Consider the following 417,641-nt stretch of genomic DNA (forward strand, 5'->3'; position numbering starts at 1 on the left):
GGCCACAATAGCATTTTGCGGTCTGCCAGGAACATTTGGTTTGTTTTACGTGTACATCAGACGGGTATTCATATTCCAAATGTCAAAATATCTTGCATATACTTGCCCTTTATCTTTTTTATTTGTTTGGAGAAGTGTGTTATATGCTGTGTACTTTATAAGTATTATAGGATAAATATTCGCAAAGAAGGCAATTTTTTGAAACTGAAGTCAATGAGATTGCTTTTTCATTCTGGCTACCATACTATCTAAATTATTTGCAAGGAAAGAAGCTTTGTCAAAGTGTTTCCTACAGATAGAAAGGCAAAGGTAAGACATAGCATGGCAGTTATGTTCAAAGCTGATTCGCCTGCATTCATTCCACAGTATAGTGTCGTCGCCATCTCGGGATTCAGAGCTTTGGGAATAACTCTAATTTACGCTCATCCGTCATCATTAAATTCTAAACCATAATCTGTTTAATGCGTCGTGACTGTGACGTTTTTACCACTTATTTTTTCTTTCAGTCCTCAAGTCTTTTTCTTAATTGATTCAAGAATGATTGCGCAATGTTTTAAAAATATCGGTTTTGTGGTTGATTCTTTACATTTTTTGCGAAAGCTGTCGTGTGCTGCACATTTTTATAGCATATAAGTATACAGTATATTTGGAAAAGTTGTCAAGATACGGGTATAATACGAACAATTTTATTCTCATAATTAAATAATATTAATACACATAAGTAATGTCCAAATTAACTTATATAATTGCTTAAAACACATATGGCTTTGGTTGGTTTATTTAATAAATACGTCATTGTCTAATTCACTCGAATGAGTCTATTAGTAAAACGTAATCATGAATCCGAATGACTCCATAACACGTTTGAAAGAGAAATTTCTATCAGTTCTTTAAGATTTTCCCATACGACCCAGTCACGAATCAGACGGGAGGCTTCGTCCCTTTCCGTCCAGTTCCGTATCGTTTGGCTATCAGTGTTTACGGAGCCATCCGAACAAAGCCGAAGTTCACACATCCTTTGATAGAGTTCATTGATGATGCTGACCAGCTCTCGACGAGCAGCGATAAAAAATGTTTTGGAAGAAAGTGACATTTCTGGAATGTGGATGTCAAGATAGACGACATAACTTGTCAGTGCTCTAGATAGAAAAACCACTGCTGAGTTCGACTGAAATAGAAAAAGAAAATAGTGTAAATGATTCAAGCGAAACCGTTTTCACTTATAAGTGCTTGTTACGAATAATAACGACTCGAAAAATTTGGAAACATATTATACATTACATGCCTTTGTTAAGTTTTGACCGATTTCATTTTCGGGCTCCGTTGCTCTTTTTTAATCGTTCTTCATACAGAGGGGATTGCGGTAATTAGCCGTTCTTGAATGAATTATTTGATAAAGTATCCTATATATGCAGGAGCTGCTTGAATATAAAATATTGTGTGCATGTCATGTCCGTCCCTGACATTATTAATTGCTAGCATGGAGTTAAATTACATAAACCAATTCCCAGATATGATGCTCATTTTTTAAAAGCGACAAAAATCAGTAAACATCTTATTTTATGTAAAATCTCGAAACAGTTTTTTTCGAACAATTTTAGAATAATGTATCCGATGCATTTCTCATCTGTCGTGTGTATGTATCCTCAGTGCTAAACATTCTGTTTTCCATATGTTCCTAGAGACTCAACGTTTGCTCTGACTGTGCTTTTACATTCATATTTCTAAACAATCACATGAACCTTGTAATGAATAGCTAGACATGATATGATACATAGACACGATGATACATAGACACGATGATGTTTTGTTGAACAAAAATACGTAGGAAGGCCTTTATCTTTCGCACAGTAGAATTAAGGCAGATAAAAACGTTCAATTCATTGCTTACAACTGACCAGCGTTTTACAAAAGGCTGTATAACATACATGTATAAGATAAATTAGTATGGCAAAATGCAGTAAAAATACGGTCTGCGTCTTTGAAAATGCATGCCTCCATCAGAAATATTTAACAGCCATACTCTGAAGCTTATGTGGTGAATTTCAGATGGGGCGTAGCACTAGAAGCTATTTCCAGCCGTATGACACTGAATGAGGTGACAAGTACATCCAGGTCATTCCCTAGCGAAAGATCTCAGGGTTTTTTCACGGAAGTTTATGACGTAAGTTCCAGAATTTGACTGATATATAAATTCCTGATTCTAATTCCATTGGATGAATTAACACATCCTTTGGTCTTTATACCAGCATGTTTCTATTGAACTTTTGATGTGTAAAAATGGTGTAACAGTAAAAGTAAAAACTGAATTCATGAAAGACATTTGTATGTGCTTTTCTATGATATTCTTAATTATTATCTATTCATTTATTTGCGTGTGTGCTCACGTGTGTGTGGGCTGAATTCTTATGTCATGATTGAAATTTAGATAATACTAACCCAGTTTGTTTAACTGACAAAAAAAAAACTAAAGTAGCGTCCTTGAGTGTCATAAAGCGGCATTTATAATATAATAAACTGAACTTATATTGGTTGTAAGTAGGCCTACCTGCTACGAAAACCTGATGCTATTGAAAAAATTCACTTTAGATTTTTGCATTAATGGTTATTTATTTTTTATTTATATTTTTATTTATTTATTTATTTGTATCCAAGGCCTTGTTAATAAGACAAAGAAAGTAGACATGGATGGACAAGGAGACTTAATTGCTTAAAAGCAGCCTTTATAGCAACTGTATGGTCAGTATGAATAATCTTAAACCAAATCCAGAAGCAATAGACATATGATCTTTTCTGGCCTGAGAGGAAGATCTTTTTTCCAATGAAAACTGTTGCTCGCTTCATTTTGCTCATGTAAAGTTTCACTCTGAACTATTTAGTAAGTTCTTTTGTCTTTGGATTCATTTTTTATAACGAACATGGCACTTTGGCAAATTCAGTGAACTGAAGTCTGAAGGCTAATACAAAAAGTGTTAGTTACACGTATACATCTGATCTGAGAAATGTCATTTCGTAGACATTTTCACTCGCAAATATCTGACTACAAAGACAAATATTATTAGAGATTATACAAGCCACTGCATGAAAAAATGTATACAGTTCACTCAAATTACCACCGAATTACACGTTTCAACATTTGCCTGACGTCATTCGTTTCAGACTGTTCATAAAACGATGCGGTTAAAAAAAGGTTAACATGACACCCCCTCCCCACCTCGTTTTCCAGACAAATTGTGAACAAAACACTTTGTGGTATGAAATAGCTTGTCGTGACAAAAAAAGTCATTCCATGGCTTTTTCCGATTCTATTTTATCTTATAAAAAATAAGCAAGGACTTACTTGAAAGGTTGCAGCTAGGTGACGAGTTTTTCGTTGGAGTTGATTATTTATAGTCAGCCATCTTTTCTTTTCTCTTGCTCGTCTCCACATCTGAGTATCACTTGCTGCAAACGCTATCCTTATCTGCAAACAGAATATATTGGATGTCATAGGGCTCACTCCCAAAGAAACTATCGTTCTACGTGGCTCGATCCAACACCGCGGGGACTCTCGCTAAATGCAATCAGTTTAACAGAATAACACTCCTCATCCTTTCGTTTAGTAGAATACAGACAGGCTGGTGATCATATGAATACGCTGGGAACAATTGGAGGCGTGTTTATCTCTTTATCTGACTGCATTCAGCGACATTGCCAGCGGAGTTAGATCGATCTACGTAGAACTATAGTGCCATTGGGAATGGGCCCATATGGATATTAAGTGGGTAAGTTGCAGATACGTTCAGTGAGAGATTACCGTGTTCATTGTACTGCACTAAAAACATCTTGCTATTTTACGTTTCCATAAAAGCTTTTAATACAATTGACAATGAAAATCGTGCAGGTACCTGTTGGAGATAATTATTGGCAATAGAATCCAATAACGCCAACCTTTCCCTAATATTAGCCAGACTTCTTGCAATCACGCTTTCAGGGCGTCGATGGCTTGTCATGCAACTAGGAGAACATCGACGTTGGAGAGAAAATGAAATCATGATATTTCTTCTATGTCGTAAGGTCTTGACAGTAAATGGCGCGGTTGTTCCTGTGCTTAGAGGAATATTTGCCAGGGAAACCAAGTAAACTGTAATGAAAAAAAAACTACGAATGATAGCTAATGGAATGAGTGTGCATCTGACGCTCATTTCTGACATACCGTTTGTTTCTTTTCTGTATCATAAACAAAAATTATTAATTAATTAAAATTGATGACTCACGGATGTAACTTTCTGTTGATGCTTTTGGTGTTTGTGGTGTTATACGACTGTTTTTTTTTTTTTTTTTTTTAATTGCCACCTTTTACTGATGAAAAATTGCCCGGAAACAAACAGAATCACGTAAGATAAAAAGATAAAGCATTTGGTGACAAGGAATACATTTGCATGGAGGCAGTTTACACTGTATCTTGTCCAGGGACCCAAAGGAAAGAATCTCAAGGCATACTTTCCCTGAATCTAGGCAATAAAAAAGGTTCCATTCCTTCTGCTATTGATCTAAGAGTAAACCGCAACTATTTTTGATTAACAATATCAGCGATATCCACCGTCAGTGGTATTTCCAATCTTAGCAGACATTATGTGGTCTTGTGTAGTGCATTTTGTGACCATCGGATTAAAAGAAAAAAGCATAATGTCTTGGAGTAAATGTGTTCGGTTCACCGCCAAGTTGCTCTTCTGTTTTGTTAAATATCAAAGTATGATGTGATCTGTATAAAACTTGATGCAGCATTTTATTCAACTGACAGTTAAAAAATCCTATGCAGCAATAAAGGAAGGTGATCGATATTTTTCTTACTTAATTACTTAGTTAGGTATGCAAATAGGCGTTAATTCTCAAAGAGGCATAGATGGTTTTCACACTATAACTTCCGTTGCCGGAAAATCTTTGCAAATTTTTAAGACAAAATTGTATTTGTCGACCAGAAGTAATTTACGCTTTTCCAAATTTCTATCGAAAGGAAAAAAAACAGCAAAAACTCAGTTGAGTATCACACTTAACTACGCATTAAGCCATAAGAAAAAATTCATGATAAATTGCATTTATGTGAATACTTAAATTTGGCTGTCGGTGTGTAACGGAAAATTTGCAAAAATTACCTACCTGCCGAGAAATCCCCAATTAAATCACTTTATGCATCATGTAAAGATGCCGAGTGAAATGCGCTTCGCTTCGCTTTTTTCTTTTAATTTCAACGCTAAATAGACATAGAAACGTAAACAATTAAACATACCTGTTAAAAGAAGTTGTAGCCACCACATCGTTCCTTGGAATGGAATGCATTCGTAAATAGTACAATTTCCCTTTTTATTTTGTCTGCTAACAAGATATAAATACCGTACAACAGAGGCATGCGTGGGCTGATTGTCACTCCTTTTAACTCAATCTATGTATTAACTTACGGAAGTCTTCTTAAATAAGCAAATACTTTAAAATTACCCAAAACTAACTGATATCGGACGAAAAAAAAGGTCCTGATTTGTGGTGAAAATTCGGAACTGAATTCTCACGCTTTGTTTACATTTCAATTTTGAAAAGTGCGATTCTTCAACAGAGCAAATTTGATTTCACGTTGTACGCCCGCTGGAGTGAGATTTGACCGTCACGTGGTAAAAACTCCAGTTAGGAAGAATACAATTAGTTAAATGGACCTCGGGGCGTTACTCTGTGACATTTAGTGTACTACACTTTTTTAGGAAAGCAAAGTCAAGAGTTTTACCTTGTGACATTTGTCTACAAATGTTTTTCTTTGTTTTGCACGAGACAAATGCCAAGGCATTTGGTCTGGGGTTTAAGTCGAATTTGTTCAATCATCTATCGAAACAATCGAAGATGAAGGTGAGCATTTAGGGTACCTTGTAATATTAAGACAAAGATAGGGCAAATAAAAAGAGATGCAAGGGAAATTTACTGACCGACCTAGATTTGGTTTTTAAGAACAAATAGAGTTAGAAATAGAGCTTCGGGGTCCAATGATTTTAGGCGATGTTTCTTTATTATTATTATTATTATTATTATTATTATTATTATTATTGTTGTTGTTGTTGTTGTTGTTTGGTCGTTACCAGTCATTAACTATCGTCGTTTAAAAGAGAGATTGGCGATTTCCTGGTTCAAATGTCTCCATCTTATATGGTCGTGTGAAGAACAATATATGATGACTAACTTGCATTTTAGAACGTGGTCCGAACATACTTCAGGCTATTGAAAACATGGGGTAATTTTGTAAAATGAAAGAAACGTGTAAGAAACGAAGCAAAGGTGGCGTGGGTTAAACAGGTCACACCATTAACACCAGGTCAAAAAGGTTTTGAGGGTGATTCCATACGTTAGGGTCTAATTCCCCATCTACTAAGCTAATGCAAAGAAGAACATTGACATAAGATAAAACAGTTACACTGAAGATACAGAGCGAATTTGCGAATTCGAGCTGATGATGTAACAACAGCGCTTCTGTGGTGAAATTGTGTTTTTGATTTGTTTTTTAAAGATCAAGATGACCCTTGCCTGAACAGCGCCAAGACCGTTTTAACGCCTATTAAATCGCGACTATAAGTATGTGATTCGTTGCCAGGAATTCTCCTTGAAAGGCTCAGTTCTGATTTTGTCAATAAAGAGGCGAAATAATGCCTTTGTTGGATGTAACATCATTGTGAGGGGCTCATATCTCATCAACAAAAAATTCAAAAGCAAACGCTAAACAGTTTTCGTGATAACATCTAAGTTCTGGAGGTAAGACGCAACCCGATCACTATCTTACAACAACGAAGCTCAACCGTAGCTTAAAAGCAGAAGCGCAAAAGGTAATGAATGAAAAAAAAGAAATTTTGATTTTTTTGCTCTTAAACTGTTCAATTTGATCGCACTTGTATCTATATAAGTATTTTACATAAAAGAAACGAGAAAATGGTTATCTTGACCAATTTAGGCCGCTTTAACGAAACGAACCACCTTAAAAATCTTACAAAAGTATTATACATTTAGATGCCACTTCAGGTCTACAGCAAAGAAAAACGCTTTTTAGGGCAAAGTTTTTTAACCGTACTTAACAGTATGTTATCAGTAAAATGTTGCTCAACGTGGGGGGATCGAATTCAGAAGTGTATTGTTTTTAGGTCCAATCACCCGTGATTGAAAGTATCGCACTTTACATGCTTTTTTGGCCTTCAGGTAATGGATATTTTATTCTGCTTTTTCTTTTAAACGGACGTAAATGGCCGTATACAGGGGAGGCGTATTTTTAAGTGACACGCGCATGGAATGGTCTAAATCTGGTCAAATATTACTATTATTTGAGTTTTTAATGACAGGAGTCCAGGTGTTTATACATTCAATTGTCTAAAGCCAGTGGATTACAAGTGTAATATGTACACTCGCAATCCAACCCAAATACCTAAAGTTAGAGAGTTACTCAACGTCTCAAAGCCTACGTCTCTTATGTTTTTCAGCTGATAATAAGATAATCCACGGCGAAATTTCTATTAATCACGAAAATGCTTGTTTTGGGAGGATAAACCACTTCCGAAAAATGTGTCACTGTGTTTGGTAAAAACGCATATTTTGAAAATAGCAATTGGTGCCAATAACTGATAAAACTAAGAGATTAAAGAGACTTGGGGTTGCTCCCACTCCCTCTCGCCCACCCTCTCCACCCCCTTCCCATATACAAACTCTCTGAGTTTAAACTATGGTGCTCTTTAATATACGGGAAACGGACCCACTCTCTTCTTGACATCCAGAAACCCCCTTGTGTTATAAGTTTATTATTATTATTATTATTCGGGGGGGGGGGGGGATATTTTAAGGCCACCTGCAATTATTACAAGACTGATCATTATTTTATTTTTCGCGGGGGGAGGGGGGGAGGGTTAGGACCAGTAATTTGACATCGAGAGATACAGAACTCAGTTGCAACGCTGAACCCGGAAGGAAAATCTTTTAATGAAAGCGCGGACGTGAAACCAACCCCAAGCGTAATCGAGGAGCGAACACCCGGTGACGAGAAATAAGAAGCCAGAACGGTGTTATTTCTGTCGTATAGATTAATTAAAATAACTTGCCATTCTAATTTCAATCGAGGAGTGCACTCAAAGTGTGGTGTTGCATCGCGCTATTAACGGGGAAGGGCGTTATCAGCAAAATCGCCCTTTCCCCCTGCGATGTACGAAGCGTCTGCGTGGCGCTGTGTGCGTGATCTGTGCACCTTATGACCTGAAGTTGGGAAAAGTCCTTGTTATTTGAGAGAAAGGGTTATGTTTATTGCGTGTTGAAATGCTATTGAGGCATAAAACTTGTCTTGATTTGTGGTCATGTTGCACAGACTTATGGGTGCTCATGCGTGCCTACATTTCTTTTTTTATCTTTTTTTTTTTTTTAGTAATTACGGAAGATGGTGTTGTACATGAGGGTTTACGTGATACAAAAGGATCGATGGTTAATTTGGTAAAGCAGATGCCAGATAAGAGGTTTTGCAGAAGTATTTCCATTTGTATTGATATTACGTCGTAATTACGCATCTTGAACAAACAAACCTGTACAATGTGAGCCACATATCTTTTTATGGTTTACTAGTGCTGTCGCTGTAGCAATTCGTTACGATGCAAAGTTCATTGTTTTTGGATTTGCCTCCATCCTCTCTCTCTCTCTGTGGTCGTCCACCCATATTAGGGGTCAGTGAGTGCGTAAAATGGCATAATGATTCGAATGATTTTATGTCCCCTGAAAAGAAACAGTCCGCCACGGCTGGGTTTTCAGTTTCAAGGATTGGGTGTTAAATAACGCCCTCACTCAGGGTTTGGCCCTCTTTCAGCCTATCATAAAAGAGGCTTTGGTACTGCACCAGAAATATACTGTTATACTGTTCCTGGGCCCACCCAGCACTGCGACTACACCTCGATCACATTTATAGACACATCTTAAACTGGAAACCATGGGCATTGCAATCTAAGTAAGATGCGGTATCTGATTTGACTGGCGGCAAAATGAACTTGGAAATGAGGAAGTAAAAAAAATTCGTTCAAGATTGAATAAAAAAGAAGAAAAATCAATAAAAAAGAGTATGCAAAGCGATAAACGTAATTTTACAATTGAAAACATCAAATTTCTTTTCAAAGGCTAATTTGCGAGTTTGTTATAAAATGTTTTAAAATGTGCGTTAGCAAAAAAAAAAAAAAAAATCAGCAATTTTTCTTAATCAAGTAGCTTTTGCCTATCCAAAACCGTTGACAAATTACGAATTTCATTTTATGTAGCTTTCCCATTTTTGTAATCACAAGTGAAATTCACCAATCTCTAACTGCATCACGAGTGTGTCTCAGAAACAAGAAACTCTGAACTCAAAACAGGTTTATGGATCATGCCTCTGTGAACAGTTTAATATGGTATGAAGTGATTAAGATTAAATTAACGTTCTAAAGGTCTAACGAGCAGCGTGTGCCTTTTAGGCCTTATATCTAAAAAAAATATCTCATCTGTCTCATTTTTTCATTTCCTGTGCTCTTCAAAAATGTAAAGGAAAACTAAATTGTATAATAAGTTGGTCCCCATGGTTGCTTTACTTACGTAGAATTACTCGATTAATTGCCATGTGTTTAACAAGGTCTCTGTTTATATTCAAAGCCATTTCTTAACCGGGCATTTGTCTATAAAAAATTGAAATGCCTGCAAAATGAGATTTCACAATATTTTATCTCTATTAACAAAATCTTTGATATTATCAATACTAGTATGTCTAATGTTAGAAAGGTAAAACTAAATTTTATCCCCTTTGGATCATATGTTTACCTGTATTGGGCACAGTTTCTGCTTTAATCTTTGCTTTCAAGCATTCTTTTCGAGCATTATTTTTGGTCAGATGCGACATGAATTAAATCATACACAGAAATACAAAGAGATGAGATTGCTTTTGAATGTAGCTTTTATTGTTTTTCATGTTGCTCTTCAATCTTGGAGGAAGGAAACGAAATGATAACAAGAAGCAACATCATCGTAAAATATTACAAATTATGGCAGCTAAAAATGATGATGATGTGAGTAAAATTACCTTTACGTGTCTTTTAAAAAATTGAGATGTTCAAGGATTTTTAAAGTTCAAATAAGACAAAATAAATATCAGGATTTAGAATTTACTTACGTTTGATTCGTGATAGTGCTAGTTTTAATGTTACATACTGTAGGAAGCAAGCGTAGATAAGCAGCAACAAATGAAAATCACCACTACTAGCTTCTTTTACGACTCAAATAAAGTCTACATGGGATATACCAAATTAATCACTCGGTCAGACAAATAAAAGCTGTAGAATTGCACTTTATTCAAATTTCTGGTCGAAAATTTGACTTATTTATCAGCTAGCTATTCTTGTAAATTATAATTTATATGCTATTTGAAACTATATGGTGGCATTTGGTCAGGTTTAGTGGCAATGCTTAGACAAATGTCAATTTTCTTCATATGCACCTTTAACACACTCTCTAGAGCAATACACTGGAAATAATAGCCCTAAGATGTGACTTGAAGACATCCTACTTTTTCATTTATATGTAATTAACTAATGACCCCCTGCTGTTGTAATTGTGCCTGTTTTAGCCCCTACAGCAAAACCATAAGGAGGACTAGCTTGATTTGCTCAATACTTGTGGTAAGTGTGGAACTTGAATATGCTTCACACTGAGGCAATCACAGGTGATGAAGTATACCCTCTGATATGGGGGGGGGGGGGGGGGGGCTTCTGAAATAGTACTGCCTCTTACCACCCCTTGAGCAGTGGCAGCAGCAGAGGAGGACAGTTGTGGGTTTGGGCGCAGTCACTCAGCTGAGCATCTGGAGTAAGTCTGAGGCTATGCTTGACTAGCACTACCTTATATAGGCAGGCCAGGCCCATAGCCAGAGGGGTTTAGGGGATTTGAAAGGACCACCCTTTTTTGTCATGAAAAGGTCCATTCTAGGTAAAATTTGATCTAGGTGCACAAAAGTGTAAAAGGTCCACTTTTTCAGAAAAAAAACCTTTTGAAATTGCTGGCTACAGGCCTGACAGGGATGTGGGCTACTCGGCACCAATGTGTAAAACACCAAATACAAACTTAAGGGTGTGTCTGGCTTGGAAGTTGTTCTTGTTGATACCTGAAGTCCCACAGGGTGCGCTACAATAATTTGGTAACAGACTGCTGGCTTACCATGTGGTCAGAGAGTATCTGAGGTAGTCCATACCTGTACTAATGTCATATATAAGAAGGAGTGACAATTATGATAATGACACACAGTGGTACAGAACACAACTCCTGAAAGAATATGGGGTTTAAGCATCAGATGTTATTTTTTCTCAAGAAAAGTAACCAATTTTCTTCTCCTCACAGATCATTGATGGATATCTCCTTGCACTTGGATGCAATGTTTTGTATCCTTTCTAATTCTATAATAAAATTCTTAACAAATCAAAATTTATTTATCACCATCTTGTACATGTACTGGGGTAAGCCTTGGTATGTTCTTTGTACAAGTTTTAAAACTTTTACAGTACATATCAACATACATACATGTATACTATTACCGCATTATTTCAGGCTCAGGATATCCTTGGAGCCTGTCTAGGTATTTTGGTGGAGGAGGCAGACCCTGTCATTCTCAGGACTACTCTACAAACCTTGCTCAAGTTGATGAAGTAAGTTGGTGACGGGTGACAGATTTTGGTCTTGTTCTGTATTCCATGGTCTGTATGTGTTGTCAAGCAGTGATGCACTTTAAGTGGAATGATATTGTATTTATATAGCCCAGATTTGCTGTCTCTTTGTATAGGCACATACATGTATATCTGGTGTGTGTATGTGTGTGTGTATGTGTATGTGTGTGTGTGTGTGTGTGTATGTGTGTGTATGTGTGTGTGTGCGTGCATGTGTGTGCATAGCCCAGCTTTATTGACGACACACAACCTTTTTCAAGATTGATGACTTTTGGGCTCACAAAATATACCTTATGACCTCAAACCAACTCCTCTCTTTTAAATTATTAGCAATCATTTTCAACATAATATTGTTGCAAAAACACTTTTTGGGAGGAAAAGTGCCTAATTCATTTTGTGTGATTTTATTGATATACTACCATAATAATATTATAACTATATTTTTCACAGAAATGCTGCTGAGAATCCGTCTGAGGAGAAGTTCCATCATGTACGGAAGGAAAATAAAGCATTCAGTAATAAAGTGTGGAGATATGCAGGTGCTCAGCAGTTTATGTTGGCGGCAGGATGGGCTGAGGTTCCTATATATTTATATCTTTGTTTAGTTATGATATTTATAGTAATGAGATTTTTCCAACAATCAGCAAACTTCTGACTTTTTGGGAGCCAAAAATATCATTTTTGAGATCAATGCAAATAGCCCCCACATCATATTTTCAGGCTTTTTAACTAAATGGCAGTCTCATCCCTGTATTTAGTGTATGTGTAACTGTTAAAAATGCCATCTAATGTTGTCATTTAATGTATCACTTGTGTATTGTATTCTTCGATTTGATTCTGAAATCAAGATCACTATGGATTTGATCTGAATATGTTACTATTTGTCAGTAGATATTCTACTATTGAGAATCCTTTTAAACAAACTGGGTACATTTTCTTACTTGTTATGTTCAAAGTAACACTTAAACAGTCTAATATACTGCATCGCTTTTGCACATTTATCATTATTATTAACCTGAAAATTAAATGTCATGGCCATGATTTGTATGAGGTTGCTTTTTTTTTTCTTCAGGCAGATGATGCTGTAGTGTTGACAGATTCTGAGAGGTTAAAATGTGCCATTCAACTTCTTGAAGCAAAAATTCTGTAAGTTTGCATCTGCTTCCATATAAATGGTTTCAAACAACACTATTAGAATATACTAATAGTAATACTGTATATTTCTTAAACATATATGCCTTGAATAAACATTTCCAGACAAGTATTACAACATTGTTTGCTTTGAAATGAAGTGCCCCCAGTAAAAAGATACTACATGAAGCATGTTTTCTTGCTACTTCATTAGACAGTACACAGAGCAGTCGGCTGAACCCATTGAGAGTAAAAACAAACCATTGGCATCACCTATTCAGGCAAGCAAACCACAGTCTGGCTGGTCAGACAGAGAGGTAAACCTCCCTCATCACTCTCAAACCCCCCCTGGTCATAAATATTACATTGTATTTATCTTGTATGTTTGCCTTATTACATTTATCTGGTATGTTTATCTTTGGAAGCCTGTCAGAAAAAATGTCTGGATCCGCCCCTGCTGATGCTTGTGTGTGTGTGTGTGTGTGTGTGTGTGTGTGGGGGGGGGGGGGGGGGGGGGGGGGAAGTGAAGTGAAAAAAAATAGAAAATGGAAGTAATTGTGCAGACCCATAGGCAGGATGATGGTTGGGGTTTTGTATGAACCCCTTCTTTGCAAGGAAAAAGTCACCATGGGTAAAATTTGATCTAGGTACACAAAGGTTTCATGGTTAAAGTTTCAGAAAAGATCCCCCCTTTAAAATTTGTACCAAAAAAGTGTGTTTTCATATTCATAAAATTAAAATTTTTGTTGCTTAATCATCACAGCTTAGTGAAAAAGAAAAGCAAATTGCTGCTGAAAGAAAAAGACAACAGGCTCAGTTGAAAAGAGAAAAAGAAGAAAGGAAAAGAATTAGTGAACAGGTAGATATCATGATTTAAATATATTGGCATTCTAAGATAATTATTTAATATTTTTATTTTCATTCTAGATTTTAGATTTTGTTGTGTTTATTAATAGATCCAAGAATGCTATTTCATTGGTTGCAATTCTACTAAAAAAAAGCTATTTATTAAAAATAAAGGTATTTTTTTGTAATCTAAATTGTTATAATCAATAATTTTGATACTTGCAAATGCCAATTTTTAGTCATAGTGATTTCTTATCTGTTCCAGATTAAAGCTGATCGAAGGGAAGCTAATACAAGGGAAGTGAAAGAATCGGTGAGTTGTGGGCTAAGTTCAGATAAAATGTTTGATAGACTACAAAATAGCTTGGTTTGATTTAACTATAAATTTGAAATTATTGAGTCCTAGGTTAAGTCCACCTTAGAAGTCATTGGGTTCACTGAAGGAGAATACTGACTCCCAGCATGACTAAGTGTTTAATTACAATCAAACTTTTGACTTTCTAAAGAAAGTTTGAAAATGGCTCCAGTCAGAATGGTGCTGAACACAGTCTTTTTATTTTAAAAATAGCATGCAAGACACTTTGATTCTGACGGTGGTATGAAGAGGTTTGATGACATAGGAATAAATCTGAATAAGGTAAAGTTTACTGAAAGGAAATTTTGTAAAAGACCATTGACATACTGGTAGATATTTAAGACTTCATTTTCATTCAATTTGTGACAGCTTAATGTATGTATTTTCTATCAGCACACCCACATGATTTTTTAAAAATTTAAATCAGAAATTTGTTGTAAGGCCACATTCCCATTTCATTCTACTTTTTTTCTAGCAATCCTAAATCATATCTGAGCACACTGCTGATAATAATGGCCATATCTAACCAAAGGAGGCCAGTCACATAAATGTCAGCTTTTTAAAAAATATTTTTGATTCATTTTATTTTTTATTTAGGGAGGAGGATGAGGATAGAATACCTCTTAACATCCAGACCAGATGTTAATCAGGGCTTATGAGAGGATTTTTGCACAAAAAAAATACAGATAATGAAGAAATTGGTAAAATGTTCAGTCAAGACCATGGGAGAACCTGATGGAAAATTTTTTTTTAATTTTGTAAATTGCCAAAGAAGGGAAGACTGTTGTGTTTTTTATTTGTTGTTTATTTTTTTATCGAAGAAATAACTTTTTTTAATTGATGAAAATGATCTCCTATGAAAAACTTTAATATTGTACAGTGTTGATTAACTTTGTTTTAATTGTATACCACACATTTCTTCAGACCTGATAGAAATTGGAATATTCACCCTTATGGCTGTGAACTTTTATAAAATTGAGTGTGAGTGACTCTTTACTAGGAATATAGTCACTCGCTGGTATTTAGTGCTATTAATTCCATCATTTCTATTATTGTAGTTTTTTAAAACAAAAAAAAATGCTATTAAATCCCCATTGCCCTGAGAGACTGGTCAGAGGTTTTAGAGGTTTTAGCCTAGAATTTAAACTGGCAAGTTTGACAGGGAGAAACTTGAATGTTACACCGGCTTGACTATTATCTATAAGATACGGAAAAGAATTGTGATTGCTTATTTTGAGTGATGTCAAACTTTTGATGAAGGTAACTGTTTAAATCCTCAAAGGCAGAGCAGAAACCGGAAAGCCAGATTTAATAATAAAGGCGATTTTATATGTGATAAAAATGTAAGAATATGTGACAAAACTGTACTCTTCAAACATGTAAAAAGCAGTTGGTTTCCATTTGGACTTAGACTCCGTTCACATGGAAAGTCTATTTTCTAAAAAATCTATTTTCTATTCGCGGTATCTTGTAATCACGGTCCCTGTGCCCTGAATATCCCGAGAATTAATTACAGCTTTGGAAGTAACTGGCTCGCGCCGCCAGTATTTACGCCGCGGGTTATTCAGGGCACAGACCGTGATCATAAGATACCGCGAATAGAAAATTGATTTTTAGAAAATAGACTTTCCATGTGAACGAAGCCTTAGTCCTATGGATCTAAGAAGACACCCCCCCCACCCCCACCCCCAACATATCATCTGATTAATTCTAGTAGTTTTCTGTAGAATCTTACCTCAGTAAGGGTTTTTTAAAAATAGGTATTAGGTTATTTATACTACCGTTACCACAATTTGGCTGACGTCCTTTTTATGGTTAAGTCGGTTTTATATTTTGTTGTACGTCAAAGGGACATTTGTCTTTTGGTTGAAACTGAGAAGTGCTTATTTAAATGTCAATTTTTATGTATCTGCCTTTAAATTGGTGTGATATTTGTACAGAGATCAAATGGGTATGGCCGATTTTGGTTTGTTGGTATTTTTGTGAAAAAATAAGAGGTCATTTGTATTCACAAGGAATTTGAGTTCTTATGTATTCAAAATATTTTATTGACTTTTTTTGCATCAAGACAGAAAATGGTGCGTGTATAGAGATCTTGGGATGTTGTATATAAAATAATTGAATAAAATACAAAAAGGGACATCATTATTGAAAATTAATGAAGAAAAATGTATCCCCTTTTTGTTATATTGTACACAATGTGTATGTTGCTTTTATTCTAGTTCGCGGACCCTACTCTCAAAACTTCGTAACTTATAACAATTTGAAAGTATTTCCGTGAAAAGTTATAAAAAATACGAAAGTTACATGTACAACCATTCGAGAATACGGCCCAAGGACAAGAACATACTGAAATCGTTAATAGTATGGATGACGCCAGCAGACAAACAGGTTATCCATTCAAAGGGCTGATATATCAGCCGAGATTGGGGTTTCTATGTTATGTGGCTGTCTGGTGAAGTCACTAAGATTAGTGACATTTCTGGTTCAGAACGCAGCCCTGGGAATGAGATTCCAAGAATTCTACTACAATCATCTTCTTAGAAGCTTATTCATACCGATAGTTCTCGGTATTTTGTAGGTTTTTTAAACTTTAAATTTAAGTCAGTTTTGTCTGAAGCAACCAACGAAGAGCACGTGCTTGGTGTAATGTTGTCAGTTGCAAGCATTTCTCGTCTTGCAGGACGTCTGGAGAAAATTCTGTGAAAGACGGCAATGGCGCAGCAACCTCCCACATCGCACTTTTTAAGTAGAAAGTGTACAAATGTGACGGCGCATGTCGAGTTTAACGCCCAACGTGCCATGTACAGTGTCAAACGTAGTACTACTGCCCAGTGTTATCACAGCACGAAAGGTTGAGACCGACTTTCGGTCTACTGTTCATGAAATGTATACCCCCCCCCCCCCCCCCACCCACCCACCAAAAAAAAATAATAATAAAAATAAAATAAGGCTCTTCACATGTCCTTGGCCGCCATTTCATTTCTGGTATAATCTCATTGTGTCCTCAGACCGGAGATTTCAGTTTGTCTTCTCATTACTTGCTCCTTCAGATTCTGACACAATCACGTCCGGCGAGTCCAATAACGGCCCTTTTATCTGGAAATGCAATCGACTTTGATGTATTGAATGACATCGTGTACTGCTATTTCTTCCTTTCTTTCTTTCTTTTTTTCTTTATTTATTGACATTAAACTGCCAACATCGGCGCAACAGAATCGCCTCCCTCTCTCTCTCTCTCTCTCTCTCTCTCTCTCACACACACACACACACACACACACACACACATCTATTTGTAAAAAAAATTAGAAGCGAATACACGCTGTAGAATTTTATAGCACTTACCTCATCTCTTATTCCCTTTACTTTCCTTTGTTTATTCTTATTTCGAGTGTTTAATTTAAAGCCGTAGTGATATGTAATAGCAGCAAGGATGCCCCCAAAGATCGGGCCTACCCAGTATACCTACAATTAATACCGATAAAATTAAAACAATACATATATGTAATTCTCAGTTACGATTAATACAAAAATAGTAATGTAATTTACACACTGTATCATCGTTCTTTATTCGAATTTATGAATCCTGAAGGAAATTGTCCTTAAATTCGCCAATCGTGATGTCGACAAAATCTTTATATGGGCTTCATTTTGATGTTGTTGATTGAATATACATTGGCATGTTTCAAGTGCTATTCCAGTGGTTTTTAGGTGAATGGTCGTACACTGACAATTTTTTAGCATATGTCTGTATATAAGAATCGCCTGACAGATATACTGTTACACCGTTACACAATGGAAGAAAATAGTAACAAATTCCCTGACTATAGACTAGCACAGATAGGTCACACATACATAGCCACTAGCTCCACGTCTTGTTTGAGCAGTTCCAGATTGTTCTTCGCATACTTTTAATTCCGGTCAATTGAGGAAGATTAGTTTGTGAATAATGAAATAAAGCTTGGAATTAATTGGGGAAACGGTACAGACGAATGGTAATCGGGAAAAGTCTCGATAGACAGTAGCTAGCGGATGATGCAGGCGTATTAAGTTCACAGCGGACGACAGGACTAACAGATTCGCGGATTAAATAAGGACGACTCTCTTGAAAGCTTACTGCGTAATTCTATTCGGTGTCTGTTAGGGGATTATTCAGCGCGCTTTCAAGTGGGTCGGCCATATTTGATACGCGGATCTGTTAGTCCGCGGACCAACATGTTCTGAATGCATCCTTACCCTACCCTCCGTTCACAACGGTCTCTGTAGTCTGTTACAAAAGTTAAAAAATTATTCGATTTTGTACCTACAGGGACACCTGTGGCCGGAGGGGAAGTCTTACCCAATGGTTTTCCCATATATTGACATAAACAGCAGGCCCCAGGGAGCGGGCGGGGTTCATACTAGCACCAGTGTGATTTATCTGGAAATAGTACAAAAATGAACCTGTTAAAAAGATTGTGATCTACTCACCTTGTCTCCCGACAGCTGCCTCGAAAGTCACGACCTTTCTAAAGTTATCACGGACAGATCTGTGGAAGTGAAGTCATGTGAAAAGATGAATCATGTGGACAATGTTACGGGACGTGAACAAGTGCATGGTAGTGCATTCAGGCGAGACTGAGAGAAGAAATGCTCACCCTAAGGATATTTTATATTTTATTTCTGTTTTAATTATTGAAAATCATATATATAATTAAAGAATTTAGTCTTGGGTGGCGAGGGATTTAAGGATTGACAAGTCGATTGAGTGAGTTACACGCACGGTTGAATAAAAGTTGACGAAGAAGAAAAATATAGGTTAGGGAAAAGGCAACGCAAATTTTTTTTATAAACAGAAACTGGGATCTTGCTATTTTGCTGCATAGAGGGTAAAGAGCATTCCAGAAAAGAAGTCGTCAAAGTCCTTGGAATGTCAAATGTCTTATGGCAACAGTCCTGGAAACTGTGGTTTTGGATATATCATATTATCCCAACCATCTTTCCAATACAAGATTATTCAGTGCCTATAACCTATAACCCGCTGTATGGAGAGAGAGAGAGAGAGACTACGATCCTCTTCACAAAAGAAAAAACGAGGGGCTTACTCCAGTACAGATATTCATCGCCACAGCAAGTCCAATGACCAAACTCGGCATCGTGATCTTCTTCGCGCTGTCCGTGGCGCCAAAGATGACGAAGACGAGCATGAAGCTCAGGTACATCTCTACCACCATACCCTGGGCGGGAGACATCAGGGGATTAACGACGGTCGTGGCAAAAGTCCCAGTTGCGTTGGCAGGAGTGACACTGTTCAAAATTTAAAGATTTGAAAGATTCCGGATTATCATTTAATTCATAAATTATTATTGATTTCTTAGTTTATCAATTTACTTTAAATTGTGTATGTTATTTTTAAGAGGAAGCGAAGAAGTAGAGTGGTAACACCAATTTAAGTCCCTTTTCATTCTCCCTTCTTCTGATCTTATATTCGTTTTAATTTTCTTAAAGCGTTAAGGGAAATTACATGAATTTGCACTACTACTCTTAAATCGCCTGTGCACGCCTATTCAGGCCTGACTATCTGTATTCTAAATAATTCATAAGTAATTTTATCTTACACGTAAACCAGACCTGAGCCAAGTAGTGATCCCATGCATTGTGCCAGAATGAAAAGAATAGCTGAAATAATAATAATAATAATAATAATAATAATACATACATACATACATACATACATACATACATACATACATACATACAATTTTCGTCTAATCCTACTCAATATTGAATTTTGTTGGATTTTCGTTTCTCTTTTCATGAACTTATTTGACCACAGACTACCCCAGTATCACCAAAATGTAATTACATGCTTTTATACGTGTGTGTGTGTGTGTGTGTGTGTGTGTGTGTGTGTGTGTGTGAAGCACAGTCGTCGGTCAGTGGTTTGTTTAATAAATGTTTATATGTTGAATGCAAAAAAATATGAAACTAAGTACAAAAGAAAATCGGGCTATACCTTTCAGTATGGAAAGTTTCCGTGCCACAAACATGGCCAGCGTCACTGTAGGATTTACTTGGGCCCCCGAAAAATGTCCGAAGCCCTCTATGAGACACATCACTACAAAACCCATTCCCAAAGCGATCTGAACCGTGGTGCCCGAGTCGTTATTTCCCGGCCATTTTAAAGGCACAGAACACTGGACTATCATCAGTATCGCAGTTGCTGTGATCTCTGATATAACGGCTTTCCAGAATTTGGCCGTCTTCGCCTCCTGGAGACCGACCCAAACTTTCCAAGAAGGGGTTCCCATCTTCTCCGACTTTAAAGAGTTCACTGGATTGCAGCTCTCTCCCGGAAGTAATTTATAAACGTATGGCGACCTGGACATCTCAAACCCACTCGGCTCGGTTACTGATTATAAGTCTAAAGTTATCTGGCAGGCTATTGTAAGGACACACGCCAAATTAGATTACTCACTATGCGCGTGACTTAAAGAAAATGAGAAATGCCTATAACGCGCTCATGTAACTTTCACCTGGACGATGAACTCGTGAGTTTTTTGTTATAACTGAGTTGCTCCTTTTTCTGTTGTTTTTTCAGACTTAAGCGACTGTAGGGGGAATCTTAGCCAGGTTTAACCGAAGGCCGCGGCTGCGGTATCTGTCGCAATGTGTCTCATCGTATACGATATGGTCGTTAACCTAGCCTTATGTACAGGAATACGCATATCATAAATCTGCCATACTATCACCCATCCAGTTAGTTAATTGAAGGGCGCGACTCGACTAGAATCTGGTAGATCCCAGAGATCGATCTTAACGACACCGTACCGCACTGATACAACAATATGAGGCGGTTCATATCCCTATGCGACAAGTAAGCCTACTTTGTGACGGGTACAGTGTAGCCATCAACATAGCATAGAAGGCTTAGGAACTTTCTTCTCTGTGACCATGGGTGCGCTGGTAGTCTGTTACAAAATGATTGTATCGTCGATGCTCTATTATAGAGACCCTTGCTATCAGAAAGAAGGATCTGCGTCTTTAGATCGATCCATGTTAGCCTAATGTGAACGCGTTCTAAGAACGTTACGCTCTGACGCAGCAGTCACGGCTGACATCATTTATGACATCGTTGATCAGCGGTTTGATTGTCGCACGCACGTGATCACGGACGCGAAGAGGTTGAACTGTTTCGAAAAATAAACAGTAGTAGTTGTAAGCCCAATTTATTCGAAGAATGATACTAAGCCAGCTGATGTCACATAAACAAACAATTAATCTGATATAGCAGTACAATTGTTGCACTTATTTGCTATGATAACAAATGGTGATAGTAATTATCAATGCATCAATATAACAGGGGCTTACGCGCATAGACATTTTCGGCAAATCAGATGACGAATTAGACGAATGAGAGAGAGAGAGAGAGAGAGAGAGAATTTGCTCACGAAGGTGTTTTTTCTCTTTTATTTACTCGTACATACAAACGACTAGAAAAAGCTTTTTTAAAGCAAAAAAAAAAAAAGGAAAAGAAAAAAAAGAAAGAAAGAAAAACGCTTTCGGTGAAATTACAGGTTTTGATAAGTGACATAACATGAATATTTGGAATATCAGTTCTGGTTCAGTGATAAGCGTATTAATAACAGGAAATAAATTGTAGACCTACCATCGGCCCTATTGCTACATGATGAAAATGTTGTTTAGATAAAGATATTTAACCTTTTTATTGAAAAGTATACAATAACAAATAGGTATCGAGATAATGGTATGAAAGTTTTTATGCACTGTTAAGCTTGTGTTGTGACTTTTAAAAAAAGGGAGCACTTGTGATAGAAAACCTTTCCTTAGGGATGGAGGGGGGAGGGTCCAGTTTTTATTCCGCTTTACGTTGACGAAACAATAGATAATGTGGCATGAACAAAACAGAATGTGCACCGAAAGGTACATATATCAGTTCATCTCTTCATCGAGATAACATTTGTCGTCTGCTATCTATCATGTGACAAAGTCACCCCCCCCCCCCCAACACGTGTCCTTGACCTACGTTAGCGATCACTGACCTGAATAATGGATATCACACCATCATGGGGAGGAAATGGACACTTCTATTTGGCCCTTGGCGGATATTTTCAAGAGCATGATTTACACTCTTTTGTCCATTGAATACGATTTTGCACACCTTCCAAGAGGTTAATTTGGATTACACGGAGAATTTGTTTATTAAAAAAACTTACATGTATATTTGTGTCTCTATTGATTTCAATTATACAAATTAGTGTGTTTATTTATTCAATTAAAGCTCAGAATATTGAACGAAATTGGTCTACGTTCATCTTACGTACATACATATCTTGAAAAAGTATATCTATGAAACACGGATTTTTCCGTTTTGCAGATTAAATACATGGGAACAATTGATGGGAAGGCTACGAAAACATCGGGCTCATCATCTACAAATATTGTATAGAACACATAAATTTATCATTGTTTCTAAAATTAGTTTGAAGGTGCTAATTTCCTTGGAGGTATTTCAACTGTCATATGCATGCTCTCGCGTACATCAATTGAATTGAAAACTTCGCATGGAAGTGTCTGTATCCAGTCGCAACAAACACAATGGACACATTTACATGTACTTTGCGGACTTGGTAGTGGTGCTTTATGGATTATTTTATAATCATAAATAAAGAATATATTACCTCACGTTTGTTTTTACTATAATAGCGAGTGATAGTGCATATTTTATGATGGTACAAATGGTCCTACACCAAAACATTATACTTTATTTCCGCGACAAATCTTTCAAGTGTATAATCTCTTTAAAAATGGCAAAATCCCTCCCTTGTGTATTTCAACGCATTCTGTTATATCCAAAAGCACGGGAAATGCTCTTACAGTGTAGTGCCTACCCGTCAGTCATCATCAACTTCAGCTTTGCAGTCCACGTGTAAAAACAAAGAAAGAAAAGGAGAGGGTAACGGAAAGAGGCAAACAATTACTCCACGTTGACATGGTGTACAACGAACTTTGATATTCTGGATCATTGGAACAAGAAAAATATTTAGCATTCATGTTTTTACCAGTGATATGGATAGAGCAGAAACAACCCCCCCCCCTGCCCCCAATACGTTCGTTTGATATGCTATATCAAAATACGCGACCCGAAGTTATTTAAAAGAACTAGAACATACAATGGCAACCTTTTGTTCAACAAGTTTGTCCAGACGTCTTTGTTCGTCAGTTTTTGCAAAGCGAAGTCGTGTTGCAGCACTTACAGGGACGAAGACACGGAAAACCGGGCATAATTGTATAAGCAGCCACGCTCAAATCATTTGGTAAGTCTTTCTGTTGCTACAATCAAATTGCATTTTGAAAGCGATTGTCAAGCAGAGGATGCGTCGGTTATCGAGACTCTCGCTAAATGACTGCTACAATAGTGTACATGGGAAGTGTATGGGACCGAAATGGATTGTTTAACTTTAATCCATCATTAATTTTTAGTCAAAATATGGCCGTCGTATTAAGATAATCGATGTCGCCCCGTCGTGAACCTTATATTCCGCAGTTATGGGGATTTGCCATTCACTGTTTTGGTAGTTAAGTGACTAGGGAACTGATATTTTACTTGATGGTTGACCATTCACAGTCACGTATGCCTATGTAATGTTTCCTCGTAATTTCTACTTGAGTCTTGAGTCTTTAGATAAATAAGTAAGCTCTCATTTGCCATTTTTTCAATAAACTTACGAGATACCGTGTACATGTTCATTCACCACCTACCGCCTCACCCTTGATACAATACAATGTAGCCGCTCTTTTCTGAGAAATGTTCAATAATCTACATGCTCTTACTTTTTATCAGAATGGCAAGTTTAGTCATCAAACCAGAGGATATCTTGTGTCGGGTAACCCTGTAAAATATATAGACCATTGTGATTTTCGACTCAAAACTAGTCTCCTCTGTGTTTATAGAGGATAAACAAGCACCCTAACAACAAAAGCTAAAGTGGCACTGTATATAAGTCCATACAGTTCGGTATTACCCTTCTGTACTCAAACATAGGCATACAAAGAAGCGTCAACTACTGAACTCATACAGGTAAAAAAAGAGGGCGTAAAAATAAGTTTGTAGCGCGTTAATAGTAAACGACATTTGCGAACAACTGGGGACCTTTTTTAAAAAAAATCCTAACAAATAAATCCACTTTTCTGATAACTTGGACATTTGGAGAAAATAGATATTGGAAAATCATATCAAGATGAATATTAGTGATTTTCTGAATTTGGAGATCAAGATCCAAGCTCAGATTTAGACGTACAAATATTGTGATCTTCTGTTTTCATCTTAACCGAGACTACATGTTGATGTAAAAATAGGGGTATATAAATTTGGTACGCAACAGTAACCACGTTGAGGCTTTCGATCTAAATATTGAGGTCGCCCCTGGTAGAATTCACAATAATAATCAGGCGGCGCACGCATGTTTCCGGAATGCTCGGCCGTAAGTACATTTCATACGGAAGTTGTACAGGTATGTAACAGGTGGGTTATATAGCACAGGTGTATACAGTTAGATATCATAGCTAGCTTCCCATGTAACTTTCATACGATCAGCATATTAAAAGGTTATTATACATAAAAGGTAAACCAATGACATATGTAAGTTTTAATGGTGCCATGAAATATAAAGTTTTAAGGACATAACGTTGATGAGTTCCAGGGTCTGATAAAAATACACGGATATGAAACACCCAACCACATAGACCCGGCTATTAATAAAGGGCTTTGTAGACGTAGAACTATATTGTTAAGTGTCACACAAAATGATTGCAGTGATGAATCTGTAAGTTTTGTAATCAATTTTCAGTTTTCTTTTTTTCAGTTTTTTAAAGATATTCAGTCATGACTGACATACTTTTTTTACATAATCCGTAGCGTGCGACTCGTTCGAGAATAATCCAGGTCACATTCTTGTACTTAATGTTCGCTGTTTTAGAACTGATATTTATATACCTCAGCGGAGCAAGGGATGACTCGTGCAACGTAAGAAGTCCCGCAAATCCACTTTATATATGTCTGCTGTTTTTGTCATCTAGGTAAAATGGCGAGCGACGTTCAAAAGTTTGTCGGAACTGACGAAGTGAAAACGGTGAAGTTTTGGAAATCGGTGACGGCGGAGGTGCTTTCTACGGCGATAATGATGATAGTCCAGTGTTCTGTGCCTTTGAAATGGCCGGGAAATAACGACTCGGGGACCACGGTTCAGATTGCTTTGGGGATGGGGTTCGTCGTGATGTGTATGATAGAGGCTTTTGGTCATATTTCCGGGGCGCAGATGAATCCATCAGTATCGATAGCGATGTTGATTGCTCGGAAAATTTCATTATTGAAAGGTAGGTACGGTTGTAGTCTAAGCAAGATGTATGATACGGCTCCTTGGTCTACGTAAAAGCCATTGTAAAGTTATAAAACACAACAATAAAAATGGGTATATTTCTTATTCCATTTACGGCCATTCATAGAAATTTAAACTAATGATATAAAACACTGTCGGTCGAGCGATATATGCCTGAAAAACCTATGTGTCAGCGAGAGAGGCATACATTGTTTGTCGCGAGAGGGTGACAGTGTATTATTTGACATACATACTGGGATAAAATACTCGCATTGCACAGAAAAACATCCCTGCAACTAAATAAAGCGTGTATTGCCACGATCACATTACATCTCTTTTTATGTATAGACACAAGGGATGGAGATTCGTCGAAGTGTACGTATAAAGTCATATTGGAGTATTACATGTATATGCCATACTGTATTATGTCAATTCTCAAAAGGTAATATTTTTCTTCTATATTTCACAACCCTACGCTTGATCCAGATGTCGGGCTATTGATTTTCATTTTTTCAAAGAATCTTATTTTTGTCTACTCCTTCTTACCTTCTTATTCTTAATTTTCTTTTTTTTTTCTCTGCTGTTTTTAAGAGGTCTGCTTTCTCTTTTCAGCAATATTTTACATCATTGCACAGTGTTCAGGGGCCTTCCTCGGGTCTGGACTTATCTATATGTAAGTAAAATTCTTATCAAAAAAACGAGGAGGATACGGAAAGTATTATTCATATTAAACAATACACATTACTTTGCTGTGGACAGTAGTTACTTCATGTACTATAGATTCTTGAACCCTTTCTATACATACCGCATATATGTCAAATGTTTTGACATATAAACTTATCAAAAATATCGGCAAAGAATGGTAAATATATAATATTATGGTATTTATCCATATGTGAAATGCCGCTTAGAGGTGTCTAGAATAATTTTCATTTTAATATATATACACTGACCATCGTGATCACATAAATATAAAATTCCATTATCAGTGTCAAACGGTCAAGAAATTTCATGGCACGTATTGGTCGTAAATTCGTGATATTATAAACGATGCTTTTATTTCTCTCTTTTAAATTTCTCTTTCTTAACTTTCATTTTTCAGTATAACGCCAGCTAACGCCACGGGCGGTTTAGCCACAACTACCGTTAACCGCGATATGACCCCAGCACAGGGGATGGTGGTGGAAATGTACCTGACCTTCATGCTCGTCTTCGTCATTTTTGGGGCCACGGACAGCAGAAAACAGATCACGATGCCCAGTCTGGTCATAGGCATGGCAGTGGCCATGAATATTTGTACTGGGGTAAGTATCTTGTTAAGTCTTCAGAACATATTTTATGGATTTTATTCTTTAAATAATTTTATTATTATTATTTTTAAAAAAGGGGGGTCTTTTTCTGAAAAAGTGGACCTTTCGCCATGAAACCTTCGTGCACCTAGGTGAAAATTTACGCAGAGGGGACCTTTTCTTTCGAATCCCCCGACCCCCCTTCCCCTTGGCAACGGGCCTGATTATTATTATATTTAAATGTAAACGACGAATAACAAAACATTCACGAAGACTTATAAATTCAATTCATTTTCTATTTATTTCAGATCAACCACACTGGAGCCAGTATGAACCCAGCCCGGTCACTGGGTCCTGCTGTCTACGTTAACATATGGACTGACCACTGGGTGAGTGTTTCTATACATACCGCACATTTTATTTATTCAATTATTTTTTATTCATTGATTCATTCATTCATTCATTCATTTATTTATTTATTTTATTTTGTTATTCATTGATCTATCTATGTATCTATCTATCTTTCCATCCATCTATCCATCCATCTGTGTTTCATTTATTCAATTATTTCTCTGAAATTATGAAATTTTATTTCATATACTGTATATATTTTCTACAGGTGTATTGGGCTGGGCCTATCTCAGGTGCCATCCTGGCTACACTGGCTTATAACTTCGGCTTCGTCCTACACTGCACCAAGAAGGAAAAGGAACTTGAAGAAGAAAAGAAATATGCAGGTAATTTTTTTTTCTCTAAATTATCCGAAAGAATTAATTTTTCATTCCTTTAAATTGAGAAAAAAAGATAAAGATTTGGGTCCAAATGGCACCCAAAATGCCAGAAAAACTGGTTTTAATATTTTTAAATTAAAATTTTGAATTAAAATTCATTTTCTTTCAGAAACTTTACCTGACCCAACAGTTATAGAAAGGGTTTGCGGAAGGTACTGCGGCACACTGAACAGCGGGCTGATGCCAGCACGAGTTACAAGCGAATCCACGTTTACACTGGAAACATCGGAAAGCACAGTGCATTTTCAATTGTGATAGATGCGATTTCCCAGAGGAGGCGAGACGCATTCTTTGGTTAAACAATTGGATAGCTAAATTATCTTCTACAGCTGTAATTCCACCCAATCAGGAGTAAAATTTTAAGCATTATTTCTCATAATGAGAAAGATTTAATAGAAATTTATAGCGATGTTTGTATTGTTAGGATTTTAATTATTGAATTTGTTTTTCAAATACTCTCATTGTTGGCAAGCATAAATGATGTCATAAGACCACACCATAGGAAACTTGGATTATCTGTACTTCAGAATATCAAATATTCACTTATATTTCTGTTACCAAAAGTGCAGTTATGAAATCCTTAATATGAAGCGCTCAAGGCGATATCATCTACAAAGGGAACAAAAGGGAGGCTTTCATCAATGACTTTTATCTTCTGTTTTACCCCCCTCCCCCTTCTTCGTGTGCTGCATCGTTTGGGATTATTCCATTAGTGTTCTCCATTCCCTTCTTTTAAACCCACACATATTTTCACTTTTTACAAGCATGTACTGGAATTATTAAAAGCATCTCAGGTAAAAAATAGTAAGAATAAAAAGCGATCCGTTTTTTGGATACGAAAAAAAAGGATGCACATTAAAAACTGATAAAATTAGCTAATTTTTTACTGTTCTTTTTTCTTAACTTTGATAAAATTATTGTATTCATACATATAAGAATAAAGCAGTAATTTTTCTTCAACAATAGCTGGTGCTGAATTATTTGTTCACTTCTGTCTGACTAGAATGAGGCAATCTAGTGGAAAAGTTTCAATCCAGGAGTAAAATATGGACCATTCAGAATGAGAAGAGCCGAGTGCTAGCTGGTTCACGGCCTAAATATGGCGGACCTAAATGAAAGGAAGACCGCTTAATCCTGTAATGGTCTCTCCGCCTCTTTCACGCCTCCCCACGCGTCGTCCCTGCAGGGGCACAGTAATTAAATCTCGTCTCAATTCGACCGGTCGAGGGACAACGCGTGGGGAGGCATGTGAGGGGCGGAGAGACCATTACATGATTAAGCGGTCTCCCTTTCATGTAGGTCCGTCATATTGAGGCTGTGGACCAGCTAGTACTAAGCTCTTCTCATTCTGAATGGTCCCATACTTGCCCTCCCACACTAAGTGCCCTCCCACACTTGCCCTCCCATTCCAAGTTGTGACGAACTTCTTTTCTGATCAACATTCATATCATCAACACTGTAAACACGATTCTGTGGTTAAATACCCCGTTCAGTTTCTCAACATAAGCATCAGCGTATACTGTAGATAGGGGCGTTATCTGAGAGCCAGTGCCTATTGTTTCAATTTAATCCGGGCATGACCACTTCAGCCAATGAACTCGCAAACTGGACAGGTCATTTTGACCGGCACGGATCGCTTTTAGTATCGAAATCGAAGTTAAGCGATAAAGATCGAACAATGGCTGATCATTCCTTTCAAATCGGTCACCACGAAATTAAGACCGTGGCATTCTGGAAGGCGGTTTCTGCGGAGATTTTGGCCACTGCAATACTTATGATAGTCCAGTGTTCCACGCCTTTGAAATGGCCGGGAAATAACGACTCTGGTACTACGGTTCAGATTGCTTTGGGAATGGGTTTTGTCGTTATGTGCTTGGCAGAATCCGTTGGACATATTTCCGGGGCCCAGATGAATCCGGCGGTGGCTATAGCCATGTTTTTAGCTCAGAAAATATCACTTTTGAGAGGTAAGTTATGCACCCATTACATATGTTCCTGCTCTCATTCTGTTTATTATTATTTATTTCTTTTCTTTTACTCGCAAGTCATTAATACACTTATGCGAAAGTCACAATCTCTGTCGTACTGACATTTCATGCTGTCGAATATTTTACAAAATGTATCGCAAATCATAAGGTTTATGCTTTGAATTAAGATATGAAATCATACAACATTATATAACTTTTACATGAGAAGACACGTTCTAGTACAGTCTGTATGGAGTCATCAGCTACAGCTCAACCTGAAGAGAGTGAAATTATTTCCATTTTTATGTTTTCCATTTATTTAACCTTTACTTCCATGTGGTCTGTTACGTGCGTTGTATGCTCTCACAATATTCTACATCCAGTGTCAGAACACATTGCTAATTAATAATAAGTTTATTGAGCACTAAATGATATGAATACATTTGCAAGTTTCACTAGACTACATTATTTACACAATATATAAGGATATACATTTATATATGTTTACATATGTAGTATGCTAAATTACACATGCGTTAATGCATGTTATGCTATAAGATTAATTAATTAATTAAGCTATTCACAGCATTATCAACAGTTAGTGGCTGTGATAATTAGAACTGGGCTTCTGCAAACGAAAGAAAAATTAAGTTAAAGAGTATAGAGTATTCCAATGCACAGTGGTAAACATAAAAAACGCATTATTCAACCAGTTCACACTTAAGATATGAATTAAAAGAATGTATGAAGCCACCATTCTAATTTGCTGGGCAAAATTCAATTAGCAATTGAAAAACATTTATGTACATTTAAATTTTAGCCCCACGTTCTTTTCATGAAGTACGTCACAGAGAGTAGAGCCGCACCTGCCTAATGTGCAATCAATTTTAAGTATAATTTGTCCCACTTCTACTAACTGAGGATTGTCTTTGCTAAAATGAGGCATTGCAATGGTTAAGCGAGAACTGTCGCACCAGAATAGAAAAAATATTGTGTACGGTTTCAGAGCATTCTATACTTTTAACAACGGTGTACACTTTTTTTCGTGGACATGTCAATAGAGAGTCAATGCGTTGATAGTAAGTACTAACACTTAAGGAAAAAATGCTGCCTTATTTAAATATTTGAAAGCAAAAATGTTGCATTGATCTTGTTCATGCACAAAATATATGGGTATACACATATTGGAAAATATTTCCTAGAATGAAAAAAATGAAGACTCTAAATTCGAAGATAACTAACCGAGTCATCAATTTTTAATCTTAATCCTGTGAATCTTTTTCCACTTAATTTCATTGCCCGCTCTTTTCGCCTTGTTTTCATTTGGATATACAGGGATGCAGGTACACTAACAACCTCCCATTACATTGGCCTGTCAAAAAATAGCAATACATAAATAAACCAATAAATAAAATAAATGAATAAATAAATAATAACAGGAAGCGTTACGAGTATGTACATGTATAAATGCCTCTACTCTTAGTTGGACATTGGTTCTGTTCGTTCAACAGATTTGATTAAACGTACTCCAGGTAAATGTACTCTCTATCTCTCTCTCTCTCTCTCTCTCTCAGGTGTTAACCAACTCATATGTAGTGATTTTTCATTCCATTTCAGCAATATTATACGTAATAGCTCAATGCATAGGTGCAATTGCCGGATCCGGACTAGTCTACGTGTAAGTTTTACAATCACTTTACAAGTAAATTGGTCAGTAAATATTACGAAGGGAAGGAGTTGAATTTTATATCAAAATACTGAAATTATTTTGCTGATGCAAATCGCTAGTTTTTCCGTTACTTCCGACCCCACTTCCTTCCAAACCACACGAAATCTCGCTTGATTTCTCGCTACGGCTCGAGACTGCGGGTTATATTGGATGATTCCCATTCACTGATAAGGTTGAGCTCTTGTTACCCACTGCAACAGTGGTTTTAGAAGTCACTTTAACCTATTGCTACGGAACTGATTTAAACACCCAATGAACTATGGTCAAAACGACGACAGAGTGAGGGAGGCAGCCGTTTTTATTTTATTGCGTATTTTTTGTGTTTTCATTAATTCATTCATTCATTTTGTGGATTGTATTACATCATAATTTTCATCTAAAGTATAACAAGCTTGCATGACTTTCACATCCGAGTATTGTTGTACGGGTACACGTTATCGACACTATGTAGTAAATTATCATATCACCACTGATAATAGTAACTGACCACCATTACAGCATCGATATAGGAACCTTCAATAAGGTGTTTGACCATAATCTGTGCTTAAGCTTAAAATACCCCAGCAGAATAAAACGTTTTAGCGTGTATTCAAAAGATTTCAGAAAAACACACTAGTGTAAAAAAATAGTTTATTATTCTAAATTTGCCGTGATAATTTAGTTTTGTTTTCTTAATATGATGAATGATACTTATTTTCAATTTATGATTGGATTTTCACAACGCGTGTACATCTCTAAGAATCACATTTTCTATAAACTTAGTGTAACCTCACCAAATGCGACGGGGAAATTCGCCACGACTACCGTGAACCCGTTAATCTCCCCCGCGCAAGGGATGGTCGTAGAGATGTACTTGACCTTCATCCTCGTCTTCGTCATCTTTGGCGCCACGGACAGTGCCCGGAAGTTGACCATGCCCGGGATTGCCATTGGACTGACCGTTGCCATGGACGTGCTGAGCGGGGTATGTTAAGATATATTTCTTAATTTGTATACAAACGTTCTATATCTAAACGTAAATTTGCTGTAAACCTGGGTGAGTTTTTGTATAGAAATTAGAAGAGACGCATAGTTTAGCTTCTTATGTCTACCTACCAATCCTCCTAGCTTGTCCTTTTTCATTATTTGATAAAGCTTTTATTCTCCGGACTTATGGCTTAATAAGTTAAAACTTTTCCATTAAAAGTGCAAAAATTAATATTAGTGTAATTTATTTCAGATCAACCACACTGGAGCCAGTATGAATCCAGCCCGGTCACTGGGTCCCGCTGTCTACGTTAACATATGGACTGACCACTGGGTACTTACCACCAATTATATAGAAAAATTATATAAATCTATATTTTATAAGCATAGGTTTCTGGTATTTAAAGTGTTATGTTTTGGCACATTATAAATCGTAGTCTTCCTTTTACGTTACTGAAATCTTTTTATCGGATTGCTTCCGTATTGTGTTCTGTTGCTTCCATCGCGTGTATAATTGCTTCCGTCACGTGTAAAGATACAGCTTAAGTCACTATTTATCATTGTTACAACTTCAAATTTTTATCATATAACGTTTGCTTCATACACCGTAATGTTCGTTACGTGGAAATTGCTTTTGGCACGTGTAAAATTGCTTTCTACATGTATGCGTGTAAAATTGCTTTCGTTGCATATAAGGATGCTGGTAAAGTGATACGGATTGTTCATAATTGTTACAACTTGGAGTTGTTATTACAAAATATTTGCTTTACACGTAATATATCTGTTCTAGGTTTACTGGGTCGGCCCTATCCTTGGCGGCGCACTTGCCACTTTGGTATACCGGTATGGGTTTAACCCTGTCAAACAAGGAGATGAAAACTGTAAAACGGGTAAGCATTCGTATTTACACACACACACACACACACACACACACACACACACACTATCCTCTACCAGGGTGGCAGATTATATAGGCAGAGAGCGCAGACCTCCGCCAAGGCAGCAAAGTCTCTACCCAATGCCGTTCCGTTTCACCCCTAAAATTTCATTCTATAATGATTTAGTTTTTGATTTTTGATTATTGAATGATTATTGATCCGGATCACCACCAAAAACTAATCATCTGTTCCTTGGCCCACTTCCGACAGTTCCTAAAAATTTCATCAAAATCGGTCCATAACTTTTTGAGTTATGTTAATGACAGACAAACAAACGGGTGAAAACTCCTTGGCGGAGGTAAAAACGGGAAAATCCACAGACACACAGCCAAATGACTGTCTATTTATCTAGAGGCATATCTGTGAATATCCTGTGAAAAATCAATCTGTCGCCCTGGTAGAGGTACACACACACAAATTTTTTATCAGATTTGATTTGATAATTTTGTCTTCTATTTTATAGAAGTTATTAAAGAGCAAGAATTGCGCCATGTTGTAGAAGAGGTGTTTGGACGATTTCGACCCGAAGTTTCTGGTGCCAGGGAAAATGGAAACACCTAGATATTTTAAAGGATGTAATATCAAATCTACAATCAAGAAAGTACAGATACCGTATGTACGACGTAGCGGAAGGTTTTCACACTGCTTTCAACTTAATGAACTAACATTTTTTGTTTTTTAAACTTTATTAGTTGACTGGGTCTTAGGACTGATAAATCAATTTTACCTAGTAAAATTTTGATTCATGAGACATTGAACGTCTGAAATGTTGATATTAACTAAACACACTTGACTTTCAAACTATTCAAACTATTATTTTCTACGAACCAGTTTTTTCCCACTATTAATCAAACAAGAATTCTTGTTAAACTGCTTTTAAACTCAAGATAAATTTCTGTACATGTTATAATTTTTTCAATTATAAATTTTCATAAACGCCCTTAAATAACACCAAAAATTAAATGGCATTGTTTTACACCCCTTTGTTACAATGAATACTGTATGTACAGTCCCGTAGAAAGATACATGTACACTAATGAATATTTACCACTTATTTTTTTCTTTTCATATTTTCTTAGATCATTTACAATTTTAGCGTCATCAAGCTCAAGTCCGTATTTAGCATGTATCACGAGGACGCAATATATTTCAAGTATAACATGGAAATTCTCACCTGCTCAGAATAAACCTTGTCTAAGTAGAGTGGTAACAATTTTTGTCGTGACAAAGTATTTAGCTTCAATTGTTATTTCTCGATGAGCCAACGATTTTTACAACTATCAACTAGGTCTTGATGACTAGTTTGTTTATCTGGAATATAAAATTAGGTTTGGTGATAACCAGAACGTTAACACCTAGGCATAACAAAATACTTTCATGTAACCATCTATCGAAATACTGACGAGCAATGGTTAGCCTACACTTTACATGCATTTTACTTTTATTTTAAAATATTTTTTCCCTGTTATATTTTATACAACAGGGTAATATAATATGTATATATAATATGTAAGTAAGAAAGCCTCTGCTATATCGCAAACGATATTAGCTGGTTTGCACCGCTTGTCAACTTTGAAATACGCCAATAGATGCATTTCCATAATACCACACCTCTTCCTTGCACAGTAACAAAACATTAACGGCTCCTTTAATTTATAACTTCTAATACAATATGTAATTGCAAAAAAAGTAACTTCTTTTTTGTTGTCGTTGGTTTTGGCAAAGACTCTATATGTAGTAACTTGTGGTCTGGTTGCATAACAGTAACTGTTTTCTTGTTGTTGTTGTTGGTTTATTTAAACCGCCTTTACACTGGGCGGCGTCCATTCTGCGTCCCGTAGTGCGCCCTGTTTGAGAGTAAAAAAAAAAACAATAATACTTTACGTGCCGACAACTGGCCGATCATTGAGCATTCATTTTGCAACCAAAGCGATGCTTGTGCCTCCTTTTTACGACCACGGCGATGCCAGGTTCATGGTCGCACAAAGGACGCAGAAAGGACGCCCTTCAGTGTATAGGGGGTTTAATTAGACCCCATTCCCACAGATTTTAGATCGATCAATCCCTGTGGGGAGTCTCACTAGATTACTGTCAGCTTAGCCGGCTTAAATGTCTGTACCGCCTACTAAAAGCTGTACGGGGGTAATGAACTATGGTGCGCGCTCGACTGACAGCAATTTAGCGTGAACCCCCAGGGAGTAAGGTCGATCCAGATGGATCGATCTAAATCTCTGGGAATGTACTCTTAGAGTCTCTCTATTTGAATACTTGTCATCTGTTTGCATACACGTCATGTGGTCTATATTTGGGTCGCTTCACACCATCGCGTCTCCCTCAAGCTTTGTGTTCTGGTTGATTTCCTTGGTGTCAACGCTTTCAGAATCTGACGAACGCCCTCCTTTCTCCTCCTAAATGCAACAATAGAGACGAATTTACAAATGTTGTTTAGGATTTGCAAAATTTGAGGTATTCCCATTAGAATATCAGTAAATTATAACAAATAATATACAAAAGAAACCGAAGAAAATTCGACACAATACATATTCGATATACTATATATTCAATGCGATGTAGTAAAATGCAACTGACCAAAGAATAAATTGTAACTGTAGTTGAACGTAAGTGAACCTCACATTTTCCCCATAAACACATCATTCTCCAACACAATAAATAAATGTTAACCACTGTAACATTTTCCATTAAATAAAGTTAAAAGTAAAATGCAAAGAAACGAAACCGTAGCCTACATTTTTCATCAAAAATAAAAAGAAAGAAAGAAAGAAAAAAATCAAAACTTGCCCAGTCCTCCGTGGTCACCTCCTTGCCTGGGAGGATATCGTCCAGCCACAGCAGCTCCCTCTGGTTGAAGACCCTGTCCAGGAGAACAATGCGGACCACACACATGGCCAGTACCTGGGGGCGTGGTCAAATACTGAATTAATAACTCAACTTTCTTAATAACTGAATAGAAATTTACACACCCATATTTAAGAAAGTACATGCATGCGTGTGCACAGTGTTTTAACCAGTATGTGAATTTGTGATGTCTGCCAAGGGTTGTGCTCTATCATCATGACGACGTTGCATCCTCCTCGCAAGGACCTCGTCTGATATCTGATGGTTTAACCTGATAGTTTACTACCTGAGCGATAAATTTGTCAGATCTCCCGTGTAGGTTGTGCTATCGCAACGGTGAATTATCAGGTGGACTATCAGTGACCAGCCCAGGTCCACATGAGGTGGATGCAACATCGTTATAGTCATACTATTCATCTATTTGACATAAATTGGAAGTATAGAAAGACATAAAATATGTATATAGCTTCTTAACTTTTCGAGATTTTTGAGTGACAATACCACGCAATGTTGCTGTGAATCAATTTAACACGTACTGGGAACACGTGTGCGTGCGTGTATTGTGTTTCGTGGAAAATGGAGAAGTGAAATGTTGTGGAACTTATAAATGGTCCCATAATTCTACACCGGTCTAAGCGCAGAACATGCATTTGTCAAAAAATAACATCCTCTTCTGAAACTCTCCCCTTTTATCTTTAACTATACATACCTAGGCATGTTTTGACCGTGGCCGTGGCGATATACTTAGTTCGGTAAAATGCGAGCATTTTTAGTATGCATCTCACTTATATGCCATCATTAAATATCTTAAAAAACTCCCGTTTCTTACCATCAATGGGAACGCAATGGATATAATTTTGACCATCTTGACCACCCACAGGAGCGCCAGGCACACGACCTGGATCAGGGTGAAGATGTGGATTCTCTTGGTCTTCACGTGACGCAGGAACATGTAATCCGGCTGGTATTTCTGGGGCATGAAGATGATGCGGATTCTCTGCATCAGCTTTATTAATAGAAAGAAAATGGTTAGTTGTACTATATCTACAAGTATTTTTATACAATTGCACAGCGACCATTAGAGTCCGTATACGAAGGGATAGAGCCGACAGTGTTTGGAAAGTAGCCAAAGTCAAAATCCTATACAGAAAGCCGACACACAGTTTATTGTAAAGATTTGAATTTTAATTTAAAAAAAATTAATTTGAAGATCCTATAAAATAACTTATAACGCAGAATTGCAAATAAAATTAGGGTAATACATTTACCTCTTTACCCTTCAGTGCGCAGACGCCCATGTATAGGAAAACCCCATAGAGCACCGGCATTGGGACATACTGAAATGATTTTAACAGAATAAAAAAGACAACATTCGTTTAAGTGATTAATTCATTAATTGCATTCTACCATAAAGACCAAAAATATCTCATCTTGTGACCAATTGCATTTCAAGGCTAACATGATACGCGCAGTCTTACCTGCAAGAATCCTGATAAAAATACCGAACATCCTATGAGAACAAATATGAAAAATCCTGTCACTCGTTGCTCTCTGTAATGGAACGAAAAGTAGTTTTATAAGTTATGCTATACAAATATTACGATAGGCAGTGAACTATCGATAGTAAGGTGTACGTGCAATCACAAACAAGGACAACAGAACTCTACCAATATATCGTATGTACATGTGCAAAGAATGTTAAAACCTCTGACGAAGATGTTTAAATAACAGTAAAACCATTTTTTTTTTTCATTCCCATCATTATCATTTTTATCTTTATTTTCATTTTTTTCTTTTTGTGTGTGTGTGTGTGTGTGAGAGAGAGAGAGAGAGAGAGAGAGAGAGAGAGAGAGAGAGAGAGAGAGAGAGAGAGAGAGAGAATGAACGCGTAAACGTTTCAAAAAAAGGATGTGATCGCCACTCCCCTCACCTTACTCCGAGGAACTTGGGTTTCTCTCCTGGCGCCGTACACTCGCTCTCCTCCTTCAAACTGTCCACGTGGGTCAGCGACTCCACAGTGGCCGCCACGAACCAGGGGAGGCCGAAAATTGAGCACAGGCCAATTTGTACGGCAAGGACAAACAAGTCCAGATGGTATCCTCTTCCCTTCTGTTATAAAAAGACGAAACCAGTTTGATAAAAGGCGACGAACGATCGAAGATACTAGTAGCATTTCAAAAGGACCGATATATACTATATGTATCGAATAAGTGATTGATGCCGAAATAAATACTTGGTGACCGTGGGTTTAACACCATTCATTTTATAATAAAGCATTAACCTTTGTCTAAACGACACTTGCTGCAGTCAATGAAGCACTATCGTATCTGGAATAACGATGAACAGAAATGGTGTGTCCTGTTACAGTCAAAAGCACCTAAAACACAACACTTACTTTACCTACCCTTAGCAAAATTTAAGGCTTCTTGCAAACAGTTGCTGCAAATTTGCAACAAATTTGCAAGAGGAAATTTACCATGTAAATTAAGTCTCTTGCAAATTTGCTGCAAACTCCCCACAAACTTAATCAGCATGACAAAAGGGAATCTGTCACAGGTTTCTTGCAAATTTGCTGCAAACTCTCAAGAACCATTCATGCGAATTTGCTGCAAACTCTCCACTACAGTTCTTGCGAATTTGCTGCAAACTCTCCAGAACTGTTCTTGCGAATTTTCTGCAAATTCACTAGAAGTTCTTGCAAATTTGCTGCAAACCCTCCAGAACTGTTCTTGCGAATGCTCTGCAAACTCATAAGAAATCCTTCTTGCAAATTTGCTGCAAAATCTCCAGAACTGTTCTCGCGAATTTTTCCGGAACCCTCCCCCCCCCCCCCCCCCAAAAAAAAAAAAAAAAAAACAAATCGAAAAAACATTCTTCTGCAGTACCACTATTGCAGTAGACTGCCAACTAATATTTAACCCAGTGATTATGCTTTTATTTATGCCAGTTTTTTTTTTTAATTAAATCTCAATCATGTATGCCATATTTGAAATCATGGAGTAGCAAAATTTTATTACTGTATTTTAGCCATATAGTGCAGCTGGCAGAACACATACAGAAAATTATCAAATGAATGAAAAAATAGCACACACAGAATATCAGTAAGAAACACCATAAACATTTTTCAATATTTTATTTTAGAAACTTGCACATTTAAATCAAATTAAATCAACATTTGGTAAAGATTGTTCAGATGTCTCTGATATAATGATACAACGTGAATCTGCTTATGCATTTTATTCATTGGAAAGAACAGTAACCAAGCTATAAAGGATGCTTTAATCTTTAAGAGGATTCAACAACTTTATTTACATCCAAGTTTAAAGAAGTCCGAGTTTAATTATCGAGTCCTTAGTAATATTTCTTAATTCTGTTAACTGGCTTCAATATCTCAATTCTGTTAATGATTCACTGTAATGTATTTTGTGTGTATAAGTATATAAGGAGTAGAACTTAGTATAAGAGCTCAGAGTGAGTTTGGTCAGTTGAACTGATAGCTAGATAGTCCCTGCTGTCCTAGGAGACTCCAAATCTGTCAGCCAGAGAAATAAACGTAGAGATCAGGCAGGTTGTAGTTGATCTCTGGAAAACATATCACCGCTGTTGTTTCACTCGCTAGAGAATTTCGACTGGGATACAAGCACCATATCACATCTGAAAGACAAGAAAAATAAAACTTGACATTTATTGTAAAATTTGTTGCACTCACAGGTAGTTTGTCAAGTAAGCTTCTAGTAGTTTCCATTAATAAAAACACCTATATATATACATATATATGATTTATGTTGTTAAGTAAAACTAAACTAAATTTAGCAGGCATGGTATAATCTAATCACAGTTAAAAATACTTTTCCTACCTTTTTTAAGGCCCTCTTTGCAGTGTGAATTTTTGCACTCATAGTGTGCTTAATTGCTGGCCCATCCATTTTCAAGTTGTTAATAACATACACTGAAAGAAAGAGAATTTAAACAATAAATAAAGAAAGCATGACTTCATTTAAAAAACTAAATGAGACAGATGGGGGGGGGGGTGGATATGGAGGGCACAGGGTATGCGTGTGGGGAGTTATGGAGGGCACAGGGTTGGATATGGTATGGGTGTGAGGAGATATGGAGGGCACAGGGTTGGAGATGGTGGGAGTAAGACGGGGGACAGATGATGCACGAGGCACTGAAACACTTTCTTCAACTGCTGCATTACAAGCTGGCTCTGATTTTTTTCCTTGAATAACACAGGGAAAGCTTTATTAAATTTGAATTCATGTGTGTAAAATGTACTTATTATTTGAAAGAGGAAATTACAATTTTTTCAGCATTTAGTGGAAAAGATATGCAACAGCAATTGCAGGTCAATTAACAATATACTTACACTACTACCATTGCTCTGGTTGTCCTTTTTATCTAAAAAAGTTAAAACATAAAATGTTATTCTACCAAAAAAGTGATGCATTAAGAATATATATTTATATATATGAACAGTTCATCATAGGTTGCATGGTTGTTTGAACTAAAAAAAAAGTGGGGTTCCTGTTATTCAGAAGCAAGGCAACACTGAAACATTTTGGATTCTGTGTTACTATTAAAAAAAAAACAACAATAATTATGGAATTATCAGACATATTAGTTTCACAAAGAAGAGATAAGTCAGTATGAGGGTGATACACTTAAATTCTTAGATTTGTTCAGAAGTCTTTGACACTCACTGAAAATACATTTACTCACCTTTCACATATGCCTTCTTTTCCTTCTGACATGCATTTCTGTAATCTAAAATAAAAGGAGAATAGGTTTCAAAGCATTCTTTTAAAACACATGTATTTGCACTTTGATATTTCTCCTTTCTGTGGAAATGACCAAAACTGACTTTTAAAACCATCAAGACTATTAAAACTATAATTTTTTCCTGTGGCAGATATGATTGAATGTGCAAGTTTTTTTTTCAAGATTAAAAGTAATTTCAAGGGGCTAAGTTTAAAGGTGCATATGAAGTAAATTTTGGCCATGCATATAAGCCAACAAAATGCCAGCATATAGTTTCAAGTAGTATAACTTAGAGGATTACCAAAAGGCATAGTTTAATTAACCCCCCCTCCAAAAAAAAAAAAAAAGAAAAGAAAAAATATTTGAACAGATTTTTCTGCTAGCACTCTATGCTGTATATCAATGGACAAAAAAATAAATAATAATAATAAATAAATAAATAAATAATAATAATAATAGGTCATGAAAAAAGGCTAAATTTCTGGCCAAAAATTTAAAGAAAGGAGCAGTCTAAAGCTCTTTAATGACCAATCTGGTGACTTATTCAGTTTACCCCTTGTCATGTTAAATTTATTTGAGTAATTAGGAAATTTGAAGAAGTAGTTTATGTGTTACTGGAAATCCATGTTACAGCGATGCTCTGTAAATATGTACCTTAAGTGCCGTATGAACCCTTCTGCCCTTTGAATTTATTTCACCTAAGCAAACTATACTAATTGAGAATACACTTACCACTAAATGTAAATCACTTTTGCCAAATACATGCAACCATCCCAAGGAGCCATGAGTGTCTCTCCAACAGTAGGGACTTCCCCTTCTTACTCTTCCTCCCTCTCAAACTTCGAAACGTCTTCCACTGATACAACTCCATCCTTGTCAAAACCAATAGTAATCCACGTCTCTATAATTTAAAAAGAATATAGTTACACACTTATTCAACCGTTACAGAGAGAGAGAGAGAGAGAAAAAGAGAGAGGGGGTGAAGGAGAGAGAGAGAGAGAGAGAGAGAGAGAGAGAGAGCGGAAAAAAAGGAGAGAGAGAGAGAGAGAGGAAAATAAGAAGAGAAAGAGAGAGAGAGAGAACGAGATGGCCTTCCCAACAAGTACCATACTAGCGCCCCCATACTAGAACTGTATTTAGAATCGGTTTACTTTCTACTTTCTACTCGCAGGCATGATGAGAATTCTCTGAGTGTAGTAAAATCCTATCTTGAATCAAACGTTCTGATAAACCTTTGCACTCACCTGGCTTTGCAATCAACGCATAATAATTTCTAACTGGTTACACCAACTTAAAATCAGCTGCCGGTAAATCTCAAACCGTCTTCTTCTTCAAAATTTCCCGTGATGCATCAGATGGCGCATCAACCTATCACGATTAGTCGTTTTCATGACCATTTCCGGTTATCAGATAATCGCCGTTCATGAGAGCTCCGTGGACCAAGAATCTTAAATTTGATCTAACTGTTAGAAAAGGTAGATTCTGCCAACACCACTACAGATCTGCTCCTGCATCCAGACCAACTATTGTTTACTGGGGTGGAATTGTTGAAAAGTCGTCAAGGCTGCGCGTGTCTTTATTTCGCGGAAGATGAATCCCAGCAATACTAGCAAACCATGCAGTGAAAGGTACGTAGCAGCTTATCTAGCAAGATAGTTAAATAGTGAGTGTTAGTAAATATTACTTTTTTTTCTTTCCATTCCTAAGTTACCATCAGATTTATATTATGTTTAAGGCATTGTTTTATTAAAAGGAGCATTTGGTTTGTGTATCTTTTATGAATTGACATTGATAAAAGTTAAATAATTTTAATGTCATAAAACTGATAAATGCCATATAAAATGCATTTTTACATTAAAAGCATCTTTTCTGCTTACATTTTAGCTTTGTGTCAAATAATGACGACATTTTAAATCAAGTCTATAACAATCCAGTGAAGTTAAATAGCCCAAATGTACTTATATGTCAGGTTACATTAAATTTTTTGAGTTACAGTTAGATTAGGCTCTGCTGTGCTGTATTCTTCAAAGTGGAATTGTTTAGGAAAGCTTATTAAGAGACAGTTTGAGTCTTAGGAGATGGGGACTTGCTTGTCCTAAACAACAAATAATTATTCACTTTACAATAGTCCCCGAATCTTTGATACAGATCAGTGCTATAGTAATTAACAGTCAGGTGTGAATAGGGCTCTTCCTCGCTAGCAGCACATCTTGTGGGCTGAGCATTTCAGATAGTTGTCGTCCAATTGAAAATTGTCACCTTTATAAGAGTGAGTGTCAACTAAGAATTTGGAAGGAGGATTCCCTTTAGTGTTTCTTAAGACATGACAGTTTGATACTTAACTGTGTATAAAATATTATCCTTGTCTACTGTCATTCCCTATTTAGTTTATTCTAGTTTAACAAAATCTAATAAAATTAGCTGTAGGTTTCTGTGTATATTACCATAGTTAAAGGTACATTTTGAACTGAGTGTGGTGAAACATGGATTCTCAGTAAATGCTTATTAACTACTTCTACTAGTTTGTTATACAACTAGAATAATTTATTAGACATGACGAGGAAAAATCACTTGATCAGCAAAAAGGAGCTTTTAACTGCTCCTTATTTTTAATTTTGGCTGAAAATTTAACATACAAGTACATATCTTACTTATCTGCCTGGATTATATCGGCATAGCAAGCTAGCAGAAAATTTTGTTCAAATATCATTTTTCGGGCAGTATTGAATGATGTCTTGCGGTAATTATCTTAGTACTATTTAAAATTTTTACTAGCAATTGGTGAGCTTTTGTGGCAAAAATTTACCATTTATGCATCCTAAAATTGATAAAATTTTGATGTCTCTAGGTATATGCATAACAAAATGCAATTTTCCATTATTAGAACCCCTTCTACAGTCATTTGGGTTATTTGTCAGGAAGTGAAATGCTTTTAATTGAATCCATTATAATCCAGTGAAGCTAAATAGCTTAGGTAGTCCTAAAATATCTGTCAGATAATATAGAATTTAAAATTGAGTTGTAGTCACATTAAGCTTTGATGACCTGTAAATACTCTTAGAAGTGGAATTGTTCAGCTAAGCTTGTTGAAAGACAGTATGTACCTTAAGGGATAGATACTTGTTTGTTGTTAAATGCTTCTCTAATAAGCAAGTAGGAATTTTAAGGTCCATGATCTTTACCTAGATACAGATCAGTTATTAACAGTCAGGTGTGAACAGGTTTCATCCTTTCTCTCAGCATCTTGCAAGATGAGCATGTCAGAGACTTGAATGGGGGGGATGGTGGGGGAATCTGGCAGGTGTCTCTTAAAAAATAAGTTTAATACATTGCAAAAATTTGAAGGTCAAAAGTGAAAAAAAAGAACAAAAAACTACAAGAAAAGATTCAGAAAATAATAACAAGTGCCAGGGAAAATATAATTTTCTAGCATTAAGGACTATCAACATTTACTTGATCATTTTACAGTGCAATTCTATTCGAACAAGCCAATACCACAGACATAAGGAATATATACATGTATTGCTATATGAAGACTATCAATGTACAAACTAGCAGAAGAAATTTAAAGGTATTCAGGCACTAATTAGAGTTTAAGAGCCTGTGATTTACATGATTTGAGTGACATCTAGGGTTTTATTCTTAAATGTCCATTCCACAGCATGCTTAAGCAGAAATACATTTTTACTAGATTAAGAATGTCGGATTGGGGAGGGGGGGTGTTAAAGTCGAGGAAAATTAAATAATCAATGCACAAATAACTGTAAATAAAACTTTATTCATACTTCACTAATTATGTAAGCTAAAAATCCTGAAAACCGAGGATCCAAGTATAATGATTACTTTTCAAGAAGGACAAATAATTGAAAAAAGGAATATATGCAACTGAACTTAATAAGCATGGGTTTGCTGTTTTTTTTTTTTTTTTTTTTTTTTTTTAAGTTTTAATAATTTGCATTTAATTCTTTCATTGTTTCATTCTGATGAACCACAGGGCTTAGAGATTTAACAAATTGAATTGAAAGACCTCTCAGATAAGAATCAGTGTGTAATATGTTGGTCTGCTTAGACAGTTAATTATCTCTCAGGTGTGTAGTTTCCATAAAAGAACCAAACAGCCATTCTGCTGCACTGTAATTATCCATGAAAATTTGAAAGACCAGATGTGTCAAGGACACTGAATTTGAAGTTCCACCCTTACTAGTATGCATTTCAATTGAAGGACCACTGTTCTTTGCTTAGATAGAAATCAGTTTGTTTATGTAGGTGCTATATAATGAAATGAGAATCTTTCTGCTTTGAATACAATGCTACTTAGTAATCTATAGTAAATGGGGACTGAAAATGTACATCTTTTATTTAATCAATGAGACCTGTTATAATAAATTTGATCAATCTAGGCTTATTGTGACATATATTTTTCATAATTCTTTTTTTCTTATTTTTTTTAGACAAGATGGCTGACCAACTTGGTAGAGTGAGACCCAAAAGATAAAGACCTTATCCTGAGAATGCCAAAGAGTTGGATGTACAGAATATTAAAGCAACAGCTATATGTGACATATCTGACACAATAACACAACTAAAAGAAGTTTGTGAAAATGACAATGGCAAAGAAAACTGTGGTCCTAACTTCTCTTATAGCGAAGAAGAGTTGAGTAATGAAGTGCACTGTGATGGTGATTATAGTGACAGTGATGATGATTTCAATGGAGATACCTGTGATGACCCATGTGACAAACCAATTTACCCTGATCATAACTTGACAATGCACCTTAGTATTTTGCTCATTTTTCTGTATGCCACTGCCCATGCAATTACTGGGAGTCAATTAAGTGATCTTCACATGCTCATCAGTATACACTGGTTTGCAAACTCACCCTGGGCTAAAGAGTTTATTTGTTTTTAAGAAGTACTTCTCAGGAATGTCATCCCCTGTAGTGTTGATTTTTATGTTCATTGATAGTTGGTGGGTTACATCATAATTCAGTATTGCTCCAAATCTGCCTAAATCATGAAAACCCTATGAAATCTTAACATCATCCTGGTTACTCGGTATTATAAGCAGTAAATCAAAGTATTAATTTGATAATAATACATAAGAACTTAAATTATATCAAGTACAAATGTTATTATGAATAAATAATCATTTATATAAACCTTTGGAACTATTTTTTTTATGTGGGGTTATGTAAATAAATAAATTTGGCCAAAAAGTGGGCAAAATCCATAACTGAACATGAATAGTTTGTTTTTTTTTTTTTAGTACAATTTTGTTAGTTTGAGTAAGGATGGTTTCGAGAATGGAAAAGAAGTTTTCAAATGCCTAAATCTTGATTTTTTCAAAAAAAAAGTTAATTTCTATTTTTATAAGTTTTTTGCAAACTGTAAGCTAATAGCCATTTTTTTTTTTTTTTTTGCAAACTTCTTGCGAACTGTAAGTTAATTTCTAAGTTTCTTGCAAACTTATCGCGAACTGTAAGTAATTGTCTAAGTTTCTCGCAAACGTCGCAAACTGTAAGTAATTGTCTAAGTTTCTTGCAAAGTTATCGCGAACTGTAAGGAATTGTCTAAGTTTCTTGCAAACTTCTTGTGAACTGTAAGTTGATGTCTAAGTTTCTTGCAAACTTATGGCGAACTGTAAGTAATTGACTAAGTTTCTTGCAAACTTATGGCAAACTGTAAGTAATTGTTTAAGTTTCTTGCAAACTTGTCGCGAACTGTAAGTAATTGTCTAAGTTTCTTGCAAACTTATCGCGAACTGTAATTAATTGTCTAAGTTTCTTGCAAAGTTATCGCGAACTGTAAGTAATTGTTTAAGTTTCTTGCAAACTTCTTGTGAACTGTAAGTTGATGTCTAAGTTTCTTGCAAACTTATCGCAAACTGTAAGTAGACTGCTGAGTATCTCGAAAATTTGATGCAAACTAAGTAAATGTCATCTTGCAAACTTCTCCCAAACTATTAACAAATGTCTAAGTGTCTTCAGGTGTCTTCAGACTTCTCATAAACTAAAGTTTATAAATTTCTTAGTTTCATGCAAAAATCTCATAAGCTGTTAGTTAACTTGGCCTTTTTTTTTTTTTAACTTAATACTAATATTTTGGCTTGAAAATGGCACTTCCTGACACCCATGCTCAGTGCAAACATCATTAATTTAACTGTATGTTAGTAAAAAAAGGTATGGACTTTCTTGCAAAACTCAGGCTAACTTTTATATGAAAAAGAATTTGCAAATTTGCTGCAAACATGAAACAATTTCTTGCAAATGAATCAACTTGGTGTGTATAAAAGCTGAGTTTCTTGCAAACCTTTATGTAAATGAGGAGTTTATTGCAAATTTACTGCATTTGCAACAATGTTAGGCTTTCTTGCAAACTTCCTGCAAAATGTTATGTAAATGAAGGTTTTCTTGCAAATTTTCTGCAAATTTGCAACAGGGTATATTTATCCTTGCAAACTTTCTTCAGGCTTTTATGTAAATGAGCAGTTTCTTGCAAATTTGCTGCAAATTTGCAACAGTGTATAGTCTTTCTTGCAAACATCCAGCAAACTTTTATGTAAATGAGGGTCTTCTTGCAAATTTGCTGCAAATTTGCAAGAAAATAGAAGCTTTCTTGCAAATTTGCTGCAAATTTGCTAGAAAATGATAGTTTTCTTGCGAACTACCTGCAAACTTTTAATCTTCCTGCAAATTTGCAGCAAATTTGCAACAACTCTGATTTTTCTTGCAACAACCTGCAAACAGTTTCTTGCAAACTATTTGGTTTGCAGCAAATTTGCTGCAAATTTTTTGCAAGTTTGCTGCAAACTTTTCATTTTGCTAAGGGTATTTGCGTTGCGTACCTTCAACTTGTTTTCCTTACGGTTCACAATGACAGCCGTTATCTGCTGGTCCAAGAAGATCAATATTGTTGCCAAGGCGGCTGGTAGGATGGCTGCTAGGGCCAACCACCATGGGTTGTTCTCGGTCAGAGGGTTGACAATCCAGCTGGTTCTGTTTTCATAGGTGGGCTGGAGATTGAATCAAAAGGGGTCATCTATTTTCATCACAATTTTCATCAAGTCTACAAACCGTACACTGAGGAGGGGGTTGAGGGTAATACCCTTTGTACGCTTTAGAAAAAAAGAATGAAAATGATGATCCAAATTGAAGGCAAAGGTAATCATGTTATCATGTTTAGCTTTTCACCTTGTATTCTCTGAAGGGGGGAGGGGGTCTGAAAAAGGAGTCTTTTATACTTGGGAAAAAGGAGGATAAAAGTAGATGGCCCCAAAGTCAATATGTGTTCGCAAAACATAGTTAGTGTTCACGGTGCAGTTATACAAAATTAAATAAAGCAAACTTCAAATTTTCATCCGACCCAGAAAGAAAACACTACTGATACAACTTCATTTGCTCTTGATCTATTATTACCTGTATTTTGCTGGGAACGTTCAGTTTTGGCGTATCAATGGAAACAATACGATCAGCCCCGATCATGATGGCGAGAGCAATGGGAACGGCGAAGTCACTCACCACAGAGCGGACCTGTGTTTATGTGAATAGAAACGAAGGAAGTATTTATTGTTCAATAAAATAGTCTATTAACATTTCAACGTTATATTAAATGGACTGGCACGATGGCCAACAATATTTGAGAAAAACTTTGTGAAAACGGGTTATACATTTTTCTCGACGCTCATTTTAGTTTCATGTCCCCATTCATTAAAGACGTTATATGCAAACACATTTTTACAATATTTTAAATAAGCTCGCGCATCTCTCATCATTACTATGAGCTTCCAAGCGATCACAAATTTCTTCTGTGGTCAAGTCGCGTATTTAGACGTTATTTATACTAACCCGTCTCAAATAATTCTAATATACACGGTAACCAATAACAAAACTCTTTTTATTTCGATGCAAACATAGCCCTATGCTCCTGAAGCAGTCTGTTAAAATGTAAAATCACTTAATATTAAAAACTTATTTTATATAATAACCTTGTGATGTATCGACAACTACCATTAGGTACATTGTATTGTGGCACCTTATCTCATTTGTAAAACTCTGAGGGCTTTTCTCTATTTCAACATTTGCAAAACAAAGATTAAGCTGACGTGACAGTGTTTCACCTTTTATCAATTTACAAATGAAAATTACCTTGCTTGGAAAATAATTACTAGCTCTAAATTGTTTCAACTTCCAAGCGATGATGAATGTCCCCAAAAATAGCAGTACAGAGAAGAAGAAAACGTTCTCTACAAATTTCTCCTCAAAGCAACCGGGACCATGTAATACACCTCCATCTGCTGTGCATTCGAACATTGACACTATGGGTCTGAAAAAAAGTGTAGTCACTTAACTATTGAGATGGATAAATATATTGTATGAGTATATTGTCCACAAGTAAGGAATGGCGCGCTCACAACAGAAATGTCATGTTGGAAGACAGCAAAGTCCATGTTGCCTCAATGTTTGACGTAATAAAAAATATTACGGCATAGCCAAGTTGGAGACACGGTCCAAAAAATTGGCATTGGGTTAATTACTTTTAATATAGAGCAGTTAATATTCAAAGAACCGAAGTGAAACGCGCCTCTATTTTGAAAATAAAGGATGCCGAAAATAAGGTCAACATGTATAAACTTACAGTAATGTATGGGTATCAATGTACTAAATCATGTAACTTGATAATATTATGATAATACATCGATATTGCCTCAGATAATCCTTTGACGTAGAGGTCTACATTTCCTTGTTATGTAGTAAAATTTAAAAACTATATGTAACATACAACTTTATACTAGAGCATTTTTACAATTTTATACTAGAGCACGTGTTTTGATCTCCACAAAATCTCATGACCTGTGACGCAACTTCGGGGACTATGTCACCCTACGGTTTGTATTTAAGCCTGTTTGTTAAGATGGCATGAAATAACCTTCCATTCCAACGGTGCTTCCACAGGGGCGGATGACGAGATATTTCCTGACAGTCTTCCAAATTATCTTTGTTGATCTATTATCCATTTTTGACCGTCATCCGACAGAAAAAAATTTAGATTCCTGTAAATGTAAAGTTGAAATTATGACCGTCTTCCGGAAGACCCAGAAGACGGCCTCAATCCGCTCCTGTTTCAGTACCGCTACCTTCAGCGTTTATTTCTCACCTGTTCATGCACTCGGGACCGTGGGGTAGATGGCCAAAGTCGTCTTCTCCTGGGTTGAAAGTGCAGTTAAACGGCAGATGCAGACTAGTATATATATCCGAGGAATTAAAGGTATCTGAAAATTACATGTATTGAGCACATATTAACGGCTTGATAGTGTCCCGACCCTTTGGGTGTCCTACCACTTCTTACATCGCCTATGTAAATGTACTTTCCACTTTATACAAGAACGCGCCCAAGTTTGACGCGGAGCACTTACCTGTCATGTTGGGATGCAGACAATAGCACTCGTGTTTTTGTGCCCTTTCTGTATGCATGTGCACTGGGTAGTGGTCAGATATAGACACGGTCTTCTCGAAGGCCTCAAATATAAAGATCAAGGAAATAAGCATGGCGAAGCTCTCCTCGGTGAATTTTGTAATGTACCTGACCAGGGCGCTAAGGTCAAAGGCGACGATGACGAGAAGGATGATGCTTATCCACAGTCCGACCCACACCCTGGATTCCAGGTAATCCCAGCCACGGTCGCTATAAGCGAAAAGCAGGGGTATTTTAATGGCATATGTTATGAGTGTATTAAGTATTTCACATTGAGTATACTTTAGCGCCTGTAAGTGTGTGTCGTGTTTAAATAGATGAATTATGGTTTCAAATTTGTCATCTTTGTAAAAAATTTGAACTACCGGAATTCAACCTGTGGCAGAAATGCAATGACCGTTTATCGGTGCGTCAAACAATGTCAACATTTTCGCAATGGAGAAAGTGTTGTTATAAAAATTATAAACATATATATATTATAGATATCATAAAAATTGGAAATGAGACATCTTTCTTGGCCACTTCCAATACTGGAGTGAAGTGATCCCGACCATTTATTTTTTCCAAAGAACGGATTTGGGTTGATGTTAAATATAAAACTTCAACCACATGGAAAAGGGGGCCGAGGTGTCACGTTGTACCCGTAAGACTTGTAAAAACTTACTTGCAAAATTTGTAGTAAACTTTCTCGAAGATCAGCATGGGCCCAGTACTACTGATGATGGTTAACGGTTGGCCAGAGAATAGTGCGTACGTTGCTCCACAGATGGCAGCACCAAGGATGTTTTCAATATTTCCCTGAAATTAATAGACCTTTGTTCATAATACCCATGAATGCTGATAATAATGTACAGTAAGCCACAACATAATTTTTTTTTCTTGAAATTTGACTCATCTGAAGATATGCTCTAAAACAGAATCTTCATTATGTTCATTGGAACTGAGAAGTCAAACGTAGAAAGAAACATAATGACGAAACAGTCGAAACAGCATTTTTTTTTAAATTCATTTTAGCTTCATCTGTAGGACCATAACCGAAACTTACCAAATGCGAATGCGTTCCCTCAGTTAACAACCCACCAAACGTGACGTTCGAAGTCAGAAGAGCAAAGTACAAGAAGATGAAGGGCGCCAAGCATTTGTAATGAATAGCGTCTCTAAAATCCGACAGGTACCATCGTATTTTCCTCTTGAAATCGTCAACAAGACCCCCAAAGGGCCTAGGAATAGAAATAAGTTAGAATGGAAGATAATATGGGAGCCAAATCGACGTTTAATATTGAATTACGCATAGGTAGACCTGCATTGGTGTACAACGTTTTCAGTTGACGTGGATTTGAATTCCAATCACTGCCAAACAATACATAGTATCTATAAATAATTTTTTACAAAAAGGATTTTGCATAGGGCCTATTTATTTTTATATCAAATACCAGTAGATGATATTCTGACACAAAAATATGTCTATTTGAAAACAAAACAAGGCCAATTATTTAACATAACAAAATGGGCCCATGTTGATTAAAATTTATTAACGAAAAAAATTAACAACCGTGCTTTACAACACTAAACAGTGACAGCACACCTCCCAGTCCGTATCAAAGTGGGGTCTGCATGACCAGGCACTTCTTCCTCCTCATCATCTTCATCCAATAATGAACTAAACCGACGTGCTTTAAAATAGATGGCGCTGGCAACACTTGATCGGCGCCTTCCAATCATAGTTTTTTTCATTTTTTTCTTGCGTTTAGCCTGTAAAGATAAAAGAGTGGTTTTGAGTAATTTGATTTTATTAGAATAATATTTCCTGATGATGACTTGGTACATTAGCCCCGTATGTTTTCAAGGACATGCTATGGTTCAATATTATCACGTCCCTCTTCTTTTCAACAGGCATTAACTTCAATAAAACTTCTTATTTATCATTTTCTTATTTTGATGAACTGAAAAAAAGATGACAGAAACACCGAAACAGTGATTTCTTTTGCAATTTTCAGTGCTATCATTTCTGGCATGTGAATCAAAATGCGCTTTTCAAATGCGTAGGCCTACCTGCGAGGGGATATTTTGTGGCGGCTCGACGCGTATGGCAGGGTTCCACTCGCTAGATGGCAGCACTGTAGTTGAATCTATGAACTCATCCACTCCATCCACCAGCTCCTGCATATTGTGGGCTTTGTAGGCGCATTCTTGAAACACCTTGACACAAAATGACTCTGAAAATTACTTTGAAAATGCAAGTATTCTACAGAAGATATTGCTAAAAATTGCTACAAATTTTAAGCGAGACATCCAAAACTTAAATCAACCAAAGGTGAGTCAAAATCGAAAATAAATTAAAACATATAACATATAATATACGTCCTTGTTTCGTTTAAGTCACCACGACCTACTTCATCACACATCAGAGCTCCCATAGCTCGGCCAAGGTCATGATAACTGCTTTCCGGATCCCTCGCTGGTCCCAGCAGTAAGAATATGAACCGCGTGGGCAGCGGTACTTCCGTCATGTCACCCAGAATGGAAGCGTTGGACAGGCGACAGAAGCAACACAGAGGATTCGGCAGAAAGTCCACGTTGCCCACAAGTATGTTACACACTTCGGCACCCTTTGGAATCTTTCTCATGAAATTTTGGTTCGGCTGAAATAATTTCGATAAAATAGAATAGAATAATTGGCACGTGAGGGTTCTGATATTTTTGTCGCAATTTTACAATAAGAACCTTCACCTAACATTTGTAACAATCAAACAAGCAGGTCAATTCTATAATTTCAACCTTGGACATTATAACGTAATTTTGTCCATGTTTCAACAGAGCTTACAGAATGTACAAGAAGACTGGTTCAGTATCCTTTTAGTGTGAACACAATAAAGAACACATTAACACATAAAGACAATGAATGAAATTAGTACACCACTTTTTCTGCAAATCTGGCCCGTTACTGAGATTATAGACAGTAAAATGTGACATCTCAATGCATTTGAAAACCATAGACATTTCTGGGTCTCAGACACATCAATTTTAAACCCATGGGTTACCATGGCAACGGCTCGGCACTCACACCACCACCAGTTTAATCTCACATAAGCTGAAAACAAAAGCTTATGACCTAAGCTATCATAAAAACAAAGTGAATGTAAATCGCTAACGGAGGATGATTTCGATTTTTTGCCCACGGGCTAATGTTGATTACCTTGTATATTTCATCACTGTCCTTAAATACGTCATCACCATCGGTCCCAAAACTCTCGGGGTCTTCGGGGTCAGTTCCATCAGTTTTGGTACTCTCACTTCTGCTGAATAATCTCCTATCACCTAGAAAATGGATAATTAAAATCTGATACATGATTTTCTGTAAATATTTACGTTGTCAATGTATTTACAAATTACGTGTACTTTCAAGTTGACTGCAATTGATCTTTGCAGAAATCAGTTTAGTTGTTCATTATTCTGGTTTCTACGTTAGATTCATAGTACACGATACGACAGAAATTACGATTCTTATTGGCTTTCGTAACGTAGCAGGCATCACCAGGGGAGCTCGATCACTTCATTTCTACTCCTTTATAATGTAACACTATGATACTACGAATTCATCAGAAAATTAGAAATATTATCTCATGGTTATATATCGCTCACATTGGTAGGTAAAAGAGAAAGCATTGAGCGGTCTGTGTAACCATCATAGATTCATAATCATCAATGTTACCTGTGTTAATTAGGGAATAGTTTCTTCTGAGAGGTCTGGTTTTTCGAAGGTCGTTTTCAAGAGGCATCTGGTTGGATAAATTATCTTTCAATATGGGTGACGTACCGTTGGTAAAACTGGTTGATGTTGTCAATCCATTCTTTTTCTCAAAGCTTTTAAAGCCTGGTTAAAATGCAGTTTAAAGGCATGCGTTTGGCAAGTTATAATTGTTGCCTGAAGCACTGTTAAAGCAGACGACATATTAAGCAAAGAAAGAACAGCAGGTTCCAGGGGGAAGGCATTTGGTATGGAATATAGGTTAAAGCTTCTGATTCAAAAGGAAATACATTTTAATTTAAAAAAAACAAATGCTTCATAAATGCAAATATATAAGAAAAGAAGAAGATCATCAGAATGATCAATACAATTCAATGTTTTGAAAATGGTCATATTTCTAAAAAAATTAATGTTGTCCATATTGAATGCCAACCCAGCAAAATTTAACATATAAGCAAATTATCATTTACTGAAAAAAGGAAAAGCGCGATTGCACCACGCAAATATATAAATTATAAGTATGCACGTACATATATTTTTATATGATTCAAAGCGATACAGATATATAGGCGATTTCGCTAATATAAGTATAATAAAATTTTAAATATTGCAGATTAGGCATATACCAGTATTCATATTCTTCTTATGCCCGTACATGCAATTCCGGACACATAGTTTTCGTTATAAAACCATAATGCAAAGACCATGCGATTACAATATTCTAAAATTTTTAAGTATTAAAATATATGGGTTACAAGCCGTCCCACTCCACAACAAGCCACAGTAATTTGGTTTTGGTAAAGATCAATATTTTGGTATTTTATAGCGATATCTTATATAATTGCAAACTTTCGCCTGGTAATATGTATTAAAAAGCTTAACATTGCTTAGGAAGACGGTACAGTGTGTACCTCATGATAAAATTCTTAATTTAAAATGTTGCATTTATATTGCCTTACCGTTTGAAGCGGACGCCTCCTCCGATTTTGTCGTGGATAAACTCCGCTTAAAGTTGGCTAGCGAGTAGCTTGGCTTCTTTTCGTGCTGGTGATGATGTTTTCTCAGCAGCACGTCTTTCAACTTCTCCTCTGAAATATTTTCTGGGACTGCCCGTGATAGCCTTTCCACCAAAGAATCTAAAAGAAATAAAGATATCCATATGAGTGATATTCAGTTGGTTTGAAGGAAGGTCAAAAACTGTCAACAGCGATTATAGTGAAGGGCACTCGCATTCGACCGATTTCAGTGTTCATACGCGATTTTTAAATTTCTAGGCCACATATAAGTAAGGTGATATTTATAATAACTAACTTTGAATGGCAAATTTGATCATCCCATATTCATATTCAAACATTGTGTGTACGTTTTGTTTACGGGTTCTTAGACTTAACAGTTGGTTTTATTCTTACCGACAACCTCAGGGAATGTGTTGCCGTCCAGATCCTGGAGATATGCTCCTTCGGCCAGCAAATCACGGAATGTGCGAAGTTGGTTCATCTGCAGCGTGGCCACGCGGGGTTTGGACCACTTTCCACCGTCCAGCTCTACATCCTCTTCAAATTTGACCCACCTAGGTTTAGAAATGAGGAAAAAGGGCATATATATATGGTAATGGTGTGTGTGTGTGTGTGTGTGTGTGTGTGTGTGTGCAGAAACAGAGAGAGGGATTTCTCATGTTTAGATAATTTGAAATAACTGTTATACATGTATGAGATACGATAACAAAAGCAAGGACGACCATGTAGTACATTTATATAATGTAAAAGTCCTTTCATAAAATGTCTAATAAATCTTCCTAAAATCACAATGTGGTTATAGAAAATTATCAAGCCCATCCATATGACAAAAAAGATTCATACCTACCGTATATTGTTTTTAAAAGAGAGAGAGAGAGAGAGAGAGAGAGAGGAGGGATATCTTCTGTATACTTTTACACCAATGACGTCAAAGGTCAAACGGATGGAGAACGAAACTGCTGTTAAGTCTTTCATTTATGTTCCTTCACAATCAAAAGCCCTACTTGACCAGAAACTGTAAAGAGTTATAGCTGATGCCATATACTAGTACCTGGCGGTTTCAATCCACTCTTTATCTTCCGCACCTTTCTTGGACATTAATTCTGCCAGCTCACAGAATACATCTTTTACGTCTAAGAAGATGTTGCCTTCATAGTCGACCTTGAAGTCAACCTTCAGGTTATTCTTCTTCTGCCTTTTTAGGTGGGGAACATCATCATCATCTAGAATTGCAAAATTAGGTATTATTTTAAGTATATCAGCATTATAAAAATCTGTTTTTTTTTTCTTTATATCTTCTTTGAATTCACTTGGAGCATATCCAGCAACGACACACTTATTGTGTGCTTCACATTTCGTGAAGAAAAATTTAAGGCAGAATGGCTATAACCTAAATAACATGCGACCTGGGTGCTCTCGCTTTCCTACAGCCTGAAGCCCACCCTCTGCACCAAGTTTTTCATGTATTAACCCTCAGAAAAACTGAATACTCACCTGTGTGCGTGTTTTTCTCTACAATATCAGGTGCTTCAGAGTCTGTTGGGGTTGTGACAGTCTAGATAAAGAATAAATGAATGGAATGAAATATCAATACACAACAGTAAATACGTAACCGCAAATATAACTGGATAAAAACACATTTGAAAACGAACCCTGTATTATACATAATATAGCAGTTTGGAGTTGGGAGGAAATATACCAGTATCCTTATTTACGCCGCATCTTATTTGAAGTGAACTCTGTTGCATCATGTGCACTACCCTGCTATATGTTTCGCTAGCTTATTAGAAATATGTAAACTACACACACACACACACACACACACACACACACAAATATGACACACAGCCCAGAGTTGGTTGACATTGTGTTTTAAACGTGCTTTACATCAATCGCTCAAATATTACACGGTCTATTGACCATGAAGTGCACTCGTCTATTTTCAACAACTCAAAATGTGTCATCCTTCAACACAGTAGAGGCATTTATTGTCACCAAGGTGTTCTTTGTAGAATCAAATATTCTTCGCCATGTTCTTATTTATTTTTCATTTGTTTTTCGAGGGAGAGAGGCAAGCATGAGGTACATGTATTATGGGCATCTGAAATTATCATGAAATTGTATACCTTTAGATGTGCCACCTGTAATGATACCGTACGTATACCAAAGGTGTGCAGTTGACATAAGTCAACTTAATGGAAAGAGATATTTTCGCTTTGTCTATAATACCACCAATTGAACCTCATTACAAGCACGCACGCGCACTGAAATTAACACCTGTACAGTGTAGACTGTAATTTGGCCAAGCATATAGTTACTAGTGGCGAGGAAGGTAGGTGCACGCTTATTGTAAACAGAATTGACATCTAATACTCATGTTGCTACTTGTGGATATATATTGTACAGAATATACATCGCATATATATAAATAACGCAGTTACAAGTAACACAAAACAGTTCAAATATAAAACAAAATGTTTGCCACGAAATGCAAATTTTGTAAAAGATGCAAACTGGGTGAAAAAAAAACACAACAAACTTAGAATTTTGATTACTCCAAAGTTATCCACCATGATTCAATGAAATGCCACTACATGTTTTGGTTTTCTCTTGACGTAAAAAAGTGGTTTGATATGAGCCACATATCAGCATAAATATTGAAAACTTGTATCAACCTGCCAGTCCTTTGCACATATATCTTATCTGGGTTAAGCTGCCCAGTTGACATTTTCTATTACCTTGTTTATAAAAAACGCATCGCACTCGGGCTGATTAAAAATGTTAGGTAGAAGAAAATATCCAGACAGACGCTTTCTTTGTCTATATGTGAGGAATGGTAATTGGCGTCAATTTCGAAACAGACGTAAAGGTCAAAAAGCAAGTTGCGGACCGATTTATATTTTGTTTTGTTTATTTTCTTATTACACGACGCGACAGCCGTAAAAGTGACAGTCCTTGGCACGCACATGCAGATAACGGGTTTGCCAGAGGGGGCATGTGTCACACATTTCATAGATATAATGTGTTATGACAGTGTGCTCGCTCATGGATTTTTTTTCGTTATTGTTGTTGCCGTTATGCAACACTAAAGTAAGTACTACTTGAATGTTATGCCATTCGTGGAAAAAAAATTAACTACTTGTGATTATTTGTGTAACTTTTTTATGCTTTTTTTTTGGGGGGGGGGGCTTTGTTTTGTTTTGTTTTGTTTTGTTTTGTTTCATATGGAACATATTGCATTCTGGGTCATTCATATCTTTTTGTGATCTTCGGGATGTAACATAGTTCCTTTTTTATCAAAGAACGGGGTTTAATCCACTTCATTCAAGGTTCTTTAAAGCGGGATGTTTTAAACGAATCATATCCATCTCTAACGCATGTAATCAACATACCCACACGTTTTGGTTTGGTTTTATACTCCAGTATAAGCTACCAAGGTGGTATGCATTTTTCTCTAAATTAAATAATTTCTTTTTGGGCCTAGCAGTGCCTTCATTTACGTCGAGATGAATGGCGTTTTTTCATCTTCTCAGGTTACCGAATCTCTTCATAATATTCATCATCAACCACCACTGAGCCTTTCAAGTGTGATTTCATTTAATTTACAGGTCTTTCTTTCTTTGGTGTCACCCAGACTACTACTGTTATAGCAGAGAATACCAATGGGATTCTTTAAAGCTCTTTCTCAGTTCCCCAATGACAATTTGATAAGTGTGTGTAACTGCATGACCTTCCGCGCTAAATAGGACCCGGGTGAATTGTGCTGGAAACATGAGCTCTCTGACTTTAAAATTTGTGGTGTTAAAATAACTTCTGCTACATGCATCTTTAGACAAAGAGTTGTCATTTATCAGTAGTTCTTATTCAAAGGACAGTAAACCAGACTCTAACGGTGGAAAGATTCTTTAATCGAAATATATTGAATTCCTTTTAAGACACTCATTTCTTATGACTTATAATTGCAAGTTATATAAAGCTCTGTTATCAAGAAAACCCAAGTTGTTTTTGCATGTGCGTGCATGCGAATGCAAGATTCATGTGCTTGGCTTCTTCTGTGCACGAATGCGCGTGTGCGTGGGTGAGCGGGCGCGTGAGTGAGAGCGTGCTTGTTTTGCAAGCCAGGTGCTTTCTGTCTACGACCTTAGAAGTACTTTACTACATGTAGTATAAATCTTTCAGACACTCAAGTTACTTAGCTTTGTAATATTTTTGTCACCCGACACATATGAGACGTTAGTTTGAATGCATCGTACAAAACGGATTTGTGCTTTTCGAAATACCATAAAAGTAGAGAAAGACTGTCTCTACTTCTGTGGTAATACACACCCTCATTATAATTTCTTGTTTTCAATAGCAACTCAGATCATGTGTCTAAAAGGATCTTAGGTCGTACCTGAACGTGAATTGGTTATAAATTGTAGTGAATTGCCTTTAATATGGACAGTGCTTGCCTGTATCCGTAATTCGTTATCAATTGTCAGATAGTGGCAGAAACAGTGTGCTCAAGCTAGTCATGCAATATACATGCGTGTTTGACAAGATTTATTTATTTATTTATTTATTTGCCTTGATTCTCTTTTTTGCCCATAGAAAAACGCCAAGATAACCCCCTAACATGCAGTTTGAGACCTGGTAAGCAACGTTTCTTTACAGTTCCAAATAGCTTAATTCTACCAACTTGCCAAAGCATGTACACACACTGGACAAAAGAAGTGTCACCCCCTAACTCAGAGTAATAAAAGTAGGCAGATCTTGGGTACTTATAATGCCTGGTCTACTTATAATGTGACTAATTAGTATAAAACCGCTATACCATGAAATTGTATTGTTGGTCTTGTACATGTACAGCAAATGTCATTCCTGTCTTCCTCCAATATGGCAAGATACAGGCAATTATCTAACGGCTATAGGTGCAAGTTATTAACCTGAAGAGGCGGAATATAAGCAATGTCAGAATATCGATACAATTGAATTGTTCAGTCAAAACCGTGCAGAGGGTCTGGTCTCGGTATAGAAACACTGGATCAAGAGACAAATTGCCTCTGATGGGTCGTCCAAGAAAAAATACTGGCCGTGAAGACCGACGACTGATTTTGATGTCGAGGTTGTCAAAGTTCGACACTGCTTGTCAGTTGACAACACAATGGAACAATTTCACACATATGAATGTGTCTGTGAAAATTGCTAGGCGTCGGTTACATGCTCAGAGAGTGTACAGCAGGGTAGCAAGACTGAAACCTCTTATATCGTTACAAAACAGGCAACGTAGAGTAAACTAGGGTCAACAGGATCTGGAACTGGACAGTTCATGACAATTGGTCCTATATATTTTTTCTGATGAGTGTCGCTTTTGTATGACCTCTGATGACATACGGGTACTATGCTGGCAAACTGCTGGTAAAGCATTTGAACCACATGCACTGAATTTTCGAACCCGAAGCAGCATATTCATCATGGTTTGGGGCTGCATCAGCATCCATGGCTTGGGCGAATTGATAGTGGTTAATGGAAACATGAATAACTAGAAATATATCGATGTTTTGGAGTCAGGCTTGCTACCATCTATTACTAACATGTTTGGTGACAGGAATTATCCATTTGTTCACCAGGATGACAATGCTCCTTGTCACAGGCCCAGAGCAGTTGATGTTTGGTTTGACCAACAGGACATTCGCAGGGTGATGTGGCCTGCCTAGAGTCCGGATGCAAACATAATAGAAAATGTGTTGAATGATATGTCAAAACTTTTTTACCAATTCCCGTCTAACCAGCAAAAAAACTCTGTTATATTCAGTGTTTCATGCTTGGGCCAGCATAAGCCCTGAACGCATCAGACAATTATATGAAACCTTGCTTCGTAGACTGGCACCTATTATTAGGTCACGTGGCTATGCCACTAAGTACTAATTTTGGACTTGAAACTGCATATTTTGGTAGAATGTATATTTTGTTCTTATTTTGTGATTTTTTGTGAATTTTGATGTTAATAAAATGATACCAGGAGCATATCATTCCACAGTCATTTATCTCCCCCATAGTATTGGCTCAGTAGGGGTGACACTTCTTTTGTCCAGTGTGTGTACGTATGTTACAAACACACGTGTATATAGTAATATCTTTTAACATTCAGCTACATCACTCTCTTTAACTAAGCGTTTATTTATTAGGCCCCCAGTGCTCCTCTTCGATAACATAACGTATACTGGTCACGTCCTTTGGACATTAGTGCACATCATTAACTATCTCTAAGTGGTATCTGAGACGCCATGCTAGCGAAACTATTTTTATTGTTGTTCTTTTTAAGCACCTGTCTAATTTGTCCTCCAATAACTCTTTGGGTGTCCCCCCTGAAGTTACCTCTGAAGCTTTGACTGACGAAGGCCTGAAAGTGTCTGCACAGGCAGTGAATAAACTGCGTCATACTGGTAGACCAGATGCTGTTTTTAAAAAATGTTGCAAACAGTGTAAGAGGTGCAGGTAAAGGGTTAAGACATGATGGTTTGGAATACAAGTAAAACAAGCCCACTCTGATGTAACATGGCAGATGTACATGAATATTTCAGATTATTTTTCAAACTGCTATGAAATATTTTCATACATGTAGCTGATATACAGTATAGATGCAAGAGATCACGCGCAAGGGATGCCACACCCTTGCTTGAATTATTTCACGACTTCAACGGTCGACAAGGCAAAACAACCAGTGCACTGTTGCTGAGTACCTAATAACAACCAATTAGAGTATCTTTATTATTGAGCGCTTGAAAATAACACTTAGATAAAACTAGGGATATGTGTACAATTATATGATAATTTAAAGATTTTATATATTACTTATATAATTGTTTGCGTATTCCCTTTATTGTTAACGAATTGGTAAAGTGGGCAAAAGTATTGCGGCATATGGAAGCTAGCTGCTGGGAGATGCCTTGTTTTTCTTTTACCAGCACGCACAACTTTTTTCTTACATGTCTCGTAAACAGTTGAAGAGATAAATGAAAATTTAACTGCCCATAGCAAAATTCATTCAAATTTGCATTAGATAGCCTTTTTTCGGATTAAAAAATAGATGAACATATTATATGGACAATCAATATTGCCATCGACGGCGTAATAATAATATCCTCTTAACTGATCAATTGTTTTTTGTTTTTTTTGCTTCCCCCCTCCTTAAAAATGACATAAGCCCGTATTTGCATTTTGTGTAAAATTGTTTTAAAAAAACGTACTTGTGATATACGCCACGTAGGGCTAGCAATAGATTCTCAGCGCACCGTTCCGTTTGGAGAAGTTGTACTAGTAGGCCGTTCCGGATGCTTTGACAGTAAAGGCAGGGTTTGTTCCGGTGTCTGCACTTCATACGGTGTTAGACCCAGTCTCGATTGTCAAGACGCACGGATTGGGGGGATGAGTAGTTTACAAACACTTGCACAAACTGTATTACCTTTCAGGTGTGGGCCATATTACGATTCTTTTGTCGCGTCTTTTATTGCTATATGCACTTGGATTGTGAAACCAGTACGTTTTCAGTGTGTGACTACACCCACTTAAACAATCTCTACAGTATCTTTATCTTTTAAACGTATCTCATTATGGATTATGAATGGTTTGAATAATTCCAATCATAGTGTCTCTAATTGTAAGTAATTCGGTTTAAGCTTAATTAAAGCTGGGCTGAAATGAATGCACAACTCGTAAGACTGTCGTGAAAGGCGTTCATCCACATTTTGGTTATTGAACTTGTTGTGTAGGAAGTTTCATAATGCGATGGGCAAATTATTCTGTTTTAACCCGCTTTTGTTATCGTGATTGTTATCGTGATTTAAAACGTAAATTTCATCAACAACATTTGCACTACAGAAGCACTGGGGTAAGCGATTATGAAAACCACTGAGCTTGCCCCCGGCTGGTTACTTTGGGAACTCCAAATTACAGGGTCTGATTACTCAAAAATACAAATAATGACCGTTGTTGTTATATTATAGGTATTATCTGTATGATGTGCCCAGTTATTTGTGGGCTGCCCAGTCTTCATGGGATAACAGTGTTGGTGTCAATAATCAATGGAAAATACTCGAAACTTGTCTGTTGTCACGCAATTTGATATCATGTTTGAAACAAGGTGCGCTCTAGAAAATGCTACACAAGTAAACAAATGAAATACCTAATGTAGTTATTAAAGGGCCATTTAAGACTTCATTGGTATGCAACTGGATCTAATGGTATCGAGTTTGGAAAGTTGAAGGACTAATATTCTATGTAAAAAAGGGCAACATTAGGTTAAATGGTCTACATTAAGAGTGATTTATCAATTACACCATATCCTAACGCACTGAGCATACTTAATCTTAATGAATTAAATCATCGTATAGTTTCCGTTGATATTTTAATTTTTTTCTTTATGCCAACATTAATTTGTGGAATCATTGACGCATAATTAAAAAAAACATTTCAATAGTTAACAATATACATGTAAATGGACACTGCCATGTTTCTTTTTTCAGTTCGAACAATAAAAGTACGTGCACATTGTAGGTGGCTACAAACAGCAAATTCCACATATCAATTTAAGTCCATTATACCTGTGTGGTGCAAATGTAGGAAATATTTCTGAGACAACCACCAATGTGATGACACTTTGGCACTTCTAATAAGCATACACATTTGTATACCGCCAAAGGTTAACCATTTTACGTGCTATCAAACTGCGGATATATTGTTCCCGTTTCCATCTCATAAACGTGTACCAATAAGTTTGTGCATGTACATGTACGTACTATACACTAACAAAACTACATTTAATATAATAATAATGATAATTTTATAATTATGCTTGAGGCTATAAGATATTAGAAAATACTCAATCACAGAATATCAACATCTATAATCTCTTTAAATCTGTTTTATATGTTTTAAAAAGATGCAACTTATTTTTTCTTTTATAATGACGCATCATCTTCGTTACTGGAGCAAGTCACAAAGTACTTAAATTGTTCTATCCAACCTATATAGAGTAACTATAAATATATATCAAAATTATGATACGTTGTGACACCATTGTCTGTCACGAGAGCAAGTTATGTCACCTGAACGTTACAACTTTGTTGAGAAAAAAAGAGTTGTCAAATCGTCATAGAATATTGCACAATTACAGAGACGCAGATTTAAAGAGTGCCATCGGTATAAAATCGTCAACGCATAACATGCAAGGTGCCTTCTTTGACCCTGAAGTGGGATTAAGGGTTAAAACGCATTTCAAAAAGGCAAATCACACTTACCAGGAGAGGAATGTCGGTCCCCTTGTCGTCCTCGATTCCCATCTTTAATCAATCGATCCTTGAGCTAGTTGCGTGCTACTCAAGCGTGGGTCTTCAATCCCGTTCTCAACTTTCCCGGTAGAGTAGAATTATTTACGTACATGCACGCCCCGGCTGATAGTCCCAGGTAAAGTAATGCTTAAGTCACGACCTGACTTCAAATAAAAGACATAAAGCGAAGGTGTGTGACAAATAGGTAGAGGTTTGGATCTTTAAAAAAAAGTCTGCGGGTTCCACGTGATCCGTGTGTAAGAGACCAGGCAGCACGTGGGGAAATTGCAAGTTGGCAAAGGGGACGCTGTGATGACCCTCAGCGACAGTGGTCAGTTATTTCCCTCGCTCTACTGCCCGAGCTAGACCGATGTCCTTCAACCGTTTATTCAAGACACTGCGATCATGCAACAAAACAAAACGACGTCCACATATTTCGCATTACATTAATCAGACGAAACGTTTTGAGAATGCTAATTTTGGGTCGAGGGGCGAAGACATGAAGATAATTTACAGAAGTTAAATAGGCATGCATTTTAACGTTGGAACGATTGGCTGTAAATCTAGTATCAACGTGAAAAATGCATGAATTATCGGATAGTATATCATGCATAAATACTTTTCTATTACATGTAATAAAAGCCTCAAAAAGATAATAAAAAGGATGTGAGATATTTCAAATGCAAATTACTGAGGCGTGTCAGACAATCAAGGAGATAAGGCTGTTTGTACTTTAGCGAGAATCCCGCGCAGAGTTGGAATGAGGTCTAATATTGGTGTGATTTGAAAGAGAGAGAGAGAGTGCGAGAGAGAGAGAGAGAGAGAGAGAGAGAGAGTGTGTGTGTGTGTGTGTGCGTGTGTGTGTGTGTGTGTGTGAAAATCAGCGCACTGGTATTCCATTTTACACTTGTCCAAGAAATAGAAAAAAACATGAACACTTAGCGAAGACGGCAAGTGACGTGAATGGGAAAGATCTTACTCCCATTGAATTTATCTTGAGAGGGTAGCAAGTAATAATATCGATCATAAGTGACAGTTTCCATCCTGCTCACAACTTTAAAAAAATTAGCTTTTATCCATCAACCATGTCCCTTTTAACCACAGTCTTAAACATTTTTTATTCATATAAATATTCAGTTTTTACATTTTCTTAACAACGACGCTTTTACAGAGCAACTTATTCCCGATATTCCATATTTTATGTATTTATTGGCTAAATAAACCTTTATCTTATCTTAAGCATTAGAAGGCTACTGACCTATCTTAAACAGCAATGGGTTACAGCTTGTAAGTTCACGTGCCTGAAGGTCTAGTGTACCCTCCACCAGGGTGAGTGATAGATTTTTTACAAATATTCACAGATATGTCTCTAGCTAGATAGATGGTCATTTTCAGCTAAACCCTTCAGCTGTAAATAACTAGAGATATATCTGTGAATATCTGTAAAAAATCTATCACTCGCCCTGGTAGAGGGTAGGTCTAGTGCCTGTAAGTCTTTTTTTTACGCGCGATATGTATTGTTGTATTGTACATAGAGGCACACCTAACTCAATGCTAGACGCACACCTAACGCAGTTCTAGACGTCTACGCAGTTTGACTGGTCATCTGATGAGCTTTAGTTCATGCATTCTTCCTTTTAGGTCACACACTTAAATAAGTAGGCCTATCTTACTTACGGGAGGAAGTGCAATGGGCAAATGACCATAGAAGTAGATAATCAGATAACGTGTACGGAAAATGGGTTCATGCGGAAAATTTAGTCAGAATACCAGGCTTCTTGTCGATGCTCGTATTTGTATAATTGGTAGGCCCACTTCTGATGTCGCTGATGACCTAGTTGGTCTTGACCCAATTCAGACGTCGAATATAAACACACCTGTTGATTATGCGGATTATGAAGATGGCGACCGCAGTTCGTGCAGTTACAGTGCCCTTGCGCGTGCTTGCGCCTTCATGCGGGCGGACACCAAACTGCAGTCCATTCTGTACGCTGCAACCTTGGACGGTGGGGCCATCGTTATCCTTACACCACACAGGCGGCAACGAAAAGTTCAGGTTGCTTTCTACCTCTGCAGTCCGTTCTGCTGTATTACAAAGTCCGCATCCCGAGATACATGTGCCAGATGCATCTTTTGCCGAGCATATGATGCGGGACTGGGAGAAGTACAGCAATAACGTGGCCTTGGTAAGTGAGTCTGGAATGTCACAGGTGTGCTGTGTCATTGATGCGTCTTGAAGGAAAAGATCCGCTGCAGCACCTCTTCCTCCCCCCCCCCCCATCGACACCCCCCTTTCTCACTCTCTCTCTCCCTTTCTCTCTTTCTCTCTCTCTCTCTCTCTCTCCTGGGGATTTTTGAAAAAGAAACTTTGGGGGGGGGGGGATCTTTGTAAAGCGTTTGCTTTTTTTTCTACAAGTCCGTTAGAAGTCTCATCAGTATACTTCTCGATCAGTGTCAGGACGACAGAGCTCCCTTTCCCATACATTTTTCTTAGCCTACGACCTTGTACACGCAACGTCTGGTAGTTTGACTTTTGTTTGTCGTGAATATATGTAATGCATACCTTCTGATCTGAACCACGTACCACTCGTAATGCGTGCTCATGAGCAGTTCTTCAAATGCCTGCGCTTTGTACTGGTAGGGCCTACAGTTAATAAAAACTGACATTTGAATAAGCACAGATTGTGACAAACAGTTTCACTTTAATAGCACTATACATGCGTTGGCTTTTTTTTTTTTTTTTTTTTTTTTTTTTTTGCTTAATGTATGGTATGGTCTCTAAGATTTAGATAGACTCGTAGAGGATAAATTGTTAGAATCGTCTGTTAATACTATCGGCCTTATCTGTTTCTGCACTGATTATAGGTAGACGGAGCAACGGGAGAAACCGTCTCGTACAGCATGCTGAAAGATCGTGTCATCCGCTGCGCAAGCGCCTTAACAAGGATGGGGTTCAAGAAGGGGGACGTGCTAGCTCTATACGCTCATAATGTGCCAGACTATGCCACAGTGTTCATAGCAGTTGGGGTCCTTGGAGGGACGGTGACTGCGCTCAACCCTTTGTATACGATAGGTATATAACAGATTTAATCTTTATGTATATCCGCCATTGCTCTATGCTTTGAAGTTTTGGTAATTGTAGGCCGTGCTATCTCAAGTTTTTAATCATCAGATAATGTCACTTGAATAATTTTTGACGTGTAGTACAGCTGGGTGAAATTTTGATCCGAGACTTAAGAGATGAGAGATAAAAGCAATGTACTTGAAAGCGTTGATGCTACTGGTACTTGCATTAACCAGAGACCAAATTCAGCACTGAAATACATTTTTCGGGTCACCTTTGGATCAAAATCTGTAATGAAGAATATGACGTTTTTTTAGAAAACACTGTTTCTTTTATACTACATGTCTAATGCAGATGAATTATCCACGCAATTGAAAAGATCCGGTAGCAGTATTCTGGTGGTTGCGCCGTCTTCGGTAAAAAACGCTATAGCAGCGAAATCTCAGTGTCCAAATGTCAAGGTAAAATGGCTTTAGACTTGTGAAGATTATTTTGTCTCTAGCTACTGTCTCTACTACTGTCTGGTCTTACCAGCCAATATTTCGTCTACTTGCAGTCAGACTTCATCAGGGAATGAGGTTGTGACAGGTGTGACAACCTATCACCCTCTCTGGTGTGCTATTTGGTCAGATCTCCAAAGTGGAGAAATATTGCCTGGTAGGACCAGAAGAAATATTAGCTGGTAAGACCAGACAAATATAAGTAGCTATAGATAAAATAATCTTACAATAGCATAGCTAATGAAACTGTTCTACACTAAAATTGCTTCGTTTTCTGGCATGTTGGGTTCGGCATCTGTATTTTACCTTTTCACTTATAAGCATTCAAACAAAACTCTTTACAGTTCTTTGTTTTTTTTTCGCCGGTGGTTTAACTTTAATTTGCAGTTAAGTGTACCATAACTGCAGGTGTCCCCGAGGGAAAAATTAAAATAGACTTTACGCGTGTTTTTATTGCAAAATAAGAAAATAAGAGGGATATGTTTTCACAGGAAGTGATTGTGTTCGGAAACGTTGACGGAATTAGGCCGTTTACAAATCTACTGGAAGATGATGGCCATGCATTCCCAGAAAACGTTGATATTAACGTCGACGAAGACGTGTTAGCCTTACCATACAGTAGCGGTACGACGGGGCTACCGAAGGGGGTTATGTTAACTCACAAAAACGTTGTCGCCAATGTTGAACAGCTAAGGTAAGTTATTCCTTGTTTTATATTTGTATAAGTATTATTTGTCCTTAGGCGCACTTACATTAGAGATCGTTTGTCCCTTCTTGCTACTCTAGGGGTCGTCTGCTCATACTCAGTAGAAATTAGTGGAAATGTTGCAAAATTTATAAAAGACCTCCTGTAGTTGATTGTTTTGAATATGCAAGATTCGGAAAGAACTGTTTTTGTGCATAGGATGAAAAATAAAACGCCTTTAAACCTTCTTTGCCTACTTGCATCAAATCAAGGTCCATTAAATACCAAACGACACGCATTTTTATTGTACAATTTCGGTGAAGCAAAGTCTAACATGCACATCACTGTTTTACAACTTTAGGCACCACGGTGTCATGGGATATGTCCCCCTCAGTGACTGCTTGGTGGGAGTGCTCCCGTTCTTCCATATATATGGCCAAGTGGTCACTCTGTTCACTGGGCTTGCAGCGGGGGTAAAGATTGTTACTATGCCAAAATTTGACCTGGATGACTACCTGCACATCGTTCACAGACACCGGGTATGACTGATTTATTATTTTTTTATTTGGTTTATTATATTTCTTTCTTTCTTTCTTTCTTTTTAGTTATTAATTAATTAATTTGTTTATTTAAAAATCTATTAATTTATTAGTTAGTTAGATAGTTAAGTTTTGCCGTATTTTTTGAGGCAGATAAAAAGTTAAGGCCATTCTCTATGAGCAGTCATTGTAAGCTCAGGACTATGCTTCAGAATGAGTGCCAGTAGGCCTATAAGTATCTGTATTATGTTGCTGTTCCCGTAGTGACTTCTAGAGACAAGGCGCCATATTTTGTTCCATAAGCACCGCGCTGCAGATTAAAGTTAACCCATTATCGTGACAAAGCTAGTCGCTTGATTAACCGATGAATAAAACCATTGTCAATTAAATAGGGAAATAATTGATTGATTGTTTTCCTGCCAGCCAATACTGATGTTTATGACCTCGTCATGTTTAAGTAGTTAATAGTACGTCGTGTTTGTCTTATTTATCTTGTTGAGTTTTTTTCTTTTGTGGATGTACTAGTAGCAGTCTGAGAGTGATGTTTTACAATTTGTAATACTTTTCTTGGAGTAAAGCGTATGTTAATGTTCACTGATGTTGTCATGATTGTTGGTTTTGTTATATTACTGGACCATTGCTCATCCGTGATTATTATTATTATTATTATTATTATTATTATTATTATTATTATTTTGTTCATGGCGATTGGACGTAAAGGTGTGTAGGCCTATTGTTTATATTGAAAAAGATCAGACATGCGATGTTTTAAGCCGATTAAAGTAAAGGGCTCATTTCCATTGAAAATGTCATTCTACGTATATCGGTCCAACTCCGCGGATATTCTCGCCGAATGCGGTAAGATAAACAGATCAACATGCCCCCTTTTGTTTCCAAAGTACTCGTATAGGGCCTATTCGCCAGCTTTTCGGTATTTCACTCAACGCCAGGAGGTTTGTTAATCTGTTTGCATTCAGCGGGAGTCCCTGCGGAGTTGAATCGATCTAAGTAAAACGATAGTTTCATTGTGAATGTGCCCTAAGACAGTACGATAACGAGGTCGCAAACACAGCGGATTTGGCTTTGCCTGACACCATACAAAATGTTCACTAGCGTTTGCACAATTTCGTCATGAAGCCTACCGCTGAGCTGGTGACACTGTGATTGGTTATAATTGCGTAAATAGAATAGGCCTAGATTGCATTTAGTTTGTCGTTCATATTTAGGCGACATCGCTTCATGTGGTCCCACCCATAGCCCTCCGCATGGCTAAATACCCGGATATTCACAAATTCGACCTCTCCTCCGTTCGACAAGTGTTCTCCGCCGCTGCGCCTCTCTCTGATACTCTAAGCGAAGAATTCAGCACCGTTACTGGCTTAAGTGACATTAAACAATGTAAGAATACTATATTCTATTTGATACTAAAAAAAAACTATTCTTTATGTTAAAATGATCAAGAGATTTTTTTAAAAAGTGAGGTGTTTTTTTAATAATTTCACTAAATGCACATGAATACTGACTGTCTTTTTCTATTAACCAGATATTTGATTTGGGAGTAAATGGATATTTCCAAGAAAGTTGTGTCTGCACAAATGGAACCTGTGAAGCATAAGGCCCGCATACTGTTGCTGTCTAGTCTGTGATTTTTAACAGTCTACATATTCTCAGCATTTTGGTTTGTTTGAAATTCAGGTTATGGGCTCACAGAGACCAGCCCGGTCACTCACTGCTGCCCGCCTAGAAGCTGGAAGAGTGGGTCTATTGGCGTCCCAGTGCCGAATACCAAACATAAGGTAGTAATATTACATGTACAGATGCGGTGCTAATAGAAGCATCAGCTTTCTCTCTCCCCCCCCCCCCCCCCTTCTCTCTCTCATTCTCTCTCAGGACACGAAGCAGAACTGACACCAGATTCCACTTTTTCACAGTAGGTTGTAGACTTCAAAGTATGACAGTTTGATTTCAGTCTCAACGGGATAAAATAGATCTTCGCACTGTGTTAGGCAGTTTACATGTAAAACAAATTGATTATTTAGTGACCTCTTATTTTTTTCCTCGATTGCTAGTTGACTTTGATACATGCACTATGACCAATGGCTTATAATATCTCTTGCTGTACTACATTACATGTAGGTTTATTACATGTACAACCCAAAGCTTGTATACTGAGTCACAATGCAACTCTGTTTGATGTGGCACTGGTATTAAAAGTAGACAGAATTTTAAATTGAAGCATTATGTTAGATACAAATGTATGTTTTGACACTGTGAATAAACAAAGACTTTCACCCAACTATGTAGATATTAAAAACATTGGGGAACGTTATGCATATTTCATATGCCTCATGAAAAGAACTCGCTGTATAGGATGAGCCGAAATAAAGGAGGTCATTGGAGTATATAGATTACAATATTTATTGATATTTTACTTGCAATATCCCTATGGAAATACTGTGACACACAGGGCAAACAACGATGATCCACCGGATGATCATGAATAGAAACTAAAACAATTGTTGAAACCATGTTTAATTAATATTTTATATGCTAAAAGCATTCTGATAAAATTATTTCTACGGAGGGCTATTAGATGAGATTAGTTGGCTTCAATCTGGATATGGAGAAATTATACACAATTTGTCCAAGATCTAGTTAAGTATAAATTACTTGTTTGTTCAGAACGTGGGTGGTTACCTTGCCCACTGCATCCGAACTCCCAACTGGTTTTAAATCTTCTTTTTCCGTTACAATTCCCCCTGGATTTTCTTATCCTCCAGTCCATTTTTCCAAGTATTTTGGGTAAACACATAGCGTTGCCACGGCTGAGGTGGTTTATGGTCATTTGGAAATTTGAAATTTGGAGCTCAGTGCCTTTTTTAGAATGCTGTATGAAGTATGAAACATGTATGTACGTTTATACAAAAAAGTTGCAAAGGCATTTCTTATTCTCTCTCTCCCTCTCTTTCTCTCTCTCTCTCTCTCTCCACTACACATCGGTCACTTACCATTCACGACGGATATTGTACTTCCTCTTCCTGTCACTCGAAGCCCTCATTTCACATTGACCCTCATTTCTTCGGTAACGGAACTGTTCATTTACTGGTTCTGTTCGAACATCGTAGGTTGTCGACATTGAGTCCAATACTCCCCAGGGCCCAATGCAGGAAGGCGAGCTTTGTGTCCAGGGGCCACAAGTGATGAAAGGCTACGCGAACAATCCCGAGGCCACGGCACAGTGTATAAAAGACGGCTGGTTTCATACTGGTTAATATTGCTTCTCATCCCACGCTTGTTTCAATAATTGTTATAATTTAATAAATTATCGTATCTTGTCTTGGCTTGTCTGAATGTTAAGTATTTATCTTCGTCATTTGTCTTAACCCTAGTTTCAGTCATTATTAACCCTAATAATATCACCGTTGTTGTAGAGGTAACATCAATAAAGCTTTACGGTGTATGCTTGAGCTAAAAATAAATCTTTTCTTTTGCTGTGATTTAGAAATTCATAGCTAAGAGAAGAAAAACATGTAAAATACTATACAGTAAATAATTTAATAACACTTGTACGTGTCTTGAAAACCTGAGCTTTTTTTAATTTGACAACTATAGTTTTCTTTCAATGATTTTTCTTTTTTGTAGGTGATATTGGGTATCTAGACGCCGACGGTCATGTGTTTATCAGTGACCGATTGAAAGAACTGATCAAGTTCAAGGGATTCCAGGTAAAATTTCTTTTTTATTTTATTTTAAATTAATTTTTCTGGTGTTTGATTTTACTGAAAAGAAATCTACATGCATACGTTGCATACAACCCAATATTGCTGTAGTGCACGATTTCAATTTGACAAAAAGGACTTTTGATGCTGTTCAGAGAGCATTGCACATTAAGTCATCACTTGTCCGTTTACATATATATTTACCATTAGCGAACACCAAATTGAATTTGCACGGGTTTTTGATCGCATTCCAACAGGTATCGATTGATAAAATCAATTTTGCACTGTATCGTGAAGTACATTGTTACTTTTTGTTGTCAGTTTTCTTTAAAGTATCATCTTTTAAGCGATATCTTTTACAAACATTCAGTGTATGGAAATAAAGGATTATTGGTTTATTCATGAAACTTTTATTTAGATAAGTGTATTAATCCTCTCTTATTTATAACAATTTGTTCTTCTCATCTGATGATACCTTCTAAGTTGGAAAATCTGCATAACATTTGAAAGAATTTAGACCCTAAATTAAATGAAAGTATATTATTTATCATCATCATTATTATTATTATTATTATTATTATTATTATTATTATTATTATTATTATTCGAAGTCAAATTCAAAGAGGTTTTGAACTATTGGAAACTTTTGACATCGAAAATTATAATGGCTTGAAATATATTTATATATATATACCCCTCTTCAAGGTCCCGCCAGCAGAGCTGGAGGCAGTGATATTGACTAACCCAGCGGTTCTTGACGTAGCAGTAATAGGTGTCGACGACGAAGAAGCGGGAGAGCTTCCCAAGGCGTTCGTCGTGGTAAAACCGCACGCTCAGTTGTTAGAAATAGAGCTTCAGGATTACGTTAAAAGTAAGCGCATATCCTATTTGTGAAGTGTACGCAGTTTTTAATGGAATGTTTTAATAGTATAACAAAGCTGTAATTGCAATAAGATCAAACTTAGAAAAATTGAATTATTCACTCAGCTCTTTCTTGGAACAAGCATAGAGGCATTATTCCCCTTCATGGTTTGATATTGCATCTGCAATATAAAGACTCTGCTCAGATTTGTCAGACAGTATATTGAGCCCTAATTATATATTTGTTCCTTTCCGTAATTTGAAAACTGTTTGATGGTCAATACTAAAGCGAGTAATAACAGAGGTTTGGTGAAAATTGTCATAGAGAAATAAGGGGAAATTAATATGTCTACTTTATGAAATATAATGTTCTTTTTAGCAAGAATGTATATTTATATCAGTGCCAAAAAACTTTTCAGAAATATTTCTTACTTTAATGTATGTAAACAAATATATATGGCTATATAGAATGGGCGTCGAGAGAGTACTACGCCATTCATAATTTACTGTTTATTTAATCATAGTGCTGTGAATTTTCGTAAGTCCTTTATTTCAAGCAAGCAAATCTGATTTGTTTATCATATAAACATCGCCATAATTGAAAATTGTATTTATCTTTGGGCATTGAAATGAATGGATTTTTTGTTTGTTTGTTAATAACGCCTTTTTATTTATATTGTTATTTACTTCTTTTTAAGCGAAAGTGGCTCCTTACAAACGGCTGCGCGGTGGAGTGGAATTTGTTCAAGAAATTCCAAAGACACCAACTGGGAAGATTCTGCGGCGTATGCTAAAAAATCGGGATCAGAAATAATACGAGCAGGAAAAAGGAGAAGATAGATGACAACACAATATTCAGATCTGTGTCCGAGCTCTGCAAACCGGTCAACCGATTTTGAGACCATAATACCCTGTTTTCACACAAGATACAATTACTTTTTTTTGTTTGTTTGTTTGTTTGTTTGTTTGTTTATTTATCTTTTATAATTTTTTTGTCATTGAATGAAATTGTAGCCGGGACTTTGTTCATTAAGCAATATTAAGCATTAATAAGCAATGATTACAGTATCTGCATCCAATTGCACAACGTGTATCATTGCTTAATTTGTTGATACATCGTGTCATTCCGGCACATAAACTTTAAACAACACGTTCATGTAGTTTTATAGGGTTTATTGTGTAAAATATCTTACATTAATGGGCGACTTCTTTTATAGAATTTGGTGCTATATGTAAAAGACATAGACATACGTCTTATCCTATTGCTGCCTCCAAAAGCAAAAGAGGTTAAGGATATTGTCACCCTTCGGCCAAAATTCCTTATTTACAGCCTTATATACATTCTTCTGTTGGGTTATAGATTAATCTTCAATGTTCAGTGACTAAATTGATTAACATTTACATAAATGTCGTCCTACGGGAGAGTAATAATTGCGATTTTGGGCTCAAAACTGAAAAATCGTTTTCTCAAATTTCTTTTTTACCCGAGTACCCACGATCGCCGCTTCATCGTCGATTTAAAGGCACCATTTAGTACTCCAAAACCATGCCAGCGATTTATCTTATAAGTTTTAGTTCAGATTTTATCGTTGATAAAGCAAAATTTTGCCTTTATTAAATGAAAATCTGTAATAAGGCGCCCATGACTACATTGAAAAACTACATTAACCAAAATGACGGCACATGATTGTAGTCCATACACTCATGGTTAGCTCTGCCAATTTTCGTGATAAAATCTTGTTCATGGATGAAGTTACGCCCCTTACCGATTGCTATCTCACCTCAAAATAGGAAGGTGTTAAATTGACGATTAAAGCTTTGAGTTTTCTATGCTTATACATTGCAACGAGAAATATAAACGCCGATATTTTATATTTTCGAGGGTCTTTTTATTGTATTGAATCAGCACTAAGATAGATGCATTACTGAATATTAAGATGCAACGAAAACCTCATTTTCGGTATCTGGATGATAATAAAGGGTTACAATATCCTTAAATGTTCTTGTTACAGATCAGGTAACAAATAAAAGTCATTTTACATTTTATTATGATTATAATTATTTGGTAATATAATTGATCAAATATTTTAAATTTTACATTCGTTTGCATTGTGTGCATTTGTTTATTTCCGTGAAATACCAGTATAGAAGTTCAAGTCCTAGATTTGTCATTTTCTCATCAAAAGTAGGCGTCAATCTGCAGTTTCAACTGTTTTCTTCTCTTGGACTCAATATTTCTTTCTTGGGATTAGAACTTCTTCTCATTGCCCCCTGTTGTATGCATTTTTACTGGCACTGTTCCTGCGCCAATTGCTTTGGGCCAATTGCTGAAAAGCTTTATTCATCAAAGGATGAAATGTTCTTTTCCCAAAAAACGGCCGTCGTCTGCCCTCTTCTTGTTGTTGATAGGCCAACTGTCTCTCCCCATAGTATTGGGGCAAATGCGTTTCTAAGAATGGATGGAAAGGCGCTACAATTGCATCCATTTGTGAGGGATAATTTTCTTCATTTTCTACATCTTGGGCAAGCTCTTGGCGAATCCAGTCTTCGATTGAGGCACAATTCACATCAACAAGTAACAGCAGTAAAGTGCAGCATATGATTGAGGTTGCCTTTGGAACCATTTTGATAAGAAGTCTGTAACATAAAATTATAACGTGGGGATTTTAATTGCTTGAGGTTTAGTGAGATATATTTTATAAGTGAAGGGATTTTTTGGCAACGCCTTTCTTGACTAATTGTTTTCGATGCCTAGTGGTCACTTAAGAATATAATTTAGTCGAAAGAAACATGCACATACTGGAAATGGAAGGGTCAAACTACCGGCTTTTATTAGCTATAAAGGTTGTAAAGACAGATTTCGATTCATCTTTATTTTCCACTGGATTAGAGTTTTTCTTTTCACATAAAGGGCATAGCTTAACTTCTTTGTGAATATCTTAATTAGGGAATATCTTAATTAGGGAAAATGAAAGTAATGTCTCACTAAACGTGTAAGCTCCGCACGAAACACGAGAAAATCGGAAAATCAAATTTGTCCGAAAATCACATTGTTTACAATAACGACCCTTTAAATTCTGTCTCATTTAATGGGAAAGTTATTTTATAATTTTATACTTTGCAGCCAAAAACTTAAACAAGAAATTCCTCAATCACTGAATAATTTAAACTCAGTTTATAGAAAACAGCTGAAGAAGCAGTATGCTTAATATTCCCAAACGTCAAATAATAAAAACGTTGCTTTAATAGACTTAAATACAACAATCTTATAGAAATTTCGTAAAATATAATGTATGCTACTGTCTTTTCTTATATTACTAATTAAACTATGGTAATCTAGCTTTGTTTCCACCAGAAGGTGACGTAAAATAATACGTCGACGCCGGGCGTGTTTGCAAAACTGTCTTCAGAATGCAACACCGATAACTTTATAAAAGAGGGGAAATCTTGGTCATTAAGAGTTGGATTTTATCATCGTTAGTGGGCGTGCGATCCCAGTTGGTAGTGCGCTCTCCCCATAACTACTACCTTTTCTATTCATTTGTTAAATCTTTGAATGAAATGCCGAACAAAAATTACCAGAATTGCTATGCTGTAAATTGACAAGGGTACTAGCAGCGCTCACCTTTTATCAGGGATACAAACATTGCATTTTTTTAATGCGTAGATCGATTTGTTTAACATGCTATCAGAATTTATAAGAATAACGCATACAATGATAAAAATCAATATGAAAAATGTTTAGAGAACGCGTGCAAGCATAAAACTTTCACTTTGATGAAAAGCAAATCTGATCGCGTCTCAAGGAGGGTTTTCCTAGACGAATACAGAAATTCATACTTATTTCCCACACGTAAAGATAATGTACATTTAAGACAGCTGCTGCAGTGATGAAGTTTTTTCTTGATTAAAAAATAATTATAAAGGACATAAGCCAACCCAAATTGTTTTTACAGCAATGAATAACGCATTACGGAAGTCTCTTGATTCCTTCCGCTCTGATTATCATATAACAATAACGAAACTCTCTGGAATCAGTTTCTCTGTCTGCTTTACAAACAAATACTATAAACGATAGTTTGGTCTGAATTGTCAATTTTGGTGTCAGCTTCTTTGGAAATTTTGCAACAGGAAGAGCGATCAATGGCGTTTAGAGTGCCAAAGGGGAAGTTCGCGAAAACTCTGATGAAAATTCAGTTAATCCCTGTCAGGTGGCGAAGCTAAACACATGGAAAGACAAGTTTTCTTTGTATTTGGCGTTGTTCCTCCAGCAAGAACATTGCACTGGAAATTACAACGGTTAGCACTCTTTTGCAGATATCCCCAAACTCGCTTGCGCTTTCCCAAGTAACGCCGGCGCTTTTGTTGAGCCTGCATTAGGATCTCATCGTCTCTGTCGTTTTCTGCGGGACTATCATATGCAATATTCGGATAATATGGCCCAAAGGGAAGCAACACAATCCCATGATGCGCTGCGTCTCGCATGTCTGAAGCGTCGTCGCCGTCGTTAGCGTTCAACCGAAACAGCAGCTGGTCGAGTGGAAAGCAGTTCGCAGCGCCCAGCAGTAGCACGAGAAATGCGCAAAATAATTTCATTACTGGTATTGTCTTCATCTTTGAAGCGCCTGAAATGCGTAAAAAAAACGCTGCCTAAGTTTTTCATTTGACATCGGAAGCGCATTTGGCAACAACTCATTGAATGCTTCTTACACAAGAGAGAATTTTAGCGCTTAGCTTGGCAACTCGCATGCACTCAAAAGACAATGGATTCGTAAATTTACATTTCCAGAAAAAATACTTACAGAATCACTCTAACTGTATACTAAGTGAGCTTTTATACTATTTACTTACAGTCTGGTGATATCAAGAAAAAGTTACATAAACATGCTAAAACTCTCATATACATGCAAGCGGTAGTGTGAGCAAAATAAGTCAGTGTCGCAATAGAATTGGAAGCAATCCAACAGGAAGGACAGTTTATTTGGTTTGATGGATATGGCAACCCTTCAATCCATCCGCTAAGCAAAGTGTTTGATGTCCCGACAAGTAATCAGATCCCTTCATCGACAATCCAATCAAAACCGTTATCATTACCAGTGCGCATAATGTGTAATTTCCATTCTAGTTATTGGGGAAATCGTTTTAATGCACTCGCCAATCATTGTTGGCATTAAACACAACATTTTACACCGCGTAAACATTCGCCTTTTGTACACTATTAGGCACGGGGGGAGGAAACAGTCATACTCATCGAAATTGATTGTGGACGCTTTGTTAAGGGCATCTGGCGACGAAGCAAACCGAGGCATCTAACTGCTTTGTGCGAGAATCTCTTCCGCGTTTCTAGCATTTGCCCTTACCGTTCATGCTGAAGACAAACGCATCATAACGGTTCAACAATTGTAGGCAGTTTTTATTGTAACGGTGTCTTAATTCTATGCCACCGAACAAAGGGGCAAACCTTCCAATCTCTACTTTGTGTGTTTAGTTTACAACTTTTTTTCAACGGCGATGTGTGGTTATCATTACTTTTGGCGCGTTGATGACCAGAGCTATTCTTGGTATTGAAGAATATCTTTTCATTAATGCAACCACAGTACATTTGTGTTTGTAACAATCGATTACGGCGTCGATAAACAAAGACTTAAATCAACCGTGTTAGCCAGGAACACATTCTGCTCTGCTGTAATACAACTTAATCCAGTTGTTCTCTCCATACAACTTTGCATGGCTTTCATTGTCTATTAAAAAGAGCGAGTTCAAGTATAGACGTGAATGAAATTACTTTTCATATGGCAAAATCCTATTCAACAAAGAAATTGTTTGTTTAGCGAAATTACAATGTTAATTACTTACTACTAAAAATATTTTTCAGTGATATAAACTTAGCATCAAGTAAAGTCACTATGTTTTAACATGCTCGTATAGGCACAGGCTTTTCAGTTTGGCACATAGGTATTGCGCTGTTTTATATTTTATCTCTATAATATGCATTACGGTAAACTGCCATCTTTTGGTTCTTTTAATATACTATCGCCATTTACTTTTTGTGCAGTTATTCACAACGTACTTGCCACAGGCAAAGGTTAATACATCTCATTCTTTAATTTTACAGTATTTTATTTAACTGAATAAATATAGTATCTCTTCATTACGGTAAACATTGGATACGGAAATTATGAACAATGTTCTCACATTTTCCTTGGTCTTTTTTTTTTCAGTGGAAAATCTAATTCAATGTTCAAATCGAATGCATTTCTCGTTAACTATCGTAAAAACGGGATAGATTGTTACGGCTAAAATATTTATGTAATATTAGAAAATAACCTTTATGTCAAAGTTCTCAGCAAAATTGCTTGTCGATGACATGCAGCGTCACCTTATCGCGTACATTTTCTTATTATTGGACATTTTTCTACAATAAATAAATCTTCCCATTACCAAAATGAATTAAAGATATTGCCTGGTGCATATAAGTCAATGTGTTTTTATACGCCTGGTGCAAGATAAGTCCCAAGTCATTGAACGAATTCAGACATTTGTTGTGAATTTGTATCGAACATTCTGGCTAAAGCCTTCTTTGTCTTTCCAAGTTAATTCAAAATTTATCATTTACCAATATCATAGCCTAAATATTTTGATCATGTCAATGCAATTTATGAATGATTCAGTTTACTGAGTAAATAAACATTAAAAACGTGATTCTATATTAAGAACTTTAAATGAGGATTTCTTGTTATCGTGTGTGATTGTATTTTAAAAACCATATCGTTAAACTTTCCCCGTAAGTAGGCCTAGACCAACTGACATTAGATGCTCAATAATAACTTGACTGAAATGGTATACCCATTACAAAGTGCTCACCTGGCTATGTCGCGCTAGTCTATGTGTCGTCTCGGTCCTCTCAAGTGTTATTACGAGTGTCGCACTGGTGGCTTTATAGGTGTCGTGCCAGGTAGACTTTGAATGACGGTGTTCCTGTCGCAGAAAAGGACACCGCGTTTAACAATCCTAGGTTTTGTTTTTATGTGGGAGCAATTTGTAGAGTCAAACCATTATCCGGGCCCACGGTGGCCGTTAATGAAACACTAATCTAGGCGTTTCAATCATTTAGTCAAAGCAGTCACTGAAAAGCGCCGATATCCAGGTTCCTTTATAGGCTTCAGATAGCGACGTGCTGTCATCTAATTTGCACCTTAAAAGCCAAGTGTATTAATTCATTTACTTTCACTTTGTGGAGTTAAATGTCGCTTTTCCGTCATTGCAGGAAACGGTAATCACGTCTACGCTAACTTGAAGGCGTATAATAAGTGAATAATAACATATGGTCATTAGTGTTAGTTTAACGTTAATCGAAGACAAGCTGCGTTGTCGGCTAAACAACGTTGACTTAAAGTGTAAGTCGCGCGCATTCTGAATCTCTTAAGTCAATCGCAGCGGAACTTACAAGAATAACTTTTACTAAAACGGCAACAGTTACACGAAGCCTTTAGTACCCCTAACAAAACAGTTTTTTGATGGTGACAAGAGTTTATCTACCTGAAACTAAAAGACGGAATATTTGACAAATGGTATACTAACATCTCAAAGCTGTTTATTCTATGCCAGCACCTTATCGCTTGTGTAGCCATATATAATGCTAGTCACCTAATTTTATTGTCACTTTTTGGCGTCATTTCCACACCAGTTGTCCCACCGGTCATCAAAAATTCTCTTTGTTTCTTCCATTCCTTTTTTTAACCTTTGTGATACTTTTCATCGACAAAGTCTGATAGAAATAATATTTCCTGGTAGTGTTAAATTCCACTGGGATTTTTTTTCTGAATGGAGTTGTATTGATGGTTTAAATTAATTTAACACATTTCCTCATTTTTCGCCTTAGGAGGTCGCTTCTCATTGGTTCACGTAGGAAAAATTGACACAAAAAGGTCGTGATATGCTGCATATCAATTTTGCATTTCGCTTTCGTTCGTCAACAAAATAACAATGACGGTTATATCCTCGTAGCCAATGAAAATACAGTGGATTTGCACCCAAGTGTGATATATGTATTATTGATTAGAGTGCTAATATTTAATAATTGCCTACGCAAAACGTGGGATCAAGGTGTCCAATAATAGCGACATGTAAACTTTAAGTGTGCCTTTTAAAATAAGCCCAAAGTAATTTTAGTCGTGTTACATAATTCGTAGACAAGCTCAAGTGCTGAGAAGGTAATGCCCCAAGTGACGTATGTAGTGTCATTCAAAGACATACTAAATTTAACCAAAGGGTTGATGGGACATTCTATTAGAAGCCCTACTGTTTACTCTGATTTTCTAAATTTGTCTCTTCCTTGAGTTTAGTGTATGTAACGGGATTTTTCTATTGTAGGTCGACTGGTGAAATGCCCATTTATAACCGAGTAATTATGGTAGCAGACATTGTTCTCAATTTGCGATCATTAAGCTTTTCATCGCACGTGGACAGCTATGGTGTTGCGTCGTATCACACCTACGTGACACTATTTTTGGTTTGGTTTCTGAAAGTATATTGTAAAAAATCTACAGTTACTGAATATTTTTTACTTTGCGATTCCATTTTATCTACGAGTCTGTCAACCGATTATTTAGGGCAGGCCTTACGAAAGTTTTGCGTTTTATTGTGTTTTGCTATAAATTCAGTGTTGAACGTAGTTAATGAATTCCCAACTTTGGTGTATTTAGATTTTGTTGTCCTTCTTCAGTTTTGACCAATACATACAAGTTGCTGTGAACATAACTGACGTGTTGGGATATCGAGTAGGAAAATAGGGTAGAACTTTGTTACAGTGGAAACCATGTCACTAGCGGCACACATGATTTTGTTTAACGATTGTATACCATAAAAGCGCGCAAATAAACACACACAAATAAACACACACAAATAAACACGCACGCGCATGTCATTATTTACACGTGCACGTACCTATGTACGCACTCTTAACACGCACTGTCATTCATAACAAAGATGCCAACAAAGACATCCTTATCGACATTCACCTAATTTGAAGCGACATGAATCTTAAGGGTGTAAGAAAAAACCGCTGAAGTTGTCAAAAAGAGTCCCCATGCTTATATTTTGATAGAACGGTCTTTCTTGAGATAAATGCATCAAACGAAACCACAATGTCCTTTATTTTCAAGAAGGGCAGTCTTAAACAGATTTCCATAACTTTTCAATGCGCTTTACTTTGCCAAGCTGCAGTAGGAGTTTATTAATGCTAGTTTTTTTTCTTTCTTTTTTTTTTACAAATTAATCTAATTCTGCTATTCCATCCCGTGGCTTGCTTTTGTTTCTTGCTTTCATGGAATGCTGGTCACCTGTTCTCGATCACAATAGTCTACGTGTATGTACATGGCTAACAACTTTCAATTTTCATTTGGGATATTTTTATGGTGCAGTATTCACAAAATTTATCGATGATTGGTTCATTTTGGTTTGTGGGTCATTGTATGCATTTATCACCTTAAGGTTTCTTGTGTTTCGAGTAAGTTTCAATTACTTGGTGATCACATTTCTCTGGCACGTCAGTGGCGGATTTACAGGGGGGACAGGGGGTCCTAACCTCCCCCCCCCCCCTTCGGTTTTTGAAAAATTTATCGCACCAATATCCCCCTTTTGAAATTAGATGTTTGACTAGCTAAATCATAGTTCTAACCCGTACGAAAGGCCCGTCGTTCTGGACCCCCCCCCCCTTCAAATAATCCTGGATCCGCCCCTGCACTTACATGTGTACACTTCGGCCTAATTTACTATCGAAGGACTGGATGCATTAATTGAACGCCGCAGGTGGTCACACACCCAGACTGCAGTAGCCTGTAACAGTCTATCATAAACAATGAAGCAGAGCAGTAACAAAATTATTTTAGCTGTAATACACGTGTACAGACTTTAAAATTAACCAGTACGCGAATCATTAACAGTTTGAACACATACTGTGTTTTGGGTGTCAACTGTTGACAACATACCCTCTTTTACTCTTTTTGCTTCAAATCATCATGAAATTCAATATTAGCAGATTTCTGGCTAAAGTTATATTTGGAGAAATAAAACAATTGTATGATTTCGTTTATTAGTCACAGTAAAAAAGGGATAAAAGGATATTAATATAAAGTGCATCTGCAGACAGAGTAATTACGATCATTGCTATAAAGGTACATGTATATCAACAGAAGAGACAGATAAATTGAGTCAATTACTTTCTGAATATTCACATATGCACTGAAACATCATTGATTTCCAAATGATTAGTTCGACTGAAATAGGATTATAGTCGTAAAATTAACAAATAAAGGCGTGGGCAGTTCCATATCCCATATGACACCTATCCCTAACTGTATTGTTGCTTGTCTCACATATGAACCATTCCGGTCAAAAATGAGATTCTTGAGTGTCATTATTTTGTCACATAATAGAACTTATCTGTCAAAATATTTACATATCGTGTATTCCATAATGGTGATAAACACCAATACACAGATAAAATGCAAGAATAAAGTGTTGCGAATTAACAATGCATTAGTTGATTGCTTATACCGTTTTCTGTCTGTTATTTTTATTGTCCGTAGCATTGGTTGATATACAGTACATGCAGTTTATCATACTCAGATAAAGCCGTTGAAGGTTATCCAAGTTTGAAACTAAACAATACCTTGGCGAAGCAAATCAAATTCCGGCATGAATTTACTTAAAATTGATACGGTATCACTGGGAGATGCGTACGGCACGTTATACACGCAAGCGAGTCACAAATTTGACGAAAACGTCGCTAAGTTAAGGCATATGGACTGACTTTTGAAAATTAAATCATAGCCTGCTCCAATTGTTCACGCCTACTATTTCGTTGTTATATACAGAAATGAATAAACAGTTAAAGTAAAATGTCAGCTTAACACCAAAACTGCCAAACCATTCTTCAATATACACTGCAGCGCTTAAACAAGTAGGCCTACATAAGGCGTTCTTGGCCAAATAACAATGATTTTAGTTTATCCTTTTGTCACCAGATGTCAGCAAGTCTGCCCTGCTTCCAAGGCAAGGTAGTTTTTACATGTCATCTATGTGCTTTTGCTTGAACCGGAATAGAGCATCACTTTTATGAGAATATGAATAATATCATAATATTCCACTGCTTTATTGAAAATGGGTGTTTTCAAAAGTTAAGCTGCGATATTGCTTAAAGCATTTTCAAGACTGATGTTTGTGAATTGATATCCCCTTTTTCACATTCCGAATTCGGTTAAAAGCTATAAGGAAAAAAACACATTTTCACACTTTTCTGAATGTCAACTGACCCGAAATACTCGTCCTATTGAATGCTTAACTTTTACTGCATGCTGCAAATCTCGTCCAATGCGAGACTGCAAGAGTCAGGATTCTCCCTGCAATACAGACAAGAAAAAGTAACGCTCCAAAGCCTGTTCCATCCTCGCCTGGACAAAGCGATAGCATCCTGATCAAAAACCATGTGCCTCTTTCCTTTTTTTTCGTTGTATGTCGATCTGGGCACGCCCTCATAGCTCCGCCATTTAGGAATAACATTGTAGGAGGACGAAGATGAAACGAGAAGTTTTCTCCAGTTACGACTATCGATATTTCTTGCGGCATTTATCTTCAAGAAGATTGGGTCACTTAAGGTGCTTTCATTGATGCCGTTGCACTGCCCTGTATAACTGCACGGGGTAGTTTCGGGAAACACTTTAGATGAAGGCCGAAGTTTTGATAACACCCAAAATCCTATGGGAACAGTTTTGCCTTTTCTTAACAAATTTAACCCGGCGAGGACGTCTCTAAGATGTCCATTCTGACTAGGCGACCAAATATGTTTCTGTTCTCTTCGGTCCGTAAGAGCAAAAAGATCTTTTAGCTGCAAATCTTTCTGCAGCGCAAAGTTCTCAAACAGCCGAGAAGGCGAGACGCCCAGTTGCGTGGTCAACCCAATTGCAAAGAAGAAATGGAGAAGTTTACTTGTCCAGTACATAATTATAAGTCCGTCTCCCAGGCAATTAACCCAATCAGATTCCAAACCCCAACTGGCGGTGTACATAACCATGTCAAAGGATGGAAAGGGCGGCTCATCACCACATATCAGCTGCAAAAAGTATGATGAATTGAAGCTTTGGTGCTGCAGACGGACGTTATTAGTTGCGCCAAAGGGACATCCACCAGGTTCAATTGCAAGGAACAGCAGCCATGTCGAATGCACGTCCCGAAGGACTGCTCTCATCGGCGAATTGAGGATTATGAGTAGACCCGATGGCCGTAGATGATGTGAACACGTGAGAAAGTTTCACCTTGTGATTTATGTCTCAAAACCACATAAGGCTGCTATTTCTCTAAACACGTCGTGCCCCCGCCTGGCCAGGCCTGGCAACACCAAAATGCTATTTATTACTAATGCTCGCTTTAACCATAAGGTTATCAATGTTTTTTTTCTTTTGCAAAAGGTTTCTATTTCAGATTCTTACGCCCACTTAATTAATTGCCTACCGATAGGCAAGCGCGCCGTAATTACTAATGACTTCACCTCGATGTGGAACGTTCAAATGTGTGCAAAAGGTGCTTGCAACAAGTAATTCAATATGGAAAATATATAGGTGTGTTTTTCCAGTAGCATAAACATACGCGTCTGTATTTTTGTAGGAGACATCCCAATCCCTCCCTAATTTTCTTATTTCTTTCGATTTTTAGAATTCTACCCGCCGAAAGCAGTGCGTTACGTAGCATCTATTTACCTAATCTAATGGCTTTATCCATTAATTTCTTGATTAAAAAATACATTACCCTTAACACGCAGCTCAGTTTACACATTTATTATTTAAAGAATAACGCAACATTCTGCACTCCCTCGATACGTTATTGTTCATAAAAATAATGTGGATCAGAAATGATTTGCAGAGCATTTTCAGAGCAATGCAAAAGGACATTTTCCGAGAAAGTGGTGCCATGCTCTTTAAGCCTTACAACAAATGAATAAAGAATCATACTATATTTGAATATTAAACCCAATTTTGTTGCACAGAATAAACACACAGTCCTGTCATTATATGGTTTACCCAGGTGAGTAATAAAATCCGCCTTTCATACCACCTCTTTAAACCTATCATACTTTAAGTCTCATTGCCTTTATGTATCATTGCAAACGTCCACCTTTTCGGACATGGCGTTGGCGGTTGGCAGGTAACGCGATTCTCACAGGAAACCGCACTCTGAAACTGTGTTTTCTTCCATTGAGAAACGTGATACAAAACTTAAAGTTCAGCGAGGCAAGATTAATGACACATTTAAGTAAGGTTACTAAGTAATCTGTTAGCACAGTGTATTGGATTTTCAACGCTGCCCTGAAAGTGACCTGGTGCTAATCGATTTTAAGAGATGTTACTGGACAGTAACAATAACAGAAGTATAATGATGTGGTTGTCAAATTGTAAAACTTAAAATTAACTGTACATTAACTATATATTGATTGGTGAAACATCAATATCAACAAAAAAAAGTTGGTCGTGTAAGTAATAAGTCACGTTTGCCTCAGGTTTAAAAGAAAGCTCCAGAGAAATGCTCTTTGAGTTTCTTTTATATACCGCACCTAAAAGTATTTTCTGTCGCTGTGAATCAATGATAAATAATTTGGTCCTCTTTCTTGTTTTTTTTACTCAAATATGATAATAAAATATCTGAACCGCTTTTTCCTTCGATCATGTTTAGGTTTAGATCAATGCCACAATACAGTGTACTTGCAACGTGGATCTGCCAATGCTATGCTGGAGTATCATATGCTCGGGTTCTGCTCATCACGGGACAAATGATAAAAGAATATAAGGACAAAAGGAAGAGGTCTCGTCGGGGGACTCTTTTTCCTCACCCCGTCCCCCCCTCCCCCCCCCCCCCTCTGCGGGGCCCGAGGGTCTAAATTGCCAAATTATTCTTACTCGCTCATATTAAATTTTTGAAAAAGGTCCCGCCTGGGGGGGTTCCTTTTCGTCCGCAGAACCCCCCCCCCCCATCCCCACCCCCACGGGGTCCGGAAGGTCCCTTTTGCCAGATTACTCTTATTTTCTCACAAATATGTGAAGTGAACAACGTGTATATAAAAAAACAAAAAGGATCCCACCCGAGGGTTTTTTTTTCTGTCCGCATGCAGAGAAGGGACAGAAATTAAACGAAAAAGGGAGAAAATAAGGAAGAAAAGAAAATATTAAAGAAAGAAATCAATAACAAAGAACAACTTAAAAACCATTTATTATATCATAATAAGAACAACCAAAAGCAAAATAGTTCTTTTATTCGATTTGGCGTGAGATGATGTACATAAGAAAAACCATATCACTTTATAGTACTGGGTATTTAGATAACACCAGTACCATCATTACATAGTTATATTTAGTGCTTTATCTTAAATAATAATAATAGTTACATCTGTTAAAATGTTATTTCTGCAAACATGTCCATCGAATGTTTTAACCGTTTTCATTTCTGAATATAATACACGTTCATTGAAACGTGCATATATAATGTGCGTTCTTATACTTTCGTACTTTCTCTATGTATACTAGTATTACTATATCTCACTTCTGTCCAATTATAATTTCATTTGCAGAATATCTACATGCATCATAGGTTTAAATAGAGACTTGCTATGTTTGCTCTGTAATATACATTGCTCTTGTTATGGGCGAAGAATCTGCAATTAAATATATCATTAACATCAATATAATCAATACAAATGTTCTGTCACTGTCTTAAAAACTTATCACAAAATTTATTAAATCGCGTCTACCACAGCTAAGTTTCGATTTTACACGTCCACGTACATGTACAATTACTCTGACTACACTGCACAACAAAGTTTCTGGTTGTCTTAATAATGTTTACTATGTACATGGTCCCAGAGAGCATTCACATTGAGAAGAGCCGAGGTCTAGCAAGGCCGAGACCTAAATATGGCGGACCTACACGTAATCCTTTGATAATCTCTCAATGACATTCACAGCGTTCAAAACAATTTCATTTAAAGACACAATCAAGGAACCACACTGAGCTACAGGTATGGCGCGGCTGCTGGAGGTCGTAAAAATTTCTACCCGGCTACCGAATAGATTCATACCATTTTGGAGTAAAAAAAATGTATTGTTCTGACAAAGATAATCAATTCGCCCCTGATTGATAATGTCCTCATCAGTAATTGTGATTGGCCCTCCAAGTAAAGCGATGCCCAAAACGAAAAAGAAAAGAAAAGAAAATCCTGGATCAATTTCTGATCCCTGCTACTGCGTATTAAAAGTTTTATTTTTGAAATTCCATTTCAGTCATTAGTGCAATAGTGTGGCTTCTCTTAATTCCCTTTGGGAAAAGGCCCTTGGCTCGATGTTTGAGATGCCTTACTTTGGAAAAGATGAATCAGGCAATGATTTATACCTCATGCGGATCAGGGTCATCGCTCCCGACATCCTCTGCAATGCTTCTTATGTGGACTACGGCGGTTTCAGGAAACGAGAGTGTGGGTCCGCTATTATTTCCTTCATACTCGGATTCGTCCACGGGACTGTCACCATTCCAAACACTGGTGGGATTGTTGTTGCAACAAACAGTCTTCTTTATGGCCTTCTTAAAGTTTTTACAAAATCTCGTCAGCACGAAAGGTTTGATGGAGCTGGAAATGCAGGTCAAACAGTGACCCAAGATGGTGAAAATATTTTTCAGTTGAGCAACCGTGACATCGTCTGTATTGACTCCGAAATCGGTACCTATTTGAATACAGTGTATCGGAAACCAAGCCACAAAGAAAATAATGAGAATCACCAGCACAGCCTTCGCACTTTGACGTCGTGCTCGCAGGGCCCCGTCATGACCTCCCTGACTTTGAACTTGACCTTCGGTCACCTCAGATTGGTGGCCAATACGGGAGGGCCAAAGTGCTCTCCACATCTTCCCGTAGAAAATGGTGACTGTTGTAAGTGGCAAGACAAATGTAACGCAAAAAATCGAAAGTGTGTATGCCTGTCTGTGACGCTCAACTTCCCAAACCTCCGTACACGCTTCTGATTCTTTGCCTTCTTTCCAAAAGGTAACTGTAGTGGTGGCAAAGAGAGCTGGAAGAAGCAGGAGCAAACTACCGGCCCAGATCAATATTATAACTATCAAAGTGAGATCCGCAGTTCTGAAAAAAAAAAGAGAGAAAAATTTGTAAAGCCAGAAGAAAAAGAGTAGACCTGCCCCATACGTGCGCACCAGTAGTGCTGCCTTACAGGAATGTGTTGTAGTAGATGAAGACAGAAAGAAAGACCAATAACAGACCTTATATACGGACGAGTCGTTTACTAAGGCCCCATTCAGAATAATAATAAGGAACTTACTAGTCCGAGGGTCAAAGATGGCCGACCCACTTGAATACTTCCCCACGGGATATCTATTTAGTGTCTTTTAGCGGATTAGAAGGCAAGCTTTGTAGTGGGTCGCCATATTTGACCCTCGGGATAGATAGATAGTCCCCTATTCTGACTTGGGCCACAGATCTTTCACCACTAACACCCATATTGACCACATAACCCACAAACTAACCAGCACTACCAAAGCGGATGAATGTTAGTGCTAGGTATCGCTTTGTACGGTGTGTTGGTTAATTCGTGGGTTTTGTGGTTAATATGGGCGTTGCTAAAAGATCTGCAGGTAGTGTTAGTAAACGCCTTATCCATTTATGAGGCCTGAATATAAACTATGACGCGTTGTGTTCAAGTCGAGCTCCTCTCTGCCTTGTACTTATCACAGAAATAATCCCCAAGCTTATAACGTAAATTAACTTTAATGGAGTCGCGGGTATGTGCATGCGACTCGTTATATAGTATCACTCAGAAATCTCTTATCCTTCATTGCTCTTATCTAACCTAAACGAAATTTACGATCTCGCGGTCTGTCACGCAGATATCTTGCATAAAACCAGGCAACGACCTGCTAATAAACTGAGTTTTGGTTTCTTTTTTAAACCAAGTCGTGGTGTTGTGTTACTTTTTTCTCCTAGAGAAAAAACAGGTTGGGAATCGTTAACCGAATCTAGATCTTCTCTAAGTAGGATAAGAGCTCTTTGAGTGAAATATATCCAGCCGTATTTCTAAGAACTCATTACAGTACCTTAAAATAACCATTTTTTACCACTAACACTTTTTCGCTTATTTTACGTTGAATAAGCAGTCTGAAATGTCTTTCAATTATGACAATATCTGGGGCTGACATTTTCCTGGAATTGATGGCCTAAACAAGAGCAGACCCCTGGAGATATCGCCTGACAGCTAAATCCTCAAATGCTTTCGTGTTTCTTTTCATCGGTTTTACGGTTTCGTCTTATAAATGCAAGAGTGTAAACTCAGGTAATACTCCAGGAAAGTGAGAATATCGTATGACACTGTCAGTACATTTGGCACTACTGCACATTTAACCGATAAAAAAGCCAATATTTTGACTCAGTTATATTATACTAAGTTAATGAGAAAATTGAATATTTTACTGGAACTTAAGTTGGGACACAGATCAAGAAGTTTCGACCTTATTACAAGGGCTTCTTCAGGTGAACTGATTCTGAGTTGTCACCTTTGTCACGAGGTGACAAGCACCTAGCACGATTAAAGTGAAATTCCGCCGATAGTTCACGGCAGAGTTCCTCATTCATTTATCACGTAAAGGATATTTTTTGCAAGTACCAAACAAATCTGCTCAAATACATTTTGTGACATTTACAATGATGAAATTACCTGTTAAAGTTCCGTTAGGCCTCATTCAGAACAGTGGACTAACTAGTCCGCGGATTAAATATGCCGACCCCCCCTTAACAGCTTGCCGCCCAATCCCCTAATAGACATTGAATAGATTCCAAGCAGAGATTACCAGCAACAAGCATTGAAGTGGGTTGGCCATATTTTACCGCGGACCAGTTAGTCCGCTATTGTGAAGGCGGCCTTACAGTGCCTGATGGGCTGCGCATTTCCTTGTCTGCCACTGATTACAGTGTCACGTACAAGAGAGCCCCTGTGATACAGGGTCTGGGTCCCATTGCTTTTCACAACTTAGAATTTAACATATTTACGTCACGCTAACTATATATTATCTAACCTGTATGGGTGTAATGGAGGGTGGAAAAAAAGTCTCTATCACCGCGGCTAATCTATGCCGCAAACTCGTTACTTTTTTCGTATTCATTTTTGGTGAGCAGATGCTGCTCTCCACCAGGGTCGCTGAGTATTTTTTCACTAGATATGCACAGAAATGTCTTTGGCTACTTCATGCCACGATTTACGCTGAAGAAAAAAATGCATATTTTTAATCTGCGACCCTGGTAGAAGAAAAGCAGGTGCAGCGTTTGCAGACGGAGGTCGCTTAGGTCATCAAATAAAGCACATTTCTTAGAAGTCTCGCAAAACTGGCAGAATTTCGTGAACAGATTTAAACCAAGATGCCGTTTTATTGTCAAGAAAAACACAAAAGTCTCACATAAAGCGTGACACGTTCCAAATGGATCCAGTTTCTTTATTTATTTATTCAAAACGTACACAAATGTGGATATTCTACTTGGATAAGTGACATATATTTTAAAAGAGACAAAAATGTAACATTGATTTTATATATAGTAAAATTATGGTCGAGAGAAGGACTGAAAAAATAACGGTGATTTGTGACCACAGTTTAATGCAAAGAGCCGTAGTGGATAGGTCAAACAAACGCATTAAATAACATTCCATCATTTTCATTAGAAAAGATAATTAGACATCGCGACAAGACAAAGAACGGCTAAGCTTTTGAGCGGATATCTGCCTCTGGCGAACCGCATGTGACGAGTCAGTGTGGTATTCAAACACCACGTGGAGAGATTAAAGGGCTCTGCAGCGTATTTTATGGATCAGGTGTCTACGCAGAAAAACACTTTGCAATGCATCGTTATACAACGTATGTACAAATATCACGCAGCGAAGTATCTGGAATGGACCGGGCCTTGACAAATCAGAAAAAAAATTGAATTTAAAAAAAGGGGAAAATGTCTTTTTCATACTAATCTAATAAAGGTATAATTTTTCAAAAAAAAAAAAAAACAGATGCTGTGTGCCTAAAATCTCGATTGTAAGGTTCTGTAACGCTTTTATCCAATTTGATATCTAACTTTAATAATTCTGTGTTTATTTTAACTTAATTTGATCTTTATGTTAATCTCTAAAATTCCATTTGATCTCACAATTTACAACTTCAGGCTTTATGTTGTAATGATTTGAAAAATACATCATTATTATATCGTTCCTCTGTTCTTGCGAGTTGTGTGTGAGTTATCCACCTAACTTTATACTTTTGAACACAAGTAAAAAGCAATTGCAGTAAACACACACACACACACACACACACACACACACACACACACACATATACAGACTTGACATTTAATATGGAATATTTCAGTTTCGAAGGTATGCCTAGGTGAAAATGCGTTCTTTTTTCACAAACTCCGATCTCATATAAGATATGTGAATGGAGAAGTGTGTAGTCAGGTGTGTCGCTACCAAATAACTGAATACCAGGTTTGTTGTGCTGCTGCAATATGTAATATGCAGTGATTTAATTGGGTAGTGCTCCTTTAGGCAGGTCAAAGCTTGGGTTTGGCAAGGCATGGTTCTGTCACAAAAATATCCATATATCGGCAACTACTGCATAGAAGAATTTGAAATTTTGCATGCAAGTGGTCGGGTCTGCAGTGTGTAATATGAGCTATGCAGTGCTTTACAAATTTGTTAATCTGTTGCAGAATGGCGCGTAAAAACAGGCATTGCCAGACAGATAATTGCTCCAAACAAAACGGTCCGCACAGTTTTATAGAGTAATGCCCAGACAGATGTACCTACACAGAGGCCACACTCAATATATTGAAATCTTACCACCAGGGTACAGGACCCACTGTCTTTCGGGATATGCTGTTGCAACTAAACAAAAGCCACCCAGTCCGTTCAGAATGAGGGGTAAATTACCACCAAAACGCATTTTTCAAGGCCCTTAGCCAACACCAAACTGGTTTTAGCAGGTTAGAATGCCAGACGACCTCCCAGGAACCCACTGTAAACAGCAAAACATCGTTGTATGTTCTCTAATGAATTGGGGACTTTGACTGTTTCTGGATTGAACACTGAAATCTCGTGGCTTTCTTTATTGAGGTCAGATTTCACCTGTACCGCTCAACAATCAAAACAGAGATTACAGACATCCAGAAGAGGCCAACGACGAAGCGTGTGCCGCGTCTTAAGTGACTAAAGTCATTAACAGCGTCAGTATTTGGAGTGGATACCACATTGGTGCCAAAGCACCAATGGTAGTCATCGACGAAAACCTGAACCAGATCAAATAAAGAAATAATCTCGAGTCCACTTGGCTATCATTTGATAGGATGCAACTGAGGAACAATTTTAGGTTGCACGGTGAGATTGCCGGTTCTTACAGAGCACTTTTAATAGCAGGTTACTTACAGAACCAAGCGAATGAGCAGCTACCTTGGTCATCAAAATCGCCATATTTGAACCACATAGACAATATGTGGGTAGGCCATTACTCGCTGAATCAATGTCCTACAACAAAACTGGACCAAATTGAAGAGATTTTGACCGATGCCTGGAATGTTATTCCAGATTGAACTTTAAAAACCTATCCCAAGGAATGCCTTGCCAATTGAGAGCGCTGGTAGTAGCCAGAAGAGGTTAGGCGTAACTGTGACTGGACACTGACATGAGGGTCCTTTGTGGAGCATGTAACTCTTTTACAGACAATAATTTGGAAAATATGGAGGTCCAAAATATCTCTTTTAATGGTTGTCGTATGACAAAGAATAGGCAGTGTGTTTTTGTTTGCTTCTCTGGCGAATTCCATTACTGAACTGATGTCACAATGACATCAAAGAGATAATTTAAAGTTATTAAAACACGATTTTAATCCTTATTTTCATTTATCAGTCAGCAAAATAGGAAAAAACTGATGAAAAATGATTTGGAAAAAAAATTCTATATTAAATGTCAAGTCTGTATATATATATATATATATATATATATATATATATATATATATAAAGAGAACAGTTACCGGAATATTTTTGCTCTGATAGGGTACAATATGGTGTAGTGTTTGTCGATTGTCATCGCTGTCAACGTCGCTATGGAAGTTGCCATTGTCACAATCATAAGGTAATTGGTCAACTTACCTGTAAGGAAAGATGTTCATAAGGTAAAAAGTCAACTTATCTATAAAGAAAAACGCTCATAAAGTAATTGGTCAGCTTATCTGTAAAGAAAGATGCTCATAAGCTACATGTAAATGGTCAGCTTATCTGTAAAGAGATGCCTAATTTATTTTAAAATCAAAGATCATCATTACTCTGATACATGACTTCTATCTAACCTATGCCCCTTGAATCTTGATTACCGTTGACTGTAACCGAATAATTGCCTACGTTTTATCTTGCTTTGATTTTAATAAAAAGACTTTTAATTTCTTTCATTCGGTATTGAAAAATTTATAAATCAATCTTTTAATGTTTAAACATACATCACTACCCTATTTGAGACTTTATACTTCGTTATCACCTGTTGCTTTGCCAATAAGTGTGATATAATACACTGTCAGCCGAGCGAAATGTGTAAATATCGGATAAATGAAAAACGTTACGAACCTTTGCCTTTCATTACCTATAAAATTATTTATTACCAATCATTCAATAAAAATCCCTAATAATTATCTATTATTACTAATTATTTACTACTTCATGACATTGCTTGTAGTACATAAAAATTCCACAATATCGATTTTATAACTTCCGTGTGAACATCGCTTCAAAATTCATTGATCAAAAAAAAAAAATTCACTGTAAATGTAATCAATTGAAATATTATTGTAAAAATAGTACTTACACATCCACTGCCCAAATGGCCAAGACTCCAAGATATACACGGTGGTAGTATACGGCACACAAAACACCAAAAACACCAAATCCGCCAGGGCCAGATTGAGAAAATAAAAGTTGGTCAAAGTCCGCATGTTTTTATTTCTGATAACTGCGACCACGATGAGCACGTTTCCCACGATTCCGATAAGAAACGCCACCGTAAAAACAAACGGAATGAAAAACTGCGTCACATTTGGCGGGCCCTTGTTCAGTTCATAATCAAAGTAATAGTAATTGGAAAATAAGTCTGGATCCGTGAGACGCGTACAGTTCTTCTCAGACGCGTTGTCTGCTGTCGCGCAGTCATCCCAATAGTAATGGTAGTAGTGGTAGTCCTTCATTTTCCTATCAATAAGAATTTGGCAAAAGCCTTTTTTGTTGAAGCTGGGTGTCTTAAAATGTTAGGCAGATATGACATTAAATCTGGTGCTTGCGATCTATTCGTGTCTTTTTTAAACTTCTCACTTATCCTGCTTCCATGCGATATATATATATATATATAGTGTGTGCCGAAACCAGTAAAACACTCGCCTCATTGGTTGATTATCTTTTGGTGACGCAGATGGCTCTGAGAATCCTAATTTGTTACTTTACAATCTGTATCGTACGAGCGTTTTTAGTCATCCATTTTCATCTGTGGGGGTATCTCAAGGAAAATGTGTACCAGAACTACCCACAAACAATTGGTGAACTGAAGGCAGCAACCACAGCAAAAATAAGGAAGACCCGAAGGAGGAATGAGTTTGAATAATTGACAATTGCACGACATATGCAATTGTGCCTTCAATGCCGCGGACCATAACTTTTATAAAAACCGACCAAGGAAATCTAAACTAAGCGGAATGATGCATACACATACTGAAGTTTAAGTCCGCCAAATTTCTTGAAATTTGATGGACCTTTGTAGGATTTAATAAAATTTATGTGAATTCTCTTTTATGGTCAATCTGTATCAATATTGCCCGCAACAATAGTCCCAACGCCCCAGCATCGCCCCCACCCCAACTGACACTAAGACCCCATTCCCACAGATTTTAGATCGATCTATCCCTGTAGGGAGTCTCACTAGATTACTGTCAGCTTAGCCGGCTTAAGCGTCTGTCCCGCCTACTAAAAGCTGTAAGGGGGTAATTAACTGTCGTGCGCGCTCGGCTGACTGCAATTTAGCGTGAACCCCCAGGGAGATAGGTCGATCCGGATGGATCGATCCAAATCTCTTGGAATGCACTCTTACAATGGACAATTTCCATTGTACAAAGGTCATTTTACTTGTGTGAAATTATTACCAATGGCACAACGGATTCAATTCTATTGATCGATCACCCCTAGTTTTATAGCCGAAGTGCGCTAGAAATAGATAAAACCAAATATATTTGATCCTCGCCTTATCATCGTCTTACAAACCTGTCTCATTTTTAGAAGTTGTTTGCAAATGTTTGCATTTCCAAGAAAGCAAATAGTGTAATTCAATTTGAGGTACTTTTGTATAGCATATGGACGTCACTTATTTCATCTAGTCTTTATTATGTGTTGGAAAAAAGTACGCGGAGAACGTTTTTGACTCCACAAATAGAGTCCAATTACGAAAAAACAGTAATCTGTGGGTTTACTAAAATGTTTCATCATTAAGACTGGATTCCCACAGATTTAGATCGATCCATCTGGATCGACCTAACTCCCTGGGGTTTCCCGCTTAATTACTGTCAGCTTCCAGGAGCCGGAAAAGAACAAAAGTTAATTAACCCATTACAGCTTTTTGGTAGACGGGACAGACATTTAAGCCGATTAAGTTGACAACAATCTAGTGAGGCTCCCCATAGGGATAGATCGATCTATATATCTGTGGAAAGGGGTCTAAGACAGAAAAACCTCAAGGCAGCATGAGTCATATATATATATATATATTTTTTTTTTTTCATATATCAGATAAAAAGCAAACAATGCATGTAAGTATGAAACACTTAATATCCTTGTTAAAGTAACAATGTTGACAGTTAGAACAAATCTATCAGTCGTAAGAATTGGTTATAAAGAAGCAATCACAATTTCTAGATTAACGTACTCCTCTGCATTATGGAAAACGTTGACCTCTCACTGCAGTCATATCAGGTGCCTCCTTTTGAACCTATTTTTTTTTTCAAATTCACCTCTCTGTCCTCTGTAACTGTCCTAATTTGGTGTCACTCTCTCAACGAATGCCAATGTCATTGAAACCACTCTGGTTATGACGTGACAAGGGTATAAGTCAGGGGCGGATTTAGGCCGTCTTCTGGGTCTTCCAGAAGACGGTCAGATTTTCAAGTTTACATTGACGGGTATCCAATTTTTAATGTTGGAAGACGGTCAAAATTGGAGGATGAATCAACAAAGATAATTTGGAAGACTGTCAGTATATAGCTCTGGATCCGCCCCTGTAAGTGACTCAGCCAAGCACCTGCCACTTGAATCCGGGTGAGGTACATATACCGGATTCACGAGGCCGAAAGAAATAAACAGGTCGAATGACGGCTCTGAATACATCAAGCGCCATCAGTGGCTTATACATAATTACATGTATATATGTGTATATAAACGTATGTATATTGTGTTAAAACATTCGATAACATAATTTGAAAGTGTTAATGCTATCTAGAATATCGTCAACAGTTAACGTATATCCTTTGCATGATGAAAGCAGTACGTTGGTGGTTATTCGAGTTAACGATAAGATAGTTCACTTTGGGTGGAAAAGTGGATATATAAACAGGTGCATTAGATATATTTTCGAGCATTCTTTTAAGAATGGCAATACATATGTACAAGAAAACACGTCACTGTCTATAAACATAAAGTTCTGCTAAAAGTGTACACATAACCAACTCAAAAAACATGTGGACATCAGTAACAAGATATAGATCAAGCTAAGAAGAGAAGAGATAGCTTTTCATTTGCTGACGGACTTTTTTGTCAGTAACAAGTACATCGCGACTATACTTTTCTCCTTAAATAGAGATTTGAAACGAAGTGAAGTAAACGAAAACTTAAAAAAACGTGTCCACAATTGCCGTTTAAACAATGGGTCAAGAATAATTTTAATCATGTCCCAGTTTCAAACAGGCACGGTAATCACTGAAGGTTACTGGTCAATTCACGTATCAAGATGCTTCATATATGCTACATGTATGTGAAAAGCTAAACCTTGAAGTTGACCACTGCACTGACAAAAATGTTTAACTATGTAAAATCACGACAAATTGATAAGTATGACGGCATGTTCTGGCTAACAGTGAATATTGCAGCAGTATTCAAGACAGTCAGCAACAAACCAGCTTTAAGCTGTTTAATTCCATGAAAGTTATTCAAAAACTCTCCTCACTGCTATTTAATTTTCTGTTCTATTCTAGCTATAAGTAGCTAAGTATACGTCTTATGATATTAGCTTGGAAAACCATGCTCATATCATATTATTAGATTTCTTCTGAGTATTACTGTTCATCTGATTACATGACATGGGTAGCTCTGATTATCCGAATACTGTTGCTATTTTTGCCCGCAAAACAGCTTTCTAAGCTGCTTAAAAATAAGCTGTTACTTACTCTAATTCCACATATCATCTAATCATCTGATTAGTAGAACAAATAAGCACAGATGCTTAGAGTATGGTACATACATGGTCTTGCCTACCGTTAGGAGACTACTCTTATGAGACATACAGTTTTCACTTTAAAAGAAAGATAATTCTAATGTCCATTGTCACTTGTGTGATGATTTTGGCAACCAAATATTTCCACACGATCTTAATGCTGGACCACTGCTGTGATAAATCAAAACGGTGTGTCACGTGAATCCGGCATTTACTGTTTTTGTTTTTTTAACTATATTAAACATTTAGTTGTCTTTCCACCATGTTATACTTTTGTATTTGCTTCTGTTTCTTTCTCTTTTTCTTTTTCAGCTGTGTCCTTGCTTCCCTGATTTCCATTCATCTCGTTTATTTTGATGACTATTTCATTGCCGTATTCTTCATCTGAGGAAAGGCCGCGGTCCAATAATTTGTCCTTTCCTTCTACATCCGTTGCATCCTCGTTCTTTTTGCCCTATATTCATAAAAATGTGGTTAAGTATGACTAAGTGAGCATTTAAAAAGATGTTAAGTTGTTTGAATCGAGTATTTGTACAATTTGTTTTTGGTGAAAAGGGTCTTTACATACACTAAAAACATTCTTTTCACACTTTTCAATAACGAAACTTTTCTGATTTCGCTGTGACTATAAAGATAATTCAAAAATAATCCTTACTTCTGCTTCTTTCTGCCCTGGAAGCAGATCGTCCAGCCAAAATAGTTCTCTTTGGTTAAAGATTCTCTCAAGGAACTTCCTGACTACGCACATAAGTAACACCTGCAAGAAGACAAAAACTCCGGGGTCAGCGTGCTTTTGGTTTTTTTTGTTTTTTTATATATATTTCAGGTTATTGTTATACTATATATTGTAAGGGTTCATTGCCCGCTTTTTTACTACTTTAGATTATCCCTAGCCAAGATCGATATTTTGACGTGATTGCGCTCAGGTTGACGACAGACACATCAGGGCGCTGTTGTTTGTTTCTGCATTCCTGGAAACTTGTGTTTTAGGTGACTATATATTTGTATCCTCTAATAAGTTCCTTACATTCTTTTATTCACATTTTTTAAATTTTGTATACAATTTAAGAAGCTGATATCAGAATTTGCGCCTTGGTACTTTTGTGTTTGTGTGTGCTTAGGTGGAATCTTTTGTTGAATACATCACAAAGGGTGCATTTAAATACCAGACCGCGATGTTTCAAATAAAGATTAAAAAAACAGTTGTGAGCACACAAACAATACCATCCAATTTGGCATAAGCCCAACAATCGATATTATCATTTGAAGGGACGAAACAAAATCACAAACATTTAATGTACACAGAGGGCTGTAAAATTCTTGAGCTCAGATATATGTCCTTACCATCAACGGAAAAGCGATAGAAATGGCCTTCACTGACTTCACGATCCACAACAAAATCAAGCAGACGATCTGTATTAAGGTGAAGATGTGAACACGCCTCGTCTTAACGTGCCGCAAAAACATATAGTCCGGTTGGTACTTGTTGGGCATAAATACGATCAGTACTCTCTGCACAAGCTAGAAATGTAGAAATATAATTTAACATCTTTAATTTATACATTTTTCTTACATGTTTTGGTAGTCTTTCATAATTGTTTTATTATACGGTTCAACCGCTTATGGTTGCTACACGAAGAAATAAATGTTCTTTATCAGAACTACATCTTTTACGTCATTATTACAACGCAACACATAATTTCTTTTTCAAAATCGACTAAACAACGACATTAAGTATTAAAATGTTCACAGCATGACGAATACAGAATATTTCCTTCTGATATTTTCAAGATCACTAAAATTCAGCATCAGAGGGAGTATGTGAATTAGTTAGGCTCTGTTCACAACTTAGCTGAACCGGATCTAACTAAGCCGAGGCTCAAATATAGCTCGACCCACTTGAAAGCATGCCGCAGAAACCCTGCAGGGACGGCGCATGGGAGAGGCGGGGAATCCTTTTGGGCGGGGGGGGGGGGGGGGATTACGCGGTTGCTTTCAAGTGTGCGCTATATAAGTACTGCGGCTTAGTTAGGCCGGGGCTCCAATATGCTTGTGAACAAAGCCTTCATTTCGTCACCTACCTCTTTGTCGAATAGTGCTGACACGCCCATGTATAGAAATACCCCATACAATACTGGCATAGGGACATACTAAAACATAAACAATAATAACAGTATTTGTTACACTTTAATATGATGAATTAAGCTATCTTTATCTGAAACTAATAAAAATCGTTGGGCCTATGTATTAACCTTTTTTTATATTCTGTCTTGCTCATTATTGTTTCTCTATGTATCTTATATATTTATCTATTTTTATACTTCTTTTGTTTATTATTCATTTCATCTTTAAGCCCATTTTTTATTTTTTAATTTTATTATATTTTCTCTACATGTATATTGTTACCATATTTTAATTCTAGTATATTTTTATAGTTATTACCGCCATGGCATGACATAAAATCGGTTTAAAATAAATTTAACTGATTTCATGTCAAGTCACTGGAATAATAATTATTTCTAAAAAAGTGTTCACGGCTTTACTGTATAATCATGTTATACTATGAGCAATATATGAATCACAGTTTAAGGGATCATTCCCAATGAAACTATCGATAATATCTTAATCTGATTGCATTCAGCGAGAGTCCACGTGGAGTTGGATCGATCTACGTAGAACATTGGTAACATTGGGAATGGGCCCTAACGAGCGCCGCTCTTACGTTGAGGTATGTCGACATGAACACAGACAAGCCCATCAACACGAAAATCACGAATCCGGTGACGCGTTGCTCCCTGGAATAAAAGTAATGAGTTGTGACGAATAGCGTAAATCAAATATCAAATCTTTGTAACAAGGATGCTGAGTTTCGTTTCACATGTACATTCATTTTTTAATAAACTCATTAAAAGAAACAGATTATGCTTATATTAATCCAGTGAACTTTATGTTACTTGCTGCAGTACACACAGTTGCACGCGCGCGCACACACACACGCACACATACACACACAAATGCTAGGACACACGTGGGACTACACACCTCACTCCTAGAAACTCAGGTTTCTCTCCAGGGGCGCTGCACTCGCTTGTCATCTTCAAGCTGTTAATATGGGTCATTGACCTCACGGTCGCCGCCACCATCCAGGGCAGCCCAAATACAGAGCAAACTGCGATCTGAATCGTCAATACCATTACGTCCAAGTGGTAGCCACAGCCTTTCTAGAAGTACAAGGAGTAGAATGATCTTGAAAAGACATTGACAAACAAGAATACCAATGCTTATCAGCAGCACGTGAATAAACACCCTATGAAATTGTCCAAAGTATAAAAAGAAACAAAAGTATCAAACCGTAAAGACATTTATCCCAGACTTAGCAGGAAGAAATTATTTGAAAAGGTTAACAATTATTGAGTTACTATGGGACATCAATTATTCTAAGCACAAGCAAATACCCTATGCACATGTAGAGACAAGTTTTGAAATCAACAGTGGAGTACTTACTGCATTAAAGGAGCTTTTGCAACCCCACAAATCAATATTTGATCATCTAGCTTGCAGTTATGTTGGAACACACGTACTGTTATTGTTATTCATAGCTATGTTCTTTTAGATTCATTCACAGGGTTTTATTCAAAATAAAGAGCGACCCGCTGCGAACCAAATACTACCACAAACTTAATGTCCTTATTTCTTTTTAATTTTATCCATTCACTAAATATTGAGTTCATCTGAATTCAACCCTGAAAATTATAGAGGGACGGGTAAGACATGAAAGGGTGTTAACAGTGGATAGTGTAAAGTGCACATGTTTAAATGCACCTGATCACCGCTTCAGTGGTCTACTTACTTATTATTACCACTGTTTTATTTTATTTGTTCGTTCATTCATTCATTCATTCTTTGCAAAGGCCATTGGGTGGAAAAAATGACATGGCGAGCACAAGGTATCATCGATAAGAAGTTCAGATTCCAAATATGCACACACACAATAATGTAATATTACCTTCAGTTTGTTTTCTTTGCGGTTCACGATCACGGACGTAATTTGCTGGTCCATGAAAATGAGGATAGAAACCAACAGGGCGGGGATGGCCGCCGCGAGAATGGTCCACCATGCGTTGCTGCCCAGGGGGTTGACGATCCAGTTGCGATCAATCGATGGCTACAAATGTGAAAATATATAAAAAGAGTAAAAAAAAATTGAAATTCGTGTGTCGAAGACATGGTCATCCGTTTATGCAACGCAAATCTGCAGTAATATGAAATAATGCTTACCATTTCAAATATAGGCCTACAGTATACGCAATTACCTATTAGTTTAAACTGATAAATATGCATCAAAATGGCTGTACCTGGAATTTGGTCGGCACTGACAGTTTTGGGGTTTTGATGTCAACAATACGGTCTGTGGTGACCATGATGGCGATAGCTATGGGAACTGCAAAGTCCCCCACAATGGAACGCACCTGAATGGGTAAAAAGATGACAGTGCTAAGCAGGCAGCAGAAATAAATATTCAATTATTTCAATTTTTGATGAACTTATTTTATCCAAATAATCCAAACAAACAAGTAATGGAGGGGAACTTCAGTTGTCTGTGTGAATGTAATCCATTGTTTTGGTCAGTGTAATGAAATGCACACGACTAATAGTGCAATTTTAAAATATATTATGCAGTCTAAATTACGCCAACAGACGATCTGGTTGTAATCAAGGAGGTACTAAAGCGAGGTGATGAGCACCCTAACAGGGTTCCCGTGCCCGTATAAATTAAACTGAAAACGCATCTATAAAGATCAACTAAAACTTGGTAAAAAAAAAAAACACCTATCTACTTCCTTCTTCCTGGGTCCTTAAAGAACCTAGGCATATATGCCGAAAGCCCAAGTTTAAGTTGGTTTTTATAGATTTTAGCTTAATTTATTTAGTTCTTAAGCAAGATCAACACGGTGATTTTGGCGAAGCTTCAATATGCGCATCTAGTGACGTAAGTAAGACTACTTCCGGTTTAAGTTGAGTCAGGCCGATTTTGGCCTTCAGACATTATCCCCCCTTACCCTAGAGGGCAGGTAGCCGCTTCCTCTGAAGCTCTTCAAGGCCATGGCAATTGTGAATGTCCCAATGAAAAGCAAAATGGAGAAAAGGAACACATCGGGGACGTAAGGGGAGTCCGGACATCCGTCGCCAATCAGCTCGCCTCCAAAGTCGGCGCATCCTCGTTTAACAGCAAGAACAAACCCGTTCAGATTATCAGACATGGTGTAGTTTGCCCTGCCCAAAAGCTCGTCCAAATCCAAACGTATGATTCCCCCTTGAGTTGCGTTCATGCTGCTCATGGTTGTCATATTGCTTTGAGTCACATTTGGACGGTACTCACAGAAACAACTTTCTTGCGAATAATCCGCCGAGAATGTGTGTAGTTCAATAGGAGCTTTTTTCAAGATGTGGATAGATTTCTCGACAGCTTCAACGATGAAGATCACGGAAATCAACATAGCAAAACTTTCCTCGGTGAACTTGGTGATGTACCTGACCAGGGCGCTCAGGTCAAAGATTACGATGGTCAGTAGAATAAGCGCTGTCCACATCCCCTCCCAAAATCGGAATGGTAGGTAGTCAATACCGTTTTCTCTACAAAACACCAGTGTATATATGGTAATTGAATGAATGAACAACAGCACAAAGCATAACCGTAAATATAGTTATGCAATTCTTTCAGTGACTAAATTTATGAGTATTTTTATTCTTCAGTGTAAATAATATGTAAATATATATCGTAAATTTCAATTGATTGTGTATATCATTAAATTAAAAAGTCGAAATTATGGTTCAAACTACTACGATCGATAACCAAGCAAATATGTTTGCGTGGGCATCTTTTAGGACATCCACAATTAGGCCTGGTCTTACAATGCATTATGTCGGACTCCAGTTCACTTACTTGCAAAACCTGTACGAAACCCCTTCAAAGACCAACATTGGTCCGGTACTGCCCATGATAGTGAGCGGCTGGCCAGAAAATAGCGCATAGGTTATCCCCACAAACCCAGCGGCCACAAGGTTCTCTATATTTGCCTGAACGAACGAGCAAAAATCAGCACTATGTGAGTTTTGTGTTCGCATTGGAGTTACATGAATAAGTGTCAATGTAAGCTTTATACGTGTACTAAGAGCTGTCGCGTGTTCACGTGCACAGGTATGTATAAGAAAGACGTTTGTGTTTGTCAGAGAGAAACAGAGAGAGGGAGAAGGAGAAAATGTCATTACAACAATTTCAATATCATCTGTAAACGAATACAAAGCCAACCAAAAATGTTTTGATGGTGTTTTTTAAAATGACATACAACAGAGATGATAAGTCAGTAAGGTCTTACCATATGAAGGTCAGTTGAAATGCCAAGTAGTCCCCCGAAAGTCACATTGGCTGTAAGGCAAGCAAAGTATAAAAACAAAATTGTGGCCAAACACTGGATGTGCAGAGCGTCTTTCACATCACTCACGTAAAACTTGATCTTTCTTTTTACGTCTTGGACGAGTCCACCAAATAATCTGGAAGAAATTACACATAAAAATGTTAAATTTCTTTGTTTTCTGGGAATAAGAGACTGTAAAAAGAAACATGGTACTGTTGTTCATTTTTTCCTCAAAATTTAAGGTATGAAAAAACTGATATAAGTACAAAATGTAGACGCCCAAACACTGTTTCATGGGTTCCCCTGCGAAAAAATGGTCTCATTTAACGCTCACTTGCGGTTCTTAATCTGTCCTAGTACATAATGTTTTTCTCTTTTAACGAAAAATGTTCTTAATCTGTTCTAGGACATTCTAAAGGACTTCCCAAAAACAGTTCTAGAACTGTAATCATCATTACAGAACAACATTAGAACTGTAAAAAAAAATACACCAAATGTTCTTGAATAGATTGAGAACCGTAAGTAAAAGTTAAATTAGACACATTTTTGCAAGAGTTGTGATCGTGTGTCTCTTTATTACTTCTGGTCAAAACACTTACTTTCCAGTTCTTGACAAAGTAGATTCTTCTCCGATTCCGGAGTCTCGCGCATGCTCAGCTTCATCTTCGGAGTCAGAATGCTGTTCCTCTGGCAAGTGCTGGTGCGAATGAGAATGCTTCATCTGGCGTCGAACGACTTTCCTCCTTCTTGCCTGTATATTTTGAAAACATATTTATATTCACATTAAGTGGCATCTACAACTAAAACATGCCTTTAAGACAATTTTCATGTAGACTGAAATTATGACAATCGTTTAAGGATAGGTATACAGAATAGGATTGCATATGTCCTAAGTATAATATTTATTACATGTACTTGTACAAACAGTACAGTGCTTATTTGTAAGTTTTGTCGTACTTTTGAATATAAAAGTATTAACAACGTGCCCATGGACAGAAGGCTAAAACACAATGTTTAGGATAGAACACTGCACAGTGTATAATCATCCTGTGGCAAAAAATAAGAAAAAACTTCGAGCAAACCAATAGAATTCGGTATCACAGAGCGTATAGGCCTACATGTATGTTATCGTAGAAGTGCGTGGGTACATGTGTATCAATAATTAAATTTCCATTAATTAATTGTTTTATCTAATTAATACATGTGCGTGAACATTTTATTACATTTTCTATGTCGGGTTTATCACAACAATTGCCAGATACACCTGATGCATTATTAACATACATTATCTTATTATCATAGTGAAAATTCTTTGTTTTTAAGCAGCAGGGGCGACTTCGCCGTGTTTTTATATTTGGCTTGTCTGTTGGGTTAGACGCGCTTGTTATATAATCCTAGACACAGAAATATTACAAGCAGTGTGCAAATGGCTAAATGTGGTACAGACTACTCGGTATGTAATATCTTGGTTAACTACATTATGTTTAAGTAAACAAGCTAACGTATTTCTTGGTTTGATGCACGTATTCTTTGCATTTTTTGAATAAATTAACAAGGGTGTCCAGCAGCTTGCTTACTATTTGTGTTGTCTCAATTGTGGGTGGTAAGTATATTTTAGAGGCAGTCTGGAAAGTTTGGGAACTGGAAAACACTGTACGAAACCCTTGACATACATGTAATAATAATAATAAGAGTAATCGAAGACGCGTGCATGCAAACTCAATGTACATGTATATCTGTATTTAGTAAACTAACAAGGCTACTTACTTCGCCCTGATTTCACCTATTAGCAAACAAGTCTCATTACGTGATAAATTATGAGACATTACATAACAATGATCACCTTTACTTCAAGTATCGAGTTATTATAAATTTTGTTTTTTTTATTCATATTTGATGGAAAAAGCCTTACCACAGTATTTGCAAGTTGTGTATCTCCACGTAAATACATGCATGATTCCTTTAAAGTGTGCATGATATGCACTGTACCTGTAGTATTTGTACTATATATAAGTAAGTTTGTTTTGCTACAGAGTCTCGCTCTCCAGGACTTTACCCGATTACTGTTTCTGAGTTTCCAATAAATTAATCAAGTTATTAGTCAGCAGCTACATGTATGTGTTGTTTTTATTTGTTTGCATTATTTATTTTTGCATGTATCTATTTATCCATCTAATTATCGAGTTATGGCTGAGTATTACAGCTAACCCTCTGATAGCAGGCCCCACTAAAATACCGTACAAAATCACACTGCTTTTCAAAATCTTTGTAACAGACTACTAGCTCACCCTGCGGTCAGAGAGAAAATACAGCTGTTATGTACCAGGCCAGAACATACCTGTGAAGGCACACTCTGCGGGGGTTCTATCCTAATAGAAGGATCCCACTCACTAGGGGGCAGCAAAGTCGTGTTGCTCAGGAATTCATCGATGGCCAACACAACATCGTGCTTGGACCTGGCTTTGTAGGCTACCTCTTTGAATACCTGGATTAACACAAGAACAAGTATGTACCCCAACACGGGCATCATAACCAGTCAGGAGCAATGATAAAATTACAAAGGCTTTAACATTCTGTACTGTCAGGGAACATTTCTTGTAAAACTTTTTTATAGTTCATGTAGTTTGTTTTAATCTGTTTTATATTAAAATCTTAAGTTGTCATATGGAATTAAAAGTTGCAAAGACTATAAGTGCATATTTATATTAACACGCGTAGCACGTGTGCGTGCGTTCACGAGAGCGCGCGCGCGCGCGCGGCGTGTGTGCGTTCCTCACCTCGTCACACATCAGAGTCCCCATAACCCGACCCAGTTCATGGTAGTTGATGGGGTTCTCTCCACCTTTCGGGCCGAGGAGGAAGAATATGAACCTCGTCGGCAGGGAAACCTCAGTCATATCTCCCAGAACAGTGCTGTTAGACAGACGGGCTAGAAAACAGACAGGGTGTGTCAGGAAGTCCACACCCCCGGAGAAAATGTTGCATGCCTCTGCTCCTTGGGGGATCTTGCGCAGAAAGTTTCTGTTGTGCTGAAAGACAGAGAGGGGACATGATTGTTTTCTTGTGGTGAGATTTTTACGAGAACGTCATACAATTGCAGAATGTTTTTTATCTACACGTTACACTGTAAATTCTAAAGACTTCCATCAAGTCTATGGAAGATATATTTAAAAGTTCAGACTTATTTTTTTCTTTACCACTCTGTTAATGTAAAATTGACTGTTACCACAGACATACATACAGTTATACGGAGATTTTAAATAAACACAGCTCTTTAATCAAGAGTCAATGCAATCAACTGAGCTTGGCCTATCCGTCCAATAATATATAAAATAAAATAAAATGAAATAAAGTAAAATAAAATAGAACAAAAGGGGAACGTCTATGTTCCTCAATTAGGTTTCTGGGGCGGCCTTTGTTAATATTACCTTGTACAGGTTACTCAGCGCCAGACCAGGACTCCCATCTTCCCCCTCCCCCTCCTCCTCTTCCCCCTCTTGAGGAGGGGGAGACTCCGGTTCCGCCTCCCCCTCGGAGTCCGCCATGAGGTCATCAGCATCCGTTTCCAGCTCGATCCCTCCATCCTCATCCGTGTCCGAGGCCAGCCGGAAGCTGTTCAGACTCTTCGAGATGGAAGAGGTCCGCGTGCGGTTGTCGCTTGGCGCTAGGGAGTGAGTGTAGAATTAGTGTAATGTGTAATTATTTCAAAATTAAATGTTCCGAAAATTTATTTCTCTGTAGCACCAGATTTAGTGAGGTGAAGTCTAGCCAGCGTAAATCTTATGAAGGTATGGTATGAAAGTTACGAATGAAAGGAGACAAAGAAGAAATATACTGAATAATCCCCAACAAAATATGTTTACATTTAGCATTGACGATCAGAGGGGAAACATGTAATATTAATTTCCACTTCATGCACTACGACGTCCTGTATTGGCGAATGTTTTTCAAAATCATTTTTATTAATTATTTACACAGTATATCTACTTAACACCAAACTATATTAATTTACTATTTCTACCTGGCCTAAAACACGCAGCAGTGCTCTCATACAAAAATACGATATTACCGTAGCAGTCAGCGAATCGTACGAGCGTTATTCGTGTTGTAGCTTTTTTAAGGCTGATATTGGAAGTAAGGAAATAACTACTACATGTATATAAACAGTGAAATAAATAAGGTTTTATAGCTCAGTTGTGCTGCTGTATTGCGTTGCCATGCGCACCTGCCGCAGCATGTATCACCCCTACTGAGATAGTTGTCAGGTGATGAAGATACCAGATAGTGATGAAGTCAGTGAATGGGATAAGATCCACCGCATAGAACAATGACACTAAGGGCTCATTCCCAATGAAACTAACGCTCTACGTAGATCGATCCAACTCCTTGGGGACTCTCGCTAAATGCAATCAGATTAACAGTTTCACCCTTTATTCAGTGACTTTTCCAAACCGTTTGTTCAGTAAACTACTTAACGCCAGATAAAGCCGTGTTAATTATAAATCTCTCTTATCTGATTGCATTCAGCAAGAGTCCCTACGGACTTGGATCGATCTACGTAGAACGTTAGTTTCATTGGGAAAGAGCCCAAAGTAAGGCCTATTACGTCTTAGCAGAAAATGCACGGACTCGCTACGCCACTCTGCATGCATTGAACATGTATAGACTCACAATTGATAAGGCGGTTTAACGAAGCAGTCAGGTTACGACTATAATTGTGACCTTTAGACCCTCTAGACTCACAATTGGTAAGGTGGTTTAACGAAGCAGTCAGGTTACGACTATAATTGTGACCTTTAGACCCTCGTCTACCCACCAGGCTGTTCGCCCGCGAACGGTCTGAAACAGAAAACTCGGGTTAGTAAAAAGTTAGGAAAGACACTCACTAAGACCGAAGAACTAAAGTCTACAGTGCGTGAAATACAAGGAAAAAAATATAGATAGCGTCGCTGCGCTTAGACAAAATTGTATTCAATTTTGTATTTGCAACGTGACTTTTCCCAATCGTGTAACCTATTAGTCATACAGGGACATAGGTTGTAAATCTGATTTGCAATTTCCTTTTGCGTTTCGTTCGGTTCAGGAACGGTTCAAAATTATTGCGCAAACGCACCTTAAAGAAAGCATACGGTAATATGGTTAACCCTAATACAAAGAAAAGGTGAAATGTGTTTTATCCCAGTGAGGAAATAAGTGCCTTGTTCCACCACAAACTGCCAGTTTTACAATAGCTATGAGTGCACTGCGTACTAAGTAGATTGTTCTTTACGGTTTTGCTTTGTTTTGGCATCAAACGTGTGAACAACAACAATAATAATGTAGAGTATCGAGGAAGCCAATTGGTAAAACTGAAGATATGTCCATAAATTTTACCATAAATACCACGCAGTGAATGTTGGCAGCAGTTTGGAAAATGCACTTTTTGTTCAAGATTGCATTTTAGAGAAGTTTGAGAAACTGTTTGATTAATATCTTTAATTAATCTATATTAACCACTAAACCCCAGAAATTACATATGTTACGTTGAAAGAATCGAACTGCCTTAGTCAGAAATGGAAATTTATAACCAGGAAGTGACTGACAGCAAAGTGGATTAGTAGTTTTTCTCGTCTGACGAGGAAATAAGTATAGTTTAAGTAATTCATGATTACAGGAATAATGCAGAAAGACCCACCCCCACCCCCTCCAAATGCACAGTTTTCCTTCTTTTTGTTTCAGACATACATGGAGATTACTCAAGGCCCTTGTACCCTCTTTTGGGGTCAGAGATTGATATTCACTAGATATTTACTTATATATGACTCTGGCTAATCTGTGACACGATTCTCTGCTGGAGAAAAGTGCACATAATTAACCTGCGGTTCTGGTAGAGGGTAGGGCCCTTCTGTCATCTTACGGACATACTTAGAAAGAAATGTTACGGACATACATAGAGAAAATTGTTATGGACATACTTGGGGACTTTGGCTCTCCGCCTGGTGTATTGACGTCCACGGTAGGAGGTCGCTTTTTTGACCGCTTCTCGTGTTGGTGATGATGTTTCCGCAGGAAAACTTCGATCACCTGCTGCAGATCAATGCCGTGAAGATGGGTCTTCAATAGTCTGTAAGCCAGCATGTCTGGAATAATATACAGAGATTTATATCAGGAAAGCTATTTGATTACATATAAACGGACTGGAAAACTGCTTTGTTTTTGCCAGTTGCCTTCCTTTCTGTACAAATGTAGTGCAGAGGTGCACCTTGTAATTGGAATAAACAATAAAACATGAATTGCGAAAACGAGAAAAAGCCAATTATAAATATATACGTTTACATCTAAAACAGGGTATATTTTTAAAGTCCCCCCCCCCAATTTTTAATTAGGGGGGATTATTACTTGATCAACGAGGCGATCATAAAATGACCAGTATTTTTTAACAGCATAGAATCGAACTCAGAATTTCTACATTCGACCCACTACAACCATTAATTTTTTTAAAAAAATTATATTCAGGCTATTATCAAAATAATTTCGGTGAAGCCAACGCAAGTTAAACTTACCGGAAATTTCCAGCATGTTGGAACCGTCCAGGTCCAAAATGACGGACCCATTGTGCAATATGTCCTTCAGCTCCTTCAAATATTTGTATGACAAAGTGGCTACTCGGGGCTTGGACCAACGCTTCCCGCCTAACTCTAAAACTTCTTCGAATTTCACCCATCTGAAATACATTTACGCTGGCGTTAAGTTAACTAAATCGACTACCTAATATCAAAATAGTATAATATTGTACTATATAACAAATAAGTTATAGCATTTTTTTTTAAATGTCCTATAAGCAATAAAGAATATTTAACACAGATACAGATTTAAACTTAGATACAGATCATATGAAACGTTGTTATTTTTTTTTTAAGTTACAATGTTTATCAAATTTGATGTACTACCACTCTTTTAGGTGTTTTTTCTTATGAAGAAGTACATTTCAAGCACCTACATAATGTATTTTTTTGGCAGTAAACAATGATGCAATAAATACCAATATGGCGATACTAAGGCGTGCACAGACTATGATAACCCTAGACGCAGTGCGTGAACTTCTCTCGCATTGATTGTGATATCATCCTATGTGAATGCCAACGAGTTTAGAGTGCAACTCGGGTTCCAACTTATTCTCACTAGCCTGGGTAATAATCAGAACATGACCTTAAAACCTTTACCCGTGCTCATCACTCAACACTTCGTGCATATTGCATTTTTTTTTTTGTTCTTTATTGTGAGACAACCCGTATGTTTTAATAGTGTGGAATATCACTGCACGTACTGACACATACACAGCCATTCAAGAGCAACTTAGCAGTAACCAATATTTATCTGTAAAAAAAAAAAAGAACTTCGTGCACAGGTACTAGGCCTAAAGTTGGGCTCAAATTTCTGTCCAGAAACTTAGCCTATACTTTGAAGCAGGCTTAATCTGAAGGTTTATCTAAATTGATTCAATGATATTTACCCCTCTTTGGCTTTTCCTTGCGAAACACAGCCAGTAAATAAAGTTATTGATATGTCTAATGAAGTCACCACTGGGTGGAAACACCTTGTCAAGACGATATCAGTTTGCTTAGTGACTTAGTTCAAGGACAAAAAAAAGCGTGAGAATCGGTGTTTTACATTATTTATGAAACCAGACTCGGTTCGAAAAGTCGTAGTGGGCAAAACTTTAGCTCACAAACTGACTTAAGGCTTACAGTGAAAATGGCCCCTGGGCTGATATCGAGACGACCTCGACTTTTCAGACAGCCTACCTTGCCGTTTCCATCCATTCTTCATGTTCGACGCCCTTGAACCGCTTCAGTTCTGATAGTTCACAAAATAGATCTTTGACTTCTAACTTAATGTGGCCGGAATCTATGTCCACGTTGAAGCCAACTTTTTTGGAAGCTTTGGGGTTCAGCCATGGGTTGGCACTCACCTCTGTAAGAATTGAAACAAAAATGCATGTATTTTAAAAGCTTGGGAAGAAAATCTAGAAGTCTAATATCAATATTTCAGAACAAGACAGTTCAAGTAAATTGTAGACAAGTAGAGCAGAAAAGTTAAACTTGAACCAAACGACCAATGAATGCATGGAAAAGATCCAGTCATAACAAGTTTTTCACTGGCACCTCACACAAACAATCTTGTTACCAATCATATTATAACCATCATATTATCAAAATAAATATAGACAAATACAAATGAGACGGCATTCACGTAGACGCAACAAAGATGTAACGCTTGTATGATATCTACCCCTAAACTACAAAAATTATGTCGGAACTAGAAAAAAGGACCAAAAAGTCTCGTTTCCTTCATATTGGTGTATCGATATTTACAGTATTATATATCAGTGTGAAAATTGGGACTTTTAAAGGGAATCATCCGAGAAAACCCCAAAGTCTCGCGACTTATCGTAAAAAAACGAAACTTCGTGGCATTTGGAAAAGAGTGAAGTCAGAAATAATGGCAGACTAGCGAGTGCGATGCACCAACGAATGATAGCTGACAGAATTTATCTACGGATATTCTGCTAATTGTTTTGTCTTTAAAGTTCCGTCAAATAACAGTCTACTGCACAGCAGTAGACCTACAAATTCGAAATGTTTTGCTTATCACCTTAGTATTGCTTTCTTAGACGACAATTCATTAGCACAAGTTTCGATGAAAAGTTAACACCACCTCACGCGGTAAGATCTCTTCTGTGTGCATTTAAATATTTCTTATATAATTTTATATTTATTTTTCTATATATAAATCTATTTTTATCTGTCTCTTTATTTTATTTTATTTATTTATTTATTTTTTTGTTTGTTCGTTTGTTTATTTTCAAACGAAAATACAGGCTGGTAATCGTACAGGCGATGTAAATAAAAGGAGGGGGTGTTCCCCTTTTCGCTTCAGCCACTGACTGTGGTAGACACATATGCCTAACGCGACCCTCGAAATATCGATCCAAACTCACCATAGTAAACCCCTGCAAGTTATATAGCATATTGGTTTTGTCTCTATCTCTATTTAAATCACATCACAGATAAGAGTTTTAAAAAAAAACATATCTCTGTTGGTAAGAAAGGACGCCTTTCTGAGTGCTGTGATTCGACTCACGTTCCCTTTGCAAGTATAAAATCAGCCCCGGTGGGTTCGGGATGCAGATTAAAGTTTGATTAGCTCTCTTACTCCCGTGATCTGGATAAAAGTACGGGGGGGGGGGGGGGGGAAGTGAGGAAGTGGCAAGCAGTTTGACAGCTGATAAATTCATCGCAATGTACCAGCAAGCCTGTACTTCTCACTTTAAAGATAATTAAAGTGCAACATGTTGCAATGCACACCTGTTATCGTGATCGCCAATGTTACGCGAATGACAGTGGCCGCATGTTTTACCGCATGATCTTAAAAAATAAATACAAACACCTGTTGTATATTTACACGATGTAGAATTATTAGAGAATGGGTGGCAACGCTTGACCGACTGGATAGACAACTGATCAACTGTTTGATCGGTGATCTAACAAATAAGGCGTACAAAATGTAAAGCAGGTTTAAAACCCTGTAACAGTGTTCGTCTTACTGCTAAATCTGTGACAGCTAAATCTAAAATATTTCAATGGCCGTTTGTTACAAAAAAATGCTTAATTATAAAACACCCTTTTTTTATTTCTCCAAATTTTTGTCTCCTTTCCTCGACACTCCCTGCTGACATTCTACAGAAAGACTTTCATAAAACCGCGCAAGAAGGTTAGTCATCCGTTGTTCATAATTCTCACCCTTTTTCTCATTCCGTTTCCCACCTCTTTGTGCAATGTCACTCAACGAAAACAAACAAACAAAAAACGCAAAGAAAGTAGGATAAGCCTCACAGAAAACAAAATACGCTTTTCCTCCAAAAAGCCAAAATCACTCCCAACACCGACTTTTACATTTTCGTAAATAGCTTAATCAATAATAATTTGCTAGCGCTTGGCCGATATGAAGAAGCATATTAAAAGCAAGCCAGCGGTATATTCACCTGGCGGTGACCGGTTCCCTAACAATGATTTCAACTCCGCCATGCTCTGGTGCCTTCAAAACACACACTGTGTCTGAGTTGCACGCAAACCATGCTTTGCGACCACGACAGTCGTACAACCTTTGCTCCCTCAAACGATTGTATATCTATAGAGTGGCATGAAGTCAGGCCACACAACAGGGTCTCCGTGTCTAATCGTTACTATAAATTGACAAATCTGCATAACGTGATTTTAACCGACTTTTTTTTACATGTAATCTATGTGCAAACAACCCCCTGGCCGTGACAAGGTCGAATGCAAAAGCAGTCATGCCATTTCACATAAGAGGCATATTTGGTAAACACACGGCTTAAAACGATGTATATTGAAACGAGATATCATAATGATTACCATGAGAGGACTGGCTTTATTAAATATTCTTAAAGCCTATACATGCTTACATGCCCTATCAAGCAGTTAAATAAAAAAAATTCGCGGGTATACATAAATGTGCGCGTGTAAGTGTACAGATTTTAGGGTCTGGGATTGACCTATCACAGATGCTTGTTATACATATAATGGCAATATTTATAACACCCATGTTAATACATGCACATGTAGATCTATGCATGTTTTTTCGTTGTTTATATAACTCAAAGAACAGACATACAACATCACGGATAGACCTTGCCCCCAACTTGGCTCGTTCATATTCGAAGTCGTGAACACAGTGGATCACATGGTGATGAAACTTAGCTGGGTCATTCTCCATGATGTATAACCTACTGAGTTCACTTGCGTTGTGATTATAACAAGATTAGTCCCAGATTTCTTACATCACAATTAATTAATAGTCTGGGGAACAGGTGTAAGCTGCTAAAAATATCAATGTCATTTGCTGTGGAAACGCCGGAAACACTTATGGTCCATAGACGTCTTAATCTTAACCTACATTTAGGTACATTCAGATATTTCATGTTTCAAGCTTCTGTATTTAAAGGGTGACAAAAATTACTTTTTATCGGGTTGTCACGTACATGCTCCCGATACTTGACAGTTAGCAAATAATACGAAAATACATTTACACACATTGAGCAAGAACACGTGACGTGCTTGCTTCTACTACAAGTTACCACGCTTAAATGCATAATAAGAAAATACCCACTGTCACTAGGCCATTCGCCGATCCATGATTTCATCCGTTTCATGCTTGAATCTCAGTAATATCCTAAATCTACCAACCGCATGAAATATATTGTTATGTACCCTGGCAATTAATATACCGCGCTCTGGAAGCGCGTGTACTTGTTACTAAACTCGCTGCTACAGGGAAAATTATGCGCACCGCCTGCACCTGTATTCCGGGGACTTTGCCATGACCTTGAGCAAATGCCATGGTGATCGCTATAAGAAATGCGGCAACCTGAGCGAAGATATAACAGGGAATAAGGTGAATTCCGTAGAGGAATACACTTACTTTCATCTACGTGAAGGAAAAAACTGGAGCACGACCAGTTTATGCTCCTTCAACATCATTATTTCATGATTTATTATAACTGTTTTGCATCTGTCTGAGAGTAGGTTGCCTATTTCATCACTGCAACATAAACATGTAAGAGCCGATAAATGATTTTGATGAAATGGTTAAAAACTCATTTGTGGGCAAAATAATCTTACATTAAATAGTCATACATTTTCTTTTAATAACCCAGGCCAAAACTACCCCCACCCCCCATCCCCCCATACACGTATAACCAAGCAGACGAGCCATGACTGCCTCTAATGTGATCTACTCTTCAAGACTTGCCTTTCTTGAGCCCCTGCTATTTCTTTTTCAGGAATAACCCCATTTCTTTACCTGCCCTTACTCGCTCTCCTTTTCCCTTCAATGTGGTTCATCTGAAATCCCATGTCTACAATCCTATAAACCAGTTTTCTCAAACTAAAATATTCGGAATTACTTCTTCTTTAAACCATGTTTTTATCGTTTTATTAAGTATTTTCTTTGTTTGTTTTTTAGTCGTTCTTTTCATAGTATGCCTTTGCATGTTTATCTTCAAACTTGCATTACCTTTATTTCTTCAAAATCAGCGATTGTCATCTGCGTCATCTCTACTCATCTTTATTCAAGATCTCTTTACTTTCGTTTCTCAAAACTTCTGTTTTTCCCAGACTGACTCAATTTCCAATTTTCAACATTTTCCTTTAACCATTAGGTTACCCTTCCAAAATGCTTCTCAACTTTTGTCTGCCAACTAATCCACTCAACAAACGCGGTAGGCTTGGCTTTTTATCTCATATTACTATAACCCAGGGTCCATCAATGTCCCCTAGCTATAGCGTACGGCAGTGACACAAAGGTCTGTGGGGACATTCTTTAATGAAAGAAGTTGAATCTAATTTGAAAACCATTCATGCGGGTGGCATCAAGATTTAAACGTTTTTCCCGTAAGTGCGCTGCAACACAGAAGCGTCCTAAGCCGTGAGTATAGGGTCCATTATGAAAGAAGCGACATCTAATGCCTCATGACATTGGTGCATTGATAATGTTGGCGACAAAGTACCTCAAACTGAGCACTCTCTTTTATTCATGGGTGTCTTCTTCAGGACTTGAATTCTTAAGAACTTCAGGTATTGATCCATATATCACCGCCCCATGCAGATGAGGCGGCCGAGAGACTCACGCCCCCGGCACACCTTGAAAAGTACTAGCGAGAGAGGAACATACATGAAAATAAAGGAGTATTTATGTTACCTTCCTTGCCTCAGATGATATTTAAAAAAGATATCAACAGTGACTGCGGTGTTCAACCAGTGAAGCATAACTATTTCATAAAGAAAATATTATTAAAAAAGTTTTTTGTATTATTTTTAATCCTGCGAAGTCTATTAGAATTCAATTAAGCTGAAACAGCACATGTTATGTAGGACTTAAGGCATTGGTTGTCGTAATAGAACCGAACTAGCATAGAGCACAGAAATAGACAATTCATCAAATACGCCGTTGGCCAAATAACGAAATCAGAGAGAGAGATGAGAAATCCAGTTTAGTTACAAAACATGTTTGAGTAAGCATCGCGTATCAAATTCGGTAGAAATCCAACGGAAGAAAGTTCTCGTCGTTACTCAACCAGATGAAACTATCAAGGTCACTCAAGAAGCGCCCATATTAAAAGTAACAGACGCGGCGCGTTATCAATGGAAAAACTGAAACAGGACTCGGTGGTCATTAGTTGAGTGTTGCGATAAATCGATCACGAGTCCTCAGTAAGATACCCGAATTTTAAAAAGACGTGAGCTGCGCGTGTTCCGGTCGCTTCTCTGGTGGCGACTCTCTTAATGTCCCTATGACTTCATGTAGAAACCCTTTAGGATCCATACTATTTTTAGTTGTGAGAACGCAATTGATCTCGGCTACTGCTTCGGTGTGTTTTTCATAAGTACTAAAAATAAAAGAACAGAACGGATTTCTTCTGGTGCTGTCCGTCCCTTTTTCGAGCTTTTAAGAAACGTCGCAATGGACGATCCATGAAGCCTTCGAGGGTTGGGTATACCGTGTACTTTAACACCCCATTTCCATAGATTAGATCGACCTACTTTAGATCGACCTAACTCCCTGGGGGTTCACGCTAAATAGCTGTCAGCCGGGCGGACACGAAAGTTAATTACCCTCTTACAGCTTGTAGTAGGCGGGACGGACATTTAAGTCGGATTATCTGAAAGTAATCCAGTGAGACTCCCCGCGTGGATAGATCGATCTAAAATCTATGGGAATAGAGCCTTAGTTAGTGATCCGTAAATGAAAGATCATTCTAGATCTTGTGACTTTTGACATCCAGGCAACGTCTTTATGTGTCTGATATTGTAGCTTGGGAAACGGGGATAGAATGTCGTACAACTAAACGAAGAATATCCGATAGAAAGACCTGTTACAATAACAAAGAAAAAAAATACATAGGCTTGGTTTTCCGACCCCCACGATCTTTCTCTATGGAAAAACACGGCTTTCAAACTGAAAATATGTCGTGTCATGTATATGATTTACGGTCTTAAGAAGTAAATTAAATTAAATTAGAACAGATTAAGGTAACTAAAAAGAAATGTTGAAGGTGCGGCTTAGCACTGATACGTGTATCGAGTGTTTACCCTGAGGGTCGATGCTCCTGTATAAAGCGACATTTGTGTGTGTTTCTTTTTTATACATACTTTGTAAATCAAAGAAACACCTTTTTGGTGCATATCGTTTTTTCTCTGCGTGAACAAAGCGTGATACACCGAACATGTGTTTTGTGCATCCAGATCTGTGATGCATGGTCCCTTGTACCGCATGCAGTTATGTGACGAATGATACCTTTAATACAATTTGACAGAGATATTATATATATGCAAAGATATGTGAGTCAATTTTTTTTTTTTTAGGTGAAACGCATTCATGCCCATGACGAATTACGAGAGCAGGAAATACCAAATAGAAGAGACACATAAGATAGGAACGGGCGTAACTTGAAAATAAAAACACATTATGATGTTTATCTCCTACTTTTTCTAAACAACCGTATGCAACTTGTGAAAGTGTCATTTAATGGAAAAGAATCACAATGGTTTTTAAAATAGCATTTTAAAGCTTCAACTTTTAGTTCGTAATTTGTAACTCCACCCTGTCCGTGTTTTAAACCATGGTAGTTGCTAATCACGCGTGAGAGCACGTGACCATGCATGAAAGAAAGAAAGAAAAAAAGAAAGAAAAAAGAAGGATTTTTTTCTTAAGAGACTTGTACAAAAGGCATATGAACTATACACGTCCTAACACGTATCCTTATCCAAGGTTATCAATCGATAGCCTATTTAGATTACAAAGATATAATGATATATGTTTGGGTTTTAAATAAAATTTTCTGGTCCCGTGTGAGGAAGCGGGACGCCACACTGAGTTAACGGAGTCATCGACGCCCTCTAAAATGAAGATAAAGCCTAAAATGCTCTTATGAAAATAAATATGCAGTTTATATTCAGCTTTCTCGTAAGACTGATGTGTTCGGCTCATTTCTATTAAACTGCAGTTGAACTTGCACACATCGGGTTGTCATACCCGTCATCACCCTAAAACCCTCTCAGTACCCAAACCTCTAAAATTACAACGCCCAAATTTATTCAGCCACCATTAATAATTTTACCCATATGGACCCCCCCCCCCCCTCCAAAAGTCTGATAGATCTTGTCTAAACCTTATTCCAATTGCTCTCCCCCCATTTTGGGTGATATTTATTTACTGTCGTGAGAAAATTGCATGTCTGCTCTCAATAATATTTACTTTAAAGAGCTATTTAGCAGTCATTATCTTGTAAGAGGGATAGCACGTATCGCGGTGACGAATCGCGGGGAGGGACGCTATAATACATACTTTTGGCGACGTCGAATTCACGGACTACTGTATCCTCTTTCTGTGTAAAATTGGACTGAGTTACATCAGATGCCTCAACCAGTGAAACAGGACTTCCAAATCTGAAATTCATGCTTCTCTTGCAACATTCAGAGAACTCAATGTCAGCATGTTTACTTATTTATTTATTTTTTATTTATTCATATTTTTGTACTAGAGAAACATGTGCATGATTGTGAAAGTATGCAGTGAGGCCCAGTGCAAACGACCGCTAAGAGAACAAAGAAGTTGAAAAAAATACGAAAAAAATTTAATAGAATGCCTACCACATATTTTACGCGCTCAGGAGCCATTATTTGTGTCTTTACAGATACGACATTTTAAGTGCCATCAAGATTAAAGAATCCATTCTGGATGATAATGGGTTCTAGATGTTATGCAAGTGCCAAAGCAAGTATTTTCATTGATCCAACACACCGCTGAGATGGATTCAATAAAATGGGATGCCACATTAGCGTCGTTTAGACCCATCGAAATATCCTGTTAACGTGGAGCATTCTTCACTGAACGCGTTCGACTGATGCAACAAATGGGGCAGGGTGACATAACGCGCGTTCCCCTGTCATAGCTAATGTCATAGCCAGGGCACGCGTCAGGGGGGCGAATGTGGGATCGGGTATTAAGGTTCGTTCACCATGAATCCAACGCACTAGCTACTGGGGACACTCGCTGATGCAATCAGATTATAAGACCAACACGCTTCCTCTTTTTCCAGCATACTTGTATCATCAGCAGTTTTTTTTTAATTCTATTCATTGCCAGGAGGAGGACTGTTAGTCTGTAAACCTGACTGCATTCAGCTTTAGCATTAGATAGGCCGACAAAATTTATTGTGAACTGTCCCTTAGACGACCAAACTTAATACGACCTTCGTGGGTCATTAGTCTCGACAGAAGGTGGGGCCCATTGTTGGGTGAACGCTTGCTGGTTACTTCAAACAAATTTCGACTCTAAAAGTGATGTTTTGTGCTCCACTGCCTATCAATTCCTGTGCATACTTTTCTTCAAATGCGTGTGATTATATAAAATATAGATATCTGAAAAGGAATATAATCTATTGTAAGTTTCTGTTTTTATCTGTTCTGATACTCTGTGCTTATCCGTCAACAGTATATGCATGTAAATATGTTTTAGCAAGAGATTTATTTTAGAAATCTTAAGAAAAATAACACCTTCAAACACCCCGGCGTCTGTAAGCACGGCCCGAAGCCATCGTCAAGGATAGTAGTTATTTTCGTCAATATCTTTTTTCTATTATTATCATTTTGTGTTATTACCATAATCATTATCTTACCATGATATGGTTGAGTAACTAGAAGGTTATTCGCAAGTCATTTCATTCATGAGAATATAAAACATACCATGTGATACGACCACTTATAGCAGTCTAAGGATTCTTAATGTGTATAGTCTTACATAAGTATACATTTCCTTAATCGACAAAAGTCCATTCATCTCTTTTGGAGTAAATAAGAATGGATAAAAAGATAAATCACGTTTTAGCGTGTGTTAAAAAATACAGTCCTGGTACGCACCATCCTCTCCATTAGGAATATCCTAGCTTAGCGCTATGTATAATGCTGTAATTACACACGCTCGCACGCACGCACGCACACGCACACACACACACACACACACTTTCTCTCTCTCTCTCTCTCTCTCTCTCTCTCTCTCTCTCTCTCTCTCTCTCTCACACACACACACACACACACACACACACACACACACAAATACACCGCTGTCGTTAAAATACGGTTGATTAATGACACTTTAATGGTGATCGTAAAAGGGCTGACCATGCCCTGGCCTTTTTTCCCCCTATAAGTATGGTTAACTATGCATTAAACTGGCCTTATCATTCCCCCTCTCTCTCTGTTCTGTAGCCCTGAGGCAGATAAAACAGTTTATGCCTTACTTAAATTTTTTCAATATCTAAAGTAATTTCATTTATGTAATAATCCGAATGTGTAGAAAAGCCATTAACCGGTAAAATCTTAGTCGGCGTATGCCATTATCGAAATAGCCTGCAAAAGTATAATAAAACCTATGGACAAAGTGCAAAAAATTCTTCCACCAGTATCAAATATCTGGTCAGGCACTATCATCAATAGGGCTACTAGGCCATGTCACATTGGGAGAGTAGTGGGTCCACTTTATTTGAATTCAGCATCTCCACTGTTAACAATATGAATCTAGCGACACACATTCTGACACACATTCTTTGTCTGTTTGTGTGGGGATCGCCTATGGAGACCTTTTTAAATAAGAATCATCAGAGGATATAAGATCCAATCGCATTTTATCAAGAAAAGTACATTGATTTTCCATATGACATATGTACGCTCGTGCGTGCGGGTGCACAAGCACAGACACAAACTGACAGCCAGCCAGACAGACAGACAGACAGACAGAAAAACCCTTGCACACACAGATACACACACTGGAGAGTGCGAGTGTCATGCACGTGTCCATATACGAGCATGTTGTCCCTTGAAGAATATTGCCCAGTTCATGCTTTCGCAACATAAAAAATAGGAACACTACATGCTGTTATGAAAAAATTTTAGAAAAACTTGTTACTGATTATATTTCAGGCTGTTCAAATCGATCCGTCAAGTTTCCTAAGCTTAATGCTTACCCTTTCTATTGTGTATATGTACAGATATATTGCGCTGCTATTTTGTTTTCTGTTTCGGCCACTAAAAATAAACAAAAAAGGACCCCACAAGGTTTAATTCAAAGTTTCTCTTTTCATACGCGCTTCTATTGCATCTCATGGGTGAGTGCATGCGTTCCCCTCTGCAATATTTAATACATATAATCTTAAGAACATGATGTTACCGTCATCGCCGTTTCGATGTCAACGGCCTCAGAGTGACGTACGGAGACCGCTCACCCCCGCCCCCCCCCCCCCCCCCAACAGCCCCTTAGCTGTTTAAGATCATGACGTTGTCATTTGTGTAAAAATTATGCGTCATGAAAGTTGTGCCCAACTTCAGCGCAGGAATATTTTCACATACTAACAATATTCTCCCCATTAGTGATGGAAATTTAACGTCAAAAGTGCACCACGCTCTTTTTCATTAGTGAGCCCCCACCCTTCAAAATGACAAAATTATAGATACTCCTATCTATGCAACGTGTCGTCACGTATGGAAGTCCCTTAAGGAAGAAAAAATCTACAGTCAAGTCACACTATCTGTAAAGGATGACCCCCCCTTCCTCATTAATAAGGATATCATTCTCTCTCAGTAACACCCGAAGCCCAATATTTCGTCACGAGATAGACCTATACCCGGCTTCCTGAAGTTAAATGAAGAGCATGCGTAGAACGCCGTCAAATTGCGTTCACGTGAAACGATCATTCTCGTCCTCCCATCATCTTTATCTAATTGCCTCGCGGACTGCTATGAATTATACAATATTGTGTGACTGTTGCAGCCTCCAGATACGGGTCATTCCTTCCGATCTCAATTTTATCACCAAGCCCCCCTAAAGAAAAGATATGCAAAGGAAATAATATCATTAACTCTGCTAACTCTACCTTTGTAATACTCTTACTTCGCATTTGATATTTGACCACAATGCACTGTCAGAAAGCCTTTAATTTCAAAGGTGTTACCTTTGTTTCAATCCGAATATTACGAAAAATGACAAGTGGACGATGCAAAGAGACGCCGGAACTAGTGTCTACGTTTTTGCAGTAGGCGACATCCGTGATTGAAAAATGTATGTGCGCTAGCGTAAGAGTTCATTTTCAATAAATAGCAAATCGTTTTAAGAAATAAGAGTCTTTGTTTAGATTTTCATTGATGCAAGTTGCTTTTCTCTAGGCACCCATTCAACACTTCTGAAAGATCAATTGAATAGAAGGTTGCAAGTTGTGCGAATATTAGCCCGCAACCTGGACACGGCCTGAATGCTCGAGTTGAAATACTGGCTTTTAAAGTTCGCCATGCATTTGCATCGAAATTCGCCCCAGTGGATTGTCACGACCATGTCCCACCTTAAGCTGCAGTCTAACGTACCTCACATACCTTCATTTGCAACTTGACTTTTGTTTACCCGTCTCTCTCTCTCTCTCTCTCTCTCTCTCTCTCTCTCTCTCTGTGTGTGTGTGTGTGTGTGTGTGTATAAAATTATGCAGCAATAAATTGGCCTGACCTGCGTTGATACGCGTCTTTTAACTCCAAAATGTGACGCATTTTCAAATAGCGCTAATCTTATCCGAGCATTCATCTGCCATACGTTTTCTATCACAATGATAGGAATATCTTCCAATAAACCTCTCCGCTAAAATGCCATCACATTTTAGACTCAATCAACCACTTCAACGCTCATGCTTGTGTGGATCTTAAGACGTGACTGTTACTTAACCACCGATCTAAAAGATACGCGTGTTCATCAAGCTGATTTTAATTACCTTGCCACGATTTGCATTTCCTCACGGGACTGGGTGGGTCTTTTTCGGGAGAGTCGGAATCACTCAGCAGGCCCTCCCTTTCTGTCTTGTCGGATCCAAGAGACGACAGCGAGTGGGCACTGAGTCGTGTTCCCTTGTTCGCCATCCTTACCTGTCGGTAGCGATATTAGCAACTGTCACCAAAAATTGTTGCCCCTGTCAGCCTGTGATGCGCAATCTCAGTTTCAATTCGGCCAAAACCGGTTCAATAGAGTCGTAAATCGTAAATGTAGTTCTGGGATCAGTGAACACGTGCGTCAACTAGGTTGGTGTTTACTTCTTGCGAGCGCCGTGTGTGAGTGTATGTTGGCTCATGTACGGGACGAAGCGAAATTCTGGCCGACTGCGTGTGCGCGTCGCGCAAAGAAGTCGTTCTCAACACAGGTGCGCCAGTCGGGCAGTTACGGCGGATACTTGTCACCGGCCAGATCACGGCGTTAGAAACAGGACCGTGATTTGCAGAAAGCTGGTGACAGTTTTCACTGACACGAAAGGTATAGGACACATTCTTGCAGCATGACTGACTTGGTATGACTGGGATCGTGTTACATGTTTTTGTCGAGCTCAAACGCTCGCGTTGGATTCACGATTCCTTAGCGTGACTTGTTACATATGTTTACTTTAAGTGTAAAATAAAATTAAATAAATGTTTTTTTTGTTTTTCGGCGAGTCAGTTCATGGTGGAGGGGACACTTCTTGAAGTTAAAGCCGTCATGGGGACATCTCTTGCCGTTGATGGACAAGTTCACGTGTCTGTACCTGTGACACATTGTCTTTGTTCTCTGTTGGTGTTTACAGATAATGGGAGACGTAAAAAAAACTGCAGCGGTTTGGGGTGAATTGTACTCGCTAGTTCGATACATGACCTCAAACTCTGGGCTATTCTTAAGAAAAATGGCTGCATCTTGTTAACTGCTCCAATTAGCTAGGACAAAAAAGTACAGGGGCACTGGTGTCATTTTCCTTTGCATATTTTTGGTCTTGTCTTGTCTTGTCTTCTTTGTAAGGTTTTGTTGAAAATGAGAACGAATTGGCAACTCTCCATTCAAACGGCTTCTTTGGGTCTGGCCTTCATTTAACATCTGTCAGAACTAGGTTTGAATTTTTTTTATCATTGTTGTTGATGGTAGCATTGGCATTTATCAATAACACCAAACATTCAGACACGTTTTGCACGTATTTGCCTATGTCGTTCTGCACCGCTGAACCTCTATTGAATCAATGGTCTTGTGTAAGCTGGTATATGATTGAGGAATACATTTTCAACGTTATAGAATTTATAACACTCAAATCTAGCAAATATTTGGTTGGTAGTATCCGCCCCTTAAAAAAAATAGTAGGCCTATTTGATGCATCCCACTATTTTGTTAAAATGCCTCAATTTTTTCTCTTATAGATAAAGGTTTCTCAATGGCATTGTAAAACTTAAAACCGGATAGAACTATTTGGAAATCTGGTATACTCTTCTTCCGACTCTTGTTTGAATCCTCAAATAAAAAATATTTGGCTGTTTTCTACTCTTAATCAAAACGTAAGTGGAGCGGGTTTATTGTGTCTGTTTGTATTCAGGAGAACTTGATGCGTTGACTTGAAAAAAAGACACTACACACGGATTACTGAAAGTAAGGGTGCATTCCCAGAGATTTAGATCGATCCAGAGATTCAGATTTAGATGGACCGAACTCCCTGGGGGTTCACGCTAAATTGCAGTCAGCCGAGCGCGCACCATAGTTAATTACCCCCTTACAGCTTTTAGTAGGCGGGACAGACGCTTAAGCCGGCTAAGCTGACAGTAATCTAGTGATGGGAATGGGGTCTAGTATATTACTCCCTCCATTCACCCCCTTCAGTGAATCTCCTTTCCATAACGAAAACTGCACATGTAGGCAACAGTATTTTTTGCAGACAACGTGAAAAGATAACTTAACCCGTCAAAACAAGCCTTATTTCCGCAATGCCTGTCAGTGTCTGTGTCATTCTTATATATAGTGCTGTCCATTCCGCCAAGGTCGTGCAGACATACCAAAGACCATGTCTCATAATGCATAACCGCGAAGAAAACCGAGAGTCCGTCAGGGCTGGCTGATAGTGTTCCATGCCTCCGGTGGCTAACCCTAGGAATCGAATTGTCCCACTGGAAATCGTTCAACAACACTGGCCGTTCACAGAGCAAAATCACCTTTTTCATTATGACCGACTTCAATAAGCTTTTAGTATATAGTGACAGAGAAACGGGACAGTGTAGAAAAAACATTTATATGACTGGAAGGGGGTGGTGTTACCGTAGGCCTATATATGCTCTTCTTATTTACTTAACTTGAACATTACGCTGTACTTCATATACAATGATCGCTATAAAATCGTCATAGCCTACTTAGACTCTCTCTCATTACTTATATGTAAATCTGCATGTATATTATATCGTTATGTGCAAGTATTTTTTCCTCATTTTCTCATTGTGCGAATTGTTTGTGGAAGGTGTCTGTAAATCACAGTGTAGAAAACGTATAGTATTGTTTTGTGTATGTAATAAAGTATTAAAAAAGTATATAGTGACTGGTAGAGGACACCAGTATCATACAGTGCCCCCTCGGGCATCGTACCTACACGCTATTCAGGATGGACGTTATTTTTCATGAGAACGTTACTCATCGCCTGCATTTTGTTTGCTGGATCTTTTCATAGCTTTTCCTGACAGCTATTGCTGAAGTAAAGGTGCCCCCCCAACCCCCCATAATCATTTGATTACTAGTGCTAAATCTTTTTCTACTACTACTACTTATAGTTATTATTATTATTATTATTGTTATAGTAATTATTATTATTATTATTATTATTATTATTATTATTATTATTATTATTACGGTGATGATGATCTAAAGAATAAGAAAGAGAAGAGCACGTGAACTAAATTATAATACACTGCATAGTTTAACGTAGATCTTCGGATGAGATTAGCTCAATTTGTTATCAAGTTTTGAATTAAATTTCATCACATTTGATCTTTGCTCTGGTTGCCGTTGAGTGAATAAAGAAGATAGAATGACGATAAAAGGAAAGGGCGCACGCGTGCAGAAACTATATATTGGAAAGGGAGAAAATAGATCGCTGCCTTAAATTGAAAAATGAGTCAGAAAGATCATGAAGAAAAGACTGTGTATTTTGTAGCATTCGTGCATTTCTAATTTGAACTCAAAAAGAAGCCACGCGTAGTCAAAGGTGACTTTTTATGTTGCTCTTTTATCAGCACCCATTATACTCAAAACAGTTGAGTTTGGTCACGCTGGGTGCTGCAAAACAATTTTTTCGCGGCCGTCAAATGTCCTTGGGTAAGGGACAATTTTTCATTCGATCTTAGTCCAATTGTGTTCTGTCACTGACCATAATATTGGAAATATTCTGTTTTTTACAACCTGGACTTCAGTTCCCCCATGTCTCTGCAAATATTAGTTGCGTCTATTGTGAAAACCCAGTGACATAAATCTTCTCTCATATTTGAACAACGACTTTTTTTAGCAAAGACTTACATTATGCACTGTAATACTATGCACTTCTTTATTATTTTTCTTGTTAGAAAAGGACATTCTTCTTCTTTAAACAAAATATAGTTCTGTGCATCATAACTTGATTTTGTTCTCAAAGATACTACATAGTTTCATCTACCAGTAGGCTTAACATATATATTTTATTTTTCATTACTTTCTTACTTTCTTTATAAAAAACGGACAGTCGCCCGATTTAAGTCACTATGGTCGCGACCTTTAAAAATACATAGCGTAATCTGCTATATATATAATTTTATGTATTCAGCAAAAAAAAAAAAAAAAAAAAAATGCTCGATTGGACAAACTTAATCTTACGCTTTTTAAAACCCCTTCTATTAAAACTGTGATCGTCATAGGCCTAAACATTTAGTTTTATAACCACAGGTGACAGCAGGTTGAGTTATGTTTTAGTAATGCTTTTTCTCACAACCTTTTTTTCTACTCCCGTAATATCTCTCTCTCTCTCTCTCTCTCTCTCTCTCTCTCGCACACACATACACACACAAGAGAATGATTCACTGATAAAACGATAAACTATGGAGAATAAAGATACAGAAAAGGCACTTTACAGTGTTTGAGCAAGACACAGTCGGCAAATATCCAATGGCACAGAGAAAAGGTTGAACCATGTCCCTTCCACTTCCATTTACAAGCGGATATAACATGTTCATGTGCCATTAAATTAGCCTTGTGTCCGACGAAAGAGGATCATTCGTCATGTCCACTTTCATTCTAGCACGCACGGTCAATGTGAAATCCTCAAGGTCTTAACAGAGCCCTGATGCTAACGCTTAAGACATGTTATCTTAAACTGGCGTCTCGTACTTTGACCACTGGCGCAGAAATGAAAGCCAAACATCGGTATATAATACACTCTGTATATTGACTCTTCCCTATAGTATGGCATCTTGCCATAAACACACCTTTCGAAAATGCAATAAAACCCATTGTCCTGAAACCCTGCACCTTGGATTTTTTGTTTGCTGTTTTTGAAATTCTTACACAGATGATTGTATTCTATCCCCGTATTTCGGTGTGACAAACATCTTATTGTTATGGTATGACATAGACATGACACAGGAACGCAACGTATTTACAAAATCCGTAAATAATAAAAACATACTCACTGATGTTTACTTACGTTTACTTGCTATTATTTGTCCAACATCAATACGACAGATACAAAAACATGTTTACGTAAGACTCGATCTCTCTTCCTCGGTTATATGTATGTAGACCCTGTCGTGTGTGTGTGTGTGTGTGTGTACCTGCGTGCCCTCGTGTGTGTGTACATGTGTATGTGTGCACGCGCACACATTCATGAATGTCTTTGCTGTTGGTTGTTTAGTTATTGATCAGTGTACAGTGCTACCTATACTGGTAAGTTTACTGTGCTGCTTGTCCAGTTCTGTTTTATTTCTCTGTAGGTCAGATTTTTCTTACCTCAGTTAGTATAAATTCACACTATTCTCAGCCTCTGATATCAATGTTCCTAAAAAAAAGAGATAAAGTGTGTGTGTGTGTGTGTGTGTGTGTGTGTGTGTGTGTGTGCGTGTGTGTTTGGACGTGGGTAAGCGAGATATTAGGCAAAACCTTGACGAAAGTAACTTACGTGTCTTGTTATCGTTCTTCTTGGACTAGAAAAATAGAAAGAGAAAAAAGTATAGACAATACAAAGAGCTTAGAAATTTATTTAAGCAGCCATTATTGCATACGTATTTTTAAAATATTTTTAAATGTGTTTCAAAGACATTTATACAAAAAAGTCTTATGTTTAAAATATATCATAGAAATAAGAAACAATCATGAAGCAAACAAGTTAATATTAAGTGCATTATCTGTTCCTTTAATTTTTTTATTTTTCTTTTATAGACACTATTGACGTTTATAATGATAAACAAGCTAGACACACTAGGTGTATAATGACTTAGGTGAATAAAATCATCTGCAGGGTAGTGTCTATCTGTATTCACTCAAAAACTAGATATTTTAACTGCGTATTCAATATGAGAACATGTATTTGGCCAGTTATAATTGCAGATGTATGTGCCTACTGAAATATCAACGAACTTTAGACGTAATGTTTAAAAGCAACAGAAACCGACTGTCAAAAAGTTATATTCACATTAACCCCCGGCTATTAGAAAAAAAAAACTCCTGTGACTGAGGTACGTGCATGTGATTCTATTCCAACAGTATCATTACTAAATTATTGCTATTTGGCGATATACGATAGGGTATACAATGTGATGTTACATCATATGAAGCATGCATCAATCCTATTTTGTGCACGTGAACAGTCTGTTCTTTCAGTTCTTTTAGTCCGCACTGACGACTTTTTTTATTCAAGGCTGTCAAGGGCTGTGTTATGATTTGTAATGGTGCTTTCTGTCCCGCTGTAGGGTCTTTCATTTATTCTTTTTCATTCAGTAACTATGCAAAAATTGAAACATTACTCTTTTTCTCACCTTGTGCGATGATTCAGATGCAGATTCATCGGTTTCGCTGACGAAGAAAATAGCCTGGAATTTTAAAGAATGTCTAACATGTTAAAAGCAGTTACAACCCCCTTAACCAAAAATGTACTGACTTGTGTTTCACAAAAAAGTATTTGGTCATACTGGTAAACTATCAATAACAAAATTGGAAAAAAGAAAAAGGTCAATTTTTTTTCTAATATGCTTCTTTTTTTTTTTTACTTCGTGCATTCCCAAGAGAATGGTCTCAGATAGATAGATAGACAGACACACACACATAAAGACAGATAGACGTAAGGTTGGTGCAGTTACTACATACATGTAATAGTTGAAAATAAACTAAGTACTACAGCTGCATAATGCAGTAGATAATACAATATAAAAACCTGTCTCAACAGTCGCAATGCTACAAGTCCATGATTGTGCCACAAGGATATGTGTGAAAATGTGTATGGGTGTCGATGTCTCCGAAGGCGAAGCAGGCGGAAAGTTAGACGACGGGAGTCGGAGCGATGGTTACTTCAGAGTTTTAAGCAGGGGAAGATAAAGGGAATATAAAACTCATTTCTAGTACCTATTTGAACCCAGATAGAGGCCTTGATGTAAAACTGAAATATTTTGTGAAATATCATGATCACCGTAAAACATAATTTGTGTGCACAGCTCTTGACCCATCGACTTTTTATTGGGCGCAGCACTTTTTTTATCCATTCATATCTTGAATATGCTTCTATCGACATGTAGGGAAACCAGAACATACATCATTTTTACCTCCGCCAAGAAGGTAATGTTTTCACCCCTGTTTGTTTGTTTGTCTGTCATCAACATAACTTAAAAAAGTTATGGGCCGATTTTGATGAAATTTTCAGGAACTGTCAGAAATGGACCAAGGAACAGATGGTTAGTTTTTGCTGGTGATCTGGATCAATAATCAATCAATAATCAATAATAATCAAAAATTGCTACCTAGGCGGAGGTCTGCGCTCTCGGAGTGCTTTTCTAGTTGAAAATCCAACCGCTTCAAACTGACCATGTTTGCCGCGGAATAATTGAAATATCTAAGAATACCAGAGTGGACGGCAGAAACCCCGTTCACTATAAAAATGCCTTGGTCGTGTCCTAGAGCACTCGTGGGCAAACGTGCGTCACACTCTTTACCAATGGCGTAACGATATCTTCCAAGCCACTAGCCATGCATTCTCTAATGAACCTCACAGGGCATGAAAGAGAGGATTTGAAAGAGAATTTCATTGACATTCATTGAGAGACCAGGGCCGTAGCCTCCGGGGGGGCAGGGGGGTCAGCTGCCCCCCCTGGGATTTGAGGTGCAAAAAAATAATCGCAATTTCTGACTTCTAATTGAGCAATAAATAACAGTTAAAATGCACCAGAATGCAGTATTATACATAGTTTTAAAAAAATTTCCACACCGTGGGAGGGGGACTTCCCACACCCTACCCCCTCGGGGGCTTCGCCCCCTCGTGTCTGCTTACTGCCCCCCCTGGCATTTTGCTCAGGCTACGGCCCTGGAGACCATTAAAGGATTACGCGGTTTTCCTTTCATGTAGGTCCGCCATATTTAGGTCTCGGCCGTGCTAGACCTCGGCTCTTCTCGATGTGAATGCTCTCAAAGGCTCTCAAGTCGCTCGGCATGTGATAGCGCCACTGTTGTACAACATTTGAAGAATCTTTCGCTTGCATCTTTCGCTTGCGTACACGACAACAGGAGACTAAAGCAGCAACGACAGAGATTCGTGGGAGTTACCAAATTTTGTTGATCGCCGTTCTTTTCTCGTTTTCGTGGCATAGGAGCACATATCCCCCCCCCCCTTTTATTTAAGATTGTGACTGTTGCGATTAAAACTATTTGTCTTGTTTAGACGTCATTTTATCTTATCAAAACTTATGGGTTGCGCTTCCATCTTCTGGCTATCGTGAAAAAGGTTAGACTTTCAAGAATTTCTTAACTCTTAGGGCTCATTCCCATTGAAACTGTCGGTCTACGTAGATCGATCCAACTCTGCGGAGACTCTCGCTGAATGCAATCAGTTTAACAGATCAACACACCTCCTGGCGAAGTAGATTTCAGAAAAGCGGTGATTACACAAGCACGTTGGAAACAAAAGAATGCGTGTAATCTGTTAAACTGATTGCATTCAGCGAGAGTCCTCGCAGAGTTGGATCGATCTAAGCATTCAAATATATTAGGCTCTAACTTGGTTGCACAGAGCGAGAGAGAGAGAGAGAGAGAGTAAAATCGGACGTGAAGAAACTCACTCTGACACTTTTGGAAGCAATTTCCATTTTCACTCTTTTTTCCAACTTTCTTATAAGTTCAACAGTTAGATTATTAGTAAACATTGTTAAAATTCATTTTGACCTTACTTGGTAGAAGTTAAGTCTTTAACCTTGTTTCGTAGACACTGCATATGTGCAAAAAATGGTCAGATATAAGCACTAACTTCTTAAACACTGCGATTCATAAACAATAATAATAATAATTCGCCAATTCCATATTGTCTTACCTTCCTTTCAAAAACTGGATTGTCAATCCCTCCATCAATTTGCTCATCCTGCGAAAGCTCCAGCGACGATTTGTCCTGCATGGCTGCTGCTAGTTCTGTGAGCAACGCTAAGTGCGCGAGTAAACTGCGTTTGCATACCCCTTCAAACTACATCCCCTGTTCTGCTGGGGCAACGGAATAAGTAACCCCAACTTTTGCATACTGAGATCTACATTTATCTAAATTGTCCAAACTGTGACGCAACTACGTTTCATTTAAATTCTGCACAGTTCTACGGCTCAGATACTTGTAATGCTAGTGAAGATTAGAGTGAATGGCATTTTGAAGAACCCATTACTTCTATTTTGGCTTAGGATATCAATTACGACACGCAACATTGCTCAGGTTGTGAGACTTAGATCGTGTTAGGAAATGCAAATGAGTTTTTTTTACGAAAGATTTTGCTCAAGATATGGTCCTTCGACAGATTTTGAAAAGACAACAGAACTTCGTATAAAATGAAGCATCGTATTTTGAACTCAGCTGTGATTTAAATAATAAATAGCATAAGTGCGGCGTGTGAACGCTAACGCGTGTGAAAAAGATTGCCAAGTCTTGCAAAGAATGACTGACAGAATAAGTAAAGCATGTGAATATTGTATGCAAGAACATAATGATAAAGCAAAAATACTTTCTCAATAATTATCAACGTAAAATTGTTAAAAAATGGTGTGTCGTTATTTTAAATCCTGCCAGTTTTGGCCCTTGTAAAGAATTTAATAAAAGCTATCGTTATGTGAGACAGAAACTGTCATGTACAGATAAAATGACGAACACTTGTCATAAATTGTAATTAAGTACAATGTTCAAGTCATCTTGAAATAATAATTAAAAGAAATAGTATATCAATTTTAATTGCAAAATAAAAATCTACCTTATGGTTATATTTCTCGTCTCGTTAAGAAAATGCAGGGCAAACAAAAACAAAAAGTTTCAGTACCATTTTGAAATGTCTTGGCAAAACGTAAGACAAAGTCATTGCATTTTTAATGTTCGCGCTATTTGAAGAGAGATAGTACAGGAAAGTGAAATGGCATCGGGAAAAATGAAAAATTAAGGAATATATATATTATATAGAAAAAATATAAAATGATAGTATTTTAAAAATAATAATAATAATATATACACTGTGTTACACGTTTGAATTACATTGCTTCCTCAGAAAAAGGTCTCATACTTGGAGGAATTCCTCTGCTCAGAAGTGAACAGCATCACATAACGCATCACATAGCGGTATCATTTAGCTTCGACAAAGCAAATGTTATGTCTTCTTTAAAAAGTGCCGCTGGCTGTCAGTGCATTTTTTTTCTCTCTGACGGCACGCGATTTAAAGGCGCCTTAACGATTGCTGTGTTTCTATCACCCCTTTATCAAGCCAAGTGGTGACTCGGATAACCATGCTCTTGTACGTGGAATGAATTCGTGTTCAACTTCAAAGTTCGAATTAATATGCATGCCGCGCGATCGGGTGAATGAGCAAAAACTAGTGCAGTACGCAGGGCAAACTCACGTTGAATGTCATGTGCAAGGGTGAGAGACTTCTACAACTTTTTAGATAATAGCAAGACAAAGGAAACAAGTGTTCTTCGAATATTAAATTAAGTTTCTGAAATCAAAGAAAAAAACTCGAGTCCCTGTGATAAACCATGAAACGTGTTGCTAGCACTGCGAACGCCCACTTTTACTTCTGATTTTGTAGCAGTCCTACATGTTAAAAGTATTAAAACCACTGGCGAGGGAATATCTTTGAAATGTTTGAGAATTTATTGTCTGAAAAGGACCAAAGAACTAAACTGAATTACACACAACAGATCAAAAAAGGGAAATCACGATGAAGATAAAAAGTTTTAGGGTATTAAATACTCTCCCGTGTGCTAATTGATGATATTAAAGTGAATGCAAATTATATTATTTAACAGGCCTGTGAACTGCCACTGTCCCCGTGGGAATAACTTAGAGCAAAGAAATGAGTGACATTAATTGTTATGTGAAGTAAAAGAATGGTTTCTGTTGATCCAAGTTATTTAACCTTGTTCATCCCAGTAGAGGTCGTTGCCCCGGCCCAAGACAACTTTTTTTTACGTAAAATCTTTACTGCGCGTTATTTTTTCATGAAATTTCATGAATTTGTCGAGGTTTTTTCAGCTATCGTAATACAGTATATATCTGCATTGCTTACGCCTGATACTTGTGCCTTTTTTCTTGTTAGAAAAAATTCTGGATTCGATTAAAGTTTAGTGGCCAAAACTTCAGAAGAACACTTACGGTTAGCAAAGGGGTCATTGTTACCCGATTACAATTAACAATAAGACGGGCTGCTTTCACTGTATGGGGAAAGAAAGAATAATTATGTTATCACTTTCCCTCTTTCTCTCCCAGTCGCATTAAAGGATAACAACCCAATGAAAGCCTTGTTGCTGTCGGCCTCTGAAAAAATAGAAGAAAAATGCAACCTTGACAATTTACGAGAAAGAACGTTAATGGAGTCAGATTTTTTAGTACTTCAGAGATGCACAAGAAAGCGTATATACTGTAGTATCCTTCGCCTGAAAACAATCATTCGGTATTCCTATCATTCTTGAGAAATTAATACAGAGTAAATTAATAATGAAATATTTTTAAATCATATTTCTTTAGCTGGCGTGTAAACCAAAACAAATCTTCAAGTTTAAAACATTCAGAATTATCGAAATTCGAAAGTAATACAAACACAATGAAAAAAGGAGAAATAGGACGTTCATTCCAGTGAGAAAAGGGATTTATTGCACTGACAGTAATGAAGATTGCACTTTGTTTTGTCAACTATTGCTATGGCTGTTGTACAGTGTTTTTATCTTTTGATATTAGATGCTCACTTTCACATCTAGACAGAATAACAGACTAAGGCCTTCAAATATTGTTAATCACTAGCATAGCACCGGGTGTTTTGATTCCAAAATGTCCCCACTATAAACTGATTATCTCCAGCGTCGCAGCAGTTACTTCCACCTTTCTGCTCGGTCAATCAAATTTTACGTGTCACAAATTAAAGAAATAAGCCAACCAGCAGAAGATAAGAACGAAAAATAACAACAAAACTACTTTTGCAGAACATCGGTACGTCTTTCGAAACACGTAAATGCGTATATATGGAATACGTGTTCACAGCAACAACGTACAGCACATACGTACGGTTAAGTACGTACAAGCAGAGGGAAACCCCCCTGCTTATCCCACAAGCAGGGACTCGGAACACTTCCTGGCCAGTACTTTGGGGAAGTACGCAATTATGCGTAAAAATACGCCATTGCTGGGAAAGATTTCTCGATGTCCTCTTACAGATTACTAAAGTTCACATCCACATTCCTATTCTTCGTTTGATCGTCTAAAACTCTCCGATGTGACCCGCTCAAAATAATCAACTTTACAAAAAAGTTTCGGTGGGTACTGTTAACTGTTTGACTAACCAGCTAAATAGTATGTGCAGAAAAATTTATACTAAATAAGGTGCTAAATTGATAAAACTAAATATACCGACCAAAAATTAACAATTAAACTAATAACACAATCAAGTCGCTAGTTTAGGAGAAAAGTTCCCAATGCCGTTAACATTAAACTAAATAAGGTGCCAAATTAATAAAACAAAATATACCGACCAAAAAATAAACATTTTAACTAATAACACAATCAAATATCTAGTTTAGGAGAAAATTTCCGAGTGAATAACTAGCTATATGACTAACTATGGCATTAGAATGCTTAGATGGTTAAGCTGTCTGTAAGAGTGGCTTGGAATCATCTGCCCTCGAAGTGAAGTGAACATCAATGTGAAGTAAAAGAAAAATTTAAATTTGCACCAAGGGGCCTAAAATTAACTTAACTTTCCAAAGCAAATAATCCTCAGATTTATCTAACTTAAAATTTAAAGAATAAAATAGAGATGCTCGAATTATGTAATAAGTAGACGTCTAATTTTAAGTTGAATAATAAAATGCTGCCAGATGGATTAAATAAAAGTTAAAATAAAATCCTTTGGAAAAGTGAGGAAACATGAGTAATTAATTAGAGCTATTGTAGATTGTGATATCTTGCGGTTTCAGAGCTGAATCATTCTATTTCATTTTCCGTGCCATTGTCCAAAAATGAGATAAAGTTTGCTGCTTTGAATTTTTAGTTTTTCTGTGTAGTTTAAGCTGAATTTCTACTGCTTTCTCTGCTTCTTGTATGTAATAGGTTTCCCGGTCTTCCGTCCATGAAGAGGAGGCTTGGCAGGACTCTCGGGCCTGAAGCTGAATTCGGCCATCAAATGTTCTGCCGCGGCGAATTCCTGATCGGCAGTGTCCAGGAGCTTTTGGCAGCGATTGAGGAAAATTTCTGTCTTATCTGCTGAAAATAGTGGAATTAACTTTATACAAAGTCAATATAGAACCTAAGTTTATTATCGAAATAGCCAACAGCATGCCCTCGTTTCTAAATGTTCTGTATTTGTTGCCCTCTTATTTCCTGCATAGGTTTATTACACTTTTTATATAGCAGACAATTTTAGACGAACAGAATATGTGATCTGTAATTAGTCGAAGAGGCTTATTTTTACATTAATGTTGACCGTAGTTAACAGTTGCATTCCCTTGGTATAAAAGATATTCTTAAGAAACAGTATGGAAACAACATTCACGTACCGTTGGTGTGTCTTCGTGCTGCTTTGTCTCCTTTGGGAGACTGCATTTTGGCGGGCTTTTTAGTTGGATCACAACGACCCGGTGGCATTGGTGAGGTTTTTCCTTTGAAGAACTCGACGCAGTCGCTGATAGTCTTCTCGGCCTGGCGCCTCTTGGCTGGTCTTTTGGTGGCCTGGGACGAAATGGTTGCTGCGTTGTTCTCCAGGTCTGGCAAAAGCTTGCGCTTCTTTGTATCATTGAGCTCTTTCTGGATACCCGGCAGCCTTTGTTCGGTGCCAGCGCCCACGATCTTTGGCAATTTGAAGCCCTGTTCAACCGGTGCATAGCTTGGCTTGCGGAGCATGTTTTTCGGTTGCCTAATTGAATATACAGTGTATGAATTCACATTTTAAGTTTTATTTCTCGCCAGTGGAAAGAACACTTCATATCTATAACTATTCTGTATTCAACAGAATATTTAGATCGTTTCAAAACGTGAGAATATTTCCAAATTAACTAAGTTTTCATCCAAGAAAGCAGTTAGTGTCAGATTTCCTTCTCGTGACTTTCTCAGAACTTCGCAGGTCTTTACCCCCCCCCCCCCAACCCACCCAAGGAAAAAAGAAAGAAATGAGGGAAAATGCTTCACCGGGCAGTCAATATGAAGAAACATGTCATTTCCTTTTCTTGACGTCCTTTATCCGTCTTTTAATTGTTTTCTAAAAGTGTTTTAGAAATTTAAACGCGAAAATAACAGTGTTTACAACCTCCATACCCTATCTAAATTCCATAACTTTGAAATCATTGTGAACGTGCCTACGTAGGCTAGTTAGGTTAAGGCTTTTGTAGGCCGTTAGCATTTGTCATTTAAAACTTTCCTGATGTCAGAGCAATATATGAGGAAAAAACTTTCAATTCAACTTACCGCTCACGCCTTAAAAGCCGTAGCTCCTCCCTATAAATTTCTCTTTCCTTCGGCATTCCAAATATCTGACAATGCGGTTTAGTTGCTTTTGAGAGATATTTATCACTATGCGTGATTTTGACGTCACACAGTGATAATTAGCATACGTGACTGTGTCGTCACGGTTACATTCGCGCTTGCGCGGTTAATGGCTGCAGTTCTTTTGCGCATGGAGTCTCGTAACACATGGTGACGTCCTTATAAGGGCATTTTGCGATACAATGTGAAGCATATGTGAGAAACACCCGAAAAAATATTCCTTAATGAAAAAGCATCACTCATAGAATAGAATAGAATATTTCAAGTTTTTGTGCTTATGTTGTATTCAAATATACATACACTTAAGCAAAGGGAGCAGTAATCTCTTGGAAAATCAAAATGTAAATTTATATTCCCAAAGTTGAATCAGTGTTTAGGCCTAAGCCTGACCAGAAAATCAATGTTGCAATGAAACATTGAATCAATGTTGAATCAAGGTGGAAATTTTACTAAAACATCAACTATGAAAAATGCAAGTTGAATAAACGTTGAAATAATGTTGGTTTATAAACTCAGTCTTGCTTCAATGTTGAACCAATATTGACATGCCAACGTTGAATTGTGGTCGTCGAATCAAGGTTGACTCAACGTTTATCACTGCCTAAATAACTTCAACAAAGTTTCAACACTGAATTAACGTTGTGTGCCTGCTGGGGATGGGGAGTGGGGGGCTGACACAGTAACTTATTGTGAGCTATAGTAACCTAGCAAGTTTTAGGTCTTAACATTAAAAAAGAATAATAAAGGCCTTTCTGAGTGTGGGCTGAAATTTCTTTTAATGTGCTGTTGTTACTGGACAATGGTGTGATTAATTACAATAAAAAGATTTCTTTTAAATTAAACCTCTGCAATTAAAGACAGTCTATACTTGAATATTAAAAACCTTTATAATTCTACAATGTTGTGCAAGGACTTACATATATTTGAAATACTTTCTTGAGCAGCGTGCAGCTACATAAACAGCTAGACAGCCTCTAAGATATATACCCGATAGTTTAATTGTAAAACCCTACACATGGATTTATATTATATAGCCTATTGGTCTATATGAAATATGGATTCAACTAATTTTCAAGTGATTATATGTACTTTGACACATCTGAGAATTAAACTGAATTCAATCTAATAATACAGAACATAGCTATAGAGCTAGGTGATCGTACGATCACAATATATAGTGTAGTAGTGTGACCTTGTGCGATTGTAGTAAAAGTGGTACGGCACACAGGGGCTGTACAGCATATAGGCTACAGGTACATATACAGGTAGGCCTACATATGTACATATTATTTTTGCCGTGAATTCATGTCATCATTTAGCAAATTACATAAATACACATATTTCTCCAACTTCTTTAACCTTTCTCTCAATATTTACAACGATTCGTTAAAAAACCTTTGACGTGTTTTTTTATTGAAACTACGCGTGGGAATTAAATCCTCTATAAAATCTGCAAGCTTCGAGTGGAAATTCATTGTTTACATCTATCAGATATAGGTCAAATGATCACGTGACCCCCTTTCAGACGCTTTTATTGGAAATATAGCACCGGCAAGGTTCGGCAGGTATTTTGATATTTCGACATAATACCATCGCGATCATCTATATGTTGGCGAATGTTGATCGTTTTCCGATTTTATTGTGGGCATTCCCTTACTATTTATCTTCGTGCACAGTAAAAATTGTCTGGCCCTATGATTCTTGTAAGGAAAGATCGAGCTTTCTATAGAAGCCTAGCTTTTCCCCTATCAGGTGAGGGCCACTAGGTCAGTGATTCTACGTGGTACTGCATGGTAGCAGACTGCTGCAGTTCAGTTATCTACAATCTAGATTGACAAAAACAAACCGCATGAGCGGCAACCATGCAATAAATAGCTAGAGTAAGCGATTAAGCAGAAGTCAAAGTTCCTCTTATTTGAGCAGCCGAAGAGGTACAAGTATAGTCTTTTCCACCTTCGCTTCGATGACTGGTAGCGTGCTCGGTGAGTCTGTTGAGTGACTCGTTATTGTCAGATAACTACGTACCGGTATGAAGCCTTCGGAGTTTCAGATGGGAAAATTGCGGATTCGCCCAATCAGCTCGAATTCAGAAGAGTGTCGACTTGTTTGGAAGATGGCCATGAACAATTTGCTCAATGCTATTCGAAGAGGTTTAATGCAGCGCTGCATGACCCAACTACCTGCAAGCACTTTAGCATTGGGCATGTTTCTAAGTGTACTTTATCTACTCAATGATTATTTAATTTCTCTCATTGCCGCAATCGGACTTTGGGTTGGAGTATGTATAGCTAACATGCATATTGGTTTCCATAAGCTTAAGTCGAGTGATATCCTTGAAAGGAATAATATGTATGCGTATTATGACAGACAGGGTTGTCGATTTTGGGTCGCAGAATACAAAGACAAAATCATCGGTTCTATAGGAATTGCCCGAAAAACCGAAGATATGGCGGAACTTAAAAGAATGGCAGTGGAGCCGGCATACAGAAGGCTTGGAGTAGGCAAGGCGTTAATACATACAGCTGTGCATTTTTGCAAAAATAACAATTACAAACACATCGTTCTGTATACATCAGAATTTCAAAGAGGGGCCATAGCACTCTACAGAAAATGTGGTTTTTCAGAAATTGATCGGGTACTCAACAAATCGGGCTATCCCTTGTCTACCCATACTGCCTACTTGTTTGGAATGCCCTTAACTAAGGAAAAGATCCCATCAAATGCAGCAGACATTCTTTGGTTTAAATGAACTCAAAATATATGATGTACTTTTATTACCAATTATGGAGACAGAGGCCCTATAGTGGGCCTTCATTGGGACCTTTTATTTATTTATTTTTTAATAATAATTAAGCGTTAGGCCTACAATAGCTAGGCTATTTGGATTTTCAGTTAATGTAAGAAAGCTTGTCCGTAGTTTAGAAAAAAAAATCGCTATGCTACTTATTAAAGTTTCATCAATATGAGATGACAGGATAAATGACTCCCTGATGAAATTGATCCTCAATCCAAATTAAGAGGTTTGCTTGCTACGCTAACCTAGCTCACAAAAATGGGAGATTTAAACAAATCTTATTTTCTTGCATCATTTGCCTTTATTGTTCTGGTTTACAAATTGGTAGTGACAGATCTGTAGAAGCAACGTCACATGAATTTTAAATAAACGCAAAAGACTTGCTCAATCATGCAGTTAGCACCGAGAGAACGCAGATGCTGCTGAGCTTCAGCTGATCCGAAAGGGACCAGCCTATCTTGGTTGATCCTCGTTTTGATCTCGAGGCTGTGTAGCAGACCGAAGTGAAAGCGGGAACAAATGCAATGATATTCGTCATAGGTGAGGGTTCAAATGTAGCCATTTATCAGCCAGATGATGTAATTGTAAACTAGCAATATTGTTCTTAACGTCCCCAGGGAATGTTCTCTCTCTCTCTCTCTCTCTCTTCTCTCCAGCTAAGCTACTAGTTAGTGCATATGATAATATGAATGTAATTGTCTTTAGTAAAGGTTGCTTACATTGAAATTTAATGATTGCACTACAGTTTTGTACGTTCCACATACTGACATTATTGGTTGATTGAATTCAGGAATTGTCTTTTCAGTGGACATCTCTCACTCAAAATTCACAGTAAATTCGTGGGCTTAACATTTTGAAAAAGACCGATCTTCAAAGTTTCATCATGGCGAGCATCACAAAGATGAGCATACAGGGCATCCGTAGCTTCGGCCCTGATGATAGTGACCGCCAAGTCATACATTTCTTCACTCCAGTCACTCTCATATTAGGAGACAATGGCACAGGAAAAACAGTAAGCTCATCATTTTCCATAGACACATGCAGTCTACTTTTCTGGCAAGTCTGTTGAGTTGCTGCTGATATTGTCTCTTCTGTCTAATTGAACTACTGTAGGATCACAGTGACGTATTTTAATGCACATGTATCTAAGTAAAATGCTGAAGATTTATGAAATACTTCCATTCTGCTCTTAAAGATGTACACGTGTATATCAGCAGTCAAGGTCATATAAATATTTATATACACATATATATTTACATACAGTCTACATGTATCATGATCTATTTTCAGACCATCATAGAGAGTTTGAAGTACTCAACAACGGGAGAATTCCCACCTGGGGCTGGCAGAGGACAGGCTTTTGTGCATGATCCAAAGGTATTGTTTGTTTGCCTTTAACCACTACCCTTCCTTAAAGCAAGTGCGTTATCACAAATTTTGTCAGTTAATGCCATCTTTATTTATAGTTTAAGATATGTGTGTGCTTCCAAAATATGCCACAATAACTTTCTACATTCAAGATTCTCATTTACCATCCGTTTTTGAAATCGTCCCAAAATCTACATATCCTTCAAAGCTACTCATCTTTGCCAAGTCAGACCTAAATAATGTTTAAAATAAAAGTTCTTGATATCAGCGTTTTCGTCTGAAATCTATAGGAAGACTTAACAATGTAAGTGACTAGCCAGTCATTGATAACTACATTATTATTATTATTATTATTATTATTATTATTATTATTATTATTATTATTATAAATAAAAATTGTATGCAAGTGCAGGGAAGTGACACCCTATGACTTGTGATATACTGCTTTATTTACGATACCTTTAAATTGTATTTTTCACACTTCTAACCATTGTCTTCTGCTTTCAGATTGCCAATGAGCCACTAGTCAGAGGTCAAGTGCGGCTCCAGTTCCAGGATGTTCAAGGCAAGATATGTATCGTCCAGAGAACAATAGAAGCTCAGCAGAAGGTTTGTCATCCTGTGGTATGGTATGGTATGTTACGGTATGGTATGATGTGGTATGATATGGTTTGGTATGGTATGGCTGGTTAAGGTATGGTATGATATGGTTTGGTATCGTATGGCTGGTTTTGTAATACAAATAACACTTGTTATAAACAAAATCAGCTGGCTTTACAGTTTATGCTGGTCTTCATGGATTTGTTCGATTCTGTAACAATTTCATCTGCATTAAAAAAGTTTTGAAAATTTTTGTTTGGCCTGGCAGTGTTTTCATTCGAGCTGCCAATTCCTATTTTCAATTTTGATGTTAACTATTTTGACTTTTCATGATAACACCTTATATTGAACATTCTTTGTGCCTTTTTTTAGGCGAAGCAGATAACATTTCGCCAGCTGGAGGGATTAATTACGAGAAAGCGTGCTGATGGTTCTAAAGTTAGCACAAGTTCTAAGTGTGTAGAAATAGACAGAGAGGTGAGACAAGACAGTTTTTTTTTCTTCTTTGTGATAAGATCCTACTTTTTGTGAATGGTCATACATAGACAGTTGAATGATATTTGATTTGAAAAATACAATGTTTATGCTTTATATGTTTATGCTAATAATTTATCTTTTTTTGTTTTAAATATTTGTTGAATAAGATATGATTTATTTCCTTTTCAAGATGGTCCAGTCCCTAGGGGTGTCCAAGCCTATTCTGCAGAATGTCATCTTCTGTCACCAAGAAGACTCCAATTGGTGAGATGTGACAAATAAATATATGAATAAAGTTCTAAAAAAATTCAAGCAACCTAACCAGGTTTTTGATTTTCTTATAACACCCTCAGAGTCCAAGGATTCTTTGTATGTGATTAATATTGCCGTGACTTGTAGTGTCTGTTCCTACTGGCTTAAATTATTAAAACTGCTGAATCAGATTTTATTTAATGATGATATCAGGTTCTTAACACAATCTTTACTTTTACTTTTTAAGGCCACTTAGTGAAGGTAAAGCCTTAAAGCAAAAGTTTGATGACATCTTTGCCTCCACCAGATATGTGAAGGCCTTGGACACAATACAGAAGTTTAAGAAGGAGCAGGTAATTTTTTTTAGTATATTGTAAATGTTTTTAAGCTGCTTGTCTTTATTTAGATATGTAGACAAGTATAACTTCTCTGGGTCATCATAATTGACAACTTGAGACTACATCTGAGATTAGTCCAATTTTTTTAATAACAAAAGTTGTGAGAATGATATTGCATCATATATAAGCATTATTGACACAATCGTAGTGAATATGCTTTTGTTTGAATTTGCTATCAGTCTTACGTGCTGTATTTTCATAAAATGTCTCCTTTATAGGTGGTTACCATAAAACAATACCAAACTGAAATCAAGTTCTTAAAACAGAACAAGGAAAAGGCTGCAGAGGTAAAAAAAGTCAAAAACATTTAAATAACAGTTAAATCTTAAATACTCTGCACTGGGCAAATTTCACTTGAATGATAGACAAGGAGGGAATGAACAGTGCCATGTTTCTGACTAATGTGAATTAAGACTCTTGAGATTTCCTTCAGAAATTATTTGAAAAGAACAAAGATAATGCTTTAATTATGCATAGTTCAGAAGTATTTTTTTTTTTTGTTAAAAAATGCAACATACCTTAAAATATGAAGCTGTTATGATTTTGAAAAAGTCAAAATAGTAAAGGTCACGTAATATGTGTGGTAATTAGTATCTGAAACTAAATTGAAATATTCAATTTTTGTTTCCAGATTCAACTTAACCTGACGGACACCCTGGCTAGATTTGAAGCTTCCAAAGAATCTGTGGTCAAAATTAGAGAGAAGTTAAAGCCAATTGAGGTATGCTGTGCTGGACTCGAGCATTAATTCAGTTCAGTCCAATATACTAAAACATTAAAAATATATATTAATAAAGTGGTGAATCAGCTATGTTTTAGAACATTTTGATTATTTCTTTTACCCAAGGTAAACCATATTGATTTTTTAGCCAAGAAAAGATAGATTATGTTTATCAACTGGATAAAGATTTGTATGACAGCAGGAGCCAATTTGTTCTTCTTTTAAATATTTGTTGTGCTGTATATGTAAAATACAGTCAAATATTCAAGTCAGTAAAAGATTACATTGGAACTGAAACTGCAAACATCTCTTGGTGCAAAATGAGGCAATGACAGAAAGGGGGTTTACACTTAATAAGTTGCCCTTCGTTGTACAAATGATGAAAATAGTGTACAATTTCAACTTATTTTGCAAAAATTTCAGGAGCGTTTAGACCACATCAGTTCCAAGAGTGCAGATATTTATAAACTAAATACAAAAGTTGGTAGGTTAACTGTATCCTGTTTTATGATAAGTTAACTATTTCAATAGATTAGAAAATAAAAATATAGAAGTACTCCAAATTATCTCAGACAAAGTTAAGTCTATTTTGCACTAGTAGTTGAACAGCATGAGCATTTTATGATTGGCCTTTTTTGAAAAAAATTACTGAGCTTAAATTTATTCAGACTGATTTTTCAGCTGAAGATTTTTTGGTGACACAGGACCTAAGTAACACATTTTAGAGTGCAATTACTAATAAAATTGTATTTATTTCCTGTAGAAAAACTTGCCAGTGAGAAGCACCAGATGGAGAAAAGCTACAAGGAGCTAAGGGAGAGTATAGAGAATGAATTTACTGGTACCACTGAGGCATTGAGGAGAGAATTATCTGAATTTTCCACCAAAGTTAAGAGAAAGCAGGATGAACTGAAAAAGGTAGACTGACTTTGAAATATATATGGTATAACCACATGGGTTTAAGTTATTTTAAAATATCTGTTGGCCATAACATGTTTTTTTTAAATGGATGGATAGGGCATTAGCAACATTCATTATTCAAGTTTTTATGGTAAGATATGGTATTTTACATAACAAGTCAAATACAAATTTGAATACCTGTGAATGTGTAAGGCAGACCTTTAAGACAAAATAATTGTTTTATTAATCTACTTGTTTATTAAGACTTAAAGTTTAATTCTTTTCCAGATTGAAGCTCAGTTGTTGTACAGTGCCAAGGAAATAGAGAAGAAATCTCAGCAGAAGTCCACATTATTGGTGGAGCAGGGGAGATTGGCACAGGCTGCTGAGGTAATGATTGCCAGTGTACTGGTCACTCTAATTGTTAGACCTCAGAATAATACCAGCTCAGATAGAAAGTAGCCAGCCCAAAGATGCAATCTTTTGATATTGGAAATTTAATATTGTATATTGGTACAAAATAAAGTAGTTTGTCATTTTCTTCACTTATAGTAAATTTGACACTAGCAAAAAAAATAATGAAATAAAATAAAAATAACATTGTCGTAACAACTCAGCTTCTCATTGCTGTGTATTCTGTTTTCATATTTTTAAAATTATTAAATATTGATTGAGGATTACCTTCTGTTTGTTTCTTATTAGCGCCAAGAAGACAACATCAGGCAAAGGAATGCTTTGATAAGAAAAATTGCAGATGTTTATGGATTTGAAGGTTAGTATATTTTTGACATGAAATTTTAGGTAGAGTTAAGGTGAAGTCACTTATACAGCTTTCAAATTGACAAGAGAACATTTTTTGTTTTGTTAAAAGAAAAACTAAAAGCTAAGCTATGGTAACCATTTTGCTTTTATTATTGTAGGGTTCTCTGCTGGGTCCATAAATGAAGAAAAGTTAGCAAGATTTCAAGAGTTGATGTCAGAAAAGTACCAAGAGTATATGGCTGAAGCAAGGGAAATAAAAGTAATTATACAAGTTATATTACATTATATGAATTAAAACTTGCTCCCTGTTTTTTCAAGGGAATACTTGACCAGTACTGACATTAACTTTCACAAATATCAATCCTATTTTATTTTATATAGAGTTAACCCACTTCTTTTTTTTTTTTTTTTTGGACTAAAATATTTTGCAGACCCTGGCCTTACAAATATAATATGCTTATATAACAATTACAAGACAATGATTATAGTAAGCTTTAAAAAGCCATGAACCTTATTTTTGAATTAGGTATACAGTTATAGCGCCCATGTGGTAGCTAATTAAGAATAGCAACTCTAGTTGTTGAAATGTTTATGTAAACCAATGCCACTTGTTTGATTCCTAGGCTCAGTTTGAAGAGCGAGAGATGCAGATACAGCAGAAACTTGATGAACTCAGAGATTCCAAAACTAAAATGGAGCAGAGTGAGCGAATGAAGAATGATTTGATAGTATGTTGTTCCTTTGTGCCGTAACTGTTTACCAGATGATACGACATTACTGATGTCAGATGAATTCAATATATGCATTATTATACTTATTCGTTTTATGTGCATGGAGACTTATGTGTATACTAAAAACAGGACTGAAATTTTTTCCATAAAATGCTGTACCTTTTACATAACGCAAGTTATTTCTTCTAAAATTTTCATTAGCTACATTTTATTGTGTTAAGGTCGTAAGTGGTGAGGTTGTAAGAGATGATTTTAGGAATTCTGTGTCACTTTTTCAGAGAAAGAATGAAACTGAAATCTGTTCCATCAGGCAAGAACTTAGCAGGGTGGATGCCTCGGCTGGGAAACTGGAGGGCATTGATACTGACCTGAAAAGAACAGTTAGTATTTGGACAATAAGACCAGAACAAAGAATTATAAATAGTCTTAAATACAGACACAATCTTTGCAAATACAGGTCAGAGCATTAATTTATAAATTTTTATTTTTATAATTTATATTTCTGCTATTTAAATCCACCAGTATGAACAGGATGATGGGTATTATGTCTGTTTACAAACGAAATCGATTGAATAGAAATATTATTTTAAAATTTATATTTATTTTCAGGAACATGAGTTGTCAGAGGCTGAAAATGGTGTGAATTTAGATGAACTGAGGTCAGAAATATCTGATCTACAAAGAAAGAAAACAGAACTGGACAAGCAGCACAGTAACCTTAGGTACTGAACACCAGACAATAACTTAGTAACTACCAACAAACACACACACACACACAGTTTTGTTTTTTTCTGCTAGATATTTGAACAAGTCAGTGATTTTTTCAAGTTTTTTTTAGATATTTATAGAAAAAATGAAACCATATGGTTAAAACATTAACCTTTACTCTTTGTTTTGCTATAAAAGTGCAGAGATGAGCCGCATGCACTTACAGTCCAGTGCACAGACTCAGCTAGACATGTTGAGAAAGGAGAAGGTCCAGAAAGAAGACTTGATAAAGAAGCTGTAAGTTTTCAAATGTTTTTAAAGTGTGCAAAATAAATAACAGTGATATTAACAAAGAGTAGCAGAAGGGGGGGTTCTTTTAAAAGGTAAGGAATAATTAGTGTACCAGCACTCCCACAAAATGAACTAAAGGAATTACCAAATTTGTTTGGAATGAGGTATTAATTGTGCTTGTTTGTTAATTTTTAAAAACTATTTTCATTATGTGAATGCCATTTCTAATATCTCATGAAATTCATATAGCATGAAAGTCATTTGATGTGTATTTTCAATGTTAAATTTATGAAATAATTGGAATAAATATGATGAACATGATTTCATATTATTATTTTCAGAAAGTCCAAGCATGAAGATGCACTGATACATTTACTGGGTCATGTACCTGCAACCAATGTGAAAGGAACAGTGGAACACTTCATTGCGTTAGTAGTGCTTACTAGTCACATCTAACACATTACTTTTTCGGCAAACACTTAACATGTATAAGAGATCTATTTTGCAAAATGGATTTTAGTTGAAATTTGGTCACACCAAAGGCTGCTATGGATTTAAAGCTGATACATTTAATGAAGGTCTGAAAGGAAGTTTGCCTTTCTTTTTCTGTATTAAAAGGTGCAAAATGTCTTATAAGTTGCTGAAAAATTCATTTCTTTACACTAGGCAAAATGTTTCAATATTTTATTCAGATGCAAAACTAGGATACTGATTCTCCTTTTTTTGTATTAAAGGAGAGGACTAAGTATGTTTCAAGACTAAAAAAAGGAATCCAGGTCGTGAATACTAAGCATTTATGCAGTTAATTGGTTTCTTATTTGCAGCAAGCAGTCCAATGAAGTGAGTCGCATGAGGAAAATCCTGGATAAGGAAAACAAGGAGATGGCGTCCAAGGAAGCTACAAGGAAGATGATAGTGTAAGTTCCTGTTTGTTTAGCTTTTGATAAAGTGTTGTCTTGAACACAGACAAATTATCTTTAAAAATGAAGAAAAAAATTATATATATGCTCTTTTTCTTTCTTTCTTTTTCTTTTTCATTTTATTATTATTTCTGGTATTTTTTATTAGATCATTTATTGTTTTGATGTTTAAATGCCATAGCTTATACATTGCTGAGTGTTGATAATGTTGTCCCCTTATAAGACAGTATTTGAAGAATAAAAAACTTAAATATTCTTTTATCTGTCCTATTGAATCATTGTATTTGCTGTAAATGTAAGTCCTCTTTTACAGAACCCAAGTCAAAGAAAAAGAAGATGAACTAAGAGGTAATGACTTGGTTATAAAATAACTTCATTTTAAGTGAATGCACCACTGAAATGGTGATCATGTACAGCATAAATGGAAATTTGTATTAAAAAGGAGTAACAAACATTAAAATGTTAACACTAACAGACTCTCTACATACTATCAGAGCATTATCTGAATCGTTGAAACAAATTTTAATATTTTCTGATATTAATTTTGCTCTTTAGGTCTCTAGCAATTAAAAAAACAATTCATTCATCATCTTTGCTCTATTTGTAAGTAGGCCAGGTGACTTTTTGTAGCTGTAAATTGGTTTCACGCCATTTACTTAGAGTTCTGGTTCATTTGATATGGCTACATAGGCAATTCTGCTTATCATACTAATTTATTGTTCACAGGGCATGAAGAGAAAGTGTTTGAGATTGGTGGAAGTCAAAATTTCGATGAAGGTCTGTCGAATCTGCAGTCAAGGATTTCTGACCTTCAGGAGTGAGTTTTTTAATGCCTCTCTTAGATGTGAAAAAATGATCTTTTTATCTAAGTAGAATGCAACACTAAAATATTTTCAGCTTTTTTTTCTTTTTATTTGTCATCTTATAATCTATCTTATTATGCTGCTGTCAACTTCACACATATTTAACACTGGTGTTGTATATCTTAAAGGAAATATGATTATTCACAGGAATAAATGTGTGGTCTACCGTTTTGCCATTTTATCAAAGTTTTCTCATTAACTTCACATGTCTACTCCCATGTATTTCAGTGAGAAAGGAGCTCTTATTGGCTCCAGCCATTTCTTCAACAAGTTCATCAACAAGCTGAGACGCAATGACCCCCAGTGTCCCCTGTGTCACAGAGGCTTTGATGAGCAGCAGGAGGTGGATGAGTTAATAGAAGAGGTAGGGAGCAAGGTCATCAATTTACAAGGAATCCAAATTACAGATTCACTTTTTGGACTCCCGGTACCCCAAATCCTGGGGAAACCTCTGGTGCAGAGTTTTAGGGTGCCTCTGTTGTGGGCTGGGGTTTGAAATCACACCACAATAAATTTGGTTTCAAGTTGATATTTTTGGTTTGATATTTTTAGCTGAGGTTCTTTTTTTATTTTTAATCAAATTTAGCATTTATTTATCAAAATGGTTAAAGATCATTTGGGCACTGAATTGGTGCAGAGCTATATTATATGTAAATATTAACTTGCATATGATTGCAATATAATGTCTAAATTTGATTTTGTACTAGCTGTCAGTCTGCTCAAAGATACATCATTGCACAGTAAAACAATTGATTTGTCTAATGCTATCTTACACTCTGAAGATCTTAATTTTTTGAGTGATCTTATATTTTTAGCTTCAAAATCTGCTTAGCCTTGTGCCATCCAAAGTGGAGAAAACTGAGGAAGAACTTGGTCAACATCAGCAGCGCTATGATAGCATGTTACAACTGAAACCAGTGAGGACCACTGTGAGTGTTTAAATATGATTCTTTTCTTGCTTTATTATTATTATTAGTAGTAGTATAGTTATGCATAATGCAAATGCTGTGACCTCATTGCTGTGTCTTAACTAAATTATTATCCATTTGTGAAATTATTTTTATAGACTAAATCAAAAAGTGTTTTAGTTTTGTTCAACATAGTAGGAAAATTATTTTATTTACAAGTATGTATTTGTCTTAGAGGTTTTGTGGATGTTTCAGAAGTAGTTGGTAGCTGAAACTCAGTGACCAAACTTACAACATTTTAATCCATTTTATTTTGGCATTTTGGTGAAGTTATAAGCCAGTAATCAAACTATAAGTTCATCTTAGCTGAAAAAAATGGTTGTTTGTGGCATCTTAAGGTGGAATTTTCAGGTAGAGTTTCATTGTATTAATGTGCTTTGATCTAAGTAAATTCGGTAATCATAACCTGAATTACTTTTGCTACAGAGGAGTTAATTGATTTTATATTTATTTCTCTAGATTTCTAAACTGGCAGACCAAGTCATCCCAGACTTGAAAAACAAGCAGAGAGTCCTGTCAGAACAGATAGATAAACTGCAGCAATCCATTGCAGAGGTGAATAGTAGAGACATTTATAAGTTAGAAATTGATTGTGTAAAGCTTACATCAGCCATAGATCTCAGAAACCACTTGTATTGGCTTTTGGTATACATAACATGGTGACCGTTTGCAATGTTTTATGTCAGCAAGGAAATACTGCATACCACAATATAAATACAATATTTTATTTTATGTGAGTGAGAAAAAGACATCAGGTAACAGGTATATGTTTTATAATCAAAGCAGATTTTATTGAAATATCCTTGAAATATTTTAGGTACAATATACCATTAACAGTCTTAAAATTTATAACTGAAAAATTATCAACTGAAAAAGACAGTATGATGCTTTTTAATTATTTAATGATGACTTGCTTAGTCATTGGTTATTTTGGCATATTTTAAAGGTATAAATCTGTCTACATTGCGTCCTCTTCATTATCAGAAAGATGAAGATCTCCAGGAGAAGGAATCAGATGAAGTGACCGCCAAGTCCATCTTGCCAGAGATCGTCCAGCTGGACAGGTGTCAGAAAGAGCTGCAGGAGCTGGAGAGGAAGATTGGCCAGCAGATGGCCAAAATGGGAACAACTGGTCAGTGACTACTTAGAAAGTTTTCTCCTTTGGTTAATGTAAACATATTATGAACCCCCCCCCCTAAAAATTTATTTAATTATATTTTAAAGATGTGTTAGCCCATTATGTGATATGAGCAAGTTTTTTCATGGAGGTGGTAAATTTGTGGTAAATGGTTTGATGTTTATTTTCTAAAGATTTGGACAAATGTTTGTTTCCTCAACTTAAACAGATATAGTAAAAGCCCATTAAGTGATATCAAGAAGTTTTTTCATTGAGGTGGTAAATACTTTGTCATTCCATTTCAGATTCTAGTCGAACCATGCAGCAAGTCAATAATGAGAAAGAGGAAGCACAAATGCAGCTGTAAGGAACATATTCATAAAAGATTTATAAATATTAAATTGAAAAAATGGAACCCAATAGATAAAATCTTCTCATCATGGCACAGATGCAAGACCTATTACTGTGACGTAATTATATGAAACAGTGGAATATTTTTTTATGTATTTTATTAAAATATTGTCTGCTTTCTGGCAATGGTGCTTGTTTGCTACCATCAAGTGGGTATTTAGTGCCACAATTTGAGTTGTTCTAATGTCAAATGCTTTTGAAAAACATAAGACTATTACATTTTAAACAAACAACATAATTCTGCATGTTCGGTATAAAGTATACTCATCAGTAGATTTACTTAAATAATTTTTCTCACAGGGACACGGTCAACAGGACCCTTGACCACAAGAGACAAAAGCTGTCTGACCACTCAGAGCAGCTTCAGCAGCTCAAGTCTAGCATCAATGAGCTCAAGGGAGAGAAGCTGCAGATAGAGAGAGACCTGCAACAGAGGTTAAAGCTGGAGGAGAGGAGGGCAGAGCTTGCAAGTGCCAATCAAGCAGCTGAAAGAGAAATCAAGGTAAGGGAGGGCAGAGTTATGAAATGTCAATCAAGCAGCTGATAGATGAATTGAGTTAAGGGTGGGTGGAGTTTCGTAATGTCAGTCAAGCAGTTGATAGAGAAATTGAGTTAGAGGAGGAGGGTTGGTGGGTGGATATCCGTGTCTAGGACAGATTAAAAAAATTATAAGTATTGAATGTGGCATGAAATATTGGTGGAGAAATAGTGGAAAGTACTAGCGATGATAAGGGTCTAATGTTAAGAATGGCCTGTCATACCCCTATTAGTTGCTTATAACTTGTTTGATCTGGGAATAGTTAATTTACACAGTAAATCTGTACCACTGCATGTAGCCATTTCTCATTATCTTTTTTAGGAAGCAAGGAACCAACTTCAGCCACTGATGGTGAGTATAAACATATAAGTAGAGAACTTCCATGGTATAAACAAAAACAACATTGAATATAGAGTATGTGTGTTTGTAAAGTATCTGCTGAAGAGCACACTTAATATGACAAAATAAAATGCACTTTAGTCTTTTTTTCTGAATTAACACTTGATTTTTGTGCCTAAACTGTTTTATTATAGAGCCAGTTGGAAAAATATCGTAAAGACAAAGATGAGATAACCAGACAAAAGGAAGAGAAAAATGAAGAAAAATCAAGAGAGGTGAGCAGTAAATGGCGAGTTTTCTGTATTCTACAGAAATAAGATTATAGAAAGATTATAGAAGCGGTAACATTTGACAAATACCACTTTCTCATGTGAAGTTGTATATGGATTCCTTTCGTCACTCCCCTAAATAACTATCTTCATTTTGTAAGACCTGTATACGAACTTTTTTTACATTTTTTTTCAGGCAAGAACATTAGAAGATAAAAGAGGAAATGTGAAATCAATACAGAAAGAAATTGTGAGGTATGAAAAGAATTGGTAAATTCTATGCATTGTTGGCATCCTTTTTTGTTATACTTTGGCCACAGTAACATGTCATCTTCAAGATGAAAAAGTGACAATTTTTGTTATTTCTAAGTTATACAAGATAAATGGTTTGGATACATACATATGTTTTTTAATGCAGAAAAACAAGTAACATTGTTCAATGTACTTATATTGATTTAAAGCCAAGAAGCAGCTTTATACAGTATAACTCCTCAACACTCTTTTTATTTAATTATAGATACAGTATTATAGATACTGAATTTTCAGTAATGATGAAATGTATATCAGGTGTCTTATTGCTTCAAATTAAAGTTGGCATGTAGCATATTTAAATGTGGGCGTGCCTTAAACAATCAGGTACACACAGGAGGGGTTGGATAGAGCACTTAATGACACAGAAATCAAGCTGGCAGACATACAGGAAAAATTGGGAAGTGCACAGCAAGAACAGGAAAGTCTGAATGGAAAAATCAATAAAATAAAGGAAGATTTGACAACACAGCAGGTATCATTGTGTTTTGTTTTCTGTTATTTATTTATTTTTTGTTTAAATTTTATTACGCCTCTCTTCATTCTTAGGGCAACAGTCAGGGAAAGGTCACAGGTTTAATAGACACATTCATGGATGTGATTTTTCCAACTCTTGACAGATTTCTGGCTTTTTGAGAGCCAAATATAACATTGACCTAGGCTGCCCCCTGGACTTCAGTTTTTCACTAAATGGCAGTCTCATCCCTGCATATTGCAATATGATACCAAATTTGATTTTTGTCAAAAATTAAGTAAAGTTGCACCTATTTGTCATCCTGAGTTTCATGGTTTATTTGAATCTATCTGGATTATCAGTGTGATATTTCTTGGTAGGTTAAAGAACGAGAACTGAATGACAATCTGAGTTTAAGAAACAAGGAGGATGAAATAACTACTGTAACAGTGAAGATTGAAGAACTGAGAGAACAGCTTGGAGGCCTAGATGCTACAAACCTGGAAAGAGAGAGAAGGAAGTTGAATGAGGAATATGAAACTTTAACAAAAGAGGTGGAACTTGTTTTTTCAGTCTTCATTGTTTTATGTTGAATCAGAACATTTAAAAATTTTCTCTATTGAAATGAAGTGCCAAGAGGTCATTCAAATTTTTAGCTATTAAACATTGTGACAGTTGCTATCTTGGTGCAGTCAAGAAAGTTAAGTTTTCTCTTTTTCGATGTTTTCAAGATTGTTTGATGACTTTTCCAGAAACACCAGAAGGAAGGCAGACAGCATGGCCTGGAGGAGCAGATCCGTCAGTTCAGGAGGGAATTGAAGGATGATATGTACAAAGATGCTGATGTCAAGTACAGAGACAAGATGATTGTTTTGAGAGTAAGCAAAAAGAAGTGTTCATAGTTTGAGTTTTGTAGATGGCATAGAATACATTATTGGAATTAAACACACCACGAAGGCAGGGGTTTTCTACATTTAGAGCTAGAACAAGTTATGAGTAATCATTACCTTGTTTATTTAAAATCATTCTGAATTTGAAATTTTATTTTAAATTATATTTAAAATCCACTCTAAAAGATCTGTCAGTATAGCAGTATGTTGTTCACTAGTGTGTTCTTCAGAGATATTATTCTGATATCTGTAACATAACTTCAACAGTTGTATCCTTTTTGTTCACAGACCACAGAATTGGCCAATCTAGATCTGGAAAAGTATTACATGGCTTTGGACAGGTAAATCTAAGAGCTGATGTAATTTTCACAAGATATGAAGTTATTTGTGTAAATTCTTTTTCTCAAGATTAAATTCTTTTTCTTAAAGAGATGTTTCACTTTAAATCTAGGCATTGTTTTGATCAGCACATTTGAGAAACAAATCTGATCAGAGCACAATAAAGTTTAATGCAGTTCGAGATGAGAGATCAATTTTACATCTGTCTATCTGGCTTTATTTAGTATATACATCACATTTTACAAGCCAAATGAAATCTGCCTAGATATTAAAGGCAGAGACCACTGTTTTGTGGCTTTTAATACTGTTTTTTTTTTTTTTTTTTTTTTTTTTTTTCGGTTGTTACCTTAATAGCCAGATTAACAGTTGACAGGTGCTTATTTAACAGCAACCTTATTTTTACATGTTTTAATGGGAAAAAAATAATGCATGATATCTTTTAGTTCTCCTCTATCTTATGACTAGAATCACATTTATACTTTTGTAGGGCCATTATGAGTTACCACAAATCCAAGATGGAGGAACTGAATAAAATAATCAGGGAGCTGTGGAGAACTACATACAGAGGGACAGGTAAGAAGATTATAATGCTTGAAAACACTTAAAAAATTTCTCTCTTTTGAGAAAAATTCTTGTGGTAACATCTTGTAAATAGACAAGCTTATTTATTTTTCATGAGCCAAAAAAATGACAATGTTTAAACTAAAAAAGAAACGTGTTTATTTCATTTTAGACTTTGAAGGCACAATTCCAGAGACGTTTTAAAGGTGTTCTTAAACCCTTATGTATAATTCTGGTAATGATAAATTTACTTTTTACTTTTCTTCAGACATAGAAACAATTGAAATTCGCTCTGAGGATGATGGCACTGGTATCAGCAAGAGCAAGAGAAGCTATAACTACAGGGTGGTCATGATCAAAGGGGGCACTCCTATTGACATGAGAGGGCGCTGCAGTGCAGGGCAGAAGGTAAAATATATGAAAGTAGTGCCTCTAGAAACAAAATTCGCCAGGGAGAAATTAAGGCAATCCTTTGGGTCTTCTTAAGACAACAGATATTTTCCTGTAGGTTTCTTTTATGATACAAAATAGCTGCTCTGAGTTCTGAAGTGAATCCAGGGGTATGTCAGCCATGACTGGACTTTATATCTTTTATTATTAATAAAAGAAGAAAAAAAAAGGAGGTTACCTTCTTACCACTATTACTGTTTAAGACTTTTCTATTTTCATTAAAAATTACTTGTTTTATGTGTCTTTGTTATTTTATTTATATTAGAATTGAATAGTATGATTTATTTACACAAAAAATCTGCTTCATAGTCATATAGTATTTCTTTAAGTAAGTCAAGAAAATGTTTTGTACCAATGGATCTATGCTGCTTCTCTTGTGCCTTCAAAAAATTATATTATTGAAATGAAATTATGTATATATTGACTTGCCCTATTTTCCCTTAATTCTAGGTGCTAGCATCTCTCCTAATTCGGCTGGCTCTGGCAGAGACGTTCTGTATTAACTGTGGCATTCTGGCCCTGGATGAACCCACCACTAACCTGGACAGAGCCAATATTGAGAGCCTGGCATATGCTTTAGTAGAGTATGTTAAGTTATAAAAATAATTATTATTATTATTTTGTAACTAAAAGTTTGGTGTTACTGTTACGATACTAAAAGTAAGTGTAATTCTGAAAGTGATATTGAATACAAAAAAATAGATTCTAAAATATATATTAGAACTTGTAAAACTTATAAGCTTAGTTGATAAAATTATGAAATTGTTTAAGGCATGTTAACATTGAAGATGGGTGGACTTATATGCAGGCTTTCTGCTAAAACACCTTTCAGCACAGGGAGCAAATGTAATCATTCAGTTCTCTGAAGTTATACGTACTGTGCCCAAAGATTGTTGTGGCATTGGGTAGAAAAACAGAGAAGGGTTGTCCTCTCATCCTGTCTAATATGAAATACAGATGTCATTTGCACTTCGACATTAAAATTGGACACATTTTTGAAGAACCAGAAATTAACTGTTTTTACATCACATCATATGATATTATAACTAATTTAGTTGTGTTTCTACTTCAGAATCATCAAGTCCCGCTGTAGTCAGAGGAACTTCCAGCTGGTGGTGATCACTCATGATGAAGATTTTGTCTCACTGTTGGGAAAATGTGGCTATGTGGGGGAGATTTATAGAATAAAGAAAAATGAGCAGTAAGTTTATTAATAATAATAATAATAATAATTTTTAAAGTTGCACGATTAGTGTCTCTGTTTTACTTGCATAAAATTTGACATCAAGAATCATAGATGTGAACCTTATGATTAAATGACTACAAATTTATGTCAGATTACAATTATTTTTAATGTTATGGATATTTTGTGTTAATATCCTATTAGATTACCCTTTATTTGGAAGATTGTCTCCACAACACAGCATAACATACATTATATGCATTTTATATGTTACTTTTCCATGCTTGAATTTTACTTTGCACTTTTTGTAATGTTGGAATAGTATGCCAAATTGTTCACTATGTTAACCTCTTGGTTACTTAATCATATTTGTGGGTTACATTGTACATCTCATTCTTTATCCTGTGATGTTACTTGAAACACCCCTCATTACAACACTTAATGGGCCCATAGCCAGCAATTGCAAAGAGGGTGTTCTTTTCCTAAAAAGTGTGCTTTTTACCATAAAACCTTTGTGTTACAGTACTTAGAGCAAATTTTACCTAGAGCAGACCATTTTCTGCAAAATAGGGTGGTTCATTCGAACCTCTCCAAACCTCAACCCTCCCCCACCTTGGCTACGGGGCTGCTTAACTAGTACCACATTTGATCATGCAAAAAAAAAGGGAGAGAGAGAGAATATCAAAATTAAAAAAAAGAAGGTTGAAGGTGTGTTTTTGTTTCTTTCAGGGGTAACTCTACCATTGCCAAAGCTTTAGTGAGAGATTTAATGTGAAAGGTGACTAAGACCTTACCTCTATACTCTGTGGACTTACCTACCCCAGTATACACCGTAGTGCCAAATATCTGTAAGAAGTCTGCTTCTAACAGTACCACCAGAGCTTACTAGGAGGATATTTATTTTTTACATGGACATGGAATAATTTTTACAACGTGTATTATCTTAGCAGTACCACCACAGCTTCGTGGAAGGTTTCTTTTTCATGGACATGGAATAAGCTATACAGCATGTATTAAAATGTCTAATCCAGTATTATCACAGCTTTATGAAAAGACATCATGATGGCGATTTGTGTTCATTAAATTTTTTTCTGTAAGACACATTGCCATAAGGTGCTATAGTCATCATTTTCTTAGCATGTTCAAATGTTTTAGAAATATACCATAAAGGTGGCTGTTTTATATACAGATACTGATATAAAATGTTGCTAAACAGTCCTCAACAAAGTGCTCATTTAGAGCTTCCAAATGAAAACGATAGGAATAAACTCTACTACCTGCACAAGTTCATAGTCATCATCAGGCAATGATGTTGTATAGAAGATTGCAAGTTAAAAGATGGTGTAGACGAGTACAAAGGCGTTTAACGCTGCACTTGCGGCTACGAAGAATACTTGGAAATTTTGTCAAGCAGAAGCCAACTTGTTCATCTCATTTAGTTAAGCAAAAAAAAAAACTTTCAAGTTTAAGTTTTATTCGTGATAGAATTTTTGTTTTCATACGAAAATGTATGTTAATCCATTTTCCTTGAATAAAATGCTTGAAAGAAGAGTTTTCATAACATGCCTTTTTTAATAAGACATTTTTTCTCGTTTTTTGTCATGGAGATTTAGAACCGTTTCTCATATGTGAGCTTCCGTGTGTGGATCCAAATGTTTATTTACAAACTGCATAAAGTGGATTGAAGATGAAATTACATCAAATAACTTGTCAGAAAATAAATAAAATGCCCCAACTACCTGTCGATCCGTAGCACATAAAAACCGTGTTTGTAACAGATCCAAGTGATTGACACCTGTAACTGTTAATTGCAAACAGATCCATGATAACCCATGAAAACTTTGATTGTTACACATATATGGTGTGAGCTGCCAAGAAGTGACAACTGATTAAAACTTAATGCTTGTTTAACACATTTTTATTTGACCTATTTCAACGATATGTGTGCATGTGTTATATGAGATATTTGAGCAGTTTTCTCAATAATATACTGTATTCAACGGAAAATCGAATTCTGTTGCATGTGTACGCAGGCCTGTAGCCTGGAAAAAGGTCCACTCTGGGTAAAATTTGACCTAGGTACATGGGGATTATATGGTAAAAGGTCCACTTTTTCAGAAAAAGAACCCCCCCCCTTTCAAATTGCTGGCTACAGGTCTGGTACGTGTAGTCTGGGCTCTCCGTGATAGCGATTGATGCATGATGATAGTCCTACCCCGATACCTACTGCTTTGTGCTGGGATTTTAAGTCCCTTATCCCTGGGTTTAACCGATCTTCGTCCCTACCCTTGTCAGTTGCAAGCGTTTAAAATTGAATCCACATTTACATGTAGGGCCCATCCATTGTTCGATGGGTCCTAGTTCGAAGTGAACTTGTCTGATAATACTGGGAATATATCCGGGTTGTCTTTAAATTATGAAACTGCTTTGTGAGTCATCTCATTTTATGTGCTTTTAAAGGCGACACTCAAATAAAACGCTGTTTTAACGTAATTTAGGCGCAATAACGACGCAACAAAAGCGGGCTAGCTGCTGGGTGAAAACTCAAAGACCCTTCAGATAAATGGTGCCATCGTCATCTTTATTATTTAAACAGTGTCCAATGGGGGCTTGTCGTTGAGCTTAAGTCCCAAAGATCTTATCAGAATTTGCACAGCGACAAAGGCGCTTGTTCCCATTACCTGCATTTTGATTTTCCGACAACGATAAGCGCACCTTTATTAAGAAGTTATCTTTGGTTTGGTTACAATGGTGATTAGAGCGAGTTAGCGCTTTGTCCCCACAATCGCTAAAATATCACGCGCCCAAGACGCACGGGGGTTCTTGTATCGTCACTGAATCGTAATGCCATCTCTGACACCCCGCTGCACTGACGGGAGGCAGCCAGTGTCATTACCAATATGAATGAATTTGTTGATCAGACCTTCACAAATAAGGTACAGATCAAAGAAAGAAATAAAGAAAAGCGAGAAACACATTTTACTACAGGTAAAAATAGGCTTGACAAATTCTCTGCCGGACAAATGCCGCGCCACCAAAGACCTACAAGAATGTTGGATCGTATCGTACACAAGACTGAGAAGCAAAAATAGATGAATAACTAACCTTGTACGTAGATATGCAAATAGCTACAATTAGCAGTAAAAAGATGATTGATTAGATAAACGAAATTTAAAAATGGGAAAACTGTAATAAATGTACAGATTTGCATATAGGAGAAACGTGAACCTATACAAAAACATTTATCTGTGTCTAACACTGCTCCCGTAGTTTGTTGTAATAATTTTATTTATTCCTATTTTACCAATACCTAACCATTAGAAACCGTAAGACCCCAGAGGAAAAGGAAAGTACATGTATCTGAAATTCAATAAAAGAAATAGAGTGAAAACACCATACCTACTGAGATAGTGCAATATATTCTGAATGTAAAATTGGATCCAGAAACAAAACATTAAACCCTTTTATTATCTATCATGTAAACCGCCTTTTATTATCTATCATGGTCTTTTTTTTTTTTTTTTTTTTTTTTTTTTTTTTTTTTTTTTTACTGATTTTCAATTTCTGAGACTTCGCTCAAATTAACAAACACAGATATTATTATTTTTTCTTAGAAGAACTTTCAAACCTGTAGATATGCGCTTACACTTGAAAACCCGAAATAAAGAAAGCATGCAGCGCTTTTCAAATACAGTGACGCCTGAGCGATTATTTTATCTAGTTGAATGAACAAGATAACCCCTAACCTGCTGTCAATTATAAGGTCTCTTTACAGCCATCTTTAGGAATAGGTATTATAGATGGAGATGAAAACATTACATTACCTATGGAGATTTTTGCTTGTAGCAAATATTACATAACCGGACGAGAAAGAAAGGAAGAGACTACGTGACAGCGATTTCCTTGCCGAGGCACGACAGATATTAATCTTTCCGGCTTTTGGTCTTAGCTTATTGCCGAAACGAAACATGCTATTGTTTTTCGCTACGTACACTAGAAGCTAGCAAGTTGTATAACTAGTTGAATAATTAATGCAACCTTGAACAACTGACAAAAAAGATCCGTTTAAACCTTTACATTCCACAAGATATCTATATATATATATATATGATAAAAAATGTATGAATGAATGAATGAATAAAAACAGACAGCAGACTTTACCTTTCACATGAGAGTTGTAATTATAGGCTACATGTAGACCCATAACGTCTCAGGGAAGCCATAGGGCCTATATAAAGCTTAATCTACTTATTAAACCTTATTCCAAAGACATTGTCATTGAATTAAACATAGTTATTGGCAACACGTAAAAAATATTTGAAATGCGACTCATCAGTTTTTGGGAAAATGTTTTCTTTTATTAGACACGTATAATATTGTAAAAGCGAAGAACGTCAAATGCAATAATTGGGAATATTATTTCCTTTATGGAATGTCAGGAAAATAATTATCTATTCGAAAAATGATTTAAATCCGCCTATACTTTCTTCTCATTTTATAATTTGTATTTTTAATTAATTAATTAATTAATTAATTAATTTTTCATTGGGGTGTCTATTAATTAGGCCCTATTTCTTATCTGCATGATTCAAAGGCCGACTTCACCCACTCCCAACCACCCACACGCATAATTGCAATAATTAGCTCCTAGAGCAAAAAAAATCAATTTTAGGTGACTGCATTTGCAATTCAACCACACAGATGAGTATTGTAAGAATTATCAATGAAAATCGAATTGTCAAAATAAAATAAATATATTTTCACTTTTTCAGTTTCTAGTCTTAGTTTTGCTAAATTGTTATTTCGCGCTGGGTCAAAGCGAGGCAGTGAGTTGTTGTTTGCTTTGCCATGTGACCAGAATGCAAAAATTTGATTGGACGACCCGGGGCCTCGCGGGGAATTTAACGATTCGACTTCAGTATAGAAGAAACCAGCTGTGGATGTGGATGCAAGCTGGAATTTGAGCAGCTATTTTATCGTTTTACAGGGCTCATAGCCGGCTGAATTTTAGCCCTTGCTTTTACTTATTTGTATCTTTTACGCAAACCGTAAAGCATTTTACTCTTTCTTCTTAAGCCGTTTTTAAAAGAGACTTGGAAAAAAACCGGTGGATATTCAACATGGCTTTTCAATTTCATCAAGGTGGCTTCACCAACATAGCTGATGATTCTGCAGACTCGAGAGTTAGTGCTGCTATGAGAAAGACAAAAAGAGAAACAAATGGGCCTCATGCAACAAAGAGGGTAGCACTGGGAACTATCACAAATCAGAGAGTTCAACCGTCGAGGGCGGCCAAACCCAAGCAGGTAAACCGTCCGCCATTTTCAAATTTTTTCTTTGTCCCAGTCAGGATTAATTTTACCGCCCGAATACTTATTCATCTGCCACCAAAGTATTCTAACCATAATTTCCTTCCCTTTTATATTAGGTAAATGCTTCCAGCACATTTTCGGGATTCGGTCAGGATGAAAACCAGGTTGGGAAGTCGTTCGGTATCGCCGCCTCACAGGGATTCACAATCCACGTTGACGACGAACCAGAAGTTCAGATAACACATGTGATAAAACCACCAGTTGACAGCTCGGATGTTAATTTGCAGCTAAATCCAGCAGTTACTTCACTTGCTGAAACAGCATATGAACGAACAGGTAAAATTATATAAAAACAAAAAAATCAGGTCAGCCAATTTGAAAACGGTTAAACGTTTGTACTATCAGACGTTATATGGTTTAGAGCTGGGGGACCTTTTAATTTCTTAAGAAATTCGAAGCATCTTAAGTGATATTTTTTACATTAAGAATGGTTATTACGAAAAGAAAAATTTTATGCATTACTCTTAATTATTTTCCGATGGAATTCTTCCTTTTGTAGATTCTCCTATGTGCTTGGATGTGTCTATGGAAGAAAGGCCTCATCTGACTCCAGGAGAAGAGAGAGAAGCCATCATCTTGACAGTACCAGAGTACACTGGGGATATCTATACCTACCTCAGAGAAGCAGAGGTAAAAAGAAAGATTGAAGTTTTGAAATAAATGAGTTTTAAAATTCAAACCAATGATGACATAAACATGCTGACTGTAGGATTAAAAGAAAGATTTTCATTGCTTATACAAATATGAATTCTACATATCGGCCATGTTTTTTTCAATAAATGAAATATTTCATCATTTTCCTGTATTTATTTTTTCAGCGAAGACACAGACCAAAGCCAGAGTACATGAGAAAACAACCAGATATCACGACAAATATGCGCTGTATTCTTGTTGACTGGCTTGTTGAGGTTGCTGAGGAGTACAAGCTGCACAGAGAGACCCTCTGTTTAGCCGTCAGCTACATTGATAGGTTCTTGTCACAGATGTCAGTGCTTAGGGGAAAGCTGCAATTAGTTGGTGCTGCTTGCATGTTCTTAGCTGCGTAAGTGTTTTCAGTTTTTCCAAATTCTTTTTTTTTTTCCTTAAGAAATTGAAAGATTTTCAAGCTGACAAGGGTATGAGCACAAAGCGATAGGAAAATGTGATAAAAGTAGCCTAGTAAGTTTAATGTCTAAACAGACCAAACAAATTATCATACTTCTCACATGGATTTGTAATTTATCCAACACGTTATGAAATTTCGCAGTAATGTGCTTTCATCATTATATCCCAACACATAATTGGATTTTTTTTCTACAGCAAATATGAAGAGATCTATCCTCCAGATGTTGGCGAATTTGTTTACATTACTGATGACACTTACACAAAGAAACAGGTGAGGTGTTTTCTGTGTTGTCCATTGAATATACTTCATTATTTTCAACTTAGTGGAAGTCAGTATTAGGGAACAAAACTTGTACAACTGAAAGTTCTTATCAAGAGGGAATTGTTTCAGTTTCATCTCTGCAAATGTATTTTTATTTTTGTTTTCTAGGTACTTAGAATGGAACATTTAGTGCTGAAAGTGCTCTCATTTGATGTGGCTGTGCCCACTGCCAATTGTTTTTGTGAACGCTTCCTGGAGATTTCTGGTGCTGATGATCAGACAAAGTCACTAGCAATGGTATTATTCTCTCTCTCTCTCCACACCAAATCAGTTTCTCATTTGTAAAAAATAACTGGAAGTTCCATCTTTTCCAGTGTCAGAGGTGAAATCCAAGCTGTAAAGGGTAGTTTATTATAATGGAGTTGTGGATAGAAGTTTGTCTTATAACTAGTTGTTTTACGCTGCATATTTTATCATAAGTAATTGGTTAACCAACTTGAAATCTTCATCTTTCAGTATTTGGTGGAGCTGACCCTCATTGACATTGACCCATATCTAAAATTTCTGCCCAGCGAAATTGCAGCATCTGCAGTCTGTTTAGCAAACCACACACTTGGGCATCAAACTTGGGTAAGTTTGAAACAGGTTAAATCATGGATTTGAAACCTAATTTTTTAAAATTCTTTTTTTTTTAAAGAATTCAAATCCTAATGCATTTGAAATAAATGTTTGGGTAAAGGAGAGGGGCCATTTTGGATCCCACTTGAGAAAGACTTGGAGGCTTTTCTGAAATGCCACTGAAAATACCAATAATTGATAGTGGAAACTCTGGTCTCTGAATTGAGTTTATAACAACATCTCCATATGGTTGTTTAAAAGTTCATCTGTGTATGTTGATTAAATGTTGAACATAATTTAAATTGTTTTTCCAGTCTTACCATATGCAGCAGAGCACAGGTTACAGTGTAAAATCCCTGGAATTATTAATACACGCAATGCATAAAACATTCACCAATGCTCCAAATCACCCACAGCAAGCAGTGAGGGAAAAGTACAAGTCATCAAAGTAAGAACATTGGCTTTTATTGTATTTGAGAATTTGGATATAAGTGTTAGTTTTGCTGAAATTTTGTCGGTCTTTTACCTCTCAAGTAAAAGGAGTAAATACAATATTTTCAAATGATGACATTAAGACGGATTTGTAGACTGACGCATGCGGATCTGTTCATATTTAAAGTTGTATCTTGATATTTTCAGATACCACCAAGTGTCTACTCTATCACCCAGACTGACTTTCCCAACTGGAGCTGTTCACTGAAACTATTATTGACACTGTAGCTAGCTATCTTCCAACCAAACAACCAGTTGTGATTTGCTGCTCATCTCAAGACTGAAACTCATCGCATTCGCCGACCATTAAAACCCATTCAGATAACCCTTCATGATTTGAGACTGCGTGTTTTATTTTTAGCTAAAATGAAATGTGCATTGCTCAGTGTGGACTGTAATGATGCAGTTGGTCCTTCTGTCAGGCCTGTATGAATCTGTGAATTTGAAACTTTTGCTGGTTTTATTTGTGATGTTGTTTTTTCATCTGTGAAGTTTTTTATTTTTTATTTTTTTTTTAAACAATTAATCAACGGTTTCCACTGTGCAATCTTTCAAATTCTTCATTCAGCCAAGGCCTGAGAAGGTAAATAGACCCAATTGTTGTCATTTTTATATGTGAGGTGAGGGCCAAGTTCAGAAGAAGCTCTTGTAGTCCCAAGTGCTGAAATTGGTAAAGGAACTGCATCTGTGAAACATTTTAATGTGCAATCAACTTCAACGATTCTGTGATTCTGAAAGATGCTTTTTCTTCTTGGTCTTGCAGAATATTGTGAAGTTGATTTCTGGAAGGCAAGAGTAAAGTCTTGCACTTTGTTCTTGTGATGAGTGCAACAGTCCTTGTTTTATTTATTTTAGATTTTATAATGCAATATAAATAATATCTAAAACACTGGCAAGTCTATGAACTGTACGCAAAACCTTGACCTTATTTTTAAAGTAGTCTTATTTTAGTCTTTTGTATATATTTTACATTTCTGCTATGTTGCTTTATTCTTTATTTTTATTTAAGTAGATTATCTTGATGACCCTAAAGCATGTGGAACTGTTATTTAGTCATATTTTTACTGGATGTCAATGACCAAGTTTACATGCTGTTGTTGATTTGGAAAATACTACTCTGATCCACTCGAAACATTACTCCAAAGCAATTTATTTCCTTTTTAATTACAAAAGAGCATGAATGATGAATGCTGAGAGAATGTGACCACAATTGTGAATGCACTTCTGTAGTTCTGATTTTAACCATAAATGTGGGTTTTCAGATGTCTCAAAAATTGATCAAAAGTGAAAATCCTATCATGGCAAGTGATATTTTTAAAAACTCCCAAGAATATGGTAGATTAGGCAAGTTATTCTAAAGCCCACAGGGAATTTGTACATAAGAATGGAAAATGTGTAAACTTGCAATGTCTGCCATTTGTATGAAATAAATAAAAAGAAAAATGTTATTTGTTTAGTCGGTGTTTTCAAGTTTGATGATTGCACTTCTCCCTAAATAGAATGGATTCAAGCTGGGATTACTCATTAGATTGTGCCAAGCCAGTAGTATCGGTCTGAAAATAGTAGGTAAATTTCCCTCCTCCCTATTCCCACGTTTTTTTTTTTTCCTCCAAGCATGGTTCTACAGTTATCAAAATGACTGAAAATAGTTCTTGGGATGGTAACATGTTCGTAGTAGTAAACAATTAGAACTGTATAAAATTGAAAACTGCTGCCATGCTTTTACATTTGTATCCTGTGCTCATCCAGTTTATATTGGTTAACTGCTGCACTCCATATGCTTAGTTTTCTAAAATTCCCCCCCCCCCCCCCCCATATTTCCCCTCATAAATACTCATATATCAAGAATTTCATGCTATGTACATGTGGAAGATTTAATATACTTGAAAATTGCATTTTATGGAGCTATTTTTTCGTGTTCTCCTGAGAGTGGAATATGTGGCGCACGTACAAAAAATGGAAGCATATTTCTGCTAGCTTTGAGAACAGTTGAAATACATTCAAAGATATTTATTTTCGAATAATATACAATACCGTTTTACATAAACATGTTTGAGTGCACATTGGCTATAAGGATTTATAGAAAATAAAAGCTTGGTTAAAAATCTTTCATAAATACAGTATACACTTACTTCACATACCATCATCCACAATATAAATACATATGTAGTATAAGTAAGATTTAAATAGGTAAAGATAAGGTAAAGTTATCTCGTTCACTTTATGGAAATTTTTCACATAAAAACATGTAATTGCACAGAAGAAAGTTGGTGGTAAAAACCTCCTGCTGCCCTTCAATCATGAGGTGGCAAAGATTCTCAAAAGCTCGATAATGTAAAAATAACTGCATCGGAGGATTCAATAAATTATGTAAAGGAATACATTCATTCGTGCTACATGTAACTGTAAAATAAACATAAATTTTTCTGGCCAAATTTCCATGTCTTTGTAGGTCAAATCCCTGGGATAATACATTTATAAGCGAGAGGAATGGACATTTTCAACAAGAGGCCCTTTAATGTGATTTTGTTTTGATATCCACTGCGGGGAAGTTGCTAGGTGGGGCTGCATCTGTTGACAGGTATGGACTGTAGGTGGTGCTGGCCTCTTCAAGACAGACTACAGGAAGATTTGTTGGAGCTGTCCTGAGTCTGGAAATGGAATTAGTACACCTTTTGCTGTAAACAAACACAGAAGAACACTCAAGATTAACACAAAGTTTCAATAATACTGATAAGGGTATTATGTTTTGCTTCCTCTTAAGAAAAAAATCACATGTTCATCAATTTGCAATTATAAATGTCCAAAAAGTATATTTTTGATTACCGATTTTAATCATGAAATGTAAGATCATTCATATTCTCTCCCAATATGATAACCAGATTTTTACAAAATAGTACAGGAATCCAAAATATATAAGGTAATCACACCAATTTTCAAAACCTTTTCTTAACAACTATTTGTCAGTAAGGTAAGATATTTAATTGCTGTACCCGTCGATTCTGCCTCCTTGCATCCTGTTCACTTGCAGCAATGGCTTGAGCTAAGGCCAAGTCCTCCTGCTCCTGCTGTGTCATGCTATAGAAAAACAAGATTTTCCGGATGAAGAATCCAAACTCAATATCACCAATTTATAAATATTTATTAACAGTGCCCTCTAGGTGTATGATTCAATAATAACAAAATAAATATTTCAGGATAAAATACAATTTCGGTCATATGTTTGAATTACAATACAACTTCAATGTGGAAATTTAAATTATAATAACAGTAGTTATTATCAAAGCTCATTGAGCACTAACAGGTAAATTTTCAGATTTGCCAGCTCTTCACAAATATTTTCAACATGTGCTTCTAATGGATATGAACAAAACCGATTTTCAAGCTGAAAGGATTTGTACTCACTGTTGGTTCTGTGGTGGAGGAGGTTGTTGCTGTGAATCTGCCATGGACAGTGCTATAGCTCTTGCTAGCGCCTCATCTTCAGACTACAACAAAGCAGACATTTATTTTAAGGTGTACAAAATTGTTTAAGATTTTTTTTTTCAAATGTTCTAATCCAATATTATTTGGTATATTATCTGAAATATGACCATATTTTAGACATTCACTAATATCACAAAAATAACATGCTGAGCTTTGAGAAAATATGACTGTTATTTATTCATTCAACTTAGTATTAATCCACCTAGAATTTATTTCAACGAAAAACAATATGTGTAGACCATACCATAGCACCTTGCACAGCCTGGGCTGAAGTAGCACCTTGTCCCTGAGCAGCTCTCTCTCTTCTTTCTCTACAGAATAAATATTCAAAATATAGGTCTAGGAGACAAAAAAAAAAAAATAAATAAATAAAAAAAAAAATAAATAAATAAAATAAAATAAAAATAGAGTCAATGACATGCAGTTTCTGATGTAAATGTCTTCAGTATCTTACCTGTCCAGGTCTCTCCCCATGTTACTGAGCAGTGACTGCTGTGGTCTGCTGTTGCTGGTCGACTTATTACCACCAGGTTTTGATGACTGACTGGAACTGGTAGTGTTACGTGCCATGGCAGCAGCTCTGAAACAGAGCGGTTACCTTTATTATAATTGCCATGTTGAAAATGCTGAATTTTCGAACCAAAAATGTTCAAAGATGGTTATATAGTCAATTAGGGTCAGCCATTTATCTGTTAATTTAAATGCAGGTTTGCTCTCTGTTGTAAGACGGGACCTTTCCAGACTCAGTACATTATAGGAGAGCATGCTATTAATAAGAAACCATTACGTATGCCAGGTGTACTGTATGTGTCATAAATTTACCCTGCTCTAGACATTCCTCTGCCTGTGCCTTCAAAACCTTGACATTTGTGGTCAGATTCATGACGATGCTTGAAACAAAAATTCTTGTGGCATTTCTCACAGACAACTGGCACTAGCTGAAATAGATACATATGCACAAAGATAAATGTAAAATATGTATAAAATCAAATATTAAGATTTGCCGATTTCAAACTTATGTAAGGCCACACTTTTTTAATTTTATGGATGACATCCTGCGCGCGCACGGATTTTCGCCCGTTCTCCAAAAAAAAAAAAAAAAAAAGCCCCCCCCCCAGCCCCCAACGAAGTCGGTTGTCGCAAACGTTGTTATTGAATTTGCAAGGAAATGAGCTTTCTGCGCATGCGTATTTTCGCCACGTGGAAATGCGGCTACTTTGCTGTCAAATTCATCTCTAGGATTACTTTCAAATTACACAACAATAAAAGTCATAAAGAGAACGGGCGCCATCGTTTTGGATTGGTATGCCATTGATATTGGGCATGGAGATATCACCTTTTTACAATTGTGCGAAAGGCTGGCGGCGGCCGAAACATTTCTGTGACATTCTGTATAAAGCAGCACATTAATACCAGGTTTTCTGTAGCGAAAAAAGGGTCAACAAGGGCGTCGAGGTATTTGGTGGGCTGAAGGTCGGACAGGCCACCTGACAGTTTAGCTGCTTCGTGTGAGTTGAAGTTGACAAAATGGCATCGTCTGAAATGACCTTTAATAGATTTGGTAGTATTAAGCATATCTTTGCATCATTTTTTAAACATTTCTGTGAAGTGTTCAAAATGTTTTAATATTCTGAGAATACAAATAAAGACACACTGTTTGATTGATATTTGTTTTATTGATTGCTATACCAAATGAATGCATGAAATAACCTTAAATAGATTTGGTAATATGAAGTATATCAATTCATGACTTTTTTTACATTTCTACGACGTATTCACAATGCTTTAATATTTTGAGAGCATGGATAAAGACATATTGTTAGTTTGATACGTGTTTCTGTGGTTAAATGTGTGTTTCCAGCTGTGTACTGACAGCATTCCTTTACTTAAGCAGTTTTTTTTTTTTTGGACTGTTTTTTTTTTTTTTTCGCCCTCTCGCACCGATTTTGGGGTACTCAGAGGATGTCATCCATAAAAATAAAAAAGTGTGGCCTAATGTGTAATTACACTTTATTAAGACTAAAATAAATGGACAGTAAAATGCAGTCCCATAATGTGCAGCATTGATCTATGATGAATGAATGCAGAGCCATGAATGGAAAATGTGAACAAATATGATTTTTTTTTATTTTTTAACGATGAGAATAATCATGTACTCACCTCTCTTGTTTTGCAGCCTTTTTTAGAGCACCTGTTCTGGTAAACCTGGAAGTAGAAGATGATAAATAATATGATATTGAGTATGACATTTATTTGAATAGATATGAAATCGCCTTTTTCTCAATGCACAGATCATGTTTTGATATTTTCAGTTCCGAATCCTTTCAGTCAAGTTTCACACCTAAAATGTTGGCCAAATGCTACAAGCCTCATCAAAAATTAATGCATGTACTATGTTGTTGCTTTTTTCCTATTGTGACTTCTTTCCTTCATAACTAAAAATCTTACATTTAAGGCCTTAGGAAAATAAATATTTTACAGAGTCAGCATGATAAAATGTCTTCATCATGCACTGTCTTTCAATTTCTTTTACAAGCAATGTGTCCTTCTTTACAGATTCTATTTAAAGACTTGTGAAAGTATAACTGGAAATGTTAACATCCTTTTTCTTTTAACACTGTAAGCTCAAAGACAGAGCTGAGGAAATGACATGTACAAGTGTGTGTGTGTGTGTGTGTGTGTGTGTGTGTGTGTGTGTGTGTGTGTGTGTGTGTGTGTGTGTGTGTGTGTGTGTTATCTGTATGTCAACTATCAATCTATTTTCATAAATCTATGGTCTTTCTCTCCTACCTACCTGCCCTCTCCTTGCTTTTGCTGGGTCAGACTGGCAGTCTGTGTCTATGTGCTGACCAACTTTGATGTCCGGCAACTCACCCCTGTCCACAGGGATAGGCTTGTTACACAGTGGACACACTGGAACCTGATTGTCCTGACAAATAAATGTTGTATTTGTGATAAATGACTAGTATAATTGATGGACTGTCCTGATCAAAAAATGGTGTTTTTGTGATAAATAACTAGTAAATTTAACAGATTGAGCTGATCCTGCAGTTATATCGTTAATTTATATCTGACCTTTCAATCTATGAGATAAAAGAAAAGTTTAACAACACCAAGTTTTCTTAAATACAAAGCAAATGTATTGTATTAATTTACCAAGTGCCAAAGTTTTACTGATTTTAAATTATTATGGTCGAATTAATGATGACAAAGTATAGTATATACACTAAATAAAAACATACATAATCTACATAACAAGCTCAAAATTGGAACTAATATTGTTAATTAGCTCTCAGAAAATCAGGGTTACTTCTAAAATTACAAATTTTTGTCTCAAGTTTTTGTTGAACACAGTCTTTATATATATATATATATATATATATATATACATATATATATATATATATATATATATATATATATATATATAACTCACCTTCTTAAATGATTCTGGGCAGTTATGGTGCTGATACTGGAAATGATCTTTACTGAAAAAGTAATGTTAATCTTTTAAGCTTCGTTTGATCAAATTTGTCAGCACAGTATAACCAAATGTTTAGCATTTCATTTAAAGTTACATGTTTTGTAATGTATGATACGTTTATTTACTATTTTATATGCTTAACATAATTATAAGCAAGTAAATAGTTAATGTGTAATGTATGGTGGTTCCTGGAATATAGACAAGACATAAAAATTCAGCTTACCAAAATATCTTCTGGCATGCATCACATTTCAGGGGCAGGAAATCTGAAAGTACAAAGTTACTCCTATAACTTTGGGATACATCATGAAATTGTTTTCTTGGGGATGTTGGGGTGGGAATGCACTGTGCTTTCTTAGAACTAGCCTAGTATGAAATGATATTTCTAATACATAACCCACAAAAAACTTCAACAAGTAAATTTTAACTGTGAGTCATTGAATGGAAACCTCAATTCTGTTGGTCATCCTTTCTCTATAATTTTCAAGTGCTGTTTTAGTCGTTAATCTGATTATTTTTAAACGAATTTAACATTTGAGTAATGTATCTCATGTTTACTGTTTAAAGCTATAATTTCGTTTTTAGAATTTGCGAATTACATACCAAGTTGTTTACAAAAACTTTCTGAGCACTGCTGTCCTAAGTGAGGGAGCTCCATTTTCTGTTCCTGATAATGACGACACAACTATGCGCGCGCATTTATATAGGGAGAATCCATGATGACATCACAAATCCTCGTTTTCATTTCTGAAAATCCCAAAATGGCGGAAACTGCAGAAGGGAATCCCCGTTGCTTTTTTGACATTAAAATCGGCAATGAAGAAGGTAAATGTCGCATAAATTTGAAATTTATGTTCTAAATTTGAATTTGAAACTTTTAGAGCATCACGTGTTCTGGTTTGAATGCCATTACAAATATTTATAAGCGCGAAATTGCTCCGTCATTCTGAACTTCCCATTAATGTTGTGCTATATTTAGAAACCACGTGGGAATTCTAGAAGTTTCTGGTCTGTTTTCGGTGTGTCTTAGGTAATAATTTCAATCACAGTTAGTCACCTTAATATGTTGGATCGGTCAGTACCGTTATCAACTTGGTCAGGCATATTTTAGGACGAATCTGAACGTTTTAAAATTGAATGATCATTGGCTATCATGGATCATTAGACTAACATCTGTACTAGTAGATCTACATGTACTAAAGTTCAAACGAGTAAAACTAGATATTTTTTATATTTTGAATAAAGCCAAAATATGAATATAACATTTGTAGCAAAGCCTTTAAAAAAGAATGCCTGATTTATAGCATTATTACTTAAAAGATGGAAGACATGTTACCATTTTATTAACAAGGACATTTTTATTGTTTTTATTTTACCTGGTTTAAAGATTCTCGTGTATATATAATAGTATATATAAATCTTTAAATTTCATACCTCCATGGTCCATGTATGGGGTTAAAAAGAAAAATGGAAAAGTGAGAATTGTACTTTTTTTCTATAAAATGCAATATACAAAAACCACAGATCCCAGATGGAATAGGAAGAACAAATATCAACTTTTTTCTTGTTTCCAATATTAAAAAGGTGATAAAATATATATTTTAAAATGCATCAATTTTGCTTCCTGTGAAGAAATGAGAGGATTACAAAATGTTCTTTTTTTTTTCATTTCATATTTTTGCTTTAAAATTGTTTAGTAAATTTTATTCTAATCCAGTTCATGTACAACTTCAACATTTTGGTTGCTATATATTAATTAACATATTATTATTGTAATTATTATCATTATTATTATTATTGTTATTATTTAGGTATGTATATACATGAAATAATAATATACCAGAAGGCTTAAATTCCCATTAATCAGCATTATATACTGAGTATATCTTTTTATAGCTGGCAGGATAGTATTTGAACTGTTCAAAGATGTTGTACCCAAAACAGCTGAGAACTTCAGGGCCCTTTGTACTGGAGAAAAGGGAGATGGGGTATCAGGAAAGCCTCTTCATTACAAGGGATGTACATTCCACAGAAGTAAGTAGACTTTGTTATACTGGTATAACCCATTTTAACCTAACTTTCTGATATTAAACATTCAGCATAGATTGTGTCACGAATCCAATAGCATGGTCAAGTTGAGCTAGTCAACTTAATATTTATATACATTAAATGTTGGTGTAAGAACTTCTTTGGAAAATAAAAGTGTATTGAATTTAAAACTTGTGACAAGTAAAATACAGTACAGTAAAATGTATAGTAAAATTTCAGGAATTCATATCTCCATCAGCAAAGTTTTTGTTTTGTCTTTGCCTAACAATATCAATATTTGGCCTGTAGCTGAAAATGTAAAAATGGGCTCTTTATTGGGGGTGGGGGTGGGGGGGGGGGGGGGGAAACGACCCATTTTACTCATTAGTTGACCAAACTTAGGAAATGATAGTAAAAAAACCTACATGAAATTTTGATTTCAAAGGGTCCTTTTTGAGCCATGAAAATGGTAGTTCATATGAACACCTTACCCCTGCCTAAGGGCCTGAATATGCTGAATTCAGTGCCTCTCGAGTCTGGTATAAAACAGAAACCATGTAGCGGTTATTCAGTGTGATAAGGTGTAGTTTTTATAATTGGACAAGAGCTCACAAACTGTTTTTTTTTTCAGTCATCAAGGATTTTATGATCCAGGGTGGGGACTTCACTAATGGAGATGGAACAGGAGGAGAAAGTATTTATGGTGAAAAGTTTGAAGATGAGAATTTTCAGTATAAGGTTTGTTCATTTTTTGCTTTGAATTATAGGTTGTAATTTTAAGTTCTATACTACATATGGTAAGTTTAACAATTATAGACTTGCTTTTGGTGATATCTTATTTTGCAAACCTCAGAAAAGTAATGTTGAAAAAGGTGTAGGAAAACTGTATAAATAATACATCAGCATCATGGTTTATCAGACCTCATTAATGGATATAAGATCATAATCAAAGCAGATTATGTTGATAATTATTTCATAATGTTGACACATTGTTTATTCTGAATACTTGCTTATTTTGAACATAACTGAGAAAAATACCTAAGAGTTCGAAAGCTGTATGAATATTTTATGTGTGTATGTAATTTTTTAAACGAAAAATGATAGCAAAACAAATGGATCTTTCCCTCATCAAAATGAAATTCAAATTTTGATTCCAATTACAGCATGACAGACCAGGGTTGTTGTCAATGGCTAATGCTGGTCCAAACACTAATGGATCTCAATTCTTCATCACAACCGTGGTGACAGAGCATTTAGACAACAAGCATGTGGTGTTCGGAAAAGTCCTGAAAGGAATGGGGACAGTGAGAGCACTGGAGAACACAGAAGTCAAGGAGTCTAAACCAGTTAAGGTAAGGTTTAAAAATGCTTATTTTGACTCTGTGAAATTGTGATATAATCACAAAAAACATAATAATTAATACAAATTACAGTTATACATTGCATTAATTGATCATATTTTGCATTTATGAAAACCAGGATAAATTATTAAATACATGTGCAGTCATGGTTCACATAAAAATGTGTTTTTAAAAATCAGTTTTGAATTGAAAAATGAGTGTGATGCATGTTCAGCTTTGATGTATTTGAAGTTGAACATCTCATAATGGGGTTAACTGTAAAATTTTAGCCATGTGTGATAGTGGATTGTGGGGAGCTGCAGCCTGGAGAGCCGGATGGTTTTGCCGTAAATGATGGAACCGAAGACTGCTATGCCAATTATCCAGAAGACTCTGATTTAGACTTTCATCAAGTGAGATCTTAATATGTGTTTTTGTTATCACTGTCAAAATAAGCTTGCTTAAATATTTATCTGGCTATAAGTGAATGTACTGGGTAATGTTTTGTGGTCTTTGGGAATGTTGGGATCAGTGAGCCTGATTTATAAGGAAGCAGTAAAAGTTAACTAAATAGGAGTCATATTTTCAAGTATTTGCACGTGGAAAACCATAGAGAATACAACCTAGATTTTTTTAAATTAATTATTGCATTAAATATCCATACTTCAATTTGCAGATCGAGCCTGGTGCTACCATTTACTACTCTCTGACAGTGGCCTTTGTTTTAAAGACTTCATTTGTGTCACAAATATAGTAATTCTCTTTTGATGTTAACACAGCCCCTTATTTCCTTTTTTATAGAAGGAAAAAATTCTTGAAGTTGCAATGCTTATCAAAGGAGTAGGGAACACTTTTTTCAAGAACAAAGAATTTGATAAAGCAAAAATGAAATATATGAAGGCTTTAAGGTGAGTATTGTTATTATTATTATTATTATTATTTTTTTTTTTTGCAAGACCAGGAATTTGAAAAGCACATCTATCTGTTCAGTTGTTTAAAACTTATTTCAAAGTTAATTACAAAATTCACTCTCCACTCTGTTGTAGGATTTACTGATCTGCGGATCAAATATGGTGGTCCACATGACTGCAGAACCGACTAATCCACTGATGGTCTCCCCGTTGCCATACGCGCCACTGAATGGATTAAATCACAGCTCTGAAGTTTAATTGCTAGACCCCTGCAGGGACAGCGCATGTGGAGGCAGGGAGACCATCAGGGGATTAGTTGGCTCTGCTTTCATGTGGGGACCGCCATATTCAATCTGGGGATCAGTAAATCTGATAATCATCTGTTGTGAATAACCTCCCAGATATTTGCTGATTTAACATTTACTAGTAGCCCATGAGTCACAAGCTGAGGTTTACACTTTCACTTATCAGGATCTACAGCATTTTTATCTCTAGGGAAAAAAAGATCTTTGAGAACAATTAATGCAGAAGAAAACGATTAAAGAGAAATAAGTTCTAACAATTGAGGAATCCCTGAAGTATGAGTAATTATGCCTTTGGATAAGTTATAATCTGCTATTTGCTTTGATTTCTGTAATTTTCAGATACCTGAAGAAAATGGATGAAACTTTGCAGTTTTGTGGCGAGGAAGAAATTGAGGTAGAAAACAAAGCAATGTTGCCTGTAATTCTCAATATGTAAGTAAAAGTCACAAAATGATTGATACATTTGTGACTACAAAATATTTTAAAGACTGTTTGAAATGTATCAGAGTGCCAAACATTTGTTTGATAGTCATTTTATTAATGTGAGCCTGGAAAATCTACTTATATTGAAAAAATTTGAGAGAATGACATAGGACGGGCTATAACTTGTGAGAGAATTGGTCACATGTATCTCATTGAATGATAATTCACATGCGATTGGTAATCATTAAAATAATAGATTTGATAATGCTAATCAGTTTTATAAACATTACACTTGTTTCCTGAAAGCATGGTCATAATTATAACAACAGTGGTTGCAAAATATTCACTTGACTGTGTGCTGGGTACCTGTAGATTTTAGGGGTTAAATAATCACTCTAACAAATAATAACATCTCTAAATAGTCAATACTTAATATTTAACTTCACCATTATAATTATTATTTTCATAATTATCATTATTATTCTGTCAAATGCTCTGTGATTTAACTAGTTGCAATTGCATTTTTCAGAGCTGCGTCTTGTCTTAAGCTCCAGGACTACGAGATTAGTCTGACTCACTGCAATGAAGCTTTGGATATCGACCATAAGAACACTAAAGCACTCTTCAGAAGAGGCCAGGCACAGTCAGGTCTGAAAAATTGGGATGAAGCATTGGTATGTTAACGTGGATGATATTATATTTCATAATATTGTCTAGATTTATATTGAATCTTTATAATGTTTTAATTCACCTTTTTGGCTGAGGATGGTGGGGTGAGTGTTTGAGGGAATGGTAAGGGGCAGATTTTGTATCTATTTGTGTCCTTTGAATTAGTGATGGTTTGTAGAAATGAACATATAAAGTCTGCATGACTTAAATGTAAGTTTGTATTTAAAATAGAATCCATTTAAAAAGAAGTAGTGGTTCTCATTTGAAGGCAGTGTAAAAGAAAAAAAATTAATCCAACATCACTGAAGAGAAAATAATTTTCAGGAATAATCGAACTTTGTCCTTGTAAAACTGGGTTGTTAAGCAAATCAGGTGTTTTATGAGAAGTTGTACTTCAAATTGTGCAACTGCATGACTACTGAGAAATGTCTTTTCTTCTTTCACAGAAGGATCTCAACACTGCCCTGCAGCAGGAACCACAAGATAAAGGTACTTCACTGCCAATATTCTAACACAGTATCAGCTGTATTGCATTGGAATTAGGTGAAAGCATAAAAGAGTAAATTTAACATAGTTATGGTGAGAAATTGGACTGTCAACTCACCAACAGTGTTATTGTAAAAGATTAATGTTGTGTTCATGTTCAAGTATGGACATTTTCCATCTTTGATAAATATAACATTAGTAATTGGTATCAATCCTTTTTTTCAGGCATAATACAAGAGATCAACAAAGTGAAGAATGTCAAAAAAGCAAATGCAGAAAAGGAAAAGCAAATGTACAAAAAGATGTTTGCATCTTAATGCCAGTAGATAATTACCAGATATTAACATTCTTTAAGGGTTGTATAGAAATTGTTGCATTCCTCTCACTATCACTGCAAGATTGAGATTGGAGACAGACCATCGCCAGTGTGACAGGAATGGCAGTCCTAGGAACTGAAGTCCGAGGTCCCATGTGATTAGTACAGATTAGAGTTAGTTGGAGTATCAGGGTCAGTATTTGGGACGGATGTCACTTGCACAAAGTAATGGAGTACCGACTCCGGTTCCCAGCGGAATACCATTCCTGTCATACTGGACTCTCACAACTGCACAAATTTTGTTAAAGTTAAGACTAAAGAATGCATTTTGCAAGAGACAAGAGGATATTTAATGGCCTGCGTCCAATGGGGAATACCTCAGTAACAACCCCAGAGAGATTGTGGGATTTGGTAGAAAGTAGGCTCCAAGTCATGGCAGATAGTCCTACACTTTTCGAAGTGAAAGTGGATATTCTGAAATGAAGACTTCTTTATTATTGTAAAAGGGGTGATCAGCTCTTGTCTTCAAATTCTGCATATCAAATGAAGTGTTTCAAGGCTAGGCTTTATATATTTTGCCAGGGCCCCTAATTGTTATTTAACTATGGAATATTTAAAAAAGAAACATAGGTTTATTGCCTATAAGTTGTACTACATGGCAGGTGTTCAATTTTTTCTTCTTTCCTTGCTAAGGTGACAATTATAGAAGCCAGTGTCTAACTGGTCTCAAGACAGAGACCGAACTGGAAAGATTAAAGGGATAATAACTCTTCATTTTGGCCAAAAAATGAATTTTCCTGGAGTAAACAACAATTTTCCCATACTTACCAATGGTTAATGAATCCATTTTTACATTCAAAGTTTGTCCCTATTTTTTTTTCTAAAAAGTTTGGTTTTTTGTTAAAATCTCTTAAGAGATTATAACAGAGTATAGCCATCAGTGGAGGTCACGTGATCTGAAGACAAGCTCAGATGTCAGAATAATAGCTATAACTGCTGTTTTTGTTGTAAAACAGAATATATTTATATTTCTGTGAGTTATTCACAATGTTTTTATTGTGAAATATAGACCTCATACGAAGAGTTATTATCCCTTTAACATTTAAAGTACATGTACCATTTCGTGAAAACAGAAACATGGTCTGTGTATGGCTTGTAATCTCTGTATTTGGTAACTGTGTTTTGTGTTAGTGTTGGAGCATGATTTGACTGCTACGATAGGATATTTCAGTAACTTGAAATTGAATGTTTTTATTTGTCTGAAAAAAATTCTAATTTTGTAAAGCTATTGCTTTAAGGCTTGAAGAGCATTGTTTATTTTTATTATACAATTAACAAAATATTAAGAATTATTTGATGCTGAGAAATTGTACCCATGTCATGAACAACATGCTCTTTGGATGTTAAATCTTTGATAACTTCAATACATATTATTCAAGTATCTTCTGACCTATTCAAATTGAAATTAAAAGAAATTCCAACAATTGTTCAGAGAATGAAAAGTTTTTTTTTCCAAGTGAAGTATTCTTTTCTTTTCATTTGAAATACAAAGACAGTAAATATAATGTTAACAATTGTCTTGTTTTTATCAATTTTTTTTCAATAAAAAGGCAAAAAATGTTTTTATTTTCATCATTGGGGATGTATGTCAATTGAAAAAAAAAACACTGCAACTGGTTTCAAGATTGGAAGTAGATGAAATCTTGTCAAAGTGCACAATTTACAGTGCCAAAAGATTTTGAACAAGTGGATCACTTCTGCGCATCTCTACCAACTTGTTGAAAATAGTCCTCGAGTGACAATGGCAATAAATATGTATGGTTGTCTTGAAGGTGGTCTTGAGGTTGCAATGCAGTGGCTATTTACAGCTTTAATATAACTTTCAATGTTTGTAAAAAATTATTAGATGGAAACAAATCAGTTGTTTAATGGTGCCTTTATTAACCATGGCATAACAACTAGCCCCATTTGGTCAGGAAAAATGTAAAAGAAGTTGAAACCCACAAAAATATAAGTTGAACCAAAAAGCCCCAAAATACCAAACCAATCACTTGAAATATAAATAAAAAAAATCTCACTGCAAAAAAGTGAAATGCTTCAAACATTATTGCAGTTTTAAATTTCTATAAAAGTACACAAATATAAATAAGACCACATCACAAAGATCTTGTTGAGACAAAGATGGCAGGTAAATTACGCTCCACAAAAAGGTGCATACATCTAGTAAAAAGTTCAATATAAAGCATCCTCACAATTGACAGCACGAATTATCAGACCTGGAATGTAATAATTTAAGTACTATATCACAGTGCCTCTCCTTTACCTTATTGTAATCATATATTGTTATTATTATTATATATATTGCTACATTTAACACAGAACATAGACATGTTATAGGATTGCAATCAGCAGTTTGGCAAAAATAATCATTACCTTTGTATTACTTGCAGTTGAGTAAAGCTTTATACCTTGCATTTTGTCAGATAAATCTTGTTACAATTGTGCTTATTCTTTAAAACATCCAAATTGTACTTTGCTATTAAAACTACAGTTCTTTGTTAACCATCCCATTTCAATAAATAATTTGAATGGCAAAAAATGTATAAATAAAACACTGAGAGTTTAACCCACAATAATGAAAAAGAAATCACAGATTACATTTATCTACATAAACATCTTGATTAAATACACAGAAAAGTAACCATCAGCCCAATACATGTAGTACTACCAAATTATCACCTAAAAGGAATCAAAAGTTTAGATCACTCCATCACATACAATATATATCATATTTGTACCTGCCTAGTTCGTAGGGAAGTATCATTATTGTTTAAAGAATTATGAATAAAATGTGTGTCAGATTAGTTTTTAATTGTCAGAACTACATAATGCTCTCAGTCAGTGCTTGAATGATTCCACTTATCACAGTTGCATGTCTAAAATTCAGTATTGTGGAATTAGTATTATTATAACCCAAGCTAAAATATTTACACCAATTCAAGATTGCATAACATTTTGATCCCCCCCCCCCTCCAAAAAAAAATAATAAAAATAAAAAAATTCATATCAAGGGAGTATGGTCAAAGAGAGTAAAAAGAAACCAAGACGCATAAATGAGTATCTTGCAAAAAGATCTTCAATAGAAAAAAGAATCAATGATGGTGTGCTTTCTCAATAACTTTTCTAAGCTTTTCTCTGTATTCCAACATGGCTGCCACATCCTTGGTCTCCAGCAGGTCTGCCATCGAAACGCGAGGATAGCCACTGAGGTCCAGCTCCTGATCACCACTACTGGACTGCATGTGCTTGGCCATCTGAACAGCAAAATAACAAGACTGACCCATATTGCTGACCACTGGAAATAGCTGACAGAACCAGAGATTTAACGCTTTGGGATTTTTCTCAAAGAGATCTCCTGGCTGTTTTAGTTTGTAAAATTCACAAGCTCGTTTCAGATCTTGGCCAAGAAAGGTTATTTGACCTGCAGATTCACGATTAGCTGCTCGTTTTTTGATGTTATCATTGGTCCCATAAACTACTGTCGCGTAACATGTGCTGCCATTGTGTACCACGGGGATGGTATGCAAGAACGTGTTAGCAGGGATGTCAAAAGACAGCTCTTCTGATTGGTCATCATCGAAGAAACAGTTGCTTATAATGCAATTTGCACCAATCTTGACAGGGATTTTGAAATGGCTGTATTCCACAACTGCACTGGCAGCAACCGTCGACTGACTGGGGAGACAGCTATGCATGACACAACCAGCAATGGCGGACTCGAGTTTGGGCATCTTGGCAAGCCTTGCATTGTGCTGTGAGAAATGACTGAAAGCATCTCTGCTTAATCCCAACTCCTGAGAAAAGCTCTGGCTGTGGCAAAGATTGTCAATGTACTCGTGCGTGGTACCAACATGATAGAACTTGGACTCATTGAACACAACAAGGTTCAGCTGCGTGCCTTTGAGAAGACTGAACATCTGTTCACGAGTTTTCAGCAGAGCAGGCTCCATATGGCTCACATTGGAGGTGTTGTGGATGTACTCCCCGGTGGCTCTGGGACCCAACGGCTGAAGAAAATCCCCGTAAGCACAGATCTCACACTGAATGGGCCCATTATCTTCATACCACTTCAACAGCTTCTGTGTTAAAGTATGGTCAAAGTAAAACATGCTGTCTGAGTAAACATAAGGGTCCTCTGCCTTTGAGTTGGCATCTTTTTTGTTCTCAATGACCGCTCCCTTGTCGTACATCAACTTTACGGATGGTTTTTGCAACACCTCCAAACACAGCGCCTCTTCAACTTTCTTCTTTCCCATCTTCTTTGGCTCCTCCAGTACATAGACACCATGCCCTGTTCCTATCTCAAGTGAACTGGGGTGAGCAAATGCAGTGAAGCCAGGTTTGTTGATGGCCCAGTCCGACTCCTCGCCATCGTTGAACAACTCCAGGGTGTCCGAGGAGGTCAAGAGGACACCTGGTGACATCTTCTCAATGACAGGGAGATACATCGCCAATTTGAGCTCCAACAGTTGGTACATAGGATCCCCCAATGGCAGAGCTGAAAATATTTTCCCGAGAACACTAGCACTTGGCAACCTCTGGCTCTGCCCTCCTGCATGAATCATGAGGATCTTCTTGTCAAAAAGGTCCTGGTTGTAGATTTTGTGTAGTTCTGATAGAGCTGTAAAGGTGGAGCCACCACTGCCTGAAATATTAATTCCTCAACATTAATTACCCATATTAATATGCAACAGGTGTTAATTATACTACTGTACCTCTCAAAATGCTCAGGCTATCTCACTTTTAAATCTCACTTTTTACTGATAAAACTACAAAAGCACACATGTAAATTACTGACAAGGCACAATCTTAAATAATTCAGGTAATACTGAATTGAAATTTCTGGTAAGATTGGAATGCTATATAATTTTCTGATATGAAAGAAAACTTTAAGAGTAAATAGGATTAGAAATACTTCTTAAAATTTTCACGGGTAATATAGACCAGCATATCTCAGCAGTGTTGACTACCTATGCAGTTACGCATATTCTGTGTATTATTTAGGTTCAATTCTAATTGTATATGTATAGGTGCTACTATGTTGTTAACAATATTTTAGACAACAGACCAACACAAATAATTACGACAAATATATTGTTGGAAGTTCAGTCATGATAGTTAGGGTTTGGTTTTAAATCTATACTGGCCAAAATATTTTATTTTGAAAAATACTATCTAATCTTTGCAAGATGTATTTGAACTATTCTTCACAAGAACCATGCTTAATCTTTTTTATAGGGAGCATTTATACATAGTTTACCCCCCCCCCCCCCCCAGAAAATTTTTTAATTTAATCTGTTTTTTCCAGAATATGAAAATAGATAAAAATTTCCAGATACTCTCTCAACTTCAGGATATAACGATTATTATGGCAAAATTGAAGTATCTCTGCAGTCCAATTATATATAGATTCAATGTAGTCCCATATAGTCCCAGATAAATATATCTAGCCTGGGGCTAACATTAAGCGTGTGATATTTGCCTACAGCAGATTATAGATAGCATATTAGATATATAGTATTCTTTTTTGTCAAATGTGGATGTAAAAGTTTAATGCTCATCATCTATCAATACCATCATCTACCATAGCTGAATTTGAATAATTATACATCAATGGAGTAATTTTATCTGGAAATATACAGTTGTGACATGGTCTGAAGATAGTTAGATACTTCAGTGCAGAAAGTAAAAGACCATACATTTCCAAGTGGTCATTTTCTACTCAGTAATTTTCCTCCATACATTGAAAACAAGAGCATGTGCCTATCCACCTCTCAATAATTAAGAGACCAGATCATTTGATAGTGACAAACAAATAACATACCACAAAGGAAATGTCCTGTGATGTACAGTACTGAACTGATACTGTCAGTACTGGTTCACCTCTGAGATGAATAAAACGTTTTATTTGCCTTAGTTCACCATAAGAGCTTGACAATCTGGTAGGCTGGGTATTACATAAGAGTCACCCAAATGGAACTCCTGCACTCACACAACCGATTAATCAACTAAACTATACAGAAGGATGAGCAATAATGAAAGGGAGTAAAAACCCCCAAAGCATAATAATATGGGCATGTTAATTAAAGCATACATTACTTACATACATGCATAAGTTTTCTAAGACTTGATCATATTGTATGTAATGGATTACAGATCCATTATCAGAATTCGGTAATAAGTTTGGTACATTAATTAATGTGTGTGTGTGTGTGTGTGTGTGTGTGTGTGTGTATTTACACACCAAGTTTATATCCTGGTGGATCAGCATATACATGGTATGGAATGCCCTTTGGTATTTCATTTCGCTGCAGTTTTCCATACAGTTGAAGTTCATAGGCTTTTTTCTGCTCTTCATCAGCTGCTGTGATCACTACTATATCCCAGAATGCTATGCTAAACCCATCTTCTTTGCTCTGGCCTAAAGAGGTAAAAAGAAAAATAAGAATTTAACATACTACCCATTAAATTTATATTGAAACTTCAGTGTTTTAGCTGGGATCCTAATTTGTATCTTTAAAAAAACCTCTTTACACTAGATGGCATCCTTTCTGCGTCCTTTGTGGGAAGACCATGAAACTCGCATCACTGCTGTGGTCGTAGAAAGCAGGCACAAGCATATCGCTTTGGTTGCAGAATGAATGCTCAATGATTGGCCAGTTATTTTTGTCTGCACATAAAGATTTTTTTACTCTCAAATGGGGTCACACTACGGGACCAGAAAGGACACTGTCCAGTGTAAAGGGTGTTTTATTAATATTAATCTAGAAATGGATCTTTGGGTCTGAATTACAGTACAGTATGTGTCAGTTAATCAAGAATTAAAGCTTTCTCAATTCCTCAAAATGATTAGATTAAATTAAAGCAATACTAAAACATAAACAATAAGATCATTATATTCTTAGTTTTATTTTTAATTGAAACTTTTTTTTTTTTTGTAAAAATGGGTGTGTCACCATACATCCCAAGTATTCTTTTAAATATATAAATGTAAAATTAACTTTTTGTCTGCAAGGATGACATTTTGTGTTCTGAGAAGTAAATTGACCATTCATTACAAGTACCCAAAATAGGAGTGCTAACACACGGATTTCAGCATGGAAGAGAAGAGTACATCATCCGATCTTAATTTATCAAATTAAAAAAATATTTTTTTAAACTTACCTCTGATTTTTTCAAAGTCTTTCAGCACCCTCTTCATGCATGCAGAAATCCGGTCCGACAACGTTTCAGACATTGTATTTATTGCTTACTTTCATTAACGCCACAGCTGTACTACTGCCAGTGAAATGCCAAGCAGGCAGAGTTACAGGTACTGACAGGTCACGTCGAGGTGAGTTTCAATTTCTGGGTTATCGCGCGTGCGTATAAAGCACTTCCTCTATCAAGGTCAAGGCTGTCAGCCATGTTGACCGGTAAGTGCATAGCCTGTCACGTTTAAATCGTTTTAAAGCTAATATTTTCTTAGTTATAACCCTTTCAAGCACTCAGTTGTTCGCGCTTTATTGTTGAATCCAAGTTATTATGATATTAGAAATGCGGACTTCCGCATTTTCGAACTGCGAAAATAATTGTCTAGGTTTGATGTTACCTAAGCAAAGAGCCTGAGACTGGCAAGAATTTGCCTCACATATTATATTAATGTCCATGATCTTACGTCGTTCCAGTACTCACATTTTAAGATGTTATTATAGTGTGTTATGAATGTGGATATGTAAGAAATTTTTAAAAAATGACCTGTCGGAAGACTTCCATTACGCGTAATTTTCGTGCTTTGAGACTTCAGTTGATCTAGTGGCTTGTCTTAATGACCGTTTAAACAGACATGGGGAAACTGCTGGTCCAACTGGTTATGACTGCCTGAAAAGCCAAAGGTCTTGCATGATTTTTGTCAATGCAGGTCCTCTGGACTGGTAATTTGGGCAAGGAAACACAATACATAACAATGAATCGTACCTAAATATTGTGAAAGAGACCTGCAAAGAATTAGAAGGACCTGCTGATTTTTTTGTAGTGTAGGTCCTCTGGACCTTCAGTACCCCCAAAGTTCTCCCCATGTCTGAGCTTTTCATAAATAACCAGACATACTTATTAAGGCAGAAATACCTAATGATGCATCCCAAATCAGTTATTTGAATAGTAATAATAACCAGTGATTTTGCTTAATGTTGAACACAGTCTTCAGTAATTTGAATACCTTTAAGAAAACATTGTATTTTTTTTAGATATCATATTTTTATTCTTTCATTTTCTTAGAAGTTTGACAGTAGCTTTTCAAGATGAGTTATGACGGAAGGGTAGTGAAATACCTAACATCTAAAGACTATGCTCTGAAAAGAGATGAGGTCATCAATGCAAGATGGATCTTTAGGAAATCCCTTAGAGGTAAAACTTAAATCAGAAATGATTTATCTAATTTATTTCTACTGTGTATCTTTCCTGTTAAGTGCAGAATTTAAATAAATTCCATCACAAAAATGCCAAAACAATTGAACTAGTGCGTGTGGACAGGAGGAGTTTGGAATATATTCTAAAGAAGGTGTGCTTAAAAAACTTCAAATTATTCTGACCCAAAATATACAAATATTTTCTGTACTTCGAAGCTATTTGATTACTGTTTGTCACTAAATTTTCCGATTTACTTAACATCGTTTAAGACCACTTTTCTTACTTTGACTTAAACCAAGTAGATTTTTTTGTAAACGCACATTCACCTATTTTCACCTGTTTTATAATGAAGTGTGGGCTGGAGTATGTAAACCATTATTCGAAGATAATTTGTTAGATTCTACTGAGGTATTAACACAGATAAAAGTTAGCTTTAAGCCAAAAAAAAAAAAAAAAAAAACAAGCTAATTTTTGAAACCTATTTTGTCAAATGCTTAATAACATTTTTGACTAATGTTTTCAAAAATTCAAACTGCAATGGAATTTTTCAAATCTGTTAATATATATAATAATAATAAGTATCCATTTTTGTTTCAGTGGCTGGTGTTTTGACAGGAGCTTTTGTTGGCTGCATGGCCATAGACATGAACATCAAGTCAGCCAACAGTAATCACACCTTTGGCTCTCTTGTCAACCATTATTTTGCCACCACCATCTTAAAAGGGATTGGTCACTTTCAAGAGAAGAGGTTGCAGTATGACTGTTATAAAGCCACCAGTGTCCAAGAGAAAATCCTGCTGCAGCGTCTCAGAGCCAATGCTGCCACTGATTATGGCAAGGATCACAAATTTTCGGAGATCAAGTCGGCAGAGATGTTTAGGAAAAGTCACCCACTGACCAGGTATGCCCACTTCCAGCCTTACATCACTCGGCTTCACCAAGGGGAACAAAATGTGCTGACCAAAGACTCTCCAGTCATCCTAGCAGTCACGTCAGGGACCTCGGGGCACAGCAAACTCATCCCCATGATAAAGAAGCAGCAGACAAACTTTATGCTGCAGGGCGTGGCTGTATCGTATTCTGTAATGAGAGGGAAAGTCCCCAGCACAAGGAATTTGCAAAAAGATATGAAGATTATGTTTACACCAAAGTGGCAGACCTCACCAGCTAATATACCCGTGGGCCCCAATTCTTCCTCCCCTACAACATCCAAGCACATGTTGGCCTTTTACAGCACACCTAAGGCAGGCTTTGAAATTCCTACCGAACCAGAGGCTTTATATGTTCATTTACTGTTTGCTTTGAAAGACAAAAAATTAGGAATGATTGAAGCCAATTTTGCCTCACTTGTCCATACCGCTTTTGTGGCACTAGAGTTGAACTGGAGACAACTAATAGATGACATAGAATACGGCCGCGTGAACCCAGATCTCAACATAAGCGAAGATATCAGGGAGAAGCTAAACAGTTTGATGGAACCGGACACGGCAAGGGCTCGTATGCTAAAGAAAGAATTTGAGAAAGGGTTTGATAGGATAGCCAAACGAATATGGCCCCTCTTGAAGATTGTTGTGTGTGTTGACACAGGTACATTTGAACTTTATGGAAAGGAGCTTAGACAGAAGTACTGCAATGGTGTCTGTTTGTACTCTCCATTGTATGCAGCCACAGAGGGGCTGCTAGGTAAATATGACTTTGTTGTGTTTTAAAATGACTGTCTTTAACACTTGAAGCACCTAATATTCATGCCAGCCCTATGAAAGTGAAATCATGATTGATAGTTTTCATTAAGATGTATGTGTTATGAATGACCTTTGCACAAAATGTTAGGGCTGCATTGGTGGTGTGAAAATTAACTTCTGCAACTCCTTATGAAGAAAAAGTTTGAAAAGAAAGTAAATTTCATGTTTTTTTTTTTAAATGTGAAAATAAATTGATACTAGATATAAATATTTATGTTAATTTTTTTTTTTTTTTTCACAGGAGTAAATTGTGACCCTTGGAACAAGAACCGCACGTATCTTCTGCATCCCAGGTCAATGTTTTATGAATTCATCCCTATAGCTGACACAGACAAAGAACAACCAGAAACGCTATTAATGGGAGAGGTATGGTATTGGAATTAATGTTGTTGTCGCATATTTGCCAACTAAGATGCCTGAGAGAGACGTTTGCTTGATTAATTTTGAGGATAGACACAACAAGTTTACATGATGATAGATGTTTATTAAAAATAATTATAATTATGCAGTGTGCAGTTGAAAATTTCACTCTGGGCTATAATTTTAAGGATAGGAACAAAGTCAGAAATTTATCAAAATATATCTGTAAATATATTTAACTCTTATATCTAAACAGCTGGTCTCAACTTCCATACACATATTTTCAGTACACATTTGACATTATTTATTTTAGGTGGAGCAAGGAGGGGTGTATGAAATGGTCATTTCAACTGTGAGTGGACTGTGGCGATACAGGTTTGGTGATGTGGTCAAGATAGTGGATTTCAATGGCCAGTGTCCTATTGTGGAATTCATGTACAGGTAATTCAATTTCGTATCTATCTTGACATTAGTCACCAATCTTCAAGAAACTATTGGGAGATTTGGAGTGAGATGAGTAACAAATAAAAAGGATTTTCAAAGCCTTTATCTCAACTTTATTCCGCAAAAGACCCATTTTATTCATATTCTTTATTGGTTTTCTGCCCAAACTGTCTTTAGCCTTTTATTCTTATATCCTGTGGTGCCGTCTAAGGGCAGTCTTTGTAATCCTCTCGTCTGACATATTCTTGACAATATGGCCTACCCACCATAATCTTCGAAGATCGGCATTCCAACCAAGTTTACATTTTACTCTTAGGCAAGGTCAGCTTCTGAATGTACATGGTGAAAAGATATCAGAGGATGTATTCTACAAGACCTTGGTGGACACTGTGAGCAGCTGGCCCAATGTAAGCCTTGTGGACTACTGCTGTGCTGAGAGTATTATGGCCAGTGAGGCTGGTAAGGGGACAGAATTTCAATATTTCTCAAGGTCCATATCAGAAGTGCAACATTGCCAACTCCGTGTATCTAGAATTTTTTTTTTTTTCAGAATTATTTGTTGTTCTATTTTAAATAACATCTATAACAATAGATAACATATTTGAAGCACATTTTAAGCACTTTGTTGTTGGCAATCATTGACTTGAAAACAATAATAATCTGATTAGCAGATAGCAAAAAAAAAAAAAATCTCCAAATATTTTAAGACATCAGTGAAAAGAGTTTCACTTAATTACAATACTGAGGCAAATTAATGAATATATTTTACTTATCACTATAACAAATGTTTTCATGGGATGTGATCCCAATAGAGAGTGATATTCCCTATGAACGGACCTGCACTAGAAAATTTAACAAATCTGATGACGTATGTTGTTTGTTCAATTGTAGACAGAAAAGGATCAACTCCGTACTATATGGTCTTCTTGGAGCTCTCAGAAGAGAAGGCAGGGACTCTTGGGACGAAGCAAATGTGCATGGTATGTTTTAATGGAGTCATGTTCAGTAAAATGATAAATGACAATTTATTTTGAAGTGACAACTATTGGTTCTGCTTTAGTTACATGTGTTATTGACTCATTTTAACTTCACTTTGGGAATATTTAAGAAATTGGTTCAGATGTAAGTCAGTCGAGACTCAGAATTTATGCAGTGTTATTTACTCATTTAACATACTGTTTGGATTTGCAAAAGAAAGATAAAACTTTTAATAACTTTTTATCTCACTCTTTGGTACTGTATTAATTTTCTATGAATATGATTTAAACTTAAAACAAATATCTGCATTATTATTATTTATTTATTTATTTATTTTTTTAATTTTATTTATTTATTATTTATTTATTTTTTGTTCTTTTAGTTGGACCAAAATTTGCAAGAATCTTCCTATCCATACAAGTCTTTTAGACAGAAGAGAGGCATTGGTCCCATGGTAATTTATGTAGTAAAGCCTGGAAGTTTTCAGGAGCTCCGGAAATTCATGTTGGAAAATACAACAGCGACAGCCAACCAATTTAAAGTACCACGAGTTTTGAAGCGAAAAGATGCCGTTTCTTTCATGATCGAAAGATCTCTTTGTTGTTATAGAACTTAACTGGAAATGTTAGTGTAATTGTGTTATATGTCTGTTTCAATGTGTTTTCAAGAAAATGTAGAAATAATTACTGTGCTAGAACTGCTTATAATTGCAAAGGGTGTGCTATGACAATGCTATAGTGTTACATGGATTGTGACAATTCAAAATTAAATTTGTTCCTACCTGATATTTATTACTGACTTCATCAAACGCTTACCAAATACCTTTTTCATTGACTCGTGGTCATTTTACAATGACATTCACAGTGCTGGGTTTAACTTTTTTGAAAGATGCAATCTGCACTCCTTAGAAGAGTAAAAAATCACTGCTGCAGATTGAAATTGAAGTCCTTCACTGTTCCATGTGCATGTGGAAATTGAAATAAATAAATTATGGTTATGTCTAGTTTTGTGTAGTTTTTTTTTAATTATTTGAATGCATTTCAGAACCTACCCCCTTCCAGTTTAATAAAGAAAAGTAAGAAAGTGGTAGGGACTCGAACCATTCTGTGAAAAAGGTGGAGATGGAGGGGGGGGGAAGGGGGGGCATGGAAATTCACTTATTTACTGCACATCTATGTAACTGTGATGGCAGTAATTCAAGCAAATCATTTTTTGTGGCGTGTATCATTTGCAATCCTTAAAGGAAAGAGAAATTTATCGGGGATGATTTTGCTTCTGAGGTGCATGTGAGTGGCCAGTTGAATTAAAAGCTTTCCTCTTCAGATATTCTACACAAAATAGAGAAATATTTGCTGTGGAGGGCCTGCACTTACCAATACCTGGAAAGTGCTCTATGCAAGTTACGTGGCCTGCATAATTTGCACCCACAGTTGTATGTTTATGATTTCAATGCTAAGAATCCGTGCTTGCCATACGACCATGTTGACCTTAATAGATGGCAACCCTCTGTAATAATTTCATGAGATTATTACAAGAACTACAGTTTTCGAAAAAAAGAAAAACAGAATGGAATCATTAACCACTGTAAAGCATCGAAAAATTGTTGCTTACCCCAGGAAATTCTGTTTTATGGCACTTTTCCTTCCAAAGTGAAGAGTTGGCATCCCTTTCACTCACAGGGACATTACATGGATTTTGGAAAAATTTGCAATTTTATACTCTTTGGTACTAAATCCCATCTTCCTTTAACTTCTTTAGAGCCATTTATTTTGGAAGTCTGACAACGGAACTAATTACAGTTTTAATTCATTTCTCCTGGGTGTACACTTCACTTTTATCTTAAGGCTGATGATTCTAGCCTTCTCTAACAGATAACCATCAACAATTCTAATCATAAGCAGTCACAGTTTTCTGTTCACACTGAAATTTTCATGTAAACTAGGTATGTGTCTGTAGTTTTAGCTTTATTGGATATTTGCATTCTGTATTTAATTCATCTGTTTAGTAAAATTGGCCATTTCTTTAATTCAATATTATTGGCACTAAAAATAAGGCCTTCTTTCACGCTCTCCATACTATTCATCTGGTAAGTCAATTAGCTGTGCATACCTTTTTTTTAATTTATTAATTTGAGCAAGTCACATTGGGGAGCTTTAGACGACCAAGCAAGAATAAAGAGGAGGGGGGAGGAGAATGAAACTATTGGTAAAAGACCATTGAGAAACTTGAGAATATATTCAGCACTTAAAGATTGCTGGCATTTTGTCTTGCTCCTAGTATTTCTTTGCAGATAGATTCATTTCAAAAGGCGAATTTTTTATAAAGTGCTTAGGAAAAAAAATCAGAAAAAAGGCACAATTCTTATTTTTAAAAATCATATCAACCGATTCTGAAACCCCAGGTGCATTTTAGTGCTATAAATCTTTCTCGTATTTTTTGAGAATAAGAACTATCATGGTTTTTCATTCATTTGGTTTTAAGTAAAAAAAAAAAAAAAGGGACAGGGTGTCTGGGAAGTGCAAGGTGAAGGCTATGTGTCCATACATGTTTACACAATAAAAATAAGTGTCTGATGTAAAGATAGGAGTGTAGCTTTAGAGCTTGCCTAAGGCCCGATTACCTAAGATATGCCCCTGAAAGGAACTCCACAGAGACATTTTTCTTAACCTTTTCACAATTGAAATTTTCATCTAGTGCTATAATTTGCAAATCAAAATATTGATGAAACTCATTAATTAATTAATTTATTTATTAACTGAGCTAGTGGTCAAGTTTTTTTTGCAAGTAAAATTTATCAGGTGTTTAGATAGGATCACAACTTGAGTGCTTGCCATAGGCATTATTTTTCTTAGATGTGTCCATGATATCTACCCATCACCAGTGTTTGCCCATGTCCCAGTCATTTATCTTGCTTGTATTGTTCACTGATAAAGCAATTTTGATGTAATGGTGGCCAGTGTGATGTTTTTCAAAGCCATGGGTGGTGATGCAAATGATGTAACCGCTTCACATCCCAGTGTAAAAACTTCACTTGATATACTTGACAGATAAACAACATGTCCTTTGGTGCACTGATAAGGTAGATCAACACACTGGTGAATAGCTACTCAGCTAATGTTTGTACTTTCATTCTTTCCAACATAAAATAAACTTTATAGTATTGATAAAATCTGTCTGCATTTTCCATTTCCAAATTATTTATCTATCTTTTTGGTGTGTTAGATTATAGGAAAAGGTTTGAGCTAGGGAAGATTTTTCTTTGCAAATGTGGAAAGAAACTATTGTATCAACATCTCGCTTCATGCATTAATATTCATTCCTTTCTTGAGCCTTTTCCAAAGGCCCATCTCACTGGCAGCATAATAGACTGTTCGTTTTCTGGTCTCTCCCCATTTTCAGACTGAATGTTATTTTAACTGATATTTTCTTTGTACCTCTCTTAGTACCACGCTCATGATATACTTTTGTCGCATCTCCATCTTAGAGCTCATGACATTTTTTTTTTTTTAAAATTCTTAATCACGATTTTCATTTAATCTGAAAGGGCAAACCTCACACCATGTAAATAGACAGGTTCAGAGAAACACTGTCTACTGTAAACCAAGTTGCTTTTTATTATTTTAGTATTTTTAATGTTACAATGTCCATTTTAACAGTTTACCTTTCAAGATTTAATAGAAACTACAGCTGAACTGTTAACCTGTGTAAATTGCTAGAATTCTTCTTTAAATTTTGACCTGCAACTGAAGTGGGGAAATTTGAAGTCATTGATCTTTTACTTTACAAAAAAAAGGGCAAAGTGTCAAAGAAAAAAAATTTAAAAAAGGAAACAATGGCTATTTACTCATTAAGAACCAATTCAGGTTTATGACAGACCTTTTTTCAGCTAATCAGGTTAATTTGTGGTTTTGACAACCTCAAATGAGCAAATTATGTGTTTCTTAAATTGTGTTTGAATGGAAAACAGAGCTGCAGTCCTTCTTTAAAAAACCTGTTACAGCAGTAAGTGAAGGAATATTAAGGAGACATTTTTTCTATGATGTGGTATGATGTGGTATGACAAAATGTGGTGTTGATATAACAAAAAGGAAGACATAAAGAACTTATTCCTGTGTATTTGGCAAGTAATGTGATTAAATAATAATTTGTACATTCATGTTTCTGGGTTGGTTCAAAAACAGATAATCAACAATTTCATATTTTTTCCTTGGTGTTAAACATCAACAAGAATTATACAGTAACATGTTTACAAAGATCAAACACAAACATCTCTTTCAGCTGCCTAATAATTAAAATCCAAATGCCACAGTACTTCCACAATGTCTAATACAGCATTAAGACAGCACTTACAGTTCATGACAAGACCCACAATTTAAATGGTGAAAGTGCTTGAGGTATTAAACAACCTTTGTATCAAACACATGACAAGTATGATTAAATAAAACCTCTTTATAACAAAACAACATATCAATAAACTGAAAAACCTAAAAGGAAAGACCCAAGAGTGTGAAGTATCTTCATATATACTCCCTTAATTATAACATACACTCCCTTAAATCATAACAATATATAGTCCTGGTTCAAGTTGAATAAGCAGTATTGTTATCCTGAGAATTGAATATTGACAGGAGTTGAATGAAGTCAATTGTTTGGCTGGATTCCATGGCTGAGTATATTCAAACTACTACCTGGGCAAAATATGAGCCTTTTGGCCCATGCATGCCAATGACATACAAGATAATGTGCATATGTACTTTACTCAAGTGAATATTCTATTTTTTTTTTAGAATAAAGTAGAATAATTAAAATAAATATTTGCATTTGATTTTAAAGATTGCAAAAAAAAATTGTATGTACTTGATAGATATAATGAACTATATGTATATAATTCTTTATAGATAAACATCCTTATTTTACAATTTCACAATCATCTCCCTCCTCATAAATGTCAACCATTTCAAACCTCAACATGGACCATCAATCACTTTAATCATAAACAAAATAAATGACAAAAAATAATAAAATAAATAAAAAAAATTAAATAAAAATAAGAAAATATTATAACAGATAATCAGATAGGCCAGCACATGTCCCACAGTGCATGGCAGAAAGCCATCTTCTCAGATTGGCAATTCTCTAATGGGATTTCAATCAACTTAACAACATTCATTAACCGTCAAACTTTTAAATCCCAAAGAGCAAAAATGAGACATTATTCTTTACAACAGAATATGCGACCAATTCTAAGTATTAGCAACATTTCCATTTACACAATTCCAGTAAAGTCGGAATTGCAATCCTTTGCAGGTTCTTTTTCAGACAGACAGAAAGAAACCTATTCAAATTTATGCATTAGACCATGCTGCAAACCTGGTTAATTCACGCTATCTTTGCCAAGAGAACTGGAGATGAACAGGACCAGTAAATTGAGTGGTAACAAACCTGACATTCCAAGGTGAAATCAATTTGTTTAAGAGCAAAAGGCAGTAGTGCAGCATCTTCATTTAAGCTTTTGATACATGCTGCCATCCAAGTATTCTTATTGTTATATTATTCTTAAAGTTGTTTATTTGTAAACAGTTGCAAAAGAATGTTGCATATACATGTACAATATCAGCAGGACAACAAAATTTCAATTTAATAGTGTCTTTCACAATACAACTGTAACTGGTATATTTTCTGACCCAGTGCCATATGATTACAAAAAATAAGTAAAATCCGTAAGAAAACACTTTGTTTTCTTATACAGTTTTTTTTCTTATACAAAAAGGGAAAAATTCACATGGCATTGTCAGCCTATATTGATTAACCCTGTCTCTTCAACAAACCCCAACTGCCATCTGTTATTACTTAATTAGCAGGAAAGAAGAAAGCCTAATTGACCACATTGCTTTTTGTTTTTATCACAAGTTTCCCCAAAGGTCACCCGTGGTTGGTTAAGAGTCAGGAAAATCTGAATATCTCCCAGCCCACCTTTCCCTCAGATCAATTAATTAGGCCTCCAGTGAGTATCCTGAAAAAAAAAAAAAAAAAAAAAACCTTCCCGTTGCATTCCAACTCCACTGCAGTAATCTTGATTGGTCAGCAGCTTGATAGATGTAAAAAAATGTTGCCTCCATTGCTGCAGTTTCTGATTGTCCCCACATTATATGTCAATCTTTCGTACATTGTCTCTGTATGTGATACACAAGTTCTTCAGCTAAGAAGTTCACCAGTCCAGTAACCAATAAATCACAACAAACCATGTTTTGGTGGCACAGCACTGGTCCTATATAAAACCATGGAGTAATGACTGGGTGATTACACCAGTCATCCTGTTCACAATCACTCTCTACAGCGTAGATGAGTCCGAGTTTTGCTCCCCAACGTCAGGTAGCCTTGGCCGGGAGCATTTAAGTACTAAGTCCTCATAAGTTCCACCATGTAAAAAGCAGACCAGTATAGCAGTCATGTTGTCACAACCTAGGCCACCTACCTCTGGAGCAGGTGCTAGACACCTTGTCAGCAGATCTTCACAGATCTGAAATAGACAAGTACTGAAATAGGCCACAATGACACACATATGGGATATAATATTAGATAATTATTTCCTGATAATTTTCCTATAAAATGTTTAAGCAGCTTATGGATGATTACAAATCACTCAAAATGCTCAGAAAAGTACATCTAATTGACTTTGTGCAGGCTTTTGTCCCTCATAAAAGACTTGGGATTTTTGCATGCAATTTTCAAATATGTGAACAGTTTGTTTAGCTGGAAGGAGCGATCAGTGAATTGTATATCATAATAAGACTGTTTACTCACAACATCAGGTTCTACTCTTTGTGCTATCCGAGATCGTACAAAGTCGACCACCTCTTGGTTTGTGAGGACATCCCAGATGCCATCACATGCCAGGACTGTAAATTCTAGATCTTGTGTTATTTCATACACTGTTACATCTGGGTTAGCTGAAAAATACAGTCAAAGAAGTAATTTTAAATTATTATTATTATTTTTTTTTTTTTGGGGGGGGGGGGGGGGGCATTAATTATCTCAAAATATACTTAATTTTTTCGTCACGTTAAAGTGAACCAACAGTGATACAACACATTTCCAGAATAAAACAGTCAATTATTGTTATTATTTTTCAAACTAATTATTTGTATTTTTCAACAGGGATTTTTTATTGTCTCTTGTATAAAGATGGCAAAAAGTGGATCTTCACCTATCAAGATACTGATAACATGCTTTTACTTGTGAGGTATGACATTGCATGCCTCAAATTTAAAAAACATGAGTCTCTTTTAAAACAATTCTCATGGGTAATATTAATCTTAGAAATTCAGTCCTTAAGCTTTCAGGTATGAACAACAAGTGTAGCAACAATAAATTAAAAAAGAATCGTTCATTATAAAGTCAACCATGGGAATTTAAACCACCTAATAATCTTACCTGTAACAATTTGTTCCTCTGCACTTTTCTCTGAATTCTTTTTGAATACAAAATCACCTAAAGCTCTGGAGAGTGCCAAATTACCTGTGAAGAAATGAGTAATATGAATTAATAAGTCATATCACCATTATGTTGAAGCATGCAAGATGGAATCAGTTAACCGCTGCCAGATTTCCCCTATTTACTCATCACCATCACCACCATATACCATAATCATACTGGTTAAACTCATCAACTATTCACAAAATATTATCATTATATAAAATTAATATCAATTCTTACGTCATAGACTGATTCCCATGCCAAAAGCTGATTCATTTATCAAAGCAGTACTGTTTTTAACTGTCAAGACATTTTTCTCCATTTTAAGTAAACTACCAATACATATTCATCAAAACATGAAAAATATTTACCATTGACCCTATTAAATTCTACCCATCCACCAGCAGCTATAATTCTTTTTGTTTCTAATTCATTACAAGGTTTATGGTCCATAGAAGAGAAATCCACTTTGCCTCGCACTGATGCTATTACTCTAGAATCCCCAGCATTTCCCTAAAGAAAAAAATTAACAAATAAATTATCATCATACAGTATTATTCCAAAAAAAAGAGAAATCCTTTTTAAAGAGACAGCAGTAAAAACTTGGAAGATTTCATCATCAAAAAATAATTTTTTAACATGCATGAATCCTACAATTTTTTAAAAACACGTTTTCCTGCCATGTGAATTTGACAAATATTTCAAAACATTTGATGTGTAAGCAGGTGCTCTGAATAGCATTACAGGGAAGGCAGACTATTATGGACTGGTGAGCATTCCCAGGGTATCTACGTTATCTGTTTTTGGTGACAGTTCCCCCAAGGTAAAGTCACCCTAGACTGATCCTGTCAGATAAAACTATGAAGTTTGTGTTATTAAAAAATAGGGCAGGACCATAAATTCAGCTTGTGGTCTGTTGTTTGATGTGCCAGTCCTGAAAAACTAAGTACAGGGACAGTATTCTTTTCAGAAATGTCTTACTTTCCATACACTGAAAGCGCTTTCATACTTTTGGGGGGGCAGTAAGATTAGAGGGGGGTAAAAAGAAATAAACAATATATCTTCATGTAAGCATCTAATAATTTTGATAAAATGAAAAATAACTTTTGTTTTTTGCTGAAGTCAACTGGATGAAATGAAGTGCTCTACTTGAATAAATCACATTTGTATGTGCCACAACAGTCAACCAATTTTTCTAACAGCAGGGAGATATTAAAATCTGATAGCATTTTGTTTCTTTTGAACAGGGACAAATACCCTGCAAGAAAGCGCCTGGCTCGTCTATCAATCGTCTGAAGTACACAAACGCAATTTTAATTAAAATTACTATATAAATTTAGTTACTTACACAATATAATTTATTATCTTTTATTAATGTGCATACACAAGTGGTGCCAGCTAGTTCTTCTTTCATGGTTTCATCTGAAAATAAAACATATTCATCGTCATGTTTCAAGAATAAATGTGTTACGTAATACAAATATGAAAGACAAAGATGAAAGAATGACATCAAGGATCGTTGATTTTACTTAAATTTGTAAATCATCCCAAGACAACCTTAGGGTGCTATACCAGTACAGATAGCGTCTAAACTGTAATATAAATTGGCAGTATCACACGGGTTCTGCCCCAAGCTTCTGTTTTTTCCCCCATTTCAAATTTGGTAAGTCATTACAATTGGTTTCAAGTGCGATTTGTAAACCAGTTATTATACATTCTTGCTTCTTTCAGTAATTGTCCAGAAACGTGGAGAACAAAAAAGTGCCAATTTTGCCAATTTTGATGAAGCCTTTGGTTTGAGAGATATGACCCCCAGATGACAGAAAACCATTTAAAAAAGAGCAAATTGCACTTTTTGTAGATGGAGTCTGAACAACACACCAAAAGAAAAATTCAGGAAAGTATAGTGTAGTCCTTTTCAATAGCAATTCAAGGCTGTCAGGTAAGTATTGGCATGTGCCCTGGAGACCAAGAAATCCCTGACAATGGAAAATGATTTTTTACAGTGCTTACTTCGAGATTGTAACTTCTAGCAACAATGCATTCATGAAATACACAAAATCATAATTTATGTCATTTGTAACCAGAAACAGTGGCTTTGTAAATATTTATCAACTTCTCTCCCCCCCCCCCCCCCCCCCCCCAACATACTGTTTACATAAGAAGAATACATACTGTATGTACATGTATAAACAGAATAATAAAAAGTCCCTTCAAATCAGTAGTTTTACCTTGACTCATTTCTTGGTCCAGAGCTAAGAAACCTTTCCTAATAGCTTCTTCAATATTCCCTTGGCCTGTAAACAAAGCATTCAGGCATGAAATGCATAGCTGACAATAAATTTTAAAAACTTTAATTCACTGGTATAAACGCTTTTATGTTATTGACTTCTCAGTGGTAACTGAAAATTAGGATGAGTGTTAAGAAAATACATACTTAAACATAAAATAGAACATATACTGACAGTAAAATTTCATACTAGTAAATATATGAATGCTTTGTTTGTGTTTATTTCAAACTTTTTCATAGTATGGCCCATATTCAAACCTGGGACAAAAATCAAGCTCAGTTTTCTTTTCAAAACCTCCAAAAAGTTCTCTTCATTTACCTGAATGTTTCCCACAGAATAACCTATCATGACATACTTACTGTATTCTGGCTGGCTGAGAATTTTCCTATGCAAATGATTGGCTGAGTATTCAGCTACTCTAGCACCTGTGAAGAAAAAATATACATAATATGATTTCAATTTCTCCTTGATAACTACTCAATTATTCTATTTATAAATACAAAATAAGTCTTTTCTCCACTTTGCTGCTGACCTATATACTATTCATGCTCTATCTGCTGACTGATAATAAACAGTAAACAGGATTTCTGTTATAACTGGAACCAATTTAAAATAAAAAACATCACAGCATGTCATTTACCTTCTTTAGCAATTTTCGGGGTAACCTTTTATCTTAGGCAAAGAGTATTTACCAAGGAAACCAACTACATTGTTTATCTCTTGTTGCAATACCAAAAAAAGGTGAACAGCACTCTGGTGTCTGTACATAAAATAAGACCAAATTATCGAAAAAAAAATTACTGAATAACCAGTTTAGAAATTGGCCTGCATTAAGTGCAATGAACAACCCCTGTGAGTCTGAAACAAAATGGCAACACTGATTTCCAACTCTAGCTCCTGCTCCAAAGATACTCAAATGATGACAATAAGTACATGTACAGACATTATCGTGACTGTAAATACAAATGAAAGGATCAGCTTGCGCAACATGGCCAAAGTTTGTCACTTCTATTGTGATGCTGATTATGTCACTGATCAGATGATAATATTATATCTTATCTGACTGTGAAACCATGGGGAATTCATTGTATCACATATAAACCTTATATCATATTTCCTACTCATACTGTAATTGTAATTGTATACAACACACTCTTTTCACCATTCTTATCAAAAAGTACCAACATGTGAACCATTTCACATTATATTATATTTTCTGCAACAAACATTTTTTATCCTTTGAAAAACTTTTTGTCACATTTTTTACTTGAGTATTTCAATAAAGGTGAGAAGAGGCTAAAAATGAAAAGATGTCTTACAGGGTTTGATATGTTATTATGTGAAATACTTAATCAATAAGATTGCTCACTGCACTTGGAATAAGGTGAAATGTGAAATACTTATTTTGATATTGTTGTAATAAAAATAAAAACAAACACGTGGAAGCCAAAAATGTTAATATGCCCACTGTGTGTTAGAAAAAACAGAAGACTGCATTTGGTAGCCTGTCAGGAAAAAAAACCAGTTTATAGCATTGCCAGTTTCATTCAATAACATGAAAGGGAACACACTTATCTACCTATCCTCCATGCTGGGTTCACTCTATAAGAGCACTACCTCAAAAATTTCATGGCCTGTCAATTACAATCGACTGCCTTGATAGAAGAAACAGAAAACTCTTTAATGTGTCTTAACTACCTGACAAATACTCCCTCGTTATCATAACTGCGCGCACATAGATTACAACGTGTGCAACACATCTTAATATTGTTGGTACAACTTGGGTTGTGCACAAATCACTCGAACATGTATTTTGATTACTGCTCATTAACTAACATGTTTCCTGGTAAGATCCTCCCATAAACCATTTCCCAGTATACAAAGGTCTACTTATGTTAGTAACTAAACATTACCACCAGGCAGTTAACCAAAATACTGCAAGCAGTGTGTTTGGACTAATGTTTATAGCTATTTTCCCACCTGGCACGTTTTACCAAGCCACTACATGCAGGCCAAGGTGCAAAGTGATTATAATGCTTTCTGGTAGACATTTGTTCCTGCTCTTTCCAAGGCATGAGAGTATAAATCATCCTTAATGATAGTTTACTACCTCCTCTTTTTTTCAAATTATTTTTCACTATGACTGCTAAGATCTCACAGCACATTTTTTTCCTGATTGCTTGTTCGATATGCCAACACTGCAATTTAACACAATCCCTGAACCAATCAGCTGTTTTGGACTTTAAAAAAGAAGGAAAATGTGTGGGGTTGAGTAAAATATGTGCACAGCTTACCTCCATGGCCATCATAAACCCCAAAGAAACTGGCTTCCTTATCACCAGGCAGTGACAGCAGGTGTGTATGAGCATCTTCCATATCTGTGACTAAGTTAAGGAAACAACAAAGTAAAAATAAAAAGCACCAGTATTACCCTTGCATATAATTTTAACTTTTTAGGTTAATATATTTCATTTTAAGTAAGTCACATCAGTTGATGAATTCTTATGGTTGCCTGTTGGGCAAGTCTGAAAGAGCATATAGGGTGCACTGCTGCTCCATCTTTTTTTAAAATATTACTGACTTGACTTGACACATTCTGAATTTTAAAATAATGTGCTTACTTAGACACTTGTCTCAAACCTTATAATTAAAGTACACATTTACTGTGACATGTTTTAATTCCTTTTGTTACTTAAGCAGAATATTTCAACGACTTCCCCATTCATCCTTTTTGTAACATACATTTCTTTTAAACTTATATATACACTCTCAGTGCTTATACCTAAACCATAAGTATATGTAGACACATTTAAGTTTTTTATATCATCAGCAATTTTTCTTTCCTTCCAAACATATTTCATTTTGACACTGGGTTAACTGACAACAACAAATTTTCTAGGAGCATCCTAAAATGCCTCACTTTAATTAAATCACAGTTCTGCTGGTCATATCATTGTTTCATAAAGAGAGTGGGAGGACAGATTCACAACCTGCCCACTGCTTCCATTTAGCAAATGAAAATACTTCCTAATAAGATACTGCTGTCTTGAAGAGATAAGAAAAGGGCCATCTTCCTACAGTACAGAATTATTGATCAGTGCATAATTCAATAAAGAATCATAGATACTAATCTTGGTTGATGATGTTAAGCTCTTAGATTTGTTCACATATGAAAAATAGAAAATCCTCAACTGATGACACCCCATAGAATTCTTCAGGATCCATTTAATTTTATGACTTAGAATGCACCTTTAGATCCCAAGTAGAAAATGTCAGTAAAGATGTCTACGGACACAGGTAAGCATACATTCTCAACTCTCAGTTAGTAATCTTCATCTCATCTACCTTGACTCGGCCAGCTTAATGCATTTAAATACTGTTCAGTATGACTATCAGGTTACATCACATTGGCTCCACAGCTTGATCTAATAATCAACTTTTAGCTGACTTCAAGCTGTGAACCCAGCAGGTTAATTGTAATCAATACTGATGAACCAATTTTTTTAAAGTGAATGAATAAAAGTTGTTGAAGATCACTCTGAACCAACTTTTGCAAGAACTAATACAGAAAATAAATTTAAAAAAAGAGATCTTTAAAACATTCACACACACACACACACACACGCACACGAAGTCTTACACAGAGTAATACTGTGACCTAATGACACCAGCTTTGTATTGAATTAAATACTTGTATTTCTTAAGTGTAGTACAATATTGTAACTGTCAAAATAAGCCTAAACAATGTAAGAACACTAATGGCAAGATACTTAAATATTCCTTCAAATTTGAATCAGTTCACTGAGTATACAAGGCCAATGTTTGCTGTATAGGCATGTATATATACAAAACATTTCAATATTACCCTCATTGCTTGATATAAACCATCATTAGGTTTATACATAAAATATTACAAGGATACTGATACGCCATCCCTGCATACAAGAAGACGCTACTTTGTACAAGTGATTGCTACACGTGGATGTATCTTTGGTTGTCACTGGTTCTGATAAAGTCTGTCCCATTCTGAAAATTGAAAAACAAAATGCATTTTAAAAACTTTAATATTTTAATCAAAGGAATTTTTTATGGGCATCAGTACTGCACTTCACAAAATATATTTAACCAGCATCTGCTACCTGCTATATATATATTAACACTGGCCCCATCCCAAATTCCAGTAAAATTGAAACTGGGCTAGTAAGGTTTTATTAATATGTTTAGTTTCTGGTCACTGTTTTTCCTTTTGGTCTGTTGGTTTTTTAGACCATGTTTGCCTGAACAGCCAATAGGCTACTAGTAATTGCTTTTTTTTTTTTTTTTTTTTGTAGAAAATACCAATTAGGAGGCTTAATCTGGGCAGGACAATACCCAGCTATAAAAAACTAAAGAAGACATTGGTTTCAAAATATACTTTAAAGCATAAAGGCTAAATAAAATGTCAGGGAAGCTTAAAGTGATAATAACTCTTCGTTTCGGCCAAAAAATTAATTTTCCTGGAGTAAACAACAATTTTCCCATACTTACCAATGGTTAATGAATCCATTTTTACATTCAAAGTTAGTCCCTGGTTTTTTTCTAAAAAGTTTGTTTTTTTGTTAAAATCTCTTAAGAGATTTTAACAGAGTATAGCCATCAATGGAGGTCACGTGGTCTAAAGACAAGCTCAGATATCAGAATAATAGCTATAACAGCCGTTTTTGTGGGAAAACAGAATAAATTATATTTTTATGAGTCACTCACAATGTTTTTATTGTGAAATACAGATTACATACGAAGAGTTATTATCCCTTTAATTTTCCATATGACTGACATTGAATAACACCATTTTTTTTCCTTTGTACCATTTTAATATTGTCATGTTGCTAATGACAGTGTGACTCAGAGAGGTTGATACTGATTTCATATACACATTCCAAGAGAGGTTATCATGTGACACCATGTTTTATGCATTGGGATCAGATTTGGATATGGGCCAGTTCTTTTAGAACAAAGACAGAAATGGGGACATAAAAAAGTTCAAGATAAAAAGGTTGTTTTGTAGGCAATCTACCAATGACATTCATATCATTATCTCAACAAATGAAAAATTTAATAATACTCCCAATATACCGGTAGTTCTGTTTACTGTAAACTGTACTTAATGTTTTTTTGGCATGATATTAAGGATAAAATTATGTGCATATAACATCTGTATTGGCATAGTATGGGACTGTTCACAATGAGTTTGGTCAGCCTAGCTTATGTGCACCAACTCCATGGGGACTCTAGCTGAATGGGATTTCAGATCAAAAGACAAACACATACTTGTATAATCACCAGTTTTTTTAATTTATACAAAATATAATCGACTAAACACCAAGGAGGTGGCATGTTAGTTGGTGAATCTGATTGCATTCAGTGAAAGTCCCCATGGAGTAATTAGCTAGGTTCAATAAAATTCATTGTAAACAGTCCCTATGCCATAACTTAAGCTATACTGAAAGGTTGTATTTGTTTTGTGCACTTCTGACTGTTATGGCCCTCTGAGAACAGAGACATTAATTTCAAGAATGACAGTTAAAACATTATAAGATCTTTTAATTGCATAAGACATTCCATCACTTCAGGTTGTAACATGCCCCCTTGTATTTTTTCATACAGATAAGTAAAAACTAATGCTAGATGCTTTACTTGTACTTTTCTTATTACAATCAAAGAGAGAATATATATGTCAATGCTTTAGCTGAATTATCTTATCAATGCTAACTTACACATGCTTGATGTTGATAGTGATAATGGTATGTATGCTAACAGTGATAATGTCATGAAATCAGTAAACTGACTATATGCAGAATAAGGCTTATCCCATCTGTGACTGTTGACATCAACAAATCAGTATACTATTGTGCATCTATATTACAGAGCAATATAAGTCTGGACTTTTCCAGCTTAGTAATCAATACCTTTGATACCTCTTTTACAAGAAAATCTCTCTACGACTACCATTGTTAGTAACTGTACTTTGTAAGTCATTGAACATTAAGTTGAGTTTCTGAATAACTGAACATATAGACTTAAAAAAGTGATATTTTGAACTATCTAATTTTTCTTTTAAGTACATTTTTGTCAAAATTTGTTTATGCAAACAATGACTCCTCCCACAAAATAACGGAGCTAGGCTCATGTCAGCATACAGTGTTTACAAAATGTTAAAAATATAACTTGGTTATTTGTTTCGTTTTAAAATACAGATACGATAAATATTTTCGTTATTAAAAATGAAACTATGTGAAATTCTAGCCTGCAATGTTAACCACTAGCCATTATCAGTAAAAATAGGACCAGGCCATTGAAGTTTATGAAAAACAATCAGTTACTGGGCCAGTGGATTTTTTTTCTAGTTGAAACATCTACTCAAATTCGTCATATGTTTAGGTTAAATGTTAAAGTATTTTTTAATTCCATGTTTTCGTTCTTATTTGTACTTGGAAGCCTTTTTAATTTCAATGTGTTGAAAGTAAATTTGTTTTTTTTTTTTTTTTGTTTGTTTTTTAATTTGTGCTTAAGCAATTGAATTTGGTTCTCAGACCCTGGTGGCCTAGATGGCCCTTTAGTTAAGAAGTATTTGGCACAGACTAAAATTCAGTACACAGAAGTTATAAAATGCTGTTCCTAACACAAACTTAGCATTCAAATGTCAAGAGATTGCATTCCAGTGATTAAAGTGACCATGCCATGTGGATGGCTAAGGGCAGCACCTTCAGTAAAAGTCACAATACATAAGAGCCAGACCACCTCATTGAGAACCTGCTACATTGCATACACATGTAAAATGAAATCAAAATATTTGGCAGTAATGGAAACAACCCCATAAACTATATGTGACACACAGAAAAATTAATGAGGCAGGTTGTTCACTTTGGAAAAGGCACAGTTAATTAAATTTTATCAGCAGATACATTGACCAAAGACAATATATGACTGAATTTTGAAAAATATTTAATGTTAATTAAAAATCAAAAACGTGTATAAGTTCGGGAGGGGGGCATACTGTCAGACATAAGCAAGGCAAGTATCAATAATAGTGGCATTACTAGAAAGGTACATGTAAAAGTTGAGTTGGTCTTGTACTGGAAGGCAGACGGTATGACCGTGAGGCCTGTCATTTCACAGTGACTGTCATTGCAATTTAAACACTGCACACTGTACATGGTGTTTCAGTAGTTTCAAAAATAAAATTTCAAGTAGAAAAAAGGAACGCAAACAGCAAAATAAAACATCGTGGCATGAAAAACGCCGTCTCAATCTGAATCGGCCAATGCCTGTTCCTACCAACTGTGTTGACACTGCGCTTTCTAAACATTTATCGAACTGACAGCATTCTGCGATGACATTTATATATCCGTACTCAACACTCAATAGTTTCGCAGTTATAGCAATCATACATTTTAGTTACAATTATACTTGCCTGCCTGTTTACAATCTAACAGCAGAAGTCACTTTTCCTTCCTAGTTTTGACCGCATTACAGATAAATGCACGATGTAAATTAGACCGTTAACCTGTTTAAATCAGTAAAGCGATGCTCGCTTTATATACAAATATGTTACCAACAAGAAAATAAAATGAACGGTTTACGGTGAAAAGATTAATAGAAATGACGGTTAAACAAATATGAAGGAAATTGCTTAAAACGCGTAGTAATATTGACCTATTTCATTTTCTGCGGACCTAATCATATGCTTCTCTTTCAGTATTCCAAATAGAAGCCTCGTTTAAGGAAGGGCAGGTAGATCTACGAGAAAAACAAACTGAAAAAGCGCCTCGAGTTCTTTTTCCAATCATTCTAAATACAAATATCTAGAGGTCCTTTTGAAGAAAACAGAAAAGTAAAAAATGAAGATAAAGATATATTCGTGAATTCTACTTTATCTCAAAAGTCTGATGACAGAAAGTGATAAATCAGATTTTTTTTTTTAATTCATGCCCTGCTAGTATGGAGAGGTTTCGTATTCAATAAATTAAAATGTTTCAGTAATGAAAGATTTCAATACAACAACTCTTTTGGCTAATATACACACGTTATTTATAGGATGTGTTCAGAATATTTCCCCCTAAAAGTAAATCATTATAACAAAAAATACATGTCTTTCAGCATAAATTACTAGATTATTCAAGTGGACTTCATTCCTATCTAACGCACGTTTATATTTAATCCATTAAATGAAACTTGTAGAACAAGTAAAATTTAATATGTCAGCGATTGGTGAGATAAGAGAAGTCGATATGAAAAGCAACAACAAATCATGATTGCGGTGAAACGTAGATTGTGTTAGTTGTGCCAAGAAATAATGTGCCGAAATAGTCTGCATGCAACGCATCAGCTGACGCATTTCAAATTGTTCAATTAAAAAAGCGGGCCTAACACGATTACTATTTAGTTTATTTTTATTTATTAAAGTTTATTGGCTTGTTCTAGTGCCCAAAAGACTATCGGTTCATAAAACAATTTTCAATTACTATATGTTTTAAGAATAAATAATTATTAAGAAAAGATGCCTTATTTGCATATAAGGCATCCAGTTAAGTCGGTCTATATAGGCCTAAATGTCTTCAGATAAACTTGGGGAAATTTAAAATTAATATAAAAATAAGTTAATATATTTGAAATTAGGATAATTAAAAACCCAGTATTATGATCTTCTCTTTTATTTTGATTAAAAAAACATCAAACTCATTTATGGGTACAGATTTTGTCAATGCATTGGGCGGAGAGAAAGCTAGGGCTAAATGCAAGTGTATTAAATGAGAACATGGGTTACATTTTCAGACCACTTTTGAGTTTATGTGCCTGATTTCCCTAGCTCTGCTTTCTTAATACGAACAATATGACATCTTTACCGGTTATTATCTGTGCACCTTCACCCCACACCAGTAGTTTTCCTGGAATCTCTTCCATTAAGTGAAACCCTCATGTCATTGATAGATTACCCTCTACCAGGGCTGCAGATAAATTATGTACACTTTTTTCCATCGCGAAAACAGCAGAAAATCGTGTCATGAATTAGCAAGAAACACATATCTGTGAATATCTAGTGAAAAATCAATCTGTGATGCTGGAAGAGGGCATTGATAGAAAGCAATCAACGCTTATAAAGCCATACAATAAAATGTAATATATTTTCCTGTCGGCTATCTCACGAGGAGTGGCGAAAATTCGTCTTGGCACGGTTGTTGAGTAAAACACCTGAATTTGATAAAATTCGATTGTTGTGTAAATAGGGTAGAATGGTATATAAACTGGTATTCTAAAAGAAGCCTCAGGACCCCCCTGCCCCCTCCCCCCTCTAAATCCGCCGCTGCTGCCATTTTACAGATTACGTACGTTGCTTAAATAGGTACGTTCCAGATGTTCATGTGCTATTATACTTAAATATTGTAATTGCCAATAGAATGGAACCTCGTTCAAATTTATATAAAAAGGGACACCAAAATAATTATATGAAATTCAAAATACTAATATGGGAGATATGATGACTTAGAAGGAAGTATTTTTATGACAGTTTTTCAGTGTACAGCCAGTTATTTGCATGGCCGCGTATTTGGCAAGCGTAACGTTTAAAGCTTTCCCTTTTTTTACTACTCCATTACGGTTATTTATTGATCGACTTATTACATTTAAATATGTTAAAATATCAGCGTGACATTTTTAGCAGACGTGCCCACTTTGGCAAGACATGTTAACTATCAATACAAATTCATCCTAATTTTTGGAATTTGGATTTTTCATGTGAACGGTGCCTTATTCTCAAGCGGACTATTCAAAACAATTATTTCTGTCCATTACAATCGCTTTCAATCTATATTTTTAAGTTTCTCGTTACAGTAACTCTTTGCCTGACTGGCAAATATAATGACAGCATTACACAGTATCATACCCTGAACAAATTTTTAGTGGTGATGCAATGCTTTTCAACCCCGCTGAGAATCATCACTATCACATCGCGTACTAGGCAAGAGCGGTGTCGCGTCTGATACTGTGTAATGCGATCTGACACACCTTAAAAACGGGTTGTGTGGTCTGATCTACCGGTGAATTCAGGATCATTCGGTGCAGAGTCTGGTAGTTGGGTAGGCCTGATAATGGTATCTTAAACGCCGAACTAAAACGACGCATTGATCAGTATAGAAAAGTGTCTTTACTAAGTGTCTATAGTAAAGAGTTAAGAAAATTACTTTCTTTTTTATGTAGTACAAACTATTTGGAAGAGAAAACAACACAAAGCACTGATTCATATTAAATGATGGTTCTTTTTATTGTTGGACATTGTGACTATGATAAAGATGAAGACATGCGCAGATTGTCATATTATAGAACAGTAAATATATATATATATATTTAAATATGTTATTGATATAATTATGATACAAGCAGAAAATGCATGGTAAGTTAGGACAGTAATATTCCCATCATAGGAGTATGCAAATAATATACATAAGTTACATGTGTCAATCTGGAAATAACAGCAGTAATAGGATATAAGTGATTTTACCATGTTGATAAAATACTTGGAGTTGTACAGAAGACGAAAATAAACAGCTTCAAAATATATACATACATCTAGATGGAACAAATCTGTCTCAAGCAGTCAATGAAACTTTGCAAGGAAGAGACCAGTCAGGGGCTATACTTAAGACCAGCAACCCAGTGACTAACTGTACCAAAACCCACGTTTTGTATCATGGCAGATGACTCAATGTTGAATAGCACCATCACCTGATTGATGGTTTATAATGCATATTTAAAATCACCCCCCCCCCCTTCAAACACCCAATCATGCCACAAAAAAAAAAAAAAGACTAGAAGTCCTCCATGTTAAATACAAATCAGTCAAGATGTTCTCTTTATCAAAGTGTTAAACAATTTGCTTGGAAAAAATCAACTCAAGACACTTGCGTACACTACCTTTTACTGATGAACATTCTGTTCCCATTCACATACAACATTGGTGTTGGTTCACAAGAAATCAATCTCAGCAGAAAAGCGAAGTACGAGATAATTAACAATTCTTTAAAATGGCAGTGTGAAGGGTGTCACTGTGTAATGAATGCACAACTTACGTAGGCGCAAATAAAATCAAAAGAACATGCTAAAAAACCAAAAAGGATAGTAGTTGAAAAACATCACATGCATTATTAACAGATTATTTGGTTTCTACTATAAAAGGCAAATAATGTCTGTCAATTTACATGCTACCAGTTGGCAAAAAAATTTGTTAACTGCATGAAGTACAGGTAGTGCATTTCTCTTTTACAAATGACCTCACTGGTTCAAAATGTGTCATGTTCCTGGTACAAAGAGCATCACAATTTTGTTCTAGGGAAATAGGCTTCAAGACTAGGCAAGTCACGTGAAGTAACTACATACAGCATTTTGTCTGAAAAGCCAATATTTCTAAGAGTTACTGCAATCTCTGATGCCGTGTCCAAAGAAAAAAATCTGTACTGACCATACCTGTAATTTTTGCCTGCAGAGGTCTTCTGTGCATCATGTAAAATCAACCTCTCATTTGTGACCAACATTCCTTTTTTAAGTTACAGTTCTCTAAAGAGATGGTTTATGGACAATATACAACCAATCTTCAATCTCTTAATAATACTGTCTCATGCATCCCATGTACACATTTGAGCAACAAGCATGATAATATCTCAGACCTTTAGAACCCTCAAATACTTGTACACAAATGTTACTGCTCTTCCATTATCAGCAAATTGTCCATATCTTTCTGAGTCCTCTAACCAAAACTCAAAAGATTAAAGTAATCTTGTACTTGTTTTCAAAATCAGTCTATAAGCAGTCTATAAGCAGTTAAATTTTGTAACAAGTTTAATTCACACAATTATTTTATGGTAAAATTTTAATGGTTCTATAACAAGGCAGTGCATTAAAGTTCCACAGTTCCAAGAGTTCAACTGATTTATTTTAAACTTGGAAATACTTCCCATGCCTACAAAAATAATCTCTCTTTTACATTTTGGTCGGGTTCTTATTTTATGCCTACAATACATCTCTATAAAGATGAATAGAGCGAGAAGCACAGAGTGAGCTTGTGGTTAATAAATAAATAAATAAAAAAATAAATAAATAAATAAATCTGTTGCTTAAGGGTGTGACAGCATAGCCATATGTGTTTACCTTCCTTTATATTTGTAAATATATATATATCTTTTAAGTCTCACAACCCTCTCTAAAGTGTTCAGTGGTGGGTTAGGATGGTCAGCGGTTTTGCACAGATTAAATGCAACTGGTATTTTGATACAACCCCCCGATCTTCAGTGTCCAAATTTTTTCTAAAAAATTTACCGGCAGAAGAGTGCTAATAGTAAAGTGAAAAGATCATTTATCATGTCAAACAATGTCCAACACATTTATAAAATATATAGATATATCTTGCTGCATTTTTTTAACCAACATTACTAATATCGAGTCTAATAAATAGGCATTCGTGGTCATCATTACACTTAGTGTATGTGTCACTGACATTTCTACCTGCCCTAATTTCTTCTTCAGAATGGAAATACCCGTCTTAAAGACAGTCTGTGGACGGGTCTATTCAATCCATGGAGATAAAAGAAGTGGTATATAACCCAGTCTCAAGAAAACACAGTGACCGTGTTGTATCAAAATAAATTTTACTTAAGAGCAGATAAGGCAAAAGTGCATTTGCATGATATATTGGGAATATGAGTTACATACTCAATTTTCATAACAATACAGATTTTTCTTTTTTATCTTTTTTTTTTAATCCTTATTTGGCAAACAAAGCATCTACAGGTTTTGAAAGAGATTTAGAGGAATATGTGTGCACTTCTTTTCTCTCATAAAAGGTGTTTAAATAAATAAGAAAAATTACAAGATAAGACACATATTGCTGAAATATTTAGACCAATAAGCAGTCTATAATTCACCAAATACATGATGGTTTTGCACTTGTAAATGGTTTCACAGGTGAAAAATTAAAACGGCTTCATCAGCTGTAGTCGAGAGCAAAGAATTCATGAATCACTGGTGTGCACACTTATTCCTCTGAACCCAAACAACTGATGTCAATGAAAGTTGAATCATGAAGCACAACCATGGACAAAAAAACACATACAAACATGCAAAGATGGCAAAATGCAGATAAAATTATACAAAAGTAAATTCCATTATTTCACGGTTTCTACTGCAATTCAGAATAGCAGAAAAAAATATGAAAAAAAAAATCAACAAAAATGACAAAACATAAAATACTAATTGTAGGTGTCAGTCATTGGCAGTCAGCAAATCGACTTCTTTCTCTTGTCACAACCTACAGGCTTTAAAGCCTGTCTTTGATACCTTTCATTTTTGAGTGAAGTTTTAGTTTACCCAGAATTCATGCGACAATATGGAAGACAGTTCAAGAGCAAACTGATTTGGTGTTCAAACTGCAGCATAAGGAGTATTGCATTATTGTGACAAAATATCCCTGCTAAGACCGCAAACTATGATGAAACTTAACTTGTCAAATAATCTCTTACAATTTCTTTCCTGTACATTTTTCAACTCAAATATCTTGTAACACTCTACCAAGAGGCAGCGACTCTAACCAGTCATGTTAATTGCACTTCATATCAAAACATTGCACGCCACAGGGATGGACTACTTTTCTGCAGAGCAAATTGCAGTTGAACCAATGTAAAAATATATACTGCCACACTCAACACAAGCTTTTATCTGGGACACAACATACTGGCAATGGGTGAGTGGAATGTACAACTTTCAATCAAGATGTTTTCTATCAGATCTACTTAACAAAATATTTTTGAATGATTTGTTCTTCAATGCTGTGTCACTTCCTTCAGTACTGTGTATTAAGTGTGGCTGTGTTCTTGGAACTGGAAATACTGTATCCTTGCATCTGGCCTTTCTTGTCTCTGTGAGTCTGCTACTGCTAACTACTGCCACCTATGGGTCAGTCTCATAGTCCTTTAAACGACAACAGCCTTATCACTGATCCTTAATACGGTCTAAACCACGCTTTACATAGTAGACTAAATGGCGCAAATTACCATGCATCACAACTTCACCACATTCTCGATTCAGTTTATCAAAGAACCCTGAAATTAAGATAAAAGAATGAAAATCATCATGGATATCTCCATCTACTGCTTTAAAATCATTATATACCATTTTAAAGACTAACAAATCATTTTAGAAAAAAATAAAAAGAAGTAAATCTTTTGAGCTTTTGAACTTTCTTAATTTTTTTTAATTTTTCTTCTTTATATCATGGCACTCGGAGAGGCAGGTATGCAAACACAAACAAGAGGGTACACACAAAACACACACGTTCAATTTCTTACCTTTGTTTTCTATAGTTTGCATATTGGCTTGATCCCAGTATTCCTGTGCCTGCACGAGGAAAGTCGTGTAGTTAAGGTACTGCTGTGTGACGGAATGAATTCGCTGCGGAATACTCACAGTGGCAGGAGATGACATGGCGGCACTGGCACTGCCATTGGTCACCTTTACAGCACCAATTTCGTTATTGCAGCTGCCCTGTGATTTCACAAAAAACAGAAATATATATAATTTTTTTAAGTGATAAGAAGAATGTACTAGATAAAAAAAATTAAAGAGATTTCCATTCATTCATTCATTCAGAATCTCTTGATTTTACAGCCCGTCTCTTTAAATGACTGCTTCAATGGTATAATGGAACTCCGACAAGTGTAAATATGGCAGCGTAAAATAAAAAAAAAAAGAAATAATAATACATCTTTGTGTGGGTTTTTGCAGCAGAAGGCAGGGAAAAGGCACAACTGTGCTAAATGTCCTAATTTGTTTGATTCTGGGACACAAAATCTGATTACTGGCTCCTCTAATTGGATTATTTTCTAATTTTTGCACAACAGCATGAAAAACCAACATAAAATATTGACAGGAAAAAGAACCTCAACCAATACTTCTACCATATAAATAGTTTCTGCTTAAGCTCAGGTCACTTTGTAGAATATCATCAGTCAGACATTGTCTACAATATACTTTTTCTGGCCAATATGATAACCTTCTCTTAAACAAACTGTATCACTGATCTGGTTAGTCCACATGCATTATATACCATTGCCTATATTCTGTTTCAGGTATGTGATGAGATTTCAACTGCATTCAGAAAGCCCATCTTACAAGAAACTTACAGAACACTTTTTCTTGCCAATACAACAACTTTTTTCAACAAACTGTGTCACTGGCTGTTCCAATATGATAACTTTTTTAAAAACAAAGTGTGTCAATGATTATTCCACATACCTGGGATCCCACTGATCCAATGCTAGTGATGCTGGCTGGAGAAGGTGTGGGAGACATTGGAGATGGGGTCCCCGTGCTGTGCTTATTCCAGGGCGACGGAGCCTGGGCGGCTGACTTGGGTGCCGATGCTGCTGACTGGAAGACGAAAATCCGAGACAACTGATTATCCCAGGTAGCTGAGGAGGACAAGAAACTGTGTTCCTGTTTTAATAGTATAGTCAATGACTATTTTTAAGGTTCTGATTAGAAGGGAAATGTAGATTTCCAAAATACTCACTTTCACTTTGCCCTAATTTACACAGCTGCTGCCCTCACATTTTTGCAATATTGACACAAACTGTTCCAAGCTAATCAGAGAGAACAGGGCTTATTGACTGGTATAAATGCACGAGGGTAATATACATAAATGACATTACCAGAATACAGCTATTTGACAAGGGAAATGCTGACTTAATTCCATTATGAGGACTGATGCACTGCAGTCATCAAGTCTGTTTTACCTTGTAGTGGTCATCAATGATGGACTTGAGTTTGAGGACTTCAGTCTTCTTGAACTTGTACAACTTGTAACTCAAGAGGGACTGGATACGAAGACTGTATGGAAAAACATGATCGTTATCACATTTATCCACTTTATTATCTTGTCAAAGACTTTTGAGCTATCCTTTCAATAATAAATTATGCATGGAAGCTAAATATAATCTTAATATTAAGGTCATCTCATGTTATTTGATGTTATTTTGTTTTTGAGAAGGCTTTTTGACAAAATGGGGTATATATAGACATTTTTACCATAATACTGCAAGTTTCTTGTAAGATGGGCTTTCTGAATGCGGCCGAAACCTCATCACATACCTGAAACGGAATACAGACAATGGCATATAATGCAAGCATCAAATATTGAGAATTTCAAAGTCACGCCATTCTCCAAAGTCCAATCCATCTTTTGTCTGACTTATAAACAATAACAATAAAATTACTAAATGTTTGAAGATTTAAAAAAAAAAAAAAATCTAAGATTTGTTCAATTTCAAAACTTGAGATTCTTTCAAAGGTTATATCTGTATACATGCATACTGTAGTACCCATCACAGTGTCCATAATATTTATTAAACAAGGACGCCTGGGCTTACTCTTGGATTCTCTCTTGCAACATCAAAACTACAGAGATTCTTCTGAAATATCAGCAATCAAAGGAAGAAATACAACCGATTTCTTTGACTGGCAAATGCTGAACTTCAAATACAATTCTACAATGAGCTGAAATCTATCTATGTGAGACTTACTTGACTAGACCTAGGGTTTGCTTGTACATATTGAACACTGCATTTGGGTTGTTACTTGTGTGGTCAACTTCCATGGCAAACCCACACAGGACAAAGTTTAAAATAGCCTCCATGAAAGTGTTGGACTTGGCAAGCTTATCGCTCTGAAATGCGAATTAATTTGAAATGAGATTAAAAAAATCATTTCACTCCTTTGGTACGGGAAAACCTGACCATGTGGGTTGAAATTGAAACCCACTCATTGGTAATGAAAAAAAAGGACTAACATATTTTTCTTTTTGCTGGTTCAGTTTAATTATCATTTCCTTTTATTTTTTGTTTTCTGTTCCTAAAATCTTTTAAGGGAACAGCATCAAGTCCTTGTGTCAAACAGAAATGATTCTAACTAAAGATTTACTTGTGTGTCAGATAAAAGTGTTTTCTTACATGCATACCCGCACAAGCATGTATAATTGCATGCGTGTGTAACACTTACCATATGATCAGCTAAATGCTTGAGCTTCTGAGCCTCTTGAAGATAAAAGCCATGGGATTGCCTGAAATGTCAAAACAATAACAGACATTAATCATTAATGCACAACTACCTTCAGCAAAAACCAGCAGTGGATCAATTTTTCTGTACACTGTCTAGTATGTTGCCATTCATGCACAGAATTTTGACAAATTGATATTTCATATCTCTGACTGATACACAAGGCTGGCAAATGTCACAGAAGCATATGTTGTTTACACAACCATGAAAGTTTATGAGCAAACAGATCCTTCTGATTATAAATCTCAACAAAGCTTTGTATGTCTGACTTGATTTGTGCTTATTTCTACATGTTTATTTAACTATCTGTCCACACACACACACATGTGCGCGCACACTCAGAATCAGTTTCATAGGACTCCTGTGTACTAATATATCTGAATATCTAATGACGTTTAATGGTAAGAAGCAGCAATAACTCACAACTCTCCCTCCTCCCAGCGAGGCACAGAGTGCTGCTCAGGGCGGTGGCGATGGCGGTCAGGGTAACGATCAGTGTTGTTACTGGAGGTTTCCCAGGCAACCTGCAGGAGGTACAAAAATACATGCACTAAATATATATGTCACTTGGCTCTCATAAAAACCTTGAAAAATTAACATCTGAACAAAGAAAATTCATTTCAAATCTGTTAAATACTCGTAAATGGTTTCACTCATTTAACTTCAGTGGTATTATGATTGGGAACAATTTTTAACAGCCTGCCCAAATTTTTCATTCATTAACCTCTGAGGATGGCAGACCTTTTCAACCACTGGAAAACAAGTGTTGATGAAACTGGGCCATTTTCTTTTTTTCTTTTTTTTTTTTTTAACCCAATACCTGTTTCATTTTCCTTTCACAAACATTTTTGAGGTTCCCTCACCACTTACCCCATTCTTCTCTTTGTGTGCTCTGGCTCTCCTCTCACTGTGGATTGAACTGGCACGACTGGAGTTGCTGTCAATGCTGTGTGACCTGCGATGATGTTTTCTGTCCCAAGAACGGTCATCCTCATGGCTGGATTTTCTAAAGAATATGGAGTATTGTTTACAAAATTATGACCTCTAGTTTACATAATCATAGACTTCCCTGTCACAGGTATTGGGTAGAAAATAAAATCACAACGCAATAAACACTGATCAGCAATAATTATAACATTTACACTGCATGTATTTTTTAACACACATCATCACCATACATAAATGGGGACTTACAAAAAATTTTGATCAGACGTCTTTTCTTTTGAGCCTAATATTAATAAACAGACATCTTGACAAACACAACTCAAAGCATTTAATCAAAAATGATTTGTCAGTCTTCATATGTGATGCACTTTTCCAACTCATTAAACACATGTGGGCAATCTACTGTAAAAGCAATTTCAGATATAAACATAAAATGCCTGTATCCCTTTCCCTTTTTTTTTCAAGCCTGCATGATTCAAGAGCTGGTAGACAAACTTGCTATAATCAGATGCAACAGTCAAATGACTGCCAGATGCCTCAGATGTTACAATTTACATAAAATACATCAAAAGAAAGATTTTCTCCAGAGCCAGCCAAAAAGAGGTCCAATTTCAAGCCAATAATATATAATCACATATTAAAATCACATATTAAACATATTCCCTTTCAGTTTGTGACAAAGTGAAAAACCACAAAAGCAAGAACAAATTTTTAGAGAGTTTTTACAAGTTAACAACCTTTTTAGACAAAAACTGTCATAGATAAATTCTGTGGCACCACATTTAACCATAGAATTGTGAAAGAATATCATCTTTTATGTACAGTGTAGGATACTTACTCCTTTTTCTCCACTCTCTCCCGCCCTGCATCTTCACCCATCTCTAAGCTCCGCTCTTGTCTGTGCCGTTTATGATCAAATTTGTCATCTGCCTCTCTTTTACGTTTGGGGATCTTTATAGAAGGTACGTTACTCCCCCCTATAATTTTGGATATAATATTAGCATCCTTAGTCCTTTTGTCTTTAATATCATTGTCTTTTTCAAATTCAGATTTTGTTTCATCTTCACTTTTTTCAATATCCATGTCATGGACTTCAGTGTCCGTTTCTGGTTGTTTCTCCTCAACTGGGTTATGAATCTCCCCATCCTCTGCAACATCGTTTGCCACATCAGTGGCTTGAATTCGTTCACTCTTAATCCCTGTACAAGACGTCTTTTCAGAAATCTCTGATAACTCTGGCACTACTTTTTGATCACTGGAATTCTCTTCAACTTTGACACTTACTGGCACATTAGGAACTATTTCACTCGGAGACTCTGTCCTGTTTGGAGATTTGTGAATGTTTTGGCCATTACCCCCTTTCAAGGGCGAAGACACTTTGCCACTAGAGGGCATTGCATACGTTTCTGTCCTATCACGCGAGGTCTCATCTTTGGTGGGTACTGTTAGTCTTTCAAGAGGAGACATAGGTGGTGCTGGTAACATTTCCATGCTGCCAAGAGGGGACTCTTTCCCTTCTGGTGACCCTTTTGATCCATTTGTCCTCTCATCTGGAAAAAGATTCATCATAATTTCCTGTTTTAATGGCATTGTTGACACAGATTTTTCTGTCACCGACTTCTCCTTTGCTCTTTTCTCTTTATTCTTTCTCTCACGATTTTTCTCCTTTTCTTGTCTTCGTTTCTCCTTTGCTCGCTCTTTATTCTCCTTCTCTTGTTTCATTTTCATTTCTGCCTTTTCCTTTTCTTTTTGCTTTGCTTCTTCTCTCTTTTTACGAAGTTGCTCCAACAAACTGAGATTTAACCTGACTAGAACATGCGTTGCACTTTTGTCATCTGCTCTGCTGCCCTTGTTTGTTCCAGCAGGGTCCTTTGAGCATGGCAGTGGTGATAACAACATGGGGGGCAAGAGCGTTTTGGACTCGGGTATAACACAAGCTAAACCATTATCCCCATTCAGTTTTGTCACAACATCCTTGGTTTTCTTTTTGAATTCTCCATTCATTTTCTGTGGTGACAAATCACCCTCGATGTCTACAATCATATCTTCCTCAGACTCTGAACTGTCGTCTGTGTCCAATAATTCTTTGGATTTGATTTTCTTCCTGCTCTTTCTTTCCCCTTTTGAAGTCCCATTGTTACTAGACTTTGGTGTCTTTTCCTTTTGTGATTTAGAATCAGAGGTTTTGCTGCTTTCCTTGGTGGGGGCTCCATTCTTTTGTACACTCCCAGAATCCTTCACATCATCATCAATTCTCACGAGATCCACTGTCATACGACGAGCACCTTTCAATTTCTTGCCCGTTTTTCCTCCTTTGCTTTTTTCACTGGCATCCTCACTGTCTGTTGATTCAACTGGAGATTTCAACTCTGACTGGACAGACTTCCCTGTCACAGCTTGCTGATCTCCCGTTCTACCATGTTTGGGTTTATCAGAAGACACAGAGTCAAACTTCAGCTTCAGCTTAAGGGCCTCTTTGGATTTTTCATCGACTGTTGTGGCTGACGGAAAATGGATTTTGGACTTGTAGACAGGGGTCTCAGCAGGGAGCGGAGACAGCAGATCATTCTTCACAATGGGAGATAAGAAATCCATCTTAACATCCAAGGGTGAGGCAGGATCAGTTTTGATGACAATTTTTGGCGGTTCCATTTTGGACACGTTACCAGTCCTGTTGGGAGACGAAGACAATTGCACCCCATTTTGGCTGGGTGTATGTTTTGGAGACCCATGAACAATTTTTGCTGAAGCGGGCAAGATCTTTTCTTCTTTAACTGCATGTGAATCGGTTTCATCTTCACCCTCATCATCAAAGATGTCATCATTGAATTTCAGATCAGCTCTTTCAAATTCTTTGCTCCTTCGAGCCACCTAAAAATCAAAACATTTTGATAGTGAGCTACAGTATATGATACAAAGATTTTGGTATGTATTTGAATAAAGATAAAAAGCACAATACTGCACATATTATGAATATGTTATAATGAACAAAAGATTCAGAAACTATAACAGACCCAGGACTTAATGCCTTATTTGAAACAGCAATCATCAGCCAATAAATATAGAAAAAAGTTAATCTTATTTCAAAACTTCATTCTGAAATAGCACAATTTAACAAAGATGCTTTAGCCTTATATTTGTACATTGGAGCAAACAATGTAACAAGAGGCTACGGAGTTCACACACACACATGCATACACACGCACATGCACACACACATGTGCACACACATGCATACGAATACCTCACATAGACACAAACACACAAATGCACATGAACACCACATGCACGCACACACACGCGCACAGGCACACACACATACAGACATGCACACAAACACCACACAAAAATGCACACGAACACCACAAACACACACAACATGCACACACATCCACAATGACACCAACATACACACATCCACTACTGAGCCATTTACCCTGTCCACCATCTGGTCCAGCTCCTCAAACAGAGCCTCATTGCTGCGGTCCATGTGCGCAGTCACCATCTCGCTGTCCACGGGGTCAAGGTCAGAGGTCAGCAGAGTGTCCGCGCCAATGTCCTTTTCTATACTATTGACATTATTGTCACGAAGGAATTCCAACTTCTCTTCCAGCGGATCGGCTGGCGCTTTCTCTGGCTTGTCTTTCTTGATAAAGTTGAGCAGACTCCAGCCCCCCTGTGCTTGCTGCTAGAAGGAGACGGATTTGAATTATGTTAATATCATATGAATATTATATGACTTATATCACTTTTAGGATGATCTTTATTGTGTTTGAAATTGAGACTCCTCTGCTATGAAAAAGGAATGAGACTTAAGTAAATGATTTGCTTTATTGAATATTATGTTCATAATCGCGTTGAAAAAAAAAAACATGGCCATCAGATGTTCAAGTTGATGAAAATGTGCTAAAATAATTCTGCTATGATGCATACATTTTGCAGATTCTATGCTGAAACAAAAATTGAGGACATCTGATATAACCTTCTAAAACAGCAGACTGTCATAAAAAGTGCTGAACCCACTTTGGGCCTTCTCATCAATTTTTCAAAAGAACCTGGTCTGCCATATGTGTGTGATTTGGTGTACTTTGGATAAATGTCACCACAACCCTATAATATGCAATGATGAATCCCGCATGTATGTTAATAACTTAACTAAAATATTCCAGTTCTAGGGATTTTGTTTTTTTTTTTATTTATTTTTATTTTTTTCATTTTATAATTATTATTTTTTAAGGGGGAGGGGGGGGCAAATCAATCTACTGTCCACTATGGCTTGATTTGGGAGATTTTGTCAAGGTCTCAATGTTTCTAATATTTCAGCGGCCAGGATAAATCACTAAACTTTGTTGAGAATGACATAATTGGTCTCAGTGGAGTTACTGATATACTGAACCCTCAACAACACCTGGTCCACATGGCCTTCCTGACTGATGTCTGGGACCGACTAGTTTGACATTTCTGAAACATGCTGTCCCAAATCATATCAAAGAACCTTTGTGTTGTATTAGAAGAGACTTAAAAAAGAGTTGAATTTTGAATTTCTTTGGGCTTCTGTGACACCTGGGTTTTAACCTAGTTTTGCAGTGTACACTTGGTTAAAATGGAATTTAAACCACACATTAAATGTAGGTGTAAAATGTGCCCATTGTGGTTATGATTCACAACTCCATATATTTATATATATATATATAATGGTTCCTTGAATGCTGTTGACAAATATTTCAGGTGTGTGCGTGTGCATTTAATTTTAGCATTTCATGTCTACATTCAAAATGCTGGTCTATGATGAAGGTACCCATATAAGAATAGACACGATAGCCATTAACTGTCATATCCAACTCTCACTTTCCATTTCAACAATTTTTCATTTCTCAGAAGCCAAGTAGATTAAATACTGTGTATGTGACTGCATTTATTATAATATAATATCACTTGAGTGCAATTGCAGTATTCATGGCATCAGGCTTAAAGAATGTTCTATCTGACACAACAAACACGGTTTCAAGCTAGTCTACAAACTTTAAATCCATGAACTAATTTTAATCAGTGCGGGTAAAAATATATTATCATTTCTTGAGGATCTCTGATTGTAAAATGTTATAACTTACTCAATATTTTCATACCTTATCATAATCATTATTTTCATTCTATCCGAAACAATTTGTCCTCGTGCTTACCTGAGCTGTAACAGTGTTTAGGTCAGAGAGACACAAAAATGACAGATAAAATGTACTTACAGGCAGAGGCACAGCAGGTGCTTCCTCCTCTTCCTCCCTGGCCTTATTGTTTTCTGGCCCTGGTTTGGGTACCTTCTCTTCCTCCCCATCACTACTTTCACTGCCAGAGTCCTCAGAGCTGCTCTCAGAGTCACTGTCACTGGAGGAGTCGGAACGCACAAGATTTGCACTGCAAAATAATACAATAATTTCAAAGTATTAAAAGTGATGCTCACAACTAAAAATAGTGAAATGCTATTTTTTCCCATTATTTTTTCATCATCATCATCATCATCATAATAATAATAATTATTATTATTATTTTGACAACTTTCTGCTATTACCAATATCTTTGATATACTTTTGAGTATGAAGTGCTAAGACCACTGTTACTGTGTCTAATATTACACATTCCTTTCAACCCACATTTGCCCCCATCATTTTCCTTGTCTAAAAAATTTAGTTTGATTCTCAAGGTTTGATAGCGTGGATTCCGAATCAACTCCTCCGCGCCCCCAATACAACACATGAGGTAGCAGCAACAATCCATATGTGTGGGCCTTAAGCTGTTTCACAGTCTATGCACATTTTCTCTCCCTGTTAACTACGTTGGATATTGAATCTTCCATTTTTATCTTTATTTTGTTCTTTCGATATTACATAGATTATGGATAAAACCTGTTTAGTGCACCAAATGCACTCTATGCCATTGCGTGTCTTCACAATATACAACAGTATACAACGACACATCCAAACAGTATTTCTTGGGGCAGTAGTTACCCACTAATAACTACTCACATAATAAAGCCTATGCAGAATAATATTTTCTGATGCTGGGGTTTCTTTGCAATAAATCACAAAACTCATTCACTCAGTGTGACAAAAAAATGACAACTGGCTGTCTGGACGACATTTTATATTCTAAGAAATTTCTACAAACTGTATTTTAAAAAATAACACCGATTTCCTAAAATACTTAAATTAGTGCAAACGTTTTTTTTTTTTTTTTCATTTCTTTCTTTTGCTTATTCTTGTGATAAAAAATATAAAGGAAACAAAATCACTATATAGTAAATAACACAGTTTTTAACTCAAGCTCCAGTGATTTTCCTGCCCCAATAGTCTCCGCATGTTATCAGCCTGAAGCTACAGAACACATTAGCCTATTTCCCAAGAGCACCGGCACACACTCTGTTCCCGCGTAATGCTGTAATAATTGTCAGTTATTTTAATGGATTCCCCCATAAAGACAAAAAAATGTAACCTGCTCATAAAGAGACGTTTGAAAACATTGCTATATATTATCAGTCAGACTTACAAGCATAGCCAGCCCAGTTAACCAGACACAAGACACATTAATGCATTGATTAGTCTAAACTTGCCTACAAAAACTACTAGAATTTCCATTGTGGTTAATAACAATGGCTATTATTTCTCCATTAAATATACTGGCGCTGAAAGAGCTGCAATTAATGAATGCACAAGTATTTTCATTTTGGTAATGAGCATCCATTCTGAAACTCTGTACTCTATGCTGTCGTTATTAACTTGCAACAGATCATGTCATTGCTTTTTAACCAACCATTACTCTTTCAATGGCACTGGTAAAATACCATGAATATCTGAATGAAATAATCTTACTTCCTAGTTTTGAACGTTTCTTTTTCTCCTTAAAAAAATCTATTCGTTTACCAAACTATTTGAAATAAAACAACATCTTTCTAGTAATTACCCCTCTAGGTTTGTATTTGGGAACTATAGAACTTCCCTGGCCTTATATTTTCTATGCCATTTATTAAAATGCATTCAGTCTTATTTTTCAAGTAATGTTTTCCTCGTGTTGCCTCCATTATCTTAGACACTGTAATTGTTTGCAATTTTCCCACACAACTTTTACCACCACACCCTACGTGAGGACATATGCATCAATTTACTTTCATGCTGAGAAAAAAATTTACTGATAATCTTTTCAAAAACAAAACCACTTTAGAGGGATATACTTTCAAGCTAGTATTTCCAATAACATGGTGCATGGCTTCATTGTTAACATATATCTCCACCTTTTTTCAATAACTTTCCCTAATTCTTCCTATGTGCAACTGTAAAAAGGCCAGTTTTATACAATGCAGCTTATGTATTAGGTCACACTTCAAAAAGTATCTGTATATATTTTAAAGTCATCAAGTCAACGACCACAATATTCCCCCCCGATTCCTTGCCTCACTTTTCCCCCTCCAATGGCAGGTGGGCATTCTCAAAAGATCTCCTTGGAAATTGTGAATTTTGGGAAAACTTTTTCAAAATCTTAAGTGACTTCTTACCTGTCTTTGTGGCCAACTGTGGCTGCCCGCACCTTGACCTTGACCTAAAAATGTAAAACATGACCTTAAAATGTAAAACAATGACACATGCTAATATGCAATGATCAATTCATAGTTCACAATCAAAAATATTTATATTTAAAGCATACTTTTTGGCTACAGACATCAGTGGCTCACATTTATCAGGGGCGGATTTAGGCCGTCTTCTGGGTCTTCTGGAAGACGGTCAGATTTTTAAGTTAACATTGACGGGTATCTAATTTTTTCTGTTGGAAGACGGTCAGAAATAGAGGATGGATCAACAAAGATAATTTGGAAGACTTTCAGAAAATATCTCTGGATCCGCCCCTGTTTATTTAAATTGTATTTTTTGTAATGCTCACATCAGGTTTAATTTAATGACTAGAAACTGAGGGAAGTGATATCAGAAGATATGACTGCACTCCTTACTCCTGAATAATTTCAATCAGTAAATTCCATATCAAGCAAATTCATCATCTTACGATATGAAATGGTGTTCTCATGAGTGACAACTCATCCTCAGTTCATGTGAAGAAGGCCTTTTTGTTTGCTAACTGTTTTCTTCCTTCACTACAGATGCATCTTCTAAACATTTAGTTACTTATCTCTATGCTTATGCCCACTGCTGCCCTGTTCTCTCCCCCCCCCCCCCCCCATCTTTTCAAAGGCTTAAGTGGCTATTCCCCTGGGGTTAAACCTTACCCCCACGTACCTGTTCATCACCCTCATTATCCGATTCTGACAGCACCAGGTCATCCTCCACATTGCTGGAAATAAAAACCCAAGCCATTTATTTTCTAAAAAATAATCTCCCCTTCCGGCAATAACAGCATGGTAGATCAATAAAATTCATCAAACCTTATCTTATCAAAAACACTATTGCTAAGCAATGTTTTCATTCAAGTGCATCTGTACAGCTTCCAGTTGTTTCTTTCATGTTCGTGAAGTTCACATATTTTATATGACAAGGATAATTTTCCATTGTGTTTTGTTAATTTTTCTGTAATCAGTATAAGACCATATCTGATTTCTTATATTACGACAGCTCTGTCCTTCTCTTCTCAAATTCCCAGGAAAGCAAAGCATGGTCCCTCTGACTGTTACCATGATCTCAATTTTAGACTTCAATTGTTTTGAAAACAATATACGTCACGTAACAGTCATCAAAATATTGTCAATTTTTGAGGTCCCACCCTACCAACCGTAGGTGGTCATGGTTATATCACTGTGTGCAAGTTATTGCAAGTTACCAGACCAGGGGCGTAACCAGGCATACGCACGGATGCACTGTGCGTACAATTTTTTGAGCCAACCATGATATTATTCTCCATAAATTCAGTGTAATTTTCACGGAATATAATTGTACCTGGGAATTTTCAAAATCTGTGCGTACAATTTCAAAAGGTCTGGTTACGCCCCTGCAGACATCTATGTAAAGTGACATTTTTTGAGGATGTTCTTATGATTTTAATGCGTCAATACAACTTAAATATACTTTTTACAGATTTTTTGGTGTAAAATAAGGGGTAGAGTAGAGAGAGAGAGAGAGAGAGAGAGAGAGAGAGAGAGAGAGAGAGAGAGAGAGAGAGAGAGAGAGAGAGAGAGAGAGAGAGAGAGAGAGAGAGAAAGAGAATAAACGCCAATATATACAACTATAGCCATAGTATAGCAAACACAATTAATCAAGGTGACAGGATAAGCCTACAAAATGAATCTAATCACATGATAATTATAAGCATGGTTATCCACTTCAAATGAGTGATAGACCAACCATAACTATTGGCATTACATCAAACTGCCATCACTATTAATTAAAACCAGGCGGGAAAGCCAAGAATAACACTCACATAACAAACCATTGTTGGCAAAGCCAAGTACGCTTTGTCTGTAGGGTTCAACTGAGGTGTTAAAAAACACACACACATATACATACCCTGGTGCCGTGCTAAGTCTCCGCCGCCGCTCTGTTGTTGATATGCTACCTTTACCTAAAAAAGAACAAGATGAACCTAAATATGTATAAATGATTGTAAAATTTCTTTAAAGCTACAGTCATCATGACAGCAGTGCCTTATTAATCTTTTTAAATGTGATATAGGCATGCTTAAGATACTCAGCCAGTAAAAAATGTGGTTAAGCAGACAACTGGACATGAAGTCTACGCACGCGCGCACACACACACACCTCTATGTTGAGTTATACTGTATAATTCTGAATGTTCTAAAATACTCTCAAAAACCACACAATACTCTAAGACAGAAATGTAAATATTAGCTCTCAAAAGATAAACTACTTCTCCAACAGTCAAATATACATATCACGTATCAAAACATTGCTCATTTACAATCTTTATCTGCAACTAACTATATATCTTTTTCTTTTTAGTGCAAGAACATGTGACCATAAAAGCATCTTCAACTTCCTCAAAACATGAGTACATAAGCAAACATTTATTGATTAAAAAAATTTACTATCAGATTACTCTCAAGTAGACTAAAGAATTTGTAAAAACCAATAACCCACCAGAGCCTTGCGCTTAACATATATGTCATTTTTACTGGAATCTGCCAGCATGACATACGTTTCTAATCTCTAAGTATTATCATGACTTAACCTGGCATCTTAATCGCTGTGATACCCACATACATATATCTAAACATGCCTGATTAAAAAACAATCTTTGTAGAAGAAATGGCAACCCTTCCAAGTCTACATCCATATCATTAATAAACTATGGCAACTGATTTGCTTCCAAAACAGATCAGTAATACCATATGCTAAGTATAAAAAAAACTACCCTCATCATGGTAGTGAAAATAAAAGAAATCAAAAAGAACATCAAACCAGGGAAACTTGCCAACCTGCCAGGCATACACTCAGTCTAGGTTAATTCTGGGTGAAATTGTATCCAAAATAGGCATGGGAGAACCGTTTTAATGCAGAGGTTTGTATGTTTTAAAGGTGTGACTTAATAATCTTCCTAGAAAAAAAATTGTACATTCCCATAACCCTGCTCTTGTGTGGCTGAAATAAGGGCATTTACACAACCAAAGGATGTAGATCTGTTATATTTAGTAAACTTCATGCAGTCTGAAAATACACCTTCATACACCTTCACAGATAAGACTACGTGGTAACATTTAGAAAGAAATGCCAACCTTCCCCGAGACATTGGTAAGCAAATAACCACATCAATTACTAGTGTTGACAGTATACAAATATCATTTCTGTATAAACAATGCTTAATCTACCATTCTTTTTTTTTTCTTCATGGCAATCATCTCCTTAATTTTCTTATCTTAAAAAATATCTAGCATGTGCTTTTCCTGAACAGACTTTCAACTGGTTTACAGATAATTGCCACTTTAATTTATTCAGTATAATTTTAACCAACCACAACACTGTAAACAAACACAACACTGTAAACAAACACAACACTGTAAACAAACAAATGAATTTCATCTCCATGGTCTTGGTTACTTCAATTATGTTAGGCCAGTTGAGCTTAGTCACACCATGGTACCAGGGGCCCCATTTCATAAAAAAAAGTCTTATAATCTTGGCTTAAGCTTTGAGAGCATTCACATCGAGAAGAGCCGAGGTCTAGCAAGGCCGAGACCTAAATATGGCGGACCTACATGAAAGGAAGGCCGCGTAATCCTTTAATGGTCTGTCATTGAATGTCACTGTAGGTCCGCCATATTTAGGTCTCGGCCTTGCTAGACCTCGGCTATTCTCCATGTGAATGCTCTCTTTGACTGTTAAAAACAGCTTGTTGACTTTGCAAAATTAATCTGGGAGCTTTTAATGTTTAAGCAGACTATAAATGTACATGACATACCTAAATGGGCCACTGTCACTCATGAGAGTGCAAACTTTTGTCAAGAAAATCTCAATTCTCACAAAATGTATGATTTAAAGAATAAAAAAAGAAAAAGGGAAACTGCCTTAAATTATTTGTGATACCTAGTCAATTGAGTCATAAGAGGCTACAATTTTCACCCCAACCTGACTTGAAATTAACTGTGAAGCAGGCACATAACAAGAATCAGTTACTGTTTACTATCTTTAACATAAAAACAATTACATTTTGCTAGGAGTCTGCCTGGGTTAACAAGTATAAACACCGACTTGAAGCAAATTTAAAGGCAATCCAAGTTCTTGAAAAGCACCAGGTAGCGTGAAGGAGCACAATCATCTACTACAGGAAATTGCACAAGGTCAATGTTATATTTCATCATGTTAAAAAAAGAGAAGAAAGAAACGCTCCTTTGTATGCAATGTGTAAAGAACAAAAATCAACCACCTCCCATACTTAATTCACTGAAACTGTTTGTTTTGGCAGCAAAAGTACAGCACAGGTCAGCTCTGAAATTAAATGATTAGAACCAGAAGGGGAAATTACATGCCTACAGCAGTTCACACATTCCCAGGAACACAAGAGAACAAAAGGTGCATTGCCCTTCACACAATAATGAGAAATCAATGACTGGGAAACTTTCTTGTTTTCAATCTTTTTTTTCAGACATCCCCATCACTCCCTTGCCAGCCTATGTTATTAATACTCATCACTTCTTAGCATGGAGTCCATGCTTCTATTTCCTTCCAGATCAATAAGTGATCAGAGTGAGTGAAATCTCCTCACTTGTGGCATGATTCCCATCAAAGACATAGTTTTACCTTATCAGACCACTGCTAAAATCATTTTTTTGAAAAATCTTTGTAAAAATACCCCCCTCCCCAAATCACACTCTGAACTATGCCGTTTTACCATGTTTACCAACCTGTTCCTATTCACCCCCGATTCTCCAAGTTATCAACCCCATCTCTGTAAGGTAATAAAAATGCCCCTCCCCCACCCCCTCCTAATGGTTAATTGCCTTACCTGTAATGTAGTTCCAGTTGCCCCACATACTTGGTACAGAGCTCCATGCTAAGCTTACCATGACAGTCACAGCATATAGTAATGAATATGACCTGTGAACCAGTATAGTCAGTCTACTGCTAGGAGCATGTTAATATTTCATGTGCAGTTTTTCATTAACTCAGACAAATGTACTGAGGACTGACTGACGGGGAATATTTTGTGGTTTATAAATGTATGCATGTGTATATGTATATATATATATATATACATACACACAATTCCTCACTGTGTTGCTCTCAATCCCACAAAAAACTGTAGTAGTACCTCTGTCAGCTGTAAGCCAATGGAATAACCTCTGTGATTTGTGGCTGCCTCCATGGAGACAACGCCACTAAGGTTACAGTCATAGGTCATCCTACAGTTCAAACAGTAAATGATCTGCATACTAAAAACAGTGCTGCCTGTAGTCAATTGTGACTAATGCCTGGGTTACCAAGAACTGTACTACTATATCTTGGAAGTCCTCTTCATACGGCCAGGTTCCTTATGCCAGACATTATTCAGCACACAGATGATGAAGTAAAGTCCCCATGGGTCCTTCATCAATACAACAGAGTACTACCAGCACAGCTGATGCATTTATATATGGCTGATAACATTATAGCCTATATATGTTGCATATGCTACCAGCCTCCATCACGGTTTTATACAGTGGGCATTGTCTATACCCAAAGGCTAATTTTTACGCCCGATTCTCTTGTTTTCTCCATTGTCACTGGTTTCTCGTATACATGAATTTCTCATCTTTTTCACGTCAGAATCAGCACAATGCTTTTTTTTGGGGGGGGTTCCATTTTGTTCTTTTTTATTTATAAAGCTTTCAATGATTGATTCCTTTTTTTTCTCCCTTGCAATTATCAGGTACTTTTTTTCAATCCAGATTGATGTGAAGACGCCATTTGCCATTCAAGGTTTCAAATCCTTAATTTCATTCCTTAGCGTCCAACAGTCATAACTGATAAAATCCAACATTAGTCCTAATATAGCACTCCCAGTAACACAGAAATATGACATCTGTCTCTATTCAAGTTCCCGTAAATCCATTGACCAGTAACCAACGTGCAATGACCTGCCAGTTACTTGACTAATCTGTTGGTAATAACATCCACTTATTTAATATCACATTCACAGAAGTTATGGGAACAGATACTGAATTTGTAAAATTATATCCATATGTTAAAATATGTCCACATGTTTTGGTATATACCCATATGTTCAGCATTGAGAAAAAGAAAACTCACGGCTCTCAGTAAATAACCATTTCACCATTGACAGTTAAACATCAGACAACTAAACATCAATGAGGCCATTCACTGCTTTGATATATCAAATGGTTATGATGAAAAAAAAAAAAAAACAGAACTCCCTCATTCAAGAAAAAATCTTCTCATCAGGAAACTAATAACACTTGTACGTTTTCCACTGCGTCTTGTAGTATTTCTAGCACAATCGCTGAAGATAATTAATGAAGTAGGCAGTCTCAGTCCTTCTTTGCTTGACTCTTTCCGAGTGCACAAAGAACTCGTCACAGTCTGAATGGTCACCAAGGAATGTATAGTCTTCTGCTATGTAAGCCTACTTGAGTAAGCCTAAGTCATCATTTCCACACGGTGATGGTGATAATTAATCAATAACTTTAACAGGCAAAACAGACATGTTGTCATAATTGTGAGGTCAAACACCTACATGTCGACGTATTTCCCCATTGTTGGTGAGTTAATGCTTCTTTATATATCAGTATATACACTCCTCCTCTATCAACCTGTCTCAGACAATTGAATGAATGAACTAGGACTCATGTACGTCACGACTCTAAAAGCAACTTCCACATGCACCAAAACTAGTTTTTCCTCGTCAGCAAAGCTGATATATAATAAGCACAATTGATTTTATTTTTATCTATGACAGTGAATTATTATTATTATTATCACAATCTTTTTTGACGCTATGTATTTTAGTTCTGGGACACATTTCTAGATCATTTTTGGTTTTCGGTGCATCACATACATATTTCCTACTCATACAAGCTATAACAGCCATTTGTTCTATTTCACTGTCCAATCTTTTAGCAAAATACGTAGTTCCTTTTTATCCCCTAGTTCCAATTTTATCCAGCATGTATCTGCTGAGAAGTATCAGAGCTGAAAAAAGTCTACGCCTTAACGAGTGAAAAGCAGTGTATTTGTACATCCAAGTCCTCGTCTGTCTATTTTTACACAAGTAATGAAAATCTGTCTGAAACAATTTATGGCAACTGCCATTAAACAATATCTCCAGTTCTATCAAAGCACGCAGACTCTGATAGTCACTATTGATTCTAGAAGTCTACAACTGAAAGATATGTCTTATTATTTCCTATCAAACCTTTCTATTTCAATTACACAGTGCGGAGTTCCATTTCTCTGACTGGGATTCTTCTTTTGTGCGACCGCACTGCCTCGCTCAGTAAAATCAATTGGTAGATCAAATCAGTCCTAGTAGTGATTTCACTCCCTTTTCTTTATTAATTCTCAAATGAGTTCTAAGTAATTATTCTCTGCCTGTTCTTTATCCTGACAAAGAATCGTAGTACGTCCACCCTCTAATCCAGACGCCTACAATCATTGACACGACCACTCCTTTAATCCTGCACCGATCTGAGATGCATTTAAAGTCAATTTTTTGTCACAAAAGCCTGCAAAATGCCACCATATAGTTTTAAATAGTATAAATTTAGGAAAAACCAAAGACAGTATTTCACAACATCCAAAAATGATATTTGAAAGGATTTCTCCGTTTGTTGCCTTTGCTGTATATAAACGGGTTAGATAAGTAGATCAAATTTACAACCAAAAAATCTGAAGAGGGCTGATCAAGTGATTAACTCCCTTTAGCCCTTGGCATGTAGTCTTTATTCAAGATATATAACTTATAAGAAGTGGTTTATATGGGAATTTACCAGGAATCCACACTCCACATTCAAATGTACCTTAAAAGGTACGGATTTCAGGTACCTAATTCCAAAAACCAAAACATATCTACACGAAGAAAAAAAAAACTCTCAAGTATTTGCCAATCACATCAATAAAGACAGATGATGTGAACTGACTGGGTTAATTATTCCCTGAATTCAAACAAATCAGATCATCAATATTTCCAAGAACTATGTTTTGACACAGATAACTGGAAAAGACTGCAATCAAGTTTTAAAAAAAGCAAGCTGAATTGCAGTCAAAAAAAGATTTTTTTTTTAGGATTCACAAAAAATCACAAATCTTGTCTAAATAAAAAAATATGGTTAGAATGAATTGTGTGATAAGATTAAAATATGGCCTGGAGCAATTACCGTATCTCTTTATACTTGTTTCCATATCCTTATCATAACGATTTTTTCCGAGGCAATCATTTCTAATGCCATATGCAAGTGCACACAGATAAAGTCAGGCCCCATGCTGTACTAATGAAGCATTAATGTGTCATTATACTGTCACTGCAAATCCAATTACAGAGAACAACTGACCCAATACCAGCAGGTAGCCCGAGGAACTAGAAAAAAAATACTACTAGCCAGGATTAAACGGCATACATAATTCATGAAGTCATTCGCCACTTACTAATCAATAACAAGACAGGAAAGGACTGGCATGTAAATCTTTTATCTCATTGCATGAACTCTGTTGTATGATTTTATAAATATCTGCAAGCCAACCAATGTCTCTGTCTCTTAAAATAAAAAGCAAAAAAACTGGGCATGTATGGGGGTTACAACCATATAAATCTTCTCAAAGAACCTATGGGGCTTTTTTTTCTTTATCTTTGGTCTTGCGTACATGCATAATAAATATACGTCTCTCTGGCATCATGGCATGTTAACTTAATCTTTATAAGCTAGCTTTTCAACTTTCAAATTGATAAAAAAAAAAAACCCTCAGGAGACTCTGGCTACTCTTTCTTTATCCTTTATCCAAATACCACCCTTTCCAAGCGTCCAAGCTAAAATGACTATGACCAATTTTAATCATCACTCTACAGCACCACTGCCAATTCCTTGTAAAGTGCCCTGCTATCCAGAAATATCCCTGGTCTCTAATATCACTTGAAAAACTAGCTTACAAACCGAGGCTTAATCTCTCAAATCTCTTTGATTTTTTTTCTCTCACTATTAATTTTGTATATGGATAGCGAGATGCCCCCAGAGATTCAGCATTTCTTGTGCGGCCAAGTAATTATGTTTTCACTGCTCAGTTTACCAGACAGAGGTCAGTATTGTGGAAATCTGAAAAATCGCTGCTCTTCAATCGATAACAATAAAAGGATTTTAGTGTTTCTAATAACGCTGAGTACTTCTGGAAGTCTGCCAGGTTCTCACTTGATGATAGGGTACCGCCGCCCAAAGCGCTGCTGTCGAACACACCATCACCGAACAGATAATGCAGTAACGCGATCTCGGGATTCGGGCCACTTTTGAAATTAGACCGTTTGAAAAAATGACACCTGTCAAACTACAGACAAAATAATTCAACAGAGATTTAGATAGCTGCTGTGTAATGGGGTCTCTAAGTAAACTAAATTGGATATTCTAATCAGGGAAGCCGTCTCATTTAAGATAACCAATCTTCACTTGGTTAAAAGAAAGAATCCCTAAATAACAGCAGTAAGCTGCAGTATGTTGCATCTGCAAGGTGTGTTATTAGCTCTTTCAACTAGGACTTATTAATGTGGTAGATAATGCATTACTGCATTACGGGAATTCTTTTAAATTCCAACCTTCAATATAAGATGATACTTCACACGTGTGCCTTTTAAATAGTCTTTTCTAATCTATTTATCTTTCTAATTAATTATTTATTCATCTATTTACTTATCCATTCATTTGTTCATTAATTAATATACTTGTTAATCTATTCATTATATTTTGGTTCAGGACCAGTATAGAAAGAGCCAATATGTTATCATTAAATTTCACCTCAACTCTCTGCTTATTATGTTTCCCAATGCTCTTCCTGTACTTTCCTCGTACAACTACATAACAAAATCAATCATCTTGCAAATTGAGCAACTAATTTTCAAACAGTAAGAAAACATGTCCTTATCTTATGATCAAACACAAACACAACACAGCATATTATTGGCAGGTAAAAAATTGTTTTCACTATGTCACAGTTCTAAAAACTAGTGTTTTATAGTCCATGTGTGTTGCTTTTGACTTTATGAGAAGAAAGTTCTAATTTAAAAAAACATAAATATTTCACAAAAGAGGGAAGAAGATATCACCATACTTTGTTACCGTTTCTTTCTTCCCTTTTTTTTTTTTGGAAAATCTGTCTAAAAAAAGAGGTTTAATATGATACAAGTTCCTGGTTCATTCAGTAAAATAATATCCAACTGCCTACACTAAGACAAGAAAAACATTATTAAATTTCTGGGGTTTACTTTGCCTGTTAAAAAAGTCTTATAAAATCAACATAAACTACATATAAGACAGGTATTTAACCAGGTTGAGAGAAACTACTATAAATGACAGACGTTCCTGGTTCGCTTAGCCTAGTTTCTACAATGTCAACAAGAACTCCTGTTTCTAAAATGTCAACAAGGCACTTGTTTTTTGTGAATGTCAAACACAACTCATTTGTAGAATAATTTTTATCAACAAGAGATGTAGGTCATCAGACTATCATTAACTTTAAAAAAAAGAATGACACTGCTAATGTTAACTTTTCATTCCATTATCATCAGTATTTTCATAATCCCAGTGTAATAGGTAAAGCTCCAGATAACTTGGAAGAGCAAAATTCAACTAATCTGACAAAAAAACTATAACATGGCCATTACATGCAGAGTCTATAGAATCTACAACTGTGAGATATAATCAGAATAGAGGCAACAAGAAGTACGAACTTGAAAAAATTTGAAAGAAAAAAGTGCTTTCAAGTTTACATTGTAAAAGATGATATATAATCATAGCTGCATTTTAGTAATTGCCTTTACGCGCTGCTTTGAGTCTTGAGACAATACATGGAAATAATCCATTAACTTTCTACATCATTAATTACCAAATGGATGAAACAATTTAGTGATTACACTAAGGATCATGAAAAATCCCTTTAACTCTTCCCATGCCATATTATGGCATAACCTTTCAACTGCTTTCCAATACACTGGCATTTTGCGGATAAACGGGCTTATGATTTTAACATAATTCTAGTTTCGCATGTGTCACTGTGAATTCTGAGGTTATTTGTCTATCATTTCTATATTTATGGGGTGAGATAAAGTTCACTGTAAATTGGGTAACATGTGGGTGTGGAAAGACCACTGGCTTTCTACCGCCTAGTTGAAAACACTCATCATGGCCAGGTGAAATCCTGCTGGTTCATTCTCCATTGTGTTATCAACATATACACCAGCAGGTGACAAAAAAGACAAAACCAGGTCACTTCAAGCAGAAACAAATCAATTGAAGCGATATGGGAAAGCACTCATTTGATTGACTGCAAGTGTCTCAAAACTGATCCCCAAAGTAGAGTATCGCAATAAATAATAAGCAATCGGAAGCATGTGTGTGCTAAACGGTTTACCAAAAAACAAAAGCTCTAAGTGCTCTGCATTAAAACCTGTAAACCTGCATACACTGCTTTATAACTTCATACCAGTGCTCCCATTTCTCAGAAACATTACTTTAATTACACAGAGGTCTTCTGCTTCGCTCAGGACTATCAAAGCAGAAGCTACGCTTTGATCCAAAAACGACTTCAAAGGCTGAAGTCAGGAAACATGCTGTCTGTGGGCCCCTGATGAACATATGCAAGAACCTGTCTTGGACAAATTTGCTTTGATGATAAAGCTTTTAAAACATTCCTCAAAATTTTAAAAAGTGATTCACAGAATAGGCTGCGACTTAAATGGCCAATGTAGTTTGGTAGAAAATTGGTTGAAAAATTCTAAAAATTTCAATACAATAATAACAGGCATGGCAATATATAGATCTTGTCAAATTCAACAGTATATTAGTAGAAGCAGTGCCATATAAATAGAAAACAGATAATCAGGATATCCTTAAATACATTTGATTATTCTTGCAATTTATGATCTAAATATAGTCAGCGAATGTTATTTTAAAACCAACTGGTTTCATAGAAAACCCAGATTGTCTTATTTCCAGCAACCTTTTTCAATGGGGCAAAAACAGGACGAGTCTGAATTTAGCACTTACAGTTAAAGCTTATCTCAGTTCCTATTATCTAGAACTTCCCCATTGATTCCCTGAAGTGTACAAGATAAGTGAAACTATGTAAGAATGTGTCATTACCCGCGCGCACACTGGGCACTGAAGAAAAGACGAAAATAATCAATAAACTGTAAAGAAGCCCCAGGAAATAAGCAAGCTGGCAAATGATTGAGTGATTCTCCCTTTATATTTCTTTCTACAATCTAACTATCCTCAATGCTCATTATCTCCATTTCAACAGTTCAACTCAGGTTTTTTTTCTCAACAATGTAGCTATGTGAAAGTGGTCAGAACTAAACTTCCATAATAATTAATTACACAACTTGAATGAATTGTGAAATTTAGCACAAGCCACAGCTACTGGTGGTTTATGCAAATCTTTCTCACAGCTAATATGCTTTAAAAACTACTTCTGCCGATTAATCTGATCTAGATTCCCGACACATTTTTCAAAACCCAATATTTGTATCAGTTTTTTTTTTTTTCAACTCAGGACAGACTCGTTGTCCAAAAATCTAGTTCCTTAAAGCTCATATCTTACTATCTGTTTTCATTCAATAAGACAAGCCTTGGGGTAAACTGCAGACAACTTGGTTCTTTGCCATCCAAACATAAACCAGTTTCAATCAAACCAAGATGAAACCTGACCTTATGAGACTAGAAGCAAAAGTGTTGAACGTATACTGAAACAATCTAGCACGTACACTTTTTATTTCTCCAAATTTGTTATCAAATAAACCATTCAAATTAACTGAACTTCCTAAAAAAGTTTAAAAAAAAAAAACATCAGTGAAAGAATGCTTTTTGTTGTTGTTGCTTCTAGAGTAAAGGTCATAGCCACCAAAGGGTACACTGGAGATAGAGAATCAGATTGTCAATACTAATCATCTGTAATCACGTGGCAACGAGTGGGGTTTTTCAAACATCAGCCCCCAGATAGATAATACCTAATAAATCTAGGATTTCCAAGAACCTTCTGTCTTTTCAAAATTTGTTTTCTGGGTGGTAAATGACGGATTTCTATTAAAATTCAACAACAACAATCCAAATTTGTTTGACCTTACGTTTATTGCCAAGAGCTCGAGTCCTCTGGTGTTATAATAAGGCATGGCACTTCATGTTTTTATGTTACAAAAGTTTATAAAAAGTATATAATTAAACCATCCATATACAGAGAGTAAAACTGACCCACCACGGTAGACAAACCATGTAATAATGGCAGACCACAAACCACGGTTTTCAAATTGTTATTCTATGCACAGACTGTTTTCATTTATTTTGTGTCTATTTTCATCTTACAAATTGAGTCAACAGTACTAGGTGAATGTCAATGATCAACAAAAATACCTGCTCTCCTAAACTGAGGAGATTAGATTCAGGATAAATACTGGAATAGAGTTATCACCAATTTTGCCATCTTATACATCTTTATAGCAATTCCTGGGACGAGTCTGCCATTTAATGAAAAAGTCTGAAAATATGGTGTAGGGTTCTGGAGCCCTCTGTATCCAACTCAAAAATTCCGCAAAAGTCAGACAGACTAAAAATCTCATTACTGCAAACCACTCGAATCCACACATTTTAACCGCAATTCAAGCACATACCTACAAAAGAAGCCATGCTTTGCCCAAATAGATTTTCATTTACTACTGTTTTGGTATCTCTGGCTATGTGTAATTTTTGTAGGTGCCTAGGACAACACTATGTTAATTAGTATCTAAAACGGCATGGTTCATCAGACTTTAACATTTCCATTTGGCTCAAAATCATACATGACAACCATTCACTTACAGGTTCATCCAAAACAGAAAATTTAGAAGAAATGGGAAAAAGCATCTGCATGTACCATGTGCATGAAAAAACAAGCCATCATGAACTGGTGTGAGAAAAGAACTGCTCACACTTAAATATGGGAAACTCACATACAACTTTGAGCATATGAAATCACCCTTTTTCCAGCACATGAAAATGAACATATAAGCAGAGTATGAAATTGTTTTTGAACATGCTCAAAGCATTTTATTACCCGCTCTTATGCAAACATACACTAACATAAGTCTATCAAACCCTGTCTGGCGTAGTGTTAGCAATTTTTTTTGGCTTAGCCAAATTACCAAATTTTTGTCAATTTGTTATCAAAATGGTTAGAATTTGGCTAAAACAAGTCAAATCAAGCCCTTTTTCTTTAGCCAATTTAAGTCAGTTTTAGCATTTGGCTAAATTGGCGAGTGTTAGCGCTACCCCAGCCTGTGTATGGCCAATTCATCTCTTATATTAGTGCTATACGCTAAGTGTGACAGCACTTAAAGAAGTTGAGCAGTTATTTCACTATGCTATTTATGAGTCTTAACTTCCCTTCTTTTTATTCTGATTTTCAAAATCCTTTACAACAGTCTTTTCATTTATTCCATTACACCTACAGTAATTTTTTTATCAAACGACCCATGCCTTAACCACCAGGCTGAAATTTTTCCGTCCAATCAATTTTAGTCAATCAAAAGAAATAACAAACTGACAACCCTTTTATCCTTTTTATTTTCCTGGTCACAGTCTTCTACCTGTTCAGAGCTCAGATGAACTTAATAAAGCATTCTAGTATTATGTTATACAGAAGAATAGCTGGTGCATCCAGTGTGTACCATAATAATCAACTCCCACTCACTTGGGTGTTGTTTTGTACTCAAATAAACAGGGAAACGTGACATATATCTTTAGTTATCCAGAGCCAGTCACCAGGAAAGAATGCGCCGTATATTTGTCTGCATTCGTACATATAACAGAACAAGTCAATTGAGTGCAGCATGATGTACCCACTCACTGTCTTTCTAATATTTAGTTCTTAGAACCACAGGTCATAATGCCAAAATTCCACACAAAATATTCAGTCAATTGGATTACTTTCTAGTCTGCTAAAATAACAGTGTAAAACATTTAAATCAGTCCTCTAGCCTGAGGAGAGATTACTTTCTGCAGGAATTCACACAGATCTTTGAAAAAATAATGACTGGACCAGTAAAAGAAAAACATCTTGAGCTATGTCACCTTTCAAAAGGTCAACTAAAAGTAATGAAGACTCTTCCAAGAATTTTGGAGTTTTCCTTCAAGATGCTTTAAAACTATAAAGACCATCAGATGTTTCCAGGCAGAGAGTGTGAAAGAATTTCAATGGTTGATACCTGCTGTGCACCAACTACTTGATTTTAATGCTCTCATACCAGTTGCTCAATAAAGCATACTTGTTAGGGTCAGATGTTATGTATTTCTCAGGAAGTGTGTGTGTGTGTGTGTGAGTGTGTGTGTGTGGGTGTGTGTGTGAGTGCATGTGTGCACATATGTGTATTCACGCATGCATACTTAATCATTAATTCTGATAACCAGTGTATGTCACATCCATCAAAATGTAAACAACATCTAGTATATGCACCTCAGAGGGTTTCAAAATCAATTCAAAGATATTTGTAAGTGTATAAAAGACTTTCTTTTATACACTTTCTTTTCCATTGTTTGTCAACATCAATGAATACAGAATCAATTACACATGCATGCAGATGAAAATATATACATTTGTAGAGAGAGTGTAAAAAAAGTCTTGACTAAATGGTAAATAATCACATACTAGTAATCTGTTAGGAAAAGACAATCAACATAAAATAAACTTGACCAAAAAAGTTTGGAAACTTCGCCATTCTGATAATTATAAAATACCCATATGAGCTAAGGTAAATATTTTAACCAAATATTGATTGCTAATGCACCCACCATTTTCCCACTACGTAGCACAGCTTTTTAATTATTGAAAAACAATTTTATGTTTCCCAACTTTTTTGGTCAAGTTTATATATGCATTAAACAATGAAAAGCTAAGTAGTCAAACTGAAAAGTTTCAACTTACGTGACAAGACCGTGCTGTTCCTCCTTATATTTGCCAGGGCCTCCTCCTTGAACAGAGAAAGCATTGCAAATGAAACAGGCATGTGAAGGTTCACCGAACTCTCATTAAATCATACGCAATACCATACTGCCGTAATATGGAGAAAAAAAAATGTAATTCATCCTTTGGTAAATATATATCCAAAACAGAATACCGTCAATTTTCATCCAAATGAATCATTGTCAAGATATTCGCACTTAAGTACATCATTATCCATATTGGTTTCACAATAAATAGCATCCAAGATCCACACATAAGTGGGTTATCTGCATTGAGTTCACACACACACACATAAAAATAACATAATAATCATCCAATGGAGTCAAGTTTTGATGTGAAATATCATCCATCTGCCAAACAGAACTGTCCACAAAGTGCATGCTTCTCACTCTTGTCCGTCACAAGCCGAAGTATCATCACAACGGATGTCAGAACTCGTGTTCTTTTTCCTGGGGATTACTTGGTTTCGCAAGCTAATGCACTTTAGCCAATAATGCCGTCCGTTCCCCGAGGAGCACGAACTCTGCAAGAATGATCTTAGCATGCCAATAGAATCCTGTCACATTGTGCAAAGAGGGAAAAACTGGATAAAAAAAAAAAAAACACTCCCAATAAGACTTATCCAATTTTGATAGAAAGTTGATGTCAATAAGGCAAAACAGTGTAGTGGTACAAGGAATTGATTCCTGAAGTGGGTCTAGTTGTCACGTAGTGAACTGCAAGTTGTGAATGTGAAAGCAATTTACGCTAGAGAGCATTTTAATTTCCCTCCGCTGTATTGGCTAATGGACCAAATAACCAGCCCACTGCCTGACAGCTCAAAGGATGCATTGTTGTCTATAAGTTTCTTAATATATATATTTAATATAGATATATATATATTAAAGAATTTTTTAATTACTGGGAAGAGAAGCAAGAAAAGTACAGTAGCACAGACCTTGCTTAAATTTGTCTTGTCATAAGGTAGATTTCATCAACTGACGTAATGTATTCACTTGACTGTCTGACCTTTTCCAGAATACAACAATGGTGTAGGCTCTATCCTCAAGGGCAATTACTGGGCACAGCTCCACAATGTAATATCAGAAGTGATAAGTCCACTGACAGTAATATTTACTATCTCAGCACTGGCTGTCTTTAGGTTCACAACATTTCCAGGGTTTCACCCCCTTCTCTTTTTTTTTTATTTTCTATAGAAAACCTTACAAGATACAAATTATTAGACTGGGTTTCTCTCTCACTGTTTCCTTTAAATATATTCAATGTCATTTCGCATTCTGACTTCTGAAGATTTTTTTTTCTTCTTTTGTTATCCAGTGCTTTGCAGATCATCACTTCAAAAATTTTTGCATCACACTGTTCTTTCTAAGATATGCCTTCATCCAGGCACTCCCACAAAATCCTAATTTTCAGCGATTTTTAAATGATCATCACCTCATTCCCAGGTGAAACACTTTTTTTTATCCTATTTTCTCCTCCAACAAGGTGAGAGATAAACCGCATCTGTCAGGCAATAAAATATGCCACTTTTCCACTCATGTCAAGAACTCCAGAGTACAAATCTGCTCAAAGCACATGACTGCTCAAATCCTACGCAAGTCCTGCTCGAAGAATCGATAACAGTCAGCTGATCTTTGATAGTCTCAATTTCACCATGTTCACAATTGAAATTTCTCAAATACAATCAGCCCAATTTTTTTTCTTTGTTTTCTGTTCCTACTAAACGTAACACCAGCTGTCTTTACGACTACAAAACACCAGGTGAGTTTCTTTCTCACAAGTGGACGGCTCTTTGAGGCTAGTCGCCCGACAAGTTGCATGTGAGAGACTAAGACTGTGCAGCAGTGGCACACAGCCCAGAAGGCACTAAGGTCAATAAAAGCATAGGAAATAGTACCGTTTCCTGCACTTACATCCATACGCCTGACTTTGTACAAAGCAGCCATGTTCAGGTCCGTCTCTCTCATGGTATGGCATCGATTCTGATTAATTCCGGCACACAAATTCCTGCCCTTATCATAATAAATGGCGCAAAAAAGTAATTTTACTTTTCTTTCTCCCTTAGAGCATGACATAAAATATTTTGTTCAGCATGCTAATCCCTAATCTGATATTATATATACATCACAGGATCCAACATCACAGCTATAGGGTTGAGACGGGGCATAGAGAATGCATTACTAATAGTAGGCCATGCTGATCTATGGATGTTTCATTTCTACATGAAAGGGGCCTTATTCAAAATCAATAGGGCAGTAATGGTTTCTCATGACACAATGACTGTCTAAGATACATCTAACAGTTTCAGGTATTTTATCATTACACACAATCTAGTCATTAACTTCACTGTTTCTTTTTTCCCCTCTTTTCATATCCCTGACCCAGACAATTCGGTAATTTCCACATCAATTGAGACAAGTGGCAGACAGCTTCAAGGCAAGGAAGGTACCGTGTTACCATACAACAAATACCATGGCTAACTGAATTCCTGAGCAGACTATAATCTAGGTTGCTTTATATAATTATGTCACTGTAACATGCAACTGTTCTTATGTTGCTTTTTTTTTTCATAGAGATTAAAAATTTTCAACTCCAGAAGTTTAAACTGCCCCAATTTAAACATCATTTGCATTGATAAAATACTTTCATTTAAGTGGTTACAAACAACAGTTTCATTAGAAAGAGCAAAATATGTAAACAGATTCCTGCTAACTCCACCACTTGTCTCAAACCACTGCTGATATTTGCAAAAGCAATTTACTGTGTAGGTTATGTAGATAATTGTTCCGGTTGTTTTGCTGTTTTTGTTTGCTGTACTTTTTGTTTTCTGTGATGTCTGAGGTTTTTTCAGCCAAAGAAATAACCACAAAGTCTGGTTTGTATCAAATAGTAATCTATGAAGCCTTTTTGCAAATCAAGTGTTTCTCCTTCTCGAAACTTCCAATGGCTTAATTGCTTTATTATCTTCATTCTCCATTCTTCAAATGATGTAACCTATCAAATCTGTTCAAAATAAATATTTCCAGAAAAAAATTCAAAGCTGGAACAAATTAAGGTAAATGCCCCATCTCAATGTACTTAATCATTCCTTTTTTTGCAAAAATGACCACAAACTATAATCACCTGCATGGCCTGTCTTCTGTACGACCTTCGCTTACATTTATGTCAAATGGCACTGCGTAGAAGTACTTCATTTTACAAACGTTACCTATAACAGCTGTAATGTAAGCCCTAAAAGCTCTTTAAACTAGCATGCCACTGTATACATTGAGATTTTTTTCCAAGTTGACACACAAATGCGAACCTGACTTAATGGCCTTACTTTGCCTTACTAAAATACCTTTTTCCTTTTTAAATGGTTTTTTGAAGTGGAAAATGATAGGTTGTGCACAGCTCCACTCCAGTCTGCATTACACAGGTTGTTACTGCAGGAATACACTTTCCATGACAAGTGATCTCTCCCAGTTAAAAAAGTAATTTACGAAACCAAATGACAACTGTTGACAAGGTACCTGCAATAATCAGCAAATTACTCTAGGATTGCAATTTTATTTTTCCATAAGGGCAAATTTTTCCATTTCCATTTCCTTTCACCTGCTCAAGATCCAGCACCCAGAACTGGGGGGGGGGGGGGGGGGGGGGGGGGGGGGGGGGGGCAATGTGAATGGATGGGGTCAAACATAATCTCATGAAGATATGCTTAAGTATTTGCTTACCTTTTATTATTTTGTTACATTTCTTTGAACCTGCTTTCTGAAGAATAAATAATCTAAATCTACAATAACAAGAGGGATGACGAACATATAAAATTTGTTTAGGGCATACCAATTTAACCATCCACATCATATTGGATTGCATTTGTGGAGACTTACAACAGTTCGAAAGTAAGACAGATCCATCAAAGGAGTTGTCAAATGATGTAATCCAGTCAACAGGTAGAGATAAATTGCTAGCAACTGAGAGAACTGCTTAAATTATATGGTATGTTAAAATATTGACAGTCCTTACACCCCAGACCAATGTAGCTCCACCTTCCTTCAGAAAAGTGGGGAAGCAAGTTAGTGAAATCACTCTGAATGAGGTACCAAGGTACTGAAATCACCTTGCACCTACAAGTGAGGTACCAAGGTTATGAAATCACCCTGAACCTACAAGTGAGATACCAAGGTACTGAAATCACCTTGCACCTACAAGTGAGGTACCAAGGTAATGAAATCACCCTGAACCTACAAGCGAGGTACCAAGGTACTGAAATCACCTTGCACCTACAAGTGAGGTACCAAGGTACTGAAATCACCCTGAACCTACAAGTGAGATACCAAGGTACTGAAATCACCCTGAACCTACAAGTGAGGTACCAAGGTACTGAAATCACCTTGCACCTACAAGTGAGGTAGCAAGGTACTGAAATCACCCTGCACCTACAAGTGAGATACCAAGGTACTGAAATCACCCTGCACCTACAAGTGAGGTACCAAGGTACTGAAATCTGTCAGAACCTACAAGTGAGGTACCAAGGTAATGAAATCACCCTGAACCTACAAGTGAGGTCCCAAGGTACTGAAATCACACCTCTTTTAATAGTGTGTATGACAATGTTAATATTGTCACATCATTAAAAACTTTTTTCTGTATTGAAGAAAAAATTGCAACAAAGAACTGAATTTGGAGATTGTACAAAACTGACTTTTTGTCCAACTGTTAAAACACATCCACATCACTCATTTTCTCGGGACAAAGCAATACGATATTTTGGCAAAAGCACTTTTAACTAAAGTTTTTTGTAATTTTTTCTGTCTAGTGCTGCTGAATTTTTTTACCTTGCAAACAAACATAAAGCACTTATAGAGCACTTAATGGGAACACTTTTGGCAAAATATTTCCTTTTTAACTCCTATTCCAAATCCCTACATAACAAACATTTCATCTTAAACAACAGTTTCTGTTAAACTCATTCCAATAATCACCAAGACAGTGTTTTATTTTCTGAATGCCAAGCCTCTAGGATATGTTACTTCATTCACTGTAACTGCATTTATAATATTCCACAAGGGAAGGCAAAAGTCTTGCAACACAATAAGAGTTATTGAGTTGCTCACACAAAGTATGAGTGAAAATTGAAAATATGGATCCAGTCAACAAAGAAACGCTCTCATTTCAGATGCATTTTTTTTAAGGAATAAGCTTTATTTAAGGTGCCAGCAACATCATGTGATGCTACAACTTTATTTCTTCCACATTATACATGCATATATGCACATACATACATATATCAGTTCAGTTGGCAGATAAATGATTACTAATGGAAAGGACTAACACTCACACAGCACAGATTAGTTTGTATATTAATGAAAGCTTAAACCTCTCTCTCTCTCTCTCTCTCTCTCTCTCTCTCTCTCTCTCTCTCTCTCTCTCTCTCTCTCTCTCTCTCTCTCTCTACACACACGCAAACACACCCTCAAACACACACCTAAATGTAGTTTGCAGATTAATAAAAACTTACAGGAGGTCTAGAACCAGGAAAACAGAAGTGTGAGGACTCCTCTTTCCTTGGAGTTGCAAGGCCAGTAAGTGGTGGTTGCACAATCATTTCCTGGAAAAGTGGTTTAAAAGTGAATAGGACAGCTGAGTCAGGCATGTTGGAAAATAATATCATAAACTAGAAATAATGTGCCACAATATAATAAGCTTTTACGGATAAAAACACTCAATAATTGCTAAGAATGATGAATGTTCACATCACAGTCATTATTACAAACAATACATAATCATCCATAATAACATCAAATATATAACCCTCTGCAATTTGGTGTTCTCATGTCCAATCTGTAATCAAGTCAACTAAAACAATGCATTTTACCTCAATATTGGACTGACACGAAATGTGCAATACTGCCTGTTAGTCATAAATGTGGCTATAGCTGTATATTCAAAAACATCAGATGTAAACAACATGTACTCTGTTTTCTTAATGATTCAGGTGCTTTAAAAATTTTTTTTGCATACATGCCAGTTGAAGCATGGAAACCTAAGATTTACCCCCTCCCCCCCCTTCCCCAAAGATTTCTTGATTTTTTTTTTAAATTTTTTATTTATTTATTTATTTATTTTTTTGGTGAAACTGGGACCAGGTTGCTATCCAATTGTTGTTAAATACTCAATTTATATCCATTTCCCCCTTATTTCTTTCTTTCTTTCTTTCTTTCTTTCTTTCTTTTTCTTTCTTTCTTTATTTCTTTATTTATTTTTTTGGGTGGGGGAGGATCTGTTTGCTTAGTTGTCTATTCATTTGTTAGAACCTGTTTATGTATTCACACTCTTCTCTCATTTATCTCTTCCTTCTCAATCCAAGCTTTACTCTTTTAATCTTCATTTTCAGCAATATCTGCTCATTAGATAGTTGTCAAGAAATTTGCCATCCAGAACTAATCTTACTAATGAGTAGATAATGGAAAAACAAACTATTCCTACCTGACAAAATATCAGCTTTAAGAAGCAAATCAAGGTAATGCAAAAGGAAAACCAATGAATCTCTAGAGTTTAAGTAATCATCCAGTAAAATCAATAGTAGAAGGTATTGATCACCATATTCCAAGGGGTCCAAAACTATACCCTTGAAACATTGCTTAAGTTGCTTTTTTTTTTATTCATTCATTCAAAAATTAATTAATTTATTTATTTATTTGTTTGTTTATTTGTTAATTTATTTATTTATTTGTTTGTTTGCTTATGTCTATATGACAATACTAACTGTGATTAATTAGAAATTATGCAAGGTAATCACATTGGCAATCACCATCAATCTGTCATCAAGTACATGAAAGTCATCAGTCCCATGTATTAGCAAGAAGCACCATTTTAATTCCAGCCCCAGTCATCAAAATCTATCCAGGGTTTTGAATAGATCTAGGCAAGTTTGCACTGCCTAGTACTTCCCTGCTTCATTCTAATCTTTTCTGCTAAAGTGCTCCTGAGCCTCTTATTTTATTTTTTTTTTATTTTGTTATTTTATTTTTTTTTACTTCATGTTGTAGGATTTTGAGTCTTCAGGCTATTTTACCATCTGCCACCAGGGACACTTGCAAAGGGTTAAAATTGTGCATTTTAATCTATTTCATTCATTGTGTTTCCAAAATTCAATGGACTTGTGTCCCTCTTAGAATAGGTATAATGCATCAGTCGCGCTGCATCCAAAAAGTCTAATTATGCATGGACTTAACACCATTTTATTTCCTAAACTAAATTTATCCTTTGGAATCATTTAAGCTATTTGCCATAATATACGATTAAGTGGAGTACATCCTGCAAGTTTCTTATCACTGTCTTACTTTTTCATGTCGTTATCTATGACAGGGTGTACTGATTACTACTGACTACCTTGAACTGTGAATCTATGCCTTCTGTGTCAATAAAAATATCAACTGTCACCCTGAGTTTAAAAGTGTCTGGATACAACACAGGCAGGCTAGTTACCAGAAAACTCCGAAACTCAGGGACCGAATAATAAAGCCATCTGTATAATTTTATCCATACCTGAAGGACATCTTCTATCTTTGGATGAGGGTCCTTTGGCTTGTCCTGAAAGGAAATAAGAACATATTAAAAAGCTTTAATTGGACACTTTTCTTTTTACTTTTAATACCATTACTTTTTAATGTATTTAACTAATTTATAAAAAAAAAAAAAAAAAAACCTTTTAACATTGTACTTTATTTGTAAAGTTTACAGAACATATTTTTATGGATTTTAGTCTCTAAATATTATTAAAGTATATTATAATTCATAGCATCAATAACATTATGGTGAACTTCTGCCAGCACTTCCAGCCTGGCACTGGGGCCCATTTTACATTAACAACTTTAAACGAAAATCAGTCCTGCCAAGGACACCTACAAACTTAAACCAACTAATTTGTGTTTCACAAACAAGCTAAAACACCACAACTTTAGTTTTTCATTTTTTAACAGTGCCTCTCGAGCAAATTGAAATTGTCTTGACAATGACTTCAATCTCTGTGGTGAGCCCACTGAAACATCAGCTACAATTAATGTAGTCTACTAGAAATATCATTCACAAAAAAGCCTTTAAACAATATCTCATAAGTCAATAGTCTGTAAGTAATCCAAGTTAAGCAGTATTAGCTAAACCCAAAAACCTCAAGCTTTTTTTTTTTTTCTTTTCTTTTTTTTTTAAAGGCCCACTGGTCTTCCATCAGCGTATATTGTTTACTATTGTTAGATAAGTGCACCGGGAAGTATATCCCAGACATGCATGACCTGCAGTTATCTCCATATATATCCAACACACTACAGAAACTGCAAAGCACCTATACATACATGCATGTACCAAGACAGATGGTATTCACAACATGTATATATGCTAGTGAAAAACAGCTGGTGAAAAAGTTTACCCAATACACAGTTCACAGCAAATATACAAACCATCTTGTGCTCATGGCTATAGTAGGTGATATTACAGTGTTATGTGTATATTCATTTGCTGGAATCATGGCATAACCTGCTATAGGCAGGTGGCAAATGATATTTTGGTATTATAAACCCCTGCTGGCTTAAAAAGAACCAAATCCAATACAGGTACAATAGTGCAATAAAGCCAGAGGGTCTGCTACACATGACCTTACCAAGGCTAACTATCGAACTGTTTACTTGACAGGAGATATTTTGGCCAAATTTCAAGGTATTTTCCTTTAATTTTTTTTTTCACATTCCTCGAAGTTAATAATAATTTGGCAATTTCACAAACTGTGGCACTAACACCACATGTGGTGTGAAAGGATATGTTTGACACTAGGAGCCGTAATAAAAAACATTCAATAATTCCAGGAATTTCTCTCCCTCTTTACAGCTTAGTTACATTTCAAGCTTGAAGGAACACAGTAGCTTACAGAAATACTAATCAAGACTGGGCCCAAGTATTGGAAATGTTGTGAAACCCCAGGGGATGGTTCTCTTATCAGTAACGATATTTGCAGAAACCACCTGGACTTGAATGGAAAAAAAAAAAAAAGAAAATCTTCATTGTAAACCATCACTTCTTTTTCATAGTTCCTGTAAAAAGTCTTTCCCTAAGGATGACACTCATTAATAAAAGCAATGTAGGAATGCTGTGAAAAAGTACTAATAAGAAGCGAATATAGCTCAGAGACAGTAAATTAAAATGTTATCTTGAATATTCATATTTTCCTTTTTAGCCTGCATTAGAGTGAAAAAAACATCTCAAATACTACATTTTCATTCACCAGCTAAACCAAATTTAAATAAAAATCAGGTTCTGAAAACTTATAAAAGGATTTTAGAATACTCGAAAGAGTTATGTTTTGAAGGTTTTAGTACATTGACAAGGATGTCATCCACGTGTCATATACTTTCCGTAAACTTCAGGGTCAACACAAAGCTCCCAACATAAATCATTTGCTTGTTTCTCTAAATTTGTTTGTTTATTGCTTTTTCTGCCAAAAACTTCCTCGTAGCACTCACTGTTAACTTACTGCAAAAACAATACTTTCTTATGTCATGGGGTGTTAATTTCCTGTTTCTTTTGAACTAATTACGCTAAGTGATTTTTTACAAGAAGGAGAAAACATTGGGATCAGTTTTTTTAGAAGTAAAAGGATGTTTTAAGTACTTTCTATCCCTTTAACTCTAACAACAGTTCATGTGGACTTATCCTTAGGTTACTGTGTCTACCTTGCTGTTTTAAAACAAAAACAAAATCTGCACATGCATTGATCGCTGTGCAGCAGGTTTGTTTTGTAATAAAGTCAATACCCCTGGTTGTGCAGGGATCAAGTAAAGTTCATGCTGACCCGGCCTTACTACACATTTAGTTACTGGTTAGATAACATGCCGATTGATCTCAGAGTTCAATAGGGCTTTTCTTCCCGCTCATAACTGATTAGTTCCTGGGCATAAAACACAACATGCTCTTAAATGCTTCACACCACTGTGACTTTGTACAGTGGCTCCATCTACATTTGAAACAGTGCAGTGATATGGATATATCACACTTTGGAGTGCAGTCTTGCTTTAAATATCAAAATTACATGAATGGTGATTTGCTTAATTTGCATAAAGAGAAGGAAATTCTACATTAATTAAGAGTTCAATAGGGCTTTTCTTCCCGCTCATAACTGATTAGTTCCTGGGCATAAAACACAACATGCTCTTAAATGCTTCACACCACTGTGACTTTGTACAGTGGCTCCATCTACATTTGAAACAGTGCAGTGATATGGATATATCACACTTTGGAGTGCAGTCTTGCTTTAAATATCAAAATTACATGAATGGTGATTTGCTTAATTTGCATAAAGAGAAGGAAATTCTACATTAATTAAGAACTTAATTATAAAACTTTTTTTTGTCCTCTGATATAAAGAAATACCTTGGTGGAAGCACTGAAGGAACAAGGAGCCAAACTTTCAATAAGAAATGACGGAAATGAAAATATGTGTCAACAATTTTTATCAAATTGGAAATTTCACAGTAAACTCTGTTTGCATATTTGAAAATTATTAAATCTGAAAATTTGATGGAAATTATCTACCAAATTTACACAAAAATGTTTCTTTTTTTCTTTTTATTTCTTCTTCTTGGTCTTGGTGACTATTGGTGCTGGGTAATTTCCAATTCGTCCATCCAGACTAGTGCTTTCAATCTTTGGTGCTAATAATCAGCGACAAAAGCCAGTTAAATATTCACAGTATTCCTCATTCATAGCTTATGCCATGTGGGTCTCGCTGGTAAACAATCAGTGAACGAGCTGCGTCCAGTGATGAGTGTGTTCATCTCCACAGAGCGCCACTCCAATCAATACTGCTGTAATTACAGTCTAACAGCAGGCTACTGTTGGAATAATCTATACACCAGGTACTTATACCCATAGGCAATCACTATGCACTGAACGTACTCGACGTATATCGCACATTACCGAGTTGTTAACAAAAAAGAGCAACTGTAGTGTAGTAGAAACACACCTTGTTTTTAGTGATTGTGCCATATGAGTGGCCATATATTAACAATGGCCATATCTTTATGTAGCAGTTTTCTTCTTTGTGTTCAAATGGTCACTTTACTTCTTTCATATGCCCTTCCCTCACTCCTTTACATTCATCTCCTTCCTCCTCTCTATTAAATAATTACCATTTAAATCTGTATTTTGTTCTGCATTTTGGTATACAGTATGTAAAAGAGTAAAGCTAGATCAGATATGTATATCAATTTCAAATGAAAAGCAGCAGGAAGTAACACAGTACATACACATAATTTCCCCATTGTACCGTCAATAGTGCATAACAAATGACCGTGTTGCTCTCTCATGTATGCCTTATCTGCCATCCTCTAAATGTATAATTTATCGGCCAGTGAATCAAATTATGTTACCATAAGTCAAGGCTCCCCTCAAGAGGACAGCAAATGATAACAGGCTCCTTCAATTCATAGGCCGTGGAAAAAAAGCACATAAATATGGTCAATTACAGCCCACTTCACATATAAGTCAGTGTTGAATATACCCGGTTAATTATCGGCAATTTAGATATTAATGTCACTGTGGCGTGCCACCAAGACTGTGGTCCTTAGCAAGTGGCATTAAATAGGCTTGTTAATCTACTTGCTAAAACAGTTGATTTCAAACTAAGAATAAAGTATTGTATCAGTGGCAGATTTGTGGGGGGGGGGGTTTCAGGGAGGTCCTGACCCCCCACCCCCCCACCCCCCCTTCGATTTCTAAAAAAAATCACACTACTGGTCCCCCTTGAAATTAGAATTTTGACTGGCTGAACCATGGTTCTAAACCATACCAAATGACACCGTGGGCCCTCTAATATACCAAACCCCATGCCAAAGAGGGGGGAGGGTCGGCTTTGCGTCCGAGGACACCCCCCCCCCTTTCAATAATCCTGGATTCGCCCCTGTGTATCATACGTCTGTATTCTGCAATATAGCTGGGTAAATCAAGTCACTTAGATACAGGAGTTATGTTGTTGGCATATGATCCTTGTCTAGCATACATCATAACATATTGTGCCAGTTTGCAATGAGGTGCCTAATATTGAAATTTTAAAGAAGTATTTGGGTTTTAAAAAAGTATCCTTAAAAGCAATATAATTTTTTTTTTTACCTAATGAAAAAAGCGCATGTTTTTGAACAGATCTTCAAATGTTACCAAACAAACATTGTTGTTCACTTCAGCAAAACAGTACTATATGGCTTCTTTGAAACAACAATTTTTATAAACATCTGTTGCATATTATCATTTGAACAAAGAAGCAGTAAAAAAATGTTTACTAAAAAACAAACAAACAAACAAACAAACAAAAAACTAACTGCATGATTTTGAACCTAAAACACAAGTGGAATATTTTTTTAATTGGACTTCATGCTTATCTGAGTATCTGCGTGTCATTAATTTGGACAAGGTGCATCAGTGATGGCAAGTTTTATCTCTGCATCACAACAGATTTCTCACCATGAGCAGTTAATCCACTTGGAAATATCCAGCCCGATAATTGAATATCTCAACAAAAGTGTTCCTGGGATAAGGCTCACCTAGGAGGCTTCTTACCAGACAGATAATTAACTGTTGAGACAGTGTGGCAGACCCATGATATAATACATGGATGAAAAGATAGTGTTTTGATGATGCAAATCTATAATACATGAGCAAGTGCACAGTGCTTGCATTTCACCATTGACAGACTGCAATTTCTGTGTCATAACTGATCTTTGCAGTTCACTACTGATTTATAAAGACAGATAGACCATTGATTTATAAACACAGGCAGAGCACTCAGGTTGGGCCATTTACTACAGACAATCTGAGCAGGTGAAGTGACCCCATTCTTGCACCTGAAAGCCCACTTTCGAAAGCTTCACTGAAACTGGCCAGTCATTTTGCTCAGTGGATTTGATGTTCACCAATAATTGTTCTGATTTAAAAGTAATGGTAATAAACAGAGAGAAAAAGATATTACATAACAGAAGATAAAATAAAAAAATGACTGAACACTGAAATAGAATTCCAAAGATGTTAAATTTCATGGAATATGATATAAATCATATTTCCTAGGTCTAATTCCTTATGGGAATCGCTTACACATTTAATGTCTTTTCACAACCACATTTAAATGTCATAGAAAATGACATGGCAAATTGCATGCACCTTTTTTTTCTTCAGACACTCACAACAGGAAGCAGCTTCAAGTGAGAGTGTAGTGAGTGTTAAAAACATAAACAGTTCTCACTCAGTACAAGTGGCTTTTCAGCCTTCATGGAAAAGCCCTTGCACATCTTATATTTCTTTTCATAAAATACAATGAAATGTAATAAATATCACACTACTTACCGCATTAGGCATTATCAGCTTCAATTGAGCCTTGTTCCGCACAGTTCCATTCACTAAGGGGACGTCTGCTTTTTGAACTGTCGGATCTTCCACAGGTTTCCCCGACTCTTCCCTGGGTGCTCTGCTTTTCTCCTGGGTTCCAGTGGCAGATCGACCATGTTTGCGGTTTTTTGAAGACAAAGTTGGTGAAGTGAAGGCATTGGCAACAGCAGTTTCAGATTGAGAAGACCTTTGAGTCCGTTTTGGTGACTTAGAGGAGGAGTCGCTGGTGGAACGAGGACGTTTTCTATGATGCTTGCCGTCCCGTTCCCTGTGGTGATTATTACTACTGCTACTCACATGGTGCTTTGTGGCTGATGAATTGTCAGTGACTGGTTCTTTAGACTGGGACGATGACTTGCGGTCCTCTTGATGATGACTCCTAGAATCCCCGCCTCCCTGCCATCCAGCTGGATGATGGGAACACTTGGTTCCACCAAATTTTGTCCCATTTTCTTTCACATCGCGTCTTTCTTCGTCGCGTAATCGCACGCCATTTTTGCCTGCCAGTTGCTGCACTTGCTGAGGCGGTGGGAATAAGTTACTTGGAGGTTTTGTGGCCACTGGTGTCGCGGGCATGCTCTGCACACCTATCAGATTTTTGGCCTCTCGCGAGTGTAGCGTCTGCTGCACAAAGTCATAGTCTCCCAGAACGTTTTTGATCTGTTGTGTAGTGGAATCTTCTCGTACGATCTAAAATAGTAATAATAAAAAATTTTACTGACTACATGATGACATTCTTTAATCAGAGTGTCCTATGACCAACTTCTTTTTTTCAAACCTTGAATTTCTCTCCTTTTTTATTGGGGGAGGGCAGCTGTTTCATCCACTAGTGTCAGATCAGACTAAATAAAGAGTCTTCGTAGAATTTTTGACACTTTCTATTGAATTAATAAAACTGAAACCTACTGTTTACACATTTACGTTCTTTAAATTTGATTTTAAAAAAATAAACACAGACATTGGGAATAGGTCTGGTGCTGTGTTTCTGTTGATTCTGGTTTTGTGATATTAGCAAAGAGCAGACGGTTTCATTATTTAACCTCCTGTCTAGACACAACAGTCTGCTGCCACACATCACCTGCCGTCTATTTTCCTGGGACTATATTCACAATATTATTAATACAGTCTGTGTCACAAACTCTACAGCTTCTTGGCCATGAGGACCACCAGTTTCGTATCTAGAATCAACTGGTCCAAATTAAGATTCACTGGTCCAAATGAAAATTCCAGTCAGACCGGACATCTATCCATATTACAAATTGATTCTTGTAATAACAAGACCTTGATTTTGTCAAATCTTACTGGAGCACTTTCCCTGTGGAGACACATTCAAAAATATTTAAGGAAAATTGTGGAAATAGTTGAATTTTTTAATTAATGAAAAGATCAACTGGCTGTGTCAGATCACTTAATTCACACGTTCTGAAAAATCTTCTGGTTCACATGAAATTTTTACTGGCCATGGGCATTGAACCAGTTGCTAACTTGGCAGACTGTTAATACTTTTAGTCTTCATTTTTAGGCCAAAAGCTCCATCTACTTTGACTCAGTATAAAAATACCAGCACGTGACTCTGATAAACTAGACGTCCTTATGCAACGCTAAAGATACAGTTATACAAGCATGCACATTTTACTTATGCAAAAATGATTATCACATAGGAACTTATGCAAAAAATGATTCTCACATAGAAAATTATGTATGAATGTATCCCAAGCAAAGAATCACACTTAGTTTCCAAATTTACAATCTCTCACAAGTAACATTTATCAGAGATGAGGCTACAGGTGTTATTGGTTTTAGTTGTCTCAAGATCTTAAGCTATTTGGTCAAAACAACTTCTACTTAAACTTTGGAATTTCCATATCTGCCTGCACCATATTTCACCCAATCAGTTTTTTCTTGGAGAGGGCTTAACTTCACTCAACCATGATAGCGCATTTTCAGAGAAAAGAAATCCATAATTCATTCAGAGGGATGAAAGTTCATTAACCCAAATCCAGTAAATATTTTGTTCTGCATTGACAATGAGTGACTTGTACCTGACATGGCTGCTGATAGTAATCTGATAAATAACTGGCTTAAGTTAATGAATAATTGAAAATACAATAGCAGTGTCATCACAGGGCAATGTTTACCTTTTTAAGTGGTATCAGCACTCTATCCACCATTGCACCTCAGGTTTTAGGGGCTCATACTTTATTATTTATTTATTTACTTATTCATTATTTATTTATTTTTGAAACCTCAGATATCCCCTAGCATATCAAACTATCATATATAAAACAAACATGGAGGTCCAAGAAGGCTAAGACTCACTCATAACAACCTCCTAATTTTCCTCCAAATTTTCACAAATCACATATTTAACACAAACAAATCAGTTTCAATTTTTTTTTTTTATCTTATTTGTCCCATTGCTCACTGAGATCACTTCTGGTGTGACTTCCTAGTATACAGGTAGTATCACATTAGTGGCCGAGTTCTCCAAGGTGGCAGTGGAAACTAGGGCTTCTTGTTATTTATACCTTTAGGCCCATGCACGTACAAGTGATTATCTGGAGAACACCAAGAGAATGTGCAGCCTGCCCCAACAACAGGTGTAGCTCAGTAGCTGTTACTGCTTCAAATCATACACTTTCAATAAGGAAGTGAACATTGATATGCCTGTTTATCACACTAAACTAATCTGGAAGTCAAAGGCAAGTGCTTTTCTTGCAGTCTTCCACTCCTTTTAATAGCCTGTCAGATGAACTGTCTTGATGATGGTTTTTAACAAGCCATGGTTCAATGACCCCAAGAGATCATGAGTACAAAATTAGATCACATAGAACCTGAAATAGAAAGTGCTTCGACCGAGTAACATAGGATAACTGGCATACACAGGAATATTCTATAACAAGAAGCTTATGTGAGGTTTTAAGTACACAGACTTAGTATATACATCTAAATTTCCAGTGAGCTATCAGTGAGCTATAAGGTGTCACTATCAAATACCAAAACTATGTTAAATGACATTAGATACTAGAATACTTCATGTAAATTCAATGGATGAACAAGCTGGAACTGCATGTAAACTGAACAAAACTCCTCTTACTTGTGACCTCCAGGGTGACGAACCTGGATGAACTGCATGTGATCTATAGGATATAAACACTATAACTACACGTGACCCTATGTCAACTTTTCTGGAAATTTTTGGAAAAAAAAAACTGAAACTGCCTGTAACCCCAAGGGTGAACAAACTGGAACCATACCTATTCTATACCTACTCCCTACAGACCACCTTATGAGACAGTGGCAGATGTGCAATATGACTCAAATCCTCAATGAAGTAGACCAACATTAAATGGGCCAATAAATCCAAAGTGGCATTACAGTATGAGACCATTCCCAGAGACTATCGTACTAACTTTGGATTGAACTATCTCCAAGGGGATTCTCCCTAAATTGCAATTAACTTAAGTACCTTAGATGTCTGTCATGCCTACTGAAGCTGATAAGGGGTAAATAACTATTGTTTAGAAGCTTTAGTAGGCATCCCAGACATCAAAGCCACTTAAGCTGAAAGCAATTTAGTAAGAAACCCCATGGAGATGGACTGACCCTGTTAGATTGATCTAAGGATGGGAACCCAGTCTATGGTTTCCAGGGCTTGTTGGGGTTGAGACAGGAGGAAAAAAACTGGCCATTTCATTCTATTAATTATTTTCCTGAAATATCTTTTTTCGTGACTTGTATATCCAAGTAACTTTCCGTACTTGTAATTTTATCAGTCCCTATAATATGAAGAACACTGGGCTAACACTCACATAGAGATAAATCCTTAAATCACTAGTCCCTACCCCAAATATTGTAAACAAGGGCATTTCTTAGAATCTATTTTTTTCATCTGTAAATAAAAACAACTGAGAACTGAAAAGGGGAGGAAATATCTGTCATGTCCACCTGACTTCATATCCACAGCTCCAGGCATTTATTTCAACTTACACAACGCAAAAGTTTGCCTGGAAGTGATATTATGACTAAAAGATGACCACAGACACAATACAAAGGTGGTTCACTAGGTACTCCTTGTCTTTTACCTTTAGTGATCTTAAAATTGGATACAGGCCAAGAGTACAGTGATTTTTCTCCAATCAACAGCCAAGATAGAACTTGTTTACCTCCAATATTTTGATATCTCTCTTGAGCATCTTCACCAGGGAATGAGGCTATCCAAATGGACAGCCTCTATTCGGGAGATATATTTGCATCACCCCCCCCCCCCCTTTTCTACATGTCTTACTTCTTCTCTGGATATACACCAAGGTCCAAAACATACTTCTCAATAGAAATATTTTTACCATTTACATCTCCTCTGGTAAGTTTGTCACACTCACTCGTTAATTGACCTTGCACTCTTCAGCGTTACATGCATACATGAATGTTTCCTTCATTAAATATCAATGAATCCAGTTAATTCATAACGATGACAAATGCCATGCCATATTTTTATATAGACCTTGTTCGTAAGAGTCTCAATAAACATGAATCTAACAGCTTGATCATACATAATAGAGCAGCGAAAGCAAAATAGCAATAAGATATTTATCACTTTGATTTCCCATTCACTTTTTTTTTTCAATGCAGCAGTGGTTATGAAATTCACAGCTACACCTGTCGTGTTCACACAGGTGAGCATGCTACCTCGAGTGCAATCTAAGTCAGAGTGACATCCTTGAAGCACTTTGTTATATTAGTCACATTGGAATTATAGACATCGTTTTTATTTTATTACTTTTTTCACACTGTTCCATGTAACATAACTAAATTTCAAAACCAGCTTGATCATATCTTGCTTGCTAGCCTTATAAATGTTCCAACAGGGTCTGACCTTCATTTGTCTTCACACAGAATAGATGGCGCCAATAATATGGAAGCTAATCTGGTCTGCGGAATGTGATGTACTTCACAGCTATATTTGTTCAACGAAGTCGAAATTAGCCCACCCAAAACACGGATGAAACACTGACATGGATACTTTATGCAAGACTTCCTTTATATTTTAGTTTGCTTTTTTCCCATACACAGATATATTACAACAAATTTTTGGCATGTATTTTCTGTCACCTTATTGAATATTTCAAGCAAATATTCTTTGGTGCAATTGAAAAAAAAAAGCTAACAGTAAAACTGCTTTATCCCAAATGTGCCAAAAAAATTTTTTAATGCAATACTAGGTTATAAATGTACCTATCAATGAATATGGTTTGTTCATTCTCATTAACCTGTACATAGTAATACATGAGTAAGAGTACACCTGACAGCTTGATATCATTTCAATTATTTTATGGCAACTGACAAGAGCCTGCAAGTCTGGACCTCAAGTAATTTACACGTGTGTGTGTGTGTGTGTGTGTGTGTGTGTGTGTGGGGGGGGGGGGGGGGGGGGCTAACACTGAGATCTCTTGAAACAGTTAATACATGAAAACATATTCTATTATATACATTAGAAAACAATGCTGATATTAGTGTTTGATAAACTGAAGTCCATTTCACAACAGAGGTTCAGACTGAAAAACATGTCAAACTTTTAGACAGGAAATTAGTATCATAAACACCATCTTCTTCCTTTTATAAAACAGGTGCAACGTTTCATTGAAATGGCCTTAAAGTCATATAATTATACTGATTAAAATTGGGCCAAAAATCCACTGAATAATTTGGTCTAAAAATTAAGACTAACTCAAAGAGTAGTGATAAAATTTGTAATATGCTGACCTTGACCGGAATGCCAAAGAGAGGCTGTTGGATCTGTCCCTCCTTCTTCTGCTGGTGGCATGCCTCAAGCCTGGCCAGTCTGGCTTGTTCCCTCTGTGCTTCACGATCATTACTACTGAAAGTAGAAAACAATGAAAAAAATATCAGGCCCACAGCTACACAATGTCAAGTTTCCATGTAGTTGCTATGCAAGTCTTTGTTTTATCTTTCACTGAACAATGTATGGAACCATTGCCAATAATGGCCATTCAGTTGTAAAGAATAGACAAAGAATAAAATCATCAGGTCAATGTAAACAAATCCAGATTTCTGAGTTCCACAATTTTTGTAAGTACCTGAAATTATAAAATAGAAAGCCAATGACAATCTGGAAAAGTGTCAGGCATAGGAGTGATTAAAGAAGCAAAACATATAATCAGGTTCCAATTTCTGTACCTCATAACTTGTAAAACAAATCAGGCACTGTATATGCATGAAACAAGAAGAGAAGACGGCATCAGGGCTCCGTAACTCAAAAGCATCGCAAATTGCGAAAAGCGATATCACCTTTTATTTCGAGGCTATTATAAGGGGCGAGTATGGGCGAGTTATGGAAGCGAGATGCTTGCGCTCGGTCGCAATGTGCGATGCTTTAGAGTTACGGGGCCCAGGTCTACAAAGCACCAAGCGGCCCAGTCAGAATGAGTTATGTCAACCTAACTAAAGCTCAACGACTCCACAGGGACTCTTGCTGAATACAATCAGATTAATAGCCTAATTCACCTCCTCTTGTCTCTGTGGAGTTTGTGCACCTTAGCTAGGTGGACATTACTCATTCTGAACAGTTCTTTAGACTGGTATGTTATCCCTGTTGACTCCTCTTCAAGACTCCAATTAAATTGAATGCTACTGATTCAACAGTGATCAATCATAACTTGATGGACAAAAGAAAGAAGGAATTCCCAGGTCAATGTTGAATCGAGGCGACAACTATTAACTGAACCCAATGCCTGTGTTTCTAAATAAAGCAAAACTTGCGTCAGTAATGGTCATAGTAATGGAAATTGCCACTTTTCTCCACTTTTATTTCAATTTTCTATGTTGTTATTTCATCTCTCTGAACACCTGAAGGTTTTAGTTACCCCAAAGCTGGTCTTAGAAAAGACTTTAGTGAACCTAACTAAGGTGCATTTATTAAAAAGAAGCTTATAGGCTCACCACCGACAAAATAAAGACCAGAATCTAAATTCAGCATCATCTGGAGATGGCCATGTTACTGGAAAGGGCAACGGCCACTGTTTGTCTATTTGTGTTTCTTTGTTGCTATTTCAACTCAGTGCAAAAATCCTGCCATAAGGTCAAGCCTATGGAAAGACTCTTACATTACCAGTATGGTTAATATATTTGATCCCACGTTCCAATATGAAACAATCAAATAACAGCAGCAATCTGTAGGAGGGTACATCAGCAGTGGTGTAAGATTAATGGGCCTTGCATGCAGACAGACTGGTTGAAGTCAGGTCGATGGCACATCAACACAAAATGAATTACAAGTTTGAGCAATTCCAGCAAACAGTTTGCTTATAATAACTTATTGTGCACAATCTACAGGTTAGAGTTTGTCACTGGAACTATCTATCTAATGACCTTTTATAAACCTGCACATCTGGAATGCTATCAGTCGTATAATAGCCTCATTGTGTCATAACATTTTAAAACATAGAATAACTATGTAGCATAGAAGATATATCACTAAATGACACAAATAAAGACAGCTCAAACAGAAGACAAATTGTCCCTTTATTTTCCTGAACATAAACCTGTCCTTTGGAGAAAATTTTACTACTGAAACACCAATAACATGCCTCAGATCCAGTTCAACCTGAACTTCCACTATGTAAATAATGATTAATCAATAGAAAAACATTGGACCAGCGTGTGCTTCCCCTTTCCGTGGCCCTGCGGGTTTCCTGCTCAGATTTTTTTTCCTTTTCTCTTCGATCATACATTAAATACAAGGCAACCTACTGCAGCAGTTACCTGCACCAGTGAAGATTGGAAGGAAACGCTGTAAATTACTTCTGCTAATGGATAATTAACACCCCAATGAAAAACCAATTGCTGTCTGTCGTTGGGGAAATATCTCTTTTAATGAGGCACTTCTCTCAAACTCAATAAAACAGTTGAAATTTGCCCACCTAAGCCAAGCTGCACTCTATTCACCCAGGTGACCTACTGCTGGGCTGGTGACTAGTTCATATTACTATTACTACATCAATGTCACACAGATTGCAAGCCCTTCACTTGGGAATAACGATATTCATGCTTTTTTTTTCTCAAGAATTTCATTAGATCAAGATTATCACGTCAATTGCTTGGTGTGAGCGGATGCACTCAAAGCAAGGGCTGCAAAAAGCTAGGCAGCAAAAGAGCCAAGGTCTTTTCTGAACAGGAAATAGATCAAATATTGTGCAGTCTTCAATCCCTACTTTCCATGATTTATTCATCAATGAGTTGTAATTTTTTCTAAAGAAATCTTTTTACCAAAAAAAAAAAAGGAAAAAAAAATCTTAAGACTGACTCCAGTTTCACCATTTTACTAAAAAACATCAAAGAGAACAAGAGACGGACTTCTCTTCTTTGCTTGTGACCAATATCTTGGAGCTATGGAAATATTATACACCAAACATGAAGAGATGCATAAACACTGTCGTCAGCAAAGTACTTAATCCCTAGATGTCACCAGTCATCTTGGATGTCACCAGTCTAAGCATGTGCAGACCTTACAAATGAATTGCCCTTTTAAACGTCCATTATCATACCTTGTCAGTGGGCTATTCTTTTCAACAGAAGCAGATTGGGATGAACATGATATCCAGCTATAAAACGGCATCTGCAGCATAATCCCAAACCAATTGCTGGCCTATACAATTTCCATTAGGCAATCCAGGGGCAGAAAATCACATGGCTTGTTTTGTTTCACTACAGATACGTACATGGTGATTTACTGCATACCACATAAGTACTCAGCAGACAATCTTTAAAATTTATAAGACAAGCTAACCCATAAACATCAGACCACAAAATCTTTCCATATGTATAAATGTATAATATATAAACACGATTATCAATATTATAAGTGCAATCACCTTATGCTAAAACAAAGAGTTAATGGATAAGGCTGTGTGCAATTATAAAATGCTTGTTTCGTACTAACATCTTGCTACATTTAATTCTCCAGTAAAAAGATAACCAATACCACACATGTAAATTGCAAAACAAAAAAATGGATTACATCATTACAAAGACATAATACTCTACCAAAAGAAATACCAATTTTTCTATCAATAACAACAAAATAATATCAAAGTTAACATGTCTGCATGTTAAACAGTCAGGAAAAAATTGCCACTTCATTCTCCTGGTGCTTGCCCTGAATTGAACTGGCCTTTCATAACTACCACATGTCTGCAAGTGAGCAAGTGATCCAAAACAACGAGTATAACCTAAATCACAGAGGGCATATTCAGAACAGTGGACTAACGGATCCACAAATCAAGTATGGCCGACCCACTTCGATTCTTGTTGCATAATACCTGTGGGAAATCTATTCAGTCTCTAATCGGGAATTAAACAACAAGCTTTTAGTGGGTCCCCATTTTTGATCCACGAATCTGTAAGTCTGAATGTTCTGAATGCGTTCCAAGTGATCCGAAATAATTGACGATTACCTAAGTCACTGAGGCAATACATGGAATATACAGGTTTCTATACAAGTCTTCTACATGAAATAAATATAATAACAAAAATAAAATAATAATGATGACATAAGATAAAAGTCAATGGTTGCCTTAAGAAGTGTGGATGCAAGCCAAATCAGGGTTTACTGGATCACAGTTAACTTGCCAGTTGATCTTAACATATGATAAAATGGCACTCAAATAACTTTATATATAGTCTCCCATAGATGCTTGTTTGTTCCAAAGCAAATTTCATTACAGCACTGTCTGGTATTCTATTAATTACTGATGGGATAATGTGTTAGACAGAACAAGGATCGAGGTCTAGTAATTGGTAAACCAGGGTCTTAACCAGCAGATGTTACATCCCCTCAACCTTGACACAGATTCTACACCAGGGCTTGACATGATCTTTTTGGGGGGCACTTGGGGGGGGGGGGAGGAATTTTTTTTAAATCAAATCATTTTAAATAGCGTCTGTTACAATAACTTAAGTTGAGGGAGTCCTCAGAAAATCTTGAAATTTAGAAAGTAATAGGTGTATTTTGGTGGCTTCTCCACCCAGAAAATTACAATAGTTATCAGGGCTTGACATAACCTATTTTCAGGCCTGAAATTTTACTTGTCCTAACCCCAAATCAAAATTATAAAAAAAATATCCCAGCATCTGGAAACAGTGTTTTTCAATCTGTAAAAATGCAATGTGCATTGTTGCTTCCTTTACAAACAGCAACCATCAGGCTAATAGATAATATAATATTTATCACGACAGTATTGAATAAGTCATATAATTGAGAAGTCAATTTTTGCTGCCCGATTTTGGTAAGAGAGTCATCTACACACATACCACCACCCACTCCACCAACATGGCCATTTATCTGTATTTATTCTAATTGATCCAAACAGTTGGAAGTGAATCTGAGAAAGAGAACACAATAAAACCCTTGAAGTGTAGTAATTACATGTTAAAATATTGCAATACATGTAAGTATACCACACAATGTGAAAAGTGCCTTGGGCTCTTGGCGAGAATAAACTTTGTCAACTTCAATTCTTAGAAGTGCTTGCTAGGACCAATGTTTGGTCTTTGGATGGCATTTTTCTTAACACGTAAGCATTTCTCTATTATATGGTGCTTAAATTTTATTTGTCTTTCCACAACATTGCTTACAGCACTGGAATATCAGCCTGGCCACCCTAATCCAATCAAACAAAGATTAGCAGACACAGGACAATGTGTATAAATTATGTTTCATCTTCAAGGTCAATGTTCACTGCCCTCAGAGCAAGTGCAATCATGCTGGGTTTCGACAGGATGATTTAGTATTTGAATTTATAAATGAATTGTACTTGAGGGCAACCAGTGAAACCTACCTTATCCAGGGTTGAAATCAAGGTTATAGACTGTTTACTACGACCAATAGAAAACACTGTTTAGTATACAATGCATCTCAAGGAAGAAGAATAATGGTCAACAATCTATGATTCATTTCCTGTGGAATAATATCTCTAAAATTACTTCCTAGTAAATGTTAATATTTATATACTGGGACAAGTGCCATGTACAGTCCAAATTGTAATAATTTTTTCAGTCAAGTTGTGAAAGCATAACTTAGTGTACCATCTCAACAGACTGTGCGATTACGGTTACTAACCACTGAAGCCAATCTTATCCCTCTATAGTACCACCCACTACCAAGCGGTAAGTCTAGTGCCATTGCACTGACCCCTATGGTTAGAAATAATCATCACAAATGTTCTGCTGAGATAACAGAGAGATACCACAAAGTTAAGTCATCATGACGGGACTGGAAATGCACCATTGCATAATGCGCCGGCTCAGGCTTCATGTTACCAAGGCAGCAAAAATAAAGCGCACACAGGGGTAAAGAACCTCTTTAATAACTAACCTCATGTAATCTAAATGTCAGCCATAATATCTTACAGACAGACATGGAACCTCCATCTCTCACAGCAGGATTGGATTCAACAAGATGTAAATTTCTATTTAGCCATTTTGCAAATTTTGCATACATAAAAATAGCTGGTTCATGCTTGCCTGTTGGAAGCAGCTATCATAAATCTTTTCCCTAGCACCCACAACATAGATCTATATGTCTGGAGTGCAATGACCAAAGCTTTCCAAGCACACTTTTTGGGGAGGGAGTGTGTGTGTGTGTGTGTGTGTGTGTGTGGGGGGGGGGGGGGGGGGGGGGGTTAACTCTAGAGAAGTTTATATATTGGTACATGAGCCCTCTATCTTTAAGGGTTAATTATCAGAATGCCAGGTTTACATAATAGAAGAGTGAACAAAACCTTGATCAGAGAAAACCATGTAATCCTGTAATTCGACTCCAGGAGTCCATGATTTCATTTAAAAACACTAACATAGTGCAATACTGAGTTTAATAAAAGGATGGATTTACACCCATGATAGGAAGTGATTCCAAAGTCTCAATAATCCAATTAACCATGAAATAGAGCAAAAAATCCTTGATTTGATTGTTTCCTTGAGAAAATAAATGGTTGGTGCACTAGCTTGTTAGAAGTAGCATTCATAAATCTTTGGGCCGTTCCCATAGATTTTAGATCGATCTATCCCCGTGGGGAGTCTCACTAGATTACTGTCAGATAATCTGACTAAAATGTCCGTCCCGCCTACTACAAGCTGTAAGGAGGTAATTAACTTTCGTGCCTGCTTGGCTCACAGCTATTTAGGGTGAACCCCTAGGGGGTTAGGTGGATCAAGTTGGATCCATCTAATCTCTGGGAATGGTGTCTTTGTCTCAGCAGCCACAAAATTAAACAATATCTGGAGTGTGTTGACAAACCCTTTCTTGATTTGATTTATTATATCAAATCAATAAAAGTATACCTGTATATTGGTTAACCTCAAGGGAATTTTTTTAAGTATCACCATCAGCATATAATATGAAAGAGCCAACTACACAATACTTAAATGCTTCTCAGTGGTGATTACACGGAGATTGGGTATGTGACTTTATCTCCTAAAATTTACCTGTTTCTTAGACCCTATTCCCATTGACACCATTGGCTGACTGCATGGGTTGACCCACCTCTGCAGGGACTCCTGCTGAATACAATCAGTTTAACAGATTTCAACAACACACTTCCTCTTGTTTTCAACAGACTCGAATAACCACCAGTTTTTCTGTATTCTACTTAATGCCAAGAGGCGTGTAATCTGCGAAACTGATTTCATTCAGCAAGAGTCTCCACGGATCATAGACTGATAGTTTCGATGAGAATGAGCCCTAAGATTAACCCATTTCTTAATCTGCATAAAAAAGAAGTAAAATGAAAGCCATTTCTCAAAGACTTAAATGCTGTGCTCACCAAAAATAGACCTGTGTATCTTCACAGATCACATTTAGTGTACTGATATACTAGTACATAACCTGCTATTTATAAATAGCAACAGTGACCAAGATTAGATACTGGTTATTATATTGTCCTAAAAATCTAAATACTGTTACAGTGTAGGTATCAATTTGCTAGTATGATAGTTTTACTGTGAATGCACTATATGGCTAATACTAATGCCCTGCCCCCCCCCCCTCAACACACACACACACACACACACACACACACACACACACACACACACACACACACACACACAGCATATAAAGTACATTAAGAAATTATAATTATTCTTTTGCACTTAATGATGAAGTAACTTTTTTGTTCTTCACTCTTGGCAATGCTTTGCAGTAATGAGATTCATACTATCAAATTACACACTGCATGAGATAAAGTAGTCAACTGTGCTACCCTGATAATGGTAAAATTGGATCAAGGCTGCACTACTGTCCGGAGTGAGAAGACAACCTCACATTTTACAACTGGCGCCCTGAGTGTCAGAGTCACTGTTAAGTTTTGCTGATATGGGTTATACATGAAATCTGTTATCAAGATAGAGCTAGCAAAACTGGAATCTAGAACCTAGGGTATCAACTGGTTAAATGGCTAATTTTTTTTTCTTTTTTTTTTTGCCATCTTGCAATTGTGCTGTCGTCCTCTTATTCCTTTTTCAATTTTTCTGTCTCTCTTTTTCAAATTTATGTTTAACAAAGCTTGCATGTGATCTTTAGCAAAACGAAACCGACATTTCTACATCTCCTGCTAACATGTTAAACACTGATGTTAATAAAAATATATCCTTCTTGCCTATCAATAAATGCCACAGGCCAAGAGCAACAAGCTAAACTAATCCAGGTATTGTTAACTGTCTGGCGTTATTTATATTCATTCATCACGAGCAGACATAAGGAGGGCACCACCTGCCATCTAGAATACAGCCCTCCCTCTCTCCTTCAGAACAACACGCACTCATACTCATAGACAATCTACTTATCTCGTAGAGGCACTGCCAATGAACTTTCCTCCATTCTTTCAGACTTGATTAAAGATCTCCATACCTGTGCACATAGACCCAGACAGCTACAACCTTTCCATCTTGGGTCTCCCCAATGGAAACCAACATACAGGCACATTCGCCTAAGTTACTCACATTCTTGTGGTCGACATCTCAAGCAGGCAGGAAAAGGACATGGTCATCTCTGTATATATGGCTGTGTAGCAGTATCCCTTCTAACATGATACTCTCACTGTTAGGTCGGAGATATTAGTCCAATAGAAAACTGGCACTACTACCAACACCGCCACTTCCAGCCCACGAATCCCTGACTAAGCCGACCGCCCCTCCATTCTAGAAGCTGGCGAGCATTCTTGAATGCCGTCTTCTCCTTGAAATATTAACATGCCTCTACGTAATGGGAAATAGTCTCGAGTTCCCCACTATGCTACAGATACACAGTAGTTCCATATGGTTATGCAGAGCACTGGTCTTCACATACCAGGTCACTACTGATATGTCACAGTTCTACTGCCATGACCTGAATAAATTATCATAAATTATCTCCTGATGTTTCCCCCCTTTCCTTGTCAATACTACTACAGTTCTAGCATCAACACTTAAAAAACACTGACTCTACTGTGAACGTCCATATTCAACCTTGAATTTTAAATTCCACCATCTATCAAAAGTAGTTCCTGGTATATATATACATATAATATATATGTTTTTCCCACTGTAAAGTTATCTAGTGAGTATTCTCACTCAATTCACCCAACCAGAAATTATTCCACAGCTTCGTAACTTTAACCAAACGATAAAATCAATTTAATGCGCTTCAACGCATGAAACCTGGTGAACTTTGTTGGTTTCATAAATTTCATGACTCCTGAGTCAGATGGTTCTGTAGAGAGAATCGTACGAGTGACTGTCTGAGAAAAAAAAATACTCCACAACTACAGATGAAACTGATAACCTTTATACAGAAACCACTGTCAAAGACCAAATTGCTAGATGTAAATTAAAAGAGTCATGAATCTTCCTGCATTAAAGTTATAATGTTTAAGTGAAGTCAAAATCTATTTCACATTCTATATGTAAATGTTGGTATCACAGTTTAGTCTGAGAAGGCTTCCCTGAAGAAATATCCACCGTTTAAGTTCCTCATATTGCCTCAAAATGTTTTGCATCTTTCACTGGATTAATATTTATTATTAATATTAGTATCAGATAACATTCATAAGTATTCTAAAAGCATTTACTATCATTTAAAAACAGAGAAATATTTTAAAATCTGATAGCTTAAGTTGAGCAAGTGCTTCTTTCTCTTTGAAGGTCTGATGTAAGTGATAAATAACAACCCTTTTTAAAAATGAAAGAATGAAAAAAAAAATCAGCAAAGGGCACCTTATTATCTTGTTGCACCAAATAAATCTGTCAAAGCACTCCTCCCCTCCTCCCCCATCTATTCACCCTGAAGCGGACCCTAAGTGCATTAAAACACACACACACGCACACACACAATATTATGGTCCTATTTGTTTAAGACCAATTTTTTTCTATTCCAACCCTACATAGATCAGTGGCAGTCTAATTACATGAAATCCTGAGCCTGCTTTAAAACAAGAAAGACATGGCTAATATTTCAGACCACTACTTTATCTTAGTGAAGTAGCTTTGGTTCTTTAACAGTTAAACATCAATTTCCGGACTAAAAATCTGTTGTAAAAACAGCCAGGCCCCCTGGATTTTGAAGTGAATTCCAACCAGGATACTGCAGGTTTTCTGATGTGGCAGAGATGAGAGGAGATGTATTGATAGTTGAGCCTCACAACTCCAGATTTAACCTGATAGTTACAGTAATTATATCTTTACCCAGGAAGATAAATATGTTGGAAGGATACCACTAAGATTGGCTACATTGCGCCCTTTCCATTTTTCATAGCAATTTCTGAACTACTCATTTTTGTTAAAAATTAAAAAAAAATTCCATTCCCTTGCTTACTTACAGTAAGAACAAATTCATCCTGGAAACTTACAGTCGAAGGTTATTTTGTTCAAGTGCCAGGGATTTTGAAGCTGAACAACATCCGAGTCCTCAAATACTGGTTGCTTAATGTTGCTTTTTTTGGGTGTAAATTGATGTAGTTAAACAGATAAAGCATTACACTTTTCAAATTAAGCTTCACAACATGCTCACCTCTCAATCTGTATCAGTTCTATTGATGAATGAGATTCAGAACTCTCTAGTCTCTCCTCCTCATTTCCATATCTAAAGACTTGTAACTATATTTTTACTCATTCTTCAAAAATGAAACAGACTAGGACTTTTGTACGTACTGAAGCTTAGCATTAAACATTTTCATCATGGTTTGTCATGCCTTACTTCAAAATGCAGTTATATTGGTAAACAGAGAAAACTAGACATGTTGACTTACATGGGAAAGAAATATATTGTTTCAGAGGGAACCCCAGTAAAATACAGCACCAACTTGTATATATTACAAGTGGCCATAATAATCCGAATAAGTCATTTGTCTTTTACAAATATTTCACATGCAAGTCATTGCAAGGGGCATTTTAAATCATCTTGTACATCAAAATAATCCAGTTGGTATGTAATCTTAACTGATTGGCCAAAAAGTTTTATCAAGACATTAAACCTTCCATTTGGCACTTTGCCCTACTACAACAGCAGGTTTTACTTGGGCAACATATGCACGAGAGACATACAAATGATCACTGAATAGTTCCTTTACTGTTAATATTCACTGCAAGTGACAAGCAGCTATAGATTTTCAGTTACGAGGGTTTCAAATTTACAAGACAGTCTTCATTGCTCTTTCATACCAAGTACGGTAATTACTCATTCTTTTCAATGGGTAAAAATTATCAAACTTTCAGATACATAAAATTAGCATTTGAGGTGCTTTTACTGCAAAGAATGGAACTAAACAGTAGCCTTCTTCACATCATTTTTGCTACCACTCAATACCAATGTTCTTATGTTAAGAAATTATGACTAAAAAAATACAGTATCTTGAAATTCTCAATTTTCACCCATTGAAAATATAAGGTAATTATCGTATTACAGAAAAGCCCGGCTTGCAGTACAGTAATGGATTGGACTCTCCAGTCTGATTAAATCTACTATAGCCCAAATCACCTGCTATCAATATCATTAAGCATACCTATATGTCAAAATATCTTCTCATGATACTTCCCTTCAATAGAACTCAAGGGTGTTAACAAATAATCACAGGAAACTAATAACACAACTGTAAAAGAACAATGTTCTTCCAAAGGTCACAAAAAACATTTCTCGCCTACATTTGCACAATAAATTTCATTGCTGTTAAGAGAAACAGAATGCAGTAGTATCTTATACGTGATGGATTTATTCTCATGCTGAAATCCCTCGAGGAAAAGAGAGGCAAGGGCTACCTACAGAACACATACCACCAGCTACATATGTGCTAGTACTGGGATGCATTTGGAAACATTTGGATTATGAAACAAAGCAAGGTTAATATATGCCCAAAATACATACATTTTTCTTTTCTTTTTTTGGACATGGAACAGAAACTGAATCTTTGATTCAAATGAACTGATTGACACTAAAATTAAGCAGGTTATAGAAAAGTCCATTTCTAACATAAGTATTCCAAGTTTGTGAAAATTAACTTTTCAAGCACAATGCAATGGGAAAAAATTTTGGTTGTCAATCAGAATTTTCTTCAAAACCAGGTCAGTGTGCACCAGTAACAGAAAAAATAGGATTTAACTTCAATGCCAATCCAAAGACATTAAATAGTAAAATGCCTTACAATCCTGGCAGATAAGAATGCAACTGGTTTCTAGAAAAACCCAGTGCCTCCAGCTCTGTAAAGCTGGCAGTTCAATTAACAATTTCCTACTTCTATATTTAACTGAAACAGACACCAGTTAAGTCACCACAAAAATGTAATAAAAGTAGCATTGTGTTCTTAAAGAGTAACTTAAAAGGATGACAACTCTTCATTTTGGCGTGAAAAGTGCCATAAAATGTATTTTCCTGGGGTAAACATCAATTTTCCCCTACCTTCCAATGGTAAATGAATCCGTTCCAACATTCAAAAGTAGTCATTTTTTTTGTTTTTTTTAAGTGTGGCCATTTATGACAGTCCACATGGTCCAAAGGCAAGCACAGAATCTAGAATTATTATGATAACCGCTGTTTTGGTGGTAAAATGGAATTTATTATATTTCAATTTGTTGCTTACAATGCATTTATTGTGGAAATTTAGACTTGGTTCTCATACCTATATAGATCTAACAGGATAGATCCATCTCCAGGGGATTCTCACTAAATTGCTTTCAGCTTAAGCAGCTTAGATGTCTGGCACGCCTACTGAAGCTGCTAAACGATAATTAATTACCCCCTTGCAGCTTCAGTAGACATGAAAGTCATCTAAGCGACTTAAATTGATTGCAATTCAGCAAGAATCCCCTTGCAGATAGATCTATCCACAGTACAACAGGGTCTGGAAATGGTCCCTTAAAATCTGATATGAAGAGTTGTTATCCCTTTAAGTCATCAAGTTAAAAATTCACCTTATTTAACACTAAAGCATTATCTTGATTCAAAAAAGTTCTCATGGCAAACTTGTCAAGTTAAATTTGATCCTTTCAAAACAGCTTGAGCTCAAAGCTTTCTGGCTGTTTACATTATAGGCAAAACAACTACTTGTCAAAATGCACTTCTCATAATATCATTTAATGTCTCACACTAAGTTAATCTATCAATATTTACATCAAAAAAGACAGCTTAGCGTGTGTATCAAAACTATATGCTATATCAGGCTTCAATGGACTATCTCTGACTTAAAGATAACATCAATTCGCTACCAAAACAAATACAGTTCAAAGGTAAATGTATAAATGATGACATTGTAAATGGCCTTGTGACAATATGTTGCTTAGTATAAATATGCTATAGCTCCGAGTAAGCATATTTGCAGCAGATGCCTCATTATTTACAAATCTACGGTCCACCAAATAAGATAAAAGTCACACTAAAAGACAAAATAAAACATGCTATTCATGCATCATATTTTTTTTTCTTTCTTTATCTCAGATTATAGTGCTGTTAATCGCCTGAACACCACCAAGTAATTATTCTACAGGATATTAACTCATAAATTACAAACACTCCTCATAAATAAAGATTTTTTTAAAATCTATTACTGGACAGTAGACCCTTACAATTTGGCCCAGATGATGACATTGCATGACTATGTTTACTAGAATGAGAACAGCTCCACCTGTGTTCTCTAAAGACTGAATTAGGTCTCTGTGTGGAAGACCCAATATTGCAAACTAAACTGTTAGTCCAGTTAATAGATTTTAAAATCTTTACTTATGTAAAATACGATGGGATGACTAACCTATCCAGTATTACAATCACTTCCAATATCATGATTGCATGACTGATTACAGCATCCACAAACATGACAAAAATGATATCATGAAAATATTTTTACCTTCAACCTCACATTTAGTTGATGCACTACATCTTTTGATTTCTTTTAACTCATACACTATTTAAGATCATGACTGCTCAGATGATGCAATGGTCTGTTTTGTATAAAGGACAGGTAATCCAGAGTTTTTAAAGATGTCCCAGAGGTATTTTCAAATATATACATGTGATGGCTAAAATTGCTACTGAGCTTCATTCAACTAGACATGCTATCCAAAATGAGATGCACATGAATGTGGACAAAACAACAAAAATGATGTTGAAGATCAAGAGATGCTAAATCAGCAATAAGTGTGGGAATGGGAGGTAGTGGATGAAAAACACCAAATACCAGTCACATATGATGATTATTAAATACAAGCTGAAAATAATTATATACTACTAGCGTGTGGCCAACCTGGACATAGGCTCACGTCAGTCTTGATGCAGGATTATGTCCAGGTCTGACACAAGCTAACGGTATGAAATATTTTCAGCTTTTGCTAAATAATTATTACATATGCTCTATCTACCAAACTCATGAACATTCTTGACCAAATATGAGTCTTTAGCAAAAATTTAAAAATTATTAACTGCCACTATTTTCCATTTTAAGTAGTTGGGGGGGGGGGGATGCAATTTCATTTAAGGAATAACTCATAAGATAGTAAATGTCAAGCGTCACACTACCATGTCACTTATCTAAACTAAATATCACCTAGATCTCCCTCAAATGACGTCACCAACGTCATACAATGATAACAAACCAAATTGCTTAGGCACTGGTACATCAATGCGAACATTTTCAGAAATGATGTGCGTATGTTATGCCATTTCTTAACTCATTAAAATACGCAACCACCTTCAGCAAATAACAACATGAGTTATACCTTGGTGACAGTTTTGTCCCTACATTATGTTTTATTAATCGCTGGTCGAGTAATGCAGCATTACAGACACGTAAACCTTGGATGCGTGAAGAACTAGAGCTCACCCAAACAAGGAAATCCCAGCTACTTTACACAGCAAGCATTTAAATCAACCATTAAAACACATTCCATGGAGAACTTGGAACCATTTACATTGACTATAAAACCACAGATTCTGTCAAATTATCAATGTAAATTCTGTTCAAAATAACTAGTTCTGAGTATGTTTGTTAAAGGGATATAAACTCTTCGTATGAAATCTATATTTCACAATAAAAACATTGTAAATAACTCATAGAAATATAATATATTCTCTTTTACGACGAAAACGGCAATTATAGCTATTATTCTGATATCTGAGCTTGTCTTCAGATCACGTGACCTCCATTGATGGCTATACTCTGCTATAACCTCTTAAGAGATTTTAACAAAAAACCAAACTTTTTAGAAAAAAACCAGGGACTAAATTTGAATGTAAAAATGGATTCATTAACCATTGGTAAGTATGGGAAAATTGTTGTTTACTCCAGGAAAATTCATTTTTTGGCCAAAACGAAGAGTTATTATCCCTTTAAGCTTAAAGCACTGTTCCTGAAATGACACTGATATTAGATAAATATGTATATCTTCAACTTTATTGAACTAATCTAGTTGATGATGGACACCTGGAATGATACATATAAAGAGCACTATTAGATATCTAGCTATCTCCTTCCCCCGGGGGAAGTTTTATACGGGCATGTATAAAACGTCACTTATATGTCAGTCCTCATTCCTCTTTTTTTAAAAGTCCTCTGTCTCCTCCCCTGGGGAGCTTTTAAAGTTTGTGAAAATGGGTCCTCCATAGTTCTTTTCAAAAGTCAATTGAATAAGGAAATTGAAGCAACAACAACAACTTTTAAAAGCTATATGCTAAAAGAAAATCAAATTAAATATCTAGTTAAAGTCATTTAAAAAAGAAAAGTCAAGTATTATGAGACTTCAAGAAGAGTCCCTGGTTGAAGCTGGTTTCCAAGTTTCCTGTATGTCAGTCTCTTTAGAATGACGGCTTGGTCTGGATGGAGTAAGCATTTCTGTGGTTCCTGGCTTGTTATGAGGTAGCAAACGGGCTAATGCACGTGGCAAACCACCACTGGTGCGCTGTTTGGTAACAGTAGGGGCATCCTGGCCACTGGGATCTGGGGCACTCAAATCTGGCTCTTCAGATAATGGTGATGGAGTAGAAGCATCCTGGTATGGCACAGTAGGTTCATCTGGATTTTTTGGCTGTGTGACCTGTACAGGGTTGTCATGGGTTTGCTTCTTTCCCAGATTAAGGTCACCAGGTTCGTGATGGACCAACTTAGTGGGTTGCTCAGGCACTGTGTTCTCCTTGAGGGCCATCTCAATCATGGGGAAGTAGTCACTGGTAACAAATGGAGTGAACTTCCTAAGATGCTGCCTGTTGCGGATAGTCACCCTGCCTGAACCATCTACTTTGATGACATACTGGTGGTGCTGTCTTACTTCAATTACTATTCCAGTTCGCTCCCACTTCCGGGGATAATTTCCCACAAGGTTCTGTAAGTACACATGATCTCCAACCCTCAATGGTGGTAAGATCCTAGTATGCTCACTCCAGCGTTCATGCTCTCTGGAATGACGTTTTGCAAGTGCTCTTTCTCGATGTGACATCAGCTCTGCCCATGTTTCGTGTGGGGAATACCTTCCCATGGGTATTGGAATGGCATCGCGAATAGGCCGTCCAAATATAATTAATGCTGGGGAGGCCTTTGTTTGTGGGTCAATAGAATTTCTGTACATAAGCATGGCTTTCTGAAACTTGTCAACATCAAGGGATCCTGTTGGGGCTATATTGTCTGCAAGCATTCGCTTCACAGTTTTGACAGCTATCTCAGCTCTACAGTTAGCATGAGGGTTGGCAACTGACGAAATTCTGTGTTTAACACCCCAGGTTTTAAGAAATTCTTGTGTTTTCCCCGCAGTAAATTGTGGTCCACCATCTGAGGTTAACTCCTCTGGTATTCCAAATGTGACGAAAGTTTCACGCAATCTTCTGATTAGACCCTCTGCGCCTCCTTCTGCTTTAAAAGCCATTGGCCAATTGGAATATCGGTCGACAATGACAACATAATCTTTACTGTTGTATGTGAAGTAGTCACAGCAGATCATTTGGAAAGGGTAGTCTGGTTGTTTAATATCAGATGGTGGCTGCATCGGGTTTGATTTAGCCATGCGATGACAATGTGCACATTGGTCCCTAACTCTAGCAATGTCAACTGAGATATTGGGCCAAAAAACAGAGTCTGCTGCTCGGGACTGCATAGCACTTATACCCTGGTGAGCTGCATGGAGGGCATTGAGGATTGGTGTGCGTAAGGCCCTTGGGATAACAATTCGTTGACCCATGAGTATCACTCCATCAACAACACACAGGCTTGCTGTGTGACGGTGGTATGGACGTATCTCTATGGGGAGTTCTCTGCAATCTTCTGGGATGCCTTTCTCAAGGTATTGCATTAGTGCAAGTAATGTTGCATCTGAAGAGGTGGCATCTCGGACCATATCCCAGGTGACAATAATGTTAGCAGCATCCAGTGAGGCAGACGCAGCAGCAATGGTGCAAGCATCATCAGCAAAGTCTGTGTCTGCTGTGTCTTGGTATAGACTAGCCAATGTGACCTGTGGAGGCACAGTCATGTAGGATATGGTGTCACTGTCAGATGGTTCATTTGGTAGATGCATTCTACTTGGCCGACCAGCAGGGTGTCTGGATGCTGCATCTGGGCCGGGATTCTTCTTCCCTGGGACATGCACTATGGTGAATCTGTATGCAAGTGTCTTTTCTTTGAGATTGAGTAGTCGCCTGTTGTGAATTTCGGTGAGTGACCTATCATTTAGCACCTGAACCAGAGGTTTGTGGTCTGTGGCAACAATCAAATCTTTACAGCCCAATACATAGTAGCGAGTCTGATGCAATGCATAGGCCACGGCCAAGGCTTCACCCTCTATGGGTGCATATCTGCTTTCTGCTGGATGGGTAAACCTGCTTCCTACCAAGCATAACTTCCAGCCATTGTGACAACATGCTGGAGTTTTGGAGGTGCATTGGCAATACTTTTGCATCAGGAAGAATCCAACTCCATCAACAGACCAATCAGTGGACAGACATGTTTGGCGGTTTGGATCAAACAAACGCACTCCTTCTTTCATCTCTTCTATAATGACTTCTTTGGATTGGTGGAACAGGTTGTCCAACTCATCTGTCCATTCAAATTTTGTGGACGGCTTTAGGAGCTTCCTGAATGGCTTCATCTGACGTGCCATTGAGAATGCATAAGCGCCTTGATTAATGAGCCCAAACCAGGCTCGGGCACCACTGATATCTGTAGGTGTTGGGAATTTCCTTATGGCATCCATAAATTTGTCACTTGGTTGTATGTTCGTAGGTGTGATTGCAAGACCAGCAAATTCGACTGCATCTTGGGCGAACTGAAATTTCTTGGGATTCAAGGTGATACCGTTACGTGCACACAGGTCTAGCCACTTGCATGCCTGAAAGAATGCCTCTTCAACTGAGTTTGCCCACATGCATGTATCATCTACACACTTGACTTTATTAGGGAAGTCTGTGATTATGGCATCAAATCTCTGGTTGTAAGCATCTCCACTGGCTAAAAACCCCTGAGGTGCTACCTTGTATCTGTAACGGCCCCATGGTGTGATGAATGTTGTGATATGCCGGTCCTCCTCCCTAATAGGCACAGAGTGGTACCCATTCCAGGCATCTGTCACGGTTTTTTTTACACCCTGTGGGATGCGGTTTGCTAAGTGAAAGGGGGTAGGCACATGGTGTGTTTGGCGGACAGAGTGGCGGTTCAGTTGCTGTAAGTCTACTGTTCGCCTAGGAGTGCCATCGGCTTTTCCCGTTACTACCATGCGGGAACACCATGTTGTTGGGGTATTTGGGCTGACTCGTTCAAGGACCCCTATTCGGACATCCCTTTCAAGGTCAGCAAAGACCCTCTCTTGCCAGTGAATTGGAACAAGTGCTGGCTTATGGACTGCGACCGGTTTGGCATCTGGATCCACATGAAGTTGGAGCGGCTCACACTTCATCAGGGGTAATGGCTGGTGTTCACACGTATTAAATGTTGTTGCTCCATAATAGTCGAGGAGCCAATCTTTAAGCACTTCAACATTTTCTTCCAAAGCCTTTAAGCCAGGGGGAAGAGATGTGGGTAATGGTGGTGGCTCCTCTCTGCGCCTTGGACATGTGCATGGAACTTCGTCAGTGGGGCCAATTGAAGCTGTGTGTGTTATATGCGTGGCACTCGGAAAATCTGGCTTAATTATCCCCAAGTCTGTTAGTGCCTCTCTGCAGAGGAAGGCTTTCTCAATGGATTCAGACACGTAACACATCAAGCGAGACGTTCTGATGTGATTGTTTTCATCTTTGACTGAGACACTGACAGCAATGCCACCCATAACACCCAGATTCTCTCTGATGGCACCTCGCATCACAAGTTTAACAGGCAAGAGGTCTTCTTTCCTTATGCCTAGAGCCATAGCCGACTTCAGTGGTATTATGCTGCTCTGACACCCTGTATCCGCAATCATGGACATATTGACTGGTTTAAGTGTTGACGTGTCTTGCATCGGATACCCAAAAGCAGCATGATCTGCAGGTAGAGGGGTCATTCTCACTAAAACCATTGGGTGCGGTTTTGATGGGCGAGCTATCCACTGGCCGTCAAATATGTGGTGATCAAGTAATGCAGTCTTGTTGGTTTTATGTCGCCTGGGCGGATTGTTTTCGGAAGCCGTACACAGCTGATCAAATACATAATTGGTGTCAGCGTGGTCCGTACCCTTAGTTTGACCTGTCTGAGTGCGTGGTTTGGGCGGGTTTCTATATCCTCTCCCTTGCTGGCATAACCTTGAAGACTTATCCCGGTGGCCCCATTCACCGCAGGTGTTACATTTGCTGCAAAGGTCTGTATAATGTCCTTTGACACCACATTTGGCACACATGAAACCCCATGCCTCACACTTCCTGGCTCTTGCTCTTCTATCGTTTCTTGGTCCATGGGCAAGTCCACCACATGCCCAGCATTTTGGTTTCCCATCAGTTTGAACAAGTTGTGATTTCTGAACATTGCTGGCAGCATTAGCATTGTCTCCGACTGCACTCTTGGTCACTTTTCCCTGTTCCTTCTGAGCGATAAAGGATACAGTTTCCTCTAGCGTCCTGTCTGTTTTAGGGTCACCCAATAAATCTGACATAATTTCTGGGTCAGCGATGCCTCTGATGAGGTTGTCTTTTATGATTTCATCGCTGTAGTCAAACATATGGGTGCAGCCTTCTTCTTTACATGTGGCTGTATATCGACACAATGCTGCTTGGCCTCTCAGGCTTGCCAAAAATGTTCTAATACTGGTTCCTGGAGTTTGAGTCATTTTACTCAGTCGTATGCGATGAACCAGGGTACTCTCATCTTTGACAGCTAGTCTTCTTATGGCAGCTAGGAGGTCTGCCTCCGCCATATTTGCAACATTGTCTCTAAGATCTCGCATAATGTCTGTGCGTAAGTCTTGATCACAACAGTAAAAGAGGGCGGTTGCTACCATGTTTTCAGCAATGTTCATACCAGCCTTGTACATGTTCCACTGCCTGGTGAATGCCGACCACTGATCTGGATCAGACCCTGTTGAAATTTGTGGTGGATCCAGCTTGAGTTTCTGGGGCGCCGGCTGAGTCGGATGGGCAGTCTGGCCATGCATTTGGAGAGCTGCAGTTAAGGCTCCTGCGAAGGCAGCGTCAAGGTCCTGTGACTGCCAGTCACAACCCACCACAGGACATTGCAGTTGGGGCATCCTGTTTGTTTTGAAGACTCTACAAATAATGGCTGAAAATCTAACTCGGTTATCTACACAGTGGCAAGGGAAATCTGGTGTCCGTCATAGATAAATATGTATATCTTCAACTTTATTGAACTAATCTAGTTGATGATGGACACCTGGAATGATACATATAAAGAGCACTATTAGATATCTAGCTAGATATCTTCAAGAGACAAGGAAAATATAATTGGCTGCCAAGCATATCTTAAATTGAAAAAAAGATCAAGTATAATGCATGTTGTGATAGGGTCCATTTGTCCTATATTCTAACACCACATGATACTGAACTTATCATAACTTTATATAAAAATCCAGAGAAAAATTCAAACAGTGCTCATCTCTCAATGCATTGGTTGTTCATCTTTGATACTAATCCCCACCCCATCCTCTCCCAGATAGTGAAAATGTATGGTTTTGGTGGAGATTTTGGTATCTTCTTTCATGAAGATGACCTTGACAATAGACCGAACCAGAGATAAACACAGGACCACAGCCAGTGATTTCAAAGGAGAGGGGTCTTTTTTTTTTAAAGTTGACCTTTCACTATGAAACCCCTGTGTGCCAAGATCAAATTTTGTCCAGAATGGACCTTTTTCCAACAGAAAAGGCAGTTTTGGTTTGACCCCTCCCCCCCCCCCCCAAAAAAAAAACCCTTGGCCTGAAAAAAAAAGCATTTAGGATATCAGCAAATCCTAATCAAACATCTTCAGAAAGCTATCAGTGTTAATGACCTCAATAATCCTACTGGAAACAACTGATAATCATAACCATTTGACAAAACATCTAAACCTGATCAAAGTAATGAACAGCCAAAATGTATTTTACCAGCTGAAGGATACCTGAAAGATGGAGAGAACATTATCATTAGAAAGTAATTGGCTGTGACCAACATATGATCAAGTTGTCAACTTATTTCTTCTTGCTATATCCTGGGGCAACTGAGTTAATGGTAGATACATAACAAGCATGAAAATAAACAAGTTATGTTGACTTTTATCCTTTACCTCAGAGAATCCAGACAATACAAGTATTTAGATTTAGTGCATTGCATTAACTAAGAAAATGCATTAAATCAGAGCTGAGAGTTCAATTTATTTGGTTAGAACATATCTGCTATTTAAAACATGATGCCAAAATATCCAATCATCTCATACAAACAATGTTTTTCATTCATGTAGGCAAACAAGAAAAAATACAGACACACTCTATATATGGTTGTGACCTATTTCTGACTACAGAGAAAAGACCATTTAATTTGACAAACAAGAGTGAGGTAAAAATCCCAAGAACACAATGTCATCAGCAAGTCATAACTTGGGACTTCACCCTTTTCTTAAGAATTGGCATACCAATGACCCTGTTAAATAAATCCATGTATTATCATAAATAAGGTCATTCAAAATGGCAGCTAGATACAGCCAGTATATATTTTGTCCCTTTAGGAAATTGTGCATACATTCATCTCTTCTGAAATATTTGTCATATAGATTTTAAAGTAATAAGTAATTATAAACAATATAATCACATGTTGATTCACAATAGAATAAAATATGCTTGTTTTAAAAAGCATCTGTTTTTTTGAATCTCAAACTGGGACATCTCCTAACTTCACAACTCAAAAGTGAAATAACATATTATCCCAAAGCTAGGAGTAAGAGTACATTTGTTGTTCAATGCATGTAACAAATTTCAGTCATTCACGTGCAATGTTTGCTCATTACCGATAAAGATGTTAACAAATGCATACATAAAAGTTTTTGGACTGACAGTTATGTCAAAATGTTTCCACCTAAGAAGAGAGGGGCCCAGTTCAAGTTCATCCCAGTATTATTCATAGAGTTCCGTATATAATAAGAGGTGATAAACAAAGTGGCGTCTTACCTAGCTCCAGTTGCCATTTTTATTATCCTTTGTGGTGTTCTTAAACAAACTTCAAATTAATAAATTAAGAAAGAAGAAAGAAGGCAGCTCCTTTCCCCTTACTAAAGGAGCCATTCTAGTCCGAGCTACATAATGGTGTCCGTAAATTAATCCCTCTGCCTGCTCTTCAGTTCTGATATACAGAAAGTCTGCACATACAATCCTATAGTGGGTTTACATGAAAATATTTCCCATTACGTTTCCGGTAAATATTGAGTAATGTAGTATTATAAATACACTTCAAAGTAAAATCAAATTCCTATGCCTTTCGGTACTGTCCCGATAGGTTGTTTACAGTTTGTGCATTTCTTTCCGCGAAGAAAGAAATCCACATATTATATATTTTTATAGCTTCAAGAAAATGCACCCTGCTTTAGTTTGTAACCTCATACAGTTTGTCTTATTCTGAGTTACTTTAAGAGGTTCGAGGACAGTTTTTGTGCAGAATGAGAATAAAATGATATTGCGTATGAATCTAATTTGACCCAGAAAAAGTCGGGCCGGACGTCACTCACAGACGGGTCACATGACCAGGTTTAATGGGTTCTGCGAATGTGTACTGTTTTAACGATAAAATCGATGTAGGTCTGCACGAATTCTAAATATAAAAATTCAATCTGTATATCTATAAGTGCAAAGTTGTCAATTTTTGCAAATGAAATATCTTCGGCAAAATTTGCAACTAGATATCCTTTTCTTCTTTCTGTTTGAAAAAATCACATGTACAATATAAGCCTACAATGTACTGTACATGAGTACATGATTTCATGATTTCATTTGCGTGCTGCAAGTCATGTTCTTCAAGACATTCTGGACATTGTTTCAGAAATAAGCAGTTAAGTCTGCATTGTTTAATAAAAGTATAGGGATTTAATATTAGACTCTGATTCTTTTTTCCTGCAGGGGCGTGGTAATTTTTTCTTTCTGTCTTTCGTTCTTTATCAATGACATCAATTAGCCTAGAAAACGCATAAGAACAACGTACCCTAAAAACGAACGTCAATAAACTATATTTGGCAGAAAATAACCCCCTCATGTGCAGAAATAATACACGTCTTACGTATTTTTCTTTTTCCCCAAGACATGTGCACATACCAATCTACATTGTACTAATAACCAAGCCCATTACGGAGACTTAAAGAGGGCGATGGCGCATGATTTCTGCAATTAAGTTTCATTGCTTCCTCGTAAATGTGAGCATGGAACGTATAGTCTTTTCGTGTGCATAAAGAAGATTGCATTTGCCGAAATGACTTTTATTCAGGTTTGCTAATTCAACTATTACAGGTCGATTGTCTTATACCATTACGAGGGAGCTTCAAAGTTGTAATTCAACTATGTGAGTCGCTTACCACCCCATTGAAATGCAATGTGCCAAAATTATTTTCATGCCCGTTCTTTCTTAACCTCAAACGCAAGGAAAACAATAGAATAGAATTCTGTGCTACTTCAAAGTTGGATATAGAAATCAAGAAGGGGTGGATTGATCTGTCCCTCTATCCTTCCCCGATTCCCCTGGGAAGGACGTCCTTTTACATCCAGGCCCGTCAAATAGTTCACGATTTTGATTGCTAAAAAATGAAAAAAAGCTCACTTGAACTCAAATCATATTAATCGGCTTAATAGATCTTAAAAGACAAGGGAATCGAATATTTTGGATCAAAAAGAGGCGATTGATAAGCATTGTACTACTTGAATATGCATTTACACTTCATTTATTTTTTACTTAAAAAATCGAAATTCTTGACTGCGCAAAGAGGCTCATAATGGCCAGAAACTATTTCGGACCAAACGTAATGCAAAAAGTGAACTTAATAACGCCCCAAAGTCTCTTTCAAAGTGACTCGGTCTTCTGGGCAATATGCCATATGGCCTCCATCACCCTATATCATTTTTCTACGGTACAGTCAGAAATCTAGATCAATTTGTTGAGGGTAGTGTAAATACGAATGCACAGCGATGAAGTGAATGATAGGGGTGAGGGGCGAGGACGGGGGGGGGGGGGTGGTGGTGGTGCAGATTCATTAGTGACAATTAGTGCTTTTCAAATTTTATGTGCGGTAATTAATAGAGATTTTCGAACGCCTCACTCATTCTACCAGGCCTGTTTCACTTTCCTTTTAATTTGCATTTAGTTACCCATAAATCTATTATTTTGAACATGAAGCCAATTCAATTTCAGAACATCTCAATCAATACTTTATATATTACTAATAAAACCATTTTGGAGAATATTATTAACTTATTTTGTTCGTATTTAATAATCAAATAATGTAGCAAACGATGACAAATGGATTGTTAGTTCTTCATTTCCTTGTGTGTCTGACAATAGTACGGAAGCATGTACAAATTGTTGCGTTTCCTTTTACTGGTCTGCCAAGGCCTGCACATATAGTGATATTTTTCTGCAAGTTTACCTGAACATATATAGATTTATAGAGTATTTGCAATGATTGGGAACTGAACGCCCTTACCCCTTCCTGAATATAGTCTTTTTTCCTCCTTTTTTTTCATAATATGGTTATGATCAGTAGGGTGTTGAAAATACCCTTAACAGATAGACCCTCCAATACTACATGTTCTCCTCTAACTGGAGTATATAATGATCTAAAAACAATTGAAAATTGTCCGATTTCATTTTCTGGATTTTTTCATACTCTGATACGGGTGACAAAGTAATGTTTATTGGCTTTAGTTAAAATGATGCTTATTACAGACTCAATTTAGTTTTTCTCTTCCCTTATCAAAAAATCATAATCAATTTAAATCACGTGAATGTGTACAAAGGAAGGCAGATTGCATCGTCGAAATGTAACGCGCTTTGGTTGAAAAAAGGGTCTACTGAATGATATTGTGTTAGAGGTGACATTTTCTAGAAAAGATAAAGCAATCATTTTCAGTACACATTAAAACTTGCGACATTGTCACAATGGAGGTGAAACAAATATAAGACCGAAAAAACTAAATTGGCAAATATACTGACACTTAACAGAAAAAAAGTCATATCCATTTCCTGAAACATAAACAGGTACATTCCAGTAAACAGTTAAGCCCTAATTTCAAAATAGTAAATTTTTCTTGAGTCAACAGCTAATGTTGAAATAGTGTTAAGATCCAATATTTCGATGTCTATCTAGAGCATCTTCATCAAGGAATAAGGCTATCCATATTGCACAGCTGATGAAATGATTATCTGAATCCTATTTTCCCGATCTTTCTTTTTATCAAACAAAGCCAAGAAGTTAATTTCAAATAAAAGAAAATATGGTTTTGTTATAGAGCGAACAGATGTGTCAAACGGCGACGACATACAGAGATCAGAAGATATTGTGCCCGAAAGGGTTAAACAGAAGTACACTGAGCGGTAGGTGAATCTTGACATTTTCATTTTTTTTAGCATGTAAAGACAAGAAGCAAGTTCATTATAATAAGCTCACAGAGTACCTACCCAGTGCATATCTTGGCGTTTTTCGTTCCATACATCACCATAAAATACGGCACACGTGTTAAGCTAATGCATCCTCCTTGGCCAGCCTTCCGTTGGATACTGAAAACCTGTCAAAACTGACAGAATACGATGTTTAACCAATCTAAGTTTCTCTCCTCCCCCCCCCCCCCCTCCCAATTTATTCCATTTTCAAAGGGCGACTACAGTGACAAGTACGGAGTACATGACACGCGCATGCTCACAGGACTAAGGATTTCTTGCAGACGCAATGCTCCGAGGATGACAAAGCACATTCGAGCTCTGATACTAATGAGATCAAGCAACTACGGGACTAATTGAGGTGCACGCTGCAGTATGTCGGAAAAATTGGCGACATTTGGGGGAAGATGGCCCTTTCTATTTCAAGGGCATTTTTTAAAAATCTTTGTAGAAAATCATATTTCGGGGTAGTTATGTTCAAAATTTGATTTTTTTTAAAAATGTGTATAACTACACCAATGTACATAGATTTATACCACAGGTTGTATTACACATGGAATCTAAACTTAAAAGCACTATTGGAAGTTTATGGCTGCCACATGGTAATTTTTTACACAAAAAGAGACGATATTGGACATTCTTTTTTTATGCAACAGTGTACTTCAATATATCAACAAAACACCAGAATATCCTCTATTCAATTTTTTTTTATTCCTGATGTATTAAGATACTCTTTTACATCATTCATAGAATTCGGGAAACAGGAAGTCTCTTCATTCTCATGTTTGTATCATTAATGTTCTTGTTGAGATAATTAAACAGCCTAAACAGACTGTAAAACTGGTGGTTCATATCCATCTGGCCTCTCAATCTTTTCTCCAGTTTCAGTAGTGACGACTTTTGTACCAGAGCCTTCTCCGTGCAATTCCATGAATTTACCCACTGAGAAAAAATAAATTAAAAATTAGACGATTTCAAGAAAATTTCACAAATAACTTGGAAATGTTTTGAGACATATATTAAAGACAGGCACGGCATTTGGATTCCCAATTAATGGCAAGAAAAACGAATTCTACTGAAATGGCTTACACAGTACAAACAATATCTACCAGTCAAGCTGTCACTACACTTCAACTACAGTAGAATCTGCATAACGTGGGACCCAAGGCAACCAGAAAGTTTGCTTGAAGCAATGTTTTTTAATCATAATACCAAAGAAAAAAATGTGTTTCATAATGTTTGTTTGAAATAAACAAGATTTAATTTTAAAGTGATGAGGTATGCGGAGTTTACTGTATCTGTAAAATTGGAATTCAACAGCTGGTTCAATTTGTTTGGCAACACGACACCAAGCAAACTGGCTACAACTGCACAGACACTGATTTTTTTTTTTTCTTTAAATAATGATAAACACTTACAATCAAACTTGGGCTTCTTTAACACCTTCACCTTGCGAATGTACACATCATGCAAGGGGAAGATCCCCTGGCAGGCCTTTTCAATGTCCTTGCCAACGGAATCAGGGATCCTAGTGGAGAAAAACGTGATGAGATATTAACCGAAACAAGAGACTTCCAGGCAATAAGTGGTGCCTGAAAGGTGCAATGCAAAATAAAAGAACGTAAGTAGACTTACAATGCACGGTGATTTATACTACACAGTTTCAAAATTATAATAATACAAGACTTAAGTCTGGCTTTTCTGTGTTCAATATAAGGTACCAGCCAATATGCCATCAACTTACAGTTTGTTGACCACTTCTTTGAGGTCATTTGAAGACACCTCCCTGGTCATTATGTCCACCATTTTCCTCCTGATGGAGCGAACCTGGAGCGTAAGAAAAGAACTGTAAATCTGAAGGAATTTTGACCCATTTTGACTGAAATTGAACCTCCTACATCACACACAAAACACTATGCAAATCACTCTATGGAGTTAAACACTGTGAAAAAACATTTATACTTCATACATTTAAAGATACAAACAGCTAATAGAAATTCTTTTTCTGGATTTTCACAAAAAAAAAAAAAAAAACGACAATATTAATACTCTTTCACTTTCATCTTCTTCCATTTGATTTCTATTGGCTTTTAAGATACAGGCACTCTTCTAGAATAATAATTGATATCCTATCAATTTACCTGTGTGGTCTGAGCATAACATGTCTTCTTGATCTGGTTTTGTCTTTTCTTGGTAAAGCCAATACAGAACATCCTTAGCAGATAGCCATCAGTGGTTTTGACATCAACGGTTGCTTCAATAAGAGTCTGAAATGTAGGAAATTTGAGAATTTAATGATCAGCGGAAAATAGTCAATGTATTTTACAAAGGAAAAAACATATATATATATATATATATATATCCAAAAGAAACAGCACTGTAAATGCTACTTATCCGCTTAAATTTGTCACTGTGCTGTCAAGACATCCAAACAATAAGAGTTAATACACACACCAGTATGTAAACATCTGTTACTGCCATGCAGTGTCACATGCCATATAAAATAGTATATGTACTTAACTATGCCAAATATTTTGTGCCGTGTCACATACATGGTAATTGTACTTAACTACTAGGAATAATCAGAGTAGCATAACACAGTCATGTCACATTTGTATTGAGTGTCCATCCAGTAATAGTAACAACATTCATTTCTAATTGCAACCCTACCTGCCATTTCTTGACCATAGACCTTAGTTTGTCAGTTGTGAGGTTCATTCCATGGAAATTAGTGAGGACATTACGGCCCTGGACTTCTTCTGCCATCAACTTAAACTTGCGGAAAGACACCTCATCATTCTGCAGATCAGCCAATGCTACTTCGAACACACGCCCTTTCAAGCCATCAGAGGCAATTTCTGGAAAAAGGGAAAAATACAGTTCAGGGCAAATAAACATCCTGGACCAGCTAGTCTTTGAATCAGAGCTCAGCCATTTAAGCATCAGCAGAATGAATGGGAGAAAAAGTGAAAAAAATGACTTCTATAAATTATATTTTTTGGATGTCGTGGCGAGATTAACTAAAAGCTGACTTAAGTTATCAATGATCTGAAAATTTCATAAAAAGACCATTTCTAATAATAACGATAAAATTATAATAATAATAACTATTACTAATTAGGTACCATAACAAGTAGGGTCTAATACAGTCCCCACCATGACATCCATCATTTGTGAACAGAAACAGTTCCTACTCTTGCTTGAATATTTCCCACTATGAAATCTATCATCCGTATACAGCAACAGGTTCTAATTTAACTTTTACTCCAAGCTTCCTCTGACAACTCAAATGTAAAATTACAGAAGTGTTTACTCACTTGTTCCCTGTGTCCTTGTAACCAGGGTCTTGCCAATCTGGCGAATTGTAAACATGGCAGGTGCTTTCACATCATACCAGTCCTTCTTGGTGAAGGGGTCAATGCTAAAAAAATAAAATAATGCGTATGAAACTTCCTAGGGTTGGGACGAAGATCTACGTTAAAGAATAGCATGCTGGTTGAACATGAATCTATCTGGACTAGTTATGTCCCACGTTCATTCCTATGACTGACGTCGATTATAAGTGACAAAAATATGTCTGCCAATATCTGGAGCATTGACAATATAACACACACTCCAACAGATTTATTATATGGTGTTTACCACGTAAAACACACAAAATATTGGGCCACAAGTATGTTTCAACTGTAGTCACCTGGATGGTGAGGTGACCATGTCTCAGCAATCCGACCATATCTTAAACATCTTCCAACAAATATACAAGATAATATCTTATAAGAAAGATCAGGTTGTATTTTATTCTTAGTTGCAATATTTCAAACTTACATCTTCTTTTTACTACCCTTCTTGCCTCCTTTAGAAAGCCTTTTATTTTTGCCTACCGCCATGTTGGAAGGCTGTACAGGAAAAGGTCGAATTGTTGTGTATAAAACAAGGAATCAGTATTGGGCGAAGAGCCCATATGATATCGAAATATTAACCCATCAAATAAATGGTGTTCATTTGATGAACAAAAACAATAATCTTTATGTAACCATAATCCCATTAGGCATTCATTTGCATATATATATAACTAAAGTTTCTGCATTTATCTCCCTGTGCCAAGCTTTTTCTAATGATCGTCTCAAGCGTACCCAATGTCTTCCGGTTGTCAACAAGATGCAGGGGGAACCACAGCCGGCACAGCAAAATCAAACGATTCAGGCAGAACTACCAGCATATGAACTGCCGCCTAAATGGATACCATTAGATGAGGTATGTGCAAAACAAATCACCTCTTAATGTGTATGGTAACAGTTAGAGTAATCTAGACATGACAGCCAAGTTTAACACTAGTGGAAATTGTATCAGTTCACTTAATGACTTACTGTACTGTATTGAGTTACTGGCATTGGGTATTGGTACAGTTATCTGACTTGAATTATCTGTGGTAATTTTGAAGCTAAGTTACCAGATTTGTAGTGTTTTACTTGTTCTTTTGTCATGTGAAAAAAATACATTTAAGTCACTTGAAACTCAAAAACAGTGCAAAATAAAAAAAGCAGCAAACTAATGCCAGTGATGTAAACTGCTATATTTCATGAAAAAGGCTACCGCTACAACTGTAACTTAATCAGAATAAAGTTACTATATGAGAAAGCAGATATTTGCTTCTAATTTTCTTTGATTGTGTGCAGCAAATTTGCATATTTACATGTTAACATTTGTCATATTAACTCTTATAGAGACAGAATCACCCAGACTACAATAATGATCTCAGGAAGTTTTTGCCAAGAGCTCTGAAACTCAGAAGAAATAAAACTACAGATCAGGTGATTTCACTTGCATTCAATTTGATTATAGATATTATGCAAATGGCTATTAAAGTTTTGCCCATCACTGGAGAAAATGTGTTAACATATACATGTAGATTGTGTATATCCCTGTAGAATAATAAAATTAGTTATTATTATTATTATTATTATTATTATTATTATTATTATTATTATTATTAAAGATACTACTTTATACTGATAAACAATCATGAGGTCTTTTAAGACTTCAGAGAGTGTGAAAAATTTATCACTTGTACTTTTTTTTAAACATTTACTTTTGTTTGTTTCAGCTTGGTTTTAATGTAAGAGGAGGTAGAGAACACAACTGTGGAATCTATATATCAAAGGTAACAAATCAAATCTCTATCACTAGAAATGGTGCAAATTTCTTGATCTGCAAGAGGTCTCAAAAATCTATTTCTATAGAAATCTCAAATTTTGATAAAATACAATGTAGGTGTTTATTATATACTTGGCATAGAGTACGATGTTGTATTCAGGGATTTGCTATGTGGTTAAATTACATATTTACCTCCCAGATCCCACCAAAAAACATAATATCTACTTTGACGCCCCTACCCAATTGTTTGATAATGTTCCAACCAGTCACACACATGATAACTTGAGGTTGTCCCATTGTTTTGATATCAATAAAATATAAATCAGCAAGACAACATACTGACCCAAAGCAAAGTCAATAATTGTATAATATGAAATGAATGTGATGCCAATACATTTCTATTTATGTATATTTTCAATTTTAGTCATTATTATGATTATTTTGTGCTTAATTATCTTTCTTGCCGTTACATGATAAACTCCTGAATGTTTTTATGCTCTGCATTTTCTGATTTATTAAGGTAACCCTGTTCAGTAGGTAAAAATTGATTAATTTTTTTTCTTTTTTAATTATTTAATATTTTTCATATAAATCTGAAGGTACTTCCCAACACGGATGCACAGAGACTAGGACTGAAGGAGGGAGACCAGGTGAGATTTGCTGTTAAGCAGGGCTTTTCCCAAGATTGGGGGTACAGGCCGTCCGAAATTATCACCTTTCATTGCCTACAAAATTTCAGGGTGTCCAAGTAATCATTTTTTCTAAAAAAATTCATAAGCCGTCTGGCCATCTTTGAAAATATCGGCCATTTAGTGAATCCAAATGGAGGCTGTCCAAATGACAGCTGGACGGTTTGCTGGGAAAAGCCTGGCTGTTAGGACAACTGCTATTTGCTTGTTTTACATACATTGATTCAGGAATATGTAAGTCCACTGCATTACTTTCTGTTTGTAAAGTAAGAAAGAAGTGAATGGTGCCATTTTTTATTGATCAAATTTAGATAAAGATAAATGAATAAAGGGATTAAAATGTCCAGAAATTCAGCTATAAACCTGTTTTGAGAATGAATTAAAAACAACCTTAGTTTAATTTGTGGTCAGGTGTCAACATACTTTCTTTCATCCCTGAAGGAAGCTTGGATATTTTTAGTCTCTTTATTTATTTTTATATTAAGTTGATCTAATAAAAAAAGATGACACAATTTATTTATATCTTACTTCTGCAGTTAAAAGCATGGTGGAGTCATGAATTTAAGAAAAGATATAATAATACACACATATGAGTGAAAAATATAAATGAAGACATTCCATTAATTTTTTCAGATAATAACTGTTAATGAAGCAGACTTCTTGAATGTTGAACATGCAGAGGTCAGTATGAAATTATGTTTTATCTGTAGTAGAAATTGAAGACCAGATTTATAAAACAGTAACTATAAAGTTAATGTAATTTTGAATGAAGAAATAGATTCAAACCAGTGATGTATTTAGAGCTTTAATGTGTTGAGATTTGAATGCCTTTCAGGAGTCTTGAGCTTAATTGTTTTTAACACTAATATGAAGGATCAAAGTTTTAAAATATTAACATTTGGCGATATTATTTTAATGACAGATATTCATGTTCACTTTTTAGGCTGTAAAAATTTTAAAAAGAAACTTGGATGTGCAATTGACTGTGAGATATTTTCCATATGGTGAGTATTGTTACAGTAAGATTAACCTTCACATTACCTGGGGTAGCGCTAACACTCGGCAATCTAACCAAATGTTTTAACAGACTTAAAATGGCTAAACAAAATAGGGTTGATTTGACTTGTTTTAGTTAAATTCAAACCATTAGGAGAAAGTGATGAATAAGGGACCATTTCCAGACCCTGTCGTACTAACTGTGGATTGATCTATCTCATAGGGGATTCTTGCTAAATTGCAATCAACTTAAGCGGCTTTGTTGTCTGTCACACCTACTGAAGCTGCTAGGGAGTAATTAATTATCGATTAGCAGCTACAGTAGGTGTGCCAGACATATAAGCTGCTTAAGCTGAAAGCAATTTAGCGAAAAACCCCTTGGAGATGGATTGATCCTGTTAGATCAATCTAGGCATGGGAGCCCAGCCTGAGCAGCAATTTGGCAAAGCAAAAAGAAAAAAATCTACCCAAGATTACGTCCCTAAAAGAGGAAAGGTCAATGAACAGATTTCAATAATAGATTCTTCACATAAACTTAAATTCAGAGTTTTACCTTATTACACCCATAGCCTCTTTCTCTGATGACAGTATTTTGAGAGACATTGGAGTATTGGAATTGAAATTGTTTGATGCATCTATTATTCTATGTTGAAGTGAATTAAGAAGTTGATAAAATTCTTTGTGATGAAAGGGATTTTAGGTTAATAATGATATTTTCATAAATAGTTTTGATTTTTTAAATTTTAAGTTACAAACTCCCATCATGCTAGGGCTCTGATTGCATATTGTATTCTTCTTTAGGTTATGATAGAACATATGGCAAGATACGTCCACTTCGGAGTGCCACCCAGTAGAACATGCTGCCCTGGACGTTGGATAAACAGCTGCCATTCATTCCAAAGCCAATACTGTTATTATTAGTGATTTTTTTTCATTATCATCAAACCACATCACAATACTCATATTAGAGGCATCACTGGATGAAAGATCTTTAATTTTTTATTTTTTATGGGAAACTTCATTTTCTATTAGTTTGTAGATTGAACAAAGACTGTTTATATTGAGACAGCTGTTACAATTTTTTGTTATTGGGGAATATTTAAAATGAGTACTTCTTGGGAGTTTTTTTTTTTTTTTTTTAGTAATTTTCATGTACTTCCAGATTTTGTGAAATATTGACAGGATCAAGCTATTTAACTGTTACATGAAATCAATTCAAGAGTATATCATGTTTCAAAGTAGTTAGAAACACATTTCATGATATCAAGACCACCAAGAGTTATGTTTTAAGAAACATTTGTTCATATCAGCCTGCTATAATTTTATCTAAGCTGTACATTTATAAAAAATTTATAAAGCAGAGAAACACTATCTTAATTGTGCTTTATCTCGTATATAATTGGTTGGATTGACTTCACATCACTGTCCAACTAATGAATAATTTTTAAATGATCATTTTATTTTTTCAAAAATTTGTGCAGCTGGTTTCAGACAAATTTTCAATTAGCTTGATGGAAGAAATAAAATGGAGTCATCACAACAAATGAAACTGATTATCTTTATTGCATATAATCTGCAATCAATAAAACAGAAAACTGAAAGAAAGATAAAGTGCTAACAGACAAATGTGCAACAAACCCAAAAAATAATCACAGAGAAAATAAAACATAACATGGATAAAGTATGGCTTGGCCTTTCAATTGTGAACACTTTGTACCTTCAAGCCAGCTCAAGTTGTAAACCCTGCTATGCAATAAAATTATATTGCACAGGGGAAATAATAATACTAGAGAAATACTGAAAAATAAGGCTATAAATATAACCAGAGAGGTAATACTGCACCACTAGCAAGGTTAGGCACATCAAAGGGATTATAACATAGATGTAACTGAAAAAGCTTCCAAAAAGTTTTCATATCTACTACCAGATATATTTTATTTATATGGCTATTTGCTCTTTAAAATTTTTGATATTTCCACCACTGGAGAAAATGTGTTAACAATAAAAGTGCAAAAAAACTGGCTGGTGGTACAGTAACCCTTGATCAAAAACCACTTCTTTGAGTCTAACAGTTGAAAAAAATCAATACTCAAAAACAAGACTGTTTACCGTGCATGTAGGTTTCCTATAACTTAAAGATTATTTTAAAAACGTGCATATGAAAAGTATTTAATAATTCTTGGCAAAGGACTTCAACTCTGCTGTATCATTTTATACTAATGATTGACACAGTCATCTTATTTTAAAAGCTTTTAAGCTTAACTTTTTCTTCTTACACAAAAGTTTATAAGAGTAATAATCACATTTTTTATCTTTAAGCATGCAAATATGGCGATCATAATGAAGTTAATTATGGCCTTTCAAAAACGTTTCAAAACTACATATTCTAAAAACTTTTTTATCTGCATGTATGAAAATCAGTTTTGTTAATGCCTATTTTTTTAAACATTTTTCAAAATGTACATAAAAATAAGCATTTATTTTCATTAGCAATCCAAAATACACATTAAAAATAAGAGATACCTATATCAACATATAGGAACCTCCTATATCAACTTGAACATCAACAGCTATAGTGAAAGACTGCAAAATAAAACATACACAACCTGTTACAGACCATAGCAGTGTGTATCAAGTCTCCCACACTTTACTTACATTCAGCCAGCTCCACCCCAAGTCTCAGAGACTATTTGATTTGTAACCAGAACATTTTGGATCAAAGAAGGGATGCACTTTATGACAGGTTTTATATCAAAATTCAGAACAATAAGCTTTTTATGTATGAAGAGAAGGAACAACCCTCGAGAAGAAATGGCAAATTTCAAGTACCAAAAGTCATGAGTAAATACTGAAAAAACTTAAATAAATTGACCCTTTTTCATATTCAAGTTCTTTTAAATGTCTTAGAAAAAATCAAATTTTTAAAGATTTTTATTGAATTACCAAATGTAGTACAAATTTAGGATTTAAATATTGTGAAACATCAACCTTGAAAATTTTGAATGAATTATTATTACTCCAAATCACCATGTATCTGCCTTGTACAATTTTCTGGACACAGCAGAGGCACGTTGATAAGACAGAAGCGAGTTTCCAGCAACCTTTGACACTCGGGGTGCTAGGGTCTTCCCAAGCTGAACAAGACTTGTGTGTGCATTAAAATGTTTAATACAAACTCCCTGTAAGTTTGAATCTTTGACATAATGTAGCAGCATGTGACAAAAACTTTAGTATCCCATCACAACAGTTAAGCCTAAAAATTTGCTGGCCTGAATGGTGTGACCTGTTAGCTTACTATACTGACAAACTGTTTCAATTTTACTGGTATTTGGAATGGGACCAGTGTTTACATCACTGGTATAACAGAAATAGCTGCAGACCCACAACCCTGCAAAAAGAGTGATACTCAACTCCCATCCGCTATGTTGACATTCTTCATAAGTCAACTTCCTGTAATTTGGAAGATCTGGAACATACGACTGTCACAGCAAACGCAATTATTATATTTCAGTTCCAAATGGCACGAACTCCATCCCTGCACGACTTCCTGTAAAACTTAATATGATGAAATATGAGGACTGCTTGTTAGTTCATGGCGTGACATGAAATATGCTACAGTCGCGACATGTTTGTGCAACAAAACAGTCTGTACAGATGTGTTACATTTGTTGTGATGTTACAGTGCCTTGCATACATAGCAATTTGTGTAGTGACATTTGACAGTATCCTAGGCGTTCACTACAAAAAGTCTCAAAATTGATTGTCAATTGCATGAAATTTATATTCACATCATGACAGGTTTTGCCTGCACTAGGGCTCATCACAGCATTTTTGGTGGTGAAATTTCATGTTCACCATTAAACCTCCATCTGTAGTTGTTTATATTTATAAACAGACCTTTCTGTCTCTGTATATATATATATGAGGTGTGGTAACAAACTCCAGTTAACATATATCAAGATGCAAATTACATTAGATATTGTAAATAATTGATAATAATGAATACATTCAAAATATTTAGTTTCTAAAAACCCTCAATACTTCTGGAGTCTCATTTAGCTATGACATAGTGTTCTTGATTAATTTCAAAATGGAATGTCCAACTAGGTAAGAGATCTATTTAAAGTTAAGATACTTGAAGATCTGAAGAAAGTTATTATTACTATTCTTATACATCTAAAATCGATAATAACTGTATCAAAAAAAAAAAAAAAAAAAAAAAAAAAAAAAACACTGCAAGAGGAAATGAAGTCAACTTGCCACCTTCAACTACTTTGGAAAGTTGTGTGATCAGATGACAGAGGAATAATTGGGTCCTTCTGAAGTCTGGTCACACATTTATGAATAAATAAATATTTATATTAAATAAATAAATAAATAAAAACAGTTATTGTATAGTGACCATATGATTCCCTTCAAAATGTAGCCTAACATGAAACCTTTTAAAGCCTAAGGCTTATTACGCTATGAAAACCCTAGCCTTAAATACCAAATGACCCAAGCCCCTGCACAAAATAAGACACACACAACCGAAGTTTTAGGAAGAAGTTAAGAGACAATTTTAGGTGTCTATAAAACATCATCCATTAATATAAAGATTAGAGTTATATAAGATTATATAAAAGGTTTTGGGAAGGGATTTCCATCTAATATGTGTATAGATTTTTGAAAAGATTACATTAGAGATCACATGTCAGAAGACCATGGCAAATGTGTTTTAAAACTATTTTGAGCAATTAATGTATAAATATTATGTTTTTGTTTAACTTTGGAAGTACAGTTCTTTCTTGGCATTATCCAAGTATTTATTTTATTCCCTTCTAAAACTAAATTACTTTCCTATAATATCATAAATTATACAGATCTTGGCATTTACCATCATTAAGTTTCCCTATATATGATAAATCGCTTGTATATACACAAATATTATACATCTTCATCATGAAAATCGGATAATTTGAAATTTTCTTCATCTTCCAAGGATTCTTCAGATTGTGCAAGACTGTCTGAGAAGGCTTTGATGTGGTCATAGTTAAGACGAGGTATAGTGATCTGTTCTGGATATATCCACGGCTTGAAACTGGGATTATTCTTAGACTTCCAAGATTCGTAATTTTTGGCCGCCTTCTGCAGTCGTTGTATAATCTGAAAATGAAATAAAAATGTACAAATCAATCCTCAATAAAAGCTTTTCTTATGGTGACATATCTACAACCATTTGAGTTGATCCATATACTATAGCCTATATAATAAATGGCAGGAAATAATTGCACATTCAGCTTTTTATATGACAAATAATTTCTGGCATTAAGTATCAACTTTATCAAAGAGTCAACCTTGTAACAGACAGTATGCAGGTACAAAACAGTTATTCCACAGTGTATTTCCTCCCCATTAGAACATAATACAATGCTATCTGTCTTTTATAAGAAACACAGAACTAAAAAATTTTACTGAGGAGAAAAAACAGAACAGTAAACCATCTACAACAAATGTCAATACTCCTGCATCTTAAATCAAGTGCTCTCAAAATGGTATTCAATTTACAATGTAGCAACAGTTACAATGACTCCTAAATGGCTCCAGTCTGCCACCAAAACACCACAGATACCATTTTATTGCGAAGTTTCACATTCATGCTAAAGACATTTTACATGTAGATCACTTAATAACCATCAATTTTACAACAGATATCATCTTTCATCCTCTCTAGTGATCATGAACCTAGCCCAGAAAATCCAATGATCAGAAAATTTGATAGCTCTATGGATGCTGGCAGAGATTCTCAACAATGAGCAGTATGGAATACAGCTCTGACTGATTATCAAACAATGAAAATCCAGACACAAACACTGTCATCTCTACCTTTCTAGAAATCAATGAAATGTCTATCTATTAAATATGACTGTCTGTTTGACTTGACTTATAGCACTAACCTTGTTTCTCATGACATATTGATGTTTCCCACAGTCAAATGCATTTAGAAGTGATTTTAAACATGGAAGAGGTGCAATTGAGATTTTTTCCCCCTCAATCATTAATTCAACTTTCTAGTGGCAAAATCGGTCAAACAAGAAGACTATAATTTTCCCTTACTCTCACACTAAACACATTGACAATGTTCTGAATAACAAGCCATTCAATTTTCAATGCTTCAATTAATTGTTGCTTGGCTTTAATCTTTTTAAGAGGGATTCAAAACCATTAAGCACTTTATATTAACATGATTTAACACTTGGGTCCCATTCTAATCCATCATTACAAAAAATATTTGCAGACTTAATCCTGGAAGTTGAAAGTTTTATAGGGAATCTTTGTAGAAAAATAACTGACAACACTGCTGAGCAGTAATCAGTCATCTTCTGGGACAAAATAAACTCCTTAAAATGATCAAAAACATTTTATGTTTGCCAAGATTTGAAGTCAAACTGTACAATAAGGTGAAAATTTGAATTTTTTCTTTGTTGTTGTTGTTGTTGTTGAAAGAGTCCTGAATGCAGTTTCGTGATCTAGGTTTACTCACTAGCATACAACGATATGGTATTAAGTGGAATGATAGTTTGCTCCTATTGTTCCTTTGGTATCAGCAGTGCCACCTTACTTTTTACTTAACACAGGAAAATATCAGTATGGGGCAACCTTAGAAAACAGAAGTGTACTAGAACACCTAGTTTGAACCCTTCAGATGGTGTTGTGTAAGGTAGTTTTAACCCTTTAGATGGCATTGTGTAAGGTGTTATCCAGGGTCAAATCCATGGGGTTCTAATGGTTATTGCTAAAAGTCTATGACCCCATTCCCAGAGATTAGATCGATCTACTTTAGATCAACCCAACTCCCTGAGGGTTCACGCTAAATAGCTGTCAGCCGAGCAGGCACGAAAGTTAATTACCCCCTTACAGCTTGTAGTAGGCGGGACGGACATTTAAGCCGGATTATCTGACAGTAATCTAGTGAGACTCCCCGTATGGATAGATTGATCTAAAAGCTCTGGGAATACACCCTATGACTTCAGGATTCAAATGGCATGACAGGCCAAAGACACTTTGTAGAAGGGAATCAGATGATGGGCTGTGTGTGTGTGTGTGTGTGTGTGTGTGTGTGTGTGTGTGTGAGATACTCTCACTGGAGTTTTCCTAGGATCTGTAGCATTGACCCTTGCTCCTTTCCTTAACTTGTGTGTCACAGATTTATGCAAAAACAGATGACGCAAAACTACACAATTTGCAGAAATGTTGGTGCTAAACATTTAAAATTGTTACCTTAGGAGCCAGCATGGTTGTAAGTTTATTAACTCCCCAACTTGGCAATTTGCCTGAAATGTAAAAATTGTATAAATTTTACAATTGGTTCATTCAATAAACTGGCAATGACTGAAGAATTTACTTTTATTCTTAACTTTTTTAATGCTTCCCAAGTAGCAAGTATAATCAATATTTAAAAAATGCACCTTAAACAGTAAAAAATTCAATGGCTTAAAAAAGTACCTTTCAAACACATTGGCAAGTAAAGCGCTCTTCATATTTACAAAACCACTCAATTTTATCCCAAACAAGAGAAGCAGTACTCCTGCAGCATATTTTCAGGAAATAATCTTTAAATGCACATTTTTGCATGAGATAAATGGGTAACTAAACTCAATTGATCGTTCCTGTTATGTGATAGCTTGTGAATAATATGCCAAAGTACACAGACAATTGGACTATAGGGTGCAATAAGCTAAAATATGTTAAATTAAGAAAAAATGAAAAAAAAAGAAACATCTTTTATCTAATTAATTTGCAAAGTCTGATAATCATGATCGTCCTATGTTTTGCTGAAGTTGCATTTTCAGCTGGCTAAATTGAAATGGATTTGTGCTTGAAGTCAAACTTGATATTAGTCTGACAGTATTTATCACATATTGGTCTGCCTAAATTAGTCCATAATAAATGTAGCACACATATTTTAGCGTGCAATTCCAACCACACAGCTATAAGCCATTGTCTAGAAAATCACACTTGAAATAGAAATTCATCAATTTTTTTAATGGAAAAACAAAATGTAGGTCATCTTTTAGAATTTTTGTGAAATGCAACTTGTGGATTGAAATCTTTTGGAGCCTTTTGTTGAAACAAATTTGGAATTCAGTAATTTTATTTCTTATTCATTGTTTTTTCCCAAACATGCAAAATGTCTTTATTTGGTATTTACATATTTTGTATGGCAAGCCAAAGCTAAAAGTGCTTTTCAATAGACAGGATCAAGTTTCCAAGTACTTAAGTGATCAAAATAAACACACAAACCTGACCTTGAACCCAGCTTCGATTAAATAAAACTGCCAGGGGAGGATTATTCTTGGGGCTTATTTCAAAAGCACCTTCACTCAGATCCCCCAAGTACACCCAACAATTGCGGCTTTAAAGGCACAACAGTTATGACACTTTCAAGATTATCTTCTCCCATTCATTTTTGTCAAATAATTTTCCTTTTCTCAATTCCAAAAGAGCTACAGGGTGTTCATCTCTCTGTTGTCACCTACATACCTTTAGGATCACACTGTGTCACATAGTAAAGTTGGCAACCCTTGGAATTTGATTCCAGAGGGCGCATCACATAGCCTGTGAGATAGGACATGCCACGAAGGAAGCCCTTCTTGATTGGAACTAACTAAAATAAACAAAATAATAAAAAAAAAAACAGTTTTGTACATGTTGCATCAGGTGTGTGTGTGCCTGTGTACAAAGCTGTGTGAGTATGTGTGTATGTGAAACAAATGCTGTTGTATGACCTATAATTATTATCAGTCATTACACTAAAAAAAACTTTTATCAGAAAACTGATACATCAGCCATTAACAGTGATAAATGGATAGATTAGATTTGTCAAGTCAGCATTCATTATTTGGTAACATTTAATTATTAAAACAATAAATGGATTTAGCACTTTTGTGTCCCACCTCATGGTTAACTGAATGATTGAGAATCAAATATTCCTTTTCTGTTGCTAGCCATGACCTTTGAGTGACAAAGTCTCTGTTTCTTATAGGCCCTGGACATTTAACTGCAAATAAAACAAATACCATCACATTACGTCACATACATATAATACATAACAGTGCACATACACTGTATCAAAAACCCCTACTCTAATCCCTTTGCTTACATTCATCAATAATAACAGAAGCGTGGGTTTCTGACCTTTCTGTATGCACAAAGGAAATGTTTGATTTGAACAGCTGTAAGAGAACTAGTCAACTCAGGTGAATACTCAGGTATATGGCTTATTCAGCTGTACACCTGGACCAGGTGTTGATTTCTGCTATGTCAGGATTATAACTTTTAATACATCAACAGTTTCCAATGAAATTCACTGCAAGAGAGTCATTTATTCATTATTTTGTCTCAATCAGAACCTAGGCATATCAAAATACTCATCTGTGGGGGAAAACATGTAATCCTTCCTTATTGGACAATCGATTCAAACTGGAAATTATAACTCTTTTCCCCCTGCTGAGGGAGGAATAGTTTTGCCTCTTAGCAGAGATTCACATTATCTACATTGAGATCATTTTGTCAGAAACAGACCATCTTTTCTGCAGGTTCTTGAAGAAGAGGGATAAAAATATTTGCATACGTTTTAGATAATACCCTCAGCAAAAATTAGTCCTTGAAGCCTTTTTATCAAGTAGAGTGCTAAGACATTCTTAGTCAATTCTTTTTTTATGTAAAAGTCATCTGATTAGTCAAACTAGAAATGTAAGATATTTCATAATGACAAAATTCTCGACGAACTTCAGATTAAGTGCAAATTTTTTATCCACTCGGTGCCCCCCAAATCATCGATTCTCTCCTGTTTCTAGCTGGTTTAATCAAGTGGGAAATTGTTACAGAAAAGAAAAATGCAATTTAACGAGGAAGATTCGCCCTGCTTAATTGATTTCCTCTCTGCTATGACACTGATTAAGCTCAAGCTTTGGAATAATTGATGGGTTTTCCTTGTTCTCTGTGACGTGAATAACACTTGTCTAGGACTTGGTCAATTGCCTTTAATTTCACCTGTCTGTTGGTAAAACCAAGTTAGCCTACATTAAAATATGCCTTTTGTGAAGCAACTTTGAAGAGATAAGACATGTACTTGTTGTAATATAACTGACATCTAAGAAATTGACAGCCATATTCAGTCACTCACAATCCACATCAAATTTTTTACCCTAACAATTACTTGTTCTTGAGACCTGAAGCCCTTATGCAATTATTCAATTTCATGAATTCAACACATTTTAAATATGAAAATATGATAAGAGTGTTACCAAACTGGTAAACAAAACTGAATATTGGACAATTACTTGAACTGAATACACCAATTGATTTTAGATTAAGAATGAATTCCCTGTGCGAGTCAAGACATTTTTTCTCAGAGCCGAACTTGAAAATTGGATTGCTATCTAGAGAAGCAATCAAACCCTTTGGTCATTTCCATGAAAAAAAAACATCACAAGGAGAGATGAAATGAACCCAAGAAAAAATACTTTCATCTCCCTACCAAAAGCATCATTGACCTAGTCACTTTTTAAATGACTGTCTGCATGATATCTGAATTATCTCTAACTGTAGATCCATTATAAATTAATGGGAAATGCACTTCATTTCAAAATTTTAAGTTCTTTAGAGGGATATCATAGTTCAGTTGAATAATAAATCAAAACTCAATAAATAATTTTATATATATCTCAATATTCCTATTTTACATTTTACAAGATTTGGCTGTTCAAAAAAAATCAATAAGTTCAAATATAACCACTGATTTAAAAAATTTAATGCATGAGAGGAAATAAATAACATTTTATCATTCAATAGTAAGTCTACCAAAAGTGCACCACAATGAAATGTACACTGCAAGTAATAAAATACAAACCAAAATTTAAAAAATACAAGGTGAAAAAATGGGAGATATATCACTTAAAACAATAGCAATAAAACATGCTCACTGGAGTGTAAGAAGACTGCCCCTCTTTTTTTGTTCTTAGGGCCCATAATTTATGAGCTATGGTCACTTTCGATCTATCAGACTCCAGATCTTGACAGTTACAAATGATTGATTGTTATGGGCGTGGCACTTGCCAAGTGTGGCACTTGTCAAGCAAAGACAAGTGTGAAGACCCAAAAAGTTCAGTCAACTTGGACGATCCGCAACTTACAACACAACAGACATACAGTAAATGCACAAGTTTTAGTTGGACATAAAAAAATCAATTTCACCATTTGTCATCATTTGTCTTCTCTCTGTATTTATCAAAATATTTTATAACTGAAAGTTATTGATATCAAACATGAATAAATAATATAAATAAATAATATAAAATAAATGTACATGAAACAGTACTAAATTTCTGGACCATATGTTTTTAATAATGCTATTTAAAAACATATCATACACTCACTTGCATAATACCCAATATCATTGTTTGGATTTAAACAGCAAACCTCAAAGCCCTCTATCATATTTGTGTCCCATACTCTCCTATATGATGGGTCATGAAGAACATCATACATTACATCTGCTGGGATATCTTTAAATGTGCTAAAAACCTGAAAAAAGAAAAGAAATGAAAATTTAATACAGTACTTTAAAATTGCGCTGACTCAATTTAAGATTACCTTATATATGCAAGTCCTGCAAAACTACATGATACTTGTAGTGAATTGTGTTTTTCTGGTTTTATTAGAAGAGTAAAACCTTCAGTTTTACATTTCATTAGGCAGTGAGGACAAGAAAGCAATCATAAAAACCATAAACGGCTTTATTAAAGAAAGCAATTCATTTGGCATCCATGGGGATACTTAATACTGGCAAGAAATACATCAAAGCTTTGAGGAATCCCCATATAGATCTTCTATTATGAAGTATTAATGCAGTCTGCAAAGTTAACTAGTGTCAGTATTAATTGATCTGGATCAGTGAAATTTCTGAAAAATGGTCATGTAGTTACTGGCCCGACTGGGACAGTGGATTTTTTCAGCTGTAACATCTACTCCAATATGTTTTATAAATGTTCATGCTAAATGTCAGTTCTTGTTGAATCCCATGATTCTTATTTTCAATTTTTCTTATTTTTAACAAGAAGTCGGTTTAATGTCAATGTGTTAATCTGAGTAATTTTCTTTTTAATTGGACTTGGACCAGCAAATTTTGGTTTGGACCAGTAGATTCTCAGACCCTGGTGACCAGGATGGCCTGCAAGTCGAAAAGTTTTTGGCACAGACTGTTAATGATGCCTGTATTGTTTTTAACGCTGGGAAATGCAGTGTAAAGTATAATACACTACTGCTTATTGGCAGTCCTGTTATGCTGCAATGAGTGAAATTGGACAAATAGATATGACTATCAATTATTCATAGGGCACAAATATTCATGCAGCTGAATGTTCAGTATACTAAGCAATCAATCTTACGTAAAATGTGACAGATCTAACTAGGTACTATTTTCCATAACCTTTTCAATTTCTATAGCTTTATTTTCATGTCACATAAAAGTTACATTGTTTACTGACAGAATTATACATTCTCCTTTAAAATCACTAATAGTATAAATCGATCTCTATACACCCAGGGTCCATAACCACAGTCTTTTAGTTTGCAAATCAGATTCCCATTATTAAAGATTTAAGACCTAAAGTGCTCCCTCTTTATTCCACTTGCCAAGTGTTAGTGTTAAATTAGTACAGCACAGTCAGACTAAGCCTAACAAAATGACAAATGTGACATCCCCTACAACAGTTTCCCATAAAAATGTCCTCAGCAGCACAGGAAATATTGATCACTGATAATCAGAAGTAGCAGCTGATATTGAAGTAGAAGACAGGCGGATGAATGAGGTCTGATAAAATGAATGATCATCCTGCATCTCATTATGAAGTACTAGTAAGGATATATTTGACTATTTTTACAAATGTGAAGCCAACAACTAGTGGTTTATTTATCTAGTATATGTAGCCAGTGAAACAGTCTTCTTTTTTAACGATCTGATTCCAAAACCAACATCTGATGATTTGAGAGAAAAGCATTTTTGCCAGTAAGGATATTCTTTTGAATAAAAATTTTGCAATTTAAACTTTTCTGGCTCTCTCAGTCATTTAGAATTTAATTATTATATGAAAAATGGAATAACACATGGAATCCAAGTGTGGAGGTGAGTTTATTCTACAATATTCCTATAACACTTCTGTGAGGGATAACCAAGAGATATCTCTATGTACTTTTATCTATATATGTATTAAGATATTTCTTAATGTTTTAAAAACCTATGGGGCAAAGGTAAAAGTATTCTGTTGAGGAAACTGATTTGCTTAATCCATGTACATTCAAGATATATGTCCCTATTGTTTAAGTAGTACTATAATCCTGGTGAAAATATTAAATTCCCACTCATTCTCCATGGGTAAACACTACTTATTGCAAGTCAAATAAATTTGATTGTCAAATCAAGCGGTCAGATAGATTACACTTATCAAGTGTTTAAACAATTAAAATTAGAAATGTGTAATAAATTCAGAGGACTGCCCCCTCCCCTCAAAAAAAATGGTATCATTTTGCTTTTGAAAAAAAAGATTGAATGCCATATATCTAATGTACATAATAAGTTTTAATGTAAACAGTCCTGTGAGATAAAGAGGAACACACATCAAAATAGAACAGATTAAATATTAACTTAAATACTGATTGAAAAGAATTGTAGTAATGTAGAGCGATCAAGATACCACGCCTTTTATTTAAAATCATGCCCTATGTCCAAAGAGTTTTGCTTTTTAACAAATAAGACACTGAGAGTACTAATAACTTAAGTCAATTGTTTATGAAGATGAAGAAAAGGAGAAGTGCATTATGGAAGGAAAAGTCGGAGATAAGTCTCTATCACTACTTTTAACATTTTCCCTCATTATCAAAAAGTGTGCTCTTGTCAGAGAGGAATCATTACAATAATTCAAAATATATATTTTTTTCAAACTATGTGTTACAAATGCATGGATGCTAGGATATATGGTTGATCCAAGAAGATAGAACTATACTGTTATATGTAGCCATCTGTAATTGTCACAATAAGAAACCTATCTTTAATTGTTGTTTATGTATTAATATTACCTTGATAAATATATTTTGGGTCATTGTAAAAATGTACTTGTACCAAAATTAAAATAAAATTATAAAAATATACATTTTTGCCAAGCAAGAATCTTTGGCTCTTTCAATAGTATATGTAATAAATTCAACTCCATGTCGCGAGCGGGTTATTTTCACTTTACTAACAGTTATACATTCTCTAACACTACTTCTGTAACAGCTAGAGCATAGACATCTGTAAACAAGAGCGTTTGGTGACAAGCAAAATCTTGCCTTGACAACGACAGCACCTAAGAAACAGAGGACCGTTTAAAATGAGAATTTACTTCAAAATGTTTGTATTGAATGTATAACAACTTCGTGCAAGGGTCATACAATTACACAAGAGCGTCTCCAGAGCGCCCACTCACCTTGATCATCTTGAAACTCGTGACGTCTGTAGATTTAGTCCACACGACAATTCCGTTTTTGTTATAATCCTGTCTCCAACCATCGTGGTTTTCACAAATTTCTTTTAGTTTCTCAAAGTCTGAGTCCATTGCGACTCTCACCTCTCCCACCTGCATAGTTCTGTGTTAAGTTAGTATCCTGTTACTCGCTTCAAAGTTCGACCTGTCACGTTGTGTAGCATCTCTTTGAACCGGAAGTTACGCGTGTATAACGTACTCAAAGATGACAGTTGCAAAAGCATAACAACAACGGTAGTTGCGTTCGAAGCATTCGTTAGTTAAGTGAAGCAGTAACATTTTATCTCAATTCTAATATCTGTCACTATGAAAACAATTGATTTATTTAAAGAGCTTGCATTTTACTTATTAAATCATTCGTCTAATTTCGTCATGCAACCGTTAGCAGGTACTTTCTAAACATCATATCCATACGCATTGTTTATTCTATGTTTTCAGTAAATAATGACGGGTTAAACTTTATAAAAGATATAATTAAAACCAAAAATTCACTATTTCCAAGAGAAAAATGACAAACACTATAATGTTGACCCTTCCTTTAGACGTATTGTTATTTACTCGCGGATGGATTTCGCATAAAGGTTGTTAGGCTCGCTAGCCGGTGTCATCTAGCTGTGTGTTTCGTGTGGTTGTGGTGAAGAAGATAAGAACAAGTCATCAAACGAAGTATAGGTGTGACACATTTATTCTTGTTCACACATTTCTTATTGCAAAGCAAAAAACGAACGGGCTTTTGCAAGATGTCATTCAGTACTGGGGATTCCGTGCTTGATTCAACATTGACCGACTGGCTGCGATGGGACCAGGTATACATTAATTATTAATTTTTTGTAAATTGTCTGTTCTCTGCATCTAAGTCTTACTCCTATAACATGCACGGTTTAGGGAGAGATATCTGCTTAGGTACCAAAAAAGTCAATAAATTAGAAAAAGATTCGCTTTTCCAGGTTGTTGAACAGTGGTAATGAACGGAATGAAGCTTAGTTCTACATGTAAATACGATGCACAAAGGTTTTATGTTTTTAATTTTAATAAATTGTCTTGGATAAGCTGCTTCCATATTAATGCTAAAAATTTAATGCCCGTATTTCGTGACTGGCTGTAGTCATATTTTGAAATGCTAGAAATTTTGGATATCCAAACGTTTACCCTTAACTTTTGCAGAACCCTGAATCCAAGTCTTTCATTGAGAAACTAATAGAAAGTAATAATGTGGATGAACTGCGTAATAGATTGCTGAAGAGAATGGAATTTGGAACTGCAGGTAAACTTTATTTTCTTAACTTAAAAGATTATTATTATGTATTTTATTTAGTTATTTATTTTTATTTACATATTTTAAAATTTATTTTAAGTGATAACAGCTGTAATTAAATTCTCTTTAAAGGCAAAAAAGGACAAGTTACATTGTTTAACATCTCTTTAAGAAGTTATTTTAGTTATTTACTTTATTTGTAATTGGCTTTTTTATTTATTAATTTTTTTATTTATCAAGGAAAGTGCATTTGGGATGCATGGGAGTATGAACATTTCAAGATTTTGCAGAGAGAGTCATTTTATAAGAACATTATTTTGTCATCTTTAGTTATGACTACTTACACATAAGACTTTCTCATACCATGTACTGTATTTAAACCCAATGTTTCCAATGTCAGGTTTGCGTGCAAAGATGGGAGCTGGTAACTCTATGATGAATGACTTGACAATCATACAGACATCACAGGTAAGATGTACTAAGATTGCTGCAATCTTTGTCTTCCAAAGTAAAGGCCTGCAGAAAACTCCATCCCTAACAAAATGTTAATAAAATTGAAATCTATAGAAAATTAATAATAAAATTAAATTTAAGCTGAAATTACCACTCTCAAACAATTGTCCATTTTAGTTGGCATGGTTTAAAATTTCAGATTATATAGTGCATATTTTTAGATAATAATGTTTCACAATTTAATTTTTAATCCTCATTTGTTCACAGTGCTAAGATTTATGTGGAGTTTAGTTTTTAGGAACTTATTACTATTATTATATGTCTGTAATGTTTCAGATGTTCTTTGTAAATGTGCATCTGAAAGAAATGCTTATTTTTAACAACAAAATAGGCATCTTAAATTTCTTTATTATGATAGGAAAATATTCTTATTTTAGGGATTGGCAATGTATTTGGTCAGCTCTTCTCCCCATGTAATAGAAAAAGGAGTGATGATTGGGTTTGATGCCAGACACAATAGCCAAAGGTTTGTAACAAATACTGTTGCATGAGCATGAATTTTGAAGCTTATCTATTGGTCAAGAAGCAGTGATGCAAAGTCCATTTTTCAGTGAGTTGACCTCCTAGTCTGTCATCTTGGATCTCCATGGCCACTGCAAATGCTAAATATGTCACCAAGAAGTTCTCGGTGTGTCTCAGTTATTTTCACTTATCTTAAAAATTCATGGTTGTGTAGCAAAGCAGTTATAGACTTTGTGTTTCAGTCATCTCATGTCTAGGTTCAACCCAAAGCCAGCCAAGAGATAGTGATCAGTTTTAGACTGCAACTAAGACCCCATTTCCAGAGATTAGATCGATCTACTTTAGATCGACCTAACTCCCTGGGGGTTCACGCTAAATAGCTGTCAGCCGAGTGGACACAAAAGTTAATTACCCCCTTACAGCTTGTAGTAGGCGGGATGGACATTTAAGCCGGATTATCTGACAGTAATCTAGTGAGACTCCCCGCGGGGATAGATCGATTTAAAAGCAGCCTAAGTAAGATATCACAAAAAATGGCAAGGTCGACGACTAGGGTGTGAAGTATAATCTGGCGCCAGTGTTTGTTAAATACATCTTTTACTTTATATGATATGAGCTCTTAACTATATTGTTTCATTAAAGAAAGGCATTATTTCATTTGTTTACCAATTAAATCAGAAATAAACCTTTCAACAAAGTTCCCTGGCACCAGATTGTGGTTTGTATTGTTGAGATTATATTGGCAGTTACAGTATCAGTATATTAGTTACAATATCAATGCTCACATATTTTCTAGTATACCACTGACATGAAGCTAGACAGTAATTTCAATAGTAGCGAGTAATATCTGTATAAAGTCTTGTCTTACTAACAGTCTTGTCCGAGTTACCTTCTGGAAAGACTTCTTTCATATACTGTATAAGCTATAGTTCAATTTATAACGAAAATTGCATAGCTACACTGGAAAAGTTCCAGTATTAAGAAAGTCTACCAACTACATGTATTAAGTGAAGTAACAGAAACAGTTGTGTGTTTGATGTAATAGCAGTATTTTCTGCAATTTCAGCTCTATGGGCAAATTGATTTATGACATGATTAATCTTTCTTCCATTGCTTTATTTAGGTTTGCACAGCTGGCTGCCATTGCTTTCCTTCAGAAGAACATCCCTGTTTACCTATTTTCACAGATATGCCCAACACCTTTTGTTGTAAGTTAAAGCAACTTTTAAGATACTTTTTAGTAGGCACTTCTTTGGTTATCAGACTAAGAGTACATTTGCAAAATAAGTCGGAAATATAAAATAAACCTACCTGGGTAGGAATAATAGTGTTTTTTCATACTTGTAAAAATGTTTCTAGTAATAAGCAGAAATGCTATTTATCCTTTGGACAATTATATATATATATATATATATATATATATATATATATATATATATATATATATATATATATATATAATTTTTTATGCCTACAGCCATATGCCACCGTGAAGCTAGGGTGTGTGTGTGGTATTATGGTCACTGCATCACATAACCCTAAGGAGGATAATGGATATAAGGTAAACAATTACAGTTTTTCTGGGGTGATATCAGTCTGTATTTTCTTCTAGTCAGATATTGTGAAAATCTCCTGTGGTGTTCATCCGAGGTGAATAACATTAGCATTTGAAGAGTAGAAAATTTATTTTACTTTTTTTTTTAGTCCTTTAGAATATGTTGGATTCCAGTTCATGCCATTAGTATCTTTTTTTTTCCTTTTTAATGTCATACCGTATATTTGATACATACAACTCAAGTGAATAAAATAATAAATGATATTTGTGTTTTTTGTGTTATTACAGGTTTACTGGGAAAATGGCGCTCAGGTAAGTACATTTTAGGTTAGCGGTTACAATTTCACATCTCCGCCAAGGATATTTTTATAATAGTCCATGAAACCTAAATCTGTATGTTGTTAAAAGAAATGTAATTTCTGTGGCTATGTTCACCTCAGTTTAACTTCAGGTTCCTGTTTCAGATTATATCTCCACACGACAAAGGGATTTCCAAGAGTATCACTGAGAACCAAGAACCTTGGCCTGAAGCCTGGAAAACGGACAGTCTGGATAGTAACCCACTTCTTAAGCAACCTTTTGAAGAAATCAAATCCTCCTATTTCCAGGAACTGCAAAAAATCTGCTTTTTCAAGTGAGCTCTTTAATGATTTGTTAATTTATTTATTAATTTTTCCCTTATGTCTTTTTCCCTTTGTACTTTGCAGTTCTGACTTGTTCTATTGTTTAATTGGTTTTATAGGTTCTATTTTATATGATATCAAAATTTCAACAGTCTTAAAGGTTTTCACAAGTACATGGACATATTGTTTGAATCAACTTGCAGAGAACTGAACCCATCTTCCCCACTGAAGTTTACCTACACAGCTATGCATGGTGTAGGTTACCTGTTTGCTGTGAGTGCATTTGAGGCATTTCATTTCAAGCCCTTCACTCCAGTTTTGGAACAGGTAAGAAGAAAAAACTATGAGTGCATTTTGTGTGACAATCAAGAGTTAAATAACCTATGGTCATCCTAGACTTTGCCAACTGAGGGTTAAGGATACAGTGTAAAAGGACACCCATATTAATTTTAATGGATATTTTGATTGATGATTATAAAGACTTGTGTAGAATCACACCTGGGCCCTTTCAAACAATCAGTTGTGATAATTTCATTCCCAGTTTTATAAACAACCCATTAGTCCCTAATAGATAAGCAAGGTGCACTAGTTTACTCCAATGATTAACATGCATACTTTCTCTTGAAAGATAGTTCCTGACCCAGAGTTCCCAACAGTGAAGTTCCCAAATCCTGAAGAAGGGAAGAGTGCACTGGTGAGCTTAAGGACACATTCCCATGGACACCATCGGTCTACGTAGATCAGTCCAACTCTCTGGGGACTCTCGCTGAATGCAATAAGTTTTTAACAGATTAACACGCCTCCTCCTGATGTCAAGTAGAATACAGAAAAGCTGCTGATTATGCTAGAATGTTGGAAACAAGAGGGGGAATGTCATTTAGTCAAGTTGATTGCACTCAGCAAGAGTCCACGCAGAGTTGGGTCAATCTACTTAAATCAGTGCAGGGTCTATGGGAATGGGATCTTAGACACCTGAGCTTCAGAGGTTACTAGATAATAATCTTCATTATCAGTTGGTCTCTGCAGTTATTTCCACTAATAGCAGTGGCATGTTGATAATAGAGTTTAGACTAGGTTCTGACAGATTTAAATCGATCCATCTGAATCAACCTTACTCCCTGGGGTTCATGCTAAATTGCTGTCAGCTTCCGGGAGCCAAGCGCGCAAGAAAGTTAATTGCCCCCTTACAGCTTTTAGTAGGTGGAACAGACATTTAAGCTGACAGCAATCTAGTGAGACTCCCCAGGGGGATAGATCGGTCTAAATATCTGTGGGAATGGTCTCTTAGTTTGCAACAATCTTGGAAATTCAGGGTGTAGGTAGGTCTTGCTTTGATGAAAGATTTTTTTATTAATGACAAATAAACCACTGAATAGGTCATTAAATACATTTCTAGCTCCCTTCACTATGTACAATATACACTCTCAATGTAATAAGTGTCAAATTTCTCTTAAAAACTTAAAGATAATAAAAAATTTAATGTGAAATTAAGCTAATTCAACAGTTCACAGAAATCATGTTCTTCACATTTGGGGCAGATCAGACACTATATGAGATATTTCTCGTGGTGATTTTTATTTGATAAGTAACATGGTATTTATCTATGTTGATCAGGATTATGCCATGAAGACAGCTGATGAAAACCACAGTATGGTGATACTAGCCAATGACCCTGATGCTGACCGCTTGGCAGTGGCTGAAAAGCAACCAAGGTATCATGATAATAGTCATCAAAATTTATATTTTAAAGGCTTTTTCTATGTTGTTTATAAGTGATATGAAACAGTTATGTAGTTTTAAAATGGTGCTGAATGATTTTGGAAAGGATTGATTATATGTATATTGTGACATTTTAATGAAATATATATTTATCCTATTTACAAATTTGGGGGCCAAGGTTTTGAGGTGATTTTTTATAAGGCATTGAAAAAAATATAATTTCAACATGTCAGTTATTGCAGGAATTTTACCCAGGGATGAGGTTTTTTTCTACTATAAGCAGATTTCTGAGTTTTTGGGAGCAAAAAAAAAAATAGCCTAGCCATCCCTGTGGACCCCAGGCTACTTTTACTAAATGGCAGTCTCATACCTGTTTACCTGAAAGTGTTTGGTATAGGACAACAGTGCTTTTTTATATGTTTTAGTGGAGAGTGGCATGTGTTTACTGGCAATGAACTGGGGGCATTGTTTGGATGGTGGCTGTGGTTTACCTTTAAGAAGGCAAATCCAACAGAAACTGGTGAGTTTTGGGATTAATTTTGTAGAGCACAGTATACGTTTGACTTAAAACAATGATGATAGGACGTGCAAGCCACTCAATAAATCAAATGATTGTAAGTTCTTCCAACATTCATGTCACAAAGGTTGCAAATAGTTCCACCATATTAAGCATTATATAAATTACAGAAATAAATATTAGATGCACATGTTTGTGTTATTAATATTGATATGTGTCATGTATATGTGATACATATTCAGGGGCTGATGTTTACATGTTTGCCAGTACTGTGTCCTCTAAGATCCTTCACAGCATGAGCAAAAAGGAAGGTTTCAATTATGAGGCAAGTTAACCTTTTTTTAAATTGCAAAATAAAAAGCCACTATACACTTAACATTACAGTACACAAAAGGTTAAATAGAGAAAATATGTAGAAATAAGTAATTTTTTTTCTTGTGAACAGATTATGTCAAAAATATATTTTGTCAGACTTTTTGTCTCTCTTGTGAACCTAACTATCTTTTCTGAACTTAATTTTTTCTCAGCCATAACTAATATAACAGCATTTAGAGAATAATGTAGATTAAAGAAAACGAATTGCTTGAATATTAATGTATCATTTAATTTCAGGAGACACTGACAGGGTTCAAATGGATGGGAAATCGTTCACATACGGTGATACAAGAAAAGAAACGCGTGGTGTTTGCCTTTGAAGAGGCTATAGGTAAGAAACCAGTGCTCTGCATTCTATGCTTAATGGTATTATTATAATTGCTGTCACTCATAACACACTCAATGATGAATGTGGTACATTTTTACTTCTAAAACTATCATAGCATGAAGCACTTTTTCCAAGGAAATGTGTAAAACAAAATTTAATGATGCTCTGTAAAATGCAGAAAATGCATTAAAAGCATGTAAACGAACAAAACTGTACAGCTGAAATGTGATGACATGTTTTTATGTTTGTTCTTTTTGTGTTAATGAAAGTAATGAAGCATAGGTAGTGTACAAACTATTACTCTGTTCATCTGTGTGTGTGTGTGTGTGTGTGTGTGTGTGTGTGTGTGTGTGTGCACATGTATGCTTATTTTGCATGTAAAACCGAGCAATCAACCTGATGTCTATTATGTTTGTCATTTCAGGTTTCATGTGTGGGTCCATGGTACTGGATAAAGATGGCGTCAGTGCTGTGGCAGTGTGTGCCGAGATGGCTACGTATTTATATCACAACAACCTCACCATTATGAAGCAGTTAGACAAGATATATGAAATGTGAGTGGCTGCCTCTGAATGTGTGGATAAATGAAGACCAGTTATGATTGTAGTATGGCAAACTAGTGGTCAGGAACGGGATTTCTTTGATTATTGGCTGATGTCCCTCTTTTTGGGAGCCAAAATTATATTTTCCTACTTTTTCACCAAATGGCAGGCTCACCCCTGCAAAGTGTGTGACTGAAAAGCGTTGTAGTTTTTTTTATATATTTTGAAAAATGCAGTGCAGTTTTGGTGAATAGAGAATATTAATTTTATATGATGTAGAAATATTGTTTTAGAATATTGATTTTCAAAGTTTTGTTATACTACAGTCATGTAGTTGAATTTGAGAAAAGTGTGTTGAATTTTAAAATAGTTTGATAGTACACATACTAATAGCCTGTAGTTATGTGTACAGCCATAGACATATTTTCATTCATTTGCACTTGTAATTAATCATGCACAGTTGCATGCATATAGATTCCCACATCTTTACAAAAAGAATTGGAAAGATATAATTCTACTTTGCATTGATGTCTGACATTGACTAAATATTTTTTTAGGTATGGCTATCATGTGTCCAACAATTCCTATTTTATCTGCCATCACCCTCCAACCATCAAATCTTTGTTTGACAATTTGAGGAACTATGAAGGATCTGGAAAGGTAAATTAAAGGAATGAATTGATGCTTTTGTGTTTTAAATACTTTGTTTTGGTACATTCATAAATAGTGACTTTATCCGTGCACAGTTACAGAAATGCATGCTTGTACCTGTTTTTGTACACACACACACACACACACACACACACACACACTGTAATTAAGTTTTAGTACAGTCAAGTCTGGTTTTCCCATGTGTGCCTTAGTTTTTAGTCATATTGAACTTCTCTGCATCCTCAAATCCTTAAATAAAAACTATATCAAATTACCTGAGGTATGAAGTAATTTGTAACATCTGATTTTAGTACCCAAGCAGCTGTGGTCCATATGAGATAAAACATGTCAGAGATCTCACTGCAGGCTATGACAGCTCCCAACCTGATGGAAAACCTGTATGTATATGATATGTCTTGTTATATACAGTGTGTTAGTTTTAACTGTATTCTTAGTGTCAGCCACACTGTGTAAATAAAGACGACTATTTGGTTAGATGATGTGATATGAATATAAATAACAAAACTGATTTTCCTTTCCATTATATCATTTTCCTCCTGTGAGTTTTTTGCCACATGCATTCCTACCTGTTAAGTTCAAATGTGTTATTAATAGGTGCAGTTGCATTTCTTTTTCATCTCTTTATTTATTTCTTTATGTTATTTTATTTTAAAAAGTTGAAAACTTTAAAAAGAGAAAAATATTTTGTATTGACCCAAAGAAATAAGCATTTTAGTGTAATGCTGTGTGAGAGATAATACACTATCACCAGAGCATTATGTGTCAGAATACCTCAAGTGTCAGCAAGAGGTGTTTGAAGCATATATTGCCTGGGGGTTGCAGTGTATTATTTGACATACATATGGAGAGCAAGTACTTGGATTTCACCAAAAAACACAATAAAGCATATATTGCCATGGTCACAAAACAATTTAAGGTATGTAAGGCCACAAAACCATGTTGTTTCCATCATGTCAGATACTGCCCACCAGTAAGTCCAGCCAGATGATCACCTTTAGTTTTGTCAATGGCTGTGTGCTGACCATGAGAACCAGTGGGACTGAACCCAAGATCAAGTACTACTCAGAGTATGTGGCTGAGCCAGATTCAGGGTAGGTGGGAAGTATTTTATCTACACATTGTGCTTGCCAGTCTCAACTATCACAATGAGGATTTGGGTGTACTGTAAACTTATACTTCATGAGCATTTGTTGTTTGTTTATTTGTTCCTTTGAAAAATACCAGTTTTCTTATGATGGAATTTAAAATGGTCAAGATGATGCTTTTATTCTCTCTTATTGTAATATTTGGAAAAAATGGTGATGATGGGGCTTTTTTTCTTTTTTTTTAAGATATACTTTTAACACCTCAACTAGATTGAGAAAAATAGCTACATAATTGTTTCAAGATGCACTTTGGTTTCTCTTACAGAAAATCTAAAAAAGAAATAGAAGATGAACTGGCAGACATAGTGCAGCATTTCATCGACAGGTTCCTTCAGCCAGAGAAGTACAATCTCATAGCAAGAACTTCATGATTGACCACTGGTCAAAACTTTGACCACTGTCCAAAACACAGTTTACACAGTTTTTACTGCAACATCCTTTTTTCTCTGCTCAATCATTCCCAATCCTGCCCATGTGCTTGTATGACACTGTATTTGTACCACTGCCATGGTTTTAAGACTTGTTTACACAACGATGTAAAAATTCCTCTTTTCTCTTTAGAAATGATTGTTGTTAAATTAAGGAATGTGGCAACAACTCATTCAACCACACTCAAAGCGATCCCTGATGAAGTTAAGTCTGGTTCTTATATACAAAACTAAGCCACATCTCAGTACAGTTTACAATACATGCCTGGCATACTCAGTATTTTTTGGCCCTGGTTTAAACTGGCTGTAGACATTCTCACCTCCTTGGGGAGAATACAGCCTAGTTGCTGTATATGATGCACTGAAAGCGAGCAAACAAACAATACCTTTCACAGCCAGACCAGGCACTTTGCCTCTGCTTCAATCTAGAAGTGCTGAGTGCTAAGTAAGGAGACAGGGGGTAGTACCCGGGGTGCTGTTGGTGAAGGACTGGTATGTCCCCTGACCCATGTCATTGCTCCTGCTGCAGAAGCACACACTTACTACAATGCCATCTGGATGGTATAACAATTTTTATTTACATGCTAAAATTTCCCAACATGATGTTTTGCTTTTAATGCCTGAAAAGGATGAAACAATTCAGGCTCTTGCCAATTATGTATTTGAAAGTAATTAAAGGTTTTGAATCATGGAAAAATTGAGTATAAGAAGAGGGAATTTAACTATGTGAGGAATTGTAACAATCTCAAATTTGTACACTCAGAGAACAAATGCAAATTGTCAAGAATATCTTTTTTTGTTTGAGTGTTAAGCTATGTAGCAGAACAATGCTCAGAGAGCAAAGTACGCACTTCTGTGTACAAACTTAGTCATACTATTCATAGAAAAAGCAACTAAATGCTCCTGTCATCATGGTGAAAAGTGTCACAAAACTTAAGTGTCAGAGACAGTCAGGGTGTTATTTTTATCTCTCATTACCTCATTTGAACAAGATACTCTAATTTTGGGCACAGGAGTGGAATTATATTATATAAATAATATATGAATTTTCTGTATCCAATATTTTCTAATTGTAACCATAAATCAAAAAATCAAACAAATATTGATCTTTTACTTTAAGTATTGCAATGAATTAATGATATCTGTATATGTTGATATGAAGGTTCAGTCAATTAAAGAATAAGACTTTTACTCACTTTAAATTGTTATCATTTTTATTATTATTATTATTAACCACCTTGCTTTAATAAGGTGCAAATGGCTCCTTTTTAAAAGTGCTTTGAGCTTACTTAATCCCTAGTTTTCATATTCATAAACATTGTATATTTTACCACAATCTAAAAAGCTGAGTATTTTAGTACAATGCTTTACTTTGGTATATGTGTCAAGTCAAATCATGGATTATATGTAATAAATGTTCAGATTGTGCATGGCAAAATAGTTCATTTCTTCTACTGTCATTCAGCATGGAATACACACAAAATTATGAACATTATTTTACTACAAGTCATTTCATTTTTCTAGTCAATATACACAGTATTGCTGAATGACGATGGTGTGGCAATTTTAGTTCTTAGGTGCAATAAATGCCATCATTTGTATTGACTTTAACTATTCTTGTTTTCAAAGTGAATGTTTTGACTCATCCAGTTGTATTATACTAATATACTTAACATCTTACTTGAAACGGAGATCACAATGTTTTTACCCTGTCACAAGACATTTCGAGTTGTCAATGGTGTCATGTGACAGTCTACACGGGATGTTTTCATTTCAAGTAAGATCCAGTTTAAGATTCAATTTCTCATTGTCTTACTGTTCTTGTTATATGACAACAGTGGTTTTCCATAATCTTACTGTGAATTTTTTTCCTGTATACTGTATGTTTTATGGGGTGAGTTTGTGTTAGATTTGCAAGACGTCACTGTATCACTTTTTTCGTACTTAGGTCTTTACAGATTTACTAACATAGAACAACAATTGACCTACACAACTCAAAATACTCTGCGGCAGTGTATTTAAGGCCACTGTTATCAATTTGAAGATGGAGTAGGGGTTGCCATTCCACACCCTGCATTTCAGAGGTCACTGGTAGCTTGCCTTTCTACTATCAACATACCTCTGCCTAGTAAGGAAGTGTTTTCTGTTACCTCTGAATCTCGGGGTAGCATTTTATAACCACTGAAGGGTATTGGCATTTGTTTAAGACGCCCGTTTAAGTTTAACAATAAGCAGATTCCACATGTATACATTTTGAGTATTTTATGTGATATTTCAAGAACTGGAGGAAGAAAGATGAGAAAAAAGATGCATCTCGGATATTATCTGGAAAGTCACAAAATGTACATTATCTTATCTTCATGTTAACTGAACACAAGAAAAAAACATTCAACGCCGTAAGAGAAGTTTGGACTCGAAATGGATAAATGTACCTTTAACGCTTGGATTTATCGAAAACGGAACAATGTGGTAAAAGTGTTCTAGATGTACAACGACGCTAGCGTATTGTCTTTATTTCTCATTTTATTGCATAAATGTTCATAAATACCATGTTTTTCCAAATATTGTTTTTCTTGGGTTTTGAACCAGGCATATCCCGGGACGTAATGTACATTCTTCGCAGAGAGCATGCTGACTCCTTTAACATAATACGAAAAATAGTTTAAAAAAAAAAACAGCACGTGAATTCCATAGTACACACAATAGACATGGCAAATTAAAATCACTCTGTACTTGTCAAATTAGATATGTAGCTTATTGCTTATTTCGTAAACGTTCACGTGTGGGAACGGAAACCACCTAACTTGTTTGACGAAAAGTAAAATAACACGGCTTGAAACGAGACGATACAAAAATTGGGACAAAAAGCTTTTTTTCAACAGGGAGACTGTCGCATACTTATATACGTTCTGACAACAACTGGAGTGTAAAACTGGCAAGGTCTATATTCATACATATTATTTTCCGTTCATTGAAATGCTAATATGAGGATCGACTTTGCTAGGGGAAGTTAAAACCCTCTCAAACTTTAGCAATGGTTTTCACACTCATGTTACCTTCACGTTTTATTTAAAGAATTGACGTAATATGTTTACCAAACAGGCAATTTTATTTAATCACGAGTCACAAAACTTTAGTTTCTTTAACGCAAGGTATTATTGTAATCGCTAATCTGTTTAGGTCAAGTAATTTTTTTTACAAATATTGAGTTAAAAAATTAATTAATAATCGAGTCTGCAAGAGGAGTCTTTACGGGCAGATGGGGCCAGAATAATGAATCGGAATACCAGCGAGATCCACTTCCCACAAGATGATAACAATTAACAAAATTTTCACTTGACATAACATATCTACCAAGTAACAAAAGTTATAATATTTATAATAAATACTGTGAATGTCAGTAAATTTATGCTTTGTAATTGTGGGTGTCCACTGCGAGTCATAGTAGCGCATTCAGTCGCTGGTAAAACGGTCCCAGTTTCCCACGTTCCCCCTTGGGCGGTTAGCAGACGATAAATCATTGGGGAGTTTTCAGGCGGTAGCAACAGGGTGTCCACTATGTTCGTAGGACCGTCTGTAGATTGCTTAAATTGTATTGTAGCTGCCATTTGAAAGTAGTCAGATTCTGATAAATAAAAATTATAATCCAAATATTTTCCAAGAAATGTATCTGCATGGGCGGTCGGATATAAAAGGAGATGCCCTATTGCCCCCATTGTCATGTGAAGCATGGTGTCCGTTTCATTTACATAGACTTCAATCGTCGGCCAGGGTTCAGCAATATATGTGCCTACATATGCTTCTAATGGCCGGCTTGAATTAAACTCTGATAAAAAATTAACTTGCATGTCCTGACTCCATTTCGCTTTAAAATCACACACCGTGGACTCATTCAGCCACGTCCTTTCTCCAAGCAATAGATCGGAAGCGTAACTTGTAATGGAGTACAGTGCGGCTGCAGAGTCCCCATCGTTGCTGCTGGTTACCGAAAAAAGACCCGTTCTCATATGTGGAAATATATATAACACAGCCATGTAAGTAGAAATGCTTCCTGAATGCCATATTTTGCGAAAACCTACAATGAAAAATAAGTAAAGGTAGTTACGTGCAGAATAATTAGCAAACGAGACTAAATTCAAAGAAAGAAGTCAGGCATAGGAATATTGGTCTAGTCCTATCAGTATAAGTACCTTTCCGAACATCTACCAGATCTTTATTTTGCTTTTCTCTTCGTGTCTTCGGGATGCTTATATTTTTCATAATTGACAGGTTCGCCCATGTAAATATTTAACAACATTTGTCCAAGAAAGCTTTTCATGTTCAAAGGAGCACCCCCAGCAATGACGTAACCAATGACGGCATCAAGCAACATAAAGCGTGCTGAAAAATCCTCGCTTCAGTGACAAGTGGGTGAAAAGCATTTCCATTCTGCACCTTTCGCCTTAATATGAATTAAATGAGTAAAAACGATCAAGCCCAAAGCGAATGAGACTATCAGAAAGCCAACGTCACCGATTTTACAAAAAAACAGGAGAGGAAGAAAAAGGCGCGGTGTCATAATACAAGTTCATTTTAGTGCGTTGGTTGACTGGTTGACAGGGATATGCACACGCCCGCTTTTGACTGGCGTCAAGCTGAATTTTGTCAAAAATCTACTGTTAACAGAATTGTTAGAAAGTGTAGGAAAAAAAGAAAACACGATTCATCGTAAAAAGGATGGGAATTGAACGGTCGGGGTTTTTATGAATATGATACAAAAAAAAAAGACCAAAGCGCCCTGTCAACTTTAAATTTCAGGTCCCTCCAACACGCTGAACACAAATAATCTTATATATATATATATATATGATACTGCTTATCGAAGACATAATGCTATGGCATTATAAAACTTACTTTGTTTTACCACTTACTCCTACCTATGATCAACGGAATACGAAATTTGAGAAGCTGGTTAAACAAAAACTAAACTTTGCATCCACATCCCCCATGTATCGAACGCGTTCTACCCTATGACATGTGTACAGAAAAACATCTCATATTTTCATAATTCCCTTACAAGTGTAAATTCTTGAAACACAAGTCGATCTTTCAACACTAAAGGAGAGAGGAAGCATATACCTATCCATTGAACAACGGGACAGTGTCTTCGAAAAGGTGCGTCTTGAATGACAACTTATATTTCATAATTTGACTCCCGTCAGTGTCGCCCATAGAGCACAAACAATCACACGTGTATCTCTTTTAGAGCACAAATTGTTTCGTATATGTCAACATCATGTTAACTTTCAAATGACTTGCAATTCCAAATATATCATTTGACTCAGATTCCATATTTTGACAGTCATTATGACTGGCCATATGGTACAATCAATCATCTCGCATTTATTAAAACAGAATCTGGGTCTGATGGGCTTGTAATCAATCAACAAGATGTTCACCGTAAAATGCACGCGATTATCAAAACGACACTTAATTCCCGATGTGTATGGAATTCTAGCCTTACCCAAGTTCAGTGACTCAGTTCTGTATATCAGGTTACTTGCGTCTGTCTCTCCTCGCTCTCTCTCTCTCTCTCTCTCTTTCACTCGCTGTGTATGTGCGCGTGTGTGTGCGTGCGCGTGGGAGTGACAGGTATTCAGACAGACAGACAGTTTATGGTTCATTACTTGCGCCTCCCCCCTCTCGCTCTCTCTCTCTCTCTCACTGTCTGTGTGTGTGTGTGTGTGTGCGCGCGCGCGCGTGCGCGTGGGAGGGACAGTTATTCAGACAGGCAGACAGGCAGACTCTCACCTCTGTATCTAGCATCTAACCACCCAAACCCGTAGCTGTGCGAATAATCTTCAAACGGATAGCTGGGCTTGGAAAAACTGTAGACGGACGAAAATGGTTGCGGGTTATGCATGTGGTCGTTGAAAATATCACCAAAAAGCATATGATCTCCTACAAGAAAGTTCCCGCTTTCATCTTTTCCACCGCTAATCAGGAAGTTCAGCCACTTGGCCATGTCGTCTGCTGTAGAGTACAAGGCCCCTGCTGCTGCTAGATGCATAGTTTGTCTGAAAGACGTGGAAAGAAATCGTGATGATATGTGATCTACGCAACATCTGTGTTAGAAAATATCTAATATAATATATAACAGTTTGAGTTAGTCGTCAGTGGCTGAAGGCATCTCCCATTTTTATTTTTACTCTCGATGTTTCTTGATCGGACAGAGAATATCACCTAATTTAGAAATAATTTTGATTTGTGGCCTTTGAAAAGCAGAACATTATCCTTTAAAACAGAAGTAGTGAGAACTATAAAATAAGAATGAAATAGACTGAATTGCAATTAGAATTATTCAGACTTTGAAAAACATGCACTACCCACTCGACACATACTACTTTGAGCAATGATTCCTATATATTGTAAAATGTTGGCGCGCGCGTGAGTACGTGTGTGTGCGTGTGTTAACGCGAGCACACACGTGTGATTGACCGAGGGAAGGAACATTGGGCTACAAATGAGTCAAACCTTACTTTGCTGTAGTGTAAATCATATCGACCAATCTCTTCTCGCCTCCGATCTTAACATAGGGAAAGGCGAATCCCCCCAAATCTCCCTCCTGTACGTCTTGTACGAACCCTGTGTTGGCCAACCTGAGAGGCTGCAGGATAAACTGAGCGATGAGGTCTTCCCAAGAACGCCGTGGCGCCCCCGACAACTGTTCTGCTATGACACCTGCTAATCCGTACAGGTAGTTATTATAACTAAACGAAGTTCGAAGGGGTGCTTTCGTCCTCAAACCCTTCATAAGTGCTCTGAAATGTCAGGAGAATTACAAAATAACGTTGTATATAAAAAAACAGCTAAGCTGGGAGTTTGTGATACGCTGCATATCAGTAACGCTGACAAATGCGCACTGTTAATAGTGCGTCATCTAAATAATTTACAAATAAAGTCATCATTAATTCGAAAAGCTGTTCATTTTATCGTTATCAGCTGAGATCAAACAAATACAAATATTGTTATACATGTATTTTCTACTTAAAATCTGTTTAAGCTACTCAAACGTTAAATGCAATGTCACATTACCACTGCTGTTAAAACAGTTGATGCCTTTAGCCTTACTGTTTCTCAGAAACAACTTTTTATAAAGCATATAATATTACTTTCATATTTCATTTTGTTTGCTATGATGAGCCGTACCGTATAACTTCCGTCCTGTCTTTGTTTTCCGGCCAGCCCATAAACAGGGGCAAAAGAACACTCTCTAAACCTGTCCTGTGGGAGAGGATGTCTTCAAGGGAGACTTCTTTATTAAGAATATCATCCGCAAACCGGAACGACTGGTCAAGGTATCTGGTTATGGGCGTGGTCCATGTTATACTGAAATGTTAACATGTAGATGATGAATTATTGTTACTGGGAAAAAAAACAAGGTGGCCAGAGTAATGCAACAAATGGCGTAAAAAAGTGAAATTTGAACGGTTAAACTGTTATCAGTATAGGCAATAAATAAAAAAACGATATAGTGACTTTTATTATTTTTTTTAAATTAAATGCTTCGTAATACGCAAAAACACTTTTGTGGAGCACAATAGAACATCAGTCTTCCACATAAATGAAAAATGATTGTTTACTTCCATACAAAAACTAAAAAGAAAAAACAAAATACCAGATGTCGTTTTTGATATAAGGTATTGTCGTGAAAACCATTGTTCACGGAAAAAAAAACTGCGTAAGTGGTGACTTCACTCTTAATTTAAACAGGTTTTATTCAGCAAAGGATAGGCTGGGTTATTTGCCTTAAGTGCCCCATGGTGTCTTTTTTGGGGTTCTTTTTTAATGTCACTTTCTTAGACTAATATAGTGCCAAGCCTTATTCGTTGTTGTCCCCAAACTTATTCTAGGTTACTATATTTTTAGCGAATGCCAATTATTCATAATTATTACTCAGTCCACAGCAAGCACTATGAAGATAAAATATAGGGATTTGAGAAGAGGTCTTTTTTCTAATCTTACTGACACGTTTTTAATCTTAATGACAAAAAATGTCTCGCTTCGTTTGGCATATAAAACGTAGTACACAACACCAATTTGACTGTAAAATTGAGGGCATTGGGATGGAATGTTGTTTGGTTTTTTTTCTCATGTCGCTCCCCATACTGGTTTTGGGTTGGGTAAAGGGTGTACCTCGGAGGCAAAAGGTGGGATACGAGCCCCCCACCCCTTTTGTCCCTCTACTTGAACCCCATTGCTGAAGACACACAAACAAATGAGAGAGAGAGAAATGCAGACATAATTGGACTAACAACATAACGTTATTTACGACCAGATAAAATAAGTAAACGCGTCGACTTCAAGTAAACTAATTTTTTTCACGCATTCTCTATTACGAATTCAGCATTCATCGAGCAGACAAGTCCCCGGACACAGCCACTTGGAAAAAAATTAATACAGCTTTTCAACGGCTGTTAACTTAATCGAGATTCAATATGTATACATTCTGGAGGGTATTATATACAAAAAAAGCTGTCACTAATGACAGAGGTAGAATGCCATCCCCTCAGTGTGTCAACATACAATCGACACCTTCCCTTATCAGACGGTATTTGTCGGCAAACATTTGGTTAACAAGACACGGTCGATATTCCTACACAAGTAGTTCGGGAACATGTGGTGAATTGTTGTTGTCATTTTTAAAACTCCAAACGCACGCTTACCACGGGTGAGGTCAAATGAAAACAAGCAGCGCTTAAAATGTAGATATTTGAACAATCGCTTGTGCTTCTTTTTCATTGTTTTGTTTGGATTCCATCACAGTTTTCAGACGCTGTATCTGCTATTCTTTTCATCACAAGCACGTAAACGATAAGCTCTGCACCAGTATTTTGCAAGAGCTCAATAAATATTGCCAAATTAAAGAATAGAAAAAAAGGAAGATTGTATACGCGTTCGGCAATGGTGAGTATGAAGGAAGAAAACATCAACAATCAGTTAAAGCTATTCATTTCAAGATACTGTGTCACTAGTGTTAAAAAAGATATCTTTAAGCCTCATCTGTTAGTAGTCACGCTGCAATGCTGTCTCATTTTAACTAACTTATTTTCTCCTTCAAAGAGCACATCAGGACGAGAATCACCGTCATTGAATGAGGCATAAGAAAGTCATACAAAAACAGCGGACGGATGATTACATTGATTGTATACCCAAGTTGACTGTTGGCTTATTATATGGAGCCTCGGGTTGTATACGCATATTTGTTGTTATTATTTACACAGAACATGAAATCAAACTATCTGAACCCAATTCCATCCACCCCGAGTTTCACGGATAACTAAAAACTAATTGCCTTATTTTGACCAGTACGCTACTGGAATCGGCAGACACGCTGATAGTGGATGATGAATTTCGACGATCCCTGGTTCTCAGGGTGATATCTTAAGGTGTAGGCAGAATCTACTAGCATACTTAAACCCCAAGAAGAGCTGTCATTATGAAAAAGCAGGCGATTGACTGGATAGGGTTCCAATAGATGTTTGAGCAAAAGAACAAAATGTTTATGGCGCAAAATAGGATTTTTATGCTTAACTTCATGTAAATTACCGATTCCAATTCCATCCAGGAACCAACCAATCAAAACTTATCAATAAAGATCGATTGAAGTTCTTGGCGACCAGACGTGGTCTTAGTTTCTCGTGATAAGATATATGCACGATACTTCTACCTGATGCTGGCTTGCATGATTTTCTTTGCGTCTTTTAAGTAAACGGTGAAACGAACGTGCAAATATCTGAGGTTGCGAAATTGACCTGTAACCACTAACTATGCTACTAACACACACGTACTTGAGGTTAAACCTACTGGGGTAAAATAGGAACACCTGTATACTTGGGTCGACCTTTACGTTTTTTCTTTTCAAATAAATTGCAGTGAAATTAGAACACAAGTGTTGTTAAATAAATGGCGATACATTTCCTATTGCAAAATTGACCCCGCAACAACAAAATTCAAGCATTTAATACCCCGCGAGGACTAGCAATACAAATACTTGACAGCGCTCAACAGTAAGCACTTACTTCTTTCCGGCCAATAGTTGAGCTAGAAGCACGGCAGCAAAACCTTTCGTTAAAGATCCTATCGGGAATGCTGTCGAGGAAGTGACTTCACGTTGGGTCTCAAGGTCTGCGATGCCATAGCCTTCGCTGAGAAGGACGTTCCCGTCGTGGACGATGGATAGCGCGAAGGCTGGGTCCCCCTTGCACTGGAGAGTCGTGTTCACGAAGCGTCTCAGCTCCTGAAACTGTTCAGCAGTAAGGACGGCTCTTGCTCCCCCTAGCAGCGACAAAAGCCACAGAGAGAGCAGTACGACTGAGATGGAGACGCCCAGCTTGTTCTGGCGAGGCCTCTTTAACGCTTCCATCATGCTAGAGCACAGGTGTGTGCGTACGCCTAATCTCGCAATTGTTGTCACACTATGTCAGTGATATGGTGAAATGTCAGAACTAGGGTACTGTACATGTGAGCACTTCAATCTTACAGCACTCTCTTCAGCGTGGAACCGAACCTTTATTGTATAAGGCTGACAAAACAATCTTCCTTTATATAGCAATCCATCATCGAAGGGACAACCGATTCGCATCTTCACCCTTCCTGCCTTGTCATTTTTCAACGTCCATTGTGTGACTCGCGTCTTTCATCCCTGTCGCTGTTTTTTTTTTATTATTATTATAATGCGTGCAAATGGACAAACAATCTCACCGCAACAGTCAATGCACTATTAGACGAGCGCGTGAAATGAAACTGAAAAATCTCCGAGAAAGCGAGAGCAGCATGATCGATCCACCGTCAATAGAAGGCATTAAAGCGCACAGCGCAACTGTTTGCTTAGGTTACGTATTGACTGGAAGTTAGCGTCGCCTAAAGGTATAAAGTTTGAAGTACACCTCGCTTCACCATGGGATATTGGATTTCGGTCCCGGATTTTTGTGCTCGTGGAATACTTTCCGTATACATCCAGGGACATCGCCAACAAACAGTGCTTTAAGCAATATACCATTATGAAAAGTGATACTAAATGCATTTAGCGGTGCGGGTGAAATTGGCATATATTTGCTAATATTTCTATATTGAAATCCATTTTTGGTCTTTCGTCAAGTTTTTGTTCCAACAAATAGTGCTCTCGTTTACCTTAATTACTTTTCAAAACGCAGTCGGTTTTAGTTTGTTTTTGGAAACTAGAAATAGACTGGTGAAAAATATCGAACACTGAAGTGCAAATTCAAACCTAACAGCTTCAGAAGATGACAGGCGACAATCAGAATGCAATTTTATTGTTTATTTAGAGATTGTTCACGATTAGCAAAAATCTTGATTTATCTATGAATGTTACAATATTCTTGTAGAACGGGCCATTCTTAACCCTACACACAGTATTCATTCTAGCACTAACCATAATAAGTCACGTAAATAATTACCGATACGTGTACATCAACTTTTTAAACATCAGAAGACGTAGCACTTTTGTAGAGAAACGATAGTGTAGTTTGCAAGTAATGACGACAAAATTTTTATTCAGAACTGATTTTTTTTAAACTAGTTATTTAAAGATAATAAAATTAATTTTTGGAGCCTTTCACTTTTACCACCGAATTTACGAGTCACGTAAAGTCGTCCTTTTATTGTACAATTTATAATCCGTCTGCGTGTTACTGGCGAAAATGCTTCAAGTTCAACAGATTTTTGCACTGGAAAACATCTGTGATATATTTGTCAAACAAAACTTTTCAAAGCAATATTTGCACATGTTGAATAATGAATCGTTAATTGTTATAGCTGAAAAATAAATGTGCTATCAACTATGCTGGTAATGTGGACAAGGCACGTTTACTTGCCAAGAATACACACTTTTAATAATAAAATGGCTTTTCCCTGTAATGTTGAGGTACTTTGCGACACTTGGTTACAGTAATCATACCATTTATCAGCTTAAAACCACACCTTTTTCAAGCAAGCACAATTATGGTTTTTAATTCATTAGAAGTCACAACTGCAAATTTATATCAGTTCACTTTTTTCGATGAAATTCATCAAAAAGCTAATTTTCATAATATCCTTCATAGTAAATGGAAGTCTCTTTTCTCTAATTTTGGTTTCACTGTCACGCAGATAAAACATAAGAATAACACTTCCTTCCTTCTTTTCAGGACTTGTATCATAATGTCCTTCCAAGTTGAAAATACAAGTCTTTCCTGGTTAAAAATTGATTGGGATAAAATCGCAGGCCTTCTACGGACTCGTCTCTACAAACTCCTCCTGACTTCTCTGTCAATAGTAACCTAAAACACACAAAAAAAATCCTTAAATTCTTATCAATAAAACTGCATTATTTAATGTCATTATTGCAAAATACAAAATTACCTTCTTTAAAAAATGCACAGTTTCAGGGTGTGGTAGAAAATGAGGCAGGTGTCAGGTGTGAGACTTAAAGAGCATGTCCGTGTGCTTGGTGTGACACACAGATTTAAGTGCTAAATATAAATGTGCAGCAGACACGACAGTGTTACATGTGACTGTATACTAAGGATAACAATGTGTGAGGTGTGACTGTAAAAAAAATGCTAAAAATGTGTTAGCTGTGGCTGCATATCTAAGATGACTACATGTTAAGTATGACTGAAAATCAAAGATAACAATGCCTTATAAGGGTATTTTAAAGATGATATTGTGTTAGATGTGAATGAATATCAACCACTGAAGTGTTTTAGGTGAGTCTACATGTCAGACATGATAGTATGTTATGTGTGACTGCATATCAGACATGCCAGTATGTTTATTTCTTTTAACTCTCAATACTCACCTTTCTTTGGCTAAAATAACTGACAACCCAGCCATAGTTGATAGCTCCTCAGCAGTCAGTGAACCATTCTCCTCTACCTGATGACAATAAATAAATAAATAAATAAATAAATAAATAAATAAATAAATAAATAAATAAATAAATAAATGTATAGGAAAATACTTGATAATCTGCATTTATCATTTACAGCTGACAGACAAGGTTTTATTGTCTTGTGTAAGAATGTTAAACATCCACTTTTTACAATTTTACATCTGCTTGGATATAAGTGGTGATCAAAAAACAAACAAACCAGTTTTGCGGTTTTCTCTATAGACTCCTCTTCACTATGTGATTGCAACTGTAACACTTGCACTCCACTGTCAAATGACTTGAGCCTGTAAAAGTAGATACGAGTTATAAGTAAATGTGAACATTGTCATGAAAAAACATGTTATAATCAAACATGTAGAAACACAAATCAAACATGAGATATATGAAAACTAGATTAAAATACACCAAGATAATAATTTAAAGAAACCAAAATTGTCTTTGTTGCTTGGTTTATGTTATTGTTAATATCAAATATTATGGACTTTTTTACCATAAGCATACCTGACAGGTAGTTTTAACACCTCCAGCAGTTTACAAGCACTTATGAGATCTTCTGGGGAAAGGAGCTGAAACAGCAACAGATAACTGCACCAAACTAAGTACACTGGCATAAATAACAGATTATTTGTGAAAAAGTACTGCACCAAACTCTGCCATAAATAACAGATTATTCATCAATAAAACAATCAAACCCCACCACTTGATACCACATTGTTTCGTAAAACAAGAAAATAAACAAAATGAATAAGTATATTAGAAACTTAAGAGGGTTACTTTCCTAGAGAAAAAAACAATGAAATAAAAGTAGATTTTTGGAGATTTTTAGAATTTGACCAATGAAATAAGTCTATACTTATTATAAGAGAGAGAAAAACATTCAATAATCAATACATACTGGTATATGCATGCACAAGAATACACCCCCTCACCCACCCACACCCACCCACAGTCATCAAGTCCCCATACCTCCATTCCTCTTGCTCTGTTTACCCTACAGTAGACATCAGTCAGTGTCATTATGCCACCACTCTCCTGAAACAGAAACGTGGAAAATATTTTTAACAGATATAACAAAATGATTGTCTTTTGTATCTCGTGTGCCAGTATAACACTGTGCCAGGTACATTATCAAGAGGTGCACTAATTACACACAAATTCTGAACACTTGACAATAAGACTGAATATCTAAATAAATGTGATAGTATATAAGACAGTGTGCTAGGTGTGACTCCATGTCTGGTTAAACAGTGTGTTAGGTGTGACAGTGTGTTAGGTGTGACAGTGTGTTAGGTGTGACTATGCACCTGAAATTATGTGATAAATTGTGTGGTATTGTATTAGGTGAAACTGCATATCTGGTGTGAGGGTGTTTAAATTAAAATAGTGTTTTTTTGTGTGTCTCAGTGTGCTAGGTGTGACAGTGTAGGTATGACAGCAAGTGCTTATGTTTAACCCACCCTCAGTGGCTGCTCCAACATGGAGCCTATCTGTTTTGCCAGTTCCCTGTAGTAACTTTGCCCAGATCCATGGGTTTCTCTGGTGACAGGATCATCTACTCCCAAACTTAGCAAGTAAGACTGGAGGCGGATTGTCTGGAAAAAAAAACAGCAACACCAGTCTTAAAACAGTTAGGTGCAACACAAATGCTTGCATTGTCTACATTTAAAAACCACATGAGCCTGTGTAAAAATAATCACCGATACAGAAGAAAATTGTCTTTCACCCTTAAACATACATACACAATTCTGAGAATACATATGGAAACATGTACCATGAAGAAAATGTGGACAATATAAAATAGGTATACCAGTGAAATGTTACTTGTCTTCAACTTTATTACCAATCTTGCATACTTTGGTACACTGATGTGATTTTTATCAAAGGAATCAAAAGCACCCATTTTTTGCCTTTCATCAACCACACTGATTATTTCTTTACCTCATCCTCTGTTATGTCTCCCTGTTTTTCTTTGATTTTGCTAGAAATCCCCTTGGCAAGTGTCACCATATCTTTTGCCTAGAGAACATAAAGTTATCCACTCTACTGTATCTTATCAATTTTTTGTAAACAATGTTTCTAAAGGGCTGACCTTACCCCAAAGACAGAACCTTAGGCTTCACTTTTAATAACCTAATATGTTATAATTAAGTGAATTTCCACTGAAAATAATTATTCAATATTCTATTTAATCCCATAAGATAGTAATAATATTCCATATAAAACAAAGCTTTTAAAAAATGAACCTGAACATTACAAAAAGAAAAGATTCTTTTTTACAAAATTTACTTTACCTTTGCAATTAGTTTATTCAAATCCTCAAATGCTACAGATATATTCTGATCAGTTTCCTTGTGCTTTTGTTGGATATTTCTCTCTATCCCCACAATTCCTGCTGCTCTTACGTGCCTTTTCTACAAAATCAAACAACATAAGCAAATTATCAAAACTTTCATTTAAAAGCATGCAACTGACCAATGTAAGACTACTGATCCAACATGACAACTAGTGTTTAAAATAATACTGATCTCCAAACAATATCTTATATACTTAAATCATGATAAGAAAAAGATATATCCACTTAGCAACTACAGATTGTCAATTGCAATATATCCATACCCATGCACAGCATATAAATTATACAATGTGCCTACTTTTGTGTAAATTAATGAAAGCATGAAGGTCATGTATTAAACCTACTAACGCTGTTGCTAAAAAATTAAGTAACATCTTCAACTTTTCAAAACCGTCCAATATCAGTCTTTATTCAAAATGTCAGGTGAGCTGTGCAGTTTTCTATTTGTCATGTGCTATAACTACATGTGTTTGAACTGTTGCCTAGCAATGAAAGCCACATGCTGTTGTAACCTATGTGTGAAACATTTGCCCAGCATGGAGATCACATGTGTGTGAACTCTTGCAAAGCATGAAGGTCATGTGCTGTACCTACCTGTGTGTGAACTCTTGCCTAGCATGAAGGTCACATGCTGCACCTACCTGTGTGTGAACTGTGCCCAGCATGTAGGTCACATGCTGTACCTACCTGTGTGTGAACTCTGCCCAGCATGTAGGTTACATGCTGCACCTACCTGCGTGTAAACTCTGCCCAGCATGTAGGTCACATGCTGTACCTACCTGTGTGTGAACTGTGCCCAGCATGTAGGTCACATGCTGTACCTACCTGTGTGTGAACTCTGCCCAGCATGTAGGTCACATGCTGTACCTACCTGTGTGTAAACTCTGGCTTAGCATGGAGGCCACATGCTGTATTAATACATACCTGTGAAGCTGGTTGATGTGACGTCAGGGGAATATGTTCCCACCTCCTGTGGGCCAACTCATCTGCTAAGCACCTGTAAAACTAAGAGTTTAATGTTGTTTTATGGCTCTGCACAGTCACTCACATAACCGACAAACTACCACATGGAATAAAACCAATAAATCCAGTATTGTACATGATGCCATTTTTAGAATGTTTATATTTTCCACACCATTCCATCACAGTGTTAAGCTGAATCAAACTAAAACAGTCCTAAGTTTTTGTTGACTGAAATCTAAATTTTCCCATTATATAAACTATTTTGAAAGTCAAACACTGGTGTCAAATACAGTAAACTCTCCCACCAACTATCATAAGACACTACCTCTGTCATCCCTCCCTGTGTGAAGGAAAACCTGATGTAATGGTTCCTGCTGGTGGTGGCTGGTCCAGGCTGTTTGCCTGGCATTGGGGCACTGAGGTGAGCCAGGATTTTAGGGCTGGATGAAGAATAGAAACTATATGTAATACTGTGCTGCTATGTAGGGTGTATACTGATTTTTTTTTTGACTTCTTCAATTCCTTTTATGTTGGCTGGTATCTAGGGCCCCATTCAGAATAGGGGACTAATTAGTCCGAGGGTCATTTATGGCAACCCACTACAAACCTTGCCATCTAATCTAATTTTCATCTAGCCAAACATACATCATGCAGAAAAAGGTCTGTACATTTATCATTATTAATCAAACAATTTAATAATTTATTGACTGGGAAAAGAAATCGCCTTATCAACAACAGGAATCGGTTCCTTTCTTTGCCACTTACTATTTACCTTTTACTAAAACCTCCTGCTTGTTCCTCTACAAACACAATTAAGGATAAGGGCAAGGACAGGACACATGTCTAAAAATAAATTAAAGAAATAAAACTAGAAAAACAGATAATCATTTAATTCAAGAGATAAATGTGCAATGAATATATCTGTACTGGCTATCTTGTGATGAACATAAATATATAAGAAATATAAGCTGTATAGTTTGACATATACATCCTGAAGCACTGTCTTCGAGGCAATGACTGGATTGAATTAAATGGCGCATAATTAAACTGCATAGTGCGAATAGGAATTTATATGCATGCATGTGTGTCTATCCATTCTCACCCAGTTCATCTCTCTCTCTCTGTAAGGGGGGTATTAGCACTAAATATTCATGCATTAGCACTCCTACTGACGATTCTGATATGTACTGTTTGTGCTAACAGACACAGCACAGACAGTACATATCAGAATCGTCAATAGGAGTGCTAACGCATGAATTTTCGTGCTAGGGGGTATACTAGTGTGTGCGTGCGTGCATGCATGAGTATGTGCATGTGTGTGTGTGTGTGTGTGTGTGTGTGTGTGTGTGTGTGTGTGTATGGATAGGGGATGTAGCACACATATAACTACCTGGTCCTTTGCATCTTTCCATATCAAACGGTGAGAGGTAAGCAATAATGAGCCATTATCAAATGGTGTCTGAAAAAAAACAAGTGTTTTGAAAAAAATTCACAAAATTTATTTGTTGTATTGCTGTATCCGAGTTTTCTTTAACATTTCTTGTCGTTAATACGATTAAATTTTGTTCAGACTCTATAGCCTCTGTAAATATGAAGAACATCTTTCAGATCTTTGTGCTGTAGTACAGATAATCACAGACCCTCACAATGTCAGTACAGTACATGTATCAGAATTCTTTCACTCTCCAGTTGAAATGGATTACTTGGCTGTAAACAAGTGAATCCGTGCTTGACATAAGGATATACAAGGCCATGCTGTGAAGGTAGTACCTTATCTTCTCCGTCATATATCCGAACGCCTATTTGTTGAATGGAAGTGCTTTCATTTGGAAATAAGTTCCCATCCGACCACTCTAACCTGTCCATTCTGAAACAGGAAGTGTTTTTGCTGCGGGATGAATGACATGAGGCTACAGAACAAAATAATTTCACTATTATAAATGTATTTGATGCACATTTTTATACACCAGAAAAATGAATATTGAGGTGAAATTTTTGCAAAACCAAATTTGCCGATTTTTGAGCAATATAGTTCGTCTAATAATTCAGTCCGTGAAGTAAAGCGTCGGCCATTTTGCGTAAGACCACCTCGCAAAAATCAAAAGACGTTAAAATGCTTTTAAGAGCATCTCAGTTGACGCCACTTGTTAGGCGGGCTATTACCGCCTCCAGTAAGTAGCTTTTTGTCGAAATTCTATATAAGAAAATTATTACTGTTATGGTATATTTTTCCATTTGCTCACAGGGAGAACGTGACTAATTTATGGACGAATGTCTCTTGACAAGGTCGCCCTTCGGCTTCGCTTCGAGAATATTGTTATTTTTTTACAGCAAATGTCATATTGAGATTGAAAGCCCCCAAAGTAAAAATCAAAACAAAGCAAGTTATTTTTTCAGATGAAGAACATTGGATTTATATTAGTGCATAAATATTTGGGCCCTTAGTTACTAGTAGTAGTACTTAGTAGGCAGTATCGTCCTGTAAGCAGTGGAGTTGGTAGCACTAAATTCATGCGTTACCACGCCTATTTACGGCCTCTGATATGAGATAATATTACTAGCAAGGGCTATGAAAGCAAGGGCCCCAAAAAGTGTAAAATGACGACAAGTTTGTGCATTCACCTTGATGCAGCAGCTCTCAGAGTTTTATCTTTTTTCCTCTCATCTTCTTAACTTGCACACTCATGTAAGGCCAACCAGTTTTCTCGTCAACAGAGCCGCGACTAAAGTAAGATTCATCTGCTTGTGCTGTAGGTATGCCGCTGTGAAATCATGCATGTCCTTTGGAAGGGGCAATGGCATCCACAAACATTTCTCAACGCGAAAAATTCATTAGAAATCATTTCCCACCAAGAAATATCTTTGGAATAATCACATTGTTTGTGCAGCTTCTGTTGTACAGGATTCTATGCAGTAGGTTGCCTCATTATTTGACTTCTACCCGGTGCATTTTGAAGCCTGTTTTTGGTTTTCTTTTGCAGGTGTTTAATTTCACGGCACCTTAACTGGTGGACAGCAAGATGACTATTTTATATTTAATTTCAGGGTCCAACATCCATGTATCTGCATCAGCTTTAGGTGGCCATGGTGATCTGCCTTCACCACGAGAGAGAAATGAATACTTTGGAGTAATAATGGATAGGATGCCCAAAGCAGAGGGATCATGGAAAGAGCAGTATGACAGAAAAAACAGAGTTTACAATATTCACATAGGCATCCAAATTGTTATTTTTATTGCCGCTGCATACTGGGTAAGATCTAATATATTTACTATTATTGTACCACCAGCGTTAGCGCTGGCGGTACACATGGTTTCGGTCCCGTCCGGATCGTTCCGCCGGCTCCGCCGGCTCCGTTGGCTCCGCCGGACGGCTACCGTTACCGCTTCTCCTCCTAGACGGTAAGGGTCCCCGTACCCATCTCATGGATTTAGGTCACCTATAATCTCAACTCGTTCCACGTAAAATTTGGGCTTTGTCGGTATTGGGGTCTGGGTCTGGCACTCATTGCAATGCACCCTTGTCTAAAAATGGCAAAATTAAATGCTAATTATCTACCCTACGGAAGGAGTAATGGGAAAAATTTCTATAGACGGCTTTCCAAAAGTCATATGTGTAGATTTCAAATATGCCCTTGGATTTGACCTTTGACCTCTACTTCAAGGTCAAATGGGCCAAAATTTTCAAAAAAATGAAATTTTTTACGAAAAAAATTTTTTTTGCCCTGTTATTCAGACACCACACAGACTTAACCAATAATATTATTGGAAAGTGTTACCCTTCAGGTCATCTTTCATCTCCATGTATTTGGGGTCAGTCGGTGCATTTTCACGGGAGTAGCGGCCATAAGATACCAAAACTGAAAACTGTCTCTAATTCGGGAACCGTTAATGCTAGAGACCCATTCTTTTTTGCATTTTGTAGAGCATGTAAAGCCCAACACTGGAGGTGGTCTCGTTTTTTTTGTATTCCATACGGTTTTCGAGTTACGCTGTATCAAAAAGTACATATTGGTGGTAAAAGCAAAATGTGCAGTACGGTAATGGATAATAAATTTTGAACTCTGGAAAAATAAAACATAAGGCTTGGCAAAGCAGACAACTTGTGTTCAAAAATGCCATTATTTCATCAAATTTGAACTTCTGAAACTTCAGAGCACCTCATATTTCAAGAATTTTGACCAAAATGACATTTTTTTTATTTTAATTAATTTTTTCTGTACGAAATTTAAGGCACATTATGGTAACTCCAAAATTATAACATCTAGTCCCTTATATCTCCAAAACTGGCAGAGATAGGTCCATAGTTACTATTGAACTTGAATAGGAAGTCATATACTGGCAATCTAAATGTGACCTTGAAATTGACCTTTGACCTACTTTTCACCATGAACTGAACTTTGCAAACTTTTCTTCCCTTTTATCTCCAAAACTGGCAGAGATAGGTCCATAGTTACTATTGAACTTGAATAGGAAGTCATATACTGGCAATCTAAATGTGACCTTAAAATTGACCTTTGACCTACTTTACACCATGAACTGAATTTTGCAAATTTTGCTTTCCTTTTATCTCCAAAACTGGCTGAGATAGGTCCGTAGTTACTATTGAACTTGATTAGGAAGTCATATACTGGCAATCTAAATGTGACCTTAAAATTGACCTTTGACCTACTTTTCACCATAAACTGAACTTTGCAAAATTTGCTTCCCTTTTATCTCCAAAACTGGCAGAGATAGGTCCATAGTTACTATTGAACTTGAATAGAAAGTCATATACTGGCAATCTAAATGTGACCTTAAAATTGACCTTTGACCTACTTTTCACCATGAACTGAACTTTGCAAATTTTTCTTCCCTTTTATCTCCAAAACTGGCTGAGATAGGTCCGTAGTTACTATTGAACTTGAATAGGAAGTCATATACTGGCAATCTAAATGTGACCTTAAAATTGACCTTTGACCTACTTTTCACCATAAACTGAACTTTGCAAAATTTGCTTCCCTTTTATCTCCAAAACTGGCAGAGATAGGTCCATAGTTACTATTGAACTTGAATAGAAAGTCATATACTGGCAATCTAAATGTGACCTTAAAATTGACCTTTGACCTACTTTTCACCATGAACTGAACTTTGCAAATTTTTCTTCCCTTTTATCTCCAAAACTGGCAGAGATAGGTCCATAGTTACTATTGAACTTGAAAAGGAAGTCATATACTGGCAATCTAAATGTGACCTTAAAATTGACCTTTGACCTACTTTACACCATGAACTGAATTTTGCAAATTTTGCTTTCCTTTTATCTCCAAAACTGGCTGAGATAGGTCCGTAGTTACTATTGAACTTGAATAGGAAGTCATATATCTCCAAAACTGGCAGAGATAGGTCCATAGTTACTATTGAACTTGAATAGGAAGTCATATACTGGCAATCTAAATGTGACCTTGAAATTGACCTTTGACCTACTTTTCACCATGAACTGAATTTTGCAAATTTTTCTTCCCTTTTATCTCCAAAACTGGCAGAGATAGGTCCATAGTTACTATTGAACTTGAATAGGAAGTCATATACTGGCAATCTAAATGTGACCTTAAAATTGACCTTTGACCTACTTTACACCATGAACTGAATTTTGCAAATTTTGCTTTCCTTTTATCTCCAAAACTGGCAGAGATAGGTCCGTAGTTACTATTGAACTTGAATAGGAAGTCATATACTGGCAATCTATATGTGACATTAAAATTGACCTTTGACCTACTTTTCACCATGAACTGAATTTTGCAAATTTTGCTTTCCTTTTATCTCCAAAACTGGCAGAGATAGGTCCGTAGTTACTATTGAACTTGAATAGGAAGTCATATACTGCCAATCTAAATGTGACCTTAAAATTGACCTTTGACCTACTTTTCACCATAAACTGAACTTTGCAAAATTTGCTTCCCTTTTATCTCTAAAACTGGCAGAGATAGGTCCATAGTTACTATTGAACTTGAATAGGAAGTCATATACTGGCAATCTAAATGTGACCTTAAAATTGACCTTTGACCTACTTTACACCATAAACTGAATTTTGCAAATTTTGCTTTCCTTTTATCTCCAAAACTGGCTGAGATAGGTCCGTAGTTACTATTGAACTTGAATAGGAAGTCATATATCTCCAAAACTGGCAGAGATAGGTCCATAGTTACTATTGAACTTGAATAGGAAGTCATATACTGGCAATCTAAATGTGACCTTGAAATTGACCTTTGACCTACTTTTCACCATGAACTGAACTTTGCAAATTTTTCTTCCCTTTTATCTCCAAAACTGGCAGAGATAGGTCCATAGTTACTATTGAACTTGAATAGGAAGTCATATACTGGCAATCTAAATGTGACCTTAAAATTGACCTTTGACCTACTTTACACCATGAACTGAATTTTGCAAATTTTGCTTTCCTTTTATCTCCAAAACTGGCAGAGATAGGTCCGTAGTTACTATTGAACTTGAATAGGAAGTCATATACTGGCAATCTATATGTGACATTAAAATTGACCTTTGACCTACTTTTCACCATGAACTGAATTTTGCAAATTTTGCTTTCCTTTTATCTCCAAAACTGGCTGAGATAGGTCCGTAGTTACTATTGAACTTGAATAGGAAGTCATATACTGCCAATCTAAATGTGACCTTAAAATTGACCTTTGACCTACTTTTCACCATAAACTGAACTTTGCAAAATTTGCTTCCCTTTTATCTCCAAAACTGGCAGAGATAGGTCCATAGTTACTATTGAACTTGAATAGGAAGTCATATACTGGCAATCTAAATGTGACCTTAAAATTGACCTTTGACCTACTTTTCACCATGAACTGAACTTTGCAAATTTTTCTTCCCTTTTATCTCTAAAACTGGCAGAGATAGGTCCATAGTTACTATTGAAGTTGAATAGGAAGTCATATACTGGCAATCTAAATGTGACCTTAAAATTGACCTTTGACCTACTTTTCACCATAAACTGAACTTTGCAAATTTTGCTTCCCTTTTATCTCCAAAACTGGCAGAGAAATTGACCCTTGACCTACCTTACGAAGAACTTAAATTTGATTGTACCATATATATTTTTTGCAATAGTTAAAAAATTCTTGTTGATTGCATTTTTACAGCTTGTCAAGCACAAAACTGGTGGCTGTGTCCCTTATTTTGTGTATGTGGGGGTCTACACGAATGCGCTTGCTCCAGCTGGTGGTACAATATTTGGAGGCGGTATCGCCTCTCTGATCCTCTAGTTATTATTATTATTATTATTATTATATATATATATATATATATATTTGTCAGTCAGACTGTTAGATCTATCTAGTTAACTTCTGGTGTTTGCAAGAATAGTGAGTCAGTCATATTTTAAATCTTTATACAGATTTTGAACAGCTGAAAATTATTGCGGCAATGCAAGTGTTGTTTGACTTAAGACTCTTCATCAAAATCCATTCATTCTTGGTGGTTATTGCAAAGTTTAAAAGTACCACATTTCTACACAAATTTTTCTTGGCACCTATCCTAGTGTTATGAGTATGATCCAAGACCTACGTCAGTGATGTTTAGGCCTGGACCCCCTTTCCCATACCTATAGGTATGGGAATGGGGTCTTAGTGCAAAACACTGAACTGATTGAAATATCCAGTTTCAGCTACAATTAGTCTCTCTCACCCTGGCTTAGTTCAGGTTAGGCCTGTGGGCACAAGTAAATTGCCCCTTTTACCCCTTTTTTTCTCTGGTGTCCCCAGTCTCTCCCATGGAATTTCATTGCCAGACCATACTCTCTGACCACAAGGTCCACTAGTTGTCTGTTATAGAATTATTGTATCAGGCCCTGTGGGAACTGAGATGGCCAACTTGTATTGTCGCCAGCCTTTTTGAATTCTGGCCAACGCCAGGAGATGTGCCGATCATTTGAGCTAATTGCACTCAGCAAGAGACTGCAGAGTTGGGATGAACTATGTAGAACTATGTAGGGAGTCTTTTCACCCAATGTGTCTTTTCTGATCTCAGTCTGCCCCCAGTCACTTTAACTGCTCTGTTTATGGGTGCACTTATTCAAAGCACATGTACATCATACAATATCAAGAAATCACCCTTCCCTAGTGTCTTGTCCTGTCACACATTCAGGATATTACCATCACCTCTGAAAGGTACTTGATTCCAACCTCTGTAATGAAGGTCTTGGATGAGGCCGAAAACTGAGGTAGGCTTGAGAAAATTTGCGTCAAATTCAGATGGTTTAAATGCGGTTACAACTTGACACTACTACATGGATGGATTTCTGTCAGAGTTGTGGTGAACATTTTAATGAATACAAGATTATCATCAGTTTCTGTTTCAATTCATTTCAGACCTGTTATGGCGCTGAAGACCCAGCAGTTTTTCCAGCTAGAGGTTATAGGTACATAGATAATATGCCCGTCATCTTCAACGATGGAACCATTGTCGATCCTAAGAAAGAGTTACGGAATGAGAAATTGAAGCATTTTATGGAGAGAGACCATGGAGTAAAGTACGATTAAGAGAAAGAATATATAGACAAACACTAGGATATTTTTGTTGCTTTAGGTAAAATCTAACTTCATCAATTTTAACTTTTCGTGAATTTGATGATGAAAATCTTGGAAAGACTGACACTAATAGGTAATATAATTTCTGTAAAATGGGACCGTATGATAGAATTCAGTTTAAAATGAAAACATTGCTGTGTGTTTGTGCACCTGAAGTGTTGGAATTCATAAATACCACTCGAATTAATCAATGTCTCTGTATACGAAATGTTTACACAGTTTAATAAAGGGTTTGTGTTGATTTGCAGTATTTTTTGTTATAAATTCCATTTCACTGACCATAGAGAATTCCAAAAGCCAAATGATGTGCACATGCCTTCTCTTCTTAAAAAAAGGATGAGAAGATAAAAAAAAATATGCGGGTGAAGTTACTTCATTATAAACACGTTAGCAGATTTTACCAGTTGAAGGCCATTTAGAACAGAAGATCCTAGGATCTACTGATCCATGGGTCAAATACAAGCCATTTAACAGATGAAATCTCAGCTCCAAGATTTAATTGCTATACCCCTGCAAGGACAGCACGTGGAGGCGGGGAGACCATCAGTGGATTAAGTCGTTTTTTTTTTTTTTTTCATGTAGGGTCTGCCATATTTGATCTGAGGTTGGTCCTCTTGGTCTATGTTTGACTTAGGGCCAGTAACATTTGACCAAGAGCTCGTAAACAATTTAACTTTTTAATTACACACCACTGCATATATATAAATGTGTGTGAGCGCATGCAGGGGTGACCGTGGGGGTAGTGGAGGATGGGCCAACAAAGATAAATTGGAAGACTGTCAGAAAATATCTCTGGATCTGCCCCTGTGTGAGGATTTGGGATTCTGTGCACCGCTGTAATATCATCAGCCATTAAATATATTCTTCTTATTATTATTATTGTAGAAATGATTTAACTGGCTGCTGTACTCAAATACTTAATACATTAAATGATAAAGAAAAATCAAATTGGCCACTTATTTATTTTTCCCAGAGATGCATCTAATTACAAGTAGGTCAAACCGTAGAAGTAGAGAAAGAATTGTGTGGGTCTTTGTGGAAAAGGTGGGACTTCTGAGAAATCTCGTCAACCTCAGATTTGTCACTTTCAAACTGTGAACTCTGATAAATGGTTCACTGTCACTCAAAGCACTATCTCACATTCTCCAATCGGTTAAGTTCATTTGTACCAACATAGAGAATCTGCAATTTGTCAAGAAGTGAATATGTTTAACGTCTCAGAAAATGACTAGAATGTTTATTTTAAATAACGCAACATATAGCTCGCAGTTACTTTTGCAGTGTCGTGTGCAGTGAATGGGTGTAAACTAGTGAAACTTCATTTAATCAGCCTTTGTTTGGTTCATTTCACAAATAAAATGCAAAAAATAACGAACTAAGCCTGTGGACATTCCAAAGAAATTTACTTAGTCCAAGGCAGATAATTTTATTGTAAAGTCACATCTATAGGAACACATTTAGAAAAAGTTTCAGGTCTTCAATTTTCTGTGATTAATAACAAGGCTAATCTCACAAAGAACACATTACTCTAAGCAGAGTGTCCATTTTCTTGAATAGTTGAACAAAAATCCCTTTTTCTACATTTTATTTGTCATAAAAATAACATTGTTATTTTAACGAGTGATCTTGTTTTAAATGGCTTCACATTTTTCTTATCGTCTCATTTTCATTTTCAATCAGTTATATTTCTAATCCCTCCCTCCATCCAACTGTTCCAAACTTCTATCAATGACAATGTAAATATGTCATTAAAATCTCCAAATAAAATACGAGATAAAAATATACATTTATCATGTTTCTACTAGGTCTGTTTACCCTAAATGTTGATGCCTTTCTTTCTCTTGTACTTTTTAAGTTCACCTGTGACCTAGGGATGTGCAGGGAAATGTGAAATAATTGAAATGAATTACACTAGGGTGTGCAGTGGCTTCTAGTAGCAAAGGTGTGAGGCAGTGCTTTTTGGCAGTGTAACAATTATACACACAGCAATCATTTTAAATTGTTTTCTTCTATTCTCCATGCATTATTCTTAATAGTTATTAAAAAAATTATTACTAGATTGTCAAATATGTTGTTCAATCCTTTTTGTAAAGGTATTTGTAGGAGTATTCTCAATTATGGTCCAGCCAATATTCAGTCCATGAACAATACAGAGGCATATCTCCACAAGAATGCCAAATACTGAAGTAATCCATAATCTTAGCTGTGTAATCTTCAGAAACTTGTAACCAGTTTCATCCAAGGACTGCACACATTGCAGCTTTCTCGTTCGCTAAATGCTTTTCAGCTTCTGCTAAATCCTCAACTCCCATTTTCCACAACTGGTAGTTAAAGAGGCACATTAGAAAATAAATATGAGACGGATTCTCCATTGTGTGTCCTCCTTATTGCTTCTGCCATCATCATGGAAACATCAATGCACTGAAAATGCAATCAGAAAGGAATTAAAAACAAGTCAAACCAACAATTCACTGCCTTTAGCTAAAATAGAAAGATGCTGCAATCAATAGTAAATTATAGTGTTATATCAGCAATCATAACCTCCAATCAGTTCCAATCATGCATGCAGTGTGAACCGTATTGCAGGGCAGGTTCTACTTGGTGGGGGGGTGGGGACCAGAATGGTGTAAGAAGGTGTAGAACAATGGTGAAAAATTCCAAAAACATGAGGATAAGCAAAAATGTAAGGACAGGAATGGTGTGGTTCAGTGGGACCAGATAAAATCTGCTGTTTTATCTTCCAAGTGCCAAGGGCATAAGAAGAGATGGAAACCCTTTACAAAGTTGACAGACAGAAGTATTTGACATGTTTTCATGTGTATGACATACTGTAACAATGAATGGCTCAAGTATTTCACTGGATCTAGCTCTTAATATTATTACTATTTGTATTATCAATATTTCTCTATTGATTATATGTGCAGTTTTGGGCTCGAGTTGTAGCTGCCCACAATTTCATCAAACACTTGTTCATGTGATGTTTCAATTGTGTATGAACCTTTTCTGACGTTGTCACTGACAGACACCCCCCCCCCCCCCCCCCCAATCCCCTCACGCTCCCCAAGACCTGGACTGGAGACCATTGTAAATATTGGGAAGTTTGTCACCCCATCCATCAATGTTCATGATCTACTGTGATTTACATGTAAGATTATAACCAATCATTTCATTGGAGAGAAACTTATGGCACTGTTACGGCAATTACCACACGTTGCTATCAAGGTAATCAATGATAGTGCAACAATGCACTTTCTGTTATATTGTATTAAGTTTTCAAAACCAAGCCTGGAGAATTAGCCTTCCAGTATCTTACTCTTGGCTCTTTAACATACAGTGATAGAAAGTTTTGGAGGAATATTTTCAGGATACGTTACAAACGGGCAGACTTTAAATCATTTGGATTTGGGGATGCAATCTGATGGCTAGTTCTAACATAGCTAAAATTTGCATGGCACAATAATATCCTTTCCATTCACCACTGGCATCAAGCTAAAAGAATGTAATTGGACTTATCAATATAATGAAGCTACAGAGGTCAATCTTTTGTAAAACAAAATGAGAAAATCCTATAATAATCTGGCCAAGGTATAAGAGTTTATGCCATAAATAAATCAATACAAGAAAAGAATTTTGTGGCAAAAATATGTAAGGAATGGGAGTAGAAAACCCTTTATAGTTTTAAACACAGATTTTGGGATACAAGGGTGAGAGGTGGGAGAAGTCTAAAAGCAAAAGAAAATGATAGGAGCAGATAATTAGTAAACATGCCCTTTCGTACCTGGGTCTAAACATATCTAAACATTTTAACACAAGATAGGCGAAACTTTTCTCCATTTCCCAACAAACAGTAACTAGCAGTCAATGTAAACTCCATGTTAAAAATACCAGCAACCTACCAGATGGTATATGTCAATTCTCGTGCTTAAAATGACAACAACCATCCAGTAAAATTAGTCATTCATAGTTTTCTTTGTTAATATTATCACCAAACCACCAGATACTTCTGACAGTTTTCACTGTCATAACAGTAAATTGACTTTTTATCTAAAAATCATTAGCATCACATTTCTATATTTTAATTCAGTGCTGTACTACAATATACTAAGCTAAATTGTTCAAATTTTAAAAGCTGTCATCAAGCAGTGCGAATTTTTATTCATATATACTAAGCTAAAATTAAAGAGATTAAAGGTCTAATCATTTACACATTTCAAATGAATAACTATTTGCATATTTAATCTCTTAAATTAGTAAATAAAGCCAACATGTTAAAAGAATGTGCATATAAAGTTATATTCAAATAAAAATAGTCAGAAGATTAAAATTGTTTCCACTGCACTTTTTATGCGCAATATCACATTTCCAAATATTTTAGTTAGTAAAAAAAAGAGAGATAGAAAAGCAAATCAAAAAGCATTTAAGTGAAAATTAATTCCAAACATGGTGCTTTTCACACAAACAGATCTATTAATCAATCAGATATTTAATAATTAATCAACCAAAGCAATGAAATGTATGGTAAACAGATATAACATATATCTGGTAGTTTGGAACTTCCATTTCAAACAAAAAGCAAAATTTTCATAGGTATAAAAACATGAGAGAGAAAAAAAAACAATAATAACAGTTAATATGCTTAATAACATTCAAGGAATGCCATAGCAGTATCCAAACTCCACCTGGCACCAAGGACTGGCCAATACTGGTTAGATCTGGCTACAGTGGGACATGGCTGAAGAGAAAGGAGACCGATTCTCCATTATGGGTTCTTCGGATTGATTCAGCAAAAACCATTGACACGTCTATGCACTGGAAGCAAAACACATGGAAAAAAAACTTGACATTAGTGCAAAGTATTGGAAGAATGGTCGCATTCAGTCACACCTAATGCAAAGTCAGACACACTTAATACGACTAATAATCTGCTTTCTCCATATCACCAAACACATTAAACAAATGATGCTACAGGACACAACATTTGACACTGGGCTCTCGTTCATGGCAACTAACAAAATACTGAGAAAGGGCAAAATGCTGGAATCTGTTCAATTTTGTTGTGAACAACGTCTGTCACAGATGATTACAAGAAAACAAGTTTTAAAGGCACTGGAAATATTTTACATCAGTCACAATATGTTGGTTCCGAGGTCACCTGGAGCTTTTGATAAGGAATGTTCCCCTTCTTCGTCAGTTTAAAATCTTTGAAGGTGTATGTTGTGCCCTGTGCATGTAGAAGGCACCTTTTTTTTTTATTTCATACCCCATTGTCACTTTACAATCACTGGACTCGTGATAACATGTAAAATGTTTTGCTAATTTTCAAATGCCACTTTCTCTGAAGAATGTGAAAATATTTGTCTGAATGATTTTGAAAATTTTTTAAAGAAATTAAAATAAGTTCATCAATTAGGTCAAAGCTGAAAAGTCTGCCAGCAAGAGCACAGAGAGGCAAAGTATGAAATCTGCCCTGAATTTTTTCTTGGATAAATTACTGATTGAGAACATCAAAAGGTGTCATGACAGAGGGTACAGGGTAACTAGTTATCAATGCTCAGGGCAAAACATGTCCCACTATAACAATAACAAATTCTTGTGTATTTGTAGTAAGAAAATCACCTTCTATAAACTTACATTCTGTTACATAAGTGAAGCATTTGTTTCAGTTTAATAGTTACTCTAGCCAAACTTAGTGCAAAATTTCAACACAGTCTATCATCAACTCAGAGTTTAAATTGTTAGTTTGGTCATTCTGTTTCTTTCTATATTAAACTTTAATGTGCTTCTGGCAGTTAATTGCAAAAGGCAAGTAATGACTATAATTCTTCCCCAGTGATCACTCTAGCTCCATATAATTTTCCACAAATTAATGGATTTGTTTTCACTTACCACCATATAAGTCATGTAATGACAAACTTACCGCAATTTTATTGCAAAGTTTCATGTTTTCTTCCTGGGGTATTGTATTGGTCACAACCACGTGTTCAAAAAGGGAATTATTGATTCTGGAAACAGCAGGCCCAGAAAAGACCCCATGTGTACAGATTGCGTACACTTTGGCAGCTCCAGCCTCTAGCAACCTGAAATAAATAGAAATACCACAAAATTAATAGACGGATTACAATTAAAAGCAGCCAAACACAAGCAATATAAATCACAAACGGGGATCAGTGCTTGTCAACAGGACAAGATGTTTACTTTTCACTTACTTAAAATTTCTACCCTGACTGGTACATATGAGGTATTCATTTCTTTAAAATTATTTTGAAGTCTTCCAGGCATAAAATGCACAGTGCTTAAAATAAAATAATATCATAACAAGAAGAAATACATTTCGGAGAGTTTCAGAAGAGATACAGTGTTGAATGACAGGTGTTCACATCAGAGGTAGTAAAACTGAAGAGATATCTGGATCTAAGTAATCACCTGGCTTAAAATTTTATATTGCATGGGTAACAGGAAAAGGGATAATTTTATCCATTTTAAAGGGGAACACTGCTTCAAGACAAAATTACATCCTATCTTTATTGAAAATAAAAGTCCCAAATCTGTTGACAAAGTTGTGTTGTTGATTATCCTAAACCCCCTTTACACCGAACGGCATCCTTTCTGCGTCCTTTGTTTGACCATGAAACTGGCATCGATGTGGTCGTAGAAAGGAGGCACTTTTGTTGCAAGATGAATGCTTATTGATCAGCCAGTTGTTGGCACGTTAAGTATATTTTTTTACTCTCAAACAGGGCCGTAGTACGGGATGCAGAAAGGACGTTGTCCAGTGAAAAGGGGGCTTTACTTACTTTTCAGCAGCATGGCACACAGTGCCACAGGTGTCTGCCATGTCATCTACTAATATAGCTACTTTTTCCTTCACGTCACCAACTAATACCATTGACGCGACCTCATTTGCTTTTTTCCTTTCTTTATGAATCAGTGCAAATTCTATGTTTAGTCTGTCAGCTATAGATGTTACCCTGACAAGAAATAAAGATACACAGTTATAATAACATTCAGCTAATGTATCACACAATTTCCATCATTTGTTCTTAAACTGAGACCATGCTTTGAAAATAAATATCTTATATTCTTGAAGGCCAAGAATTCTTCAACAGAAGGCAATAAATAATAGAACCATCAAGTTGTAGAAATAACAATTGAAATGCCTGTTTGATAAAATATTATTAGCTGTATACATTCAATCCTAAATTCATCTATTATTTTGTTTCTACCCCTCTCATCTCATTTCTATATTTACTGTTTGCAACAAATTGTGCAATTAATGATCCTACAAACAAAGCTATAGAACAAGTTAAAAACAAGTTCAAAATACCTTTTCGCACCACCTGCATCAGGTGATACAACAACACTGTTCCTCCATTCTGGAATATTTTCTCGAATCCATTTCAAAACAGCTGGTTCAGCATAGAGATTGTCCACGGGAATATCAAAGAAACCCTACAATGAAAATATAGATTGTTCAGCTGGTCATTGCTCTGTGATGTTACGATGTATCCATACCTTGAGGCTTTCATGCACTTGCAACAAGAACTAAATTTTCATGACATATAAAAAGTCATCGTATCAAGCCTTTCCCTGGGATTGCAGTTTCAGGGGGTTTAAATAGGTAAGAATGGATATTAATACCATTTCCAATTTCTGTCACATCCACAAAATTTAGTAAGTCTGTAGTCATCCAAATGTCATGGCAAACATCAGCTGTCTTCTGTGAAAACTTGTTGTTCAACTAAAGGTTGGATGGCTCTTAAGGGAAACCCTTCCATCTGCTGCCATTTCCAAGTAGTATGAAAAGAACCTTCCTGAACTGATACTTAAAAACTGCTTCTGGGGGTGGGGCTGGTGGGGGGGGGGAGGGGGGGGGAGGATTTTGGAATGCCAACCTCAAACTGAAAGCTGAAAATACCATCTGGAGAAACAAATATATTCTGGTCCCAACGTATATACACTCTTTATAGCCAAGCACCTGTAAAACTTACTCAATAAGCAGTAAATTATGATATTTTCTTTTGCTGAATGATAGGTGTTTGGTTTAAAGTGTAACTCGGTTAAAGGTACTTTGCTAGATTGAGTTTTGTTAACTTATTGTTTTTACCTGTATTTGTGACGCATGTAAGTCCATTGTGATTATGTGATCTGCCCCGGATACAGATAGCATGTTTGCTACTAGTTTTGCAGATATTGGGGCTCGACTCTGAAACATTCACAAAGAAAAAAACATTTCTTTCACAATGAACTGCTATAAATTTGAACTTGAGGGGTTCCTAAAATTTTTAATTAAAATACATATTCATGTAAACAAGTTATCTATTATGAATTGCTTATGCTAAATTTTTAAAACTCTTTTTGAAAATGTTACTAGTCAGCATTAAATATTGAATTTTATATAAATAGAGAACATGAACTGAAAGTACTTTGGGGGGGAGGGTGGTCAGGGGTAGGTTGAAATGACTACATTTTTGAAGTATTAAGTACATTACCTTGTCTTTCTTATCTTGTCTGGCATATGGGAAACATGGAATGACGGCAGTCACTCGGGATGCAGATGCTATTTTACAAGCATTGATCATGATGAGGAGTTCCATCAACATATCATTTATTTCCCCACAGCCACTTTGTACAATGTAAACATCTTCCCCTCTGACTGACTCACCTACTTCAACACTGCAATAGAAATTATTACCTCATCTCCATGTGAAAAACCAACTTTCATGAGAAATAAATAATTATTCTGGTTGTATTAGATGGACTTGTGTTTATTTCTCCCAATCACTTTGTCTCAGTTTTCAGCCTTACTGCTACGTCCTAATGGTGCCATTATTCATTCAGAATTTTATAATTAGATTATCTACAGTTAAAACAAAACATTCACCAAAATATTTTATGGGAATGCCACTGCAGTGGTTGAATGAATGTTACTACAAACATAACCCCCATAAACAACATTATTCATCAACAATACAAACAGATACTACAATTAATGATTATAATATTTTAGAACATTATCATTATGAATTTTTGTACTATTTTCAAAAAACATGGTGCAAGTACTTTGTCAGGTTAAGATAATTTTGGCCTTTAATTTACTTAAAGGAACATCTATCAGTGATTGTGACTGTATAAATTTTAACAGAAAATTTTGTTGAACAATCGTCGCACGTGCACTCAGGGTCAATCTCTATACTGACTATTTCTAAGAAAACAACAAGTTCAACGTCACTCAGGTCAAAAACCACGTGAGACTCACCATGTTTCTTGATTACTGAATTTTTTCGTTGTCACTTTGCCCAGTTCTATGCCAAGGCGCTCTGCGATCTTCTGCGCCATGTCAGCGTGCGAAGTCCCGCTAAAAATTTTGATGTTAGGCATTTTAATATTATGCTGAAGTGGCACGGCGCACGATTGTTTTGATTCCTTTACAACAACTCCCGCTACTCTGTCCATCGGCCGACAGATGGCAGCACTAAAATACTGAAGTTGAAAGAAAAACTATCAAAATATCACAAATTTAGTATAAAGAACAACATTATGCTTCTGTACAGTTTTTATCCCATAGAGATATCATATTGGCGTTTTTAGCACAATAAATTTTCTCTCGGGGAGACGATATTTCAATACGCATGCCCAATCTTAGTAATTACTTCCGGTACTCATCTGACCTAATTCATGAAACTTCAGTTTGTAAAGGTTCGATCAACGATTCTGAACTTGTTGTTTGAGATAAAAAGACGCTTAAGCCACAAATGGCTAATATAGCAGTAGCTCGGATAAAAAGAGAATTTAAAGAGGTTGTGAAAAGCGAGGAGGTAGGAATCTTATTCAACTTAAAAACGACGTTGTTATGTTGGGGCAGTCATTTGACTTGAGTGTATTTGATCACAACGTTTCGAAGCTTGTCAAAACATAACAGCTGATTTTTGTGTATATTCAACCTCTAGTGAGTAAAAGGAATAGCCAGTGATACTGTCAAATAGCTTGTAACTTTGAGATAACTTGTTCCTAGAAGATTTGCTATTTTGTAATGATCACTCAGGGCTACACCTATTATCATTTCAGCAGAAAAAAATAATTTCATCGTAACTCGGACTCATAAGAAGAGTCCAGAGTGCAAATATTGCCCAGCAATTATATTTATACTAAATATTAGACTTAATTCTACAAATATGTTGAGATGAATGTCTTAAATTCTGTTGGTGTTTACTTTATAAAAAGCCTGTTATGAAATGATAGATCATAATTTAAAGAAATAACTGGTTGTATAAAAGCTGCATTTTGTTATTTTGAGATTAATTTTACAGTACTTGCCTGAAATAAATGCAAATTTGTAAATTTCAATAGTTTTGGGCGGCGGGGAATTTATAGGCCAGTATATACATTATGACATTTTTTTATTATGCAAGTGTATGTGTTGTATAACAAGGTGAAAGTAAATGGGTTAGTTGCTCAGTTTATAGTATCAGATAGCTAAACTGTTTTTGTATGTATCTTTGAAAAATACTTGAAAAGGTAATAACAAAAGAACAAGCTTATCAAGCAGTAAAAAGAACCAGATTTACAACAATGATCATTGTAGATGTTTACCTATTTAAACTCAGTTGTGTGTGTATGTGTGTGTGTGTGTACATGTGTGTGTAAGCATGCATGTGTGTGTGTGTGTTAGCCACTGTGCTGTCTTTATAATTAATTTAGTTTGTATCATATCACTAGAATCCTTTTGCCAAAAAAATTGATAGTTGTATATAAGGCTTCATTCACATGCAATGTCTATTTTCTAAATTCTATTTTCTATTCGCGGTATGTCTTATGATCACTGTCTGTGCCTTGAATATCCCGCGGCGTAATTACTGGCAGCGCGAGCCAGTTACTATAAGTTACTATAAGTAACTGGCTCGCGCTGCCAGTAATTACGCGGCGGGATATTCAGGGCACAGACCGTGATCATAAGACATACCGCGAATAGAAAATAGAATTTAGAAAATAGACATTCCATGTGAACGAAGCCTAATTATAAGCATTTGGTGAACATTATGTTTCCTTGATTTGAGAGGTATAATGTGCAGTACAAAAAGTACTTTAACACAGCTGCATGTTGATACATAATTAGATAAGATAAGAGTTTATTCAGCCATTAATAAATAAATATAAAAATTAATAGTCAGTCAGACTGTGTTGCCAAAAAGAATTGCTGCATCTATTATTTTGTAAAATGTTTGTTATTTCCTCTGCAGGTGAAAAGCTTTGAAATTAGTGTAGAATTAACAAATGACACTTACACAGAATTAAAAGGAGAGATAGCAGGGCCACCTGATACCCCATATGAAGGAGGAAAATACCAGCTTGAAATAAAGATTCCAGAGACTTACCCATTTAATCCACCTAAGGTATGCAAAACAGTTCTTCACCCTTATGAATGTGTGAAAGGTAATCAATATTTCAACAAGATCTGTCAGTTTTATTGTCTTTATATTATACATGGGTAAAAAAAGTCTTTATATCTTTATATTTATTTTTTTGGGATAAAGCCAAATAATGGGCACCATGCATATTTTTTGTGTCAGCATTGTTAAAAAAATATTCCAAATTTGAAATCACATGGCACTTTACCAAACATCCTTTGTTGGCTCCCCTTTCAGTTTTGAATTTATTGATTTTATGGAGAAATAACTCCTACTGTATTTGGGTTTGTGGTCCTATAGGATGCAAAATCCTCTCTGTAATTATAAACAAACAGTACCTGTTTCTGTGGAGATAGGTGGATGTGTAATCCTGAGGGTATGTATTCACTAGTTATGACCCATGACAAGAGATTGTTTCTAGTGAATATGTTCACAAAATAGCCAAGGAGTGATCTCACCTCATAAATGTTATATCATAAAATTGAAGTCCAGGAAAAAAAATACTGATTATATAAATTTGTATTTATTTCATAACATTTGCGTCTGGTGAAAATGCGATCTCACCTCATGAAGGTTATATCATAAAATTAAAGTCCAGAAAAAGAAAAAAATACTGATTATATAAATTTGTATTTATTTCATAACATTTGCATCTGGTGAAAATGCACAGATCTGACTATAAATAATGCAATGGTGTGTAAAAGCAAATCGATGTTATACATAGTTCTAAGCTGTTAAGTATGACTAGAATAGCTTATAACCTACATAGACTAACATAAATATCTGCAGAGTCAAGTGACTGTGACTCCAGGTTATTATGTTGGATTACATATATTTATACTGTTTTCTTGAGTTCTACACACATCTGGCTTTTCCATGTTGTGATTTGCTGTAATAAGGTATGACCCAGGTCAATCACTTGTCTTTCAGGTACGCTTTATAACAAAAATATGGCATCCAAATATCAGTTCAGTGACAGGTGCCATCTGTTTAGACATTTTAAAAGATCAGTGGTAAGTACAAAAACACCTTGCATGAAAATGATGGGAATTCTCATAATTGTCTCAGACACTGCAGTAGAGATTATTTAGTATAAACCAAGTTGAGTAAACATCAGATTTAAATTAGACCTAAGAACAGTGAAGTTTCAAGAAAGACCAGATGAGATGGACAGTTTTGTTATCCTTACATTGAAATGATCTGCACTGTAGATATGCTGTTATGGGTACATAATAATGATATATTTTTAGAGATGTGGTGTTAAGGTTATGGACAGGTCTGTTATCCCGCTTTTAAATGGTCTTTTTTTTCTAGGGATGCAGCAGTGATTTCACAGACAGCGCCATTAACTTAACATTGAAATATTGTTTTCTAGGGCTGCAGCGATGACGTTACGGACAGTTCTGATTTCCCTACAAGCTCTCCTTGGTGCAGCAGAACCAGATGATCCACAAGATGCAGTTGTAGCAAAACAATACAAAGAAAACCGGGCAATGTTTGAGAAAACTGCACGGCATTGGGCATATGCTTATGCTGGAGGTAGGTGCACAATTTTTTTCCACTGTTATAGTGACCTTACTTCAGCAAATTTTGTTTCTGTGTCACAGGTCCCTCATAGCACATTGTCATGTCTGAGATGTAGTCACAGTCAACACATTGCCATGACAGATACAGATATCTATGTAGTCACACGTAACACATTGCCATGACAGATACAGATATCAATGTAGTCACACTTAACACATTGCCATGACAGATACAGATATCAATGTAGTCACACTTAACACATTGCCATGACAGATACAGATATCAATGTAGTCACACTTAACACATTGCCATGACAGATACAGATATCAATGTAGTCACACTTAACACATTGCCATGACAGATACAGATATCAATGTAGTCACACTTAACACATTGCCATGACAGATACAGATATCAATGTACTAGTAGTCACACTTAACACATTGCCATGACAGATACAGATATCTATGTAGTCACACTTAACACATTGCCATGACAGATACAGATATCTATGTAGTCACACTTAACACATTGCCATGATAGATATAGATATCTATGTAGTCACACTTAACACATTGCCATGACAGATATAGATATCTATGCAGTCACACTTAACACATTTGCCATGAATGATATGCAGTAACAACTACCACGTTGTTGTAAATGATATGCTGTCAAACTTAACCCATTGCCATAACTGATATGCAGACTGAAAGTACACGAGGAAAATGTTTATATAAAATGACAACTAAAATGCTTAAATGACACTAAAACATTTAAATAATGATAGTACATGAAGTGCTTTTTCATTGTAATTTTGCATTATTTTTAGCAAGTAATAGAGATCCTGATCTCATTGAAAAGTTAAAGCAAGCAGTTTCCATGGGATTTGAAGAAGTGAGTATTGTAGAGTTATGCAATAGTAGTTTATAAATTATACTACATACAGATGGTCAGTTGATATGGGAGGCTAAGCACAGCCAAAGGCAGTTGCCAGCAATACAGGCAAGGCATGTTAAAAAGGTTATATATCATGTTAAAGCTGTGACTTTTTATCAAGTGGTTGACAGCATTTTCATTTAATGTTCATTGATGTGGGGGATTTTGAGTCAAAACATATCCATTCTGTATCTCTTCTTTGGTTAAGTAAATATTATATATCTGTGTTATGTTTAATTATTCTTAAGGGAGGTGTTTAAATAAGAACACTTCATGTTTTGATTCCTTGTTTTCAGAACCGAGCAAGAACTGCTCTCTCAACCTGCAACTGGGATGTGGAAAGAGCTGCAGAACAGTTATTAAGCTAGAACATTGAAATTTTTTCTTAAAAAAAAAAAAACTGAAGACTTAACAAAGAGACAGAAACCAATGCCTATGTGTTAAAAGTCTTCACCAAATCAACCCATACCTACCACAACATTTCAAGAATGAGACTAAAAACACAAACATGATGTCAGCCAATGGCAAGTCTTCATAATCAAAAGAACTCTAAGGCCTTTTTTTTTCTCAATTGATGAAGTTTTATACAAACGCTGTCGTTTTTTCTTAATCATCCATAAAAACCTGTAGACATGCAAATTGTATATTCTTGGAATCATTTGTACGATTCACAATTAAATCATGGTCTGTAGTGACAGTAATTATTTATCATTTGGCGAAGTTGCTGTTTTTCTTATTAAATGATTGAAAATATGACTCTTTTTTTTTTTTTTTTTTTGCCGTCTTGTGATATAATATTTCTACTCATAAAATCATATCTTTCAATGTGTTTCTAAGTTGTGTTTTTTGGATTGTTGGTGGGTTCTGTATATGTGGAAGATGTTCGGTCCGATTTATTTGTTCTGTTACAAAATCTTCCATCTTCACAAACTTCTCTCTCACGTTTTTATGCGTCCTCTCAAACGCGAATTTTAGGGAACATTGTTTGCTTTTGTGTATCCATGTTTTAAGTAAGAGACTTTTAAATAATGCAGAGATGCTTAAGTGTAAATGTTAAACTCCAATAAGCGTGAATTTTGAACAATCACATGGATGATTCACCGTATGAAATTATCAAACGGGGATGTAACCCGAGATGGACAAATATACGTCGAAGTAACGCAACACGCAAGTTTTAATAAAATCATTTATTGCCGTCGTGAAAGAAACGACTGATACCAAATAAATACTAGTGATATATACAAGTAGGGAGGCAGAATTGTCCAGGGAAATTATCTTGAAACTTTTTCATATCAACAAGTCATCAACTGCTGTACAAAACTACATAGAAATCGAGTCTAATGCGAGGATTAAAGAGACTTAGGAAACTCTCAAGCTGACTCGATAGCGTACTCTGCGAAAATTGTTTACAACCTTTGGCCCCACAAAATCAGGGTTCACTGTGTAGCACAGAGCCTCATGCCAAAAGGATTTGAACTTGTCTGCTGCAAGGAGCAACAGTTCTTTTATTGTACGCGCGTAAAGTTCGTACATTTGCATAACATTACACAGAGCCCGAGCTAAAACAGCGTCTGGGAACTGTGTCTTGCAGTCGAGGGCGGTCATCTTGCTGGTATCCTTTGTAATCTCGTCCTGCTTGATACCAGTTTTATTTTCTGCTTCTGTCAACATGAAGTCAGATGTGACCACGATTTTGGTCATCCCTGGCGGAGGAAGGTTTGTCACATTGGTGGTTTGGTTGAGGGTAGCAGTAATGCTCTCGCCAATGAATCGCTCAGCAAAACCTGTTTTGGACTCACTCACGTTGACGTTGACGGTCTTATTGGCTTCGATGTCTTCATTGTTGAAGACGACTACAAAAATGAAATTGTTGAAAAAAATTTAATTGAAAAAATCTGGACGTTAATCAGTCTGTTTTAAAACGTAATATGAAGATACATATGTTACACTTCTTCAAAACATTGCGAACACAAATCCCCCATTGACCAAAAAAAAAAAAATAGCATGAAATTATTTTCAAAGAAAAATGTGCTCAAATGTTATTAAAATCATAAAGGTACGCCCCTCAGAGATAAATTATTTAATATTGGCGAAACTTACCTAATCGACATTTCACTGCCGAGTAAAAAGATCTTCCGTCTCTGAACAGAAGATCAGTTGGAGTGTTATTGAAAACACTACGGATAAGTACACTGTCGTCATACTCTCTGTAATCAAATTGAATAAACAATATTTACTTATTGCATTTAAATATTGGATGGAATGAGAAAAGGTGAATGAGAGTTTCCCTATCCTGCAGTAGTATACCTTCATCGAATGTTAACTTGATAACATATCCGACATTGGGCAATGTATTGAACAACGTACAGTAAACGAGCAGCCCGCCAAACAAACTGTATTCAAATCTACCATCCTCAAATACAGTTTTTGTAATATGCAAATCACTGATTTTCTTACCCGAAATTCTTAAAATCATGCCCTATAAGGGCGCCGCAAAGAGCGAAAATAAGTAAGCAGCTAAGAAACATTTGCGAATCCATGATAATTCAAGGAAAGTGTAACTATGGTCACGTTTCACCACTTGTGACGTTATGCGTCGTCAGTAACGAGACGTCGAGACGTTATTTGCAGAAGATGTTCGGTCAGATTTATTTGTTTTGTTATAAAGGAATTCATCTTCCATCTTCACGAGCCTCTCTCTCTCGTGTCTTATGCATCCTTATACGCAATTTGTAAGGAACGTTGTTTGCTTTTGTGTAGCCATGTTTTAGGCAAGAAATTTTCATATAATGAAGAGATGCTGACGTGTTAATGTAAAACTCACCGTATGACTTCATCAAACTGGCATATAACCCGAGATGACAGGGATACGTTGATAGAACGCAACACGGGGATTTAAATAAAATCATTTAATGCCGTCGTGAAAGAAAAGACTGATATTTCTATTCATTAAACCATATCTTTAAATGTGCATCTAATTAGGTTTTCGGGACCGTTGGTGAGTTCTGTATTTCCTGAAGATGTTCGGTCAGATTTATTTGTTTTGTTATAAAGGAATTCATCTTCCATCTTCACGAGCCTCTCTCTCTCTCGTGTCTTATGCATCCTTAAACGCAATTTGTAAGGAACGTTGTTTGCTTTTGTGTAGCAATGTTTTAGGCAAGAAATTTTCATATAATGAAGAGATGCTGAGTGACATACGTGTTAATGTAAAACTCACCTTATGAATTCATTGGACGGGGATATAACCCGAGATTGACAAGTTTTGTCGAACGAACGCAACACTGAGATTTTAATAAAATTATTTATTGCCGTCGTGAAAGAAACGACTGATAGAAAAGTACTGGTGATATATACAACTAGGAAATGTCCACTTTTGGAATTGAAATGGAGAAGTTGAACTGTTCAGGGAAATTATCTTGAAAGTTTTTTCATATCATATCAAGTGCTGTACAAAGCCACATATAGAAATCGAGTCAAAGGCGAGGAACAAAGAGTATTAGGAAACTCTCAAGCTGACTCGATAGCGTACTCTGCGAAAATTGTTCACAACCTTTGGCTCCACAAAATCAGTGTTCATTGTTCTGTGCACAGCCTCATACCAAAAGGTTTTGAACTTGTCTGCTGCAAGGAGCAACAGTTCTTTTATTGTACGCGCGTAAAGTTCGTACTTTTGCATCACATTACACAGAGCCCGAGCTAAAACTGCATCTGGGAACTGTGTCTTGCAGTCGAGGGCGGTCATCTTGCTGGTATCCTTTGTAATCTCGTCCTGCTTGATACCAGTTTTATTTTCTGCTTCTGTCAACATGAAGTCAGATGTGACCACGATTTTGGTCATCCTTGGCGGAGGAAGGTTTGTCACATTGGTGGTTTGGTTGAGGGTAGCAGTAATGCTCTCGCCAATGAATCGCTCAGCAAAACCTGTTTTGGACTCACTCACGTTGACGTTGACGGTCTTATTGGCTTTGATGTCTTCATTGTTGAAGACGACTACAAAAATGAAATTGTTGAAAAAATTTAATTGAAAAAATCTCGACGTTAATCAGTCTGTTTTAAAACGGCAATATGAAGACACATATGTTACACTTCTTCAAAACATTGCGAACACAAAAGCCCCCATTGACCAAAAAAATAAAAGAAAAAAATAGCATGAAATTATTTTCAAATAAAAATGTGCTTAAATGTAATTAAAATCGTAAAGGTACGCTCCTCAGAAATAAAATATTTAATATTGGGGAAACTTACCTAATCGACATTTCACTGCCGAATAAAAAGATCTTCCGTCTCTGAACAGAAGATCAGTTGGAGTGTTATTGAAAACACTACGAATAAATACACTGTCGTCATTCTCTCTGTAATGCAAATTGAATTAACAAATTACTTATTGCTTTAAAACAAAATTGGATGGAATGAGAAAAGGTGAATGACTTTTCCCTTTCCTGTAGTAGTTTACCTTTATCGGATGTTAACTTGATAACATATCCGACATTGGGTAATGTATTAAACAACGTACAGTAAACGAGCAGTCCACCAAAAAAACAAACTTCAAATTTACCATCCTTAAATTTAGTTTCTGTAATATGCAAATCACTAATTTTCCTACCCGAAATTCTTAAGGTCGTGCCCTATAAGGGCGCCGCATAGTGCGCAAATAAGTAAGCAGCTAAGAAACATCTGCGAATCCATGATAATCCAAGGAATGTGTTACTATGATCACGTTTCACCACTTGTGACGTTATGCGTTCTCAGTAACGTGACGTTCTCAGTAAAGTGACGTAATTTGACGTATTGTATTGTATTGATAAGTAGCTTATTTTATTTATTTATAAATTTATTATTATTTATTTTTCTTTTTGGGAAGGGTCGGGACAAACGTACTACTTGGGGCCTGAGACTTTTGCATATTACTATTTGTTCTGAAACTGAAACTTGCTCTTAAAAAAATCGACGGAAATGGCTCGTTGTCAAATTTGAATGAGCATTATAGAAAAAATATGACAGCCAAAGCTCTCAAATTTTGCACATTGGTGCGATATCATGTAAAAAATTGATGTTTTAAATTTCAATCTAAATTTCAAGCAACCTACAGTATAGGCGTTATGTCCCGCCTTTGTTCAATTCAAATAAAATCAAATTGTGTTACTACGGTAGGACTTAGTAAGCAACAGATAATATTTGTGGGGTTAATTTGTCAACTGAGATAGAAAAATACATCAAATATTTCAGAAGTACCCCCGAACTCTCACTGCAGATAAAGCTGCCGGTTACGTTTTCCTGACTATATTTGCCTCTGTCTGACTTTCTGTTGTATGTTCTTACCATTTTATTTGCAAATAAAAGAAAAAAAAAACATCAACGATTTACTTATGTTCCCAGAAATAATTAAAGAAGTACCCACGACTATAACCCAATACGGCTTTTCTTCGCGTAGATCATTGTAAGTGTAGCAATTGAGGATAGTCTAAGCAATTAAAAAATACTTGAACGAGCACCTGTGCTTCTTTTAGGAATTATTTTAGTTGAAGAATATAGGGGCAAAACGCTATAGGCATTATGCCCCAAAGTGTCACTTTGTATATATTTGTAAAATTCGGCGGGAAAGGTGATACATATTCTGACTCTATCGACATTTGTGTCGAGTTCTGATATCGTCCTATCTGCCACCAACAAAGTTTTTTTAATTCGTGCATTTGGTAGGTAGTGTCACTGATGTTAAGGAAAAGTCTTAATATCTGTAAACAAGACAAAAACAAACAAATTATTGTAAAAAGCTTACCTTATTAGTGTGTGGTCATCTGGAGCCGTCATGGAGGATTCGTCTGCTAGAAACCGGAAGTGAACAAAGCATCACGTGACGCGTGAGATTACGTAATACGAGAAAAAAGGTGGGCGTTTGACCCCGATTCGGCGTTTAGCCGGAGTCTACCTACTCTACCGGTGGTTACATTTTTTATTTTCTTAAGTAAAAAAAATATGTGGTGGTAGTCCAATAATCCAGTCCATATTGCATCATAATTGAAAACAAAAGTTTAAGGCCTACTTTCTTATGCGACAGGGTTAAAATAACACTAGCTATAGCCTATCTCAGGCACAAAGAGTAAATTCCGTAAAAATGAAAAATCTCAAGTAGGTCTACCTCAGCTAGAAATCACTATGAACACTGACAGGGCATTTAGCTTTTATTTTTTTTTTATTTTTTTTTATTTTTTATTTTTAATAAAAGCAAATAGGCCTAAGCACGAGTAGGCCTAGGCCTAATTATTGAAAGTTCGGAAACGCATCTTACAGTCAGATAATGACATCTCAGTCTGTTGTTTTATAGCTAGCTACTTAATCTGACCACAGTGTTCTCTAGGAAATTTATAAAAAATATTGTATACTTTAATTTTGCATACTATTTTAGAGACCCCTGATAGGCCTATCAGAGGGTAGGCCTAGGGCTCGATCTTCTATTACGCTATCCGATCACGTGGCCGCATCTGTTTTAATTTCTACCCTTTCGAGAGGAGAAGTGTATGTTTTGTGTATGTTCGAAAAATAGGCCTATTGGCGAATAAACCATTAGGCTACGTAATATTGCATCAACCTTGGCCCTTTTACCCTTATCGAAATAGATTTTGGCAAATATTCACAACTTAAGTATCTTGCGTTTCTAAAAATATTTTTAATGTTTGGTTTTGGCAGACAGGATATCATTTTAAAAAAAATTCTCTTAAGTACACTTTTCCCATACATTTCGTGTGCTACAGAAATTTTCTTACTTTTTAACAGTGTCAAAATGGTAATGGCTTGAAAATTGTCGAAGAAGAAATATCAGGTAGAGGTCAAGAAAACAAAAGTCACCTCAGGTGCGCATACGAGAGCAAAACCAAACTAACTGCATGTCCAATATCGAAATCCTTCCACACTCCGAAACTGAGGAATATCCGTGAAAGATACAACATTTTCGGTTCCACAAAATAGAATCCCATGCATATTCACTTAAGGTGATAAGCCCTGTGTTATAAACGTCTTAACCTTGCCGTCTCTGCACCTCCCCCCCCCCCCCATCCTTGACGTGTCTCATGACCCTGCGACCACGTGACCAACGCGTAGAGGATATGAACCCAGAGAGGGGAAAACGTGAGCCACGGTGTCCAGAAGAAGTAGGCGTACCAGCTGGGACCAAAGATGGAATCCAGTAACAGAATACTTCTGGCAATCTGTACCATATGGGTATGTGAAAATGTTTTTTTCTGCAATTTCTAGGGGAAGCCATGCACCAGTGTCTAATGCACAGCTACCGAAAAAATCGAAACATTTTTTGTCAGCGCTGTTTTAAAAGCGTTTGCACCAGAAATGCATGGAAAAAACTCATAACAGAAAACTTTCAAAAAAAATTCAAAACGAGAAACTATTAATATATGTAGACTTAAACATTTATCAGTTAATTTTACGTCTATTTGTTTTGTAGATTGCGTTTGCAGCATGCCAAGAAGATGGAGGTAAGATAAACGGCTGTTCTTATTAACCCTTTTACGGTGGTCAAAGTTATTCTTCCTCTTAGCAATGTTATCGACAGTAACCGCTAAGCAACAGTTCCAATTTCAACTTTGAAAAATTGGACCCATTACACTAACTTGTGCAAAAGTTTACACTGGCTGATGCATCCCGACAGTGACCAATTCGCAAAATAACCTTGATCTCAACTTTAAGACCGAAAGTTTAATTTTCTTCAATTCACAATAATTGTTAAGCTACTAATCCATTATGGAGTGTCTATTGGTCTAAGGTATTAACCATATCATTTTTAGCAGACTTAAGGTTTGATCTAAAAGTGTGGGCCAACTTCTTGTCTAAATGATTTTATAATGCCGTTTAAAGTGTCACCGTTAATGGATCTAAAAAACATATAAAACGACTGTGCAATACCACACAATGCAAACAAATGTACAAAAACTTGATTGATATTTTGAACAAATTTAAGAAAATCGCCAAATGTCAAAACACAAGTATTTGTATGGCTCTCTACCCAGCACTAACGGCTAACTGTATTTCGATCTGATAACTTGAAAATTCACCAACAAATATATCCAAGTTTAAAACATACTGGAATACGTGACGAGGCGTACTGTAGGCTAACTGTATTTCGATCTGATAACTTGAAAATTCACCAACAAATATATCCAAGTTTAAAACATACTGGAATACGTGACGAGGCGTATTTCAAAAGCCTTGGAAACCTACCAGGAAAAGTCCTGGATCCGCCATGTGTGAGATACGTTAATGTGCCGTCCTCATATTATGTATGTGTACATTTACCGTCCTAATATTATGTATGTGTACATTTATTCCATCTACCATAAGACGATTAGATGCGTTTATAACGACAGAAAATACAGTAGAGGGAGTGTGATAATTTTAGGGTCGGTAAACGATTTTTGATGGAATATAGTGACTAGCCTAATCCCCTGGTCGCCTGGGTAGGCACTCCCCCTTAGAGTACTTTTGTATATAATGCCCCTATTTCACACAGACCACGAATCCCACGAATGGCCATGAATTGACAAATTTCACGATTCGTGGTTGAATCGTAATCAGTTCGTGAATTTCTTAACAGATTCGTATATATTCGTAGTCAGTTCTTGCACTTCTTGACCAACAGGAATGGGTGGCAAAAACTTTGATGCCCCTATTTCACAAAGACCACGAATCCCACAAATCGCCAGGAATTGAAAATTTGGTTTAATCGTAATCAGTTCGTGAAGTTCTTAACAGATTCGTATATAATCGTAGTAAGTTCTTGCAATCCTTGATCAATCGGGAATTCGTGGCAAAAATTTTGAGCTGTTCATAGTTTTGGCCATGAACTCCCGATTCCAAAAAATCGTAGTGAATTTCTGGACAATATTCGTGCGATTCCAGCCGAATCCCACGAATATTCGTAACACTATCGCACCTGTATCGTAACTGAATCGTGAGCGTGTCGAATTAGACCAGAAAATTGGCAAAATCTCACGATTCCAGCCGAATCCCACGAATATTCTTAACACTATCGTACCTGTATCGTAAGTGAATCGTGAGCGTGTCGAATAAGACCAGAAAATTGGCAAAATCTCACGAATCCTCACGAATCCTAAAATTTGTCAATTCCTGGCGATTCGTGGGATTCGTGGTCTGTGTGAAATAGGGGCCTAAACGGTCTCCCGTTGCGAACTATCCTTTTGTTCAACAGCTTTGCGCGTGCAGCGGATTGTATTTATTGTATTTATAGTGACACTATATAGCTAACTGCACTTGAATCTGTGAAAACTGTTATTTGATTCATTCTGTTGTGTCGGACTTTGTGGACCAGCCCAATAAATTTACTCTGTCACATGAATTAATTGAATAAAACACACCTGTTGAAAAGGGGGCTTTTCGTAACTAATACAAAAAATGTATTATAGTGTTTTTTATCACATTTGCTAAATACATATTTGATAGTGAAACACTCCTCGGCATTAATGAATTACCTTACGTTAACTATGTCTTCCCATCCCATGCCTCCCGAAAAACTGTTTCTTTAAATTTCGAAATGAATTGTTTTTAAGACAAAGAAGTTCATTAACCCTTTTACGACTCAGTCTAGAGGGACTTCAAGTAGAGGGTTTAGTGACGGTGTTTCCTCGGATGAGAGCAGCATCACGCCCTAGGTCTAAGCAAGTTGAATAGAAGTTTTTTGACCAAGCATCCTATCCCAAACTACTGAGTTAGAACAAAGGTCTATTTACACGTACTGTGCAATTACAATTAAGAGATCAGTTGCATGCTTGATTGTTTTCCCCCAGGTATCGCATGTATGCCTTCTTACTTGAGTGATATAAAACAAGTCGCTAGTGTACACTGTATGTAACTGTAGCAAAATATGTTCGACATGGCGTTTCTGCACGGCAGCCGGAGACATAGTAATTGTATGGGCATGGTTTAAGCTTGTTGGAGAGATAAGTCGCATTTAACAATAGATAGCGAGCTATGGTAAGACCCCCTCCTCTTTAACTGATGATTTACACTGTAAATTGACCGTACTCTCATGTATTGTGTGATTACAATGTCATAGGCCCCCCTGTTGCACGTTAGAGTTGGATTCTCCTTCCGCCTCTGTCAATGCACCTCATTTAATTTAAATATTATAATATAATATAGTATAAGTAATATATTTGCCATGTATTGTTCCTTTTTTGAAAATGCTATTCGTGTTTTTTTTCATTATCCTTCATGTTTAATAAATACTTGAATCAGTAAGTTTATAAATAAATTATTCATTTATAAATTAATGCAAGAAGATTTTTTAAGGTTGATGCTGTCGCTCATGCATGTTAATCAAACAAACAATACTTACTTCAATTTTTGATTACGGAAAATTCATATTGAATGAAATGCCTGATAACAAATTTAACCAGCAGTTTGTTAGCAGCACTAAAAAGATAATCAACTGCATGTGCCAAACTAGTGAGCAAAAGGACAGTTCGCTACGGGAGACGGTTTAGTGCACGCGGTAGCATGGGTTCAGGCCTCTTACAGCTATAATCCTATCGCCACAACAAACAAAGGGACCTTCTGGCTGATGTATCCTGCTGTTAATTACACTTTGTTACAGCGGATTGTTGCGCTCACGGGGTCATGGGATTCACTCGCCTAAGGTATTGTGTGTTATTACGCCTAAACTATTGTGTTTTTGCGTTCGAATTTTGAAGGGATTTAGACGGCTCTCCATTGCTTGTCGCCCCTTCTATTCACAGGATAGGGATTAAAACATTTCAAACGTTTTTTAAAAACGTTGTACAACGGAAACATAATTATTATTACTACTGTAATACCATCTAGCAGACGCTCTAAGTCGGTTAAAACTTAGATCACGGTCTAAAAGGTGGGATAACCCTCAGGTCACGGAACACCAGGCAGCTGTGACGACCTCCACCGTATTATCAATGATACACATAAACCGTTTGGCAAAGTATGTAAGACCCCATTCCCATAGATTTTGCATCTATCTATCCCTGTGGGGAGTCTCACTAGATTACTGTCAGCTTAGCGGCTTAAGCGTCTGTCCCGCCTACTAAAAGCTGTAAGGGGGTAATTAACTATGGTGCGCGCTCAGCTGACTGCAATTTAGCGTGAACCCCCAGGGAGTTAGGTCGATCAAAATCTTTGGGAGTGCACCCTAATAGTACCCTATGCTCAGTAACCGTGGCATGTCCATATGAAGGCATATTATGACATATTATTTCAATATAAACGTATAATCAATGCTCTATCACAGATAAGATAAACAAATGAAATAAATTATTGGTTGATAGATAAAACCAACGAAATATACTATATTCTCATTTATTCATATTATCAAACGTTTCGAAGGAATAACATTATACTCTTATTTTCGTGAAAAAATTACTGTAGTTGTTATCATGCTTATAGAAAATAAATAATTGTTTTCATTTCAGAATATTATTATGGACCATATGACGTCAACCCTGAAGAAGGAGGTGTGTAAAAACAAAGTTACTTGTATGTGTATTTGAAATATGATGTTACTTAAAAATACAAAGAAATTAATACAAGAGAGAACAGTTATTTTGTCAAAGATACAAGCTTAGAAAAATCTACTGAAAAGTTTTACAATGGATAATGTAATGCTATACGTATACTTTTATTATTGTTTTCCTTTGCAGATCTTTTCGAGGGTGATATAGTGCTAGAAAAATCTGTAAGTAAAATAAATAATATTTTACACAATTCAACTTTATGAAACTTATTCAGAGAACGTTTTCAAGTCAAATTCGCGATCCAGCAACACACAGGCTTATCGCATCGCCAAGACTCATTTACCGCATCTAACACAGTGTAAGAGAGGTTTGGCCTGGTGAAACGTGACAGAGAGCCCTCCAGGATAGAGAGTCCGATTTCCATTCATTTGTACAGGTAAACCTCGCCATAGATTTTGAACCACTTAGGTCAGGCTAACCCTAACCATTATAAAGAAAGGGAAGGCGGACTTACTGTAACACGGACCCTCAGTTTCGTTACACCGGTCCCTTCCAGTAACCCTGAGTTTCAGAGGCTACTGAAAAGTCACCCTTGTCCAGAGACAAGTTGGGTTCCCAGCAATCTTTGAATCTTAGGGTGCATTCAGCACGTGACTACAATACACATATGTATATGCATATGTATATATGTACACATAGCCATATAAAACTTTCTCATTTTAGTTGAAGAATGCTGTGATTGGCACCCACCGACTGTGGCCCAACGGAGTGGTACCCTACGAGATAGACCCGGCGGCAAATTATGGTATGTACAGGGTGGTCCATAAAAAAGACCTATTCTAATTTCCATCTCAATTAAATTTTCTTATGCACCACCCTGTACCGGTATGTTTCACCAATGTAATAGATAAACCAGCATAAGGTTGCAGAACGCTAAGTCAAAATCCTTATACCTAGACATTGTGCAAAGGAATCCATCTTTCTTCATTCAGGCTTTAAAACCGACAAACCCCCTTAAAATAGAAGTAACTGATGTCGATATTTCCTTCTGAAATGCCAGGGAGACATAACGGTCGAAATGAATCATTATTCATTAAATTATATTAAGAATATATTGGCCTCGTATGAAGAAGAAAGTTTTAGTTGCGATTTGGAAAACCCCAAATTAATTTCCTTAATTTCCTTTCGCTAGAGTCTCCTAACAAAGGCTTTTTGCGTTAATGTACGATTCAACTTTTAAAATGTTAAGTGTGTGAGATTTGGCGAGACGAAGCTATTTCCGTTAGTCCTGTGCCTGATATAAAACCCAATCAACTCATGACAAAAACAATTTAACGGACTCAGTTGTAAAAGAAAACCTCTTTCATTTAGTACAGTGTCATTACAGGGGCATTTGAACTGTCCAGGATCCAGAAAGCTATAGACGACTACAATAGATTTCCGTGCATACGCTGGATTAACAGAACTACTGAGAAATCTTACGTACAGTTTATCAGAGGAACTGGGTAAGAATAACGCTGGGCAAAACGCTTAACAACCCGTTGGATAGTCATACAACTTGAAAACTTAGCAAAGATTTGGGTTTTGTTTTCTTTAGAAAAATGCATTGTGATTGCCAGTATTTAAAAGATAACAAATTTAACCATCAAGCAAAACGTAAGACCTCACTGCCTTAATGAGGACAGGCACTAGGATCTCTTTAAATTTTAATTTCATCCTTTTCCAGATGTTCCTCCTCTGTGGGTCGTTCTTCAGCCTCGCGATCTCAAAGGATATCCCTTAGCCGTAGCTGCTTCAGCCATGGTGCCATTGTCCACGAAATGATGCACGCTCTTGGCTTCTACCACGAACAGTCCAGGGCCGATAGAGATGATTACGTGACGATCATGTATGCAAATATTGAACCAGGTATGTTCATTCGGCCAAGTTCGTGAGACTTCGTAAATCACGAATCTCGCACGGGATCAGTCGAGCTGTTCCATTTTTAAGTTTTGGTTAGAAATGGAATGTCCCCTGACGTTTGAAGTCAGTGCATACTCAACTCAATGTAGCACATATACTGCTTGTATCTTCGTTCATCTACGTTTTATCTTTTCAGAAGAAGAAGAACAACACTCATTTGGTCAATAATTTACAAACGTTAACGGAACATTAATTCTTTTTCACGTGGAAACAAACCAATCAGCAAGCTAGTCCGTAAATTGTCCTTTCCCCGTATCATCTTAAAGATTCATACCAATTAAGTATTCGATATTTGTTATTCTCAAAGGCAAGGAAAACAACTTCAAAAAGTACTCGCCCAGCCAAGTGCAGACCTTGGGTGCCCCGTATGACTACGGGTCTTTGATGCACTACGGAAAATACAGCTTTTCAAAGAACGCCAAGGCAACCATCGTTCCCAAGGACCCCAAGGCATGGATTGGGCAGAGAAGCGGCCTCTCCACAATAGACAAGTACAAGATAAACAAGTTGTACAACTGTACTGGTTTCACAGGTTTGACGAGTTTTGAGATTTATTTGGATATTGTCTTTATCCTCCCCTTTTTAAATGTATACTGAGGGGTATGATTCTCTCTTGGCTAAAATGAGTTGTAAACCTACACATTATCATCAAATCTGCACATACGTAGACGGCATTCTAAAATTAGGCATTGGCTGTGAATTTTTTAACTTTCACAAACTTTTGGTTGCTACCGGTATGATTATGCTTTGTAGGGACTTTGCCCCCATTGACAACACCAATGACCACTACAACGACAGCGCGTAAGTTTTGATCAGATAGCTAAGTGCCTCAAGTTTTCGGTATAGAATATCTGATTAATTTTGTTAGAAAAAATGTGCCTGCATCATGTTGCATTTTTTTGACTGTGAAACATAAATGAGATAGATAAGACTTAAGTTCTCATTAAAACATTATGGATGCATATGGATGCACCAAAACATTAAAATACCAAAGAAATTTGCTAATCCCAATCCATTACAAGTTCCAGTTTTAAGCTAATCCGACTTTTCAAAACCTCCCCAGTTCCTCCAAACAGAATCTTTAAGGGCCCTTTTTCCTGTAACTTTGACAAGGACACGTGTTCCTTCACGCAGGACGTCAACGACGATCAGGACTGGACCCGATTTACGGGAAAAGCTCCTAGCGCGGGTGTAACGGGACCCACTGCAGACCACACCAATGGGACAGGTATTTATTTATTTATTTATTTATCTGTTTACAGGACAAATTAAAAAATGTATTTGTCAGACCGAGTGTGGAAGCATGGTAAATTTTCATTATTTTTTTATCATTGACCATAGTTTGGGCGTGAGAGCATCACAGGTGTTGCATGATATTTATTCATGCTTCATGACCTTTTTGCACGTGGCGACAGATGTGTTGTAAGGTTATCAATGGAATAGCTATTAAAGGTACAGTAGGCGACTTTGGCGCCATATATTGTACTTCATGCCAAATGTAAAGAACAACCTTTCGATGTATTCAAAGAATAAATATCAAAACGTATACTTACATGGATATTTCCTGAGTTGATTCTTGAATTTCATTCATTCAATGTACATCTACATGTTTGGCACTACGCAACCAACAATACATTCATTTCGTTTTGTTCCTTATTCCAATAGGTCATTACATGTATTACGAAGCTTCGAGACACGGCGTCGGCGACGTGGCTTCGCTTCGTTCCCCTGGGATCGATCTCCCCGGGACCGTGTGTCTCGAGTTTTGGTACTATATGTTCGGTCATACCCTTGGCCAGCTTGATGTGTACACTGCTGTCAACGGCAATGAGACGAACATCTTTGTTGCCAAGGGCAGCAAAGGGAATCGGTGGCTCCTCGCTCAGGAACAGCTCAATTTCACTGATGTTACTCAGGTATTTGGAATTTCTGTCATGTTTTTTGTTCTTTTGATTTGACATGTTTGAAATGATATCCTTGCAAAAGAAATAGGTTTGAACGCTTTTCGTTACGGTGGTTGGATGAAAAATGTTAAAGTGTAAAATGACAAGCGTATATAATAAAAAGCTAATTGTTCTAAACTTTAAGGAACAAATCTTACACTGGACACCTTTAAGATCATAGTTTTCTGGCATTACCCATTTTAAGATTATTCAGTCCAATAATTTAAAGGTTATTTTCCCTAGTTTTAAAGGTAGCTATATTGAGAATAGTTTATCAAAATAAAAAAGGCTGGTCCACATTCTTTCAGCTCGTCTTTAAAGCAACCAGAGGCAACGGAGACTTCAGCGACATTGCTATTGATGACATATCAGTACAGGCTGGAAAATGCATAACTCCAACTGGTAAACTACTTTCATAACTAGGGCGGTGTTTCTATTAGTTTATTGACTAAATAAGTACGTAAAAGATGATTGAGTTGACTGATTCATTTTTATACTGTCTATGTTGTCAGAGGCACCGTCCTAAATTTGAAAGATTTCAACTGAGCCGACCACTGTCAAGCCTAATATTCAACCTCCAAGTGCCTTTTTTTCTGGGGGAAGGGGGGGGGGGCATATTACTGTTTTTTACCTATCGATACAGTAGATAAAACAGAGCAGTTTTCGTTTTTATAAGGCACCAGACTATTTTACACCGTGTTGTTTCCGTTCAAAATAGGCCCTATCATCTGTTTAATATACAATGAATTTGTATTTGAGTCCATAAAGATGAACCCCTTCATGCAATATTTATTAACTAAATTAACCACGATAGAGAGAGCGAGAAAGAGGAGAGGCTAATTTCGTTCATTCTACTCACAGTTATGGCCATCAACGGCCCCTTCCACTGTGACTTCGAGAGAGACTGTGGTTTCACTCAGAGCAGCGAAGATGACTTTGATTGGTCCAGGCATAGAGGGAAGACCGCTTCAGCCAATACCGGACCCAATGGCGATCACGCTAACGGAAAAGGTATGGCATCGCCGGAAGTTAAATGAAAAGCTTGTTTATAAAATTGAATCTCCATCCCACCCCGAAACGTTATTGAATACCACTGTATAATCACTATAATAACGGTAGTTTATTTATTTCAACAAAGAACGTGTGAAATAACAGAATTGTTACCTATGTTGAAGTCTTGTCGCGCCATCTACAGGAGATAATTGCAGTACGCAGTAGACGCACACGCTGTTAGGCACGTGACCTTTAACAAGCACACCCTAATGCTAATTGTGTGTGAATTTGGTGACATATTTGATGGCGTCTTTTCAATTTTATAGACATTTCTTTACATCTGTAGAAGTCACAGTGAAACAGTCGATTTGAGGGGGTACCTCTTATAAATTTTACTAAATGGTATAAAATATGTATATTTTTACCACTATTTTGTATTTTTTTAAACCATTAATCACGTTAGACACTGTATCCTTAATAAAAAGCACTATTTCTAACAATTTACGGCTGTAAGGTTATCATTTGTAAATAAAAGTACATGGAAATGGGGGTGGGAGAACCTTTTTGACCAATGCTGTATATATATATATATATATAACAGAACACTTGACATAATAAGTTTTCGCATTTCACCTAAACACATCCCCAAATCAGAATAAAGCGTATGTATTGCAACGCTCAGATAACATCCCTAGGTATGTATTTAAAGATGCATACAAAGTCAATTTTTTGTCACAAAAACCAACCAAATGCCAGCATATAGTTTCAAGTAGTATAACTAAGAGAATTACCAAAAGGCATTGTTTAATTTTACCCGAAAATGATGTTTGAACAGATTTTTCTGCTGGCATTCTAAGCTGTATGTCAATGGGGCAGGAAAGTAGGTCACGGAAGTAGGTTAAATTTACAACCATAAATTTAAAGAAAGGAGCAGTCTTAAGGTCTTTTATGGCTGATTGAGTGATCTATTCAGTTTATCCCTTAAGATGTCAAATTTATTTGAGTCATATAAGAATCTAGTAGAAGTGGTTTACATGTGTTACTGGGAATCCACACTCCACCGATGCTCGGTTCGTATGTACCTTTAATATTTAAAAATAGAAGAAACTGTTGTTGCTCCAGGTTATTACATGTACACGGAGGTGTCTGGTAGTTTAAAGGCTGGAAGCAGGGCATCCATGGCCACCCCTCCTATCAACCTCAGTGGCAAAGTGTGCATTAGCTTTTGGTACCATATGTACGGTAACTCTGTGGGAGAACTCAATGTCTACACCAGCCGAAATAACAGCAGCAAGACGCGTGTCTTTGCCTTTTCAAAGAACCAAGGGAACCTTTGGAAGTATGCTCAAACTGCTTATCAATTCACCGCCCCCACTCAGGTATGGAGTGTGAACTATTTGTGTATTTGCATATTTTACAAAAAAAATTATTATAGTAATAGAAAAAAATAAAATAACCAGCCCCTCTCTTAAAAGACAAAGGATATGCAGGACCCTTCAAAATTTCATTATTTTCTCTTTTTTTCTGTCGTAACGTTCAAGCATTTTGAACTGAATTAACACGTATTCATCTGAAAAACAGTCATAAATCATTTGTATGTATCTGTCTGTTTATTATTATAAAAAATCTGTTGTTTAACTTAATGCTCAAAAATTATTATATAAATACCAATACACACATTTTCAGGTAATATTTGAGGGAGTCCGAGGTGCTAATTACGATGGAGATATCGCAATTGATGATATACACGTGGTCCCTGGAGACTGCCCAGGTAAATATTATTTGGCTCGATACGTAAGCACACAATGTCGTTTTTCTGGATAATTAACTACTCATCAACCTATGGTTTGCATTTAGGCTATATTGTGTTTTAAAGTTTTAAAGTTTTAAAAGGGAATCAATAAGGACTGGGAGCATATACAAAGCAGTAGACCTTTTGTAAGTAGATGACTAGATGTTGCCTTTTGTGTTTACTGAAGAGCTTGCTCTCCAGTAAAAGGTCTCCAGAAGTCAACAACTGGTCATCTTGCAGCCAAATGCCTATTATACAGTACTCGTATAATAGGTCGAGATGGAGGCCAAATGAAGTGCCGCAAGCCTGGATTGAACCAGCGACCTTTAGATTCCTGAAATACACTTTCCCTTCATTCTGACGCTCTCCCAACTAAGCTATCGCAGCCTATGACAGCATTTAATTTCTTTTTCTTGTCAGCTCCTCCTTCTACGTCTGCCCCAACAACGACCAGACCCACTACCAGACCCACCTCGGCTACAGGTAGTATCAATTTTGGAAAGCTCTGTACTTTGTACTTGTTAGTGGTGAATGTTGATTGGAAATCATTAGACCTTTATTTGCGACCTTTAGATTCCTGAAATACACTTTCCCTTCAGTCTTACGCTCTCCCAACTAAGCTATCACAGCCTATGACAGCATTTAATTTCTTTTCCTTGTCAGCTCCTCCTTCTACGTCTGCCCCAACAACGACCAGACCCACTACCAGACCCACCTCGGCTACAGGTAGTATCAATTTTGGAAAGCTCTGTACTCTGTACTTGTTAGTTGTGAATGTTGATTGGAAATCAGTAGACCTTTATTTGTAACAACATGTTTTTTTATTTCCAAATATTTCACAGATTTTTAGATCGATCCAGAGATTTAGATTTAGATCGACCTAACTCCCTGGGGGTTCACGCTAAATTGCCGTCAGCTGAGTGCGCACCATAGTTAATTACCCCCTTACAACTTTTAGTAGGCGGGACAGACGCTTGCCGGCTAAGCTGCCAGTAATCTAGTGAGACTCCCCACAGGGATAAATCGATCTAAAATCTATGGGAATGGGGTTTGAAAGATCATTGCTCTTGTTAAGTTAATTTACGTTAACCCTTAAGAATTTCACCATATCCTATCACTTATGATAAACAATTTATTGGTCCCAAAATTTTCAGTAAAACCTGCAGTAATAAGTGGTAAGTTTGTCTGCAATTTCGACAAGGACAATTGTGGATTCATTCAGAAAAAAACGGATAACTTTGACTGATAACTGGCGTTCGTGGTCTACCACACTGGTGGTATTGCAATAGATGATGTCAGTGTAATGCCAGGGGTCTGCCAGACGGGTGAGCCCATATACAACCAAATAAGAATCTTGTTTCAAAAGTCAGCAGAAAGGCGCTGAAATTATTAATCAGATTTATATCTAGACGTCTTAAAAGCATATATCAAAAAGAACAAGTACTGCACGTACAGGAATTCAAAATTTGGTTTTATCTCTAGACTTGTGTGTATTCTTTTTTTTATGTTATTCCTTTGCTCATCTTCGCTGTTTTGGACTTTGTTTAATATTCGCAGCTGCTACGACTACACGACCCGCCGTGACGACCCAAAAGGCAGTTGTCAGCACCGGTGAGTTTAAAAGATAAGGCACCTTTTATATTCAAAAATATTTTGCGTCTTTGCGTTGTAATACACCGATAGTTTCATTGCGATCAAAGCTACTCGGTCCAGATGTCTGTTACAGTTCTGACACCTTATTCTGTCCAAAATTTTGAGGTCATAGTATAAAGTGACAGCGAAACTCATATTAATTCGGTTGCAATTGATCTCTGGGGATACATACCTCAAAAATATTATTTCAACAAGGCAGCAAAGCTGTCAAATGTACAGACAAAATAACAGAAAAAAGGATGCAAAAGAGGTCATTTTGCCAATTTTGATGCAATAATAAACAAGACCGTGGAACTTCAAAGTCACACTTTGAAAATGCCAATATGTGAAACCGTTTAACTGGCAGTAAGAATTACCAAACAGACTGCATTGCCTACTGAAGCTGTATTTTAGTCCCATGTTTCTTTCCTGTAAGTTTGAGAACAGTAAGTGACATGGTTTTTCTTAAATGGTCATCATGGGAGCAGTGCCCAAAATAGTTTTTTTTTTTAATTTTGATGCAATATTACATAATGTTTAACAGCATAATGACCATCAATTTTAATAATAAAATATTAGTATCATGGGTATTCAGAAAATGTGACTAGCAAAGGTCTTCAGGCCCATGGAACTTCAAAGTCACAACTTGAAAATGCCAAAATGTAAACAAAGACAGCACTGTTCTGAAATGTTTTTTTTCCATTTTTAACAATTTTTAACATAAAACAAAATTAACAGTTTACTGCCATTTTTATATGATCAACTAAGAAAATTGATGAGATGGGAAAAATATCAATAAAGCAGTGTTAAATGTCCAATTTCTTCCATTCTGAGATTCTGAACATAGTGAATGATTGAATCTGACAAACTGCAATGATATGAGTTTATTTCCATTTTTGACACTTTATTACACAATACACGATAACAAGTTTACCATCATTTTTACAAAATCAACTAACAATGTTGTAAAGATGCAGGAAATGTCAAACAAAAACTTTTACGTATCTTATTAGTTTAATAATGAGACTGTTAACATGCCTACGAATTGAATCTGAGGAAATGTGAAAAATATGCTGAAAAGTGAAAACAGCATAACTTCTACAATAATGGCCCGATCATGCTGATTTTCGAACTTGACCTGCGTTTTATGAATATTCATCAGCTCTGTAAATATAAAGCCAAAAAGTAAAACTGCCTTCCACTTATCGTGTTTACGAGGAAAGTGCACGGCGACGGCATCGGCATCGCCATCGGCATCGCCATCGGCATCGCCATCGGCGACGACAGACGCAGGTGATGGCAATATGTACAGACACATCTGTGTCTGTACATAAAAAGTGGTTTCTTTACACATTCCTTCACACAACCATGCCTCTGCTGCTGAAAATTAAACAGCACATGGTGAATGGTGTCCCTGTGATCTGGCCATTCTGGACTCAATGTGAACCATGGAAAAATAATCCATTATCAACTGATTTAACCAGATCACTGAAGTAATTGCCTCTACATGTTGCTCACTTCCTTTCTATCTTTTTCTACAAGCTTCAAGTCTCAATACCGATGTTCATGTAGATAAATGAAATAAGGTCGAATGGGCCATTAACGAGTCTTTACTAATATCCATGTTAATCTTCTGGCTAGCATCGATCAATCAGATGCTCTCTGTGGTGCCAAGCATCACTTAAAATTAAGTTGCTCCACACAATGTGCATGCGCAATGGTAAAAAATGGTTCAGGGCAGGGCAATTCCTTGTTTTAGATTCTACTCAAAACCTCCGGGTAAATATTGAATGCAGAGCAACCACACAAAACAAATTGTAACCAGTGGTAACCCATTTCATTCAATTTTTCTCTTGATTTGTTTTCTCTTGCTATTGTATTTCACTTTGTGCTGTCTTATATCGATTCCATCAAATTGTGCTATTTCCTCTGTTTGACATCTGCTTGATGAATGACGTTTGTAAATGCAGCTATTCAGATGTCAATGAAGGTGTCCCAGAGTCTAGAGTTCCTAGTTTCAGCTCTGTCCTCCTGAAGGATCACATTGAAGCAGACGGACAATTGATGGATCACTCTTTGCACCCTCTATAAACTCTTCCAAGGACAAATAGCCATCTAGATTCTTGTCCATCTGTCGGAAAATTTTATCTGTTCTTTTCTCAGGTGTTGATTCATCCTCTGGCATTTTCATTACTGTACCTACCATTTTGTAGATCGCCTGTAATGACAATAAAAAAACAAGGCAGCAAAGCTGTCAAATGTACAGACAAAAAACAGGAAATAACTATGCACAAAATAGGCTACTGTCAATTCTGATGCAAAAATACATTATGTTAAACTGCAAATTCAACATCAAATTTTAATTATCCTCAACAGGTAATACCAATGTAATTAAAATATGTGACAAGTTTACACTTTGAAAATGTATAACTTCCAGAAAAAGAAGTTCCTTAGACTGCTTTTCCAACTCAGACTGCATTTTAGTCCTGTATTTCTTTTTTGAAAGTTTGGCAATCATAAGTAACATGGTTTTCCCATAATGGTCATCATGGCAGCAGCACCCAAAATTGTGTTTTCTTCTATTCTGATGCAATATTACATAATGGTTAACAGCATAATAACTCAATTTTAATAATAAAATATACGTAGCATGGATTTTCAGAAAATGTGACTAGCATGGGTCTTCAAGACCGTGGAACTTCAAAGTCACACCTTGAAAATGCCAATATGTGAAAAATTAAATTTTCACAAAATAACTGTTTAACTGGCAGCAAGAATTACCAAACAGACTGTATTTCCTACTGAAGCTGTATTTTAGTCCCATGTTTCTTTCCTGTAAGTTTGAGAACAGTAAATGACATGGTTTTTCTTAAATGGTCATCATGGGAGCAGTGCCCAAAATAGTTTTTTTTTTTTCAAATTTTGATGCAATATTACATAATGTTTAACAGCATAATGACCATCAACTTTAATAATAAAATATTAGTATTATGGATATTCAGAAAATGTGACTAGCAAAGGTCTTCAGGCCCATGGAACTTCAAAGTCACAACTTGAAAATGCCAAAATGTAAACGAGACAGCACTGTTCTGAAATGTTTTTTTTTTTTTCCATTTTTAACAATTTTTAACATAAAACAAAATTATCAGTTTTCTGCCGTTTTTATATGATAAACTAAGAAAATTGATGAGATGGGAAAAATATCAACAGAGCAGTGTTAAATGTCCAATCTCTTCCATTCTGAGATTCTGAACATAGTGAATGATTGAATCTGACAAACTGCAATGATATGAGTTTATTTCCATTTTTGAAACTTTATTACACAATACACGATAACAAGTTTACCATCATTTTTACATAATCAGCTAATAATGTTGTAAAATTGCAGGAAATGCCAAACAAACACTTTTACGTATCTTATTAGTTCAATAATGAAACTGTTTACATGCCTAAGAATTAAATCTGAGGAAATGTGAAAAAACTGCATTTCTTTAAAATAATGGCCCGATTATGCTGATTTTTGAACTCAACCTGCGTTTTAGCAGGAATGACCACTCCTGTGAGTTTAATGACAATTGGCCTATCTGTTTTTCTTATATTGTGTTTACAGTGTTGCATATATGCTGAAAAGTGAAAAAAAAAGCATAACTACTAAAATAGTGGCCCGATCATGCCGATTTTCGAACTTGACCTGCATTTTATGAATATTCATCAGCTCTGTAAATATACAGCCAAAAAGTAAAACTGCCTTCCACTTATCGTGTTTACAATGAAAGTGCATGGCGCCGGCGACAGCGACAGTGACGGCAACGACAGACGCAGGTGATGGCAATATGTACAGACACATCTGTACATATTAACTGTACTGTTTGAGAACAGTAAGTGACATGGTTTTTCTTAAATGGTCATCATGGGAGCAGTGCCCAAAATAGGTTTTTTTCAAATTTTGATGCAATATTACATAATGTTTAACAGTATAATGATCATCAATTTTTAATAATAAAATATTAGTATCATGGACAAATAGTAAACGTGACTAACAAAGGTTTTTAGGCTGATGGAACTTCAAAGTCACACCTTCAAAATGCCAAAATGTAAACAAGACTGCACTGTTCTGAAATGGGTTTATTTCCATTTTTAACACTTTTTTAACATAAAACAAAATTAATAGGTTACTGCCATTTTTATAAGATCAACTAAGAAAATTGATGACATGTGAAAAATATCAATAGAACAGTGTTAAATGTCCAATTTCTTCCATTCTGAGATTCTGAACATAGTGAATGATTGAATCTGACAAACTGCAATGATATGAGTTTATTTCCATTTTTGACACTTTATTACACAATACACGATAACAAGTTTACCATCATTTTTACATAATCAACTAACAATGTTGTAAAGATGCAGGAAATGTCAAACAAACACTTTTACGTATCTTATTACTTAAATAATAAGGCTATTAACATGCCTAAGAATTAAATCTGAGGAAATCTGAGGAAATATGAAAAAAACAGCATAACTTCTAAAATAATGCCCCGATTATGCTGATTTTCGAACTCAACCTACGTTCTAGTAAGACTGACCATTCCTGTGAGTTTAATGACAATTGGGCTTACTGTTTTTCTTATATTGTGTTTACAGTGTTGCATATATGCTGAACAATGAAAAAACCGCATAACTACTAAAATAGTGGCCCGATCATGCTGATTTTCGAACTTGACCTGCGTTTTAGTAAGATTGATTATTCCTGTGAGTGTCATGACAACAGGCCAAACGGTTTTCCTTAAAATGTGTTTACAAGGTTGCATATATGCTGAAAAGTGAAAAAACAGCATAACTTCTACAATAATGGCCCGATCATGCTGATTTTCGAACTTGACCTGCATTTTATAAATATTCATCAGCTCTGTAAATATAAAGCCAAAAAGTAAAACTGCCTTCCACTTATCGTGTTTACAAGGAAAGTGCACGGCGACGGCATCGGCATCGGCATCGCCATCGGCGACGGCGACGACAGACGCAGGTGATGGCAATATGTACAGACACATCTGTGTCTGTACATAATAAAAAAATCCGACGAATGACAAACATTTGCCATTTATCAAGTCCTCTCATTCTGGCGACGATACGATAAAATAAAATAATTAATTCAAATAAAATAATTCAAATGCAGTTCTTTTATGGTATAGGAACGATATTTCACACTGTCGCTATTTTGGCTCCTTCTTCAGTACGGCCCACCATTCTTACGGCACCTTTCACGTGTAACTTTGACAAAAATGTCTGCGGCTTCACACAGAGCTCCTCTGACCAGTTTGACTGGACAAGACACCAAGGAAACACCTCATCCCCAAAAACTGGACCTTCCAAAGACCACACCACCGGATCTGGTAATGAATAAGTGTAATAATGTGAATAAATTGGTGTTCCATAAGTCGTACTGACGACAAAAGTCCAATTAGAAGTTTTTAATATTGTTTCTCAAGCCTTTTAATTAAAATTAATTAAAATGTTTACCTCTTTCAAAATACCGAAAAGGCTAACTGCTCTTTGTACCAGTTATCAGTATGTATATACATTTAATTTCTATATTGCCGAAGAATTTTAAATGAAATATCCAAATAACATTTTGTATTTCCTTGTATAATAAATAATATTTTTATTCAGATTTTAAAATCCATAAAAATATGTTCTGTAGACTTTACAATATTATATAAAGTTAAAAAGATTATTTTAAATTTTAAAGTAACGGCATTAAAAGTAAAGAGAAAAAAATGAGTTTTTAATTGTTATTAAATACATCGACTTAGGCTAATGTAAGGGCGCATTCTCAACGAATTGAGCCAGGCTTTACAAATCCTGAGAACTAAAAATGGCGGACGTACATGAAAGAAAAACCGCCTAATCTTTTTTAAAATAGTCTCTCCGCCTCTCACACGCCTCCCCACACGTCGTCCCTGCGGGGTACAGTAATTAAATCTCGGCTCCGAACATGAATATCTCCGTGAATATCTCTGGTGATATTATCTCCGTAGATAGTCGATTCATTGCTGCTCTACGGGCCAATTCATTCCTTTTTCGTCTCTGTTTTGAAAGATAATAGAACAGAAGAGCTTTTTTCCTTCGATCGCCTTCAGCCGCCATGCTTTCTTCACCACGAGTTTAACTGATGAGCATGCGCACTTATTATTTCTCCGGTAGCTTCCACATGGCGAACGAAGTCGAGATTAATATAACTGTACCCCGTGGGGACGACGTGTGTGGAGGCGTGTGAGAAGCGGAGAGACTATTAAAAGATTAGGCGGTTTTTCTTTCATGTACGTCCGCCATTTTTAGTTCTCAGGATGTGTAAAGCCTGACTCAATTCGTTGAGAATGCGCCCCTAGTCTATTCCTTGTTGTATTTGAGCAGATATTCTTATCTATTTAGTACAGTTTCAAGAAAAAATCATTTCTTTTTTTCCAAGGGTATTACATGTACATTGAGGCTTCCTCTCCACAACGCCCTAATCACACAGCGATCATTCACTCGCCAACAATTAATATCAAAGGCAAATCCTGTATTAGCTACTGGTTCCACATGTACGGGGGATCCATGGGGAGATTGACAGTCTCTGTGTTGATAGGTAGCAAGCGAAATGTGCTCTTCACAACAACCGGGGACAAGGGAAATATGTGGATCCCAAAAAGACATACGTGGGCCTTTGATGTGCCGGCTAAGGTAAAGATTATTACTTATGTGCTTGGGTTTTAGCAATATTTTTTATAAAATCTCATGCTTAAGGCCGGTAATAGGGTTAACTACGCTTAAAATCATGTTTTAGAGTTTTTTGTGTGTTTCTATTAATCAAGGAAGTATCTAACGTTGGATGTAATAATTTTTTTGAATTTGCACCGCAAAATGTGTCTTTTGATGAGTATTTCAACCGACACGCGCCCCAGAGAGGATGACAACTAAAGTACGCCTCTGTTGCTAAGGGCCGTTACCATGAGGGGGCGGAGTATAGTAAATGAGTTATAAGCCGATTACGTGTGCGGTAATAGGTCATAATAAGTCTTACATCACCTAAGCAGTGAAGAAGTCGAGTACGCCTTGAGAAAGAGAAAAGTTCGTCTTAAAAGTGCATTTTCAGAGGAAAGAAAGAAAATTTTGAAAGAGAGTACACACGGCGGTTGAGGAAAACCAGCATTTGTTCAGTCGGATGGTACGTGGTACCTCAACACATCAGACTTATTCATAAAATAATAACTTCATGTAGGCCTAAAGTACGATGAGTGATCTGGTATTAGTCGCAATCCACAGAAAAATGCCGACGCAACCTTTACATGTTTCAAAAGATATGAATAGATACTTTTTTTACAATGAACGCGTTCGTGGTTTGAAAATTCATTCACACTCTGTCATTTTATTCAAAAGCCTTCTCTCAGCTACTTTTACCGCTGATTCTTGTGCAGCTGAGCGTCTCCCCTTTATCTTAGCTGGCATTTCGAGAGATACCGCTCTGAAGTAATCGCTGGATTTTTCTGTTATCTGACAATTGCCAAGTGCCGTGCAAAATAATCCTGCAGCGTTACCCGTCAAAAACTCGTATTAACACAAGTGACGGCCACTTGCTCTCGACAGGCAGTTTCATCTGATCACTTTGCCGATAACAGAGAAGGAATCTCCCGGCTAAAATTACTCGATTGCCGAGGAAGACCCATTGAAACGTTCAAATGCAACTTCACACTTCTTAATTGCGGTTAAACGTAATCGCCTTTGTTAGCGCTTCCTTCTACATATCCTTGACACCCTAATGGGCATCACTAGGCTAGGGCCCTTTCCAGAGCTGTCAATCAAAATGGCGGCACGCTTACAAGCCTAACGAGTGGTCGGAAAATGTAACAAAAGCACGATTTTCTGCCCTTTCATAGCACCCAAACAAAATATTTTTAGATGACAATGAGCAATGGTTCCATCTGATCGTATAACCGATAACAGGTAAATTTGCCAGGAAATAAGCATTTGACTAATAGGCTCTGTTAACCAACCTGTGAACGTTTTTGATTAAAAATAAGAAAAAAATAAGCAATTAAACGTCATCATCAATATGATTACAGCATTGGTCAAAAAGGTTGTCCCACCCCCATTTCCATGTACTTTTAATTACAAATGATCACCTCACAGCTGTAAATTGTTAGAAATAGTGCTTTTTATTACAGATACCGTGTCTAACATGATTAATGGTTTAAAAAATACAAAATAGAGGTAAAAATATACATTTTTTATACCATTTAGTCAAATTTATAAGAGGTACCCCCTCAAATCCACTGTTTCACTGTGACTTCTACAGATGTAAAGAAATGTCTATAAAATTGAAAAGACGCCATCAAATGTCACCAAATTCACAGACAATTAGCATTAGGGTGTGCTCGTTAAAGGTCACATGCCTAACAGCGTGTGCGTCTACCGCGTACTGCAATTATCCCCTGTAGACGGCGCGACAAGCCTTCAACACGGGTAACAATTCTGTTTTGTGGAATATTGTCCCATTCTTTTTAAACAAGTTGGGGGAGTTGGTCCACGTTTTCATGGGGTTGGTTCTCCTTTGCATTGCACACTCCAATTCATGTCACAGTTGATTAATAAGTTAAATATCAGGGCTCAAAGATGGTGGTTCCATCCTTAGAGCATTGTGTTTCTTCAACAAACACTTGCCAGGCGAGAGGTGTGAGCAAGTGTGCAGTCATGATAAAGCCTAGAATTAACCCCAAAGTCAGTTCTTGAAGATGGAATGAGATATCAGCTCAGAAGTCTATGTTCAGTGATCCCACAGGCACCTGAACCTGGCCATCCATCACTGGAAGGAAGTCTATTTTGATGCAGAATCAAATTATTTCTTGTATCCCATCGATGGTCAAAGAGGGTCCATAGACATGTTAAAAAATGCCTCTTGGAAGGGTGTGTGTAGGATAATATCGCCTGAGGTGTTAGATCAGTCCGCATTTGGAGAACATTCCAAGCCCTTGGTATTAGTACAGTGTTCCTTTTGGAACAAAACGTAACAGGGGCATTTTAATGTAACATTCTCAACAGAAATCTCACTCCATTTGCAAGAGGTGACCTCAGGGATGCTACTGGCTTCATTGTGACAACGCACTTGCTCACAGCTCTCGTCTGGCAAACGATTTGTTGCAGAAACACAGGGGTCTGAGGATGGGCCAACAGTCTTTGGGTCCTGATATTAATCCTACTGAACACCTGTGGCATGAATTGGAATGTGCACTGCAGAGGAGAACCAATTCTCAAATAATCTTGACCAATTCCGCCACGCTCTTTAGGATGAATGGGACAATATCCCACACAACAGAATTGTTACCCGTGTTGAAGGCTTGTCACGCCGTCTACAGGAGATAATTGCAGTACGCGGTAGACGCACACGCTGTTAGGCACGTGATCTTTAACGAGCACACCCTAATGCTAATTGTCTGTGAATTTGGGGACATTTGATGGCGTCTTTTCAATTTTATAGACATTTCTTTACATCTGTAGAAGTCACAGTGAAACAGTGGATTTGAGGGGGTACCTCTTATAAATTTGACTAAATGGTATAAAATATGTATATTTTTTACCTCTATTTTGTATTTTTTAAACCATTAATCATGTTTGACACGGTATCTGTAATAAAAAGCACTATTTCTAACAATTTACAGCTGTGAGGTGATCATTTGTAATTAAAAGTACATGGAAATGGGGGTGGGACAACCTTTTTGACCAATGCTGTATAAATGTTAGAACTATTTTATCTATTTAGACAGAGTTTCAAGCTATGTGTGGTCTTAACTATGTTATATATTTATCAATCGTATATTACTATTATGGTTTAAATAATGAAGCAGTTGCTGCATGCTTTTCACACAGGCTGCTATATATGTGTGTGTGTGTGTGTGTGTGTGTGTGTGTGTGTGTTCTTGGACATAAAGTTATTATGTCCAAAATGTGTTACAGGTTTTAAAATTCCTAGATTTCAGGGTTATGTTCAAAATATAAATAAATAGATAAATGAATCGTTATAGTCAATATGGATATAAATGTTACAACTTTTTTTTTCGATTTAGATAGAGTTTCAAGCTATTTGTGGTCCTTACTATGCTTCTGACATCGCAATTGATGACGTCAGCGTCACCAGTGGACCGTGCCCGGTAATAGGTAGGTAAATTAGCATAATATTTATTTGAAATTTTCATTCAAAATCTATATAATTCCTAAAACTAAACGTTTTACCAAACTTTGGCATGGTACTTAATTAATAATAAAAAGTTTCTGAAATTTAATAATTTTCCCATGAAATCACCACTACAATACCTTTACCCGTGCCTTGTCTCTCCGCGTATTTTTAGATAACTGAATCTTTTGTTTTACATTGCGTGGTGCTTTTCTCTACAGTAACTCCTAGCTTGATATATATATATATATATATATATATATATATATATATATTCACGTCTTCATTTTCTCTTCCTAAAACAGCGGTGACAACTGTGAGACCTCCCCAAACAACGAAAGGTAGGCCGAAAACCTCCATTGCACAAAACGGCACAAAAATTCACTATTTGTTCACTAACTTGAATGTCACCTGCTATTAAATGCTTTTGATACTAATATTGGGTGCGTCTCAAAGGTTCGTTGGTCCGAAAATCGTTACGTTTTCTCATTCTTTTTTAATAAAAAGGTTCGTTGGTCCGAGTTTTGTAGTGAACATTCGAACCAATGAAACTTCGGACTGTTGAATCTTTGGACTGTTGTCGCGCTTCCCTAATATTAGCGCTCAGCTCTGCTTTGAATCACAAATATTCCGTGTTCTTTCTCGCCGTTTCAGCTCCAGTGGTACTAAGCGGCGCTTTCAACTGTAATTTCGACAAAGACACCTGTGGCTTCACCCAGGATAAGAGTGATACCTTTGACTGGACAAGACAGAACAGGACCACCAGTTCTGCAAACACTGGCCCAATGACTGACCATACGACTAAAGCTGATGGTGAGTTTGTCCGGTGTGACAAAAGTGGTGCATGTAGTCCGCTATGAACCGTAGTCTGTTCCCCATAAATTACCCAAATATTCTTTCTTTGTGCCAGTTTATGGATTGTTCTTATTATTGTAGGCAATTCGTTCTTTTAGGTCACTACATGTACATTGAAACATCTAACCCAAGACAACCCAATGATGCTGCCAGACTGATCAGCCCTGTTTTGACCATGCAAGGCCAAGTGTGTATCAATTACTGGTATCACATGTATGGGTTCGCGGTCGGTGCCTTTAATGTTTTCATCCTGTCAGGCGGCAAAAAGACCGCTCTTCTCAACCTGAGAGGAAATATGGGTAATCAGTGGCGACAGGGACAGAGTAACTGGGTCTTTACTGCTCCAACACAGGTATAGAGGTTTCTGCTTATTTACTCACATAACTTATTCGTCTTTTCCTTTTTAACTAATGCTTCACAGTCACGTTACCTAAGCTAAAGTACTGTAGATGTGCCATGGTATGTTCCATTATGCTATGTTATTGTAGCAGTGTCTGATTCTTACCCGCACGAAAACGAAGTAGATACTCCAGCGCGGTAGACTACTGCAATCATACTGCAAACATGCTTCAAATCTGCTTCGATGTGGGAGCTAATTAGCATATTTGAAACATGCTTCTATCTTGCTGCTAATCTACTGCTCCTTCTCTGTACAACCCTATGTAATTTTTGAAGTAGAATTGCAGTAGGCTATACTGCATTATACTGCAAATATGCTCCACACCACGACTGCGTTAATGCTTCTTTGCTACTTCGATACTACTGCATTTTCCTGCGGGTACCTTGGTTAAACTTGATCTGTCTGGTACCCTCTCTCAGAAGGAGGCTGACTTCCTGTGTTTGGGACAGCACAACACAGCACAACAAACACACTCATACAACATCACAGACAAAATACACTGAACACTAACAGCACTACCACATTATCATGGTTCCGTTACGCCATCTTATTTTCAAAACTTCTGCACCGTTACTTTACATTATGTTATGATATGTTATGTTACTTTACTTTACGTTAGGTTATATGTTATGTTATGTTTCAGTTGGTGTTTGAAGCCATTCGTGGCAGCAGTTACACTGGTGACATTGCCATTGATGACATCTCCGTGAACCCCGGACCTTGTCCTACCGTTGGTGAGAAATCTTGCTTTACCACTGCCTTATTTTGAAGCGAATTAAATGAAGATGGGACGAATGAAAACACAGAATATTGCGTATTTACAAAAATGTATTAACCTTCATGCAATGAAAGGTCGCATGATGAAAACCTTCAATGTAATTTCAAGTTATGAGACACACGTAGGCCTACTTACGTGTATAATCTTAAAACGCTTTTTTGTACAATTTCAGCACCAACAACTACCATGAAACCAAGAGCAGTAGGTAGGCAGACCTTTATAATATTAAAGGTCAAAGTAAATAGTTTTCATTGCAAAACGTATTCATCTGCTTTAGTTTTTACTTAAATCAATTTTTACTCATGCAAGTGCATAGCACGTCTAAAATTTGAGAAAAAGAAAAATAGGGAAACGATCGAATAAAAGCGAACAGGAAAGAAAACAATGATAATAAAATAAAATGAAGTATAATGTATTTTTATCCGTTTAGTCCTTAACTGCGATTTCTCTAAAGACCTCTGTGGATTTGTACAAAGTACGGCAGACAACTTGGACTGGTTGAGACGCTCCGGATCAACGCCCTCCTCTGGGACTGGACCAACTGCAGACCATACAACGGGATCAGGTATGCCTAGAGCTTTTCTGACCTTTTTTTCGTCTACAATTTCTCCTAGTTATTTATTTTGTAAGGAGAATTTTATACCGGCAAACACAATTTCCCTACTCACCACTAAAAAAGAAATCTGCTAATATAGGATGCCGTTGGCGTTTGCTCTTAATTGGACACCGTATAATTATTATATATCGAGGTGAGTTTAAGGTCTTTTTTTTGCTCCAGGCAATTATTTGTTCATTGAGGCGACGGGAAAAGCAACAAACGACAGTGCTTTGATCACATCACCCAACCTGAACGTCACAGGAACCATTTGCGTCAGTTTTTGGTACCACATGTACGGGGTTGAAATGGGCTACCTTAAGGTGTACCGCGACACAGGTGTCGTGCGTTCTCCAATCATGGTACTCAGTGGGAACAAGGGAAATAAGTGGCTTCAGGCAACAATCACTTTGACCAATGTGCAACCTGCCTACAAAGTAAGTTCTATAATTAAATTATTTAATTTACTGAAGGCAATACGTATAAGGGACGATTGGCTAATTATACAACAGAAGAAGCTATAGTATGACTTTCATACAAGTTTGCCATATTTATGACAGTTAAGACATTTTTTTTTTTTTTTTGCAAAAATTGGCATTTGCGTTAATGAGTTACAGTTGTCGGAACTTCAAAAAGTTTGAGCAGGTAATTGAAAAGAGTCTGAAAAACGTGATAAACATGTATTTGCAAAAAATGCTTTTCAGGACCTTCTTACAGATATATTAAGTTTACTTATGTCATTTTTCTTATTGATAATTACTGTCTTCATTTCTCTAAAAGGTAGCCTTCCAAGCTATAAGAGGAAGGAACTACAGGAGCGACGTGGCCATTGATGATATATCAATTACTGAGGGGACTTGCAGCGAAGGCGGAGCGCTAATTGGCTAAAAACAGAACGTAACTTGTCAATAATAGCGCATGATATCTATGGCACTTTAAATTTGGGTTAAAATGAATATAAGTTATCAAATTTATTATAACGTATGAAAATAAAGACCTTAATAACCACAGTGAGCTGTTGGCCATTTTAGATATATGATATCACTTTGTAAGATTTTTCCCCATGGTGTTTATTTAAATAACGTTTGTCTTTGATGGACGAGAATAGTGACGCGTTTTAAAAGATTTATAGAACAAAAATGTCGAATCGTATTCAGAGCGAAAATGTTACCTGTAAAAGAGCCTCTGTCTTCAAGGAGTTCGGTAAATAAAAAAATTGGACGAAGATTAATGGCAAGAAATGATTTTGTATGTTAAGAAAACAATTAGGAATGTATTTATTTCTATACTAATTTTATGACATATTCATATTAAAATTAATATGATTGTAATATGGCACACAGCAAATGATTTAAATACGGCTTTTGAGCTGCAACAGTCAATGTAATGAAAGGATTACAGATTATATAGAATGTCTTTGTACAATATGTTTTACATTGTCCTTATACAATATGCTATTGTGATTCATGACATACTAGTGATCTGCTGAAAAGAACAACGCCAATACAAATCTCGGAATATCCGACAGTCATTTCACGGGCCCATGTAGGTATCTTCAAATTCTACAACAATCTCTCTAAAGCCCCGGAGATCGATAATTATTCTTGGCATTTACACTGGGTGTAGATCACGTGATAAACCTTCGAGGTTTTCCTCCATGTGCTGGATTTTGTAGGGAAGCTTCAGTGACTTGTAAATATGCACGCTGTTTTCGTGATCTTTTAACGTTTTCTCTCATTATATCAGTGACGTTTCTCTGTACCTCCACAACATGTATCTCCATTTCATCTTCGGCCTTTTCAGCGGCGATGAATAATAACACGATCAACAACAAATACCAGGCAATATTAAATGCGTTTAAAAAAAAAAAAACATCTCGTTCAGAGTCCTTCCATTGCGTACAGACGCCATATGTAATGTAAATACGAACCAGTAAGTGTGAGATATCCTGAATGAGGACTTGATTTGGGTAGGAGCAGGCACTTTAGTCTAGCTAATTGGTGCAATAATTGCTCAGAAGGTGGAAAAAGAATGAAAATTGGCACAATCGTATTTGGACTATGCTGATCATTTTCAAGGGGAGTGCCCAAAATTTCAAAGCGTTGCTTAGTAACCGTTGCTAAGAAAGTGATTTACCTTAGTAACAAGCTAATTGCATCTTTCTTGTCCAGTTTAATGATTTAGAAAGGCTTTTAATAATGTCTCAAGCCATCAGAACTAACACTATACTATTTTAAGCCATTAAAAGCCCAAATAAGCCATTGCAACAGTTGCTAAGCAGTATATTACCCTAGCAACAATTATTTCAAAATAGTTATTTTCTGTACACATATTAAGAACATTTATAAATATATCTGTAGTATTTGACATATACTCCAGTTCCTTCCCATCTTTTTGTTCACATTCTACATATACTAACATATTTTTTATTATTAAGATAGGTACATAAATATTTATGTCTCCTCATTAATAGCATATCCACAAAAATTGTATTCATATTGTCATTTTCATCCACACAAGCCAACCTTCCCTTGTATGTTTGCACCAGCCCAAATACAAAAATCTCCAGAGATCTATCACTGACCACACCTAAATTATCTTTAATGGGGCAAACGATGCACGTCCAAACATTTTGTCTGTGAAGCCAATCCAAAAAAATATACAGAATTATTTCCCTAGCAGCATTGCAAAATTCACAAATTCATAAGATAAGCATAAGTATTGAATATTCTTTGATTTATTCTGAATTGGAGCGACTTCAGTTTCGTGTGATCTGTTTCTTAAATGTTAGTTCCTAATTATCAGTACTCAAGGTTTTTTTTTTAAATATTTGTATGCCATTTACCTACACATTTATCTGGTGATATTATATAGCTTTGGAGGATTTTTTATATGAAAAAAAAATATATCTGGATGGTTTGGTAACTTATTTAATCGAGTCAATTATTTCTTGGAATTCTATGTGTAATTTCCTTTCATTAGAAAAGATAGTCATTCAGATGGTTAGCTCTTTTGGATACTGAATGAGCCCAGAAAGTTAGTGTTATAATGTTGAAATTTTTGTTGAGTTCCTTTAGAGATAGGAAATTTCAAATGTCATTTATAATATCATTGATGTAAAAGAAGCCATTTTTACATCTTTTATTGAAAATAGTTTTTCAATTTTAGAATTTGACATAATGATTGTGATAGGATTTCATCTGGGGTTTAATTGCGATTTTCCTGAATTTCACTCAAAGAACCAATAATGTTTTGCCAAAAGGGATAACAAGTTGCTTCTAGTGTTTTGAATCCACCTTTTGTTACTCCCGATTCCTGACAGTTCACCAAGGAAAGCGCTTTCCACTTACTCTTGTTTTCTTCATAAAGAAGTCATTTAAACCATGGAGATTTTAGGCTCTTCGTACAAATTTTATTTGCGGTACCTTTTACAGTCCGCTTTTGTGATCGGACGTCATCCTTGCTCATTTTATTTTGTCCTTTTCCCATTCCTGATAAAGTTGAATATGATATGCATAGTTTTAAGTATGTAGGGAAGGGTGGGCTGGCAGGAGAGTTTATATAGGTACTAAGATGAGAAATACTAAAAGTTTAACCACTGTTGACTTTTCTATTATTGAAAGGATTCTCAGAGACCAGATTTCCAATATATTTCTCATTTTTTTTCAATATTTTCTAGAACGTTTTTTCACGTTGTATTTTATCAATTTCTATTCTCTATCAAGTAACTTAAATACACCTTCATGGTTCCATTTTAATTCTTTTTGTTAATCAATGGAGTTTCTGTTCACACAAAGGCCGATTAGATGCCATATCTTCCTTCAACCAAGGCTGCTCTACAACAATATAAAAGAAGAGTAGTCTTCCAAGATCAACATATCTGAATCAGCACTGCGGTGCCATGTTATCAGATACTATGTGCTCACTGTGGTTGGACTTTTGTGGAACAAAAGACCCTTGTGGACACATTTGCCAGAAGCTAATGTTCTGTCCAGAGTTGCTGAAGTGTGCATGTAGGAGCAGATGTAGAGAATGGCAATGTGCAAGGGCACTGTATATTGCACATACAAGGGTGATTTTAATGCCTAAACTATTGCTAAGTTTTATAAAGAGTCGTAAGGTGATAAAAACAAAGAAATGGCTGGTTACTAACTTTGAACATGCTGCCTTAGGTATCTGCAATGTTTTTGATCGGATGTGTGTAAACTTCACACAATTGTTTCAACTTACTAGATGAAAAGTATGCATATCTTGCTCAAAGGTGGAGTTCCTAGCCAGTTATATAGGTTTGCCTGTATTTAATAGACTAACACAACTTTAAATAGTTGTTGCTAGGGTAGGGCCTAATATGCTGCCTAGCAACTGTAGCTATTACTGTTATTTTGGGGTTTCATGGCCTAAAAAGAGTCCAGTAATAATTTTGATTGCCTGAAACCTTGTTATTAGCATTTGTAAATCTTTTAAACTGGACAAGAAAGGTCTAATTAGCTTGTTACTAAGGTAATTCACTTCCATAGCAACGTTTACTGAACAACGCTTTGAAATTTTGGGCACTCCCCTTGAAAATGTTCAGCATAGTCCAAAGAACATTTGTGCCAAGTTTCATGCTTTTTCCACAATCTGAGCAATTTGGCCAATATATAGCACCAGTCATCCAGACTACTGTACGTTCGGCTCCTCTCCGCTTTGAGCCTTTTTTTTTTTTTTTTTTTTTTTTTTTTTTTTTTTTTTTTTTTTTGCCAAACTCGTCTTTCGGAGGAGTCGGCGCAAACTTCAGTGTGCTCAACAAGGTAAATGCGACGATCGACACAACTAACGCATTGTTAGCAAATACGTCTCTTTGAAGTAATAATCCTTGGAAAGTTGCTATATCGTACAGTGGAAAGAATTCTGATCCGTCTTCGATTTCTGAGCCTTTCTTTACCTAAAATGTGCTTGTTACAATAATGTTACAACGACGCAGAAATCACAGGCCTTTAATAAACTGCGATTATTATAATCTATACCAGGACAATGAATGCACTCACGCGGGTTACATTCATTTAGTAGGTTATTAAGGTTTCTGAAGTTCATCCATCTCATTGGACAAATGTTTAATGAATTCGATGTTCAACGCACACTAGAGCAACAACAAACTGCATGTCCAATATCGAAATCCTTCCACACTCCAAAACTGAGGAATATCCGTGAAAGATACAACATTTTCGGCTCCACAAAATAGAATCCCATGCATATTCACTTAAACTGATAAACCTTATGTTATAAACGTCTTAACCTTGGCGTCTCTGCACCCCCCTCCCCCCATCCTTGACGCGTCTCATGGCCCTGCGACCACGTGACCAATGTGTGGAGTATATGAACCAGAGAGGGGAAAACGGGAGCCACAGTTGTCCAGAAGAAGTAGGAGTACCAGCTGGGACCAAAGATGGAATCAAGTAACAGACTACGTCTGGCCATCTGTGCCATATGGGTATGTGAAATTGTTTTTTTCTGTAATTTCTGGGGGAAGCTATGCACCAGTGTCTAATGCACAGCTACCGAAAAAATCGAAACATTGTTTTTGTCAACTCTGTTTTGAAAACGTTTGCACCAGAAATGCGTGAAAAAAACTCATCACAGAAATCTTTCAAAAAATTTTCAAAACGAGAAACTATTAATATATGTAGACTTAAACATTTATCAGTTAATTTTACGTCTATTTGTTTTGTAGATTGCGTTCGCAGCATGCCAAGAAGATGGAGGTAAGATAAACAGTTGTTCTTATTAACCCATTTACGGTGGTCAAAGTTATTCTTCCTCTTAGCAATGTTATCGACAGTAAACGTTAAGCAACAGTTCCAATTTCAACATTGAAAAATTGGACCCGTTACACTAACTTGTTCAAAAGGTTGCACTAGCTGATGCATCCCAAAAGTGACAAGTTCGCAAAATAACTTTGATCTCAACTTTAAGACCGAAAGTTTTATTTTCTTCAATCCACAATAATTGTTAAGCTACTAAATCTGTTATGGAGTGTCTATTGGTCTAAGGTATTAACCATATCTTTTTTTAGCAGACTTAAAGTTTTGATCTAAAAGTGTGGGCCAACTTCCGGTCCAAATGATTTTGCGATGCCGTTCAAAGTGTCACCGTTAATGAATATAAAAAGCATATAAAACGACTGTGCAATATCACACAATACAAACAAATGTTTAAAAACTGGATTGATATTTTAAACAAATTTAAGAAAATCGCCAAATGTCCAAACACAAGTATTTGCATGGCTCTCTACCCAACACTAACGGCTTACTGTATTTCGATCTGGTAAATTGAAAATTCACTAACAAATATATCTAAGTTTAAAACATACTGGAAAACGTGACCAAGCGTATTTCAAAGCCTTGGAAACCTGTCAGGAAAAGTCCTGGATCCGCCATGCCTGAGATACGTTTATGTAATACCATCTGGCAGACGCCCTAAGTCGGTTAAAACTTTGATCACGGTCTAAAAGGTGGGGTAACCCTTGGGTCACGGAACACCAGGCAGCTGTGACGACCTCCACAGTATTATCAGTGATACACATAATCCGTGTGGAAATGTATGTAATAGTACCCTACGCTCAGTAACCGTGGCATGTCCATGTGAAAGCATATTATGACATATAAACGTATAGTTAATGCTCTCTCACAGATAAGCCAAACAAATGATAGTAAAAGAATTGGTTGATGGATAAAACCAACGAAATATACTATATTCTCATTAATTCATATTATCAAAAGTTTTGAAGGAATAACATTACATTATTATTTTCAAAAAATAATAATAATAATAATTGTTGTTATCATGCTTATGGAAAATAAATAATTGCTTTCATTTCAGAATTTTATTATGGACCATATGACTTCAACCCTGAGGAAGGAGGTGTGTAAATACAAAGTTACTTGTATGTGTATTTGAAATACGATATTACTTTAAGATACAAAGAAATTAATACAAGAGAGAACAGTTATTTTGTCAAAGATACAAGCTTTGAAAAATCTACGGAAAGGTTTTACAATGGATAATATAATGCTGTGCGTATACTTTCATTGTTTTCCTTCGCAGATCTTTTCGAGGGTGATATGGTGCTAGAAAAATCTGTAAGTAAAATAAATAATATTTTTATATAATTCAACTTTATAGAACTTATTCAAGTCAAATTCTAGATCCAGCAACACAGACATACCGCATCTAACACCGTGTTATAAATGTTTGGCTCCGGTGAAACGTAACAGAGAGCCCCCCCTCCCCCCCCATGATAGAGAGTCCGATTCCCATTCATTTATACAGGTAAACCTCGCCCTAGATTTTGACCCACTTAGGTCAGGCTAACCCTAACCATTATAACGAAAGGGAGGGTGGACTTTCTGTTACACGTACCCTGTGTATCGTTACACCGGCCTCTTCCAGTAACCCTGAGCTTCAGAGGCTACTGAAAACTCACCCCTGGCCAGAGACAGAAATGAGTTCCCAGCAATCTTTGAATCTTAGGGTGCATTCAGCACGTGACTACCATACACATATGTATATGCATATGTATATGAATATGTATATATGTACACATAGCCATATAAAACTTTCTCATTTTAGTTGAAGAATGCTGTGATTGGCACCCACCGACTGTGGCCCAACGGAGTCGTACCCTACGAGATAGACCCGGCGGCAAAGTATGGTATGTACAGGGTGGTCCATTAAAAATGACCTATTCTAATTTCCATCTCAATTAAAATTTTTTATGGACCACCCTGTACCGGTATGTTTTACAATAGTAATAGATAAACCATCCGAAGGTTGCAGAACGCTAAGTCAAAATCTTTATAGCTAGACATTGTACAAAGCAACCCCTCTTTTTTAATTCAGACTTTAAAACCGATATACCCCCTTAAATAAAAGTACCCAATGTCGACATTTCCCTCTGAAATGCCAGGAAGACATGACGGTCGAAATGAATCATTATTCGTTAATTACATTCATAATTTGTTGGCCTCGTAAGAAGAAGAAAGTTTTATTCGCGAGGAAATTAGATTTGGGAAACCCCATGTTAATTTCCTTAAAATGGTTTCGCTGGAGTCTCATAACAAAGGCTTCTTGCGTTAATATACGGTCAACATTTAAGTGTGTGAGATTTGGCGAGACGAAATACTATTTTTGTTAGTCCTGTGACTGATATAAAACAATCAACTCATGACAAAAACTAGAAACGAGAACGCAGACCTCCGCCACGGCAGCAAAGTCTCCATCCAATGCCGTTTCACCCCTAAATTTTCGATATTTTTTATTATTGATTATTGATTGATTATTGATCTGGATCATCACCAAAAACTAATCATCTGTTCCTTGGCCCAATTCTGACAATTCCTGAAAATTTCATCAAAATCGGTCCATAACTTTTTGAGTTATGTTGATGACAGACAGACAGACAAACAGACAAACAGGGGTGAAAACAACCTCCTTGGCGGAGGTAACGATTTAACGGGCTCAGTTGTAAAATAAAACCTCTTTCATTAAGTACAATGTTATTACAGAGGCATCTGAACTGGCCAGGATCCAGAAAGCTATAGACGACTACAATAGATTCACGTGTATACGCTGGATTAAAAGAACAACTGAGAAATCTTACGTACAGTTTATCAGAGGATCTGGGTAAGAATCAAAACCCTAAACTACCCTTTGAATACTTATACAACTTGAAAACTTGTTTACTTTAAAGAAATGCATTGTGAATGCCAGTATTTGAATTATAATAAATTTAACCATCAAGCAAAATGTAAGACTTCACTGCCTTAATGAGGACAGGCACAAGGACACTTTTAGAACCTCTCTAAAATTTAATTTTATCCTTCTCCAGATGTTACTCCTCAGTGGGTCGTTCCTCATCCTCGCGATCTCAAAGGTTATCTCTTGGCCGTGGCTGCTTTAGCCATGGTACCATTGTCCACGAAATGATGCACGCTGTTGGCTTCCACCACGAACAGTCCAGGACCGATAGAGATGATTACGTGACAATCATGTATGCAAATATTAAATCAGGTATGTTCATTCGGCCAAGTTCGTGAGACTTCGTACGGGATCAGTCGAGCTGTTCCGTATGAAAGTTATGGTGAGAAATGGAATGTCCCTTGCCGTTTGAAGGCATAGTAGTGCATACTCTGAGTAGCAGTTATGCTGCTTGTATCATCATCGATCTACGTTTTAACTTTTCAGAAAAAGAATAATAACACTCATTTGGTCAATAATTTACAAACGTTAACGGAACATTAATTCTCTTTCTCGTAAACACAAATAACCGTTGATTTATCAACCAGCAAGCTAGTCCATAAATTGTCCTTTCCTCGTATCACCGTAAAGATTCATACCAATAAAAGTTCCGATATTTGTTATTCTCAAAGGCAAGGAAGGCAACTTCAGAAAGTACTCGTCCAGTCAAGTGCAGACCTTGGGTGCCCCGTATGACTACGGGTCTGTGATGCACTACAGCAAATACGGCTTTTCAAAGAACGGCCAGCCAACCATTGTTCCCAAAGACACCAAAGCAAGAATTGGACAGAGAAGCGGCCTCTCCACCGTAGACAAGTACAAGTTAAACAAGTTGTACAATTGTGCCGGTTTCACAGGTTCGAGTTTTGAGATTTATTTGGATATTGTCTTAATCCCCCCATTTTAAATGTATACTGAGGGGTATGATTCTCTCTTGGATAAAAAGGAGTTGTAAATCTACACATTATCATCAAATCTAAACATCCATATACGGCATTCTGAAATTAGGCATTGGCTATGAATTTTTTAGCTTTCACAAACTTTTGGTTGCTACCGGTATGGTTATGTTTTGTTTATGCTTTGTAGGAACTGTGCCGCCATGGACAAAACCAACAACTACTACTACGACTCCTCCAACACCACGTAAGTTTTAATCAGAAAGCGAAGTGCCTCAAGATTGGTCAGAATACAGTTTTCGGTATAAAACGATGATTAATTTTGTTAGAAATAATGTGCCTGCATCATAATTAAATTGTTGACTGTAAGACATAAATGAAATAGATAAAAGTTCATTGTGGATGCATTATGTACAAAAACAGAGCTAAATAACATTAAAACACCAAAGAAATTATTTGCGAATTCCAGTCGAGTACAAGTTCCAGCTTTAAGCTAATCCGACTTTTCAAAACTTCCCCAGTTCCTCCAAACAGAATCTTTAAGGGCCCATTTTCCTGTAACTTTGACAAGGACACATGTTCCTTCACGCAGGACGTCAACGACAACCAGGACTGGACCCGATTTACGGGAAAAGCTCCTAGCGCGGGTGTCACGGGACCAACTGCAGACCACACCAACGGGACAGGTAGGCCTATTTATTTATTTCTTTCTTGATTTATTTGTTTACAGGACAATTCGAAACTGCATTTGTCAGATCGAGTGTGGAAGCATGGTAAATTTTCATTATTTTTCTATTAAAGGTACAGTAGGCGACTTTGGCGCCATATACTGTACTTCATGCCAAATATAAAGAACAACTTTTCGATGTATTCAAAATAAATATCAAAACGTATACTTTATATTCCCTGAGTTGATTCTTTAATTTCATTCCGCCAAAATGAATACTTTCGACTCTGTGAGTCTTGTATTAAACATGACATATAATGTATAACCCATAGTGACACCAATATTAAAATCAAGCAAAAACTTGAAAGAGAAATGTCTCCCCAACCAAGGATACTCCTTTCAATGTACATGTACATGATTGGCACTACGCAGCCCAACGTACTACATTCATTTCGTTTTGTCCCTTATTTCCAATAGGTCACTACATGTATTACGAAGCGTCGGGACACGGCGTCGGCAACGTGGCCTCGCTTCGGTCCCCTGGGATAGAACTCTCCGGCACCGTATGTCTCGAGTTTTGGTACTATATGTACGGTCGCACCCTTGGCCAGCTTGATGTGTACACTGCTGTAAACGGCAAGGAGACGACCATCTTTGTTGCCAAGGGCAGCAAAGGGAATCGGTGGCTCCTCGCTCAGGAACAGCTCACTTTCACTGATGTTACTCAGGTATTTGGAATTTTGGTCATGTCTTTTGTTCATTTTATATAATATGTTTGAAATGTTATCGTTGGGAAAATGGGTTTTAACGCTTTTCGTTAAGGCGGTTTGATAAAATGTGTAAAATGACAAGCATATATGATGAAAACCTAATTGTTCAAAACTTAAAGGAATTAACTATCTTACATTGAACACCTTTAAGAGTCGGTGGTCTTAGTATTCTGGTATCACTCCAATTATTCAATCCAATAATTAAATAATTAAAAGGTTATCTTCACTAGTTATAAAGGTAGCTTTGTTGAGAATAGTTTATTTATCAAAATAAAAAAGGATGGTCCACATTCTTTCAGCTCGTCTTTAAAGCAACCAGAGGCAACGGAGACCTCAGCGACATTGCTATTGATGACATATCTGTACAGCCTGGAAAATGCATAACTCCAACTGGTAAACTACTTTCATAACTAGGACGATGTTTCTATTAGTTTATTGACTAAAGAAGTACGTGAGAGATGATTGAGTTGACTAATATCTTTATATACTGTCTATGTTGTCAGAGGCACAGTCCCAAATTTGAAAGATTTCAACTGAGCCGACCACTGTCAAGCTTAAAATTCAACCTCCAAGTATCTTTTTTTCTGGGGGGGGGGATATTACTGTTTTTTATCTATCGATATAGTAGATAAAACAGAGCAGTTTTCGTTTTTATAAGGAACCAGACAATTTTACACCATGTTGTTTCCTTTAAGATAGGCCCTATCATCTGTTTAATATACAATGAATTTGTATTTGAGTCCATAAAGATGAACCCCTTCATGCAATATTTATTAACTAAATTAACCACGAGAGAGAGAGAGAGGGGGGGGGGGGAGAGGCTAATATCCTTCATTCTGCTCTCAGTTGTGGCCATCAACGGCCCCTTCCACTGCGACTTCGAGAGAGGAGAAGACTGTGGTTTCATTCAGAGCAGCGAAGATGACTTTGATTGGACCAGACATACAGGGAACACCGCTTCAGCCAGAACCGGACCCAATGGCGATCACACTGACGGAAAAGGTAAGGCCTCGCAGGAAGTTAAATAAAAAGCCTGTTAATGGAAATAAATCTCCATCCCTCCCCGAAGCGTTATTGAATCCCATTGTATAATCACTTTGATCACGGTAGTTTATTTTAAATTTCAATGAAGAACGTGTGAAATAATACACTTTCACATATATATATATATATATACACTTCGAGCATCAGCGAGAGATATTCAAAGCATAATTCGAGAGAGGGTGATGTATTTGACATAATTAGCGAGAAAATCTTTTCGTATTTCACCTAAATACATCCCCAAATCAGAATAAAGCGTATGTATTGCAACGGTCACATAACATCCCTAGGAAAATGTACTTAATATTAAATGGAAGAAACTGTTGTTGCTCCAGGTTATTACATGTACACGGAGGTGTCTGGTAGTTTGAAAGCTGGAAACAGGGCATCCATGGCCACCCCTCCAATCAACCTCAGTGGCAAAGTGTGCATTAGCTTTTGGTACCACATGTACGGTAACACTGTGGGAGAACTCAATGTCTACACCAGCCGAAATAACAGCAGCAAGACGCGTGTCTTTGCCTTTTCAAAGAACCAAGGGAACGTTTGGAAGTATGCTCAAACTGCTTATCAATTCGCCGCCCCAACTCAGGTATGGAGTGTGAACTACTTGTATATTTGCATATTTGACCAAAAAGAAAAAATAATAATAGAATAAAATAAATTAACCAGCCCCTGTCTTAAAAGGCAAAGCATATGCAGGACCCTTCAAAATTTCTTTATTTTTTCTTTTTTTTTTGGGGGGGGGGGTCGTAATGTTCATCCTTTTTGAATTGAATTAATAGGTTTTCATCTGAAAAACAGACATAAATTAATTGTATGTATCTGTCTGTTTAGAAATTATCTGTTGTGTAACTTAAAAATTATTATATAAATACCATTGTACACATTTTCAGGTAATATTCGAGGGAGTCCGAGGTGCTAACTACGACGGAGATATCGCAATTGATGATATACACGTGGTTCCTGGAGACTGCCCTGGTAAATATGATTTGGCTTGATACGTAAGCTCACAGCGTCATTTTTCGGATAATTAACTACTCATCAACCTATGGTTTGCATTTAGGCTATATTGTGTTTTAAAGTTTTAAAAGTGAATTTAAAGTTCTTTACCAATAAGGACTGGGAGGATATACAAAGCAGTAGGCCTTTTGTAACTAGATGACTAGATTTTTTGGTAACTGAAGAGCTTGCTCTCCAGCAAAAAGTCTCCAGAAGTCAACAACTGGTCATCTTGCAGCCAAATGCCGATTATACAGTACAATAGGTCGAGATGAAGGCAAAAAAGAAGTGCCGAGAGCCGGGATTGAACCAGCGACCTTCAGATTTCTTATATATACTTTCCCTTCAGTCTGACGCTCTCCCAACTGAGCTATCTCGGCCTATGTACACAATTGTTTTTCTTTTTCTTGTCAGCTCCTCCCTCTACGTCTGCCCCAGCAACGACCAGACCCACTACCAGACCCACTACCAGACCCACCTCGGCTACAGGTAGTATCAATTTTGGAAAGCTCTGTACTTGGTACTTGTTAGTTGTGAATGCTGATTGGTAATCAGGAGACCTTTATTTGTAACAACATGTTTGTTTTTTTTACTTCCAAATATTTCACAGTTCAAGATCATTGTTTTTGTTGACTTTACCTGTAAGGATTAATTTACGTTAACCTTTAAGAATCTCACCATATCCTATCACTTATGATAAACATTTTATCGATCCCCAAATTTTCAGTAAAACCTGCAGTGGTAAGTGGTAAGTTTGTCTGCAATTTCGACAAGGACAATTGTGGATTCATTCAGAAAAAAACGGATAACTTTGACTGGACAAGATTGAGGGGGAACACGACGTCCGCCAACACTGGACCTACGGGTGACCACACTACTGGTACTTCTGCAGGTAAGAATGGTGCCTCGCGCCTTTTTTTTACTTGTCCTAGCTAATACATTTCAATATTTTGCCATTGGGACTGTTGTACATAGTAAATTAAAATTGGTGGTTATTATCTCTCGCTAATCTACGTATCACTTTGTTTCCGTAAGTCCTGTTTTTGAAGACGTTGAATTGAAATTATCTACACCCGCTTAAGCTAAAGTTAGAACGATTGCAAAAAACACTTCATTGTAACGGTTTGTCGGCGCTATCACCAAAGTTACATTTCCTCAGCTTTTCCATCGCATTTTTCAAACTAATTGTTCTAGTATTTTTACTCTGTAAATTTCTTCTTTCGACTCAATAATTTTTGAGTTTTGAGTTTTGAGACTTAGTTTAAATGTTTAAAGATTGCATAACTAATCAATCACAAAACTTGCTTTGATTTAGTCCAAACACCAATTTTAACTGAATTAAACCACATGCTCTTCCATTGATTTAAACAGCTTGATTTCTAAAAAATCCAGAAAAGGCCACCTATTAGATGTAATGTACTTTGCAATTGTTCCATTTACATCGTTTGTCATGATCACTGTAGGATACTACATGTACATTGAGACGTCTAGTCCAAGGAAAGTGAACGACACCGCTATCATGATGAGCCCAGTACTAAATATACAAGGACGGGTCTGTATCAAATACTGGCTCCACATGTATGGGTCCAGTGTAGGAAGGCTGACGGTTTCTACGTTGGATAGCAATAACCAACAAAGACGTATGTATTCGGCATCTGGGAACCGGGGCAATAGATGGATTATGGTTTATCACAATTGGGGCTTTGCGCTCCCAACACAGGTAAACTAATTGTTTTATCATCGCACGGTAATTATCAGTATTTACGCTACATGTATGCGATTAATTTGGTTACGTGAAGTACTTACTTAATGAAAGGTTGCTTGCAATGACGCTATTTTTTCAAACTGTCGATATTGGCATATTCACATTACATATCTGATGCCCTTATTAAACGAAGTTGGTCCTGAACCGATTTATATTGGTTTTTGGTATAGATAATGCAATGGTACGTTGAATGCAAACGTCGTGGTGGCAGCGACGGGATTTCTAGTTATGCCCAAGAAATTCTTTTTGAAGTAAATTAATTCGCATTCCTTCATGTAGGACTCGTCAATATATACACTTGCGTTTGTTCTTTTTTTCTTTTCAGATTGTATTTGAAGGCGTTCGTGGTCTTTCTCACACTGGTGATATTGCAATAGATGATGTCAGTGTAATACCAGGGATATGCCAGACGGGTGAGCACATAGCCTATACAACCAAATTACAATCTTTTTTCTAAAGTCAGCATTAAGGCGCTGAAATTATTAATCAGATTTATATCTAGACATCTTAAAAACATACATCAAAAATAACAAGTGCTGCGCGTACAGGAATTCAAAATTTGGTCTTATCTCTAGACTTGTGTGTAGACTTTTTTATGTTATTCCTTTGCTCATCTTCGCTGTTTTGGACTTTGTTTAATATTCGCAGCTGCTACGACTACACGACCGGCCGTCACGACCCAAAAACCAGTCAGCACCGGTGAGTTTAAAGGATAAGATACCTTTTATATTCAAAGAAATTTTGCGTCTTTGCGTTGTGACACACCGATAGATTCATTGCGATCAAAACTACTCGGTGCAGATGTCTGTTACAGTTCTGACATCTTATTCTGCCCAAATTTATGGCGTCATGGTATAAAGGGACGACAAAACTCAGAATAATTCGGTTGCAATTGATCACTGCGAATACATCCCTCAAAAATAATGTTTCAATTACAAATATCCGACGAATGGCAAACATTTGGCTCTAATGACGTCTCCTTATTCTGGCGACGATAAGATAAAATAAAGTTATTATTTCAAATGCAGTTCTTTCGTGGTATAGCAGCGATATTTCACACTGTCGCTATTTTGACTCCTTCTTCAGTACGGCCCACCATTCTTACGGCACCTTTCACGTGTAACTTTGACAGAAATGTCTGCGGCTTCACACAGAGTTCCTCTGACCAGTTTGACTGGACAAGACACCGAGGAAACACTTCATCCCAAAATACAGGACCTTCTAAAGACCACACCACCGGATCTGGTAAAGAACAAGCATAATAATTTGAATAAATTGGTGTTCCATAAGTTGTGCTGTCGAAAAAAATCTAATTAGAAGTTTAATTTGCGTTTTTCAAAACCTTAATGTTTATCTCTTCCAAAATACCGAAAAGGCTAACTGCTCTTTGTACCAGGTGTCGGTAGGCCCCCTATATGTGTGCATTAAATTTCTACAATACCAAAAGCGTTCTTAAAAGAGGTTTCCAAATATCCATTTGTTTTTCGTTATATAATAAATAATATATTTATCCAGATTCTGAGATCCATAAAAATATGCTCTGTAGACTTTACAAATAAAATACAAAGCTAAAAAGATTTTTTTGAATTTTAAAGTTACGCTATTAAAAGTAAAGAGAAAAAAACAGTTTTTAACTATAATATATTATATATAATACATCGACATAAAATGGATGTTGTCCATGAGCAGATATTCTGATCTAATTGGTACAGTTCCAAGAAATCTTCATTTCTTTTTCTTTTTCAAGGGTATTACATGTACATTGAAGCTTCCTCTCCACGACGCCCCAATAACACAGCGATCATTCACTCGCCAACAATTAATATCAAAGGCAAATCCTGTATTAGCTACTGGTTCCACATGTACGGGGGAACCATGGGGAGATTGACAGTCTCAGTGTTGATAGGTAGCAAGCGAAATGTTCTCTTTACAACAACTGGGAACAAGGGAAATACGTGGATCCAAAAAAGACACACGTGGGCTTTTGATGTGCCGGCTAAGGTATGGATTATAATTAATGTGCTTGAGTTTTAGTAATCTTTTGCTTTTATATAATCTTAAAATGTTATATATTTATCAGTCTTATATTACTATTATGGTTTAATGAGGCAGTTCGTTAATAATAACGTTCTTATGCCCAAGATGTATTACAGGATTTAAAATTACTAGATTTCAGGGTTATGTTCAGACAATCTCAAACTATAAATAAATAGATAAATGAACCGTTATAATCAATATGGTAATAAATGTTACAACTTTTTTTTTATTTAGATCGAGTTTCAAGCTATCCGTGGTCTTAACTATGCTTCTGACATCGCAATTGATGACGTCAGCGTCACCAGTGGACCCTGCCCGGTAGTAGGTAGGTAAATTACCATAATTTTCATTTGGAATTTTCATTCAAGATATATATAATTCCTAAAACTAAACGTTTTCACCAAACTTTGGCATGGCATTTGATTAATAATAAAAAGTTTCTGAAATGTAATTTCCCCATGATATCACCACTATAATACTTTCACCCGTACCTCGTCTCTCTGCGTTTTTTTTTCTTAAATAACTGAATCGTTTGTTTTACATTGCGTGGTACTTTTCTGTACATTAACTCCTAACTTAAGAAACGATATAGATTATTCACGCCTTCATTTTCTCTTTCTGAAACAGCGGTGACAACTGCCGCTCCTGTGACAACCAGAAAGACAGTGAGACCTCCCCAAACAACGAAAGGTAGGCTGAAAGCCTCCATTGCACAAAACGGCACTTACATTTCACACGCCTGTGCTTCGACTTTGTAGGTTGAGAAAATTCACTATTAGTTCATGTATCGTGCACTAACTTGAATGTTAACTGCTATTAAATGCTTTTGATACTAATATTGTGTGGGTCTCAAAGGTTCGTTAGTCCGAAAAATCGTTACATTTTATCAGTTTTTTTTAAATAAAAAGGTTCGTTGGTCCGGAAATTTTATAGTGAACATTCGAACCAATGAAACTTCGGACTGTTGAACCTTCGGACTGCTGTCGTGCTTCCCTAATATTAGCGCTCAGCTCTGCTTTGAATCACAAATATTCCGTATTCTTTCTCGCCGTTTCAGCTCCCGTTAGCCCAGTGGTACTAAGCGGCGCTTTCAACTGTAATTTCGACAAAGACACCTGTGGCTTCACCCAGGATAAGAGTGATACCTTCGACTGGACAAGAAAATACAGGACCACCAGTTCTGCAAACACTGGCCCAATGACTGACCATACGACTAAAGCAAACGGTGAGTTTGTCCGGTGTGACAGGAGTGGTACATGTAGTCCGCTAGGAACCGTAGTCCGTTCCCCATTACTTTATACAGGTGACATTCGTCTCGTATACTAACCCAAATATACTTTCTTTACGCCAGTTTATGAACTGTTCTTATAATTGTAGGCAATTCGTTCTTTCAGGTCACTACATGTACATTGAAACATCCAGCCCAAGACGACCTAATGATACTGCCAGACTGATCAGCCCTGTTTTGACCATGCAAGGCCAAGTGTGCATCAATTACTGGTATCACATGTATGGCTCCACGGTCGGTGCCTTTAATGTTTTCGTCCTGTCAGGCGGCAAAAAGACCGCTCTTCTCAACCTGAGAGGAAATATGGGTAATCAATGGCGACAGGGACAAAGTAACTGGGTCTTTACTGCTCCAACACAGGTATGGGAGTTTCTGCTTTGACAGTTTTCCTAATTTACTCATAAAACTTAACCGTCTTTTCCTTTTTAACTTATGCTTCAACGTACCTAAGCTAAAGTACACACACTGGACAAAAGAAGTGTCACCCCCTAACTCAGAGTAATGATAGTAGGCAGATCTTGGGTACTTATAATGCCTGGTCTACTTATAATGTGACTAATGAGTATAAAACCGCTATACCATGGAATTGTATTGTTGGTCTTGTACATGTACAGCAAATGTTATTCCTGTCTTCCTCCAGTATGGCAAGATACAGGTAATTATCTAACGGTTATAGGTGCAAGTTATTAACCTGAAGAGGCGGAATATAAGCAATGTCAGAATATCGATACAATTGAATTGTTCAGTCAGAACCGTGCAGAGGGTCTGGTCTCGGTATAGAAACACTGGATCAAGAGACAAATTGCCTCTGATGGGTCGTCCAAGAAAAAATACTGGCCGTGAAGACCGACGACTGATTTGATGTCCAAATTGTCAAAGTTCGACACTGCTTGTCAGTTGACAACACAGTGGAACAATTCCACACATAAGAATGTGTCTGTGAAAATTGCTAGGCGTCGGTTACATGCTCAGAGAGTGTACAGCAGGGTAGCAAGACTGAAACCTCTTATATCGTTACAAAACAGGCAACGTAGAGTAAACTAGGGTCAACAGGATCTGGAACTGGACAGTTCATGACAATTGGTCCTATATATTTTTTTCTGATGAGTGTCGCTTTGGTCTGACCTCTGATGACAGACGGGTACTATGCTGGCAAACTGTTGGTAAAGCATTTGAACCACATGCACTGAATTTTCGAACCCGGAGCAGCATATTCATTATGGTGTGGGGCTGCATCAGCATCCATGGCTTGGGCGAATTGATAGTGGTTAATGGAAACATGAATCACTAGAAATATATCGATGTTTTGGAGTCAGGCTTGCTACCATCTATTACTAACATGTTTGGTGAAAGGAATTATCCATCTGTTCACCAGGATGACAATGCTCCTTGTCACAGGCCCAGAGCAGTTGATGATTGGTTTGACCAACAGGACATTCGCAGGGTGATGTGGCCTGCCCAGAGTCCAGATACAAACATAATAGAAAATGTGTGGAATGATACGTCAAAACTTTTTACAAATGCCCGTCTAACCAGCAGAGAAACTCTGTTATATTCAGTGTTTCATGCTTGGGCCAGCATAAGCCCTGAACGCATCAGACAATTAAATGAATCCTTGCTTCGTAGACTGGCACCTATTATTAGGTCACGTGGCTATGCCACTAAGTACTAATTTTTGACTTGAACATACATATTTTGGTAGAATGTATATTTTGTTCTCATTTTGTGATTTTTTTGTGAAATTTGATGTTAATAAAATGATACCAGGAGCATATCATTCCACAGTCATTTATCTCCCCCATAGTATTGGCTCAGTAGGGGTGACACTTCTTTTGTCCAGTGTGTGTAGATGTGCCATGCCATGTTATGTTATGTTATGTTGCTACCTCACGTCATATTACGTTACGTCACATTATGTTAAGTTGTTACGTCACATTATGTTATGTTATGTTATGTTATGTTATGTTCCAGTTGGTGTTTGAAGCCATCCGTGGAAGCAGTTACACTGGTGACATTGCCATTGATGACATCTCTGTGAACCCTGGGCCTTGTCCTTCCGTTGGTGAGAAATCTTGCTTTACCTCTGCCTTATTTTGAAGCGAATTAAATGAAGTTGAGACGAATGAAAACACAGAATATTGAGTATTTGTTTTAACCTTCATGCAATGAAAGGTCGCATGATAAAAGCTTTCAATGTAATTTCAAGTTATTAGACACACACGTACTTGCGTGTATAATCTAATCTACAATTTCAGCACCAACAACTACCATGAAACCAAAAGCAATAGGTAGGTAAACCTTTATAATATTAAAGGTCAAAGTATATTGTTTTCATTGCAAAACGTATTCTACTGCCCTAGATTTTACTTAAATAAGTTTTTACCCCTGCACGTGGTACGTCTAAGATTTAATAAGAAAAATAGGGAAACGATTGAATAAAAGCGCACTGGGGAAAAAACTATGATAATAAAATAAAATAAAGTAATAACATATTTTTATCCCAATAGTTCTTAACTGCGCTTTCTCTAAGGACCTCTGTGGATTTGTACAAAGTACGACGGACAACTTGGACTGGTTGAGAAACTCCGGATCAACGCCCTCCTCTGGGACTGGACCTACTGCAGACCATACAACGGGAACAGGTCTGCCGGGAGCTTTTCTGACCTTTGACCTTCTTTCGTCTACGATTTCCTGTAGTTATATTTTTGCAAAAATACTTTTATACCCGCAAACGAAAACGCCTACTTACTACTACAAAGAAATCTCTGCTAATATAAAATGCCGTTGGCGTTTGTTCTTAATTGGCTACCGTGTAATCATTATTTTTAGAGGTTAGTTTAAGGTTTTTTATTTATTATCTTTATTTATTTATTATTATTATTTTTTTTTTTTGGCTTCAGGTAATTATTTGTTCATTGAGACGTCGGGAAAAGCAACAAACGACAGCGCTTTGATCACATCACCCAACCTGAACGTCACCGGAACCATTTGTGTCAGTTTTTGGTACCACATGTACGGGGCTGAAATGGGCTCCCTGAAGGTATACCGCGACACGGGTGTCGTGCGTTCTCCAATCATGGTACTCAGTGGGAACAAGGGAAATAAGTGGCTTCAGGCAGCAGTCACTTTGACCAATGTACAACCTACCTACAAAGTAAGTTCTATAATTTTAATTCTATAATTTTGATTAATTTAAAAATTGTTTAATTTGCTGGCTGCAAAACGTGTAGGGGACGATTGGCTAATTGCATAACAAAATAAAAATTATCGTATGGCTTTAATACGAGTTTGCGGTATTTAAGACATCTGAGACATCTGTGTAAAAATCGAAATTTGTGTAAATAAATTACAGTTGTCGGAACTTCAAGAAGTTTGAGCAGGCAATTGAAAAAAGTCTGAAAAACGCGTTTAAGCAAGGAAAACGCGCACTTGCATTTTATCTTATTGATAATTACTGTCTTCATTTCTCTAAAAGGTAGCCTTCCAAGCTATAAGAGGAAGGAACTACAGGAGCGACGTGGCCATTGATGACATATCAATTACTAAGGGCACTTGCAGCGGAGGCAGCGCGCTAATAGGCTAAAAACACAACGAAACTTGTCAATAATAGCGCATGATATCTTATGGCACTTTGAATTTGGGTTAAAATGAATATAAGTTATCAAATTTATTATAACGTATGAAAATAAAGAGCTTAATAATCACAATGAGCTGTTGGCCATTTTAGAGGTATGACATCACTTTGTCAGAATTTTCCCATGGTCTTTATTCAAATATCGTTTATGTCTTTGATGGACGAAAATAGTAACGCGTTTTAAAGGATTTATAGAACAAAAATGTCGAATCGTATTCAGATCCTGGCATAGAAAGTGTTACCTGTAAAAGAGCCTTTGCCTTCAAGGAGTTCGGTAAATAAAAAATTGGGCGAAGATTAATGGCAAGAAATGATTTTGTATGTTAAGAAAACAATTAGAAATGTTTTTTTATTTCTATACTAATTTTATGACACATTCATATGAAAATAAATATGATTATAATATGGCACACAGCCAATGATTTAAATACGGCTTTTGAGCTGCAACAGTCAATGTAATAAAAGGATTACAGATTATAGAATGTCTTTGTACAATATGTTTTACATTATGTCTTTATACAATGTGCTATTGTGATTCATGACATACTAATGATTGGGTGAAAAGAAAAACGCCAACGCAAATCTCGGAATATCCCACAGTCATTTCTCGGGCCCATGTAGGTATCTTCATATTCTATATCAATCTCTCCAAAGCCCCAGAGATCGATATTTATTTATTCGTGGCATTTACACTGGGTGCAGATCACGTGATAAGATGAATCTTGCATCATGACTCGACTCGTCTTTCTCATTTGTGGCCTCGGGCGATATTTTTGGTCGCGGTGAAACGCCTTTCTTCTTTTTTCGTCGGTGTTCTTTTCTTTTAGCCTCTGCGCTTTCATCCAGTACCGTACCCTCGTCTTTTCTTTTTCGGTGATCGGACTTTTCAGACTTCTTTCTCCTGCTTTTGCGCACCTTTTCCTGTCCGTCTTTAACTGTTTCATCTAACAGCAGAGAGTGAAGGTTACCGTTCTTTGACCTTCGAGGTTTTTCTCCATGCACTGGATTTTGTAGGGAAGCTTCAGTATCTTGTAAATATGCACGCTGTTTTCGTGATCTTTTTACGTTTTCTCTCATAACATCAGTGACGTTTTTCTGTACCTCCACGACGTGTATCTCCATTTCATCTTCGGCCTTTTCAGCGGCGATGAATAACAACACAATCAGCAACAAATACCAGGCAATATAAAACGCGTTTTTGAAAGAAAAAACCAGCTCGTTCAGAGTTCTTCCATTGCGTAAAGACGCCATAATGTAAATACGAACCAGTAAGTATGGGATATCCTGAATAAGGACTTGATTTAGGTAGTAGCAGGCACTGTACGTTCGACTTCTCTCTGCTTTGAGCTTGTTTTTGCCAAACTCGTCTTTTGGAGGAGTAGGCACAAACTTCAGTGTGCTCAACAAGGTAAATGCGACGATCGACACAACTAACGCATCGTTAGCAAATACGTCTCTTTGAAGTAGTAATCCTTGGAAAGTTGCTATATCGTACAGTGGAAAGAATTCTGATCCGCATTGTTTGATAATGGGATACACGTCTTCGATTTCTGAGCCTTTCTTTACCTAAAATATAATATGGTAAAAATTTTGTAAATTTTTTTTCAACAAAGAAATTCTAATAACCGCTTATTTTGTGTCTAGAGACACATTTCTAGGTTGATCAAAAAGAAAAAATGTTGCACTGCTAAATAACACAAACTTTGTACTTGTATTTAATATAACTCAAAACAAAACTATATTGTTATTTTCATTTTGAATCCGTCGACAATAGAACAACTAGAGCGAAGAAAAAATCTGGTGACTTGTATCCTCACCTCTTGAAATTTGGCAAACCATTCGTTGATAATCAGACATATCAATGTTACTTGGAGGATGAACATGCTCCATTCGTCAAAACTGTCGAACTTGGCCGCTTGGAGTGAAGATGTCGATTCTCCAAGTACAGTCGAGCAATTATCAGTAGAATTACTAGTAGATATCTCAGGCTGCGTCTTTACTACTGAACAAGGGATTTTTGGCGCATAAACCTGGGGAAGAAAAGAAGGGGAGTTTAAACTTTAAATTTAAATCTTCGAAAGATTAATGATTAACAATTATTTAATAGAAACTAATGACATTATTTTATTAATTAATTTATTCTCAACGTGGCAAAGAATTTGATGGGAATACGTATCGGCATAATATGATGTTGAAAACATTAAGTTCATGTCAAATACTTTTCGATTGTTTTTTCAATATCAATAACTGTATGTAAGACGTATAAAAGAAATATCATTGTTCAGACCAATATTTACCTTGTAAGTAACCCCGAACAAAACCATGACCGGAAGTAAGCAAAATATAACGTACACAGCTATGGAAGGGCGCCTGAAGACATTGAAAAATAAAATGCAATAGATTATACGAAACTTTTAACTACTGTTTTAACTACACATGTGCTCGTCTAAATGCTTGCTTACATTCGTACTTAATAAATCTACAAAAGCATTATTTGCTGATAGTTCATGCCTGATAGTGAAGGGACGCATAGAATTATCAAGAAATCACACGAATAGACGCAAAAATAGGTAAAATGGTTAAGTCTAGCGAAACAGATGGACGCAAACAATAGTTAGATGAGCGTCTTTGAATATAATATAATATAATATAATATAATATAATATAATATAATCTTACCACCATTCTCTTGCATGCGGCCAGGACACCTTAATGGCGAAGTAAACAATTAGGGCCACAGTAACCAGGCCGACGAAGATTGCTATCATGATATTCCAAAAAAAACCTGCCGTGACGTCCAGACCGTGGAGAAAATGGTCTCGTTCGTGCGATACATTCTGAGGGATCGTTTCCTCCTTGAATTTGTCTACCACGTGCCATATTGCTAGGAAATACGGCAAGGCGTAACATAGCAACTGCAGAAATCCGAGGCCAATGTATAAAGCTACTTTATGAGTTGTGACTTTGGGACAACAGGACTTGGAATCTACAACGTCGTCTGCCGCGGACATCTTCGATCTACTTGTAAAAATATCTCCCTGTCTTTGTGTCAATATTGAAAGTTTTATGGTTTATGGTTTCTTATCACAGTAAAGTGGCTTTATAAGTGGTGACCTTGTTCTAGCCCCGTCTCTTTGCTTCAGTGTTTCATCTTACATGTAGGTGCTACTGATCGGTCCGAAATGCACCGTAAACACGACTCATTATGTCAAACAAGCGCAGTTTTCAGCAAATCAAATGCACAGGAAACCACGGCAAATGGTCAACTATATCACACCAAACTCTGCAGTGACTCTGTGTCACTCAGGCAGTTTACACTATCGATTCCCGTTGCTGGCCAGTTGTAACTCTCCATACTTGGAAACGCTTGCGACTTGTATACAAATCTGTTACACTATTATTGAACTGTACAGATTGATTGCCTTATAAAGGCCACGGCTAGAGTGAAATGTGATATACATCACAACGAAAACATTGAATAGAAATTGTTACAACGACACAGAAATCACAGGCCTATAATAAACTGCGATTATTATAATCTATACTAGGACAAAGAATGCACTCACGCGGGTTACATGCTTTTAGTAGGTTATCAAAGGGGGAACAAGAAACAACAACAATGTTAGGCCTACAAACGATGGACATAAAGACTACTTTGGTTTAGTGACTATTTTTTATGCTTACACGAATAAAAACAAAACGTTTCACTGGTCCAAGTTTAATGAGTAATGATTTGAATAAAAATTACCAATTAGGGCCTAATGTTTTATTTTAATTCTACATT

General features: G+C 36.4%; 29 protein-coding genes, 5 long non-coding RNA genes and 1 other non-coding gene across 56 annotated transcripts; 16 read left to right on the forward strand and 19 right to left on the reverse strand.

Annotated features, from left to right (window-relative positions):
* Positions 1-670: 670 nt before the first annotated feature.
* LOC147763150 (uncharacterized) lies at positions 671-5,536 on the reverse strand. The gene is made up of 4 exons (XM_087009951.1): positions 5,270-5,536; positions 3,888-4,123; positions 3,341-3,463; positions 671-1,168 (listed from the first exon to the last, which is right to left on the reverse strand). The coding sequence occupies exons 1-4, from the start codon at positions 5,295-5,297 to the stop codon at positions 836-838; spliced, it is 720 nt and encodes a 239-aa protein (XP_086866077.1). The 5' UTR covers positions 5,298-5,536; the 3' UTR covers positions 671-835.
* A 4,368-nt stretch (positions 5,537-9,904) lies between these two features.
* LOC106179855 (uncharacterized) lies at positions 9,905-15,555 on the forward strand. Its single transcript, XM_087009953.1, has 9 exons — positions 9,905-10,064; positions 11,596-11,693; positions 12,162-12,288; positions 12,784-12,857; positions 13,057-13,159; positions 13,606-13,701; positions 13,954-14,001; positions 14,257-14,325; positions 14,641-15,555. The coding sequence occupies exons 1-9, from the start codon at positions 9,966-9,968 to the stop codon at positions 14,650-14,652; spliced, it is 726 nt and encodes a 241-aa protein (XP_086866079.1). The 5' UTR covers positions 9,905-9,965; the 3' UTR covers positions 14,653-15,555.
* Positions 15,556-16,067: 512 nt separating this feature from the next.
* LOC106158727 (aquaporin AQPAe.a) lies at positions 16,068-21,140 on the reverse strand. Its single transcript, XM_087009952.1, has 6 exons — positions 20,039-21,140; positions 19,641-19,701; positions 19,128-19,329; positions 18,383-18,463; positions 17,389-17,508; positions 16,068-17,142 (listed from the first exon to the last, which is right to left on the reverse strand). Exons 1-6 carry the CDS (start codon positions 20,409-20,411, stop codon positions 17,065-17,067), a joined length of 915 nt encoding a protein of 304 aa, XP_086866078.1. The 5' UTR covers positions 20,412-21,140; the 3' UTR covers positions 16,068-17,064.
* A 2,078-nt stretch (positions 21,141-23,218) lies between these two features.
* Positions 23,219-28,476, forward strand: LOC106158783 (aquaporin AQPAe.a). 3 transcript variants are annotated; one of them, XM_013534890.2, is made up of 7 exons: positions 23,219-23,360; positions 25,123-25,419; positions 26,034-26,094; positions 26,524-26,725; positions 27,019-27,099; positions 27,330-27,447; positions 27,611-28,476. In XM_013534890.2, exons 2-7 carry the CDS (start codon positions 25,128-25,130, stop codon positions 27,754-27,756), a joined length of 900 nt encoding a protein of 299 aa, XP_013390344.2. In that variant the 5' UTR covers positions 23,219-23,360; positions 25,123-25,127; the 3' UTR covers positions 27,757-28,476. The 3 variants fall into 3 exon arrangements, with proteins under 3 accessions (XP_013390344.2, XP_013390337.2, XP_086865304.1); XM_013534883.2 differs by lacking the exon at positions 23,219-23,360 and adding an exon at positions 24,406-24,527; XM_087009178.1 differs by lacking the exon at positions 23,219-23,360 and adding an exon at positions 24,547-24,586.
* A 400-nt stretch (positions 28,477-28,876) lies between these two features.
* Positions 28,877-33,780, forward strand: LOC106158738 (aquaporin AQPAe.a). Its single transcript, XM_013534821.2, has 6 exons — positions 28,877-29,468; positions 31,086-31,146; positions 31,960-32,161; positions 32,417-32,497; positions 32,954-33,053; positions 33,565-33,780. Exons 1-6 carry the CDS (start codon positions 29,078-29,080, stop codon positions 33,660-33,662), a joined length of 933 nt encoding a protein of 310 aa, XP_013390275.2. The 5' UTR covers positions 28,877-29,077; the 3' UTR covers positions 33,663-33,780.
* A 6-nt stretch (positions 33,781-33,786) lies between these two features.
* LOC106158747 (electroneutral sodium bicarbonate exchanger 1) lies at positions 33,787-64,748 on the reverse strand. 2 transcript variants are annotated; one of them, XM_087009180.1, is made up of 23 exons: positions 64,232-64,748; positions 56,448-56,508; positions 56,005-56,176; positions 55,347-55,507; positions 54,897-55,073; positions 53,902-54,063; positions 53,386-53,507; positions 52,583-52,831; positions 52,242-52,388; positions 51,775-51,941; positions 51,235-51,409; positions 50,854-50,987; positions 50,131-50,399; positions 49,872-49,986; positions 48,863-49,040; positions 48,134-48,247; positions 47,563-47,730; positions 37,888-38,066; positions 37,436-37,508; positions 37,226-37,294; positions 36,787-36,963; positions 35,901-36,014; positions 33,787-35,509 (listed from the first exon to the last, which is right to left on the reverse strand). In XM_087009180.1, the coding sequence occupies exons 1-23, from the start codon at positions 64,271-64,273 to the stop codon at positions 35,417-35,419; spliced, it is 3,318 nt and encodes a 1,105-aa protein (XP_086865306.1). In that variant the 5' UTR covers positions 64,274-64,748; the 3' UTR covers positions 33,787-35,416. The 2 variants fall into 2 exon arrangements, with proteins under 2 accessions (XP_086865306.1, XP_013390286.2); XM_013534832.2 differs by lacking the exon at positions 53,902-54,063 and having other exon boundaries at positions 64,232-64,747.
* LOC147763151 (uncharacterized) lies at positions 39,076-42,121 on the reverse strand. The gene is made up of 6 exons (XR_015333579.1): positions 41,963-42,121; positions 41,451-41,619; positions 40,680-40,724; positions 40,327-40,358; positions 39,815-39,906; positions 39,076-39,611 (listed from the first exon to the last, which is right to left on the reverse strand). It is a non-coding gene; the product is annotated as an uncharacterized LOC147763151 (long non-coding RNA).
* LOC147763152 (uncharacterized) lies at positions 42,150-45,956 on the forward strand. Its single transcript, XR_015333580.1, has 2 exons — positions 42,150-42,346; positions 45,170-45,956. It is a non-coding gene; the product is annotated as an uncharacterized LOC147763152 (long non-coding RNA).
* A 1,099-nt stretch (positions 64,749-65,847) lies between the features above and the next one.
* On the forward strand, positions 65,848-75,503 carry LOC106158707 (uncharacterized). Of its 2 annotated transcripts, none has more exons than XM_087009020.1 (11): positions 65,848-66,447; positions 67,127-67,334; positions 67,680-67,786; positions 68,317-68,514; positions 68,867-69,049; positions 70,276-70,447; positions 70,745-70,845; positions 72,175-72,316; positions 72,692-72,774; positions 73,474-73,639; positions 74,328-75,503. In XM_087009020.1, exons 1-11 carry the CDS (start codon positions 66,148-66,150, stop codon positions 74,441-74,443), a joined length of 1,776 nt encoding a protein of 591 aa, XP_086865146.1. In that variant the 5' UTR covers positions 65,848-66,147; the 3' UTR covers positions 74,444-75,503. The 2 variants fall into 2 exon arrangements, with proteins under 2 accessions (XP_086865146.1, XP_013390242.2); XM_013534788.2 differs by having other exon boundaries at positions 65,850-66,447; positions 68,317-68,519; positions 68,872-69,049.
* A 156-nt stretch (positions 75,504-75,659) lies between these two features.
* On the reverse strand, positions 75,660-81,055 carry LOC147763153 (uncharacterized). Its single transcript, XR_015333489.1, has 2 exons — positions 80,494-81,055; positions 75,660-78,254 (listed from the first exon to the last, which is right to left on the reverse strand). It is a non-coding gene; the product is annotated as an uncharacterized LOC147763153 (long non-coding RNA).
* A 16,436-nt stretch (positions 81,056-97,491) lies between these two features.
* Positions 97,492-126,048, reverse strand: LOC106158810 (electroneutral sodium bicarbonate exchanger 1). Of its 5 annotated transcripts, none has more exons than XM_087008831.1 (20): positions 125,508-126,048; positions 113,425-113,593; positions 112,183-112,343; positions 111,595-111,759; positions 110,312-110,479; positions 109,069-109,304; positions 108,418-108,669; positions 107,979-108,125; positions 106,240-106,391; positions 105,602-105,776; positions 105,169-105,302; positions 104,285-104,858; positions 103,580-103,693; positions 103,231-103,389; positions 102,267-102,445; positions 101,947-102,019; positions 101,306-101,374; positions 100,569-100,745; positions 99,880-99,981; positions 97,492-99,678 (listed from the first exon to the last, which is right to left on the reverse strand). In XM_087008831.1, exons 1-20 carry the CDS (start codon positions 125,650-125,652, stop codon positions 99,490-99,492), a joined length of 3,540 nt encoding a protein of 1,179 aa, XP_086864957.1. In that variant the 5' UTR covers positions 125,653-126,048; the 3' UTR covers positions 97,492-99,489. The 5 variants fall into 5 exon arrangements, with proteins under 5 accessions (XP_086864957.1, XP_086864958.1, XP_086864959.1 ...); XM_087008832.1 differs by having other exon boundaries at positions 110,384-110,479; positions 125,508-126,047; XM_087008833.1 differs by lacking the exon at positions 125,508-126,048 and adding an exon at positions 116,810-116,986.
* Positions 126,049-136,883: 10,835 nt separating this feature from the next.
* On the reverse strand, positions 136,884-140,506 carry LOC106168909 (uncharacterized). Of its 2 annotated transcripts, none has more exons than XM_087010044.1 (3): positions 139,695-140,506; positions 138,791-139,146; positions 136,884-138,494 (listed from the first exon to the last, which is right to left on the reverse strand). In XM_087010044.1, exons 1-3 carry the CDS (start codon positions 139,748-139,750, stop codon positions 138,313-138,315), a joined length of 594 nt encoding a protein of 197 aa, XP_086866170.1. In that variant the 5' UTR covers positions 139,751-140,506; the 3' UTR covers positions 136,884-138,312. The 2 variants fall into 2 exon arrangements, with proteins under 2 accessions (XP_086866170.1, XP_086866169.1); XM_087010043.1 differs by having other exon boundaries at positions 136,884-138,497.
* Positions 140,507-141,296: 790 nt separating this feature from the next.
* Positions 141,297-160,936, forward strand: LOC106168900 (DNA repair protein RAD50). Of its 2 annotated transcripts, none has more exons than XM_087009019.1 (40): positions 141,297-143,106; positions 143,357-143,578; positions 143,857-143,943; positions 144,442-144,543; positions 144,907-145,011; positions 145,202-145,275; positions 145,511-145,616; positions 145,880-145,948; positions 146,293-146,382; positions 146,806-146,866; positions 147,146-147,300; positions 147,571-147,672; positions 147,985-148,054; positions 148,203-148,303; positions 148,668-148,772; positions 149,054-149,155; positions 149,385-149,497; positions 149,682-149,780; positions 150,116-150,202; positions 150,599-150,691; positions 151,008-151,042; positions 151,421-151,511; positions 151,786-151,921; positions 152,373-152,486; positions 152,985-153,080; positions 153,510-153,657; positions 153,948-154,005; positions 154,354-154,555; positions 154,913-154,942; positions 155,125-155,205; positions 155,396-155,454; positions 155,836-155,983; positions 156,343-156,516; positions 156,715-156,840; positions 157,141-157,193; positions 157,679-157,764; positions 158,021-158,160; positions 158,653-158,786; positions 159,275-159,403; positions 160,115-160,936. In XM_087009019.1, exons 2-40 carry the CDS (start codon positions 143,450-143,452, stop codon positions 160,158-160,160), a joined length of 3,936 nt encoding a protein of 1,311 aa, XP_086865145.1. In that variant the 5' UTR covers positions 141,297-143,106; positions 143,357-143,449; the 3' UTR covers positions 160,161-160,936. The 2 variants fall into 2 exon arrangements, with proteins under 2 accessions (XP_086865145.1, XP_086865144.1); XM_087009018.1 differs by having other exon boundaries at positions 141,298-143,106; positions 143,372-143,578.
* A 3,352-nt stretch (positions 160,937-164,288) lies between these two features.
* Positions 164,289-168,681, forward strand: LOC106168918 (G2/mitotic-specific cyclin-A). Its single transcript, XM_013548179.2, has 9 exons — positions 164,289-164,691; positions 164,814-165,033; positions 165,257-165,387; positions 165,576-165,799; positions 166,057-166,132; positions 166,292-166,420; positions 166,640-166,753; positions 167,056-167,189; positions 167,381-168,681. Exons 1-9 carry the CDS (start codon positions 164,506-164,508, stop codon positions 167,439-167,441), a joined length of 1,275 nt encoding a protein of 424 aa, XP_013403633.2. The 5' UTR covers positions 164,289-164,505; the 3' UTR covers positions 167,442-168,681.
* Positions 168,682-169,228: 547 nt separating this feature from the next.
* LOC106168920 (AN1-type zinc finger protein 2A) lies at positions 169,229-174,921 on the reverse strand. Of its 2 annotated transcripts, none has more exons than XM_013548181.2 (11): positions 174,807-174,921; positions 174,427-174,469; positions 174,156-174,207; positions 173,514-173,648; positions 172,880-172,924; positions 171,542-171,657; positions 171,174-171,299; positions 170,964-171,030; positions 170,639-170,721; positions 170,227-170,311; positions 169,229-169,884 (listed from the first exon to the last, which is right to left on the reverse strand). In XM_013548181.2, exons 1-11 carry the CDS (start codon positions 174,859-174,861, stop codon positions 169,843-169,845), a joined length of 849 nt encoding a protein of 282 aa, XP_013403635.2. In that variant the 5' UTR covers positions 174,862-174,921; the 3' UTR covers positions 169,229-169,842. The 2 variants fall into 2 exon arrangements, with proteins under 2 accessions (XP_013403635.2, XP_013403636.2); XM_013548182.2 differs by having other exon boundaries at positions 169,229-169,911.
* Positions 174,872-181,337, forward strand: LOC106168919 (peptidyl-prolyl cis-trans isomerase D). The gene is made up of 10 exons (XM_013548180.2): positions 174,872-175,028; positions 176,100-176,237; positions 176,863-176,969; positions 177,395-177,583; positions 177,862-177,984; positions 178,373-178,479; positions 179,127-179,219; positions 179,740-179,884; positions 180,326-180,368; positions 180,591-181,337. The coding sequence occupies exons 1-10, from the start codon at positions 174,920-174,922 to the stop codon at positions 180,680-180,682; spliced, it is 1,146 nt and encodes a 381-aa protein (XP_013403634.2). The 5' UTR covers positions 174,872-174,919; the 3' UTR covers positions 180,683-181,337.
* Positions 181,338-182,598: 1,261 nt separating this feature from the next.
* On the reverse strand, positions 182,599-188,077 carry LOC106168917 (fucose-1-phosphate guanylyltransferase). The gene is made up of 3 exons (XM_013548176.2): positions 187,906-188,077; positions 186,986-187,162; positions 182,599-185,386 (listed from the first exon to the last, which is right to left on the reverse strand). Exons 1-3 carry the CDS (start codon positions 187,976-187,978, stop codon positions 183,834-183,836), a joined length of 1,803 nt encoding a protein of 600 aa, XP_013403630.2. The 5' UTR covers positions 187,979-188,077; the 3' UTR covers positions 182,599-183,833.
* Positions 188,012-193,656, forward strand: LOC106168916 (GH3 domain-containing protein). Its single transcript, XM_013548174.3, has 8 exons — positions 188,012-188,156; positions 188,998-189,126; positions 189,727-190,812; positions 191,113-191,237; positions 191,545-191,672; positions 191,992-192,134; positions 192,567-192,655; positions 193,036-193,656. Exons 2-8 carry the CDS (start codon positions 189,021-189,023, stop codon positions 193,267-193,269), a joined length of 1,911 nt encoding a protein of 636 aa, XP_013403628.2. The 5' UTR covers positions 188,012-188,156; positions 188,998-189,020; the 3' UTR covers positions 193,270-193,656.
* Positions 193,657-196,748: 3,092 nt separating this feature from the next.
* LOC106168927 (putative protein phosphatase 2C T23F11.1) lies at positions 196,749-210,016 on the reverse strand. The gene is made up of 10 exons (XM_013548185.2): positions 209,871-210,016; positions 206,343-206,446; positions 204,715-204,798; positions 202,780-202,845; positions 202,361-202,426; positions 201,478-201,551; positions 200,501-200,642; positions 200,088-200,171; positions 199,458-199,603; positions 196,749-199,173 (listed from the first exon to the last, which is right to left on the reverse strand). The coding sequence occupies exons 2-10, from the start codon at positions 206,443-206,445 to the stop codon at positions 198,985-198,987; spliced, it is 954 nt and encodes a 317-aa protein (XP_013403639.2). The 5' UTR covers position 206,446; positions 209,871-210,016; the 3' UTR covers positions 196,749-198,984.
* Positions 210,017-212,692: 2,676 nt separating this feature from the next.
* LOC106150900 (uncharacterized) lies at positions 212,693-285,962 on the reverse strand. Of its 5 annotated transcripts, none has more exons than XM_087010077.1 (21): positions 285,606-285,962; positions 263,295-263,406; positions 257,490-258,221; positions 251,658-251,702; positions 249,628-249,717; positions 244,086-244,131; positions 229,993-230,047; positions 228,772-228,826; positions 228,039-228,082; positions 225,739-225,907; positions 223,935-224,186; positions 221,337-223,369; positions 220,424-220,559; positions 219,977-220,077; positions 219,497-219,557; positions 219,022-219,164; positions 218,528-218,590; positions 218,236-218,329; positions 217,736-217,870; positions 216,790-216,985; positions 212,693-216,543 (listed from the first exon to the last, which is right to left on the reverse strand). In XM_087010077.1, the coding sequence occupies exons 1-21, from the start codon at positions 285,620-285,622 to the stop codon at positions 216,434-216,436; spliced, it is 4,689 nt and encodes a 1,562-aa protein (XP_086866203.1). In that variant the 5' UTR covers positions 285,623-285,962; the 3' UTR covers positions 212,693-216,433. The 5 variants fall into 5 exon arrangements, with proteins under 5 accessions (XP_086866203.1, XP_086866202.1, XP_086866201.1 ...); XM_087010076.1 differs by having other exon boundaries at positions 263,295-263,409; XM_087010075.1 differs by lacking the exon at positions 285,606-285,962 and adding an exon at positions 271,548-272,151 and having other exon boundaries at positions 223,935-224,183; positions 263,295-263,409.
* A 3,798-nt stretch (positions 285,963-289,760) lies between these two features.
* Positions 289,761-293,050, reverse strand: LOC106168897 (small ribosomal subunit protein eS1). Its single transcript, XM_013548154.2, has 7 exons — positions 292,897-293,050; positions 292,389-292,492; positions 291,742-291,929; positions 291,213-291,338; positions 290,816-290,898; positions 290,490-290,599; positions 289,761-290,013 (listed from the first exon to the last, which is right to left on the reverse strand). Exons 1-7 carry the CDS (start codon positions 292,956-292,958, stop codon positions 289,895-289,897), a joined length of 792 nt encoding a protein of 263 aa, XP_013403608.1. The 5' UTR covers positions 292,959-293,050; the 3' UTR covers positions 289,761-289,894.
* A 117-nt stretch (positions 293,051-293,167) lies between these two features.
* LOC106168906 (PDZ domain-containing protein 11-like) lies at positions 293,168-297,591 on the forward strand. Its single transcript, XM_013548163.2, has 7 exons — positions 293,168-293,325; positions 293,796-293,882; positions 294,176-294,232; positions 294,825-294,875; positions 295,548-295,595; positions 295,858-295,918; positions 296,712-297,591. Exons 1-7 carry the CDS (start codon positions 293,230-293,232, stop codon positions 296,762-296,764), a joined length of 453 nt encoding a protein of 150 aa, XP_013403617.1. The 5' UTR covers positions 293,168-293,229; the 3' UTR covers positions 296,765-297,591.
* On the reverse strand, positions 297,455-310,673 carry LOC106168912 (START domain-containing protein 10). The gene is made up of 6 exons (XM_013548171.2): positions 310,418-310,673; positions 307,331-307,478; positions 304,847-304,950; positions 304,434-304,557; positions 303,171-303,223; positions 297,455-301,055 (listed from the first exon to the last, which is right to left on the reverse strand). Exons 1-6 carry the CDS (start codon positions 310,571-310,573, stop codon positions 300,837-300,839), a joined length of 804 nt encoding a protein of 267 aa, XP_013403625.1. The 5' UTR covers positions 310,574-310,673; the 3' UTR covers positions 297,455-300,836.
* A 371-nt stretch (positions 310,674-311,044) lies between these two features.
* On the forward strand, positions 311,045-322,219 carry LOC106173349 (phosphopentomutase). The gene is made up of 19 exons (XM_013554459.2): positions 311,045-311,280; positions 311,639-311,738; positions 312,130-312,197; positions 312,620-312,708; positions 313,828-313,912; positions 314,182-314,265; positions 314,548-314,571; positions 314,724-314,893; positions 315,086-315,209; positions 315,511-315,576; positions 316,497-316,594; positions 317,027-317,121; positions 317,361-317,443; positions 317,731-317,824; positions 318,246-318,375; positions 318,921-319,023; positions 319,326-319,412; positions 319,993-320,126; positions 320,446-322,219. Exons 1-19 carry the CDS (start codon positions 311,215-311,217, stop codon positions 320,549-320,551), a joined length of 1,806 nt encoding a protein of 601 aa, XP_013409913.2. The 5' UTR covers positions 311,045-311,214; the 3' UTR covers positions 320,552-322,219.
* Positions 322,220-323,113: 894 nt separating this feature from the next.
* Positions 323,114-331,599, reverse strand: LOC106173347 (uncharacterized). The gene is made up of 5 exons (XM_013554457.2): positions 330,670-331,599; positions 327,797-327,976; positions 327,127-327,408; positions 326,399-326,664; positions 323,114-324,683 (listed from the first exon to the last, which is right to left on the reverse strand). Exons 1-5 carry the CDS (start codon positions 331,014-331,016, stop codon positions 323,959-323,961), a joined length of 1,800 nt encoding a protein of 599 aa, XP_013409911.2. The 5' UTR covers positions 331,017-331,599; the 3' UTR covers positions 323,114-323,958.
* On the forward strand, positions 329,098-332,220 carry LOC147763154 (uncharacterized). The gene is made up of 2 exons (XR_015333523.1): positions 329,098-329,554; positions 329,711-332,220. It is a non-coding gene; the product is annotated as an uncharacterized LOC147763154 (long non-coding RNA).
* LOC106173348 (vacuolar protein-sorting-associated protein 36) lies at positions 332,133-338,806 on the reverse strand. Its single transcript, XM_087009271.1, has 13 exons — positions 338,629-338,806; positions 338,249-338,317; positions 337,631-337,701; positions 337,184-337,298; positions 336,820-336,900; positions 335,834-335,953; positions 335,481-335,558; positions 335,000-335,134; positions 334,509-334,574; positions 334,044-334,108; positions 333,742-333,826; positions 333,450-333,526; positions 332,133-332,928 (listed from the first exon to the last, which is right to left on the reverse strand). The coding sequence occupies exons 1-13, from the start codon at positions 338,722-338,724 to the stop codon at positions 332,805-332,807; spliced, it is 1,182 nt and encodes a 393-aa protein (XP_086865397.1). The 5' UTR covers positions 338,725-338,806; the 3' UTR covers positions 332,133-332,804.
* Positions 338,807-338,872: 66 nt separating this feature from the next.
* LOC106173345 (uncharacterized) lies at positions 338,873-345,688 on the forward strand. Its single transcript, XM_013554456.2, has 3 exons — positions 338,873-339,029; positions 339,904-340,109; positions 345,229-345,688. The coding sequence occupies exons 1-3, from the start codon at positions 338,972-338,974 to the stop codon at positions 345,397-345,399; spliced, it is 435 nt and encodes a 144-aa protein (XP_013409910.2). The 5' UTR covers positions 338,873-338,971; the 3' UTR covers positions 345,400-345,688.
* Positions 345,689-346,806: 1,118 nt separating this feature from the next.
* On the reverse strand, positions 346,807-354,931 carry LOC106173344 (ribose-phosphate pyrophosphokinase 2). Of its 2 annotated transcripts, XM_013554454.2 has the most exons (8): positions 354,704-354,930; positions 353,937-354,120; positions 353,552-353,650; positions 352,772-352,896; positions 352,242-352,415; positions 351,365-351,524; positions 350,127-350,256; positions 346,807-347,868 (listed from the first exon to the last, which is right to left on the reverse strand). In XM_013554454.2, the coding sequence occupies exons 1-7, from the start codon at positions 354,898-354,900 to the stop codon at positions 350,164-350,166; spliced, it is 1,032 nt and encodes a 343-aa protein (XP_013409908.1). In that variant the 5' UTR covers positions 354,901-354,930; the 3' UTR covers positions 346,807-347,868; positions 350,127-350,163. The 2 variants fall into 2 exon arrangements, with proteins under 2 accessions (XP_013409908.1, XP_013409909.1); XM_013554455.2 differs by lacking the exon at positions 350,127-350,256 and having other exon boundaries at positions 354,704-354,931.
* Positions 354,932-355,075: 144 nt separating this feature from the next.
* On the forward strand, positions 355,076-360,074 carry LOC106173336 (ubiquitin-conjugating enzyme E2 K). Its single transcript, XM_013554447.2, has 6 exons — positions 355,076-355,262; positions 356,685-356,837; positions 357,783-357,865; positions 358,228-358,391; positions 359,212-359,276; positions 359,615-360,074. Exons 1-6 carry the CDS (start codon positions 355,200-355,202, stop codon positions 359,684-359,686), a joined length of 600 nt encoding a protein of 199 aa, XP_013409901.1. The 5' UTR covers positions 355,076-355,199; the 3' UTR covers positions 359,687-360,074.
* A 416-nt stretch (positions 360,075-360,490) lies between these two features.
* Positions 360,491-391,043, reverse strand: LOC147763155 (uncharacterized). 2 transcript variants are annotated; one of them, XR_015333521.1, is made up of 3 exons: positions 390,992-391,043; positions 361,419-361,525; positions 360,491-361,171 (listed from the first exon to the last, which is right to left on the reverse strand). It is a non-coding gene; the product is annotated as an uncharacterized LOC147763155 (long non-coding RNA). The 2 variants fall into 2 exon arrangements; XR_015333522.1 differs by lacking the exon at positions 390,992-391,043 and adding an exon at positions 375,590-375,730.
* On the forward strand, positions 366,417-392,992 carry LOC106173358 (MAM and LDL-receptor class A domain-containing protein 1). 5 transcript variants are annotated; one of them, XM_087009256.1, is made up of 30 exons: positions 366,417-366,536; positions 366,775-366,805; positions 370,784-370,825; positions 371,012-371,046; positions 371,549-371,630; positions 372,213-372,330; positions 372,552-372,733; positions 373,095-373,319; positions 373,541-373,588; positions 373,851-374,015; positions 374,453-374,703; positions 375,039-375,132; positions 375,592-375,741; positions 376,846-377,102; positions 377,410-377,494; positions 377,936-377,998; positions 378,179-378,241; positions 378,670-378,690; positions 379,073-379,126; positions 384,382-384,540; positions 385,617-385,870; positions 389,248-389,338; positions 389,660-389,695; positions 390,009-390,167; positions 390,308-390,561; positions 391,253-391,343; positions 391,560-391,592; positions 391,818-391,952; positions 392,166-392,419; positions 392,763-392,992. In XM_087009256.1, the coding sequence occupies exons 1-30, from the start codon at positions 366,492-366,494 to the stop codon at positions 392,868-392,870; spliced, it is 3,585 nt and encodes a 1,194-aa protein (XP_086865382.1). In that variant the 5' UTR covers positions 366,417-366,491; the 3' UTR covers positions 392,871-392,992. The 5 variants fall into 5 exon arrangements, with proteins under 5 accessions (XP_086865382.1, XP_086865383.1, XP_086865384.1 ...); XM_087009257.1 differs by lacking the exon at positions 378,670-378,690; XM_087009258.1 differs by lacking the exon at positions 378,179-378,241.
* A 4,328-nt stretch (positions 392,993-397,320) lies between these two features.
* Positions 397,321-413,930, forward strand: LOC106167893 (MAM and LDL-receptor class A domain-containing protein 1-like). Its single transcript, XM_087009255.1, has 31 exons — positions 397,321-397,452; positions 397,693-397,723; positions 398,841-398,882; positions 399,066-399,100; positions 399,591-399,672; positions 400,526-400,643; positions 400,849-401,030; positions 401,390-401,614; positions 401,844-401,900; positions 402,175-402,339; positions 402,798-403,048; positions 403,390-403,483; positions 403,937-404,092; positions 404,467-404,723; positions 405,028-405,112; positions 405,548-405,622; positions 405,861-406,025; positions 406,597-406,853; positions 407,224-407,311; positions 407,547-407,597; positions 407,985-408,143; positions 408,646-408,899; positions 409,170-409,260; positions 409,563-409,625; positions 409,993-410,160; positions 410,330-410,583; positions 412,195-412,285; positions 412,479-412,511; positions 412,731-412,865; positions 413,124-413,377; positions 413,699-413,930. The coding sequence occupies exons 1-31, from the start codon at positions 397,408-397,410 to the stop codon at positions 413,804-413,806; spliced, it is 4,071 nt and encodes a 1,356-aa protein (XP_086865381.1). The 5' UTR covers positions 397,321-397,407; the 3' UTR covers positions 413,807-413,930.
* On the reverse strand, positions 405,423-405,513 carry Trnaf-gaa (transfer RNA phenylalanine (anticodon GAA)). The gene is given in 2 exon segments: positions 405,423-405,458; positions 405,477-405,513. It is a non-coding gene; the product is annotated as a tRNA-Phe (tRNA).
* A 276-nt stretch (positions 413,931-414,206) lies between the features above and the next one.
* LOC106167894 (uncharacterized) lies at positions 414,207-417,263 on the reverse strand. The gene is made up of 4 exons (XM_013546789.3): positions 416,537-417,263; positions 416,155-416,227; positions 415,675-415,887; positions 414,207-415,423 (listed from the first exon to the last, which is right to left on the reverse strand). The coding sequence occupies exons 1-4, from the start codon at positions 416,866-416,868 to the stop codon at positions 414,545-414,547; spliced, it is 1,497 nt and encodes a 498-aa protein (XP_013402243.2). The 5' UTR covers positions 416,869-417,263; the 3' UTR covers positions 414,207-414,544.
* Positions 417,264-417,641: the final 378 nt, after the last annotated feature.

Source organism: Lingula anatina, chromosome 3 (assembly GCF_051362555.1).
Source record: "Lingula anatina isolate TDL-2025a chromosome 3, LinAna3.0, whole genome shotgun sequence".
Taxonomy (NCBI): domain Eukaryota; kingdom Metazoa; phylum Brachiopoda; class Lingulata; order Lingulida; family Lingulidae; genus Lingula; species Lingula anatina.

Excerpts from the sequence above, each read along its gene's own strand:
- LOC106158810 (XM_087008831.1), bottom strand. The coding sequence starts at position 125,652 with ATGGCGAACAAGGGAACACGACTCAGTGCCCACTCGCTGTCGTCTCTT. Across the intron at positions 111,760-112,182 it reads CAACATGCTGGAAATTTCCG|ACATGCTGGCTTACAGACTA; the intron begins GTAAGTTTAACT and ends ATATTATTCCAG. Across the intron at positions 108,670-109,068 it reads CGCTGAGTAACCTGTACAAG|CACAACAGAAACTTTCTGCG; the intron begins GTAATATTAACA and ends TCTGTCTTTCAG.
- LOC106167893 (XM_087009255.1), top strand. The coding sequence starts at position 397,408 with ATGGAATCAAGTAACAGACTACGTCTGGCCATCTGTGCCATATGG. Across the intron at positions 399,101-399,590 it reads ATATGGTGCTAGAAAAATCT|TTGAAGAATGCTGTGATTGG; the intron begins GTAAGTAAAATA and ends TTCTCATTTTAG. Across the intron at positions 400,644-400,848 it reads CAGTTTATCAGAGGATCTGG|ATGTTACTCCTCAGTGGGTC; the intron begins GTAAGAATCAAA and ends ATCCTTCTCCAG.
- LOC106158747 (XM_087009180.1), bottom strand. The coding sequence starts at position 64,273 with ATGGGAATCGAGGACGACAAGGGGACCGACATTCCTCTCCTG. Across the intron at positions 56,177-56,447 it reads AGAGAAAAACACGCACACAG|ATGATGATGATGTTCCCCAC; the intron begins GTGAGTATTCAG and ends TTGCAATTCTAG. Across the intron at positions 37,295-37,435 it reads TTTTATCAGGATTCTTGCAG|TATGTCCCAATGCCGGTGCT; the intron begins GTAAGACTGCGC and ends AAATCATTTCAG.
- LOC106168916 (XM_013548174.3), top strand. The coding sequence starts at position 189,021 with ATGAGTTATGACGGAAGGGTAGTGAAATACCTAACATCTAAAGACTAT. Across the intron at positions 189,127-189,726 it reads CTTTAGGAAATCCCTTAGAG|TGGCTGGTGTTTTGACAGGA; the intron begins GTAAAACTTAAA and ends TTTTTGTTTCAG. Across the intron at positions 191,238-191,544 it reads AAACGCTATTAATGGGAGAG|GTGGAGCAAGGAGGGGTGTA; the intron begins GTATGGTATTGG and ends TATTTATTTTAG.
- LOC106168918 (XM_013548179.2), top strand. The coding sequence starts at position 164,506 with ATGGCTTTTCAATTTCATCAAGGTGGCTTCACCAACATAGCTGATGAT. Across the intron at positions 164,692-164,813 it reads GGGCGGCCAAACCCAAGCAG|GTAAATGCTTCCAGCACATT; the intron begins GTAAACCGTCCG and ends CTTTTATATTAG. Across the intron at positions 165,388-165,575 it reads CCTACCTCAGAGAAGCAGAG|CGAAGACACAGACCAAAGCC; the intron begins GTAAAAAGAAAG and ends TTATTTTTTCAG.
- LOC106168919 (XM_013548180.2), top strand. The coding sequence starts at position 174,920 with ATGATGACATCACAAATCCTCGTTTTCATTTCTGAAAATCCCAAAATG. Across the intron at positions 176,970-177,394 it reads ATGAGAATTTTCAGTATAAG|CATGACAGACCAGGGTTGTT; the intron begins GTTTGTTCATTT and ends TTCCAATTACAG. Across the intron at positions 179,885-180,325 it reads AAAATTGGGATGAAGCATTG|AAGGATCTCAACACTGCCCT; the intron begins GTATGTTAACGT and ends CTTCTTTCACAG.
- LOC106158738 (XM_013534821.2), top strand. The coding sequence starts at position 29,078 with ATGACCACTTCAGCCAATGAACTCGCAAACTGGACAGGTCATTTTGAC. Across the intron at positions 31,147-31,959 it reads GGATCCGGACTAGTCTACGT|TGTAACCTCACCAAATGCGA; the intron begins GTAAGTTTTACA and ends CTATAAACTTAG. Across the intron at positions 32,162-32,416 it reads CCATGGACGTGCTGAGCGGG|ATCAACCACACTGGAGCCAG; the intron begins GTATGTTAAGAT and ends AATTTATTTCAG.
- LOC106168927 (XM_013548185.2), bottom strand. The coding sequence starts at position 206,445 with ATGGGACAGACTTTATCAGAACCAGTGACAACCAAAGATACATCCACG. Across the intron at positions 202,846-204,714 it reads GGTTTATGATGGCCATGGAG|GTGCTAGAGTAGCTGAATAC; the intron begins GTAAGCTGTGCA and ends TTTTCTTCACAG. Across the intron at positions 199,604-200,087 it reads AGAGGAACAAATTGTTACAG|CTAACCCAGATGTAACAGTG; the intron begins GTAAGATTATTA and ends TGTATTTTTCAG.
- LOC106168909 (XM_087010043.1), bottom strand. The coding sequence starts at position 139,750 with ATGCCGAAGGAAAGAGAAATTTATAGGGAGGAGCTACGGCTTTTAAGG. Across the intron at positions 139,147-139,694 it reads CGGCTTTTAAGGCGTGAGCG|GCAACCGAAAAACATGCTCC; the intron begins GTAAGTTGAATT and ends ATATTCAATTAG. Across the intron at positions 138,498-138,790 it reads AGCACGAAGACACACCAACG|CAGATAAGACAGAAATTTTC; the intron begins GTACGTGAATGT and ends CACTATTTTCAG.
- LOC106173347 (XM_013554457.2), bottom strand. The coding sequence starts at position 331,016 with ATGATGGAAGCGTTAAAGAGGCCTCGCCAGAACAAGCTGGGCGTCTCC. Across the intron at positions 327,409-327,796 it reads GACAGGACGGAAGTTATACG|AGCACTTATGAAGGGTTTGA; the intron begins GTACGGCTCATC and ends CTGACATTTCAG. Across the intron at positions 326,665-327,126 it reads ATGATTTACACTACAGCAAA|ACAAACTATGCATCTAGCAG; the intron begins GTAAGGTTTGAC and ends CACGTCTTTCAG.
- LOC106173345 (XM_013554456.2), top strand. The coding sequence starts at position 338,972 with ATGCTTTTAAGAGCATCTCAGTTGACGCCACTTGTTAGGCGGGCTATT. Across the intron at positions 339,030-339,903 it reads GCGGGCTATTACCGCCTCCA|GGTCCAACATCCATGTATCT; the intron begins GTAAGTAGCTTT and ends ATTTAATTTCAG. Across the intron at positions 340,110-345,228 it reads TTATTGCCGCTGCATACTGG|ACCTGTTATGGCGCTGAAGA; the intron begins GTAAGATCTAAT and ends AATTCATTTCAG.
- LOC106168897 (XM_013548154.2), bottom strand. The coding sequence starts at position 292,958 with ATGGCGGTAGGCAAAAATAAAAGGCTTTCTAAAGGAGGCAAGAAGGGT. Across the intron at positions 291,930-292,388 it reads TACAAGGACACAGGGAACAA|AAATTGCCTCTGATGGCTTG; the intron begins GTGAGTAAACAC and ends CCCTTTTTCCAG. Across the intron at positions 291,339-291,741 it reads CTATGGTCAAGAAATGGCAG|ACTCTTATTGAAGCAACCGT; the intron begins GTAGGGTTGCAA and ends CCTACATTTCAG.
- LOC106173349 (XM_013554459.2), top strand. The coding sequence starts at position 311,215 with ATGTCATTCAGTACTGGGGATTCCGTGCTTGATTCAACATTGACCGAC. Across the intron at positions 311,281-311,638 it reads ACTGGCTGCGATGGGACCAG|AACCCTGAATCCAAGTCTTT; the intron begins GTATACATTAAT and ends TAACTTTTGCAG. Across the intron at positions 315,577-316,496 it reads AAGAAGGGAAGAGTGCACTG|GATTATGCCATGAAGACAGC; the intron begins GTGAGCTTAAGG and ends TATGTTGATCAG.
- LOC106150900 (XM_087010072.1), bottom strand. The coding sequence starts at position 271,594 with ATGACCATGTCCTTTTCCTGCCTGCTTGAGATGTCGACCACAAGAAT. Across the intron at positions 244,132-249,627 it reads TTCCTGGTTCTAGACCTCCT|GAGGAGGCCCTGGCAAATAT; the intron begins GTAAGTTTTTAT and ends TCTCTGTTCAAG. Across the intron at positions 228,827-229,992 it reads AGACTTAGCACGGCACCAGG|CAATGTGGAGGATGACCTGG; the intron begins GTATGTATATGT and ends TTTTATTTCCAG.
- LOC106158783 (XM_013534883.2), top strand. Across the intron at positions 26,095-26,523 it reads GGGTCTGGACTTATCTATAT|TATAACGCCAGCTAACGCCA; the intron begins GTAAGTAAAATT and ends TTCATTTTTCAG. Across the intron at positions 27,448-27,610 it reads AGAAGAAAAGAAATATGCAG|AAACTTTACCTGACCCAACA; the intron begins GTAATTTTTTTT and ends ATTTTCTTTCAG.
- LOC106173336 (XM_013554447.2), top strand. The coding sequence starts at position 355,200 with ATGGCTAATATAGCAGTAGCTCGGATAAAAAGAGAATTTAAAGAGGTT. Across the intron at positions 356,838-357,782 it reads ACCCATTTAATCCACCTAAG|GTACGCTTTATAACAAAAAT; the intron begins GTATGCAAAACA and ends CTTGTCTTTCAG. Across the intron at positions 359,277-359,614 it reads TTTCCATGGGATTTGAAGAA|AACCGAGCAAGAACTGCTCT; the intron begins GTGAGTATTGTA and ends CCTTGTTTTCAG.
- LOC147763150 (XM_087009951.1), bottom strand. The coding sequence starts at position 5,297 with ATGTGGTGGCTACAACTTCTTTTAACAG. Across the intron at positions 3,464-3,887 it reads CCAATAATTATCTCCAACAG|ATAAGGATAGCGTTTGCAGC; the intron begins GTACCTGCACGA and ends TTCTGTTTGCAG. Across the intron at positions 1,169-3,340 it reads ACCTAGCTGCAACCTTTCAA|TCGAACTCAGCAGTGGTTTT; the intron begins GTAAGTCCTTGC and ends TTTCTATTTCAG.
- LOC106173358 (XM_087009256.1), top strand. The coding sequence starts at position 366,492 with ATGGAATCCAGTAACAGAATACTTCTGGCAATCTGTACCATATGG. Across the intron at positions 377,999-378,178 it reads CAGACCCACCTCGGCTACAG|CTCCTCCTTCTACGTCTGCC; the intron begins GTAGTATCAATT and ends TTTCCTTGTCAG. Across the intron at positions 391,344-391,559 it reads CGGACCTTGTCCTACCGTTG|CACCAACAACTACCATGAAA; the intron begins GTGAGAAATCTT and ends GTACAATTTCAG.
- LOC106167894 (XM_013546789.3), bottom strand. The coding sequence starts at position 416,868 with ATGTCCGCGGCAGACGACGTTGTAGATTCCAAGTCCTGTTGTCCCAAA. Across the intron at positions 416,228-416,536 it reads CCGCATGCAAGAGAATGGTG|GCGCCCTTCCATAGCTGTGT; the intron begins GTAAGATTATAT and ends CAATGTCTTCAG. Across the intron at positions 415,888-416,154 it reads TGTTCGGGGTTACTTACAAG|GTTTATGCGCCAAAAATCCC; the intron begins GTAAATATTGGT and ends TTTCTTCCCCAG.
- LOC106173348 (XM_087009271.1), bottom strand. The coding sequence starts at position 338,724 with ATGGACAGGTTAGAGTGGTCGGATGGGAACTTATTTCCAAATGAAAGC. Across the intron at positions 337,299-337,630 it reads GCAGGAGGTTTTAGTAAAAG|CCCTAAAATCCTGGCTCACC; the intron begins GTAAATAGTAAG and ends TTCTTCATCCAG. Across the intron at positions 332,929-333,449 it reads GTTATTTTAGCCAAAGAAAG|GTTACTATTGACAGAGAAGT; the intron begins GTGAGTATTGAG and ends TGTGTGTTTTAG.
- LOC106173344 (XM_013554455.2), bottom strand. The coding sequence starts at position 354,900 with ATGGACAGAGTAGCGGGAGTTGTTGTAAAGGAATCAAAACAATCGTGC. Across the intron at positions 353,651-353,936 it reads GACAAGATAAGAAAGACAAG|AGTCGAGCCCCAATATCTGC; the intron begins GTAATGTACTTA and ends TGAATGTTTCAG. Across the intron at positions 352,897-353,551 it reads TACATGCGTCACAAATACAG|GGTTTCTTTGATATTCCCGT; the intron begins GTAAAAACAATA and ends TTTTCATTGTAG.
- LOC106168920 (XM_013548181.2), bottom strand. The coding sequence starts at position 174,861 with ATGGAGCTCCCTCACTTAGGACAGCAGTGCTCAGAAAGTTTTTGTAAA. Across the intron at positions 174,208-174,426 it reads GCATGCCAGAAGATATTTTG|TAAAGATCATTTCCAGTATC; the intron begins GTAAGCTGAATT and ends TTACTTTTTCAG. Across the intron at positions 171,031-171,173 it reads ATGGGGAGAGACCTGGACAG|AGAAAGAAGAGAGAGAGCTG; the intron begins GTAAGATACTGA and ends TTTATTCTGTAG.
- LOC106158727 (XM_087009952.1), bottom strand. The coding sequence starts at position 20,411 with ATGTCCAGGTCGCCATACGTTTATAAATTACTTCCGGGAGAGAGCTGC. Across the intron at positions 19,702-20,038 it reads GAAACTTTCCATACTGAAAG|CTATTCTTTTCATTCTGGCA; the intron begins GTATAGCCCGAT and ends TTATTATTTCAG. Across the intron at positions 18,464-19,127 it reads CGATGAATATCTGTACTGGA|ATAAATCACACTGGTGCTAG; the intron begins GTAAGCCCCTCG and ends TACTATTTCCAG.
- LOC106158707 (XM_087009020.1), top strand. The coding sequence starts at position 66,148 with ATGCGGATTATGAAGATGGCGACCGCAGTTCGTGCAGTTACAGTGCCC. Across the intron at positions 67,335-67,679 it reads CAACCCTTTGTATACGATAG|ATGAATTATCCACGCAATTG; the intron begins GTATATAACAGA and ends TGTCTAATGCAG. Across the intron at positions 70,448-70,744 it reads CTTAAGTGACATTAAACAAT|GTTATGGGCTCACAGAGACC; the intron begins GTAAGAATACTA and ends TTTGAAATTCAG.
- LOC106168906 (XM_013548163.2), top strand. The coding sequence starts at position 293,230 with ATGCAGGGGGAACCACAGCCGGCACAGCAAAATCAAACGATTCAGGCA. Across the intron at positions 294,876-295,547 it reads GACTGAAGGAGGGAGACCAG|ATAATAACTGTTAATGAAGC; the intron begins GTGAGATTTGCT and ends TAATTTTTTCAG. Across the intron at positions 295,596-295,857 it reads TGAATGTTGAACATGCAGAG|GCTGTAAAAATTTTAAAAAG; the intron begins GTCAGTATGAAA and ends TTCACTTTTTAG.
- LOC106179855 (XM_087009953.1), top strand. The coding sequence starts at position 9,966 with ATGTTGCTCTTCAATCTTGGAGGAAGGAAACGAAATGATAACAAGAAG. Across the intron at positions 11,694-12,161 it reads ACCTTGCTCAAGTTGATGAA|AAATGCTGCTGAGAATCCGT; the intron begins GTAAGTTGGTGA and ends TATTTTTCACAG. Across the intron at positions 12,289-12,783 it reads TGGCGGCAGGATGGGCTGAG|GCAGATGATGCTGTAGTGTT; the intron begins GTTCCTATATAT and ends TTTTTTCTTCAG.
- LOC106168900 (XM_087009019.1), top strand. The coding sequence starts at position 143,450 with ATGGCGAGCATCACAAAGATGAGCATACAGGGCATCCGTAGCTTCGGC. Across the intron at positions 145,276-145,510 it reads CACCAAGAAGACTCCAATTG|GCCACTTAGTGAAGGTAAAG; the intron begins GTGAGATGTGAC and ends TTACTTTTTAAG. Across the intron at positions 148,773-149,053 it reads GAATGAAGAATGATTTGATA|AGAAAGAATGAAACTGAAAT; the intron begins GTATGTTGTTCC and ends TCACTTTTTCAG.
- LOC106168912 (XM_013548171.2), bottom strand. The coding sequence starts at position 310,573 with ATGCAGGTGGGAGAGGTGAGAGTCGCAATGGACTCAGACTTTGAGAAA. Across the intron at positions 304,951-307,330 it reads TGATATTGGGTATTATGCAA|TTAAATGTCCAGGGCCTATA; the intron begins GTGAGTGTATGA and ends TTTTATTTGCAG. Across the intron at positions 304,558-304,846 it reads ATCATTCAGTTAACCATGAG|TTAGTTCCAATCAAGAAGGG; the intron begins GTGGGACACAAA and ends TGTTTATTTTAG.
- LOC106168917 (XM_013548176.2), bottom strand. The coding sequence starts at position 187,978 with ATGTCTGAAACGTTGTCGGACCGGATTTCTGCATGCATGAAGAGGGTG. Across the intron at positions 187,163-187,905 it reads AGACTTTGAAAAAATCAGAG|GCCAGAGCAAAGAAGATGGG; the intron begins GTAAGTTTAAAA and ends TTACCTCTTTAG. Across the intron at positions 185,387-186,985 it reads TCCACCAGGATATAAACTTG|GCAGTGGTGGCTCCACCTTT; the intron begins GTGTGTAAATAC and ends TTAATATTTCAG.